At 38.3% G+C, this 512,048-nt stretch overlaps 2 protein-coding genes across 7 annotated transcripts in view; one reads left to right on the top strand and one right to left on the bottom strand.

Moving 5' to 3' along the window:
* Positions 1-43,361, top strand: part of asxl1 (ASXL transcriptional regulator 1) — a 138,982-nt gene extending 95,621 nt beyond the window's left edge. For all 4 annotated transcript variants that reach the window (XM_039736124.1, XM_039736125.1, XM_039736122.1 and 1 more), the window contains 6 exons: positions 9,528-9,674; positions 14,243-14,406; positions 17,674-17,770; positions 24,282-24,387; positions 33,295-33,946; positions 39,511-43,361. In XM_039736124.1, the coding sequence (XP_039592058.1) occupies positions 9,528-9,674; positions 14,243-14,406; positions 17,674-17,770; positions 24,282-24,387; positions 33,295-33,946; positions 39,511-42,207 (3,863 nt within the window). In that variant the 3' untranslated portion in view covers positions 42,208-43,361. The remainder of the gene's footprint in view (positions 1-9,527; positions 9,675-14,242; positions 14,407-17,673; positions 17,771-24,281; positions 24,388-33,294; positions 33,947-39,510) is intronic.
* A 36,259-nt stretch (positions 43,362-79,620) lies between these two features.
* nol4lb (nucleolar protein 4-like b) lies at positions 79,621-376,521 on the bottom strand. 3 transcript variants are annotated; one of them, XM_039735087.1, is made up of 11 exons: positions 376,032-376,521; positions 295,469-295,624; positions 278,000-278,111; positions 268,361-268,470; positions 181,714-181,855; positions 101,864-101,958; positions 95,857-96,042; positions 95,105-95,293; positions 91,689-91,811; positions 90,455-90,659; positions 79,621-82,126 (listed from the first exon to the last, which is right to left on the bottom strand). In XM_039735087.1, the coding sequence occupies exons 1-11, from the start codon at positions 376,353-376,355 to the stop codon at positions 81,927-81,929; spliced, it is 1,842 nt and encodes a 613-aa protein (XP_039591021.1). In that variant the 5' UTR covers positions 376,356-376,521; the 3' UTR covers positions 79,621-81,926. The 3 variants fall into 3 exon arrangements, with proteins under 3 accessions (XP_039591021.1, XP_039591020.1, XP_039591023.1); XM_039735086.1 differs by having other exon boundaries at positions 101,639-101,958; positions 376,032-376,520; XM_039735089.1 differs by lacking the exons at positions 268,361-268,470; positions 278,000-278,111; positions 295,469-295,624; positions 376,032-376,521 and adding an exon at positions 229,230-229,373 and having other exon boundaries at positions 101,639-101,958.
* Between the last annotated feature and the right edge of the window lie 135,527 nt (positions 376,522-512,048).

Here is a 512,048-nt window from a genome sequence, read left to right as displayed (position 1 = left end):
TTCACCTATTGCTGATGGGTCTGGAATTTAACTTCCACGATAGGCGGGGGATCCCTGTAATTCTCTTGTGAACTTCCCTCTTTGTCTGGAGACTGATTAGGCATTTGTAAAACCTTGATTTTGTTTTGCTACAATGGTTTCTTTCTCGATTTGTATGTATGCTATAGATCATTGTCTTGTTCCAAGACCCAATCACGGGTCAGTTTCAGCCTTCTGGCAGAGGCATCCAGGTTTTCAGCTAAAATGTTCTGATATTGAATGAAATTCATTATTGCAATGACTTTAACAAACGCCCCTGGACCACTGACAGCAAAACAGTTGCAAAGCATCAAAGAGCCACCACCATAGTTTCATGTGGGTATGAGGTGCCATTCTTTGTATGCAGTCTCTGTTTTTTCACCAAACATGTTGATGATGGTTTGCTGGGCCTAAAAGCACTTTTTTTTTCTGATCGCAACACAGTATTCCAGTTGTAACTTCTATGTTGCTTGGCAAAGTCAAGACACTGGGATTTGTGACATGGTCTCAGAAAGGCCTTATTTCATGGAATCTGTTCAGAAATCTTCTGGTCAAGGATGTGGTGCCTCACAGTTAATTTTGAAATGACGAAACCCCAAGATTAAACTAAACTTTGCAGTTGTGAAACTGATATTTTCCTCTGTTGGCATCCTCGTAACTGGGCATGGAGGCAATATGCAAATATATCCCATTCCTGGCAATTTTCAACAATTTCATCCTTTTCAGACTTCCTTTATTATAGCATTGATTGTGCTTACAGATAATTTAAACTGAATACCTATTTGCTGTAGTCTTTTCCTAATGTGTGATGCTGGGCACCCATTTTCTCATTTGAGATAAGAGCTCTTTGGGTTTACCCATATTGATAAATGACAAAAAGGAATTTACCTGTGTTTACCTCATATTTTACCCCAGTAGGACAGGAAATGGTCATAAACAAAATTAAGATCCTAGACTTTAAAACCAATATTAAGAAACTTTTGTTTCCCCAAACATGCAAATTCCTTTAGATTTATTTATGGTATTTTTCAAGGGTGCCGATAATTTGTCCCTCTGTGGTTTTTAACCAAATAAACTATTCAGAAAATAAAACAACACCTTTGCAGTAACTATTTTTTATTAAATTAATTGTTAGACATTTTTTCTGACATTTGTGGAAAATTAGAATCATTATATATGTTTTCTATATTAGTGTTTTTGCTCACCTTCTTAAGGAGTGCCAATAATTCTGGAGTTGACTGTATATTAGACACTTTCTCTGAAAGGAATGTGCATTTAGCTCCTGCTAGTTTAAGCTTCCATTCAACAGAGTGAACGGGGTGCAAAAGATGGTCAGTGGTTGTAAACAGATTGATGAGAGAGAAGGTCCTTTTTCTTCAAAATCATAAATTATAGTGGAGGAAATCTAAGCAAACTAAGATTACAACATTGTCTCAACTCTACAAACTGCCTCTGTATTCCGTGGTATTACAGTTGTTTAAAAAAAAAAAATGACAAAGGAGAGAAAGAAAAACAACCTAAAATATAACATAGCCTAAAATTGTTGACCTTCATATTTACATTGCTATTTGTTTTAGAGCAGATACTAGAGTAAGACTGATTATTATATTATTGATGACTATATTATTAGATTACTGATTATATTAGGAAGGATTCAGACAACTGTACTATCAAAAACACCTCTGAAAAATGCACTTTTCTTTAGTCCTAGTAAGTACCACTTTACATTAAAGAAAAGATAAGTAATGAATGAGTATACCAATACCCTGAGTCAAATCATTTTCAAGCCCACAGAAGATAACCAGGATTAATGTGTAACCTGCTTTAAGGGTTAACTGGGTGATATGTTGAGTAAAATCTAAAGATCCAAAAATTCTGTACCTTTTTGTATCACAATGATTACCTGCATGAAAGTTCAAGTCACTTGCTATTATTGTCATAACTAATTATTATAGTGGATAGTAAATTAGAAAATTCATTAATAAATGAGGCATTATATTTTAGTGTTCAAAATATAGTTTAAAAAAAAAGGAATGTGGTACACCTGTAATAGTGATCGCAAGATTGTCAAAAGATGCAAAACTGTCCAGTCCAACAATCTTATGATTTACTTTGCTCAAGAAGATATCTGCTAAGGCACTGCCCTTTTTTCCTTTACACACTGACTGAGTAAAATTAGTTTGGTTGTGCTGCCTTAGTAAGTACTGCAGATCTTTCACTACTGAGTGATGCTTCTCATAAAATTAAAAAATGTATTTTCCTATTACTTACATAAAATCTGTTATTAAATTAGAAAGCAATTCTTGCCAATAACTTAATTTCATGACTTGTTAGTGCTTTAACTCTGTCAGGTAATTCTCATGTCCTAGATTTTCTTCCGCTTTCTAAGGATATTATCCAAATAATTTGAAGGCTAAAATGGATGAGTAATTCTCAGTCCTTCAGTTTTTTCTCTTCACTGTTTTTACAAATATGTAATTAAACCCAATAGTGCATAATTAATACACACAGGTATAAATGGTAACAAGCTACCGTAGATCCCGTTATTTAAGCCGAGAATTTCGTCCTAGATTTTTGGTTTGGAGTTTGGGGGTCGGTTTATATAACGAGTATCGTTTCAGATTCAAGATTTCCAGCGCAATGCCGGTTTTGCCGATGAATACGGAAGTAAATAATGACGAAACCACAGAGCCATCTTTCAGATGAAGAAGTAACTTTGCATGCCGGCAATTTAAATTAAATAAAGAATTTATTCAAAAAAGTGTTTTAGTTGTTGATTTTATTAATAAAATTTATAATAAATTATCGGGAAGTTTAAAATGAAATTTTTTGTTTTGATTTACGATCAACATCTTGCGTTACGAAACGGATGCGGTCACGTGTATCCGCTTTCGCGATTGTAAAATCAAACAACCGAGAGTGTTAGTAGCGTCAGTTGGAGCCCAGATACTTGTGTTTGTGGATGTAATTTCCGTCATTGCTGTGATTTACCTATATATATAATTCATTAAGACCATGCAAACAAGACACATAATTGCTAAGGAAGGAAGAGAAGGTAAAAGTAAGCGATCACAATCAAAACGAAGATGGACATTGTGTGGAAAAATCTCCTCCCTTACTGTAGCCCAAAGATGTCAAATTAAATGGTGAGTACAGTATGAAATTGTTTCTAGAATAAAATGCCTTTTATTGTCACTATACGCATCTACAATGAGATTAAAAGCAGCTCCTTCAGTGCAGAAAAAAGTTCTGTATAGGGCTTGTATGGTTGTTTTTTAGCTTTAGCATAACGCCGGATCTGCGGCCCCGCTTCTGCTTTCTTTCCCTCCTCCGTCTGTGTTGTCTTCTAGACCCGACAACAATCCACGGAGAGCCAGCTGGTCTCGCTATGTTGTCTGGGATGTTGTGCGTGTGATGAAAAACACTCGAAACAGATGTCTGGCTCTGGACACCGATGTCTAAGGTTCTGAATGGTGTAGCGGATGTTCGCCAAACCGATCGTGCACAAACAAGGACAAAAAAAAAAGTGCACTGAAAAGGAGAGCCCTGAGCCGCCGCAACCATGCGTGCGCCATGCTCCTAGCTTAATCAAGTAGGCTAGGCACTTTTATAACTTTTTGGTTAGTACATTAGAAAAATTATTGGTGTTTTAGTAAATTATGCGCATTATATTATATATCAAAAATGACGGCAGTCTCAAATTCTCGCCGATAAAAATTATAAATATACCCGAAGAGACACTTTTAAGGAAATTTAGAAAATTTTGCTTGGAGAAGGGGGTCGGCTTAAATACCGGTCATCGGCAAATACATGTAATTTAGTAGGTAGAGAAGGGGTTCAGCTAATATACCGGGTCAGCCTGTATTCCGGGATCTACGGTAAATGGAGAAATGCTGGTCTCCTTTATCATTTGCATGTTATTGCTAATTAGGAGCAATTAAGAGTAAAGCTGTTTAAGACTAAAATAAGCAATAAGGGTTTAAAATCTTAACGAGCGAGACAACTAAAGTGAAGCAGAAGTGTTATTTGAGCAATAAGTCCTTCATATTAAGCAACTGGATTGGAGCAAATACCTGGAGCCACTGCGGCCCTCCAGGACCGTGATTGAAGACCCCTGCACTAAAGCATGCTGTATGGACAAAAATGAATGTGCATATGCAGAAAAAAATTGTGATGCACAAAACCTTGTGTAAGCTGACTTCCACTCACTTCCGCTCCATAAATCCCGGTCAACACGAAATGTAACTTCATCTTAAAATCATTGTTTAATTTACTAGAGTTTCTCAAATCCTATCGTAACTGAAGTTTGTTCTATGTGTGTGATCACTACATGCTTCTTAAATGGGCTTTCTTTTTCGCAGACAGGAGCGTGTAGGTAATGATCACCACACAGAATTCGTTTTATTCATGATATTACAGCTCTCTCAACATTTTAGAATACTAAGATGTGTACTTGATATCATTTTCATGGTGAAATGCATTAAACATGGAGGTACAGTGGTACAGTGGCACAGTGGTAGCAATGAGCTGTCACCCCATCCAGGGATTGTACCTGTCTCCCACGCGATGCTTGCTGAGACACGCGTGACCCTTGATGCAATAATTTATTGCAGCAGTACTGTGTCTGTCAAATGTTCCAACCCCCAATTCCTGTCCTTCCATTTTCTTTCTCCACATAACTAATCTCCCCAAAGCTCTTTGATAAATGTAAAACCAGCTGTAAGCTTAGAATGCTGATTCTTCGGAACTTTTAAGGAACATTGAAAAATCTTTATAATTTGTATTTAATTATTCCATTCAGCTATCCATCCAGGGTCGCACCAGTCCCAGCAAGCAAACTGTGCGAAGCAGGATCAATCCCTGGACGGGGCATCAGCTTATCACTACCACTGTGCCACCATGCCGCCACATTTAATCATTAACACTATACATTATTTAAATGAAGTTAACAATTTATCTGTAAAATGTAATATACATACTTTAATACATTTCATCATAAAAATGACATCAAGTATACATCCTAGTATTCAAACAGTACACAGCGCCAAGAAGATAGCTCTTGGAAATTTAAATTAACTTAGAAGCGAGTCATCATCATCTGTAAATACACGCTGTCTTCTATTGAAATTAATCAAATTCCTTTATTGTCATTGTATGTAACAGTGAGATTCAATATGCAAATCCTTCATAAACTTGTTTTCCTGTCAAATTATATAATAGCAATAATAATAATATGATAAAAAACAATGAAAAATATATAATATGAAATCATAAGTACAATATACATGTACATATAGTGCAGATAGTACAAATGGTTCACAAAGTGGCTCAGGTTTTACAATATTACAGTTGTAGTGCAAGTTTACAGTGAGGTAACTGTAATTATAAGTTCAAACATTTCTACCAGGAGCACTTGATGGACCGATTGAGTGTGTTTATAGCTCATGGGATGAAACTGTTTCTGATCTTTGAGGTCCTTGCAGGAAATGCAAGTATATGCTGGATGGGAGAATTTCGAATTGACTGCGCACATGAATTCCAGATGCTGGTGGCATCCCTGAGGCAGCATGTGCTATAAATGTCTTCCAGAATTTTCCAATCTAATCAGCTGCTATACAGATTTGATTCCAAACACAGGTACAGTGGGTTGAAATACTCTTGAGTGATGCACTGAAAGTAACAACAACAAAGCAGCTATGGTATTTGGAATAGTTTGCCCATTGCGTGCACAATTATATTGTTACATAATGATTACAATCAAGTGCCTTAAATTTGTAAACAATATGCAATTCATTTCGATATCTCTCTATTGTAATAAAAAAATCTTGGGTCGAGACGTGATTTTCTCAGAGACACTAACGTCCCGCGAGACAAGGAACTGAGACAAAAGGACTGCTGCTGTACAGGCTTTTAAATGATCGACACACAGCGCAATATGCAGATCACACAGCACAGCCCAAGCGGCAGCAGCAAACCAGCTAATCGAGCATAGAGGAGGTAAAAAAAATGTATTTGTTTCCTATTGTTTCACCGTTTAAGAGGGGGTTTCCAATGAGCGACCGCATCTCCTTAGCGTGTGTTCAGACCCCCCTCTTCACAACGCAAGAGGCAGAGATGCGAAGTGGCTGGCGTGTAGTGCGCCCCGGGGAGGGTGGGGGAATAACTCGTTCACTACAGCTTTATTACTGGCAAATATCAAGAAATTAAAAATGAATGAAATGAAAATAACAATCTCTTTGAATTGCATATCTGGTTAACCAAACCAGGGGGTGGGTGACCGAAGTGAGCAGGGGGCGGATCCCCCTAGTATTTGATAAATCCTGTGTCATTGACGTGAATCTGAAAAAAGGAAGACCACACTGAAACTTTTGTGTGCAAGGTGGGAGGCTGCCATGAAAATGTACATGGCTTTACGGCAATGTTAAGTTTGTATACTTCTCAAAGTGTGCATAGAAACGGGCATACACTGTTTTTACATGAGGCCCCAGATGACTAGAAGTATTGATTACAAATGAATGACAAATGATTCTAATTGCTCAGGTGTTACATGTTCCCTTGACTATTAACAAATAAAATGGGTGTCAGTTTTGTGTCAGCTTCAGTAGTCCACTGCTTATTTTTCTGTTTGCAGTTTGTGTGTGTGTGTTTAATTTTACAAAAAAACAAACACTTCACTATCCCCCAAAATAATTTTTTTGCTGCTGATGGTTACATTTCTGAACACTATAAAACGCTGTCAAAAATTTTACTCAGATCTTCAGCAAGAAAGTACACCTTTTCACAGCTCTTTTTCATCCCAAAAAGACTGATTAAAGCTTTCATGGTTTACCAAAGTATTTACACATTTAGGTTTGGATATACACTGTGTGCACAATTATTAGGCAAGTTGTATTTTTGAGGATTAATTTTAATATGGAACAAACACAGTGCTATCAGTCAATCCAAAATGTTAATAAACCTGAAACCTGAATGTTTCACAACGGAAATGTGAGTGTGAACATCATCAGGGGAATACATATGTGCGCACAATTATTAGGCAACTATTAGTGTGCAGATTTATTATGCAACTAAAGGAAAAATGAAAATTTTCCCATCTCACTTATTTATTTTCATCTGTTATAGTGAGAATAATAAACAAACACCTCAAAATTTACAAATAAACATCTCTGACATTTCAAAAAAAATAAATCAATCAATCAATGACCAATATAGCCACCCTTCTTTCCAATAACAGTCATAAGCCTTTCCATTCATGGAGTCTGTCAGTTTCTTGATCTGTTGACGATCAGCATTTTGTGGAGCAGTGACTACAGCCTCCCAGACACTCTTCAGAGAGGTGTATTGTTTTTCTCCCCAGTAAATCTAGCGTTTAAGAAGTGCCCACAAGTTCTCGATAGGGTTTAGGTCAGATGAGGAAGGGGGGGCCATGTCATTATTCCTTCATCTTTAAGGCCTTTACTGGCTGGCCACGCAGTGGAGAACTTCGATGCAAGTGATGGAGCATTGGCCTGCATAAAAATCATGGTCTTTTTCCTGTATCACTGTTTGAAGAAAGTGTCTTCGAAAAACTGGCAGTAGGTTTGGGAGTTGATTTTGAGTTCATCTTCAATGCAAAAAGGTCCAACTAGCTCATCTTTAAAAATACCAGCTCATACCAGTACCCCACCTCCACGTTGGAGTGGAGCTCTGTGCCCATTACTGATCCACAGGTCCATCCATCTGGTCCATCAAGAGTCACTCTCATCTCATCGGTCCATAAAACCTTTGAAAAAATCTGTCTTCAGATATTTCTTGGCCCAGTTTTGACGTTTCAACTTATGTTTCTTGTTCAGTGGTGGTTGGGTTTCAGCCCTCCTTACCTTGGCCATGTCTTTGAGCACTGAACACCTTGTACTTCTGGGCACTCCAGGTAGGTTGCAGCTCTGGAATATGAAAGTACTGGAAGATAATGGGTTCCTGGTAGCTTCACGTTTGATTCTCCTCAAATCTTTGGCAGCTAATTTGCGTCTTTTGTTCTCAACACGTTTCTTGCGACCCTGTTGACTATTTGCAACAAAATGTTTGATGGTTCTGTGATCACACACCAATATCTTAGCAATTCCAAAAGTGCTGCATCCCTCTGAAAGACTTTTACAATTTTGACTTTTCAGAGTCAGTTAAATCTCTTTTTTGGCCCATTTTGCCCGAGGAAAACTAGCTGCCTAATAATTCTGCACACCTTGATATAGGGTGTTGATCTCCTTAGGCCACACCCTCCCTCATTACACAAATACACATCACCTGACGTGCTTAAATCCAATAAGCATTCAAGTTAATACAGCTTGGAGTTGGAATATACGCATTAAAAATGATGATATGGTCAAAATACTCACTTGCCTAATAATTGTGCACACAGTGTACTTTTTAAATGACTTGTGCAGGTTATTATTGCTGTTTTACTTCACTCATCATATATATTTAAAAACCGTCAAGATGACTGTGTATGGTTTTTTTTGTTTGATTCATTACAGTTACTTGAATTAAGATAATAGAAGTGGTACTTCAAAGCTTTAATTGAAATGAGCATTTACTTAGTAAAATACGATTTCATTTCAATAATTTTGCCTTGAGGTGCAGGAGCAACTTTGAGTCATAAGTAACTTATAGTCTGACTTGTGCCAGTGGGTGAGATTTTTGGGTGCTGATTTGGTGGTAACTAACCTCCCTACAAGGTATTTAAAGAGCTATGTTTTTTATAAAGAATAGCCATTGAAATAATTATCCAGTATCATATTCTTTGCTTTACACTGTTGCCTGTTTACTGTAAACTGAATGCTAAATACTTATAGTGAAATATTTATTTAGATTTTACCTTTGTGCTGATAGGTCTACTAAGTGTGGAGATGTGGAGATTTGTGTGTAACATAAATGTATCAGATAGAGTACTAACTATCAATTTTGTTTATCTGTGTCACTGTAATCTAATTTACAAAATCAATTATGTAAAAACTAAAAATGTAAGAATGTATGGTATATTCTCAAAAATATGTGCATTTGGCACTGTACCTTCACCCTAAGTTTTTAGTCCAAGGTGCGTTTAAAAACTTAAATAGAATTGCCCATGTAACCTTTGTCAATTTGCAATGTCCAAAAATCAGCTAGTTGATTCAGATTGGCTGAGTCTGTTCATGATTTTTGTTTAGAAACTGGTCATTTGAGTTCTTCTCTAAAAATTATGATTCTCCACGTGCAGTGGAGTAGAATGGATTGGCTTCTGATAAAAAAAAAAAGTTCTCAAATTTTACATTCATGGAGTATGGACCTGTACAGCCTGTGATCTTTGTTGAGACATGACCAAGCACAGTTTAGTTTTATGGACCAAGGCACAATGTTTTACCAAAATTTAAAATTCTAACATAGTTTTTGATTGTTTCAAAACTTGTCAGTTTGTGTGCTTGTGTTTTTTTTTTAAGTGTTTGCACGTATATCTATATATCCATTTTACATTGTGTTTTGGGAATTTATTCTAGGTTTTTCTGGAAAACACAGAGAAGCAGAATCAAATACCAAATGTAGTAGTAACCCCTCGATGACATGCTCAAATTCACTACGGAGTCGCCCTGAATTTGGAAGAAAACCAGGACAACAATTTAAAAGCCTTCACAAGTCTCGCACAGGTGTGAAGTAATACTTTAATGTTCAACCCTTTCTTTGAATATCAGGTACAATTTTTGTGTCTTTATTCATAGCTTGTCCTATTTGGAATCTACAAATTGTGTGTATTGTGCAAAATAGAGAAGAAATTGTAATTGACATTAGTGCTCACAGTCTGGCAGTGTTTACTTTATACAGCCAAAGTCTATCTGAAAGAAACTTTGTGGTGGTTGTCTTAAGGTATGTATTTTTACAAGATGGGAGAAGGTTTACATCCTACACTCCTTTGTTTATTGCATTGTGTATCACAATGTGGATTTTTTTTTTTAAACCTGTTACAAAATGTCTAGATGAACTTCACTAGTGAGTGTACATCTCGGAGCAATAGCTTTTCTGTTTTTGCTTTGAAATCCGTTAATATGCAAACATTTAGCAAGAGAAGGATTTTTAGCTCTTTATGGAAAATCGCTGTAGTTTTATGTGTTTTTTGAAGTCTTTTCAGGAGTACTGCAGTTGTAACTCAAGTTTTAATTTTGTTCATTTCTATTTACGTTTTGTTATTTTGAATAATATTACATATTTTACAAGTGATGGTTTTATATTGTTCTATTTGTTGTAGCTTATTTTGATATTAAGGAGCATTTTATATACCTTTGTTCGTTATACTAAAAAAAAAAAATGGTTAGCTGGTTCTGCTCAGGACTGATACTCTTTCAAGGTTTGAAACTGGTCCCACTGCAGTTCTTGGGAAAGAACCGGTACATATGCTGCCTTTCATAATGCTTGGGGCAAAGTCTCAATTTTCCTTGATTTACTCCATAATGGAGCCATCTTAGGCTCCTGCTTCTTTCAGGGCCTTTTGCACCTTACATTTTCTCTTTAGCCTATGTAAGGCATTATCAATTGGATTTAAATTGGGTGTGACTTGGCCATTGAAGAATTTTCCATTTCATAGCTTTGTAAAACCCCTGTTTCTGATCTGTTGGACAGGCATTTGGGGCTTTTTCTTTACCGTAGTGAGGATTCTTCTGTCATCAGCAGTGGAAGTCCTCCTTTGGTCTACCAATCCATTTATGATTGCGAAGTTCACCAGTGTGTTCTTTATTCTTAATGATTATTCCAGACAGTTGATTTAGGTAATCTTAAGGTTTTACCAATATCCCTAACAGTTTACATTCTTGTTTCTAAAACTCATGATGGCTTCTTTGCCATTCATTAGCACGGCCCCTGTCCTCATGTTGAACAATGGCAACTACAGACTCCAGAATAGTTTGTAGGTAGAATCAAGCCAAGATATTTTTATGCCTGTACTGGTGAACCAATTAAACACACCAGAGTAATCACAAACACCTGTGATTCCACTTTGCTGAAACATTATGGTGCCCTGAAATGGGCATACCATGTATAAAAAATATTTCTAAATGGTGTGACCGAAACATGTGCAAATGCCTTTAAATGAAAGTCTTTAATGTGCACTTTAATCACGTCTGAATTGTTTGATCTGTAATTTTAAACTGTGGAGAAGGGTAAATCAAGAAAAAATGAGTCATCATCCCAAACATTGTGGAGGTCACTGTAAATTACACCATCTGCAGCACAAAGTGTTAATACTTTTTAAAATAAACTAAAAGAAAGGGTGTGCACCTCTGTATTAAGTATTTTGTTACTGTTCCTTTGCTTTCTTCAGGCATGATACGTTTCTTTGAGAGCATTTAATTTGTTGTCTGCCTGTAAAGAGAGTAGAGCAGGAAAACTTACACAGAAGAGTATCTATCTTGTTCATCCCTTCCTCAAGCATCTTCCCAGAACCCTGTGAAAATGTAATTTTACTTGGAGCTAATGATATGAATAAAAGTTTTTTAATTTCAAATAAAACACAAATATTACGAAAATCAGCATGGCCTTTTTTCTTTACACCATACAAGTATAAATCACTAATCACATTTTGTGTGAACAAAAGAATTGATTTTATTCCTTACTTAATCTTACATCTTGCCTGAAGAAGGGGCCTGAGTTGCCTCGAAAGCTTGCCTATTGTAATCTTTTTAGTTAGCCAATAAAGGTGTCATTTTGCTTGGCTCTTCTCTACATTCCTTACTTAAAGATATTAGATTAGCTGCTTACTTTCTTTATATCACTCTGCCATTTGTTAACAAACATATGTTACCATGTACAGCTGAAACATCGTCTTTTTTTTGGCAATAATAATTAACTTTGTGGTGACACATAATAACATTATGTTTATCTAAATTTAATGTAAATTTAATATATACTGTAAATGTATAATGATATACAGATCTTTTCTAAATCTCCGCAGTGTTATTTTCACTGTATTCAACTTTTTCTATGTATTACTTACCCATGGGTTATTCATTCATTATTGTGTTTGGTAATTGTTTCAACTGCAATCTTGTTTAACTAAGATACCTGTATCTATATTCCCAGCTATTCCAATGCATTCTTCTTTCAATCTATCCTGTTGTACTGAGTCTTGGCTAGGTGTTCTCTCTCCACCAAGATTTCTAGTTCAATTGAACAGTTTTTATTTCTTGTTTGGTGAATTTTAATGTGTTCACTGTGAGGGGACTGAAACAGTGTAGGTACTTGTTTGCCCATAATCACTATGGAATAATGAGGCAAACACTGTATATATACTGCTGTAACGGAGTTGTTTTTTCTTTAATAGCACACCTCATCATCTGCTTGTATTTGAGTGTTTAAATATCAAAATGGATGTTTAAACTACCCCCTAACATAATCAGTTTGAAGTGTGTGACTTCACTCTTAGCAGCCAGAAAAAAACAAAACAATTAATGACTGCTTTGAAATTGTAGCATTTGCTTAATTAGCCCGTTTCCCAAAATGTGGAAGTGGTGCATTGATGGGTAAGCCTATTAGTTAACTCCAATTAGTAAACCTGTTAGTTAGCATATAATCTTCCTCTCTCCTTTAACTTCCAAAAATCAATTTCTGCTATGAAAAGGAACTATGCAACAAAATCATCAAAAGTTGAAAAACTGTAATTTTTTGTGGAGATATTCCTTTATAATTACCAATGCAAGTTTAAGATTTTTTTGCCAGTGTGGTGATAGTTCCGGCTGATCCCCTTTTTTACACTTAACATTAGATTTCTCATTTTAACGATTGTCTGTATACTATAATATAGAATAGACCAGGTAAATTAGCTGCAATCTTACAAATTTAATATTTGTTGTAAACTTAACCAGCTATTTTAACCAGCTGTTTCAAAGGTTTTTGCATTTTCATTGTTTATTAGCTTTCAGGATCTTATGGGCAAATGCATAAACATATAGAATTAGGTCTGGATTTAAACTTAGTTCATATTGTTAGTCAAAAAAATAAATTGAGCTCATCACAGTTATGTTAAGTTGTGTATGGTCCCTTGCATTGTCATTTACCATTAAAAAAGGTCCAGTGTGTTGATTTCCATCAGTTCAGACTCTTGTACCTTAACTCTGCAATGAACATTTGTCTTTCAAAACCCAGTTCCTGTGTCCCTACAATACCAACGTTGTTCTATGTAAAATGTCTTGAAACAAACATCAATTTTAAAGCAGCACATAAACTTTATGTACTCTTTGTGTCTGATATGCTAGCTAAAAATATACTCGCTGCAACAGCTTATTAAAAAAAAAAAAATAGTCTTTGTCTCTCTTGATAGCTTCAAAATTTGTTATCACTTTATGCTTAATCAGTTGGACAGCAGTAAAAAAAATCAGGTAAGGATATGTTTGTTTTGAATTTGAACATATAAGGACACCACAGAAGTTTTTGCTTTGCAGTTCTGCCACTGTTTTAGATAACTGAAAGAGTTTACCCTTCAACGACTCCTCCCACAAGAAACAATACAGGAATGTGAAAAGGCTAATTGGGACGTAATCTCTGACCAAAAAAAAAACTCAGAATTTACAGTTAACCATCTGAATTTTCCAAGGAGATGTGCAGGTTTGTTCTAACACTGTGACGTTGCTGTAGCACAAAGTGTTAATACAAAGGTGCACACCCTTCCTTTTTAGTTTATTTTAAAAAGTATTAAGTATTTTGGCTTTGAGAATAAGATACCCAAGAAGACAATAGCATATTATTAATTCAGAAAAGTTTTAGTAAAAAAGAACGTTGAAGTAAGATAGTGATCTACCGCATCTTGGAACTTACAAGTAAATGAAACATCTGTTTTATTCTTTAGTGTTTAGACAGTTGATAGAAGTAAGCAGTGAATATGTTGGTGAATTTCATGGCTTTTAAACTTGAGTATAACCTGATGTTCTGTCTGTACTCTCCTCCTTACTTTCCATAAGCCATCCAAACTCTCCTCTTTTCTCCTATGCTTATAGTTCCCCTTTTCTGTTCTGTGATTCCTGTAAGCATTCTGCTAGCCAGGTTATTCTTTAATTTTGTAATATATGCAGTTCTGTTAATGTAATTTGAATGCTGAATTTTAGTGATGGTTTAAGTAAAGTAATGAATGTGGTATCATGTAAATGCTGCAAATTAGTAGTTACTTCTTGGTTCTTCCCTATGGTTAATCTATATATAAATGTTTTTTTTTTTTTTTTTTTATTTATTTTAGGACCATTAAAGCGTCGCAGAGGAGAGGAGGTTGATTTTGAGACTCCAGGGTCCATCTTGGTGAATACAAATATCCGAGCATTGATCAATACGCGAACATTTGCAGCTCTACCATCACATTTTCAGCAGCAGTTGTTGTTGCTGTTACCTGAGGTTGATAGACAGGTTGGTTATCCTTTCAGATTATTTGTTAAACCATTCACATATTCGCAGTTTGTGTTCTGAGGAAAGGAGAAATTAGCTGACATTTTTTTTAGTTTATTTTTGACCAAGAGTTATCCTTTTTAATTCAGTCTTATTTAGTAATCTATCCTGTTAGTGCAATTAAAAGAATGGTATCCACTGAATTAACTTGAGCACTAGTAGTTTTATCAAATCAGTTATAGAGAGCATCTATGAGTTTGCTTGATACTGCATATAGAGTGAATGATGGGGTTCTTGTTGTGGTTGAAATTGAAGCCATACTGAACCTTATGTGGGAAACAGTTTTCAGAAAACATATAATTGTTTTGGGAGAAATATTCTATTCATAGTATGTTGCCTATCTGTACTTATTGCATTTACTCTTGCAATAGATGCATTTAGGTTTGAACACCAATTACAATCTGTTATAAAATATTGCTTTACAAGTGCCCTGAAGCTTCTTCAAAAATCTGATTCAAATTAGTAAGCTCTTTTGGAATCATGCTGCAGGAGCAAGAAATACACGTATGTATTAAAGTTAAAATTGTCAAAGGTGTATAAGCCTTCTGTTTGAGAAGGGTGTCCACTTTTTTACAGTAAAGTGTTTTAACTAAGAGCAAGTTGTCTTACCAGTAGAGCATGTATTCACTATCTCACATGCCACTGGTACAAAATGACAGTTCAGTAACATCAAGACATTGTTTTTATTAATATAAGAGTGAAAATTTAAACTCTTGACTATCCAGTGCAGGAGGAAATACATATCTATAACTTTAATCCAGGAAAGAAGTTTTTTTCCCCCCTATTGATTTTTTTAAATAAAACAAAACATTTAGGTTAAATCATGGGCATACATCATAATTGAGGAATGAAAGAACAGTTACATTTTTTCCTTCCTTCCTGTATTTTTAGGATATCTGGGTAGGATTAACACAAACCATAAATAATTTTTTTTTTTTTCATCTTCAATTCATGCATCACAACAGAGTGCACAGAGCATTAAGAAAACATGCTCCCATTCTGTCTGCATCTTCACTGTTGTTCTGTCTCAACAGGAAGTTCTAACATGATTTCATGGAGATGGTTCCAGAAATGTTAGTATATGCATTAGGTGGATAGTGCATTAAGTAAGCAGAGTGAAACCAGAAGTAGAAAACAGTGGCTATACTGTTGCAATTTTGCAACGAAATTCTGTTTCTATGCAGGGCAAGAAAGTTTACAGTAAGCTGAGAAGAATAGCATCAGGTGTTTTACAACCGGTAACACATGCAGCATTAATAGCATTGAACTTAAACAATTCCTTTTTTCATTCCCTCAATAGATTCTCTGTTGATTTGTAACTCCAGATATAATAAGTGGTAAAAGGTAAATAGTCTACTATCCCCTGTGACAAACTTGGGGGGCTCCATCTTAAAGCAAGAGCTGTGGCAGCAAAACTGATTAGACATCATACCACCTCCCACTGGTATGATGCAACAATCACTGAAGGTAGACAAAAAAGTATTGGAAGTCTGATGTAACACATAAATATGAAAGGACTGAAAAATAGGTGTGTTGTGGTCGTGTTTCGCACTTTGATACAGTTTTTGGAACAGTACCAAACACTGAAGAAAATATTGTCCTAAGGAAGAGGAAAAGTCTCTGAGCGTAGCCTTCTGAATAATGCACTAATTTTCTGCTGTATTTTGTAACTTTATTTCCTTTTTTTGTGATTCCTTGTGATGTGCAGTTCTTATATGCTATTTGTATAGCACAGCAACCGTCTGCACATTCTGCTTAGTCAAAGTTTAACTGCGTGGGTTTTCTGAAGCCATCACAGGGTCAAAATATATGTTTTTTGTGTAAATAAATGTTGTACAATCATTCAGCCACAGTAAAAAAAAAAAAAAAACAGTTGTATAAATTATTCAAAGTACTATACTGACCTGACATACATGTCCATTATGTAGTGTACATAAACTTAACCACAACAGTATAACCGTACTCTTTCCATTTCATTTTGGATTCTCTTCCTTATTTAAAGGATGAAATTGATGAGTTTTTCAAGTTTTTTTTAAAGCTGTTTATCCCGTTGTGGCATAAGTTAATTTGCCCTGGAGGACTGTGTTGTTAATTAAAGCTATATTTATAAATTTAAAAATAATAAATGTGCAACAAAGCTTTTAAAATTTACCAAACATACACTTGAAAAGTGTGCAGCCATATCTTATTTTGAGATACTTCAAAGAATTTAGATTTTTTGGAAACTGGCTTCCTTCTTCATTCGTTTCTTCTATACATGACAAACTCGCATTCCACTTTCAAAATTAATAGTAGCTAGTTTAGTTAATAGTACACTTGCAGTTGTACTTTGGTAGTGATTTGAAGACTCAGTATATAATTAATTTGTAGGTGAAATTAAGAAAAACCTATTATTTTATACCCTTCAATATGTCAGGATACAAAAGGAATGAAACTTTAAGCTTTATTGCTGAATGTTACAAGTATGAGCATGGTATATATCAAAAATGAGCTGCTACAGAAAGAGAGAGATGAAACCATTTTTTTCAGCAAACATCATTCATGGACTACTTTAAACTGTAAGAAGGGATCCGAGCTACAAGTGCCTAAAGGACAGCTTTAATTAATTTAATTTAAATAGTTTTACTGCTAGAGTATTTGTGGTATTATGACCTGCAGCACTTCCATTTGACTCCCTAGCACCATTCTAGAAGGTTGTTCTTGACATGAAAACTCAATACATGCTATTTGTTATGAATAGAAAAGAGAATACATTATCTCCAACTTGTCCTACATATAAAGTACAGTACCAAAATGAAGAAGGCATGTTTTCAGAAACTGGAGTTATTTGCATTTCAAAATAGATGTTTTCAGTAAGTTTAAAGACTTTTTTATTTTGCATTTCTTATTGTCGTCATGTTGGCTAAATTTATAAGGGATGTTTAAAAAAGACTTTTTTTAAATACAGCTTCACTTAACAGTACAAGTTTTCAGAAAAAAGAAATGTATATCACAGTTCTGAAAAATAGCTGACTTAACTGATTAAGATTTACATTTTTTGTACATTTTTAATAGAGGTTTTAACCTTTATTTAGTTGTTGCTTTATCCTCTTTATTAATATTTTCATAGTTTAAAATTTTATACACTTCACATCTCTCTTTTTCATGCTATTTTAGATCATTTTTACTTCATGCTTTTTTGTAAATTTTGGACTGTAGCTACAATAATGCCTCTATGTATTTACACAGGTGTGTGTGGATGGCATGTCACGCCTTAGCAGTTCTGCGCTAAATAATGAATTCTTCACTCATGCATCTCAGTGCTGGAAGGAGCGGCTTGCAGATGGTGAGTATGTTAGTTAATGGCAATACAGTCTACTAGAAAAATAAAAATCTTTAAACAGTTAACTTTTGTTTTATTGATCTATTAGCTGTGCTACTCTTCTTCACCGAGGAAATTTCCTATGTGATAATGCACCAGTCCTCATACTTTTTAGAATTTAGAATGAAATTGCCTTCAGTTACTCTTTCTGCACCAAATGATGTCATTTGAAAGACATTATTTTATTTTCTTTCACATTGAGAAAATGTTCCAAGTCATTTGATTTTTTCCAGTTTTGCAACTAAATGTGCCAAAAGTATCGACATATCGTCAAGTATCAATTTTAACATTTTAGAATTACTTTGATACTTATTTGAAATAATATTGATTCTGTACCTACATTACAAATGCACTTTTGGTTTGCAATGGCTAAAGTTGCAGCTCTGTTTCCACCCAGTCAGAGGTGTTAATATGCCAACTTGAACAGGTTCAGTGTCTTCATTAGCACAGTTTTTGACCAAGATGGTAGCCGGAATGGCACCTGGCATTACTTTGGCTTTGTGGTACATGGGAAAGGAAAACCACAAAGTAACATGCAAGGGCTTCATGCAACATTTAGTTCTATATAATACCAACTAAAGGGGCAAACACAATCAGTTTACTCAAACACTTAAAGGCAGTGACATAAATGTTTAACACATTAAGACATGGCTCAGCAATTATTTTTACATGTGGGGCAGACTTATTTTGTGCTGTTCTTTCAGGGGCAACAGTTCTTAGCACTGGCGCTTCTTCACTACCTTGATTTTTTTGAAACTGTTGCCACTAAGTGTGCTACCGTAGCACATTATTTTCTTTTATTACATGTGATTTTTAAAATATTTCATCACATTTAGTATATAATATAAGGTGATATAACTTTTCAGGGCTCAATTGCATAAACAGTAGTCCAACCTCTCACTGTACTCATACATTTACAGCTGTGCTTTAGATTACATATTTAGTATGTCGGGTCTCATGCAGCCCAGCAAAAGCATGTCTCATGGAAGAGGCATTTGTAACCACAAACTTCAGACACAGTAAAACCCCACACATTATTAGAATAAAATAAAGGATATTTATTCACTCCAAGCAACTTTCCAATGATCACCTCTCTAGTGATAAGCCACAAAATACAACCAATGAACAATAAAGCACAATTCTTTCATTCTTTCTCCTTCTGTTCTCCAGTTGAGTGTTACCTGCTATCTCCGGTCTCCCGACTCTGACTCTCCCATGTGTGGCAGTGGGCTCTCTTTTATGTCAGACCTGGTGGTATTCCCAGTGCCACATCATATCCTCTGGGGAAAACACGTCAGGGCCATGAGAAAAATTGGGAGGTCCTCCCCTGAAAATGCCCTCTATCTATCAATAAAGCAAGAGAATGTTCTTGATTGTGATGTTTAGTGTAACCAATTTTGAGTTTGAGCAAGATCAGTAGTAGTAATAGGATTGTAAACATCAAAATGACCACTGCATGAAGCCCCTGTGAGCCACAGTCTTTTAACTGACCAGATGTTTACCCCAAATTTAGCGAATAATGTACCATTTCTGTAAACTTCAAATACAGTACACTTGTAAAAATTTCTGATGCATCCTTAGTGTAGTGCATCATCATAATTGTCACCATTTGTGTTATATGAGAAAACTTGGTATTTTTCTGTCTCACTACAAACGGGGAAATTTGATGACAAACTTTCAAACCTAATGCATCCATCCATACCATATTCACTGAATGATGGACAATAACATAAACAATTTCCTTCTGCCTTTATACATATTCTGTGTAGAATTGGTGCATTATCCATCAAAAGAACTCAATTTTATGTGATAAACACCAATATAAAACTTGAAACAGATATTGTTTGTGCAGACAACAGTTTTTAGCAGAACTCCTCTTCTCTTCTACACAGCTATGTCTGCATGGCATATGTCAATGCCTTGTCTTTCTCCTGTCTAGCATCATGTTCACACACTCTCAGATGGGCTATAAATTTAATATAAGTTTCCAAGCTAGAAATTTCACATGAACGCACTACAATCTTGGAGCTGTGCTACCCGAATTGTCTGAGTTGTGATGTAACACAGACGTTTCACCTTAGTCAGTTGTTTAAAATAGTAAAATATATAACCTGGTCAACAGGAAGTGGAATGTTTTGGCTGAGATGCATTTGGAACAAAGGTATACACGTTTAATACATTTATTTTTCTCTTTATTTCCATATAAATTTCTGTTTACCTGTTTAGTAGTTTTTTTTTTTTTTTTTTTTTTTTTTAACTGCAACCTCACATATCTCAGATAGTCTGAACATAAGCTCGGGTCAACACACTGAAGTATAAATGTGAAACATCACAACTTGAAGCTCTGAATATGTTAAGAGTTCCAGAATGCACATAAGACACCCTCTCCCTTTTTCACTCGTTAGTCTACCGTATTGGTCAGTGTTGCTGTTAGGCTACACTGTTCTGCTGAACATAACGCTATTGCGGACTGCCATGACTATAGAACAGTAGACAGAAAGTGCAAGCCACTTAAAAAAAAAAAAAAAAAATTTGGAAAGAGTACAGACCTCAGTAACACTGTCTCCCATGGCTGTAGCAATGGAGGAGTTTTAAATAGTTACTGATTGCGTTATTCTTTCTTCGTGTATTTTTGTTGGTAAAAATAAGCCTGCTTGATTTCTGCACAGTGAATTGTCAGTATGGTTTTGTTCCTTGTGTCCATGAATGGGCATTACAATATTTATGTGAAGGTGTTTGGCACAACTGTTATGAATGTGCTCATTCCAAATAAAGGCTATAATGTTAAGTCAGCTGTGTGGAATAGGTTCAGATATGAAAGATCAGATGTTGATCAAACTAAAGTAAGATGCAAAATGTTTAGAAAGACAAAAACATGTTAAAGTGACAGCACTTCCAGTTTATATTAGCACAATAAACAGAACAACAGAATGCACAGGATGAATTTAAAGCCTAACCCCGTCCAACAGCCCCCTAATTTTCTTCGGCTTGCTTCAGCATGGACTGCATAAGGTGCACTCCTTGTTATTTAGTGCCCTTCATAATGTCTGGAACAAAGATACATTTTTCCTTGTTTACCTCTCTGCTCCACAGTTTAAAAATACAAATTAATTCACATATGAGTAAAGTGCACTTTATAAATTTTAATTTAAGGGTACTTGCATACATGTTGATCACAGCAACACTTTTTCTACATGCCACCCCCATTTTCAGGGCACCATTATATGTGGAACATTGCAATGATAAGTGTATATATAGGTCTGTGCCACCACCATCTACTCAAAGCATCATGATGTTCCTACATTGATGGATTAAAAGCCAGAAATCTACATGACCATCATCATCAAGTCCTTCCGTGAGAACCCTAAATACAAAGAGGACTGTTTCATTTATGTGAGGTAGAATGCCCAGAGGGGACTGGGCGGTCTCATGATCTGGAACCCCTGAAGATTTGATTTTATTTATTTATTTATTTATTTTTTCTTTTTTGTCCTCCCTGGCTATCGGACCTTACTCTTATTCTATGTTAATTAATGTTGACATATTTTATATTCTTACTGTGACTTCTATTTTTCTATTCTTCATTATGTAAAGCACCTTGAGCTACATTTTTTGTATGAAAATGTGCTGTATTGAAGCAGTTATAATTAGTAATTTGTCTCATATCACTTGCATGCACTGACTGCTTGAAGTCTGTAATTCATAGAAATCACCAGCTACTGAGTATCATCTCTGGTGATGCTCAGCAAAGCTTCTAATGAATCCATCCATCTTGTCCCCTCAAGTCTTCCCATCAACATCTGGAAGGCATGCTCAATTGGATTTAAATCATGTGACTAGCTTGGCCATTCTGTAATTTCCTTTTTTTAACTTTGAAAAAGTCCTGTGTTGCCTTTGCAGTATGTTTGGGATATGTACCATGTTGTTGTAAGATGAAGCACCATCCATTGAGTTTGGAGGCATTTACTGGAATTTGAGAAGATAAGATTTTTCTGTATATCTCAGAATTCATTGTGTAACTCCCATCAGTAGTTCCATCAAGTGTGCCAGTACCTGTGGCAGCCATACATAACCATGCCAGAAACCCCCACCATCATGTTTAAAGGATGAGGTGGTATGCTTTGGGTCTTGGGCAGTTTTTGTCCCCACACTTTGCTCCTGCGATCACACTGATACAGGTTCATCTTTGTCTCACCTGTCCATAAGGCCTTTTTTCCAACATTCCCCGTGTTATTTAAAGTACTTTTTTGCAAACTGTAATCTGGCCATCCCATTTTTGTAGCTAACTAGATGTTGCATCTTACAGTGTGGCCTCTGTATTTGTGTTCTTGAAATCTTGATCTATTGATAATAGTCTCATTTGGAGCTTTTTCTTTGAGGAGGTTAAGGTTTTATTTTTTCCATATTACTCAGTTCTGTGACTACTTTTATGGGATGGATGTGTATTGGATCTAGAACTAAAAATTATATATGTTTAACTTTAATAATTTAAGGAAGTAAAACTTTTAAGGTCAGAATCTCTGTATTATGTTTGATTGTGAACTGTTGCTCTGAGCACATTCGGTCCTATCTAGACTGACCTGGCATGTAAACTTTTATTTTGTCGTGTCTGGACTACTGTAATGGACCTTACAGTGGTCTTCCTAGGTGTTTTCAAATTGATCTCACAAAAACACATATAATTGCAAAGGAGTATTATTCCAGTACTGTAATTTACAAAGGGTCAATGGTTATTTTTTGTTCTTTTTTTTTCTTTTGTTCTTCTTTTTAATTTTAATTTAAGCTTTGAGTAGTAGGACACTGACCAATTTACTGGATTTAATTTATTCTTATGTGCACAACGGAAACTGTGTAAAACTAGAGCCCATGCCTTTAACTATTTTCTTTCAAAACCTTAGAATTCCTTGTCTCTTTCAATTAAAAAGATTTAATTATGTGATTTATTTGAATCTTAAGTACTTGCTTTTTTGATCTGACATTTTATTTGTTAGTTTGTAATTTTAAACTGTGAAGCAGAGGGTCAATCAAGGAAAAAGGTATCTTTGTCACAAATGTTATTGAGGGCACTGTAAATGTGGTGTGATGTTTCTTATGCCATAACAAACTGTCAATTAAACAGAATTTAAAATAAAAATCAAATTTTGATATATCCACATACTGCTTATTAAAAAAAGAAAAACATTTAATGAGGTGTACTTACTTTTTCAAACACGTGACTGTTTCTTGGTAAATGCTTGATTCCATTACATGTAGAACTTATTCTTGGTGCATTCTGTTGTTTTTTAATTTTACTTGTGTTTATTTTATGTTTACATTTATGTAAAATGGCTAAGAATTTTTTGTATAAAGAGGCATTTAAAAAAATCTTTGTAAGAAGGGTTAGAAAGAAATCAGTTGCTGAATAACCATCATCTTGCACTGAAAAAATGAGAAAGTTTCCATACACTCCAATCAACTTAACAATGTCCAATTTTTAAATGGCAAACATTTTCAGGTACATTGTTTCAGATTAATTTCCAAAGTTGCCAACAATTGTGAATGTGTTTTTGTTAAAAATATTTTTTTCTTAATTAATTTCTTTCTTTAAATGAACTTGTTTCAATTAAAAGTCAGATGTTTCTCATTGTTTCAGTACAAGATGATGGTTCTTCAGTGGTGATTTTTTTTTTCTAACCCTTCTTACTAAGAAGGAGCTAAACTATCTGAACAGGATTCAGCGCTTCCTGGTCCAACCAAACTGTACTTCAGAAAGAAGAAAGATGTACTGTCACTTAACATTGTGTTGAACTTATGGTTGAAGACATTCATTCATATAATTTTATAGTATTTTACAGTTATTGGACAAATTTGTCAGAATAAGTTTAGAATGTGCACATGCTCAGATAAATGAAGTAGTTTATAATGTTACCATTCTTTATAAACCCTATGCTGAAATCACCACAAAATAATAGACCCCTCATTTATTGTTACACTGTGGGGGTTCCCCCCTCTGCCACACATGAAAGTTTAAGCCCTGCATTGTATTTTGATATTTTTTAATGCCAGAACTTGTTTACTTAAATGATATTTGGGTAACTACTTGATGGATATACCCATATTTTAAACCTTGTTTTTACTGTTAGTATTTAAATATTTTATATTTATATTACAGAAGAATATACAATGCTTTAATACTGGAGATACTTTAAAAGGTTTCATAAGGTATTGAGTATCATAAAATTTAGCTGGTATTCTAGTGTTGTGAATGTATATGCGTCAAAATCCAAAACTTTTTTGCAAAATTTGTATATGGAATGTTTGTATAATAACAGTAAAGCATCTTTATCTGATAAAAAAGATAAGGAAGAATGGGTATTCTAAAACTGAGTTTATACTATTTAATTTTCTATAAACTATAAAAAGTAGGTCATATTTATGTATTTGACAACATTCAAAAATTGTACCTGTTTGATATGTTCTGAACACTTTGTTCCAGGTGAATTCACACATGAAATGCAAGTGCGAATCCGACAGGAAATGGAGAAAGAAAAAAAAGTGGAATTATGGAAAGAAAAATTCTTTGAAGACTATTATGGACAAAAGTGAGCATATTCATTTTTCATTACCTGATGCTTTTTGGATTTATTTAAAATACTTCCTATATTTTGTACTCATCTCTTTACTTCTCCATTTGATAGTGTCCAAGGCTATACCTCATGATAACCAAGATGGCTATTTTCTTTCATCTAAAAACAAAGTATCTTATTGAGGTTGAAAATGGTACACATATTTGTAATTTTGGCCAACTGTAGCAATTTGCATAGAGGGCAAGAGGATGTAGTTTGGTCTTGTAATGTAATATATATATATATATATTATATATATATATATATATATATATATACACTCACCTAAAGGATTATTAGGAACACCTATTCAATTTCTCATTAATGCAATTATCTAATCAACCAATCACATATCATTTGCTTCAATGCATTTAGGGGTGTGGTCCTGGTCAAGACCTGAACTCCAAACTGAATGTCAGAATGGGAAAGAAAGGTGATTTAAGCAATTTTGAGCGTGGCATGGTTGTTGGTGCCAGACGGGCGGTCTGAGTATTTCACAATCTGCTCAGTTACTGGGATTTTCACGCACAACCATTTCTAGGGTTTACAAAGAATGGTGTGAAAAGGGAAAAACATCCAGTATGCATCAGTCCTGTGGGCGAAAATGCCTTGTTGATGCTAGAGGTCAGAGGAGAATGGGCCGACTGATTCAAGCTGATAGAAGAGCAACTTTGACTGAAATAATCACTCGTTACAACCGAGGTATGCAGCAAAGCATTTGTGAAGCCACAACACGCACAACCTTGAGGCGGATGGGCTACAACAGAAGAAGACCCCACCGGGTACCACTCATCTCTACTACAAATAGGAAAAAGAGGCTATAATTTGCACGAGCTCACCAAAATTGGACAGTTGAAGACTGGAAAAATGTTGCCTGGTCTGATGAGTCTCGATTTCTGTTGAGACATTCAAATGGTAGAGTCAGAATTTGGCGTAAACAGAATGAGAACATGGATCCATCATGCCTTGTTACCACTGTGCAGGCTGGTGGTGGTAGTGTAATGGTGTGGGGATGTTTTCTTGGCACACTTTAGGCCCCTTAGTGCCAATTGGGCATCGTTTAAATGCCACGGGCTACCTGAGCATTGTTTCTGACCATGTCCATCCCTTCATGACCACCATGTACCCATCCTCTGATGGCTACTTCCAGCAGGATAATGCACCATGCCACAAAGCTCGAATCATTTCAAATTAGTTTCTTGAACATGACAATGAGTTCACTGTACTAAAATAGCCCCCACAGTCACCAGATCTCAACCCAATAGAGCATCTTTGGGATGTGGTGGAACGGAGCCGTGCCCTGGATGTGCATCCCACAAATCTCTATCAACTGCAAGATGCTATCCTATCAATATGGGCCAACATTTCTAAAGAATGCTTTTAGCATCTTGTTGAATCAATGCCACGTAGAATTAAGGCAGTTCTGAAGGCGAAAGGGGGTCAAACACCGTATTAGTATGGTGTTCCTAATAATCCTTTGAGTGTGTGTGTGTGTGTATATGTATATGTGTGTGTGTGTATATATATATATATATATACAGTAATCCCTCCTCGATCGTGGGGTTATGTTCCAGAACTCCCCGTGATAGGTGAAAATCCGCGAAGTAGAAACCATATGTTTGTATGGTTATTTTTATATATTTTAAGCCCTTATAAACTCTCCCACACTGTTAACATTATTAGAGCCCTCTAGACATGAAATGACACCCTTTAGTCAAAAGTTTAAACTGTGCTCCATGACAAGACAGAGATGACAGTTCTTTCTCACAATTAAAAGAATGCAAACATATCTTCTCTTCAAAGGAACGCCGTCAGGAGCAGAAAATGTCAGTGAGAGAGAGCGTGACAGAAAAGCAAACAATCAAAAAATCAATACGTGCTGTTGAGCTTTTAAGTATGCGCACCGCGATAAATCAGCTGCAAAGAAGGGAGCAATGTGAAGGTAATCTTTCAGCATTTTTTAGAGTAGTGTCCGTATCTTCTAGGCAAACATCCTCTGTGCAAACAGCCCCTCTGCTCACACCACCTCCGTCAGGCGCAGAGAAAGTTGGAGTGAGTGAGAGAGAACGAGAAAAGCAAACAATCAAACACCGCTCGGGAAGCACATCGTATATCATTGAGGAGTTTTATTTACGTAATACATGCTCTGATTGGGTAGCTTCTAAGCCATCCGCCAATAGCGTCACTTATATGAAATCAACTGGGCAAACAAACTGAGGAAGCATGTATTTTAAATTAAAATGCCCATTGTCCGCAGAAATCCGCAAACCAGCGGAAAATCCGTGATATATATTTAGATATGCTTACATTTAAAATCCGCGATGGAGTGAAGCCGCGAAAGGCGAAGCGCGATATAGCCAGGGATCACTGTATGTATATGTGTGTGTGTGTGTGTGTGTGTGTGTGTGTGTATATATACAGTATATATATATATATATATATATATATATATATATATATATATACTAGCAGAATACCCGTGCTTGGCAGCGGAGAAGTAGTGTGTTAAAGAAGGTACGAAAAAGAAAAGGAAACATTTTGAAAATAACGTAACATGATTGTCAATGTAATTGTTTTGTGTATTTGGCGGCAGCGTCACAAAGTTGTTTTCGGTAGCTGCATCAGAAAATGTACCACGACGTCTGACACGCCTCCTTTTTACTGTTTTCTCACAGCTTGGATTGCTGCTGTCATATATATATATATATATATATATATATATATATATATATATATATATATATATATATATATATATATATATATATATATATATATACCTATCTACATCATATATACACACACATACATACATACACACACACAAATTATATATATGTATGTATGTGTGTGTATACTATATATATATATATATATATATATATATATATATATATATATATATATATATATATATATATACACACACACATACATATACTTGTGTGTGTGTGTGTGTGTATGTGTCTATATGTGTGTGTATAGGTTTGGTCACTGAGTGCAAGGGAAAAATAATAAATTATAGTCTATAAGTTATTAAACAGTAAAACATTAACGTTTTAAGAAGTACAGGTACATTGAAATTACATTTTCTATGTGAGCGTTCAAATTTGTGCCTCTGGTAATGTGCCTTACCGGCATTTAAAGAAAATTAGTTTTGTGTCCTCTGCAGTGTTAAGAGAAAGGCTTTGGTTTGGGATAAAAGGAAAAAAAGGTGTAAAGAAAGGAAAGTTGCCTTTTTCTTTTATATAGTATAGAGAGATGTGTTCGCTGACATTATGATCGCCTTTTGAGGACAGTCGCGGTGGGTCTTGTGTAGACTGGTGAGACGTCCCCGCCATTAATCGGCTGTGATGGCACTGTCAGTCCTCCACTCCTGTGCGTGTCTTCATAATCCGAGCTGAGGACCTCATAGTCGTATATGTGTAAAAGAAAGTGTGAATCGCCTTAATATTATTTTGCCGTGGTGTAGAAAAGGGGTCCCGTGTTTGCACTTGTCTGGGCTATAGCGCAGGGGGAGGATGAAAAAAATTAAAAGTACTCACTTTGACTTAAGGCAAAAGCTAGTCAGCGTCTCAAAGGCCGGCACAGCTGTGCGCGCTGGCTGCTCGACTTTTGCTGGGCAGGAGACCCCAGTTTTTGCAGACACGTTCATGATATCAAAAGTCTCAGCGCTCTTTGGAGGTCATTCATATATATATATATAGCAAAATACCAGCGCCGCAGCGAGAAGTAGTGTGTTAAAGAAGTAATGAAAAAGAAAAGGAAACATTTTAATAATAACGTAACATGATTGACATTGTCATGAGTGTTGCTGTCATATATATGCCTGCCTAAATAAGTCACCCTCGCTTTGCTCTTACTTTTTTACCGTTCATTTAATCATGGCTAGTGGCGGAAAAATTATAAAATGGAAGGAGGATGGCTTTACCAAAACAATTATTGATGGCGAATCGATTATTCATAAAGCTTGAATTGGTGATCTGTTTTTCTGTGTTAACCTCATATTTTTCATACTTCTTCTCAAACTAAGGTGGTGCGAGGGTAAAATGAATCGGGATGCGCTGATCAATGTAATCGGTGTACCAGGAAATCATGCATTGACAAAAGCTCCCTTTGCTTGTAATGCAAAGTGTGATTAAATGCATTATTTTTAGCGTTATGGAGCACATGCATGAAGCTTCTCAGCTGTGCTTGTGCTAAGAAAAGGAAAGATTTTAAAAATAGCGTAACACGATTGTCAATGTGACCTTTTGTAAGTAGTGCCTGGAGGATTCAGTGTGGAGAAACTCTAGAGACAGCGTGTGTATTAACTTGTGGATTTTTCTGTGAGTATTTGGTGGCAGTCTGACGAAGTTGCTTCGGAAGACGGCGTTAGCTGCAGAGCTCAGCTCAGAGCGAAATGAGATGAATGGGAGGGAGATGATGGCGTGACTCCCCACCCGCCTTAACTGTCAATCCCCCACAAACACAGTCTCTCAGAATTTGCATAAGCACACCCCTTCACCTACAATTTTAACTTAGTTACAAAGTGATCAAAACTCTTGTTTATATCCAGCGTCCTCTCATTAAACTTGTATCCCGCATTACCTGTGGGCATGTGAAACGCCAGCGGTAGCCTGTCTATGAACTTAATTTAAAGTTTAGGTTTACACCTTGCTTTCTTTCGAGGTAGCAGCACTCATGAATATGGTAGTATATGTCACTTTCGCTTCTTATTGTTTGCTGCCTTCTCAATTATATAATGCATGTTTTCTTAAGCGCTTTTGGAGGTCTTCCTGGTTTTCTACGCACTGCGTTGACAGTCAGTTCACGTGATTACGTGGGAGGCGTGATGATGTCACGAAACTCCGCCCCGTCTTTCCAGCTCAACTCTATTACAGTTAATGGAGAAAAATACCTTCCAGTTATGACCATTAGGTAGAATTTGAAATGAAACCTGCCCAACTTTTGTAAGTAAGCTGTAAGGAATGAGCCTGCCAAATTTCAGCCTTCTACCTACACGGGAAGTTGGAGAATTAGTGATGAGTCAGTGAGTGAGTGAGGGCTTTGCCTTTTATTAGTATAAAATATATATATATATATATATATATATATATATATATATATATATATATATATATATATATATATATATATATATATATATATATATATATATATATATATATATATATATTTATATTTATTTATATAATGTAGAGAGAGATTTTGAATTTTATAGAAATTATGTTGGCTTCAATTTACATTGGTACGTTACTGATTTCTTCAAAACAAATACATTATGCATTCAATTAAACTTCAGGGAAAATAGGTATTTCATTTTTTTTTTTCTTTCCAGATTAGACTCCTGCAACTCAAGAATGCAGGATATTTGAAGAAAACAAAAGTTTTCACCGCACAACATAGATAGACATCACTGTACCTAAAAAAGTCATGTATTTTGTGCACACACTTAATTTAGTGATTCAGGGAATCTCATGATTGTTTCATAGATGGACCACTGCATCCAGAGCTTGTTTTCAAATCAAACACCAAAGCGTGGAGTTTATTATTATATTGGAACAGTTCTGTTCATATACTCAAATGCTACTGGAAGCAACAAGCTGCAGTTACTGTAGCTTTGGTATGTAGGAACAAGTGCTCAAGACATTGATATACCTATCACCAATATTGACTCAGAAATGGGGTGGTTTACAAAAAGGAGGAATTATACATAAGTTGATCTTGTGCTCCTCTCAACAGCAATTCTCTAGCGTAAGTCTCAAAGTTAGGTTTCCTGGTTAAATCCAAACATCTTTCTCTGATATATCAGTAGCCAGTGAATGCAGGGGATATTTTTAGAGGAGGGGTCTTCACTTCATGCGAGTGTTGACATTCTCATTTTTCTTAAAGAAATATAATATTTTAAGTTCATCATACATCTACGAGGGCCCACAGTTATCAGGTCAGTAAAGCATTCAAGAAATAAATAAAAGGGCAGCCGTTGTTGTAACAGTGTTTAATGGTAAAACAGAAACAAAAAAGCTGAATTTAAATTAGAATGATTTTGCACAATGGTAACTTCATATTATGTTACTGCAGTACCGATATGTTAGTACTAAGCCTGGGAAAGTTAACACGTTAATTTCTATGATTAATGTGGAATGTTTAATGTGTTAAAAAATATTGTTGAATCCAGGTCCAGCAACAAGGTGATCACATCAGGAAATGCTTTGGTCAGGTCAGCATTTTCATGCGGTTGTTTTTTTCCCCAAAATTGCATATTTCTCAATGCCTTCCCACATGTCAATACGTGGTGCTGTTATTCATTTCCTTGATTTATATATACCAACATAAGTGCAGGGGAATGGGAGGAAGGGGGGTTTATGGTAGTCCTGGAGCAATAGTAGAAAAGTAGCAAAGGTAAAAATTATGGTTTTTTTTTTGGTTTTTTTTCGATTCAATGATATATCACATATATGTGCAAAAATATGTTTTTTTTTTTGAGTGCCATTAAAACCAAAATTTGTTTCTAGTACCTCAGTATTTAACTTTCTGGTCTGCTAGGTAGCTTACAGTAGTATAATGACAAAATTCTGTGAAACAGAAGTATAATGATTATCCCTACCCATTATTCCAGTTTGCAGTATCTGCTAATTTATGCAAAGTATACAACATAACCACCCAAGTAATGCATGCTGTCAGTTTTTAAGCGAGACAACTGCTACAGAGAACTTTTTTTTAGCATGCCAGGATCAAAGGTGTAGGAAGAGCAGTGTTTTCCAACTGTTTTTCTGTGGTGGCACACTTATTGTAACCCAAAAAATCCCAAGGCACACCACAGTTCACCAACCACAAAAGCATTAACTGTATACAATTTGCTAAACTGTAAGAAAGGGGCGGGACTATCGGAAAAGCTGGCAAAAAAGCAGCTTGGAGGTTGGTGTTCACAGACTTAGTGAGTACATTGGGCACGTTTTCCCAGCTGCTTCGTCCCTTTGCCCACACATACAAGTTGGAGTGTGTGATATGTATTGTCTACGGTAATATCTTCATTATTATTTTAACAATGTGTGAGCTGAAATTATTGAGTATGTCACTCACTTTGCAAAAAACAAAAACGTGCCTTACATGTTCACACATTCACTGTCTCTTATAACCTAACAGGATAGACTATTGTGTGTGTGTGTGCAGAGTAATCACACAAGTGAAGCTAGTGTAGCTGCCTAAAACTGAGTTAGCAAAAAGCACCAGGTTATAAACAGCCTCGCAATCTACGTCATTAGATTTAATTGCAAGGCGTGGATCATCCTTACTCACATGGAGGTGTTTTGGTTTTGAAAAGACTGATGTTGCTTAAAAGACAGAAGTGTGCAAACTGTGTCAGGATTCATTTACCATTAAAGACAATTCGACATCTAACTTGTTTCACCATCTACAAAGTGAAATTGATCTAGTATAGAGTGTCAAGGAGGGGAAAAATCTTAATCGAATTATTAATGTTTGAATAAATTAATTCTTTCAAACACATTATTTTTATTTCTGTAACAAGCATATGCCTATCAGGCACATTTTATTTCGCAAGCCGTTTTGGTTGGTGGATGGGTTGAGGGCTGTCCTCGATTCCAAAGCATTTTTTTTTCTTTCATTATTTAAAACACTCATACAGATCTGCACCTCCTCACCATGCTGTGATGAAACAAGGGAGAGAGAAAGGAAACAAAAAATCCCTTTTAGCAGCTATTAAAAAAACGCACAGGAATTCAGAGAAGTTAAGTCTCTGCACACTGCCATTGAAAAAGAGGTGGACGGTGTAAATCCACTTAAGTGGTGGGAAACTTGAAAAAACTGTGTGTGCATCCCTGCCTCAAGTAGTCTTTCTGAGAGGGCTTTCTGCACCGGAGGAAATGTAACAGGTAACTGTGCTGTTCTGAAGAGAGATGCTGCAAACAGACTGGTGACAACTTGAAATTTCCTCAGTAGAATTTTTATAATTGTTTTATTTTTTCTGATATCGTTGTGCAATATTGGACAGAGCTTAGAATTAGTAGTTTGTTTAAAAATGTTATAGATTGGGTTTTTTTGTGTGTGTGTTTATGCAATATATGACAGAACTTGTTTATAAATGCACTATAGTTTTTTTCATGTGCAGTGTCTGACAGAACTTAAGATTTTTACACAGTATTACAGTATGTTAAATTTTTGTTCTTGCTTGTATGCTGCACATTTCACCTTTTAACATAGCAGTTTATGTTTATACGCAATCTAATGGTCATGCCCTGTATTTCAATTACATTTAGTATTGTACATGTATTCCCTTTGTATATATATCTTAGTTACATTACGCAGAAGTGTCTGTGTAAAATGCTCTCATTATAATAGTTTTTTGGTAATAGTATAATTTTTTGAGTAAATGCTGTAGGCCAATTTTAAAATGGTTTACTCATACTTGCGTGGTTTGATCTCAGTAATACTTTAAGTGGTGATTTTAATGTTATTGTGTTATTTTACTTCAGTTTTAAGTAAATAGTCCTTTTTTCACTCCCCAAATTCGTCTTTGTGTGTATGTTTAACAAATCAGGCAGTGTGTTATAGTGATTAAGGCTTTGGACTTCAAACCCTGAGGTTGCAGGTTCAAATCCCGCTACTGACACTGCGTGAATATGAGCAAGTTACTTGACCTGACTGTACTCCAATTGGAAATCCAAAACAAATGTAACCAAATGTATCAAATGTTGTATGTCGCCTTGGATAAAGGCGTCGGCCTAATGACACAAACTTAGGTGATTTACATTTACTTAATTGCTGTTTCTCATTTATTTGTGAATATTCTGTGTTGAGTTTTTTTAAATAGGTTTCTTGTGTTGACCATTTTTCTTTTTTTAATTTTTATATTGACAGATCTGGTTTAACTAAAGAAGAATCATTGCAACAGACCTTGCAAAAGGAAGACGCTGAAAATGGACCAGGTGTAGGTACTCAAGTAAGACGCTCCCGGCCTCGTAATGGTGGACGTAGACGTAAAGATGGACGGCTGAGGAGACGATCCAGGACAGATCTCAGAAGCAGAGTTAGGCGGCCACTGTGTGCAAAGCCAAAGAATGAGAAGAAAATAAACCTCTGTGACACTATTGCTGTTTCAGGTGCCAATTCTTGCTCACCAAGAGAATGCAAGCAAGAACTGAGAGAAGATAAACCTATTGAGCAAGGAAGTGAACATGTACCTGAAACTGCAGTGACAGTAAATAACTCTGATAGTTCACTGAGACAACACTCTGGAGATGCGTCAGGTAAATGTGAAAGCCTTGGAGAAAATGAAGTTTTAGGAGATCATCTTGGTAATATCTCTGCAGTGGTATGCAATGAAAACAGTGCTGGAGAGGGAGAGATGAAGGATCAGAAGAGAAAATGTGCCGAGCCTATGGCCTCTACTTCCTTTCCCGAGAAGAAACCACGGCTTGATGATCGCCAGTCCTTTCGTAACACAATTGACTGCGTTCGCTCAGAAAAGCCACAGCCCACTAAAGAAGAGCCAAAAGTCCCTCCAATCAGGGTAAGAATGAATTTTCTTTTTCAGTTGGTAATAGAGAGAGAAAGTGGATAGGTACCATGGTTTATACAGAGTTGAAAATATCAGCATTGCATGCTGTCTTCACACCACTCACTGTGTAACAAAATTGAAAAATAAATTTGTGCTTAGAAGTAAATTTAGTTATGATTAAAAGTTGTGTAAACAGGAAAGAGTACAGTTAATGAAAATTACAAAAAAAAAAGTCAGGGCCAATTAAAAACAAAGCTGCAGATACTTAAAAACATATTTAGCTACATTTTTTCTGTTTCCCAAAGCTACATATAGTAAGTTCAGTTTCTGAATGATTGTTGTACACTTTCCTGATATACATTTGGAAAATTATTTAGTGTAAAATGAAGTAAGTAATTTCATCTGTACCTTGGCAGGCTTAGGAAAAGAAAGTGTGCTTCTCTAGAGCAAGCTATCTCTTGTTATGATTGGTTTAATCTGAAGACAATAAGTGCATCATATATGTCACCATGACATACTCCATAATAGGACTGACAAATTATACCAACATTTGGGTTTGAATACTTATATTAAAAATATGTACATATTCCAGTTAGGTATGCTTCAATCAGGTTTTTTTTTTTGAGCCAATGTTGATTCAAATTTTTTTTTTTTTTCTTCGTTATCATTTTCAAACTGGTTTTCTCCTGGCACGTTCATAACCAAACACAGAGAAGCCTTATTTGAAATGTGAAAGTGTTAACATTGCTATTTTCATAAGTAAACTATAGACTACAGGTGCTGCCTGTTAATTTTTATTAACAAAATGAAATTCTGTAGGTTTCTTATTCAGTGACTATAAAAATACTTAAATAAATAACTAAAATTCTCTTTAATATACATTGTTTTTTAACTAATAAAATGTGTAGAGGAAATATTTATCCATAACACATATTGCATTAAAGAAAATAAAATACTTCTCATAATTACAAGCTGTCATATTGTCTTCTATAATGATACAAAGCTTAATTTAATAAAGCAGTTTTCTCCATTTGTCAAATAAACATATACTGCTCAAAAGAATTAAAGGAACACTTTTTAATCAGAGTATAGCATAAAGTCAATGAAACTTATGGGATATTAATCTGGTCAGTTAAGTAGCAGAGGGGGTTGTTAATCAGTTTCAGCTGCTGTGGTTTTAATGAAATTAACAACAGATGCACTAGAGGGGCAACAATGAGATGACCCCCAAAACAGGAATGGTTTAACAGGTGGAGGCCACTGACATTTTTCCCTCCTCATCTTTTCTGACTGTTTCTTCACTAGTTTTGCATTTGGCTACAGTCAGTGTCACTACTGGTAGCATGAGGCGATACCTGGACCCTACAGAGGTTGCACAGGTAGTCCAACTTCTCCAGGATGGCACATCAATACGTGTCATTGCCAGAAGGTTTGCTGTGTCTCCCTGCACAGTCTCAAGGGCATGTTGGAGATTCTAGGAGACAAGCAGTTACTCTAGGAGAGCTGGAGAGGGCCATAGAAGGTCCATAACCCATCAGCAGGACCAGTATCTGCTCCTTTGGGCAAGGAGGAATAGAATGAGCACTGCCAGAGCCCTACAAAATGACCTCCAGTAGGCCACTGGTGTGAATGTCTATGACCAAACAACCAGAAACAGACTTCATGAGGGTTGCCTGAGGGCCCAAATGTCTACTGCGCCCTGTGCTCACTGCACAGCACCGGGGAGCTCAATTGGCATTTGCCATAGAATACCAGAATTGGCAGGTCCACCACTGGCGTCCTGTGCTTTTCACAGATGAGAGCAGGTTCACCCTGAGTATATGTGAAAGACGTGAAAGGGTCAGGAGAAGCCGTGGAGAATATTATGCTGCCTGTAACATCGTTTAGCATGACTGGTTTGGTGGTGGGTCAGTGATGATCTTGGAGGCATATCCATGGAGCGACTCACAAACCTCTACAGGCTAGACAACGGCATCTTGACTGCCATTAGGTATCAGGATGAAATCCTTGGACCCATTGTCAGACCCTACGCTGGTGCAGTAGGTCCTGGTTTCCTCCTAATGCACGACAATGCCCGGCCTCATGTGGCAAGAGTATGCAGGCAGTACCTGGAGGATGAAGGAATTGAAACAATTGCATGGCCTTCACGATCCCCTGACTTAAACCCAATAGAACATCTGTGGGACATTATGTTTCGGTCCATTAGGCGCCATCAGGTTGCTCCTCAGACTGTACAACAGCTCAGGGATGCCCTCATACAGATCTGGGAGGAAATGCCACAAGACACCATTCGTCGTCTCATTAGGAGCATGTCCCGACGTTGTCAAGCATGCATACAAGCTCGTGGGGGCCACACAAGATACTGAAAAGCATTTTGAGTAGCAGAAATTAAGTTTTTGAAAAAATGGACTAGCCTGCCACATCTTCATTTCACTCTGATTTTAGGGTGTCTACACAATTGAGCCCTCTGTAGGCAGAAAACTTTTATTTCCATTAAAAGAATTGGCATCCTTTTGTTCCTAAGACATTGCCCTGTCGGTATTTGTATAGATATCCAACTTCATATTGAGATCTGATGTATCTAATGTGTTTCTTTAAAGTGTTCCTTTAATTTTTGTGAGCAGTGTATATTTTCACACATTCATTCAGTTAATTGATTTTGGCAGTTAAACACTGCTTGAATTTAAATATACATTATTCATTTATTGTACTACAGCTTTTTTGCTTTAAAAATATGCATTTACTACTTTTATGCATTTTTGTTTGAAATCCCCCACCCCCACCCAAATGTGCAAGCTAGGCAATCCTAATTCTTGAGGGGTAATTATAAATATGGATTACCATTTTAATTATACAGTACTTGTTTCCTACCAAAACATAAAATACTGTATGACATAAACAAGCAAATAATAAACATGGTACAGACTTTAAAAAAAAAAAAAAAAACTCCAATTCTATTAAATGTTTGTAAGATGTTTATTAATAAGATACTAGGCTAACATGCTTAAGAAGTTTACAATTAATATAGACATTGTAACAAAGGTGCTATATGGACGCCTAACCCGAGACAGATGGACACGGAGACACATATAAAAATAAACAAACGTTTATTTTTCTTCACCCATGGGCGCACGTCTTCCACGTGACCCACAGGCAATACACAGTCCAAAAACACAACTCCACCACACAGCAACACCACCTTTCTTCCTTTACCACCACTCCTCCTCAAGCTTCGTCTCCTTCCTCCCAACTCTGGCTCCTCGAGTGGTGGTGGCTGGGCCCTTTTATAGCCCACCCGGAAGCGTTCCAGGTGATTGATCACCTGGTCCTAGTTGCACTTTCAGGTGGGGCTGAAGACTCATCCTGCCTGGCTGTTGGAAGCAGACAGCCCCCCTAGCGACCACCCCGTGTCCCAGCCAAGCTGTGGAGGACTCCATCTCCCAAGGAGCCCTGCAGGTGGTTGGGGAATCCCCGTCGGCCAGGGAGGCTGCCACCAAGCGTCCTGGGGGAGGTATTGGACTGCCCATGGTGGCTCCCTCAGAACATAAGCAGCAGGGGCGTCCCTGCTGGGCATGGGACCCGGCTGTCCTTCACAACATATTTTTCTAGCAGTCTAACATGCATATTGTTTACTAAGCAGAAATTTGAAATTCACCTGACTTTCCACTGGTGTAAAGATTAAGTCATGGCACGGTGAGTCAATTCATGTTTCACAAAAGGAGTTACTAAAAGTACTAAGTGTTGCATTGTAATGATAAGTATTCCCCCCTCTTTTTTTTTTTTTTTTTGTTGGCATACACTTTTCATTAACACTAGAATCCCTGAAGCCTATGAAAAAACTCCAGGCAGACGTATATATCTTTTACTTTGGTTAAATTCTTGGGGGGAAAAAAAGCACACTTGTTTTTTATAGCTGTCTCTTTTGTGAAAGTGTTTCTTTGATATTTGGACTTCAGTTTTCACATAATTTTACACTTCACATCAGCATTTGGCCAGTTATTAGCAGCACATGAAAAAAGCTTCTGTTTTACCAATGTGTTCAACATTTTTTGCCTTGCGTTTCCTGTCATACTACATTTACACAGATCATTGTCAGTACGTATTTGTTCCAAATAACAATATATTATTTACGCTTTTACAATTCAAGGCACCTCACACCCATATAAACAGACTTGAGCCGAGAGAACTTTTTATGTACGACTAAATCTGCATCGGTGGGGGATGGGAAGGATAGCAGGCTGCCTACTGCTGGTACTGATCGACACATTTGCAAAACAAAAGATGCTGCAGAGGAGGTGCAAGGGAATTTATTACGAGTTTTTTCATATGCTTCAAGGATTCTAGTATTAACAGCAGCTTAAAAATTCTGCTATGTAAAAAAAAAAAATAATAACGCAAAAAGTTTAAAGCAAATCACAGATTCTGCAAAAATGTAATTTGTGTAACCTTAATTTTTCATTTTCTCTTTGTTTTAGGGGTATGTATCAAACCAGCAGCATTCAAATAATACATGTGTGTTGATGCACCTATGTATGCTTTTCTGACACTGAAAATACTGTTTAAAATGACAGTTTTAAAGCTGTTAAATAGAAGGCATTGTGTTTAATAAGAAAGAAAATCCAGATACATAGCTAGAATAACACCTAGGACTTTTACATATGTCCTTGAGCAGAGCCATAAAACTGCTAGGCTAAGTGAACAAAAAATCATAATTGCCATTAGCAAAACATGTTAATATTGATGAAAGTGAAATAGTCATAGGATATTTCTGCAGTGAAGTATAACAGTCTACAAGTGACAGAGTCATTTTTCAAAGATTGCTTAGTTTGAAAATCATCAAAAAGGTGCATGGTTTCTGAAAGAACTTAACTATTTTATAGCTAACTTAGATGGACAATAGGCATCTGATTACCACCTAACACAAGTACGTACAGCACTGGTAGAGACTGAACTTTGACTATTATGACAGTAAAAATACAGCAGCAAAAATTTTCATATCCTTGTTGCTTTGTATTGGCACTGCAGTTTTCAGTTTACCATTCACTGTATGGATGTATCAAATGTATCTTGTGATTCTATTATAAATAAGAAGGGAAAACACACCATTTAAATGGTGCAACCCAGTACTGCTCACTAGCTGTGATTACAGTATTTGTTTTCATATTGTGATTTCTGCTGTGTGTGAAAGAGTTTATTATTCTCCTTGAATCTTTAGTAAGTACGTCTCTTCTTTTAATGACCATTTCTCTTTTTTCTTTTCATTTAGAAATTGGTATTGAGTTTTTTTTGTTTTCTTCAAATTAGAAAATTTCAAAATGGTAATACATCAGAATATATTGACAAATCCAGAACCTTACAATAAAGTATGCACTGCTCAAAAGACTAGTTAATATAATAAAGTTAGCTAAGTTACCACACTTTTTTTTTAATTTGTCACTGATGGAAAGTGCAGAAGAATCTTTAGTTATGAATGATGAACATCCCTCTTTATATATTCTAGAAGAAAGTACTGCATTATCCATTAATATTGTTCTTGCTTGTTTTTTGTTTTTTGTTTTTTTTATGTGTTAATCCAGATCCAGCTATCCAGGATCAAACAGCCCTGGGTGGTTAAGGGTCCTCCCACATACCAAATATGTCACAGGATTATTCCTAACCACGAGACAGGCAGGACTGGAGCACGGACATTGGCGGACATTAAAGCCCATGCCCAACAGGCTCGAGCTCAACGAGAGGCCGCAGCTGCAGTTGCAGCAATTGGAGGAGGTGGTGGACCTGGTGGAGGTGGAGGACCAGAGGGTGGTGGTGATGGTGGAGGAGGTAGAGGAGGAGAAAAGAAAGGTGGAGGAAGCAGCCATGAACCTGAGACAACAGGAGGATTTACAGATTGCATACCGAGCCATCTTACAGGAACACAACTACTGCAGGCCTCTATGACCTGCATTGAGGAGGACCTGGAACCTACAAAAGCAAATCATGCAAGTGAAACTGGCAAGGGAGAAGCCGTTTTAAGATCACTATATCGTGTTTCATCATCTCCAAAGACTACAGATCAGCTAACAGAAAGTACAGTCTTTACTGATAATACCTGTATTAATCACAGAGGTTCATCACTGCATAATTTTGTAGACTCCTTTGGAGAGAAACAGACTTCTGCCGAGAGGTCAGAAGTGAATTCTGAAAGTACATTGCAGAGTAGCCCATTCATTGGTAGCTGTTTGGAAAATACCGAGTGTCAAAATAATAGCACTGTAATTTCAGCCATCAAGGCAAAAGGAGTTACATGTTTAGCTCCTACATCAATTCCTGATACACTACCAAGATTTGGGGCAAAGGGCATCGATGCTTTACGCTTGGTATCATTTCAGCCCTTACTGAAGAGTTACAATAGACACACCATTGTAACGCAGAATAAAGATGAGCCTCTTACCAAAGAAGAAAATGTTTTCTTAAAAGTTGGTAATTGTGAAGATGACAATATAGTTTCAGCTGAAATATCATTAGAAACTACTGTAAATGAAAAGGAAATGCGGGCTGAGCTTCTGGAGCATGTGATACCTGGTGGAGGGAAAGCACACAAAAACAAGACTGGAAATTACAGCAGTTGTGCAGATGAAGACACTGTCCTTCTTGAGAAAAAGCAGGGTAATTCTCACTTAGCAACATTTGTTCAGGAAGAAGTGTTGCATACCGATTCAACAGATACAGCCTCTGACTTCGAGAATGAAAGCTGTGATAACTGGAGTTGGAATGGGTGTATAGAAAAAGATGGACCATCTTGTCAAGATGCAGAAGAAACCTCTGCTAATCAACTTAAAAATGGAATGGAAGTTAACCTCATTAATGGGACTGTTGCAGTATGTCTGCCTAGTAAAGGCAAATCACAAAGTTGTTATGAAGCAAAAGAGAACAGTTCATATAATACCCATGAGACTGCTCAGCTTCATTCAGAGTCTTTGACTGCACTGCAGAACACAATTAACAGTAGAAAATCTGGGCATACAATGCGACAGGTGTCATCTGTAGAAGCTAATAATCCTTTAGTGACACAGCTGCTTCAAGGTAATCTTCCTCTGGAGAAAGTCCTGCCTCAGCCACATAGTAAGCTTGAAATTAGTCGTCTATCTGTGCCTAGGCAGGACTGTAACTTTAAAAGAGATTTATCCACTGTTGCAGAAGGAACTATATACCAGCCATCAAAAGCATCAGTTGAAAGTAATGGAAAGGAAGCGGATTCTAATGTTTGTGTTGTAATTCCTCCAGCAACAGTCCAAGTACCTGCTGCAAGAAAAGATTCTTGGCCTGAATCTAAGAATACCTCAGGTGAAAAGTCATTGGCAGGCAACCACAATAAACAGGAAACTCAAGCGAAAGGCTTGGATGAAAAGAGGCCACCAAGTGGTTTTGAAGTAAATAAAGACCTTCCAGTTCAAACACCCTCACAAGGTGTTTTTACTCAGCAGACTACTAGTGTGAGGGAAACAACAAACCCACCTAAATTTCACCCTGCAGATGCAAATTCTGATTTAATTGCTGATAATCCCACCTTTCAATCTCAGAACAGTAGTTCCCAAGAGCACCTTGCTCGAGCATTGCAGACTGATGACAAAAATAACTTGGACTGTAGAAATTCTGTTGTAGATCCCGATCAGGCAGTACAGAGACAGGTGTCGAAACATAAAAATCTTAAGTTGGACTGGCTGTCCCAACAAATTCAGCCTGGTGCACAACATGAAAAATCGTCGTCCAGTGATGTTTTATCCAAGACCAGTTCAGTTATTAGCAAGAAGGAAGTTCAGCAAAATTGTGATCCCAAGGAAGATTTCTCAGGACGGTTGTTGAATATGGGAATGTCTCTTACCAAGTTCTCCCGAGAGCCTTTAAAACCCTACCAGGATTTTATGGAATCTTATATTCCTTTCCAACTTAATATTCAGCAGCAGTTTTATGGGAAGTTTCCCAGGTTACAGTTTAATAGCAATTCAGGTTTAAACTACATGACTAACATGTCTATTTCTGACAGTGCTTTCAGTGGTTTCTCAAAGAATATTGCCAATAGTGTGATGCAGCTCCGGCAAAAAAGTGGATTTGCAGGGAGTCATCATGCATCCATCAGCATTCAGACATTTGCAGAGAACAGTGTTGAGGAAATGGCCTTGAAATGCTCTTGCAGACTGAAAGCGATGATAATGTGTAAAGGCTGTGGGGCCTTTTGCCATGATGACTGTATAGGTCCCTCTAAGTTGTGTGTGTCATGTCTTGTTGTAAGATAGTACAAATTTTATTTTTTTATTTGTTTTTTTTTGTTTTGTTTTTTTTTTTCTTCTTTTGTTTGCTTTTTTTTCTTTCTTTATGGGAAGTGGGGGCAGGAATACATTCTGAATTTTTGCAGTGTGTGATGGTTTTGGGGCACAAAACAGTTAACTCTTGACACATTTTTTTCTGTTTATCATTAATGGTTCTGTCAAATGCAATGTGAACAATGAACCTTTTTATCTCATTTTAAAATGTGTTAGTCTTGCATGAGTATTTGCCCGGGAAGTCCAGCTGTTGGAAAGTTGCAATTCAGTAACTTGTCACACGACCTGTTTTACTTCCTGAAATGTTTAGTCTCTGAGGCATGATGATGATGCTGTTTGCGGGATGTTGCCCCACCCCACTCCAAAGTATTGAAAGGTTCTGTATATAATAAATCATACTTTTTATTGCAAACTATGTTTTTCTAATTATGAATTCAGAGTTGAGGTGTTTCCAACTACATTGTTGCCAATTTCGTTACCCGTTAACCTCCTGTGTACAGGCACCATGTAGTGGGAGTACAGTCTGTAGTGAGAATTTACAGATTGCACCATGCTTATTTGGAGGTCAGCGTTTATTTGGAAAGAGAAATGAACAAAACATTTTAATGCTTCGTTTACCTCTTGTTTTACGAGTACTACCAGTTTTGTTTTGTGTTATTTTTGCATTCTGTATACAGATTTAAGCACAGTATTAAAATAAACCACAGACACAGTTGTTGAACTGCCTACGTATTGTTACGTCAGTGCCAATGTTTCTGATAGTGATAATATTGCACTTTCAAATTAAGAAAATGTAATTGGGTATACGTACATCTTTTCAAAAGTATATTATCCAGAATTAGTTAAGAAGCTTTCTGCAAACAAATGGTTTCAGAATGGCAAGGTCCATAAGAGGGTGGTTTTTTATTTTCTTTTCTGTTTAATGGTGTATAAAAAAAAAAAAAAAAAACTAATTTAGTATTTGTCTTCACTTTGATAGTGGCGGTGCTTGTGATAAGATATATTTTTATTGTTTGGGAAGCAGCATGTACAAAATATTTTATTTAAAAATCCAGTGACTAGCTGTGATTCACAGTACCAGATTTATAAAAACAGGTAAGAACTATTAAAACTTATACTGAACATCATTCCAGTGAGCTTGTTTTTTGTTTTATGACAGTGCTGCACATTCAGGTTTTATTTTTTTTATTTTTTTATTTTTTCTAGTGCCATTTTTCCTTCTGCCTGCTTTATTATAGCATGAGATGTTAAACTGCTTTTCTTGCTCATACACGTAGAGTGGTTGTTCAATGATCTTTCTGTTTAGTAGTAGGCTTGTATGGGCCAGAGCAAATTAAAGTTGATTTTACACTGGCTCAGGATATAATTGTTGTACATTTTGTTAGTTTAGTTAGTTCAATTTTAGATTAAATTATCTCCTCTTAACAAGTTTATATTATGTACAGTGCCCTCCATAATGGTTGGGACAAAGACTCATTTTTCATGTAGAAGTGACCCCACTGTTTTATGCTTTACACGCCCCACCCTATTTCAGGGCACCATTATGTTTGTAACAGTTGGCATCACAGGTGTTTGATCGCTCGGGTGGGTTTCATTGCTTCATTAGCGCAGCCACCCAGTACCTCTGCTTGCTTGTACTTCTGATTGTTCAACATGAGGACAAGAGCTGTGCAAATGAAAATCTAAAAAGCAATTATGAGGCTGTAAAACAAGAACACACCATTAGAGACCTCGGTAAAACCTTAGCGCTACCTAAATGAACTGTTGCCAATATCATTAAGAAGAAAGAGCGCACTGGTGGGTCCCGGTAGACCAAGGAAGACATCCACTGCTGATGACAGAAGAATCCTCACGGTGGAAAAGAAAAAGCCTCAAACGCCCGTCCGACTGATCAGACAGAGGCTTCAGGAGGCCGAGGTAGAGGTGTCAGGGACTTCTGTCTTCAGGGGACTTCACGAACAGAAATTCAGAGGCCACACTGCAAGATGCAAACCACAAAAACAGGATGGCCAGACTACAGTTTGTGAAAAAGGACTTGAAAGAGCCCACCGAATTCTGGAAAAGGTTTGTGGACAGATGAGACAAAGATGAACCTGCCTGAGGGTGATGGCAAGAGCAAAGTGTGCGGGGATAAAGGAAACTGCCCAAAAACCTAAAGCAGACCCCCTTGTCTGTTAAACGTGGCGGTGCTGGGGGTGTTATGGTTTGGGTGTGCCTGGCCTGCTTGTCTTCATTGATGATGGAACTGCTGACGACACTCGCACAATGAATTCTGAGATCTCAAGTGCCAGTAAATGTTTCCAGTCTCAGCGGGTGACACTTGATGCTTCAATAAGGTCATTAACCCAAACACACTGCAAAGGCAACACAGGAATTTTTAAAGCTGACAAACCGAAAATCCCTGAATGGCCAAACCAGTCAACCGCAGGCCTTCCAGAGAAAAGTTGAGAGGACAACACTGGCACCTCTGTCTGAAACACTACACTTCTGAAAAGCATTTATATTGATAATACTATAATCAAATGTGACATATGGACATTTTATTATTAACAGTTGCTAACATCTGTCTTTGTTCTTCACTGTGTATTATTCTGCCAAAATTCAAAGACAATGGACTCCATCTGTGAGGTTGAAGAGCTGCGTCTCTGATGTGAAGCACAGGAGCATCACAAGCTACAAATCCCGTCTCCATTTCTTTTCACGCAGTACAGTAGACCTTGGACTATACACAGCAGAAATTCTCTTGTTAATTTTGCATTCTTTTGATAAGGGTGGCGGTGACCAGGAGTTGGGGGGGGGAAACTCTGCTTCTTGGTGCAGAAAGAATTGTCTGCAACTTAACATCAGTAAAAGCTTGAAGCTGGTTATTGACTGTCACCCTGAGACTATTCAGGGGATGGATTACAGAAATGGTGAACTGCTACAGTTATTTGGGGGTCCACATCACTGGGGACTGGGCTGGTCTCGGGACATGTATAAGGAAAGACACAGTAGGCGTTTTTCTTTCCTAAGCAGGTTGTGTTCCTCCAATGTGGGAAGTGACATTTTTCACATCTATATCTCTGTGATGGCCAGTGTGATTTTGCCGTGCTGGGCTGGTAACTTCACCAGAAGACAGGGCCCCTAAATCAACAAGCTAATTAAAGGGGCAGGCTCTGGACCCCTGGAGCGAATGAAAACAAAACTGAGAGCCATTATGACCAATACTGCACATCCCCTCTCTGACACACCAACACTGAGGGCTTTCAGCTAACAAATTATTTAGCAGAAGTGTGTCAAGAAACACTATGGGGGCTCCTTTATACCAACAGCAATACGTCTACATCGGGGTGCCCACACTATTTCAGCTTGAGAGCTACTTTTAAAATGACCAGGTCAAAATGATCTATCTACATTAAAAATGATATATACATACTAAGTATACTTTATATATAAAATATATGTTGGTGTACGTTGCATATCTGCATGAAACCTTATGGCACAATACATTTATGATCACCACTTTACTCTCTGATGACTTACACTGAATGGAGTCAGCAAGGGTTGCACAGTCCAGACAGTAGCTGCTGGTAGGCAGGAAGGCCTCCAAATGATCGTCAGTCATGGTGGAATGGTATTTGGACTTAATAATCTTCATGTGGGCAAAGGCTGACTCAAATAAATAAGTAGAGCCGAATAATGCAGTCATTGAGGTAGCACATTTCCTCATGTTTGGGTACTTTTCCTCTGTGAGTTAAGTTCCAAAATTGTCCAAGAGCCCCAGACTTCGGCTGAATATTATCCTGTAGTGTCAAAATCTCATCCTCCACTGTAGAGGACTTTTAGGTGAAACAGTGTTTCAATTTTTGATACGAGTGAATCGCCCTCAACATCTTCCCTAAATGGATAGCACTTAAATGTAGCGATTGGCTCAAGTAGAGCTGAGTCTCAAAAGTCTGATAGGCAGTTTACAATCTGCTCTGTGTGGCGTATGTTGTCAAGTTGCGCACACGCCTTCCATTGCTTCTCCTGCTCTAACATGAGGTTTTGGATGTTCCCCAAATCAACGCGCTGCGGCTTTGAGGACAGATGTTGCATTTTTCATTTGAAAGCATTAACTGAGCTAATCATATTGACCATGGAGTTCTCTTTTCCTTGCAGCTGTAAATTAAGCTCATTCAACATGTTGGTCAGATCGGAAAAAAATGCCAAGTCTAGCAGCCATTGATCGTTATTAAGTTGCTTGTATTCTGCATGTTTAATGACAAGGAGAAACTCCTTTTTCTCTAGCCAGGGGTCTTGAAATCTCAGCAGGAATTTCTCCCTAGCCATCTGTCTGAACGAAGGCCTCTTTTGTCATCTCTCCATCTTGAATGACTTCTTATGCTTAACGATCGAGTGACTCACCCAGAACGATGCTTCGGTGTGTCTGCCTTTGCTTATGAATTCAGCCAAGTGAAAAATGACGGCTGTCCGATTAACTGCAATTTTAGTTCCCTCTCCTTTCTCTTTCTCAGATCGCTTTTCGGAAGGAAGTCAGTTTCATAGTTTTTATGAACAGTTTGAAAGTGCCTTTCCACATTTTCCTTCTTTGGTATAGCAATGATAGACTGACAGATCAGACAAACCCACTTTGATTGTGACATTGTGAGAGAAAAAAATCATCTTCCAATTCCACATCCAGCCCATACCCTCCCCAAACAATTTTTTTTAAAACCCTTCTTTAGTCGATATAAATTGGAAGGCTAACTAGATCACAGCTGGAGTTTTGCAGTAGCTCGTGCGTTTGATCGTGCGTGTAGGATGACCAGTGTGTTAGAAGAAAAGAGATCTCAGACTGGCCACCCTGTATGTCAATCAAGTGGCAAATGCCATAGGGAGGATATATGATAGACTAACGTTTAAAATATTATTTTTTTTGAATGTCAACCAAGGCGATCTACCTGCACTACCTTTCCGATGTACCGGTAGATCGTGATCGATGTATTGGGCAGCCCTGGTCTACATAATGCCCATTATTCAAATCAGAAGATTTCTTTCTTTTCAGTCATTCTAGTGTGTGTGTTGTTTGTTATAATACTGCATAATATTGATCTATTTATTTAGTCAGCATTCGGCCAAGTTCCTCCCTGGGGACAAAGCAAATACTATCGGTCTTGGTAAAAATATGAGTGAATGGTATACAAACTGCAGCACTTCCTATACAAAGTCTCATCTTCTTTACGGAACCAAAATTAGACCAATTAATTTTATTTCAAACCTCTTATATTTTATACTTGGTTGCAAATCACTTACATTCAATGACTATCTGAAGCCTGAAACCTGCAGATGTCAAGTGCCAAGCTTCTTCAAAGCCAGCTTTAGTTCATACTTGTTTTGGGGGCTCGTTACTCGTAGTCTTGTCTTCAGCAAGTCGAATGTGGGCTTGATCAAATTTAGACCAGGAGATCGACTCAGTCATTCAAGAGCATTCCACTCTTCGGCCTTGAAGAACTTGGTTCCATTAGATTTCTGGCTTGGTTCATCATCCACCATTCAGTAAGCTTTGACATTTGCTGTTGAGTCTGAGCAGCTCAGATGTCTGTGCACATCTCAGAACTCACCCTGATGCTTCTATTAGCAGTCACGTCATCAATAATAATAATTGAGCAGCCTTACTTGCTCAAGCCATAACAAAGACAATGTGCTAGGCTTAGGACTGTGAGCTGCCCGCTTTCTCTCTCCACACCATTGACTTTTCATCAAAGGGGAATTTCATCTCATCTGTCCATAAGACGTTCCAAAACGGTGCAGTTTTTAAAGGCAAAATGTAACCTGGCATTCTGTACTTGAGGCGACTGCTGGCCATCCCTCTGAACGTGTGCTTACACAAATTTATCTATCTATCATATACTCACTTTCTATCTATCTATCTATCTATCTATCATATAATGACTGTCTTATCTATCTATCTATCTATCTATCTATCTATCATATAATGACTTTCTTATCTATTATATACTGACTATCTATCTATCTATCTATCTATCTATCATATACTCACTTTCTATCTATCTATCTATCTATCATATAATGACTTTCTTATCTATCTATCTATCTATCTTATCTATCATATAATATCTATCTATCTATCTATCTATCTATCTATCTATCATATACTGACTTTCTTATCTATCTATCTATCTATCTATCTATCTATCTAATCTATCTATCTATCTATCTATCTGTCATCTATCTATCTATGACTTTCTATCTATCTATCTATCTATCTATCTATCTATCTATCTATCATATACTATCTATCTATCTATCTATCTATCTCTATCTATCTATCTATCTATCTATCTATCATATACTCACTTTCTTATCTATCTATCTATCTATCATATCTGATCTTATCTATCTATCTATCTATCTGTCATATAATGACTTTCTTATCTATCTATCTATCTATCTTATCTATCTATCTATCTATCTATCTATCATATATATGACTTTCTATCTATCTATCTATCTATCTGTCTGACTTTCTATCTATCTATCTATCTGTCATATAATGACTTTCTTATCTATCTAGCTATCTATCTTGTGGAAGCCGCAGACACTAATGGTTTAAAACACCACCACACGTTTATTTACAATTTCTACACACAGCCCGGTGCCCCTGCACCACACACCCTCAAGTCTGGGCCTCTCACTAATCCTCTTCACCGCCTCCACTCCTCTCCTCCGAACTTCGTCCTCTTCCACCCGACTCCAGCTACTGAATGGAGGGAGGCGGCCCCTTTTATGTTCAGAAGTGCCACATGAGCACCCCAAAGCACTCCAGGTGTCCCTGTTAATCCTTCCGCCAGCACCTCCGAATGTGGCGGAAGTGCTGACATCCAGGGCTTCTCAGGCATTCGGGCGACCCCTAGCAGTGACCACAGGCCCCCATAGGGTTGAGCTTCCATTCTCCGTTCCTGTGGCCCCCATACCAACCAGGGCGGCTGCCCTCTCGTGGTCCGGAGAAGGCGTAGTCCCTCTCCCAGTCCTTCCAGGCATCCCAGCAGGGTACTGCCCCCAGCTGCTCACCACTATACATATATATATACATATATATACACACACACACACACTAGGGGGCTTCGGTTGTCAACCCCTGGCCTGTGGTACATGCCAGCCACTTCATGTCTCTGCTGCTCGTGTATGTGGATTTTACTTTCACCAAACAATAAATCTTTTAATTCTCATGGATATACCTCTTCATTGTGTAGAAACACTACTTTTCCCTGATGGCAACACGAATTAGATAATCTACAAGACTCCGACTTAAAGTTTAAACCTCTAACCTGCTCTGCATGTGTATCACACCAATGTTTAGGAACTTCTTTACAACGTTGTACTTTGTCTTCCACTCTTTATCTTTTATTTCTGACCCTGCTTGGAGCTGAGCGTGCAGGAACCGTGTCTGACAATAATATTCAGATGAATGAGAAGTGATTGGGCAGTGGGTGTGAGTTGTAAATGTTTGAGAGGATGGCGGGACTTGGCAAAAAGTCTCAACTCGTGGGAGTTGAAATTATCTCGGAGAAAGTCTCGTCCCAGGATTTCCTTTTATAATATATATATTCACACATACAGTCATGAAACAGTTTGGGAACCCCTCTTGCACCGTATTATACAAATGATATTTTTCTCTGATTTTCCTAAATAGTCAATGCAAGTGGCAGTCAGCATTTTTTTTGAGTCATCAACCATCAGAGTATCATTCGAATGTTACTGAACAAACCTCCTAATGATAACAGTATGTTTTTCAAAATAAAAAACTTAAAATGCACTGTTCCAAATTATCACGCACAACAGAGTTTCCAAACATTTTATAGGCTGTAAAGAACTGAAATGGTCATTTGTTGAATTTGCAGCATTAGGAGGTCATATTTACTGAAATCAAAAGCTATTTCAATCAAAAACACCTTAACAGGTCAAGTTACATATTAACATCGGACCTCCTATTTGATAGCAGCTTCACAATTCTTGCATCCATTAAACTTGTGAGTATTTGGAGAGTTTCTGCTTGAATTTCTTTGCAGGATGTCAGAATAGCCTTCCAGAGCTGCTGTTTGGATGGAAACTGCCTCCCACCCTCATAGATCTTTTGCTCGAGGTGCTCCAGAGGTTCTCAATAGGATTGAGGTCAGGGGAGGATGGGGGCCACACCATGAGTTTCTCTCCTTTTATGCCGATAGCAGCCAATGATGCAGAGGTATTCCTTGCAGCATGAGATGGTGCATTGTCGTGCACGAAGATGATTTTGTTACGGAAAGCACGGTTCTTCTTTTTGTACCATGGAAGAAAGTGGTCAGTCAGAAACTCCACATACTTTTCAGAGGTCATTTTCACACCTCCAGGGACCCTAAAGGGGCCAACCAGCTGTCTCCCCAAAACATGACTCCGCCACCTCCTTGCTGATGTCACAGCCTTGTTGGGACATGGTGGCCGTCCACCAACCATCCACCTCTAAATCCATCTGGACCATCCAGGGTTGCACGGCACTCATCTGTAAACAGGACTGTTTGAAAATCAGTCTTCATGTAGTTCTGGGCCCACTGCAGCCATTTGTGCTTGTGAGCGTTGGTTAGGGGTGGCCGAATAGAAGGTTTATGCATAACTGCAATCCTGTGGAGGATCCTGCTCCTTGATGTTCGTGGGACTCCAGAGGCACCTTCAGCTTCAAATACCTGTTTGCTGCTTTGTAATGGCATTTTAGCAGCTGCTCTCTTAATCCGATGTATTTGTCTGACAGAAACCTGCCTCATTTTGCCTTTATCTGCACGAACCCATGTGTGCTCTGAGTCAGCCACAAATCTTTTAACGGTGCGATGATCACGCTTACGTTTTCGTGAAATATCCAAGGTTTTCATACCTTGTCCAAGGCATTCAACTATTTCACGCTTTTCGGCAGCAGAGAGGTCCTTTTTCTTTCCCATATTGCTTGAAAATGGTGGTCTGCTTAATAATGTGGAACATCCTTCTTTAGTAGTTTTTCCTTTAATTGGGCTCACCTGGCAAACTAATTATCACAGGTGTCCGAGATTGATTTCAGTGATCAAAAGAGCCCTGAGACACAATACCATCCATGAGTTTAATAGAAAAACAAAATATTTAATCTTTATGACACTTAAATACAATTTCCATAACAATTTGGAACCCCTCTTAATTCTTTGGATTTTTGTTTATCATTGGCTGAGCTTTCAAAGTAACAACTTCCTTTTAATATGACGTGCCTTATGGAAACAGTAGTAATTTAGCAGTGACATTAGCAACAACAACATTTATTTATATAACACATTTTCATACAAATAATGAAGCTGAAAGTTCTTTACGTGATGAAGAAAAGAGAAATAAAAGACAAAGTAAGAATTAGAATAAGACAACACTAATTGACATAGAATAAGAGGAAGGTCTGATGGCCAGGGAGGACAGAAACAACAAAAAAAAAAAACTCCAGATGGCTGGAGAGAAAAAATAAAATCTGCAGGAGTTCCAGGCCACGGGAAGTTTATTGGATTAACAGAAAATATGCAATATTCATCATAACAAAATTAGACAGGTGCATAAACTTTGGCACCCCAACAGAGATATGACATCAATACTTAGTTGAGCCTCCTTTTACAAATCTAACAGCCTGTAGACGCCTCCTATAGCCTTTGAGTGTCTGGATTCTGGACGGAGGTATTTCTGACTATTCTTCCATACAAAATCTCTCCATTTCAGTTAAATTTGATAGCTGCCGATCATGGACAGCCTGCTTCAAATCATCCCATAGATTTTTGATGATATTCAAGTCAGGGGACTGTGACGGCCATTCCAGAACATTGTACTTCTCCCTCTGCATGAATGCCTTTGTAGCTTTTGAACTGTGTTTTGGGTCATTGACTTGTTGAAATATCCAACCCCTGCGTAACTTCAACTTTGTGACTAATGCTTGAACATTATCCTGAAGAATTTATTGATATTGGGTTGAATTCATCCGACACTTGACTTTAACAAGGGCCCCAGTCCCTGAACTAGCCACACAGCCCCACAGCATGATGGAACCTCCACCAAATTTGACAGTAGGTAACAGGTGTTTTTCTTGGAATGCGGTGTTGTTCTTCTGCCATGCAAAGCGCTTTTTCTTATTACCAAATAACTCAATTTTTGTCTCATCAGTCCAAAGCACTGTGTTCCCAAATGAATCTGGCTTGTCTAAATTAACATTTGCATACAACAAGCGACTCTGTTTGTGGTGCGAGTGCAGAAAGGGCTTCATTATCATCACCGTGCCATACAGATGTTCTTTGTGCAAATTGTGCTGAATTGTAGAACGATGTACAGATGCACCATCTGCAGCAAGATGTTCTTGCAGGTCTTTAGAGATGATCTGTGGGTTGTCTGTAACCATTCTCACAATCCTGCACATATTCCACTCTTGTATTTTTCTTGGCCTGCCAGACCTGCTGGGTTTAACAGCAACTGTGCCTGTGGCCTTCCATTTCCTGATTACATTCTTTACAGTTGAAACTGACAGTTTGAACCTCTGAGATAGCTTTTTGTAGCCTTCCCCTAAACCATGATACTGAACAATCTTTGTTTTCAGATCTTTTGAGAGTTGCTTTGAGGACCCCATGCTGTCACTCTTCAGAGGAGAGTCAAAGGGAAGAACAACTTGCAGTTGACCATCTTAAATACCTTTTCTTAGGATTGGACACACCGGTCTATGAAGTTTAACGAGCTCATCCAACCAATTTGGTGTTGCAAGTAATGCAGTATTGAGCAGTTACATGCATTCAAATCAGTAAAATTACAAGGGGACCCACATTTGTGCACAGCCAGTTTTTCACATTTAATTTCATTTCATACAACTAAATACTACTTCACGCAAAATCTTTGTTCGGAAAACACCCCAGTACTCAGATGTTCCTAGGAAATGAAAGACATGCCCGGACTTGGTTATTTCAAACTCTGCTTTAATTAGTAATTTACAGGTTTATGATCTTGGTATTTCAGACCACAAAGTAGTGTCAATGGAGCTACCCTTTTTCTCCCCTCGTACCAAACCAAAACGGCAGATTCATTTTAGAAATTTGAAGAACATCAATGTGGATGCCTTGGCCCTGGACCTTAAACTTCTTTCTACTGATCTTATCAGTTCCAGCTCTGTTGCTGACCTCGTGGATCTCTACAACCAGTCTCTGAGCAGTCTCCTTGACTTTCATGCCCCTTTAACGTCTAGGTCCATCTCATTTTCGTGCTCAGCACTGTGGTACACCTGCGAGTCTGCGAAAAATGAAGGCGGCTGGGCGTCAAGGCTTCTGGGTTGACTGTTCACAAACAGGCCTATAGGGAACATAGGATGGCGTATGCAGAAGCTTTGAAGGTTGCACGGTCCAGATTCTATTCTACCATCATTACAAATAGCTCCAGGGATCCAAAAAAACTTTTTTCTACTATAAATCATCTTCTTAAACCTCCTTCATGTGCTCATTCCGAGGCCACTGATGAGATTTCAGACAAAAGGTTTATAACATTCGCTTAAACCTCTCTACCATGGATATTCTGTTATCCTCAACTGTCAACCCGCTGCCTGAGACTGTCCAGCCCCTTTGCTCCTTCTCTGTTGCCACACGGGAAGAGGTGGAGGACGTCATCAGGAAAATGAAACCGTCTACCAGTTCCCTGGACCCTTTTCCCTCAGCCTTGCTGAAGGCCAACATTTCTGCTATTTCTACACTTATCACCAGGATTATAAACCAATCCCTTTTGGTTGGCCATATTCCATCAGCACTAAAAACGGCTGTCATCAGACCTCTACTAAAAAAACCCACCCTGGATCCTGAAGTTCTGTCTAACTATAGACCCATCTCTAATCTTCCATTTCTTTCAAAAGTTCTGGAAAAAATAGTTGCAGTACAACTTCGTGATCATCTCAAACTGAATAACCTGTTTGAAAAGTTTCAGTCTGGTTTTTGCCCTGGCCATAGCACCGAAACAGCCCTGGTCAGGGTCACAAATGACCTTCTGATGTCAGCAGATACTGGTTCTCCTTCTTTACTCATTCTCCTTGACCTGACAGCTGCTTTTGATACAATTGATCATAATATTCTTCTTCACCGTCTGCAATACACCATTGGACTTTCAGGAAATGTTCAAAATTGGTTTACATCTTATTTGACCGGTAGAACTGAGTATGTCGCTCTTGGCAGCGCAAAATCTCACACCCATAATGTTACCTGTGGTGTTCCACAGGGCTCTGTGTTGGGCCCCATCCTTTTCATCATTTACATGCTCCCCCTTGGAAGTGTCATTAGCAGACATGGTCTATCTTTCCATTGTTATGCCATGACACTCAGCTTTATCTTAGGACTACTCCCACCTCCTCTACTGCTCCTCTGCCAACATCTACACTGACTATTTGTTTGGAGGAAATAGAGGCATGGATGAGGCTCAACTTCCTTCAGCTAAACAGATCTAAAACAGAAGCCATTTTAGTTGGCACACCACACCAGCTTTGTTCTTCTACCATCACCAGTATCACTTTTTCTGATCAAAACATTCCTGTTTCTACATTTGTTACAAATTTGGGTGTTAAAATGGACTCTCAACTCACTTTTGACACCCACATTAAACATCTCTGTAAGTCATCTTTTTACCATCTCAGGAACATTGCTAAACTTCGTCCAACACTTACCCTGGCAGATGCAGAGAGGCTTGTCCATGCCTTTGTCTTGTCCAGGCTGGATTACTGTAATGCGCTCCTCATTGGGATTCCTGGCAAGAGTATCCAGAGACTCCAGTACATTCAGAACAGCTGCCAGCTTCCTGATGAGGGTGCGAAAGCATAGCCACGTCACTCCTATCTTGAAAACCCTTCACTGGCTCCCTGTCCCACTTAGAATAGACTACAAGGTTTCCCTCCTTACCCATCAGTGCATCTATGGATCTGCTCCCTGTATCTACAGGAACTCCTTATCCCTCATACTTCCTCACGCACCTTCCTCTCTGTGCATATTAACACTCTTCAAGTACCCAGAACTAAGCTTAGCAGTATCGGTGATAGAGCCTTTTCTTCGTGGCAAGGCTGTGGAATTCTCTCCTGACTACCTGAGAGCCCACAGTCGACTGATGCTTTCAAACGAAACCTAAAAACGTATCTTTTTAGAAAGGCATTTTGCTTAATTATTTCTATAGATTATTTTGCTTGTTAATTTATTCTTATTTTGTAGCACTTTGAGATTGTTACATATATAAAGCGCAATATAAATAAAATCTATTATTATTTTTTATTATTATACCACTGTTATCTTTTTTGTTGAAAGTACAGTAAATTATTATGCAGGCTGAGAGGAGTTCCCAAACTTTTTCATATGACTCTCATATGACTCTCTCTCTCTATATATATATACTGTACATTCATAGCATTCGTAGTCTGAAACACGATCTGATTGTATGGGTGGTTACCTACCAGGTAGCACATGTGGTTGCTCTGCAAGTCGTCAAACGTCCGCCACGTCCTCTCAGTCATGAGAAGCAGATCATAGAGTTTTACTGTCAAATAATGCAAAGAGTACGTGACACGAGTTTTGCCCTTATTTGGGCTCATCACTCCACTGCATCTCCTCGCGGGGATCGAACCTCAGACATCAGCATGTATATAACATTCTAACATGCAATCAGCTCGTGTTTCTGACTACGAATGCTATGAATGTAAATACAGTAGACCCCCGCAAAGTCACGGTTCAGAGTTCGTGGCCTCAGTCATTCGCAGATTTTTCCTTAGAACCTAATACTTGTTAGCGGAAACTGCAAATATCCTCCGCAATTTTTATGACTTTTTTTCGTGGCAATACTGTACTGTAGAGAGAACCGCGGCTTGGGATGGTGAAAGTAGCCAATAGAATTTGAAACTGCAACTCCCAGCAGTCCCAGCAGCGGATCTGATTGGTCTTCTGCGGAGGGTGCTGGGGCTGTTGAGGTCAAAGGGTGTCAGCGCAGCTTTTAAAAAGGGGTCAGGTGACCAAAAGCAAAAAAAAAAAAGTTTTGTAATTTGTGTTAGAAGTTCCTGTCTGTCTGCCCTCTGTTGGGTTACCTGTACTTATTTGTTTTGTCCTGGATCGTTGCTTGTGTCTGTATTGTCTGCCGTCTGCTTGTGTACATATGGACTATAAGTGGATTCATGGCCAACCTGCAAAGAAAGGAGCGCTCCTGAACCCATCCACCTGTCTTAACCATTTCAGGAACTAGCGGTAGGACGATCTTTACTATGCCATCTTCTGATTGTTTCATCCTCACGCTGGCCTTCTTCACTGGCACTGGCACCTCTCGGCGAGCGCCTACAGCAATAGATTGTAAATGAAAACAGCACACCTGGAACCCGGAAATAACCGACAACTGGCCATGGAAAAGCAATGAAGCCGATTGTCCAATGACTTTTGGTTCCTTACAATTAGTGGACTCCTTGATGAGAAGGGTGTCAATTCCTGTACCACTCACCCATTTTTAATATTCTGTAAATGAATCGTTTGTTTCATTTCAGTACAAGCTGAGCGACACTAACAGCTTTGCCACTTTCCAAGTACTTACAGAGCTGCAGTGTATTACGTGGATTTTCAAGGACTTCCACTAAGTGCATGAAGTCTGACGGACTCAACTGTCTGAGGCGGCCTTCCTCAGGAGAGGTGCTTCACTTTATAGTGATCCAACATTCAAAAACGGAACTTCGAAACGCTCAAATATTCTACACAACGGGTACTGGGATTTTGATTAATGATTTTTTTTTTAAACATTTAAAGTTTGGATGTTTGGGTTACCAGAGATTTTATTTTTGTAATTTAACTAGTTTCTATTTTTCAAATCCTTCTAAGCTCGTTTATTCTAATAAGGACCTACTGGGGCAGAAAAAATACTGAAAACAGATGAAGAAAAAAATGAAAAGACCTTTTGTTCAGGAAGACCAGGCGTAGGATCACATCTGGCCCAGCTGGTTTGTATTGGTAGCACCTCACTGGCTGCAGCCATGTCATGTGACACGAGGAAGGTGGGCTTCCTGCTTACAATGCCTGTCTATCTGTTTCCAAGATCGGGCGGCTCCACAGCCAAATGGCTCCCTTTACTTAAACAGCACACGGTGCTCTCCATAATATTTGGGACAAAGACACATTTCCCTCAATTTAACCCTCTGATCCCCCATTTCAGACCACCATAACGTTAGAGACACAGCAATGGCAGGTCCATTAAAGCCGTATATCCCTAGCATGCACTGACTGCTTGACGTCTGATTCATAGACACCATCAGCTCTCCTCTGGTGATGCTCTGCCAAGCCTCTAATCTTCAGCTTCCATCTTTGGCTCTTGCTTGTTTCACAGGCTTATCCCCCTTAAATCCCATCTGGAAGGCCTGCGGTTGACTGGTTTGGCCATTCAGGGATTTTCGGTTTGTCAGCTTTAAAAATTCCTGTGTTGCCTTTGCAGTGTGTTTGGGTTAATGACCTTATTGAAGCATCAAGTGTCACCCGCTGAGACTGGAAACATTTACTGGCACTTGAGATCTCAGAATTCATTGTGCGAGTGTCGTCAGCAGTTCCATCATCAATGAAGACAAGCAGGCCAGGCACACCCAAACCATAACACCCCCAGCACCGCCACGTTTAACAGACAAGGGGGTCTGCTTTAGGTTTTTGGGCAGTTTCCTTTATCCCCGCACACTTTGCTCTTGCCATCACCCTCAGGCAGGTTCATCTTTGTCTCATCTGTCCACAAAACCTTTTTCCAGAATTCGGTGGGCTCTTTCAAGTCCTTTTTCACAAACTGTAGTCTGGCCATCCTGTTTTTGTGGTTTGCATCTTGCAGTGTGGCCTCTGAATTTCTGTTCGTGAAGTCCCCTGAAGACAGAAGTCCCTGACACCTCTACCTCGGCCTCCTGAAGCCTCTGTCTGATCAGTCGGACGGGCGTTTGAGGCTTTTTCTTTTCCACCGTGAGGATTCTTCTGTCATCAGCAGTGGATGTCTTCCTTGGTCTACCGGGACCCACCAGTGCGCTCTTTCTTCTTAATGATATTGGCAACAGTTCATTTAGGTAGCGCTAAGGTTTTACCGAGGTCTCTAATGGTGTGTTCTTGTTTTACAGCCTCATAATTGCTTTTTAGATTTTCATTTGCACAGCTCTTGTCCTCATGTTGAACAATCAGAAGTACAAGCAAGCAGAGGTACTGGGTGGCTGCGCTAATGAAGCAATGAAACCCACCCGAGCGATCAAACACCTGTGATGCCAATTGTTACAAACATAATGGTGCCCTGAAATGGGGTGGGGCGTGTAAAGCATAAAACAGTGGGGTCACTTCTACACGGTGTGAGTGAAACGTATGCAGATACCCTCAGAAGAAAGTCTGCAACATGCACTTTAATCACTTCTGAACGTCCCAAACATTGTGGTGGGCTCTGTGCAGTCCATGAATAAATCAATACCTAAAGCATTAACTATCATTCTTTATTGCAAAATGAACTTCATCAAACTACAGTCTTCAAAAAATAATTGAAGATACAAGGCAGAGACGCACCATTCAGCGAGGCCTGACAATTCCTACACATTACCATATCATGGGTCAGTTGTGTCACGGATTTACAGGGTGGTCCACATCCAATTATTCAGATCCAGATCGTCTGGATGACTTTGACTTATGTGGGGACGATTCCAGTGCGGTGCGAAGACGTTTCTTCATGTCGTCAGTTCACACATTTCTCGATGGTCCGGGATTTTTCTGGTGATTTTCTATGTAATAAACTTAATAAGTTGTAGCGTAATTAAATTGCATAATTAGATCTGGACCACCCTATAGATGAAGTCTTCGCAGGTTGAGCACCTAAGAAGTTGTACCGCAGGCGCAGTTCGCAGGGCCAGCTGGACGTTGCTGCACCACCCTGGTTAAACTTGCGATTAGCTGAGATGAGTCACGTGACGGTTTGAGGTTGGTCATGATTAACAATTGTAATCCAAATGCAGGAACTGATGTACAGTGTGTTGCTTTTTGTAGCACTGCAGTGCCTTTGGCCAGGACTTGCATTGATTGTTAGGACTTTGTGTGCTTGAATTATGAAAACTGGAACAGCTCTCAAGTGCAGGATTGCTGGTAAACACTTTTCAGGGAGGTTGAAGTGAAAGACCATCAGAAGATTAACTTAGAGACACAAATAAAGCAGCACGAGCCTTCTGTTGGTCCATGTACTCCTGTAACTAATCGTTTAGCCATTTGCATTGTTGTTCCTTTGGCAGAGATTGGGAATCTGGGAATGTTCTGACGGACTGAAGCCAACCCATTGCACGATATTAGGTAAAGAAGAACCACTTTAAGAATTGGTCAAGGGGGTATCTGAAGCTCGGCCATTGTTTCACAGCTTTGACATGCAGACATGCACTTTGTTCTTTACTCCCGACTAGTGAATGTCAACGCTATAAATGAGCAAACTAATGCTTTTGGTTTTGGTTTTTTTTCTGAGTTATATTTTAATGGCAACATGTAAAGCAACAACATGGACCCGGCCCTGACTCCTGAGAGACCCCATTGTTAACATGACACGAGGATGAGTGGGCACTCGCGTCTCCTGAGGTACATTTGAATTTGGTTTGCAATTCTTGTAAATTGTTTTGATATTTTTAACAAAGGTCTTACAAATCCAAATCGTGTGCATTAATTAACCAATATTTCAAAGTTTTGCTTCCTGAAGTTCTGGGGCTTCATGTATAAACGGTGCGTACGCACAGAAATGTTGTGTAAGAACGTTTCCATGTTCAAATCGCGATGTATAAAACTTAAACTTGCTGTAAAGCCGTGCACATTTCCACGGTACCTCATACCGTGTTGTACGCAAGTTCTCCGTTCGGTTTTGCAGACTGGCGGCACCCAGCATCAAAGCAATGCTACTGTTCCTGTGTGGTTTATCTTTCTTTTTCAGATCCATGTCCCTGGCGAGGCTTTATAAATGCACTGAAATTAACCGCATATTGTTTATTAGTTTAATGCATCTGATTGTAATTAACCAGTAACAATATAATGGTTCACAGAATGCTCAAACTATTCTAAATACCTTAACTGCTTTAACATTATTACTCTCACTGCACCTTCTTTTTGCTCTTACAGCTGTTCCCATTAGGGGTTGCCACAGCGGATCATCTTTTTTCATATTACTCTTACTGCACCCATTGGAGCAGCTGATCGGAACGAGAATTATCGGTATATAGCATCAAGCACACACTGCCTCAGCCATGCCAATGCCTGCTTCTCACATGGCAATCACTTCAAACCTTTCCTGTACTGACCTCGCGGTTCAGAAAGAGTTTCATCCCAAGAGCTCTAAATGCACTCAATCAGTCCATCAAGTGCTCCTTGTAGAACTGCTTGTTCCTGCCTCGCAATGTATGCTTCACTGGGACTGGTGTGAAGGATGGAATAATTAAACATGTACTACGAAGATATTTCAGTGTTCCTTAAACATTTTGAAGAATCGAAGTTCTAAGCTTACAGATGGCTTAACGTCTATTACAGTGCTGATTGTGTGGCGATCGGTTACTTGGGGAAAGTAAAGGAAGGACAGGAATTGAGGGTTAGTAATTTGAAAGAGACAGGACTGCTACAGTAAATTATTTCATCGCAGGTCGCACACAATCACTACGCCACCGTGTTCCCATGTTTAATAACGTGCTTTAACTCCTATCATCATGAAAATGATATCACGTATACATCTCAGTATTTTAGTTATTCAGAGAACTGTAATATTACGAATGTAATGGATTCTGTGTCCAGTTGGAGGAAGAGAGCCGGTTTAAAAAGCAAGTAGTGATTCACACACATAGAGCACATAGAAAATCAAATACAAAACAAAGCATTTAACGTGCTGCTTTAATTACGATGTGATTTGAGAAACTGGTTAATTAAACGATTTTAAGATGAAGTTTATGATGTTCTACTTTAATGACAAAATAAACTACGTGATTAAAGTGGAAATGTCGAGACTGAAGTTGACTTTTCGTGCTTTTTCCTCACTGTGTGCCTTTTTTCTCTGTACGCTAATAAGCTTTCATATGACAGTGACATCAGACAGTGGGCTTACAACTCGGCTTTTCACGGCGACTTTGATATGTGACTTCTTTTATTTCCGGCACTGTGCGATTTGTGAATGTGAGCTTTCAAGTTTCTCCAACACGCTATGTCACTCGATCAACTTCCTTTTGTTGATTATACCACGGTTTATTTGAACAAATAGTATGTTTTTACTTTGCCTCCACTTCGTATTCGCTGAAATTTTTATATTTTCCCCCGTGCTTTTCCCATTGTCTTTTCACAGAAGGCTACGCTTAAGGGCGATTTATATTGATTTGCATATTCAAAGAGGCGTAATTCTGGGAGGATTTGGGGCGTTACATAATGCGCGTGCACGAGCCTTAGTTTTCACGCTGATCGGGATTTATGTAACGGAAGGACGTGGAAGTTGGAGTACGCACAGATTCCTGCATCTGGATTTTTCTGTGCGTAAGCACATTTCGGCTTTTGTGCTTACGCCATGTTATAGTGCGAGTTCTACGCACGGCGTTATACATGAGGCCCCTGGTGATTATGATAATGGCATTGCCTTCGTTCAGCTGAGCTGAAAATGTTTTGCTGCTGGTTTTTGTTTCTATGACTTTTGTTGGATTCCAATGTCCAGATTCAGCGCGTTTGTCGCCTCCTCCACCAGGATTAGCAGGGAAGTGTCACTCTTTAGTGGCGCGTTGCCCTAAATGGTTTTCTGTGCCTGAAGTGTGCGGTCAGCCAGCTGGACACAGTCTGCTGCTCCCGTGGTACCATCCATGCTTGGCTCTCTAGCACATTTTCAAACCGTCATTATAGGCCAACATAAATAAGCACCACATACGTATTCATGGAAACATTGGTCTCAAACGTTGAAATCCTTCACCTTTCGTGATCATTGCTACCATCAGTCCAAGTGTTATATGAGGTAAGAATCTCTTTGTGGGGTCTACAAGGGGTTATTGAATTTATTAAAAGTATGTAACATCCATTCAATCAAATCAAACAAAACTAAATTCAATTTAACCCTCACCCATGAGAAAGAGAGGAAGGCCAGTTCTCATTTTCATGTAGTCAGATAAAGAAAGGTGTGTCAAGACGTCTGTGAAGCAATGCCATCCTTGGTTATGTTCTAATATTTCACATTAACACCTTAGTGCTTTTAAGCCCCTTATGTGGCTTGACTTCCACGTTCAATACTCAGCAGTTGATTTATAAGCGAAAAGCAGCAGGTGGACCACCAGGCAAACGAATGGCACTCTGTCAGATTTCAGAGAGTGAAAGGAATGGCTGATGGAATTCCATATGTTAAGAATTAAGCAGACTTTATTTACTAGGTGAAAACTGAGTAAACTATTTTAAAAGTTGCTTCAATGGAGTCTCCTTCATGTCTGGAGGTTTTTTTATAAGCAGTAAATAATTAATAAAGCAGTCCCGGTGAATTATGGGTCCAGAGCTGGTCTCTTGAATGAGGAGCATCACACAGTCTGAACTCTTCATTGGTGAAGAACACACGAGCCACACAGTTTTAGGGAATCTTCATTTAAAAAAGCCGAGCGTCTCTGAAACCCTCCAAAGGTGCCCTGAAACCGCTGGATTCGTGTGACAGTCTGCCACAGCCGACATCTTCTGTTCATGGGGTGCTGGGACTCCTTTTGGAACAGAGGGGCTCTGCTGCACCGCGACGGCTTACATCTGTGGGGGAGACGTAGGAGTAGAACTGGGGAATGTTGGGGGGGACACGGGAGTTTAGGACAGGCTGACGTTAGAACTGTACATAAAGGTGAAATGTTACACATTATAATATCTTAATGCTACATGTATCTATACTAATAAAAGGCAGAGCCCTCACTCACTGACTGACTGACTGACTGACTGACTCACTCACTGACTCATCACTAATTCTCCAACTTCCCGTGTAGGTAGAAGGCTGAAATTTGGCAGGTTCATTCCTTACAGCTTACTTACAAAAGTTGGTCAGGTTTCATTTCGAAATTCTACATGTAATGGTCATAACTGAAAGCTATTTTTCTCCATATACTGTAATGGGCGTTAAGCGATGGCGTGGGGCGGAGCTGCGTGTGACATCATCACGCCTCCCACGTAATCACGTGAACAGACTGTGACCACAGTACGTAGAAAAGAAGGAAGAGCTCCCAAAGACCGCTGAAGAAAAACGCTGAATACTTTATTCGGGAGATACAAGTTTAATGAGAAGACACGAGGAATAAACGAGACTTTGGATCACTTTGTAACAGAGTTAAAATTGCTGTAGTTAAAAAAGTTAAAAAAGTGCCGGGTCTTAGCTAACATTAAATAAAGCCGTGGACATTGCAACATCACACAAGAGAGCAGCTCACATGAACTGACTGAACACAGTACGAGTGATCACTTCCATGAATCAAACCTGTTCAAAAAACGCATTATACAATTGACAAGGTGATGGCTTTTTATGTCGTTCGTTTATAAAACAGCGGAGAAGCTGTGTAAAGGCTGTTTCACAAAAACAGCGGAGCGCCTTATATGAGCAGGCAGTCAGCTAAAGAAGGGAATCAATAAATATCTATATAATCGTAATAAACGAGCAAAAAATAGCGTACAAGCCGTGGATTAAATAAAGGAAATGGGTACCTGAACAGTAAAGTAAGTCTCGACTAGCTATACAATAACTATAAGAATCGTAATAAACGAACAATAAAACAGTACAGAACCGCGAAGCAAGGAGAAACGACGGCCTTATATGGCGTTTGTTTATAAAGCAGTAGAGAAGCTCTGTGAAGGCAGCTACACAAAAAAACAGCAGAGCGCCACACTATGAATGTATTCCTCGCATCCCCGTTACACCCTCTGATCTCCCATTTCAATTCAAATGCCTCAAATTTCCAGTAAGGCTCAGCTTCACGATGACAATTAATAAGTCTCAGGGACACACCCTACAAAAGGTTACCATTGATTTGAGGCAACATTGCTTTCCTCCTGGACAAAACTATACGTTACATTCTCAAAAGTAATCTCAGTGCACAGCTTGGTCATATTACAACCGGACTGCTGAACTGACAACGTGGTATACAAATAGATCCTTAACAAATAGTTATTGGTATATTTTCCCTCAGTTTAAAAAGGTTTTCTTTTCTTCTTAATAAAAATTTAAGAGCAGTACTTCGTCGCTGCAAAGCGCGGGGATTTTGCTATATACAGCATAAATATGTAGATATGTGTATGTATGCTAGCAAAATACCCGCGCTTCGCAGCGGAGAAGTAGTGTGTTAAAGAAGTTATGAAAAAGAAAAGGAAAAATTTTAATAATAACGTAACATGATTGTCATTGTCATGAGTGTTGCTGTCATATATATATATATACAGTGGTGTGAAAAAGTAATTGCCCCCTTGTTAAAAAATAACCTAACTGTGGTGTATCACACCAGAGTTCAATTTCCGTAGCCACCCCCAGGCCCAGTGGCGGTTTTAGGCATGGGCGAACGGGGCAGCCGCCCAGGGCGGCATTTTTCATGACACGTGGGGCGGCACGAACTTGGAGGAAAAAATCATCTGCCCCGCTAAGCGGTTTTCTATTATCTCTGATACCTGCGCCGCCCCTGCTGCTGAAGGAGCCGCACAGAAGCTGAGCTGGCGCCCTCCGTGCAGCTGTGAGTCGAGGTAATTCTTGGTAGCGAGAACCAATCGGATCGCTCTCCGCTACCAAGATTCTACCAAGAATTGAAAGCACGGGCCAATCGCGGCCCGTATCGGCTACCAAGAATTGACCAATCGCGACTCATTTCGGCTACCAAGAATTGACCAATGATGGCTCGCTCGGCTACCAAGAATTGACGAATCACGACTACCAAAACTTCGGAAAGGCGGGCCCAGCCTCTTGTCAGTTAATGTACTATTCTGCAAAAGCTTGTTCGACTCGGCACACAGACGCTTTGCGATTTGCGTTTCTTTTTGAACTTTCTAAAAATGTTACTCACGAGTGTCGGTTTGTGACAGACCAATAATTGGCACATTTTTATTTATTTATTTAATTGTGTGAAATGGCTAATAAAAATAGGTAATAAAAAACAATTATGATGTGGAGGTGAATTGGTTTAGTCTTGATTTCTGGTCGTGAGTGACAGCGTTGGGGGATTGATGGGAAATCTGTTGATTGCCGATTACTTAGTAAACACAGAGATGGAGAGAAAAAGGCCAAAGCTGTCAGGTGCCCAATTTAGGAAAAAAAGAAAAGATGATGAGGAGAAACGGGCAAAAGATAAAGGTATGCAACAATATTCTCTCTGTATGATTAAGGTATTCATGTCATTGTGTTAATTAGTGGTATAACGTTAACTCTTACTTTGTTAGCCTTCTTGCTTATGATGCATGCATGCTATGCTTACCTTGCTAAAAAAAAACACAGTAAAAGCCATCACAGAAATTCTAATGGTTTCTATTAAATACCATTGTGAACCATTAACTTTTTTCCAGTGAAACTATTACAAAATTCCTTATTGTAGTGTGTTTTGGGCACTTTTCCAATAGGATTTACCATCCCACCCACCAATAGAATCCATCATATACCAGCAGACACTGTTATACTTACCATTAAAACCAATACAATTCCCATTATAACCATTAAATCCATTACCTTTTCTGTTATTTTTGGGCAGAGTTCTATTGTTTTTTCAGCAGTGTATACAACACGAGATCTAATTAAATTTAACCACAAAATTATGCTTTGCAACAAAACTGTTGCAAGTCCAGTTATTATTTATTTCCATTGTTTGTGTTGGCTACTGTAAATAGCCAGTGTAATTTACATATGTGTAGATAGTGTAAAAGACAAACATTTTCCATTTGCTATAACTCGTGACAAAGCATATAATTTGAGGCAGTAAATTAACCAAGGAGCTAATTGTTCCTCCGTACCGCTTCAGCATCTGCATGGTTGTTTGGTATGACATGCTATCTGCAATACAGCATGTCAGCAAACTCATGCAGTCTCCAAATATGCATGTCGACCTAGCTGTGAATCTTTTGAAGAAGACTGAGCAAGGTCTCCAGAGCTACAGGGCAAGTGGCTTTGTGACTGCACAGATGGCGGCCAAAGACATTTGTGAAGAAATGAATGTGGAAGCTGTTTTGAAACAAAAAAGGCTGAGGTCCACAAAGCGCCACTTCTCATATGAATCACATGATGAGCCTTTCAGTGATGCCCTTAGGAAGTTGGAGATTGGATTCTTCAATGTTGTTCTTGATGCAGCCCTGTCAGCCATCGCGGAGAGATTTACCACATTGGAAAATGTGGAAAACAAATTTGGGGTTTTGACAAATTTCCCTAGTCTTGCAGATGAGGAGCTGGCAGAGCAGTGCAATGCACTAGGTACCACACTGCACTTCGAAGGGCATTCTGATTTGGACAGTAGAGAGCTTTTGCAGGAAATCAAGAACTTCCCTCACCTGCCATCAAAAACCATGAGCCTCCTTGAGCTTATCACTTTCATGCAGGATAAGGATCTATCTGAGATCTACCCCAACTTTTGGACTGCTCTCAGGATTGCACTTACCCTGCCAGTGACTGTGGCTCAAGCAGAGAGGAGCTTTTCCAAACTGAAGTTAATCAAGACATACCTGAGGTCAACCATGTCTCAGGAACGGCTCACTGGCCTTGCTGTCATAAGCATTAATCATTCAGTAGGGGAGCATATCTCATATGATGCCATTATTGATGACTGCATCTAGAAAGGCCAGAAATGTCAGATTTTAGTTTCAGTTTGTGTTTTCTGTTCTGCAGTGAAATAATTTAATTTTCTTTAGTGTGATTTATTCTATATTTTATTTGTATATTATTCTTAATAATTTAAAATGTTTTTTCTGAAATAATATTGGTTTGTACAGAGTATAATTAAGTTATGAGCAGTTTATTTATTTATTTTTTTGCAAAAATTGGTCTGTTACGGAATGCGGAATTACTACAATAAAGCGTGTGGTGTGTACAAAATGTGTAGTTTTGTCATGTTATTTTTGGGGGCCGGGTGGGAGTCTCGCCCGGGGAGCAATTTAATGTAGAACCGCCACTGCCCAGGCCTGATTACTGCCACACCTGTTTCAATCAAGAAATCACTTAAATAGGAGCTGCCTGACACAGAGAAGTAGACCAAAGGCACCTCAAAAGCTAGACATCATGCCAAGATCCAAAGAAATCCAGGAACAAATGAGAACAGAAGTAATTGAGATCTATCAGTCTGGTAAAGGTTATAAAGCCATTTCTAAAGCTTTGGGACTCCAGAGAACCACAGTGAGAGCCATTATCCACAAATGGCAAAAACATGGAACAGTGGTGAACCTTCCCAGGAGTGGCGGCCGACCAAAATTACCCCAAGAGCAGAGATGATTCATCCGAGAGGTCACAGAAGACCCCAGGACAACGACTAAAGAACTGCAGGCCTCACTTGCCTCAATTAAGGTCAGTGTTTACGACTCCACCATAAGAAAGAGACTGGGCAAAAACGGCCTGCATGGCAGATTTCCAAGACGCAAACCACTGTTAAGCAAAAGAACATTAGGGCTCGTCTCAATTTTGCTAAGAAACATCTCAATGATTGCCAAGACTTTTGGGAAAATACCTTGTGGACTGATGAGACAAAAGTTGAACTTTTGGAAGGCAAATGTCCGTTACATCTGGCGTAAAAGGAACACAGCATTTCAGAAAAGAACATCATACCAACAGTAAAATATGGTGGTGGTAGTGTGATGGTCTGGGGTTGTTTTGCTGCTTCAGGACCTGGAAGGCTTGCTGTGATTGATGGAACCATGAATTCTACTGTCTACCAAAAAATCCTGAAGGAGAATGTCCGGCCATCTGTTCGTCAACTCAAGCTGAAGCGATCTTGGGTGCTGCAACAGGACAATGACCCAAAACACACCAGCAAATCCACCTCTGAATGGCTGAAGAAAAACAAAATGAAGACTTTGGAGTGGCCTAGTCAAAGTCCTGACCTGAATCCAATTGAGATGCTATGGCATGACCTTAAAAAGGCGGTTCATGCTAGAAAACCCTCAAATAAAGCTGAATTACAACAATTCTGCAAAGATGAGTGGGCCAAAATTCCTCCAGAGCTGTAAAGACTCATTGCAAGTTAGCAAGCGCTTGATTGCAGTTATTGCTGCTAAGGGTGGCCCAAACAGTTATTAGGTTCAGGGGCAATTACTTTTTCACACAGGGCCATGTAGGTTTGGATTTTTTTTTCTCCCTAAATAATAAAAACCATCTTTAAAAACTGCATTTTGTGTTTACTTGTGTTATATTTGACTAATGGTTAAATGTGTTTGATGATCAGAAACATTTTGTGTGACAAACATGCAAAAAAATAAGAAATCAGGAAGAGGGCAAATAGTTTTTCACACCACTGTATATTTATATATATATACATATATATACACACACACACATAAACATATATATACATATACACACTGTGGAAGTTGACCCGGACACAGACAGGCGGACATGTTGTTTAAAACACCACACGTTTATTTACAATATCTTATTTACAAAGACTGGTCAGTAAGACCCCAGCCAATGGTCACTCAGACCTCAGTCACGTGCACAATTACCCCAAACACTCTCAGTCCTGGCCACAAATGCCTTTCTTCGGGCCTCCTCCACACCTCTCCTGTGCTTTGTCCTTCCGCCTCCCGACTCCAGCCCTGAATGAATGGAGACAGCCCCTTTTATATGGTACCCGGATTAGCACCAGGTGTTCCCGGCATTCCTCCTCTGGCCACGCCCCAGCATGGCGGAAGTGCCGGCTGTTCTCCCGGCAGCTCTCCGGGTATCCTCCAAAGTCTTCCCCCCAGCACTTCCCCAAGGCATTACATGCCCCTTCCATGCCCTCGACCCGTGGCCCACAGAGCAACCCGGAAGGCAACCCCCACGTGATCCAGGGTGGGCACAGACCCACATCCGGTCCCTCATGACGTCCCGGCCGGGTCATGGCCCCTGGCATCCCTGACAACACATATATACAGTATATATACATATACATCTACATATATATACATATATATATGTGCACAAAACCACGCTTTTATCAAGGCTTCCGTCAGGTAGTCTTTTGAAATGAAATTTTCCTCCAATCAGTCGTAGCAACGCACTTTCTTCCGACTGTTACATTTTTGTAGCTCTGATGTGCTGATCAATGTAATCGGTGTACCAGGAAATCATGCATTGACAAAAGCTCCCCTTTGCTTGTAATGTAAAGTGTGATTAAATGCACTATTTTTAACAGCGTTATGGAGCACATGCATCGAAGCTTCTCAGCTGTGCCTGTGCTAAGAAAAGGAAAGATTTTAAAAATAACGTAACACGATTGTCAATGTGACCTTTTGTAAGTAGTGCCTGGAGGATTCAGTGTGGAGAAACTCTAGAGACAGCGTGTGTATTAACTTGTGGATTTTTCTGTGAGTATTTGGTGGCAGCGTCACAAAGAGCGAAATGAGGTGAATGGGAGGGGAGATGATGACGTGACTCCCCACCGCCTTAACTGTCAATCCCCCACAAACACAGTCTCTCGGAATTTGCATAAGCACACCCCTTCACCTACAATTTCAACTTAGTTACAAAGTGATCAAAACTCTCGTTTATATCCAGCGTCCTCTCATTAAACTTGTATCCCGCATTACCTGTGGGCATGTGAAACGCCAGCGGTAGCCTGTCTATGAACTTAATTTAAACTTTAGGTTTACACCGTGCTTTCTTTCCGAGGTAGCAGAACTCATGAATATGGTTGTATATGTCATTCGCTCGCTTCTTATTGTTTCGCTGCCTTCTCAATTATATAATGCATGTTTTCTTAGGCGCTTTTTGTAGGTCTTCCTGGTTTTCTACGCACTGCGTTGACAGTCAGTTCACGTGATTACGTGGGAGGCGTGATGATGTCACATGAAACTCCGCCCCTACGTCTTTGCAGCTCTACTCCATTACAGTTAATGGAGAAAAATACCTTCCAGTTATGACCATTAGGCGTAGAATTTTGAAATGAAACCTGCCCAACTTTTGTAAGTAAGCTGTAAGGAATGAGCCTGCCAAATTTCAGCCTTCTACCTACACAGGAAGTTGGAGAATTAGTGATGAGTGAGTGAGTGAGTGAGTGAGTGCTTTGCCTTTTATTAGTGTAGATATGTATATGTATATATGTTTATATGTGTGTGTATGTATATATATATATATACACTGTGTGCACAATGATTAGGCAAGTGAGTATTTTGACCATATCATCATTTTTAATGCGTATATTCCAACTCCAAGCTGTATTAACTTGAATGCTTATTGGATTTAAGCACGTCAGGTGATGTGTATTTGTGTAATGAGGGAGGGTGTGGCCTAAGGAGATCAACACCCTATATCAAGGTGTGCAGAATTATTAGGCAGCTAGTTTTCCTCAGGCAAAATGGGCCAAAAAAGAGATTTAACTGACTCTGAAAAGTCAAAAATTGTAAAAAGTCTTTCAGAGGGATGCAGCACTTTTGGAATTGCTAAGATATTGGTGTGTGATCACAGAACCATCAAACATTTTGTTACAAATAGTCAACAGGGTCGCAAGAAACGTGTTGAGAACAAAAGAGCAAATTAGCTGCCAAAGATTTGAGAAGAATCAAGCGTGAAGCTACCAGGAACCCATTATCCTCCAGTACTTTCATATTCCAGAGCTGCAACCTACCTGGAGTGCCCAGAAGTACAAGGTGTTCAGTGCTCAAAGACATGGCCAAGGTAAGGAGGGCTGAAACCCAACCACCACTGAACAAGAAACATAAGTTGAAACGTCAAAACTGGGCCAAGAAATACCTGAAGACAGATTTTTTTCAAAGGTTTTATGGACCGATGAGATGAGAGTGACTCTTGATGGACCAGATGGATGGACCTGTGGATCAGTAATGGGCACAGAGCTCCACTCCAACGTGGAGGTGGGGTACTGGTATGAGCTGGTATTTTTAAAGATGAGCTAGTTGGACCTTTTGCATTGAAGATGAACTCAAAATCAACTCCCAAACCTACTGCCAGTTTTTGAAGACACTTTCTTCAAACAGTGATACAGGAAAAAGACCATGATTTTTATGCAGGCCAATGCTCCATCACTTGCATCGAAGTTCTCCACTGCATGGCCAGCCAGTAAAGGCCTTAAAGATGAAGTAATAATGACATGGCCCCCCTTCCTCATCTGACCTAAACCCTATCGAGAACTTGTGGGCACTTCTTAAACGCTAGATTTACGGGGAGAAAAACAATACACCTCTCTGAAGAGTGTCTGGGAGGCTGTAGTCACTGCTCCACAAAAAGCTGATCGTCAACAGATCAAGAAACTGACAGACTCCATGAATGGAAAGGCTTATGACTGTTATTGGAAAGAAGGGTGGCTATATTGGTCATTGATTGATTGATTTATTTTTTTTGAAATGTCAGAGATGTTTATTTGTAAATTTTGAGGTGTTTGTTTATTATTCTCACTATAACAGATGAAAATAAACAAGTGAGATGGGAATATTTTCATTTTTCCTTTAGTTGCATAATAAATCTGCACACTAATAGTTGCCTAATAATTGTGCGCACATATGTATTCCCCTGATGATGTTCACACTCACATTTCCGTTGTGAAACATTCAGGTTTCAGGTTTATTAACATTTTGGATTGACTGATAGCACTGTGTTTGTTCCATATTAAAATTAATCCTCAAAAATACAACTTGCCTAATAATTGTGCACACAGTGTATATATGACAGCAACACTCATGACAATGACAAAACAATTACATTGACAATCATGTTAAGTTATTTTTAAAATGTTTCCTTTTCTTTTTCATAACTTCTTTAACACACTACTTCTCTGCTGCGAAGTGCGGGTATTCTGCTAGTCAGAAATAAAACAAGTAAGTTGGAGTTGCATGTTTATATAATTACAATATCACAGCAATAACCGAAACCTGGCTGAATAACAAAGATGGTGAGCAGTATTAACAGGAAGGACAGACAGAACAGAAAAGAAGATGGGGTTGCTGTTTATGTCAAACAGAATTTAAATGCAAGTCTTCTTCAGCTGGACGATGAGCCCCATCTTAGTGAGGACGTCTGGTTTTACCTGGAAAGCATTAGGGAGAGCGGTCTTATTTTAGGAGTGTGTTATAGACCACCCAATGCAGACATCTTTTTTGTAATATTAAAAAGACACGTTTACAGGGGATATTATATTCATGGGAGACTTTAACTACCCAACCTTACAAATAGAGCACAAGAGCAGGAGTTTTTAGAAGTAATCAGCGACTGTTTTTTAACACAGCTTGTTAAAGCACCAACAAGGGGTGAAGCCTGTCTGGATTTAGTATTCTGTAATAATCAGGATAGAATTGAGGGTGTAGAGGTGATTGAACCACTAGGGTCAAGTGACCATAATGTAATACAATTCTCAGTATCTTGTAAGAGTACAGATGCAAAGACTAAAATTGTTAAGATGAACTTTGGTAGGACTAATTTTGAGCAGATGCGACAAAGTCTAAGTAGGATAGACTGGGATAAGCTTTTAAATGTGGAGACAGTCGAGGAGCTGTGGAACAGGTTTAAAAATGTTTTACATGTAATGCAGGACAGATACATACCTAAATTTGGAATTAATAGGAAACTAAAAAAACTCCACGATGGATTAATAAAGATTTAAAAAAAGAGTATGAGAACATGAGGGCAACCATTAAGAAGGATATCAGGGAGGCTAAAAGACAGTTGGAGAGGAATATATTGGATAAGGACCCTAAGAGATTCTTTCAGTATTTTAGTGGTAAAAGAACAGTCAAGTGCATCAGGAATAGTAAAGGAGAATTAAAAGACAGACAGTGAAACAACGGATGCCCTAAACTTACATTTTTTTGAGGTGCTTACAAGTGAGCAAGTGGATAACCTGCCAGAGGTAAACACAACTACTAAGGAGGTACTGAGGGATTGGGAAATTGTAGAGGGAGAAGTGCTGCTCAGATTAAATAAGATGAAATCAAACAAATCACCAGAACCGGATCATATTTATCCTTATGTTCTTAAGGAGGCTAGTGAGTACATATATAAACCCTTGACACTGCGCACCGGAGGACGAGAAAATGGCAAATATCATCCCATTATATAAAAAGGGTGACAGGGCAGATCCAAGCAACTATAGGCCAGTAAGCTTAACATGCATCACAGGAAAATTATGGAAGGAATTATTAAGGATAAGATTGAGAAACACATGGCAAGGACAGGAGTTATTCTGAACAGTCAGCATGGGTTCAGAAGAGGGAGGTCGTGTTTTATTAACATGCTGGAAATCTATGAGGAGGCAACAAAAGCATACGATCAAAGTGGCACACAGTCATTACACACACAGTCATTACACACACAGTCATTACACTCTGTGGACTTGAACCCGGACACAGACAGGCGGACATCTTAATTTCACCCACACACCGTTTATTTACACTATATTTACAATACTTGTCTCAGTGCACTTCCCAGTGCCTCCAGCACCGTTCCCCCAAATGTCCAGGCCTCACAGTCTTTGTGCCTCTCTCTTGGCCGCCTCCTGTCCTCTGTCTAGCTCCGTCCTCTTCCACCCGACTTCCACCATCGACTGAAGGGAGGCGGCCCTTTAAATAGGAACCCGGATGAGCTCTAGCCACGCCCCAGTGTGGCGGAAGTGCCGGCTGCGCACCCGGAAGCCGTCCGGGTGTCCCCAGTCGTCTTCCTCCCAGCACTTCCTGGTGTGGCGGAAGTGCTGGGCTCCAGAGATATTCAGGCACTGGGGCGCTGCCTGGCGGTGGCCACGGGTCCCTACAGGGCTGGGCTTCCAAGCCCTTTACCTGAGGCCCCCAACATAACCAGGGTGGACGCCCCCTCGCGGTCTGGAGGAGGCACAAGCCCTCCTCCAGTCCTCCTGGGTGTCCCGGCCGGGCTCCAGCCCAGCCTGGGTGCCACAACACACACAAACAGAGGAGTTGGGCTCAAATTGACGACCTTATTTACTTTCACATTCTTGTAGTCTACTTGCTCCACTCCAGCAAGCTTTTATTAATATACTCACAACTGTAAACCTACTTTTGCCCACCTCTACCATATATATTATCTATTTATTTATATATATATATATATATATATATATATATATATATATATATATATATATATATATATATATATATATATATATATATATACACATACGGCGCTTTGCCTGTGCTACACGCTAGCAACTTTGCCGGATCTGCCACTCGCGTATGGGGAAGCGGACGTACAATTTAAACAGATTGTTACTTTCATGGGAATTGTTACATATGTATAATAGAACTATTTTATATTACATCGAGTAATTAACGATAGTAAATAGTAAAACATAATAAATTGAAAGAAAATTGTTTCATGTTGCATCAAGAGTTATTCGTTGAGTTATACAATTTCGTTCTGTTTGGACACTTTTTGTGGAAAACTTCAGTAAATACAATTTTTTGAATTAAATTTTCGTCAATGTCGCATTGAATTAAAATTTTGTGTTTGGACTTGCATTGTGACAACTGAACATATAACTGCCCATGAGTGAATATTGTGTCTTTCTAATACAGGGCTGCCCAATACGTCGATTGCGATCGACTGGTAGATCAGAAAGGTAGTGCAGGTGATCGCGTTGCATTGAAAAACATTTTTTGTAGATGTTAGTCAATCATCTCTCCTCCGTATGGCATTTGCCACTTGACTGACATTCAGGGTGGCCAGTCTGAGATCTCTTCTCTTCTAACTCACGGGTCATCACGCACAAACGATCAAACGCGTGAGCTGCTGCAAAACTCCAGCGATGTAAGTGACATAGTTAGCCTACCAATTCATATCGACTAAAGAAGGGATACAAAATAAAATTGGGCTGGACATGCGGAAAGGGAAGATGATTTTTTTTTCTCACAATATCACAATCGAAGTGCGTTTGTCTAATCTGTCAATCTATCATTGATACTCCAAAGAAGGAAAATGTGGAAAGGCACTTTTGAACTGTTCATTAAAACTACGACACTGACTTCCTTCTGAAAAGCAATCTGAGAAAGAGAAAGGAGAGGAAACTAAAATTGGAGTTATTTGGACAGCCGTCATTTTTCAAATTCAAATTCCTGCTGAGATTTCAAGACAAAAGAGTTTCTCCTTGTCATTAAACATGCAGAATACAAGCAACTTAATAACGATCAATGGCTGCTAGACTTGGCATTTTTTTCCGATCTGACCAACATGTTGAATGAGCTTAATTTACAGCTGCAAGGAAAAGAGAACTCCATGGTCAATATGATTAGCTCAGTTAATGCTTTCAAATGAAAAATGCAACATCTGTCCTCAAAGCCGCAGCGCGTTGATTTGGGGAACATCCAAAACCTCATGTTAGAGCAGGAGAAGCAATGGAAGGCGTGTGCGCAACTTGACAACATACGCCACACAGAGCAGATTGTAAACTGCCTATCAGACTTTTGAGACTCAGCTCTACTTGAGCCAATCGCTACATTTAAGTGCTATCCATTTAGGGAAGATGTTGAGGGCGATTCACTCGTATCAAAAATTGAAACACTGTTTCACCTAAAAGTCCTCTACAGTGGAGGATGAGATTTTGACACTACAGGATAATATTCAGCCGAAGTCTGGGGCTCTTGGACAATTTTGGAACTTAACTCACAGAGGAAAAGTACCCAAACATGAGGAAATGTGCTACCTCAATGACTGCATTATTCGGCTCTACTTATTTATTTGAGTCAGCCTTTGCCCACATGAAGATTATTAAGTCCAAATACCATTCCACCATGACTGACGATCATTTGGAGGCCTTCCTGCCTACCAGCAGCTACTGTCTGGACTGTGCAACCCTTGCTGACTCCATTCAGTGTAAGTCATCAGAGAGTAAAGTGGTGATCATAAATGTATTGTGCCATAAGGTTTCATGCAGATATGCAACGTACACCAACATATATTTTATATATAAAGTATACTCAGTATGTATGCATATATATCATTAGAATTTGTAATGTAGGTAGATCATTTTGACCTGGTCATTTTAAAAGTAGCTCTCAAGCTGCAATAGTTTGGGCACCCCTGTTCTAATAGGACTTTTTCTAATGTTTGACCCTGTGATTTGTTGTCATAGCAAAAGCTATCTATTCTAAAGGGAAACTGTAAATGCTTTCATACGAATGGTATATCAAGATCTCCTTTGGTGTCTGATGTTATCCCATGAAGATATACTACATTACCTTTCCTGGATACATTCTTCTTTCTACAGTAACTCGTGTTGTGTAAGACCAGACGGTGTTAACGGTTGTAGATATTCTTCGGGATATTGCAAGTTGATGTTTTCATGTTCTGCATGATTACCACGAACCGTTATAGCATAGTCTATTGATAAGCATTTAACCAATCTGCCGTTAATTCGTTTGACTTGATCGTTTCTCAGTGCTAGTATTTTTTTCTGTTGATATCCCTTTGGGATGGAATTCTTTAATAATGTTTGGACATACTGTAATACGTCTTCTTTAATTGGGAACTTAAAAGTGAGGAAAACATAAAAATTTGTAAGAGCTAAGAGAGCAGGAACTGTGTCTGACAAAAGCATTCTCAGGAATGAGAGGAGAGGACCGTGTGCGTGGTTGAACATGGATGAGAGGAGGGCAGGATTTGAACAAATCTCATGGCCAAAGTCTCATCTCGTGGGAAAAGATATAGACTATATAAATGATTTTTTTTTCTCAGAATAAGTTTACTTCAATGAAAGGCTGGAGTTCTCTTTTCTCAATGTGATTCATTTTTATTTTTTTCTTGTCCCTACCATCTTTACTCCTCGTGACCAGGGGTGCCAGTAAATGTGGAGGGCACCGTGTACAGACTTGTGTTGATTTTACGATCGTACATTTCAGTGAAGTTTTTCAATTGAATTCCTGTCAAGACTTCAGGCTGGGTCTTCACTTGACCGGCTCCGTCCAGACCATCGACTGGTCCTGCACATGCAGGGGGGCTTCTCGTGTGTGCTGGTGAGCTGGCGTCTGCCCTTTTGAGCACTTGATTTCGATTATCCAGGTTCGTTTGGAAATATTGTGGTCTATTAATCACAAATCAAGAAGGAAAGAAGCCTCCGTGGAATGAATCTGTTTGATAAACAGCATACTGTTTTTATTAGTAGATTCAGCACTGTGATTTACAGCTTAAGAGCGCAAGGTGGTCATCCCGTTATTTTCACTCATTGGTATGTCGTGAGACTTCAAGTGAAGGGTACTTACTGCCCAGGATACCTTGCATTAAACAAACAGAAATAACAGTTGTTTTTTTTTCTTTTTTCTTTTAAGCCGTTTCACAAATTTATTAACACTTCTAAATAATTAAAATATTTAGTCACATGTACTGGAGGAAAAAAAAAATCACATTATGTAACACAATAAATAGAAAACAAAAGAATTTGATATATTCATCTTTAGAGCATCAAAGAGATGAAGCGACCACTGTAAAAGTGAACTGTGTTGAAGCTGAGGGTTCCTGAGGTTTTCAGTATGGCCTGTGGGGTGCCAGCCTCGGGGGGCAGGGCCTCTTCTTTTTGGGTGTTTTGCTTATCAGCCGCCGGACACTCAGCAGTCGTTTTCAGCTTCCTCTAATGCTGCTTAGCTGGGCCCGCGTTAACGTTTTGCTCAGGGGGTTTTATGGCCACCATCAGACTTGTTCTTTACGTTACCAATTGTTTTCTAAATTGGTGCCTAGTAGCTGCCAACCCAAAAAAAAAAAGGCATATTATAAAAACTCCCAAGCCACAAGACAACACCGACACACATTGTTTCAGTTTTACAGTGGTCCTTTTTGCCCTTGGATTACAGAGCATCAGAGAAAATGAAACACAGGTTCAGGTCGGGGAGAACCAGGGGAAAATCTCAAAATCTGTACATGTAAACATCACACTTCCACTGAGTCCAAAAATCAGGAGGAGAATAATACGAAGCTTCACATTGGTATTATAGGTACAAACAGGGAAAGATCTGAAACGTCATCTCCTAGTACAATGAAACAAAACAAAAAGTAAAGCACCACCAAATCAAGAGAAACGGAAAGAGCATGAATGAGCATCCAGGACGCTGCTAGGTGTCCATTTAAGAACTGCGTTTATACACAAATCACTGTAGAAAAATAAAGATGGGGTGGTAGTAGTTGCCAGTGGCCAGTATCATTTTCTTTTTGGCAGAGAACCTTCAAAGCAGGCTGAGGCCTAAGCAGTACCCTGCTGCCCAAGTGGGGCGCCACTCCCGCCAGCTGCCTGCATCTCCCCAATGCCAAGCACTACTAAACTGGTGGGACCCTAACGTACAATGACAAAGGCCCCAAATTAGCTCTGATTATTCCTGCTTGAAAAGCTTCACAAACACGTTACATTTCTCAAGTACCGTATTGTGTATTTGAATAAAATGAACAAATAAAAGCCAGTTAGTGGCACAGACACAGACAGTAAATGGTAAGCTCGACATCTGGCATCCTCTCTGGAGAAAGAGCTGCGACGCTCTGAATGCTGGGTGATTATGGCTAAAATACTTGAGAGGTCCTGAAGACAGACACACAACATAGCTGCACAGACAAAGTACCTCTGAAATGACAGGGAGAAGATTGTCTCTTGCCTATTATTTTTATACAGTATACCGTCTACAACAAAGGGATGAAAAAGGAGATTCAAGGGCAGGAGGTTGCAACAGCCTGTACACCGCAGACGCGTCCGTTCGTCTTTGCACAAAAACCAAGAAACAGATTTGTTGCTTATATTACAAATGCATATCACTATCTAGACTAAGAAGCAAATCGTGTTGCCACAAAGGACAGTTGCTTTTCTTCTTCATTTCCCAGGAGGTGATCTGAGGTTAGGTTTGAGGTTAAAGGTCAGTAGTGCACAACAAAGAATTTGCAACAAGAGAAGTTGCACTTTCTTCCATCTTAGGAAACTTCGGGAAGAAGCAAGCGCAAAGCCACCTGAGGGGATTAGGCTGTGTGTTTCTAAGTTATGACTTTTACAGCAGCATCGGCTAGGGAAAGGCAAGCAATGGCTGTAAAAGGGTTCGTTCTGGACAAGTTGCCAAGATGGAAGAAAGCTTGAGAATAGAGGTAATGTGTCTAAAGTTGAGTGTGAGATCATTAAATATGGCTAACACCTCACTTCCACCGTGACAAATTCACAGCGATTCCGGCTCTGAAAGGATCCACGCAATCCGACCGCTCTTGTGTTGGGTGATGGCCACGGGTACGTCTTTCATCAAACTGCCTGGCATCCACTGTTTAAGAAACTTTTTTTTTTTGGCAAACAAGTAGCCAAATATGGCAACCTGAAAATCTGCACAACGTCCCTGAACGTTCAAATCTGTTCGCTAGTTCGTTTGCCATCGGCACTCAAGGTGCACTTGCACGAAGAAGTGGCCACCCCCTCCCAGCACGATGTCCGATTATAAGCTAGGCCGGGCTGCGCACTGGCTTTGTGTCTATCCTCCCAGGACCGAACTCTAATTTGACTGTGTGGACGGACATGCATTGGAAGCAGGCCAGTGCAGAGTATCAACGGTCAAAGTAGCCCCACGTTCTGCAAGTGGTCGGTTCCCTCTCGCCTCGGCTAGCTGGGACCGTTCTATTGCACAAGTCACAGGAGGTACTCGCAGCCAAAACCAGTAACCCAAGGAAGTTCTCAGACATAAACCAGTAGTGCATCCAGGTGCAGCATGGCTGACTCGAAACGTAGTCGCACACGTGTGAGCGCAGTCAGGACGCCCTCATCAATCTCTGGGCTACACCCCCTTCAAAGACGCAGGGGTCCGGCTAGTGAGGAGAACTGGTGATTCTAGCAGCAACAGGCAAGTGGAGCTTTGAATACCCAAAACAACAAGCTAACCATAAAAGCTGAGCAAATCAAAAAAGGCCTGCACTGCAGCTTTCAAAATATTGCACCTTGGAAATGGGAGTATTATTTTGGGTTTTATTCCTGTTCTTCTACACGGAAAGGAAAGTTAAGCAGTTTAGCAGCTTGAAGGAAAAAAGCAGAGTCCTTGAAACAGCACAACCAGTCTGGAAGTTTGGCCACTGCTGTCGGTCAGCGCTGAGCGTCTGAGCTCTTGGTCCCTGTGTTCTGGAGGTCCAACATTCAACTGCAAGTTCAAACAGTACAAACCCAGTGCAGATAACTAGTTTGGGATCCTTTTTTTTCTTTTTTTGCGAAGACAGAAAGCAGTGTCACTGAGGTCCTCTTGTTGTCGTTGAAGGATTGAGGTTACACTTCTGTGGCAAAAAATTGGGTCCATAGCAGCAAATGGGTTAATGGCCATCATTAAACAAGTCAGAGGAAATTCTCTTTCATCCGTCAAATGTCCAACACACTAGCAACTCACCGGCAGCACAAGTGTTCAAACCGGACCCCCATGTAGTTTGACTTTTAACTCTGTAGTACCTCTGTAAAGAGAAGTGTACATATCTATGCAGGAATCAGTCTCCTTCCACCTCCTCCGCCACCAAAGTGTAGTGGGGGGAAAAAAGGCTGAACAACACTGGAAAAAGCCGGGGGTCAATCAAGCTGTCACGGTTCAAAAGACGAATCGATACAAGCTGGAGAGAAGGAAGGCAGCAAAGCCTTGGAATCTCTGCCATAACAATATTGTTAAAAAGGAAAATACGAAAAAATGCTTCAAAAGTTAATATCAAAATTCTTCAATATTTTGTCTTTGCCCTAAGAGATTCAAAAGATTTACAAATGATTGTATTTTAAATAGCTTTTTTAAATGTATCATTTCTACCGCTCAAAAACAACTTTAGCAACATTAAAAATCTTTTTTTTTTTTCCACTCTATCAAACTAAAACACATTTTGCTTGCGGCTGATAACACAGTCCAACATAAGTGAGATTGCGAGAGCTGAAATCAAAGCTTTTGTCTGCACTTGTTGGCTACCTTCAGTAGTTAAGATCGTGAAAAGTGCTGCACGCATCCATATTTACACGAGATTAGCATCTGCCTTGGACTTCATCAAAGTGCCTGGTGGTATTAAATGGGGACTTAGGGGGAAAACAAACACACAACTCAGTTAAAACTACATTTGGAACACCGCTGGCTTCTCGGAGACGTCTCATCGATTCGGCCAGTCGAGGCCAAACCGACACTCCGCCTGAAGTTTCTTTCTATTGAGAAGTTGAAAACTTCCTGCATGTTGCAGAACGACAGACAGCCTTTAAACATGGAAACAGTCCGGTGCTGAGGTCACTCGGCGCTTTTTACACTTTTGCTTGTTAAATCTGAATAACAAAAAAATCAGCAGCATCACAGGGAAGCCTGAAATCAATTCAAGTGCTTCTGGATGGCAGCAAACACTCTGCTTTCGCCATTAATCATTCATCAAGATGTCTGTGATGGCACATCTCCCCACTCCAAGCGTTGGCCGCCCCTAACAGTGCTTAAATCGGCAAAGAAAAACGAGGCAAAAAAATCATAATCATAAGGGAGGAGGATGCAAATTTCGGGGGAGAGGAAATTGGAGGTGTGTGGGGACAGGGGACGGGGGGTCCAGTCATTTCTTTCATATTCACTTCCTAGCTTTTTTAAGGGCTGAGGGGACGTTCAGTTCTGTTGTAAAATGAGGTTTTCCAGTTCGTCGGCAGAACGTAGAAGAAAGGCCGCAGACTCCCTGTACCCTGCGATGAGCTGCCGTACTGCGTTGATTTCTGTGGGACTAAGCTGTGCTGCAGGGACACCCCTGCTGTTAGTGCTGGTGGAGGAAGAGTTTGAAGCCATCGACTTCATGCTGAGGTCTGTGGGACCTGAAAAAAAAAATGAAAGAGACAACTGTAAGAAAGGGGGGAGGAATGAAAACCAATGTGCTCATAACACTCGTAGGACAACCAATCAGCTTCATGCTGCAGGGTGCTGCTCATCATCTACACAATACCGTTGTACTCAAGTTTCCACTTTACTGACAACACTCAAATGTCATCCACAGAGAAGATGTAGTGGTCAAACTGTGAATTGCTGAGCTCTAAAAGCTTGCGTTTTAAAGGGAACTTCCTTTTTGGCAGAACTGGGTGTTGACACTTCACAGATAGGACATTGATGTCAATTTTTTAGAAAGAACAAAAGGCTAAATCTACACTCTTCAAAGTTTCATCTGTGTGCAAACTCAACACAAATGACCAGCAGTTGACTAGAAGAACTCTCTGGCAGCAATTTGAAAAAATAAATAAAAAGGAGTTATTGTGTGTTTATCCTCATCTTTTCACGTGAAATCCAAACTGCTTTTTTTATAACAGCAAAAACAGCTTTAGCACTGACGAAGGCCACTTTATCCAGGGCATTTTAATAAATAGAGAAGGCATGACATTAGACAGTAGGCATAAACTGACCAAAGGAAGCTGGAAAAAAACAAACAACACAAAGAATTGGAATATCCAGACAAATGTAAGGAGCTGGGTAGGAGACAGGAGGGACATCTTCACTGCATTGAATACAAGAGGCTACAAGTGAGAAACTTCCAGCCTGAAATCAAAAGTAGTAATTAACAAGCAGACGGCTCTTTGGCTGCATATTCATCTTTCTTTCTTCACTCATTCAAGTCTCATTGTAGCTCTGCCATTTGATACTGGCTGTGTGAAGATGTGATAATGGAGTGGTCCACAAACCAATGTAAGAAAGTTCATGGTTGTGCAACCATTGCTTCACAAGGCTTTTTCTGATCCATTCGCGATAGCTTGCCTACCTGTGAAATTTCTGCTTGACTGTCAAACATCTAGAGGTCGCTCCACTCTGAACATTTTATTTCTATTTTTACTATTTAGTTACACTTGTGCAGGGTTCTCCACCGGCAAGTAGTTAGTAACAATTACAACATAAAAAGAACCATAACATTTCTAGCATCAAGGTGGAGTTCCCAGAACATTCTAGTAGTAAGCAGGGGAATCTATTTTATTTCCAATCTAGCACAGAAATGTTTGGAAGTGTATGGTAACAACTGCTGCTATACAACTGATAAGTCATTACACATTAACAGTCGTAACAGTAACAGGGTGTTGAACTAACGTGGCTTTACTTAGTTCCATGTTCCTTAACACTAACTAGAATTACCAGAGCCTACGGAAAAACTCGTAGATCTGGCCCACCTTAAATGCATTCATACCTCTCCGTCAGCGTTTTTTGTCCTGTAAATGTGCCAATGTTCCATTGCCTAAAAACACCACTCACATCTACAGTTACTTCCAGTTTCAAATAAAAACTAACAGCGTCAGATCCCTAGGGCGGTAGTATGTATTGTGATCGTGACTGAGAGAATAAAAGTGAAAAAAAAAGGTAACTTTTACAAGTCCTATAAATGTACACCATCTGTTACAGACACAAACCAAATGTATGTGTGTACTGTATAATATTAACAATAAAGGCAGCTCACTATTGAAAACGGCAAATATAGGAGGCAGTCGGGATTGAAGCGGGGACTCTTGATTACAAGTCAGCAAATCTTATCGCTATGCCACAGAACCTGTTGTATCGTCTCTGAACCTTTTGTGAAAGTGTTTATTTGATCTTTGGCTACAGGCTTCACACATTATATAGTTTATGCCAACTTTTTGTCATTTATTACTAAAATATGAAAAACGTTTCTGTTTTAACAATGTATTTACACAGATTATTGTAGAAATGGAACACACATGAAATGCATATGTTCCAAATAACGATCTATTATTTCCACGCTAAAACTCCAGCACTTCACTCCCAGATAATCAAACAAGGAATGAGCGGAGAGAACTTTATGCACGTTCTGCGGCGGTAGGGGGATGGGATACTAGGCTGCATGCTGCTTGTCTTTATCGGCACATTTACAGGACAAAAGACGCTGACGGAGAGGTGTGAACGGATTTAAGGTAGGCCGGATCTACGTGTTTTTTTGTAGGCTCTGGTAATTCTAGTGTTAAACATTTTGGGATTGTGGAGCCCTATACAAAAATAATCTGATTGTGGAAGCCAATGAAAATGGAAAAAAAGAAATTACAAAATAGTTATATGAAGATTATATTAATCAAGAAAATATTTATAAATATATGCATATACAGTATACATTTATGAAAAAAGACAATGATTTCAGGGTGACATGATAAAATGTAAATGAAAAGCACATGCTGGCCCTGTATAACACAATTCATCAGTAGGTGGTGTAAGAGACCCTTTAATGGAAGTGGCATGCAGATATTTAGGCCATTTTGATAGTTTGTTTTCTGCGGCCATGACTATCAAAAATCTAATCTGGTGTAGGATCTTAAATGCTTATTGGCATAAAAATCAGCATTCACTCTTTTTTTATTTGTTTTAGTTGATTGAAATTATAATCTTCATTTCTCTTTTCTGCCTCGTTCACTTATTTAAGTTTTGAAGTTACAAAAAAATTATTCTTTAATTGTATCCAAAATGTAATTTTCTTCTTTGGGCCTTCTGTTTTATTAGAAGCGTCAAATTTTGTTTTATGTGTTTCCTAAGCTGACATGTTAAAGGAATACTCCACCAAAAATATATTTTTTAAATGTTACTTACCCTATGTAGCCTGTAGTGGTGGCTGAGAAAAAAAAATCTTATATGCTTTCACTTAAAAAAATTAAATACTGAATATTCACTCAGTGGAGTCACTGGACAGGGCAAAATGATGTGAAAAACTTCCATGGAAGGAAGAAAACTAGTTTCATGCTACTTGTGTTGCATAATGTCCAATGTCTCATTATATGTGTGCATTTATATAATTAATGGTTACTTTCTGAAAGCCCTGCATTTAATTTTAAAAAGGAAAAGATTTCATTCCCACGATGCTGTGTGTTTGAATGAAAGATCACCAGTTGGGGGAGAGAGGTAGACATTCAATTCTAATGCATCCAAGAAATGTAGCTTAAGTTTTTAACTTGTAGTAAACCAACAAACAAATAAATAAACCACAGTAGTATTAACATGTTCAGTTTAGTTATTCCACACAGCTAGATGTGCGGTGACATTGCATGCATCAACCAATTGAGATGTTCAGTGACTAACACAACCGACAGCGGTGACCTCTGCTCTCTGGTTTGCGATAGCCCAGGTCAGTGTTATGTGAAATTCTGTCTAATTGATGAGCACTACTAATATTTCCAGTAGCTGTGGCTCATACAAGGTATTAGGACCGATGGCTCACAAGAGGTTTCACCAAACCCTTGGGTTTCCCAGAGCACAGCTTAGGAAACCCTGATCTAGAGCTCTGGTTTCTTTCATTTATCCAAAGCAAGGCCACCACGTGGACTCAAAGTGCTGCAACCCACACAGGCACTTATGCATCTTTTGTAAGGCTCAGTTCAGGGTGATTGTACATGAATGCATTGCTGTTTGACTTATTTCAGGCTGTGAAATGACACACCATCATGCAATCCAAGAGAAGAAGAAAAAGAAACTGAGCCGTAGTGGTAATTGTTGGTGATTTGTGCACTGTGTGCTGAAAAGAAGTAATTAAAAGGGTGTACTTTGCATTTGTGTCTCTGTGCCTGTGTGTTTAGGGGGCTGATCGTTCACAATAATATATCATATATATATATATATAATAGATATATATTTACACATACATAAAACATTTTCAAAGCACCTCTGGTTTTTGTCTTAACATTTGAGAGGCTTAGCCATCAACAGAAACAAACGAAAGATGGTGTGAAGCCTGCAGTGGCCACCATTATTAGACAGTCCTCAAAGTCTTAAGCTGACAAAAATTAGTATGACCAGCTGAAAGTGGAGGCTCTGGTAACAGAAAGAACAGCATCCTTCTTTGATGTCCTTATGGAAAAGGTTAAAGAAAGGTCTCAGTCATTTCTCACAAATCCACCAGAACGGCAGGCAGATGACCCAACCTTCTATGAATGTTGTGAGCTATTGGCACTCATGACATTAATGCAAGACACAGATGAAACAGAAAGAAGTCTCACTGAACAGTACAATGACATGCTGACAAAAGGACGAGGAACAGAGTATTCTTCAAAGGGTCAAAAACCATCACAAGAATTTTCCACCTTCATCAAACACAGTGCTAATGTTGTAGACCTTTCAAATGTGGAACCGTTGTCTGCTGCTCAGTTCAAATGACATAAAAACTGCTAAACGGAGTGACCTCTAAATGTTGTTTATTTTCATTCAAATGTTCTAAGTTTGTTTTATATAAATGAATGTAGTGAAAAGTTAAGCAAACTGACACCTTTTATTGGCTAATTAAAAAGATTACAATAGGCAAGCTTTGAGGCAACTCAGGCCTCTTCTTCAGGCAAGATGTAATCAATATATGATTTTTTATATATATGATAAAGCCTCAAGCAGAACTTGAATCTGTTAGGTTTTCTTTGCGTGATCCTAATGTGATGTATACATATGTATGTTCTGAATTCTTTTTTTTTATCTTGATTACGGAAATTTGCTTTATGCATTCATGAGTGTTTATGAACATATCTTCAAACTGTTCTGGCAATTCCTTCGCATGAGTTACATGACTTCAGTATCTCAGTCTGGTGTTTTAACATTTTTCTCAAAACTTTTGTGCAGAGATCAAAAGATAGCAGCTGAACTTGCCACACCTGGAAAACATTCATACAGCACCAGCTCTGTCTAGCAGCACGTTATTAACTGTCAGCAAAAGGTGTGGAACAGTGCTGAGATAGCTGGTCGTGTAATCAGACATCCTCAGATGATGAGATCAGGAAATACAGGTGTTATAGGTGAGTAAAGTCTATGCTACATACCACCAGCAGAGACATGGACACAGAGACCCTCTGCAAGCTGCTCACCTAGCTTAACCAGTAATTGGTGGACTAACTTCATTCTTTCTTGGTCTTTACTTTTCCTAGAGTGTCATCTTGTTTATAATGCAAAATTCTGTAAGGTTGTCTGGCTGACATTACTGGTCCTGAATGAAACTCCTTGGCAGTTCCATATGGTGCCTCAAAAACAGGTGCAAGGCCAAAACCACCCTCGGGTTTGTTGTAGTTCTGCAGCGAATGTCAGACTTTTTGGCACAGAATGAGGAAGGCCCACATGGAAGGAGCAGCTAAACAATAGTCTACTTGACCATGATGTGAACACCAGCCATGCAAGGTTCCTCTAAAGCAGTGCTTCCCAACCTCGGTCCTGGGGGCACACTGTGGCTGCAGGTTTTTGTTCCAACCAGCTTCTGCTTTTAATTGGACTCCTGGGCTAATTAAGTGATGTGTTATTTCTTAAGTTCTGTTTTGGGAACAATACAGAAATTAAAAAACTAAGTTTGGCAAAAAAAAAAAACTAAATATCTTAAAATGTACCAAGCAGTTACATAGGAATAATGTTATTTTTTTCTTTTTAACAACATTTTCATCTTGATTTTCATTCTGCTTTTCAGAGTGTTTTAATTGTTTAATCAATCCATTATTTACTAATCAGTGGGTCTAACGCTAAAATAGCAGCCTTTGATTATTCAGTGTTGTTTACCTGCGTGTCTGTGCTGCTCATTTTTATTTGTCGTTAATAAGATACAACGAAGGGGTAAAACTGCACAGAGAAAGGGTAAAATATAAAGAAATCAACAAAAGACAGTTAAGCATTTAAATCTATAGAAAAAGCAGAAATATTTCTAAATGTCTTAAAATGTAAAAATGATGCTGCTGTGCTTTTCTGAATGTAGAATAAGAGAAAAAAAATACCAGCTAATTAAATGAGATCAGTGTTATCAAGTGTTGTCACTGATTAGGAATCTGGTTGGAATAAAAACCTGCAGCCACAGTGGGACCCCAGGACCGAGTTTGGGAAACACTGATTTAAAGCAATATGAATATTACAAAGATTTCCAGTCGAAGCTTTCATTTACATAATCGTGAGAAAGTCACTGCAAATTCCAGACGTTTTTACTGCAACAATGTGTTTACAGTCCTCCGCAACCTGCTGTTACAACAAAATCCAACTTGTTTGATTTCCTTTAATTGAGTATTTGCAGTTGTGGGCTCATATCTGTAAGACTTAAGAGCCAATAAGAGTTCAAATGGAGTACAGAACATTGGATACTTGCAATGAAGGACGTTTTCTGAGACCGCAAAGAGACAAGAAGAGAAGCTTGTTGAATTTTGGTGCCAGCTCGGTTGTCTCTTTGATGTTGTAGTATGACCCGAGATTGTGGCTTACTCTGCTGTTTTTCACATTGATTGGCTGCCTTAAGGAGGGGACACTGCAGTGGTTTTGGAGTGCATAAGATTCAGAAACCACAGTTGTTAGATCCGACACGCTATACAACTTGAAAGTGTCGAGTCCTGTAGTGCAACGCTAGGCAGAGCTGCAATTTTTTTTTTTGATTAGGTAAATGAACTTGCTTAGTTACATAACATAAGACAAAGTCTGGCTAGCAGGCCGGTCATGTTATGGGCGCATGTAATGTCATCTGTTTGTTTTTTACATTACAGATGTGGCCCATGTTGCTGCCTGTGCATCTGGTAAACATGTTCTTGTGGTTTCTTACATGGCCTGTGTTTCAAGTGTCTCTTCTAGCATCCAGGTGCCATGGACACAAAGAGCTTATTTGAAATTGCCCTCATATAGCGCACTCCATGAAAAGTGATTATTAACACATTTATGAGGCTGGGGCATGCAGTGTTGGGACAGAGAAATAAGGATACAGTTTTGGGTAGAATTTTTTAATGGTGACCCCACATTATTTTTTACCTGGAATCTGCACTTATGTCTTGTAATTCACATTTTTATTTTTCAGATGTTTACAGTAACTGAGATGGCCGTGTTAAGCTTCAGAAATTTGCCTTTATCATCCTTTCAAATGGCTCTTGTGTAAGAATGACCATCGAGGTACTCTCATGTAGGAGGGTCCTAGAGGATAAGGGAGTTTTTTATCCAGAATATTTTGCAACTGAATTTCAGCCTATACAGTCTTCATCAAATTAAAAGTGAGGCTGGTGTAGCTAACATTTGAACTCTGATGGATACCCACATGCTGTGAGTGGAGCTCGGGCTTTTAAATGATTATGTCTTCTTATATGCAGCAGGCGTGTTTTGACATTTGTGAGCACTCTGTTAGCATGTCATCAATCTTAAGTTATTGGGTTGTCAATTCACCTGTGACCACATGTCACCCAGGAGGTTCTATCTATATACTGTAGCTCATTCATTACCAGCTTTGCAGTGTTTTGGCCACTTTTGCACCATCAGAATCATGTGAGCCTTTCCTTCCTGTGCTTGATGTTATGCGTCTGGAATTTCAGTCACTGAAATCTTGTGCCACTGGTATGCGGCTCAGCCTAAGGCGGGAAGAAAACTAAATGAAAGAAACCAGGATCAAAAAGCTCTTCCTTCTGTCACATTCCGAAATGTTCAAGTTCCTCTGAACTAACGTGTTTGCCTTGTATGCTGTGCACTCTTCATGTTGGTTCCAATGAAAACAGTAAGCCTTCAGTTTCTAAATCAAAGAATGATTCTGCCCTGTAGCTCTTAAGGGCAGATGTGGTGGAATTGAACAAGAGCATTTGATCTCTCCAGTGCTCCTCTCTTTAATCATATACTTTAGAACTTATATGTGATAAAAGAGTAGCAAAATACATAAAGGAGGTTGCAAAAATAGATGAAGCAAAGATTTATTTCACTTGAAGCACCTGCTCATTATACTCTCAGTTATGTAACCTTTTTTCCTTCTTCCATGAAAACTACACATCTACTTGTGGATCGGTGGATACTCCAGGTGATCATCTGAGAGGAGGCCCCTTATATTTATAAGCAAGTGGCAAAATTCACTGTAAAGTGACAGTGCACTGGGCTCAGCATTCAGCATTCTTAAAGGTGTAAATATGACTGAACTGTCCTCCGTGTGTTGTGCATTAGCAGCAGCACTTCTATCTGTTTTTCTGGACAATCATGGCTTCATGTTATTTCAAACCAGCATCATGACCCCTATTCACAGAAATGTGACTTTCCATCATCATCAGTATTTCCTCTAGTTTTAACAATCTCACTAATGTCTGACCAATATAAAACTTTGCTCTTGACAGAAGTTCACTTTCTTTAATGTAGGACTCCAAATGCTAAACAAGAGAGGACCCTTTATTTTGTAAACCTTTTCCAACATATAAACAAAAGATGGAGCTTACCATTACTCTGAGATGTCCCAGTTGTTAATGACACTGGGTGTTGCAGGCTGGCTCCCAGGCCCCCATATCCGCGGTAATTGTAGTTTAGGCCTCCATTGATATAGATCTGATCTTGTGGATAGGCTGAAGCTGGCAGCGAATAGGCAGTGTGCGCAAGAGAAGAGGATTCCCGTGCACTTTGCTTTTCTAACATATTCTGGTCATCCTGAAAAAGTAACACAAGGGCATTCAGAATATAAAATGTTACTCTAAAGACAATTATTGCTACAATATCATTATTAATTGCAGCAATTTGTGTTTTTTAAACCACAATCTGAACACAAATCAACCATGACTGTAGTACAGCTACAAGTCAAACTATCCAACAAATAATCTGAGGTGTGAGCTCTTATTTAAAATATCAGTATTGGCAACAATTTATCCTTCAGAGTTGCTAGAGTTGGTAGTGGTGGCTTCTACAAATCCAATGAATGTTTCATTACAGGCTATACTAACTTTAAAAAGTAGACTGAGCTCACATAGCACCAGCTTGCTTCTGACACACTGCATTGGACCACATATAACGCGCCTCTCTGCCTTATTTGACTTTCACGTCCATAAATACATCTAGTAAATGTCTACACCGCTTCCGAGTTTTATTTTTGCTGAAAACCCTGGCTGACCTGTCCACTTGTTCCTTTCACAGGGTGCTATTAGCTACGTAATTAGGAAGAAATTCACCATTTACACATCACTGCTGACTCTGACTTCTACAAAATGGCTCTAATGGAGTTAGTGTCTCCAACAAAGTGTGATATGATGGCTAGTTTGCAGTAGTTGGATCGAGGCACTGCTTATATGCCTTTAGTTTTCAGTAAACAAACAACACGAGGACACACATTTAATAAACGTGTAATGACAATGCCACTGATTTTCTTGCCTTGGATAGAAATTGGTTACAGCTTTACAAATCTTGTCATCTATTTTTACATAAATCCACTGACTTTTCTGATCTTTTACTTTCAAGTGATTGAGTCAGCTAAAAACCTGAAAACTGATGAAAAGACTGAACTTCCTCTTCAAAGATTTTTTTTTAAACTGTGATCAACGTCTACCTTGTTTCTTTTTCACAACTGCAGTTTAACATCTCTTTTCCTACTCAAATGTGACCTAAACTACAATTATAATGTATTGCTAAAGAAAATGCAAGTAATCGTGCTCCTTTTCTCGTGTGTCTGCTGAAGAGAACACTTACATGTGATGATGGGTACATATCCATTCGCATCCTCTTTGCCGCCTTGCGGGTTTCACTTTCACAGGCAGCTGCTAGAATGTTCTCTGCCATGGCTGAGGTTAAATGGGGAGGTGTAGGACGAGTCTGTCATAGGATGACATACAAAGGGAAGGTCAGATGTCGCTGGAATTTGAAAAGCTGATCTGTTAATCAAACGCTGCATAATTTAGGCTGGAACACTTACAGAATATAATGAGCCTAAATAGCATTATACATGTAAATCAATGACTTACTACATTTTTCAACAGAGCTTATATGAGTATATAACTGGATGAAATATGTTTGAACACTTTCTTTACTAAACTTGTGCCTTAAAACCAGTTGCCCTTTGTCAGTGGTCAGACACTACACTGGCCAGTAAATGACACCAACAGCCTCAGCCATCCAGTTCACATCAACTCCAATCTGAATTCAAATGATACAAGTGGAAATAAAACAGAAGCCTTCATAATTTTCAAACAAAATTTTGCTGTTATTTGTCAACTTTCTTGGGTCAATTATGGGGTAAAAGTTAATTTCTAGCAATTTAATTTACATTTTGAGTCTGCATTTATTTTGAGCTTCATAAATTTACAAACATTGTGGATATTCTGTGTATAGTTTTGAGTATAGGTCGTATATTTAACATTATCAATACACTGTCCTGAGGATCATAGATACATTGTTTTCAGGAGTTTATTAAGAGAATAAAGAAATATCATTAATTAAATACATATCTGATTTTGCAACACCAAATATTAGGGAGTGTTCATTGTTACTTCACTGCTCAATGGGACTGAAAGTGAAAGTAAAGTTTCACTTGGGTAGTTTCAGTGTTCTAATTTCAATAGAAATGTCACCGGCCATAGCGGAATTTCACATGCCTGCTACACAGATGTGTATAGCCAAATTATGATAATAAATATACCAATGAAAAGACCCTTCTATCAAAATGAACTTTCAGAAAATATTTTGTAAACTCTGGCCTTGCAAATGCTTACCTTTTTATGCTAAATGTGAATTTAAACAGAGTTAGAAGTGAATCTAACCTTGCAAATCTGCTGTACTTTTCAAATGTAAGGAATTCCACCAGTCGATTAGAGGGCTACTGCAGTAGCTGGGGTCTGAAAGGACATACCAGTAAGGATGGCCTTATCCACTCTTCCATTCTGAATTTAAAAAACTGCAGAGCCCTTAAGTTTATAGTTCCTGGTGGGAACACAAAACATGAAAGTGGCCAGGGACAACAAATAGCCCAGGGCCTATATCGCACAGGAACTCTTTGGTTCACAAAAATAAAGTTCCTGTGGTGGGAAAGCACCTTATGTTACCCAGGTCAATCGGTGAGAAATTCAGTTTAGTGTAATCGACACGCCATGTATATTAAATGAAACAACAACAACAGACCCCATAATGAACACTACCAACCTACCACAACTTTTTGTAAAACATTTGGCAGCCTAAATGTTCTACTTTTGGCATTGTTCTGCAGCTGACTGTGCGGCAGACCTCCTTCGAGTTTGATAAGGCACCCCAAAATGCATGTTCTTCAAAGCTCTTAGCAAATCAAGGCAGACTTCATAGACTCTGCTGAAATCCAATGTTTTTGTTACTTTTGGGTTAGTAAGACAGGACCTGCTCTAGCTGTCTGCTAACATGCCTGTATCAGACACTCTTTGTTCTTTCCTAAGCACTTCCATTAATTAATTAATTAATTATGTGTGATAAAAATTAAGTTCTGCAGTGTGATGTAGCGGGTCTTGCTTGGGTTGCTTCTTCTCCTTCAGTTTGCCAAATATCCAATACTCCTGAGTAACAGCATCACAAGTTTATTTGCGGACTCTAAAACAAATACTTTCCATTACAAGTAAATTGTTTTTATCCCTTTATTTTATAGCAAATAACACAGCTTGTAGCCTCAAGCAGTAACAGCTAGCACTGCTGTTGAAATCTTAGAAAAATTAAGAATTAATAGCATTTGCTATTCTTTATGAATATAAGCAAGACTGCGTATCAGTAAAGCTGGATCTTACGCACTCTGGGTGAACCTGGCTGGTCCTCATGCAGCTTCCAGATGTGTGACCTTAAATTTTGATCATGTGGTACAGTCCTAATTATTCCTCCTATTATCTAACAAAATTTAGCCCAAAATATACATCTTTAGGAATGAGGGAGGACACAGGAGAACATGCAGACTTAACAGGGCCAACAAATGAGAACGGGGTTTAAAGCAGGTAGCCGCGATCATTGTGGAAGCAGCACTAGCCTCCCATATCTTGTACATGCTGCTCTGTGTTAATGCATTTATATTTCTACTTATACATTCCACTGTGTATTTGTGTTTATTCTTAGCTTTTCACTGCATTAAATTTAACTGTGTGTAGCACCAAATGTCACAGGTGTCACTCAGGTGTGCTTTAAGGCACCACACTGCAGCATGAGGGCTTGGCATTTGGAGTGACACATACATCTGACAATGACATGGAAGAGCAGCTTTCTAAATCCTAGTGTGGCCAGGACAACATTTGCCTCCCTCAAAGCCTGAAATGGATTAAGTAAGTGGAAGAATGTTGTTATAAATTAAATATTCTTTTTGTACTTTTAACTTATGAATCATTTCTGTCCACAGTTAGAGGTTATGACACAAAACCCAAGTTTTACATTTGTTACTCATGTTAAAAAAGCTGAAATTCAACCTCCATTCTTTTCCAAAGAATGAAGATTATAAGCACTAAAAATGAAGGCACCATGTGACAATTTAACAATTAACTTGCGACTTTCCCATAATAAAGGAATTTAATTTAATTTACTAAGAAATTTAAATTTAAGTTTAAATGGATCAACCTCAGGAACTCACTGTGTGCTGTACCTGCTGGTGTTCACATATGGATAAGCTATGTGATTTGGTGAAAAAGTAAAGCAATAAATTCTTCACTAGCAAAACCAAGGCTATGACCTAAAATATGAGATTTCAATGTTTCTCTTGCAAAAACGTGCTATCCAACTTTAGAATCTAGACAAAATATTAAAAGAGTAGGAAGCATAAAGGGAAATAATGAAAATTACTGACTTATAATGGCTTTTACCCAATGAGAGTCACTGCAGGGCTATTTGGGCAATGCTCTAAATGTCCACTAGATGGCATGAGCGGAATACTTTGGTGTGGCTGCACAGTAATGCCATTTCACAAAATTCTAGTGCTGCATAGTGGGTTTGTACATATAAATTCAAACTTTTAATAATGTAGCACACAAGTGAATAATAACTAAATCTTTTTCAAGTCCCCTTATTAAAACTATACAGTTTATAGATAATATCAGCTACTGGAATGTATAAAAAATCGTCTGGTTAGAGGTTTTGGTATTCATCTTAATAAAGCCTTGTCTCTATGCAGTTACCTCCATGCCATTCTTCTTCATTCTCCTACAAGATTTAAGGTATGTGCGGATGCGCTTGCGGGCGCGCTCTTGAAACTCAGGAAACTGCCGGCTGCATGACTCAATAATGGCTTGGATCTTCTCTTTTGGCTGCTTGGAAATGGGCACCATGCGGTCAAGGTTCTCATCGACAAACAGGCGGACAAACATCTGAAAGGCCAAGAAAAGAAGATAAAATTTAGCTGCACTGCTCACTGCCACAAGTTACATATTGTACACAGAACACCAAGAATTAGCATGTTTAAAAGGTACCACTGATACTGGAGAGAGGTTCATACACCCGATGATTCAAAAAGATAAAGAAAATATTTGAGGAGTATGCCATTCCCTGAAAAAGCTGGCATTTGTATGACAAAATCAAACTAATTACTAACAATATAAACACAAAGTAAGTGAGTGTTTTATGCTTGCTTTTCATTAAAAATATTTAAAGAAAATGTTTTTTCTTACTGCTGTCAAACGTTTGGAAGCAAAATAGTCACACAGTGCACAACAAAATAGGTGAAGGATTCATTTAAATAGTAAAAGCAGAAGTAACAACAATATAACAGTGCTGCATGCATTAAACAAGTCCATAAGTGATCATCTGAATCCAGGGTTTCACTAAGGAGACACCAACACTAGCATTTTTGCCTAAAAGCTCACATGTAGAGACACAAGCTGTGTGGCCATTTTAGGAAATGACAAAAGAATGACAGGATCTCAGTCCTCACATTGAACGCTTTCAGCCTCTCAGGGTCCATTCCTTCCGAGTCGTTAATTTTGTCGTTGTCCTCGTGATCGTCGTGCTCATCATCGTCGTCATCTGCTGTGGGTGCCCGACTTACTGACAGGTCCTCTGGACACAGGCTGACCTCGGTCTTGATAGAATCATAACTCCCTGAGCTGTATGGTGGAGACTGTGCAGACAGAGAAGAGGTGACATGAGAAAGGTGAGAAGTCATTCTCATCATTCAGTTGTACAGAAGCAGATTTGCTTATTTATGATTAAAGATACAAACGTTTCCATGGAATCTTGGACAAATGCTGAAAAGAGATAGAAAAAAAAGTCTTCCAAGGACATTCCTTCAGGATGGCCTTTATTTCACTGAGCAAATTCAACAGGCACTTTAATTTGCTCAGTTAGATAAAGACTTTGTTTTTTATTTCATATGCAGACTGTTGTGAAAATTCTTCCTTAAACTATGGAGTATTAAATAGAAGTAAAGATTGCTCTTTAAGAAAATGAAATTATCTTTATACAAACAATTGCTCTTTGTCAGGGTGAGAAGCGTAGCTCATGTTTTAATTCTAGAAACTCTGGCTAATAACAAACCTTATGTCTACTGCAGTTAGAGACGGTCAGCGTTTGAGGGCAGTCACTAGTGGAACCTGCAAGCAGTGCGAGACCTCGTATGAGTGAGGCTATCGTGTGTAAAACCCAGAAACCTCCGGAGCACCAAACAAGTGTACGACTGGAGAAATTACAGGTATTGTAAGCTGGCTCAGTGTTAGCAGCCTTGGTGGCAGGTTACTAATCTCCCCGCCTAGTTGTCATTTTAAGAAAAGGCCATGTAGCGATGTTGATGATTGGTACCAGAACTCCGGGTGTGTCTGCAGCAAAAAAAAGACATCAACCAAGAGCCAGGACATTTGTATTCAAATGTCTTTGTGTGCTTAAATTTATTTATACATATTTTATAAGAAAAGCACACTTTCTATTTCTTGGTTTTATTATGGGTCTGCAGAGAGACAGAAAGGGGCTAAGAGAGAGTAGAGTGCACCTTTCACTGTTTATGTATATTTGTATTAGAAATGAGTGCTGGCTGGCTGTTGATCTGCGTCATGCCATTTTTTATAAATAGCGCATCAAACACAAAACCCAGAACAACTCAAAAGACTCCTGATAAAAGACTTTTCTAGAAATATACACTCCTATGCTTTGTGTTGGGTTGTTGGAAACCCAGGAGAGGACTTTTGAACTCAAGATGCCCAAACATGCCAATGAATAGCCACTAGAGAGAAGAAAGGGCAGTGAGTTCAGCAGACACCTCTTTCACTTAAAGACCCCTGGAAAAGGTAATCCTTGAAAATCTCAATCAGGCTGCTACTTTGATTGGTAAACATTCTGCCCAAGAAATGACCCCTGAGGTGATCTAGCATTAAACTAAACCCTCTTTTTTTATTAAAAATCTATAATAAAATTCATGAAGATAAAAATATGAACCTTCATGTAAAAGGAGCTGAGACAATCACATAGATATAAGAAGCCTGGGAAGAAGTTTATTAAAGCTGAGTAAAACAAAACTTACTTGTGAGTGACAGATAAACTATCACATTTCAAATTCATAATTTGTGACATTCAAATCATTTCACACTGCCACTAATGTCCGGTTGGAGTCTGGACTCCACCATGGCACTCCAGTGCTGAGTGTCCCCAACTGTGCCAGTCTTGCCAGTTTCTTGGCATTATGTGGCAGCAGGATGGCGAAATAAAAAGCAGCACCATCAAGGGTGACTAACGGAAACTGCAAGCATCTCTAAAAGCCTTTGTATTCATGTTTTTTTTTTATTAGTTTCGTTTTATTGCTTTGGGGTACTTTTACCTGTGCATTTTTGACATTTTCAGTCTCTTCTGAATACTTTTTATTTTAATAAACATTGTAACTTCGTGATGTTCGCCACACTCTTCACGGCTGCTACTGTTATCCACATCAATCTGACTTTCTTTTGGCCAGATTTGTAATGTGTTGTTAGACACAGCTAAAAAGTATGGACGCCCAGCATAAGCTGAAACAATGAGTAAACGATTTTCTTTTTTGGCCTTACTGACATAGTGATAGTTATGGTCAAACCTGCACACATTTCAGTCAGCCAGGCAGTGGTACATGCAGTGTAATATATTGGTGCTTTGGGTAATGAGCTCCATCTTTCAGTGATAAGAAAAATAAGAGAAATCTCTTACAATATAAACCTTTTAATTTTTAGAGACGACTGTGGATGCATTGAGACAGCAGGAAAGTCGCTCTGATCCCGCTGAAGTTTAGACCCTAATAAATGCTGCACCCCTCATCCTCACTATCTGGTATAATCCATCTTTCTTCTATAAGATCTTCTTAATGCTAATTTCTGCTATTCCTTATGTTGCACTTCTGTTATCTTGAAGCTTTTCATTACACTTTTGTACGCACTGTCTATTCACTCTGAAAAGCACTGCAGTGAATGACGACAGATTGTACATTATTCTTTGTTTCAATTTGAAAATGCCAAGCTGTTAACTTTTTATTGATGTCTTAGTCTTATGATTCTAAAAGAAAATTCTGTCCAAAAACCTTGAATGTAATTTGAGCGAGTGCGTGTCTCTTGAGGAGAATTTCTGCTCCCACTTTCCACTTCATTTTGGAAAGTAGGGTTTACAATTCACACTTTCATACAGTATAATTAGAACCTTTCTGTTCCTTTATACTCTATATATACCAACAAATCACTGTACATATGCACTTTACGTTTAGAAGTAATTACAGATAAAGGAGGCATAATGGTAAACAGTCATTGTGTTACCCTGTAGTGTTGTTTTAAGGAGTAAATCGGATCTATTACTAAATAAAGCAGAAGGTCCACCTCTTATCTGCTATTTTAAAATGTCTCGGCACCAGTCTGCCTACTATCTACAGAATCATTAATTGAGTCACCTTTTTGGAAAGTGTGAAGGCATGCTCTGGCTGTATATCGTGCCTCAAGGACGCATACAATTCTGCATGCATCACACGCACTCATTATCCCGTGACCGGGTATGTGTTCACATTTGATGATTTAGTGCAGCAATTGTGAATTACAAATCAAATTTTTATTCAACAAGCTATTCTTGGTGCACTCCTGCATTGCTTTTAATAGGCAACCTGCCATTTTCTTCACTCTTCCACATTACCTTTAATTCTTACAGCATTAAGTTAAGTTTGTTATTCACAAGCAGAATTTGATCATAAAATAATTAAATCATCCAACACTGCATGTACAATACAACTAGGAAAAACATATTTAAATTCCCAAGTATGTAATGGAACACATATTTCAGATTTCCAGCTAAATTCAAACAGCGTAATCACTGGGATCCAAACCAGTACTCGGCATGTTCTGAATTCTCCCCGTGCTGTTACTGTGAAAATGTAAATAAAACACCATAATGTGTTTGATTTTCTATTCTGTACTTTTAGAAAGTGAAGCAGGCTCACAGGAAGAAAGATTGATTTTTGAGTACATACAACACCAAAGCACTAAGCTTGACTAATACTTTTGGCAAAAAGTACAAAATATAGCCTTTATGACAATTTTATGTAAGATTTAGAATTTAGAATTTGCCAAATCACACTTAGTCCTTAGACCTGTGATGGACTAAGTGTGATTTGGCAAATTCTAAACTTGCATAGAAGAGTCAGTGGACCATGCAGATAATTAGCCAGCGTTGGCTCCCCTGCCTGCTGCCACCCTGTACTGGGGAACTGGGAGCAGAAAACATAAGGAGAACTCCCTGTCTATACAGAACCCCATTTACAGGAACCAAAAAAAAAATAGGAACAAAAATACTTTGAAGCCTTGTTAAACAAATGAAATGGAAGTCCATTGTCACATAATCATAAAGACAAATCGATAAATAAAGGGTGCCTCATTAAGCTTGGTTTCCAGACCCACTGAATCAGCGTTTAGAGAGCAGATCCATGTTAGAAGTGACTTGTGTTCTTATACGTACACGTACTAACTCTACTTCACTGCTGCTAATATATCTAGACTGAATGTGCAAGTTGCTTCTGGGACAGGTTTAGAGATCTTTAATTGTAATAGGCCCTCAGCATATTTTGCATATATGACCACTTGTATTGTCAAAGTTCTTTTGAAGTTGTTTTCTAAGACTGCTAGAAGAGTTAGTGGTATGGATTTAGTTGTTTCCCTTGCATTTATTTAAATCAACAAATGAAAGAATGCAGTTTTTTGTATTGAGAGAGAGGGAGCAAAACAACCTTATTCAAATTATAAATCTCCTTACATCATTTGACACAATAAGTTTAGAAATGAGCCATTGTTGTAACTAATTGTCACTTGATAAAAAATAACATTCTTGCACTTGGGCTTATAATTCTATATGACAGTCAAAAAAAAAGCCCTCCATATAAAGCCACTGACTGACAGCACATTTCAGTGACTGGTCTCTCAATCAATGTACATCTAACTATCTTAATTTTCTGGAAGAATATATTTCACTTAGAAAGGCAATTACAAACACACACAACATTAATAATAAGCTTGACATGTGCTTTCAGAATTTGTAGATAACAGAAATACTTCATTGATATCTGCAAAGCATACAATTCTTAATTCTCACTTTTTTGTTTTCGTCGAGCTGCCAATTGACTTTCACGGATAGTCGTTAAATAAAACTATTATATGTGAGCCTTGCCTTATAGTAATAGAATTAGTTCATGTTAAATCATAATGTATGTATATAAAATGATGATTTTGTGAAGGGTTTGTTTGGAGGGGCACAGAATTATCATGTTATGTAACATCTGAACTCGGCATATCTCAGCTTTTGTTTTTTTTAGGCAGCGTTTCACTGTGACATGCACTGTTTGTTATTTTATTAACTATGCTTAAAGAATAATCTTCCCTTTCTTTCTCTTTGATTATTTTTTAAATGCAGCAACCACATTTGACACTAAGATTTGTTAAAGACATAACTGCACAAGACCAAGTATGTCACTACAAGACAGAAAGGCTCCAGGTTCACAGTTGTACAGAAATTCAAGCTATACGAGTAGAAGAAAAAACTGCAGTGATAGAAAAAAGTGAGCAAACACAGTGCAATATGTCTATTCTCTCTGTGCTAGAATGTTTCTTTAGTCTCCCAAACACCCTACAATGTTTGTGTTTAACTTCAGATGGCTTCAGTCTGCACTGTTCTGTGCAATGTGATGTGTATTGCAGTAGTGACTTAATGTTGTGCTAGCTCCACCACCTCATGGATGGATTCTGTTTAGTGACACGATGAGGGATATCTGTGGATCATTGATTCTGGAAGCCGTACATTCATCTATTAAATTGTGACGGGACTCCCTAGTGACTGTTAAGTGGTACAATGGCCGCCATACCTTATATTTGAAAGCATTTTAATTGGATGGGCTCAGTTACACCCAACATCATGGAATCTGAAATGCAGCCACAGCTCAGAGATTATCACATCAAAACCGGGCTGATGTTCTACTGAAGCTGTGAACTTTAAAATGACAGCCATATTACCTGCACAGTGAAGCACAACTTCTGAACCTTGGCCTTAATGAATGTGAACTTGGATTTCTTTGTTAGTCAAGTCTCCCTGGGAGCACAAAGTCCCTTCTTTCTAAAGCCTTTCTTTTTACAAAATACACAGCTTACAAAGACAAATGGAGCTAAACCTGGATTCACTACAGTTAATATTACCTCATTCTATTCTGACAGATCTGTAGATAAGATCGTGAAGCCTACCTTGCTACTGTACTCCCTCATTTCTCTGTCTAGTCTGAGCTCTGTGGTTGGCTTTGCTGCATACTTGGTGCGACTGCGGAGACCGTCTGGAGCATCTGTTTGGAATGGAGAAGGAAGGTGGCTAGGCTGAAGCCTTTCGCTGAGATTGACAGGTTGGTCCTCCGAAGATGAGGATGAAGAGGTGGTGCTAAAATCTAGAGGTGCTACAGTTCCATTTCCATTCACCTCTGTGTAGTTGCCATCATCAGGAGTAGTAACAGGAGCTGATGTGGTCAAAGCAAGAAGGCCATTCCCACTGCCACTTTCAGATGATGAATCATCTAAAAAAAACAAAAAAATAGTAATATTAAACAATAAACCCTGGCTCTCATCAGTGCTGTACACAAGTTTTAAAAAAAGGATTACACTGAAATGGACATGACTGCATTCTTTCAGTTTTTTTTTAAATAAACATTATCCTTTTTTTTGAGAAAAGCAAACATCTCCTGCTGTACCATGTGCAGAAGAGATTTTAGCCATGATGGCATCATGCAGACAATCCATCCTTATTCTTCCACATTCAATGTTAAAAAAGTGAATAATTTTAAGCAGGCATTTACAAAGGATCAATCAGTTCCTAGCGGCCTTGTCTGTGGGAGTGCAAGTATTCCTTTGTTAGTCCAGTCTCCCTGGCGCGTGGGAGCACAAAGCCCATTCTAAAGCCTTTTCACAAAATATCTGGCTTGCAGGCAAAGGCAAAGACAAGAGGTACTTATTTCTGCGGTGTCTAACACTGTGTGGTATTTATATAAATATTGGAGACTTGATTGAAACATCACTGCAGTGGATTAAAGCTACTGATTTGACAAAGATTAGATATAATGAAAGAAGAGAATAAGAATACCGGGGTGGGGGGAAGAGGGGGGCAAACTTTCTAACAATATCTACGAATAATAGCTCAGTTTACAATATTGCTTTTGTGGCAATGAATTCGTATATGGCAAGCCTTGATAATTACAGTATTGCATGCTAAACTGACATGGCACACTTATCTTCTTAGACATGGCAGTAATGTGACAAAGGTGACCCTGCGTTCACCACACACTGGAATGATGTGTAATTTAAAGTCACCAGCCTGTTATATGTATGCGAGCGGGGTGTCAAGTGTGTCCTAATGGACTGGTGTCCCATTCAGTGCAGGTCCTTGCCTGGGGCTGATGTTGCCAAAGAAAAAAAATGGATGGGTAGATATAAAAGTAAACACATTTCATAATTCTAACACTTATTTCTTAGCATTCAATGTGACATTGCAAGCTGGATAGTTTTTGTATGGAGGGGTATTTAAAAAGTAATCCTGCTTTGTCCTGGCGAGGCTCATACTCCTTCAACAACTGCTGTCATAAATTAATTGAGGGCACCAGTCCAGTCTGGGTCCAGTCTAGTCAGTTCCCAGTTCTTGGACATTTATTGTTCATTAACATGCACTGCTTGGACTACTGTGCACCAGATCACTCGAAATCCAAGGCTCTTGCTCTTTACAATGTTCACCTTTGGACTCTGGAATTCTTTTGTGATTAATTTTGTGCTGACAGAGGGCGTTTACATGCACACATAAAGCTAGGATAAGGTGAGTAACTTGGCTAAGACAGAATCTTGGTTTCTTAAAAATTCCTATTTACAAGTGCAAGTCCACTTATGGAGTTCTTCTTTGGTAATATTCTACAATATCATAAAAGTAGGCAGGAAAAAAAAGATGAAACATCACAACAGTGAATACGAAAACAAACATGGAACCTGTGTCTTCTAAGGTTGTGTTGCTGAGTTTTGCACAGTACGTTCAACTTATAAACATAAATTTAGTGATTTCTGAAATAGAGATTATTTCAATCAAGAGAAGGAAAATTGGTATCATCTGACCATTGCCTCTGGCAGTCTTTGTGGACACTTCCACCATTTTCTATCAGCAGCTGCTGGAAGAAGACTGGTGGCCATGGACATGAACAGGCGAACAGAGTGAAACAGACATGTGCAGTCTACAAAATCTTTAACTGTAACCCGGTTGAGGGTTTACATGAACGCAAAACTGGGTTAACTGTGGAGAAATCTATATGTGTTAACACAGTTCTTCAAAGATCAATATCCTGGTTTCAATACCAAGAAGCAAGGATATACATGGCATTTTTGAAACCGGGTTTCTTAACCGGGTTATTAAAGCACATTAAAATTCTTTCTTCTTGTAAGCAGAACTACAATATTTCTTCATTTTATAGTATGTTGGGGTGAAACAAATGCAAATTATAAAGTGAATTAAATAACTAGCTGAAGAAACTAAAATGGGACAACACAGTTGAACAGCAAATTATCATTTCCACATTAGCAGGCACTCTTTTTTTGGTATAAACTCAGGTGCTTATTTGATGTTTTCTGAGAGCTTCACTCCAAACTGCTAGTCATTTCTGCTAACTCTTGCTATACTTTGTTCAAGACAGCAAAAGTAGAGCTTAACATAAAAAAAATAACAATGTCTAGCAGCAGGCATGAAGGGATAACTTGGGATTCATCTCGCCCTTTCCCAAACAGGATGAGGAGACGTCTCTTAAGGTTCACATCACACTTCCAGACCTCTGGGCTTAGCATCAGGTTATGGAGATTTAAAAGACTTGTTCATCATCTTGTAATTTGTGTCCCTAACCTTCCTGACTCTTATAAAGGACAAAATCAGGACAAGTATGTATGTACAGTATCTCAAAAAAGTGAGTACACCTCTCACGATGGCCAATACCATACAGTGAAAGGTTTAACAGGACAAGTTCCACTCAGAACAGGCCTCGCCATGGTCGACCAAAGAAGTTGAGTGCACATGCTCAGTGTCATATCCAGAGGTTGTCTTTTGAAAATAAACATACGAGTGCTTCCAGCATTGCTGCAGAGGTTGAAGGGGTGGGGGGTCAGCCTGTCAATGCTCAGACCATATGCCCGCATGCACACTGCATCAAATTGGTCTGCATGGCTCTTCTAAAGATGATGCACAAGAAAGGCCACAAACAGTTTGCTGAAGACAAGCAGACTAAGGACATGGATTACTGGAACCATGCCCTATGGTCTGATGAGACCAAGATAAACTTACTTGGTTCAGATGGTGTCAAGTGTGTGTGGCGGCAACCAGGTGAGGAGTACAAAGACAAGTGTGTCTTGCCTACAGCCAAGCATGGTGGTGGGAGTGTCATGGTTTAGGGCTGCATGAGTGCTGCCAGCACTGGTGAGCTACAGTTCATTGAGTGAACCATGAATGCCAACATGTACTATGACATACAGAAGCAGAGCACGATCCCCTCCCTTTGGAAACTGGGCCGCAAAGCAGTATTCCAACATGATAACGACCCCAAACACACCTCCAAGACAACCACTGTCTTGCTAAAGAAACTGAGGGTAAAGGTGCTGGACTGGCCAAGCATGTCTCCAGACCTAAACCCTATTGAGCATCTGTGGGGCAGCCTCAAACGGAAGGTGGAGGAGCGCAAGGTCTCTAACATCCACCAGCTCCGTGATGTCATCATGGAGGAGTGGAAGAGGATTCCAGTGGCAACCTGTGAAGCTCTAGAGTGAACTCCATGCCCAAGAGAGTTAAGGCAGTGCTGGAAAATAATGGTGGCCACACTAAATATTGACACTTTGGGCACAATTTGGACATTTTTCACTTAGGGGTGTACTCACTTTTGTTGCCAGCAGTTTAGACATTAATGGCTGTATGTTGAGTTATTTTGAGGGGACTGCAAATTTACACTGTTATACAAGCTGTACACTGACTTTACATTGTATCAAAGTGTCACATCTTCAGTGTTGTCCCATGAAAAGATATAATAAAATATTTACAGCCTGGGCCATCTTTATGTAGAGCAACAATTGTTTTTTTTCAGATCCTCAGAGAGTTCTTTGCCATGGGGTGCCATGTTGAACTTCCAGTGACCAGTATGAGAGAGTGTGAGAGCGATAACACCAAATTTAACACACCCATTCACACCTGAGACCTTGTAACATGGCGGAGTCACATGACACCAGGGAGGGAAAATGGCTAACTGGGCACAAATTGGACATTTTTCACTTAGGGGTGTACTCACTTTTGTTGCCAGCAGTTTAGACATTAATGGCTGTGTGTTGAGTTATTTTGAGGGGACAGCAAATTAACTGTTAACTGTTAAAAGCTGTACACTGACTACTTTACATTGTGTTACAGTGTCATATCTTCAGTGTTGTCCCATGAAAAGATATAATAAAATATTTACAAAAAGTGAGGGGTGTACTCACTTTTGTGAGATACTGTATTTCTTGTTCAAGTAAGATCCAAAGTCCATTTAAACTACAAGCCCACACAAGAAGAGCTTCTCCCTGTGGTTTTGCAGACATGTCCAAACCATTAGAGATTTTTCCCTGTTTTTCCAGCTTTTGGTCTCCCAGTTTTCAAACTGAACTCTCAAAGGTTTTGTCTTTCGAGTGTTGCCTGTCCATTTCTGTCCTGAATCGGTTCTTAGTGGGCTGAGGGTGGACATCTCAAGTAATGGTCTTCTACAAAACATGCATGTTTGACAACCTAACCCAAGTTTTCCTAACAAGTAATTAAAATCATTATTTTTGTGATAAGTATTTCAGACTTTCCTCTGTAATGAAGAGGGCTATGTATAGTCACAATTATTTTTTACATCTTAAAGTTTATACATAGCTTCTGAGAATAAAAATTTAAACACTCTGGCTATCCTGTAGATTAACTTTCAATTATCATCCTATTAGAAGAATTAACTAACAATATTACATGCTTTAATAATAATAATACATTTTATTCATATAGTGCCTTTCCCATGCTCAAGGCACTTCAGAGAGTCTGAGAAAGAACAGCAAGCATATATAACATTGAATGCAAATGTTTCCTGAATACAACACTAAAACAGATAGATACAGGACATACAAAAGCATTAAACAGAATTAAATCAGAGTAAAATACTAAATTAAATTAAGCTTCACAAATAATTAGTCAATTAGTACAGACAATTAGGTTAACACCCGATAAAAGGACTATTTTGCTTTCATTTTTTAAAGAAGATGTTTTGGCCATTTGAAATGATGCAGGAGAAAACTTTGGATACTTAAAACTGTTTTCCTCATGGAAGATTCTGAGATTCTACAATCTGGGGTGACAAGCTGGGTGTAAATAATAACAAATAATTGCACTATATTAACTCAAAAATGCCTGCCACCTGCACAAGTCCACTATTTAGCAATTAAACAATATTTTAAATGATCATTCCCTTTTTACCCACATAACGCTTTCCTGAAAAACTCCTCTTGAGGCTCGCACTCAAAATTCAAAAATATAGCCACCAATAATTTCTAGGTGAAAAAATTCATGCGTTCCCAAGTCCCAAAACTGGCAACCATGTTTCCTAAAATAACACTGGATTCCATTAAAATAACACAATGACTTTAGCAATTAATAGTAACAAAACACACAGTTTACCAGCTCACATTAAGCTTATTCATTAAGCAAACAAGGTAAATATATGATACTCTTTAAAAAAGGCAACCAATCAGTAACTGCATGGTAAACGTCAGAAAGAAAGCTGAAAATGAACAGAAGAGACAGCAACTGTAACATCAGTACTGTGGTCTGCTAGGTGACTGCAAAGATGATGGAGAAGGAAAACAGAAAGATGCACAGAGCTCTTCAAAGTCCATTTCTGGATTGCCATTGTATTCTGCCTCTTTCTTTTCCATTGAAACAGGAGTTAAAGGCAACAACCCAGATATGGCCACAGTAGCAGGTGTAGTGGCAGGTGGTTTAACTGCACAAAAGAGCAACAAGGCACTGGCCTGCTGAGCTTCTCCTAACCTTCCTTTTATACAGCCATCTTTAATACCTAATAGAAGATGCCTTAATTGCAAAGACAAAATGTTGTACCTTGAAGAGATATTAGATGAAACCTCCTGTAAATGTAAAACTTTATAAGAATGGTGTGTCGTAAGGTATGACCCTTAAGAAGTAAGGGCTTTTGAATTACCTATACATTTATAACAAACAGGAGACACTCATTTGATTCCTGTGAACAAACTGGTAAGATGACCCATCATGCTGACTTTTAAGACAATGGTGTTTAAATTATGTAAGGCTGGGCACAGACAGCTCTCAAGTACAAAACTATGAACTGTACCTGATAGGCAAGTGCCACTGTTTCCAGGTTTTAAGTTATCCTCAGCCTCAAAAGGGTTACAACTAATGATCGGAATGACAAATTACAGCAAAATTATGGAATACCATCTGCAGATTTTAGACACCAGAAGCCCAGGTAATCATCTGCCTGAAGTCCCCAAAGTAGAGACCGGAAAGGACAAAGAAGAGAAAACCAGTAATGTGGACTACAAGGAAATTTAAGTGACTCACCTTTGTAGGTCTTAATAGAAAAGAACGTGAACCTGAGACTACGGAACAGGCCATTACTAAATAAAACACTTGATGCTGAATTAAATCATTTACTAGACATAAAGACATGGACCTTTCAAAAGCTAATCTGCTTTTACTGTTCTGTAAGCAATTCCGCCTAAACTGAGGTCCAGTATAAAACACAAAGCAATGGCTTTTGGGCATCACGGCAGTAGACTTTTAATTTCATTTAACAAAGGTGGATGTCGGGATTTAATAAACTACATTATTTATACACATCTCTTTATCCTCTCTAATAACATAATCTGTTTTGTATTTTGAAATTGTCCTCACTATGATATGTGACACAGTATATAACAAATCAGTTCTCTTTCCTTGTGTTGGTGATAACATAATGAAACATGAAAGAAGCTGTGCACAATTGGATTAACAAATAACTGAAAAGGATTTTCATAAATTGGCACTAAAAAGCCAGTGAAGCAATGAGAAAAGATGATATGCTGAAAAATGGGAAAATTAAATTAACTTGTCTGTTATTAAAATATCTGGCCCTGTAATCAACTGGCACTCTGTCTGAGGCTGGCAGAATAGGCTCCAGCCTCCCATGACTAATAATTTGAATTAGGTGGGTTTGAAAATGGGTTTAATAAACCAAAAATACCTTTACTATATGATTTAGAGACAAAGAAATATACTGTAGATAGAAATTGACATTTCATGAAGCTATGCAGTCAATTTATACCAATTAAGGCATGTGCAGACACCGCACCGCTCCCTCCCCATGTCGTAATGAAGTAATGTAAAGCGTGATAAGCAAAACATAGAATCGAATGGTTCTTGGCTAATGACTGCTGATGTTTGAATTTGAAGAGAAAATGAAAGGCACCTTGGTCCCATTTGAACTTACAGTCCTAAAATGTCTTAAAAGAACATTTTGTAACGGTAAATGCCTTTATATCCACATAAAGACTCAGAGCGTTTTGTAATTTACAGGCAAGTTGATTTGTTTGCTTTTAGATCTGCACATCATTTAACCCTTTGTTTCATCTCAGCAGTCTAGTTTGTTTTTGAAATTAAGTAATAAGCCATTTTTTTGTGCAAGATTGGGAGTAAAAGCTAATTAAAAAATACCTGACTGCAGTCAACAGCTAGGCTGACACAATCTGTGAGATCAAATGTAACAAAATCAATATAGGTTAAGAGTATTGCAGTATTATTCATCAAGGTATGTATTGTATCCAGATTATTTTGTTCTTTTTATACTTAATCTTTGTGAATGCAAAAGGAATGTATTTTAAAAATACCTGTATAACAAGGGATACTGCTTTTAAATGATCAAATATGGTGCACTGGTTCACATAAAGTTATATGGTAGAAAAGAGCTTGTCATATACTTAAAGCAGGAACTTGTTGGGTGTTCTATACTGACATTCTTGCCTATTGGTATATAATTTTAGCATCAACTACAGTCAAATGAAAAATACATTAATTAAATTGTAATGTATCTCTGAACTAAATTGCAGAATATATTGTAATACGCTAAAATAAGCTACAGTGTTGTAGGACACAGTGGGCATTACCCATTCTGCTCTGCTGTTTAATGGCACAAAAAGCCTGTTAAGACAGCAGATTTAACAGGGGTGCAGACATCCAGCTTCATTCACCAAATCTCCACTTGTGTTTCCAAGTAAATGGCTAAACTGCAGTGCATACTAATCTCAGCCCTGTACTTCATTCAGTAACAAAGGTGTAAATCAGAGTTGAACTGACATCTCTGCAGTGGCCCCTTCATGCAAGAAGGCACCAAATGTGTCAACTTTGATGAACAAAATAACAAACCTATGAGCAGGCACTGGTTCTATAACCGGAAGGGACTCAAATCCAATCACCAGAGGTTACACCTTCCTTTAAAACAAGCTGTATTCATCTCTGAGCTTTCTTCTTGCCCACACTTGGAACTTAAAAGTTGATGAGCTGCTCACCCTTTGTGGACCAGAAAGTTGAGATCCACTCTGCGAAGCCAAGCAATGTACCAGTGACGGAGTCCATTCTGAGAATACCTGTGGAGCAGCCATTACTTCAAGAAGGGAACTTCAGAATCTAAATTCCCGTGGTATAAAGAGTAATGCTTTCCCCTACGAAGCTGCAGAGGTGACCTGAGAAAAGCACATCACACCATGAAGAGAGTGCACTCCTGCACAAGCAGAATTCTCTGCTTGAACCTGGAGCAACAACTGCAACAAATGCACACAACATTGTGCATCATCCTTGAATGCTTGGTATTGAAAAACTGTTTCTCAGTGTCAAAAACATATCTGAACTGTAAACACTAAATAAACGGTCAGCCTCTTCTGTGCCTTTTTGTCTCACTTCCTGCCTTCTGTGTCAGTATACATGCAGTTATCATATTTCTATAACCCTTCTGTTATCAACAAATTGTGTTATTCTGTTTTTTTTAATGAGTGTCTTTTAGTTGCCTTGCTATCAGTCTACCCACTACAGAGAAAGGTTAAGGAAAAGCAAGTAGGGGCCTTACCCAATTATTTCATTAATTCTATTTCCAAAGGTAAAACCATTAATTAATTGACTAAGTTAATATTCTCTTCCTTTTTCCTACATTATTTTGCCATCCCTGGGGGTGGGCAGGTTGAAATCGCTCCTCTTTCCTACATTTACTTTGTCACAATTGTGTAACCAAGTTAAATTCTCACTTTCCTACAGTATTATTTTAAATAATGAGCCAAGTATCATAATATCATATTGTGGTGTTCTTGTCAACATTAATAACAGGATAGACAGACAGATGACACACAGACAGATAAAGATAGATGGCACTGAGAATGAGACTATGCTGGACATGTCCTCAAACTCTCCTTTTTAGAACTTACTTAGTAAAGGGTCAAAGACCAAAGTGTTTGTGCTCCTGACTTTGTCCATCTGCATGTGGAATTAACTTGATGTCCTTTCATGGATTCATTTTATAAATAAATGTAGGGCCGATTACTGCACTTAGTGTTGCAGCCCTTCTTATAATCACAGCTAATGCACATTATACTAAATTGTGTACATTAATTACTTAGCCAATCAGGTCTTCAGCAATACATATGCTAATTAAAATGTACAGATTTCACTTAAAAATTGGATTTGGTCTTATTCTACCTTATAATACAAGATTATATTTCATAATTAGTAGCCAGCTCAAGTCACCAAGGTAACAGAATCTCTTAAGTAAATACAAAACACAGCTTGCAAACTGCAATACCTTATTCTATTTTTAGAAGTATGGTGATAAAGTTCATTTTAAATTCCACAGTGTAGATATTACACCAAACTGTATGATTTACCCCTCATATCTGTTGTTTTTTCCAGCTCACAAACAATTGACAAGAGACGTCTCTCACATACACTCATCCCCATCCTGTCCTTTGTTCTAGAAATCCATCTTAAAAAGTATAGGGGGTAGGAGAATTAAAATACAATGTGACAATATTTCTAAGCTTGAAGAAGAAATGTATTTAAAAATTATCAAAGTGCTTTCTTTTACCAGCTTGAGTCGAAGCACATCAATTGCTTAGTATGGAAATGTAAGCTGGGCTGCCTTGAGGTGATACAGAGTTGGGCTGTAGGGGGTCTCAATTGGGACTATTTACAGGAGTCATTGTGCCTTCTTGGTCATTTTGAGTGTAACTGTAGTGCTGCTGTCCATGTGTCTGAACTAATACTATTTCAAATTGCTTGCAAAAATGATGTTGTGTTCAGTATGTAACTAGTCTCTTCCAATAATGTAAGTACTTCTGTATATGATTTCATTCTCTGCTTCTTCTTATAAACCACAATGAAATACAACACTCCTTTGACCAGATATCCCCCTAAAATATGAATACATCACTTGTAAAACTACAAGTAGCCACTGACAAGATTCTAGCAAATAAAAACGGATGGCAAGAAACACACTACTCTTTCTTAAGAGAGCAACGACTACAGTGTTGGATTGAAATGTCTGACTGGATTAAGGGGTGCATGCTTTTTAAATTTAATTTCTAAGAATGGACCTGACTGCCCCCCTTGCTATTTACCTCACAATGTTCAATACTGGCACTAATTGTATGGGGGGTGGGACAGAGGGTGACCTGATCTGAGAACAGCAATGTATTTATTAGAGTATAAAAAGTATTCATGCGTACACAGTAAAGATAGCCTAATTCCTGCCAGCTTCCACACAAATCCCCCTCAGGAAGCCCGTATTGGTCTACAGGGGATGAGCAACCCAATCACAAATCCTTAAAGGAGCAGTGCAAGTTTCCTCCAAGCAGCAGTGACACAATGCAAATCAAGTCAAAGTTGAGGGTTGAACTACAGTACTCAATATCAACACAACAAGCTATGAGATGTATTAAGTTTACATTTAAGGAGAGGGAAATGTAGTAAACTTGCATTATTAGGAAATGTTTCAAGGCAATTATTTTTTTTAATTGACTGTTCCAGTGCCTCAGTAAGCTTTGGCAAACTCCCACTGTGCATCTGACACTGGCCTTCAGCACAAGTAATGAGCATCTTAAAGAGCTCTAAAGGATAACATACTGCATTTAGTAGAGATGTCATCCACAAGCATAATAGAACACTTAAGTCACAATTACACAAAGCTGACAGTCACTAAGGTATCAAGGAACTAAAGTAAAAATATTGCATTATCTATTTTATGAAACTTTCTGTTTCTAACAGAGTTCAAGGTGTTGTTGGAGTCTGCCCTGGCAGTAATGGACATACAGAAGTAATTCACCAAGAGAGCCAAGGCAGAGTTTCACATCAATGTAAGGGGAACAGTTTTGAGGAGTGTTTTTTTAACTTTAATTTAGGGTTAAACGCTTTTTCATCTTTTGTTTTTTTTCTACATACAACTGTATTTAAATTTTACACCTTTTTTATTTTTTGTACTGTTAACTATTTTGTATTTTTAAGCACACCAGGTAGGTATCTCTTAGTCGCTCTTAGTCACCTTCACTGATCTCTAGGCTTCATAGAGTACTTGTGAACATCTAGCTAACCTGTGTAAGACTGGGCATTTAACCATTTATACAAATTAAAAGAGCACTGGCCCAGGCACTGACTCCAGTAGACTCGCTCTGAAAACCCTCGTCATGAGGTCGTAAAGCCAAGACTACGCCACATGACTCCCTGCCTGGCACTGCAAACTAGTTGCCAAGTAATTAACAGCATTCTGATAGGTCATGCAAATCTTTTTAAACCAAAATATCTGCATCCATCTCTTATTTTCTTATTAAGCTTTTACTGAATTCAAATAGCTTTCTGTATTTAGTGTCAATTTATGCTGTCTGTTCAGCCACTTTAATTACTTTCATGCAGTTTTTTTTTTTTTTTTAATACAATGAGCAAACATCAGACTCCTGCAAAGAAAGAGGGGAAGACCACCTATTAGCACCTGGTCTTATTTCCTTCATGGCTCTGTGCTAATTAAAGCTCGCAATCTTAATAATAACTGCTAAAGCAGAGCAGCCGAGCTTCTCTGACCTGCTCAGAATGACCACTTTAAGTTAAATCCAGCAGTCTGCACTTGTTGAACACATAAATGGCAACAATGAAAAATGAACATGGCCACTCAAGGCAACCAACATAGATGTAAAAAGAAAAAAGTAAAGCTTTTGGACTCCCTTCTCTGGCTGAAGAAGCTTAATCTTCCTGATACGCTTTTACTAACTGGATTGGGACCTCCCTCTTGGAAATCCTCTATTAACTGACAGAGTGCAAATTCAAGGCAATTAAATAAATCAAGATTCATCAGGCCATGAAATGCTGCTCCTTGCCTGCTGTCACTCCTTGAAAACCTCATTCCACATGCAGGCTTGCCAGTGAGTTTTCAGCTCCCACAAAGATCTGGAACAAATGTAGCTAGAGTGGAACTGGATTTTTTATGCATGGACAGAACTAACAATTGTTATTCAAAAACAAAGTTCCGTCTTTCCTTTTTAGTTAGCCAAAAATTGGATCCATCTTCAATTGTTCCGTATGTGTGTATTATTGTATGCCTGATGATCATGCACACAGACACAGCCTCTTGTACAGACCCAACTAAACTGGCCAATATTCCTAACCTGCACATCTCCATGACTTCAACAGGAACTGGAAAAGCCAGAAAAAAATAGACACATACAGATCCTGAAAACTACAAACACAATGATAAATATAAAAAGGCTCATAAAAGTACAAATCCAAATAGGTTCAATTACTGAGTGACTCTCCCATGCATAAGTCAATTGTCTAAAGGACCACTTACTGAACCTGACACACCACCCAAAGACTGTGCTAATTGACCATGTACCTAGAACACCACACGGTGTCTTTCTAATTGATTGTGAAACTCGCACAAAAGTTAATGTCCCTGCTGAAGACTGGCAACTACTTTGTGAAAAATAATAAACTACCTAAAAAAGATATGTAGACAATCCTTCAAGCCTGATAGCCACTCATTCTTCCATTTTTTTCAATTCTGCATTCTTTTCAATGAGTAGTGCAAGGTAGTAACGGACCTGTGACAGAATATTAAGTCACTAGCCCACTCTTACACTCACTCATATTTGAAATGCCCCTTAGCGAGACATAACATGAACCTGAGGTACTTACAGAAGGTTAACTTGGGACAAGGAGAAAATACAAAAGCTTCATGGAAATTGCAAATGTGCAAGAAACAGTAACTACAATTACCTGGACAATCACGTAACACTTAACTGAACTGCAAATTTAATTCTTTACCTGTCACTAAATATGAATTTTGTTAACACAGTTAGATATTTTTTTCAAGTAGTGTGTATATTGCACACAATGTGACTTTCACAGACAAAAAGTCTAAATGATTAAATAATGGCAATGACACCAAGAGAATGAATGAAGAGCAAACATAGACTGGCGTATCCAAACTAAGATATGGAAGCAACAAAAGCCTGAGGATGTTATCTTAATGATGTTTTCATACTCTCACTCTTTCTGTGTTGCAAAAGCTCTGCAGATTCCTTCACTCCCACAGAATTTGCTTCATTCCTCTAAGGAGAGACACGAAAATAAGGCAATCTGCAGATTTTCGAAAGTGATGGTGACCCTTTTAGCCACTGGGCCTTCACTCAGGGCTTTAATTGCTCTATATGGTGACCTTCTGTATTGAACCAAATCTCAGATGGGATTCCTAAGAAGCACTGGTATTGTACAAAAAATCATTGCTAAACCACAATTTGAGTAAAAGAAAATGATGCACTAAACCAAGTACAACTCTCCCTGCACCCCCCACCACGGAATCGTAACAATTAGATATCAATGAAAAGAAATGTAAAAAGGCTACTGGCTATCAACCAGATAGACATTCAACTGTCAATGCTGCCTTGCAGCGACCACTCCAGAGTCTCTGGCTACTAAATCTCGGAATAGTATTATGAGACTCATTGCTGACACATGCTGTATGAAAGGATCAGTAGGATTCCATTTATTTCCAGGATTAGTAGAGTTTTTACATGAATACAACTAAGTGTCTATGGCACACCTCTCATAGCACATGCTTTCTGACAGGTTTTGAACTAATAGAAAGCTTTTACAGTGATTTTCAATAATTTATGTAGGCATTACAATTTGTGTAATGTTTCACTTTATAGAGTCTACCTCTGGGAGATAACACATTATCCGTTCGAACACTGCTCGAGAATCCATCGCTTGCTTTTTGTAAGTGCTCTACTCTGAATAGTGACATGTGGTTGCACTGCGCTTTTAAAGAGGGCTGAGAAGGCTCTCTGCACAATAAGGATTTTTTGCATTTCAGTTCTAGAAAGGGAAAGACGCAAGCCTCTTCACTAACAAGACGTGGTGTTACGTTTTTTCAAAACATGCCAAGTTCATTCATTCATTTTCTGAACCTGAACCCCGAGTTTAATCCCACTGAGCAAGTGAATGGACCATTAAAGTTATGACTGCCAATACTTTGTCAGGACCCGCCATCAAGACTAGGATCAGTGGCTTTCGGAGTTACACAAGGCACTCAAGTCGGCCTGGCATGAGATGGCTGCTCTGTTGGCTCTGAGAAGACAAGAGTCAAGAGCCCCTTGAGTGGATTGTTTGTCCACCTTCTCCCGAGTCATTTCAGTACCATGAAATTCAATATCTTGAATAGTTAAAGAATATAATCCAGGAGAGAATGGTGGAGACCAAGGCCCAGTAAGAACAGCATTACAACAAACACTGACCAGAGAAGAATCCCCCTTTCCAAAAGCACTCAACAAATTCACAGCTAGCCTTATACCAATATGATTTGGCCCAGCTACAGTGATAAAGCGAATATTATTACCAAATCCAACTCCAGTTAGTGAAGAAGTTATAATACACCCATGCCATGTGACCAACATGAAACCCTACTTTGGACCAAAGAGGAATATGGGGATGGGGAATCACAAAGGTCTGTGTTATTCACCTTTGCTGTAGATTTAACATTGTCTTTAATTGCATGTGTAAGCATATAATGTACATTTGTACATACGTTTGTAATTTCAAAGGTCATGCTACACTTGAGGCAGACAGGAATGGACCAATTAAAATTACAGATCTAAGGAAGTGGTGGTAAATCTTACAAGGAAGTCACCTTTTAAGAGGGGAGTGGCTGGAAGGAAAAGAAGAGGCAATAAGATCAGGAAAATGACAAGAAGTGCGTGGAAATGTGACCTGCCACATCGGGACCACCAGGTCAACCCAAACTTGTATTATAGCCTGATCTGTTAGGGGTCCTGGCAAAGCTGAAGGCAAACTGGTAGGACAAACTCATTTTACTTGGCAAACCACCTCAGGAGCACCCCGTCTGTTCACTTGGCGCAATATTTACAGTTGGCAGTTTTGCTGCCTGGTCACTTTACGGACTGTAATCCATGATTTCAACAGTTTATTATTGCTGGAGCTGTGGGATTGTTTTGTTTGTTTTGTGTGGAGTGATATTTATTGTTTATTAGGAAATTATGTGAGAACACAATGAGTTTGTGAATAGGTATGTGTTTTTTGTCATTAACATGTTTCTATTTTTATTTACCTTTCATATGTGACATTTCCATGTAGTCCAGTGTACATTACATGGTCATTCAAATGCAGGGTCACAAGACACCATTGTCAATCCCAGCAGCAGGAAAACCTCTCACGTTAAACATGTATTGTCAGAAAATGTCCAAAGCCTGAATAAATTTGAGCGGACACTGTGGCATCAACCTAGTGAACTAGGGTACTGCATACTGGGACAGTGTGCAGTTTTGACATTTTTTCTGTATATCCAGTAAATCATTTATTAACAGCAAATGGAATATCACCACATTTCAACATTACAGACTCGCTTTAAGGATAAAGACAACGTGCCTCAAGAAGATGGCAGGCCTAACAAGGAGTGCAGCGGTTCAAAAATCTATTACTCCGTAACTAATTATCATATGAACATGTACTCTATACCAGTTTGTTAAGAACGCACCGTTTTTTCTTCATCTTACAAATGCTCAATATGTGCCCTTTGTGTCACACAGCACATGTTAATCCTGCAGTCTGATTCATCCATTCCAGACCTTTTGTAGTACATCACCGTTGAAGGTTGACACGGCAGCCACAATTTACTTCCTTAAGTGCCGAAATCTGGAAAAAATATTTATAGTAACTCTAGAATTAGGTTTATATGTGATAGTTACTGAGTAACACATTTTTGAAAGTCTAACATTTTTGTAATCATTCTGTATAAATACTTTTCCAGCAGCCTTAGGCTAACACTTGGAAGCCTCTAATGATGCACAAGAATCTGTGAATCAGTACAATATGGAGGTCAGTATGTTTCACCTTCTTTTTTGCTTGCAGCCCCATATAATTTAGTCATTCACAATGGCACTCAGGGGCTTTCATTTCCCTCTGGAGAGAAGCCCGTTAACACACCATTACCATTAAGAGATTAGCTATTTACAGCAATAACCAAATTTTATAGAGAGAGATGTGTAATTGGCTGATTTTTAATTCATGACAATGACCTCAAATTAACCACCTTCCCATTGGGAAACAGCTTGTTTTCTCACTCATTTCCAAAAGCAGCTGCTGCTTCATGTAGAGTTATCATCAGTTGCAACTTTCTTTGAATATTTTATTAGCCTACAATCAGTTCTTCCAAAAATCTCCAAAATCTACGTAAGAGTACTGACAGAATCAGACGGCCACTGCTGAAATTTCTGTGGCACTTTGATATATGAGATTATTTAATAGGCAAGGAGTATATGAGAGCGGGCTTGTCTTCACCAGTTAAGAGACAGCCCAAGGTTCACTTCCTCCCTGCAAATCACAGCCATGTAGTAGTAGGACTGAAAGAGACAATCTGTCAAATCCTAAAAATGCATTATACCCACGCGACACCACAAGTGCAGAGAGCAGAGGCTCATGGGACCCAGGCGAGGGATGAGCCAGTAAATCAATATTTTTGCTCATCTTCTTCAGGGAGTAAAAAAAACTTAAAGAGACAGAGACAAATTATTTAGCCATGCTGCCTTTCAACGTGATACCATTCTTAAAAATATAAAACAATTGCTGTTTGAATGTTATTACAGAATACTAAAATCAAATTAAAGCAATAAAATACAGGAAGTCCTATCGCATCATGTAGTTTTAGTTTTTGCTGCAATACAGAATAAATTGTTCTAGCTAGCCAGATCATCCATAACGGTGGCTTTATTTATAGGGTGACTGCTAATACCTTAGTAACATGATAATGACAAACATCCTGTCCGATGGCTGCAGGAAACTGTACAGAACCAACAAACACATGTTCTGTGCTTTTTTGTGACCATTTAGCACAAAGGAACTCATTGACAAGCCAAAGACACCAATCTGCACTACCTACAGAGCTAGCAGGCATATTAGAATGCAGATAAACAAAAATGGCTTAACTGCCCAACCCAACAGGACAAGAGGCTCTCCCGGTGCTGCCCTCAGAATAATGTCTGTTACTGAATGTACAGCGACAGTCACAAACAACACTGGAGACCTCCTGAGATGAGTTTCAAAAACTATAGCTTACTACAAAAGCAAGCAAAACCACCACGCCCCACTTCTACATTTTATACCATCAAGTATGTTTCCAGAGAGTAATATATATTTGTTAACGCACAAAAGAATTTTTACCAAAAAGCATGTAATATTACAAAGAATATAAATGCCTAGTAAAATCTGAACCTTAGAAAATGTCACATTCAATGAGCTGTTGGGAAAATTGAAGTCATGATGGCAAAGTGGACAGTCCTGCATGTTTGATCACCAGCCTGCTGAGTGACTGTGTGGAAGCTACATGTTCTCGCTGTGGATTTTTTAGATGTATCACACTGCAAAAAAATGCATATGCAAAAATCAAACCAAAAAAAATGTAAATGGGAGTTGTTCTGCTTTTATTTAAGCAAAAAAATCTGCCAATGGAGTAAGCAAAATTTACTTGACAAGATTTCTTAAAGTTAAATAATCATAAATACAAATTTTTGGATAAGTCAATAATTCTTACAATAAGGAAAACAAGGTACAATATCATGATATAAATATTTTTCCATGTGCTTAGATTTCATTTTTTGCAGTGCAAATCTAAAGGTTCAATGGAAACTGTAATAGACTTTGGTATGAATGTGGGTGTGCAAGACTGGCATATTATCAAGTGCTGGCTCTGGATCTGGGCTTGATGTGCTCATGGCTTTATAATGGAAAAAAGCAGTTTCAGAAAACCATTAGGCAGAGGCTGCACACATTGAGAATTCTCGTAAACGAAACAGTGTTGTGAGACTAGTGAAGATCAGGAGCTTGGCACGGGTGAACCCAGTATCCCTGTCAGCTCAAAGTGCATTAACTCAGTTCACTTCCTGACAAATTTATTGTTTGCATGTTCTCCTTACATTTAGGTGGGTTTCCTCTGCAGATTCTCATTTTACTGTTTGCTTGACTGAAGACCTTACATCGCTTAGTTCTAGAGTTGTGCATAATCAAGCCAATGCACGAACTGAACTAGCATCAGCATGTAGGCCCTAAAAATGGGTGGTAGGATGGCCAGTTATTAAATAATCACTCTCTTTGTTAAAATGGTGAAATATTTACTTACTCTGAACATTTCACAAGTATACTGGCAGTAAATAGTATTTGGTGGATTTGGAAAATATTTATGGGAGGACGACAGCTCAATACTGGATAAAGGCTTTTGTTTAAAGACCATCTAGCTTGCTTTGCTGCTTATTCTCACGTAAACATACATTTACTGTATTTAACGCCTCAGCCTGCCACAGCTCTAAAAATGAAAGAATACAAAAAGGCATGGATAGGGCATTACCAAGTGACGTCTGCTACTGATGTCCTTGATATTAGATTAGAAGTTCCTTTCCTATCTGTAGTCCATTAGTTTCATCATGAGAACTAAGATGGGTCTGGCACATCTCAAATTATAGCCAGTACATAACCATGCATTTGTTTTCCATTGAACTTTGTAAATATGCATGGGTCTGCTTTACAGAATAGGCTTATGAAAATAAGCAGAACATTTAATCTCATGAAGATAACTGAATATCTCGTTTTGTTAAAGAAATAATTGTGAAAATAAGCACTATCATTAATGCTGTTTTTTTTTATAAAATAGACTAAGGTTTTGTTAAAGAAATAATTGTGAAAATAAGCACTATCATTCATGCTGTTGTTTTTATAAAATAGACTAAGTTTTCCACATGCACACCTACAAGGCGTTTTAGCCTTGTTATTTAACTCAGTAATTCACTTCTTGATTCTTTCCACTAGCTGGCCATGGCCAAGAATGGACTCAGAAAGTTCTTCATACAGACCTCTGAATATTTGGTTACAGTGACAGCCATGACAGTTACATTCTGTACTAAACATGTTATCTCTTGCTTTGTGAGATTTGTAAATACTCTGCCAATTGCATCACCTCTATGTCTATTCACGGCAAATTCCTTTTACTTTTATACCTAGTTTGATAGATTCCTTTCAACTTACACATCATTTGCATCCATCCATCTATCCATCCATCCAACTCTACTTTTCAGGGTCACAAGGGCACCTGAGCCTATGGTGCAGCACTGGGTGCAAGGTGGGAGCGAGATAATGAGATTCCATTTCATCACAGGGCACAGAGAAGTAAATTCATATTGAAAACTGAAAGCAACAATTAAAACATACAATTTTATAACTGAGTGCAACACTAGGCTCCAAAGTAGTGCACCTCACCTGTCACTGCCATTAACCTCATCTACTGAATGCCATTTACTGTCATGTTTCCAATACATTCACTTCACAAAGTACATTCACAGACCTCACTTGGTTTTTAAGACAATGTGCAACTGGCTTTATTAAAGCTGGTTCCACCTGCTGAGATTTCTGTGGTCCTGCTTTCAGCTCTCAGCCCTCAGCCTATCCACTGTCCGTCTGTTGTCCGTCTGTTACAGTATGTTTCCCAGTCTATGTGGGTCTTCTTCCATTACCTTATTCAGTTTACTCCAGCACATCCAACTGTAAACTGGCCCAGTACGAGTAAGTGTGGGTGTGTGCACATGCCGCCTAGGTGTAGGCAGTATGGACAAAACTGCTTATAATTGGTATAATTAAACATTCTGATGGGTTTTGGTAGATAGAAGTATAAAGTATTTGTATATTCTTTTCAGAAATGCTTTTTCAAAAATTATTTAACAAATATGGTAAAGATTAATTGTGCGCACAGGTTCTTCAAAATACTTAACACTCTGCTGTTAGCACATGTTCACCTGTCCAGCTTGAAGCAATAAAAGTGAAGCTTGTCTCATTCATTCAGGCCACCACTGAAGAAACATGGGGCCAGGCACAGCTTTTTATCTACTTCAAAATGACAGCTTTAAACACATACATATTGCCAACCCCACGTAATTAACTACAATTTTTCAGATTTTTTTTATGGATAACTAGAGTAGCTGACAAAAACAAAGCAATAATTTATTTTTAAAAAGTTAAAAGGTTAAAGGAATGGGAGAAACTGAGGAGGCATCAAAAATAATTCAAAAAAATTTGGACAAGCTTCAGAACTGGGCAAACACTTGGAAGATGCAGTTTAATGTAAAAAGTGCAAAGCCCTACACATGGGTGATTTAGGGGTATATGTTGTTTCATCATTTAACACAACATGCAGAAAAAAGTGTGAGCGACTTTATACTCAAGATACACTAGATAGACCACATCTGAAGTATTGTTGGCAGTTCTGGCCACCATGCTATGAAACACACAGCATCATTTGAAGCTGTGCAGAAGAGAACAATTTGGTGCATCCCAGGACTTAAGAACATGTCCTACTGTGACAGACTCAGAGTTTAACCTGTCTTTCAAATCCTCAAAGCTAATGATAAATAAAGTAGATCCAGCAGAATTTATTGGTGAATCATATACACGACAACCAGTGAAAATTTAAGTGGAGGTGTACTTGGGACCAAAGCCAGGAAGCACTTCTCTAATTCACAACAGTTGTGGGAATCTGTAACAAACTACCGATACGTGTAGTTGAAGTAGAAACCTTGACACCCTTTAAGAAGCATCTGGTTGAGACATTAATATCATTAGCTAAACAAATGGAGCTTGATGGACTGATTGGTCTCCCCTCATTTATCAAATTCCTTACGGCAGGAGGCTACAGCCAACATCAACTCACCAATAAGGTTGAGCCCCATAACACTCTGGGCAATATTCTTAAAGAAGTAGGCTCATTTATTACACACAGCTCACCAATGTGTCCATTCCACAAAGATATTACCATCAAGACACTAATATACCACATAGTCACAATTCCATTTTTTTTAAGCACTGATTTGCATGTTTGGAGAAGGAATATGTTTTAAATTTAAATGCGTTCACAGTTTTTTGCACACTAGAAAATTTTTTTTCGAAATTCATAAAGCTAGAAAAATTTCCTTCTTAAATTTGGATCAACCGATTCTGGTGCTGCCCTTTGTCAAACTTGACAATTTCAGTCTCTCTGTCATTTGTTGGGTCAATTCTTGCCCACTCTCCCTCTGCTGTATTTGTGGCCCAGCTGATTGGTCTTCCAAGACATACACTGCACTTGAAGGGCCTGCTGCTCCCTGCTAACGCCATGTGTAGTTTGGTTATCTCTTGCTGGGTCCTGTCCCTGCTGTATGCCATTCTTTTCTGTTTGATAGCTCATCACAGCCCACTGAAAACATATTGCAGAAATCTTTGATATCTTCAACAAATGCATTATTATTTGTTGAAGAGATTAACATGGCTAATGTGTGGCCTCATACCCAAGATGGCAACAGGTAACGTATTCAGAATACTGCATAAAAATCAGAAAGAATTATTATCCTGGCATGACAATGGGGTTTTAAATGGTTAAACATCTGAATGAATTCAATTCCTTCAGATTTGTTTCTCAGTTAAGTAATTGTGTATGTCAAAAGGAGTCCATTGAGGCAAAAAGTTAATCCCATTGAAGCTGGCTACATGTAAAAACTCAAACATGCCTTAGGCAATCGTACATGACGCCAGAGGCCCACTGTGTTAAGACAAACAAAACAAAGTAATTCACGTGAAGCTGTTTGCACAGCATAGGGACGGACACACGGAGCAGAGACTTATTATCATTATTTTGTGCTGGCTTTGTGTCTTAAGGAGTACAATAGGGAACTGTGTGATTACAAGTAGCAGCAGGTGTACTAACGTGTGCGCGAATACTAGCGGCATTTCCAGCACAATTTCCAATTGTAATTTAATGTATCTGCAACCAAGGAAAACATTTTGGCCTTGACTAGTCCCAGTGTTAACCAAATAAATAAATAAGCTATATTCATCTGACAAGAAATCTAGTGAGGTATGTGATGTGTGCAACGTTCGCAGCCTTGAAGCAATCATGTCATTTTCTGTGAAAAAAATGAAATAAGGGGCAGGTATAATCTATTGCACTGGAAAGTTCTGGTGTTAGTCAAATGCATGTATGCATATCAGGGGATTTGTGAGTTTTGTCTTTTTTGTGCTCACAGGGTGCCTTACCTTTTAGATATCTGAAACTTAAGAATAGATTTACAGTGCGAGTTTACCTGGAATTCTTTGCCTGGGATACTTGCTATATTTTCCGATTGTATCTTTACTGACTAGGTCCAATATTTGATTCTTTTGGCTGCAAAGTGACTCTAGAAAAATGTCCTCATTATTCCTAGCATTTCTGCTCTCTGATGTTACATGTTCTAGCCTGTTGAAGATTGTTTTAGAACTTTACCCGAAATACACTTCAGGAAAAAGGCTGTTAGTAGTTCTAGTACACCATCATTTTTCATTTTAGCACAGACATCTTGACAGCTCCAAGTGATTTTCTTGTGCCATGACCTGAGCTGGAGCAGTAACAGATGCTAATTCCTTCACTTCAACTTCCTGATTCTCCCTTGGGGGCTGGGCTGCCTTGTTTTTTCCTGCAGCGACTCCCCTCTGTGGGATTACAATAGATTATCCTGCTAAGAAACGGCACGAGCTGCTCTCCATGCCTGCACTATGCCTGGCATCTCCATAGTAACAAGGCTGTTTCTCGCCCCACCACCTCTTACTGCTTTTCAGCCAATCCCCAGACCAACGAGCTGGGCCAATGAGAGCTGCTATCCTTAGCTGACGGTGAGCAGATGGGTCGCTGGACCAACCTTAATGAATCTTTGTACAAGGCAACTGTCTCCTTTGAGATACTTCTCATACCCTTTAACCCAACACCCTTCAATAATCCAGCTCCTCTCATCTTATTGTGTGTGGGCCAGCAGCCTGTCATATTGTGACAAGACGGAAACAGTTAAAGCAATGACAGCACAGAAAAGCAACCTGCAGCTGCACCAGTAGGTAAAAAGCCTAATGGGCAAAAATATTTGACAAGTAACTATTCCTCACTTTGCTTAACATCATTTTTAATCCCCACAAGAGTGAGAGCAGATAAGTAACATTAAAAGCACAACTAAGAAGGATGTTTGGGACATAATATGTATTAACCAGTGACTAAATTTTTGAAGGGTCGCAATAATTTCTATAACAGTAAAGAGTTATTTTACAATCAACATTCTATTTTGAAACTATCATAATAAGAAAGGGTGTCCTAAAAATATTAAATAATCTTAAATAACAAAAAAATCTTAAACAACAAATGGTTAACTTTCATTTTTTATTCAACTGAGAATTGTGATGAGTGGTCTGTGGCGCAGGGTGACTTTTTAAATAAATAATCACGCGGAAGGTAGCGTGCAAGTTTGGAATTGGGTGCGGGTGTGCATGAATGTGTTTCACACAGTGGTTAATTGGTGTACCTGGCCAATCGTCCTGCATACAAGTGCGGAGAAACACCAGCTTTAAAGGATGCACCAGGGCTTGGAAATTTTAAGGGACAGCTTCCTGAATGATTTTAATATTATTTTATAAAATATTTATTGATTGTTTTTAACCTCTACATTCAATTTGACTTTTAAGAATTATTTATTGGAGAATTTTTGCACTGCAAAAAAATAAAAGCACTAATTACTTTATGCACCTAGATGTCTAGATGTATGTGTCCTCTTCTGTTCGGCTCATCTTGGATGTGGTATCAACGGTGGCAGGTTCAAGAGGCTCCCAAAGAAGAGTGGGAGCATGAAGCCTGCACTGTCACAAGAATATACTGTATTTAATTTGATAAAATGAAGAATTCCCAATAGGATAAAAATATTATAATATCTTGGGATAACAGTCAATGACTGAAAGTGTTTCTTTGTTGGTAGTTTTTGAGGTCACTTAGGGAAATGGCTACTTAGACATTCCACAGGCTCTTAAATAAAACTTCTCGCTGACTAAACCATAGCCCTACTGTCAAAGCTGTTGTCTGAAAAAATATTACTTTTTAACTAATGCTCTTGGATTTTTCACTCTCATGATATAGCAATACTTCTGACCAGTATAAACACACTTTTTGTGAAACCACTGGTTTTTGGGAGCATGTCAATAACTTGTAAGCGTTTGCATGCTCACAAAGGTTTTCTTTCCCCTGGAGAACTTCTTTCAAAAGTACGAATGCTTGTTAATAACATCTTCAAACTGACCGAGGTAGACTGGCAGACCATCTGGGGCTCCGGCCTTGTGTGCTTCAAATGAAGAATGAACAAACCCAGAGTAACAACATTTTTTTTTGGTTGTTCAGAGGTTTTAAGTGACTTCTGAAATTTTTAACATAATTAGAAAGCCTGCCTCAGATGCTAAGAGTGCAATCCCAAAAATTACTAATAGTGTCCAGTTTAGTTTTACCATAACATTCAGAAAGATGTACTTTGTTTTTACACAGTTTAGCGTGCAGGCATTTATTCATTGTACTTATTTTTGTTTCATTTTAAACAACTGAAACTCTGAATTAGACGTAGCAGGTTCAATAATGAATGGATGGGACTAGTTACATTCCCATTTGTATCATTTTAAAGTTTTAATAATAAAGTATTTAAAAAGTAACACAAACAAAAACATAATGATATTAACCTTTAATACACAGATTTTTTTGCCGAGTGAAACATTTACTAGTAGTCACTTGTGATGTGACAGGACAAAATATGCCAATAACAAAAACTGCTTGAAACAAAACCAGGAATAACTCTGGGATTCTGGGCATCCTTCCATGGCTTTAACTAATCGTGAAAGTAACCAAAAGGCAAGTTGGCCTAATTTGAACTAAATTATAAATTTAACAGTGGAGCTATTTTAAGATATGGCACAAATACTATATAACATTCCTTCTTTTCAAACCATAGTCAGATAATTAAGAACTTTTTAAAAAGTTGATAACATCTTACTACAAAGAGGGAAAAATATTCCTCAAGGCTAGGTATTACTTTCTTAATTGTCTACTACAGCATATAACTTGGGACTTCATTCATAAAAGGACAAATATAGTGAGAAGTCAAGTAAAAAGACCCCTTTTATTGGATATTTAATTAATTATTATTATTAATTGTTTAATATACAACAATTTTTCACAGGCATCAAGGAGTCCAGTACAGTAAAATACACACAATTAGTCACCTTCCATATTTCTCCACCATGAGTGCCGTCCGCTGCCTCTCAACTCTGAATGGCGTCTTTTATGGAGGACCCAGGAGTACTTCTGGGGTCAAAGCACTGCACACTGGAATCATATCCAGGCAAGGCGTAAGTTCCCCAAAATAGGGACAGCATTATCCTGCAACTCTCCCTGGCGAAACCCAATTACCCCAACAAGGCTGCCTCTCAGGAATAAAGCTCTCAATACACCGTGCAGAATTATAAATTGGGAGTTCCACCAGAAGGATGCTGCCACCCTGCGTACAGGGGAATACATGGCCCCAGGAAGAAGCCTCCCTCTGTCTTTTCACTATGGCCTCCCGGCCAGGAAAGGAACGAGCAAGCAACCCGGCTAGGATGCCTGTCCATCCACTCCAACATTTAAGCAATCTGATAACAAATCTGGATGACAACCTCACTGCAGACAAAGATATCAATGTCACGTTTATGAAACAAGAGCACAGCATTATCTTAAAAAAGCAACAAATGGTGTGATAATAATTCACTGCTGAGGGTAGGTAGCATACTTGTACTCAGGTGTTTCTGGGTAATTAGCATAAAAATGCACTTCTCAGGCACTGAATACAGCTAAGCAGATACCTTCAAACTGCCCTGTAAATAGAAATAAATACAAATGTGGACAAAAAACACTACACAATATCAGCTCACAAAAAAACATTAATAACATGCAGGACATGACATTTGTATGTGGCAACACAACCAGTGAAGGGTACAATTAAAAAGCATGTTGCAAAGTAACCAATTACCTGAACCACAAATTAAGTAATTAAAGAAAGGCAGATTTACTCCTCTGTAAAACAGTTTCTTCCAACAACACTGAATCTCATACTCCTTCAGTAACCTAGAAGCTTCCAAGCTTAATAATTATAGCCCTATTTCAAATCTACATTTCATAGGCAACATTTGTAAGTAAGTTGTTTTCAATCAACTCAGCAACATTATTATAAACAATGACTATCCTGACAACTTTCAGTCAGGCACTGGACCACATCACAACTCTTCTAATGGTACTTAATGCTGATTTCAGAAGATTATTAAGTCTTGGCACTGCTCTATCCAGTGCTGCTTATAATTCTGTTGACCTGTAGCTCGATTACAAAACTGGCTATTACTATCAGTATTTGATAGGCTTGGGTCATATTTTTTTTATTGCCATTAATGATTATCTATCTCAGTTGACCATTGTGACATGTGGAGTCCTCCTATGTTCGATCCCTGGGCCTATTTTTTTTAACCTTTATATGCTCCCACCAAGTCAAATTCTACAAAATAACAAGAATGCCCATCATCACTGTGCAGATGTCACCTAAATCTCTCTCATCAAACAAATATATTCCCACAGATCCACTGTCTTGCCTTAAGAAAAGTAGAAACTGGACGCAACAAAATTTCCTTCAATTAAATAAAGACAAAACAGAGATTATTGTCTTGGCAACAAACAGGAATGTCTCAAAATCAGTGCTTACTTATCTTGACTATAGAGGTTTTAAAACTAAATGTCAGTAATCTTGGTGCTCAGATTGATTCAGATCTTTCAATTTAGGAGTCATTTTGTAAATGGTAACTAAATCAGCATTTTCTCATCTTCCTTACTATTAAAAAGCAGATGTTGTGTGTCAAAACAAAGCTTATAAAAATTGATCTATGCCTTTATTTCTACCAGGTTAGACTTTTGCAATGCTCTCTTGTATGGCTACCTCCCAAAAAAGGCTATTAGACAACTACAACTTATTCAAAATTTCACAGCAGGAATACTAATAAGTACCAAAAGTACTGATCACATTACTCCAGTTCTCCAAATCAATTTACAGAAAAGCCACAGAACTGATTTTAAGCAAATACATAAATGATTTATGGCCAAAACAGACTTCTGACATGCTAAATGAACACAAACCTACATTCCTCTTAGGTTTCCAGTGTCTGGTCATCAACAAAGGGAAGCAGCATTTAGTTATTATGCAGCCCAAAGGCTGGCAGACCCAAAATGTGCTTCAACTGTGGCTACTTTTAAATCCAAATTACATTTTTTCTTGTTCTCTTGTGCTTTTGGTTAACTTCCATTCTTCTTTCTTTTTGCGTGTTATCTTTTATTTTCCATCTTTTTAATTGTTATTAGTAACTCAAGAGCACTTTCTGAATTGCCTTTACATGAAATGTGCTATATAAACTTACCTGGCCTTGGAGCAGATGTCATCATACACCTATGAAATGATACCTGTCAGAATGCATGTAGTCAATAACAAGTTTAAATTTGATCCACTTATATATGTGTATGAGTGCATATGTATATATGTATATAAATGTATAGTACTAAACATGTATATTTCTGCATATATTACATGATTCTTCTGTTTGCAAATCATGATTTTGTTTATGTGACACATATTTTTCCATATTTTACTTATAATTGTTTCATGGGTTCATAAGTGCTTATTAAGAATAAACTTAACAGAACTATAAAAATCAAATTAACCTGAATAGTTCTGTTCTGTGGAGTGTTTTCATGTGCTACTGGGTTATTGATATTGGCCTATAATCTGGCAGCATCTTTTGTGAGAAATAATTTTATTTGTTAGTGGAAGATCATGCGTTCTCTGTATTTACAGGCACAGCAACAGATGTTACATATGCCCCCTCTCATTTTCCACCAGTAGTTTTGTGGAAGCTGCGAATCCCAGTAGGGACTAAACTGCTCTTGCTTGGAACATGGCACGGCATTTCAATTGCTTTGCAAGCATTGTTACAGTCATTGTCAGCTTTTTTGTTTCATTATTGCATTACAGGAAGAGAATCTTATTCATGATTACATATGGTGATATGTTAAGGAAACAAAATAAGTCTAAATAAATGATTTATGTGTATGCGTATTACAGGCTCGACCAACATTTTGTGGTAGCAAACTCATCAAAAACTGACTTCAAAGAGGTACTGTTTTCTTCGGTAATGTCCTCATGATTATGGCACACTTTATCCATGGCAGGCTTTCCTCCATTTCTTATGCCAGTTGTGAGAGCTGTAATCCCTACATTTGTTACTTGTCACCCTAAATATATCCATGACCCAAAACTATATTAGCACTATAATTACTAGTATAAAATTTTTTAAGTTGTTAATTGTTTTTGAAGACTACTGTATGGTGCTATTAACAAAATCAATAAACAAAATCAACCAGATTTTTGATATAGCGGTAAAAATATCGAAATGTCTGAACTTGAAAATTATATTCTGCTGCCCTGATTTTATATGTGAACAAAGATTACCTCCTGTGTACTAAAATATGTGAAGCACACATTTATAGTATTTGTTGTTTCTAGGGACTGATATTTCAGAACCAGGGATGCTGAAAGAAGCATTATTACACTACCACTGAAATTTTATCATTGAAGTTCTAATGGCAGACAATATGCCTTCAGAAATCCCTCTTGCCTGATTAATTTGTATCAAGCCCAGTTGCCTTCATTTGCCACCATCATCAGATTAACTCTCATCTTCAAAAACGATCCAAGGGTCTGGCTAGCATTCGAAAACAACAGAAGAAAATGTTGAGTATAGAAAAGATGTAGAAGCACAATAAAAGATTCATAGTGCAAGAGACACCATCCATTTCTATGATCCATTTTTCATGAAAATTGAAATATGAGCAAGGTCTGTTTGTGATGGGTGTCCAACTCATGCAAAAGAACACAGCATCCAGTATTCTTTGGAGAAACTTGAGCCACTGAATTAAAACTGAGAATTTCAGAAGCATTTCATAATTAGGAATCAAACACCATCATGACCAATAGAATCCAAATAGCGGTCAAAACCAAAAACAATTCTCCAACATCCAAGAGATTCCAGGTCCAACCAGTCAAGGCAAGATTGCGTCCACTTAATTTGATGTGATTTAGAGTGTAAACTGGCAAATATTACAGTACATGCCACATAACCGCTGCTTTGCTTTAAAACTTGTGGAGTGTAATCAGGGAAAAGCAATGAGGAAAGCTGCCAACCGTCTCCTCTCTACTTCACAACAATATGCCCACTAACAATGCACAGGTTCCATAGACTAAAACACAAAATAATGAATTTAAAGAGATGTCACCATCATACTTGCACTTGTGTGACTTTAACATACTTTTGCCAATCTGAATGATCAACCTTTACGGGATATGCTATGCCAATGTTGAAAACGTCAGGTGAGCCCAGAAGGGTGCTTGAATGAGCAAGGCAAACTTTTTATTTTGATGGCACAGAAGTTTCATGAATGTTTTAACAAACTCTATCAGTTTTCACTTATATGAGATTTAAAATTCCACCTTGTTTAGAGTTACTGTACTTTCTCTTATTAGATTGCGCTTCAAACCAAGATGGGTACGGTCTTACTGGTCCTTTACAATAATAGAACAAAAGGGTATATCACCATTTAATAACTTGTACCTTTCATCACATGACTGCTGTAGAACTTGTACTGCTCCGCAGCAGAAAGTGAGTGCAGGCATGTGAATCCTGTTTTCACTTTGAAAGTGATGATACAAGGCCATTCCATGTGAAAGGTAAAGAAGCACATGCTCATGTTCTCAGAGATCTCAAAAATTCAACTGATGTGAAGTCTTCTTCGAGCAAGTAAAAAAATTAAAGTATGCAGTACTTGAGCAGAGCATTGCCTGGCATTCAAAGTGATTGGTTGATGACTCCAATAATGTTTTACATTTACAGTTTTGGGGTTTCTTCGGAAACCGTGTGTTTATTAGTGTTCAAGGCTATAAATGAGATTCAACAGAAGTGCATCTGCAATACAGCTAGCCACGTGTTCATAGATCAGCAGAAAGAGAAGAGCAAAGGCATTGCAGTCATAGAATTTGATGGACGCAGGCTGATATTTTCTCTTACCAGCTGTGTCGCCAAGCCAGTGGATCCTGATATAACAAAGACAAAAACAAAAGAATAGAGCCTTTGTGCAATTGTTTTTTCTTTCAATTAGTTATTTTATTTAATTGGTTCAATATATTCTAATTTGATTACTGGATAATAATGCTGCAGTTTAGTGGAGGTTTTCATAAAGGAATGTAAAATGGATGCTTAATGTATCATGGATTTGAGAAATACTTTTAAGCATTATGGGTTAAGTAAAATTGAAAAGGCATGGATGGAGGAAGACTGGTATATGTGCCAATCTGTTGTAATTTCTATTATCCATTTGCCAAGGATTTCCAATAATTAATTAAAATACAAAATAGCTCCCTGGGGAACAGCATGAATGCTGCTTTAATCAAAGACACCTTAACCTCTCCAGCTGTCTGTGCAACATTTGTGCTGTGTAAGGATGGAGGACTGTGCATTGAACAGCTCTTTTTTCCTTGGGCAGTGCTGCACCAGCTCTCCGAATTTCTACCTAACAGCTGAGCTGACACAAAGAAGAACGCATTCATTGGGCAGATCATGCTGTGCTCTAACAAAGAGCCGTCTTACAGACCCTCGACTATGTAAAGGGCTGCCTTGTGGGGGGAAGTGCACGTGCACGCACGTGCCGCATTAAAGGGAACATCTTCCCCTCCATTAAGAAAGAGGGGCTGGGGGTGGAACTCTGTGAACAACGCCGAGTGCAGCACATGATGGGTGGCACTGGCCTCCTCCTGAACAAGCCAGATTACTTTGCCGCTTAAAGCTTTTGCTTATAGAAGAATTTGCTAGAATCAAGTGGCCAAAGTGATTTCTATTGCGTTTATATGTAGGAAAAGAAATATGTAACAGTCATTCATATTTATACAAAAATTCCGAAATAATAAAACTGAACTTTCAATCTTTGCAGAGCTCCACATTAAATGTGAATGATATACTCTTTAAAAAATTTACAAAAAGAACCCACAAATCAGATCTAAGCACTAATAAATATTATTTGTCATGATTTTATTTTAAATGCAGACACTGCTGGATGATACTTGCTTCCCCGGTCTTTATAGGGTCATGTAGTTGCTAGGTAACCATAGCACCTTGAAAGTAACTTCAATCTGCATTTGGGTGTATTTGTCTACTTTTAGATTTTCAATTAAATCTAAAAGCGACACATTTTGTACTTGAGTTTACATTCTTGTTACACCTCTCTGTCTCTCTATTCACTCTTCATATATCTTATCTAGTCTTTCTCTCTCTCTCTCTCTCTTCATATATCCATCTAAACTATATTAAATTAGACATAGAAAAAAGGATCCAATTGTCCTTTACTATGTGTGACATATTACTGCCTAACCTACCACAACAGGCTAATAAGGGGTGTTGTGTCACCAGGTAGGTCAAGGTATATCTTTTTATGCTTAGGGAGACTTTATTAGAGTGTGGTGTGAGGCATATTGTAAATATCAGGAAGACAAAAAATAAAACCGCATGAGCCATATAAACTTTGTGTAATGCACCAATAGACCTTGAAAAATGAAACTCACTTCATGGTGACAATAGAAAAAACCTTAACATGCAAGTGCAATGCTTACGTTGACACGCATTCAAGCATGATTCTTCATAATCATAGTAAGATATGTTTATTAAATATATATGGCAAAAACATTTTCTGGGATGCATGGTAATGCAGTGATAATTGTCAGCAATCAGGGTTAGATTCCAGTTATTATTGTTCCTGATATTTGTAGTAATAAAGTATTGAGACAGAAGAACTGAGGCTGTTTGTTAAGAGTCCACTGCAAAATTAATGGAACACATTTCAGTATTACATGCATTTTTATTTTAGTAGAATTTTAACAGTCTTAAATAGCTTGCTCTTAATTGTCTTTCTGCATTGCCCTTCTCCTGACCTACAGTATATCAATATCTTACTATCAGTTACCTTCTTAAATTTTTGAAGGTTTGTTTTTTCTTTAGGTTTCATGGCTCGCACACTTCATATTTGGTGAACATAATTATTTTGTGTTTCATAATGTTTTCTTGTATACATCTTGTACAGTCATGGAGGAGAGACAAGTGACAGAACAGAAGACTATCAATGCATTTGTACAAAGAAAATTTTCTGTGCATCTTTTTCAATTTACATAAACAGTTGAATATTTTCAAATCAGTTTCAGGATTAGTGAATCCTTCATATAGGATCAAATTTAGGGAATACAGTATAACATCATCTTCTTGAGTGTTTTTTTTACGAGAATCCAGGGTACCATAGCCCTGAACTGGAGTGAGTTCAGCAAAACAATGGAATTTATTTCTGTGCAGGAGTGTTCTCTGTGATGCTACTATGCTCAAGGTTATGTCAGTCTTACACACAATGCTGCTGGCAAAGCAAAGTATACACAGGAAAAAAATCCACTGGTCTGGATTATTTGTTGCCAAGTAAAATAGCTACTCTACTTTCTCTGTGTCTTTGTCAGTTTTCTACCATACCACTAAACTGCTCTAGCATTAAGTTGAGCTTACCTTTCCCCGGCTTATATGCTTATTTGTATATAATGGCTGTCTACAGATGAAGAATTTTGAAAATAGTAAAACAAAAAATAATAATAAAGTGCCAATTCCAAAAATAATCTCATGAAGTATAGTAAAGCAAAAATAAATTCTGCCAATTAATACAGTAATTTATCTTATTAAGAATTTGTTTGACTTTTAGGATTATGACTCCTGTTTCTGTCCTAACTTCTAGCAAATTCAGAACAATGCAACCAAGTGTGTTTCAAATCAACAGAAGGGCAGTTGGTGCCACAGAGCTGAGATGACATGCCAAGCTCAGCTATGTACAAGACAGAAATCAAACACAGATCGCACATTGTCTTGCACTGTCACTTATAATCACAATGGCTTTCTCCCTTCATGAATGATATACATTTATTTATGTGGACTTGGGACAGTGATTCTTTGAAAGTGCAACTGACCAAGTACTGTACGTCGGTAGAACAGGTCGAAACGTATTTAATGGAGGAGTCTGGCATTTTTCAAATCCAAGGTATTTGTTCATAGTCACCATACTTTTAGTTAATATTAATAGTACATAATACAAAATACATACATTTAATAATAACAAAACAATTTATTTATATAGTGAAGCATTTTTATTTTAAGAAAAAAATGCCTTTTTTTGCAGTTTAAAATTAACAGAATTCTAAATGTGAAATGTGAAAACAAAAGCCTTACAAAATATGGTCATTTTTCAAGCCTATTATATTTCAAGCCAACAGTATTTGCCTCTGTCTCGACATCACACATATATTGTACAAAAGTGTACTCCTGTTATTTTTGGAATGAAAAAAGCTCAACATGTTTATGAGATTTAGACCTTTTAAAAGTAGCAACCTTACAGTTCAAGGGAGTGTGGTTTTCTCTAGCATATCCACTTCACCTCAAAAACCCCTTTCTTGTTATTGCTATAATTGATAATATTGAGTGCTGATGCCGGGCTAAATTGCTATGTCTGTTCGGAAGCCAAATGGACAATCACCAAAGAAAGTTTACATCACTCACAGTCTCTCACTGTGATCACAGACAAACCTGAAAACTGTCAGTGCTTTGGTTACTTCAGTAATGGAAATATTATGTGAACAGTGAAAGTTACTAATTAGTTTTACTCACTCAAAAACATCCCCAGTTTTTCTTTATTACCCTATCTTCCAGAAAAGTGATTCAGCATGCATTTTACAATTACATAATTGGTTTGTGGGGATTCCACCATAGCTCACTTTGGTTTAGCTTTATGACATAATCTGCCTTTTCTATTTTATCAATATATCTTTGTTGTTTGTGCACAAAACATGCACAGAAAGTGTGCAATGTGTGGATTGACATGCAGGTAGCTTTTTTATGTTTTTAAACTAAGGCTTTCGTAAAACAAAATACAATGAAGAATAAAGCAGCTCAGTTCACACTGATAAATAAATTAGGCAATGTAGTGTTCAGATTTATTGTCTTGTGTGCAAATGGAACTCTTATGTGCATGCTTGACCAAAATGCACCATACTACCATACTGAATGTGATACACAAAACATGATTTCAGTTAGATAAAACCATATCTAAAAGTAAGGTTTGTGGAGAGTTTAGAGGGCCTATAATGAAAGGCCAGGATATGGTTAATCTTGTTTATATATAGAAAAAATAAAAAGTACAAAACATTTTTATTTTAAAAAGTGTGTTCATGACACAACAAAAATATGACTCCCCTGGTTATCGGGTGGACAGTTTTCCTTTATAAGCACCATATGTGGTATGGTGTGTTTCACAAAACATCTACATGAACAGAGTCATACATCTACTGTAGGTGAGGGCTCTGAAAAGACAGTAGTAGTTAGCCATCTAGTAACTGCTTTAAAAGCGGATTTATAAACATTGACTTTAAGAGGCTTTAAATTGTGGTCAGTGAATTTTAGGTTGTTTTTTTTTTTTTTGTGGACGCCCCAAGAAGACCAATTTCATGTTTTCTTGTTAAAAACAAAACATTTCAAAATGAACAGCCTTCCAAAATTCTTTAGGCAGAATGCACACATAAAAGTCTCTGACATAGTCTAATACTTTAATTTAAATTACAACAAACCCTAAATGATAAAATGGTTCCTACAGTCAACTCAGCTTCTATTGAAAAAGAGAATGATGAGTATGGTGATGAGACAACAAACATTGTTAGAGAATGGAGGGGGGTGTATGTTAATAAAATGTCACTGCTCCCAGAGAGGCAAAGTATTTTTTTTGGAAAAACAGTACTTCTGAGGAAGTGAAATAGTTAAATTTAGTCTTAAATCTTAGAAGTACTACCTTCCAAAATTTTATGTCATTTCTTAAAGCAATTAACTCTTTCTAAAGCAAGCCCTGTACATTTCCTGGGTGTATGTTGATAAATTTCAATCCCACAAGCTACGCTGTTGTGTGTATTTCACTTTGCTAAAATACCACCCTGTCAGGAACTGTAGCTTTAATTAGTGTACACTCTGTTTCAAAATAGAAATGGGCGTCTATTAGTCAAACATCAAGCAGTACACACTAGGATCAGTCAATCAGCCAGTCAATCAGTCCATGAGTAATGAATGTGCAGTGTAAAAACAAAATAAGATCCAACATAATAACCAACTGTGGTATACAATTTTAAATGGACCATCAAAAAAGGATGCTAATACAATTCACATCTCAAATACCTAGCCTGTTTTCCTCTTCACAGTGGGTGTATATGTTCACCTCCCATAGCTGTGTGAATTTAGGCAGGTCTGTTCACCTTTTGGGATGAACTTCAACCCATTTGCAGAACATTTGTACTGTATGTGTGCCCTGGCATTTCTCATGGGATTTGGATCTTTTTCCATTTTCATTTTCTATAATTTTTCACCATGACACATGAAAATATTTTATATTGCAAGTTATTTTGCTATTGCAAAAAAAAAAACAGCAGTATAATATCAGTATGAAGTGGCATCTTTATTATGTAGCCCCAGTATACAGTATATGCTACCATTTGTATACAATCAGCAAGGTAAAAGGACAAGGTTTATCCAAACTAAAAGATACCTCCATACAGCTGAATGAGCTGGCTCTTCTTGCTAGCCTGCTGTCCTTCAGATTTGCGGCATAGTTTTAGGCACACAGAAATCCATGTAAAAATTATAATTATGTGAACTGGAGAGGACACTTGCCTTGATGGCTAAACCACTCTAGTGTGGTTGATGTGGTGTTCAAAAGCCTCTCTTACATATTGGTTTTACTTCAATCGGTGGCTGAGAAACACAGGAGTGGATAAAAGGATGGTATTCTAATTCTAAGAGCCTCTGTCACATAGCTAGATAGAAATTAGGGTGTATTTTCAACACAACTGTACTGTTAAAGAATGAATGAGATGATGAAAATATTAGTAGGGCTTGCAATGATTTTCCGTGTGACATTAACTTCACCAGGTAAACTATTTAATGTATTATGTGTATCAGGGATGTTGCTATCATGGGTTAAGACAGTTCAAATTTTTGTTACATCAGTGAAAATAGCCAATGGGAAGTGCAATGTTCTAGTATGGATTTAGTTCTTTTATAAATCCTTATCTTTGGACGTGAGACTTTAGCTGACTAGCACCACTTTTGAAGTGCAGCTTAAGGTACTTAAAGTATCATGAAACCTTTAATCAAACACACATTTTGTGAGAACTTCTCTGCAGGTGCTTCTAGTTTCTTCATTAGAGTTAACTCATGTAACACATTTGAAAATGTTTTTGTGCAAAACTAGATATAATTCCCTTGTTCGGTTTTAATTTTATTCCAGGAAAATTGACTTGTTGACTTGATGATTCAAGCAAGCACTGTCTCCAAGAAGTAAAAATGTGCCATGCCTACAGGGTAGATGCACACAAATGTCTGGAAAGAAGACACCATATGAGCGTTACATTAAGTCAACACTGAAATCTCACATACGCTCATCTTGTATCAATTGGTTGGAAAGATTGTAAACATACTGTATATTTCACTTCCATGTTCAGTCCTTTAATCTAAATCAATTTTTTTACACTCAGAGATCCATGTTGATGTGTTAGTTTTACAGTGATTTGTCCACAAGTCTCAGAACAAGTCATGTTTATAGGAAACAGGATAATAACAAGAGGGGCCAAAAATCATCTGCAACACCGTTCATTTACAGCTCATCTTAACTGCACGATTTTTGTGTAAAAAATAGAATTTATATGCAGCTGCTGGCACAATGCTTTTTTTTTTATTTTTAAAGTACATGCCAACAACTATGTGATATAAAAAAGCTAAAATGAGGGACTAAATTAAACTGGTAATATTTGGAGTTCTTGTTTCACAACTCTGATTTTTAATGCAAACAGCATCCTGCACAATGAAAATAACCCAACTTTAATCAATACAATTTAATTAAACTTGATCTTGCTGATTAACAAGTGCATTCAGTTCTTCCAGATGCATGTTAACACAATGTCTTTCAACAGAAGAGACATTTTTCATCATCTTACTCTTGCTCAACCAAGATTGGAATGAGCTTTTGTTTGCAATGTTCCTGAATACCTTGTTCATCAAGTATGCGTAATTGTAATTTTTTTATTTCAGTGATTAAATGGGTTATAGAAGACTGCAATAAAAAGCACTTAAATAGCAAGTCTTCTAGGAATGAAAAAGGAGCAGAATTTGTACACTTGGCTTGGGAATTGAAAACCTGGGAGACAGCCCTGTTGGGGTCTTTGGGAACTGCTGGAAGGTGCTATCGGAAAAGGACTGCCCTGGTTCATGTACGACCCAGAAATACGGCAGAGGACTGAGACAGGAAGCTGAAAGCAGTTTCCGGGTCAACTTTAAAAAAAAGCCCACTGCCACAATTGGATGATTCAAAGTCCAGAGGCAGTGGGCAACACTTAACATGAGAAAGAAGGAGACAAGGAGCTTTTTGGTTTTTGGACTGTGTTTCACTATTTGTGTGCGTGTTGGATTAAAAAATCCATCATTTGAACCCATGACTGTGTTACGTGTTATTGGGCCTAGTGTTTGGAGCTCAGTGGCTTCCCCAACTGGTTACAATGTTAAGTACAGTAAGCTGCATTCAGTGTTTAAAATGTAAACATATTACTATTATTATTACTATCATTGTTGGGACCTTAAAATCAGTTTTTATTCAACTCCTTAACTCTGTTAAACTCTCTATGGAAAAATGTTGCAACATTTTGAAAGACTATGAAAGCAGCAGATGGATCAATAATTGCCAGCTCTTTCAAATGAGCAAGTTTAGAAACTCGAACTGAGATTAAATGACTCAGAGTGCAGCCATTAATATGATTAATCACAGAATATGAAAGACAACAACTTTAGAATCGTTGATACAGCCATGTCTTGCAGTTACAGTTCCTTTTTAAACTGTCTTTTTGCTTCATTTCTCCACTCTTTTAAAGGACAGGTTTGGAAATTTTGATTGTGCTGACTGGTGCCCAATTAGCCTGCACAGTACGCTTCTTAGGGAAACATGGTAGAGAATAATATGTCTTGTTGCAGCAAACCAAGCATTGGGAGAAAATTAATAAAATAACCAGCAACTTCAAAAATACCAAATCTATACTTTCATGCATGTGTTCAGTCACAACTTATAAAGGATTAATCAATGTTTTTTACGTTACTTACTTCATGTAGTTTGTAGTGGTGGCCAAGAAAAAAATTTCATCCCACATATTTGTGGAGAAAGTAGTTCATAACATTTCTGATAGAACAGGCCCCTATGGCGTCCAATGAAAAACAAAGTCAAAAGAAGTAAAAAAAACAACCATGAGAAAAAGAAAAAAATCTTATTTTACTCCTATGATCAAAATATCCAATACTTTTCTGCTGAAATATTGTAAAATTGTTACTTCCAGATTAATTAGAGGAAATAATAAATAGAAGGCTAAAAGCCATTTGAGCAACAAATGAAGCGGCAAGGTGAGAGGTCAGTTCAAAAAATCAATCCCGTGAGTTTCATGCTAATGATTCAGGAACTAAACTATATTTTACCAAAAAAGCCATGTTTTGCATGTTTTAAACAACTGGATAACGGACATGTGAATTATGCGACATGAACAACATGAAATGTATTTTTCTTCTCTTCTCCTTTTGGACATTTTTCACATCATTTGACATTGCCCAGCATTAATCACTATAGTGCCATGTTCTATCAGAACAGAATGTTGTGATGTCCTTTGTGCACAAAATCACAATATTAAAAAATGTTTTTCCAACCACCATTAATTACCCAACTACATGGGTTAAGCAACATGAAAAAAAAAATTTTGGGTGAAGCTCCACCAAATACTTTTAGAATTAAATGTCATCTGATAACTGAAAAGCTAATTGACATGCCTGTAAAGAAATTTTTTCCAACTATTAATTATTAAGGATTAAATTCTCCATCTATTTGCTGCACTTCTGGTCTCTTCCAGCTGACAGGTTATGCAGAACATGAGCAGCGTACTCATTCCTATTGTCTGTAGGTGAGATTGTTAGGTGTGCTGGCTTGACACAGTTACAGGGACAAGCACACGCTTAGAGCAGTCCATTGGCACTTTATTCTCTGTAGAAATAGCCAAACTGCTTAACTGCCCTGTGAAACGCACCTGACAGTGCAAACATTGGCTAGAGTGCAGTTTGTGACAAGTTAATATGACATGCATGATGTGATTAAAACAATTTTTGTTAAAAAAGACTATTACTCAAAACAGCTGAAAGAAAGTGGACAGAAAAATGGATACACAACAAAATGAGCCTTACCGAAACAAAAAACGGTACCAAATCCAAAAATCTCAATCAGAGGCTTTCACAAAGACAAGAAACTCAATGTTGTATTTTTTTTTTTGCCCTGCCCATCACATGAATGCTGTCTGATTAATACTGCATTGCAACAGACACAAAATGATGGGGGCCAATAGCAAACTATAAGTAAACAGAGTGTTTTGTGACAGAGGCCTAGCCAAATCCTAGCGCAGTCTCATTTGATCTTTGTTACTTTTACTTAAATAAGACATAGGGTTTAAAGAATGTGAGGTTCATCCCAGATGAAAGAAATTTCATTTTAAGTGAATAAATCTGTCTCTCATACAAACCATGGCCTAAACCTTGCGTCACTGAATTATTTCTTACTGTTGAACTGTATGGTTTCAGCTGTCAAGGAAGATACAATGTACTGCACCATGTTTACTCACATACAGATCTAGGTGAGAGTACATGTTTCATCTACAACACAGAATTCTTGTGCTGACATTTATGGTTACTGTACAGTTTTGCAATGGCTTTGTCATTAGTGCTGTAATATATTTTCCTTGTCCTGTGATAACATGTCTTGCTTAACCTATATTATTTTGGGCTGTGTAGTAACCAAAAAAATTAATAATTTTGATCTGTCTGGTGTGTTTCTTACTTTCATTAGTAGTTTCAGGTAGCAGTTGGAGGAACAGTGTGCAGCTACAGTTGTCATGATTTTTGTATAGAGAGGCATTTTCTCAATCAAAAAACATTTTAAAGCTTAGGTTGTGAAAAAACAATTTTGCCAGGTTTTGTTTTAGTAAGTAATTGGGAATTATCCATTTATTTTGCCTGAAGGTGTGTCAGGTGCTTTTTCTTGTTTAGTGCAGCCAATATGTAAAAGAATTTCTAGTTCATCACTGATCATAGTGAGAAATGCTGGACAGTTAAGTGAGTATATTGTGTGTTCTCCTTTCCTTGAGCCCTGTATATACAATTTTATTTGTGATTTAAAGTGTCTGGCTAGTGTTGAAATGTCTGGCTAAAACTAAACGTACTGCTCTTTTTATACAAATACACTGTATATAAGCTATCAAAATAAGTGGTTTTATTTTAAATATGTCAAGAATATTAAAGACGAACAGACATGCTACCCTTTGTAGGGGGGTTTCTCTCAGTTCATTCCCTGAAAGTGAGTCTCAGGTTTTCGTAATACAGTATGTCACAAGCCAGCAATAACAACTGTTATAAATAGAGAAAGCCAAACACTGTATTTATACAGAAAGATACCCTTTCATGTATCAACAGTCCTGACAGTAATTACAAGAGGGACAGGACCGTCTGCCACCAAAAAAAAAAATTGGGCATCTCAAGCTTATGCACACCATGGCTTGTATTAAAAACGCTTATAGATCTAGAGCTAAACCCCTGTACATCTGTCAGAAAATAAGTGTGTCTATATCATTTTTGTATATAAGGCAGTCTTTAAGAGAGAGGAACCTGTAATTACATCAAAGTCTGACATGAAAAGTTTGCTGAGTGTCTGCAATGCTGTTTTTAATGTATTGTGTAGACGGTCTTTAAGAATTAGGCACAGATATCAATGAAATGGTTGCTACTATAAAAAGTTTTACTATATGTCTCTTTTTGTGACAATACCATAAGCATGGTCAAACCTGTCAAATTATATTGTAGCTGCAAGTTGTGGTTTAATCAATGGTTTAAAGGCTCAGCTAAATAAAAATAAGTAATTTCTGCAAGGAACTTTAAGTGAACGGAAAGAACTACAAAAAGGGGTTAAATGTGAAAACAGGCATGTAAAGGTTACACAGAGAGTTAACTGCAAACTAACAACTTGGGTTTTTGCAAAATAGCACGAAAATGATAGCTGGCATTAATAGAAAAAGACATAATTGAGTGGAATTGGCAGAAGTAACAACAACAAATACCCAAAAGGATCTATTACAGATGCCAAATGTTGGACACAGGTCAGTGTTATACCTGTCACCAAAACTGCAGAATGACTGTGACTCTTTGCCTTAACTTCTCATATCAGATCATTGGAAAGCAGATTAAAAGGAAACTACAAAACTGAGGAGTACCTGGAAGCTTACCAACTCACACACAGTAATGAGGGGTGGGTGTGGATGCCACAGCTATACTTCTGTATCTGCTGTATCAGCATTTGGAACATTTCAAAGCCCATGTCATACTGCTATTGACTAATTTTGTAACACTAACTACCCTTAAAATAAATGAACATTTCGGATTTAAGAAAATGTGGTTGGCTAGACATACAGTGCATCCGGAAAGTATTCACAGCGCATTACTTTTTCCACATTTTGTTATGTTACCGCTTTATTCCAAAATGGATTAAATTCATTTGTTCCTCAGAATTCTACACACAACACCCCATAATGACAACGTGAAAAAAGTTTACTTGAGGTTTTGCAAATTTATTAAAAATAAAAAACTGAGAAATCACATGTACATAAGTATTCACAACCTTTGCTCAATACTTTGTCGATGCACCTTTGGCAGCAATTACAGCCTCAAGTCTTTTTGAATATGATGCCACAAGCTTGGCCCACCTATTCTTGGCCAGTTTTGCCCATTCCTCTTTGCAGCACCTCTCAAGCTCCATCAGGTTGGATGGGAAGCGTCGAAGCACAGCCATTTTAAGATCTCTTCAGAGATGTTTAATCGGATTCGTCTGGGCTCTGGCTTGGTCACTCAAGGACATTCACAGAGTTGTCCTGAAGCCACTCCTTTGATATCTTGGCTGTGTGCTTAGGGTCGTTGTCCTGCTGAAAGATGAACCGTCGCCCCAGTCTGAGGTCAAGAACGCTCTGGAGCAGGTTTTCATTCAGGATGTCTCTGTACATTGCTGCAGTCATCTTTCCCTTTATCCTGACTAGTCTCCCAGTTCCTGCCGCTAAAAAACATCCCCACAGCATGATGCTGCCACCACCTTGCTTCACTGTAGGACCATGAGAGTCCTTCAGGTTCCTTTTGGCAAACTCCAGGCGGGGTGCCATGTGCCTTTTACTAGGAAGTGGCTTCCGTGTGGCCACTCTACCACACAGGCCTGATTGGTGGATTGCTGCAGAGATGGTTGTCCTTCTGGAAGGTTCTCCTCTTTCTACAGAGGACCTCCCTGGTTCTTGGTCACCTCCCTGACTAAGGCCTTTCTCCCACGATCGCTCAGTTTAGATGGCTGGCTAGCTCTAGGAAGAGTCTTGGTGGTTTCGAACTTCTTCCACTTACGGATGATGGAGACTACTGTGCTCATTGGGACCTTCAAAGCAGCAGAAATTTTTCTGTAACCTTCCCCAGATTTGTGCCTCGAGACAATCCTGTCTCGGAGGTCTACAGACAATTCCTTTGATTTCATGCTTGGTTTGTGCTCTGACATGAACTGTCAACTGTGGGACCTTATATAGACAGGTGTGTGCCTTTCCAAATCATGTCCAATCAACTGAATTTACCACAGGTGGACTCCAATGAAGCTGCAGAAACATCTCAAGGATGATCAGGGGAAACAGGATGCACCTGAGTTCAATTTTGAGCTTCATGGCAAAACCTGTGAATACTTATGTACATGTGCTTTCTCAATTTTTTTATTTTTAATAAATTTGCAAAAACCTCAAGTAAACTTTTTTCACGTTGTCTAAATTATGGGGTGTTGAGTGTAGGATTGTGAGGAAAAAAATGAATTTAATCCATTTTGGAATAAGGCTGTAACATAACAAAATGTGGAAAAAGTGATGCGCTGTGAATACTTTCTGGATGCACTGTACTGCATTTTATCATTTGTGGATTACTGTATTATTGTTAAGACTTTTACATAATTTAGGAGGGCAGTCATGGACCTATACTGCTGATGATTTTGTTAAGTGTAAATTCCTTTTTATAGAAAAATATCTTGAAAACCAAAGAAATGGCAGCAAATTCTTCCCTCCATTATTCTCACCAGTAATAAAAGGGCACTTTGCAGTGATGGCAAGGTACTATAAATATTATGGGACAATCACTGACAACAAGCTAGCCTTTGATCTGAATATACATAAAAATCAGCATGATGGGACAAAATTGCAGTTTTTTCTATAAAGACACTGAACTGTTTTAAAGTAGACTGGTCTTCTATTGAATTTGTTCTTACATTTGCTTCAATACAGTATGGCATTTAGGTAATCCTAGGTATGTGTTCTGACTGTAAAAAGGATATCATTTCTTGACTCCTGTCTTATTTCTTGTACCTGTGGAACATTGCTTTATGTTTGTACATTCCTGCTGCAGACAAATGTCTCTCTGGGATAGTAAAATCTCACCTAAACTATAAAGCAACTCAAGATTCCTCTCTGATCTTGTGCTGTTTTACAATGCTAATGCCTCTTGACTGCAACACTCTGTGTGTCATGCAATTGGTACCACCTTATAAGTATATAGCCCTCTGTCACCACAAGCCGGAGTAGAAAAGAGTATAATGGACTGCAGGTTCAGAAATCTTTACAAAGATCTGCTAGGTATTTGTCAAGTGAACAGTACGAATGCGAAGGGCAACTCTGATAGCTGTAAGAGATTACTTGGTTGTCTGGAGCAGTATATAATAAAAGAGTGAGACCACAGAAGGAAAAACGCAGGGCCACATCAGAAGGCCAATTACACACACTATAGTATCTTATTGGATAGCTGATTTCAGGGCAAGGAAATGCAGCTAATGTATGGCATAGTTGACGTCTGAAAGAAAGTTACTGAATATAGTTTTTTAGTACATTTAAAACTAAACAAACAACCTCTTTTTGAGAGTTTTTGCTGCACAAAACAGTTTTTCATTTTCTTTTATTCATAGAGGCTTCATTAGGCTACATGCCAAAATATATTATTAGTTCATGTCCTAATTCAATCTCAGTTTATCACATGACTGAGAGCAAGAAATCTTAAATGCTATTTACAGGTGAACTTTGACCTTCTTAGTTTTGGTGGCCATTATGCACAAACAAGTATACAAAAAGTCATTCTACTAATCAGGGTTCATCACAAGATAAAACTCATGACCATTAAATTCAAAAGTGCCTTTGATATCAGAATTACTTTTGTCATCCCTGTGGATGAAATTATCCTAAATATCAACTGTACGTATACAAACATGAAACCACAAAATACTGTAGGCAAGAATTAAAATAGCCGCACACCATGTGACTGCCTTATCATGTACTTTAAGAGGGAAGACAGTAGCTTTGGTGTACATGGAAGAAAACTGAAAAGAAAAAAGAGGTTCATGAGTTCCAAAATACATACATTGTGAAATAAATCTTTGATAGAGAAGTCTTTAACAGGTGTAAGCTGGGATATCTGACAACAAGTGACAATTCACTTATATATTAAATTTCATTTACCACAGAATGTGAGACTAAATTTGAGAGTTTTGAACATTAGATTAAGTGTACAACAATGACAGATGAACTTCTTGTTAAATAAGTTACCTCTAAACTAAAACAAAAGCATGCCAGATGAAGGTCTGCAAGTTGTGTATTATGGAAGAGAAGCTGAAAACTGTGAAATTAAAGATTTAGCTATTCTGTGTGTGACAGTCCAAACTCAAAGAGAAATAAATGCTTCTCTTTTTGTCAGGAGGTTCTTCCAGAACTGAACCAGAATCGAACCACAATGATTTATACCAGTACCAGATCTGCTGACAAATAACTGATTTGTATCCCTCAGCTCTCCTATCAAAGAAGATGATCATTGTGACATTTTTATTATCGGTGAGTCTATTGTTCATAATTTGACATTTCTGACATCTAAAAAAAACTTCTGTGTCCTGTTTTCCTGGTGCCTGTGTTTCAGATATTGAAACAACACATGTCTGCCTTTGAAAAGCAAAGAAGCAGGAACTTTGGGAGCATAAGGCTGCATGCTAGAGTAAACGGTATTCAACATCACCAGTGTGAGGTAATAAAGATGGAATTTTCTTTGCTGATTCAGGTCACTGAAGAGAGAGCCCTAGATGCAAGAGTCATCGTATCCAGTGCAATCCCATTGATGAGAAGATCTAATGAGGTTTTCAGCAGACTTCAAGACCTGAACAACTGGCTAAGAATTTTCTGCATGAGACAGGACTTTAAGCTGTTATAATGATGAGGCTACATTACTAAATCAAGCAACCCCTTAGAGCTATGTAATTTTATTCACTTGGCAAATATTTTTTTTAATTACATATTCTTTAATAACAATAACTTGGAGAATTTTACATGTTTCGAATATCTTGTTTTCATTATTTAAAAAGTATCTTGCTCTCTGTTAATTGCTCTTTATCGTCCACCAAAATTTAATGCCTCATTTATTACAGGATTTTCTTACCTATTACAGTAGAGTCTCGCTTATCCTACCTTCACTTATCAAACATTCCGTATTATCTGACATCCCACCACAAAAAAAAAAAAACTGCATCGATTGGCAACAAGAACTGCAAGTTGCGAGCGTGAGCGTAGTCTATTTTTTGTTGCTCCCGACTCTACCGCAGCTAATTACAATGGAACCTTGGTTTGTGAGCATAATTCGTTCTGGAAATGTGCTCGCAGTCCAAAGCACTCGTACAGTATCTCAATGCGAATTTCCCCATAAGAAATAATGGAAATTCAGATGATTCGTTCCACAACCCAAAACTATTCATATAAAATGATTAATACAAAATATAAAGTAAAAATACATAAAGCAAATTAACCTGCACTTTACCTTTGAAAAGAATCATGGCTGGTGTGATTGAGTTTCTAAACTCTTATGGGATTCCATCCAACGGGACGACACGTGGAAGAGTGTCCCAAAGAAATCGCGTCTCCTAGCGTTGTAGCAGTTCGCCATAAAAGCCAATCTGAAAAGATCACGGACATGCTATAAGCACCTGCCGTCGATGGGTGATACAAGGAACAAGGAACATTATAAATGTGCAGGGCACAGTATTACTTTCCCCCCAACCCTGCCTGAGTGCCGTATCTGTGCATAGGAGAATGGCAGATCCCGCTGTAATAAATAACCGGGCTGTTGCTGTTTCAAGCTTAATAAAACTGATGTTGCTAAAAGTACACGTCACAGCACAAAAACACACACGCAGGCATAATGCTGTAGTAAACAGTATACGCTCGTATGGATGTTGACTATATGAGTGACGGAGTTAAGGCTCTAGAAACTGCAATTGATTACACTGAGCAACAAGATGAAGCTACAGGAATCGACATAATGATGCTACAAAGATGGCGAAACTTGACAGCGAAGAAGCGGCACTCATCAGGAAAGCAGACTACGATCAAAAATGTCTTTAAAGCATCACAGGACTGAACTTTTTAAGTACAGTACATAATGTATTTAACTTCAGACAATTCTGTAACTGTAAGTTCATTTTTTCAGTTAATTTATTCTGTTGTTTTGTTGTAAAACATGATTATTAGGTTTGTAATGTGTAAAATTATAACATAGTCTGACGTTTAATAGGCTTTTTCTTAACACCTGTCGGTGTATATGTCGGATAAGCGAGACTCTACCTTATCTTTATTTTTAACTATAACATCTTCTTAATTGTAGGTAATTTCAAATTTCATTTAGATAATCGGCATGACTTTAAAAGCATGACTTGATGTGTAGTTTTAACCTTTTGACAACATACAAAACAGCCAACAATAAGGCCAGTCATACATTAGATTACATTGAAATGATATAGACTTTAGATCTTGGAATTTTGAATCTATGATTTGCAAGTTTTAGATCCAATATTAGTACTGAAACTATCTTAATTAAAACAGTTAATGGATCTATGCCGTAATGCAGATGCCAAAATCATCTCTATTCCCGTGGACTTAAATCTATCTGAGTGCAGCTTTTGATATCATTGACCACAACAGTTTCATTAATCACCTTAGAGAGTGGGTGGGGACTACAAATGATATATATCAGGAATAAATTATTTTTAAGTTATGGAGACTATCTTTCAGTCATTCACAATATGCTCCCCTTAGGTAATATTATTTGAAAACCTGATGAATTATCACAGCTATGCTGATAACGTGCAGTTTTTATTCATATATAGCACCAGAGGACACAGATGATCTTAAACCTCTTATTCAGTGTCTTCCTAACATCATTGAATGGTTGAGATTCAATTACCTTAAAATAAAAAAAGAAAAACTGAAGTTCTAATTATTGGCAGCAACAAGAAAAGTGAGGACTTAAAACATAAACCTGAGGGCTTTAGCTTAAATATCAAATAACAAGTAAAAAATCTAGGTGTTTTAATAGATTCCGATTTACATTTCAAATCTCATATTAATCATATTAACAAGGACTGCTTTCTTTCATTTAAGGAATATTGCAAACATTAGATCTCTACTGACATGTCAGGATGCTGAAAAATGAATTCATGCTTTTGGTTTTGGCCAAAAAACACCAGTGTAATGTATGGCTGTCAGGATTACCTATGAAAGACATACATTGCCTTCAGCTAGTTCAAAATGCCTTAGCAAGAAAAAACAAAAAAAGAAAAACAGCCTATCTCGCCGGTTTTCACTTAATTACACTGGCTGCCAATACCCTTTAGGACCAATTTTAAAATGCTGTTGATCGTGTACAAGGCTGTTAGCAATCACACTCCTGTCTAGATTTTGGTCTGTCTCTCACTCTGTGTTCCAACTTGCACTGGTCTGCTCCATAAACGAACTGGTGAAATGACTTTCATTAATTATGCCTGTAAATTATGGAATGCACTGCCGATAAAGATACGCCAGGCAAACTCAGTGATTACTTTATGTTCGGTAGAATGCCCAGTGACAGCATTGAAACCCCTGCAGATTTTTTTTCTCCAACTTACCAGGGATTTTGTGTTTTTGTTTCTATCCTCCAGGCCATTTGACCTTATCATCTGACACGTCCATAGATTTAAAAAATTATACTCTCTATAAGGACTCTACCTATCTACTAATTATATACATCTCTATTTTATGTAAGTCTGTATTGATTCATTTTTTTAGTATTCATTTGTAAGTTTACCTAATTTGAGTTTGTTTTTTTCTTATATTTTTTCTTTTAAATTTTGTAAAGCACTTTGAGCTACATCCTGTATATAAAAATGTGCTTTAAAAATAAATGATGTTATTAAAAAATATACAAAATACACCTGTACAATAAAACAATAAGCTACTTCACTTTCCAGAAAAATATTTTTTTTTCACAATGGTTTATGAATAATATGAAAACAGTTATTGAAGTGGGCTATGAAATCACTTTTTCCAGTACAAAATGAGCAGAAAGCAACAATGAATATGTGCACACTCACTCACTGACTGATTCAGTCACTCCTGTCACGCCACTTGTACGCCAGTCAGCATTCTCATTTCTTGGACATTTCACACAGATGAGCCAGACTACTTAAAGTAGACTGAGTTGGTGAATACATGGTAGACATTTGATCAGAAAGAAAAATAAAAAAGAGGCCATGAATTGTTTTAACTAAGAAAAAGCAACTGTTCACTGAAGTTACATTTAAATGCCTTCCCTACTATAATTAAAAATGAAGAAGAACTAAAAGCAAATACTCATCAACTTCTCCATTTCATTTTTAACCACTATGCTGTAAATCTGGACATTCTGTTTTTGACATCTACTTTACTGATCTAGTATAGTAGTTTCAACCCCGCAATGGTGCTAGGACATCCTTCCACCCCTTTACTGATTGATATCCTTAATCCAATTTCAGGGTCACAAGACAGATTAACCCAATTCTTGCTCTACTGGGCACAAAGCAGAAACTAGCAGCAGACAGGGTGGCATCCCATCTCAGAAAGCATTCATACACATACATACTGTACTAATTCGAAGTAGCCATGACTTTGAGATGTAGGAGGAAAACTGAAGTACCCTGAGACAAATCTGCAAAGACACAGAGAATGTTCCAGATCCATTTAGGCAGTGATTATGCCAAGACCCAAACACCATCCTGTGAAACTGTAATTCTGCAGCACAAAAATACCTAACATTTTTAATGCTCTAAATGTCAAAATTCCCCAATTGCTTTCTAGATTGTGGTTGTTCTAAGAGAAGAACTTGAAATCAATCATATCAAGCTGTGTAGTTAGTTGAAATTAACATTCTGCATTCCAGATTTATTCATTCTATAATCATTTCAATCAGCAAAGCACTAAATGTGTTCTGAAGGGATCAGATATCTTTTCATCTAAAGAGCACAAGCTAATTCAGAAACATACTAAGATTATGCTCTGACACAGGAATAATTAATTCAATGAAAGGTTTTCTTGAACTGGTTCACCAAAAGTTATAGATGTACTACTTTAATTCTTGTTCTTTATTTATCCCCCTCTCTTCTAAATTAACACTTCCTTAATATATTAAGAGCTTTTCTATTTATTTCAGAGCAAGATGTCCGCTCAGTTAATACCACATGTTGGGAAGAAAAGAACAATCTCAAATGACACAACATATTCAGTAATATTCTTACAACCCAGTCCCTAAAACACAATGTAACTAACACAGTAGAAATCTCCTCTCTTTTACAGATAAAGTCATTCACACTGCTGCAGTTTTTCAAAATTGTCATAACATATTAATTTTAAACAAATTTATGCATTGAAAAAGAGTGAATTATTGAGCTCTATTTTTCATAGGCAAAATGCTAAAAACAATGGATTTTTGCATTTGTAAAAATTAACGAACTTTGTTTCTAATGGAAAGAAAATGTAAGGTTAAAGGATATTTCCACACTGAAAACAAAAGGTTAAACACAACATTTAAGCTGTACAGCCTTTCTCAGGTTAATGCTGATGCAGCCCTAAACTAACTATATTATATGTTCAAATTTAGTAAATACATATATATACATACATATATACTGTATATACATACAGTATATCAATAGTGGCAGAATTCCATTTTGGCAAGCCTTTGTCACTACAATGATAACAGGAAGGTTTCTCCAAATGTCAAATAGCTCACAGGCAGCAGTATGCTCTGTAAATGTACATCACAAAGAAAATATAAAACACAAATAATAAGTGTGCAAAGTTCTCCAGAAGGGTAGGAAAATCAGTAGAATCACAGAGAAGACTTATTATGAGGGATATGCATGCTGAATTCCCCCAAATAGTCAGGAACAGCACAGGGTGGCCTTCTGATTTAGGTGCAGCTCTATGCCACATTATGAGGAACAGAGAAGGTGGTGGGCATCATAGTGCCTGGCCCTTTATGTTTTGTGAGGTCAAGAGCACAGGAGACCAAAGGCTACCAGACTGAGCTTTATGGGAATTTCTGGCCCCAGAAATAGCTCTGGTAACTAGTATAATTCTTACCCTTTTACAGTTGTCTTTTGAGCTTATAGTCGGGAGACAAGTTATGGCAAAAACTTGACTGGCAGGGAGGTACAGTACTGCAGTGAGATGAAGGTGGCAGAATGCTGAACATGTTTTGAGAGGTGTTTAAGAGTTATGCGCTTGTGGTACTGTACTGTTGATAAATGACAAGTGATAAAAGAGACCCACACTGTGTAGACCAGGACTGAAAATATGTGTAGAAAAGCCAAGACAGGCACAAGTGTCTTGTTTTGGTTTGCTCTGAAGCTGATTACTCTAACCTAACACCTTTTAACCATGAACTGAAATGTTTGGTAGCTCCTTCACTGTGCCACTGTAACTGACAACTAGAAGCTCGTTAGAAACAACACTGAAACAAGTTAGCTCCCTACAAAATGCTATACAAATAAGCAATGTCACGATCCACTCCACATTTAATAGAGAGTAGTAAGTGTACTTGCTGCAATGTATACAGCAGGCTTTGTACATTTTGTGGTATTAGGAATACTACAGAATACTATGTGAATGAAGATCTTGCTTTCCTCCACCTTCTGTAGTCCCCACCCCTTTTATCTCTTGGTTACAGTAAATTAAATTTGCTCCAATTTTTGTTCCCAATAAAAGATTCAGCAGGAAGGCGCTCCAATCTCAATCTAGGTCACTGACATTCCACGTCTGCCCTCCTCCAAGAAATGTCATTAGGATTTTATCATATTTAATATGCAGGCTCTCTCTCCTATCTCCATGCTTACTGTGCTTACAGTGTAATTTGTAAGTAATTCTGTCTATTATGCTTTCACTCCTTTTTTAACTGACTAATTTTAGTGTGCCGCTTCAAGGAAAAGGTGCCTACTTTAGTATAAATTACATTTGTCTCTTATAGAAAAATAAGATCACTGCATATTATATACATTTTGCCAAAGTAACTTCAAGTGCTAAATTCAAGGGTTCCTTTTCACCTGGCCCTCGGGAAATATCTTAATCATTTTCTGAGTAGAAAGTGACTAAATATTTTATAGGCTTCAAGAAAAATTATTCTTTTTTGCTTCTTTTTGAGTAGTAATAAAATCACATAATAAGAAAGTTACATGTTTACCCACACTGAAGATAACTGCACTTCTAAATGTATTGGAAACATAACGACATTTGCATTTGAATTTTAGAGCTGGAGAAGCAGATTCTTCTGAGTCCTTAGTATAGAGGGTCAAAACTCAAGACCATCCAGTCTCTTAACAAATTTGACTCTTTACTATACTACCTGTGAATTAGAGCCCTGACTGTGATGCCAATATATCAAAGGCCACACTAACACACGTGCTTAAAATACTGACATTAGGAAGGTTACTGACCTATTGATGTGATAGAAAAGAAAAGAATGAGAAAAAAGTAGCTGTTGAAAGATCATCTAAAATTAGACATTTATAATGTTATGCAAGTACAGGTTCTAAATTTAACTAGCAATCAAGTGGTTACTATAAAACACTCTTCATCTAAAACATCTACATCAAGTTCAAGTTATTCTTAGGCATAAAAGACAATCTGACCAAATTTTCTTCAGTGTACATCTTTGCTTGCAGTATCTTCATTATGGGCAAAGCCATTTGTACAGTACCAGCTGCCTCTGTTTTCTTTCAAGTAAAATTGTCAGAAAAGGACCAACAAGACATCAGAGATTCTTTATGGAGAAAGTTAACATTTAAATTTTTTTTTTGATGGAATATATACCTGGAGGAAAATCCACACTGACAACAGAATGCCCAGACTCCACAGAGTCAGTGATGAGGCTCAGAACTGAAACTTAGCCCACTGGATATGTTCCACCCACAGTGTTACCCAGAGCACCATCATGCCACATGACTGTTGAAGTAGTATCTAAAAATAGCATACATAGCAAATAAATACTACCAGCTCCACAATTTTAGCTGTAACGCTACCTCAATTTTTTCATTAAAATAATAAAAGAGCTAAAAGGTTATTCACTGTAGATTGTGCTCCAAAAATTTATATTGAGTGTAAATAGAACAACATGATTTGGGAAAACACATGCTTTTTAATACTCAAATGTACTACCTTCTAAATCAAATATATTGCCTTGCATTTATTTCCCTAAATGAATGGATCAACAGGATGGTTACTGCTCATCAGAAATGAAAAGAACATACTGTAGCACAGGGTATTCCCTTTTCTCCCAAGTTGCATGCTTTTATGGTCAGTATGAAAGTGAAACTTTCAGGCTTCAAGGCTTTTAATGTCACCTTACATGAATGAAACAACATGACAGAAGAAGAAATGTGCAGTGAGGATCAGCAGGCACAGCCATAAGCAGATTATCCCCAGGTGCATCTGCAACAACATCTTATACAAGAAATAGTTACAAGTATAATTGAATACTTCAATAAAGACAACATGTAAGGTTTTCAATTTTATCAAGCATAATGGATAAAAAAATACATAATAATGTTGCATGACAATGCTTCATTACATAAAAAAAAAAAGATGACTCAAGGTGGTAACCTCTTATTACAGTCTGTCCTTGGGTGCGACATAAGCCCTCTTCTTGGCATTATGCCTTTCAACTGTTTATTTTTCACCTCCCTCTCACTATCTCCTATATTAATGGCAATTCAAACTAAGCCATAATTATTAGGATCACCTAGACTCCTCCTTATCCATGCAATTATTTAATCAGCCAATCATATTGCAGCGGTACAAAGCAAAAAAAAATCCTGCATGTACAGGTCAGGCGCTTCTGTTAATGTTCACATCAAACACCGGAATCAGGAAAAAATGTAAAAAATGTAAGTGATTCACACCTTAACATGATAATTGATGCCAGACAGGCTAGTCTTGAATTTCTGTAACTGCTGATCTCATGGGATTTTCACACACACAACAGTCTTCAGAGCTGTGGTACTCAACCCATGGCTCACTTTTAAGTCCTACATAAGAAAAAAAAATCTGTCCACATTGTCCGTAAAATAGAAAAAAATCTTTAAAAAATAATAATAAAAAACACACTGTCAGCAGATTTCATTTCATTCTCATTCGCACACAATCTAATTCGCCCCCACCCCTCAACCGACTGAAAAATACAATCACAGTGTACCTCAGGTCTCCCGCTTGGAAAAATGGCATAAGCACTGGGAAACTACCAATTGTAGAAACCTCAGGGTTTCTTAAAATCAATCAAGACACAGAGAATCCTAGACTGGTGCTTTATCTTTATTTAGTTCCAAAACTTTACATCAGTTTATTAAAGTTATACTGTCACCAGCAAGGTTATTACAGTTTTTCCTTTTTATATTAGCTTTTATTTCTATATTTTTTCTGACTTTACTTGCAAATTCAGTTTAGTTTTTTTTAGTTTTCCTTCATTGTGCATTTTTATTTTTAATTTAGTTTTATTTCACAAAGACATTTCTATTTTATTTTTAAATCTATCAGTTTCAGTTTTAGTTTTAGTATGGTACGGCTAAAGAGCTACTATGGAGTTTAGTTTTGTGTCACAATCAGAACTGTACACTTAAATGGGTTTGGATACAAGTTTAATGTTAATGGAAGCTTATTAGACTACATATTTTACTATCCAGTTTTGTTTTTGTCTGATAAAAAAAATAAACAAAATCAGATACAGAATATGATCAATTTTATACTACTTAATAATTTTAAAAATAATTTCTATGTCATTTGTGCTGAACAAATATCCACTGACTGTTGGCACTTTTCATCTTTTCCTTTTCTTGCCTAGAATGGGGCAATTTGTAATGAAACTTAGATGAATTTTAAGGTTTGTGGGTTTTTTACTCTAAATGTCTACAGCACAAAACATATCCTGCTCCAAGACAATGTGCTTATAATGGCCTAGCTTCAATATTGCATTCAAAAATCTCCCATACTGGGCTTCGTTATTTTCTACCAGCCATACCGATCTCTCATTCCATCTCAGGCACAGAAAATTTATAGACAGAATTTTGCTCCTCTGCAGGCCTGAAAAGATATCAAAAATCAGAAAATAGATTCTACTGTGTTCTGACAGTTGTGATCATGAAAGTCATGGGGGATTAGGAAGAACAGGACTCTTAGGCTTGCATCAGTGTGCAGACCCCAACTGGCTCTACTGAGAAACAAAGAAAATCAAGCATGTAGTGTGAAAGTTAAGGGCAGTGAGACTTGAATAGCCCATGCATAAGAATTGTAAATCCTTAATGAGCAGAGTAAGAGCAGGTAATAGGCGACAGAAACAGCATCTGAGATTAGGAACAATATATACATTTTCTAATTCTGCTTATCCAGAACAGGGTCGCAGGAAACCTGAAGCCTATCCTAGCAGCTTTGGATGCAAGGCAGGAAAAGCTCCTGGTATTAATATGTATGATATGGCTGATGTTAACAGCAAAAAGAATATGATATTTCAACTATCTATTTTGAGAGAGAGAGAAAATTTGAAAAAAAGGGGAACAAATATTTAAAACATAATTCTGCTATTTAAAACATAATTCTGCTACTTGATTATTTTCACAAAATCAGGTATTTTAAGATGTGAATGTAAACTAAAAAAGATAAATTAATAAACACAGAATATATATCAAAATACTTTAGTACATTGGTCCCCAACCTTTTTGACACCAAGGACCGCTTTACTGGAAGCAAATTTTTCCAGGGACCATTAGGTATTGGGGAGGATTAGTGGCGGGTTCATAGAACTGTTTTATACACAATTTACATTACATTTCTATTATTATTAAGCTATAATATCATAATAGAAATTATACATCTTACCATAATGCAGAGTCAGATGGAGCCTTGAGCTTGTTTTCTTGCAACCAGACAATCCCATCTGGGGACGATAGAAGACAGTGACACGCGAAGTGTGTTGATTATGTTCAGTCTAGTCTGTAATCTCGTTTTTTGGTTGCTGTCACTGCAAAAAACACTGCCTCACAAAGATAGGATGTTGGAACTGGAAGCAGCTTCAATAGCTTCTTTTGTGTTATTTTAATCTTCTCCTGTCTACAAGTTATACTGACGAGAATTTTTCTCAGCATTTCCTTGCGATAATACATTTTCAGGGTGCGAATGATGCACAAACCCAATGGCTCAAGCACTGCTGTGCAATTGGGTGAACATTATCTAAATGCGGAAGCATGTTGTGAGCAGCACAGTTATCAGTCAGAAGCCGAATCATCCTTTTCTTCTTCTTCATATTGTGAAGTTTCTGACCCCCCAACAGGAATGTCACGCTGAAGTGCGTCCCTAAGCGCAATTGCAGCGTCAGTGTAAGATTGTTTGTCCGTTGCCGGGGCAGGGCAACAGCAGGCTCACAGCGTGTTGTCCCAGTGACAAGGGTTCCAAGAGAGTTGAAAAACTTCACATTTTCTTGAATGAGTGTCGCATTAATAGGAACAAGCATCACTAAACCACATAAAAACTGCTTTTTTGGCGTCTTCAAATGCAGCAGTTTGTATACGTTTGCAACCCGAGATTTTTCTTCTTTTTTTGCATATAACAAAGACATATATGCATTGCATTTTTCATTCCAACAGATTTTAAATCACAAACATTAACACTGTTATTGTTTTTTTGTGTCTGCCGTTTTAATAGAAGTGTGACAATGAGTTAAATCCCAATGGATGTTTTTCAAATGTTGATGAGCAATAAGCTAAAGGTATCACTGAAAACCAATGAAAACAAAAACAGCAAAAAAACAGTATGAGGAAAGTTCGAAGAAAGAAACTAACTGCTCTGTGGATGATTCATTCAAGCATTTCAAGGTCACTTCATTGTAATTAAAGTACCTGCTGAATGTACTTCATAGTAACAAAATTTCCATAGACTTGTGTCATATAGGGAAACTGTCGGGACCATAAAAATACTTTGTTGTTATACTCTCTCACCTTGGCCTATCTCTGTGCGCTGCAAAGCCCCACCCGCCTAGCATTCTGAAAAATGTCCTCAGTGTAGGGGGCAGCCTTTTTGCTGTAGCCCTTCACTAAATGAGTCTCCGTTGCCGGCAGTTCACTTGCTAGTGGGCCGCGGACTGGGGGTCGGGGACCCTGGCTTTAGTATATTCAGTTTTTCAGTAGTTGGCAAATACTCTTCACCTACCTACCTGTAGTTCAGTAGAGACATTGCCAACTCAGAAATTTTACAAGGTCTGTATCGCTTTGTTGTTAAACGACCTTTTTAAAGCAAAAATGATTGGTCAGTAACAATATGCTGAACTTGTATGTTGACCGTCAGTCTCTCAATCAGTGCCTTTTTTTTTTTCAAAAGGATGTCTCCTGTGCAAAGTGGCAGCTGAATTATTGTCAACAAAATGCAGACACCTAAGAAATAAACTGAAACATTACTCACTCGTGATTTTTCTGTCCATATGGTAAAGGTTCTGTTCACCAGCACATTTCAACTACAGCCGTTTGAATTACATGTTGATATACAAAAACCACAAACAAATGGGGCAACTCATCATAACGGACATCAGACTCATGCAGCCTGGGACTTAGCTTAGTGTGTGCTGCTGTATTAGTTGATGTGTACATACTGCATCTTGAGCTCAATCAGAATTACAGACTGGAATTCTGTAAGGGATTATCTGTATCTAATACTTCTCTGTTGAGCACTGAAGAGCCAGTGAACAGCAGGTTTGAAAGCTTCCGTGCACATTCAAAGCAAAATCATCACCTTGGTATGCTTTTCTACCAATTGAACCAGAATCTACCATGCTGACATTATCAGCTCCTTAAGAATTGTCACTATTCTCACACAGTAGCTCGCTTTCTTCATCACACGCCCTTCGTCACCACCCGCCATTCACTGAATAAATGCATGCGGCTCGTGGTGGAAGACTGTTAAAAAAGTTAAAAGTTACAAGAGTTAAAGGCTAACGGCATGAATATTTCAAAAACGAAAACTAAAATATTTTTAGTAAATTATTATTTTATTTCAGATAGTCTTTAAAGCTACTTTAATAGTTTCATTTAGTTTTAGTTTTTCTCTTCAGTTGTGTTGTTTTATTTCAGTTTCCGAAAATGTTTTTTGTTAATAGTTTTAGTTTTGATTTTAGTTTTCGTTAACTATAATAATCTTGGTCACCAGAACTGTAAAAGCTATAAACAAAAGAAAATATAAACATACATTTGTAACATTTTACAGAGAAACAGAATAAAAGATTCATCTGTTTCAGAGATCAGCATTTGCCTCCTATGATCTTCAATAGGGCAAACAAGCCAAAACGGCAAGTAAACCAACTTGTACATCAAAGTAAAATAGCAAGTATACAGTTGAAGCAAAATTTGCTTCAGGTCCAGTTTGCAGTGCCATTGCCCAAAGTTCAGTACCAACTTTATGCAGGGTGGACAGCTATAGGCAGAAAAGCAGGCGAGACTCAAACAGAACCAAACTGCTCAGAAAAACGTCTTCCACACTAATACCAGTGAAAGGTATGTGATGATCAATGCTGTCTGTTAAACTGTTATGGACGATGACAAACAGCTAAGTGCTGTCTGTTGCTGTTATGAGCTTTGTGATCCACACTTGGAAATCATTTAATAAGAACAATGCTGAAACACTGCTAGTAATGTTGATATTTGTGGTTGCAGTTTTAATCCCTTAAAAACATATTATCCTTATTGTCAAATGCATAACGGTTTCATGGAGGAAGGAGGGGTTTTTGGATTGTGGCTCTTGCAAGGTATCTTTTGTCATTGTGGCTCCTGAGTGGGGCAGGGTCGAGTACCACAGCTCTAGAGTTTACTCAGAATGGTTTGAAAAACAAAAAACACTAACTGAGTGTCAGTTCTGCAGATGGAAATACCTTGACCTTGTTAATGACAGAAGTCATAAGAGAGTGGCCAGACTGATTCAAGCTATTAGAAATGTTACTGCAACTCGGATAACCACTCAATACAACTGTGCTTAGCAGAAAAGCATCTCATACTGCACAACATGTCAAATCTTGAGGTGGATGGGCTACAACAGCACAAGACCATGTTGAGTTCCATTATTGTCAGCCAAGAACAGATAAGCTAAGGCTACAGTGGGCACAGGCTCACCAAAACTAGACAACTGAAGACTGGAAAGACATAGTCTGGTCTAATAAATTTCAATTTCTGCTGAGGCACACAGACAGCATATTCACAATTTGGTGCAATACGCATGAATCCAAGCACCCAACAACCCTTATGTCAACAGTTCAAGTTGGTGGTAAAAGTGTAGTGTTGTGGGGAATGTTTTTGGCACACTTTGGGCCTTTCAAAACCAATCAACTATCACTTAAATACCATGGCCTATCCAAGTGATGTTGTTGACCATGTGCATCCCTTCATGACCACAATTTACCAGACCACACATTATCAATCTTTTAATGAAGTGGTGTTCATCTCCAAGGTTTTCCTTCCTGACACTTTATTCATCAGAAACATCTTTGTTAATTGACTTCTTTTTACTTCATTTTAATGGCAATATTCTTAAGACTCAGTCCCCTGAATTGACTCTTTTTCCATGAAATGGCTCCCAAACAGATGTGAAGTGACCAATCAAATTCACTCTAACCAGTTTCTTAATTAGAAGCTGATTATTGTTAATTAAACAGATTATTTAATTGCATGGCTTGTTGGTATGGTCATTCTGCCACATCCAACATTTCTAAAACAGTTGATTTTCTATTTGTCTAAGAGGAGATCAATATTAGATAGAACTTCACCTTTATTTTCTGATATTGTACATGTTTGGTCATTTTGTATCTTGTTGTTTGGCTGCTAACTAAGGAAAAAGGAAACAAGTAGGTAGTCTAAAGTCTTAAATAGCAAGTCAGTTAAAATTAAGGCACACCAAGTAAATCAGCAGCAAAATCTGGTCACTGTTTAAGGAACTGGTTAGAATGAAATCCGGCAGCCACGGTAGCCCTCCAGAGTTGGACACCTCCCTTTTAATGGCTACTTCCAGCATGATAATGTACCATGTCACAAAGCACATAATTTAAAACTGGTTTTATGAATATGACAATGAGTTCAGCGTTCTTCAGTGGCCTTTCCAGTTTCTGGATCTGAATCAATCCTTTGGGATGTGGTAGAATGGGACATTCACAGCATGAACGTGTATCTGACTAAATTTGCAAAAACTGAAATCATTTCATCATGAACCAGAATCTCATATGTTTCCATCATCTTGTGGAATCCATGCTATGAAGAACTAAGGCTGTATTGAGGGGTAAGGAAGGTCCAACTCAGTATTATAATAGTGTTCTTAATAATTTCCTCAGTAATTATATATATATATATATATATATATATATATATATATATACACACACACACACACACACACACACACACACAAAGATATACAGTACCAGCCAAAGATTTAAACAAAGATGATTGAATACATGTTTTACATTTTTGTAAAAACATTGTAATCTAAAGGCTTAAAAGATGTTCATAAATACAATTCATGAGAACTTAATGCCTATGTATGAATTTCACTGAAAAAATTACATAAAAAGGTAGTAGTTTTCATGTATAACGTCAGTGAAATATACAGCTGGAGAATGTTGAACCACAGTCATTTTATCTTTATAACTACTATGTGTATCACTCTAAAAGTTAATTTGTGGAATTTCTTTCTAAATTTTTCTGAGCTAATCAGCTGTGTTAAGAACACCTTATTGGTAGAAGGCCAATGGCTTTAGCAGTCCTCATTATTAAGACAAGAACAGCTTAACTTTGTTAAATGACAATCCTTCATTAGTTTATAAATGAGGATCAGTTATCTGGAAAATTTCAAGAACTTTGAAAGTTTCCTCAAGCACAGTGGTTGTGTTCCAGCCATCATGTCCTTGTGAGATGCAGATAACATGAACAGATTATATTAGCAAGTGTGGTTCCCACTGTGAAGCATGGGGGTCAAGTGTTATATATAGTGTAGTGGTGCTTTGCTGGTGACATTGTTGATAAATTGTTTAGAATTAAAGACACCAACACTGTTAACCAACACTCCAACTTCTAATTTGCATTTAATTGTAATGTTATTTGTTTCCAAAATAACAATGGCCCAAAACACACCTCCATGCTGTGTATAAGCTATGAATTCCATTGAAAAAAATACATTAAAAAGGGAAGTAGTTTGTGTAGAGCTGACACAACTGGGGATTTAGATTCAGGTTTATTCTTTCCTGAGATTATAAAAAAAAAATGTTTTACCCACAGGAAGTCACTGTGAGTGGTATGATGGGGAAGAGCGGAGTGGAGGCTGTCCCCTCCTGATTCTGACCATCATGACAATGTGCCGGCACACACTGCAATGCTGACAGTTGAAACTTTGTAGAAGTCTGCTATCAAACTGGCCGATTCCTCCTCTATATTCACCCAAATGAGCTCCCTGTGATTTCTGTTTTTTCCAAAAAAAAAAACAACCTTTGTGTGGAAACGTTTTTGAGATGTTATGATGATTGATGCTATGAAAGATCAACATGAGAGCTTAACTAATGGTGATTTATGGACTTTGAAAGAAAAAAAAACCCAAAAAAACTAAACCTGTTTGACAAACATACTCTGTGCTCTATCCTCATACTCCTCATTACTCTGTGCTCTATCCTCATACTCCTCGTTGACTGTCACAGTGTGTACTACTGTATGTCTGTGTGCTCAGATTGCTTTTATTCTTATTTGATAACTAGAGTAACTGAAAGTTAGTGTACCATGGTATCATACACTTCCTGTCCATTTTTACTAATAGCTTGTACGAGAGAGTTTGAACAGTAATTTGGCTCTATTAATGTATAATCTACTGCTGCACATTCACTTGATATGTGCAGCATTTTAAACAGTTATCAAATGATAGATAAACCAATGCCAAGCCTGAAAAGTATCTATTTCAACACAACACTGAATACAGTGCTCCTGTCCTAGAAAAATAAAGAAGTTTGTTTCATCACAGACACATCACCAGCAGCAATGTCACAAATAAATACAACTGTTTTATGAGATTGGGGGGGGGGTGGTGTTATGTGCAGGGCTGGGGGATGGTATGCTAGTTTTGTCAATAATGGCGCAAAAGGAGGAGTTACACAAGTCTGGTTAGTCCCTCGAGAGACAATGCTTTTGCAGCTAATGTTTTGGGGGGTGGTTGTATGGGAATCATTAGAATTGTAATGGATTATAAAGGTTTTAACACATAAAAATCACAATCTCTAACTGGCAACCGCACAGCTTTTAAATTCCCCAATGGATTGAAGCTAAAAGAAAAAATGCTCTTCCAGTTCGTCTTCTTGATAAAATTTTTCATGAACTGTCAATAACATAATTGACAACAAGCTATACATAAGGAATATCAAAATGGAAATTATTAAAAACAAAATTCTTATTCTTACAAAATTATCATTCAAACCACATACAGTGCCTTTAAGTTATGTTGATTTAAATAATAAAGGTTCAAGGTTAAATTCAAAACTGGCAACACTGACATCTCCAGCAGTAAAATAAAATAAATTTATATGAAATATAATAATAAGAGCTTTACAATCATGAACAAACACTCTGCATTTAAGGCAGTTAGAAGAGCAATCTTTTAAAGTATGTGGCTTCCTATGAAGGAAAACAATATAAATGCAAATGTAGAAATGAAAGACTTCTAAAATCACCATTATCAAGTGATCAGGTATAGTAGCACAGTGAAACGTTAACAGTAATGGACTGAAACATACATTTCTGTAATGCCATTTAATACACTGAGATGCCCCAAGGGATATATAGAAGAAATTTGAACACAACATTGTCAAAACTTACCAGGAGGGCAGGGGTTTAACATACTTGGGAATCCTGGAATAGAATCTCATGCCCATACGCAGAGGGGACAAGTTTCTTTAGCATATGTTTTCATTATACATTATTAAGCTTAAAATGTAGTTCTGTTATTGCTTATTTCGCCTGCAACAGTTAGTATTTGGGATCTTTTCAGCAAAAATAAATGCAGAAATATTTGCATTGTAAATTAACAATTTTTGGAGAAAAAAATCTAACTGCAGCTAGCGGCATGAAATGTGTCACTAAGGGTTCAAAGACTTGGTTCATCTCCATAAACATGTGCAGTGCATTAATGACACACAAATTAAGACTTAAATATAAACTAGGAACTGGAAAAAGACTACAATTGTTCTATGCTACATACAGTAAAGTACATTATGAAAAAAACTAATTGTATTGTTTGTGAAAGATGTGTATTGTGTGCAATCTCATGCCTGATTTAGCAAGTGTTGTTCCATAACTCTTTCAGTAAGTCCTGAAAATTAAAGGAAAAGTTGAGAATTGCTCGATTAATTGTGAAAAATACTAATGTAGGAGCTTGTGTCATCTGTATGTAAAGAATACACCAGACTTCGCCACTCCAACAAGACATCTGGATTTTTGTGCTTTTAATTCTTCAATTAATTGACTTCAAACTCTTGTGCAGAATATCATTTACAACATTAAGTCAATCAATTAGAATACTTTTTTAATAAAAGCAAACACTAAAAGCTAAGTGCTTCTGTAGAATAATAGAAATTTAACTAGTAATGCAGTAAAAAGATGGCTGACATTCAATGTATCAGCAGTGGGCAAGAGAGCAAATACAGTCCACTAGTAAAGGACTTTGCTGAATGATGCAAAATAAGCCACCTTCAGCTCATCAGTGAGACAAAGCAGGTTATTGTAGACTTTAGAAGGTGAAGTACAGTCTCTCCCCACTTCTCAGTGATGGTGAAGATGTGGAGGTAGTGAGGACACACACTTAATAGTGGTGCATCTGAATAGCAGGCCTGAATGGAATACCAACACTCTGTATACAAGAAGGTTAGAGTTACTTGTATTTCCTGAGGAGCTGAGATCATTGGCTGTATGCAGGACACTCTTACATATTTACTACCGTCTATAGTGGCAGTTTAATATTCTATGAGGCAGAGTTGAGAAAATGGCAATAGCATGGGTAATGCCAATAGACTAAACAAAATGATTAAAACAGCTATTTCAATCTTGGGAGTCGGGTTGGACTCACTGGAGGAAGTGGTTGGTAGAACAGATGTCACTCACAAGGTGTCTTACTATTCTGGACAATGACTCTAACCCCGTGTATGAGGTTTTGGCTAAACAAAGGTGCACATTCAGTTGAAAGGCTAACAACTATATTACTCCAAGAAGCACCACTTGAGGTTGTTTCTACCCTCAGCCATTAGGCAGTATAATGTATTGTTCCCACTATGATGAATGGTACTGGATCTGGTCTAGTAGACATCTTAACTAGCAACAACTCTACGTGCAATATACTGTGCCTATCTATTGAGCCAATGATTGACATCCTGTATTGTGAATGAATATGCAATTCAAATCACTTTACACTTAATATTACCTTAATATTACACTTTGTTAACTCACCTATGGATAATTAATGTTATAAATGTATTTGTAACTTGTTAACTTACTTAAGATTATTATCATTTTATTAATGTCTATTTGGCTCTTTATTGGTCTGCTGATTTAACCCATCAATCTCCATCCATCCATCCATTTTCCAACCCGCTGAATTTGAACACAGGGTCATGGGGGTCTGCTGGAGCCAATCCCAGCCAAAACAGGGCACATTTCTATGGATTTAACTAGGGCGGCACAGTGGTGCAGTGGTAGCACTGCTGCCTCGCAATTAGGAGACCTGGGTTCGCTTCCTGGGTCCTCTCTGTGTGGAGTTTGCATGTTCTCCCAGTGTCTGTGTGGGTTTCCTCCCACAGTCCAAAGACATGCAGGTTAGGTGGATTGGAGATTCTAAATTGGCCCTAGTGTGTGTGTGTCCTGTAGTGGGTTGGCACCCTGCTCAGGATTGGTTTGTGCCCTGTGTTGGCTGGGATTGGCTCCAGCAGACCCCTGTGACCCTGTAGTTAGGACTCGGCGGGTTGGGAAATGGATGGATGGATGTATTTAACTAGCTTGCTTAAATAATAATCACAATATTACAGGACTACACTATTTGTCAATTTTCTTATCCATCCATTTTCCAACCCACTGAATCCGAACACAGGGTCACGGGGGTCTGCTGGAGCCAATCCCAGCCAACATAGGGCACAAGGCAGGAACCAATCCTGGGCAGGGTGCCAACCCACTGCAGCCCATCAATCTCCTTCAGGATTAATAAAATTAATAAAATTTCTATGTATTTAACTAGCTTATCTATCTATCTATCTATCTATCTATCTATCTATCTATCTATCTATCTATCTATCTATCTATCTATCTATCTATCTGATCAATTGTATTTTTCATATGAAAGAAAGATATACTATTGTATTAAAATCTTAAATGCAGAAAAAGTGTTAAGAAGAAAATTATTACTGATTTGTTAGGATTCCATTAGTACAGATCTTGATTTACGGTGTTTTAACTTTTTCTTTTTAAATTTCACTGCAGTTAAACAGTGTCCAGTTTGAATGTGTGATTTGTTCTGTTTTCTTAAAATGCTGGTAAACTGTTGATAGCAAAAGCACTGTTCAGCAAAAAACAACATGGAATCACAATTTTCAGAAGGGATATTCACCACTCTCATAATTGCTGTTCTATATACAAAACTTCAACATTTTGCTCTAAACAATACAATTTTAAATTGTTGATTGCTCTTCCTTGACATCATGAGTCGATTTATTCAAAGGCATGAGTAAAATAAGTGAAGTAGAGTGACAACAAGCATCTAGCAATTTTGGTGCATCTGTCTAACAAAATTATTTTTTTACTAATTTTGCGTATTAAAGGCCACATCAGATAAACATTTGAACGCACATATATAAGATTTGGATCACACACAAAACTTATTTGAAAAGTCAAAATTAAAAAAAAAATTAGTCAAAACTCAGAAATCACTATTAGATGAAGTGGGAATGTAGCCTTAAGAGGCTTGTACTTGTTCAGGAAAGAGCTTTTTGTATACATGTATTCAGCAACAGTATCGAAAAACGTCAAATGTGAGAATGTTAAATTTCATTTGGTATCTTTCACTTTTACATTGTAATAGTTTTTAAAAAAACACTCCTGTTTCAATTCAAATCCTAAATGTATTTGTGTTTTCATAATTCTGTCAATGGCTCTCTATCTTTAGAGTGGGTAAGCCCCATGCACAAAGCACTAGGTCTACTATGGCTTTAGTTTTTTTTTCTACTTCCCCTATTAAACATCTCTGTGAAGATCTTTTTCAACAGTTAAGTGGTTGATTCTCAGTGTGTCTACTCTTATTTGCTACTGATATTACTTATTTTAGTCAAATGATCTGCTTATGTTGCAGTATTTTTTTCATATGCTGACTGGCTGTGATTTTTTCTTCATAAGGCCTTTCCACTTACACTACATTAAAAACTTAAGTGTTCCTATCACAGCTGCAGGCCAAAAACTGCAGTTAATATTTGAAAGCATGAAAAAGAAAACTTTACTGTATATACTGTCTATTTTCTAGTGGATAAAATATATCCATCTATTTTATCAACATACCTTTAATGTTCTACGTCATTGGTCAGAAAACAATAAATTATTTCACTGCACATTCAAATAAACACACAATTCACTCAAGCCAAATTAATGCTATCTGTTAACCGAGCAGCAAAACTCTGAAAAAAAGAGACCAGAGACAACCTGAGAAAAAAAGAGAACATTCAAAAATCACACAGGAAGGTACCTTGTCCAAATTTAAAACAGAATTCCCAGTGTGCCATCCAAAAACTGGAAGAATAACAACTACTAAAGATACAACAACAGGAACTCATAAAAGACCTTTTGGCTCTTGGAAAAATACACTTTAGTTTAAAGAAGTGCATAGAGCTTTACACAGTCGAAAACATTAATTTTATTAATTATAAAAACAAGATGAAGAATGATGACTAGGAGGAAATAATTTTGAAATGGATTTTCAGGTTTACATTCATGCAACATTTTAATTTTCAAGGCAAAACACACAAGCCTTAGTTTAAACTGTAAATGTAGTCATGGGACATTAAATTAAGCACAACCTCTAACTCGAACCTCTGAAGAAAAGTACATCTCCAAGTGAAACGCCATGTAATACACTAAAGCAGTTTTGAAAAAAGAGGTCCAAGTGATGACCTACTTGAGGTCTTGAGAATTTTCAAAGGAGTCAATAGTTCATCCATTAGAATTGCATACTCAAGGACACCAGTCAAATTAAGGGGAAGTACAGTTAAAACAGAATCCTGGAAACATTTCTTTACAAAAATGTCAAGTAAATTTGGAAGGCACTACGAAGCCACTGTAGTTAGTTGAAGCAGAAATGACAAAACATCAGCAAAAAATTAACACTTTTCATCTAAATTTCCATTCATCCCCTCCATTATTCAACCCACTATATCCTAACTACAGGGTCACAGGGGTCTGCTGGAGCCAATCCCAGCCAACACAGGTCGCAAGGCAGGAAACAAACCCAATTTCTTGTAACATAATTGAGCTGTCAGATCCTACCCCAAGAGCACTTAGCACAAGGAAGGAAACCACCTTGGACATGGTACTAGTCCATTGTTTTGGCTAACTCATAGACAAACATGTTTGCATTTGAAATCATCAATTCACCTAACTTTCAGCTCTCGGAATACATGGGACGAAAATCCATGCAGGCAAAGTCTACACAGGCAACATCAGGGCAAAAGATTCAAACCCAGAATGCTGTTGTAAGTTAATTAGTTTGGGTGGCGTGCTGGCATACAGGCCAGGACTGATGCCTCGCAGTTTTGGGATACTGGATTTTATTCCAATCCTGGAAACTACCTGCATGGAGTTTGCATGTTTTCCTTGTGTGTGGTGGAGATCACTTTATACACGCACATCTTTACAAAACTAGTGCCAGATTAGCCTGGCACAAGTCAGTTAGAGTGTGTATAGCAGTGCTGTCTGTGGTGGATGGAGCCCAGCCCAAAGCTGGTTCCTGCTTTGCCCACAACACTGCTGAGATAAGATCTCGTCCTTTGTAGTCCTGTAGTTGAGTTTGGAAATGGGTGGACAGGAACAGTTTTGCTATTACAACATTATTTAAAATTAAGAAGAAAGCCACCGTAGAGGATGCTCTGACTGATCAGCTGCCGATCTTAATCGGACAATTTTCACTAAAAAAGACAATCTGTGATCGGTAATTGGCCCATCACAAAAGCCAGTGTTTTAAGCCCCTGCTTTCCAAAACTTTTATGGAAACATAGTTGTCGTGCTTCTTTACGCAAGGTATTATGGTAGTTGTGCCAATTTGCTGTGCTGCCTTGACCTGCAAGGTCTAAATTCTTCATCAATTTGAAATCATCTTCTTCTTCTTTCGGCTACCCGCTGGGGGTTGCAACAGCGGATCATCTTGTTCCATATCTTCTTGTCTTCTGCATCTTGTTCTGTTACACCCATCACATGCATGTCATGTCCTCTCTCACCACACTCATAAATCTTCTCTTAGGCTTTCCTCTTTTCCTCTTACCTGGCAGCTCTATCCTTAACATTCTTCTCTCAATATACCCAGCATCTCTCCTCTGCACATGTCCAAACCAACACAATCTCACCTCTCTGACTTTGTCTCCTAATCTTCCAACCTGAGCTGACCCTCTAATGTGCTCATTTCTAAGCCTGCCCATCCACATCACACCCAATTCAATCTTAACATCTTTAACTCTTCTACCTCCAGCTCTGTCTCCTGCTTTCCGGTCAGTGCCACTGTCTCCATCTCATATAACAAAGCTGGTATCACTATCATCCTGTAGACCTTCCCTTTCACTCTTGCTGATACACGTCTGTCACAAATTACTCCTGACACTCTTCTCCACCCATTCCACCCTGCCTGCACTCTCTTTTTCACTTCTCTTCCACAATTCCCATTACTCTGTACTGTTGATCCTAAGTATTTATACTCATCCACCTTCACCAACTCTACTCCCTGCATCCTCACCATTCCACTGACATCCCTCTCATTTACACACATGTATTCTGTCTTGTTCCTACTAGCCTTCATTCCTCTCCTCTCTAGAGCATATCTCCACCTCTCCAGGGTCTCCTCAACCTGCTCCCTACTCTTGCTACAAATCATAATGTCATCAGCAAACATTATAGTCCATGGGGACTCCTGTCTAATCTCATCTGTCAAGCTGTCCATCACCATTTCAAATAAAGGGTTCAGAGCTGATCTCTGATGTAATCCCACCTCCATGTTGAATGCATCCATCACTCCTACCACAGATGGCACCACTGTCACACTTCCCTCGTACATATCCTGTACAACACTTGCATATTTCTCTGCCACTCCCGACTTTCTCATACAATACCACAACTCCTCTCAAGGCACTCTGTCATACGCATTCTCCAGGTCCACAAAGACACAATGTACTCTATCTGGCCTTCTCTATACTTCTCCATCAACACTCTCAGAGCAAACATTGCATTTGTTGTGCTCTTCCTTGGCATGAAACTATACTGCTGCTAACCTAGCTTCCACTACCTACTCTTTCCCATAACTTTATGCTGTTGCTCATCAATTTTATCCCCCTGAAGTTGCTACAGCTCTGCACATCCCCCTTTATTCTTAAAAATCGGTAACAGTACATTTCTTCTCCAATCCTCAGACATTCTCTGTTACTTCCCAAGGTTCCATTAAACAATTTGGTTAAAACCTCCACTGCCATCTCTCCTAAACACCTCCATGCTTCCACAGGTATATATATCATCTGGACCAATCACTATTTAAAAAATGCTCCTCAATTTTCCTGTATTATTGATTTTATTGTTTATATTGTGTACACAATAAGGTCAGTTATACTCTGTATTCTATTATACTGAACAATGTTTTTAGTGAACACTAGGTCTGACTGATATTCTGCAGATTCACTGGTGCTCCAAAGCTGTGCAAAACACAGAACTGCTCGCCAAGGCACAGTTCTGGGACTTTGTCAGTCAAGTCTGTTCTTTCAGCACCTTGTGTGGCAGAAGAAAGCTTAGATGTAGTATGTGGAATGCACAACTGAATCTTTTTTACTTTTCGTAATATGCTTGTACTGTATGTCTGGGATTGAGCATAAAGACAGAAGATTTTTAATTTTTGCGGGTCACAAATTGGTACACATGTGTGGTATCCACTCTTAAATTATGAGTGTTATGATTATTTCCATTTACATGGCAGTGAGCATCTATGCCCAGTACATCTAAAATAAGCAGCTGCTGGGTGAATACTTCATGTTATTCTACATTTGGTGCATGTAGTGTGAGCACTAGTTACAAAGATATACTTCCCATTTCTTCTTGGTGGCCGTGCTGTGCGGATTAAGTTTTTACTATATATGCAACATTGTTTGCGATTTACCAAAGCTAATTTTCACTGTGAAATCCCCCTAGGATATATTTTTATCCAAAGACAAGAAAAATGGGCAAAGATGTATGAACTTCTTAAGTTAATACAGTATGCATTAAAGCTGTTTTAAATGCTTCTTGCAAAATGACCTGGCATGACTAATTATGAGCATAGCTGTTAAAAGACTGGTAGCCTGTACAGTAAATGGTTTTAGCGCTACAACATGTGCAGCTGAAATGGAATGGGCTGTATTTCTTAATGAGTCTGGAATTGCATACAAAGATGCAGAAAATGAATATATAATCGATTATCCTTAAAACACTGTGAGCTGGTTTATACACAATCACATTGGGTTAAAGTTTACATTTGTCTATCACCTAAACTGCATGTGCAATCAAAAAAAGAAACAAAAGCACTTGAAGAAATGTACACAAACACAAGGAAAGACCTTCATACTCCACACAGACAGGGGCAAACCACTGCCCCGGAATACTGTTATTTAAAGATACAATTTGTGATCTGCATTTGTATATAGCTGTGAGATTTTGGAAAAAAAGGAATTGATACAGACAAGGGATACAAAAAACTAAGGACTAAAATGCTGCTGCTACGAACGCCACTGTACTGTGCCGTGTAAGATTTTGCCATCTCACTATGATACTAATGATAAAATAAAGTCATACAAGCCACTCTGACAGTACAACATCAAATGAAAACTGTAAAATTTCCCAAGACATATGTTTCAACCTTTTTTTGCCTTTTTCCAAAAATCTGACCAATCGCTTTGGTACTGTAGATTATTATATATGCAAAAATTTAAAGGATAAATAAGGCAATTACAAATAATGTGCCAAAGTGATCAAAGAAAACCCTTTCCCATTAATACTCCCAAGAGAAGTTTCTTTTTTTCTGCTTTCTGCTAGTTGGCATGCACTAGGCTGCATTTAAAACACTTAACTGCACTTCCAGTTGCGCTTGTTTTATAATTGCTTAGAAGGACAATGCAACAGACAGTTTAAAGTCTGATTAAGTCCAGCAGGAAAATCATTTGGAAAACATGCATGATAAAATGATTACTATTGTCTCTCTCCTGTAATTATACAAAACATCTTTCACATCATCTGAGGTTAATTGCCTTTATAAAAAATAACATAATTGTGATTTCTCTTTAACTTAATTACATAAGTAGGAGGTTTAAATGCATGGAGTTTTTTTTTTAATTTATTTTAAGCAGTGACAAATCTTGTAGTTGAAGGTTGAAAATGATTCCTTAAAGAAGCTAGATATAAATGGAAGTGATATAAATTCTCTTGTAATAGAGATAAAAAACAGATTTAGTGGAAAAGTATTGCATGAATAGACATATAAAATAAACAAAAAAAGTGTAACACATTCATGTCTGCAAAACGATACAGCACTAAAACGTTTACGGGGCGTGATTCCAAAGGTCTGGTTGTAGTGTGCCTTGGCCTCATGTGTGATTTGAACTACTTTTGTGAGAAACTGTGCCTCTAAGCACTTGCAACATTTATGAGCAGTGTGGAAATAACTAATGGCAGGCACACCAAAGAAGGACGAGGAAATGCTTTCCAGTTTTAAACCTGTTGTCAAACAGAGTCCTTGAAAAAAATACAGCAGTAAAAATCGAGTCACTCTTTGCTATGTATTTTTAGTACCATGTTACAGTAGTCAAATGAAAATATGAAAAACTAGCTAACCCGCGGCGTACCATACGTCGCATAATCAGGCCGGGTTTTTAATGATTTTTAAGCACAGGGAGAAAATGAACATTTGAAAAATCAGTAATGTAATAAATCAGCAAGAAAAGCAGCATTATAACAATGCACGGAACGAACCAACACACAATCGTCCGTGACTGAAAACTGGCGGACCGCCATCGCTCATGTGCCCACCTCCAACTCGTCACTTGAGTCGTTGTCATCTTTGCACAGTCCAGATGCACCTGTGACTCACGTAGACTTTCCGTGTTCCTTCAGGAGCATCTAAGAAGACGCATGTTTGTCGCAGATGCAAATTGCTGTATGTAGTGTGTAAAACAGTTTGCTATGGTGCACGTGGTCGTGCGTCGCAACCGAAAACTCAGTTTTTAAAGACTGCTTACTTCATTGTGTTTTAACCTCAGTTGTAAAGGATTGTTTTAAGGATCCCATGGGATACCCTCGCAAACCGTTTTACAAGCTGCATATGGCGATTCACCTCCGCGAGAAACATGCCTCTATAAACAGTCAATGTGGCTCGGAGGTGCCAGGAGTTGGTGGGAGTGGCTCCTTCCTGCATGTGCCATAGGTGTCTTACTTGTCGGCGGCTCAGGGAATCCACGCCCCTTCCGGCGTGCTTTCCATGGTTGTCTTGCCTTACTGAATTATATATATAGATACTGGCAGGATACACACAAATTTGTCACTTACTGAAATACCTTAGAAAAAAAAACTAGCCTACTTCTTTAACAAAATAGTGATTTTAAACACTTGTGACATTTAACATATGTTGGTACAATAGGTCATAATAAGCAATAACAAGACACGATATGAACATTTAAGGACTTGAATCTCCAATGGTTGTGGTACTCTTAACAGTTTCCATTTTGAAAAGATAATTCACATGGTATATATTCCATATGCATCGCTTAACTTCTGTAATTTATGGCCGGCTGTTCATCCCGGCCAATACCCCCAGGCCGCCAGATGGAGACCTCCCTGCAGCATGGGGGTGCCCTGAAGGCCAGCAGGGACTCCTGGACAAGGGATTTTTTTTATTCCACAGCCCTGCTGGATACCATGGGGGCTGCTAGATGACGCTGCAGGGAGGAACAAGGAGTATTTTCCCTACAACCCGGAAGTGCGTCCTAGTCATGTGGACAGAAGAAATGACGTGCTTCCGGGTTGAAAAAAAAGGAGTTTTTATCTGACCCGGAACCCAGAGGGTTGTGCTGAGCTGGGTGGAAGGGTGGCAACACGTCTGGGAGTGGAGGATTGGTTATTGTGATTATTGAGTATTGTATTTATGAGTATTGTGGAGAGGAGGGTGCTTTGCGCACTACATAGTTCAAAAATAAATTATATTTGGACTTTTACCTGGTGTCTGACGTATTGTCTGAGGGTTCAAGAGGACGATAGCGCCCTCTATCTGTCACACTGCATATAAAATACCAGGACTGATGATTGAGATATTCCAAGTAACTGTTAAAATTAATAATAAGCTTCAGTGATAAAGACAATACCAGATAAAATTATAAAATACATATATTTCTCTATTTTCTGTTGTTATTTAATATATAAACCTGTGTATTTGTCCAGTAAGAAATGCCACCCCAGTGAATCTGCCAAACGTTGCGCAGATTCCCTAGTTTAATTTTAAAACTTTTCCCCTTGTAGAACATTATTTAGTGGTCATAACTGCATCTTATTCCACCCTGGCTTTATTAGGAAAGTAACCTAAGGATGCATTTTTGGGACTTGGCAAAGGTTAAGTAAAGTTGCTTCACAGAGTCAATCAAATTTTGATTTGGAGCTGGACCTGCACTTTATTACTGCCTGGACAACAGCAGGTACTTATGCTAATTTCTAAATAAATAAATTAGCCTGAAATTATATTATTTGACAGATTGGTTAATAATAAAACATGTTTACAAGGCATTGTTTAATCTTCTTTAACGCTGTTACATAGCATTGTTGTTTCACATTCCTGTACACTTTTACTATTCTGCCACCACTATAAAATCCTTATATATTTTCATCAATAGCTAATCTTTGATAAGATTTTATAATTATGCAGTACATTTACCAAGCACCTGGAAACAACTGTCTAAAGCAGAAGAGCCAAACATTTAGTAATAAACCCTAAAGCTTAGTTGTTTAGTTAATGTTTTTACAACCTACACAACAGATTAGATAGGTCTAGAAGAACAAACATCCTTTGTCTGGGCTTTGTCTCTACCCACCCCAATTTATTCTTTAATTTAAAAAAGAACAGAATTCTTCACCTATTTTGTAATGTTCTGCCACTGTTTCCTGCTACCAAATCACTAATACAAAGGTGGCAACAATACTGTGGCTTAGCACTTTTCCAGGAATTCTCGGCTTGCCTCAGTTTATGGACGTGGCTGCAGTGCATGCTGGTACATCATAATGCATAATACATCAAAATCATTATTGTTTAAAATATGTAATTTAGATAGCAGCACAGGGTACACATGAATTACTCACAAGCATTTATATATGTGACACAATATTACGTATGAAGGTCTGCAAAAATGTAAGAGCAAATCATTGAGGAACTCCCTGGTCCATAACCTGCCAACCCTCTCTCTCCCCACTATAAACTAGAGTGCACTTTTTTTGCTATTTTAAATCCAGGATTGATGTTAACAACTAAATGCTGTTTAAGTCAGGTTTATTTGGTACATTGTGATATTCACAAGGGAGCATTTTTGCTTTTGCTCTTATTAATTCACATACACATCTGTCAACCTCACTGCCACCAGTTTCAACTCCTTTGAGAATTTAACAGTTGTTAACATAGTACCACTGGGTAGGGGTGGATGGAAGCAGGATGACATGTATAGGCAACATGTATGGTCTTAGTGAGAGTGCAAATTTTAAGTGCATTTAGAATAATATATTTTGCTTTACTTTTCTATACGGATAAAAGACACTCATGGTCTATTGTGAAGCTGGTCAATTTGATTGTTGCTTTAGTTGAGGTAAATATCAACAGATTTAAATCTACCCACTTTAATCTCATCTCTCATCTCATCTCATCAATCAGAAACTGTTTTTCCCGGTGATGATCACCACTACATTAGGCCAAGCAGGTCAGACCAGACTTCAGAAACAGAGATTCCAGGTTTTTAATGTAATCATTACATCTTGCCTGAAGAAGTGGCCTGAGTTGCCTTGAAAGCTTGGGTATTTTTAGTTATATTTATTATGTTTTATACTTTAGTTAGGAAATAAAAGGTGTTATTTTGTTTGTGTTCTATGTATACACTAATAAATCATACAAAATAATTTTCTTAAATTTAAAATTTTAATCTATTATCTTAAAGAATCCTCAATTATTTTTATTACTATTTTGTACCTCCAATAGCTCAAATGCATTGATTCTCTCAAATTTATTTGCTGCACTATGTACCTTGTGTTGTGTTTTTCACAGGCAAATAAGAGAAAGTTAAATGCAAATAACTAGTTCCAATTACTCTTCATAATTAAATACAATGTCTTCCTTATAATGGACCCAGACCACTGTCAATCCAAAAACAATACAAGGTTCAAGTTTTATTTTTCTGATATCGGATTTTTAAAACAATCAATGTGCAATGCCAAAATTGCTACTTACTGTACTTATAAACACACATTTTAGTTAAATACAGAAAGCAAAATTCCTCGACATAAACTTGAGTGATAGGGAGTATTCATGCACGATTCACCAAAGCCGTAACACAAAGGAGGAAAAAGCAAAAACTAAATGAGTTTAAAAAAAAAAAAATTAATAGCAACAGGAAAAGATATAAAATTGTCTATCAAACTACAATATGGTTAAAAGACAACAAACACTATTTATGCTTAATGTGAATATTGTTAACTTTCACCACATAAACATTCACAACTATATTATGAATCACTAAATGCATCCATTCATTCATTTAGCTTTAGGGCCAGATAGTAAATTCAAATCAAGTGCAAAAGCAAAACACCTGGAATATTAAATCTTTTACTTGCATACACAAAACACCAGAATCTTTATTTTTACATGTATAAAAACTATTTTAGAAAGCTATTTTAGTTTTCAAAATATAGCTGATACTCTCAAATTGCCGTATACTCAATGTTCAACTTTATACACGTTTACTTTGCTCTTTATGCCACTAAAGAAAACTAAGCAATGGCAAACCCCAAATACAGGAAAGCATCTGACTGAAAATAAAACCTAATGTGACATACCTATTTTTTACAATCCTTATCTTATCATGCCAACTCTGTTCTTGCAGAAAGGGTAAATAGGAGCACCTTGATACGAGGAGGTACAAATTTCAGGGTTTTAAGATTTATTATGTGACCTTTAGAATCACGAAGCCCCCTCATAAAACATTAAAATTACAAGACAAGGAGAAAAGGGAACATTTTAAAACAATCAGAATTCTTTTTTTTCAGCCCAGCATATTCACCCCTGGTAAAAGTTTCATGTACTTTTGTAAAATCATGTCAAACTTCCTGACTGGTGAATGCAGGTTTAATGTATTTGTAAAAAAGTTGCCAGCAAAAATTGTAATTACAAATTTAATACACATTCAAAGTTTAGACAGAAGAGAATTCTAATATTTTTACGATTTTTAATATTTTAGAATAATACACTACCAATCAAAAGTTTTAGAAGACCCCAGTTTTTTCAGTTTTTATAAAATGCACACAGTTTAATGTCTTATCAAGGCATACATCAAATAAACAATGGCAAATAAAAAAAACTAATGGAATCATTAAGTCATTAAAATTTTACTCAAGTTTTTGATTAATCAAAGTAGCCACCTTTAGCCGATATAAACTGTGGTAACCCTTTTGATTCAGAATGCAAGTCACTCTGTGCAAGTTACCAACTATGCCTCCAGCAAAAGAACCCCAGACCGTCACACTTACACTTCCATCCTCCATGTTTGACACATGGTGTCACACACTGAGGAACCATTCTGATTCATTGGTCCGTAAGAGTTTCTTCCATACCTGCAGTAGTCCATAGCCAGTATTTTGAGCCTCTATTTTGTCCATTAAGGAATGGCTTTCTTACTGCCACACGTCCTGTCAAACCTACAGCAACAAGTCTCCTCTTAACAGTACAAACTTTGAGACTTGCTTTTTTGATCACTGTTAAGTGGTGTATGAAGCTATTGTTCTGTGAGGTCCCTATCACGCAAGAGGGTGACCCCCAGCAACTTGTCTTCTGAGTCTGCCAGATCTCTTCCTACCAGTTTCTTTCAATTTCTCTAAATGAAAGGCCCATACTCCTGTAAGCGTAACAATGCCCTGTCTCATTTCATTTGTTAATTGCTGTTTTCTTGCCATTATCACTGGAATTTACAACTTTCTAGGGTGTAGAGGGTGTACTAACATAGTCTGGTCCAACTCTGCTTTAAGTTTGACAGACATTTTTTAAGTAATTAACACAAAATGTTTGCTTAATTTACTTTAACTGCTGCAGAACATCTTTAGATTGTAACCTATTAGTTGTTCTCTGAAGAGGGCCTATTGCTAATATTCAGAAATTTCCTTTTTTAGTTTTTGCTAAGCTAAACTTTAAATTTAAACATCTGGCACTTTACTGCTTATTTATTCTTTACTTTAGGTCATTTATTACATTTCAACTGATTACATTTGTAGAAAAACTGGCTTAACTGGTAGTGTAGGTAAAAAAATCTATGAAATAAAGATGTGGAATAAAGCAGTGCGCAAATAGTGCTACACAAATCAAAACTCTCTTATGTTTTAGATTTCTCAACTAGTCTACTAGTTTCTCAACTAGTTTCTCAATCCTTTTACCCTAATGACACCTTTGCACACCACTAGCATTCTCTCGACTAGCTTCACGATCTAGCCAACCTGGAATGCCTTTCAACAGCCTTGAAAAGGCCTCCACATATGTTGAGCACTTAACACCTGTTCCTTTAATCCATGGACCATTTCATGTCAAACTATCTCTACTGGGTTCAGGCTGGGAGATTCTGAACGGCTCAAACCAGATCAACTGTTGCAGCACCCCATTCCTCTCCTTTGCTGAAATTGTTTCTGCACATCCTGAAGGTGTGTTTTAGGTGATTGTAGTATTGAAAAACAAATTAACGGCCCAGCTAAGCACAAACTACAAGGAATGGATGTAATATTTAAAGATGTGATAGCAACACTGGTTAAGTGTGCTTTCACTTCTAAAAAAATGCCACCAGTATCATCACCAAAAGCATGCTCACGCCATCACATGCTTCTGGATGGGAACCACATATGCAGATATCACCCATTCACTTTCTTTGTATCTCATAAAGACATGTAATTTGTAAGCAAAATTTCAAACCTCCACTCATTAGTCTAAAGAACAAATATGCACCGAGCTCATGCCCACTGCCTGTGTTTCTTGGCCCAAGCAAGTCATTCTTATAAGTCTATTTCAATAGTGATTTCTTTACAGCAATTCCATCATTAAAGCCTGATTCACAAACTTTATATTTATATTATGTGCTTATCTTATTTATTTCCACCATAAAGGCCTAATTCAGGCAGTATTTATATTCTGTTTATATTATGTGCTTATTTCATTTTGAAAGCCTTTAAGTAAAAACGAATACACAGTTTTGATTGTTTCTAGTTGTCTAAAGTTTTAAAAAAGTATTTATATTCTGTTTATATTATGTGCTTATTTTATTTTGAAAGACTTTTGGTATGAACAGGAATACACAGTTTGATTGTTTAAGGTTGTCTAAAGTTTTAAAACAAAAATCCTATGGGACACAAGACTAGGTAATCAGATAAAAGGTTTCCACTTCCTTCTACTGGAGAGAGTTGTCTGGAGCAAGAATGTGATTGAAATGTAATAAAGGCCAATGTGCTCCTTTCCATACTTTTTCAAATTTAGTTTTAATCACTTACCAATTGACTTTTCATTTATTTATTTCATCCTTTTTATCACTTGACTCCACCAATTAGTGTTCATTTGTTTACTGCCTGGTGACCACTGTGCTGGTACAGAAGATCAAAGCCGAGATCTTCTCCTGACCCACTCAAATGAAGTTTGCATCTCACTCCTGCGCTGTAGTTAGTGAGCAAAGCTGACGAAGGCTTTCCGTTTCCAACCACCTCAGCTTCACACTGCTGAGAAGTACAGTAAAAGCAGTGGTGTGAATCACTACTGCTCTCAGAGAGGATCAGACTACAAAATTAAGTCTGAAGCAAAAACTGTAAAACATTTCTCATCACTTACATTTTGTTTTAGCTTGTCTTTTGGTGAAACAGCCTTCCTCTGGTAAACCTATTTAATTTACAGGTAATTTACGGCTTGTTACTTGTTTTAAATTTGAATAATATAATCCTAATTTAGGTTGTCAAGTAATTAAATAGGTAACAGAAGGATCGCATCTGCATGTCAAGCATTCAAAAATACTTCCTAGCAGTTTATTTTATAATAATGAACAAAATTGCAAGAAACTACATTCTAGCCAGAGTGAAAAGTATTTGAAATAAAAACTAACAGAAAGACTGGCTGAAAATAACATGAAAAATACAGTATATATTGCATATACCAATAGTGAGCACTCCATAAAAAGTTAGCACATGACCCCAAAGCCAAAACAGAAATAAGCCAATCTCAAAAGCATGAAGTGCTTTGACATCTGAAACGTCTAATTAAAATTTGAGAACTGTACAGTTTTGTCATAATTTATATGACCGTTTCCTCGAATTCACCACAGGTTATAAAGGCAGCAGTCAAATTCAAATATATTTCATTTACTCAGCACATAAGCAATGAAAAGTTGTGAATTTGTGCCACAACATATGTACAGTACATAACATTGTTAATTATATATGCTCAAATTTAGCTTGGTAAATTAAGTACAAACCAAACAAAAAACTTAATAGTTTAAGAGGTTAAAAATATTTTGCATTGATAAATTGAAAGAGGCTGAAGTGACCCTTTAACACAATTTGATAAGTGGTCCTTACCGTCTTCCTCTTTATGTGCGTTCTGGGGGCTGTGCATTCTCTCTCCGTGACTAGGGCTCAAGTCGGATGCAGCACCGTGATCAGCTGATATCCATATGGGGTCAGTCATATCAAAGTCTTCACTGCTTACTGAACTGTCATCCTGCACAAAAAACAAATAAAATGTAAATACATGTGACAAATTACTGTTAGCATGTGATTAAATTTCCTAAAATTATTTTGAGTTCAGTAAGATCATTCCATGAAATCAAATTTGCTCCTAACTTTCAATATAGCAAAAGATACATATAAAGTGATCTCTTGTTTTTTGCATGTAACCTACTCGTATCTTGGTCAGTTTGTATTTCTACCAAGATCTTTATCTGCCTGGCCAGGCTTATGCTCAGATCAATTTCTGAGCCATCCTGAAGGTTACTTAAAATGTTGAACTTACTACCATTTACTGCATTTCAAAAAATTCTTCAAACATTAAAAAACATTTTGAAAAAGTATTGGATATCCACCAGATAAATAGTGTTACTATTTTGTTTTTGATGAAAATGTTCTAAATTCTTCATAATAGCCACATTTCCATTAAACTCCTTCATGTGCATTTCGAAATTGCAAAACAAATTAAACACGGTAGTGAAAAAAATGTGAATTTTCAAAAAACTCAAATTCACAAAAAATGTATATGCTTGCTCGAGGTGCTTTTTCAGGCGATTCAACAAAGCAATAGTTTGCAAAACTGTAATGTAAACTTTTTTTTAGCATTTAGGTCACGATATGACGTAAATTTTCAAACACCTGTACAATGTTGACGTAGTGAATGCAGCAGTATCATGAGCACTACCGGGTGACCGAACACAAACGTCCCTGATCATTAATCTATCTTCATCAACTGCCTGCAGAACAATAACCCCGATACCCACCACTTGGTGCACAAATAGGGGACATGTGAGCCATTGATTGCACCATACACCTGAGGTATTTTGTGTGCCTCATAATAATAACGCATTAACTCATAATAATAACAAATAATAATAATGCATTTTATCTATAGAGTGTTTTTTCCATGTTCAAGGTGTGTGATTGTACTGTGAAGTCTGCCATGTCTCTTCCACATCAGGTAAAGTGATGTATTGCCTCATTAGTTTGGAGTATATGACCTGACACACCCCATAAGCAACTGAGGGTCATATCAGTCCGCAGTCTTTCCCAGCAGTGTTCGACACAAGCCACGGGATAAGGCACCAGTCAAGCAAACAGCCCCACTCACATACACAAATTCACACAATTCTGGTATGGAATTGCTAATTAAGCTGACACGTATCTAACACTATTTCTAAATTTATAAAGTGGCATGGGAGTGGGAGAGATGTGACATTAGACTTCAGAGAGCAAGCTACATTAACTGATAAGCAATTAATATTGTTTGTCTTGGAAGAAAAAAACGACGACAACAAGGCAGAACACTCTAGTGTCACTGGAAAAAAGCAATAGTCAAAGCATATAGCTTTGTACATGAAACACCAATAAAAGTGACAAATACTGGAATGCTACCCATCTTCCAGTTAAGGCTGTCATACTACACTTGTACTATTGCACTCTGGGGATTAGAAGACTAGAAGAAATATCAAAGAATTTAGTCTCCTGACCTAAATGACTAATACAGTCTTAGCCTTAAGCATATATAGTGACAAAGGATCAGATCATCATGAATTAACATCTTAGTTCAACAGGTAGTTCTTCAAAAAACTAACAAATCCATCGGACTCACTGTCCCAAAGCAGGCGTTTCCTTGTAATCAAGCGCAGCACTCAAAATTCGTCCTTTATGGATTCTCACCATTATATACATCATCTATGGTTTCAAATACACAACATTTTTTTTTATTGAAATTGGATTATTTGTTAGGCAGATCAAGGTTGAAACAAAAAAGGAAAATCACTGTTTAATAAAAGTTTTTTTTTAAACTGCAGGAAATGATCTGCTTTGAGGCATACAACCCCTGACAGAGTAAATGCACTGATTATTCCTTGACTGCATCACACACCTTACATCATCCATTAACAAGTAACGAGTTAAACATGCTTTGCATAAAAATCACAAGGGAAGTGCAGGTTAAGACATTCTTGAGGAATAATATCCATCAGGTATTGTAACACACGCTAGGGAGGAATTGATCATTTCTTGTTAAAAACCTGAATATTCTAATTGTGCCTTATATTATAGCATCTCTAATGCAATGCATATCAATTATTCCCACTCTAGCTTTGCTAATTAACTACTATAAATTAGCAGCAGTGAGAAAACTAAACATTTTTCAATACAAAACAGCATATATGCTTATAAAATAAAACTGAGGACTTGTAACAGACCCTTCAATGTCAACACCAGTGATTTTGCATATTAATTGCTATCAATGTGCAAGTTAGAAATTCTGTATATTTCACCAACCATGCCCATAGTCTGGCAGCATTACACACAAGGCAGGTATTACCTTGGATGTTGTGAAACTATAGCACTAGACACTGCATCACCCTACCAACCAAAAATCAATTAGTCTGAACTTTTCATTAATAGTAAGGTAAAACAATGCCTTTCTTTTTTGCCTATGGTTTTCAAAAACTCTGATCAGAATTAATGTAGCTGTATTTATAAGGAGATAAGAATTATAATATAAAATATGGACCAGTTCACTGACAAAATATATTTGTGGTAATCTCAAGATTCCATATCCTCAACAAGTTAGGTTCTAAACAAAATAAATCTCATTTATTATAATTTAATCAGCTACAGCTGATTTATGGCTTCAAGAGAATTAAAAGCTACTTAGGGATCGCATTCAGGAAATCAGTCAGAAACCTCCAGCATGCTACCTTGCTAAGTGGCAGCTTACCAATAGACATGTTGTGTATCGGCATGCAGAAGCTGGCAGGAGCCTGCAGACCATCAGGCTTGCAAATCATCAGTCACCCTAGGGAAAATTCTGAGAACCGTCCATGCAATATAGTTGCTTAATATGTTTAAATTGCAAACTGGACATTACATTATTAATGCATAATTCTAAATTGTGTCTTCTACTATAATAAAAAACACAAAATAAGGATGTAAACTTAAAATTCACACCATCCAGACATTCAAGCATATGATATAGCATATGACAATCAGGTACGGTATCAAGATGACTGAGTAGCTCTGGGGTAGATTTAAACATATAATTAATATAATGCAATATACATTATTTTTTCTGTTTAAATGCAAAAAGAAAAAAAAAATTAAAATTAAAACTTCAATCAATAATTATACCTTTACTTGTACATAATTACGTAGTTCAAAATAAAAGTAGAAAAGGCATGTTTCAAAATTACCAGCAGCTCCAACCCTAGTCCTCCCTTATTTTGTACAGTGTGTGTAGAAAAGAATCACCCAAATTCAAAATACTCATATTTTGTTGCTTTACAGCCTGAAATCAAGACACACACAAAAACATTTCTCCAACTGTATTTACTCAAGGCTGCTCGTAACAGCCAAGTAAAAGAGAACAGTGACAGTTCAGAAAAAAAAATAAAAATAAAAAAACAGAATCACTGACATGGTTAAAGGATCATGTGTCGGTACTTTGTGGAACCACCTTTTGCTTTGATTACAGCAATGTGTCTGTTGGGATACTTCTCTACCAAATTTGCATATCTACACTGTGCAATATTTGCCTACTTTCTTTAGTGCACTGTTCAAAGCTCAGTCAAATTGGATGGTGATCGTTGGTGGACTGCAATCTTCAAGTCATTCCACAAATTTTCAATACGATTGAATTCCGGGTTCTGACTTGCCCACACAAGGACATTAGTCTTTTTCTCCTTCAGCCACTAATGTGGTCAACTGTGCTGTGTGCTTTGCGTTATTGTCAAGTCTTCCCATTGACAACTTATTGGCAGAGGGCAGCAGGTTTTCCGCAAGAAAATAATAGTATTTTTCCTTCAATCTTAACAAGTGCCCCAGTCCCAAGTACAGAGAAACATATCACAACAGGATACTATCACCTCCATGCTTTACCACATGTATGTGTTCTTTGGATGGTAATTTGTATTGGCTTTTCGCAAGATATACAATTTGGTGTTGTGGCCAAATACTTTGATTTTAGTCTTATCTGACAACAACATTTTGTTCCATTTGGTGTCAGAATCTTCAAGGTGCATTTTAGCACAGCTCTACTGAGACTTGATGTGGCCTTTCTTGGGGCATGGCATTTTTCTTGCAACCCTGCTATACAAGCCACATTTGTGGAGCATTTTTATGATATTATTATCACATGCACACAATGATCACTCTTTGCCAAAATATTCCTGTAACTGCTTCAAACTTGCAATAGTCCTTTAGGTAGCCTCTCTGACCAATGTCCTCCTTGCTCTTCCATCCAGTTTAGATGGATGGCCTAATCCAGGAAGGGTCCTAGTAGTACCAAAGACTTTCCACGTCTTGATTGTGGAATTTCCTGTACTCATAGGGACCGATAAAGCCTTTGAGATTATTTTGCATCCATCTCCTGCCGTGTGCCTGTCCACAACTTTAACCCTAAGATCTTATGACAGTGCCTTGCCACACATAGTCGATTGTTTGCTTTCAGTTGCCATTTCAAGCATTAGAATGCTAATCAGAAGGATTACAATTGATCACAGGTGGAAGTCAATTATGTTGGTGTGCAATGGAGAACGTGAATAATTGCACCTGATTAAGTTTACAAGTATTTTAGGAGGGGTGGGGTGATCCTTTAACCATCTTAGTGAGTATGGTTTTTTATTTTTTTCTGAACTATTGTTATTAAATTTTTCACTTGTCATAAGTTGCATTGAGTATAACTGGAGAAATATGTGTGTTGTCTTCATTTAAGGCTGCAAAGCAACAAAATGTGAATATTTTGAAGGAGGGGGGTAATTCTTTTCTACACACAATGTGTGTCAGGCAAGGGAGGGCTGGAGCTCACCCTGGTCCCTTGTTTTTGTTACCACATTCCCCAGTCCCTCCTGCTTGTGTAGAAGTCACAGGTCTGGAGCAAGGTAAATAAAGCTGAAGGCTTTTACTCAAGCAGTGTTTACGGTATTGTTACTCATGTTGACAGATTTTCTCTGATTGTTTCCTACTTTACCCCATTTTTGGATATGACCTTTGTTTTGTTTCTTTTTGAATTTGGTACAGTCTTGTTTTTTCCAACCCTCTGCTTGAAATTTGCATTTTTCTTTTTGTAGATTTGGACTTGCTGCTGTTCCCTTATCAATTAGTTTATGACCCTATTTCCTGTTTTATGACAATTATTTTTGGTCAATAGATATCTCTTCAAAACAACTGTAGTTTGACTACATGTTACATCTGTCTTTCAGTTCACATGAGATACCCAGGCACAGCCGCACCAGAAAACTCAGCTATGCTACAAGTGCTGTTGTTTCTGAGGGTTTGTCCATGTTCACACAGCATGGACTCCACAAGGCAGTTTAAGAAAATGTATAATTCAGATAAATTCAAAACAAAATCTTTTCCCTTCAATTTTTTAAAAGACTTGAGTACCCAAAGTCAAGAACATTGGTCCACTTCATGCAGACAGATAGACTAGCAAATGTTGGGATCTGGGGCCTCATGTATAAATGGTGTGTTTGCACAAAAATGTTGTGTAAGCCTGTTTCACCGTTCAAATCGCGATGTATAAAACCTAAACGTGGTGTAACGCCATGCATATTTCCACAGTAGCTCATATCCTGGCGTACGCAAGTTCTGCGCTCAGTTTTGCAGACTGGCGGCACCCAGCGTCAAAGCAGTGCTACTGTTCCTGTGTGGTTATACTTGCTTTTTTAGATCCACATCCCTGACTCGGCTTTATAAATACACTGAAATTAACCGCATATTGTTTATTAATTTAATGCATCTGATTGTAATTAACCTGTAATAATATAATGTTCCACGGAATGGCCAAACTATTCCAAATACCATAGCTGCTTTAGCATTGTTACTCTCACTGCACCTTCTTTTTCTTTTTCCAGCTGCTCCGGTTGGGGGATGCAACAGCGGATCATCTTTTTCCATATTACTCTGACTGCACCACTCGGAGCAGCTGATCGGAAAGAGAATTATCAGTATACAGCATCAAGCACACGCTGCTTCAGCCATGCTTGCTATTTGAACTGGTTCTCAGACAGCAAACGCTTCAAAACCTTTCCTGTACGGACCTCGCGGTTCAGAAACAGTTTCATCCCAAGAACTATAAACGCACTCAATCAGTCCATCAAGTGCTCCTTGTAGAACTGTTTGTACTTAGTACAATCACCTTAGTAGTAATCACCTCACAGTAAACTTGCACTACAGTTATAATATTGCACAACCTGAGCCACTTTATAAAGCAAGTATTTACATATGATGACAATAACATTTTTAAGATGAAATGCACCAACATATGTTTATTATATTATACAGATAAAACTTTAACTTCATTTAAATAATATTGTTAATAATTAAACATGTGAGGACACACTGTCGCTGCGCTAGCAAGGACCTGGCGGCTCCGTTCACAGATTGTACCTGCCTCGTGCTGTATGCTTGCTGGAGCTGGCGTGACACTGGAAGGATAGAATAATTAAACATGTACTACGAAGATATTTCAATGTTCCTTAAAAGTTTTGAAGAATCTGCGTTCTAAGGTTACAGATGGCTTAACGTCTATTACAGAGCTGATTGTCTGGCGATTGGGTATTTGGAGAAAGAAAAGTAAGGACAGGAATTGGGGGTTAGTACGTTTGAAAGAGGCAGTACTGCTGCAATAAATTATTTCATTGAAGGTCGCACACGGCAAAGCAAGCATCTTACGTGAGGCAGGAGCAATCACTGCGCCGCCGTGTTCCCATGTTTAATAACATGCTTTAACTCATATCATCATGAAAATGATAAAGTATACATCTCAGTATTTTAATTATTCAGGGAGCTGTAATATTACGAATGTAATGGATTCTGTGCCCTGTCGGAGGAAGACAAAGCCCGTTTAAGAAGCACGTAGTGATTCACACACATAGAGCACAAAAAAGATCAAATACAAAACAAAGCATTTAATGTGCTACTTTAGTTACGATGGGATTTGAGTAACTAGTAAATTAAATGATTTTAAGATGAAGTTTATGATGTTTTACTTTAATGACAAAATAAACTACGTGATTAAAGTGGAAATTTCGAGATTAAAGTTGACATTTCATGCTTTTTTTTGCTTACGCCATGTTATAGTGTGAATTTTACGCACAACATTATGCATGAGGCCCCTGGTGTGTGTTTTTAAAACAATTGTTTTAAATTTTCTGTATTCTTGGTTTCATAAAAAAATTTTAAAAATTGTTTTGGAACTTTTGGAAACCAAGCAATTTGCTGGTTACATTTTGTTTTTTGATTTGATGTATTTTTAGTGTTTACATGAAATAAAATCCTCTTGTGGGTGGCATGGTGGCACAGTGGTAGCGCTGCTGCCTCGCAGTAAGGAGACCTAGGTTTGCTTGTTCTCCCTGTGTCTGCGTGGGCGTTCTGGTTTCCTCCCACAGTCCAAAAACATGCACGTTAGGTGCATTGGTGTTCCTAAATTGTGCTTGGTGTGTGTGTGCCCTGTGGTGGGCTGGCGCCCTGCCCAGGGTTTGTTCCTGCCTTGCGCCCTGTGCTGACTGGGACTGGCTCCAACAGACCCCCGTGACCCTCTGTTAGGATATAGCGGATTGGAAAATGACTGACTGACTGACAAATTCTCTTGTAATGGCATTTGTTTTCTTTCAGTTTCTGCTAATCTGAAACAGCTGTTTTGATGGTTGTTGTACATTTTTTGGGCGCAATGACCAAGAGTGTGTAACATGTGATGTTATTACCATGGTGGTGTAAAAGGTTGGCATTGTGTGCTTCCTGGTAGTACAAGTTTGAGGGGACAACCCAAAAACCCTAGCATTGGTTTATGTGCTTTATAACTAATCTCTGGCTCAATTGTCTTACATCCTCTGGATTTGAACTTCTTGCCACACCAAAATGGCAACCAAGTACAATTTTTGGTTTCATGCATTGAACTTGCTTTTCTTAATTCTTGCCCTCACAACAGGACCTTGGCCAGTTAATACATTTTCTACCCCTCTGCTGATTCTATTTTTCACTCGAGAGTGCTGTAGTTTTTGGTAGAGTTGCTACAATATGAAGATGCATCTAAAAAAGTAGGTAAAAAACTGTGTATAAAAACCTTCTAGCATCAAGCTTTCAGTTGTACTGTACAATTCTGTTTTTCTTGTTTTCATTATCCTTTAGAAAAACAGTGACTACTTGCCTAGCTTTATAGTCAGAGTTCCTCTGTATTAAATACTCCACTGTGCTTTTCTAAATCGCTGCTCACATAAGCAGGTTATACACATAAGGAAATGATGGAAATTAAAGCATTTTGCAAATTACGTATGTAATATGCAAAATGTACATAATAGGAGAGGCTCAGGAGTAAATTTGGAAGACATTCTCATGTTTAATAACTTTCCCAGATTGTAGGGCTAGTAATAAATATTTATTTACAACATAATCATTAATAGACCATATTTCCACCTTATGCTTGAAAACTGTCAGCAAATACTTCATTAGAATAAGCTACTTTAGAACTTAATATATTCCCCAAATTATGCAACTATTATGACATTTTGAAAATATGATCACTTAATTCCACCTGTCAAAGTCTCTTCAATGGCTACGAGTTTACCTAAAAACCACAAAAAGTAGTTTTCTTGCACATTCATTAATTTTTATGGCTCATATTCAGAATGTATTCTCTAGTCATAGGGAAAAAATCATTTTGTAGCCTGAATATATAAAACAACATTCAGAAATAGCACCGTCAGCCCCAGCACCTTTACAGATATCCACAAGGAAATCTTAGATGTTTGACTATTGATAAAAATATGAATGAAATCTAAAAACAAAATAATGAAAAGCAAGTCTCTTGAATGAAACGCAATAAACAACTCAATAACAGAAGTGACTAAATGCCAGGATCCTATTAAACTGAATACAACCTGAGCTTCAGAGATATCTAAGTAATTTCCAATGCCAGGCAACAGTTAGCAATGGCAATGAGGAAAAAAATGTGACTTTGGCGAAACATTGATGTACAATAGCATTGAAGCTACAGCAGAGAGCACAATTTTTAAACATTAAAGGTTTAATACCAGTCCTAAACTATTAAAAGAAACCACAAGTACTTATTCAACATTTGTCTCTTTTCAGATTAGGTACGTTTTCTGCAGTCTACAACTACTGCAACCCAAAGCCAAGTAAACATTAAGACAGGTTCATTGGCTGCAGGTGTGATGCAAAGCTGACCATAAGCAAAAACCATTATTCTCACAAGATGAAAGCTCTCAAATTTCACATTCTGGAAAGTATGGTTCATTAAGATTAACAACTAGAAGGATACAGCATCACTGGCTAAAGTAAGTAGTCCTCAGTCTTATTTATCTGGCAGGTGTAATTTGGGTCATACACAATATAAGGCCTAATAGGGCAGCTATAACAATCATTTTGCTCTTAATATTCATTGAACCATACAAGTTCAGAATCAAGAAGAAAAAACAGCTATCAAACTCAGCTCATTATATGAAAGGACCCCTCTTTACCAAATGTAATGGCTTACCCCCATTTATCCAACTCAAAAGTATCATCAAAACACTCCCATTCTAACCTCTCATCTTTCTCCCATTCATAAGCCAGGTCATTCTCCCAATCAGTTAAGACCAAAAGCCTCTGCAGTGAAGAAAATTAAACTCAATCCCTATGTCACATCTGGTCATGTCCTGGGCTCACTTTCAGAGTAGGAGCTGCCAAATAAAGAAAGCAGCCTGAAACACCATTAAGTAGTCTTAAAAGACTCATGTCTCATGTTGCTTAGGCAGCTTTCTGACTGCTTCCAGTAAAAGGCCAACACACCCGACTACTACCACAGAGGGCCCTGTGAGACTGCTACCAAACAGGATGAAGAATTTACAACTTGCCAGCCGTTATCTTTAAAAAAAATGTGGATCCATCTCAGTGGGCTCATAAGTTGCCATCTTACTGAACCTGTAGATGATGTTCTACCTTCCTTTTAGTCCTCTGTGACCTCTGGTTTTGGATGAGTTAGCATCTCTCAATCATTCACTGAAACACTACTCTATCTTCTCTGTTTTATGGTACTACAGATCCCTGTCCCTTTCTGGTGCCAATGGTTCCAGTCTACCAAACTCCTTTCCCATCAAACCCATAACACACGACTCACACGATTTTGTATAACTGATCATTTAAAATAAAACATTAAAGCAAAAAGTCTGAGATTCCTGCACTTAAATAAATTGCATTCAATTAGTCAACAACCATTAGTTGTCCAGAGTAATCATGAAAAAGGCCCTTCTAAAAACTTGACCTAAATCATTTGGAGCAAAAAACAAAAACACTTAAACTGGTTCTTTTTATTTTTAAACAGGCAGCATTAAAGCCAAACAATATAAAAATTTTGATTTAATGAACTGTACACATCACATATGAAGTGAAAGTGACAATAATCACTAGTCCTTGAACAAATTCAACTTTCAGAAAACACTAAATTGGCATTTTTATACTCTTAACAGTAGGTAAGATGAAAGAAAGTTGTTCCTTTCCTAAACAAATCTAGGCATATCAATATATTTAACTGGAGAAGTAATGCAAGATTGATGAATTACAATATTGTGCTAGAAGAGTTCTATTTTTATTTGTAAAGCTAGGCTAACTACCGATTCTGGCTTGTAACCAGGCTTTATATAATCAAACTTAACAGACTTGTTTAAGAACTTTAGCCATTTTTGTCATATCGATCAATAATTGAATAGAAGGATTCACTTTCCCTAAAATAAGGCCAGATTTCCACACAGGTTCCAGTGGTGAGGGTAACAAATGTAACAAACTTCAGATTCTCTTTTTAAACTTGTGTTCTCTAAATTCTCTTTTTAAACTTGTGTTCTCTAAGATAATAAAACTATTCATATCAGAATGCTACCATTTCAAGCCTTAACATACACTCAGAAGTCACTTGGCATATTGATCTAGTATTTTATAAAAACCCCTTTTGATAACAGAAGAGCCTGATATATGGATTCAAAAAAGTAATTTGAAATATTCCCTATGGATTTTGAAATATGCAGAATTTTTCTAATTGCCCAGCATTGGGCTAACATATGCCTCGCCTTCCTGTTCTTAGTTAAAACTAAGGAGCTTCACCCCCTGCTTGCTTTGCTCGCCAACCCCTGTGTTTGATTTTCTGGATACATACTTGTAAGATTTTTTTTTCTTTGAATTGTTACTATTTCATTAGTTTCACTTTTATTTCAGAACTTCTGTAAAAACAATATTTGGAGTCTTTCGTGTCCCAATATGCTGAATCTTTTAAATGAGGTCTATGAGACTTGTGTTTAATGACTTTGTACCATAATTTAGGATAGGTTTCTCTGTTTGGAAATTCAGCACAGACAAAACGATCCACATCATCAGCAGTTAATAATTTTTTTTGCAAAGTAACCAATAAATGCATGTGAGTAAAACCACGTTTTTGAAATTATCTGACTTAAACTAATTTCCTTTTGTTTGCGTCAATGCAATCTGTACTATCTTTTTTTTGATACTGTAGTGACTGACTAGTAAAGTGTCACAAATGTTCTACTTTAACAATCGCCGACTGCATAACCCCAAACACAACTTTCTAGCACCCCCTCCAAACCCTCCTCCTACCAGTCTTGCCTCCCCCTTACCACATCAATCAGTACCCAGCTATCAGTCTTCCATGCTGTGCTCAGCCCTCCCTTGATCGGACCTAACAGTCACTTAAAACAAAAAGGCTTCAGCTTGGCTGGTCCGCTACAATACTTTCGAATTTTACTGCTTTCATATTCTGTACCTTTCTCTGCATATGTATCGCGCCTTGGGTCTCTTTTCTCTGTGCTGCTTTCTTCTTTTCTGAGAGCACAGGATCTGTGTGTGCCATGTGACTTTACATGACTGAATGTTTTGCTGGCTGTCCGTGATCTTATTTGATAAGAAGGGCGTGTCTTGCAAGAATCTTATGTTCCACGAGACGCGAGACGGCCCTGGGTAAATCTCTTGGCACCAAGTCTCATGTTTGCAGTCCCCGCGAGACGCTCCATGGCAAGTCTTTTTTGTCTTGCGGGTCTTTTAAATGTCTTCCGAGAACTTCCGAGAAGATCACGTATCGTCGCCTTGCTTTTCCATTCCAGGATTTGTTTTTATATATAGAGAGATGTGTGGAACCTGGCATGGTGTTCTACTGCCACAGCCCATCTGCCTCAAGGCCCAAAGCAGTGCACAAATTATTAACAAGTCTGGCAGTTCTCCTTTGCCAACGGAACTTCTTCTTGCCAAATGAGTTTTGCTTACCATAATCCATTACTTGACATTTCCATAGATTGTAGTGCATGTACTGCAATCGAAAACTGGCAACTGTTTCCTACATCCTGGAGCCACCACATATGGCACTAACAATGGTTAAAGTGGCTAAGATCGCGCTTCTTGACCACACATTGCAATATTTGATTGAACAACAACAACAAATAATAATATGTATAATTAATAAATTAACCACCGAGTGTATACTGCGACATGAACAACCACAATATTGTCTGAAACATTTCCCATAAACCACATAAGAAATTTAGCTGGTTTCTGTTAACCTGCAGAACTGATCAAATTGCCCCATGACTGACATAAAGTGATTTCTGCTCTTAATATCCAAACCAGCCAATTGTTTTATGAATGACAAATTTTTATAACATGCATGCACTATCATGAGCCATTTTGATTTGGAGGTCTGTACCCTTAAATATCAGCTCTGAAGGAAGTGGTGACTTTTTGACTATTTCTCTGTTTACTTTTCAACACAGGAAGAAATGGAAAAAAATGATGAAATGGTTGTCCAGAGGTACAGTATATGGACTCAAAGTCAGTCAACATTCTGTGACAAAGTGCTACAAGTTTTAGAAACAACTCAACTGCATTTTACTATTCTAACATATTTTGAAATGTTGTTTATAATGTTAAATTTTCCAAGAATTACTTGTCCATGCAACATTAGAAGAAGGGGCACAATCTAAAATCAAAATTCAGAATAAACCAATTGATTTTTAATTAAGACAACAGCATCAAGCAGAACGAGCTACTAAAATGTTGGTGTTTGTAATTTGAAAAACTGGAAAACTATAGCGGGAGTAGTAATGTTATCACCTCTGTACTATGTGCTCTCTTTAAACCCCTTTGTCTGTGATGATGTACACCATTTTAGTTTTGGCAATTGCTTCTTAAACTGTTGTAAACATAAACCAGCCACTGCCATGTCTAATTCTGTTCCAAGTTTTAATTGTCACTCCAAAAATTTTACCTCAGGTAACAAACCTTTACATATGCAGTACATATAAAATAGCATAAATGTCCAATTTGAACCTAAAATGTTTATTCCATTATATATTGTAATTATCAATGTTCCTTAACAGGTAAACAATCTTCATTGCCAGACTGAATGATCAATACCTAAATAAATAAACCTCTCCCTAAGTTTTTGTTAAAATAAGCATCTTGTGACACTCTACGTTTGCTTCTCTCTCTCCCTTACAGCAAAAACAACGTGTTGGCTTGAACTCATTTGCCTTCCATACTGCTTCAGCTGTAGCCTCCTACACAACACAGACATGTCAACACACTGTTTGGAATTGGACTGGAGTGTTTTGTGTGTTTTTCCTATTAACTTGTTCCAGAGAATTCCTCCAAATTCCTAGAATTCAGAGGTCAAGTAAGCAATCTTCTCAAAATGTCTAGCCTCAATCCATTTTAAACTGCTACTCCATCCATACTTGGCTACTTCTTCACTCCTCAAGTACGTTTTCCTCCTGTATCTTTAAGCTTTCTTTCTTTCCTCTGTGCGTGCACACATACACACACTCCACCCACAATCTACCAAACTTTATTTACAAAGTTATCTCTTCCTTTCTCTTTGGTAGTCAACTTTGTATCATCAGGGAACCAAGAATAAGTTATTACAATATGGTAATGTTTCCCTGGCTTCATCACCACAGGTTAGCACAGTTTTGTTACTGTCCCAATATAAATTAAATAACCTTGGAACAGAAGACGAACCTGTCTTATCAACTTTTTGCTAATAGTAAATATTCTCATTATTTCTCTCACAGTTGAAACAGGTTATTAAGTATTCAAAAGGTTTCTTTATTCTTTCTGTCACTTTGCCAAGATACAAGAGATGTATATAAAGCACAGAGTCATGCAAAGAAGACCCACACTGCACACATCTGAAACAATCACAGACAACAATCATCAGAACAAAGTCTATTATTATCAAGCGTATCAGAATTAATTACTCCCAGGAATTGCATTAAAGCCTGACTAGGTTAAAAATGGGTCCTACCCCAGAGTAGGACATTTATTTCCAGCTAGAAGTAGCAGTTCACATTTGAGAATGAATGGCGTCAAGATTTTATGGCACCGAGTCAAAAAAAGGCACTCATGAAGTCGTATTGTAGTTTCCCTAGAAATCATGACTATGCGTCGTAGTGCTAACTGTAAGGCTTCACCACAAAGACAATAATAATAACAATAATAATAATTCAAAGAAATATGGTTATTTTCAAATAAAAGATTTAGGCCACTCTCAAGAAGTACTCTAGAGTCATGTGTTGAACCAGGCCGAGAAAGACACAAAATGAGAGTAAAGTCCAATAACGGTCATGTTTATTTAACAATGAATTATCCATACTGCGGTGGGCTGGCACCTTGCCCAGGGTTTGTTTCCTGCCTTGTGCCCTGTGTTGGCTGGGACCGGCTCCAGCAGACCCCCATGACCCTGTAGTTAGGATACAGTGGGTTGGATGATGGATGGAATTATCCATAGCCATAGCTATTCTTGTGCTGTTAATGCATTTACTTTTCGGTGGTCTTCCACAGTTGTATGACACGTTCCTCTCCATGATACACCTTATCTTCTACTTGACTGAAAATGTCAATCACCCATCCAGCCACTCCTGTCTTCAGAGTAAAATGTTGGCTACACAAAATAGGTTGCATCCATGTCCAGCTGTATTTTGATACTGTGATATCACTTTGGGTGGCAATGATCTTTATGTGCATGCCGCCAATCACAGCAACATCTCGTGAAAAAACAGTGGTTTGCATGAATGCAGCCTGCTTTAGCATTACCCACATGGAGTGGTGACGAATAAATCTGCATATTACCTCACACATTGTAAGGTAATTCAAAGTTTGGTGCAAAATGTGACATACTTAAATCATCTCTTTTTTACGAAGCAGCATTTTCCCTGTGGTCAAAACATGTAACACATTCATTTCAGCTAAAAGTACAAGCCTTCGTCATGCAAGTGGAGTGATCATGTGCAATATTTGTTACAAATATTATTCCATCTCTGTCAAATTGGTATCTTTTTACAAGGTAACTGTTGTCTAGTGTTTCAAAAACATTTTGCCTTTCCTGGAATGAGCATGCTGATCTCTGCCTGAATGCCATCATCTGGCAGCTCCTTGCAAGTTAGGACAGCTCAAAATCGCTCCTAGATCCTGGTGAAGTCAGAATTTCCTAAACTAGGAAAATTGCTAAAATGCTTTTACTCCTAACTCCTATGACTAGAACCAAAGTTGTGTCAATCTGAGAGTTTTTAATCAGAACCTTTTTCCTAATCTGAGATGTTTGATAAACACAGGCAAAGATCATCATTCTCAAAGCCAAAGTCAACTAAAAATCATTGGTTTTGTTCTCTAGGTTTCTGTTAGGGTTTTGCCAGTACCAGAGTGTATTTTCTCTCTGTGCAACTGCATTTTTACCTTTGTTAAAAAATTTTAAGGGTAACCTATTTAGAAATTAATCTCTCTGATCATTTTTTTCACATACATAGTATTTTGTAAAAATTCATTATAGATTACCTAACCATGTAAGGTCATGAACAAGGCCCATCAATGACATCCTTAGAAAATTTTAAGTCCTTCAACATAGTCATTAACCCATTAACAACATCCCATCTGTACCTCACAGATTTAAAAAGAATGCTGGGTAGAGCAAACAAATATTCTCTTTTAACAAGTACTGTATCTAGCTATGTAAATACTGTAAAGATTCAATAAACCTTTTGAAAAGCCTGCAGAAATGCATGTAGTTTTTATAACACTAACTTTTTTTTGTGATGAACAAGTGAGCTGATCACACCAGCCAGGAATATAAAGTGAATGCATTATCTGATAGTGCAGCTAAGATGGAAAGGAATGCATGACAGAAACGATTGCTTTCTTCTGTTAAACTAAATTGCTGGATAATAACAAGACTTTACTGTCTGATTTTTTTTTTTTATCTGGGAATAAATATTACAAAGTACACAGCTTTACGATTAAACCGTTCAAAAACCTCTTTTTAATCACCATTGAATGACTAGCAAACTAATTATGCGCTTGTGAGGCTTCTTTTATTAACCAACTAAGTATATTATCAGCTTTGAATGTTACAGAAACACTTAATTTTAATGTGTTTCCCTTTATGCACTTTCTTTTGTGTAAAAAAGGAAGAAGTACACTAAATTGTCAGGACAGTTTTTTGAAAACACACTTCACAAGAATTACAAAATGAACATATACTGAGGAACCAAAGAATAATGTGAGTTCTTCCATTTTTTTGCCAAAGTAATGGGGACCAGTTCAATGAATCCATTTACGTTGATTTTGTAACATTTTGTTCTTGAGAGCTACAGTATCTAAACCACTACAAACACTAAATGCTCACACTCTCATTTGCATTCACTTATATTTACACCCTTTTACAATAGTCAGTCAACCTTACATGAATGTCTTTGGGATTTTGGTGGAAACCAGGACACTAAGGAAAAATTCCTGTGGACGTGTGGAAAACATGCAAAATACAGAGAAGCAGGGAGTAGGCCATGGTTCTGGAGATGTGACCTGATAACTATAAGTCATTGCAACATAATTAAAAGGCTCCCAGAGATACATATTGGCCAACAAGCCAACAAACAATGAATATGTCGGTCCATTAAACAGAATTATTTGGTGATAGCACTGTTTGAGTGACAAGAGATTTAGAAATGGCAGAATCAGAGTAAAAAAACTGGCTTAAATAAATACAGCTGGATAAATTAAAAGTCTAAACAAGTAAGAGTCAAAACCTGAAATTATTAAGATTCTATATAAGCGTGTTAATAATTTCTCCTTTATTATTTTAAGATTCATACCCAAGACGCTACACGTCCCTCAGACAGAAAGAATCAGTACAATCACAACAATCACTAGATACTTTCTAGACTCACACAATAAGTGTACTAAAATTATTATATTTGCTACTAGATAGATAGATAGATAGATAGATAGATAGATAGATAGATAGATAGATAGATAGATAGATACTAACGAGACTTGCTGCTAACTTTTGGAATTGAAAACCAGAACCAAATCAGGACTGAAGGAAGTAACAGATAACTCCTCATAAGACCCCATGTCACCAGTCCCCGGCCTTGGTGCAGACTCTCTGCTCTGCCACACAATCACACATCTCCCTGGTTCGCTGCACAATTGCACGCCTCCCTGCCTTGCTCAAGCACAGTTACATTAATATGTGTTCACACATAAAGTCCCACTTGGTGACTTGAACTAGACAACATAAAAATATTTAACTTAAGAGGGTGTGAAGAAGCTGGGAGGATTGGCAGTTGTGGTCACTCCTAAAAGACTGATGTGCTTTAAAACTACCATTTAGTTCCAGTAGTAAAACTAAAGAAATGCTGGTACCATGCCATTTAAAAAATTGTGTTTTTCAGTACTTTTTCTGCACTGGTATACTGCGCAACCCAACACCAAACTCTAAATTGCTGCATTTAAGAACAAACACATTCCATGCATGGTCAGTCAAGTTAATGACTCCTTTACTAATGCAAACCTTTAAAAATAAGTGAGTATTTTTGTGACGCTCATAAAACATTTAATCTCCTCAATGAAATGTTTTGCACTTCTCCTCTTCCTCTGTAAGGACAAGGTTGAATATTACATTCAGTAATGTTCTCCAGCTACCTTTTGGTATTTCTACCTTCTCTTAGTTGTTTATCACATTGTGCTAATAAGCCTTACAAATAAATGTTTTATTTTTTCCCCATAGTATGCTATGAAATGATAAATACCTACTCATGCAATCCTGAAATGACTATACACTGCACAGTGGCCAAAACACATTGGAGTGTACAGTATAATGAAAAACCCTTGCAGTGCAAAACATCCTGCTTCTGCTCAACCATACAAAGCTACATGTTATGTCCAGCTATACTGGATGATATATACAGTATATCCGAAATTAATGTGATGTGTTGCAGTCTCTCTATACATTTGCAGCAAAACGTATCCTTCCACTATTTTGCAACAAAAAATGTCTATATCAAAGGTTTTACTACTTTTACCTGTGATATGATTCTCAAAATGTTTATTTATACATTATATATATCATGCAAAGCTGGGAAAATGTACTGTATATAATTCCTTATCTAGAAGTGCTGGAGAGGATTAGTGTGGTTCTTGGCATCACTTCATTCAGCTGACTTCTTGCTATGCATCACTAGGTTAAAACACCACCTGTGGGAATGCTTTCCCCAAAAACCAGCACACACTCACATACATTTCCTTCTGGGCAGTTAAAAAATGGCGAAAATAGCATCAAACATAAACTGTCCCAGTTTTATGAGCAAATCCAACAGATTAGATAAAACCTTTATAACGTCAAACAAACAAATCAGAAAGCATGGCACAACAACTTGACAAAGCAAGCACATTTTATTCTTCAGTCTGTCATCTGCAACAAGTGAGGAGTGTTGGCTAGTCATCTTAAAGACAGAACACACTGAGCTACCAAATCATAAAGCTTTCAACAAAAAATACCCTCAGTCATCTTATACATATATACATGCCAAACACAGACATCCCGCGATCACAAAATTCTGTACCTTTAGATAACACATTTGTAATCTTTAAAATTACTGAAATGTATTCAGTTTTATCCCTTTTCTCATTGTAATTAAGAAATAAATATCAACAATTAGGCCATCGTTTTTGGGTTTAGGTAATAATGATGCATTAAGAGTTTTATGACCACTGTTTTGCTTGTTATATAAACAACATGAATATGGGTGATATTTTGCACAGAGAGTCAATTTTGATTCTGGTACACATACAGTACTCAAGATGTTTGTTTTAGTGTTCCTTCTCAAACAGTCAATAGTTGACAGTGTCACAACCTAGCAATAATTCACCATTAATTTATTTAGTTATTTCATGTTTGATTACATTTTATCTTAGTATCATGCTATGATGACACCATTAATTAGCACAGTACATTTATAACATGACATCAGGGAAAGCCAAAGCACTTGTTTCTAAAAAGGACAGGTACAAATAGCCCTGTGACCCTGAAACTAACACGCAATGCTTATTTTTTTGAAAATCAAAATTACAGGCTCTAAGTACTCAGTTTGTAATGTAATGACTTAGAATGATTTGGGGCCTTTAAAATGATTAAGTATAAGGAACCAATGAAAATTAAATGAACAAAGAGTACAATATGTAATACATTATAATCACTACCAATGACTAATTTCATACAAAAACTGTCCACTGTCCAGATTATTGACTCTTATGTACAGTACATCAGTTATTTACTCAAGAAAACACAATGTAACATTACAATTACCACAAAACATACATTGATAAATCAAAAAAGAACATGAATGTCTTACATTTGTTAAAACAATTAGGTATTTTGTGTGGGGTCTCTTAGGTTGCAAAACTGAAGCAATTCACTTTGATACACTATTATATACTTTTTCATGTAGTCCAATGACAAATTTCTGCAGAACTAGACTCAACTATTCTTTTAAATCTGGCCGATTTTGATCTTTTGCCCTGTCCAAGTGATTCCTTCACAGCTTTAATTATGCTGAGTTTTAGGACAAAGGCAATCTAATACTGTTATTGTTTCATCTGCAGACTTCTGGTCCAATTAGACTTTAATTACTGTTATCTGCTCTCAAGTTGAGGTCACGATCATGCTGAATAAATAGGGTTTTGCTAGTAAGTTAATTTTCACAAAGATACAATGTGACAAATGAAAACTTTTATATTTTTAGCATTCATCATTCTATTAATGTTTCAGGAAATACACTGACTAGCTAGAGGAAACCATTCAATTCAGTCTATCAAGCCCATTTGTTTAGCTAATAGTTAAGCTGTCTCAATATCTCAAGGTTTCTGCTTCAACTACGTGCCTCGGTAGTTTGTTCCACAGTCCTACAACTCTTTGTTTAAAGAAGTGCTTACTGAATAAACAGAAAATTATCTCTCTTGCAGACCCTGACAGAGCAACCACGAAGCTTCATAAAAAACTGCACACAGGCATCACCTTACTTATTTTCATCGTTTCTTCCAATGTGTTGGTATTTTTGTGAAACAAATATGTGTTACTGTCTCTCAAAACCAAATTTCACTAGTTTTTTCTACATTATTTATTTATAATCTTTCACATTTTAATTATTACTTTCTACAAAAATGTATTTTTAGCTGTGACATATCCTACAAAAAGCCACTTTTTTAAGACAACTTTGCACACTTGAAGCATATAGGCCTTATGAATTAACCTTTAAATACTGTTTATGAGATGTAGACAACTTTTGGTGCTTTCAACTGTGTTTTCTTTCTTCCAACTTTCTCAGTCTCTTAAAAATTTATGATGGCTTGAAGACCACATCTTGAAAATATGTTTGGTGTGATATTGTCTACTTTATTTGTATTTTTTGTAAAGAATACATATAGCTTAAATAACTAAAACCTAAAAATAACCTTCTTGGTGGCCTAAGACATTGTTCAGTCTGATAAATAACCTTGTTCAAAAGACTGGATTTGGGACATACTCACAAATAACTTTTTAAAAATAAGACAGTTTATTCTACCAATATTAGTCTTCAAAAACATTCAAAAGACACTAAGGAGCAGGGACATGTGGGTCACTGGAGTCGCAACTTCTTTCAAGACTTCAATATGTTTTCACCTGCCAAACTTTTTTTTTACCAGCAACTATATAATCCTTTTGCTTTTAGAATTAATATATTCTAACCTATGCCCCCTTTCACAGCAGTGTGTTATGCTGGAATCAAACAGAAAGTTGCTCACAAACCCACCTTCGTCCAGTTACACAGACAAATGGAAACTGACATTCCATGGAAAAAATGTTGACTCCCAAAGAACATCAAATATTATCATGCCAATTTTAGGGGGTTCAGTGTGACAATTTTATTTAAGAAAACTGTATAGATAGACCCTAACTAAATGTGTACTTCAGGAAATAACTAATAAAATATAGACACTCCACTTCTGCAAGTTTAAACCAGTTATCAAGAATATCAATCCATCAAATATAAATTCACAAAATGCACAATTTATTTCAGTTTTTAAATCACGCTTATTTACACAGTATAAATTATCTGCTACTTGTTGCTTTAAGACTTTTGATACCATATGCACTAATTAATAAAAACTGAAAAACCAATAGTGTATTTCTTAATTAAGAATCAACATACAACAAGGATGAAATAAATGAATGACAATCTGAAATACTGTTTAATTCTTCCTGTACATACTGAATAAATTCCATTTTATGAATGATGAAACCTTTATATGTAAATTAATGGTATCCGAGTTAAAGTTGACTCAGACTCAACAAACTTAAAACAATACAGTGTTAAAAATGTACTTTGGATTCTGCTGGTGGTTATCCAAAGCTTAGAAGTGATTTTCTTGTTTCTTCACATGAATGATTATTCAGCAGATGTTAAATACAAAATCAATTTTATCTTTAATAACATATTCCATTAATGTAATGACTTTGTGATAATTTTCAAATCATACATAAAAAGCATTTTATCACACAGCAATACAAATTATCAAAATCTCTGTAAAAGAAGTAATGCCTTATAATATTACACAAAATGTAAAATTCACAAACCTGCTTAATTATTAAAAATAAAATTAAGAATCTGAATAAAAATCCAGGGCTTTAGAACTCTAAATGGCTTCAGCATTTTAAAAAGTAATGTTTATTGTTAATTAAGATAGGCACATTTTTAGAGTATTTTCTTAAAATACTGATTAAGTAGAAACAGCATGTTGATTCTAAAGTGCACTTTATATTAAAGGTGTGTTCCCACAGAGTTAGAAAGATAATTTAAATGATGTCATCGTTTGATATAATTTATTTAAAAAAGGTTTGGTCAATTGTTACATTTATAAGTAACAAACAGAAAACATTTCATTCTTTTAAACTTGTTACAGTAAACTATAAAGTGAAATAACAAGTCATGCAAATAATTGCAATTGCATAAATATAGAACAATCAGTCTCATCCATGAATGCATATCTATTATCAACGTCAATACATAGAATTTAACTAAATGAAAATCAAATGAACTGTAACAGAAAAACAACCAGGAGACATAACTTTGACTACTAAGTGCATGATTTTAACTTCCAGCAGAATCTACTGTACAATGAGAGCATTATCACAGTGTAGTCATTTATGCTGTTGCCTCAAAGTTCCAGGAACTGGCTGGCTTTAACCGATGCCTAGCTATTGTTTACAGCATTTGCATGTCCTGCTCATATATTAGTCAGTTTTCATCCAAGTACTCTCAACTTTTCCAAAAAATGTACATGTCAGGTTTAGCTAGAGAAGATATATTGGCCATCTTATGAATAAAACACTGTGAGTGACTGTGTCCTATGAGACTAGAACTTTAAACAAATTTATCTCCTGCCCTACACCTGATGTTACTGGTGTGGATTTCGGCCACCCGCTACCCTGCAACAGCATTATATGATTAAGCAAGTTTTAGGACTGGATGGATGGATGATCTATAATTAACTCCAAGGTTATAGATAATTAATTTGAATAAAATTACCAACTGGCTTCTGGCTCATTTTAATTTCCTATTGAATGATATTATAATGAAATAAATGTATACTTAATGTAGTTTTAGAAGTATATGTTTGTCAGTCTTATAGTTTGTCAGTCTTAATGACGCTGTGAATTTAAAACTTCATTATTTCAAGTAATCAATACTTATTTTGGGATTATGAAATCAACTTTGAATTTAACATAAAAAAATCAACTGCTTTATTATTCCTGAAATTTTATCATAAAATACGGCAACACTATAAAAATTAGTTAAGCATGACCAAATGAGAGCTGTCAGTGAATCATTTTTATAGGCACTAAAAATGGAGGCGAAGTTGTGAGAAGCACTGGTTGTAGTTTTCATTCTGAAGAAAGGCATAGTACTATTAACTAGTAGCTATGGTACACAGAAAAGGCAGTGTGTAGTAAGTAGGAAACAGTTGCAGTGTATCTCTAGTGAAAAAGGTCTAAAGTAGAGGTTTGGGTGGGCTGATTTCACAGCCAGCCGCTCCTTTACTATTAAACACATACATTGAAGCTTGGTGCTTATAGAGCTCTATCTCATAGCACTGAATGTGAAGTGTTTTTCTGCATTGAGAAAAACACAGAGACAGAGGCTAGTATTCTAGTGGAGAAGTACAGTGTGACAGGTGCTTGGTGTCCATGGGTCCACCAGCCCTGGACAGTTCAATACCTTCCCCTGGATGCTAGATGGCCACCCCCCTGGGATGGTGTAGTGCCTCGGTTTCCCACAGGGCTCCCTGGGAATTGGAGTTGGGGGCAGCCCTGTTGGGTCCCACAGGTACCACCAGGGAGTGCTGTGTTTGGGACTCCTGAGCCCATGTGGGCAACAGATTCGTCACACTTGGAAGTGCCACGGATCTTGGTGATCAAACACCTGGAGCACTTCCAGGTGACCTATAAAAGGTAGTCAGCAACCACCACTCATCAGCCAGAGTCGGGTGGAGGAGGACAAGGTTGCTAGGGAGGAGTGGTGGTGCAGCCAAGGAAGAGAAAAGTGATTTTGCAACGAGTGCAGAATGCAGCTGCTAGAATCCTAACTGGGAAAAGAAAATCCGAACACATTTCTCCAGTTTTGATGTCACTACACTGGTTGCCTGTGTCATTCAGGATTGACTTTAAAATACTGCTCATGGTTTATAAAGCCTTAAATAATCTCGCCCCATCTTATATATCGGAATGCCTGACACGTTATATTATAAATTGTAACCTTAGATCTTCAAATGAGTGTCTCCTTATAATTCCAAAAGCTAAACTTAAAAGAAGTGGTGAGGCGGCCTTCTGCTGTTATGCACCTAAAATCTGGAATAGCCTGCTAATAGGAATTCGCCAGGCTGATACAGTAGAGCAATTTAAAACACTGCTGAAAACACATTACTTTAACATGGCCTTTTTATAACTTCACTTTAACTTAATCCTGATACTCTGTATGTTCAATTCATCATAATAACTATTCATAGTGGCTCCAAAATCCGTACTGACCCCTACTCTCTCTTCTGTTTCTTTTTCCGGTTTCTTTGTGGTGGCGGCCTGCGCCACCACCACCTACTCAAAGCATCATGATGCACCAACACTGATGAACTGAAAGTCAGAAGTCTATGTGACCATCATCATCAGGTCCTTACATGAAAACCCTAAATACAAAGAGGACTGTTTGATTTATGTTAGGTAGATTGCCCAGAGGGGACTGGGCGGTCTCTTGGTCTGGAATCCCTACAGATTTTATTTTTTTTTCTCCAGCCTTTGGAGTTTTTTTTTGTTTTTTCTGTCCATCCTGGTCATCGGACCTTACTTATTCTATGTTAATTAATGTTGACTTATGTTTGTTTTTTATTGTGTCTTCTATTTTTCTATTCATTTTGTAAAGCACTTTGAGCTACATTTTTTTGTATGAATATGTGCTATATAAATAAATGTTGATTGATTGATTGATTGATTGTGCTGTACTGGTGGTTACTGGTGCTTGGGACTGTGTTGTGGCTGGGGGGATTACGGGGAAGACGTGCCCTCCAGCTGAAGAGAAATAAAAGTCCTTTTATTTTACACGTGCCTCCCGTGTCCAATCTGTGTCGGGTTATATAGTGCCTTTCACAACAGATAAGATGATTCTATTTAAATAAACTGTGGCTGCAGTTAAATACGAGTATAGGTTTCATTTGGAAATTAACAATAGATGTTTCATTCCCTTAGTCTTAGCCACCAATAAAAATGGTTAATATTTTTGGACAATTTTAAGATAATCGAGGCTAAATAATATAATCACAATCCATTGTTCCAGGAAATTAAACAAGACAACACTAATATGCAAAAAAATTAAAGTAAACAACCTGTAGAACGTTTTTGAAAGCAATGAGAAACATTACTCCAAAGCACTTGTTTGAAAAACAAAACTTGATAATCATTTTAAAAGCTGAAGTTTTTTAAATAAAAACATTGCTAGTGTAGATGTAGCCTTAGCATAAATTTTTTTACTTTCCTGTCTCTTCACAACTGTAACAGAAGATGGTAGGTAACGCTGTCTTAATACATTATTCCTGCTTTTGCAGGAGAGATATTATTTTTAGGTTTGATGGTGTTGCTCTCACACCCTAACTACAGTATGCTACACAGACTATATCAGAGCCCATAATGAAACGTGTTACACAATGACGTAGACTTCCAGCCTCAGTCTTCCTCAAAACTTTGTTTATCTGCACTATAACCTGTTCAACAAATCTACAAATATAATAAAAATAAAACTTCCAACAGCTACCATGAATTAACACAAAAATGTACGTAGAAGTAACACTTCAAAAATACACATTACCCATTCTTCCATCCATGATCAAATCCACCTAATTCACCCTACACCAGGAAATTCAGTGAAGGAAACTATCCTATAAATCCTGTGCACCAATCAATTGTGAGGCATACTCATACACACATCCACAGTAAGATACAGGACCAATTTAGAGTTGTCAACTCCAAATCACAATTTCCAACTCTCAAGTCCCTAGGTTTAAGGCTTCTGGAAAACTGTACTACTCATACTTGTCCTATTTTCACAATAAAAGCCTTGTCTTAAAATTGCCTGTTTAGCAGCTATAGCAGAATTGTAACCTTTTATGCAGAAATTTTAATTTTAGGGAAACTCGCTCATTCAGCATGTTTAACTTTGGAAAGTGAAGAAAATGACACCACTAGTCAGATGGTTACATATCTTCCAGCTGAACATACACTTTTACATCAAAGGGACCAAGGTTATTATCATTTTCAAATACAAAGGTTAACTCAGAATATAGCTTGACACAAGGATAATGTCTGGAAGAACTGCAAGATGAAGTAAATTTCACTCAAAAATTTTGGAAGTAGCTAAACCTAATGAATATTGATTACTTAAGATAACTATATGTCATTCTTTTAACCACAGAAATTTTAGAATTATCAGTTTGCATACATTCTATATGTATTGGAGTTGCACAAACAATTAAAATACATGGTAAAAGGTAAAATGTTATCACACAAAGTTTCAAAAGCAAGGCTCAAAGGATAGGGAGACAGGGTGACAAATAAGTTTTTAATTTATTAAAATTCTTTTTTTTTCTTCCAGTTTCTTGTGAATAATTCTCCAATCAAAAGAGATTGCAACATGACAGGCCTATAATAACCCTAGAATGCAGGTTAAAACAAAGCACAGAAATATATGAAAATAATTGCGGATGTTACGGTAAATCCAGATATAAATACAAAGACAAAAATCAAAGCACTCATACATTAATTTTATTTTTACATTTCAGGAACACAGGAAATTTTTGACTTTCACCGTAGCACCAGGTTACACAACAGAGCTCAATACGAATGCAGAGCCCATTAACAAACTACACCTACTCATCATGCCTTTCTAACTTAGCAGTTCAAATTAAACTACTATATTGTCTTGATGCATTGGTACACCACTCAAACTCGGTGACTGGACTGGAAAGCTAACTGTTCTGTGCTCAATGTCAAACTCGCAAGCCAAGAATAAAGTTTTCCATTGTACTGCACACAGTCTTGCATGTCCAGAAGCATACTGTATTTATATGCGACTGACATAAAACCTATTTTGACCAAGGTGACAAATGACCAGTCCGATGGATATAATATAATTTTAAGAAGAAAAAAATCTTGTCTATGAAGATGGTGATGGAACAAACAAGAAATAGTGCTAAAATGTCAAACAAAAAACACAAATCATTGTCAAACAGTGAAACACTAACTTGAAATCTTACACTTTTTTATGAAGTGGATCTTTTATACAGGCAGGAATATGACATCATGCTGACAGTAATAACATGACTAGCAATGACCCTCCTTAAAAATTTCCTTAAAAAATCTGACAAAATCATTTCATGGTGACATCAACAAAATATAACACTATATAGCAATATATAGAGACATATATAGCAGCACCATGAAAGACTGTTTATATAGAAAAATAGGGGTGACATGTAAAGTTTGTTTGAAGCAGTATACATCTTGATAAAATCTGTGTTGTATTGGCACCCTGTGACATTATCCAGGCCTTTATTTTCTAGGTCCAACCAAGTAATACATGACTCACCAGCATGAACTCACCAGCTTCAAAGAAATGTGCTATTACTGTCCAACCTAAATGCACACGGAGTGATTTAGTCTGCATATGCATATGCATAAACATCCATCCATCCATTATCCAACATGCTATATCCTAACTACAGGGTCATTTTCATGTAAAAGATTGATTTTGATATTTTAAATATTGGATTAAAATAGAGAAACCATTTGCTAACCTAAAAGGAGCAATCTGTTATAAGAAATACAAACATTTCAGTTACATTATACCATTTTAAAAACTGGTACTTTTTGTTACTGTTTTATAAAGATACTTCAAGTTTTGGTTTAAAATTTAAATACAATTGCGCTTGCTTTCAACAGCAGGATGGCATCTACTTTATATACACTGGTTATGCAGTAACTTCTAAAACTAAATCATGTGCACTGAGAAATTTTCCTTTAGTTTTTACTTTAATTATTTTTAACACTTTTCTCCACTGTGATGAAAAATGTCTTCTTAGAGATTCAGCTGAGGAGTTAAGACCCATTTTGTTTTTTACACCCTTTACTGTGAGTACCTTTACTGATGTGGACATCTACTTCAGGGTAAACGAATTAATTGGACCACCAGCTCTGCATCACTGGAATGCTACAAACAACACTAAGAAAAAGAACCTGCATCTTGTCATATCATAAAACCATTTAACACTGACCACCTAATCACATGTAAAAATCAATGAGTGACTGTTTTATGCCCATGACATTCTATGTGATTTATTTGTTAATTAGGGCTGGGCTACTTAACATGTTCCTGCCTATGGCAAATAGTCCAGCCTTCTCTTGTGAGCTAAGAATTGAGTGCAGTAGAAATAGAAATTAAACTAAATGTAAAGTATTTTTTGACAAGAACAAAGGACATTATGCAAGATACTTATTTTGGCCAAAAAAAATATTTCTGCTTAAGGAACACCAGCAACAGAGAAGCTAAATGTAAATATGTATTATTTATTGAAAAAGGACAAAGGACAAAAAAACAACATGCTTATTCTGGCCTAAAAAGTACATTTTGAAATAACAACAATTCAAAAAGTTGGAAGTACTAATTATACTTTAATGAATGTACAAAAGATTATTGAAGAATGTGACAATATATTTGACATAAAAACTTGCTCATCCCTAATCGCTTCAACAGATCATAAAAAACAATTACAAAATTAAAACAATTTTAGAAGTATTTACCATTGATTATAAATATTCTTAAATATAGTATTCTCACATATTTCCATAGTTAGATGCTATTATCGTTTGAATTTTTAAAGGAATTTATGAAAATACATTTTTAATTAAAAATGGAGACCACCTATGCTAATACAGAGTAAAAATCATGAATAAAACAGATATACTGTAGATTTTTTTATGTTTAATTCATTGCTAGAGAGACAAGAGTGTTTAAAAAGAAACAAAAATAAAGCAATAGTTTTAATGGGAAAAGCAATGGGAAAATAGTAAATCTAAGGTTAGAAACTGACATTCCAGAAGATGTCATTTTCAAACAAAGATAGTGCTAATCGAAATATGCAGTACAATTACTGAACTTGAACTATCTTAAAAATGAATTTAAAAACATAAAACAGTTGCACTGTGTTATTGTTATTCGTTTTCAAAGGATGTGGTGCTGTATAAAATATAACATTTTCTCAGAATCATGCATACTATTAGACAATGTGAGAAAGAAAGCTAGTAATTTAAAAATTCAGTACTGACAGATAATAAAAATACAAATAGCTACTCTGTCTGTAGTTACAAAAATCAACATGGTAATACTTTTCTGCCATCTTAGTTGAACCTTTAATTACTATTTTAGATTTACACATCTTATGATCCAAGATACTTCTTAATAGTATTTTGTGTCCAAATATTCTGTTCATTGTTTTTTGTTCCTAAAAAGAAAAGTGATTAGGAGATGGAAGTGTATCATTGGCTTGTCCAAAAAGAAACTTTGTAGCTAGTAAGAAAACCTTTCCTTCGCATCAGATAATCTCTCCATCAGTTACACAGGGTTAGGGCCCGTTGCTTCTGGGTGCAGAGAGGACAACATCCACATCATAAGGGCATGTGTTATACCTAGCCTACAGCAAGTTAAGAATGTCTGCTGTATTATAAATGCAACCATTCTTACCATATGTATTAACAGATCCAAAATTATAATCACTACAACAAGTGATTGTGCCCTTGTTATGTCTTGAAGTCCATTTCCTTATGTTTATACCAAAAGGCTTATGCAGTCTAAAATTCTATGTAGAAAAGAGATGCTTCAACATTTCCTGGATCTACAAATGGTGCACCACACTCCTAACTCTGACTCCTGAAATATTGCCATCCATGCATTTTGGTTTAGCAGTCCTCCTTATTGAACATTGCTTTTTATCTTGTGCGATACATGTAATCATAAAAAATATTTTATTTTATACAGTGTACCAAAGCAGGCGAAAGAATTATTTTGATCCAAAGTGAGGTTTTCTAACATTCTGCTGATGGCTCCACACCTGCACAGGTATAAATGTAGTAGAATGTCAGATACTATTTTGCAGTTTTGCATTTGCAAACAGAATGAAAGGTATCACAAATAGTGTATGTATCTGACAACAAGAAAGCCGAAATGGTATGTCCATGTGCATCTTGTGTCTCCTATACAACAGACAAAGTGCAATTGAAAGGGAAAGAACTACTCTTATATAGAACACCATCTATATGGATGTAATCCTGTCAACTTTGTGCCCCTTAAACATTTAAACTAGTGTACATTGCAGACAGCAGTAATAAATAATCAAATGCCCAATGAGATTTGCTTAATTAAAATTAATGTGTCAGCATATACAAGTATACTGCTTTTTTGCATACACATAAATTAAGGATATATTAATACAAGGTATAACAATATTCATGTTTTACAAGAAGAACTAATAGCAGCCCTATATGAGAATGAATATAAAACTGTAAAACAAAACTAATGTAAAACAAAATTAACAAGTATTTAGCTGGACTGCTCTATTTAAGAAAGACTAGTGTTATAATAGCTGTTTATTTCAGAAAGTCAGCATTAAAAATAGTGATGCAGATTTTAATCACATTTCATAATCAATAGTAGATCTGCTTTGATCAATTAATAAAACAGAAATACCACGATTAATGGTCTTTCATCCATTAAAGGGCTTTTTGTTTCAATGATACCAAATATTATTATCAGCCAATTGTCTGTTTTAAATGAACTATTTTTGAATTTATATAAAGCTAATAGGTTAAACGAACTGAATTTTTGTGAGTATGCTAAATGACATAAAATAGTTAATCTACACGCATACAGTACAACTGTCAACAGCAATTACTAAAAAGTTGGAACGAGTAGCCTCCTTAGTGTTAAGCGTATCCTGGAAAACAAGTCAAAAAACATTCAATTTTTTTAGCAAGAAAAATTGTTGTGTAACACAAACATGTAAATACTAAAGCATCAACAAATACAGTAAGAAAGGTATATCTAGTGTCCATTGCTATATTGATGCAGATAGTATATGTCCTTAGTAGTATGACTTGTATTGAGACAGTCACCAACGCACAGCCCGATGTTGCACTCATAACATTAGAAGTGTGTTTCTTTGCACACTTTCTGATAGTATGCTTTCTGTTGTTTGCCCATGACATGGCGGAATATCAGTACAAGATATGCACCAGCGACACACCCATTCTGCTATTGCACAGCTATCACAGCACAAAGTTTAGTGACTTCCACAGTTCCCCTGAAAAGAACAGGCCTTGTTGCATTATAAGCAGTGCTTAGGGGACTAACAGCTTTCTTCTTAGCCTGCTACTTGATAGCAATCATTTTACATTTTTGCCACAAAGCTACTTGCATAGTGAACCTTTACAGAACTAAATTCAACATGCATATCACGATGGCTCAATTGTATAGTGCCACATGCATCAGTTTCACTATCCGTGTCAATGACTGATGACAAACTGACATTGTCATCACTATTGCTTAATTTGGCTAATGTTCAGTTTCAGTTTGTTCAAAAGCTGGCTTTACAGCTTCAATTACACACCATTGTTTTGGTTGGAGGTTCTGACCACTCATATATATTGATGAGTTATCTTAGAGCAGCAAAATTCATAGAAAACTTAATAATTTTTTGCAGAATGTTATTTTATCCATTAGAGGGCAGCAAATACTGTCCCGAAGAGTTATTTGGGTTTTACATCGTAAGGCACACATTAAATTCCACTCTGACTCAGGCCTAACCATAATTACTTAGAATTCGGAGGCTGAATCAACCTTAGGGTTAACACCAAGAAGGTTTAATTTTTTTTTTTTTTTTGTTTAGCGAGAGTTGCTATCAATCTACAGTAAGATACTACAAGCATTAAGATTAACTATTAGAAACAAAAAATAAAAACAGAATGGAGGATCAAGAAAATAACCTATCAACTGCCTGTAAAAGGTTACACACTGACAATTTACAAAGCTGTAAGGGGATATAATATATGAAGAGGGGTGGTTCACCTCATCAACCAATAGTCTGAACTTTGCATCTATATAATTACATCTCTACAGTTACAGATCTATGCATTTCCTTTTATTGCGTTGTGTGTACCTCACATTATCTTATTTTTGTGAAATGAGATGACTTAGGTTTCCAAGATTTTGTTTTTCTGTGGTCATACAAAGTTACATGGAGTGTGATGTCATTTATATTCTGAAAACAAGACAGGGTTAAGAGGCTGCCTTCCTCTTAAACTGATGCCAAAATTTTCTGTTTAATCCAAAACATTACACTAAGCTTCACAGCAGGATGCAATCACACCAGCAGGCTTGTTTGTGCAAGTGTGAATCACAAATTTCTTATTAAACAGATTACTGAGAAGGTCCCATTAAAAATAGCATTGCTCCCTTATGATATCTTAAAGAGCCTGAAACAGCTAAAGAAAAAAGCAGAGTCCCGTCAGATCAAAATGAAAGTAGAGCTGATGCAAAAAAAAAGTGTTTCACAATAAAAGCTCATTTTCATTGCATTTACTGTTATATTTTTCTAAATTACTTAATAATTCTTAAATGTACTCAATTTCATCCACCAAGACCACTGTATAGTATGTAATGTATAATTAGTTACAAAAACAAATGGATTGAAAGAATAAAAGCAAAGTTAATGGGGGAAAAGGGACACAAGTACATTTCAGAGTTTGCAAATGTTTTAAAAACTGAATTTAGACACTGTTTAAGTAGGTTTCAGGAAACCAGAAACCAAACTCATCACATTTCTGTGCACAACAGCACTAAGATGTACATGTGGGCCATAACACTACCCAGGTATGGCTTAACTTAACCAAGCATGTTCTTTTTTATGCTTTTATGGTACCATCACATTATGTCTACGAACACAAAGACAACTGCTTTGTGTTCTAAAAACACTTATGAGATCCAGTTTTCATTTCTCAAGGTGTTGCACAATGATAATGTAATGTGAAAAGTTAACTCCACACAGACATAGAACTGGAATTTGACTGCAAGCTGGTATGACTGGCTTTATGTTCTTCTCGTGTACATTCCTGCATTCCTAGATTCTTCTCACTGTTCAAAGGGATCCATTCAGTTTAAACGGAGACTCCTAATACATAAATTGTTTGGCAGTGTAAATCCTGTCATGAACTGGTTCTGGTTCTGCCTGTTAACTACCAGTTCTACAAAAGCCTATAGTGGAAAATTGGATTCTGAAGATGAAAGAATGGATGGAACATTTTCTCTCTATTTAAAGTGCTAGGTCTGATATTTAATTGTTTTAGCAGACAATGCCATAGATAGCTGTTTGGTTTATATTTTGTGTACATTACAGAAATGTAATAATCTCTGACAATAATCAATGTTGGCACCAACGAAGACTCACTACACCTTAATGAACAGGTGCTGAAACTTATCTCTAACGACGAAGTAATTTTCACCAGCATTGACTCCATCGTCACAGACGATCCTGCAGATCAACTTGCATTTCCCGAAGAATTTCTTAATAGTCTTACTCCCACAGGCATTCCTCGGCATAAACTCAAAAGTGTTCACTTATCAATAAATAATTATATGCGGCGTATGCTACACCACGGGTTGGCTAGTAATATATATTACTGTAAACATCACTATCACTTTTTCACATGGACTTATTCCAGGCAAAACAATAGGGATGTTGGGCCTATCACTGTATCAACAGACAATGTGAGACACAATAGCAAATACATTTTAATGATCATGTAGATATGTCATTTACTCTTAAACGTGGTTTATTGCTAAAGACAAGTACCCTGAGGTGATCAGGTAGAAGGGCAATGAAGCAGATACTGAAAGGCATATCACCACACAAATCCAGGCATCATCATCATCATCATCATCATCATCATAGCTGGTTTAATGGCCAATTTCATATTTTTACCCAGGTTAGCTAGTAGTCCTTGTATTTTTTTCTCCACCATCCATTCCAAGGCATTACTGAAGGTGAGACATCTTCTTTGGCCTCCTTTTTAGACTCATCCTCTTTACTTTCAATTTAGCATACCTCTTCATCCAATCATCGTCTGTCTTTTGCTCAAATCACTTTAGTTTGCTTTTCCTCAGTTTAACACCGATGGCCTCCACCCTAAGTCTTACTCCATGACACTGTACACGTCTTCCTCTCACAACACTGACTGTCCACTCGCTCCCATAGAACAGACTACTGCTCACATTGTTATTATAAATTTTATCTTTCAATGTAAGAGCAGAACTCTGGGGACTGCTTCCAAAATTTCTTTCATGAACCTCCCATTCTGGCCATAACTTCTGTGCTCACACCTCTATCTGCATTCAGCAAGTCTCCTAAGTAGCGGCATTCCTCATTTTCTTCAAAACAACTACTGTACATTGTCAACATTTCCACTTACTAAGAACTGGTACTTTTAGATCCTGTTGATTTCAAAAACATAACATTAATGATTTTTCAGATTATATTAGCATAGATTTATTCAGTGTTTTTATGTCACAGTTGAATTTTTGTTTTACTTTTTACAGCACCTTTAGTGTAGCTGTTTGCTGTTTTAAATGTGCTTTATAAATAAGTTTGATTTAATTGTCATGCACCCATCTCTTCCACATCTTGCACCTTCACCTCCAATCAATGCCTTAGTGTTTCTCACATTTACCTTGAGGCCTTTCGCTTCCAAACTAGCTTTCCATTTCAATGTCTTCTTCAAATCTGCTTCATTTTACTTTCAACTTGTTTATCATTGAAAATGAGATAATCAGCATACAAGAGCTCACCTGGCAATCTTTCAAGCAAGTCTCTGGTCACCACGTACATCAGCTTCACAAAAGTCAACAGACTTAGAACAGATCCCTTGTGAGGTCCCACCTTCACTTCAAAATATTCACTTATGTGATTGTTATTATCACAGTTTTGGCTTCCTTATACATCTGATACCATCACAGATTTTTAACCTTTCATCTACACTGGGTGTTCTCAATGTTAGTTCACCACCACTCATGGGACCACCAACAACACTATTTAAAATCTAGAGGAACCACTAATAACACAATTCCAAAAACCCATCATTTTGTTTTCGGGGAGAAGCAATAATATTATACACTATTTTGGAATAAACAAGTTTTACTTTTAATGGACTGTAGGATTAATATGTCTACCATCAAAAGAAAACTACAAGAACAGATATGGCTGGGTCAGAAGTTACTCTCAGCATTACAAATAGATGTTTACTTATCAAGCATTAGGAGAAAGTAACTACTAACACTGGAAAAAACACTGCTGTACAAAATTCAGAATCAAAGAGTGAAAAAACAAAAACCAATTGATGAGTCTCCTCAGTACACATTTCACCCTAACAAGGCAAAAGGCAGTAAGAACAGAAAAATAAAGGCTTGAGCTAGAAAGGGAGCAACCTCATCTACAGAATCCAGAGGGCAAAGATTGTGTTATCTCACAACAGTATTTTTTTTTTACTTTTGTACAATTAGTGTGGAAGCCCAGCACTTGGGAGATTTGCATGGGTTCCAGACTTCAAGCAGTTGTTGACTATACAGGATTTTCAACCAAATATGGAAAATGATTGTTATATTTATGATTATGTTAGTTGTCCAAATACTTTTGAGCCCCTTGAAAATGGAGGGGGCCATGCAGAAAAATGTCTCTCATTCCTAAACGGCTCATAAGATATTTTTGGTAAACTCTTTAAATTAAAGCTAAATGTCTACACTTCAATCACATATTGATTACTTAATTTCAAATCACTTGTAGGGCAATACAGAGCTAAAATTATGAAAATAATGTCACTGTCCAAATACTTGTGAACCTAACTGTATGTATGTACATATATTTATATACACCCTGTGTGTATATATATATATATATATATACACACACATACATGTATATATTTGTTTCTTCAAACATTAATTTATTATAATAATAAATAACAATGTTGATGGTGAGAATAAAAGCAGAAATACAATATTTATAAAGCCAAATATCTCAACCACCTAGCCAATTCAGAATGCAAAGTATAGCTTGCAGCTCTACCCAGTACAGATTTTTTTGGCTGACAGAGTCTCCTGTAATCACCAAATTGCTTCCATGTCATTTGACTTAGACGTCATGTTGAAATGTACGTTTGTCCTACAGCAATTGTAATTGAAGGACTATGTTACCATGCAATTAGCTTATATGTATAACCATCAAATAGAGACGTGTACTCAAACTGGGTCTGTGAGGGATTATTCCTAGACATTCTAATTATGAATTTAACACAATAGCAGTAAAGAGGTCATTAAAAAGATTATACTTTTATACCAGTTTCATACCCCTAAACAGCATCAACCAAACTTAACTATTATGTATCGTCATTTGGTCAATGAAAAGAAATCTGCACTGGGGAAGAAGGAGATCTGTTGATCGGGAGTTCTCTGGAGACTTCTACCTATTCACAGGGTCCCTACTGTTTGCAATATAAGATGGAGAATATTGAGGATTTCTGCTGTAAACTGCCTTCTCATGTCTGTTTATTATAAGGTCCTATTGTATTGTTTTCTTGAAATGGCAAAGATTTACTGGAAATCAATAAACCTGCACATACTTACGAAATGAAAGCCACACAGATTTTGTTTAAAAATCAGTGGTCAAAGCACTATATCCGAAATGTAAAATTGTAAGTGGTAATATAGGTCAGAGAGCTACAGTATCAATGGCTCATTAAGGCAAATTTTCGCTCCACACGCACTGTTGAAATGCATTTACACTTTCAGCGGTTTATAAAATAGAAACAATTGTGGTCAGGTAAGGAAGTATACATGCCCAGCAGTTTTAAGAGACAATTCTGCTGCATCCTGCTCTTATCAAACATGAAGACATCTCAGATAATTACTGATCCAACCAATGATGATGAAAGTAATAGAGTTTGGTCTTTCAGTTAGGCACAGTATAATGGTACAGCATAACAGTGACTAACCTTGGGTTCTTCAAGGTTAGTCCATTACTAGAAAAAATAATTTCCTATTGTAAAGACAACACATAGTTTCAGACTATTTTCACTACTTGGAAAAAAATCTTTAAACATTTTGTTTTATTTTAATTTTTATTATAGATTTGATTGTTTTCATACATTATTAGTGATTAATTTATGACTGGTAGTAACAAGGTGATATGTGCTTTGTAAATTAACAATTTTGAAAAACTGCAGAAAAACTGCACTGCTCCTCTCAGCTTCATCTACAGCACTGCTCCAGTCTGCTGAATGCATTAGATGGTATGCACAAGGAATGTGTGTGGGAAAACAAAAAACACAAAAGTCTTTTTAGGAACATATTGCAAAAATAAGCAGAGTTGATGCTAGTTTTAGTAAATCTACTTGTAATATTTTAAACAGACAATGTTCATTCCTTTTTACTTGATTATAAAATTATTCCTAAATTGTTACTGTAAATTTTATAAAATGATGACCAATTTCACATGCAACTATAACATTTCAAAGGAAATAAAACAATCCTACTCAATCCATATCCAGCGGAGCACTAAACATATATTCTGTAATATTAACATGTAGACTTACTGGAACACAGAGATAACAGAGAACTAAAAGGTTAAGTCTAAGTCTAACTTAGTAATAGATGTGTCAAGGTTATGGCAATGTAAACTTTGTAACTTCTTATAAGGTTAATTAAATTGGACAAGTTTATTAAAAGTAAGAATAAAAAAAGAATGAAATATGAAATTAAACTCACAATCTCTTCAAAATGTACACAATATATTTCAGTTCTTGCTGAGCTACTATACTTTTAACTAGTTAATCAGCTTGTATTCTACATTGCAGGATTTTAACACTTTCTAGAATGAAAAACAAGTCAGACCAAGTTAGACATTATCTTATTGATCTTATTTGAAAATATTCTTAATCAGAACTTGGTATATTATAAAAAAATATACATTTTACAATTGAAAAATTAAAGAGTAAATAAAACATTTTATTCTTGTATTGTATTTAGAATACTGAAACATCAGTCTTTTCTCACATAAATTTGGGATAATAATAACAAGAGATGCCCAGTTAAAAAGTGTCCTTCATAATGATGATGTTTCAGAAAGAACGCAGAACTACATTTTGGACACTTTCTTTCAAAAGGAAGGACTATAAATAAAATAAATGGAAATATAAAGGTAAACGTTTTGCTACAAAATTTAACTATAAGGCTATTTCATTCTTTACCTAAATCCTGGATTTTTATTTATCTACCTAATGATCTTAAGAAGCCATGTCAATTACTTAAATTAGTGTAGTGTCATGTGAACAATGAAGGTGCAGATTTATTGAAACTGTGTATTTTAATCACAGGAAACAAAAAAAAAAAAAAAATGTGATTCTCATTATTAATTACTCATCTTAAGTTATGCAAAGCACCTTCTCAATAAAAACTGAACTTGATAAGATGATCAAATGATGTCCCTGTTATCCCATTTTATTATCACCAGCCTTCAATCAAAACAATCCCAACTTTATGTAAACTCTTAAAAAAGGTCATAGTGCTACAAACATTGTACTAACATTTATAAAGTTAATACCAAAGTTATTTACCCAAAACAAACACATTTAATGATAACTTGAAAACATTTCCACATCTCAGCTCAGAACAGAACAACTTAGAAAAATCTTTCCAATTTTTGTATTCTTATCCATTTACCATTCCAAAGCCTGTGTTTTCAGATGCTTCTATAATGAATCTGCCCCCAAACCAGAGCTATGTGTGCCCTGTGAGGGGGCTGGTGCCTGGTCTAATCTTTTTTCTTGTTTTACACCTGGTGTTACTTATGCCCATCTCCACTGTGATCCTGAATTGGAGAATCTACTGTGTGCCTGTGTATATATACAGTTACACTACAGGGTGATCCAGATCTAATTATGCAGATCCAGATCGTCTAGATGATTCTGGTTTATGCGGGGGTGATTCCACTTCAGTGAGAAGACGATTCTTCATGTTGTCATTTCGCACACTTCTCGATGGTCCGGCAGTTTTCGGGTTATTTTCTATGTAATAAACTTAATAAGTTATAGCGTAATGAAAATTGCATAATTAGATCTGGACCACCCTATATCTACAAACCTAGTAATTGTTGATATATATTTTGTAAATATTTATACACAGCTAAATAAACTGAGTTTCTTTGTGCTTTTATTTGCTGTAGACTGGTTGCCACATTTTACTACTGCAAGGAAATGAGAGAATTACTATAACCTTTACTTTACTTAGATCCAGCTACGAAACAATTACTAAGACTAAGGAAACAATCAACAGTGTGATATCTGTTAAAATACAGGTCCTCTAGACACAATTGCACCCTATCATACTTAGCCAAATTATGTATAAACTATAACCCTCTACAGTTTCCAGTGTGTGGAAATAAAGGAAATTAAGATGTTAATGATACTGGCTTCTGTGATGTTTATAAATATATGTGCACTAATACAAGACAACATTTCAGGATAATTTGAGTCCAGAGGCCCATAACAATAAAATCACATCCATCTTTTTACTTTTATCCACTTTGCCAAACCAGCACAAATAAATAATGCACTTGAAAGTTCAGAAGAGGATTGATAGTGGTGTCACAGGCATCACCAACTGCATAAAATGTCAGAATCTTTAAAAACAATCTTCACACTAGTACATCAACTTGGGTTTTAATGCGCTGCCAAAACCTCTGTGTAAGATGTAGGGTGATCACACAGCTGCAGTAGTAAGAACAAATTGTACAAACTCCAAAAACATTAAACCACTTTGCTGACAGCAAAGAAAACTCTTACAGAATATATGAAACATTTTCTAAAACAAAGGATTTTTTGCCAATTTGTAATAGATAACCTTTTAAAAAGCAAAGCTATTTACCGGGTCTGAGTTTTACATTTTTCATTTTTCCGCCAAAGCAGACTTCCATTAAATAAACAATATTTTGTGTTATAAAGTGGCTAAAAGACACAGGTACTAGATACCAGCAGGCAGCAATGATTTTTCCTCTTCTTCCACCATCATATTTTTTGTCACAAGATATTTTTGGATGGTCTCTAATGAAACCTGTAAACTTTATATTATCTGATCCTGTGGCCATGTACTGAAAAATAAATTCCACCTGAAGAATGGTCAACTAGAAAATGGTATTGCAGATTTTATTAATTACTGCTTCTGGTATATTTAGTATGAAACTTTTACTGTAGGGCAGCACGGTGTAGCAGTGGTAGCGCAGCTGCCTCGCAGTAAGGAGACCCGGATTCGCTTCCCGGGTCCTCCCTGTGTGGAGTTTGCATGTTCTCCCCATGTCTGTGTGGGTTTCCTCCAGGTGCTCTGGTTTCCTCACACAGTCCAAAGACATGCACGTTAGGTGCACTGCCGATCCTAAATTGTCCCTGGTGTGTGCTTAGCGTGTGTGTCCTGTGGTGGGCTGGTGCCTTGCCCAGGATTTGTTCCTGCCTTGCACCCTGTGTTCGCTGGGATTGGCTCCAGCAACCCCCATGACCCCATGTTAGGATATAGCAGGTTGGAAAATGACTGACTGACCTTTACTGTAAAGTAGTAGAATTAACATTGGTAATGAAGTGGATAATTGAAGTACAGCATTTTACTAAAATCAGAGCTCTAATAATAATACATTTTATTAATATAGCACCTTTCCCATGCTCAAGGCACTTTAAATCATTCTATCATTCTAACACTTTACTGAAAATAGCAGAACTTGCTGATGTGAATACACTACTGGTCAAAAGTTTTAGAACGCCTCACTTTTTTCAGCTTTTATGAGACCACTGTTGAGCTGTGTTTGAAGTGGTTGTCCTTTGAGGCACTTATCAAGCAGGCTGGTGATCCTCACAAACTTGTCTTCTGACTGGGTTGTGACTTTGGGTTTGCCAGATCTCTTCCTATCCGTTTCTTCCAGTTTTCAAATGCCTTTGGATATTGCCTTTGGATTGTGTAGGACACCACATTCACTGACACAATTTTGCAATTTTTCTGAATGAAACTTCTAAGGGTAATAATCCTTTGTCTCGTTTCATTTTTTAAATTGTAATTTTCTTGCCATTAACACTGGAATTTACAGCTTTATGGGGTGCAGAGGGTGTACTAACACAGTGTGTTCCAACTCTGCTTTAAGACAGACTGAGTGTTTTGAAGTAATCAACAGAAGTTGGGACAACTGTACAAACTGTTAGCTTCAATTTGCAAAGCTCAATTTACTTTAATTGCTGCAGAACATCTGTAAGTTGTAAACTATTAACTGTTCCCTGAAGAAGGACCATTTCTAATATTCTGAAATGTCCTTTTTTCAGTTTTTGCTAAGCTAAACTTTAAATTCAAACCTCCAGCAGCCTACTGCTTACCTCTTCACCATTTCAGATCAAAAAATGCATTTCAACTGATTAAATTTGGAGAAAAACTGGCATTCTAGGCCTTTTGATTGGCAGTGTAGTACACAAAATAAAAAAAAAAAACAGTTTTAAGTGTGCTGCCTGCTTGGATTAATTGTCCTACTTACAGAGTTCAACATCAGCCTTGTTTCTTTGTCTCACTGCATTCATAATACCCAATCATTCTGTGTAATGATAAGTACTGGAAAGTAACTGATTTGGTCAATTACACCACATCCTCATTTGGCATTTTAAGGACATACTAAGAGCAAGCTGGTTGTCATGTACAAAAGGTGGAAATCTAGTTTCTTTTCTGTGACAATTATATTTAATAATCCAAAAATGACATTCTCAGTAATACATCTGCGAGCAGCTACACTGTATGACAGCCCCATTAGGCACTAAGCAGGGCATGATCTAAAAATTGTGGTGAGCAAAGATTTGTAAGGATATTGTTTGACTAAAGAAGAATTTTAGTCATGTTGCCTCTGGGCTAAATATCAGCCAATTAGAGCGCAGTAAAAAATGACTTTTTTGGAAGCCTACTGTCAGGGAAAGCAGAGTATGATAGAAGATGACGAAAAAAACTTTCTAGTTATAGGTAGCTAGCACAATCAATGAGATCTGTACCTTGTTTTAAAAACGGGGTAAAGTACTGAGTTCTGATAAGAGTTTTAATTGAGAGGCAAATTTAGCATAATTCAACACTTGAAGATACAAATGAGCCAAGATGTCCCCAGAAAGCTCAACAGACCTTAGATGGCAGTTCATCAGGTCCTTGTGAATTATGGACCTAAACTAAATTCAAGGCTTCCTTCCTGATCTGAAAATAAGACTGAAAGGATTGTGGATCTTTAGAAAAAACATCACAGTTTAATTCACAGAAACAATTGCTTATCTGCATGGAGTTATTGGTTATAGTGCCTGATATACATCTAATTGATAGGATGATTGCTAAAGTATTGCATCATCTTACATTATTCACAAGCAGCCTACTTAGTCAAACATAATCTAGATCCATCAACCTTGGGAAAATCATCCTCAAGGGATTAGAGATGGTTTTCTAATTCTAGAATTTCTATGTCTGTGAGCCCAGGTAAAGTCTTGTATAGTGCCCTTGGATGACCTTTCCATACTCAGGCAGTATCTTGCAGTGAATCAGCAGTAACAGCAACAACATTTACTACCAGCTTGGCAGAGAGTTTAGCACAAGAGTAGATGTTCCAAAGTAGTATTTCTAAAGTTGTGAGGTGATGAAATGCTAATAAGTTGAATGACTTGGAAGAAGTTGGATATTAAGTACTGAGAAAACACTCCAGTAATCAAATAATGTGGCAGATTAAATGCTTGAATTTGAAGGGGAGAATAGCATGGCAGTGGTTTGAAGACTGGCATATAGTCAATCCTAGTGGAATAATGGTGAGGAGAAATGAAGGAATTGGTCTTGGAATTAAGCAATCTGAAAGTGTTAATCAGATTTAAATCAACAACAAATCTGAATGAAGAGAATGTTGATTGCGGGATATTCTGGCCAGTGGGTATGGGTGATTTATCAAGCAAAAGATTCATGAAAGAATTTCCACCCATGCCCACAATTAATTCATAGTCCTTTAAAATGCAGCACTTTGCTGTAAATAGTTAGGAACTTGCTGGGAAAGGTGTTGGGACTTTAAACAAAACAAACAAGACTTTTTTACTGAATTATTTCCATCAAAATGTAGCAAAATCTTAAATCACAATGCAGCGGAGTAGAAACACCAAACCTTTTATAAGTAATAGAGGTGGCCACAAAATAATGTCTATTAGAGTCTTGCAACATCCTTAGAGAGCATTTTAATTTTTATGAACAAATGCAGTATCATAATCAAGCACATTACATCTTTTGGTATTAAGACTCAGGCCCTGTACATTTCAAGAAACTATTGACAGGTTTGGTATTACAGAGAGGAGGAGTACTAAAAAAGGAGAGAAAGAATATACAAGGCAAGCAACCTGTCTCCACCATCCTCACACCACCCAAACCCAGAGTCTTGCTATCATGATTAAATCCTATGATAACATATATATATATACAGTATATATATATATATATACAGTGTATATATATATATATATATACAAACAAAACACAAAGAATCTCCCAAGCCAACAGTAAAAACAAAAAAATAAAACACAAACTAACATCAAGCCACCCAAAAACAACCTGTCAAGCCCACAATTTCTGAATGTGAAATATTAAGGAACTTGACAAATGGCAGCATTATTGCAGACATACACCTCACCCACCCCAAGTTTCTCTTCTCCACACTGTATTCTGATATTGTATTTAACAGAAAAACCCTAAGCAGAAAAAATGGAGTATAATTACAGCCCACCTGATGTCCAAAAGATGAAACGTTTTGCGAGAGCACTGCAGAACAAAAACTTAAATCTTAACTGGAAATCTGGAAGTATCTCATCCGAGAGACAGCAGTAAATACTAGAAAATGGCAATCTGAACCACCACACAAAAGGTTTCCAAGACCACAGTTCCCTTAAAATTCCTAAAAGGTGGAATGACCATGACCCTTCCTAGAGCAGTCCACCAGCCTAAACTGAGCAATATCCTGGAAAGATATGTGACCAAGAACCTGATGGTTACTCTGGCTGAGTTCCAGAGAAACTGTGCAGGGATGGGAGAAACTTCAACAAGGACAACCATTACTGTAATAGTCTACCACTCTGGGCTTTACGATAAAGTAGCTAGGTAAGGTAAACACCTCTCCTCAGTGAAGAACAGATGGAAGCTTGCTTGATAAAGGACTTTCATTATGTGAAAAATAGTATTCTGTGGTTTGAAATCATGATTAGTAGGAAAACAGGCATAGCTCATCACCTGTGCAATACCATTCCAATAGTGAAGCATGGTGGTGGCAGCATCACACTATGGGATTGCTTTTCAGTGGCAGGAAATGGGAGTCTTGACAAGTTTCAGGGAAAGATGAACATAGTAATGTACACAGATATCCTTAATAAAAACCTGCTCCTAAGCTTTCTGGACCTCAGACTGGACCAAAGGTTTACCTTCCAATAGGACGAAGACCCAAATGACAAATCAAGTACAATGCTGAAGTGGCTTTGGGTCAACTTTGTGAATATCCTTGAGTTACCCAATCAGAGCCCAGACTTGGACCCAGTCTCTGGGAAGACATGAAAATAGCTCTCCACTGATAGAGAAGAATGGCAGAAAATCCTCAAATCCGAGTGTGTCAAGCTTGTTGTGTCATATTGTGTCATATCCAAAATGACATCAGGTTGGAATCATTTAAACTGAATACTAAATAGAGGGTGAACACTTTTGTCAATGTGATTTTTTTAAAAAAATGTTTATTACATTTGCAAAAATTTCTAAAATCATGTTTTTGCTATGTCATTCAGGGGTATTGCGTGTTGCTTGTGCATCCACTATGTGTGTATGTATAAATACATATACACATACTGTAAGTGTATATATGCATATACTGTATGAGGGATGATCAACTAGTTCTGGGCCTGAATCTAAATAGGGTATTTTACAGTACTCAGGCTGTAAGTAGTCTGAAAGTACCCTCAAGTATGTGAATCACAATCCAAATCAAAGAATTATACTGTATAAGCCTACTGAACACCTTTATTATGTGTTCCCCATACTGCTTTTGGAAACACTTCAAAACAGACTATAAAATGCTCTTTAGTCCAAGGATGCACTTGTTTGATCCTCTTTGTACAGTTTCTTGTACCTATTTTAACATAGTGACCAGAACTGAAAACAGCTTTCCAAATATTGTTTCACTAACACATTATGAAGCTAGAGCATAAAATCCTTTACAATATTACCCAACACTTTATTAGTGTTTTAATTGCTTTGGCACACTGCCTGCTGAGTAGCAAATCAGTTTCAAGGCCAAGCACTCCTTAAAGCTTTCTGCAATAAAAGCAGCCATGAATAGCAGTATGGTATCTACTATTCTGATTCCTCAAATTGAGCTTGATAAGTGATTTAAGTCACGTAGGATCTGTATAAAAAATGATCTGCAATAATTTTTTTAATTATAAAATACAGTGTGCCTCTCTGGGTTTTTCCCATGTCTCAAACGACATGTTTATTAGGTTAACTGATGACTCTAACTTGACGCCATTTGAGTATGTTTGGATGGGTAATGTTTCTGTCTTACACACACTGCTGGATAGACTCAACACCCTGTGACCGTGACCTAAATCAATTTTGTGTTTGAGAAATATTATAGTACTGTAGTGTCTAAATTGTCTTTCTGGGTCCAAATTTCAAGAATATTAAAACAAAATCTCAGGCACTGTAATCACAATCAAGTAGCTCCTTGATGTTACATTTTTAGAAAAATTAGATTTAAAATATAACCAGCAAAAAGTCTTCTCAGCTACTGATGGTTTATATCACAGGTTTCAACATTCTGATCACTTTAATATGCTATTTTGTCAAGTTCATCCTAGTCTTGGAAAGTTCTGAGGGATAAAGAGGATACTGTTACAACTACTTAAAAGAATCTGAAGTAAATATTTTAGAAACACAAAACATAAGAAATAAAACAGTGTCCGCCGGGAAGATTGCATACAGCTTATCGATCACCACTTTTTGCTTACTGGGGTCCTTTGTGCTTGAGGGTAGATAGCATCTAATAACAATAGCGTGTCAAAAACCGACAGTATACACATTCAATTCACTATCAAAGAATGTAATTGAAGAAGTCACCTATTATGAAAGTCAATTAAAATAAATGTGGAATGGAGAGAAAGGAGTAGGTAAACGGAGTCTTAAAAGCGGCGCTTGCGCATTTGCTACCTATGTGTATGAGGAGGGGTAAATTGATGGTGCGCACGCACGCGCACACCTTGATCAGCCCGTGTCACTCGTCTTTTTATATTGTCAATGTAACGGAATTGTAATAAATAAACTGACGACTTAATAAAAGTCAATTTACTTAGCTTTCGGTAAAATAGTTTACATCAAAAATATGTAAATAGCTGTCCCATACCCGAGCAAAAACGAGTCAACGGGCACTAAAAATCACAAGGTAACAATAAACCATGAGATTAGCAGAGACGCGACAGTTTGGAGGTTACACGTTATCTTACTTAAAATGTGTAACTGTCCACAAATTTTAAAATGAACATCATAATAAAGATTACTTTCTTATAATCCTATAAATATAACCATGTGATAAAGCAAATGCATATTTCAACTCTCCATCGCCCAAATCTGATGTTTTATTTGCACTCGCACGCACATTATTTAAAAATGCTATTACAAGGCCATTTCTAGCTAATATAAGAGTTATATTTGTAAACATCTTAAGACGCTGAAAATAGGACAGCTGCCCGATGGCATTCGCCAATTGGGGTCTTTTTCATATAAGAACTCCCGCAACACGTGCATCACTTTTTAACTGCCACTAGCTTTGTGGACAACCAATACGCCGACATACATTTAAAGCACTTTTGGCATAGCTGGTTTAATAAAATTAGGTGTCCTACATCAAAACCACTTCAAAAACAAATCAAACAAGAAGCGTGTGGAATTGGACTGTAAACTCTCTCCTAGCCTCGAACACAACACAGGTGCTTGTATGCAGTTTGCAAGACGTTATAAACTAGAACTATCATATACGTTGATCTAATTTTGTTTTTCCATCCGAAACTGCCGGACGCTGATCCACCATCAAGGATCTGGCTTAAAGGAGGAGGAGAGGCGAGGGGGAGGGGGCCATGATGGGTGAGAGAGGAGGGGAGAGAGGGTTGGTCAACCTCACAGTCCAACATTATTTTCCATAAGGCACAAAATAATAATAAAGCCGCTCACAACGACAGCTAACGAGCGTAAAAGCAAACAGATCGTGTCATACGGCAAAAAGACGACGAGTGATCTTACCTCCTAGCGCTGCTGGTTCGGAGGATTATCTGAAGACCGCAACGCCTGCCTCCTTCTTTTTCGTGTTTTAATATTTAAACAATATCCTGCTAATCTGGGAGACAGGACAGCGTAGGGAGACTAAAACTGACATCCAGCCCCGAAGATGGAGGCGGGACTCACTGCTGGTGACGTCATCCACGGCCAGAGGACTGTACTGTAGTACAGTACAGGGAAGCACATTGACATCGCGAGTTTGCAACAGAGACGCTGGGCTCGGCTGCACACCTACCTTCTGATAACTGGCGTTAGTCTTATTTATAAAAAATATAAAAAAAAAACTGAAATATGCCTTTTCCCCCTCGGCACGTTTCTGCTTCTCCGCAGCACCGAAACCTTTGGCCTAAAAATACTTTCAAATCAGCAGACATTTGCCTATGTCCATAATAAAATCTGATCGGACTGTATTATTTTTACTCTCACGAAGAAGGCACCCTGGTCAAAAGTATTTTGAGAAAATAACTGGTTTTTGACGGCCTCGGCTTGGCTCACCTGGTATAAAACATACTTATTAAAAGGATTCAGAGCTGTACAGAAGTTGCATCACATCTGCTGCCTGTTCCTACTTCATTTCTGCAACTGAAGAAACTGGAGCCCATACCCAACAATTCAAAAACCTTTACTATACAGGCAATGATAAAATAACTAAAATGTCTGTTGTTGTTCCAGTTACATATTCTTTCAGAATATTTTAACCAGACCCCCACCCCCTCACCTCTAAGGCAGAGTCTGTCCAATATTTAAAAGCAGTATTTATGAAAAGGAGGTTTAACTGTTGCATGTACTAAAACCACCCTGAATAAATGAATTTCAAAGTAAAAACACTTTAAAGTGTTTATGGATATTCAATTAATACAACTTTCCCTGATACATATGCTGTCTCTGACCTTGCTATTTATGTAGTTAATTTTATTTGTATCATTGTTATTAACAGCAAATTGGCAAACAGCATGCTTCTTTTTTATCTTTTACTGTTTCTATGAAATGTAAAACTTGATAAAATGATTTTTCTTATACACTAAGGTAATCCTGAACTCATTCTCTTGTCAAAGTTTATTGTAATTAACACCCATTTTTCATATAAAATTAAATTGTTTTGTCAAATATAAGTTAATCAATTAATTAATTTAATCTCTTTTTGAAGTCTGTATTACATTTTACTACTACTAATATTAATAAAGTCCATCTATTATTCAACCCACTATATCCTAACTACAGGGTCATGAGGGTCTGCTGGAGGCAATCCCCAGCCAACACAGGGCGCAAGGCAGGAAACAAACCCCAGGCAGGGTGCCAGCCCACCGCCGGGCACACACATACACACACACTTGGGACAATTTACAATCGCCAATGCACCTAACCTGCATGTCTTTGGACTGTGGGAGGAAACCCACGCAGAGACGGGGAGAACATGCAACTCCACGCAGGGAGGACCCGGGGAGCGAACCCAGGTCTCCTAACTGCAAGGCAGTGGCGCCACCATGCTGCCCCTATTATTAATAAAGTATGGTACTTTATTGTAATTAGCACAAAAATCTCAGTACAAATATAAACATGCATATATATTTAAATGTATGTGTTTAAAATGTGTATCATACACATGGTTTTATAATATTCAAATGAATAATATGCTTCCTTATATTTCTCAATCAGCACACCCAGTCCCGAGCATTGGAGCCTATTTGTGCTGCATTGCGCACAAAGAGTGGGAGGCCCATTGAATAAGCATCGCACAGTCATGCAAATGCCTACAGTCACTCACACGAATCCACTCTAGTGCTGCCAATTAAATTACCACATACTGGTATGTCTTTGAGATACGGACGGAAACCAGAAAGTATGTGGGCATGGGAAGAACCTGTAAATTCCAGACTGACAACTGCATCAAGGCTCAAACCCAGGACTCGAGGGCTTTGAGGCAGCAGCACTAACCCCTGTGCCACATGAATAATAATCAATGGTTTGAACAAATACCATAATTCCAAAGGTATATGCTATAGTATTTTTATTAACAGTAATAATAGTAATTGTCACATTTATAGAGGAAATTCTTGCATACATAGCCAACGAATGTGCAACACATCCACACACTGCACTGTGAATGCCACCCACTGTTATTATCGCTTTTTATTATTATTTCAAAGGTTTCATGCATGTCTTCACAATGATGGCAAACGTGACTGTTTAATGCTACTGACAACAATTTTTTGTCGTGATACAACATAGTATCTGTTCTGTTTCAGTAACAGTACAGTGTAAGTGTAGAAAAATAAAGTCCGGGAAATATTAATAAAAGTCTTCTAAACACAGACAGGAGAAATTTCAGTTAATACCTACAGTACATTACCAATAAATGTAATGAAGATGAATGAATCTTAATTATCTGGGAACTCTGTTAACCTGTCGTAATCTTTTTGATGTCTCAATATGGACTACCTTTATGATGGGCTTTCCGTTCACAAAGCTCTCGTGGTGTTAAGATTGGTGTTGAGATTCAATTGATATTAGAGACAAGAGAACAGGAAGTAGTACTGATTATATCTTTGTTATATCTTTGTTTAATACTATCTTATTCATTTTAACATCGTTTTTGAAATTGATAAAAATAAATTCATTTTTGCAATGTATATTTGTGATATTTGAAAACATCCCAGCTACACGCACATTGTTTATTGTGGTAAACCTGCTCTAAGGCAGACATATGAATATGAAAATTATGTGTTTTAGAGTCACAAGATTAGATCATCAGCAGTCAGAGACAAACAGTTTATTGATTCAGGAAGCTTTGGGTGGTATTAGGAATCATATTAGGAATCATAAACTGTATTAAAACATTTTCAAATAATTGCACATTTAAATTAATTTTGGAAGTCACAAGTGCACAGGCAATTCCTTTGAATTTTAAACCCATGTTGTCTATGTCTGTTAGATTTTCTAAATGGAGTAAAATTTAAGTTCACCTTTCCCCAACTCATAATCTCTACTATTTTTCTCCCAATTTGTACAGTAGTATTTAGAAGTATCTCTCTTCAAAGCCTCATTTCTCAGCACATCTATTTGAATTAAAAGAGTATATTATAACAGTGGTTATCCTGGCTTTCAAGCAGCTGCCTCATTTCATTTACAGCAAAATCAACAGATTCCAGAAAAGCAAGTAACTTAATGTGCACTTCAGCAGTCTAAATAAAAAATATTTATATAAATACTTTATTTTTGTCACTCATTTTAGCAGTGAATAATAGAAATTGATTATGTAGCACCCATATGAATTGGCATTTTTGCTGGTTTAGCTCAACTGCAAAAAATAAATTTCTGCAATTTATGCAGTTAAACTCGGGTTTTATTTAATTGTCCTGAAATTCAGACAAAAAATCTCAGTCATCACTCTCTACTAATAGTAAAGAAAGCATTAAAATAAACCAAATGCATTCCTAAACCACAATATAATAAATAATGCTGCCTACATTAAGCCAGTTACCATGTTTTTCCACTTAATTGTACTGGGCACAGTAACATACTGGTCTTCATGTAGCACTTCAAAATGTACCTTTAAAGTTAAGTATAATAAATATGAAGCTCAGTAATTGCAGGACCAACCATTTACATCTAGCAACAATACCAAGGACATTTCACCTTGTCTACCTTAAGAAACCTCTGAAAACTGACCTTCATATTTTCATAATTAAATAAAAGCTCCCAAGGTTGATTTTTGAATATTTAGTTATGGGCTTTCATTGCATGCACATAACATTTCATATCTCTTTGAACAACAACAATGCTTTTAAAGTAAAAAACATAATGCAGATAGTGGAAGAAATCACAGATGGTGTGTGCCTTGTACCTACCTTCATATAATTCTGAACACAAAGCAAATGTCAAAGCTGCGTCTTGCACTTAGCTAGTATCTCTTCAGTATTCTACAAGTGCATCATAGTTCATGCAGAAAGAGCTTTACCTGCATACATATTTCACTTGCTTGCCACATTTTTCTCCCATGAAACACTTTATTCCGGTAATACAACAATTAGCAGGAAGTATACTATAAAATTTCTGCTTAAAGAAAATAAAAAAAATGAACTGACATGTCTCAATGAGATATACACCATTATGCACATACATAAATCTGGTATTAATTATATAGGTAAAAACTTTATAATTATGTTTGGAGAATTTCTTTTTTAAAAATTACTGATGAATATTAAATACACCAGACAGGATAGATTTAGAACATGTGAAAGCATAGGAGGACTGGACTTTTATGTTTTGGCGCATTCATTTTCCTTTAGCCTGAAATACTAATAAATAACTCTCTGCACAATATTAAACTAGCTGGTAATGTGACTGAGGTCACGTTGAGGTGTTTAGCTTTACCTATTCTTGCTGCAGGACCATTATTCTTCTTCTGGGTATTTAATTTCTTTAAAGTGAAAGGAACGTAGGATGTTCGAATAGTCCAATCATTACCATTGCACATTTTAATTCTGTATAGCTTTACGCAAATTTACTTCCAACTAGTGTTACACATTCAAGCTAAAGGTTAGAAAAAACAGAAAGGGAATGGTTGTCATACTACACCTAGAACTCTGGATATGCACACTTGGACTTCTGCAACAGGGAAGGTTCCATCATTCATGTTAGACTGCTTCCTGCAAACATTCTGTAGCACGATTAGACAACTAGAGCAAATATAAAGGTATGTTATTTCACTGAGAATTACATAGACTGTTTTCATCTAATGTCCAAAGGGGTGTTCCTGGCCTTGTGTAACAGCATTTATGCTTGGATTAAAATACCTTCAGTACTACAAACAAAAGCCGTAAAATGTTGCGATTGGAAGTAACTTTCAGGTATGCTCTGGTATTTAGAGATTGGTTTTGGCTGCACTGGGTGGAGTATTCATCAGAAGCCAGGGAAACGATTACAAAGGTATCATACTTTCATTACCAGTCCACATACTATCACCTAGAAAGAAGAGCTTATTGCACTGAGTGGCTGTTGCCATAATCCCCAAGGCCTGCCATTATCATGGCCAAATATAAGCAGATGTTTTCTGCATTCCAAGTTACCCAGTGGGTTTTATCTACTTTTTCTCCCCATCTCACAGGATGCTTGGCCTGAGTTAATATGTGACTCTATATTAGTCTGGAGTGACACAGTGGGGGGTGAGACTTGAAACAGGAGTGGCACCTTATGCAGAACTGGTTCTTCCTTAAACTTTCTGGTGCTAGGACAGGAACAGATCTGGTCTCCTGTGACTCTGAGTTAGATGAGCAGAATGGGATGTATTTTCTATTAAATGTTAATGGATCGGTACCTTATCGTTTCTCAATGGGAGAATCTGAATCCAGACAACTCATATGAATGTTGTCACGTGCGTGCACTTAAGGACAACGTAAGGGCTCTGGTATTGGTAGTCATCTGCCAAATCCGGTTGTTGGCATTGTTTTATTAATGTTTTTTCTTCCTCCCTCTGTGAAATGGAAAACTGAAGCCATATGACGAGCAATTCTACCATCTTGGAGTCAGTTCTATTCAAAACCCAAGTCTGAAAAGACATTTCTGCAACTTATTGCATGTTTTTTTTTGTTTTGTGCTAACATTTTATTATATGGGGTCACCATGGTGGTGCCCCAACCCTTTCACGTGGTTGGGTCTCCTTTTATAATGTACAAGTGCTCACACTTATTTGAATATTATATGTGCATACTTCAATAACTTGTTATGAAATGTATATTTACAAAACATCCTATAACCACCATAATTCTGAAAAGGCTATTTATTTAGGCAACTATAAAGGCTCTTAGGATTATTGATTTTGATGCAAACATTCTGTCTTTTTAAAGTGATGTTTTACAAGAATAAAATAATTTACTATAGCCAGTCTTTTCCTAATCAATGTTAAGTTTAAACAAAGCACTTGGGTAATTGGAGAGTGGCTTCCTATTACTATTTTTAATTAATTTAGCATGCAACGGAAAAAGAAGGAAACAAAAGAATGCTGTGGCTGTGAGCTATCTTAAATCAGATAGCTATATGGATCAGATGAGGTGGCTCACCCACATGCCCAGTGCACAAATACCATACTGTAAGTAGTCTGGTCTACCCCTCTTCCACTCTTGAAAATATTCTTTTTTCCTCCGGACAGTGTAGAACTCTTTGTATTACACCAAGTCCCAGACTCAGATAGTCAGAAGTCTGAAGTGGTTCATCACCATGTATAAAAACACAAAACTCAAGCTCCCATTCTCTCCTTTAATGACCTCTTCTCTTGTCATGGTTTTCTTCTTTTCCTGACAGTAAGGTTTTTTTTCTTCTCAAATTTTCATTCAATACCCAACTTGCAGCCAGACCCTGGAGTTCCTGCACTTTGTTCCCACTTTAGCCTATCTGCCCAGCTGCCCATTCCCTTAAAATTCAATTCCTAATGGTGTAGCTTTAGAAAGCATATATGGTTCAATTTGTAAGACACCCTAAAACAAAATAATCCAACACTGAAAAGTGTGCAGCAAAAGATGCAAATTAAACTTGTCTTATGTTAGTTGTGGGATAAAGGCTAACAGGTTAAATCCTTTGTACAAAATAGAGGTTAGAGTAGATAATCTAAATTATTTAGAAGAACACTGTCAATGCATGCCTTCATATCAGAGTTATGATACACCTGATAGATGTTAATAGAGAAAAAGAGCAGGGCAATGACGGTATGCAGGATTATGATTCTATATTGGATTAAACACTGAGGGTATTTTTATAACATGCATTGGCATTGACACAGACATGCCATTTTTTAAACATGAATTTAGCTAATAAAATGTCAGTGATTGGCAAAGCCCTCTTGATATGCCTAAAGCTTATAGGCAGTATCACTAAGCAACTTTCTTTCAATGACAACAGAACTAAGGACCCATCCAGACTGTGTCAGCTTTAACGATTTCTGCTCAATGCTGACAAATACACAGCAGAGCAGGGGAGATAACATCCCCCAAACTGAGACTTGAGAGTGATTCCACTGGTAGGGTCTGGTCATAGTAATGCAATCACACTTGCAAATATATGCCCATATTTTATGGGGCAAAAAACAATGTTACTTTATCATAGGTCAAATCATCTCTTGTATTCAGGTCATGGGTAGCATATTAAAAAGATTAACTGAGTTAGACCTGACTTGTGTAAAAAGAATCTACCGATTCTGGGAAAATTTCTAGATGTGTGACAGTCAATTCCTATATTATTTTTTTTCTAAACTGGGTCATACTTTACCACATCATCTAGCAGAACATACAGTGGTAATACTGCCACCATTAGTCAACATCCACTAAGTATGCCAAATGATCTGATTTCTAGGAGAGATGGCATTTTTAACAATAGTTAAAGTTTTTTAGCACCCTGAAATGCTAAGACAAAGTATTGTTCATTTTCAAATTTTACTTAAGATTTTATTTGTTTTTAGATGTTACAACCTAACATATTCAAACTGATGCTCAATAGTGTATAGTTACTAAAAAAGTCTAGACCACCCCCTGCTGGACAAAACATAAACTGAACAGAAAATGTTTACATGGACAATGATGACAGTTTTGTCCTAAATCACCACTGTGGCTACTACTATAAATTCTTGACTGTAACCAATTATATTTCATTCTGTCAAGTCCTTTTCTAAAAAATGTAGTTGAGTTTTATTATGTCTTATTTTTAATATGTATGTTGTTCCAGCTTTTTTTCCAAAAACAAATACATGGAGTGAAATTAGAACCAAACCTTATAGTATTTACCTTCTGATGTTAACTAATTGGAACAGGAATAGTTCAAAGGAGAAAATCTATACAAGCAGGAGAATGAAAATGAACACATTTAGTACACTAATGAAGATTACAAAAGCACACATCTTTATAAATTTTTGATATAAGTAAAAACAAGGTAATTGGTTTGCATTTCTGAAACCACATTTTTACCACCTTCTTTTTGCCAGAACAGACACTTCAAACTTCTACTCCTGCAGCTTTAATCTTTGAATGTTTATATCCTTATTTTATTTCATGTCTGCTTACTGCTTCATCTAATTCAGGGTCATTAGGGGCCACTGCTTATCCCCAAAGTACTGGGGAAAAATTCCAGGGTGCCAGTCCAATACAGGACACACACATGCGCACACACACCCATGTGGATCTTTATTCAAATACAACTGAGATTGTTAGAATGCAATATATGCAGAAAATAAAGACACACTTCAGAAGCTAAATTAGTTTTCTCATCAATGTCTGTCTTACAATACTAGGTAGTGAACAAGGATGAATAAAGTGATTGATTATACAGGTCTACTAAGCTAATGAGACATGGAATGTTTTTTAACTTTGAGGGGTGCTCCACTATGACCAATCTCCAAGAAATACGGGTTATAAGTGCTTATACAGCATCTATAGTGCTATCCCAGTACCTATAGTGCTAACCAAAAATTTAAATATTAAGAAAAACTAGGGTGTTCGCTTTGCTCGCCAAACCCCAGTTCATTTTCACCAAACAACAAATCTTTTAATTCTTGCAGATACACCTCTTCATTGGGAAAAAAAACACTACTTTTCCCTGATGGCAACACAAATTAGACGATCTACAAGTCTCCAACTTAAAAGGTTTAAATCCAAACAATATATTCGATCTCTTTTCACTGTTCCGTTATTTCACAGAGTAATAATTTCAATTTGTTTGCGCTAATGCGATCTTTACTATCATTTTTTTGAGACTTTCGAATTCTAGTACCTTCTTTATCTCTAACTTGCTCTGCATGTGTATCGCGCCGTTTTGGAACCTCTTTACGGCGTTCTACTTTTTCATCTACTCTGTCATTTATTTCCGGCCCCGGGTGTGTTTAAATCTCTTGGCACAAAGTTTTGTCTCGCGGAACTTGAAAGTATCTATCTGAAAAAGTCACATCCTGTATCGTCCCAGGTTAAAAAGTCTTGTCTCGTACCCAGTTTTTTTTATATAATAGAGAGATGGACCCTTGTATTTGCATCTATTGTGCCACTATTGTTAATATAGATTGTTACACTATGCTACTGGCACAAATGAGAAGTCTACAATTTAATCTGTTATTTATTTTACAGAACTGTTTATCTAAATACAGGGACCAGACACAGGTTTCCTTCAAATTTAAGAAGTCTGAAATTGTATGGATTACAATTGAATCGTATAGAATAAATGTAACATTAGCCCAACCCAAGAAAATACAGAAAGCTAAATAAGTAAAAGGTAAGGCTTCGATGGTGAGGGAGGATGCCGGTCAGGCCTGGTAGGCCCAAACATGTTGCGAGGATCTGCTGGGAATGTCTGGCAGAGTCCCCTGTCAGAAGTAGCTTCAACTCCCACATCTCTCTGACACACTAACATTAAGTACTACCATCCAAAAAAATATTCAGCATAAGTGTGTCAAAAAAGGCAACTTGGGCTCCAATTATTCAAAGTGTTCACATCGGACAAAATTACTGAACAAGCATGAGATAATGGCAGCCTAGGCACACTTGGGGTGCCATTCTCATTATTTTATAAAGAGACTGTTTCTAACAAAAATACTAAGCAATTAGGGGCTGCTGTTTGAAATACACGATTCTTTGAGACACAACAGAATCGTCTTCGCGAAAAACTGGAATCGTCTCTGCATAAATCAAAGTCATCCAGATGATCTGGATCTGCATAATTACATCTGGACCACCCTGTATAGTAGTTCTGTGCTTTGCATAGCCCATCACAAATACATCAGCCCCCAAAGTCAGTGAATCCATATGTACATCCAAACTATTCCATTGCAATTTACCTACTGAAAATTTTCAAAACTCTACCATGGTTTGGCATTACATTTTCTTATTTCAAATTATACTGCTTAAGGACAGGAAGTTAATTATATAAAAAAAAAAGAAGAAAGGTTATTAGGATGCTTTTAAGAAAGATTTGATTTATCTACTGTATATTTTTCTATTTTATGCTGTTTTATAATTTAAAGAGAATAAAACAACCTAAATGGTCCAAGGGACAAAACAGCAATTAAAATGAGGGTGGCCTAATACTTTCAGGCAAAAGGCTAAACACAGGCTAATATTTATTATTAACAGTAAAACAGCACAACCTAGGGTCCACAAAGGGTAACAAGAAGTGAAAGTGCTGAACAGATCCCAAATAGATGTGGACCTTTATTTTCATTCACAAGCGGTATCAAAACACAGGTAAAAGAAGAATACATAGACACCAGATATTATCCATTCATGTAATATTAAGGTTAAAAGAGAAATTATGCATTAGGCATTTCGGATAAACAAAATTTATTAAAAACTTAATGTTTAAAGTGAACACAAAATCTAAAATATTTAGTTTGTAGAAACGTATCTAAAACTCAGCTGGACCAAGTGTGTTAAATATTGAATGAATAAATCCCATTTCCTACAGTAATGGTAAATTACTTTGGGGTCAACAAACTTCAAAACAAGATGAATATTCTCAAGTATAACAAGTGATTTCTATGTATAGTGTATTTGAATGGTACAGAGAGTTTAGTGATGTTTGAACCACAAAGACAAAGAAGCTTTAAAAAAAAATACATTACACAAAAAAGGGGAAGGGGAAGGAGCCTGAGCTAGTGCGTGAGGTCGAGAGGTTTCGGCTAGATATAGTCAGACTCACCTCGACGCACAGCTTGGACTCTGGAACCAATCTCCTTGAGAGGGGCTGGACTCTCTACCACTCTGGAGTTGCCCCCAGTGAGAGGTGCAGAGCGGGTGTGGGCATACTTATTGCCCCCCGACTTGGAGCCTGTTCATTGGGGTTTACCCCGGTGGACGAGAAGGTAGCCTCCCTCTGCCTTTGGTTGGGGGTATCGGTCCTAACTGTTGTTTGTGCGTATGCGCCGAACAGCAGTTTGGAGTATCCACCCTTTTTGGAGTCCCTGGAGGGGGTGCTAGAGGGCATACCTTCTGGGGACTCCCTCGTTCTGCTTAGAGACTTCAATGCTCATGTGGGCAATGAAAGTGAGACCTGGAAGGGTGTGATTGGGAGAAATGACCCCCAATCTGAACATGAGCAGTGTTTTTTTATTGGACTTCTGTGCTCATCACGGATTGTCCATAATGAACACCATGTTCAAGCATAGGGGTGCTCATATGCGCACTTGGCACCCGGACACCCTATGCCTCAGTTCGATGATCAACTTTGTGGTCGTGTCGTTGGACCTACGGCCACATGTCTTGGACAATCGGGTAAAGAGAGGGGCAGAGCTGTCAACTGATCACCACCTGGTGGTGAGCAGGCTTCGATGGTGAGGGAGGATTCCGGTCAGGCCTGGTAGGCACAAACATGTTGCGAGGATCTGCTGGGAATGTCTGGCAGAGTCCCCTGTCAGAAGTAGCTTCAACTCCTACCTCCAGCAGAACTTCAACCACATCCCGAAGGAGGTGGGGGACATCGAGTCCGAATGGGCCATGTTCCGTGCCTCAGTTGTTGAGGTAGCTGACCGGAGCTGTGGCCATAAGGTGGTCGGTGCCTGCCGTGGCAGAAATCACGATGGTGGACCCCGGCAATGAGGGATGCCATCAAGCAGAAGGAGGAGTCCTACAGGACCTTTTTGTCCTGTGGGACTCTGGAGGCAGCTGATAGGTACCGGCAGGCCAAGTGGAATGCAGCTTCGGTGGTTGCTGAGGCAAAAACTCGGGCATGGGAGGAGTTTGGGGAGGCCATGGAGAACGACTTTCAGACGGCTTCGAGGAGATTCTGGTCCACCATCCAGCGTGTCAGGAGGGGGAAGCAGGTCAGTGTCAACACTGTATATGGTGGGGATGGTGCGCTGCTTACCTCTACTCGGGACGTTGTGGGTCGGTGGGGGGAGTACTTCGAAGACCTCCTCAATCCCACTAACATGCCTTTCAATGAGGAAGCAGAGCCTGGGGACTCGGGGGTGGGCTCCCCCATCTCTGGGACTGAGGTCACTGAGGTGGTCAAAGAACTTCTTGGTGGCAGGGCAGGGGGTGGATGAGATACGCTCGGAGTTCCTCAAGGCTCTGGATGTTGTAGGACTGTCTTGGTTGACACGCCTCTGCAACATCGCATGGACATTAGGGACAGTGCCTCTGGATTGGCAGACTGGGGTGGTGGTCCCCCTCTTTAAGAAAGGGGACCGAAGGGTGTGTTCCAACTACAGGGGGATCACACTCCTCAGCCTCCCTGGAAAAGTCTATTTGGGAGTCCTGGAGAGGAGGGTCCATCAGATAGTCGAACCTAGGATTCAGGAGGAACAGTGTGGTTTTCGTCCTGGTCGTGGAACAGTAGACCAGCTCTACACCCTTAGCAGGGTCCTGGAGGGTGCATGGGAGTTTGCCCAGTCTACATGTGTTTTGTGGACTTGGAAAAGGCGTTTGACCATGTCCTTCGGGGAATCCTGTGGGGGGGTACTCCGAGAGTATGGGGTACCGGACCCCCTGGTAAGGGCTGTTCGGTCCCTGTACAATCGGTGTCAGAGCTTGGTCCGCATTGCCGGCAGTAAATCGAACCCATTTCCAGTGAGAGTTGGACTCAGTCAGGGCTGCCCCTTGTCACCTATTCTGTTCATAACTTTTATGGACAGAATTTCTAGGTGCAGCCAGGACGTTGAGGGGGACTCAGGATTGGGTCACTGCTTTTTGCAGATGATGTTGTCCTGTTTGTGTCATCAGGCCGTGATCTTCAGCTCTCTCTGGATCGGTTCGCAGCTGAGTGTGAAGCAGCTGGGATGGGAATCAGCACCTCCAAATCCGAGACCGTGGTCCTCAGCCAAAAAAGGGTGGAATGCACTCTCAGGGTTGGAAGTGAGATCCTGCCCCAAGTGGAGAAGTTCAAGTATCTCGGTGTCTTGTTTAAGAGTGAGGGAAGAATGGAGCGTGAGATCGACAGGTGGATCAGTGATGCAGGCTCTGCATCGGTCTGTCGAGGCAAAGCTCTCAATTTACCGGTCGATCTATGTTCCTAACCTCACCCATGGTCATGAGCTATGGGTAGTGCCCGAAAGAATGAGATTGTGAGTACAAGCGGCTGAAATGGGTTTCCTCCATAGGGTGTCTGGGCTCTCCTTTAAAGATAGGGTGAGAAGCTCAGTCATCCGGGAGGGACTCAGAGTAGAGCCGCTGCTTCTCTGCATCGAGAGGAGTCAGATGAGGTGGCTTGGTCATCTGATCAGGATGCTTCCTGGACGTCTCCCTGGTGAGGTGTTCAGGACACATCCAACCGGGAGGAGGCCCCGGGGAAGACCCATAACACGCTGGAGGAACTGTGTCTCCCGGCTGGCCTAGGAACGCCCAGATTTGGTTTCATTAAGAGACATCTGGCATAGCTTGTCAAATCAAAATCCAAGGTTAACAGTGAAGTCCCAAGGTTAACAGTGAAATCAATGTTTCACTGGTATTCCAGTCACTCAACACAACTCTCCTGAATAATATGACAATTATGCCATACTGTAGACAAGATACATTTTTTTAATCGTTTTGGTTTAAAAGTAAACTGTTAATCTAGTAGAATCTCAGCATAGCACATTAGTGGGCCAACAACATCCCTGCTGTCATGGTGGTGGTGATGACTGTGGTCTAGATCAAAACATAGCAGCAGAACATGGAAAGCTCATTGTGTCTAAAATACAAGGTCAAAACTTTAGTAAACTAGACTAATATGAAATAGGCTTCTAAATGGCTGTCTATCAACAACCCCAAGCAAAAAGGATAGTTAACTTGGTACAAAAAAATCCAACAAATTTCATCTTAATCTCCTAGTGTTAAATTACAGTATATTGAAAAGGTTTGCCAAGTATACCCAGCTATCGCCTGTCTTGTTGTATGGTCAGACTCCTTTAAATACCAAAACAACACAAATTTATTTAGATACGGATTCTATAAGATGCAGCATGCCCATAGTGTGACATGTGGAAATTATTAAGATGCTCAATCATTACTACAATTTTCATTGCTGCACCAAATTTTGCTACACCAGCATCATCCAAAAGCTTCTTAATATGGTTTAAAGATGAGGACTATGCAAGCAATGAAAATCACCGTCATATTTCTAGACCCATTCTGCGAACATACATACTTGTGAACTGGTGCATTTTCATGATGGAAGGGTTATTCATTTGCCCTGCCTTCTTCAAAAAACATTAGGGATCCTAAAGTGCACCAGGAATACATTCATTACACCTTCACACAATTACCACTGGTTTTTACTATTGACCAAAGACGTTGGCTCCATGAACTTGTGATGCTTATGCCAAATTCTGATCCTCCTATCAGCATGATGGAAAAGGAATCGATTTCTTTGGCCAGGCAACTTTTTCCACTCTTCAGTGGTCCATTTTTGATGCTTCTGTGCCCAGTGGAGACGCTTTTTTTCATTGAGAACATTTTCAAAAAACATGGCCTTCGTAGAATATTAAAGACAAAGTTTGAAATGATATTCTTCACACCTGTGTTGAATGTGGATGTGATTTGCCTCTGATCTATAAATTGTTTTATTCCACAAGATTATTAATGGTAGGTTTTTGATTTTCATGTCATTTTCTGTAAACTCTTGGAATGGATGTGCATGAAGGCACATAATGACAGCCATTTGGAAGAAGCTAGAATGGACATACAATTACAATCAATTACTATGCCAATTTCAAAGTCACTATGGATATTTGTTTTGCCCAAGTCAATGCACAGATGAACAGTAGTAGTTGCTTGAAATGCTGATCTGATGCATTTATACAACACACTGCTAATCACGTGATGTTATGATGTGCTCGAATGTAGAATTTGTGTGAAGGTGAGTGGAGTGTCAATAAACTGGCAACTTAGGGTTAAATATATTTCACCATATAAATAAAGCTTTTCAGCTTGACTAAGATTTGCTTAAAATAATACTGGGGGGCTTTGGCCCCAGCTCGCTTTGCTTGCCAACCCCACAACCTGCGCTATGCGACAGCCACTTTGCGTCTCTGCTGCTCGCGTATGTGGATTTCACTTTCACCAAACAACAAACCTTTTAATTTTTGCGGATATGCCTCTTTATTTGGAAGAAACACTACTTTTCCCTGATGGCAACACAAATTAGACAATCTATCAAGTCTCAAGAGTTAAAGTTTAAATCCAAACAATATATTCGATCTCTTTTCACTGTTTCATTATTTCAGTCAGTCAGTCATTCTCCAACCCGCTATATCCTAACACAGGGTCACGGGGGTCTGCTGGAGCCAATCCCAGCCAGCACAGGAGACAAGGCAGGAACAAACCCTGGGCAGGGTGCCAGCCCACCGCAGTCCATTATTTCACTGATTAATAATTTCCGTTTGCTTGCGCTAATGCGATCTTTACTATCATTTTTTTGAGACCTTCGAATTTTAGTACTTTCATTATCTCTAATCTGCTCTGCATGTGTATTGCTCCAAAATTTTTGAACCTCTTTACGACGTTCTACTTTGTCATCTACTCTTTGTCTTTTATTTCTGGCCCTGGGCGTGGTTAAATCCCTTAGCACAAAGTCTTGTCTCGCGGGACTTGAAAGTATTTCTCTGAAAAAGTCACATCTCGTCCCAGGCTAAAAAGTCTTGTCTCGTACCCAGATTTTTTAATATAATAGAGAGATGGACCCTTGTATTTGCATCTATCACCTCAATAGACATGTTAATGGGGGTACGGTTGGAACGATAAAGGAAATGGGTACTTGAACAATGTAAAGTAAGTCTTACTGTACCTATATAATAACTATAATCGTAATAAACGAACAATAAAATAGCGGAGAAGCCGTGGATTAAATAAAAAGGCTGCGGTTATTAGCAGGGAAACGTGAATACCGTGGTGAAGCAAGGAAGGGAATGAAGAGACTGGAGCGACGGACAGCCCTATATAGGCAGACAGCCAACAACGTGGGCGGCATGGGGATGGGGGACCCAACGCCGCCTCACACGGTGACCGAGCTGCAAGCTATGGACGTATATATGTATGTAGTTAGGATTCAGTTAGCATTGGGAACCCGAGTACCAAATTTCTTGAAGATGGGCCCATAGGTAACAAAGACCATTAGAAAGTTCAATATGGAGGCCGACAGCGGCGTCATACCACTGAAATTAAGTACGTACATCGGTTTCGGTTAGCGCAGGGAAGCCGCCTACCAAATTTCGTGAAGATGAGGCCATAAATAAGAAAGTTTAACATATCGGACGTTGTTGACCGTTATGACCGTTGCGCGTAGAATTTCGAAATGAAACCCACTTAACTTTTGTAAGTAAACTTTAAGGAATGAGCCTGCCAAATTTCAGCCTTCTACCTACACGGGAAGTTGGAGAATTAGTGTTGAGTGAGTCAGTGAGGGCAACAAAGACCGTTGGAAAGTTCAATATGGCAGGCGACAGTGGCATCATACCACCGAAATAAGTATGTGCATCAGTTTCGGTTAGTGCAGGGAAGCCGCCTACCAAATTTCGTGAAGATGGGGCCATAAATAAGAAAGTTTAACATTACGGACGTTGTCACTGGCGGACGTTGTCGACCGTTATGACCGTTATACGTAGAATTTTGAAAGAAAACCTGCTTAACTTTTATAGGTAACCAGTAAGGAATGAGCCCGCCAAATTTCAGTCTTCTACCTACACGGGAAGTTGGAGAATTAGTGTTGAGTGAGTCAGTGAGGGCAACAAAGACCGTTGAAAAGTTCAATATGGCAGCTGATAGTGGCGTCATACCACCAAAATAAGTATACGCATCGGTTTCACTTAGTGCAGGGAAGCCGCCTACCAAATTTCGTGAAGATGGGGCCATAAATAAGAAAGTTTAACATGGCAGACATTGTCACTGGCGGACGTTGTCGACTGTTATGACCGTTACGTGTAGGATTTCGAAATGAAACCTGCTTAACTTTTGTAAGTAACCTGTAAGGAATGAGCCTGCCAAATTTCAGCCTTCTACCTACACGGGAAGTTGGAGAATTAGTGATGAGTGAGTGAGTGAGTGAGTGAGTGAGTGAGTGAGTCAGTGAGGGCTTTGCCTTTTATTAGTATAGACTAGCAGAATACCCGCGATTCGCAGCGGAGAAGTAGTGTGTTAAAGAAGGTACGAAAAAGAAAAGGAAAAATTTTAAAAATAACGTAACATGGTTGTTAATGTAATTGTTTTGTCATTGATATGAGTGTTGTTCTCATATCTATCTATATATATATATATATCTATCTATATATATATATATATATAGATATGTCGTTCTCATATCTATATATATATATATATCTCTATCTATCTATATATATATATATATATATATATATACCAGCTTGGCAGTGAGAAGTAGTGTGTTAAAGAAGGAAAGAGAAAGAAAAGGAAACATTTTGAAAATAACGTAACATGATTGTCAATGTAATTGTTTTGTCACTGTTATGAGTGTCGCTGTGATATATATATATAGCAAAATACCCACGCTTCGCAGCGATGTCATGTGTTAAAGAAGTTATGAAAAGAAAAGGAAACATTTTAAAAATAATGTAACATGATTGTCAAAGTAATTGTTTTGTGTATTTGGCGGCAGCGTCAAGTTGTTTCCGTCTAGCTGCATCAGAAAATGTACCACACGTCTGACACGCCTCCTTTTTACTGTTTTCTCACAGCTTGGATTGCTGTTGTCATATATATATACACACACACACACACACACACACATACATACATATCTTCATATCTACATATCTATATACATATCTACATATACACATATATATACATATCTACATATACACATATATATATATACATACATACCTATCTACATCATATATACACACACATACATACATACACACACACAAATTATATATATGTGTGTATGTATGTATGTATGTGTGTGGGTATGTTTGTATGTGTCTATATGTGTGTGTATAGGTTTGGTCACTGAGTGCAAGGGAAAAATAATAAATTATAGTCTATAAGTTATTAAACAGTAAAACATTAACGTTTTAAGAAGTACAGGTACATTGAAATTACATTTTCTATGTGAACGTTCAAATTTGTGCCTCTGGTAATGTGCCTTAACGGCATTTAAAGAAAATTAGTTTTGTGTCCTCTGCAGTGTTAAGAGAGAAAGGCTTTGGTTTGGGATAAAAGGAAAAAGGTGTAAAGAAAGGAAAGTTGCCTTTTTCTTTTATATAGTATAGAGAGATGTGTTCGCTGACGTTATGATCGCCTTTTGGGGACAGTCGCGGTGGGTCTTGTGTAGACTGGTGAGACGTCCCCGCCATTAATCGGCTGTGATGACACTGTCAGTCCTACACTCGTGTGCGTGTCTTCATAATCCGAGCTGAGGACGTCATAATCGTATACATGCAAAAGAAAGTGTAAATCGCCTTAATATTATTTTGGCGTGGTGTAGAAAAGGGGTCCCGTGTTTGCACTTGTCTGGGCTATAGCGCAGGGGGAGGATGAAAAAAATTAAAAGTGCTCATTTTGACTTAAGGCAGAAGCGCAGTCAGCGTCTCAAAGGCCGGCACAGCTATGCACGCGCGCTGGCTGCTCGACTTTTGCTGGGCGGGGATTTTGCTATATACAGCATAAATATGTAGATATGTGTATGTATGCTAGCAAAATACCTGCGCTTCGCAGCGGAGAAGTAGTGTGTTAAAGAAGTAATGAAAAAGAAAAGGAAACATTTTAATAATAACGTAACATGATTGACATTGTCATGAGTGTTGCTGTCATATATATGCCTGCCTAAATAAGTCACCCTCGCTTTGCTCTTACTTTTTTACCGTTCATTTAATCATGGCTAGTGGCGGAAAAATTATAAAATGGAAGGAGGATGGCTTTACCAAAACAATTATTGATGGCGAATCGATTATTCATAAAGCTTGAATTGGTGATCTGTTTTCTGTGTTAACCTCATATTTTTTCATACTTCTTCTCAAACTAAGGTGGTGCGAGGGTAAAATGAATCGGGATGCGCTGATCAATGTAATCGGTGTACCAGGAAATCATGCATTGACAAAAGCTCCTCTTTGCTTGTAATGCAAAGTGTGATTAAATGCATTATTTTTTAGCGTTATGGAGCACATGCATCGAAGCTTCTCAGCTGTGCTTGTGCTAAGAAAAGGAAAGATTTTAAAAATAACGTAACACGATTGTCAATGTGACCTTTTGTAAGTAGTGCCTGGAGGATTCAGTGTGGAGAAACTCTAGAGACAGCGTGTGTATTAACTTGTGGATTTTTCTGTGAGTATTTGGTGGCAGTCTGACGAAGTTGCTTCGGAAGACGGCGTTAGCATGAGCTCAGCTCAGAGCGAAATGAGATGAATGGGAGGGAGATGATGACGTGACTCCCCACCCGCCTTAACTGTCAATCCCCACAAACACAGTCTCGGAATTTGCATAAGCACACCCCTTCACCTACAATTTTAACTTAGTTACAAAGTGATCAAAACTCTCGTTTATATCCTGCGTCCTCTCATTAAACTTGTATCACGTATTACCTGTGGGCATGTGAAACGCCAGCGGTAGCCTGTCTATGAACTTAATTTAAAGTTTAGGTTTACACCTTGCTTTCTTTGCGAGGTAGCAGCACTCATGAATATGGTAGTATATGTCACTTGCTTGCTTCTTATTGTTTCGCTGCCTTCTCAATTATATTAGCATGTTTTCTTAAGTGCTTTTTGGAGGTCTTCCTGGTTTTCTACGCACTGCGTTGACAGTCAGTTCACGTGATTACGTGGGAGGCGTGATGATGTCACACGAAACTCCGCCCCCCCATATCTTTCCAGCTCAACTCTATTACAGTTAATGGAGAAAAATACCTTCCAGTTATGACCATTAGGCGTAGAATTTCGAAATGAAACCTGCCCAACTTTTGTAAGTAAGCTGTAAGGAATGAGCCTGCCAAATTTCAGCCTTCTACCTACACGGGAAGTTGGAGAATTAGTGATGAGTCAGTGAGTGAGTGAGTGAGTGAGTGAGGGCTCTACCTTTTATTAGTATAGATACTGAAAGTTCAAAAAGCAACAAAAGGTTTCCTGCAATCCACATCTAGGAATTTGAGCGCTTTAAGTACTGTACACAGCTGCAGTGACCAAGGTTTGAATTTGTGTGCTGTCTTTAGTAGCATTTCCCCTTGTATTCTGGCTTTTTTGTTTGTTAAACTTTTAACCTAAATCTTCCCAGGATGAATGATTCAGGCTGTGAATGTCTGAATCTGCCCTGTTGTTCACTAACATTCAGTTCATGGTTGGGTTCCACCTAGCGAATGATACTGTTAGCACAGATTGCAGCACCTTATGATACTATAATAGAAAAATTAGTAGTTCAGAAAGTACAAGGAATGCAACACCACCTTTTTAATTTTTTTTACTGTAGTTTATAACTATGCCATTGCTTCTAGGTCTTTACAATAATTTACAATAAATCCATGTATATTAACAATCAGCATATTTAGATAAATGCAATGGGCTTGAGGATGCATTACATAACAACATGTTGAAACAATATCCAATGCTTGGTTTCAATCTATTTTTTGTCCTAATTGAGTATGGCAATAAATCCAAAAAATTAGTTTTAAGCATATCATTTATTTTAGCTAGCATTGCTCAATTTAATGGTATTTTCAAAAGTATGTTGATATGCATTAAAGAACTTAATTTAGTTTAAGAGCTAAATGACCTGAATGCTTGATTATTGCTTGTGTAGAGATGTGGAGGTTAGGCTAATTTCCTAAAATTTCCTAAAATAGCCCTGTAAGGTGAAAGTAAGTTTTGGTGTGTGTGGTGAATGGGCCCGATACAACTTAGCTACCTAATTCAAATCCTATACTGCCAGTTTACAATTCTGAATTGGATCAAACATGTTAGATAAAAACCATGGTACTATGTATTACTGTAATTAGCATGGGTATAGAGCTTTGATTCAGACTTTTGACGTGACTGCCCCAGACAAGTTTCAGGGTGGCTGTGGTAGTAGTAGTAGTAGTAGTAGTAGTAGTAGTAGTAGTAGCAGTATTAGTTTATATGAAATATTATCTCTGCATTTGATTAAAGTCAGGACTCTTGCAGCTACGTTTTAAACATATGGATTCTTTGTGAAGCTGGATTACAGAATTTAGAATTGGATTAAACAATATAAGATGTGATAAATTAAGACAAATGATAAAAGCATCTCTCAAGATGGAATGAACATCTCTAGGGAGATGGAACAAGCTCATGACAACACTGCCAGTCCATCACAAACGTCATTTGCACTTGAGCAGTTTAAGCTCATTAGGAGACGAAAAATGTAGTCTAGCAAACTGTGGGTAAAAAACAGAATTGCTGGACACAGCAACAGAACACAAATGGAATATGCAAACACCACAGAGAAGACATATTGGTCTCAAAACTACAAAGAGGGATGGAGCAAGCATGCTGACATGACAATGGTGCTCACCTTCTGAATTAAAACATTAAAAACAACACTGTTTACATACTATATGGCCAAACGTTTGTGGACACCTGACCATCACACCTATAATAGCTTATTGGACATTCATTTCCAAAACCACTGGAGTGAATAAGGAGTTGACATGGTCCACCATTTTGTGGCTGACCTGTTGTTGCTCCTAGGCACTTTCACTTCACAATAACAGCATCTACACAGTAGACAAGGGCAGAGCAGAAATGTTTAGTTCAACCCCATTATACTGCCAACATTTGTCAATGGACGTTGCATGGCAATGTATCTGATTATATGCACCTGTTAAAAATGAGATCAGCTGACACATCTAACTCAATAATTTGGAAGGGTGTCCACATACGTTTGGCAACAATGTATGTATAAATGGTACACACATATAGAGAGGACAAAATTGTAAAAAAATTAGTGACATGATTTTCATTATATTTCCAATAATTACATATATATATATATATATATATTGTTGGGGATGCCAGGGGTAACGACCCGGCCGGGACACCGTGAGGGACCGGAGGAGGGTCAGAGCCCACCCTGGATCACGTGGGGGCCACCTTGCTGGTTGCTCTGGGGGCCACGGGTACAGGGCATGGAAGTTCCACCCTGTAGGGGCCTGTGGTCACCGCCAGGAGGTGCCCCAATGCCTTGGGGAGCTGTTACCCCAGCACACCAGGAAGTGCTGGGGGGAAGATTTAGGACGGCACCCGGAGAGCTGCTGGGAGGAATGCCGGGAGCACCTGGGGCTCATCCGGGGACTGTTTAAAAGGGGCCGTCTCCATTCATTCAGCGCTGGAGTCGGGTGGAAGCATGACGAGGCACGAGGAGAGTGTGGAGGCGGCCTGAAGAAAGGCATTTTGTGGCCAGGACTGTATGGATTGGGGTTTGTTGTGCACTTTATACTGAGTCTGAGTGACTTTAAATTGTAAATATTTGTAAATAAATACGTGTGGTGGTGATGAACAACATGTCCGCCTGTCTGTGTCCGGGTCAGCGCCACAATATATATATATTATATACACACACAGAGAAGGGGCAGTGAAGTGCATATTCTGCACAATGGCATTGTCCATGTGGAGTATGTACATTCTCCAGTTATCTATGTGGTCTTCCTTCAGGTGGTCTGATCATTCTTTCACCTACAAAGATGTGAATGTTAGTCTGAATGACAATTTCAAAAGTGGCTCTGTGTGAGTGTGTACACGACTGGGCTGTCAGGTCCAGGGCAGTTTCCCCCCTTGCACCTTCTACTCCCAGGAGAAGAACCTGCCCCCCACCCACATGATCCTGAACTGTATTATGTATTTTGATTAACTTTTTTGCATATGCAGGTGTTTTATTGTGATCTGATAGACTGATGCTACTACTGTATTTTCCCAGAATTAAAACGTGTGTGTAAACATATGTCTTATGAATAAAGAAAAAATAACCAATACTGCACTACAAATTGTGTGGGGGTATTCATAATTGTTCGTAATATCAGCCAGTTTTTATAAAGCAAATGTGCAAATATTTAGGTTGTTGACGTTTGTTTATGCATTTAGTTGAGGGTTATGAAAAATGGTGAAGTACTAATATTTAAAGACACAAATTGAAATATCCTTGAAATAGACTAGTAAAGATTAATGCATTTGTGTATGTGCATGGAGTGTAACAGGAATGTGAGTCTGCAAGTGTTAGAGAGCTTGCAAAACTGCGTGGGTGTGGTGTATGCATTCTTCAAGACAGGATCTGAAGAGGAGGTGATAAAAAGCACCAACTGCTGCCCTCTACTACCTTCTGTTGCTCACATCCCTGAGAATGTTTAATGTGCAGCGTTACCCCCCACCCCCCCCATCGGTATAATTAAATATTATAAAGCCAAATTACCTCCAAATGACACAACAATAATGGAGAAGTGGCTTAATGTTGAGATGCTACATCCTCAGCAGATCTCCCCCAAGGACATTCTCCTTTGCTTTTGATTAAGTTTTATATCTTGAAAAAGATCTCACAGTTAAAAATGATTCTTTTTTGTTTTCTATTGGAATACAAATTGTTTCTTTCCTGGAGCATGGAACATGGAGAATGTAATGAGGTGCTTAAAAATGACAAGCATTTGGAAAAGTGGCATAACTTCTATTGGTGTGTACCATATTCCCACACCAAAGATTGAAAAACCCAGTATTTGGCCATTTATAGGTCAATACCTGTTGCATGGCTGCACTCAGGCCCTAATCTGGGATCCTGAGTTGATTTGTCATGTGGTGGATGAGGCAATGTGCTGTGCTGTATCTGTGTGTGCACCTAACCACCACCACCACCACCACAATCTGTATTCTAATAGTTAATTTTTCAAATCTACTCAGTGTGTGCTCTCTCAAGGGCAAATGAAATAGGCAGCTGCAGGATTCTTCTCTGTGATGTATTTCAGTGATTCTTTCTTGGCTTCTTTGCATATTTGAATTTTTTAGCTGAAAAAAAGACCTTGAGGAAAATCGTGTATGCTTCTAGGCTCTCTTTTATATACTTAGCATTTTATTCAACCTTCACAAGTCAATAAAAGTGAAGGAAGTGCAAAGTCTCTCTTCTTCAATTAAATCACCACTGTAAATGTTAACATTGTGTGTTGCCACAAAATGAAATATTGTAACCAAAGAGGACTCAAAAATGAGACAACTGCCTTTTAATTGCAGCTGCAGTATACTCCCTTCTAATTCTTTAGCCTCACATCCTCCTGCATGTCACCCCAGCCTCAACAATCTTGAAGACATGGTTGGCTTAACGATGAAGGACAGATTAACTAACCCTGTGGTCACAGTACTTGTTCCTTAAGTTGTAAAAGGACTGTGATTCAGTTTCTCAAACACACGCACACACACACACATGCACCATGTATATATAACTGATTTTGGAGAGAAGCTTATTAATAGGTTTCAAAATATTAGGTAAACTTGGATTCAGAGGAAGACACAACCAACACTGATAACGTCCCAACAAACCAGATTACTAACCCAAAAAGTCAGAAGCTGGTTCCCATAGATGCAGCAGAACAACCACAGAAATACAGCTCATACATGAACTCTGTTTTAAAACATACAACACTGCTACTTAAACATGCCTGCTGTGTTGCTGTAATACTATTTCAGTTATCAAATAAACTAAAAAAAATTCTTTCAAACGTATTTGCTCAGTTTTTTTCTTAATCCAGCACTGACTAAAAATAGCAGCAAATGAAACACTAGACCACAAACAACATCGATCCTATATCCTCCCTTCCACGACATCTTCACCAATTGACTGTTTTCCTTTGCACTTCTCTGCCCTCGGCTGCACATTATAAACTATCCATATCTACTCTTTCCCCACACAGACTAGCCTCCTGTCTTGATATATCTTGTGCTCCACAGCTATAGCCCGATCTCCAGCTTTTAAACTGGATGTTCCACTTAGACTGCTCATATGTCAGCTAGTGACTGAGGTCTTTCACAGTCTGCAAGAGCCATCATCCTGTCTGCTTCTAATCTCTCTTGCCTATTTAACTATGTAACAACATGCCATCAGATGTTCCTGACTAGAGTAAACAGGCTCCGATCTGGTTCAAACACCTTGTTTTTCTTTTTTCATGGGCCACATTATTTTCATGTGTCCCCTGTAGCTTTGTATTTGTTACTTCTCTTAATGTGTACACCATCATTCTATCCTACATCACTTCACTACCAGTGTTGTGCTAATGAGACACAAATCAACAATATTTTCTGAATGGCTGAAAAAAAAATTCAAACTTAACTTCTTCAACATTTTGGGTGCAACTAACTTGATACTGTCTTTCATACTATTTGCTGAATCGTTTAGCTGCCACTGGCATTACCGATACTCCTTTTATATGGTTTATTGTCTAATCGTACTGTTTGTTCATCTAAAAAAACTCTCAATCACAATCCCTTCCAGTCACTATTGGAGCTCCCCAGGAATCGGTGGTTGGCCCCTTATTGTTTTTAATATATATAGTCCCTTTAGGTTGCATTAAGAAATTTGGAACTGAATTTCATTGTTATGCAGACGATACTCAGCTCTATATATCTACAAAGCCCAATGTCCTTCCTCCTTCCTGCCTCAATGATTGTCTATATGAAATAAAATCTTGGTTTTCTTCAAATTTTCTCCAACTCAATAGCTAAGACACAGTCTGTTTTATCAAAATCTAGTAATTTTTAACACAATATTGATGGTATATCAGTCTATCCCCTCCCCTCAGATTAAGAGTTTGAGGGTTATTTTTGATACTCTATTTTTTGAATCCATCCATTCACCCATCCATCATCCATCCATTATCCAACCCGCTATATACCAACTACAGGGTCACGGGGGTCTGCTGGAGCTAATCCCAGCCAACACAGGGCGCAAGGTAGGAAACAAACCCCGGGCAGGGCGCCAGTCCACCGCAGGGCTATCTTTTGAATCCCATATCAATAATGTTATACGTCATCTTTTTTCATCTCCGTAGCATTGCACACCTGCAACCCTCCCTCACCCTAAATAGCACCGCCATCCTTACTACTCATGCATTGATCACTTCCAGCATTGATTATTGTAATTCTGTTCTCTTTGGTCTCCCACATAAGCTTCTCCATAAACTCCAGCTTGTTCAGAATTCAGCTGCCCAGCTCAGACCTCTTCCGTGCAACACATTACCCCATCTCTTAAACAGCTTCACTGGCTTCCTGTAAAATTTCACATTGATTTAAAAAAATCTTCTACTTACCTTCAAAGCACTTCATAACTTTGCTGTATTATACCTCTCTGACCTCATACATGTTTATATACCTAACTGCACTCTTGGGTCCTCTACTTCTGGTCTTCTCATCACCCACCCCTGCATGCCTGATCACCATGGGTTACAGGGCATTTAGATGTAGCGTTCCTCGTCTCTGGAACTCACTACCATAAAACATTCGGGACACAGATTCACTGCCTATTGCCTATTTTCAAATCTAATTTTAAGACCTATCTAATTAGATTAGCTTACACTACATGACCTTAGGCTGTATTCCAATTGCTGTATTTTCAGTCCCATGGATAAAGATATATGTATATTTGTACATGCATTTTTTTGTTGGTTTTATGATAGATAGATAGATAGATAGATAGATAGATAGATAGATAGATAGATAGATAGATAGATAGATAGATACTTTATTAATCCCAAGGGGAAATTCACAATGATTTTATTATCTGTCCTTGGGTGTTTAGAAAGGCGCCTTGAAATACAATGTATTATTATTATTATTATTATTTAAAAGTAGTAAGTAAAGTGATCCCTGTGAAAGACAATTTCATATTTATCCTGGAAACAAAGCCAGTGATCCACTGTTTCAGGTTCTGCCTCTGTCAGCCACAGACTCTCCATGCTCCTGCTATCTGGCAGGTGATACAAGTGGATCCAGATCCACACCAGTAGGTTCAGGGAGTTTCTACCCGCAAGCTAACAGGCTACTGAACTGCTGAACACTGATCACTTTGACAACAAAAACTCATTTTAAAAACACTAGTCACTTTTAGATTGCCTTCTATACTTAAGATGGAACGTACATATACACACATTACACTCCTCTGCTCTATAGACAATTAATATTTTTCTATACACTTTACTATTTTAATCTTTTTTATTAGTATTTTAATCTCACTTTTATTATTATGACTTTTTAATTAATGTTAGGTTCTATTAGAGTACAACTTGAGGGGGCTTTGAGCCTAAGAATTTCATTACTGGTAATGACGGTCCTTTGTTACCTGTATATGATGATAGAACTTGAAACTGCAATAGAAGATCTCTTTTTTGCCATATGCCAATCAAGGAAAAAATTGCCACAGCTTTCCTTAAATGTATGTTGCAATTACATAGTTTGGGCTAAACCAGGGTTTCCTCTAGTCACCCAGACATGCTAGGTTGGAATGGGAAGTGTCCTCTTGGTGTAATATTATGTCATGTGCTCTTCAAGAGGTTCTTTTGCTCTTGGCAATTCCTTGTTAGCTAGGGAACCTGTAACACTATCAATAAACAAGCATTACCTATGTAATAACCTTCAGGAGCTATTTTCTGTCCTGAGAGAATGTTTTACTCTAGTACAGCAGTTCCCAACTTGTGGGTATGCGATGGACCGGTTGGGGGTACATGAAAATAATATTGGTAATGGCGGAAAACACCAAAAAAAGGACTTAAAAAAAAACACAAAGTTATAGAGTTTTGGTTTACAAAGGGAGACGTGAACTTTGCCACTAGACCCGTCCACCACTATTCATATCATGTGATTGCGCATGTGTCCTCCCCCTCTTCGCCAAAACTGTCACTGTGATTGAAAGCGGTCCATCATTTTAGTGTTTGATTGGGCATCAAATAAGTAATGTGTATTAATAGGCCTAGATTGTTCCTTTTTTATGAGTACTTTATTTGAAGTGTTTAGCTATTATTTATTGTTTTGAGTGACTTTCTATTAATATTGTTTTGTGCCCCAAAATGGATAAGTGGTTGAAAACAAACTCTTAAGAGAGCTGCAGTTAGCACTGAAATTCAACCTGCTGATTTGGCAGCTACAAGTACTTCGAAGCAGTCTACAAGCGCAAGGGGACCAGGGTGGGGTGCAATGACTGATAGGCCTGTTCTTGCAAGAGATGCTGTTTTTATTTGTTTTGCTCTTATGTTAGGCTGCTATTATAAAAAAAACTGAAATAAATTGTAAAATCAAAAATAAAAGCCTTTAAATGCCATTAGTTTTATTTGAGTTGTTTAATTATTTAGCTAACCTAGGAAAACTTAAAAAAAAAAAAATTTTTTTGAGGGATGGGTGAAAAAGCCTAATCAAGGGATACGGAAGAGAGAGAAGGTTGGGAACCACTGCTCTAGTACATAAGCTAGCTATTAGGTATTAAAAAATACAGAACGACACAACCACAACACAGTGGTTAACTGTACTGCCTTATAGCATGCAAGAATCTAGTCAGCATTTAGCAATGTCTAAATGCAATTTTTATGTGGGAGGAACTGCAGTACTGGGAAAAAAACATCCAGACATGAGGAGAATATGAAAATGCCACGTCAACCAGGCTGAGAATAAACCCAGGTTCTTGATGCAGCATGCTATGGTATAATATTCCTTGTGTCTTTGTTTTTTTTTTGGTATTCCTATATCCTGGTATTCAAAATATCAGTTAGGCTAGAATAAAGCTTAATTATTTCAACGATTAAAACTAGGGAGAATGCAACTATCTAAAAGTAAATGATTCCTTCGAGAGGCAGTCAAAATGTCCCCAGAATATGATATAGCAGGATAGTGAGAGTTCAGAGTATGCACACATTGTTGTGGAGGGGTGCGCATCAAGTCTGTAGAGCGGTTACAACAGATCTGGATTGGTTTAGGCGTGTAGTATTGTTTTAATTACCGTTTAAGTTACACCTATTTTTAGTCATTCGGCGCATTCGGCGCAAAGTTGCATTCCGAACAACGTACAAACATCAAGTTAATGTGCAAATTGGGGAAATTAGCATCAGATACACAATCGGCACTGCAGTAAGTTTATGGTGCTGATGCACTAAAGAAAATCGCAGTTTACAACTGTTTTTCCCGGTTTAATAACGGACAAGAGACAATGGAGGATGAACCGCGTAGAGGGAGGCCTTGTCCAGAAATGAGGAAATTGTTAAAAAAGTATGATGACTGATTCGAAATAATTGAAAAGCAATTATTGGAGCAAGAGGTTGGATCTCCCACTGTTCAATGCATGCGGTTCTGACGAAAGATTTGAAAATGAGTTTGTTCCGAGGCTGCTGACAACGGATCAGATGGATTTTCGCATGTCTGTTCCTGGAGATCTGTTTCAGAAAAGTTCACAGGACCAGACACATTTCAAGAAAAGACTGTCACTGTTGGTGAGTCTTGGGGTGTACGCCTACAACTCAGATACGAAGATGGAGTCATCAGATTGGCATACAAAGTCGTCTCTCTGACCAAAGAAATCACGCCACATCAAATCCAAGACAAAAGTGATGCTCTTTTCATTCTTTGATATAGACAGTTTGGCGCAGTGTGAATTTGTAGTGCCTGTACAGTGTTACTGGTGTTTTCTACGTGTAAGTTTTCCAAAGGTTGCGCGATGCAGTTTGAAGGAAGTGGCCCGATAAGTGGCAGGGCCAATGGTTTCTGCATCGCAATATGTAAGCACCGAGCCACACTTCTCTTGTTGTGCAGTAATTTCTAGACGATAAAAACATTCCAGTCATCACTCAACCACCGTACTCACCGGATAACGCTCCTTGTGACATTTATTTGTTCCCTAATTTGAAAATGGGACAAGAGGGAACACGTTATTGAACTGTGGAGGATATCCAATCAAGTGCTACGGCTGAACTCCGGAAGATTCCACAAAAAGCCTTTCGCCGGGTCTTCCAACAATGGCAGGATGGATGGATCAAGTGTGTTTGTGTGTGCAAATGGGTTATACTTTGAAGGAGGACTAGGTGAAAGTGTTGTCATATGTAATACTGTTACATTGCAATACCACTATTCCGGGAACTTATAGTCGATGCAAAAAGAACAGACCACCTAGTCCTCTTCAACATGACACTGTGTCATAGTTACATGCATTTGCAGTAAGGGAAAGCCCCACAGTATTTGCCAGTCTCTCTCTCAACATATGCATCATGATCACTGAAATTAAAAGAGCATGACTCTAGTGCCTAAAGACAAGTAATAAAATGTAATTTATGCTTTAATTAATTAAAAAATGATCTCTATTGTTGCACAATGCATATGAAAAGTTCTGAAAAGAAAAAGATTCCAGGTTTAATAAACAGACTGAATAAATTAAAATTTTTTATTCACTGCCTTTTCAGTCCTGCTTGTTTATTATTTTTAAGCACGTTGCGCACAAGGAATCCTTTTTAATAATAAAGGGTATTAAATATTATTTTAAAGAGGTGAGCAAAGAACTTTCAGGGTTAGAGCATGTAACTGTCAATAAGAAATTAAGAAATTAATGTTATTAAATCTGCAATGACAGTAAGTTATTAAATCTGCAGTAACAGTCTTTAAGATGAGAAAAACCGAAGTAAATTTATTTTCAATTTATTCTTATCTGTATACATAAAAATGTTACAATTCCAATGGATCTGGTATATTTTGCCAAACCAGAGGAATGATAAAAAATGTATTCAGTCTAACTAATACAGGTTCTCTTTTCTAAAGCAGTACATTACAAACATGTTCCAAGCAGAAGAGAGCAATGTTCCTGTGATAGTTGGAGAAAAGTACATTTCCTTGTGCAGTGCTTTGTAGTGCTTTGTAGTTCTTATTTGAGCAGGTTCCTGACACACCGGGATGTAACCAGTAAAAACAGTTGAAAAATGACAACCCAAGTCAAATAATTTATTATAGAAATAAAACAGAAAAGAAACTAAGCAAGCATTACCTGAGGTCCCACATGTACACCATGTTACAATTTATCACGGACTAATTAATGTTTACTCACTAGGCAGTTTAATTAAGCCTCATTTACTAATTCTCATTTATAGTATGCAAGTCTTCACTACCCACAACCATGACTTAGCTGTTATGAGTTAAAGCTAGCCTTGTTATACCATACAGTATACAAATCAATTGCTCCAAGTCTTGTCAGTTATGATTCTATTACATACACTGCACCTAAGTTACTAGGCAGAGAGTACTAATGTCCATTTTTTCTATTACTGTAACTTGAAAGCTTTACTTTAATGAAAATTATTATTTTCTTGTATTATAAAATCGCCAATTGAAATGACTTACAGTGGTTAATTTCCTTCTTGAATGTGTTTACTTGATCCTCATTTTTTTCTCTTTTAGTCATCAATTTAACTTTGGCCAATGAACTTCTTGTTATAGGAGATGGTTTAAAACAGATGAACATATGAGTAAAAAACATGTGGTGTGCAGCAAATATAATCAAGAAGTTCTACATTATGATTTATTCTTTAGTTATGTATACAAATGTATTGTAATATTTCTACACGTTATACTGATGTATTCATAAAATTGTTTTAAATTGTACTGGGAACAACAGACACACTATAAGAGTTGTAAAACAAGGCCCTTTTGAAATTTAAACTTCCACTGAGGAATCAGAAAACAAGATTTTGCAGCTCTAGTTCTACAAAATGCCTGAATTTTTGATTATGGGACAAAGAAGCAGCATATAAAGAATTGTATAAATTATTGAGCAGATGTTGTAAATGCTGTAATATTTTAATAATAGTTTAAAAAGAGTAAGATATTATATACAGATTTTCCATTTGCTTTAATCAGATATCACGGAAGCCATCAAGCATTTTAGCTTATGGATCTTTTTACAACCCTTGACTACTGTACACTGATGAAGAGCCAGAAAAAAAACTCCAAGGCAGACAATGGACTCACCCACATTTCTGATGTGCCAGATTCTTATTCTGATGGTCACAATGGTCTGCTCTTTATCTGTCCAGCTGACTGCATGTTACAGATCACGTCAGCATTAAAATATGAGCTAAATGCCTTTTCCCCCTTATATATGAGTGTTTTCTTCTCTGCTGCCTATTTTGAGCTGTGCATGGTTGATTTTGGACTACCTTTAGGCTCAAGAAAAAGTCCTAGAGCTTGACCATCTTCATTGTTTAACCCATCACCACCAGATTCTTTCCATGTATTGTTGGCCTACTTCAACTAAGGTTTCTTAGCTTTTGCCAATGCAACATTTGCAAGTGCTGACAACAGCCATGTTGCTTACAAATTGTAGTAGTTAATAACATTTATAAATTTAAGATTGGTGTTTTTATAGCTTCCAAATGAGATTTGATAAGTAATCTATTCACTGGCTATTGGGGAAACTATGTACCACAATTTCTTCTTACCTCCTAAACTCATGCAATTGTGCTAATTTGCGACTTCAAATTGACCGAATGTGAGCAAGTGCAGCCTACACTTGCCAGTTACTTCTGGGGGATGAACTCCAGCTCCCCTGAAAATTAAAGCTGGTTAAATAGATAGTGGATTCTGCTTTTGACTGTTTATATTTTAAGCTTATGAGTAATAATGTGAAGCAGTATACAAATGTCTTTGATTACACATATTAGTCACATTATAAACTGCACTGCTAACAACTTTTAAACAGAAAATTGGCATCCCAGTTTGGAATGAAGTTTAAGTCTCAAGGTTTAAAATTCTGTACCATTTTTTCCATTGCTTATATATTTTAGTTTATATGCTGCTTTATATTGAAAGCAATGTTGGAAATCAACACAACCTTTCTCTCTGCAGGCTTCAAGGAGGTAGGTTTTGATGGCATGGAATCATTTACTCTGAAGAGAAATCATTAAAAAAACATTTGAAAATCGTCTGAATGGTATATGATATAGCATATTTATGTAGCATATTTTTATGTTGATTATATATTGAAATTCTTTTTAAATAAATTAGTACACTGTTATATTAATACAAGTAAATAAAACAAAAGAGAAGATAAGAAATAAAACTGTGTTCTTAGCATGACATCATCAGTCCAAATTACTACTGAGTTACTTCCATTCCAACTACTAACATCTCTTACCTTGCCCACTCTCTCTTATGCTTGGAGTGTGTGGAACATCACACTGCTCAGAGTTTTTCTAGAGAGTTCAGATGGCACCAACTCATTTAGGTAAACATAATTTATTACTACACTAAAAACAGTCAACAGGGCTACATTATAGAATTTGCACATTAGAAGTTCAAATCATTTACACTTTCTTTAACTGTTACATATACTTTAGCTATAGCTTAAAACATACAAGACATCTTTACCACCTATGCACTCCCATAATCACTTACTTTGTTAGAATCCAATAAGAAGAAGTAAGGAGAACTAGGTTTTTCTAGGCCTATAAATATTTGCCCTGGAGATACTGTACAATGTATTGAAAAGACCAACTAGCATACAGCACAAAGTGCTTTGATGTCAGGAAAAGAAACACTATTTCTGTTCAACTTTATAAATGATTAGTCTCATGTAGTGAACCACTAATTCAGCAGAAAATTAGGTGTAGGTAAAATGAATCAGCATGTGAATCACTGGCTAGTAACTTAATTGCAGCAATCCTGTCATTTTAATGCAACCTTTTCTACTAGTCACTCTATTAGCCCCTCTTTTTAACCATTGGTGGTCTGGACTCTTTAAAGTTTTACATATTTAAAAACTTCAACTCTTTGAACAAATCTCACCCTGGGGAAAAATAAAGTTTCTATCTATCTATCTATCTATCTATCTATCTATCTATCTATCTATCTATCTATCTATCTATCTATCTATCTATCTATCTATCTATCTATCTATCTATCTATCTATCTATCTATCTATCTATTGTTTCACCTCCATGAAATGTATCCCTTCCTTTACTTTTAAAAAATGGAGATAATTAGTAGTTGTCAGCTGAAATACTGATGTACGTGTGATGCAGAACAGTTGCATTAAGGATCTACCGTAATAGCATGTTTTCTTTTAGCATGTCTCCAAAAGAACATACAGTACTGTATAACCATATTGAATTATACACCCACATCACACCAAATAAATTAGCAGGTGTGGCCTGGTGATAAAAGTATATGATTATAAACCATAGGGTTGATGGTTCAATTCTTGCCTTTGTAGTAACTCCCTTTGTATTTTTTAATTTAATACAGAAAAAAAATATGCACAAATAATACTACTATGGGCCAATATCTGTACATTATCTTTAGATAATGTTTTATATGGAAAGTGGTCTCATTTTTCAAACAAATCAATGGCCATCCACGTAACACTGGCTCCAGTATGCGAACCTGTCCCAGACAGTGAGTCATTCTACTGCTGCCTACATTTGGAATAAGGAAAAATATCCTATTTCAAAAAAGGTTTTTAAAACATATTGTATATAAATCTCTTATGGTTTTATTTAAACTAAATACTGTAAACCCTTAATGAGATTGGCTTTTGGAGGTTCTGTGCAATTCTAGTCACCCTACCACACTACAAAAATGATACACCTACTTTACAGACTTTAAAAGGTGCTGTGTGAACTGTGTCCTTTTCTCTTATGTTCACTTAAGTTTCACTTGGACTTTACATGTTCAAAGACATGTTTCTTTGGTTGACTACATTGACCCTTAATGATTTAGCCTTGTGATATCTTATCCAGAGTGGAGCCATTCCTGGCATGACATAATCCCACCAAAGGCTCTGGACTTCTATAATCCTGACAAAGCAAGTTTATGAAATAGACAAATCTCACCTTAATGCATATGCTATAAAAACACTGCTGTGTAATAAAAGCAATATGAAATAAAGATTTGACAAGGACAGGATTGTTTCCTGCCAGTAGATAGATAGATAGATAGATAGATAGATAGATAGATAGATAGATAGATAGATAGATAGATAGATAGATAGATACTTTATTAATCCCAAGGGGAATTAAAGGCCATATTGTTTAAAAACATCTGAATTTAACTTTTTTAGGTTTGTGATGGGAGTTTTAAAATCTTTAAAAGTATTTACAAATTAAAGAGAGGAAAACACCCCTAGCTTACTAATAAAAATATATATTCAGGAACATTGTGAGAATAACAGGAATGCATATCTAAAACATAAATTACCAATTACACAAGTGAGTTTAAGTTCTTAACAAACTGCCTTTTGACAACTTAAATCAGGTAGGGGAGCATGCACCACAAGACGAAATACCTCAGGATCCAAGTTGGCAACTCCCTAGGCAAACATGCGGTCCAGTCACACCCTCTGAAAATGTCTGTCTATCTGCAACAGCCAGTTGTTATGTGGGTGTCCAGTTGCTTGGGCCCTCACAATGCAGGTAACGTACCTCATTCAGGACTACGTAAGCAACTACTCGTTCGACACACAGTGAAACCAGTGGTACCCAAGGAGTCTAGGAAGAGGCACAGTACTGAAGGAGTCCAGTCTTTGTCTCAGGTCACTGGATTGTGGATAGCAAAACAGGAAGCATCAGGACTCTAAAGGCTTGGACTTTTGTCCTCTTGCTAAGATATCAAGAACACCACATACCCCTTTCAAGCAATCTCATGACCCAGAGATGTTCAGCTTTAAACAGCAGCTCAAAGTAGCCAGCCCAGCAGGTCACAAGTACAGCGTAGAACAGTAAGGACCATTCCATCACTTGCCCTGAGGACTCTTTGCGTCAACCTACATGGTTTGAATTTTTCTTTTTATTGATGAATTACATCCTAAGGCAAATATTCATATTTATGAAACAGGGTTTTTTAACAATGAGTTGGCATATAGAGTTAAGGATATAGAAAATGAACAAGTAGATTGATTAATTAAGAGATTAAGTTCTTTTTCACTAGCTGCAAAGTGGACCATTATGTAGATATAGATTGATACATTTTCTAAAATTATGTCTCACAGTATTGAACATTATGTATATCACCAATCTCATTAAAAACAACTGTTATTGTGCAGTAAAGCAGATCCTATATACATTTTCACTGGTATATCTGATTATATTGTATGGCTCTAACAAGTTGCATCAGCCAGGGATGAGTCACCCATAGTATGAGCAACTTCAGTGTCACCTGCAATAGTGCCTATTAAAAATGGCAAGCCCGCAACGTCACAAGAAGAATTCCATCTAGTGTTGCAACAGTGAGTAGTCCTTTTAAGAAAAGAGAACCACATAAATAGAACCATGTAAAGAGCAATGGAGTCATTGTGGCATTTGGCACCAGTCTTGCATTGCTGTAAGAGGTGGGATATAGAGAGGACCTACGTTCCGACTCTGTAAAGCACTGAAAGGCATAGCAACAAAAAATGGATTTACTGGAATCTTCTGTGTTGTTGATAGTGAATTGTGAAGCTGAGATCCATGTGCCATTTGCAGCATCAGTACAGGAGGGAACACAGCCACCACCTCTGTAGCTCCACCAATGCCTCTCCTTCTATTAAGGTCCACTGGCCTGTGTGTGAAGCTATTGGAGGAGCTTTCGGCTCACAGAGCTGGGGAAAAGTGTGGCAGGTCAATTTGCCACTAATGCCAGTGAGCTGCATGAAGGTGGGCCAGTGGTAAAACTGTGCAGGTAAAGGACAAGGCAGATTAAAGAGGAATTTCAGAGCAGCAACAGAAGTAGAGTCTCAAAGCAGAAATCCAGACCTTGAACGGTGTTTGCAGTGAAGGAGTAACAGCCACAAAACAGGTACATTTGCAGCTTCAACACAAGGAGATTCACTTGCTCACTTGTAATCGACAGGTCTTCCTACAGAAATGCAGTGTTTAACACCTCTGTTGTACTGCATTACTGTTCAGCACCTAATATTCATGCTGTGCCCACTGACAATTCAACACTTAAGATCTCTGCTCTGCCACCTAATAGTGCATAAGATCACAGCAGAAATGAAGACTATCCCATCATTTTAAAAGTTTGTGTGCCTTCAAAAAAAGCTGGTAGTGATTGCTGGGGACAGCAACTTCAAAAGGAGGGCTATGTAATGTCACTGACAAGTTGCATCAGCCAAGGGTGAGTTACCCACAGTATGAGCTAAGATTATATCATGTAAATGAGCAGCTTCAGAGCCAGCTGCAGGGGAGCCTATATAAACAGCAAGTCTGAAATGCCACAAGCAGAATTTCATATAGTGCAGCAATAGTGAACAGTCCTTTTAAGGACAGACACCTAAAAGAACCATGTAAAGAACAAAGGATCAATTTTGGCACCATGCACCAGCAAATTAGTAACATACAAAGGATATAAATCCTGGACTATAAGCTATAATCTTAATCTAAAATATCAAGTAAAAAATCCTATATATCCTATTAAATAAAATTCACCCATGCTGTGTGTCCTTGTTTGTGTAAGAGCTTACAATCAATGAGCACTCAGCTGGAACTACATTGCATACAACGTGGCCTCATGGATCTGCGCAAATAGAATAAAGGCTTATCAGTTTGTTGTTTTGTGTTTGTGGTACCACAGTAGAATGGAAACAGGAATTAGGCAGGATAAGACCGTGGCTTAACTAGCCGTAACTGGAAAACTTTCACACGTCCACTGCTGCTGCTGGGCAGCAAATTAATTGTTATCAAAATTATGTAAGCTAATGATACTTTCATGGCACAAATGGAAATATGAAACTGTGCTGAAAAGTTGTGAGGGAATCTTCACTGATATAGTATCATGACCATTCTTCACATTATAGCTGATGTTCTGAGGATAATGTGCTGCCATAAAATATAGCATTTACTCAGTTATCATATGACTCTTCTGTGACTTTGTCTCATACTCTCTTTTTTATCACCAGTAAACAGTATTCAATTTAGGATGTCAGCATTTTTTTTAATTTTCATTTTACCACTGTGCAGAGTAGACAATATGCATAGATTGTCCCACCCCAGCTGTAACAGACAGTAATTTCTTGAAAGATACTCCTGGTAGCTCAATTTGGAGGGGCCAACTATTCAACACAGATTTACATGTGTTCAGAGCTTCATAGTGGAATTAAGTGCACTACTACACACAATGATTTTACTGTCTTAAGGAAAAAGACTTTTTTTTTTACTGTGACATTAAAGCATTTTCAGGCTGATCAATAAAAAAAAAAAAATTTCAACTAAACTGATTAAGAATCCATATGATAACAATAAAAGTTAAAGAAGAGTTTTTTTTCCAAGTGAAAGATTTGTTACAGTACTTCTTCAGTTGATGGTCTGTTCAAAGAGATTTCAACACCAATTTCTAAAACATTGTCACATACTTGAGATCAGCATACACTAAGGAAGACAATACCATTAAAACAGTACTATAAATATTTAATTGAAAAGTTAAATGTTTTCTGTTAAGGTTAGATGTGCGTTCTTGAATCACTAAGAAGTCCAATTCTTGCGCTTTAGACATTCGAATGGTGATAACAGGAGGTTGCATTTGGGCACAGCTTGCACAAATACAGGTTTCACTTCCTTCCTCTGACCTTCCATAGATATTTTTGTTGCTTCATCATTGAGAAAGTTGATCTTTAAATGCTTAGCAGCATCACCCATAGTGAAGAGGCTTAGAAAGAGGTTCAACACAAACATCTAAAAGCTATATTAAGTCTTCAATGGCATCTCAGCCCGTGAAAGAAAAAGTACACTGCCTGAACAGTTGTTGATGGTGCAGCACAGTGACTCTGTCCACATGCCACACCTTTCTTTAAGCCTTACAATGATAAGCTAGTAATGAAAGGGACCAAACCATGTATTTAAAAGTCCCTTGCCACATACAAGTGCATTCAGCCTGAGACAAAACTGAAATTCAACAGCTGTAACCTGTTAATGACCAGCACAATTCCAGATTTCAACTCACCCCATGTGGGGAGAAGGCTAGAAAAACTTTTATAAACATAAGCATTCTCTCTTCTTTTTGCAGTTGAATCTAAAAAAATCTAATTTTTATAAATACAGTATAGCCTAAAAGACATCCTTTAACAAATAAATTAAAATAGACACAAATGAATTAAGAATCTAGCAAATTATTATGATAATACATTATTTTTAGGATTGCTCTTGCTTTTCTCAATCCGTTCTCATCATCATACTATAAATAAGGTATAATAAAATGAATGAAAAATACAAATCAAAATAAGACCTACATGATCATTTGAGCCTATGTAGGAGAGTTTCATGTGCTTCAGGTAGGTAGCGGTTATTGGCATATTGTAGTCGATCAAGCCTGGAACCAATGTGGCCGGGTGGTCATTTTCTGCAAAATAAAAACAGAAAAATAATTTTAATGAACTTCCTGAATGGTTGCTTTCTTATTGCCTCCCATTTTATTTGTTATAACTTGATATTCTCTTACCATCGTAACCTTTAGTGCACTTGTGTTTATTAAATCAATATATTGTTTCCTTTACTTCATTTGCCAAGATTATGTGACCTTGACTTCTTCTTTTTCTCTTAACCCAACAAAAATCTACACATAACAAGATACCCAATAGTGGATCGGTTCTTTAACTCCCATTTGTGCTCATATGATCTGAAGTTAGCTGATTAAAAAATAAAAATGAAGGAGTTAGGGATACCAGCTGTTTACAAAGCATTTTACTGATATTGTCAAAGTAAAATATCCATGGGTACATTTGTTTTTAAATTTATAATGAAATTATCCAATGTGATTCTAGAGAAAACATTGTGATGGATGGCCAGCTTCATATTCCGGCCCTCACCCCCAGGCCACCAGGAGGAGCTCTCCCGAGAGCATGGACGGGTCCCGAATTCCAGCAGGGCCTCATGGACTATGTAGTTTTTATGCGCAGCCCTGCTGGACACCTTGCAGACCACTGGGAGTCGCTGTCGGGAGGCCAGTAGACTCATTTGTGCACTATGACCTGGAAGTTCATCACATGAAGAGCGACAGGCTTCTGGGGTCAAGAAAAAGTACTATTTACCCTGACCCGGAAGGAATAAGGACTTGTGGACTGTTGGCCAGAAACACTTCCGGATTAGGGAGTATAAAAGGACTGTGGGAGCTCCCAGACAGCGAGCTGAGCTGGGTGGTAGGTGGGCAACGCATCTGGGAGTTGAGGATTGGTTATTGATTATTTAGTATTGTATTTGGTTAATGAATAGTGTGGAGTGGAGGGTGCTTGGTGCACATAATTATTATAATAAAACAAAGAATTATTGCACTTTTACCTGGTGTCTGGCGTGGTACCTGAGGGTTCAAGGGAGCAATACTGCCCCCTACAGTCACAATATAAATAAAAATGTCATAACAGCATCTGCCACTGCCTCCACTATTCTGTAAAAGAGATTACTGTGCACAGGAAATTGGGCAGACAAATGGTGAGATATTGAGAAATGATGAAAAGGGAGAGCTCCACTACATCGAAAACTCTAAAATCAACAAAAATAAATCAAGTAAAAAGATAACAGAAACACTTTTAGAAAAGAGAAAATATGGATCACAACTTTGGGTGTGAACTGGTCACACTCTTGGCTGCTGGGGCCCGATGTACCATAGATCTGCACCACTGAGAGTCCAAGCAAAAAGCAAGATTTCTAGAAATTAAACGATGAGGTATCTGGGGGTTCTAGCAAGATGCTATTGTCAGTTTTGCCTCTGATGATAGAAGAGTCAGAAAGAGCAGAAATATCCAGAAGATGGCATGGAGGATTAAAGTTATATCAGGGTAAGGTATTTATAAGAGGAAATCAGTTAGCCATCCAAAAGTCAGATACAGAAGGGTATCCTAAAAAACAAAGGTTGGGAGGTATCCAAAGAATAACAAGAGCAGAACCACACTACACTCACAGGAAATTACCTAAAACAATAATTTAGAAGAACCTTTCACCTAGACTGACAACAGCATGGCAAAATCCACTCTCCCCTACCAACCCCTAGCTATGGCTTGATGGATGGTTAGATCTGAAATCAGTAAAATACATCAAATAAACACCTGAAACATTCACTGTACTATCAAAGTGAGCCCCATACTATACAGTCCAGAGCAGTAACTGATGTTTTTAGATTTATCCACAGCTTTTGATATCAGTGACCATACCATTCTATTATACCAGCTTGATAAATACTGATACATTCTGATTAACCCATTCTTTTGTTGTTACTTCATACTTATCTAGGTGTGTGAAACTCACCTGTACTTATGAATAAAACAAAAAGATGCATCTTCAGACAATCCATGAAATAACAGCCTTAGTGAAATGTAAAAGTACATGAGTGAAAATTATAAAAAATTCTTTAGAAAGTGGTAATTCTGCAAATAGTAAGGCAATACTGACAAGCCTTAGTTCACCTGAATCCACCATTGATGTATATGTTATCTTTGAAACTGATTTAACCTTTAGTCATCAAATGTTCACACCATCTAACACCTGTTTTTTCATCTCAGAAATACTGCAGATAAAAATGGTTACTTAATCTGCTGATTTTGAAAGCAACACCACCACGCTCCCCAGAAAAAGTGCAGAGAAATTAATTGTGTGTATAGTGTGTTCAATTGTAATTTAATTGTTACCCCTGGTGTAAATTTTGGCTACCTTTAAAAGTTTGCACTTTTTTTATTATTCAGTTTTATTCCCTTAGTGACATTCACGTGGTACAATGAACTTGCCTCTCCCTCTCTGAGTTGATGCCATTTATCTCCATTCTTTTCATAAGAGCAGCGATGACCACAGTTGGTACTGTGCTTGAGTCTACTCAGAACTAGTTGTTGTAATGGCAATCAAAGATACGATGTCCCATCACCACTATCAGACTGGGCAAAGGCAGCACCGTAACAACAGACAGCTTCTTTACAGCGCTTTCACTGGCTAATAGACTGCTGCACCGCAACGCAACTCTGCTTGGCACCATAAAGTAAAATGGTACTTCCACCTGCAGCTAAGGTCACTTTAGTACGCAAGCAATTCGCTATGCTAGTGTTTAGATATGGCAGTGTCATGCTGACGGTGTATGAGCCCAAAAAGAAGAAGTCTGTCTCCATTTTCAGTAGCATTTATTTATCAGCAGTCTGGAAAAGCATTTCATCCAGCTAGTTATAACACTAAAGGAAAATAACAGGCTTACTTTTTTGTGTGGGGGGAAAAAAATGTGTTTTGCTATGGATGTTTTAAATTTTGTTAAATGTGTCTAGAAACAGCAAATGAGCTAATCTCCCGAAGTTCATCTTCCTTCCGACTTTTGTCATCTTTGAGTGATGGCTTTCAGAATAAATTGATTTTGTTGAATTTGCTTTTTTACATTTTACATTTTAACATACATTTATCCCTTTTGAACAGCTGCTTATCTTCCGCAAGAACAATAGAAACAAAAGTGAAGGCCATCTAGAAACACACTTAAAGCAGGAACCAATAGCCATAACCTAAACACCCACACTAGGTTACCAGTTCTAATCATTAAATTAAAACCAAATGGACAAAGAGACACAAAAAACATACCTAAACCAAAAATAAAAAAAAGAACAACCTGCAAGCCACACGATACGAGTGCCCTTTTCTATTGCAATTATACTCTCATTCCTGTATATTTCTGACACATGTCCAGCTCTTTCTCTGTTGCCCTTTGATTTTATGAAGTACAGGTCATTTTTTTCTTTAATATACACTATAGCCATTCTCTTTGTTGTATCCTTGCCCTGCTTGAATTCATTGAAGTGGAAATCTGTTACTTGTCTCTAAAACTCTTTGATACGTAAAACTATTTTTATTACATGGGTTATATTTTCATTCTCTTCATTATTATAGGCAGTTATACACTGTAAGTTTATGTTTTTTTTTGTTTCAGCCAAATATTCAATCAAGCTTCTATCTGTACTTTCTCATTTACTGTTTTATTATGTAGTAGCTTTGTTGTATGGACAATATTTAGTTTCTGTGCTGTTTTATTATTTATGGTCCTTGATGAAACAACGGACTGGTTATCAACAACATACAATCGATCTTTTGGTGTACACAGTATGTTTGGCACAAAAATTTTAAGTTACATTAGTGATTTCTTTTAATTTCCAGCTTTGATCAAGCATATTTCTTTAATTTTAAGAAAAAATATTTCAGGCGAATCAAAGAAAACAGACCCTGATAACCCTGACTTTGTATTGGTCAACAGCAGCAGGTTTTTAGGTTCATTATTGTTGTATGCACAGAGTACAGTGAATGTTTTACTTGCATGTGCTTGTGACAGTGTGGGTCGACCCCACTTTACCGGATCCTTTCAGGGAGCCTCTTGAACCTGCTACTGCCGATAACTTACCCGAGAGATGAACCTAGCAGAAGAGGACACAACACACAGACATAGGAAGTGATAGGTGAAACAATGCCAGCGCTTTTATTAAAACAATCAGTGTCCAAAAACTGTGCAGTGCTCCGTCCAATAAATATATAATATATAAAAACAGTGAGGGTTAAAAACAAATAAATAAGAATCCATTCAAATCTGAGGTTAAAACTGAAGACAGTTCATGAAATAAGATCAATGCTTCCTTCTTAAATCTGCCTGCCTACAGTTGCAGTCAACCTTCAAATCCCAGCTCAGATCCCCATTTGCAAGCCTTTGACAATCCTGGGGCCCCATAATGAGCCTCATATCTGTTTCGCCGCTATTCCCTTGGCATCCATGGGAACAGTGCATGTCGGGCCGCTCCTACTCCCAGGCAAAAACTTAGTAGAAGCTCCCCTTCCACAGCCTCTGGCTCCTACAGCCCAGAGACTCACAACTCTCCACCTGCCTCACCCAGTTCAGCAAAGGCACTCTCTTTCTCCATTCCTGTCTTTAAATTTTCTTCCTCTTCATTTAACCTTCTGTGTGTCTCTTCTCCCTTCACTCTCACTGGCCAGTCTATCCTCCCTTCTTTTGTCTTCTCCCCTTTTTCTCATGCCAGCTCTCCCTTATATGCCTCCGTGGGTGCAGCACCTCAATTGCGCACCGCAGAAAGCCGATGAAGCAATTGAGACAGACCGTCTTGCCCAAATTACTTCACCAAACTCCAGCAGCTGCGTTAGCATGCAGACCCATGGAGCTGGAGCCAGAGAGTTCATTATTTATTTTATTAAAAACGGGCTCCTAATTTCCAATCCATGGACCCGCTATACCGCAGTATAGCGCAATCAACATGCAAAACATCACCACTCTCAAGACTTTCATGTCACCATGTTTAGTACTAATATAACAACTTTACTTCAAAACTTCTGCCTTCCTTTTGTAAAAAAATCTCAGAATTCAGTTTACAAAACTGCTTACAATCCCTTCTGGTTTCCTTTATTATTGTACATTTTGATACTTAATGTTTTCTGTATTCCACCAACATCTAATAATAAATTTAGAGGAATTGAGTGAACATCCATCCATCCATTATCCAACCCGCTGTATCCTAACACAGGGCCACAGGAGCCAATCACAGCCAATACAGGGCGCAAGGCAGGAACAAATTCCGGGCAGGGCGCCAGCCTCCCGCAGGGCACACACAATAGGGACAATTTAGGATCACCAATGCACCTAACCTGTATGTCTTTGGGCGGAAACCAAAGCACCTGGAGGACACCCATGCAGACAAGGGGAGAACATGCAAACTCCACGCAGGGAGGACCTGGGAAGCGAACCCAGGTCTCCTTACTGCAAGGCAGCAGTGCTACCACTGCGCCACTGTGCTGCCCCTTGAGTGAACAAGCAACACTTTTTTAACCTATTTAATTAATATTATTGCATATTGTATGTGAGCTGGAGGAAATATGATCCCAGAGACATTTTCTGAATTGTGAATATGCATCATGTACGAGCAAAAATCACATTATATGACAGAAGGATAGGGTTTGGATGCAATGACATGTAATATGATTACAGGACACTGCCCTAATAGTGAATGCTCAGTAAGTTTAAAACAGTAGCTGGCACCAACAACAATAAGGTAGATGAATAAAGAGTTGTTTTAGTAATAAAAAAACTCACCTTCCATTTAACTTTATTTAACTTTTATAGCATCATTGTGAAAAAAATAACTAACTATAAATATCATGCTGCTTTTCCTATTTACTTGGGTGGCACGAAAAAAGTTGTGGAAAAGTGGTGTACTGCCACATAACTTAAGCTAAATCTTTGCAAAAATATTTAGACCCTTGATCAATTCCCTAATTGTACTCGGATTAAGTATGTTTTCCCTGTGACATTTTTACTTATTAGTTATTTTTATTAATGTGACACCACTATATTTGAAATAATCTTAAGGAAAAAAGAAAATATTCTGTTTACAGAAGTCTTCAATCTTCATGTTTTGGAAACTAAAACAAATATGGCAATATTTCTTACCCGCATGCGGAATAATTTTTCATTAAACAAATATTTTTAGTTTTAAAAATGTTTATATAGCTGTTGCATACAATTTATATGTAACATTTTTAAAACATAATTTTATTTCACGAAAAGGAATGTAAAAACTATAGCTCAAGGGAGGACTTTTCATGAGAAAAAATTAGAGTTTACATAGGAGCTGTTCACCTGTATTCTGTTTTTTGAATAGGCTTTCCATAGACTGAAGTGAAAGAAGTTAATGGAAATTAAGAACACAGAGATGGACTGTAGAGATAAAAAGGTTCTTTACTAAATCATTTGCACATCAGCAACATATAAGTCAGAAGAACATACTTTCAACATCACTATTCTTGACATACTCAGTAATTGAATTGAAGGATTCCAAGAAATGAGTGAGAGCAGGAGCCTAGCTATTTAAGGATGTAATCTTTGAAAATAACCAAGATATGATGGCAGACTGAGAAAAAAAGTTTGATGTCTGCTTAACACTATGCAGAAAGAGCTGAGGGCAACAGGTACGACATGACAATCAATGAGAAGAATACAAATGTGATAAGGACCTGAAGGAAGAAAATGAAGTGCTTTTGAGAGATGTTTTAATCCTAAGAGTTTAAGATGTTTGTGAAGTTAATATAGACCATTCAGCGTAACAGGCAGTTTTTATAAATTGTCATGGTTTCCTGTTCAACTATGGTATAGCATCTGACTCCATACTTCGGGTTTAGGTTCCTTTGTGTGCTTAATGGATTATTTCTTGGAGATTGGTATGAGCGGAAAAAGTCAAAAGGTAGCCAATCATGATACGATTACAGTGTATATGACAAATGACCAATGAGTGTACCATATAGCCAGAGCAAAACTGTTTTCAGTTTAACATTAGTGCATAAAAAAGAGAAGATGAAACTATGGACGTACAGTGCCTTGGCCTTTAGACCAAATTATATACCAACACAAGAACTAGCATGTCATTCAATGTAGGTTAATGCCTTGTGACTAATGTTGCCAATATACAGTAGCTTCTAGATTCCTACAAGCCATTAATGGTAAAAGTGTGATTAGATAATAATGTAGATGGTTTTACCCTTGAAAGACAAGCTTCATGGAAAATATCAATATCCATCCATAATCATTCATGTTTTCATTATTTTCTCTCTACTTATTTACTGTACCTTCACGCAGTACACTGCTTAAGACTGAATGTTTTCTACTTTCAAAATATCAAAATGTCAATTTGAAAAATATCCTAATAAAAAAGTGTACGTGACAAGCCTTCAAACTAATATAAAAGGGTAAACTTGCCAAATTTTGATAATCTCACTAGATTTCTGAGCTGACATGATCTTTTTTTCTTGTGCATATAAATAATTTCTATAGGCCAGTAATCAAAGAGGATTCATTAAGAATTAGTAGTGAACCAAAACTGAATTTGCGGCGGACTGTATTAGATCTTTATTGACAAAGCTTTTTACATAGGTGACATACCTGGAATGCAGTTTGTATTGGCCACAATGAAAGATCAAATCAATGTTTACCACTTGTGAACAGTCTTAACAATCAGATGTTAAATGGCCTTTGATTGGAAATGCAGCACAAATGTCACCAGAAGGGCTTAATAGGTGACAGGAATTGCATTCCGAATGTAGGCTATGCTGAAGTTGACAAAAACACTGACATAAAGAGGATCTTTTTTTCTCTGACTCTGTCAATTAAACAGTTAACATGCCAATATATGAAAAGAGCCATGTCCTTCAGAGAGAGTGCCAAATGGAATCTGTTCAGCTGCACATCTTTTATCATATGCATATTCTACTTTGTGTGATTAGCACTGCTCAATGAGCCATTATTTGGCATCCCTCATCAGGAATTGGAGCATTTTGTAACTATTCTATTTCAGTTTTATTATTTTTTCTTTTGCCTTTAGGTGCGTTAAACAAATGAAAAAAACACATTCAGAACTGATTGAATGATGCTGAATTCATAGATGGGATGCCTTTATTCTTTAATAAAAGCAGCAAAAAGGGGAAACAGTGCAAAACCTTGCCTCCAGAAAAGCTATGCAATAGAATGATGTTTGCTTCAAGAAATCACACAAAAAGGCAATATATGCAATTCATTTCAGCTATTTAAGGCAAAATGACACAACATGTCTTAATTAAGCTCTTTTTAATAATTAATTTGTGAACTTTGAATGCAATTTGCTGAAGCTGAAGCATGCAAAGCCCTGTAGGGAAGATAAATAATTGCCTTCTTTATTTCTGGTATAGATTATGTAGTATGGTATGCTTCTCCACAAACTAAGATAGCAAAACTTCAAGTCCTATTACATACAGCACATACAGTATTGTATAGTTGTCTAGATTTCAAGCTCAGGTTAAAAAAGTCCGTTTTTATTAAGCAGGAATACTCTGTGTGTAAGCAAACTTGAAATACAACAGGTAAGAATGCAGATTAGATCTGCTGCCTTTACATGAAATGAAGATTCCACAGATGCCATTATTTTAGTAAGAAACATGACTGAAGGCTGGCTAGTTACACATGATTAGTTCAGGCCATAAACTAAGGTGACCATCCGTCGCCGTTTTCCAGGGACAGTCCCCTTTTTCGGACAACTGTTCCCACTCAGAAACATGTCCCCGTTTTGTCCCCGGTTTAAGATTTTGTCCCTGGTTACAGCTGGTTCACCATGATAATTTGAACTCTTTTGACGGAGGTTATGCTTTACTGCATCCTGGAACTTTGGCGAGAAATCACGTGATAAGCTTTCGCTTTGTACTCTGTAGTGTTTAGAGTCCCTACTCGTGATCTGTAGATTCTAAGAGAGGCACGCCATGCTCTGCCTCTGCCTATGGCTGTGTCTACGCGTGGCTTGCTTCTGGATCCAAGAGCAACGTGGCAACTCTTTTCTTCCACCTGTTGTTTCTGCACTTTGGCGCGGTGATCCCTGTGATTCAACATGAGTGCTAAAAGGAAGTGTCAATTCAATGATGGGCTTCAGCGTGAATTATCGTATTTGCGTCCGTTGTGATCTGTTGTGATCTGCAGCGTGTGCGGCTCAAAGTTTTCCATCGGTAGTGGTGGGAGAACTTCAATCACGGAACACGAGGAGAGTAGTCTATGCTCCTCTAGCCCAACCCCCCAATGTCCCCGGATTGGCCCAAAAAATTCTGGTCACCTTGCATAAACTGCAAGGTGCAGCCTGACAGGCACATATTTTTGTGTACAAATTTTTTTCTTACAAATAAAACCACACTGTCTGATATTGGCCTGCTGCCTCCTGGTAATGAGAGTCTGGGAGTTGTAAACTGGACAAACAACTGACATTCTCAACTAACATTTTAAAAACATTAATTAGTAAAAGTTGGTGCTTTTTCATAAAGAATCTATATTCCCACATGCATAATTACAGCATATTTCTACACACATATGATAAATTACTTGCAAGGAAAGAAAGTCTTGCAGCCCCTACCTTTGGAGTCTGCTCCACTGGGGTTGATGTGCATCCTCTTCTGACACTCATGGCAGCTCATCAAGAAGCGCGTTACTGCTTCCCTTGGCAGAAATGCATATGTCTCAGCAATCTGAAATGGAAGACATCAGGTTATTTCTTCAATTAAAAAGTAATTTTGGTCATAGGAATCCACAGGACAACAACAACTTGTAAAACTAATAAAATGCCAATACAATTGCTTCTTTTTCTTTTATTTTTAAAGTTGCTTTTTATTTTCTCATATATGAAGTATAGGGAAAGCATTGTAATAGTCCAAAGTTTCTATATTAAGATTTTGATGAATCGCAGCACTTTAGACCTCAATGACTTTCTCGTTTACGAGAAAGTATTGGAATCCTTGAAGAATTCCATTTAAGATTTTGGTGAATCTCAATGTTTTAAACCTCCCTGAGTCCGAAAATACCATTTTTGGAATTATGTCTGTGCATCGGTCTGTGTGTGTGTGTATGTATGTAAACACAGTAACTTCAGTACGCTTTCACTTGTGTCAACCACATTTTGCATACAAGTATTAGGTACAAAACTTAGCTTTCTATCAACTTTTGGACTATTTCTGTTAATTGGAGGTGGTACTTCACCTTTCATTCATGCAGCTGCTGATTTAGTCAACTTTATTTTTATCATAATTGTTCATTAATAATTTGGTTTGATTTGTTGTTAATGGTTTATTAAAGTACATAATATAGAAATATAATCATTGTCTTGTGGTTTACTCCTCAAATATCCATCCCCATATCTGAGTATATGAGAAAGTCTAGGGGAGACCACTCACGATTTTTATATAAGAATATAACAAAAGTTAATAATGAAAAGAAGAAATTCAATGCTTCAAGCTTGCTTAGTTAAATAATAATTAATATATCCCAATATCTTAATCAAGTAAATTTTAAAAGCCTTCAGGGGCTCTGCTTTAACCACATGACTTAGTAGTTTGCTTAAGATTTCCAAGTACTTCTGTGTGTGTAAAAATGCCTCCTGAAGTCCATCTTAAATGTATTTCTCCTTGATTTCCACTTTTCTCTTTAAGTATGTGATTAACTATTTAACTGAAAGAAGTCTTGATCAGATTTATTCACACGTTTTGAAGATCGGAACAGATCCCCAAGTATTATTTTCTCCCCAAGATGAAACAGGTGTAATATCTTTAGCCTGCCAGAGTAGCAGCAATGATGCAACCAGCTATGTGTAACGGAGAAATTACTTTTCATACAGTGAAGATTGGAGTGCATTAACTTTGACCATCCAGTAAATGACATGTTAAAAAAAATGTTATTTGTTCACTCAGTTTTCCTTTGTCTAATTATATTTGGCTGAAGACCTGAAAGCATTCAGTATTGAAAATTTACAATTATACAGGATATCAGGAAGGCATAAACACTTTTTTATAGCACTATATATACAGTATTTGTAGATTTAATCGGTTTGGCACAAAATTTGTCGAAAGACAAATCTTGGTTATAATATTTTCTCACAGTGCTTGAAACTCGGTCCCTAATTTGACAACAGTGTTATTCAGTAAAACACAAGCTCAAAACCAAAGCTATCTGATTACCCTTAAAGTAAAATGATCCTATGGAGATGCACAAAGACACTGAGACACCAGGAGAACTCCGGGGATAAGAATGTCTTCATAAAGTTTCTGCTGTTTCAGTCATTTGTCATATACTGCCATGTGGTTTTCTAACAGCTATCAGATATGTCAAAGCAACTCTTGTAAATCCTGAAACACGGATACTGTACATGGACTACTAAACAGAGCACAAAAGTATGAATATCCATACATTTACTAACCACATATATTTTATTTCAACACCGAAGACTTTTAATCTTGAAAATATATGACATTATTTTTATCAATTGAAGGATGATCCACAGATCAGAACTGTTCTGGCATCTAGCATGGGAGGCCAGAGAGGATTTTATAAGTCACTGCAAATAAGGTGTCAAAAACTGTGTAAGGAATAAATATGGATCAACCAACACAACCTAATGACCAGCCAGGAAATTTGTTCATGGCACCTTAACGTGACCTTTCACCTTAAGTGACAATGAAGCAAATTCTTAAATATACAAGCCTAGACATACATGAAAAATCTATAACGATGAGACTAATTTATGGCTTATTTACACATAGTAAGATTCCACTGAGGTGCATTGTGGAAGGCACATCTGGAAATGCAAGGGCACAAATATGAAACTTTGAATACATCCATCCATCATCCAACCCACTATATCCTAACTACAGGGTCACGGGGGCCTGCTGGAGCCAATTCCAGCCAACACAGGGCGCAAGGCAGGAAACAAACGCCGGGCAGGGCACCAACCCACCGCAGGGCAAACACACAAACACCACGCACTATTTAGGATCGCCAATGTACATAACCTGCATGTCTTTGGACTGTGGGATGAAACCGGAGCACCTGGAGGAAACCCACGCAGACACAGGGAGAACATGCAAACTCCACACAGGGAGGACCCAGGAAGCGAACGTGGGTCTCCTAACTGCGAGGCAGCAGCACCACCGTGCCGCCCACTTTGAATACATAGTTTGAATTTTATCTATCTAGTTTAAGTAGAATAGGCTAAATAGAGTAAGATCTTACAGCTAATGCAAACTGATCGTGTCAGTATCTTTCTCTATTCCGACAGCATTTCTCAGCGGATATGGTGCTCCACAAAGCAGGCTTGTCCTGGTGACAAGCCACATGGGTCCAAAGAGGATTTTATGTGCTTGCTGTGTCTGCAGAAAAAAGTTAAAGATGAAAGGTCAAGGTAACCCCCTGGTGAAAGTCATTAATGTATATTAAATATTTGACTGTTTGTATTTGGATGATTGTCTGTCAGCTTAATTATTGTTAGCTATATTCATTCAAATTGTCCAATTTCCCTTTTTTAATCTGTTTAAGCTTTCATGAGGAACCACAAAAGTAACACAGTAAAAATAAAATTAATAACATCTATTTCAAAATGTACAATACTATACAATATAAATAATCAGGATGTGCTAATTACCCATGCTGATGGAAATGGTGATATATGATAAGCCGGTTATATATTGATCAAAGTAGTAGCCAGCAGGAGGTATTTTTATAGCAGAAGCCTGTCTTCACTACACAAATTATAAATTTATGACTTTTGCAGTATGTATCACAAATGAGAAACAAGCAACGGGATTATACAAATAACATTAAAAAGCACTATTTTTGTAGGGCTGCACCAGAATACTGTGTGGGTATATATATCCCAGCCAATACCCCCAGGCCGCCAGATGGAGCCCTCCCTGCAGTATGGAGGTGCCCCGAAGACCAGCAGGGAGTCATGGACTACGTAGTTTTTATACAAGACCCTGCTGGATACCACAGGGGCCGCAAGAGGGAGCTGCAGGGAGGACCAAAGACTTATTTGTGCCCTATGACCTGGAAGTTCGTCAAAGGAAGAGCGACGGGCTTCCAGGGTGAAGAAAAGGACTTTTTACCTGACTGAGTGATTGAGACTCACATGGATGGGGGATTGGAACGTTTCCGGGTCAGGGTATTTAAAAGGATTGTGGGAGCTCCCAGATGGCGAGCTGAGCTGGGTGGATGGGTGGCAACGCATCTGGGAGTGGAGGAATTGTTTATTAGTGATTATTTGTGATTTGAATGAGTATAGTGGAGGAGAGGGTATTTTGTACATTGTGGCATTTGAATAAAGTCAATTTGTGGACTTTTACCTGGTGTCTGGAGTCGTGGACAGGTGTTCAAGGGAGCGAGAGCGCCCCCTATCTGTCACAATATATATATACTGATCAAAAAAATTAAGGTAACACTTAATCATCCCAGTCTAACATCAGGAATATCATTCTGTCCAATCAGAAAGCATAATCAATTGTGAATCTACTTCACTTACTGTCTCCTGGTATCTCCTCCATGCTCTTGAGGCTGGTCCGGGAGACACAGCAAACCTTGAGGAGCCGGACTACCTGTGCAACCTGAATCATCTGTAGGTGCCTCCTCATGCTAACAGTAGTGACAAAAACACTAGCAAAATGCAAAACTAGAAAAGAATCAGTCAGGAAGGATAAGGAAAGAGTCTGTGGCTACCACCTGCAAAATCATTCCCTTTTTGGGGGGTTGCCTTTCTGTTGCCTTTCCAGTGCACCTGTTATCACTTTTACTTGCACCAAAAAAGGTGAAGCTGATTCACAATTACTTATACTTCCTAACTGCACAGATTGATATGCCTGGAGCTTAACTGACTTGGTGTTAAGACTGTGATGATTAAGCGTTCCCTTAATTATTTTGAACAATATATATTGTGATGGGTGGCCGGGTCCAATGCCCAGCTGGGACGCCCCTACTGCATATGTTCCGGGGCAGCACCCATGGACAGCTCAATACCTCGCCCGGGACGCTTGGTGGCAGCCTCCCTGGCCGACGGTGATTCCCCAACCTCCCGCATGGCTCCATGTGAGATGGAGTCCTCCACAGCCTGGTTGGGAGCTGGGGTGGCCGCTAGGTGGTGCTGCCTGGAGTCAATAGCCCGGCTGGACGAGTCTTCAGCCCCACCCGGAAGTGCAATTGGGACCAGGTGGTCAAGCACCTGGAACGCTTCCGGGTGGGCTATAAAAGGGGCCAGTCACCACCACTCGATGGCCAGAGTTGGGAGGAGGAGGACTAAGCTCGAGGAGGAGGAGTGGTGGTAAAAGGAGAAAGGAACTGTGTTGTGGGTTTGTTTTGCTTTGGGACTGTTGGGCTGTGGGACACGGGGAAGACGTGCCCCACGGCTGAAGAGAAAATAAAAGTCTTTGTTTATTTTACACGTGCCTCTGCGTCAGTCTGTGCCGGGTCGGGCGCTACATAGCGCCGTATTACAATATATATACATAATAAATACAGTATACAAAATAGCCTCTTCCAGCTACACTTGCAAATAATTGTTACAAGAAAGAATTTGGCTCATTCTTATGTAGCATTTTTTAAATCTTTCACCTTTGTATTGTTATATATTTATTTGCCCATAGATGTACGATTTCATTTTGCGTGGATGAGCAGTAGCATTGTGAATGTGATTATGAATGTCAAAGCAAAAACTGGCCCACACAATACAAAAGATACAAACACTAGACTTTTTATGTGACCCAACTTTTGGTCATTACTTATTGTAATGCTCAAGAATTTCTTATTGCTATTACTTTCCAAATTATAGCAACATGAACTATAACAAATAAAAAAGTAAAATGTCCAATATAATTTCTAGCGACATCATTATGAAAAGGTTTCAGTCACATTCTCACAGTTACACTTGAAGCAATTAAGTTTACCTGTGTCTGTTATCTTAAAATGGCAAATGTCAGATGCCTTGTTATTGTTTCTCAAAATCCTCAGCACTGATTTTGACGCCTATATGAGTCTTTATGTGGTAAATGTTTGTTGTTGTCACTTTCCTCGAACACTAGATGTCACTGAATATTGCTGTTTAAAGTCTTTGAAAATAGTAAACCTTGTGGAACAATGATGTTGAAATCCTACGCAAATTAAGATGGTTTCAATATTACAAAATATATTAGAAAAGGTATTAATCTTTCAGAGCACAATGGGTCAATAGAGTAGCTACTGTACTACTTAAATTTAACAGCAAAACTGAAAGTCTAGTAGTTGCTTATTCCTTTTATTTGCCTGCACAAAGAATGAAGAATCAGGGAGAGCCACAGATGGCAATGGAGAATGTTGGGCCAGGTCAGATTATTTGTTCGCTTTAGCTTTAGTTGCTTATCCATTTTTAATATATGAGTTTAGAGGCAACAGGTGATGTTGGTTTCCTAAGCATAGGACACTTAATGCCAGTATATATATATATATACATACAGTAAATATCTGTAAAGTGTAGGAAAGTGAAGGCTGAAAGGCTATTGCTGGTTGTCCATGTTAGGCCTTCTCACTAGTTATTTGATTGTATAGCCCATTACACAGTATGCTTTGAGATCTTAAAAATATTTCAAACGAATATTGTAGGTATTTTTGTATTCCACACGTCTTCAGAAAATAACAGTAGACCACAAACAATTAATCATGCTGCTATGAGTAGTAAACTTTCCCCCACACACTCCAGAACTCCTTGATTAATGAGGGTCATTAAACTGTAAATGAAAAGATAATCAAAACGCGTAAATATATTCTAGTGTAGAATATATATAAAGGTATATATATATATATATATATATATATATATATATATATATATATATATATATATATATATATATATATACACACAGTATATATATTCGTACATTTTAAAGTATGCTTAACTGTCTCACTGACGTAGCATGAGGTAGGCTGATTTTCCTGTGAGCTAATGACTATGCAGTTAACACATAATGGTCTCCAGTTTGCAAGTGTTTCCTGCTCTTTGTTAAAACAGCCAAGGCAGCCTGAACAGGGCTGACAAAAACATTTATATCAGTATCTCCATTACATGCAGATGTCGGCTATTGTATACTTCTCAGTCTCACTCACTTCAGAGATATCAAGCCTGTCCTAAAAAATCAGCATGAACTCTATGATTTGGAAAAAGTGCAGCAATGACAGGCAGAAAAGTCATGGTGCCTGTACTTTTGTATGAAATTCTCTGAACAGACTGAATTTCTTTCAGCAATATGATTGCAGCAAGTATTCCAGAAACCCAGCCGTAAGCCTGGTGTGCAGTTGAAAACAAACAGATCACTTTGAAATTGTATTACTCTTTCATGCTAGACCAGACTTCCTGGCACTCTCCTTTGACAATGGGCAAACACAAAGGTAAATTTGGGAATTTGCCAGTCACTCATTTATACAATTCAAGTTTTCAAACAGATGAAAAGGACTATTGAGAATTAATAAGAAGTCAATCACAGGGCTTGAACAATATGATAGAAAGCCAAAACTTAAACAGCAGTCTTAGCAAGAGGACAGCTTAAAAAATAAACATTATATGACAAGAACCGAACACACAACTTTCAGATGATGGCTAAAAAAAAATCTTTTCCAGAAAGCAGACTTTCAAATAGTTTATGCAGAAAAAGTGTAATCCTTAACTCCAAAAAAGAGACTGCTGAATAATGGTCGACTACACATTAATGGTTAAAATTATTAAAATAATGTGTTCATCTTATTTTTTTTACTCTATTATAAATTGCATCCACCTATTAGCTGAATCCACTTCCCCATTTCATGGTCATGGGTTGCAGGAGCCAATCCCAATGCCAAAATATGGGATGGGATGCGGGCCCAAATCTATGATGAGCCAAATTAGGGCATAAATCAAGAAGACTTCACCTCGCAAATAGCATTAGAATTGTCATTTTAGGTATCTTAAGTAAATCATTCCCAAAACTAAATAACTAGACTTGATGTTATTTTGGAAGAATTAAGTGGATATGACTGGCAAGCTTTGTTGGGGTGAATGATCTGTTCTCATGTATATTAGTCTAATGTTCTAAAAATAATAATCATAACAATGGAGCTCCTTTCTGAAACCATTTGATAATGGGAATATGATGCATATTGGACACATTACAGAAACCAGACTGAAAGCTCGTTCAGGGGTATCATAGGGCATAGTCACTCATACTGGACCAATTTAGGCTTACCAATACACTACACATAACAGGCACATATATAAGCTACAGGAGGAAAGACGAGTACCCTGAAAAATCCTGAAACTCAACAAAGATTGTATATGAGCCACAAATTAAAGCCAGGTCCATAAAACTGTGGGATAATAGCAATTATCTGTGTGGACATCCACTATATTTTATTTTTCCTTTTTCTCCTACTGAAAGCACAATTGCACTATGCAATACTAAAAGGATACAGTAATCACTGCGGAAATGTGTGTACCTCAGAATATGTGACTGACTGTTACATTCTTGTACTTAACAGTGATTCACTATAAAATCATCTTTTAGAGTACATAACTCACAAATGACCAAATGACGATGACCAAAGTCCTTTCACACTTAAGTTTTGATTTTACAACCGCCTGACAATTGTATCTGAGGAGATCCAATTAAAGTACAGTACTAGTAGGTTTAGTTATCTCCTGATATAATGGTGAAGCCTGAACCACCAATCTCGTTGTTGGGACCTAGCAATTGCTCTCCTTTGTATCACTGACATGATCAATAGTGACACTACTTTCAAAGAGATGAAGAATTATTTCAGGATCCTGGGTTGTCCAGTGTTTTTTGTGAATGCCAATTCGACTCAATATTTTATCAAGATTATTCCTACAAGTGTATTTTCCATGGACAGGTTTACAACCAATTTTGAAAGGAATCAGGCCTTAAGAAGATGATAATAACATTTTAATGAACTGCAACATTTGGGATCTTTAGCACACCTCGTGAAAATTATGAGGCTATCCTAGATAATCAGCCTTTAAGTTATATTTTTGATAGCTACCTGAAGTAAAGAGTTAATGTTTTTTCAAGACTGTGATCTGCTATTTTCAATGACTATTTTATTATTTTAAACAGTTTCCTTTATGTCCTATGGCACTTTGTTGTTCTAAATGAAATAAAAAGGCAACCTAAAAAAAGAATCATATAGTTACAGCATTGATTACAGATCTGGACTTGAGTCAGCATCCAGTCCAGTGGTAGGTGAAAACATTCATTCCTAGCAGGCCACCTAAGACAAGAAGTAGAATAATCCACTCAAAGGAATGGCACATTGTTGTTGACACTATGTGTTTATGATTTTTAGAATGTGCTTTTTTTTCTTATTGAATTACAAAGTAGTACAGCAGTTAGTGGTTTGTATCAAGGAATCTGCCTTGTCACTGGTGGTCTGTGTGGTTTTTGCCTGCTCTCCCACTATTCACATGAGTATTCTTCTACTACACCAGTTTACATTCCAGGAGAAGTCCAAACGGAAGCACATAAGATTGTCTGGTGACTCTTAGCTGGAACAGTATGAGTAAATGTGTCTATAATGAATGAACATGTTCAGGAGACTGACATTTTCTTTCGAGATAAATGCTGCTTTGCACCTAATACTGCATTGGAAAAACTGGTTCAGAAAATAGACAGATGAAAAAACAGTAATGAACATACACAGTATATAAAACATTTGAGGCAAAAATGAGGCAGTTTTGCACTGCCAGAGAAAACTGAATAAACACCACCCATGTCCACAAGATGGCAGGGTATTCCAAATAGTGTAAAGCAGAGGAGACCCTTTCCAAAATCATTCTTCACATAAACAACCACAAAAACCTCCCATGAACTAATAAGTTCCAAAATATAATTATAATCCTGAGATATTTTACTTTTATCTCATTTTATTATTGTTTGTAGAGCTGTGTCATTATTATAAAAGTATACATTATTATTATTATTATTAAATAATCATGTTTACTTGCAATCCTAATGCAACTGACTATAGCTGGTAGATTTTGAAATACGTTCTATTTCTCATCATTCCACAAGCGGTCAAAATGTGCTCAGGAATGACTAAAAACAAGAAATTTGACAGAGAATTCAAAATGTCCACGTTTTTGGCCCTGTCACAGTACTGTACCCATACAAACCTATATATAGATGGTGTGGTGATCGTGTGTTTAGGGCCAGCTGTTGTGCAAAATAAGTAAAAAGCTTCCTTCAGCAATTAAACTTATTATTACAATGTTTACACTTTTCTCAGTCACGTTTGTTCAGTGCCAGGGAAGAAATAAAGAGATACAAAAAGTCAAGTACCCTTGGCTTCCTTAAAGTTTGACACTGTAACTTGAAGAAAAAGAAAACAGATCAATTTCAGGAATGCATCAAACACACAGTACCACACTGGTGTGGCTGAACCTTATCTAGATCCTCACCTACTGAGGACCGCCTAATGGCACTATATTTGAAAAAGCCACCAAGGAAGTGTCACGTGTGCTTTCATGGAAAAGGTGACAGCATTATGATGCCATTGTTTCAAAGAAGCATATATATTAAAATGCACTAAGCAGATATATGGGAATAACGTAATTTTTTTTCTTTTTAACAATATTTTCAACTTGATATTCATTCTAATTTTCCGGGTGTTCTAATTTTTTCATTAATCCATTGTTTTGTAATTAGTAGGCCTAACGCTAAAATAGTTGCAGCCTTTCATGATTCAGAGTCGTTTGCCTGGGTGACTGCTCTGCTAATTTTTAATTGTCATTATTCAGATAAAACTGTACAGATAAAGGGCAAAATATAATGAAAGCAACCAAAGTGAGTTAAGCATTCAAATCTATAACAAAAATGGAAATTTTTCTAAATGTATTATACAGGTACATGTAAAAATCATGCTGCTGTGCTTTCTTAATGTGGAATAAGTGAAGAGAAAAAAAATACCAGCTAATTAATTGAGATCAGTGTTAGCAGTTGTTGTCACTATTTATGAATCTGGTTGAAGCAAAAACCTGAAGCCACAGTGGGCCCCCAGGACCAACTTTGAGAACCCCTGGTCTAAATAATGGAAGAAAAAATCACAGCTGCCTCAATTTAATAGATAGATGGGCAGATATCTATACACACACTCTATGGTTTAACACACATCAGAATGACAAGGAAAATTTAAAAAAAAAAAAGAAAAACATCTGACTTTGCAGTCACAGCGAGGCATTATGCAGGCGTATTGCTGTTGGTATAAAGAACCCCCAGTAGCATTTCTTCACACATTTCTGCTGAAGAATTCATTGGCTGAGAGTACTTAGTGTTACTGTGTAAGACAGAGGATGTACAGCATTATTAATAATACCATTCATTGTTTTCAGAGTGCATTGCATAACTGAGCTTGCCCTTGTTGATTCGGTCTCTCTAAAAGTGATGTTACCAGCCCAGGTCAACAAAACATACAAAATCTCACTTGCCATTACAGAGTTGTACACGATGTGAAGGATGAACTTCCTACATGAAAAGAAAACACAGTTTCCTAAAAAAGAGCCTGCTCTGCCCTTTTTTATATAGTACCTCTGTTTTATAAACCCAGTTCAACCTATCATTGAGGTAGACCTCCAAGTACTTGTAGGAGTGGACCACCTCTACATCCATTCCCTGAATAGTGATCATTACTGCGACAAAAGTTAATAACCAGTTCCTCAGTTTTGATAATATTAAGTTGCAGACAATTAGTTCTGTACCAAGAAACTAAAAACTAAACTAAACTGACTGAAATACTCTGCTCCATCCCTTTTATCAATATACCCCATAAGTGCGGAATCATCTGAGAATTTCATCAAGTGACCTGAATTGATGCCTGATGTGTACAGAGAAAAGAGAAATGGAAACAGGATTGTGGTTCTCAAGTGTTACTCACATTTATATTAGAAAAATTGTCCTTGAGCCTCACAAACTGTGATCTGCTAGCCCGTATCCAGGATACCACTGGTTCATCCACTGGCATATCTCTGAACTTTCCCCTTCACATGGATGGCTGAATGGCATTAAAGGTACTGAAGAAATCAAAAAACACAATCCTCACAGTGTTACCAGTTTTGTCCATGTTGAGAATAACCCTTGTGAAGCAGATAGGAGGAATTGCATCCTCTTCTTCAATCTTTGTTTGATAGGCAAACTTTATTGGGTCCAGGTGGTCTGCCATAACAAGACTCATATAGTCCAGGACCACCCCCTCAGTGGTCTTAATGATGTGAGATGTAGCTTGTACTGGTCTGTAGTCATTAGGCAAAGAGGTCCTGCCTTCTTTGAAACAGGAACAATGCACGATGTTTTCCACAACAGCAGCAGTTTCTGGAACCTTATGGACAGACTGATCAGGTGATAGAGGACCCCACAAAATTGGTCATCACACTCCATCTGGTCCTGTGCCATTTCCTTTGTGTAGCTTTCTCAGTTGTCTACTTACTTGGTTTTCAGTTATGGACAGCTCATACCTTTGGTCAGAAGTCGGCTCATCACTGGTCATTCCATCCCAGTCTATTACAGACATCTTTCATGTTGTTCTGAGTAAGTTTTCTTTCCAATTTAGCTTTGTTGTGTTTCTTTCATCACTCAGCTTTTTCATCAGCATTTGTTAACCATTCTTCAGAGCTACTTTGTCACTGGATTTGAATGTTCTCTTTTTTGTATTCAGGAGAACTTTTTCAGTTTTTCAGTAATCCAGGGATTGTTTGGAAAGTAATGCTCTGTCTTTCAGTTTACTACAGAGTCAACACAAAAGTTAAGTTAGTCTGAGATACAGTGACAGCGTCCCTCAATATCACCCACATGTGACTCGCACATTATTAATATTGTAATAGCACACTTGGAACTCAAAGACAAAGTTGTGATTAGCGTGCCCACACTTCATATTTATGAAGGCAAACATTGCACACCTTTTTCCCCTGGATGTTATAAGAATGAAGTTGGCAAAGTTGTTCATGCACCTTAGTGCTTTGAAGTTGCAGTCTGTCATATGTTGCAGCAGTTTTCCCCATGGAGTTAAGAACATGGTGTTAGTTATATGACATATCAAGGAGGAATTTGGGGTACCTCTTGTTGTCAGAAGCACATGTGCCATTGTGTATTACTGTATATATGCAGTATATAGCGTAATGCAGCATAAGGATCTGATGAGTTGAGTATGAGACGGCACAAAGAGATATTTTCTATCCGAGCACCTTCCTTTTTGATAATGGTTCAATGTCAATCGCAAAAAGCATCAGAGATAATGGATACCTTTGTCTTATTCCACATTCTAATTTCAAGCAATCCAAAATGATATTATTAATACTGACTGATCCTTTTGGCATGGTTTATTCTTTTATGTGACAGTTGTACTAAGTAGATAAGTATGTCTCTAGAGGGTGTTATTAAGCAAAACTCAAATGTTGCCTGTGGCACAGCCAAATCCATAAACTTCCAGTTTTCTCTTGCTATAACTGCTGTAGAGAGGGCTGCATTTTACACCATCAAATAACACTTGTGCAAAACCTTATCAGATATAGTCTTTTCTTTCAAACCAGACTTAAAATGACTGATGATAGTCACTCCAATATTTACATCTCTCCAGAGTAAGCTTAAGAAAAGAAAAAAAAATATTCCCACACATTAAAACATAAACAGGCCATCTGAACACCTGAAATCAATACTGAGCACTTCAATTACAGGAATGCAAAGAAGAATGTCAACAATGTGAGAAAGTTTGACTAAACCTATACGTATATCCACACACACACAGCATATGTATATATTGTGATGGGCGGCCACAACCTTTACCCGGCTGGGATGCCAGCTGGATAGAAGGACCTGGGGAAGGAGCATCTGCGAGGCACTACCTCCCCTGAGTCGCTAGAGGACAGCCCTCCTGGGCAGCTGTGGCAACACAGATTCCCACAGGGCACGGTGTGACTCGGAGTTTGGCACAGCCCTGTTGGGTTCTGTGGGGGTAGCTAGGGGCAGCTGCAGAGCCCTACAGAGGACTTCCACCCCACATGGAAGTGATTCCAGGTAATACTGACGAGCCACCTGGAGCACTCTCAGGAGCTGAAAAAAATGAGCTGCCTCACTTCATTCGAGGAGCCGGAGTCAAGAGGTGTTGAACGAAGCTTGCCTGGAAGAGTGGAGGCGGAGAAAAGAAAGAAAGAAAGAAAGAAAGAAAGAAAGAAAGAAAGAAAGAAAGAAAAACTTTGTGTTTGACTTGTGGACGTTTTCCACCAATAAATAAAGGTGTGCTGTGTGCCAATTTGTGTCCTGCCTGTCTGTGACGGGGTTAGGGTGGCTGTGCGCACCCCAATGTTCCACAATATACAGTATAAAACAGAACAACTTACTTTTAAGTCTTGTCATTATTATTATGAACATGTTGAAAAAGCCAATAAGATTGTAGTGCAACAAATACAGTACATAAACAGAGAATTTATAATGCAATAATAAGAGATAAATAATTTAGTAGGAAATAAAATTTGTGAGCACAAGGAAATAATCAACATATTCAGTAAAAGCTGAAAGTCCTTATATTCTTTGTGATAAATAAGACAAGGCTCATGCCAAAGGTTTTCTTGATAAAATACAAATACCAAAGCTTGATGCTGCTTGTGCAGAAGAACTTAATAAACCACTGAAGCTTTCTGAAATTCAATAGGGCATAAACATACTGTAGAGTGGAAAAGCTACAGGTCATGATAAATGTTATTATTAGTAATGTTTATAGAAGCTAAAGAAAATACAACTCTACAAAACACATTACATCAAGCTTCAATTACTGTCTTGTCAAATCCGAATACTCCTTATGTGAATGTGGTTTCTCTATTTGAGTGGTTTTGAAGAGCCAGTCTATCCTGGCACTAAGTAGCCAGGGCAGGTATGATTACTAGACAGCACACTAGTCCTTCATAGTAAATTCTCACAAACACCAGGACAACAAGGACAAACAGTGACTCAAACAAGGGTTCTTGGAGCTGCAAAGTTCCAGGGTGCCTAACTAGTGCACCATCAAAAAAAAAACATTTTTTAAAGGGTTCCTTTATTTGATACAATAGTTGTCTTGGATGCATGATTCATTACTTAACCAATATCTTTTTCTTAATAAAATTTTGAAAAAAAAAATCCCTAATGCTGCAAAGTATTGCATTCTTTAAGCACACTAATACAAAAAAATGTGCAACATTTTCTCAAATATTTCTCTGTACTGCTTGTTTTTAATCTTGTTTTTAGTCCATAATAAAAATGAAAGCTACAATTTACTACAATCTGTTCAGAACTAAAATGAAAGTATTAAGAAATTATTAGATGATTGATTGGTTCAATGTGTAATTAATTAAGAAAGATGATATACTTTGATTTAAAACCATTTTACTCTGCAGGGATGAAGTAACCCTCCAAAATTACACTGAAATGATAACTTTTATTCAGAGTTCAAGAACCTCAAGTACTTAGTCCAACAAGTAGGAGGGAAGATAAAATCTACAAGACATGAAAAACTCACTAAACTGAGGTTAAAAAGGCCACTACCACTGTAGGAAATCATTTGACTGCAAGAAAAAGTATCTGCTCATTTTTTCAATACTAAATGAAAAGGTTTCAAAATATCAGACAGTCTAATTTTCACAGCATATGGAGGCCGTGTCTCTGCAGGAGGGTGCCAACAGCTCATCTTGTACATCTCGATCTGAATGGAGTTGGTGGGCTAAGAGCCAGGGTCTTAGACTCTTCCTGTAGGCAGTGAGGTAGCCTGGCAACCATTGACCGGCACACTGCCACTTAGTCACTATAACATTGATAGGTGTTAGCGCTTCCCTGTGCTAAGCTTGCTTTTTTCTTGGCTGGAGTAGAATAAACTGCTTACAAAACACAGCTGTCTGAAACCTCAGAGTACAGCTGTTTGACTTACATATTCAAAAAAGATTCAAATTGTCATCTGCAAGACATCAAACATGATTTCTGAATGTACGGAATCCTTCAAGTCTCTTCTTTTCCATGGAATGTGATGCCAACTTTAATGTTCTGCCCACATTTTTCATTCTATGGACAACAATACCATGTGCAGTTCTTCAGGGCTTTGTTATGTACTGTATATGGCTCTTTTTCACTTACTCCTCCTAGTTTCAGACAGTACTGCCTTCCTGCTTTTACTACAGTTTTATTTTTTTATTTACATTTAAATATCTTTCTATAGTGAAAACTATCTTACAAATGTTTGCTATTGGAATACATCCACAGTGTTACATGTTAGAAAAACATGTCTGTTTGAGGTCTAACTAATAAAGGTATGTGGGGGTAGTAGTTGAGAGTTGAACAGCATATTATCAGACCTGTACTTCCTTCTGTTTCCAGATAGGAGTGCAATAATGATGTCCAGAACCCTCATCCGACCCCTTACATATCAATGTCATTCAACCAGTGACAGAGCAAGAAAACAGTGGTGCTCTTACCAGAGCAAATGTGAAAAAAAAAAACTGATGAGTTTGAATAAAGCCTAACTACAGTAATAATAAGATAATACAGGGCAGTGCCTGTCATCCTAACTCTTCAAATGATTTTGGTATCAGATTTCCAGATCGCAATTTAAAGGGTAAGAGACCTATCCCGGGTCATAGAGTTAAGTCTTTAATGGCAATTTAGACAAACAGCCCTTCATATTATAGACATGGGTTTGTGAGTTTAATTTTGTACTGAAATATTATTTGCTCTATAACAATTCCTGCAATTATGCTTTCTGTTAATGGCACTATACATAAAACAAAGACGGATTGATTTTTGGCTTTTAATATCATGAATATTTTAACATCTATTATTCTAATTATTCTATGGAATTATTTTACTGCAATTTTTAAAGCACTTAATAGTTATTACAATACAAAACACGAAAGACAAATAATACATTTAAGAAATCTTCTTTCAATTATCTGACCATTTTGAGCTATGCTTTAAATATTATATTTTGGGGACTGCAGTCTATATGGGCAAGAATCTACTCAGAAAGGGTTCATATTGATTTATTGATGGTATCATTTACTCATAGGCAGTTTCACTAAGGTTTCGTTAGTTTGTGTTAGACTGATGGTGCATGGAGTCATATGTTTGACTGCAGTATAACCTAGCACATAAGGTATTATACAGAAAAATCAAGATGAAATCTTGAAGTCAGTTACAATGCCAGTGTACACACTACAGAAAAATGTCTTGTGTGAGAAAAGTGCTCACTTATCTTCATTAATATGGAAAAAGCTTTTACTTTATTAACCTTTGCTCGTGCATGTGATATTTTGTTACATTAAACAAATGTAGGTATACACAGTTTTTATATGTTACATACTAATATAGACCTATTTTGTGTGTCTTGTGTTGTTATTGTATAAGTATAAGTTGACGATGTGCAAGTATGAATTTCCTGTGCTATGCATGTCTAACCTGATGAAGAACTGAGTCTGAATGGATAAAGATTTACAATATTAAGCTCAAGTGATTCTGGGTTATTTACTTTGTGTCATTTGGTTAAATTGTCTATTAAATTAGCTCTTGTCTGTGTAGTGCTATAGAAGGTGCTCTATAAGACAGAACTGAACCACACTCCACATTCCTTTAGGATATTATGGTTTTGAAAGAACATACATGTTCTAAAGATTTCAAAATTTGAACATTTCTTTCATTTTCATAATTATTTAAAAAGATTCTTTCTGCTGTCACTTTCTTTTTTTTCGCTAGGGAGATTGCTGCCAATATTCACAGCTGGTATGACACTCTGTGTGATGGCTGTGAAAAGTAGCTCAGAAAAGATTTTTGTGAAGCCAGTTCTGCACAGAATAAAAAACACTACCATCAAAATAACTGCTTGGGCATAAAACACAAAGAAAAGACACCTAAGCTAATATGAAGGTGTACTGTAGCTTAACTATCCAACTCAAATGTCTCTTATCTACTGCCTTGAGATATACTATTCAATTAAAAAAGGTAAACTCTTCTGTGTTTGTGTCAAGAAAACACAAGAGTCTCACCGCTTTATAAGTCTTCTTCTGGCCAGCATGCTTAGGTGCTTTGCTGGGATCAAAGCTTGTTTCAACGTGCATGGAGTAGATGATGTCAAAGAAGTCCTCTACCACTGCAACACGCTTCAATGAGATGCTCTCTTGTGTTTGGCCACCATCTGTACCCTGCAAAAAAAATGGAGGAAACAGAGGATTACAACATGACACCTAGACCAAATGTATTCAAATTTCATGTACATGACTACCATTTAGAATAAATTCATCCATATGTGCGAGAAAAACCCATGCAGACACATGAAGAACACCCAAACAAACAGCAACAAGCATGAGATTCAAAGCCAAGGATACTGGGTCTTTTGAGGCTACAACACTGATCAATGCACCAACGTGCAGCTACATAAGTAATGAATTATAATAATTATTATTTTAATTCACATGAAATAAAAATATAATTTGCACTGGCCAGAACTGCATTTCCCATATAAGTGTTTATATCTAAAATATTGTACAGTATAGATTTTAAATCTCATCTGTGTGAGAAAATAATGGCTTTTGGATACTTAGTTGCACTGTATATTATATGCCATAGCTGCATTTCCTTTTTTTGATCACAGAATAAACATCTAGCAAAATTCAAGCTGACAGGTACCTTTAGCAAAAAAGGCAATACAGTATATACCAACAGTAACTACGTTCACTAGAGTTAATATGTTTAGCTAACTAAACAACCTCTGTATGCTATGCATCAAGTTATAAAATGAAAGCCTGATCAACATGTCATATGAACAGGAGACACAAACATTTGTCGAGGCTAACGAGTGCAAACAATAAAAACACATGGCCAACAAAGAAACTTCTTTACCCTTGAGAAATCCAACATATACATTTCATAAACCAAGGATTTAATACTAAAGCAATCTTCCTTCACAAAAGTGTTACTTAGTTAGCTTATCTTTTTACATATGCACCACATTTTAACAGAAAAGGACTGAGTTAAACTACATGACATTGTCTGTGTGGCATCCCAGACAACATACTGCAGTGGAAGTTTTGTCTTTACCAAATGCTGACAGTATGACAAAAATACTTATGTCAGATTTTGTTTGCTTCTTTTTAATCCTGATACCAAGTGTTCAGCATAAATACAGCTGCCATCACCAACATGCAATACAAACTGCCTATGGTGAGGTCACCAAACATACATTCAAAGATATGAAAAAATGATAAAATATAAGAGGGAGCCTCCTGGACATTTTAATTTTCAGCCAAACGAACAATAGATAAAATAAACATTATAAACAAAACTATAAAAAAAAAATAATAATAAAATCAGGCAGAGCAATTATAATCAAAGAGACAAAAGCAATCTTAAAGAGATGAGTTTTAAGTTTAGATTTGAAAAGTGAGAATGAATCAATATTTCAAAGCTCAGATGGTAATGAGTTCCGAAGCTGGGGAGCAGAGCAACTGAATGCTCCCCATGGATGTAAGGCAGGCGAAGGGGACAGTAAAGTGGATGGAGGAAGAGGAAGTAAGGGAGAGGGAGGGAATGGCAACATGGAGGAGGTCGAACAGATATGGAGGGGCAAGGTTGTGGACAGCCATAAATGTTAACAGGAGAATTTTGAAGTCAAGACAAAACTTAACAGGAAGCCAGTGAAGCTGCTGCAAGAAAGGAGTGATACGGTGAATAGTGGGGGTTCTAATAATGATGCGGGAGCTAAATTCTTGACCAGTTGAAGCTTATAAAGAGATTTGTGAGAAGGACCAAAGAAAAGGGAATTGCAATAATCAAGACGAGAAGTGACAAGGCTATGAACAAGGATAGCAGTTGTATGGGGAGTGAGGGAGGGGCGAATACAATTAATATTACGCAGGTGGAAATATGCAGACCGGGAGATGTTATTGATATGGGACTGAAAAGATTATAGTACTATCAAGAATGACACCCAGACTCTTAACCTGTGGGGAAGAGGAAACAGAGGAATTATCAATAAAAATGAAAAATGATCAGTTTTGGATAATGTTGACTTTGTACCAATGAGGAGAACCTCAGTTTTGCTACTATTTAAGAAAATATGAAGAAAACCAGGATTTAATTTCTGTTATGCAGTTAATAAGCAAGGAGGATGGAAAGGAAAAAGTAGGTTTGCTAGTGAGGTAGAGCTGGGTGTCTTCAGTATAACAGTGAAAGCTAATGCTATACTTACAAAAGGGGAATGAGGTAAATGATCAAAAGAAGGGGTCCCAGGACAGAGCGCTGGGGCACACCTGAAGTAACAGTGGTGGGTTGAGATGGGAACGTTTTAAGCTGAATGAACTGAGTGTGGCCTAAGAGATAGGATCTAAACCAATCTAGTGGAGTGTGGGTAATGACAATCGAAGATAATCTATTGTGAAGAGTAGTGTGACAAATAGTGTCAAATGCCGCGCTCAGATCAAGAAGGATGAGAATAGTGATTAAACCAGAATCAGCTGTTATCAGTATTCCTTGATTTTGACAGAATTACAATTTAAAGACATCAAAAAATAATAATGAAATGAAAAAAAATCGATAGGACAAAACTCTGCTGAAGTGAAAGGAGAGCTGCACTTCATAGCCTGGCCCTTAATGAAATGGCTGTGTCACTGTCATAACTTTTACAATATCACTTTTGATGTTTGTTGATTATTCTTAGTTTATTAAAAAGAGCCAAAAGTGAGCAGAAACTACCACTTGAAAAGTGCAAAGATATACACATATGATCAAAAAAATCACACAGACTCTTACCAGCCTTTCCCTGTTCCATCATACTTATTCTAATATAGGCTAGTGGAGAACAGCAGCACAGTATAAGACTGAAGCAGCCTGGGCTAGGGTGTCAATCCATTGCAGGGTGCACACAGGCACGATAGCACAACTTAATTCACGCGTTGTTGCATGAAATCCACATTTACTGATGTGATACTGAGCCTTTTGCTTGATGATTAAAAATTATAAATATCATACTATCTGGAGTATGTAAGGCCTGAGCAGTCTGACTTGTACATTTTACTGATTTCAACACAGATAACCACAATTCATCATGACCATACTGTTGACAAAAAATAGTATAAATTTGCTTAGGCTAAAAGTGATAAATTCTTCTTTCTACAAAACATGCATCTTTCAATACATTTAATAAGAAAAAGAATAGTGCTTGATATTTCCTTTATACTCCTTCTTGACAAACAATTTCACTTCTGATTCATCTTAACCAGTAAGGGAATTGATAAGTACTCTTAAGCAGTGAGATGCTTCATAGTATTTCCCAAGAGACTTTACACATAGCTTACATTATCTCTAAAATTAGGACCAAATTGACATCACTTGATGATGTCCTAGGATGTTTTTTGTTCTTTAATACAGTTTATACAAATAGACTGACTGACATTCTTGGAGTCTTTGTACTGATTTAAAGTTGACAGTGAGAAAGAAGAGGCAGTAGCAGGATCAGGGAATGAATGAAAGTCATGGAGAGAAGGAGGATGGTAACCAGAGAAACTAGAATATCTGAAAATTTTTACCCAAAAAATGGCACACAAGGATTCAGAAGACCAGAAGACTGAGAAACAAACCAAATGTTTAGTCTTTAGTCTGTAATGAAGTCAGTCCAACCATGTAAACACATCGTGCCACATAGCGGCTACTCTACCTACAAGTGCGAGAAGCATCAGTGACTGAGACTTAGAATGATGAGGCAGGAAATAAACTTTATAATAAGGGAATTAATAATAAACTCTTTTCAAGAGACAAACAACATTACAAAACCCAACCAGAAAGATATCACTTAATAAGAAAAAACAAAATCACAATCACAATCAAAATAAATATTAGCTGCAAGAGGGATGAAAAATACATTTTAAAATCTGATCATTTACCACAGTATTAAAGTGAAAAAAAATACACAAGAAAAAATTGTGAGACTCCTCAGTCTATGAGCTGCAATGTAAACTGGTACTTTATTCAATAAAAACACATTCCAATAAAAAACTACATAAATAAAAACATTCCAGAAAAATGCTCACAATAGATGGAGTTGTCAAGTGTAATCTGTGCCAACATTTAATGTGCATCTGACACAACAAGAGAACTCCAATAATCATATTACAAGACCTACAAAATCATCATACATATACATACAGGCGCCCTGCCCAGGGTTTGTTTCCTGCCTTGCGCCCTGTGTTGGCTGGGATTGGCTCCAACAGACCCCCTTGACCCTGCAGTTAGGATATAGCGAGTTGGACAATGGATAGATATGGGTTTGTATCGAAGGAGTGACAGTTCATAGGAGTGACATAACAAAGGAGTGAAACCTCAGATATAAATTTCAAAGGAGTGACAACCATCCAACCAATCATCCAAGTCGTAATTCAGGCAACAACAATTTTTTTGCCGACTGTACTTTCAATTGTGTGTGGTACGTGAGGCGACAACAATTTTTTTGGCGAGTGTACTTTCAGTTGCGTGTGGTAGGTGAATGTCACTCCTTTAATATGGTACTTATGTCACTCCTTTGTTATATCACTCCTATAAAGTGTCACTCCTTTAAATGGGACCAGATGGATATACATACAGTATATACTGCATATACAGAATATATATAAATCTAAAAAAAAATAAATATAATGTACATAGCCAATCACTATGGGGAGAGTTTTAAGGGTCTTGGGAAAAAAATAATTTAAGGGAGACTAAGAGTGTAAGGTCACCAATAACATATGTTCAGCTTATATCCTTAATGTGTAGGAGAAAAATGCAGAGGACAACTGATGACAGTACTGACATGCTATTGTAAGTCCCACCCATTCCAGCTGTCTCGGTATTTAAACCACACCCTAACCACAAATCATTGTTCACAGTTTGACCAGCTTCAGACCAGGTAGGAGCTTCTTCAGCCTTCAGCTTATCTTTTTATGTGCCACTTAGATGATATTCAATAATATGCACATTACATGTGAATATGTAAATTATTTTGGCCTTCAGACCTCTCTATTAAATAATGCATTCCCTGGGACCCCAAAGTCTCCTTTTGACTGTGGTCTTCTTCTGTTTACAATATTATCAGCCACTGTTTAAGAGATTCACCATGATTGAAATTGTGAGACTCCTCTGCCATTTTTTTATGCCACAACATTTAACTTGTAAAGCAACTGTTGAGCTTGAGACATGAAATTAAGTACATAGACTCCTAAAGTAAAATGAAGTTTTGATCATCTCTCTCAAGGTAAAAAAGAAACCTCTATAACTATGTAAAAATTAGAAGAAAAATGTCAAGGTTTCGAGAGGATAACAAAAAAAAAAGAAAGTATTGTTATTCAACAGAAAATATTCAAAGAAGAAATTCTAAAACTTTACAAAGCTGTCATTGCTTTAGGTGTTTTGTGAGTGCAACAGATAAGCTTAGAAATTTAATTTAGGTAACAAAAGAAAGTAGAAATTTCTAAAATGCTATAAAAAAGAATGTGAAGTTTTAGTAGTTGTACAGTGTAATGGAATAGTCAGCAAAATTCTATTGTGCAATGGAAGCATCTCCAAAAATACAGTTCAATAATTTACTTCAAAGCAACGTTTTCCAAGTTTGCAAAGAGTAATAGAAAAGCTAGAAAAAGTTCTGCTCTAAAATTAATGCTTCTCAAAGAAAATTATACAACCTTGCAAAAAAACAATAGAAGTTTTAGTAGCTTTACAAAGTACAAAAACAGTAAAAATTCCCATAAACTTTTGTTAGGCTGAAATGTAGTGAAAAGAGCTTGAAGTTTTAGAAGTTTCCCAAGTGTAATAGAAAAGTTTTGAAATTGTATTATGTTACAAACATTTTGGGAAAAATACATTTATATATCTTTGTAGAAAGAAAGTTTTGAAATAAACAATAGAAATGCAATAAAATCTTTAGTACTTTGAAAAAAAATAATTGAAGTTTCAGAATTTTTAAAAAAGCCTAGAAAATGAGCATTAGAAACTTCTTAAAGAAAAAAATTCCAGAAGTTTTAGATGTTTATCAAGCGTAAAGGAAAAGCCTACAAAATTTTTCATTTAAAATAAAAAAAGATTACATTTCATAAATTTTATACAAATTAATTAAAGCTTTAGTAGAAATCAGTTACATTGCATTATTTAGAAGTGGCTTCTCTGCAGAACACAGACATTTTGAAATAGTAAAAAAATATTCAGTTTTAGTATTTTATAGTATACAATGGAAAAACCAAGAAAAGTCCATTACATATTCAAAACTTCTTAAAGAAAAAATACATTGATAAAAACTTTTAAATTTAATTTTATCAAATTTACCTTTATTGTTCTGGATGATGTAATAATCTTATATGTTGTCATTAATGTTAAAAAGCAATAATACACCATAGTTACATAATCACATTTACGAAATGTGAAAAACTTTTATAAAAACACTAGCATCCTAAGTATTGAGAAATATGATGATTAGATTGGGCAAAACAATTTCACCTAAATTGTTTTATATCCATACAACTAGTCAATAATTAATCATTAGTAAATGAGCTTCAAAAGGTAAAAGAAAATCAAAGTGAAAAAAGCAAAAGTAACAGAGTGAGATAAAATAAAATGGAATTACAAGTAAGAGGGAAACCTCTAAAGTGATTTTATTTTTATATCCACTCAGGACATAATCTTTGAAAATACTGTAAAGAATCTCAGCAGTGGAAAGTAAAATGATTATCAAAGATAATATCAAGGTTAAAAAACAAAACTACCTAACAATAAGATAAAAAAATGTTTTAAGGTTCTGAAAATCAAACCAGCACTGCAATTGCAAGAGATTTGACTGAAACGATGATACACTGCCTACCCAAGAGCAAAAACACAAAAATCAAGAAAATTAGTATGGTGAATACTGGCTACAAAATGTCTACAAAAATACTGTGATGTGCAAAAAACTCTGCTGTAAGAGATGAGTGAAGACAGCAAAATAGAAATTTTCTGAAAATTAGGCATTGCAATAATTTGATAAGAACAAAATATCAAATTGCAAGGCATCTTGGAAAAATAAAGAACATTATTTTGATTCATTATTTTTACAATACAAACATTATAGCATTCAAAGTTTTACATACAGATAGGTTAGTTTTATGTTGCACTGTTTTGGGTTCAAAGAATAAGCACTAAAATATTATGAAGTGAAAAAATACAAAAATGTAGAAATATTATTGTATAATAGTATCCCTGTAATCAGTTTCAGTACTGTTGTTTGTTGGAAGGAGTAACACTTTCAAATATTGCACAACTTCCTGAGTAAAACAAGTTTTGCTTCTGTCACTTGGTCACTAGTACAGAAATAACCACAAAACAGACATTGAAAGCAATGTACAAAATACTAAAGGTTTGTATTAATGAACAGAATGCAAAAATTATGAAGGCACCAAAATGAAAATTATTTGCCGAAGCTGAATTTCTGGAAACACTGGATTAAACATCCATCCATCCATTATCCAACCCACTATATCCTAACTACAGGATCACGGGGGTCTGCTAGAGCCAATCCCAGCCAACACAGAGCGTAAGGCAGGAAACAAACCACGGGCAGGGCGCCAGACCACCACATCTGGATTAAACAATGAATGCCAAATACCTTTTTTCCATTATTTTTTAAATTTGTTTTATACCATTGCATAAGGTCTAAATTAAAATCAATTTCACATTTGACTCAAGTCAAGTCAAATCAAGCTGGGGAGCCTGCACTGGTACAGTGCGTTGCCGCACCCACTACACAACGATCCCAGTTTGCAACCCCCCAGGCAGACACGTGGTCCAGTCCCACCCTCCAGAAATGACCCTCTATCTGCTGCAGCCAGATGTTACATGGGCGACCCCTTGACCTGGTCTAGCCACTCGGGTCCCCAACAATGAGGATTTTGCGAGTCAGATGACTCTTGGGGAAACGCGCCACATGGCTGTAGTGCCGTAACTGACGCTCCCTCACAATGCAGGTAATGTGCTTCATTTGGGACTCCATGAGCAACTGCTCATTCGACACAAAGTCAAACCAATTATACCCAAGGATTCTCTGAAGAGACACAGTATCAAAGGAGACCAGTCTTCGTCTCAGGTCACTGGATAGAATCCATGTCTCGCAATCACATAGCAAGACAGGAAGCACCAGAACTCTAAAGACGGACCTTTGTCCTTCTGCATAGATATCTGGAGCGCCACACACCCCTTTCCAGTGACCTCATAACCCCCCATGCTCTCCCAATCCGTCTACTGACTTCATAGGAAGAGTTACCAGAGACATGAATGTCACTGCCAAGGTAAGTAAACCTCTTGACAAGGTTGACACTCTCTCCACAGACAGACACACTGCTAATGGCTGTGCCTAAGAGGTCATTAAAGGCCTGGATCTTGGTTTTTTATTCAGGACACTCACAAGCCCAGACACTCAGACTCCTTGCTCAGTCTCTCGAGTGCTCCGATCAGACCCTCCATTGACTCTGCGAAGATCACATTTGACTGATGCTTTCAATTAAACTGAATTATATAATTGTTAATCAAAAATCCTTTTATTATAGAACTCAGTTTTTTCAAAGAGAACACACATTTCTGAATTAAACTAAAAACAGACCCAACTTAATAAAAAAATAAATGACTGTGTGCCTGTCTGTGTGACCATCTGGTTGCTATGTCTCTTCCATTCCCATAGATGGCGTATCACAAAAATGAACACTGCATTTACGAATCCCATACCAAATGGCTTTATAACAGAAACATATGTATTGCATGATGCACTGCAAACGTTAATGCTTAGGTCTGTGTTGATTACCTAGATTTCAGCCCATCTTAGACAGGTAGCACAACTAGTAAAGGAATAAAACAGTCACAAAATATTAACAGAATTCGCTTTTCAGGATGCTTTCTTCATTCCTTAGCTGGCAAGTTGCATGAATTCACATTGTTTATTAAGTTCAACATGTTTAAATACCATTGCTTTCCATCCACAATCAATTTAGAAAGGTAGAAAGTGACACAGATAGGCAAAATGAACCTCAAATATAAATACAAGATGGTGGGACACCTCTCCTACAGGAAGCAACCTTTGAAAAGGTCTTCAAAATTCTTAAAGGCCTCAATAAACCAGATCCAGCAGAATTCTTTCAGCTTATTGGGGAATCACATACTCATGCACTCCAGTGAAAATTAAGGGGAAGTGAAGCCAGGAAGGACTTCTTCAGTAACAGTAGTGGCATCCTGAAACAAACTACCAAGATGCAGAATTAAAGAAGAACCTCGACAACCTTTAAGAGGTATCTGGATGAGATTTTGAAATAGCTTGGCTAGTAGCTAAACAAACAAGCTTGATGGACTGAACAGTCTCCTCTCGTTTGTCAAATTTCTTATGTTCTTATGATCTTATTAGTTCTTATGAAATAAATGTGGTTAAAAGGTTTGCTTTGGGTTGATGTCAACCACATGGCTGCAGGCTTAAATTATTAAGCTTTCTGTTGCAGTAAAAAAAAAATCTGGTATAAAACACTACAGAATATTAACTCACCATCAAATCAACTTAGTCCAGTTTGGGGGGGTAGGAACCTATCAGCCCACCTATCACCAAACTCAAAAGGAAGAAACAAGAATCTATTTTTCTTTTAGAAGCAAACAAATCCAAATGAATGACAATCCAGGAAAAGCCAGGCCATTCGAACATCAAAAAGAATTATAAAACCAAAAGACAGGAATCAATACCCAGCAATGAAAAAGCTGCAATTGTACTATGATCTTTATTGTGATTTGAAAACTAAAAACACCTTGCATCAATCTGCTTTACATTATAAATGTCATCACTTTAATAGTGATACCCTTATTTAAAATATTCAATGTCAAAAATATTACATTTTCCAAGCAATTCTGATGACTTCTGTGATTAATCTCTATGTAAACATATAGCAAATTTAAACATGAAATTGGTGCTTTTTTAAAAATTGTAGCTGGTAAAAAAATTTTAATACCAGTTCTCCCTAGGATATTAATAAAAAGTTATCTTTTTGTATGTACCATGATTTGTTCATTTCTTTATCCTTAAATCCAATACAAGGCAAGAAAAAAAAATATATAAATGGAATAGAATAACTATATACTGTATATATATATATTTATGTATATGTGTAGTGTCAAAATATGGAAACTTCTGGAATACGATATCTGAACATTTGATTTCAGGTTAGACAAAATGAGTAATTCTTAGTTTACATTGCTTTTAAGCTATTACAGAACAAGCACAGCGATTTAAGTCCCCGATTTAACTAACAGTAATGATGCTTTCTGTGTAGAGTTAATTTTATTTAAATGGCATACAGTTTTTCTCTGAGGGAGTTTAGTCTCAACATTTGATAAAGTAAGTTGGTGACACAGAACTGCTACAGTCTGTGTGTACTTAATGTATGTTTTGACATTTCAATGGGTTAGCATCCCAATCTACATACACTACTGCCCTCTGACAATTAATGACAGGATGACCTCTTATTTCTACAATACACCAACAGGTTAAACTGACTTTAAAATTGAATGGACAAATAGATAAATTGTCACTGGTTATCAAATGAAAATGGCTGATAAACCTCAACAAAGCAATTAGTATTCCAATTTAAGAAAACCATGATGAAAGAGGCCATTTTCTATAACTGCTAATTGTGTCTTGGGATGGTTAGAGAGCTCCATGCAAAATGATTTCCATGCTATATTAGGATGACCAACAATTCATGTGCCTTACTAAGAAATTAAATAGATATTAATAGTAAAATGCAGCAGAAGAGGAATATACTAAAAGGCTTTTCAAGTAAAACTAGAATTATGTGAATATTGCGTTCCTGTTGCAACCACAAGCACATCATTAAACTGTTTGCCCCCTGACTCTTAACAATATACAGTATTTCACAATATAAATGGATATATTTTCTCCTCAAAAGTTTCATCCATCCATTTTCTAACATTTATATTCAGATCTGAGTCATGGGTTAAAAAAAAAGCCACATAAATATTGATTTCCATTGACATGGATTGCCTTGTGGCACAGTGAATAGCATAGCCACTTTATAGAATTTGGAATTTGGTTCAGTTTTAAAGTGGGATGTCATTTCTTGTGAGGGTTCTCCCACAGGCACTTCAGAAATAGGTAGTTTGGAATGCTTGTGTGTGTCAGAGCACTGCATGTGAATGAATTAGTCCTAAAATGAACTGGTCTCCTATTGTGCACTGTTTCCCTTGCTTCTGGGATATATTATTGCTATTGTTTAAAAGTGAGTAAATAATTTTTAAGAACTTTACAGATATTGAAGATATACACACAGCAAATTGCAATAAAGGGCAAAAGCTTTCTAAGATAAAAATGACAAGAGACTACCATCATTTACCAACACCAGAAATGCTTTGAAAAAAAAAAAAGTGATTTTTTTAGATTTTCTAAAATGTTTATTATAAAAATTTTTTTCAAAAAGAGAACTTTTATAGTAACTTCCGGTAAATAAAAACTGTACTTTTTGAACTGGAAGTTCAAAGTCATTATGGTCCTAGTGTTTTATGACTGTAGTAAGAGTGTAAGATTTAATTGTGATCAATTGAGAATTAAGTAAGCAACAATCAATCAGACACACTCATACAAAGACAGACAGACTTACATACATATCAAGGCAAAAATAGTCAAATGACAATCAAAGACTCCTAAATATACAAATATATTGAAAACTCAAGGTTGAAATATAAGCTTTTTTCAAACCAGCAAAGTAAAAGATTTGTAGAAAGAAAAAGGATCCTACTTATTTGCAGAAATGCTTGAAAACGGTTTTCTTTGCTTAGAAACAAATTACAGAGCATACTTCAAAATGCATTGTTTTCTGTAGTGCTTTTCTGTAGTGAGTGTCATCCCAGCACATTTTACAAATACAGGGCTATAGTACATTATTTGAGATATATCTTACAGCTCAGGCCAGTGAGGTGACTTGCTCAGAAGTTAATGAAACTGAACCAGCAGTTCTCAATTTCAGTGTCTCTGTCATTGAACTACAGTGATTACAGTGACAAGAAAACCATGTACAAGCTCACCAGCTTTGCATGTGTCTCTACCGGACACTCTCTACGACACAGCCGAGTCTTGATATGCTGTCAATAAAAACCACACACTGGACAGGAAACAACACACACTACTTGGTGCATAGGAGAATGAAAAAAGCCATTTCTTACAAATCCTGTCAGGGAGCTCCTTGTACAAACTGTTGCTCTTCACAGCAAAGCTAAATAAGAGAATTTCTGACTAATGGAATCCCCTTGAGAATTAGCTGATTAATCACAAAACCACTCTTTCTTTCAGAAGCACAGTGGGGTGTATTTTAATGATCACAAACGCAGCAGATCTCTGCATCTCTAGCATGCATGTTGTTCTAGCACTTTGAGGTGTGGGACTGAGGCTCATGTACATAACAGGATTTTGATCCATAAACATTTACATATCATTCCTCTGAAACAGCATAGAAATCTACCCTCATTAAATAGCTCATTATTATACTACTTAGGACAATAGTGGGTTGATGTGTTCAACAGAATCCATGAAAATGTACACAGGATTAGCACATGAGCAATACTATGATAGATTCCTGGAAGAATTATAACAGAAAGATGTTGCCATATACTGTAACAAAGAATGTTGATAGCTACAATCATGGAAACAGGATTTTTTAAAATTATTTCTTTCATCAGTTCCCAGAGTCACTTTATTCATTGAAATAATGTCATGTTGGCAGTCATGATGCTCATTAAAAGGACAGTGCTCATGTGACATGTTCAAAGTAAGTCAACAGATCAATAAAGGCTCATGCATTCCAGCTGCCAAACTTCATTACAGATAGGACATCATTATCAGCAGGTGCAGGAGACATGCTACTTCTGACAGGCTGCAGGGAGGCCAGGCCTGAGCTAAAGACAGAGCAGCTTGGTGAAACCACTGCATGCACTGTGAAGACAGTTTAGTCTGGTTGTACCTCACACCTTTTAGTACAAGAATCTATGTCCCACTGGGGGGACAGTTATTCTGTGCTAAATTACACAACGCTCTCTTCACAAAGTGCTATTTTTCTAACAGTAATTCAAAGATAAACTGCCAGATGAGGCACTAATTCCAAACTACATGGTACTAATGCTGCTCACCGGCCAGGGGCCAGATTTTCAGTGTGGTTGCTAGATTGGGCTAGTAAATATTATGGGATGCACATTTAAAGTCAACAACATTTTTAAAGTACAAGATATAACACTTATTAATATAAAAGTAGGATTATGTAATAGCATTATAATAAACAGTGCATAAATTAGATCATTAACTGGCCTATTAAATACCAACTTACCAAATTCCAATTTGAAGGTATCATCTGCAGTAGCCTACTCCTGAATAATATTATACTTAGAAATTATAATCTGTTATGGATAGGGAAATGTATCCTATATGTAATTAAGAGTAAATTATGAATTGCAAAATGTTAATGGTCTGGTGGAATTAAAATGTACCACAAATCAGATTTAATTTTCAATTTATTCCACAATAAACAAATCACAGAAAAAAACACATCAAACATTTAAACAAGAATAACTGGAGTCAATTAATACACAAACTTTAGTATACACAAATGTATGTTTTTTGTACTTCTCCCTGCTAGTCAAAAATAACAGGAAAAGATCCATTTGAGAGTTGTCAATACATAACTGCAAGTAACATCTATCCTAAAATACTGATTCATTTTAAAGAAAATGTCTTCATTACAGCGTATTGTTGTTGTTTAAGTCAAATGGATTCATAAATACACCTGTGCTTTCACTCTATCGATACCGTGTTGCCTAGGTCTCGCAACAGCAGACTTCTCCCTGCAAGAATGGGAGTTTACAAACATACAGTCATACTTTAATATACGCATATTTATATTCTTTGTACATCACCCTGTCAGTCAAGAAGTCACCCATTCAGAAACTCTCACTTGCACACACAAACACACACACTCAATGCTATAGGCAGCATATAATTTACTGTATGCCATGCTGCTAAATTTAAATTTAGCTTGCCCATTACACTAATAAACTAGCTAAAGTTAGCTAGTTGGCTAAATTAGCATTACATTACTTTCTATAGCTCTTCTGTGGCTGTAATTACTGTAGTTTCATAAGCAGCCACCTTTGAAATAAAATCACTTCAGCATAAATACCCTCACAGAAAACCCATCCAGTATTTTAGCACAAGAACTCACAGCCAGGGTTTCTCAAAATACACCAGATGTGAGCCCAATGACTGGCGTACAGTACATTCCCTACAATATTAAACAGAAGAACAGGATCTAGGGGAGATTCAATTGTGGAGTTTTGAGTGTAATGATGTATTTATAGCCTACACCATCAAAGGGTTTCCCCCTTGGTCTTTCTAGAGCAATGTTATATGTAGATAGCAATGAAGAACAGGGAGATGTCCCCATGAGGTGCCAGTTGTGGTTTAATGATGTGCTTACAAAGTAGCCCAAAAAAGCACTTCATCATATTGGTATTTTTAACCTGTGGAACAGTTTTAAAACAAGCCTAACTTGGTGGAAAATGTGTATATCTGGCAACCCTTCTCACAGCACGGTGAAACAATTAGTGAGGGGAGGATGTGAATGAAAAGGAAACTCTTGAAATTTTGACTGTGTCAGTCAATTTAACACACTTTTTAAAGGGTGCAAACTGTAACGGCCAACAGAGTGGCGAGTATGTTTTGAATGGCAGCTGTGGCCAAGCCCCTTGGAGGCGCCATTCCCATTGATGTTCCAAGAAGTTGATGCTTACAATTTGGGACTGGAAAATGGACACCTGCTTTGCTTTTACTTTAGCTATTAAAGCAACATGGGAGAGCTGTTTTATTTCTGACATAACAGAATTGATTTCATCTAAATGAACGTCTATTATGTTTTCTCATAAGGTTATCTTTTATTTTGGAATACTACAGCTTTGTTTTCAAATGCTGGGATTGTGAATAGTCCAAGCAAAAGCAACGCTTTAGTAAAAGCATTGGTTGATCTTTTGGAGGTTTAGTCCAGTAAGAGATTTTATGTCCATACATCTATTATTCAGTTCAGTGTCATGGGGATCCAGTGCCTGTCCTCGAAGAAATGGATGTAAGGCAGAAATCAACCCTGGATAACACATCAGTCTAACACTTAAGTATCCACTCACATTCAGTCACCTCAGGTCAATGTATGATGTTTTTGCTATTTGGGATATTAACCCACTTGGACTCATAGACAGAATGTTAAACGTGGACACAGAATGCTGTGATGAAGTCATGTGTAACATGTTGGTTCAACATGCAAGTAAGAATTTCACTGTACTCTAGGCATGTAACAATACACTTAAACTTTGAATTTGAATTTAGAAGATTTGACACCAGCACTGGCCAATGCCTCTGTCCACACAACATTAAAAAGAATTGAGTGGATTTAAGGATTGTTGCAAATTTTATTTAATTAGCTGGCACTCTTACCAAAAGCAGTCATAAGATTCTAAGTGCAAAGCCCAACTTTAGTATATTTCCTACAGTAGGTGTAAAGATTGGTTGCACAACTGAAGAAGGGATACACTGTTAGGGGGGCATTGCATGTTTGTGATTTATACACCATTGAGACAGCTGCCACACTCATTCACATCAAGTCAATGTTTGTTGGTGTATATTTAACCTGTGGGTCACTAAGGGGTACTTCTGTGACTGTGACACTAGAAACATGCAGAAAACAGCAAAGAGCATGGTACCAGTCTGTTGTAGAGTCCACGTTTACACCACTTTTGGAATGTGTGAGACACAGAAAGAATATGCACAAACATCATCAAGGCGCAAGATTGGAATGACCAGGTCCACCTGATGTGGCTACAAGAAAGCTGACCGCTCGTCGATAATATTTGATCTGTTATCATTTTTTTTCTTGCTTGGGTCACTTCTTCTCACATATTTACCCAACAAAGGTAACTCAGGTTTAGCTGGTCAGTCATAAACTTTTGCCAGACTGGTCCATAACCACTATGATATGCTCATTTGTTTTGGTTCTCCTCTACAATGAAGAATTTCCTGCACCCAATAAGAGTGTATAAATGGCACACACATCATTAGAGAATGCTGTTCAATAATGTTTTACTTGTGCAATCAGTTCCCGATTGGATGCTCTTCTTAAGCTAACTGGTAAAGCAAATATTACTTTGCCTTAAAACACATATGTCATTGCACCTGAACTTCTCTGATCCCATTTTGTCTAAGCACTAGAAATTCCAACACCATAAAATATTACGATAAAACAACAGCCTCCTGACTTCCAGGCCTAACAGCTAAACATGTTACTATGGCTACAAACCACTACCTCACAAAGCTGTTATATGCAGTTTTCTTTTAATTCTGAGTTCACAATGTCACATAAAAATATGTCTGATTGGAGAGTGGAGAAGGTTACACAATCTGCATACCTCAGGCCATTTTAATACTAAGACATACATTTAATTCTAAGGCTCTAAATTGAAGTTAAAACTTATCTCAAGATTACTTTAATCCATTTCTTTTCTGATTTTCTCTATTTTAGTGAAATGCCAGATGCCTTCCCTTGAGGACTTAGCAGCGCCCAAGTACTTGGAGTGCAAACAGTGCTTAGTTAGTGACCCTTTTAAAAACATACTCCATCTTTACTCTGCACCAGTTAATTGCTAACTGATGCTAACAGACGTTTTCAGTTTGGCTAAAAGAAACAGAGCTTCCTGCACACCTGCATCTCCCACAAAGACCTTCAATTGTTTTTCAGTCTGTTTTGCTCAACATCTGCTGCAATATATCTACACAAAATGGTTATTGCTAATGTCTCAAAACTTCAACAAATTGGTATTAAATCCTCTCTCTGATCACTGTTTGTGTGGACTTTGCATGTTCCCCTTTCTTCTCACATTCTAAAGACGTTTGGGTTGGGATAATTGGCAGCCCTTAATTGGCCTACTGTTAGTAAGTATGTGTGTACATAAGCTTGCCTGGCAATGGACTGGTATGTATCTTAAGAAGATGCTGGTGGGATAGTTCCCAGCTCTTGCAAAACTGAACTGGATTAAGTGGATCCAGGAAATGTATAACTGAATAATGATTTTTAACATGAGCACTCAAAGACTGGGCTGCAGCTTTCATTCCAAGTTCTAAACCAAATTAGTGTTTCACTGGCATACTTTAGAAAGAGCTAAAGATCTTAAAGATAAATTTTCAGGAGAAGGATGCATCCGACTACTCTACTGCTAACAGGTTACCTGTGTCATTCAGGATTGACTTTAAAATTCTGCTTATGGTTTATAAAGCCTTAAATAATCTCGCCCCATCTTATATATCGGAATGCCTGACTCGTTATATTCCAAATCGTAACCTTAGATCCTCAAATGAGTGTCTCCTTAGAATTCCAAAAGCTAAACTTAAAAGAAGTGGTGAGGCGGCCTTCTGCTGTTATGCACCTAAAATCTGGAATAGCCTGCCAATAGGAATTCGCCAGGCAAATACAGTAGAGCACTTTAAAACACTGCTGAAAACACATTACTTTAACATGGCCTTCTCATAACTTCACTTTAACTTAATCCTGATACTCTGTATGTTCAATTCATCATAATAACTATTCATGGTGGCTCTAAAATCCGTACTGACCCCTACTCTCTCTTCTGTTTCTTTTTCTGGTTTCTTTGTGGTGGCGGCCTGCGCCACCACCACCTACTCAAAGCATCATGATGCACCAACATTGATGGACTGAAAGCCAGAAGTCTACGTGACCATCATCATCAGGTCCTTCCATGAAAACCCTAAATACAAAGAGGACTGTTTGACTTATGTTAGGTAGATTGCCCAGAGGGGACTGGGCGGTCTCGTGGTCTGGAACCCCTACAGATTTTATTTTTTTTTCCAGGCGTCTGGAGTTTTTTTTTTGTTTTTTCTGTCCTCCCTGGCCATCGGACCTTACTTATTCTATGTTAATTAATGTTGACTAATTTTTATTTTTTATTGTGTCTTCTATTTTTCTATTCTTCATTTTGTAAAGCACTTTGAGCTACATTTTTTGTATGAAAATGTGCTATATAAATAAATGTTGTTGTTGTTGTTGTTGTTGGACTGTTATCTTTTGCAGACTAATCATTATTCATTAAGCTGTTAGTCACAACTCTGAGAGCTATGTTTTTTTAAGCCTTATTAATATAGCCCACAAATATACAAAAAGAAAGATCTGAGTAAATGTCATCTGATTTCCTTTTGCTCTTGTCCCAGTAAAGCTACAGTTAAGACTTTATAGTGGCACAGGTTTTTTACCCTACTGTACAATTCCACAGATAGTTTTGGCTAACGAAAATCCAATTTATTGGTAAACTCAACACAAATCAAATCTTTGTCCCTTTGTGTAAGTCGTGAAGTAATGAGGAATTCAGTCCTTTCACAGGAACTGAAATTCACATTTGCACATTGATTCTCTATTTTAATATAATTCCAGTTGGCAGAATATGACCCATTTGCAGCCACTCTGGTTGGTTTTTAGAAAATAAAGTTATTTTTTTCCAGATCACACAATATTTATCAACATGTGCCTTCAGTGAACTACTACAATAGAGACTGAAAATAGTAATTAGTAGAACTCCTGAAAGGTGAAGTGTTTAATAATGCTTTGGGGAAAAACTAGTGTTTTTTCTTTTTGTTTTTGAACATGTTCACAGTTTATTTATTTATTTATTTAAAGCACTTATGTAAAAAGCCAAACTTCTCCTGGGGAAGATCTATCTATCTATCTATCTACTGTATCTATCTATCTATCTATCTATCTATCTATGAACACCTGCTCATGTGGGAACCACTATTACAGTGTCAAAAAAAGCTAAAAGGTCTAAAAATACACCCTGTTACTTTTAGGTTATCATCTTTGTTTAGATCCTGCTATATGAAGTTGCATATTATGTAAAAAATCAGTTCTAAAACAGAAATGCAGTCTTACATGATTCCGTGTGTGCTGGATGAAATTTCTTCATAATGTCAAGGATGGGATTACAAATATAATGCAGACGTTCCCTGAATGAACCCTAAGGATCAACACATAGGCTCTAAAATAATTATCACCCTAATTCCAGTCCCTCACCTACCTCCAGTTCAATAAAATATTTGCTTACTACAAAGTTTATTTAGAGAATAGCAACATAATAAAATTTGAGCATCTCATATTAGGAGTTTACAGGTCTCTTCACTCTTAACCTTTCATCTGAATTATTTGGACATTATTAAAATGACTAACTATCATTTATAAGTAACTGCTAATATCCAAAATGATCTTTATATAATAATTGCAGTTTTGCTACTTTTGGGAGATAATAATAAATTCCTAACAGTCATACAGAGATCTAGTGATGTGGACTGCAGAGACAAACTTGTGGTTTAAAATCCAGCATGTTAATCACTTGATCACTCTCCCATTTGTAAGCAGTTCCATTCTTTTTACAAATAAAAATAATACTATGATGACAATCTAGCCACAAGCACGATTGTAATACATGAGGTGGGCACCAGTCACCCATGACCTGAAGTGGATTATTTAAGTAAGACATGAGAAGAATAAATTGATAGATTCATTGTGAATTAAATTGAGTTCTGTTTTGCACTGGGCATCTTTTTATAACTTAAAATGTAAGACACTGAATATACACAAAAGAGGAAAAATATAAATGCAGAAAGAAATCCCCATTACTTAATCAAGATGTTAGAACAACAAACAAACAGACATAGGGCCTTACAAAAGGGATAGTTCTACAACTGATAACATATTTCAATGTTCTTCCAAAAGTAGAAATCTCATAAAATCTACATGGATATTTTATGTAAAAGCAGTTTGATGCAGGAGCCAGCAATTACCACATTACCCCTGTCTTTACCCTGGGAATACATATGGAGAGTGCCATGAGAGTTGATGACAAAGGAGCAAAAAAAACAATAGATAAGGAAACAGCAAGAGATGGTGTGTGTGTGGGCACTTATGGATGTCCGAAAAAGGCTCTTCTGAGCGGAGTGCTACAAGACCAATCTCCAGCTTACCCCAAAGCCAGGTAATGAGCGTTACTATGGTGACACTACACTGTGTGAAATGCAAGACCAGCAGAGGTTTGTTAGGAAAACGCTAATTCTACTTTTCACAGCTGGGACACACTTCTTTGACAAGGGTCTACTCTGTATTCTGTCTCTTCCTTTTTTGATTTCTATTTCAAATAGTTTGCTCTATACTGAAGAAACAAGATATGGCATCACCACATTTAACAGACAGTATGGCAAAAGGAAATAAACCCGGATGCACCAAAGGCACACAAGTAAAAGATGAAACCGTGGCAAGCAGTAACAAGCACTGGAAATGAATTTAAATGATCTGATTACATTTTTAAATAATTTATTTATTGTCTATGTGATTTATTTACAAATAGTTGCCTTGCTTATCTGAACTGGACTGAAGGAAATATATAGCTTTGCAGAGCATCATGTGATCTGACCAGCTGATCAGACCATTTTGTTTACCCAGCAGGCCGCAGCTGGCGTTTTCTTGGCAAGCATTCAGTCTCATTTACCTCCACCCAGGCATCCTTAAGTGGTTAAGCCAGTGCAGGAGTATGACAAAAGCCACGTGTGTGTCTGTGATCCAAGAAGCATAGTTTACTCCCCCTACACCAAGCCTTGATTAAGTGACAACCTGAGGGCACTCAATAAATCTTTTTTTTTTCTTTTCTAACGTAAAACCACTGTTGAACTGCTTGGGTCTTAATAATGCTCTGTCATTACACTCCTCTTGCCACTGTGGCCACAGGCTCACGTTTAAACCAAAAGGAAATCAATAACCTGGGAAATTCCAGCATGACTAATCAGTCCCCCAGTAAGAGGGTGCAGGGTGACCTCTGCTCCTGATCAGGGCACCTCATCAGATCATGTTAATAAAAACAGCACGCTGTTCAAAGCCCCTCCTGCTTTAGTGTATCTAATAATAGTCAAAATGTCCCTTTCGGTGCCTGTAAATTTATATCCTAAAGGCTTTTTCTGTTTGCTTTGTCTTTCATCCAGATTGCTTAAAAGAGTCCCAGATACTTATGAAATTGCACAGTAAACTTTTAATAGCATTATTATTGCCCTAAACGTAACAGTTCCAATACTATGTAAAACAGATCTTCACATTGTCACGCCTGTAATCTGTTGTCAGATTACACCAGGTTTTCTCCGCTTTGTTTTTCCTACTTTACATTCTGGGTGTTGTCATGTCTCTGACATAAACTCACGCAGGGGCTGAGTGTCTTTTGGGTTATCCACACTAACATTCTAATCACTGTAGAATCTCTGACATTATGTCATACAGACTCTAGATCCGCTTTGGTTTACCCATACTATATTCCAATGGCATGTCATGTCTCTGCAGTCTGATGTCATCTTACACCAGGTCTACATGGCCTACAATTTACCCACTCTATATTCTTATCACTGTCATGCCTCTCAGTGGGTTTCCAACCCCCTTCAGCTTACATCCTCATTCCCATCAGTTCAGCCGCTGAGTTTAAGTGGGCACAACACAGAGAATGGTGAAACACGCCTCACAAGCAGTTCTATTTAAAGGAAGATCTGTTAACATAAAATGAGCAGCAGGATGACACAGAGACACTATCAAACAAACAAATGGTCAGAATACATACTGGCAGAACAAGAAAAGTGGAAATAAAGAGGATATAGCCAGATTTAAGTAAAGAAAATGAAAAGAATGGATTGAAGGAAAAAAACAACAAGAGAAAGTGCATACATTTTTAAAAGGCTGGTGGGGATTTGGGGAACTGACTTCAGATAAGGGTGCAGAAAAAAAAAACAGCCAAGGACAAAAAATGAAGGAAACAAAAAATAAGAAGTACAGAAACTATGGAAATGGGCAAAACAATTGGAGAAAATAGTGCATGATGTATCTACTGTCAGGGGTGCCAGGGGCAACGACCCGGCCGGGACGCCGTGAGGGACCGGATGTGGGTCTGCGCCCACCCTGGATCACGTGGGGGCCGCCGCCCTGGTTGCTTTGGGGGCCACGGGTTGAGGGCATGGAAGCCCCACCCTGCAGGGGCCAGGAGGCGCCCCAATGCCTTGGGGACCTGTTACCTCAGCACTTCCGCCACACCCGAAAGTGCTGGGGAAGATTAAGGACGCCCGGTGAGCTGCCGGGAGAACAGCCGGCACTTCCGCCACGCTGGGGCGTGGCCAACAGGGGAGTGTCGGGAACACCTGGAGCTCATCCGGGACATGGATAAAAGGGGCCTTCTCCCTTCATTCAAGGCTGGAGTCGCGTGGAAGAAGGACGAGGCACGAGAGGAGTGTGGAGGCGGCCCAAAGAAAAGGCATTTGTGTGGCCAGGACTGTGTGTTGGGGTTTGTGGTGCACGGGACTGAGTCTAAGTGACAATTAACTTTGTAAATAGTGTGAAAAATAAATGTGTGGTGGTGATTAAGAACATGTCCGCCTGTCTGTGTCCAGGCCGCGTCCACACTACTTTAACATGTTAGCAACTTTGGCAACAGGGGGCCTCTAACGACAATAAATTCTTCATTTTGCTTTGAGATATTAATTAAGCAACATGGGTAAAGGAAACGTTGGGTAGAAGACTAGACAATCACATTAGGAAATCTGAAGACTATAAAATGCTGTGAAAATTGGATTTGAATCCTAACTCTACTCTAAGTGTTGTGTTCATCCATTTTCTAGTCTGTTTATCCTGGAAAGCTGTACTCAAACTCAGGAGCATCAGGTTCAAAGAAGGCTACATAAAAACATAACCAAATATTCTCTTACATCAGTTCAATTTAGACATGAAACTCTGCCTGGCTGGATGCACCTGAATTGTGGAAGAACCCAAAGGAAAGCAATATAATTTGGAAACACCACCAGCTCTGTCAACGTGCTACACTAACTGGTATATCCAGAAGTATGCTCCTTCTCAACCACCCAGCCCTGCTAAGCACTTTGAGCTGCATTATTTGTATGAAAATGTGCTATATACACGTAAATAAATGTATCAAATTTCAGTCCTGACTCTTTTTCATGTGTAGCTTCTGGCTAGTGAAATGAGCTGTCCACCTCCATTGGAAAATCCTGACTCCCTCAATGTGTTCAAGAAGCGATTGAAGACTCTCTTGTTATATGAATTTCTGTCTAATTACTATTAACTATTAGATTTGTAACCTAATAACAATAACTTGCTTGTATTTTGCTCTGAGATCTAAACTTGTAATGATCATTTTTGTAACCTTGTCATGTAACACTTGTTCCGAAACAGTCGCCCAGACCGGTTTACTCGAATATGTTGACCTCTTTTGTGAGTCGCTTTGGATAAAAACATCTGCTAAGAAAATAAATGTAAAGGTAAGTGTAAGTCAGAAGAAAGACATTAAATGAAAAAAAAAATCAAGGTCCTGAGAAGATCTTCAGCAAATGCCTCAGCTTCCCTCAGGGCTCTACTCAAATTACAAAGTTGGATAGTCAAAGTCTGTTGTTCACACAGATAAGGCACCATCACATTTTGTACAGAACATTCCTAGTTGTGCTACTTTCTGATTGGGACACAGTATCATGCAAAACTTTACCATTACCTAAGGCGATTTACAAGAAAAGGATATATTTTGTTTACCCTTAATCTCATAAATCGAGTTTTTTTTTTAAAGTTCCAAAAAACTAGGCCACCCTGTCTGAACCTACATTTTATATATTTATAAATATTAAACACATTGCAAGATAAAGAAACTTGCTGTAGATCACATAATGGGTGAGGATTTAACCAGTAAATCCGAGGTTTAAAATACTAACAAAAAAAGAAATCAGAGAAAAAGGAACCCAACTTACTACACACACAACCTTGTGCTCTTTCTCCAGATACAACAGTGTCACACTGCTTTCTGGCCCATTTTTTAATGTTTTAAAATTCAATGCCTTTTGGTCACTCATGTTTTCCAGATACACTAAAACACTGTAGTGTTACGTTATTTTCAGATGGTATAGATAAAGTAGTCATTGCTGAGACTGATGGAAGTGAAAGGTTTCTTTGTTGTCATATACAGCACAAGTCTTATGAAATGAATTATTTCTGTTTTCATCTTAGAACACCTTTAAGAGATTTTTGATCACTCTCATTGGTGGGGGAAGAAAGGTTGCATCAAACAATTTACATACGGCCTAGTCCACTTCTTTATAAAGCCCTTTCACCCTTCAAGGGCACATTGGATTGGATTTACGTGCCTGCTCAGCCATTCCAAGGGAAACCTCTTCAAAGTGAGGGATAACAAGCAGAAGTGACTCTGCATAAAAAGCCTTAATGAATCTAAATAAATGGGTGCCAAATGCCCAGCGATAAGCTTGTCTCCCCAAAGTGTTTTTCTACTATTTAAAAAAGAGCACAAGACTTGTGCAAAGGTTGCCTGAAGAATAGACACAGGTAGGTTTGTTATATGCCCCCCAGAAAGCACATTTAAACTGCATTAGCTTCAGTGTCCTTGATGACACTTCTGAGTATGTATATTTTTTATCTTATTATTATTTATTTTTCTGTGTTGCTCTTGTCATGAGAGTACATAAAAACAATTTTTGTTATTGTTTATCTTTTTTTTTATTTTATTTTGTGATTTATTGTTTTGATGACATCACCATGGAATCATTTTGGAATCAGTTTCTCCTGTTAGATGACAGAATTTTCTGAAATATTTTCCAGGATACAACCATGTTGTTGGCAGCAATGGCACCAGTCACAAGGACATGGAGTGTGACATCTTGGGTATAAGGTATGTTTAATCACACACACACACACACATACAATGTTATAAAAGATAGCAGTGTGCAATGCCTGGCATCCTACTTTTTGGCACCACCATTTTGTCTTGATCACTATAATGTTGCTATGCACAAATGAGTGGAAGTGAGCAGCATGTGACAACACCGTCACAAAAGTATAAATGTTGGTGCTGTACACTTCCTGGTCATCTGAGATTGTAGACTGATACTCAAAACTATACTGTGTGTGTTTTGTTTTGACTCATTGATAAAATTAATTTTGTGCTTCAGATTTTGACTGTGATTTAGGTTTTTGTTATTGGTCTTGAAACAAGGTAATTCTGATTCTTTGGTTTTCAAACATAACTAACAAACATCCCATTTTCTGTTTCTGTTTTTCTTAAAACTGCCCTCTCTTCAACATAGCAGTACACATTTGGGTCATAACAAAATTAGTTACCAACAGTCATGGAAAGGATCATTAGTTGTAATGGAATAGCCAGGATTTCATCCTTTAATGTTTTATGTATTGATGAATATGTTGTTCATTCGTTATTTTGTGTTTATGTACGATGTTAGTTTTGTTGCACAGAGTCCTTTAAATTGTGTCCCTTGCCTATACATTGAGTTATTTCCCACTCTTTGGTTTGTGATATTGCTCTGTTTTTGGATTCCTGCATTCAAGGACTACACTAGCTGTCTTTTTAAGAAGCTGGTTTTCAGATTTAATGGATTTGTTTGATTCAGGTTTTATGTGTTATTATGCATAATTGTTTGCTCTTTTTTATGCTTACTTTTGCTGTCTTTTGAAAATATTTAAAAAGCTGAATAAATCTTCACTTATTAAAGGAAACTTGCTTTGTTTTTGTGGGTTTGCGTTTCTTTGCAGTTTTCCTTTCTCCTTGTGTAAATATTTTTGACTTTTAAGCCTTTGTCCCACAATTAGGCCTATGCAAGACCATACATTTGCAACTTGAGCTTGGCTGATTTAGACTCGTAGGTCCTATACATTTTGCTCAGACCTTTGTAAAAAAATACATAAAGACAGCAGAATTCCAAACAAGAATGCTGGATTCATAAGGCAGCAGCACTACTCACTAAGCCACCTGACTGTGAATTAGGTATAAAGAGAAGTGTCTTTCTGGACAATGCAACACCATAGTCAAGCTGGCAGAAGCATGGCAAAGTAATATTTTTAAATAGCAAATTAAGAAAATAAATCAAGGCTTCAGAATGTTACAACCAAAAACAAGAAATAGACTGCTGCAAAGTTAGTTGTACTATGCAAGATTAAACATCAGAATAACTCTTCCTGTACATACAATTTATTTTATAGTCACTGGTAATCCAAATGAGAAATCACACAACAGAGAGCCGAAGTTAGCAGCTAGACTAGCAGAGTAGTCAGAGCATGATTTCCATGCTCTAACTGTAGAAATAATTTTTAAAAAAATGTACAGTGCATTTTTGATTTATGTTTTTTAAGTATAAAAGCAGCCAGCATATATTTTTAGTAATATTTCAGCTTTTGATTTTGAACTTTCCAGGCTTTGTGAAGCAATGTCCTTTTCCAGATGAGTTATACAAAGAACAATTAAAGATAATTATATCATCACAAAGTAATGAAAATAATGACAAGTTGTGCTGGGAAGTAGTTTTACCAACAGTGAATCAAAAGGAAAACAGAGTCATTTTTTCAAACAGGCATATTTACAAGCTGCAGAGAGGATGAATTTATTTGTTATGAGAACGACCATTGCTACAATAGGAATGACTAATATTAAAAAAGACAAAAACAAGAATCCCAAGCCCACCCAAAGATGACATTACAGTTAACCCCGGTATAGTACTCACCAATTCCATGCATTTGACCGCTGATATTTTGTTAGTTGAATTTATTAAAAACATACAAACAAGTAAAACTTAAACTAAATTCAATTCAACCCCCACCCAAGAGAAAGAGAGGAAGGCCAACAGCCAGAGTAAAACTTTAAGAGTAGAAAGGAGGGAGGAGAATCCTTTTCCCCGATATAAAAGCTTATTTTAAAATGTTATTGATTAGATCCTGCCAGGTTTTTTATGTTTACTTTTGCTTTCTTTTGAAACTATTTAAAAAGATGAATAAATCTTTAACTATTAAAGGAAGCTTGTTTTGTTTTTGTGGGCTTGATTTTCTTTGCAGTTTTCTTTTCTCCCTGTGTGAATATTTTTGACTTTTAGTGATTTTTAGAGATCTTGAAGAGCTAGTGTCAGTACAAGGAGATTTTTCAGGTAAGGAAGACAGGCACTTCAAGGAAAGGTAGAGAGTGGCAAGATGTTGCATGTTGATTAACACGGTCAAATAAATATTTCATTGTACTCAGCACACTTAATAATAATGACTCTATAAACCCATAAATGTATAAGCATGGAATTATTTAAATACTAATTCAAAAATCTGAATAGCTGAAGTATCTAGGATGTTATAATAATACAAAAAAACAAAAAACAAGTAGGAAACACAGGTTGTTGTCAGAATCAGGCAAAAAATGGCAAGAAGGCTGAGCCAAAAAAAATCTGTTGTAATGCAGGAGCACTAACGTGTAAGATAACAACAAAATAAAAACAAACCAAATGAAGGCTCAGCAATACAGAGGATTTGACCCATACTGAATTAGTATTAACAGATACAAAAAACATATATTCAAGCACAAATAAGCTGAAAAGGGTATCAGTTAATTGGTCAGAAACAGTTACTTAGTACATCAAGCAAGGATGAGAATTCAAAGAAAAGGGGTTGAATAATATAAAACCCAACAGATAAGATTCTTGTTTGAGTTCATATCTTGCTAAGTGAAACTGTTACCAAATTGACTTTTGTCTGTGAGAAATTAGCTCATCATATTAAAAATGTCATATGGCTTCAAAGCAAACCCACCAAGTGAACATTCAATACACACAGACAATCGTACATAATAAAATACAGTATAACCCATCAAAATAAGTTTATAATGTAGTTACCTACATTGTTTTATTAAATATTCTGTGCTTTACTTACATTATAAAATGACATCACTAGCACATTTCGATATTCACATCAACTCCAAACTATTCAAATGTTCATTTTTGGATTTCTTTAGTTTGACAAAGGTTCTTTTTAAGTATCATTTATAGGATTTGGGTTCTATTTTTTAATGTCTTAGTGTCAAACTCTGACCTAAAACTGCAAAACCTTTTACCAGACATCGAAAAACTTGCCTAGTATGCAGCTTGTAAATGGGTATGTTAAAGTGATAATATCATTTATCAACATCTGCAAATGAAAGCCATTTTAATTGTAAAATTGTAATCCTTTCCATTTAATTCCCATCCAAACAAAAATTATTGACACCTATAGTACTTGATTTTGTTGTCTTTCTGATAACTTTTGGGCTTTTCTTGACATCTACTCTATAACAGGGCATGCTCCCACCTCACCGCTAGCGAAAATAATTTCTACTCCTAGATGATCTTGAGGGATGATGAGAAAAAGTTTTTTCACGTATAATTTCAGATAAGGAATGAAACTTAGCTATTCATTAAATACATTTCTCTTAGATTGTAGAATAGTATGGTATAATCCAGCTAAAAACTGCACATATCACAACTGCTAACATATCTCATTTAAATCTGTCTAAAATGTATTGAAGCCAAGCTCCAACACTGTCAAAAGATGTTTGCTTCTCTAGGTCATATGTTCTGGGAATGCTCAGACCATTTTGATTTAAGACTTTTTCATATTTCTCAGATACCTTTGGATCTAAAATCACTCTCTACCACTTATCTGCAATATTTGGTGTGGAGTAGTGGTTAGGACTTCAAGCCCCAAGGATGTGGGTTCAGATCCTGCTACTGACACTGTGTGACCATTAGCTGGTCACTTCACCTGCCTTCTATTAAATTAGGAAAACAAAAGAAATGTCGCCTTGGATAAAAATATTAGGTAAACATGATAACATTTTGTCAGGAAGATCTATTATGGTAACCTATACTACTGAACCTGTCTTGCACAATGCCTTATCTGGCTTAATTGTAAAAATCCAAATCTATCTCTCCTAAACCAGTGTTAAAGTGATGTCCTAGGTTTCCATAAACTGGAAAAAATGATGTTTAAGTATTTTTCTGAATTTGGCAAGAATTCATTAATGTTATTAGAGAATACCTTGTGAGCTCTCCACCTGACCTTTGCTGCTCTTAAAATATTTATGAAGAACTACAGTACTATTTTTCATCATGTGGCTCTCTGATAGGTATGGGAGGTGAAGCTGAGTGCGTCTTTTCCTGTAGCTTGATGGATTGTTTTTTCCTACATGGAACACAATTACCAGTCAAATAACAATTATTAACACATGGAACTGAGATACTATTAAAATCTGATAGTACTAATTTTAAACTCCAGTGTCCTTTTAATTATTAAGTGCATCACTGCATGTATTCTGCCAGCTTACACATTTTTTTTAACCAATAGTGCAGTCAACTCAAACATGTTTCATAACACATAGTGTGAAACTGAATATCTACCCATTTTATAATGAATTAATTCCAAATTATTTGGATGATAAAACTGAAAGTGTCTACTGTTCTCACTAAAGATTTCTAAAATTATTTACTCAAGAACACACCGATTTATGTCAATCTATACTATAAAAATACACCTGGTTTGATACTTATTTTATAAGAATACTGTAATAGAGTTAAAGTGTAAACTCTTTAGAACAGGCTCAGTGGTACCAACATTCACCTTACTATAATTAAAAAATACTGAACATAGCTCACCAGGATGAGAGAACATTATTTAGTAAAGTAAAGCTATTTGGTTTTCAAGCTGTGAAAGGAAGCAGGAATGTTTTGTGTCATGGGTTTAAGTCTCCACAGGGAAAAGAGTTGCAGAGAGCATGGCATGAACCTGTTACAATGTGTTTTAGGCATCTTTAGCCAATAATCAGTAGTGAAGATAGATATACAAATCTACAGAATACATTGAATGTCATCTATAATTTTGGTGAAAATATCACACTAAGTTTTGTTGCTTTATCTCTCATCCCTAATGTTTATAGCTATATTTGTGGTCCTTCAACACTCTATATTTATGTAGGTAAGCTAAAATGCTTCTTTTGACAATAACCTGTCATAAACTTTGAGGAGAAACAAGAATACAAGAATGAAACTGCGCATTGCATTACAAATGCAACTTTTAAGAAATGAAAATTTATAGTTCACACCTGCATGGAGAAAATGCACTCTGTCAACAAAATTAGTATTATTATATTTAATTAATATTGCTGAAGCAATTTTATTTTCAGATGTGTGCAATCAATATATTTTATGTACAATGTGGTATCTTCTTAGACCTTTAATGTTAACATTCCTATATGACATTTTTTATTCTCTATCACATTCAACTCTTTTTGTTTATACTGGTTTCCTAAGATCAGTTTCTACCAGAAAGATGCATCCTCATGTCTCCTTTCTGTGTTTGTTTCATTATAAAAGAAACTTGAATTTTTACAATTGTTTTCATTACTCTGCTCCAAGGTCATGTCTGTTGCCCGGCTATTTTGTTCATTTTAACCAAGTTACTCACCTCCATATTATTAGAATCTGACAGAAAACAAGGTCACACTGACAAACACATGCGCTTTCCTCCTTTGTAGTGAGATTGCATCCGGGGGAAGTGGGTACTGATCTATTTTGGCTATAGAGTAAAGGATTTTATGGAACTGAGGGGCTTATCTGTCAGCATTAATGCCACAGGATATACATCTGCTGGCTTTGTAGAGATGGATTCTGACAGAACGCCCATTTTTCTCTATTGCTTTCTGTTAATTGCCAGGGGTTTGGTTAATTTTCTTCCTGTCAAAAGACCCCCCATAAAACGTGGTGTGCAAAATTACCTGTATATTTGTCACAGTGTTATAGAAGAAAATATTATCCTGTCTCTATGCTATGTGGCCTGATTCATATGTGTTCCTTGCTTTCCTGCAGATATTCTTTAAGTGTAATTTTTTGTAACAATCAGACTGAAAATTACCCAATCCCAGAAGTGCTGTCCCATGCTTGCGTGAAAGATCACACTCAGAGATATGACAAAATCAAAGTTTCCATTTTTTACATGCATGTTTTTTTTACCAGATACTGAGAATGGATAAAAGACAGTACCTAATACCTAAAGCTCTCCTTATGTCAAAGATATATGTTAGCATAACCTATTAATAATCACATTTAGACAAGAGCTGACAGCATAAAGTGTCTGGCCCGTATACCCTGGAGATGGTGTTTCTTTCACTCACTAGTCCAATCTCTGCCCCTTCTGTCAGGGTTGTGCACTAATCCGTTGTGTCATTTGCTCTTGAGGGGACCCGAGTTGCATCTTTCATGGTAAAACCCCAGGGCTTTTCTTCACTACGGACGTTATTACACTTCTCTCCCTCCCCGAGCAAACAGCTCAAAGGTGCTGCCTTGTTGCCTGGATACCAGAAGGGTTCATTTTTTAAAGACGGCCTGACCCCTCTCACCGAGTCAGACAGACGCTCTAGAGATGTGTAACTTTATCAGGCAAACAAGCAAGGCAACATAAATATTTCTTGTGAGGATATATGCCAAATGCGGGTTCCACTAAAGTTGAAAGCAAAAAAGTCAGGATTTGTCTGCTGTGCTTATGTTCTTACATGCTTTTCTGGCTATTAAACAATGAAGGCAAGTTTAACTTTTGCTAACATGCAGAGGCAATGATTAATTTATTAAAAATGTTGATGTCAATTTTTGACCATCATTTCTTGACTGACATCCCATTTGTTTTGGCCTTGCATCTGATTCTGCCAAGAGAGGCTCAGGCAGATGTGCAGTTATGAACTGGATTAAGCAGGTTTAAATGATACGCCTATGGTATGTTCTGCTAGTATACAATCAAGAGACTGTAATATTCATTTTAATCATTTGCTTAACTTGTTGTAACGTAAAACTTGTTAGACAAGACGCATTACTATCTTCTGTTACTTTCTGATTAGCTATATTTTCTAGCATTATACATTACACAGGATTAAACATAACATTTTAGATAGATAGATAGATAGATAGATAGATAGATAGATAGATAGATAGATAGATAGATAGATAGATAGATAGATAGATAGATAGATATTTATTGTCATTGTCACTTTTACAAAGGAACAACGAAATTGAAGGTGCAGTCGACTCAGTGTAAGGCATAAGTTTTAAAAAGACAAGAAGAGAGAAAATAATAACAAACCGAATAGTAATAAAAGTACTTTACAAAATATATACATTGCACTTGTTATATAAACAAATTGCACTGTTTGACTTAAGGTCTATATTGCACATTGGGAGAATGAGTTCAGGGCCATGATTGCTTTTGGATAAAAGCAGTTTTTAAGGCGGTTTATCCTGGTTTTCATTGCTCTGTATCACTTGCCCGATGGTAAAAGCTGGAAAGGGCAATGACTGGGATGTGATGAATCTTGTGAAATGTCTATTGCTATTTTGCAGCATCAGGAGGTGTAGATTTGTTCCAGAGTGGGGAGGGTACAAACAATTGTTCTCTCCGCTGTCCTGACAACCCTGTGTAGCGTTTTCCTCTCTGAGGAAGTGCAGTTGCCGTACCACACACACAGTCTGTAAGTGAGCACACTCTCGATGGAACAGTGATAAGGCAAGGAGCTGATTTTTGGGGAGATGGTTCTCTCTGAGAATTCTCAGAAAATACAGTCTCTGTTGCGCCTTCTTCAGCAGCTCCTTGGTGTTGGCGCTCCAGGTCAGGTCATCCTCCAGCTCAAGGCCCAGAAACCTGAACACCGGGACCCACTCCACAAAGGCCCTGCCAATGATGAGTGGCTGGATGTCAGTTTTGTTTTTTTTAAAGTCAATAACAAGCTCCTTTGTTTTTGTGGTGTTGAGGAGCCGGTTACTGACTCTGCACCACTCTGACACTTGATCCACCTCGTCCCTGTATGCCAGCTCACCCTCCTTGCCCGAGATGATTCCAACCAGTTTCGTGTCATCCGCAAACTTTATGATCTTGTTGCTATGGTGAGTGGGGACACAGTCATATGTGTAAAGGGTGTAGAGGAGCGCGCTGAGCACACAACCCTGTGGCATCCCGGTGTTGAGGCTGAGAGCAGTGGAACTGTGGGGAACACAGCCTGACCCTCTGGGAGAGACCAGACAGGAAGTCCAGTATCCAACTGCAGATGAGTGATGGAAGTCCCAGATCTGCCAGTTTGGGCACCAGTCATTGTGGGAGGATGGTATTAAACGCCAAGCTGAACTCCACAAAGAGCAGTCTGGCGTAACTCCTCTGCTACTTCAGGCGGGTCAGGGCAGCATGAAGGGCTGTGGCCACAGTGTCCTCTGTGGATCTCTTTGCTTGGTAAGCAAATTGAAATGGGTCCAGGTCTGCTAGCAGGCAGGTGATGATATGACTCTGCACCAGTTTCTCAAAGCACTTCATGATGACAGATGTGGGAGCCACTGGGCGCAAATCATTCAAACTGTTCGTGATGGATTTTTTCAGCAGTGGAATAACGATGGAGGACTTGAGGCAGGATGGGACAGTGGCCTGGGATGCTCAAACTGGATGATCAAGCTAATAACTGTACCCAACTGTTACTGTAACCATAATTATAAGTTGTCTTGGTTGCAAAGCCCTTTTTCAAAATTTAACAATTATTAGCTCCAGTTTTCCTGCAGCCTTATGCAGGACTGAAAATGGATACATTGAAAATAAACACAAGCCTTTAGGATGGGAACATGGGCTTTAGTCTGAACAGTGGTGCTCTAGTAATACATACTACATATTTTAAGCTTCCCTGAACTTTAAATTCAATTTAAAATGCTCCAATAAAATGTAACTCAGATGAAAAATGTATTGGGTTTCTGTAATGAGTGAATCATATTGACCCCCAAATTCTCTTATTAACATCTAATTACCTGTCACAGATCAAATGACACCGATCTCTCCTCAGGTTCTACTTTGTCACAGATATTAGGAAAGGAGCAAGACTTTGAGAACAATGGGCATCCAGTTAAAATGCTTAATATTTTTAAAATTAAGTGTAATTCAGTTTTAAACAGTAATTATAAGAAGCCTATAACAAACAAAATAATATGTCCCACATCCAGTTTTTATTAAATTCTCAAATAATTTATCAAATAATGTATAAATATTGAACAATGAAGATTAAAAACTAATTTTAAAAGACTACATGACAGCAATGGAAAATTATAATAATAAGCAAATATGACATTTTCAGTATTATATTACTTTGATATATTAAACTATTCAAGGCAAACTAAAAAGGTAAGAGCATGGCTAGCAGGCAAAACTACAAACAAGTTTCTGTTTTTTTTAACTCTTGACAATTCAAGAAATATAGGTTGCACAGAAGATTTATTAAATGACTTGGAGATGACTGAGAGTGATGCACTAGGGACACTGAAGAAATTAAAATCAAGCAAGTCACCATAGTCTGTCAAGATGAGTCGTCAAGATGGTAAACAAGTCGGGAAGATCAAACTGTATATAAAAACTTAAATTACTGCACCCCTTCAATACAAAAATAATATTGATTTATGAAACTACATACAGGTATCAGTATATTTAAGAAATACGTGAAACTGAAAAACAAAACTAACATGGAGGAAATAACAGGAGGGCAACTATACAACAAGGTTTTTACAATGCAATAACACACATGGGTTTAAACAAAAGAAATCTGACGAGTGTATAAGCTGATGGATATTGGTAAGGATGTATTGGTACTGTATTCAGTGAGCACAATTAAATTTCCCATATAGGGTTTAAAAATCATGATAAATTAAGATTTAGTTATCAAACTGAAGGGTTGTTGGGAGTTAAGCCTACACTTTTTATTAGAATACAGACAAAATACTGGGTTATATAGTACAGGGCATGTTGCTGAAATTTAGATATCTTGTGCTTGCAGAAGTAACCAATGTTGCCAAGATGCATTTGAAATTATGCTTTTGCTAGCCATAAAGAAAGATATAAATAGAAATGTGTATTAAATGTGATCATTAAGAACATACCTATTTAATTATAAACCATATTAATTATTTGTAAATGTAGACATATACAACAAGCTCAAACCCACTCTGTCAAACTTGGTCTCACAAGGGATTGAAGCCTATGCCAGCAGCAACAGTCACAGTGCAGTAAACTCAGGGTACAGTACAGTACTTCATAGGAACCAACTCACACATACACTGGGCTAATTTATAATCCCCAGTTAACCTAACACATACAATGTTTTAATGCCCAATGGAAGACCCATGCAGACATGGGAAAAGCATGCAAACTGCACATGGATGCCAGCCTAAGGTGCTGGATCCAGACAACAACAGTGTCAAACACTATGCCACTATAAATTTGAAAAAAAAAATACATATGCATTATTGCTATTTTACACGCATAATTTTTATGGAGAAAGCATGGATTCATCAAGTCTATTTAAAGTTTATTCCCATCCATAACGTACATGTTATAATAAAGCCAAGGTTGATTTAAAAAATACAGTGATCCCTTGCTATATTGCGCTTCGACTTTCGCGGCTTCACTCCATCGTGGATTTTAAATGTAAGCATATCTAAATATATATCACGGATTTTTCGCTGGTTCGCAGATTTCTGCGGACAATGGGTCTTTTAATTTATGGTACATGCTTCCTCAGTTTGTTTGCCCAGTTGATTTCATACAAGGGACGCTATTGGCGGATGGCTTTGAAGCTACCCAATCAGAGCATGTATTACGTATTAACTAAAACTCCTCAATGATATACGATATGCTTCCCGCGCGGTGCTTGATTGTTTGCTTTTCTCTGTCTCTCTTACTCTCTCTGACATTCTCTGCGCCTGACGGAGGGGGTGTGAGCAGAGGGGCTGTTTGTACAGAGGCTGTTTGCCTAGAAGATACGGGCGCTCCTCTAAAAAATACTGCTTTATCGTGGTGCTTCGGCATACTTAAAAGCCCAAAAGCACTTATTGATTTTTTGATTGTTTGCTTTTCTCTCACACTCTCTCTCTCTGACATTCTCTGCTCCTGACACGCATTCCTTTGAATAGAAGATATATTTGCATTCTTTTAGTTGTGAGAAAGAACTGTCATCTCTGTCTTGTCATGGAGCACAGTTTAAACTTTTGACTAAAGGGTGTTATTTCATGTCTAGAGGGCTCTAATAATGTTAACAGCGTGGGAGAGTTTATAAGAGCTTAAAATATCTAAAAATAACCATACAAACATATGGTTTCTACTTCGCGGATTTTCATCTATCGCGGGGGATTCTGGAATGCAACCCCCGCGATCGAGGACAGATTACTGTACTCTTTTGTAACAAAACACTTTTTTTAAACAGGGTCTGTCAAAAAATGACATTTGCCGTTTCATGGTCAGCAACGAGGTAAGCTCAGACATATATCCAGGCGGATGAGCCTATGGTGTCCTGGATAATGGACTGTCTGATGGGCAGGTCGCGGTTTGTCAGACTCAAGGACTGTGTCGCTGATACAGATGTGAGCAACACTGGAGTACCACAAGGAACAGTCCTGTCTCCTTTTCTCTTCACTCTGTACACCTCCAGCTATAAATATAACACCAGATCATGCCATTTGCAGAAATTCTCAGATGATTCTGTACTTATGGGATGTATTGACAAACAGGACATGACAAGAATAATGAAGTTAGACAGAGAAATTTGTTTTTTGGTCCATAAAGCCTGCAAGACTTTAACTTAGCATCAGCAAAACCAAGGAACTGTTGATTGATTTCCACCACACCAAAGACCCTCTATGTTCAGTCACTGTTCAAGGAGTGGATGTAGAAGTGGTACTTTGCTACAAGTACTTAGAGGTCCATATCAATGACAGCCTTGACTGGACTTCCAACACAAAGGGACTATATAAGAAAGAAAAGCTAACTCTTTTTTCTTAGAAGAATGTGTTCCTTTAATGTCAGGAGTAGGGTTGCCAGACTTCCCTTTTATATGGGACATGTCCCATATTTAATAATTTTGTCCCCTGTCCCGCACGTACTGACCTTTCAGGGACACCCAAATGTCCTGTATTTAGTTCATTTTCAAATTTCATAATAAAAATATTTTTTTATTACCTTTTTACTTTCTGTACTTTCTTTTCTCAGATACTCTTGATGAAAGTAACCCGAATGTAACGAGGAAACTACTGTTTGTTGCCTGTTTGCAACTTGTTCAATTGCTATGGTTGGCTGAGGACAGCGACACTGTCACCATTTTGCTCTCCAGCCACGCTGCTGTGCAGTCCTGTATCAGCATTGCGACATACAGTTTCAACAAAGTGTGTTTTTACTATTTGCCGCGGCCAACTTTTTTTCTAACTGCCTGTATTAAATAATAATAATATTTCTCTGCTGTCTGCATTAAATAAATATTTTCAAATGATTTCACTTTTACAGAATTTTTTTTAGCTTGTATTAAATAATTTTCAAATGATTTTACCTTTGTTTTCCTCATAACCCATTAAAATCCTTGCTTTATGTTTTTAACTTATGTCTCTACTTTTATATAATATATTGGTCTGGGTGTGTAGAGGGCATGTATAAATATATATAGTATATATATAGTAATATATAGAGAGATTTTAAGAGTGTCCCATATTTCTAATTTTCTAATCTGGTAACCCTAGTCAGGAGTGACTTCCTTTACATCTTCTACTCTGTGACGGCCACTGCGATTTTCTACATTGTGGTATGCAAAGCTGGTAACATCACTTCAAGAGAGGCCCACCAAATCAGCAAGCTAATTAAAGGGCATGTTAGTTCATGGGATATATTGTCAACTGGAGGTATTAGCAAAGACGATAATTAAAACAAAATTGTGTGCCATTATGAACAATGCTGTAAATCATCTCTGTGACACACTAAAACTGAGTACAGAGGGTCCTTGAGTTATGACACTGTTCCGTTCCTACAACAGCAATGTAACCCGAATTTTGGTGTACGTTGAAACACACACTAGCCTAAGTCACTTACCTATCCTAACACATTTGCAAAATCATAATCTAAAACATAAAAACACAACTAAGCCACAGAAAAAGGAAAGGGACATAAATATACTGGACTGTACACTGTACTGTAGTAACAGAAAAAATAAGTGTAAAAAAAAAAATCCTTACCTTTATTCCTCCTCACATCTCAATTTTTTAAAGTTTTTACAGGAGTGAGCGTTGTAAACACAAAACGTTGTATGTCGAGACGTTGTAACCCGAGGACCCCCTATACTTTCAGCCAAATAACCATTCAGCAGGTGTTTGTCAAGAAATACTGAAATAAGGAGCTACTGGGGCTCCTTTATAGAAACAGCAATATGCCTGCATAATGCGTCAATGAAACTGTGACTGCCAAGTCAGAGGTTTTCTTTCTTTTTAATTTTTTTCATTTCTAGTCATTCTGGTGTGAGTTTTTGGACCATTGTGTGTGCAAGTATTTGTATTTATTTGTTTAGTTAATGAGCTTCAGTAAAAAGTAAAATTACCCTCTATCTATCTATCTATCTATCTATCTATCTATCTATCTATCTATCTATCTATCTATCTATCTATCTATCTATCTGTTTGGCTTTTCTATTTATCTTGGTCACATCAACAACAACATTTTTGTAGCAAACTGAAATACATCTTTATGAACAGATGTATGTTCCTCTGCAGTTTTCCCAAGATTACTTTAGATCAGCACTAAATCTTTTGATTGATTTGGTTGATATTTGCTTCATTATAAAGAAGACTAATATATGAAAATTTTTTTATTTAATATCAGATTATTTGTGTTATGATACAAATGTTTTTATATAAAAAGTAGAATTTAATCATAATACACTTTTCAGGAAATAAACCACCTATGTGGTTTAATTGGTTAATTATTTTTTCATTATTAATTATAGAAGAAATATCCATATCACCTATTTATTTTAAATATTTCACCTAATCTTTTGGATGTGTATGTTCTAATATGCCCATCCTAAATTATAATGTATTAACAAGCAATTCTGCACAACACTGTAACGCTCTGCCTCTAACAATTTACCTAAGGCAATGTTCAGGAGCCTTTTGCTACCTTATACTTGTTTGAATATCCATAACTGCGCCAATAGTTTTCTCAAAAATAGTCACAAAAGTTTAAATCTTTATCTTTTGTAGTTTCTGATTTATTACTGACACAGACAGACCAACACCCTTTGTATTTTCAAGATAATGCACTTGAAACATTGAATTACTAGGACTATGTGGATATAGCATTGGGATCTTTAGTTAATATGCTCACAAATGATAACTGTATTCTGCTAATGCAGTACAAACTTACAAGTTTTTTAAGAGAAACAACCTTAAACTATGCACAGAAATTGGGACTTTTACTGATCACATGTTCCTGTTACAAATATGTGACAAAGTCAAACTAAAATATTTAATTAGATATGCCCTAAGGAAATCTTTATTGAATGATATACAGCCTATAACCACAGAGAAAGTTAAGATTCACAATTGTATACCAAACAGTACTGGAAAAATCAGTTCTATATATATTGTCATCTATATAACAAAGTTTCATATATAGTGTATAATAAAACAACAGCAAAAACATGGTATTGAGTCTGGAATGATTCCAGAGATTACTAAATAGCTTAAAGATATTGTCATATCCAAGATGATGATTATGAGACTCAGGTTTAGGGACTCTCTGGGTACCTTGTCTATTGCCTCAATGCATGCTCTGACCACAGTGAGTGATGTCTTGGTAAGGGAGACTGTCAGTTTTTGTAAAGCGTTCCACTCAGCTGATCGAACTGCCCTGTGGGACATCCTGTAAGTTCACAGGATCCTCCCAAAGTTGCTGGATATCATGGCCAGCCTGTACACTAGTACTGTGAGTGCTGTGTAGAGTGGAGGCAGAACCTCTGGGTTTTTCCCAGTTGATTCTTGAGTTGGTCAAGAGTGTGTTCTTGCTCCTATGTATGGGCTGGGTGTTAGGTGTTTAGACTTGCAAATGTCCTGGATAAAAGCCAAGACCCAGTCCATTAATGACCTCTTGAGCACAGCCATCAGCAGTGTATCTGTCTGTGGAATAACTGTTGACCACATTGAGAGGTTTACCTATATTGCCATGGACATTCATGTCTCTGATGACTATTCCTATGAAGTCAGTATACGGATTGGGAGAGCATGGGGGTCATGAGGTTGTTGGAAAGGGCTATGGGGCACTCCCGATATCCTTGTAGAAGGATAAAGGTCAAAGTCTTTAGGGTCCTAGTGCTTCCTGTTTTACTTTATGGTTAAGAGACATGGACTCTATCCAGTGACCTGAGACAAAGACTGGACTGTGTCTATTCGGAGAACTCGTGGGTACCGCTGGTTTGACTTTGTGTCGAACAAGCAGTTGATCAGAGAGTCCGAGATGAGGCACATTACCTGCATTTGAGGGAGCAACAGTTAAGGGACTAAGGCCATGTGGCACAATTCCCCAGGGTGATCCGGCTTGCAGGATCCTCAGGCCATGGGGACACCCACATAAGACCTGCTTGTGGCAGATAGATGGTCATTTCTGTAGGGTGGGACTGGACCATGTGTCTGCCTTAGGGGTTGCCAAACAGGATCCTGAACTGTTTCATCGTGTGGTTGGTTTTGGCAATGCACTGTACCAGTGCAGACAGACCTTTTCTTTTTTCATTGCGAAGAACAATGGCCCAACTTTTACCTTCTGTTGACTCCAGTCCTTTCTTTCTCCAGGTATTTAGTCCAGAAGACGTAGCAAAAGGCAATCAGTTTAGGCTAACTCTTGAGGAAAGGACAACAGTGAAACTAAATCAAACAGTACAAGATTTTTCAAAAAAATCAATCTATTTATCTTCTTTCCACAGATCTTAGTATCAACTATCTTATTAATGCAAACCCTCATTTTGTTATCCAGTCTCTATGCCAAATGATGTTGTGTTGCCCAATTACTTTCAGTCAAAGTGTGATTAGTGAGGCACACACAGTGTAACTTACTATCTGCAAACATTTATATTAATTGTTCATGGATGGATATTAGATACAGGGGATTGTCAATGAAAAAGAGTCCCAAAGCATTTTTAGACCAGATTAAATATTCAGAATTTCTGCTGCAATGACTTTTCTTTATCTCTTTATTAAACTCATCTCTTGGTTCTGAATTTTTTAAAAGACTGAACGATCACTCTTATTAAAAAGAAAATCTTAGCAAAACTTAACTCATTCTGCAGCTTTGTATATTTGACCCAGTCTGACTGATCAGGCATCAGTTTTTCAGACAGCTGCATGTAATAAACTAATCACTGTTTCTTCCATATTGTGTTAGCACTCACATGGACAGCTAACTACTAAAAACCAGAGGTCTCTCTTTTGCCTTTAAAATTGCCTTATTTAATGCAAGCAAGGGTTGGGTCATACAGTATCTCTCCATACATCTAATTACAATGTATTGTGAGGCACCTCGTGAAAGTGCTCTCCATCACAGTGCAATTACTGTAATCCAGAAAGGGCTGCACTAATAGGCCACTAATTACCATCTGGAGCTGGCAGCTTGAGTCTTAAAATACTAAAGGGGGCATTGTACTGGATAGGGTAGCAGGGGGTAGAAGGGGTGGGGGGTTTCATGAATCACAGGGGAAAATACACTCCTTTCTTTAAGGGTGCATCAATGTGGTCCTGGAGGCTGTAGTGAAAAAGGTTTGGCTTAAAAGAAATAAGCAATCTTCATAATAAAGGCTAGAAACTAAAAGTCAGCTATGCAATAGAAGTAAATATAGCTATAGAAGAGCATCTACAAGAAAGGGAAGCATCCAAGATAAAATAAAGAAAGATGCCACAGGATTAAAAGATGCTCCAGCGCTTCTAAAAGCAACCCCAAATGGGAGTAGACCATCAGATTTTCAATAATATTAAACAGTATCTGGCCTTCAAACAAATGGTACTGTTCAAAATGAATTTATATTCCAACCATATTACAACAGACGTGCAAAGTATTAAATCTTTCTGACCACTTATTAGGTGTTTTTGAAACTGTATAAATTATTCTCCCACAGGTAAGAAAATAGTGTTTTTTGTCAATTTCAACAAAATTCCCTAATTGTGAAAAACATGCTGTTTATAAAAGTACATCTAACTAACAAAAAATATGAAGCACGAGAACTTTATTTCACTTATGACATTTGAATAAGGTGCACACACGCAAGAATTCCCAGGGTATAAAAGTTCTGCATCTGTATGCTGTGATCATGAACATCAAACTGATTCACTAAAAAGGAGTAACATAAACATAATATTCTCAAGACCACTTAACCCAATTTAAGGTCTCAAGAGCCAATACAGGAAGCAAACATGGACAGGGCATCACAGGACCAAGTTAGAACTGCCAGTTTTCATAACTTGCTTGTCTCCAAGAAAGTGGGAGGAAAACTGCAAAAGGGGTATCCTCATCATGTACCAGAAATCAGTCTAACTAAAACCTTCATACAAACAAATTCACATCTTCAGATTACGTCTTTGATTTTAATTCTATAGCTATTTAGCACCCCATTCAGGGCTGTTTCCCACCTCATTCCCTCTGTGTCTGGAATTGGATACTGGATAAGTGGGACAGAAAACAAAAAGATGAAGAGATACTTTTTTTCACGCAGAACCTATGCTCCTTTTGCTAAATATACTTTTTATCTAAAAAAAAAAGCTGTTGCTATTGTATATGTGATTCTTTTTATTTAAAAAAGCTATATGACACTGGTAAGAATGGGATTCCTGGAGTGGTTTGTCTAAATTTTAAGAGCAACTGTCCTCTAAAATTCACAACCTGCGAAGGCTGTACAATCTTCCTTTGTCTACTTAGGTTTTCTCAGGGGACTCTGTTATTCTTCCACAACCTAAAACATGCATGTTTGGTTAATATGTATATTTAAATTAGCCCCATATAAATGAGTGTGATAATATGTTTGGCCCCCATCCAAATTACTGGTTTCTGGTACTGGTAAGGCTCTGACCTCCGACAACCATGAACTGGAACAAGTGGGTTCAGATAAAGAACAAATGATTGACTCATATTTAATTAACTGTATCACATAGAGTAAATACATTTGACAGTTCACATTTTATTTTTTTCCACTGAGTGGGTCTTCGTGATCATTTGAAAGCAGAACATTTCTCACAGCAATTAAAAAATGGACTAAATTATAGGCACAGAAAGCAACATCGTGAAAGGGATCTTAGTGACCTTGAATTAAGCTCTCCATAGATAGCACATAAAGGGTAAAATAATGTTGAACATACACTGTACATCCATTTCACATCTGGTCATGAGCTCAGGGCAAAGGTACCACTTGAAAGTCTACAGAAATCAGATCATCTCCCCATCAGCCAGCCACATTAGACTGCAGTGTAATTTAGCTCTTAGATATCCTGGGAGCTTGATGGACTGAATACTCTCCTTTAGTTTGTAAAATCATTTATGTCCTTATGTACTGCTCAGACCAAATTACAGAAGAAACAGATAATAATCAGTGCTATAACAGCTCTCTGTACAAGAATGGTCTAAAAATTACAACCTCCCTATCTACACAACTGAACCTCCTGTCTTCAGTGCTTACAATGACATACTGTATTCACTCATAAGAAATTGACAACCGTATTTACAAAGCATCTCAGAATTACTCCTAGGAATTGCACTAAATGTCTAACTAGAATAAGAATGTACCCATCCTCAAAGTAGGGCATGAGAAGATGTTTCAAAGCACCAAGATACCAGTTCCAGTAAGGAGTAGGAGGAAACATCTGTGAATAAATGACATCACGATTTATGGCTCACCTTGACACAAATTAACAATCATGATGATGTTTTGTAGTTTTCTGATATTAACACTGAGGCTTCACCACAAAGACAATAACAGTAATAATATGAAAAATTATATTCAAAGTAGTAGAAGAAGAAAAAAACATAATAAGGTTTGATACTGAGCTAAGCTGCATGTAATTGTTGCCCCTTTGCAACACCGAAAATAATATTGCAAAGTAACACCGAGTTGGAAATACCGGGGCACACACTACAAATGACAGTTTAGCCTAATAATGGGCATGTTTATTAAACAATGAATAATCTGCAGGTGTATTCCTAGAGGAATCACCTTCTTAAATGGCTTGTAAAGTAATGTTAACTAAACTAGCTATGGGTATTTCTGCACTGTTACTGAAGCAGCATTTACAATTGCACTATTCCCAATCGTCTTCCAGAGTTGCATGCCAAGCTTCGCTCCGTGATCCCTCTTTATCCCACTTTCCTGTCTTGTTAGGTGTAAAGTGAATGTTGCAGGGAAATGTCAAAAGCAGAGCTCAGCATACCTGTGTGACATTTTGCTATCAATTACCAATCATGCCCCACTTATCTTCAAGATAGTATGCTGGCTACTACAATACAGTTTGGATCGATGCCACCTGTGTGTTGATACTCTGACATCATTTGCAGTTGACATGTGCATGTTCATCCACAATTGATCTTTATGTGTGTTCCAATTTGCATGAATGCAGCTTGTTTCAATATTCTGTCACATAGAGTGTTGGGGAAATGTTTTAATCTGCATATTACCTCAAGCCTTCTAAAAGCGTTCAAAGTTTAGTGTGAAATTCAATAAATGGTTTGTTGTGACATACCCAAATTATTGCTATTGCAAAGCTGCCTTTTCCCAGTGGCCACAAAGCGTAACATTACCAACACTTTAGATTCGGTTGACAGCCCATGGATTCTCTGCATTAATGGTCACATAACATGCAGGAATATTATAAGGTATTGAATACTATTTCATCTCTGTCAAAACATTATCTTTTACGAATCCATTGTTGTCCAATTTTCCAAAACATGCAGCCTTTCCTGGGATGTGTGTGTCGATCTCTGGCTGAACACCATTTTCTGGCAGCTCTTAGCATGTTACAACAGCTGATGAAATTAGGTGTAGTTTCCTAAATAAGGAAAATTGATAAACATCTGGATCTCCTACTCTTACCAAATCTGTATCACTCAGAGATGTTTGAGCCTCAAGAGGACAAGACACCTCCTAGTATTATACAGTGCAATACATTTCAAACAGTGGGAACAAGGAGGAATAGTAGTAATATTGTCACGTGTACACAGTACAATGAAAGCCTTACTTGCATATCCGACCACCATCCATGGTAACCAAGAATGCATTAAAATACACAGGGACTAAAGAATTATTTAAATTGGGTAAAGACGTATTTGATAAATAAAACTACTGTCACATGAAACTATGATAATGTCACAGTCACTGATCCAGAGAAAAAATACACACACATGGTTCTGGCAGTATTTATGTCCTACATATTTCTTTATTTTATATTATATAGCCAATTTGAAAAGCCTTGCCCCTACCCTCAAACAAACATCTAATATGTTATAGGATCCCTTTAATTTTTAGCACTATTAACAAGTGATCGATTAACATTGCAATAAGAATCAAATTGAACTATAGAATAAATGTTTTGTAAATATGAGTAGAACAAACACTTCATACTGAAGCAACACATACTCTAAAAGCTTTACTAGTCAGCTCACTTCATTCCTGTGGGCCATTCAGAGCTGCAGATTTAGTTACAGTACTCCTTGCACACATTTACTTTGTTAAACTCATTTTTTTCATTACAGGTTTGTACTGAAAACCAGAGCTAATCCCATCAGCAGATATCAAATCTGGAATAGGTATAGTCCATCACAGAATATGTTCATGCACATATATCCACACTCAGAGGTCAATTTACTAATTGCCCTCAAGTTACTAATTACCCTCAAAAGAACTTCTTCGGCATGTAAGAAGAAACAAACAGGTTGATGGACAAACAGATGGAAGGCTGTTAGCATTGTTTCATGTCTGTACTTAATACAGTATGTAACAAATCAAAACACACAATACCAAAATTTCAGTACTGAAGCTTTATGCATAAGTCAAGATTTGCCAGGATCTTGCAGTTACCGCAGAGGTATGAATAGCTTTAAGACTGATTCGCAGCAGCTTATGCAGGTGGCTTTATTCATGTCTTATTTATTTATTTTAGTATGATGAAGACAGTAATTTTTTTCTTACATATTTGCATACTTTGCAGTCCATATTGTATTGGCATGGTTCTCATCCGACCATTCCCATAGCCACATTTTTCACTTAGTGGTGTGTGGCAATGTAAACAGACCTGCTCTGTGTTTATGTGACATCTTCCCATTTCAAGAGATATTATGATCATTGAATTAATCCTGTATCACAAGTTTCTTCTGTTCTTTATTCTGGAAAATTTGGTTTTAGACAAGTCTCTGTTGTGTTATTTTAACTTAGCTCATTTGCTTTTGTGTATTTTCAAATCTTTATCACTAATTTTATTGCATTCTTCTTTGTTCTTATTACTGTCGATTCAGCGTAAAAGCCTGTATCCTCATTTGACAATCTCTTGTCACACAAGTGCGATTAGGAGGCAGTCAAAGAGCCTAAAGGTGAGTGAACTATCGAGAGATATGGAGTGGTCACGTGGTACTTACCTGAATCTCTTCTCTCCACAGAAAGCCAGAAGGAATTTAATTACCTCCACTTCAGGGTATACAAAATGGCCGATGCAACGTCACTTCCGTCCATCACCAATGTCATCACTTCCGGCCATCACCAATGACATCACTTCCGGCTCATCCTAATGACGTTGGTTCTGGTTCCTATCTGACTTTACTTCATGCCAACCATTTCCTGTTTCCCATAATCCTTACTGTATAAAACCACCATTTTCATCTCAGTATATTGTCAAATGTACCTTTGCAATCAAACACTTTTGATCTCTTTTTTCTTATATATTGTCTGAGGGCAATATACGGGGACGGTCCCCAAACCTTTATATTTGTCAAGACTTATTTTTTCAAGGGAAAACCTCACACTCTCTATTTCCTACAAATGCCTGTCTCGTTTACTCAAATTCATTGTTAAACTTATGCAACTAGAGGTTAAGGATAAGATTGATATATTTTAGACATGCACTTGTTTGCTCTGGCACTTTACAATGCAGGTAAAGCTTAAAAACTTAACAAATACATCCATTTTTCAACCCAAGACACTTATTGTGTACTGATCTGTGCCTTCTATGTTTCCGACGAATGTCTGTGACAAGAAAAAGCATCTGGAAATAATAATTTTATTGTATATTCCTGGTACTATTTTTCTTGTGGTTAGAAAATGTTACCACAAGACAAAAACAACTATGTGGCATGATAAGTTTACTGTGATTTGGTCTTTTAAAAGGAAATCATCCACCCCCGGGGACATGAAATATTGCTGAGCTGTCGCGTATCTCTGGTTTTCTTTTAAAATGGTTGAAGCGCGTAATATTGTTTTTTTTCTTTAAAATTACAGCTATAAACATTTTTACAATGTATGTGCAATTGCAAGATGTGGCTCAATACTTGACAACTGTCTTGGCTTGAAAAATGTACGTATTTCATACGTTTTTAATTTTTTCCTCCATGCCACACAGGCTGCAATGAAAAGCGCCACTGCGGGAATGATCTTTTTCAAATTTATAAAAAGTGATTAACTTTAGAACACAATTTTGCATGGCAAATGGATATATTGTGTGTTTGTGAAGAAATAACTTTGACTTGAAAAATGCCAAACTTCTGCTGACATGGACCATTTAAAGACTCAAAGGGATATGTGACTACAGGACACAATTCTAGAGGTGGTCAACTGCTGCAAAAGACAAGGGATTGGAATTTCCAGGAAGTTAGTACGATAACTGGGTTACAGTGAAATCATTATATTGCTCTGTTTTTGTTTTGTGACATATATTGTTTTTTATTTGACTAAAGGAGTGCATGATAGAAAATCCTACAATTAAATGTTTTTCAAAATGAAGAAATGGAATTCAAGTATCTCAATGGACTGAACTGAGAATGCTCAATTACAGTATGGAATACACACTTGAATGCATCATCTAACCTTAGGTCTGGGTGATGCTTAGTGAGGTCAACCCATAAGTTTGAAGTGAAAGCAGAATAACTGATTTTAGAAAAAATGCTTTCAAATTAAATGTTTAATATCAACCATATTTATTCTATAACATTTTGGAAGCCAAAGCAAACCCAAGTACTTAAACACGAATAGATCATTTTGAATCAAAATTTCTCAAAATAAGTGTGTGGACTGTTACAGTTCTTCCATGAAAAAAATAATTCAGTGCAGAATGCATTCTGTTATGAAAGTACCAAAATGAATGAAATAATTTATAATCTTGAACATTGATAGTTATTGTTATAGCACTGAGGAAATATTAAATTAAAAATACTGGAATACACAACATGTATGTATTGATTTGCTTACCAGCTTTAGTTAGAATGTATTTTAAAATTCTTTTCTTGCACAAATTATACATCCATAGATTTCTGAAATAACTGAAAGAACCTGGTAGCTTCAGACGCAAAGCATTGACCAACCCTGAACAAGAGACAGACTACTTCAGGACAGGCACATGTACACCCCCCCACACTCATGCAAAATGGGCCAATATGGAATAACCAATTAACCTTATATGCATGTCTTATGGGGTGTGAGAACATGCCACTTCATCTGACAAAACCACCATGGATATAAGGAGAATGTGCAAACATCCCTCAGACACTTGTTTGTAAGAAATTACATCTACAATAATGAATCATTTCTGGGGCACAACTGTCATTTCCAATGTGATATAACACAAGAGAGTTATTTTCAGTGGAAGTATGATAACAAGACAACCTATATATATATATATATATTGTCAGGGATGCCAGGGGCGACGACCCGGCCTGGGACGCCCTGAAGGACCGAAAGAGGGTCTACGCCCGCCCTGGATCACATGGGGGCCGCCACCCTGGTTGCTTTGGGGGCCACGGGTAGAGGGCTTGGAAGCCCAACCCTGTAGGGGCCCGTGGTCACCGCCAGGGGGTGCTCCAATGCCTGCCACACCAGGAAGTGCTGGGGGGAAGAGAAGCAGGGACACCTGGAGAGCTTCCGGGAGAACAGCCGGCACTTCCGGCACACTGGGACGTGTCAGCGGGAGATTGCCGGGGAGCACCTGGAGAACATCCGGGTGCGGATAAAAGGGGCCGCCTCTCTTCATTCGAGGCTGGAGTCAGGTGGAAGCAGGACAAGGCAGAAGGAGCAAGAGTGGAGGCGGCCCGAAGAAAGGCAAGGTGTGAGAGAGGCCTGGACTTTGGGGGACTTGAAGTGGTTGTGTGCACTGATTCTTGTAAATAGTATTGTAAATAAACGTGTGGTGGTGGATTACAACATGTCTGCCTGTCTGTGTCCAGGGCTCGTACACTATATATATATATATTTATATATATATTGAATCGAATCATACCATTCGATAATCTGACAGGAATGTTCAGTGTTAGAAAAGCTTGTATGAATGCTATTATCTTCTCTCTCTGAAAACCCAAATAATCATTGTCTGCTCTTTTTATTTTCAGACTGAGTTGACTTCAGTAACAACAAACATGTGAACTGTATTATTTGTAGGACAAAACAAATATACCTTAAACTACGACAATATTTTAATAATAATTGGGTATACAGTTCACATGAAAAATTGACATTATCAGCTTCTAAAGTATGCTGATTGTTGTACAATACCAAGCTGGCAATTAAAATAAAAAAACATTTATTAATTTATTTTCTAAACCCAAATAGTCTAATAGAGATACATATCAAAGCTGAGTCTGTCCAGGCACCACTGGATGTAAGACCAGAAGACTCTAACTCTAACCCAAGAATCCACCGAAGGAGACACTCAGTTGAACACTTGGACTCACTTAGACAGGGCCATATTAGTGTTGCTCAGCAACCAGACATACATGGATGTAGAGTTAGATGGAATGTGGGAGGAAACCAGGGGTGCCATGTGGACAAAGAGGGTTCTTGAAAACTTGAAGCAGCAGAAACCTTTCTTGGCTTTTTACTATGGTATGTCTTACAGTTTCTGTTATTTGTCTGTTTTTGCTTTTATTATACATTTCAAAAATGTGCCTGAGAATAACATTGACATTGTTTAGATTGTAATGGACAAAGGGACTGATAATCAGAAGGGCATCAGCAGCCTCTATTAAAAAGTGCCTTTAATATTCAGCTTCACTTTGATTAGGAGATGTTTTAACATAAAGTGAGCATAAAAGCTTTAGTTTCTGCTAATTGGCAGAAGAAATCAGATCAAGAGTAATCATTAGCCTTATGTTGAGAAAAATATATATGTTTGAACCTTATAAGAACAAGTGGACACTCAAGTCTCATTATTTTCAAGCATGCTCACTTTTTGTTGTTTTGAAAATTAAGCAAGATTTAAGTTGCTTCTAAAAGGGTTTTAAGCTTTATAAATTTTTACAAAAAATAAATAAATATTCAAAAATAGTGACTCCATCCATAATAATGGCATCAGTGTTTCATCAATAGCAGATCAAAATAGTGATGCCCATCAAAAAAAATGGTACTGGAAAGGATAAATTATAAATTATAAAGATCTACATGCAGTAGCAAGGAATAAACATTAGAATTCAATTTCTTGCCTTCAAAATCACCAAACAGAATGCACAGAAAACTAATATTGAATGAGCAAAAAATATTAAATATATCATACTTCACAAGAGTTGTGATGGGGGACCAAAACAAAAATCAAACATCATTCAAAATTGTATCTATGTAGCAAAGGGTACATATCATTTGAAATTTGATTTTACTTTTAGTAATAAACTTCCCCAAAACCTTGTATACAGTTAGTACCAGATCAATCTCATGTTATAGTACAGGTACTAATTAATGACACCCCACAGACTGTATGCACTGCGTTTCTCTGGTAAGCCATTAGAAGCACGGTGGATGCTGTATAGATAAGTTGTGTTTTCAGGTCTCTCCAAGCACTTTCTAATTTTATTTTATTTTATCTGTCATATATATTATTTAGAAACGCTGAAGTCTGTATTAAGTCATGTTTTACCCCAAGTTCTTACATGTAGTTTTTGTATGTTTACTTTTGAAAAATAAAAATGTAATGGTTATTCTTTAAAGGGCGGCACAGTGGTGCAGTGGTAGCGCTGCTGCCTTGCAGTTAGGAGACCCAGGATCGCTTCCTGGGTCCTCCCTGCGTGGAGTTTGCATGTTCTCCCCGTGTCTGCGTGGGTTTCCTCCGGGCGATCCGGTTTCCTCCCACAGTCCAAAGACATGCTGGTTAGGTGGATTGGCGATTCTAAATTGGGCTTGGTGTGTGGGTGTGTTTGTGTGTCCTGCGGTGGGTTGGCACCCTGCCCAGGATTGGTTCCTGCCCTGTGTTGGCTGGGATTGGCTCCTGTGACCCTGTGTTCGGATTCAGCGGGTTAGTGGATGGATGGTTATTCTTTAGCATAGTGACACAGCTTTTTAATGTAATTCAGAGTGGTGTACGATATGGCCATGTGTATATTTTGGGTTTTAACTTTTACTTTAAATGTTATTGATGTTGTATTAGTAGTCATTTTTATAATAATCTGAAATCAATTTGATTTATTATTTAATAGGCATAGGGGAGAAGCTGTTTGCATGACGCCCTGTGTTTTTTTGTTTGTTCTAGAAAGGGAAAGAAAATAAACTTCTGTTTCACTCCTACATGCCTCTGAGCTGACTTTCCCTGTCACAGCACTATGTAGGAAAGATTCTTTTCAGTTACATCTACTTTTGTGAAATTTTGTAGGATTGTGTGATGCATGATGTCATCACACTTTCTGGCTGGCCAAGTTTATGAATAAATCAAAACAATCCCAATCCCTAGCATTATTATTGTTAAGGAAATATCTCATTATAAATTTTGTCTGTTCCTCTTATGATTTGCCTAAGGTTATGTGAAATATTTTGTTTTGTGACTCTTTAACTACATTTCTCCATTTGCGATTTTGTCTCACATTCTGGCCTTTGTTTATTTGATACCTGTCCTTCAGGTTACAACCTTATTACCACCATGATCCATCTTCTGATTCCATCTTCTCTTTAAACTGCTGCCACCCTGTGCAGTCAGTACAAGAAGTGCACGGCGGTGTGGCTTTTGTTTGCAGCATGCATATCTCAGTATAACGTGACCTGTCTAAATACAATATGCATATCCTAATTGATAGCATTGTACATTGTTAATTTATTGTATATTTCATAGCATCAGTGAACAACTGAGACCTAACAGGGGGACTTACCTTAGGTAATGACAGCCATAATGTATGATGATAATAGCTTGCTGTTTTCACAATTAATCATTGAGAAAATTTCATATAATACAACACATTACCTGCAGGATACATGTGAACACTGAAGAGAATGTGACACTAGATTTAATCTAGACATTCTACTATATCTGTGCGAATGTAAGTGTTGTGCTGACTATGGGATGATATAGCAATTGATTCTGTTATGCAAATTCCAATAAAATACATTGCTTGTTCGTTACATTAGATACTGACAATAACATAATTCAGATACTGTATGTCCCTCCGTATCTCCATGATATGCCATAACAAAAATACTACAAACACAATACTACATTCATTGTATCAATATTTCCTCCACTTCTACTAACCATTTTTCTACTATGAGATCTGCAAGATGTGTACAGGGGGATAAGTAATGTAAAAGTTATGGTGTGTCTGTACCTTTAGAAGAAGTGTGAGGTGAGGAATAGAAGAATTCAATAGTTATCAGTGCCTTTGTGAGCTCCATTAGCTTTCCATGTCATGTATGCAGTATCAGAATGGCCAGCTGACCGATAAGCTTTAAGAAAGATAAAGGAATTGCAGCTCATTGGCAGAATTCAATAAGGCTGGATTTGGAAGAAGAGGAAAAAGAACTGGTTTTATTTACGATATCCTCTAATATCCTTTTCTCAGAAAACAGACTCAAAAGTTGATGCTAATTTTTATTGGTTGTACTGAGCCATGAAGCTGTAAATTCAAATTAAGCAGCCTTTTTCAAAGCTGTCGATATAGTGTGACATCTGCTACCCTTGAACCATTGACTGTTTCAGTAAGGATTAAGACTGAAGTTTATTTCCAATAGCAAAAACTTTAATATAAGCATGTAAAGCATATAACAAACAGTTGATGGCTAAAACATACAAGCACAGATAACATTTACCCCCAATAAATCTATTGGCTACTGAGAAGGGTTGACCAGGGGGTAAAAGGATGTTAGAGATATGAGTTCCACCATGATGGGAACATGTGGTAAAAACTCTTGTGAAAGTAACCCCTAAACAGCAAAGCCCATGCCTGTACAGGCCAGTGTAGGAATATTGAAGCTAAGAGTGTGCAGATCCCATCTACAAGTGCCCTTACAGTAGAATCTCCGGGTAAAATCTAACAGAGAAAGATCACTTTTTTATATAAATGCCTCCCATCATCTGGTTAAAAAATCTGCCACAGTAGAAATCTAAATGACACTCTTTACGATTTTAACACCAGCTTTTATATACATGAGTTCTTTGAGCTATTGTTAAGTTATATGCAATGACAATTTGAAGAATCTTTATGTAATATTTTATGATCACAAAACAATTCAGGAGGCCAAGAAAATATTTTTTTTTACAAAAACACAAAAATAAAAATCTGAAAGCCTGTAATACCTTTGTACCAACTAGAATGTTTTACATACAGAATTCAAAGATAGAAGCCTGAGTTGTCTACATCATTTGTATTTGTTCTTACAGTATTTACTTTATTCATTTTAGGTTTGAAATGTGTTTGTTGTAAAATTCTTTATAGCAGCCTTTGGGGTAAAATATTTATTTCAAAGAACCATTAATTATTTCTACTGCACACACAGAAGATTGTGAAGATTTAAGATTTGAAGGGATGGAGTGTTAAACCCTGGATATAAAGCACCAGGCAGAGTATGAACCACAGGACAGCAAAATTTCTAACAATGCCCAAGCAGAGTAGCATTCAGAGCCAGGAAAACTTGGGATGAAACCAATGGAAGTAAGTCATGAACAGAGAAAGAAGCAGACATTCTAGAAACCACTTGACATTCAAAGAGGAGATTGAACACAGAAGCTGTAGGCATCATAGGTAACCTACAAAATTGGATTTTAAGTTAGTTAACCGATAGGACACAAAGACCACACCTTAGGGCTCGTTTATATTTCATGCTCAGAACGTGTACGTGCCCACATCATGGCTGCCACGCGTTCCCAGTGTTCATTTGATGCGTCCTCTGAGCAGGTCTTCAGAAATTAACGCGATCCGTGTGCGGGTTGCAGTACCAGCAAAAAGTCGGATCCTATGAGATTGATGGGTGCACTTTGATGTTTGATGAAAGGTTCAATGTGGTGTAGCAAAATGCCGACATACAAATGCATTCGTGGTGCTTTTATATTCAAGCGTTGCATATTCCCAATCATAATGACACGATACATTTTAAAAGTTTCACATACCGTCTTTTTTTTCTACGGCTTCCTCCGGACCTGACAGCAGTGGCAAACAGCAATAGATCGCCACACAGAACACATTAAATGTATGATATTACAACTCTCTGCACATTTAGAAATGCATTAAAGTATGTATGTTACATTTTACAAATAAATCAACAATTTTGTTTAAATAATGAATACTGTTAATAATTACACACATTGGGGTGACACGGTGGCAGAGCGGTAGCTCTGCTGTCTCGCAGGGAGTCTTGTCACTGGCATTCTCTGCCTGGAGTTTGCATGTTTTCCTTCTGGGTTTCCACAGTGTTCTCCAGTTTCCTTCCAAAGATATGCAGATTTGGTGACACTAATATGACACCAGTGTATGTGAGTGCTTGTATTCACCTTGCAATAACCTGGGATTGTTTCAGCCTCGTCCCCAATGCTTGCTGGAACGGACAAATCCCTGGATTGATGGGTTTAATCATTAAACATCCTTTCCAATGATATTGCGGTAAGGTGTCATCGGAATTTAATGGGTGTTCCAAGTAATTCACAACGCAGCAAAGCCGAACCTGTTCTCACCATGAAAATATCTTGCACTGCTACCTGGTGGATTTCTCCAGATTTCCATAAAGTACATGCGCAACTATAAACAGTAAAACGCTTGCGTAGCAGGAGCGTCTACTGCAGCATGTGTCGCGTCACGTGAAGTATAAATCCGGCCTAAGAGGAGAATACTCCATGTGGAGTGAGGTCATCAGTGGAATTCCTCATCGATCTGTCCTGGGTCCATTACTTTTCTGATTTATATTAATGACATTGATTCCGATGTAGTTAGTAAACTTGTAAATTTGGAGGAATGGCAGACACTGAGGAGACAGCAAAAAGTTTGCAAAAAGCCCTGGACATACCTCAGAATCAGATGAACTTTGAAAATACAGTTTAATGAAGTAAAGTGCAAAGTGATACACATGAAAAAAAAATATCAAATAAAAACAAAAGATAGGAGACACTGCCATACATTAAGCAACTTATGAAAAGGATTTAGGGGTTTATTTTGACACATTTTCATCATCTAAGCAATGTTCTGAAGTATTTAAAAAGACAATAAAATGCTAGGATATATCGTAAGACCTGTTGAATATAAATTTAGAAACTAAATGTAGGTTATGCTTAGACTATATAATGCATTAATGCAGCTGATGTACTGTGTGTAGTTCTGATCACAAAAAAAGACAGTAGTAAATGAAGCCATGCAGAGAAGAGTAACCTAGTGCATCACAGGACTAAAGAACATGTCGTACTCTGACAGACTCAGAGAATTAAACCTATTTAGTCTCAAGCACAGGAGACTACGCAGTGAACTAACCCAGGTCTTCAAAATCCTCAAAGGCATTGATAAAGTAGATCCAGTGTAATTCTTAAGTGCTTAAGGGTGAATTATGCACTCAAGGACAGCAATGGCACTAATTTCATGCAACAAGTTATGGGAATCTAGAAGAAACTACCAAAATATGCAGCTGAAGCAGAAACCTTCACAATCTTTAATAACTGTCTGGATGAGATATTTGAACAGCTTAGATATTAGCTAAAGAAAGTTTGATGGACTGAATGATCTTCTCTCGTTTGTCAAATTTCTTATGTTCTAAGACAGCAAATCAAAAGGCTAGTGCAGGAATGGGATATCATGGGTAAAGCTAATTTACAATTCAGAAAAAACACAATAGATAGACTGGTGGCAGAAGCCTGCAATGGTGGGACGTTTTGAGAACCAAACAGTTTCTGTGTAAAGCTACTAAAAATGTAAAACACAGAGTTGCTTATTTGTGCTTAAGACTTGAAAGTGATGTTAAGGTACCAATAGATATTACGAGATACCCAATTATGTCTAAATGAAAATTCTGTTGACTTTTGTTTCTTCACTCTCCCTCTCACAATTCTTTGATTGTTACTAAAATGACACTATATCTTAATACCTGTTTTTTGAAAAACACATAACGCCAAAAGAAATGCTGTGATTCTAATTGCAACAGCTAGGCTAATGAGATTCTCCTTGAGATGTTCATGACTTTTGTACTATAGAACTATACTTATCCCAGCAATGAAAAAAATTACTGTGCCCACTGCATGACTTCCCATCCACAAAGTTGTGATTTTAGAAGTACAATATTGCAGGGCAATATTTTATTATGCAGAAAAATGTATATTCTCTTACTTCAGATATGCTGAAGCTGTGTCATTACTGTGGTAAAAAATGAAATATGAAACACAAAAATGTATCTGTACATCAGAATCTGCTGGAAAAATTCTGCTCAAAATCAACACACGTCTACCATCTTCCAGTGACATTACCAATGAATGCTAAGCTTCATTCATAATGAGTGATTTGTTTTTGAGTTTACACTCAAATCCTAGCACACAGACAAAAACATATACACAAAGACATAACTATGAAAACATTCAAATTTGTTTCAGACGTACCTAAAATATCAAAATCTGCTGAAAATTAAAATAAAAATTTTGACCCTGACACAATACTTTCCCCTATATACAGAAAGTAAAAACGGACTATTCTTGCAATACATACCATAATATGACCACAATCAGTTTTTTAGTGCTCATCAAGCAATAATACATCACTCTTCTAACAACAGCCCTCCAATTACTTTAGGGAACTCATTCGGCCAGGCACTGTGAAAATGTAAGTTTTAAATGTCTTTACTGTACTTGCAAAAGTCTTAGAGCAGTGTTTCCCCCTGGTGGCTCCTTATAGTGCTGCAATAAAAGACCCAGCATGATAGAAGGCAGTTTGAGGAACATCCTATCATAAAACCCCATCTAGCACAGGAGTAAGTAAAATGCATGAGATCTGTATGATAGTCTACAGCATTTAATCAATAATTTCCTTGCCCATGTTGAGCAATGCTATTCGATTCTTCTTCATTATGTACCTACTCAAGATTACATTTTATTTTAGGAGGCACTCTTCAACACTATTCTAAATCCAATTACATGCATACTTTCAAAGATATATTCATGTATCTTGTTTTTGAGTAATCTCAGGTCATATAGGTAAGTTAGCATGTGGGATTTAAAGAATCTGTTAAAACCAAACCTAAACCCTTCTAACTACTTTTCTGCTATTGTGGCTCAGAACTCAACTTGTTGTGTAGAATCTAGCAGATTTGGCTTTAGTTCAGACATTCTGCAAGCAAGTATGAGGGATATCCCCTTGGTCTTACCATTTAGAAAATTATTCATCTTTGCATATTTCATAATTCACTCCTGATGCAGCAGCCAGTGTCATCTACTGGTACATTTACTTTTGTGCAATCATCACTATAACTGAAAGATATGACCTGAAACAAACATTAAGATTTTATTCTGTTCTCTGTCCACTCCACCTTCTAACAACGGAGAACTCTTAAGGCATGACCCATTCCAGAGGAAAAAAGAATAACATAATACATTTCAGAATTACACTGACAACAGAATGGGAAGTCTTCAAATTTTCCAAAGCTTGTTAGAAAATATTTTTAGCAAACATAACTATACACCACAGACTGCCCTGTGACAAACTGGGTAAGGCACTGAAATTTCTTTAATTTAAGCAACATGTTCATCTGAGGTTATATTTCTCCTGTTTGCATTACAATAGAGCTTTATTTTACCTATCTGTTGATACTTTCAGGCTATAACAAGGAATACACCAGTTTTATATAGTTCACATGAGTTCAGATGTTTCAGCCTTATCCATTGTTAACAGCTGCACAAAGCCAAGCACATAGCTATGCAACCTTTATTGACAAACACGGCAGTAGAATGGATCATACTGATGGATGCCACTTTTGCCACAAGTCAGTATGTGAAATGGTAGACCACCCACACTCATAGAGCAGGGCTACTGAGTGCTAAAGCGCATAGTCTGTAAAAATCACCCATCTTCTGTTGCATCATTTACAACACAGCTCCAAACTGCCTCTGGAAGCAAAATCAGCCCAAGAACACTGTGCCAGAAGCTTTATACAATGTGTTTCCATGGCTGAGCAGCTAATCACAAGTTTTAGATCACTATGTGCAATGCCAAGTATCTGCTGGAATGGTGTAAAGCATGCTGCCATTGGACTCTACAGCAGGATGTGTTCTCTGGAGTGATGAATCACACATCGCTGCTTGGCAGTCTGACGGATGAATCTGGGCTTGAGACAGTAGTGTACCTAATATAAAGTTTGGTAGAGGAAGGATAATGGTGTGTAGCTGTTTTTTTTCCAGGAATTAGGCTAGACCCCTTGAATTACACTAACACAATACACGTACACAACCTGCAGCAACATCCTGGAATTCCGTCATACTAAAAAAAGATACAGAATAGAAAAAAAATTAAGCAACTAGAACACAAACCGATGTGCATTAATCACTCATGATCACTTAACATTTCTGAAATATATAACAGAATTGGTACAGCTAAGCCTACCATACATTAAATATCCAGTTAGAAGAAGAACTCATCAAACAAAAGCAAATCAAACACAAAACACAGTAAAGATCATTATTACTCACTTAGCATTTTATTTTATGAAGTGAAGTGAAAACCGAACGCTTTGACAACAATTTGTGGTACATTTATACCAGACGGGAACTGTAGAAAACAGAACATTAAATGTGGGCTTAAAGCAGAAATCTTGACGTGTTTAGTTACTGTACATACCCTTTTCCCTATTCTGAATACATACTCCCTAAACAATTCTATGAAATGTGCCACGCTATCTACTGATAGTAAATTCACTTTAATCATGTTTAGAAAATGAATCAGACCTAGATGATCCACCAAGGGCTTTACATTAAACTACAGAGTCAAAAATGTCTAACCCTTATAGCCAGTCCTTACTCTAAGTTATGGATCAGACTTACAAGCTTTCCTTAAAACTTGAACTTACACTGTGAACACTGTTTCAATGTTAATCAGTCATTTTCTAAACCACTTAGTCCTGAACAGGGCCATGGAGGGTGCTGGAGCATATCCCGGCCAGCATAAGGAGCAAGGCAGGAATAAACCCTGGACAAGGCGCCAGTTCATCACAGGGTAAACACATGCACACACACCCCAACAACACACTAGGGCCAATTAAAGAAATGCCAATCCAACAAACCTGCCTGTCTTTGGACTGTGGGAGGAAACCTACGCAGACATGGGGAGAACATGCATACTCCATGCAGGGAGGACACAAACCCTGGTTTCCTTGCTACAAGGCAGCAGCACTAGAATTGCATCACCATTCTGCCTGTTGCTACAATGTGCATGATACAAACAGTAGCTTTATGTTAAGTATTTATAGGTGAGATATGTGGCTCTACAACCCACTGAATAATTCTGCTTTTTAAAAATTAGCCAGTTTATCCTGTAAGTAACACCTATTTGATTTTAGTAATACTACCATTTCTTTCAATCATTGCCTATACTGTACTTTATGACAGTTTTGCCTAGTTCAATGTGTTATACCTCATCAACTACTTCAAATAATATAATCTGCAGTATTCAGTGAAAAAGGAAGAAATCGCAGCTAGAGATGAAGTGACAACAAATCAGTCTCCTTGATAATAAAAAGATTCTGTGATTCTTTTGTGAGACATACTACTGACAAAATGGACATGTTCTTAGTTGATTTTCACCATGTAAAATAACAAGGGTGCATCATATCACATGCACATGCCTGACATTGTTAAAATAATATCAGTCCAATGTTGCTGGTTATACACCAGTTCCTTGATTATGCCCTATAAATGAAAAATGCGTGATTCTAATTACAGGCTGACTCATTGATGCATCTCTAGAACTCTTGCAAATGTTTCTCCCTAAAGGCTTTCACACTGTATTTACAAACAGATGAAAATAGTAACCAGCATATACACAAAGTGCTAAAATACAACACCCAGCAAATAACACAGAAATGAGAAATATGAGAAAGAAGAATAAAAAAGTTATTACAATCAATTACCCCTTTAGAGAGTAATTTCAAGGATAAAACCATTAAATGCAAACAAGCAAACTCGGAGGTTGAGAACTGGCATTGCTGCCAATCATGGTATGTTCCATCCTTACCTTCTTCTCATAATGAAAGCAATAATTTTTATCATATTAAACCATTTTGAAAAAATAATAACTCAGCACATTTGCTGTTATTTATATTTTGCTCATCACCAGAAATTATTCCAAATTGAAAAAAAAAATCTTGGCTCTTCTAATATTTCTTGTAAGACACTAAGTTATATAGTAGAAACAGAAACCTTGGAAGTTTTTGAAAAGTGTATGAATGATTTTTACCTATCAGCTAAACAAACAATCTTGATAGACTGAATGGTCTCATCTTGTAAAAGAACAAGCTATGAGCTTCTGCTCATGAAGGAAGCTTTACTTTACATCCCTCAATTGTGGGCTGCTGGTTTCTCTATGTGGTCTGATATTTATGCCACTGTTATTCCAAGAAGAGTCATTTAGAACACTGTGTGTGTGCTGCTTATGTTGCGAACTGTCATTAGCTTTAGGTGCCATAATATCCAGATATTCTACCTCTGTTACTGGTATACCTCTCCTTTCCACACAGGTTTGAACATTCACATTAGACACTACAAATAAATGGAAATGCATGCATTACTTAGATTGTTCTTATACTTGACTTATACTTGTTAAAATAGTGGGGTTTTGACATTTTCATTTGTCTTGTCATTGAATTCTATGAATTACAATGAGCAAACTATTAAATCGCAGTCTAGAAGAATACATCACAGGTTGTTTATGTGTATGTCAGCTGCAACCTTACATTCTGATTATCCTTTTAATTCTCTTTTCTTAAACATTATTAGCATTTACAAAAAAGTATACTTTTTTTCACAAGTTGTACGGTTGTGTGGTTGAAAGTGATGTCAGCATACCTTTGTTTTATTAGGATTGCTGTTTAGAAATCACTAACAAATTGATTTTAGTCAACATGTGCTAGAAGAAGATTTTTCTCAGGAATGACCTATAACAAAAATCTAACTACAGTATATATTCAATGATCTTATAAGAAATAATAATAACAATAATAATAGTAACTGTATTTATATAACATCTTATACAAAAATAAACACAAAACACACAGTTTTAAGCCACCTGAAATTACTCTAAAATATCCAATCCATTTCCTAAGCATCTTAGACTCTTCAGGGTTGCAGGAAGCCAGTACCTATCCCTGAAACACTGGGCACAAAGTAGGAACCATCTTTGAATTGAGTACCAGTCCACTGCATGATACACTCATATGCACACCCATACTGGACTGATTTAGAATCACCAATTAAACTGTCGTGTTTGTGTTTGTGATGTGGAAGGAAAACTGGAATGCCTGGAGAAAAGCACATGCAGATACAAACACAACAGGCAAACATTTCATAAACAGTGACAAAGATGAAATTTAAAGCAAGGACCAAGATGCTGTGGGCCAGCAGTGCTAATCATTACACCAGCATATATTGTCTGTAATATGAATTTTTGAAGCAGCAAGCATTTTACACATTTGATCATCTTAGTTTTAGATATATATTTTTTATCTGCTTACCCAATGCTAAAACGTTTCACAGCAAACCTGAATTTAACTCATTTCCATACATTTAATATTTGAAAAAACCCATCTAACCACTTTCGTATTGTATTTTATCAAAGTGACCAATCACAGTAGGCCAGAGCCTAGCTATGGTTCATGATCTATACTAATAAAAGGCAAAGCCCTCACTCACTCACTCACTCACTCACTCACTCACTCACTCACTCACTGACTCATCACTAATTCTCCAACTTCCCATGTGGGTGGAAGGCTGAAATTTGGCAGGCTCATTCCTTACAGCATACTTACAAAAGTTGGGTAGGTTTCATTTCGAAATTCTACGTGTAATGGTCATAACTGGAACCTATTTTTCTCCATATACTGTAATGGAGTTCAGCTCGATGGCCGTGGGGGGACGGAGTTTCATGTGACATCATCACACCTCCCACGTAATCACGTGAACTGACTGTGAGCACAGTACGTAGAAAACAAGGAAGAGCTCCAAAAAACGCTGAAGAAAACATGCATTATACAATTGAGATGGCAGCAAAATAATAAGAAGCGAGCGACTGACACATACAAGCATATTCATAAGTGCAGCTACTGCGGAAACAAAGCACGGTGTAAACCGTAAGTTTAAATTAAGTTTATAGACACGCTCCCACTGCCGTTTGTCGTGCACAGTGACTCATACAACCATATTCATGACTGCAGCTACTTCAGAAACAAAGTACGGTGTAAACCTAAAGTTTAAATTAAGTTCATAGACAGGCTGCTGCTGGCGTTTGTCATGCCCACAACTAATGCGGGATACAAGTTTAATGAGAGGACGCAGGGTATTAACGAGAGTTTTGATCACTTTGTAACTAAGTTAAAATTGCTGGTGAAGGGCTGTGCTTATGCAAATTCCGAGAGACTGTGTTTGTGGAGGGATTGACAGTTGAGGCGGTGGGGGAGTGATGTCATCCTCTCCCCTCCCATTCACCTCATTTTGCTCTGAGCTGAGGTCCGCAGCTTAACGCGGTCTTCCGGAAGCAACTTTGTCATGCTGACACCAAATACTCACAGAAAAATCCACAAGTTAATACACACGCTGTCTCTAGAGTTTCTCCACACTCAATGTATTCCTCGCATCCCCGTTACACCCTCTGATCTCCCATTTCCATTCAGATGCCTCCAATTTCCAGGAAGGCTCTGCTTCGCGATGAGAAGTAAGAAGTCTCAGGGACAGACCCAACAAAAGGTTGCCACTGATTTCAGGCAAGATTGATTTTCTCCTGGACAACTATACGTTGCATTCTCAAGAGTGAGCTTGCGTAGCTTCGTCATATTACAACCAGAGTGCTGAACTGACAATGTGATATATAAAGAGAACTATAATAATCGTAATAAATGAACAATAAAACAGCGGAGAACCCGTGGATTAAATAAAAAGGCAGCTTTCTTGGCAAAGCAAAGAAAGAGGATGGCTTTATATGTTGTTCGTTTATAAAACAGCGGAGAAGGCTGCTTCACAAAAAGGCAGCGGAGCGCCTTATATGAGCAGGCAGTCAGCTAAAGAAGGGAATCAATAAATATCTCTAAACGTGATAAACAAACAAAAATAGCGTACAAGCCGCGAATTAAATAAAGGAAATTGGTACCTGAACAGCACAGTAAGTCTCGAATAGCTACACAATAGCTATAAGAATCGTAATAAATGAACAATAAAACAGTACAGAACCGCGAAGCAAGGAGAAACGACGGCCTTATATGGCGTTCGTTTATAAAGCAGCGGGGAAGCTGTGTGAAGGCAGCTACACAAAAAAACAGCAGAGTGCCACACGCTGAATGTTATACCCTCCGTTATACCCTCTGATCTCCCATTTCAATTCAAATGCCTCAAATTTCCAGTAAGACTCTGCTTCGTGATGACAATTAATAAGTCTCAGGGACACACCCCACAAAAGGCTGCCATTGATTTGAGGCAACATTGTTTTCCTCCTGGACAAAACTATACGTTGCATTCTCAAAAGTAATCTCATTGCACAGCTTGGTCATATTACAACCGGACTGTTGAACTGACAACGTGGAATACGCGGGGATTTTGCTATATACAGTATATATATATATATATATGTAGATATGTATATATATGTAGATCTGTGTATATATATGTATATATGTGTCTGTGTATATATATATATATATATGTGTGTGTGTGTTGTGTGTATGTATGTGCGTGTGTATGTATGTATGTATATGTGTGTGTATATATATGTTGATATGTGTATATATGTATATATATGTAGATGTGTATATGTATATATATATAGATATGTGTATGTGTAGATGTGTATGTGTATTTGTAGATGTGTCATATATATATGACAGCAACACTCATAACAGTGACAAAACAATTACATTGACAATCATGTTACATTATTTTTAAAACGTTTCCTTTTCTTTTTCATAACCTCTTTAACATACTACTTCTCCGCTGCGAAGTGCGGGTATTTTGCTAGTTACATAATATAACAGTCTCAAACCCACTTAATCCAATTCAGAATTACCATCCCTGTCAATATTAGGCATTAAGCAAGAAACAACAGGATGTCAATGTAAAGCAGGAAACAATATTTTAACAATAAGTAAGATCATTTTTATTATATTAGTTTCATAAAACAACATTCAGAACATTTGTAAAGTACATACATTATATTTTTTGCAGATTTGGATTTACCCCAGTAGTAAACTATTTAAGAGTGGGAGGCATCCACGATGTCATTTTAATTTTGGTTTGGGCTTTTATTTTTATTAATATTTGAAATTTTGTGCAATTATTTTGTTTGCTTTTTAATTTGTGTGATTTGGTATACTTTCTATACCATTTAGGTGTGGACATCATTGAAAGGCATCTTAAATTTAATGGATCATTTAAAAGTTGCTCTTTGTTTTAGAATTAATTAATCATGATTTTTTGTCACATTAGTATTTCACTGATGTAGCAGGTTTATGTAAATGCTTCTTACTCCTGGGTTTCAATCTTATTAAAAACATTTCCTTAACTTAGTGCAATAAGCATTTATAACATAAAAAATCAGTGATCACCATGCAGCTTTAGGACATAATCACAATACTCTTACCATATTTAGCATGTAACACAGCTTGAACAGCTCTCCATATTACTCCATATTACATTAAGTTACTGTGTACCCTGCCTTAAACTCTGTACGATCAAATTTAGCTCTGGGTCTTGAGGCGTTTGACATTTTACATGTGCTACTGGCATTTTATCTGTTGAAATGGTTATCATAATAGATGGGCCTCCCTTCCAGAATGAGTACCAGGATAGCACTTCTTATTTTAATAACAGGCTTCAGCACCACTTAATCCTTACTGGGATGCATGACTTGTCCAAAAGAAATGGATGAATGCTAAATTTTTAATGATAATTTAAAATTATATTTATTTGCATTTGTTTTTTATTACAAAATGTCAAGGTAGCTGAATAAGCAGATAACGGTACATGCTTTAAACATCAAATATGTGGAATATTTAACAAACACATCCTCTTGGTGCTTTATAAATATTATTTCTATATTGCTTTATCAAAGTATTACTCATATTTTTCAAATGTTATTTTTTAAAATGAACTTATGCATACTGTACAGTCATTTAACTCTAGTCAACAACATCTATCTAAAGAACATTACAACAAAACCACATATTTTGTCTTTAAAACGTCCTCTAAATAGTCTATTAAATGTCTCCATGGGACTTTAAAATTGGCATCAGTATTATGCGTACGAGTGGATGATCCCCATTTCAATTTACAAATTTACAAATTACGCCATTGAGCTGGCAACACATCCAGTCAGCCAAATAAACACAAAATGTTCACTGATCACCTCTTCTTCATCTATGAACTGTGGAAAACAACACATTCTGTCAAAGACCTATACTTAACAGCAGGAAAGGACCGAGAAATGTGGCTCTTGGCTCAAGTCTCATTTTAGTATCTGACTCACTTCAACAGCTTGATCAAAGTTGATTAACCCTACAGCACATCAACTCCATGACCCAAAAATGATTCCTGTAGAGCCAACTAATGCAAACCTTCACATTCTAGTATCTAGGACCTATAGGCACCTATCAAAAGAAACAGAGCAGACACATCCAATACTATTGTTGAATGTTTTTTAAAGCTTCCTAAAATTTTTACCTTTCAAAGAAGAAAAGAAAACCTTACCAATCTCCCTACATACAAAGACACAAACGTACCCAATAACAATCAAAGCTCCCACCCACACAGCTGCTTGACTCACAACCAGCTGGGGTCCCAGGTTTCCCCTCCATTAAACAGCTCATGCTTTCTCTTATGGGAAAAAATATTTTATATGCTAATAAAAAACATACAGAAAAATAATATATTTCTAGGTGAACTGCTTTTTAATTACTTTAGCATACATGTACTTAAAGAATACTATAACTTTGAAAACAGTTTAAAAGTGGAAGAACTACTAATGGTCACTTTAAAACATCTATATGAAATCTATTCTGTTTATAATGTAACCAGATAGAAAAAAAACTGCTTGCATAAGAACATTACTGCTTTGCTGTCTACCCAACATTCACCAGCATGACTTTCGATGAACAGAGCAGAATACTACCAGTAGTTACTAATTTCCCCCTCTGCCAGCTCATTTTGTTTTGTCTTTCCCTGGTGTTGCCACATGAGTTAGCTTATCTAAATTGCCTATGTATGAATGAAGAAGATGATTTTCAGTATGTGACTTTTGTAAACTAGTGTCCCAGCTAGGGTTGTCTCCTGCCATATAGATTCTAGACTGAGAAACTGGATGGAAAAGTGGATGGATGGACGTGGATGAATGATGTATTATTCCTATGTACCATATACAGTAATTGTGATTGGACTGCTGAAATAAACACAACAAATCATTGGGAAAGATTCATTGCTTCTTCACAGTTCCAAGAGCCTGAGTTTGATACCCAGGCCAATCTCTGCACAGAATTTGCACCTTCTTTCACAACCATGAGATCTTCCTCTGGGTACAATCATTTCTTCTCAAACCCTAGAGCTGTGATTAGGTTAATGACAACTCTAACTTAGTGAGTAAGTGCATGCTGTGTGTGCTCAAGTGTGTCCCATCATCATAATATAAAAAAAGCTCAGAAAATGGATTCATTAAATTAATTTACATATATGCTTTTAAGAAAATATACATTTCATTTATTTAATCAAACAGGTTTATGTCTGTCCATTAGGAGCTGACTTTGGCTAAGCTGACCATTTCTTAAAAAGTAAGCCTTCTGAACTTTGTTAGTAAGTTACAATACTATATGCAATGACTAAGGTTGCCAAACTTGACACATTAATTTAAAATGCTAAACATATTTTTTAATAAAAGCACAACTTACTTACTTATGCAGCAAAAATGACTTGTTTTCAATATTTTTTTATTTTAACACATATTATCAGGGAAAGTGTGATGTGTATGGCACTGTCTTAAGTGTATGTAGCATGAGCAGAAGAAGGAGACCACCTTACACATGTGTCTGTTGCAGTGTATAGATTCAAGGCAAATTCAAGTTCATGAGAGTTTAGCTAGCATTTATGTGTGTACATGTAACCACATCAGGATATATAATATAGCTACCCAACAGCAGCTTGCATATCACTCATTTATTTCCTTAATACAGTATATACACCTCAACACACATCACTAAAACCAATGGTGGTTTTACTTTTACATGCCCTGCTACATACAGCAAGTAATTTGTGCAGCAGTGTTCCATATTTATGTGGTATGGTGGCACAGTGGAAGCGCATGGGGATGTATGTTTTCTCTGTGTCCATGTGGCTTTCCTTTCCCACAATCCAAAAACATGCAGATTAGGGAGATTAGCAATAGCAATTAGCAAAACTGGTGTGTGTTTGTGTATGCCTTTATGTGTTCAATCACCCTGCAATTAAATGGTGCCCTGTTTAGGGGTTGTTCCTGCCTTGCATCCAGCTTCCTCGTGACTCTAATCAGTATGATGTGGGTTTGTAAGATACTGTACAATGATGGATGTTCCATTTTGAAGAAAACAATGAAGCAATGCAATGCAATAGAATATTCTTCATAATAATGAAAAAAAGCAAATACAATAAGCTTTACATATGCAGAACAATGGGATTCAGCACAGTCAGTGGTAAAGTGGATAGATATTTCTAAAATGTAAAGGCTTTGGCACCATGTTAAATAAATACTAGAATCACAGCAGTTACCTGTAAATTTTGTTTTGCAACAGTGGTACATTACAGTCAAAACGTTTCTATATTGTTTGTACAGAATGTGTCTGATGTTATAGGAATAAGCATAAAAATTAGGCAGTGGAAAGGAAATGGAAGTTATTTGTCAAATTCATTCAGCATAATAACCTACATGATTTAATATTTGTTGCTTATATTTTGTTTACCTTGATATAGCACAAGTAACTCTCTTGAATTATGTGTAATTAAATTGTCTAATTAATCACTATTGACTACTCAAAGAAGCCCAGAGAAACCACAGAACTCAGATTAAACATATAGCGGCTTCCAGTCTGTTTTTAGAAGAACCTGAAAAGTGTCTAATCAAGGCTCAGAGTGTTTACTCACTAAATCCATTTTAAATTATATGGTGTGTGTACAGTTTATACAGTTAATCAGTATAAAAAAACATTTTTAGAAATGTCAAGTTTGGACAAAGTTGAAAAGCTGTAAATCATCTCCATTCAAACACATCAGTTTTCGAGAGTGAATTTTCACATAAGTTAAATGTTTCAAGCTGCACAAACCCTGGTCAAAATTCTTTTCAAGTTTTTTTACTTTCTTTGAATTCCTAGTTTAGGGTTAAAAGTATAATAAACAAAATAACTGAAAATTCTACTAACTCTTCCAAACAAAAAATTTCAGATTTATAGATGTTGTCTTGTTTTGGTACTTTGTTGTCTGCAAAATCATAAAGGATCACATTAGCAAATTTCATTTACATTTGACATTTGCCTGGTCACTACCTTGTTTCTGTTTTTTCTGTTTATTTAAAAATGTTGCAAATAATGAACTTAAACAATAAAAAAGGGAAATGACATATTTTTGTCTTTACTTTTATGCTACAGTGGTAAAGTGGTAAGAGTTGGTGCCACACAGATCCAACATCCTCCACTCTTAAAAATAATGATGGCATTTTAATTTATTTTACTGGAATGTGTAGTCCCACATAGAACTATTACTCGACAAAGCACCATTTCATTCTGAGAAGGTTTCATTGCATATAAATGTGGGTCCTTGTACTTTGAAAAACTTCCTAATATGTAGAAAAAACCCTGAATTTTTTAATGCGTGGTAGACTACCCAACAGGACACTAACAGATTTAAGAAAACTTGAACTTAGCCTGTTATTGTATACAGGAAGAGTCCTTTTCAAATCATGAGCCATTGTTATTTTACAGGTCTATTACCATCTATCCATAAGTATTTACTGTATGGAGTCGATTACAGATCTAAATAAATAAAGGTTCTTTCTGGAACTTTCATGTGGATGGGTCTTTTGAGAACCAAAACTGGTTCTCCTACAGCACTGCTCTGAAGAACCACTCTGGCACCTTAATTTTTAAGAGTGTACAGTACGTTTGAATCATACTTCCCATTTGTGTGGAGTTTGAATATTCTCTTCGCATATGCATAGATTTTCCTCAGAGTACTCTTGCTTTCCTCCCACATCTCCAAACATGTATGTTAAATTAATTGGTAATTCCAAACCCAAGCTGGTTTGTGTTCGCAGGTTCTGATAAGAACATGTAACCTGTCCAGAGGTCTGTATCCCTTACTCCTGCATATATTTTAAGCAAACAAAGTGTTAGCTAAGCTGGCCATGTATGCATTAAGAACATGGGAATGAACCTTGTGAAAATATGTCCACTACAAAAACCTCTTTAAAAAATCAGCATTTTCAGTCATCTCATTCATAGTTTAGTTCATTAAAAAGGTAAATTATTTTTTTCATTGTTTCCAGTTTAGTACAATGTTTTGTTATGTTTAAGCTCTCCAATAGATAAAAATAAAAAAAGCAAAAAAGAAAATTAGAAATGATCTAATGTTGTCAAATGCACCTTAATATATTTTCTCAGCCTGCTTTAATCTTCCATCCCAGCAACTACAATATCAACACTTCAAAATTGGGCACTTTAAAGGCATTCATGCATGGTGAAGAGCAAATGAAAAGCATGCTGGGTATGCATAGTAAGGTGTCCATCCTCACTAAAACAGTTCTTAGCTTCTCCTCTTTCTCAGTGTGATCTAACCTTTCAAAAAGCAGAAAAGTAAATTTTATTGATTTCCGAATCTCTACCGAGAAAGACTATCACAAAAAAAATGATTCTAAAGGTTGTCACTCTTGTTTCAATTAATTTTGCATTCATATTGATGAAAAACAGTTTGGTTAGCCTCTATGTAATGAAATGTAACTGCACTTTACTATGAAAGAAAATGGTATTAATCCAATAACTTTCTGATCCTTCTATTTCTATTAGAGGTTTGCAGGGAGGCAGCACCCATCCCAAGAGCATCAGATACAGGAAAGGAGGAAAACTTGAATGAGGGGCCACAATTTCAAATAATACTTCAGATTCAGAAAATAACCCTGGGGAAAATCTCCTTTGCCAAACTCCTAGAGCTATTTATTTTTAAGGCATGCCCCAGGTTTTTCTTTATCAGCTTTTTTCCATTATATAGAGCACATTATATGCATAGGAAAAGCACATTGTCAGAGAAAGCAATTTGACAGAAGGCAACTCTTGTGTGTTCAAAATAAACCTGTTAATTTTGCTTGCTAAAAGTACACTACCAATCATGGCTTATTAAGGTTAATATGTGTCCAGCTGGGAGAAAAGCCTTTTCAAAACAGAGCTTAGAAAAACTGAAGGAGAAGCAAATAAAAAACGGAGGGCAATAAGATAGATAGATAGATAGATAGATAGATAGATAGATAGATAGATAGATAGATAGATAGATAGATAGATAGATAGATAGATAGATAGATAAGATCAAAAGAAGAGAATGTGACCACTTGCTAAAAGTTAGTGGGGTTGTGGGTCCACAGCTTAGCCAGATCTGAGTGTCAAAAAGTGCACTCAGAATGACGCTGCACAGAATGATGGCTGATACTCCTTTTCCAGAATGTTTTGTTTGGTTTTACCTATAAAGCCTAGAATGTATCTGTAAAATGGAACTGAATTACTAACTTACAGAACACTTCTGCGATGTTATGTTACAGGACAGAGGTTTCCCCATTAACACTCAATTCCAGTCTACAAGTAAAGAAGTCCCACTTTATCTCCACAAGTATACTATACAAGGAGAAGGGACTTAGCTCTCAAGTGGAGCTATAAAATTCATATGTAATACTAATTTCAGAAGCAGGATGTTTATTAGGGAAAAACAGGGTCAAAAACCTTTCATTTCCATGAAGTTAGTATCATATGCACACCCAGATAAGACATGATGCTTGCAAAAATCAGCTGCAAATGCAAGTGGCTGTCAAAGCGAACTTCTCAATCTAACGTTCACAAGAGCTATACCAGGATTGAATTATAGAATTTACACACCAATTTAGCCTGCTGAGTGCTGACAGATGATATGTATTAAATGAGATGGGCCTAGCTACCCTGACTCGGTGAGCACAGTAAACGACCCACCTCCTGCCCCTAAGGGCACTCAAATTCCCAAAGGCTCCAAATGACTGCTAGTCTATATTAGAAGTAGCTGGAAAATATGTCTAAAGCTCATGTTCTCAGAAAAATGACGTAGGAGCTCATTTAATTGGTGATCTCAGCACCTTTGAAAGGCCACTGATCAGTCCAGACTGGAAATATTATGGTAAATTTAGAAACAGCACTAGCTTTCCTGTCTTAAAATATGATTACAACTTTACATATGCTACTAAAACAAAGTTACATTCTACAGGAACAAAGCAGTTGAAACAAAAAAAAAAATATACAGACAAGGAAAATGCAAGGCTAGACAAGGGATGGATGGCTAAATGTATAAAATATAACTCCAATCTAAAACTGTGGTGCCTAGTAAATGTAGAGTTCTCCTCATCCTCACATTCAGGAACTCTGATAAAATTATTTCAGCATCCTTTAAAAGCTCCTCCACATCTAAGAAAACCCCCAGTTGGGACTGCAAAGGCTATTTACAGATAGACAGTAAATGCTGTAAAGAAGCTGCAAATGAAAATAAAAGTAGCAAACATGCCAGAAGACATTTGCAATAGAAAACAAAATGAAACTTTAAAGGCTATCCTAAAATGACTTCAGTTTGATGTAGTGCTGAGACATACTGGAGAGGGATTTGGCTTGAAGTATTTTTCTTTAATAAAGCTACACAAAATGTGTTAAGCTCAAATACCACTCGGGACAATGCGTTAGCATTCAGATTGTGCCAGAAAGGTTACCCTTTACAATATTCAACCTTTATGTATCTGTGGTACAAGTATATCTGTGCATTGTATCCACTTTTTGAGACACATAAAACACAAAAAACAGAAATCAGGGACACATAAAATACACAAATTCTAAACTGTATACGGTTACTGTTGTGAATATGCACATTCTGCCATAAAACATTGCATTTGTTGGTTCATTTCATGAGCCCAAATAATGTACCAACATAGATTTTTTATTTTCCTATTTTCCAACAAAAATGTGAGATGAGAGTAGGATGCTGTTGACATAGGACTTCTATAAAGCTTGTACTGTATTTATGAGTTTTACTTCTGTGTGTGTGTGTATCCTAGTCAATAGGCCAGGTATGGTTGATTCAAGTGACACAGTACTGGTACACACTGCATGTGAGTTTCGGCATTCATTATCGATTCCTACCTTACATCTCTTCCTTCTGGGATTAACTACAGTTCCCCATTGAATGAAACAGGTGGTTTAGAAAGATGATGCAGTTCAAAGTTTGTCTATTCAGTGCATTTTATAAGCACTGGGCAACACATTTGTTTGGCATTCTTCAGTTTGGAAAGCACTAAACTGTTTATTAATACATCATTATTTTTTAAGAAGGGCAGGTAAGCTTTGTGGAGTGTGAAGTTTCCATTCATTTTTCAAACTTTCTTATGCTTTTTATATTTCTATTTACAATCTGATGATAAATATTGTTCACTATTGTTTTTACATCGTTTTTTGTACGTTCCAGGGTGAACGGCTCTATTTTATATCAATATTATCAATTCATCTTCCTGAAAAAGTCCTGCTTTACACTGTGTCAGCGAGTGTCACATGTTTGCTGTTGACTGAAATTTATTTGCACATAATACATATCTCATTCAATGCGTACAGGTATGTAAAAATTACAAAGAAAAGTGCAGAATTGACACCAATTTATCATTATTGACAAGCCTAATGGGAAATACTGCTTGAATGGTTTAGTCCCCTGAGTTACATGCATTGAACCGCACTAGAGTGAGCACAAAACACCCATTCCAGTGCACCTTCAATGGCTCCTTGTGTCTTATAGGATTGAATATAATATTCTAATACTAACTCATAAAGGTTTTAAACAACCCTGCATCAGACTCTATCAGTAACCTTCTCCATCATTTTGCTCCTGTCCACACACCAAGGTCCAGCTATTCTGGCAATCTGATTGTGTCCCCAACTAACCTGTACTCTATGGGTGACAGAGCCTTCAGGTCTTTTGCACCCAGAATTTATAATGACCTCCTTAAATTAATTAGATCAGCTGACTAAATTAATTCTTTAAAAAAATATATATAAAACTCATTTGTTATGAAAGGCATTTAACTTTACCCTGACTTTCTGATCCTTCCTCTCAGTCCAAGTGCTCAAGATAATTTAAGTTTGTATCACAATTTATGTCATTTGTTTGTTGAGTTTTCTCAATGTATGTATATTTTTGTAATTCTAATTTAAAGGTTTGTGCTTCCTGTATTTATCCTTATTTAGTGTTTTATGCTGATATTATTTTGTATCCAATATTGTGCATTTGATCTTTTTCTGCTTTTTCCCTGTTGTTTATTTTGAATTTCTTTGAAAGGCTTTGAGCACGGAAAAGGTGCACTAAAATATTATTACTATTATTATTATTATTTAACATTTGAGATGTTTCCTGAAATGTCTATAATGTCTGTAAAGAATGTGAAAGTCAATAATTGAGTCCTGTAAATGTATTGCTCACTAAAGAACATCAGATATTGAAAAAAAGATCTGAAGATCAAACTGCAGTACTGATACAAGACACATGCAGTGCATTAACCTGCATTTGATGTTAGAAAGATATAAAAATATGTATAAAATGGCAATACCAACACAGTGTATTAATGACTAAAATCCTTTAAATAATTCTGAAAATCATCAAAATGCCTTGAAGAATAAAATATAATATCAGTAAGAATCCTTGCACAAGCATAGTATGGATCCTTAATAAACTATACAAACATCAAAAATGAGAAATTATCAAAGAAAGTCAAATTACTAGATGTGGTTATAGCACTGCATCTTGCTCCATTACACCCATCACCTTCATGTCCTCTCTGACCACATTCATAAACCTTCTCTTAGGCCTTCCTCTTTACCTCTTACCTGGCAGCTCCATCCTTAACATCCTTTTCCCAATATACCCAGCATCTCTCCTCTGCACATGTCCAAACCAATGCAATCTCGCCTCTCTGACTTTCTGTCTCCCAACCATCCAACCTGAGCCGTCCCCTTAATGTACTAATTTCTAATTCTGTCCACCCTCATCACACCCAGTGCAAATCTTAGCATCTTGAACTCTGCCACCTCCAGCTCTGTCTCCTGTTCTTTGGTCAGTGCCACCGTCTTCAACCCATATAACAAAGCTGGTCTCACTACCTTGTAGACCTTCCCTTTCACTCTTGCTGGTACCCACCTGCCACAAATCACTCCTGACACTCTTCTCCACCCATTCCAGCCTGCCTGCCTCTTTTTCACCTCTCTTCCACACTTCCTGTTACTCTGTACTGCCAATCCCAAGTATTTAAACTCATCCACCTTCACCAACTCTACTCCCTGAATCTTAACCATTTCTCTGACATCCCTCTCATTCACACACATGTATTCTGTTTTCTTCCTACTGACCTTCATTCCTCTTCTCTCTACAGCATATCTCCACCTCTCCAGGGTCTCTTTGACCTGCTCCCTACTCTCGCTGCAGATCACAATGTCATCTGCAAATATTATAGTCCAATGGGACTCCTGTCTAATCTCATCTGTCAACCTGTCCATCAGTAATGCAAATAAGAAAGGGCTCAGAACTGATCTCTGATGTAATCCCACGTCTACCTTGAATGCAACCATCACTCCTACAACAGACCTCACCACTGTTACACTTCCCTCCCACATATCCTGTACCACTCTTATATTCTTCTCTGCCACTCTCGACTTCCTCATACAATATCACAACTCCTCTCGAGGCACCCTTTCATATGCTTTCTCCAGGTCCACAAAGACACAATGTTACTCCTTCTGGCCTTCTCTATACTTCTCCATCAACACCCTCTGAGCAAACATTGCATCTGCAGTGCTCTTTCACGGCATGAAACCCTTACCACTTCTGCTGTAGTTGCCCAGCTATCTGGTGACTCTTCACTGCCACCCAGTGCCTGTCATACCTCCTCCCTAAATGCAACCTTGCAGTCTTCTTTTTTCAACTTCCATCATTTGATCCTTGGCTCTGTCCTCGCTCTCCTCCTCTTCTTGATATCCAATATCATCCTATAGACCACCATCCTATGCTGCCTAACTGCACTTTCCCCTTCTACCACTTTGCAGTCTCTGATCTCCTTTAGACTGACCATCCTGCATAGGATATAATCTACTTGTGTGCATCTTCCTCCACTCTTGTATGTTATCCTTGTTCCTCCCTCTTCTTAAAATATGTATTCACCACAGCCATGCCCATTCTTTTCACAAAATCCACTATCATCTGACCTTCTTCATTCCTCTCTTTGACACCATACCTACCCATTACCTCCTCATCTCCTCTGTTCCCATCACCAACATGTCCATTGAAATCTGCTCCAAACACCACTCTTTCTACCTTGGGTACACTCTCCTCCACCTCATCCAATTCACTCCAGAAATAATCTTACTCATCTATTGCACACTCAACTTGCGCAGCATATACACTACCAACGTTCATCATCCCACCTTCAAATTCCAGCTTCATAATCATCACTCTGTCCTACACTCTTTTCACCTCCAAAACACTCTTGACATACTGTTCCTTCCTCTCAGCCTTTCAATTACTTCTGTCCATTTCTTTTGAAAAATCTGGGAAAAGTAGCTACTTTAGGAGGAATACACATAGGATTAGACAGTACCAGTTTTGCAGATTAGCTATTCAAATTCAATTTAAAAAAATAACTTGAGGAAACATCTGCAATACTGTTTTCCTACTCCAACACTAGATCATTTAGCTAAGTACAGAAATGCAAAACATCTACCAAGCTTTGAACCCATCTTAATCCAACTGAGGTACTCGGAAGCCTAAAGTCTAGCATAACACCAGAGAGGAACCAGCCCAGTCCTTCACAAGGAACAATGATGAACACAGTTACTCAGTCATACCAGAACAGTTTAGAAACATCATGTCTTTAAGGCCCGGAAGAAAAAAAATCCAAAACCCAGAGAAAACCCCACAAAGATAAAGAATAAATCCTGTCCAGGACAGGATTAGAATCATGTGTCCTAAAGGTATAAGGCAACAGCAACTAACTATTCCACCAATATGCTGCCAGCACAAAAGTTGTTCTACAAACCTAAAGAGCTTGAATTAAGTATTTGTATTTAAATCATTTTATTCTGATTGCTTCTGAATGAAATACCTTCGTCATTATGGTTCTTCAAAGCTGACAACAACTGTTAAAGTCTACCTAGTTTAGAGGAAAGTCAAACCATTCTACCACTCAAGCCACTGAATGCAAATTCAAAGTCACTGCAAGGCCAAGCATCTCCAAAAACCCCTTGTTAAAACCAGTGTAATGAGGAGGAGCTGGATGTTTTGGGAGGAGTTGGATGTTTGGGTGGCTCTGGATATTGGTGTCAGGTGAATGCTCATTAACCATATTACACAGAATCTACCTTCAATTTTGTTTGCACACTAACCACATTATAACTAACCTACAAAGCAACCATGTCACTGCCTAGCCACTGCAGCATCAACTGACAGCTAAAGCATCAACCAAAAAGCTGTTGTACCGAAAAAGATAATCATGGAGTTATCAAATTTTCAGACCACTGTTGTAACTACTGTATGTCAACTTACAAAGCTACAGTAATTTCACAGTAGAAAGCATTAGGCTACTGTTGTTTAACACGAGAAATCTTATTTGTGTAATCTGTCTGCATAACGCGGGTCTACTTAAGATGTGTTTTCTTTATATTGAGTAACGGTGGAGAGCAGTCATGAATACCTAAATGTACAGCATGCTACAGTTTATTCTACTGGTCACTTTAGAGTGGATAAACCTAATGATATGTATGCTCTTTAAATCAATTTAAAAATCACTTCATCTTTCTAAGTGGCCATTGGCGTCAGATATGCTTAACCCAAAAAACTTAATTTGTGTACATGTCAACCATCCTGACTGTTAATATGAGACTAGAGATACAATTGCAATTTTGAGTAGTTTTTAAGCATATGCTTTTTAGTTTTGCTAGCATATTATGATCACGCTTACACTCAAACAGAGGTGTTCAAGTCTCACAACAAAAAAGACTGATAAGTTCTTTTAAGATAAATCAATAAATATTGGGTAACAGGTTAACTCATCATTGAGGAGCCTTTGAAAAAGGCGAGCAGGAAGACAAAAAGAATGTCAAACAAGACATTTATTCATAAAAAGAAACAAACCCAAGTTTTAATGTTTTGTATAGAGCCTGGTATATGTCAGGAAGATAAAATAAAAATAATTCATTCCGATGAAATAATGATTTATTTGGACCATTATTTTTTTTTTTCCTGCCTTACACCTACGGATCACCATAGCTTTTGTAATATACAAAAATTTGCAGAATTTATTTAGATTTTTTGGGGCTAACTGTATATTTCAAACAGATTGAGACACACCATGACATACATTCATTTGTTTATTTAATGGTGTCGGGTTGTTTGTTGTCTTTATTTATTTGGACAGTAATTTGCAGTTGATTGAAAGCTTTCTAGAATGAATATCTGAATCAGAGAAGTTGCTTGTGGGTGAATGTTTATGAAGGATTCAAGATAATTAAGCATATAATGTTAGAATAAACTACTGTAATTATTTAACATTATATTTAACATTGTTAGCCTTATAATAATTATAAGCTACAAAAGGTGTACATGCCTTTGCATAAAACGCTGTGTTAAACATTTGCTACAGGAAAACCTGCTAAGAAGTGACCAAAGAAAATGGTTTGTGATGGTGTGTCATCAACATCCAGCTCCTTCACAAACATTTAGCTACAAACATCCAACAATATCCAACTCACCCGCATTTTGCAGGCTGCAGGGGGACAGTCTCAGCCTATTGCAGAAGCATACGTATACAGTAAGTCAGGAACCAGTCATGAAAGGGATGCCAATCCATCACAGAGCACAATCAAATGTTTATCTAAACTCACTCACACCTGGACAATTGAGAAATACCAATTAACTTAATGTGTATGTCTTGCAAGATGTAGTAGGGAAATTAGAACAGCTGGAGTAAAAAAATCAATCACAGCTAAAGCTTGAAAATACCACACTGACAATGACTTAGCTGAGGTTTAAATCCAGTTGCTCAAAACTGTAACAAAGAACCAGCAACTGCTTCACTGCCATGTTACCAGCCAAGAGGAGTATTACCCTAGACCTCCATTGTGATATTGTATGTTATACAGGGTACTTGGAAGAAATATGATTTCTGGAGAGCTAAGTAGCACCGTGCATTTTCACAGCTTGACCTTTTGGTCCAATATATTTAATAAGCAGCTCACATAGGATGTTTTTTGAAGTCACATTTTAAGCAATTCTACTCTATGAATCTTATCTAAGCCTTCTTCAAGGACAAAAGTGTAGGAAAATAATTTATAACTGAGGTGGTATTTTATTTTATACTGTACCTAATTCTGGCGTACTTTGTCAGAGTAATTGCTTCATTAGTATATATGTAAGTATTTTGGGTACAATTAGAACTTTTTACCATTCACTCACTGTGTACCCTTGCAAAGGGCTGGCATCCTCTTCCCCACAACACTGCTCTGGATAAGTGGGTTCAGAGAATGGATGGACAGACTGTGTATCTAGTGCAGCTGTAAAGGTAACTGTTTAGCCAGTTATTGAATAATTATGGGATTTGTGCACCTACCTATGCCAGTCCTTGTGCTGCACAATATACAGTAACAATTCATAATTAAACTCTAATTATACGGGTTGATACGGTACAAAAGCTAAGAGGTTACCAAATCACACAATCATTAAATGAGAATAAAATTTAAAAATAAAAGGCTGACATCTCTGGGCCCCCAGGGGTTTATGTAATATCTGATCACTAAACTGGTCCTCAATAACTGCACTTTGGCTTTAGATCGCCAGTGAAACTCTACCATGCTTTATGTCTCCGTCGGTCCCCTGTTTCTCTTTCTATTTCAGTTTGAGCAAAGCTGAAAACTCCCTCTGTCCCCATGGTCCTCCTTTAAACACAGACCCCCCATGCCCCCCCCCACACCATCAACCCCGACATTCTGACACCTGCTCCAGTCAGCTCTTACACTATCACTACTGTTTCTGCTTTTAAAATGCTCGATTTCACGTCTGTCTATGTCAGAGTGTACCCTGATTTATGTTGCATCTTTGCAGTAAATCGTGATTTGTCAGAGAAAATTAGGCTAGATAGTTCAGTGGCAAATCTTGGTGGTTTTACGGTTATGTGCACAAGGTAGAGGCGTCGACTGGCTCTCTCTCTCTCTCTCTATATATATATATATATATACGAAAAAAAAAACTAGTGCTGACTCTAGGACAGCATTAGCCGGAATACTGCTGGCCGTTTTGCTCAAAATTATACGGCAGGCAGTGCCTGATGCTTTCAACGGCTTTTCTACCTCCTTTTGCCTCACTCGCATTCAAGCGCATCATCGGTTTGCCAGCTTCTACGGCTGTTCTTTTCAAATCTGGTTCTTTAAAAACGGAGCAAACACTCGGCGGTTTCGAATCATTAGTGTTTGAAGCCTCTTTAAGTCGGAATTCCTATTTTTTTTTTTCCCGGGATAAGCAAGAAAGTGCCGCCGTCTCTAGTCTTGGATGAAATGACCATTTGGTGATGAATTCTTAATGACGAGTAAAATAACGGAGCAGGACCAGCTCGCAGTATTTCAGTGAACGGTCCCAGTGGCGACTGTCAGAGGAGGGGTGGAGAGAAGTTCGAAGCGGGGGAGGAGTCCTTTGTAAATGCTTTCTTAAATGAAGGGACAAGGGGGTAATTCCCGGAGGCGCAAAAGGTTGAGAACCCGCGACATATGGGGTTTTTACGGAGGGCATCCCCCAACTTGAAAATATAGGAGCGATGCTCCGTGCGACACCAAGACGTCACTCACCGTTGCCTTGACTGGGACATAGAGCACCGGCTTGCCAGCTGCGCCTTTCTTATGGTCCGCTCGAGAGCTGCTGCCCACCTGGAAACCTTTGGATTTCACCCAGAATTTAAATTTGGCGTTGATGAGGCTGTTCTCAATGAAGCCGCACTCGTCACTCTGCAGAAGTGTTTGCAGGATTTTGTTGTATTTCCGACGGGTGACGGTCTTTGTCTTTCCTGAGTCCCCGTAAGTCCGGAGGCACCACTCCTGAAATTCACTGAACATCTCTCCCTCAGCGCTCGGGCTACTCCTTATCAAATCCACAGTCGCCTTCCTCGAAGACATGCTTTCCTCTCCTTTCTTATTTTCTTCTTCTTCTCGTTTTCTTCACTCAGCAGCCTGTACCAGCGAATTATTGTGCCTCCTCCGTGCAAGTCTTCCGATTTCGCTGTCCGGCCCCCTCGCAGTCACACCTGTTCGCAGCAGCGCGTCTCCCGTCCCAAACGCGACACGAATGTCAGCTGCACACATCCTCCTCCGAGCAACGGACGCGGGAGGGGGCGGTGTGATGGCTGGGAGGGGGTGAAAGGGGCTGTCCTACAAAGAGGCTCTCTCCCACCTGTGTGTCAAAAAATGCTCAAGACGCGTGTCGAAATAATAGAAGGCGACGCGGCTCGCGGGATAGGAGGGCTTTCAAACCGAAGCGCACACCCCAACCCCCATGTGCTGCTCACGATGTGCTCCTTTTATTTGCATTTTGTTACCCACGCGTCTGTTTCTCTTCGACACCTGTTAGAATACCAGCGTGCATCCTATCTGGTGGTCGACCGATCTGCCTACCCCTTAGCAGACCTCGCGCGTGGTTAAGGACAAAATAAAATCGTGAAAGATGAGCACTTCGTGACGGACTGGCGGCGTCATTCGTACCGTTTAGGTGTCCATCTTAGCAAAAGAACCCAAGACGAACGGGACCTAAACAATACCATCATCTTTTAGCCTGCGGCGAGGGCATCGTGCGAATAGAAGGTAAATGTTAAAAAAAAAGTTAAAAGACTTTCAAAAAATATCGAGAACCCGGTTTCCACTCTGCATGGTGGGCGTACATACGGGACCCCGTGCCGTTGTGCCTGGCTGCCTTTATTCTTTCATTTGCAAGTTTAAGGTCACTTAAGTTATTGTTGCCGCTTCTCTGAGTAGACGCTCATTTGAAATCGCCACCCTGGCGGAAACACTGTACGCTGCCAACAATGAGGGACACCTGCCAACTCGCCCCATCCCGCTATCCGCTCGTGTGTGCCAGCTGCCTTCTGAAAACCACAGGCTGGCAGGCTTTGACATCGCATGGTGCTTCGTTTTCCGTTTGTTACCGACCGTAGGCTGCACAGTGGCGCTTGCACCTTTTGCTCAGTACGGCTTCCGTGTAGTTTTTTATTTTATTGTAACCCACCTACACAGGTCGCCTCACAAAGGGCTGAATCTAAACACTCCCACAGAGTATGTGAGTGCTATGTGTTGTATACCTACAATGGACTGGCACCCTGGCCTGGACTGGCCGTTGCTTTTGTCTGGAGTTGCCGACCTGTGATAGTGTACTGGGAAGAACAACCTCTTGTAAAGATGGATACTTGAGTGTCATCGCCCTGGACATTTGCATGAAAAGCAGTGACACTCAGTGCACAAAAAATAGGCAATATACAGTCTTACTAGTTTCAGTGCTGGGATAAGACAGGAATTGAATGCATACTTTGAAAAACGATATTCTTAAACTCACACACTCCAGTTCATGGAGATAAAACCTTATCAAAGCAGCATTGGCCACAAGGTGGGAAACAGCCCCGAGCAGTGTCCCAGTCCATCAAAGGGCCCACTCGTGCACATGCCAACTTGTAGACTCGCACAGGGCCACTTTGGAATCTCCAGTTAACGTATTCTGCAAGTTTTTCAGGATACGGGATGGAGAACAGTGTAACCTGACGGAAAACCCATTCAGACTCCTCACTGACAAACAAAAACAGGTATGGGATTCAGACCCAAAACACCAGATGAAGGGGCAAAGCTCACCACTGTTCCATTCCCTGAGTTGTAAATGCAGAATACAATTAGTGATAGCCACTGCACTAGGGTCCCAATCCAGGTGGTTTGGCATGTGGAGGGTGTGGCAATGCACTGTCAGCACATGCTCCCAACCTCTCTCTCTCTTAAGAAAAATCGAGGGTGGAAGAGAAAAAAATGAGATTATTGTATGCCCCCCCTCTCTGATGCAGCACAGTATACCCTTCCCTTCAAAGACTGCAAGGTTTTGCAGTGAATTACTGAAACACCTGAACTCAACTAAAAATATCCTCATGTGCTTAGGATCTCGGTTTAAAGAGACCTTATTTACCTTCTCCCACTCATTGATTTATTTTAGGCACTGCATGAGAAACACATTTTGGGTGATTTCCAACAGAGATCATATTGTAATAATGGTAATTAATTTGTAACTTTCACTTGTATTTTATCTGTTTTCCTCTACATTAATGACACCTGCCATGTCACTTTAAACATAACTTTCTCAAGTTCTCAAAAGAAAAAGATTCTCTGAGGCCAATATGACAGAGATCAGTCAGTAGAAGGCACTCAGATGGCCTCAGCTGTTAGTGACCAAGTATCTGCTACTGTATATTCCTAACTGTGCTCTTAGTTCCTTCCTGAAGAGCTAAACCTAACTATTTAAAAACTCTAAACAGTAAATGGTCCAAAATGAAGGATTACATGTTCTTAGTTGGTCATGTTAAGCTCTCTCTCCCAAGTTCTCCTGTACACAGTTGAATTGCAAAGATAGGTTTATTTTGACAACAATAGTGGAGTGTTTTTTGAATTTATTGGACTGTACCTTACATATGCTTGAAAGCCTAACAAGTGTTGTTTTTTATTTTTTTTACTCCTGTCAGCTGTTTACTAAGAGCAAAAGGTTATCAAAAGCAGGTAAACAGTTTAATTTATTCACTTATTTCAGACTCCATAATGCAATCAAAAGAGAAAGTGTGAGTGTGAGACAAACGAGGAGGAATAAAGGCATAGGAGGCACACTGAGAGTCACTTTGAGGAGGTGGGTAAGGCGCCTCAAAACGACAGTCTCAAAAAACAGACTTTATGGGAACAAGCTCCAGAGAAGTTGAACTAGTCAAGAGATTTTGAGACTCACAAGGATACCAAGGAAAGGTATCTTGGCAGGTCATAATAAAAGAAGAAAACAAGTAAGTTCCATTTTGACATTACCACATGCTTGAGTATTCTTTAAAATAAACTATATAGCAAAACACTTAGAACATTTCAGTATTTCTAAACGTGTCAGCCCACCACAATGAAACCAAGTTGTGTATTGAAGAGTAAATAATGTTCAAAAGAAAATTTTATAGAAGTCTGCGGTGGGCTGGTGCCCTGCCCAGGGTTTGTTCCTGCCTTGCACCCTGTGCTGGCTAGGATTGGCTCCAGCTAACCCAAACGACCCTGTGTTAGGATATGGTGGGTTGGATAATGACTGACTTTTATAGAATTAGAAAATGACACCTTTTATTGGCTAACTAAAAAGATTACAATATGCAAGCTTTCGAGGCAACTCAGGCCCCTTCTTCAGGCAAGATGTAATCTAACACGGTAAAACACCCTAGTACTACATTATTGAGATGAATTCATTATCACCACACCTGTTTAATCCATCCCAAAGTTGAGGGGACACATTCATTTATGTATTGAAATTTACATTTTAATATTTATGTGCATTTTCTACTCATTCAATTTTATTATATTTCTTTCAGATGAGTACTGCCATATTGTTATATACAGTACGTTAATCATTAAATTGTTTCAGAGAAAGGGAGGAGTTTTCCTTTTTTAAATGAAGAGACATTGGAAAAGGTGCAAATGCTTGTTAGCTGAAGGTCATGTGTATACTGTACACTCTTCTTTTCCTTTATTTTTCACTCATTATTTAATGTATTCATATATTTAGTCCAAATTTCCTATTTGACAATATGGTTTTGTATTCTGTTCTTGTAATAACCATCTTCTAGTTATACCACAATTGGTAGGTATAGGGAAGATCATAAACCATGACAATTTTAGCAAAGTATGGTAATTATAGTCTGTTTAAAATTATTAAATAAAGTTCCTTTTGAGGAAGAAACAGAGACTTACTGTACTGTACATGCAATACATAGATGTGCAAGAAACTTTCTACTTGAACAGATTTCTGTTTTGTTATGCTATCGTGAAGCGATATGGTCTGAATTAATACCAAAGTTTGCAATGCATAGATACCATCCAACCCGCTGTATCTTAACTACAAGGTCACAGGGGTCCGCTGGAGCCAATCCCAGCCAACACAGGGCACAAGGCAGGAAACAAACCCCGGGCAGGGCGCACGCACACACACACACACCAAGCACACACTAGAGACAATTTGGAATCACCAATGCACCTAAACTGCAAGTCCTTGGACTGTGGGAGGAAACTGAAGCACCCAGAGGAAACCCACGCAAACATGGAGAGAACATGCAAACTCTACGCAGGGAGGACCCAGTCAGTGAACCCGGGTCTCCTAACTGCGAGGCAGCAGCAACACCACACTGTACCACCATGCTGCCACATAGATACCCACTTTTTTTAAATTTTCACAATAGTGTCACAGATCAATGCACTCATGTATTCCGATGACTTCTTGATCATATTTTCCCATTGTCTATGTAAAACAGAAGCATTTAATCTGTGTTGTTATTTGGGATTTTAGGGAGTGACCAAGATGGTGCATATCAACATGTATTCTGTTATCAGTAGGCGTCACCACTGGACTTTCAAAAATTTGCATGTTTTCCAAGTGCAGTTTCATTAAGAAGAGAGGCATCTGTCAAGTGAGAATATGACTAGTGCTGTCTTGCTGTGTTGCAATCAGAAGTGTAACTTGTACTGCAGGTATTGCTGACTACTTTGAACTAATTACTTGTAACATTGCTCTTTAACTGGACAGCTTTTTGAGCTGTCACTTCCTCCACTGACATTAAATAACAACCTTAAATAAGGGGAAAAAACATTGTGGCCATCAAAGCTTTACTCTGCACTTTCTAATTCGATGTTTTTTGTTTTTTTATTGAATGTACTGTGACACACAGCAGAAAGACTCCCATTAATCTTCAACATTTTCCCATGTACATTATTTCTGGGTAGACACTGCTTCTGCACAACTGTATAGAGCATAAATACTGCCTTCCCTTTCTTCCAAATCTGTCTTTTTTAATCTCCATAACAAACACCAGGCCACTATCTGCATTTGCATTGAAAGCTTACTTCATTTTTTTACATATCATAATTTTTAGTGCATATGACTTCTAAATATTATTCATAGCATCCTAAAAATATTGTAGATTCTCCTCTGAATATTTGCTCAAGTTGATGTAAAGTATTCCTCCTGATAATGCAGTCAGTTGGCTTGAATCAAAATAAACTTTAAAAAGCAGCCAGAATTATTTCTTCTGTTACCATTTTTCAAAGGCTGTTTTCTGCCTATTCAAGTCTATATCTTTGATGACATACCCATGTATGATTCCTGTTGTTACTCCACCTTTACTGTTACCACTCCCAGGTTTACAAAATCAAAAAATCTGCACATACAGCAGCAATCAGAGGTTTTCAAGTTTCTGGATGATGGGACACAGTTGCAATCAGATACCCAAGTGGGAATGAATAATCATTTTACTGCACATGAGAGGTAAGTGTGTATCTTTAACAGCCTCCAGTGAAAACAAGAAGTCATCGTATTCAAATTCTAAATGACAGATGTGTGCTTTTCTGTATTTTTGGGGATAACTAAACTGACACTTATCCTCAGAGGCTATAAAATTCCATTCCTGGGGGAATATTTTTGTCTGTTTCTCTTTACAGCAAACTGAGATAACACATTTTTCCAATGGGGTTTACTGCAGTTCTGCTCTTGCTTTCTACTGTAGGTCACTCTGGGAGTTGTTTCTCTCTTTTATTTAAAATTCCTTTAACGCTTTTGTACTTTTTTGCATAATGTTAGCTCTCCTTTTTGTTTTTATTTAGGATGAGATATACACTTTTAGCACCTTTTGATTTCCAACTATTATATGCATATAAACCAAGCAGATCAGAGTAGTTTAAAACAATGTTCTCTTACCCTTATGTTTATATGCAGTAGCTTCTTTATAATATAATCGTGGTTATATATAATATTTTGATAGATTCTTGCAGAAATTTCCCTTTTATGACTTAAGAAGCTCTAGAGCCAGACAGCAGAGCCTAGGGAAAGAAGGAGCCAGTCAACAGAATTCTATCCCTTCAGTGCACCTCTGCTTTTTCTGCCGCTGACAAGACATCCTATAAGCCTCTTGAGAGACTGTTGAGCACTGTGATAGAAATGAATGAGCAATTTGCTTTTGTTATATGGTGTCTTTTATTATGAATATTAATTACCACACATCATGCATAAAAGGACAGAAGGAAGTTTAATTCTGAATGTGAAATGTACTGAAGAGAAGATAAGAAAAATATAAACCAGAAGCAAACAGTGCATGGTTTGGCTATATTCATTTAGAACAGGCCACAAAATAGAGCATTTCTAATTATATAAAACGAAGAAGAAAAAAAGAAAAAATGCAGCCTGGTTTATTAATAACATCATTCGTTTTAAATGTTTGAAGGCACAAACATTTACTTTGAGGCATTAGTCCTAGGTTGCCATAGTGATTAGTCATAATGGAAAAATGCCAGTGAGACTGGACAAAAACTGTGGAGAGCAGGGCCACACATTAGTATTGAGTTATCTATCCAAAGGTGAGGAAGCTTGCAAAATGACATAAAGACATTTTCTTAAAACCCCCTACTGTACCATAAAGTGGTGATTGTCAAGCAAACAACAGATGAACAGGCTGAGAGACATTATGGTTAAGAACACTGAAGAAGGATCATGGGTCTGAAAGTCTTCTATGCATTATTGATCTTACTGAGCCACTGTTGCAACTTTAACAGGGTACTAAACCTCAGAATTGGCATTTCTAAAATCTGACTCAATAACATAAATGCAGTACCATATGTAGACTTTTAAAAACTTTAATAGCTACTGTATAGAATTTTTCCAGTTGGGGCAGATGGAAAATGCTTCAGTAGCATTTTCTGCCACAGTATGTTTAGATCCAATAGGTTCAGAGCAAATACAGGTATGTGAAAAAATGTGTTGTCTCATAAACATAAAATGAAGAACTCTTAATGAAGTTTGTAATTAAAGTGATTTTGGAATGTGTGAACCATGAAGAAGGTTGATGTTTCTTCCAGACAACTGATAAAGAGTTGACAGTTGAAATAAGCTTTTCTAAAATACCCTGCAATATGCCATTACTGAAGGCAAACAGGGTGGGTGACACTAAAGCCACTTGTCAAAAATCATACTGTTGAAAGAACAGGGAGCTATCAGTTGACACTACTAGTTTTGTGAAGGTATCAGTCGTCATTTTTTTTTCTCTGCTTTAACTTCAAATTAAATATAAACATTGTGTTTTGTCTTGCACTTTGGAGCACAGGGATTGCTGCCACTATGAACATTTTTCCAGGTATCTTGGAATTCTGAGTGTATTATTTTTAGATTTGGTAATTTCTGATTTCCATGTACAAATCTCTGGCTTTTCAAATTCAGTTCACTTTACTTAAAGATCAGCAACCATTTTTCCAATGTTAAATCAAAGTGTAAATTACAATAAGCAGTGCAACGTACACAAATACACCATATGCAATACATTACGCCAGACCTTTACTTTATTCTACTCTTGATGCTGAAATCTTTAATAACACTCACCCACAGTCGCATGTGCAATACCACAAGCAACACAAGCACATTCATTCGCTTTTCTATTTAAAGTACTAGGGGGCTTTGCCCCCTGCTCGCTTTGCTCGCCAACCCCCAGGCCTGCACTATGCGCTAACCTCTTTGCCGTTCTGCCGCTCACGTATGGGGATGCAGATGTAGAATTTAAACAGATTTTTATTTTCATGGGAATTGTTACATATTCATAATGGAACTAACTATTTTACATTACAGCTAGTAATTACCATAGTAAAACATAATAATTTCAAAGTAAATTATGTTTCATGTTGCATTGGAGTCATTCGTTGCGTAATACAATTTCCTTCTGTTTGGCTTTGAAATGAACATGCAAATACTTTTTAAACTTTTACTTTTTTGAATTAATTGTTCATCAATATCGCATTGAATTTTGATTCTGTGTTTGGACTTTCATCGTGACAACGCAACGTATAACTGCCCGTAATTGAATTTCATTTCTTTCTCTCCATTAAATAAAATGACTTTTTCGAATGTTTGGCTCTGAGATTTTTTAATTGTCTTTGCAACAGCTATTCTACTGGGAAACTGTTAACGTTTTAATACAAATGGCATATCAAGATCTCCTTTGTTATCTAATGTTATCCACGGAAAATTAACTACATTACCTTTCTTGGATACATCCTTCTTTCAACAGTAATTTGTGCAGTGGAAGACCGGACGGTGTTAACGGTTATAGATATTCTACAGGATATTATAAGTTGATGTTTTCATGTTCTGCACGATCACCATAAACTGTTCAGCATAGTCTATTGATACGCATTTAACCAATTTGCTGTTTAACCGATCAACATTTTTGGCGTTAATTCGTTTGACTTGGTCATTTCTCTGTGCTAGGATTGCCCATGTACTAATTTTTCTGTTGATAACCGTTCGTGATGAAATTCTTCAATAAGATTTGGACATAATGCATCTCCTTTAATTGGGAACTTAAAGTGAGGAAATTGTTAAAATTTATAAGAGTTGAGAGAGCAGGAACTGTGTATGTCAAAAGCATTCAGACGAATGAGAGGTGAGAGGACCGTGTGTGTGGTTGAAAATGGTTGAGAGGAGGGTGGGACTTGGAAAAAATCTCATGGCCAAAGTCTAGTCTCTCCCCAGGACTTTTTTATATAATAGAGAGACAATAACAAAGTGCATCATCATTGAGGTTCTAGAATAAAAAACTACTGTCTGTACTACATCCATGATTAATGAAAGATGATTAAAGATCTTGCCACAAACTTATTTTGACAATGGATTAAATTTGAAGCTCTCCATAAACATGCTCACATTTTTACTGCATCACACTTTGCAATGGACTTTTATAAAAACGGCAAATGAAGTATCTTTTCTTCTTATTTGATTCTTTAAATATAGAAACTACTGTATACAGCTCATAATCATTTTGACTAAAAAGAGAAATACATCTGCAGATCTATCCCTATATGTATTTTTCTGAATTAGCCTTTCAGTACATAAACTGAGGTGCCTAATCTGTCCTGGGAACAGTGGATTCAAGAGAGAAATGAAGCACACACCCAGACTCAGATGTGTTGTGCCCAATTAAATATGTTGTTTATGTTAGCAACTCATTTTTATGCATTTGCAGGCCAGATTTTTGTCTTCTTTTTGGGATATTGTTGAGGTCCTACTGCAACAAATTAGCTAGTTTTAAAAATTCTGCAAGGTTTATAGTTGTTTTTAAAATTGAAAATGTATCTAACTAGCTTATTGATAAACCCAATTTAAAATAAATGTATACATTTTGTCAGGTGTATAGGGAGATGGTCAATATGCAAAATATGAAATATATTTAAGAGTAAGCAATTACATCATTATGATTAATTACACATCTTCTGCCCTTCCTTATACAGGCAGCAACAAGGGTTTTGGGGTTTTTAGGCATACAGCCACAATCAGTCCAGCTGGGCCAGCTCAGATTTGCTAGTCAACATGAATGCATGTCCTTGAACTCTGGGAGGAAAACAACGGGGATCATGGAGGAACACACAAACACCACACAGAAATCACTCCTAACAGAACCAGCAATGGTCAAAGCAAAGTGAGAACACAACACTGTTTATTGAAGCTGGTCATTCTAAAAAATGTCAGAAATTGTTGTTTGTGTAATTCAGATCAGATTTTCTGGGGGTTTTTTGTTCATCCTGGGCTGTGTTTTTAATAACATTATTAAACTGTAAGGTCAATCTAAAGGTAAACTAGTTAAAAACTAGAAGGGAGGACTGAACAATTCATATGTAAGTATTGTGGTAAAAGAAATGAACACACTTACACAGACATACAATATTACAAAATCATAATGCAAAACATGCCCAATAATATAATGCTAAATGCAGTGGCATAGCAGCCATATTGGATCTCTGGAAAAATATAAGACCACCAGCCCACCAGTACAAAGGGAAAAAAGAGCCAAATGCACTCAACTTGTTGATACGTTTTACACATAAAATCTGTTACATATTTCCACCCACTCTCAACCCTCCCCGGTACAAGCAAGCAGCTTCAACCAGATATCATTATATACAAGGATATGCAAATACAGAGGAAACGAAGACAGCAACACTATAAGACAGCAATAGTTTGACAGATCAGCCACACTGCTTTTATTGTTGTATGAAATTGAAACCACAAACATTCAGAAGAACAATCTTTGGAAAACAACACCAAATTACTCTTCTCTATGTTATATTGTTATGCTGTTAAGCTAGAAGCTGCAGATCCATATTAATTCAGTGAAAAGTAAACTATGCCACATGGGTCATACTTCAGCACAACAAATAGAAAAAAAGCATTATTGGGGTGTAACAATAAAATGATTAAAAAAAGAAGTGTTCTAAATTAATCACTGAATGAATAGGAAATTATATTCCCAGTGTCAATCATAATAGCAATTATGAAGATAATGTACAAAATGGTGCCTGTTTTAAAAACAGACTTATCAGTGATGGTAAAACTGAAATATCAGGCAAAGTCAGAGCATTTAAAGGTTGCTAGCACAGCTCTTTCATAATTCCAGAGACTTTGGTTTGAATCTTTGTTTGGTTACTGTTTTTTTTTTTTTTTGGAGTGTACACGGTTGTCCAGTTTTCTGTGACATCCAACACAATTGTGCATTAGGTGAATTTGTAAATCTGTATTAGCCTAGTGTAAGTGTGATAGAATCATCTCAATGGTGTAAAAGTAAAACCAGCACATGTGCTTGTGATTAAGCCTCTATAAACCACATGCTGCTCTTATATTAAGACATTCTCTGGCCTCTGTATATTTTGATATTATGTAGTTTAGTGTATACATGAGCTCTACTGCTTTTGTACTCAAAATGCACAGGAAAGCAAATTAATGAAGCATCATTGCAGCATTAGTTAGTACCAATGAAAAGTGTCTTTCATTGCTTGGAGATTAAACCAGAGGCGGTAGGTAGTATTGGAGTTTGCGTCTACTTTGGTTTACATTCATCTCTTAAAAAGACTTAATTTATCAGGGCTTTTTGTCAGGTAAGATACTAATCAGCATATGAATACTGGGCTATTGCTTAAGGTTCTTAGCTTAATAAAGGGATTGCACACTGAGCCGCAAATCAGGTTTTTTTTTGTTTTTTTTTTTCAGTCACCACACGTGTCAAGCACATTGTTAAGTTGGGCAAGCAGTTTTGCACATCTCCGGTTCAAAGCCCGTGGCATGCCCCTGTCTTCCATTTAAGCAGCCACACGCCTGACTAGAGGCAGGGCTCTCTGTGCGCAGCATTCTTTGTTGTGGCCTCTTCATTAAAACACAGCCTGCCGTGCTGCCTGCATCTGCACATCACTGATCGTCTGAAACAACACAAGTCTCTCAATGGGGCACATTGTAGCTTTTTAATTTGCTAAAACATATAGGCTATTTACAAATTCATCTTTTGTAGTGTTATAAATTTTCCCTTTCCCAAAAAATGAAAACAGTGTTAGTACCATTTGTATTAACATTAACTGGACAACTTTTGTCTTATTGTCCCTTTGGTTGTATGCATTTTACTGTGCATATAACATTTTGTATGCCATTACTATTCTAAGTACAATCAGTAAACTCTGAAAATTACATAATGATGGCAAAACAGTAACCAAAACGTACCAAAAGATTAACAAATACAAAAGGAAACACATCAGCATTTTGCTGCTGGAGAAATTTCTCCAGTCGTTTCATATCTGTTTTTATACAGTTTTAGGTTGTCGGCATCACTGAGCTGATCCTAAGCTAATCTTTTCTGAAGACTGCAGTGATTCTTTATTTAACAGTAAGAGGTGAATTTGACAGTTGAACAGTTTAGCCCCAAATGAAACCCTGGTGTTAGTTTTACAAATGCATTGTCCTGATACTGTAAAGCAAGAGAACAACACATAGCTGATGATGAATCTACAGCAGATAAAGCATCGTGTTTTATGTTTACTTTTTATTTTTCAGTGTGGAAAAATATATCTGTTTAAATTGGCATTTCAACATTTTGGCCATTTTCCATGTGGTGAACAAGTCTTTCTATTCTCCTAGTCACTAGCCTGGTTAACAGGTGTGACAAGCGATTGGCATATCTGAATGAATTTGATATACATTAAGAATTAAGCAAGATAGTGTGAATTTCAGAATTTGGACTAATGTGCTAGTCTGTAGTTATTTTCTGTTCAACATCTTTGTATTTTTTTTCAAGTAGAAACAGAAAGAATCAAAAAAGTAAAAAGTTTTAAACCCTCCATGAGTGCGCCCTGTTATATTTTTCAATATGGCATTTTGTATTACAAATGAACACAATAACAATGGTATCTATTTCTTGGAAAGGGGGTTTGCATACACTATATATCTGTATATATCTATGTACCATATATGTAAAGCTACAAGTCCCCAGCTGACTCATCAACTGACTTAAAATAAATTCTTAGTTATTTGCAGAAAGCCAAACCATTAGGTTAATCTAATGGCACTGAGGCCTAGAAAACTCCAGCCTTACCAAACAATTTCAATTTAATCATGAAAAAAAATCAGAGAGTACTATAATGAAGTTTGCAATACATAGTGAGAAATAATGATCTTTAAAGTTATCTAGAGTGTTTATCTCCATCTCTTCTATGTCTTTAGTATGCTACAAATTTCATTATTCCTATATTTACTTAGTTGGAAAAGGGGCCCTCTCCAGGCTAGTCAAAGTTGAAAATTTTGATGTTTTGATATAAATTAATATTTTCATCAAGTTACAATTACATGGATTTAGAAATATAGCCAAGATTTTGCTAATGTTGTAAATGGCTATTACTACTTGAATTGACTGATTTATAATTTATTTTTCACATATGTCTGAAAAGCCCCATTTTCAGCAGCCATTACTCCAGTGTCATAGTTGATCCTTAATTGATTGTGTTTGATTGCTAATTGATTATTAGAGAAACTACTGTAATTGTGTTAACACAGCTGAAACTTGTTATTCTGTTCAACAAAGCAAGTAGACTGTCTTTCCTGGGATTGCAAGGTACTGGCATTCCTAAAGTTCAATTATAGGTTAAAAAAATGAACAAAACAGATTTCTTAAGAAACACATCAGTCCATTGTTATTTTGGAAAATGAAAGGTTCCATGCTACAGATTTCTAAGAAAGTCAAGATTTTATATAAAGGTGCCTATTACTGTCTTGAAAGAAGAGGGCAAACTGGATCTATCCAGGATAGAAAATGAGGGGAAAGGCCAAGATGCACAACGAGGAAAAGGACATCAGTCTGTAGTGGGCTGCTTCCTTAAATACACACCAAATGCTAGTGTCATCTACAATAGCATCATACACTATATGAATAATAAATTATAAAGAATATTCATTCTCCCAGTTAGTCATTAAAATTTTGCTTGATACTTTTGATCAGATTGCAAAAATGTAATTTCAAATGACCATAAAGTTTGCATATAATTTTGTTATTTTGGAGAAAATTAGAGAAAAATTAATTTGATGTTCAAAATGTGAAGACTACTCACTGGAAACAGTACAGTCTTTGTCAAATTAATTTGAACCCAGAAATCCTATAGAATTCTTCAGTTATGTGAATGTGACAGTGATGAGTATGGATCAGCAATATATAACATCATGTCATTGGCAAAAATGGATCCTTATTGTTCAAGTCCTTCTCTTATAATTCCTTATTACTTAGCTGATTGTAACATTCTGGAGATATCCTCATTCAACTTTGTTAAAAGTTTTTTATGCATCTAGAGACAGAAGGACCTCTTGAAGGTCAGGTGCTGCAGTGTGCACTGTGAGCCTGCAAACATTGATAGTACATAACCTCCTTTAACTTAAATTCCAGTTTTATCTTGTAATATTATACACTGAAGTACTTTCCTTATTCTTTTAGCTAAAGCTTTCACTAGGGTTGTAATTATTAGTTTGGGACCACTCATTTTCAGATTTGGGCTTGGTGTACACTGCTACTTTGTTTTTTATTAATGTGAACTCAAGTTATTGCTTTGAGTTTTTGTTTTTTCATTTGATCCTCTTTCTGATTTCCAGCATTTCTGTCCTCTTACTGGCCTCAGACCAAGGTCTCATTCACACCTGTGCACTTGCAGGTGCAAATGTTAATGCATTTACATTTTCCTTGTGTTTTTGTGCATTGACACCTATTTTAATCTTGATCCCATTATTTAATAGGGAGACTGGTCTGCAGGATGCACACTCAATAAAATTTTTGTTTTTCTTTGGAAGAACCGCAGTCTTTGTTACTCAGCACAAACTGAGACTCATCAGACCAGTCTAGATGTTTCTGTCTTCAGCTGCTCAGTTTTGTTGAGCCAGTGCCTGTTGCAGTCTCAGCTTTCTGTTCTTGACTGACAAGAGTGGAACCTGACGTGGTCTTCTGCTGTTGTAGCCCATTCGCCTCAAGGTTCAACGTGTTGTGCATTCTGAGATGCTTTTCTGCTAACCACAGTTGTCTAGAGTGGTTACCTGAGTTACCGTAACCGTTCTGTCAGCTTGAACCAATCTGCCCATTCTCCTCTGACCTCTGTCACCAACAAGGACTTTCTGTCTGCAAAACCGCCGCTCACTAAATGTTTTTTGGTTTTCACACCCTTCAAATGTTGTAAAGTGTAGGAAATGTTGGGCATGAACATTAATTGACCTGTGTCGGTATGATTTTATGCATTTTCTTCAATGTGGCTTTGTCATTTTTTTGTATTGCATACACCTGTACGACTTTAGTTTTTTTTTGTAAATGTGATGTGAATTTATGACTTATTGGCATTTTAGGAGGAAAATGATTTTTTTAATGTAGTGTTTTTTTATTATACTTTGTTCAAACCTAAGAGTGCAGTTAAGTATATTAGCAGAACTGGCCATATGTGTTACAAGTTGTGTCTATTCATTTTGGTGGGGAATGTTTATGTGATTCAAACATTCCCCCTGATTTGTGTATGATCATTTTGATCACTAGCCTTGGAAAAATAAGTTTAAATAATGTTAAAACCAAATCATAGGATAAAATTAGAATTTGCCAGTCCAATGATTTGAAGAAGATGTGAAGAGGCACCTAAATGTCACCTCCTAAAAAAGTAAACTTTACAAATAGTAGAAGACTTGAATTAAGCCCAGAGTGTAATAATCTAAAGAAGAAAATCTGCACCTTCTACCAGGACAAAGCAACAACGGACAGCAATAACAGTGGTGTCTTCAGCTCTTTCAAGCATTACAAGAAGCATAGTTTTCTCGGTTCATTAGTCCATTGTGGAAATGCAATACAAACCCTAGAGAAATACTTAGTTCAACTGGCTTGGGCTTTGTATTGGAAGATTTTTGAAACAACTGAAACAAAAAAGACAGTTTTCCAAATTTGGGGGATGAAGAATTGCCCTACAGCATATAACTTATTACATGTTATGTATTTCATCTAGATTAAGAAAAAAATATTCATGCATGGTTTGAGAATGCTCAGAATGCTTCATGTGACAGGATAGGCGTCAGGGTATTGTATGCAAATTTCAGGTTGTGTGGATTTCTGTTTTTTTTAGAATGTGGAGCATAAAAATTGCAAACATTTTAGACATGAACTGAAACTGAAAACGTTTATATTTCATTAAATAAAATATAGTAAAAAGCGCACATGGCTTTCAAATATGACATTATTGTAAGTCAGGATAGCACTGAATTTAACTCCATGTAAATGCTGGGTGTCTGTTTATAGAAGGCCGCTTTCTGACTTGTGTTCAATAATTAACTCGTAATAAGTCAAGTGACTGCACTGTTTTCTTTGGTATTTAATAATTGTTCTTTATTAGTATGAAATATTTGTTTTCATGCCGTTGTATAATTTGAAAATAACTGTTTTCATTTTGTTTTATTGTCTTTGTTGGATGGTATTTGTCTGCACATGAGTATGAACAGAAAAAGAAGAAGATGGCCTTAGTTCAGTGGTTCTTAAACATTTTTTCTCGTGACCCAATTTTGCCTTTTTTTGTGTCTTCACGGCCCACAATTTCTGTGAAGCATCATCTAGGGGACACGTCCCCCTGTTACAATTGCTGCTGATTGTCATCCTCATGTCCCAGTTTCATGTGATTGATGACTGAGCGTGACCCATAGTTTAAGAAACACTGCCTTAGTTCATAGTTTATAAAGAAAATATTCAGGCCAGCAGAGAGAGGACGCACTGCTAGTAACCGACCTAATAAAGCAAACGACATTTAAAACATATGATAGCATGCGTATTAGCCTTGATCTCTAGCATCATCATGGAGTGGACTACTGTAACAGGGAAGTTGTCCTAACCTGTGCAGCAGTGGTGACCTGACTAAGGCTACGTTTTTAAAAAAGGGATTCAACTGTCCAACAGGAAGTCAAATTTACCCTTAGTGGTAGAATTAAAGAACAAAGTGAAATTGGAAATGATTACCAGGATAGAACTTAAATAACTGCTCCCTTGCAAGGACAAACTAAATGTGAAGTAAAAGATAACAGTAATCATTTACTGATGAGAAAAAGAGTAAGAGTTAAACAGAATTGGGTGAAACTGGGAAGTACTGTAGATAAACTCCACTTTCTTGAAATGCTAAAAACAAGTTAATAAGACCCAAGGGAAGGTAGTTACAAAAGTATTTTGTAGTTTTTGTTTTTTTGTTTCTTTTGCTAATAAAAAAAAAATCATAAAACAGGTTTTAAGATATTCTTTACTCTTTAAATGAAACCCGAAGTGGGGTTTATAGGAAGGCGAGCTGCAGCAATGGCTACCTGGTGGTAGGAAATGAAACCAGAATGTTGTATGAGAAGGTGGAGGGCATAAAGTGATAGAAGGAAGAGCTTTGGCCTGGCAATTTAATGGGCCATCTCAGCAGATAGGCCATGAGCGTCACCTTCTCTATCTATATAAGCAGGCTCAGAGAGGCTACTGCATTCATGTTTTGTTGAATGTTTTGCACTTTTGTGCGTGCACCATCTGGTGACACTTGTTCTACCAAGATATATAAAGGAGGTTAAGCATTAGGCTGGACCTAAAGCTTGACTGCCCTCAACCTACAACCTATAAAACCAGTCTTTGATTTGCTATTCAAAGAGTGAGATAAAATGAAAAGATAATATCCAAAGAGAATTGCACTGGTACTGCATGATCCAGCATTTATGAGGTGTCATTTTTACTTATTTAGAAACTCTATTGGGCAACATTCTTTAATCAAGTTTATAGCAACACTCTTACCCATTAGCCAAAGTCAGGCGTAGGATTAAGAGATTTTTTTAGCTGCTGTTCCTTTATTTGTTTGTGTATCTTGCAGCTATAATTGCTTTCTTAATGTGAGCATTGCTCTCTTTAGTTCTTAATGAGCCCTTAAGGGATATGTAAAATTAAATGTAATAACATATAATTGCATTAAATAAACTGCTTGTGCAGTCGTTTTGGTCAGCACCAATTACTCATATTTAAACTTTATTTCTCTGCTTGTATGTTTTGAAGAAGTCCCTCAGAACTTGTGACAATTCTTTCTTTATCTTCATTTTGCACTGCGGAATCATTAACATTTTTTTAAATTATTACAAGTTACATCGGATAAATCATTCCAATAAATAAGAAGTGATATATGACATCTGAAATACCATATCATGTAGATATGTTTAGCGTTTGGTTATCTCATTTAATACGCACAATAATTATTCCGCTGGTCGAGTAATGGCAACGCAAGCTACACAGTCCTCCTGGACCTCAGTCGTGTGAGCTACTCCATTTAAGGATATTAATATTTTCCCCGATTCTAAATAAAAAGGATAATAATAATGTTTGTAGAAGCAGAAAACAAGACAATCAATTATTCTTGGAAATCATGTCAATTAAAAACAAGAAATGACAAGGAGGACACCGCAGGAATCACGCTACACTCTACATGCCAGATGTGTACGCTGTCTCTGGCTTTAAAACAACTCTGGAGTGACGGTGGGATGAAAAGGTCAGTTGTTATTATCAGTGCTACATTTCCTGATGGGCTACAGTGGGACGACGCAACCATAAAGCTTAGAGCTCCAGATTATGGAGGAACCAGACTTTTACTCTGCAGGGTTATATATCTACTGAGAGTGCAGTGTACTGATCTTTGTGAAGTCATCATCTGATTTGGTAGGTGACATTTTCTTCTTCCTATATCTTCCACATCATAGAGTTGGTTACACCTAGCCTTGGGTACTGCATGGGTGTCATAATTTATGTTAAATATGAAGCCTACCTTGATGTGATTTCACATTTTAATCTGGATTTTGAAAACCGAAAACTAGTGAAGCTAGAAGTGTCCGGTATTTGCAAAAGTGGAGGTCTATGGAGCAAGAGTAAAAGGTTAGGAGCGTGCACTGATACAGCGCATTGCCGCACCCACCACAGGATCCCCAGATTAGGACCCAAGTGCAGCCATGCAATGGGAGACACCTCAGCACCACACTAGCTCAGATGGAGTGGAACAATGTGAGGTTTTCATGGTGGCTGGGGTGCCAATTCTGCCACCAACCCCTAGGTTTTTCCCTGCAGGTTGGAAGGCCCACATGCAGGGCAGGATGCAGATTAACGTCATACCCAGGACGGAGCAATTGCAGTTCAAGGGCCTTGCTCAGGGGCCCAACAGAGTAGAGCCACTTGGGAGCAAAAGTAAACTAGTAAACAAAGCGTGAAGCTTTTATATTGAGAAAACAGACATCAACAAAGACACACACAAGAGAATTCTGAAGGAACTGCGACCATGAATATATTGAGACCTGCCGGGTATCAACGGCTGGCACAGATACTCTTTTAGTTACCAATGGATTACAGGAGTGCTTGGACCTTGTGAATTATTGCCAAGCAGCTAAAGAAGCTTATTGCAGAAAAGTTATATAACTGGAGAACAGAGAGGTCACTACAGTTATATACATTTAATAACATAACAAGTCTTATTTAACATGAATCCATGGTAATGGGCTGAGTTGTCCCTGGAGGAGGCTTCACAGGGACCCCCTTTCTCATCCCCACATGGAACTCCTTTCCCTTCACAACCAGCATGTAGGCCTAGCAGCATAATCAGAGGTGGGCCTAAGCCCCTAATAACTGTTCAAGCTAATGATGTGCCTACAGCGGATTCTGTGGGGTTTAGTTGTTGGACTATAAAGCACAAACTTGCTTGCCCCATTCCCACTGCTGACACACTGTGTAACTCTAAATCGGTCATTCAAACTGCGAGGCGTCCAAAAGGAGAAACACAAAATTAACTGGATCAGAAGTATTCGTAATTAACTTGCGGTAAAGAGGTAAGTCCCCTAAAGTATATGTGATTGAAAGCATCATTGTGTGCGACCCTAACCTAAACAAAAAAAGCAAAGTCCAAATTCTTGTTAAAATGTTTCCTATTAGCATGAACATGCATGGGAGGAATTCATAAAAGAACATAAAGTAACACATAAAAAGAATAAAAAATAAAGCTTAGCTGTCCAAAAGGGAATAAGTAAACTAGGCCTTGTCTCGTTTAGGTAAGGCAGCTCACTCACTACATAAAGCAAATACTGTGTCAACCACCACCATAGCTGTCCCACACACTCATTCAGATGTGTGCCTACAGCATATGGTCATACAATTTCCATGCCAGCCAAGCCTTTAACCCAAGATCAAGGGGTTACTGGCCGTAAGAGATCTTTAGACCACATCCATACAGTTTGAGGTCAAGAACATCCTCTGAAAATCCTGGGTTTTTTTTCCCAGATTTCATTCTGGCATTCAAAGGAATCCTGTTATTCATGTGCTCCGATTTCCAGCACATGGCACCTTTATTTTCTTCCGTGTGCCTGTTCCTCATATGAAGGAGCAGAGCTCCACCAATTCCATGTGGGAATTATCTGCTGGACAATAATGCTCTGGAGAAGTTCTCTTGGCATATCACCAGTCCCCCATAACCTGTCCTTCATTTCACTGCTCAAGGAGTAGATAGTTCCAGTAGGACACCCTTTAAAACCATGAATCGCCATCTCTCCATTCCCCCATGTTGGCACCTCAGTTGAAGTGAGAACCCTTATTGGGCTCATCTCTTCCCAGTGTTCCTTACTGTTCTGCTAATCTGTGGACATTTTTCATAAGCTTCTTGTGTCCTCAGCTTCTTGTGTCCTCAGTAAGTACTGTAATTCCTGCAAGTTTACCAGAGCAGGACTAAGTGATGAAAAGCATATCCCCTGTACCTTAATGGCTGTCAGTCACCTCAGTTGTCCCAATGCTGAGTGGCTCTTTGAGCAGTAAGCATTTGTAGAATTGTAGGAAACAAGGAAATGGCTACTTTACCACACTACTGCCTTCAATTGTTCATTTCTAACCTTGAGCACTCTGTTGCTATGGGTATAAATGCTTTGTAAGTTTCAATACAAGTAAGCAAAGATTTCTGCACAAAATACATTCGAGACTATAACACATTTTTAAGACTAAACTGACTCTACTTGATTGTAACCCTTTTGGTGTATGCTAAAAATGGGTTGTATTTACATAAAAGTCTAATTACAGGTCATATTAAACCATAATGAATACAGATACGTTAAATAAATACTAAGGTTAACCAAATATTATAGTATATTAGGAAACAGGAAAAAAGCAACATAAAACTAAAATTGACACTGAAGGCCTATTGCACCCTTTTAGAGACATTACTCAGGGACGATTTTGTCGATTCTGTATTTTTCCTGAGAAGCTGTCTCCTTTGGTGCAGCCCAGAGAGCCATTTTTGATTCCTCGCTCTCAAAGTGGCTCTCGGTGGGCACCGTTTTCAGTGACTGTCACGCTGAAACTGGAAATGACGGACACTGCTGTGCTGTAAACTGCACAGATAAATCCCCTTGTGTTTGAATGATTTACTGTGCCGTCTCATTATGGGCAATATCTACAGAGCAGCGAGAGATTCAGCATTTGTTTAAGTGCATTTCTTTTTAAAAGCAAAGATAAATTGCCTAAAATGACTATTTCAAAGAGACTGTGTGGTGGGTCATGGAATCGCTACATTTGATTTGACTGAAGGAGAAAAGAGGAAAAGATTTCAAGTAACGCAACAGGAACGATGTTTTTGCTGGTTTATCCTGGAGATTGCAGATCAACATTTGCTGAAATGTCACAATATTTTGCTGTTCTGTGGTATAAAAAGAGAAATATGGGGAATTTTAAATGTTGGTGGTTCGGTTTTTAGTACTGCTGACTCGCAGCTCTATGGTCCTCAGTTCAATAACCGGCTTGCTCACACTATAGGCAGGATCTGTATGTGTGGGGTTTATCCACTAAACATACATTTTTTCATCTCCTGACTCTAAATCCATCCATCCATTATCCAACCCGCGATATCCTAACTACAGGGTCACTGGAGCCAATCCCAGCCAACACAGAGCGCCAGCCCACCGCAGGGCACACACACCAATTTAGAATCGCCAACGCACCTAACCTGCATGCCTTTGGACTATGGGAGGAAACTGGAGCACCCGGAGGAAATCCACACAAACACTGGGAGAACATGCAAACTCCATAGAGGGAGGACCCGGGAAGTGAACCCAGCTCTCCTTACTGCGAGGCAGCAGTGCTACCCACTATGCCACCGTGCCACCCTGACTCTAAATGATCTTGTTTTATATGAGGCTCAGGTTATTGTGCTCTGTGACGAGTTGATGCTAAGTCCAAAGTGGCTTCATACCTGATCCAAAACATCTACAGTATCATTTAGATATACAGTATTTTACGCAGAGGTTTCCTAAAGTGCTGTAATAAGTCCATGGAAGTAAAGTGTGCCCAAACTCATGCCAAAAATAAATTCCTCTGAGATGGGGCAATCCTGAAAGATGCAGAAGACCACAGGCCGCTGAACTCATATTCACTGAGGTGGATTGACGTACTTGCTAAAGCTCCACACCACTCCACTGCCTGCTTTTTCTAATTGTCTCCAAAGTTAAAATGGCCGGTTTCTTTGTCATCTTTTCATAACTGCCCACTTGGAATAATGCAACGTTCACTCCCAGGTCTTTCTGCAAGACATACAATCAGACTCGAAATGTAACAGAAGTATGCATTTCGAGTCACGTATAAGGAAAGTAACACAAAGACACAGCTTTTTAAAAATGACTCTGTAAATAAAGAATAGTCTTGAGCCATCATTACCAATGAAATTCCAGGAGGGTGTCCTTTTATGACAACTGGCCAGTGGAGCCATGTATGTAAACAGCTGAGTCCTCTGTGGCAAGACTGGTTAAGCTTAACAGAACAAATCCTTTTATCGGTTGGGTTCATTTAGATAGATAGATAGATAGATAGATAGATAGATAGATAGATAGATAGATAGATAGATAGATAGATAGATAGATAGATAGAAAGTCAGTATAGAAATCAGTATATATTGATAGATAGATAGATAGATAGATAGATAGATAGATAGATAGATAGATAGATAGATAGATAGATAGATAGATAACTTTATTAATCCCAAGGGGAAATTCACATTACATCACATATTTAAATATAGTAACATCCCTATGCCATTAAGTAATTATTAAACATTTTAAAAGTCTTTGACATGCACATTTATCTCTGAAGAGAAGCTTCTTATTTTGAAATAAAAAAAAAATAATAATTATATTAATTGTGTCTTCATTGCCTTGGTTACCGTTTAGAACCTGACAGACGCAGGACATCTTGGTAGCACAGGAAAGGCACACCCATAACACTCATAAATTCGCAGACAGATAATAAAACACATTGTGGTGGACGGCCGGGACGCCCCTTTGACACTGGATTTGGGGGAGCAGCCATGGGATGCACACTACGTCCCCCAGAACACGTGGTGGCCCCCCCTGGGTTGCATCAGGGCCACAATTGTGGAACACTGCAGCTCATCCCTGTTGGGCTCCGTGGCCACCACCAGGGGGACCTACACGGCTTCCTGTAACGCAGCCACACCCGGAAGTGCAGCCTCAATTAGGTTAATTATCACCTCAAGCACTTCCGGGTGGGCTATAAAAGGCGCCTGCAGCCACTACTCGAGGCCCCAGAGTCAGTTGGAGGAGGACAAAACTGCTTAGGAGGAGTGGTGGAGAAAGACGAGTGATTTTTTTGGCTGAAGAAAATCCTTTTTTTTTTTTTGTTCATTTTACCCATATCTCTGCTGTGAGTGTGTGTCGGGCTGGCGCCTATAAAGCACAATATCCCACAACAAGCAGGGATATACTTTTGTGTATTTTCTGCAAAAGTTGCTTCCATACAGGTCTGAACACCCCAGATAACGTGGCAACACTGTTTGTGCCTTCTAAGTGGGAAGAACAACCTCTGGTAGAATCCTGTCACCCACACTTCCAGCTGCCTAACGTCTGGAGAGATTCGTTTACTTTGTCATCACCTGCTTTTTAAAGAGTACATGGAAATCACAGTCTGTTCCAGCCCAGGACATAAGACCGGTCCAGTCTCTGTCTTAAGGTGTTTTCAGGATCATGTATAATCTACATCAAGGTTCATCTCCAGAATTCACCTTACTATTCTTTCATAAGGTTTATCTGTGAGCTTCCTCCTGGCTCAATGGTCTGATTCTCCATGTACACTTTTCCCTATTCATTCGTGACTCTCCATGTTTATGCCTACACCTTCTGGGAGTGAGTCTGTAATGTGATGCTCTGTAGTTCCCAACATGCACCCTGTTTACTCGGCTAAAGAGATGGCGGAGGGCCCCCACTGAGACCTGTCATACATGCATCTGGCCTTGGCTACCTAATGTACTGTGGTGCTGCCATTGCTGTGTTGCTTGTGTTTACTGCTTTATGAATTATTTATTTTTTCAATACATTTGATGCCTTTTGAAAAGTAGTTTTCTTAGAAAAGCTCTTTGTGGCCATGTACAGGATGAAGGGAACTATTGATCATCAAGAACATAACAAGTTTGTCAGCCTTTAACATTACGTTCTCAAGAGGTGTTTAGCTTAAATAAAGCCTTCCAGAGCAACTGGTGAGACAGTAAACTAAATTCAGCCTAGCAGTCAAAGCAACACGGCATACCCCTCCAAATATACAGCACAGTGGATACGGTGCAAGGTCAGGAACTGGAACACACGCTAGGCTGACCCAGGTCACTGTGTGAACATGTGGAGAAGATACAAACCCCAGTGCAGGGCCGTCGTACCGGCATCAGAGCGAAACAGAAACATACATAGGCATCAGAAACATTGTGGGCCCGTTGAGCCCGTACATTAAGACAGCCCAGCAGTGAAGAAATCAATACTGTAGACACATACTGGATGTGAGTTTACTCAACCTGTTGTTGTTGTCTGCGGTGGGTTGGCACCCTGCCCAGGATTGGTTCCTGCCTTGTGCCCTGTGTTGGCTGGGATTGGCTCCAGCAGACCCCCGTGACCCTGTATTCGGATTCAGCGGGTTAGAAGATGGTTGGTTGGTTGGTTGTTGTTGTTGTTGGCCGCTTAACATTTATCACAGTGCATACAGTGGAACGTGTCAATGAAAATGAATGACCATCCTTTGTCTTACATGATCAAACATCTTTCTACAGTGAACACCATTACGCGTGCCCAGCTATGGTGCAGTGGCTGGAGGGAGGACAGGTTAAGCACCTCACTCGGGGTCACGCAGTGCGTCAGAGGCTCGGAGTGAAGCAGTCACCTTGTGCATTGCCGGCCAGTACTTCAGTTATTATGCCACATTGATTGATGGATTTATTGATTGAGAGACTTCATCCCTCCCTGCTGTTTGTGTCTCTTGCACTTCAAAGTTTTGCTGTTCTCTTGCCATCACTTTCATTAATCTCTGACCTTGTGGCATTCAAGAGAGCTTTTACTTTGCTGGATTAAATATTCCTTCTGAAATGCAAGGGAACCTGAGAGAACAGACAGCGTCAGTAATCACTTAATGAGTCCCAGTTGTCGAAAGGTGTTAATGGCGGTTTGGGAAGCGTTTTCTGGGTTCACTTTTCACAGCAGTGGCCTTATGTGGTATGATATTTCTTTTCAATTGAATTCATCTAAAAATGAAACATTTGATTTGTCAGTCAACAACATCTCAAAGAGTCATTACTCTACAGAATAGCCGACCAGAAGGTCTCCAGTCTTTACAGCACACAGGCTCTGCTCCCATGCCTGTGCCCCAGGACTCCAGAGAGTCAAAGGTGACAAAAGCTGAGAAGAGATTTCAGTGCTCTGTGGTTTCTCAGCAGTGGCTGCAGGACCACAAGCGTTGCAACAACCGTTTACCACGAGAAGCTGAAGGCTCGCTCCGTAACGATTTCTAGAGCATGTTTACTGTATGAGAAAGATACAACAGGAATGACAGAGTCCAAGAATAGCACAGCATGATGGGAAGTGAAACCAAATTACAAAATCAGAATACCAAAAGCTTAGCTTTTCAGGGCTCCAAAAAACTATCTAATCATCCAAGTAAAAAATAGTCAGTCATTGACTGTTAACCCCTCATCTTCCTCATTTCATGGCAAGTGACACTGGAAAAATGAACGGCACCAGGCAGACCTTAAGGTTCTGTAGGACATTATGATTGAAATAGAAGCTTTTAAAGTATAACTTTAATCTGTTTTACTTTTTACACTTAATGTTAAGAAACTGCTAATTTTACCGATTACTACACCCAGATCTATTAAAAATGGATTGCTTTTGTTATTTATATTTAAAAAAAATAGATGATCACCAGCAAACAGCATAGTGCCCAGTGTGACTTTTGCCCATTTGGCACATGAAAATTAATTCTGTATGGACTGAAATAAAGGCAGAAATAACAAGAGAAGGTATTGCACTGTAAGTGGTTCATTAGCACAGTGGTGTGTGCTCTCACAGCACCTAAGGGTGGGACTGAATCCCTGAGCGGCCTCTGTGTGGAGCTGGCATGTTCTGCTTTGTGTGTTTTTCTTTGGGTACTCTGGTTTTCTTCCTGTGTTTCATGGCCCAGTGGTTCAAAATTGACATCAATTCACTGTCAATGGATTTGCATTTCAGAAACCTTGCAATAGACCTGTGACACTTCCAGGATGTTTTCTGCCTAGCAAATTTGCTTCTAAGGAGGGATTTTGGCTTCCTACTGCTCTAGGAGTGGGTTATGTTGATTCATTAAAGGATAGGTGGATGGATGGCATACAAGTAATAAATGATGTGAAGTATACATAAGGCACAGAACCTATAAATTCAGCTGTTGATAACCAGAAACAGAGAGACATACTGCAACTACTATTTCTACATTTCAAGTCTTACAGTCAAAACATGTTTGGATTCACAGGCTTGATGAACACGCATTACACATATTACTTCAAGTATAGGTCAGTCACCCTCCCTTGAATGTCCCCCAGGGACAAATAAAGATCTATCTATCTATCTATCTATCTATCTATCTATCTATCTATCATACAGTGACTTTAGTGTATTATATAGTGCCTTTCATATCTATCTATCATACAATGATTTTAATGTATTATATAGTGCCTTCATATCTATCTATCTATCTATCTATCTATCTATCTATCTATCTATCTATCATATCTATCTATCATACAATGACTTTAATGTATTATATAGTGCCTTTCATATCTATCTATCTATCTATCTATCTATCTATCTATCATACAGTGACTTTAGTGCATTATATAGTGCCTTCATATCTATCTATCTATCTATCTATCATTTTGGTCCACCAAAACAGATGTGAGTGTAACAAATTAGAGTTGGCACCTCATTCAGCTTGTAGAAACACATCATGGGCTATATCCTCAGACATCATTCCCACCAGGCAACATTCTCCGTATGTTCCAAGTATGATTCAAAATACAAAAGGCAGACTCTCACATAACCTTGTAAGGTGTAATACTCACTAACTCGTTTTTCTACCAAGGTTTACAACACATCAAAATATATAGACATCCACCTGCTTCTGTCAGCAGTCCTGCTCTCCAAAGGAATATTGCGGTTTTCTTTCATGCTACTTCCAGCTCCAACGTCTCGTAGATCAAGAGGGCGAGGGCCATGACCAGGTGGCCTACTGGCCTTTCCAGGGCTCAAAGAAACAGAAGGTTGAAAAGAACAAAAACATATCGTTCCATGCATGTAGATGAAGTTATTCCATTCATTTTCACAATGAAAAGGACTGACTGTAGTGGTGTATTTTATTGTGAAACTTGTCAATAACAGTTTTCTGGATGTTAAGGGCATTTGTCCAGTTTCTTTTATAAAATGTTTAAAAATAATTATGTTGCAAAACAAGCTACAGTAATTGCTAGTGTGTAAGGTGTGGCTCTCCTTTGACAATGCGGAGTCTTTTAGGGCAAGAAGATGGAATAAAAATGTAAAACGCCAACACAATACACATATTATTTGGTATCCCTGACCTTAGGCACAAGAATCCCAGTATCTACAGGTGTAGGAAGGCACACTGTAAACTAAGTTATTCCTATCTTCACAAAATCCTATATTTCAAGTTACTAAGAACAACTGGCATAGGCAGCCATGCAATTTCCAAATAAGGCATTAACTTTAGAGTCAACATGATAAATATCTCACAGAAATTACCAACAGGAAAATTAAAAACAATATTCTTAAAACACAGCTCTAAACTTTCACGACTGCATATTTGTATTTCAATGGCTAATGATGATATACAGTGAACTCAGAAAGTTTTCACACTGCTTCACTTTCTGCACTCTTTATTGTGTTGTACTTATCATTTTTAATTTATACATTTGTGATTTTTGCCCATCGGCCTACACTCAGTAATAAATAATGACAAAGTGAAAATGTGCTTTCAGAAATATTCCCACATTTTTAAAAAATCAAAAACTTTAATTCTTTCATTCATATGAATATTAAAGACACTTGATTCAGTATTACAGTATATACAGCCTTGAGTTTTGTGGAGTAAACCTTTACAAGCTTTGCATACCTGGATTTGGGCAGTTCATGCAGTTTTCAATAGCAGATCCCCTCAGGCTCTGTTAGACTGAATGGGAAGTGCCCATCAGGTGGCATCTTCAGGGGTCTCCACATGGTGTTTCAGACTGGGCTTTGGCTGTGCCACTTGGGGCACTCAGAGACTTGTCCCAAAGCCACTCCTATGTTGTCTTGGCTGTACACTGAATGTTATTGTCATGCTGAAAGGTAAACCTTCGCCCCAGTCTGAGATTGTTCATTCTATAGCAGGTTTTCTCCAAAGACCTTTCTCTATTTGGCTACGTTCATCTCTCCTGACAGCATGATGTGTTTCATTATATGGATGGTATTAGGAAGGAGATGAGTAATGCCTGGTCCTCACCAGATATAGTGCTTGGAGTTCTGCTCAAAGAAATAAATTCAGGTCTCATCGGACCAAAGAATATTTTTTCTTAAGCTCTCAGGGTCCTATAAACTGTCATATGCCTGATGGATCGATGGAGTGCTGCTGAGATGGTCGTTCTTGCAGCAGGCTTTCCCATCTCAGCAGAGGACTTCTGAAGGTCTGCTATAATGATCATTGGGGTCTTGGTCATCTCACCAACAAAGGCCTTCTTTTCCTGGTTTCTCAGGGAGAATTCTGATGGTGACAAACTTCTTACATCTTATAACTATTGAGGTCACTGTGCTCTTGGGAACACTAAAAGCTTTAGAAGTGGTATTATACCTTTGCCCTGATCTATGCCTCACCACAACTTGATCACAGATGTATGCAGAGAGTTCCTTGGACTTCCTCGCATGTTTTTGTCATGACATGCAGTGTGAATTGCGGACTCTTCAGCTTGTGCCTTTCTGAACAGAGCACAAACAATTCAGTGGGCCACAAGTAGACTCTACAACAACAACATCTATTTATATAGCATACAGTTATTTTCATACAAACAACGTAGTTCAAAGTGCTTTAAAGGAAACTTACAGGAAAAGAAAAACAAATAAGATTAGGCAATAATATTAAAAATTAAGTAACAAGGAAAGAAAAAAAGTAATGAATCTAAACGATCTTAAAAACAGATAAATCTGAAGTAGAGGAGTAGTGTCCTTCTATAACAGTGTCATGATGTAAGTCTCTAAGGATTAGTCTGGGGATAAGGTCAGATGGCCGGGAGGGCAGAAAAAACAAAAGGAAAAACTCCAACAAAATCTGCAGGGGTTCCAAGGGCAAAAGACTGCCAGGCTCTCCCTGGCCATTCTACCCATCATCACCACAGAAGAAGCGGAAAAGACAGCAGAGAAAAGTAGAGATTAGTAAAAATGGAAGATCCCTGAAGAATATGAGAATTCTATGCCCATACAGTCTGTCAGGAAAAGAGCTCAAATGTAGCTATGAGAAAGCCAAATTAAAATAATGGCTTTTAAGAAGTTTTTTTTTTTTAATGTTCCATAGTATTAGCCTGGTGAATTTCAATTGGTAAACAATTCCAGATTTTAGGTGCTGCCTCACCACTTCTTTTAAGCTTGGCTCTTGGAATTATAAGGTAAGCAGACCACCATTGGAAGATCCAAGTATATAACCTAGAGTGCATGGAAACGGGAATTCCAAAATATAGGAAAGGGCAAGATTATTTAAGTCGTTATAAACCATTAGTAGTATTTTAAAGTCAGTTCTGAAAGAAAACGGGTAAGCAATGTAACAACGCTAAAACTGGTGAGATGTGCTCAGGTTTTCTAGTTAAAACTCTGGCTGCTGCCTTCTGCACTGATGGTAACAGATTGATGTCTTTCTTTTCTATTACAGTAATCTAGAAGCATGCACTAATATTTCAGCATCTTCTAAAGTTATGAGGTCTAACCTTTTAAAGTTCTAGACACATTCCGAGGGTGACTAACACAAACGGTATGCAGTGGAGCACAAGTTGGAGTGCCTCAGCAAAGAGTTCGAATACTTCTAGAAATAAGAGATTTCAGTATTTGTTTGGAAATAAATTTGCAAACCTTACTGAAAGGCTGCCTCGCAGTTAGGACACCCAGGTTTGCTTCCTGGGTCCTCCCTGCGTGGAGTTTGCATGTTCTCCCCGTGTCTGCGTGGGTTTCCTGCTACAGTCCAAAGACATGCAGGTTAGTTGCATTGGCGATCCTCAATTGTCCCTAATGTGTGCCGGATGTGTGTGCCCTGCAGAGGCCTGGCGCCCTGCCTGGGGTTTGTTTCCTGCCTTGCGCCCTGTGTTGGCTGGGATTGGCTCCAGCAGACCCCCGTGACCCTGTGCAAGGATATAGCAGGTTGGAAAATGACTGACTGACCTTACTGAAAGCCTGTTTTCACTTTATCATCATAGGTTATTGAGTGCAATTGATTGAAAAAAATAGTAAATTGATCAATTTAAAGTTAAACCTACAACACAATAAAGTGTGCAGAAAGTGAAGGGGTCTGAATACTTTGTGAATCCATTATATAAAGGGTCTATTGCTTCATTCATGGTTAAACAGACAGCCAACACCCATAGATATTCTTTTAGAAACTGTTGCAACAACATTTGAGTTACCTAGACTTCTTAACGTTAAAACAAGGCACATGAGTCTCTTTACAAAGATCTTTCCCACCAAACTCATAAAAATGCATTGTCAGAGGAATGAATCATGTAAACAGAATATGTGGTATCCACACTTTGAAGGATATAGCTTATCTGGAAACAGTTGAAAAAGTAAAGTGTGTTACTTACCATTGGCTGCTGCAAGTCAAGTCGATGTTCTTTGCAGACTAATCAGAGTTTCAATGACAATCACTGGGCTGGACTTCAACCTTAGTTTCGCTCTGAATGACTGAAGCCATGAATGTGTAGTGGCCAGATTTCATGCAGTATTAAAATATATATGAAGAAAGGCAATCAAGCAATAGGAAGATGAAATGTAGGCTCACTGCATGTTCCTTGTGTGTTTGGAAATACTGTATATACAGTAGGTACTAGATATTTAATACAAAATCACTTGCAAAGTAATCATTAAGTAGTATTTGTAAGTTATAAAAGGAACAATCTGATCTTTTTTATTAACTAATAGTGTCCCCTTCATTATTTTGCATCCCTCTAAATCAGCTCTAAATCAGTCACCCTCTGATGGACAGTCCACTGCCTCGTACCCAGTGCTGCAGGATGGCCTCCAAGTGACCCTGAATTGAATTAGTCAGGCCTCAGAATGCTGTCTTATGCATATATTCTGAGTACCTGCTATAAACATCTTACTTAGCCCCTAAGCATGCAATGCCAACTCCACCTCTGTTTTCCACAGTGGCATGAGCATTGGCTCTCCTGCTTCTGGTGTAGCACTCTCTTGCATGGAGGTTTTCTTCTGTGCAGTCCTAGTGGTAACTTGGCCCCCAGGAACGTCTTGCCAGTATAACACATCCTTTCAGAGAAAATGCTGAAGTTTAATTAAATTGCAATTATAACAGTTGATACAATTAGTAAATGAGCAACTTTTTATTATATACAGGGTGGCGCATGAAAAACCGAACCATCTCTGAGCGGCTGGCCCGAGCTATTATACAGGTTGGTGCCGTCGCGATCACGGGGCCTCAATGTCACGACGGGCTCAGCAGGCCCCAACTGTGCATTAGTAAGGAAGCTGTGAGCCAGTGGGTACAGACGTGCGTGAAAGAGATCCGGAAGATGCATTCTCTGCAACAGAGGATTGGAGTAGTGGAGGCGTACTGTATGTGTCTCGGTTCTTTTAAGGAAACGCGGGACATTTTCCCATTGAGGTTTCCTAGCGTAAACCTACCAGCAAGAAGCAGTACTCACGAGTTGGTGAACAAGTGGCATAAGACTGGGTCAGTTGCAAACTGACAAAAGAATCAGGCCCTGTCCGTTCGTACACCTGCGGTCGTAGCAGATGGCCAGAAGCCCTAGGAAATCAACACGCAAATTGACACAACAAGCGAATGTTTCGCGCAGGTCTCGTCAACGTGTGTTGCATTCACTACAAATTAAGCCGTAGAGAATAACTTGTGTCCAAGAACTGAAGGACAGTGACAAGGAAAAACGTGCATTTTATTGCACGTGCCTCCTTCAGACAATCGCAGTTGGATTTTTGTATTGCATATCATTTGTTTCGTGTACGGGCTAAGAAACGTACATCGACGTTGAAGTCGGAGATGGTTCCGTTTTTGAGCCTTCTCATGCTGCCTAGAAAAGAATAATTCTTTACTAGCTGACGCCCACCATAGCATACGGCGGTGTAAGAATAGGAATGGAGAACGGTGAGAAACTAATTCAGAAATCAAGAAGAAGGAAATACTTCTTGAAATACGCAGTTGTGAATAGGTGTTTTGCCGGAGACAACAGATACAGTAATGAGTTGAAAGATCTAATCTCGGAAAGAGCTTGAATTTCAGCTTCACCACCATAAACTCCAGATGTTGCCATGTATTGATAGTACTCATGACTTGTTGTGATAACTCGACTTGCTTTGGAAAGAACAACAGGAAGAACTTCTCCAAATCTGTTCCAATGTGATACAAAGAAATCTACTGCCCTATGTCGTAATGAGAGTGCATTGCCTTCATCAACCGTTTGTGTCAAGAAATAACCCACTGATGGGAACAAGCAGTTGCTGGATCCTGGAATGCAGATGACATTGTACAAAAACCCGTAGACAGAGAAGATACTGTCATTCATTTTATAACAAAGGCTTAGGAAACAACCGTTGCAGTATAATGAAAATAGCAAGGAGCGAAACCAATGCCAATGGTCAAGGGAGTACCTACCTCAAGCAGGCTACGGAAAAGACTCCCAGGCGCAAACAGGGTCAAAGTGAAAGGTCACGCAGTCAGGCTAGATATAGGGCAGTGACGTCACACCAATGGGGTCATGAGAGAGGAGCGGGGAACATCGTAGTCCGAAGGAAGAATAGGAATCGAATAAAGCGGAGTGGAGGTGTATGGGAGGCTGCAGGCAGCGTGGGGAAGGGTTTGGAAGAGGACGAATAGGAATCAAGAAATGCCGTGTGGGCTGCGTGTGGGCGGGACCGGGTTTGTAGAGGAAGCAGGACGAACCAGAAGAGAAATATATATAAGAGACTACTTGGAGAGAGTATAGTGACAGCACAATGAAGTTTTGATTGCAGATTACTGTTTGTGAGACATGTCTAAAAATGGGGTTTAGTTTGACATATTGTAGAGGAAGGCCATTCGTATACAGTAAAACAAGTGTCTGTAAATATGAGGAGTGTTAGCAAACAGATTGCTATCTTTATATCACTTACTTTGCTCAAAGATCACTTAATCTTTTAATTTTCTGATTCTAAGATTTAGAATGTACTCCCTTTTGGTTGCTGTCACCTCTGCTCCATTGCATGCCCCACCTCATAACTGTCTGCCATTTGTATTTCTTGATTATGGCACATACCTTTAAATAAAATACAGTGTGTGACGGACAGCCGGGTCCCATGCCCGCTTGGTGGCAGCCTCCCCGGCTGTTATTCGTTTCCCAGTCTCCCACATGGCTCCATGGGACATGGAGTTCTCTACAGCCTGGTTGGGAGATAGGGTGGCCGTTAGGGGGTGCTGCCAAGAACCAACAACCAGGTTGGACGAGTTATCAGCCCCACCCGGAGGTGCAATCAGGGCCAGCTGGTCAAGCACCTGGAACACTTCCGGGTGGGCTAGAAAACTGGCCAGCCTCCCTTCATTCGAGGCCAGAATCGGGAGGAAGAGGACGAGCTTGCCTGGGAGGAGTGGTGGTGCCAGGAAGGGTTGTTTGAGCTGTGTTTTGTGCTTTTGGAACTGTGTTGGGCCTGTGGGACACGGGGAAGACGTGCCCTACAGCTGAAGAAAACTAATAAAAGCCTGTTTGTTTTACACGTGCCTCTGCGTAAGTCTGTGCCGGGTCGGGCGCTATATAGCGCCTTTTACAAGTGTTAAACTTCCACTAACTATAAACATGCCGAGTAACGACCAATAAACTGTGATGTGTGACTATGACATTCAGGAGCTTGTCTGGTCGGCAGGTCTAAGTGAGGTGGCAGACATGCAGTCCCTTGGGCTACAGGTTTGAGAACTGGTCAGTATATTCCTCCTGTTTGCCTCCGTTCATTAGCTAATTCTGTTCACTTTCTTTTTGTACTTCAGTCTTTTCAAATTTGTTTAGTATGTTTTAGGCTTTTGACTTTACTTTTTGCATCAAGGATTATGTATTTTTGAAATTTTAATACTTTAGATTTTCCTCTTTGAGTTCCCTTTGTATTCTTTTGAAATATTGTTAATTTTTTGTTACTTCTGATGTTTTTTAATTTATAAATTAAATGAGTTGTGTTTATTGAGCTAGAAGCTTTATTCCATACCACGTATAATGGAGCCCTCTTCTTTGTTAAATACGTCAAGGGTGCGGCCCTCTCGGAGAAACGAGGCACAAACTGGCAGTAGTAACTAGCCAACCCCAGGAAAGCTTGCACCTGTCTCTTGGTACTTGGACGGGGCCATTCAAGGATGTCTTTGATCCTTGAGCATTGTGGTTTCACCATTCCTCTCCCTACTAGGTAGCCTAAATACTTGGCCTTGTTAAATCCAAAAAAAACATTTTTGCGGATTGATGTGGAGGTGCCCAGGATGTTAAACTGTCCAGCTTTATTCCTACAATACATCCTGCCTTCTTAACAAGTTTGTCCAGGCGTGAGACGTCCATCTTCTTTATGCTGCCTCCCCAGCACACCACCGAGTATAAGAGGGCGCTCGACACAACCGTCTGATAGAACATCTGCAGCATCTTATTGCAGATGTTGAAGGATGCCAACCTTCTAAGAAAGTATAGTCAGCTCTGTCCTTTCTTACACAGAGCATCAGTATTGGCAGTCCAGTCCAATTTGTCATCCAGCTGCACTCCTGCACTCAGTCACTTCCTTTACTCTTTTACTTTACTCAGGCCCTTTAGTTGCCTCCTACTTGCACATGTGTGTGACGCAGGTAATCCAAGAGGAATCTCAATGCTGTTAGTCACTTGACATCACTTCCTGCAATGGGCTTTAAAGCTGCCATCTTACCTCCATACAGGCAGCTCTGTTTTGAACACCTCTGTTCATTTTTAAGCCTATTTTGCAGCCGTGGACCAATATACGGGTGGCTGCCCTAAACCTTTACAATGTCTTTGCCTCATCATTGTTGCACCTGGCACACTAAGCTGTGACATGTCTTTGAAAGGCTAGGCCTCCAAGAGAGCTTTCAGAATGTCCTTCTTATTTGCTGGTGGGTATAACAACCCTGAAAAATTGCTTCTGTGTCTATCAGAGCCTTCTGTAGAATATGCAGCTCCCTTTGTACAGTGCTACATTTAGTTTTATGGTTTTGTTTTTAAGCCATTCATTTTGTTGTGCTTCTAGAACTACAAAATTACAAAAACGGGTGAGGGTTTCAAAAAGAAACACAAACACAGGGAACATAAAGATATTTATAAGTACATATTTTTAAACATAACAAAAACAATAATACAGTCAACATATTGATAAAGTGAAAAATGAAAAGAACAAATGTAACAGAAATAATTATACTAAATTATTAAAACTGAAAAATGAATGAAAAAGAGAAAAAACATACTGTAAGTCATTGAAGAAACCCTGGCCAAAACATAACAATGGTATAGGAAGTTACAATTCATGCAATGACGCCCTCTTTTGCTGCAATGTGCTCTTTTGAAAATGTTGTGATAATTGCACCACTGACTGCATCATTTCTACGTGTAAGTACATCAACTGTCATCAGGTACATTATAAATGTGATTAGGAGAATAAATGATCCGTGGAGAGTGCCAATACACCTTGCACATGATCCACCAGTCCTCCTCTGATGTATTCCTCTTAATGTATCTGATTGTTCCCAACAACAATGATTATTCTGCAGCAATGACTGATGTCAGATTGTCCCATTATTATGTTCATATGGCTACACAAAGAGCAAGAACTGGGATGATAACAAACTCACTAAATTGTTACACCACTGATCAGCACATTTGTGAGCCCTTCTTGGTGTAAGGTGGCAACAATACAGTCCCCCAGATGAACAGTATGGCTTTTTAATGTGCAGACTGAAACTGAGTACTGTAGTGGAGGTGTGAGGAAATGTAAACATAATGGCGATAACATGGTTGTAATCTGTTGATAAGCATGTAAGGTTATGCCTGTATCCTTTTTCAGTCATTCATGTAAACTGGCTCTCTATTTGTGGACACAGTTTTTGTCACTCTAGGGTATCTAATACCAGTAGACTGTGGAAGGACAGAGGAACATTTGGTCAAGGAATTGAAGTGGAAAGTAAAACGCATACAAGTAAAAGGACTTGTCTTCTTTTATAAGCTGGGTCAACTGGGGCAGTATGCAACTGTATTCTGTTGTGAATGGTGCCCTGGAAGCATATATTCGGAGGATATAAGAATGACATGGTAAGTGGTAGCCTGGACGTAACTGCACAATTACTCTTCCAGGATACTAGAAAGGTGGGTGACATATAATATATACCAAGAGCTGCTGAATGTCTAACTGAAAGAAAGAGAGAGTAGATTCTTTTGGCCAGGAGGACAAAGCAAAGATAGCCTGCTGTACAAAAGACAAAGCAGGAAGACAAAAAGAGCTGCCAAGGTGACCTAGTTCTTTAAGAACTACTCATGGCTTAGGACACAGGAATCCCCTACTGACAGCACGAGTCTGCTGTCTCTGTTGCCAAAAAAACAGCTGCCCCAACTCCAGATGTGACTATGGATTGGATTCAGAGCTGTCCCTGGGCAGGCATAGATTGAGTACAGAGTTGGGAGTAGAATTGGAGTGAAGCCTCATGATGTTTGAGAGAAGAAACTGGGAGGTAAGAAGGGAAAGAGGTGTGGTGTAGTACTTAAGAAGAAGTCAAGGGAGAGCAGCCAGAGGCTTTTCTAAATCTAGTGTTGCTAAGAGTGATGGAGCAAAGGTTCACAGATGGAATGGCAGAGAGAGACAGCCTCGTGAGGAGTCAAATGAGTGTTGTGTTGTAATGGGTAATTCCCTACACTAAACAATAAGAGCATTTACAGCACATGTTAAGGTAAATCCGGGGTAGCAGGTTTTTATTTGTGTTCTGTTGTTTAGTTCTTGGGCGGCACGGTGGCGCAGTGGTAGCGCTGCTGCCTCGCAGTTAGGAGACCCAGGTTCGCTTCCCAGGTCCTCCCTGCATGGAGTTTGCATGTTCTCCCCGTGTCTGCGTGGGTTTCTTCCGGGCACTCCGGTTTCCTCCCACAATCCAAAGACATGCAGGTTAGGTGGATTGGTGATTCTACATTGGCCCTGGTGTGTGCTTGGTGTGTGGGTGTGTTTGTGTGTGTCCTGCAGTGGGTTGGCACCCTGCCCAGGATTGGTTCCTGCCCTGTGTTGGCTGGGATTGGCTCCTGCAGACCCCCGTGACCCTGTATTCGGATTCAGCGGGTTAGAAAATGGATGGATGGATGGATGTTTAGTTCTTCCTTTGTATAAGCCTTGCCAGTGTAGAAAAGGTGCTATATAGGCGCCTGACCCGACACTGAAAGACACGTAGGCACGTATAAAAAGTACAGTTACTTTTATTTTTTTTCTTCAGCTGTGTGACACGTCTTCCCCGTGCCACACAGCCCAAACACAGTCCCAAAGCACAAAACAAACCACAATTCTCCACCTTGCTCCACCACTCCTCCCAGACAAGCTTCGTCTCCTTCTTCCTCCCAACTCTGGCTCCCCGAGTGGTGGTGGCTGGGCCCTTTTATAGCCCACCCGGAAGCGTTCCAGGTGATTAACCACCTGGTCCTAATTGCACTTCCGGGTGGGGCTGCAGGCTCGTCCAGCCGGGCTGTGGGAAGCAGGCAGCTCCCCCTAGTGGCCACGCCAGGCCCCAACCAAGCTGTGGAGGACTCCATCTCCCATGGAGCCCTGCGGGTGGTTGGGAAAACACCGTTGGCCAGGGAGGCTGCCACCAAGCATCCCGGGGAAGGTACTGGACTGTCCATGGCGGCTCCCCCGGAACATAAGCAGCAGGGGCGTCTCTGCCGGGCATGGGACCCGGCTGTCCTTCACACCAGTAAATTTTGAAACAAAATAAATTCATGTCTGTTTAATATCTTGGACTTCTACACTTTATTCTAAGTATTCAGTATATGCAGTTTACTTTCAAGAAAATTGGGTTCCCTACAGGGACACTGTTTCCTCTCTGATTTATGAAGAAAGACAAACTTTAACAGAACTTTTGTAAGAGAGTGTTTGTGAGTAATGAACTAGTGTGTCAGTCTAGGATGGTTTCCGTCAGCCATGCAGATCTGTCAGTATAGCTTCTGCCACGCCACAACACTTTAATGCCCTTCTTTACAAATTATGTGAATAAAATGTCAGTCAGTCAGTCATCGTCCAACCCGCTATATCCTAACTACAGGGTCACAGGGATCTGCCGGAGCCAATCCCAGCCAGCACAGGGTGCAAGGCAGGAACAAACCCCGGGCAGGGCACACACATACACACACCCACCTACGCCAAGAACACACTGGAGAAAATTTAGGATCGCCAATGCAACTAACCTGCATGTCTTTGGACTGTGGGAGGAAACCCACGCAGACACGGGGAGAACATGCAAACTTCACGCAGGGAGGACCCGGGAAGTTAACCCAGGTCTCCTTACTGCTAGGCAGCAGTGCTACCAATGCGCCACCGTGCTGCCCTGAATAAAATGTAATAACATAAATTTGTTTAGAAATGAAGTTAATTTAGTTATAAAGGTCCTCCAGTGTTAAATTTGCTCAGCCTAAAGTAAAAGGATTTAGACAACATTCATCCAAACCAAAAATATTGTGATGTATCAACTCTGCTTGACTGTTTGTTTTTGTCAGATAGTCAGCCATTCATCTATCCACTGATCCACTTTAACCATAAAGTGGCAGAAAAGTGGGCCCAGAAGAAATGGACACAAAGCAGGAACCAGTCCTGAATGCTTCTACAGTGCCAATTTAGATTTGGCAATTAATATAACACACGCTTCTTTAGGAATCAAACAGAAAGCCACACACACACACAGAGAAAATGTAAATCATCAACACAGACAGCAACTGGAATAAGGACTTGAACGCAGGACTATGATGCCCTGCGGTGGGCTGGCGCCCTGCCCGTGGTTTGTTTCCTGCCTTGCGCCCTGTGTTGGCTGGGATTGGCTCCCGCAGACCCCTGTGACACTGTAGTTAGGATATAGCGGGTTGGATAATGGATGGATGGACGCAGAACTATGAATTCATGAGGTGCCTGGGTGTACTACAATTATTTGTTATAGTACATATTAAGCCATTGAGAATATTACTGTTTATTTGAGCTTCATTATTATGAATTCTACATTAGTAAAGTACATTTGTAAAGCCCATTGCTAAAGCCTTAACATTTTGCAAAATTGTGAGACTTCATAAAGAACAACTGTTAGTAGTTGTCAGACATGTGCAAGTAGGAGGCATTTTCAGGGCTTCTGTGAGAGTGTTATGTTGTTATGATATGGCGTTCCAAACATGGCAGATGATGTGAGGTCTCCAAAAACTCCACAAAAGGCAGGCCATAACCTTAACAGACTAACCCAGAAGACTCACTCTACAAACTAGATTGCCCCAGAGACCTACCTGCGGGCTACAGTCTGAGCAGGCCCCAAAATAAACTGTAGACCTTGAAAGTTCAAAGATAAAATATAAAAATAATGTCTTACATGGGAGATTAAACTATGAAAACTCTGAATTGTAAAGACAATTCCAAAGTGTAATCTTTATAAATTGAGATTTTATATACAAAAATATAAGAATTCATAAAATTTCTCAAAATAGTTAAAAGGACGAGCCTAAAATGGCAATACGCAACCTGTTAGCAAAATAAACAAAACAAGGACAACGCAGAAATAGTCAGAAAAGTCACAAAAACCACCCAAAAAATACAATACTTTCTATTAACTCCTTTACACTACAATGTACTACTGCTGATAGCTTTCGTTCTTCTTCTTCTTGTTCTTCTTCTTTCGGCTGCTCCCGTTAGGGATTGCCACAGTAGATCATCTTCTTCCATATCTTTCTGTTCTCTGCACCTTGCTCTGTTACACCCATCACCTGCATGTCCTCTCTCGCCACATCCATAAATCTTCTCTTAGGCCTTCCTCTTTTCCTCTTGCCTGGCAGCTCTATCCTTAGCATCCTTCTCCCAATATACCCAGCATCTCTCCTCTGCACATGTCCAAACCAACATAATCTCGCCTCTGTGACTTTGTCTCCCAACTGTCCAACCTGAGCTGACCCTCTAATGTACTCATTTCTAATCCTGTCCATCCTCGTCACACCCATTGCAAATCTTAGCATCTTTAACTCTGCCACCTCCAGCACTGTCCCCTGCTATATAACATATAACAGCAGACCCATATAACCCATATAACATAGCTGGTCTCACTACCGTCCTGTAGACCTTCTCTTTCACTCTTGCTGATACCCGTCTGCCACAAATCACCCCTGACACTCTTCTCCACCCATTCCACCCTGCCTGCACTCTCTTTTTCACCTCTCTTCCACAATCCCATTACTCTGTACTGTTGATCCCAAGTATTTAAACTCATCCACCTTCACCAACTCTACTCCCTGCATCCTCACCATTCCACTGACCTCCCTCTCATTTACACACATGTATTCTGTCTTGTTCGCACTGACCTTCATTCCTCTCCTCTCTAGAGCATATCTCCACCTCTCCAAGGTATCCTCAACCTGCTCCCTACTATCGCTACAGATCACAGTGTCATCAGCAAACATCATAGTCCACGGGGACTCCTGTCTAATCTCATCTGTCAACCTGTCCATCACCATTGGAAATAAGAAAGGGATCAGAGCCGATCTCTGATGTAATCCCACCTCCAACGTGAATGCATCCGTCACTCCTACCACAGACCTCACCACTGTCACACTTCCCTCGTACATATCCTGTACAACTCTTATGTACTTCTCTGCCACTCCCGACTTCCTCATACAATACCACAGCTCCTCTTTTAACACCCTGTCATATGCTTTCCCCAGGTCCACAAAAACGCAATGCAACTCCTTCTGGCCTTCTCTAAACTTCTCCATCAACATCCTCAGAGCAAACATTGTATCTGTGGTGCTCTTTCTTGGCATGAAACCATACTGCTGCTCACTAATCATCACCTTTCTTCTTAACCTAGCTTCCACTACTCTTTTCCATAACTTCATGCTGTGGCTTATCAGTTTTATTCCCCTGTAGTTACTGCAGTCCTGCACATCCCCCTTATTCTTAAATATCGGTACCAGTTCACTTCTCCACTCCTCAGGCATCCTCTCACTTTCCAAAATTCCATTAAACAATCTGGTTAAAAACTCCACTGCCATTTCTCCTAAGCACCTCATGACTCAGGCGCCACCGTGAGTGGCTGCTTTTCCAGCAGCTCCATGTACAACTTTATTTTTCTACCTTTTTCTCTATTTTACTCTATTTTTCTCTATTTTACTGATCACTCCTATCACTCCTATCACTTTCTTTTATGTGGACTCGTAACCTGGACACTTTTTACTACATTTTTTCTACTTGGACATTGATTTTTACATGCAGAGACTCGTCTATTCAAGTAGTCAACTTCAAGCGCTGAGAACAAATGCCCGCACCAGTGTGGTTCCCTATTTACCTGATGAGGTAAGAAAGCGGTACCGTGGCAGCAGAGCCAGAGCTAAGGTAAAAGCGAAGTAGCTTGCGAGAAAGTGGCGTTATAAGCCTTCAGTGCCTTCTGTGATCCTGGGAAATGTGAACTCACTACCAAATAAGATCGACGAACTGGCCACGCTGGAGAAAAATGTCAGGACCTACAGAGAATGCAGTTTGTTGTGTTTTTGTGAAACGTGGCTAACAACTACCATCCCAGATGCTAACATGGAGCTACCCGGTTTTAGCACAGCAGACAGAGACGCAAATACCTGCGGGAAGCGGAAAGGAGGAGGACTCGCTCTCTATGTAAATAAAAGGTGGTGCAGCTCTGGACATGTAAACGTTAAAATCTCCACTTGCTGCAGGAACATCGAATTGTGTCCCTATTACTTGCCCAGAGAGTTTGGACACGTGATTGCTGTTATTATTTACATCCCTCCTCGGGCGGACGTGGAGATAGCGGGTGACATCATCCATTCCACTGTTGCTAAGATACAAACACAGCACCCTGAGGCGCTTGTGCTAATCGCTGGAGACTTTAACTATGTGACGCTGGACAAAACATTACCTGCCTTCTCCCAGTATGTGGATTGTAAGACCCAGGGAAATAGGACTATTGACCTACTGTATGCAAACATCAAAGACGCATACTGTGCCACACCGCTACCTGCGCTTGGGAAAGCAGATCATAACCTGGTTCTGCTTCCGCCTCACTACAAACCAAGAGTGAGGGCGCTACCTACAACCACACGATCATTCAGGAAGTGGTCCCCTGAGGCAGAGCAGGCTCTGAGAGACTGCTTTGGAACTACGGACTGAAATATCCTGCAGGGATCATATAGTGAGAACATTGAGGAGGTTGTTGACTGCACTACTGACTACATCAACTTCTGTATGGACATTGTAGTTCCAGTAAGAACAGTACGCTGCTATGCTAACAACAAGCCATGGATTACAAGTGACATCAAGGGCCTTTTGAACCAGAAGAAAAGGGCTTTTAAAGGCAGTGATCAGCATGAGCTCAAGTGCGTGCAGAAGGAACTCCGAGTCCAGCTCAGGGTGGCGAAGGAGCAGTACAGGAGAAAGCTGGAGCAGAAGTTGCAGAATAACAGCATGAAGGAAGTGTGGGATGGGATGAAGAACATCACTTGCTGCAGCTCGAAGCGGGGTGCCACCATCGAGAGAGACATGGAGAGAGCAAACCAAATTAACACCTTCTTTAACAGGTTTGACCACCCTAACCCATTCTCAACTCGGAGTACTGCATCCTCCAACCATCCTTCTGCTGATACCAGCATAGGTGAGACATACCCACCCACAATTACAGCAGCGCAGGTAAGCAGAGAGCTGAGGAGACTTCATGCCAGCAAAGCAGTGGGTCCAGTTGGAGTATTGCCACGACTGCTGAAGACCTGTGCGCTGGAGCTGGGGAGTCCTCTACAGTGCATCATCAACCTGAGCCTGGAACAGGTGAGAGTCACGAGGCTTTGGAAAACATCTTGCATCACCCCAGTCCCAAAGGTATCACGTCCTAGTGAGCTGAATGACTTCCTACCTGTCACTCTGACGTCACATGTGATGAAGACCATGGAGCAGCTGCTGCTTCACCACCTGAGGCCACAGGTCCACCACGCCCTTGACCCTCTGCAATTTGCATACCAGGAGAAGGTGGGAGCGGAGGATGCCATTATCTATATGCTACACCAATCCCTCTCCCACTTGGACAGAAGCAGTGGTGCTGTAAGAATTATGTTTCTGGACTTCTCTAGCGCCTTCAACACCATCCAACCTCTGCTCCTTAGGGACAAGCTGACAGAGATGGGAGTAGATTCATACCTGGTAGCGTGGATTGTGGACTATCTTACAGACAGACCTGAGTATGTGCGTCTTGGGAACTGCAGGTCTGACACTGTGGTCAGCAACACAGGAGCACCACAGGGGACTGTACTTTCTCCGGTCCTATTCAGCCTATATACATCGGACTTCCAATACAACTCGGAGTCTTGCCACGTGCAAATGTTTGCTGACGACACTGCTATTGTGGGCTGCATCAGGGGTGGCCAGGAAGAGGAGTATAGGAACCTAATCAAGGACTTTGTGAAATGGTGCGACTCAAGCCACTTACACCTGAACACCAGCAAAACCAAGGAGCTGGTGGTGAATTTTAGGAGGCCCAGGCCCCTCATGGACCCTGTGATCATCAGAGGTGACTGTGTGCAGAGGGTACAGACCTATAAATACCTGGGAGTGCAGCTGGATGACAAATTGGACTGGTCTGCCAATACTTTTGCAAGAAAGGACAGAGCTGACTATACTTCCTTAGAAGACTGGCGTCCTTCAACATCTGCAATAAGATGCAGCAGATGTTCTGTCAGACGGTTGTGGCGAGCGCCCTCTTCTACGCAGTGGTGTGCTGGGGAGGCAGCATAAAGAAGATGGACGCTTCACGCCTTGACAAACTGGTGAGGAAGGCAGGCTCTATTGTAGGCATGGAGCTGGACAGTTTGACATCCATGGCAGAGCGATAGGCACTGACCAGGCTCCTGTCAATCATGGAGAATCCACTGCATCCACTGAACAGGATCATCTCCAGACAGAGGAACAGCTTCAGCGACAGACTGCTGTCACTGACCTGCTCCACTGACAAAATGAGGAGATCGTTCCTCCCCCCACACTATGCGACTCTTCAGTTCCACCTGGGGGGGTAAACGTTAACATTTTACAAAGTTATTGTCTGCTATACCTGTATTTTTATCACTCTTTAATTTAATATTGTTTTTTATCAGTATGCTGCTGCTGGAGTAATCCCCTTGGGGGTATCTATCTATCTATCTATCTATCTATCTATCTATCTATCTATCTATCTATCTATCTATCATGCTTCCATAAGCATGTCATCTGGACCAACAGCCTTTCCATTTTTCATCCTCTTCATAGCTGTTCTTACTTCCTCCTTGCTAATCCATTGCATTTGCTGATTCACTATCTCCAAACCATCCTCTTCTCTCTCTCATTCTCTTCATTCATCAGTCTCTCAAAGTACTCTTTCCATCTGTTCAACACACTCTCCTCGCTTGTGAGTACAACAACAACAACAACAAGATTTATTTATATAGCACATTTTCATACAAAAAGTAGCTCAAAGTGCTTTACATAATGAAGAATAGAAAAATAAAACGCACAGTAAGAAAATAAATTAAGTCAACATTAATTAACATAGAATAAGAGTAAGGTCCAATGGCCAGGGTGGACAGAAAAAACAAAAAAAAAACTCCAGACGGCTGGAGAAAAAAATAAAATCTGTAGGGATTCCAGACCATTAGACTGCCCAGTCCCCTGCGTTTCCAACTTCATCCTTTATTACCCTAGCCTGCTGCACATCTTTCCCAGCTCGGTCCCTCTATCTAGCCAATCGGTACAGGTCCTTTTCTCCCTCCTTAGTGTCCAACCTCTCATACGACTCATCATACACCTTTTCTTTAGCCTTCGCCACCTCTCTCTTCACCTTGCGCCTTATCTACTTGTACTCTTGTCTACTTTCTGCATCCCTCTGACTATCCCACTTCTTCTTTGCCATCCCCTTCCTCTGTATATACTCTCCTGTATTTCCTGATTCCACCTCCAGGTTTCCTTTTCCTCCTTCCTCTTTCCAGATGTCATGCCAAGCACCCTTCTTGCTGTCACCCTTACTACATCTGCTGTAGTTTCCCAGCTGTCTGGTAACTCTTCACTGCCACCCAGTGCCTGCCTCACCTCCTCCCTAAACTCAACCTTGCAGTGTTCCTTTTTCAACTTCCACCATTTGATCCTTGGCTCTGCCCTCACTCTCTTCCTCTTCTTGATCTCCAATGTCATCCTACACACCACCTTCGTATGCTGCTCAACTACACTTTCCCCTACCACCACTTTGCAGTCTTCAATCTCCTTCAGATCAGCTCTTCTGCATAGGATGTAATCTACCTGTGTGCATCTTCCTCCACTCTTGTACGTAACCCTATGTTCCTCCCTCTTCTTAAAATACATATTCACCACAGCCATGTCCATCCTTTTGGCAAAATCCACAATCCTCTGACCTTCTTCATTCCTCTCCTTGACACCATACCTACCCATCACCTCCTCGTCTCCACTGTTCCCTTCACCAGCATGCCCATTGAAATCCGCTGCAATCACCACTTTCTGTCCCTTGGGTACACTGTTCATCACTTCATCCAACTCACTCCAAAAATCTTCTTTCTCACCCATTGCACACCCAACTTGCGGAGCATATGCACTAACAACATTCATCATCACACATCCAATTTCCAGCTTCATAATCATTACTCTGCCTAACATTCTTTTCACCCCCAAAACACTCTTGACATGCTGTTCCTTCAGAATAACTCCTACCCCATTTCTCCTCCCATCCACACCATGATAGAACAATTTGAATCCACCTCCGATCCACCTGGCCTTACTACCCCTTTCATTTAGTCTCTTGCACACACAATACATCAACCTTCCTTCTCTCCATCATATCTGCTAACTCTCTCCCCTTACCAGTCATACTGACACCATTCAAAGTTCCTACCCTCAGTTTCACTCTCTTTACTTTCCTCCTCTCCCCCTGCCTCCGGACATGTCTCCTTCCTCTTCTTCTCCTTCTTCTTCGGCCAATAGTAGCCCAATTTCCGCCAGCACCCTGTTGGCTAACAGTACCGGTGGCAGTCGTTGTTAACCCAGGGCTCGACCGATCCCGTATGGTAATTTGTATTGTTGTCCGCATATTGATTTGGCAAAATTTTACACCAGATGCCCTTCCTGACATAACCCTCCCCATGTATCCGGGCTTGGGGCCGGCGCAAAGAAACACACTGGTTTGTGCATCCCCTGTGGCTGGGTTTGCTGATAGCTTTCCTATGGGCTATTTAATAAGCCAGTGGGATGAGCCAGGAACAGTGACATTACGCTGGCCCCATTTCCTGGGGTTCCACCCACAAACAACAAGAACTGAAGGCACCTTTAAAAAGACAGTACATAATTCGAATATAACAGAAAATAGACAAAAATATTAAAAATAATCATTCAAAAACAACAAAAAAACCAAAGAAACAATGAATAAATGCAAGCCAGGATCAAAACCCTGGTTGTATGCTGTGACAGTTTAGGGTTTTCTCGCACCCTTGTACCCTCAGACCACTCGTCAGACACCAGATAAAAAGTCCAATTATTATTTATTATAATAATAATGTGCACAAAGCACGCTCCTCTCCACAATACTCAATAAACAATACAATAATCCAATCCTCCAAACTCCCAGACGCTTAGCCACCCTGCCTCCCAACTCCGCTCGCCCGCCTGGGATTTCCCATAGTCCTTTATACTCCTTGACCCGGAAGTGTTTGAGCCCTCAGTCCATATGATTATCCAACACTTCCGGGTCGGGTAATTCTCTTTTTCTTCAGCCCGGAAGTATATCATTCCTTCTGTTTCCGCAATCGTGAATTACTTCCAGGCTATAAGGAAAATATAAGTCCCTGGGCCTCCCTGCAGCGTCCTCCGGTGGCCCCCATGGTATCCAGCAAGGCTGTGGTGAAAGGCTCCAAGTTCCAGGATGCCCTGCTGGAATTCGGGGCCCTTTCATGTTGCAGGGATAGCTCCATCTGGCAGTTTGGGGTGTTGGCTGGGATACACGGCCGGCAATCCCTCACAATGCATACTCCTGACTGACAGAGAGCACACCTAGGGAGCAAAAGGGCCTGAATAATAGTAGTACCACACCAGACCACGGGGTGGCGAGCTGCACTGACTTTCTCTCTCAATCCTCTGCAGACCATCCATGGGAAATCCTGCTAGGTCTCGGCACCATTGATGACATCACTTCCGGTACCGGTTTCTTTGATGACATCACTTCCGATACCGACGCTATAGATGACGTCAACTTTTCCAGTCCTGAAGACGCTACTTCCGGTTCCAGCAATATTAATAATGTCACTTTTACGGTCCTGAAGACATCACTTCCGGTTCCAACGTTATTAATGATGTCACTTTTCCGGTCTCGATGACGTCACTTTCTGTCCTGGCCTTTAAAGCCACCATATTTGCACTGTTAAATCATTTCTGTTTTGGACTCCAACCTGTGAACAACTCAACCAAAATATTCATTTGCAGCGAGGGCACAATATACGGGTGGCTGCCCCCAACCTTTTTGATGTCTGTGGACTGTTATTGTAACACTCCCTTTTTACCTGTAGACCTGACGAACACTGTCTGGAAGAGCATTGATGTCAATTCCTGTTCAAGCCTGGAAGCTGTGCATCTTCCACCTCCAACAATATACTGTATAAAGACGTCAGCATTTGTTTTAAGAACTCATGACTGAGAGACAGAGCTCCTCTACAGATGGATGAAATTTTGTAATCAATACATGAACATCTCGTAAATGAATAAAAAGTGTCATTACTATTCCAGGAATGTGACTTATTTTACAAATAGAAACAGCAGTAAACTAATAATGAATATTGCAGAATTGTATTGTAATCGGTTTCTGTCTGGCAGCATCACTGTGGCACATCTGAAAGTGGAATCAAATTTGTCACCGTTACCAGTACTGCTTAGCTAAAGTTGCACAACATTTCTAGAAATGTCATTTATGGCACAGTCACTCTGGATCAGTAATTCCAGAATGACTGGAAAGTGTCAAGTCAGTTACAATGTGTTTACACGTTAAGAGAGCAAATCTAAGATTTACATCGTCAGATTTTAGCCAAACCCGCATGATTTATTGTACAGCCATGGTGTTGTCTTCATGGCATCTGGTTTTCGGGTTTATAAGGACTTGAAGAAAAAGCACAATAATATGACAAAAATACAATCACACAATAGACCTATGCTGCATGTAAATATAGAATATATATTGTACCAAAATTTAAGATACAGGCACGATGTAAAGTATGGCATTTACAGGACTTGGATTGTGGCTTTGGAAACACTTATTTTCTTCATTTCGGATGTTTTACAAGAATCTTTATAAAGAAATAACAGCAAATAATTAAAAAAAAATAAAAAAAGATTCCATAACACAAAAACGCAAAAAATAAATACACTTTTGAGAACAAAATGTATGCATTTGAACAAGGGCTTTTTTCACTACTGTTCAAGTGTGGTTTTCAGAAACATCTATATACACAAAATAATTCCTAAACAAAAAAAAAAATCCATGGACACTGTTGTTTTACCATGCAAGCTGCAACCCCCAGCAGCTAACACTATTAGCACATCCGCTAATTGACAGTTAGTTGGCCAGCAAGCTCCAAGGCAGTAATAGGGAGGCTGGGCTGGAGCAGTTCTCAAGGCCTGCTTTAATTTCGTTCCCCCGGTAATGTGCTGCAGCAAGCCCATGCTGGGACAGCACATCTTTCCGTTGCTATGGCTGCAGTGTGCTGGAAGGGGTTTTGTTGCCGGCTAATTATTGCAAGCATCCATCCTGTCTTTCGCAGCTGGTTTTGTTCTGGGACACACGCTCACTCACACACACATATATACACACTCATTCACTCTGTCTCCATAGTTCACACACACACATTAAATATACATACACTCACACTCTGGCCATTTGCATAAGGTAGTACTGAAAAATTTTAAAGTAGCTGCTTAATATTTTTATTACATTTTCCAAAAGTATTATTTTGCCCTATTTAAGAAACAATTATTGGCAGATGAAGTGGAACACGTGGACAAGATGAGCAGCAAAGCACAAACCAATAACTAAAAAAGTGTACGAGAGAAGATATCCTGAGCTGACACCCTGTTATAGCATAATAAATATTAAGGGATAGAAAGTACTTAAATGGAGGTTCCAAGGTATAACAATGAATAAGAATATGTGTGACTCTGAGAACATATTTATCAATACACTCAAGACCCAAATGAATAATGATAAGGGCAGATTACTGGGCCCTTCAGCCTGCTATTTTATAGGATTTCTTTTCTTACATGTCTCTTTTTTTTAAAACTAAACAGGAGGAAAGGTCAATTTAAATGTATCTTAAATGACATAGTATTTCAGTCAGACATACAATATTTATTTTATATAATACCTTTGACACTGATTACAAGGTACGTTACCCAGCCGACAAGAATACAATAAAGAGCATTATGAATGACATAGCACTCTACTGTAAATTATAAGATAATGCAAGCCTCAGAGTGTACACTTTACAGTGCCACCTCTACTTCATTCTATTCACTCACACTCTGCTTAAATTACAGTTAATTATTTATTTAGTTATGAAGTATACTGTACAGTAAATCTATTTTCACTGCATCCTAATTTGCCCCAAGTGCTCCAGTGCTTTGCTTGTGGCTCTCATGACCCTGAGCTGGTTATTGAGTACAGTAAATTGATAGATGGATGGTACTGCTCTAATAAAATTTAATTTCATCAGCAGTGGGAGATTATTTTTGCTATTCAGCACCAACGAGAGATGCTTGGACCTTCATGCAAGGAGACACTCTGTGCCAGGAATCATACCAATAATGCTCACTCATATTATGACTTGCCATTTCTGAGTATGATAAAGAGGCATATTTACTCTAGAAGGGGATTTGAGTTTTAATAGATGAAAACTGGGGCGGAATGGTGGCACAGTGGGTAGCGCTGCTGGCCTTGCAGTTAGGAAACCTGGGTTCACTTCCCGGGTCCTCCCTGCGTAGAGTTTGCATGTTGTCCCCGTGTTTGCGTGGGTTTCCTCTTAGTGCTCCAGTTTCTTCCCACAGTCCAAAGACATGCAGGTTAGGTGCATTAGCAATTCTAAATTGGCCCTAGTGTGTGCTTGGTATGTGTGTGTGCACGCCCTGTGGTGGGCTGGCACCCTGCCTGGGGCTTGTTTCCTGCCTTGCGCCCTGTCTTGGCTGGGATTGGATCCAGAAGACCCCCTTTGACCCTGTAGTTAGGATATAGCGGGTTGAATAATGGATGGATGGATGGATGAAAACTGTGTGTGTATGCTGTATATATACATCCATCCATCCTCTTCCGCTTATCCGAGGTCGGGTCGCAGGGGCAGCAGCTTAAGCAGAGAGGCCCAGACTTCCCTCTCCCAGGCCACTTCTTCCAGCTCTTCCGGGAGAATCCCAAGGCGTTCCCAGGCCAGCCGGGAGACATAGTCCCTCCAGCGTGTCCTGGGTCTTCCCCGGGCCTCCTCCCGGTTGGACGTGCCGAACACCTCACCAGGGAGGCGCCCAGGAGGCATCCTGATCAAATGCCCGAGCCACCTCATCTGACTCCTCTCGATGCGGAGGAGCAGCGGCTCTACTCTGAGCCCCTCCCGGATATATATATATACATATATATATATATATATATATATATATATATATATATTCAATTTGACCCAGAAAGCAGCAAGTATCATTTGCCATTCATTTCCTTAACCTGTACTGCCCAAGATGCACATAATTATTGTATTTATTGTAATATAATGAATTTTAGTTCAAGCTGAAAAAGACCTCTTTCTAAATTCAAGGGTCGTGCACTTAACACACATGCTGAGCCATTGCTGTCGGCAGTCAGCCTGCCCCCACTGCATTTTCTATAGGCTGAGTCTACAATTTCATCATCATCATTTTCTTTCTACTCTTCCTGGTGGGAGTAATGAACGGAGCTAGAATGACCAGGCCTCCAGTTCCCAGAAATGTCCTCCTGACCTTGCAGGGAAAACACCCAGATACTCCAAGGAAAATCGAGAGATATAAATCTCACAGGGTGTCCACTTTGAAGTCTCATGTCTTCTCTTTGTGGGCCATGCTCTGTACCCCTGCCATGAGGGGGACCCAGGGGGCATTCAAGTCACCTCAACTGGCCCTTCTTAATTCAAAGATACAGAGATGTTACTCTCAAATTGTTGAGCTCCTTACCCTGTCACAGCAACCCTGCATAGAAATCTCATTTTAGCTTCTGGTACTCGTGATCTCATTTAAAATGAAAAAAATGGAGATGGCAAATATACTAAAGATGATTCACATATGCAACTATTTTTCAGGTGATGTTTTAAGTACATAAAGGTAACACCAAGATTCTTGCCCAGCATTTCAGCATGGTGCTCTGAGATCAAATTCATGGTAATGTTCATGTTTCATCAGGTTTATCGTAATGCAGGGTGAGCCAAAAAGAAGTACCACATTTCAAACATTTATTCTACAAAAACGCTACAAGATAAAATAAATTTTATTACAATACAAGAAAGGGTATATAAAATAGATTGTTTTCACCGTGTTTTAAAAATGATGTCTTCAAGATGGTGACCATCATTAATGATTCAGTCTTCGAGACGATTTCTGAACACTTGCATTTCAAGATGAACAGCGGCGATTTCATGGCAAATAGTGTCCTTGAGGGCTTCAAGGTTTTGAGGTTGGTGTGTGTATACCTTCGACTTGAGATAGCCCCACAAGAAGAAATCTCACAAACTGAGATCAGCGAATGTTAAGGCCACCTGACATCGCAGTGCAGGGAGATTAACTACCCTGGAAACATCTCCCGCAAAACTCGCATGGATCTCAACATTGTAATGTGCTGTTGCTCCATCCTGTTGAAACCAGGCATCCACCATCTCCATTTCTTCCAGTTGGGACAACAAAAAGTTCTCCAGCATTTCAATGTAATGTTATGAAGTGATGGTGACCGTTGCTCCCCCTTTCCTCAAAAACGTAAGGGCCTACAATGCCAAATTCTGCAATGAAGCTCCAAACCATAACACACTCACCTTGCAGGGGTCTCTGATGTTCATGAGGGTTGGTTTCAGCCCAGTAGCAAAAGTTTTGATTATTTCTGCAACCGTTCAAAAGGAAATGTGCATCGTCACTGCACATTACAACAGCATCATTATGAACGGTTTGCAGAATGTTCATGCAAAACTCTCTATGGATCACCCAGTTTCTCTCAGTGAATTCCTGCACTACCACCATTTTGTATGGATGGAAATGAAGGTCCTCATACAAAATCCTCCTGAAAGACGTGTTGGAAATGTCTAAGGCAGAAGCATGTTTGCTTGCTGAACGTCTAAGAGACTGCAAAATTGATGTCCTTACAGCTTGGAAGTTTTCAGGCGTTCGTACAGTCAGAGGACTGCCTGGGGATTTTCTGTTCATTGTTGCACCTGTCTGTCTAAATTTAACCACCCAATGAAGAATTGTTTCCCAATATGGGAGGTCACCGTCAAGGGGATTGCAGAAATGTGTTCGGAAGACACGTTGCATAGCGATGATGGATTCATTATTTTTGAAGAACGCTTCGATAATGAAAGCACGGTGCACACCGAACCAAGACATTTTGCCAACTGAAAGCTAAAAGAAGTCTCCTATCAAAGGACCCCCACCACAACCCACTCAGCTGCCTCTACCTCACGCAATGACCTTGAGAAATGTGGTACTTCATTTTGGCTCACCCTGTATTATGTTATATTATTGGGTCATTTGAGATTGAAATTGCCAGTGAACGGTGCCATACAGTAGTTTTAGTGACCTGATTGATCATGGGAGCTTTTGTATGTCAAAGATTTTCATTCCTCTCAAACTTCACTGCATTCAATGTTGAGATCACCTGAGAAAGAGCATGATAATTAATAAAGTTAAGGACCCAATAACTTTGACAGAGGTAAACACATCCAGGGGACAAGGGAGAGGTTCTGTTTTGTTTGTAATGATAATCATACAGCTCTATGCTAAGTAAACCATTGGGAAACGGTATATCTGCAGCCAGATCGGAATGGAACAGAGTCTGTAATGGAGTACCTGAAGAGCCATGCCAAGATAACATTAATAACCAAAGGAAGAGCAGCAAACCACCTGGTCCTAAATGATCCATCCATCCATTATCCAACCTGCTATATCCTAACTACAGGGTCACGGGGGTCTGCTGAAGCCAATCCCAGTCAACAAAGGGCGCAAGGCAGGAAACAAATCCCAGGCTGGGTGCCAGCCCACCACAGGGCACACACACACACCAAGCACAATTTAGGATAACCAATGCAGCTAACCTGCATGTCTTTGGACTGTGGGAGGAAACCAGAGCACCCGGAAGAAACTCATGCAGACATGGGAAGAACATGCAAACTCCATGCAGAAAGGACCTGGAAAGCGAACCCGGGTCTCCTAACTGCGAGGCAGCAGCACTTCCCACTGTGCCACCATGCCACCCGGTCCTAAATGATTCCTCTGAATAATCAGGCAAGGTGATTTTGGGCATGCAGCATGTTATGGTTTATTCAAAAGCACCCTCTCACACACAGCAGGCAAAAATAACTGGGTAACAAGCAATTTGTTTCATTACTTAACCTTAAATGGACAAATAAATATAGAGTAAATAATTTTTAAGATGTGAGTTTAAAGTTCTAAACCATGTGTCTTGTACTGATGAACAAAATGACGCAGACCCGAAGTAGAAGACAGTGGTATTGAAAACTGGTATGGAAGCAAAAGAAGGAAAGTGTAAGTTTCGGAAAGTGGATGTTGATGGCTAGAGGTGATTGGGTACGAGGAGATTTCAGAGAGGTGTTCCTATTCCTTTGATGTGTGCGGTAAAGGCATTGGAAGAAACTCTCTTCAGTAGCGGTAGTAGTGGTTTTGTCAGCTATACCTGGTGCTTTGAAATTCTTTTTCTTGCACGACCAATTAACATGCAATATGTCGCTACATTCAAGCGTGATGATAACCAAGAATGTACCAAAACACAGAACTTGAAGTTTTGCCTGCAGGCATTTAGTTCAAAGTGAAAGGAGAGCCAAATGTTGATGAAGTAAGTGTAGTATTACATCTCTGCAAGTGAATAATTTTGGAGAAAGCAGGGAAATTCTACTACTTGGAAGAAAGCCTACTGCTTGAATGGACTTTGTGCAATTTTTTTAAACTCTGTTTTCAATTTTTGTAACGTTGGCAGTCTTATATTATTTGACAAATACAAGATTGTCACTATATCATGATGCTATATATCAGGAACATGGTAACCTGATGCTTTGGGTTTAGTCATTTTCGTGCCGCATTACGGGACTAAGCCACGTGGGCCTGGCGGCCGTTCTTTTTTCTTTCGGTCTGTTCTTTTGCTCATTGTTTTGTCTTTTTTCTGCTTTATGAGCAGCATGCTGGAGGAGTTACGAATATACAATGTGCAGATGGATGAAGCAAGTTATCATGATTTCTGCATAGCAATGTCCTTTTATTTCTTTTTGGAGTTATTGCTAGGACTGCCTAGTCTTTTACATCATATGCTGCAAATGACCCAATTTAAATTACAATTCAGACAATCTGGAAGATGATGATGATGACAATGTGAACTGTTAATGGTGCTGCATGTGATGTCATTGAGTCACCAGCACATGAGACAGACGCACATTGTTATTTCAACTCTTTGTCTTACTTTATTAGTGCCAGATTAAGTTGAAAGGTGCTTCCAAGAGGAATTTAGTATCTGAGTGTTTCTGCTCCGTTTTCCTGAATTTGTTTCGTGATTGGGTTGAAGGATTCTATCTGTGCTCTTTTCATGTTTTGATCCCTTACTTGATCTTTGGCCAGAACTGTGCTTGTTCTTTATCATTGCTTTCATCACCAAGTCCTGTTTCTTACCTCAGGGCACTCTTTGCTTCATGGTGTCCTTAACAAAATAGAAGATTACAACACTGATAGACAGAGGGACACACAAGCGGCTGCCATTTCCTGTAATGCTTAGATGTGTCCGATAAAGGAGATGTGCCAGGCTAACATGAACGGCATAGAGAAAGGGAGTGTGAATGGGAGGTCTATCTACTCTAAGTTGGAGAGTCTCTGCTATAAGGATGAGGATTGTGAACAGGGGTCACTTGGCATTAAATTCAAGGCTAAGAAAAATTCTATTATCCCTCACACAGAAACATACAATTACAGAAAGAGTCAAGGAACATGACCTTCATTCACAGTCCATCTTTCAGTGTGGGTGTTGAGACAAGCACTGTTCATCTCGGCAGCAGTCTGTCAATGTGCAGTGTGAATCATTAATGCCTGATACAAAAATACTAAGCAAATGTCCAAAGAAAAAACTGGAAGGCCAGCCATTGGTTACTAATAATTCTAGAAGAAGTAAAATCCAAAACAATTGTCTCTGCGTTTTGGAGACCAGTGCTGTTTGCCTGAAATGGAAGGCTTCTTCTGGTAATACTAAAACTGGAACTGAGGTGATGCCAGGGTTGTATTAACCAATAAGCAAAATAAGCATGTGCTTAGGGCATCAAGGGAAGGTAGGGCAACAAAGAAATGTTCTATTGGCAGATTTACCATGGACCATATGGTGCAAAACTGCAAGTGGTGTGGTTGCACCAGGTTCCACAAAAAGGGCCTCCCACATTAAATGCAAAAAATACATTCATATATATAAAATAATACATACAATAATAAAATAGCAATAATAGAAGGTTAATGATACATATTAAACTTGGGAATACAACAAAATTAGTATCTGGTAAATGACACACGGTCCGCTGAGGCTCATGTGATTATTTTTGTCTTGGTCATGTTGGCTGTCCCATTCAATCGTGCACTGAGAGTGTGTGCAGCTCATTTATATATATGGGGCTTAGAGCCTCTAAAGACCTTAATCTGGCCCTAGGTGATATTTAATATTTTATTATGTTAAATGAAAAAATATTAGAAATGAAAATTATACAAAAAGTCAGGAGACACAAAAACGCGAACATCTTAATATAACAGAGTTGCAAGGGGCAGTGCTGGGAACAATCAGCTGGATTTAGAAGTTTAGAAGAGAACTTGGTCTGGTGGCCATAAGCCAAGTGGTGGGGAGAAATGGGCTGACCATGTCTGAGCTTGTGAAACCATTGACTGAGAATGAGTCTGTGAAGAGTTGTGCCACTGCAAAAATGGAGAGTTTGGGTTTGAGAGTAGGATCGAACATTTTGCACACCCAGATTGAGTTACTGCACCTACTTGGAGTCTAAATGTCTTCTGATAGAAAACACCTTACATTATAACATTTTAAAAGAGCAGTTTTTATCAAACCTTTTCTTTTGTGATGGCTTAGTCACTTTAATAAAAAAAGAAATGCATTTGTTTGCTTACCAGTTTGTTCTCTGGGTGCACACACGAAACAGCTGCGTGTGATCGGGTTTGAATTGGACGGTTTTGACGGGTGTTTCGTTTAAAGGCCCTGTAAAGAAAAGCCAAGCAAAATGACACCTTTTATTGGCTAACTAAAAGATTACAATATGCAAGCTTTCGAGGCAACTCAGGCCCCTTCTTCAGCCAAGATTAAAGGCCCTCAAAGAGAGACTCGTATTTGCCGCCCGTCGTGCTTCATCCTGGTCTTTTTTTTTTTTTGGTGCGTAATTGTGGTGCTTCGCAGAAAGCGAGTGTCACGCGAAGGGCACCAGCCGAGGGTGAGAAGGGCAGACGTTGGATGGAAAGTACAGCAAGACATCGGCACGTTTGCGGTGCGACATGCACAGATAAGTCTGTCTACGTTAGGAGCGTGATCATAGCAAGAGAGAGAAAGAGACGAGTGCAGACTCGGGTCAGGTGATGCTTGACCCGGGATAAAAGCCGGTCTACTAGCTAGCCTTGTCAGTTCCGTTCAGACTGAGGGAAGGTCAGGAGCGTTTACAGCAATCATGTTCCTGTTTTTGCCAGAACTTGCCCGCTTTCCGTGAGTTTTCAGATAGTAAGGTGACACCTTTTATTGGCTAACTAAGAAGATTACAATATAATGGCTAACACGGTACAACAACCTAGTACTACAGATAGTAAGGGAAAGTGGACAGATTTGTTTTCATTAATCCTAAGAAATTACTAGTTTGTACCCTTTTTAAAGGAATTGTTTTTATTCTTTTGGAGTTATTTTTACTTTCATTTTATGTGTATGTGTGTCACTGGTGGTTGTAATTACTTGTGCTTTAAATTGACCTTTTCCTTTGCCTTCTCCTTATTTATTTATTGAAGTTTTTGTTTTGATCACTGATTTTTCAATGAATACACCTTTGCACTTGCTACACCTGCTGTGTTTGCCTCCCTTATTGTTACATTGACTCTGTCCCAATACTCAATGTCACAACTTCCTGCTAGAGCCTTCGGACAGGACCCCGGGGCTTGACATCTTCTTTTATGATATTTATGTGAAATGCTTTGAGATGATGTTCCTTAAAAAGGTGTCATATCAAGTTAACACTGCAGGCTTGGAAATAATGGTGGCTACTATAATGCAGTCAGCTTTAAACTTACACTAAAGTGAATTTGGCCATATAGTGTTAAAACACAGGTTTCCGTTTTAAAGTTTTGTGATACTTGCCAATGCTGACCCAATGGATTCTTGCCTGTTTCATTGCTATTTTAAGTAGCTCATTGTTCTTAGATGGACAGCTTGCTTAGCTGCACTATTTGGAGATTGTGCAACTGTGGCAAATGTACCCTTTTTACAGGCTCCCCTGCAGCTGGCAGTGAAACTGCTCATTTGAATGATGAAGTTCCAGCTCAGATTAGTGACTCAGACTTGAAGTCATTCCAACTTGTCAGCACGGTTACATAGCGCACACCTGATGCTATGTTGTTAGGTGGTGCAGTTTCATGCAGTGCAACAGAAGTGTTTAACACCTCACTTCATGTGTGGTGATCTGTCTCTTAGACAAACTGCCTTGTATGGAGCGACAGATGCAGTAGACTCTTGACTGTCCTCCTTCTTGCACTGACGCTGCAACTGGTATTCCAAGTCCCATATCACATCTTCACAACTCTCCATTGAAAAGTTTGAAGAGCCCAGCAAGTCCATTTTTTGAGCCTCTACAGCATTTTCTGGTTCAGATTTTAGGTTTTCTTCTCAAACCACTCTGACACCAATATAGCACTGTGTGACCCAATGTATTCATGTTCATTTCATAGCTCTTTTTGGTAGCTCATTATTGTTAGAAGGACTGCTCGCTTAGCCACACAAGGATGGAGATCACGACTGTGCCTGGCTAGCTCTTTTTATAGCCTCCCCTGTGTACTGCTCTGGAGGAAAGAGAAACAGTACTATAGGATATGAAACTAGAAGCTGGAACATCAGTCTTATCTAGTCGAGTTTATAAGCAACAATCAATCATCCGATATTTCGTCAAGTATGCAAAAAATAATTTTAAAAAATCAAGGGCAAAATTTCAGGTGTAAAATTCTTTAACAGAAAATCAGAACCAAGAAAAACAACACATCAAAGTTTGAAGGTTCAATCAGCAGTATTGGATAACCAGGAGGCATTGGATTGATGACGTCATGTGTCACACTTTCCTGCTAATCCCTTAATAACAACATTATAGCAACAACAGTAAAGAAAAAAATCATAAGAAACGGTAATAGCATTGTGGTAAGATGTTAAATAATATTTATTTAAAGAAATTACCCTAAAGGTGAAATTAAATGACAGATTGTATTTCTCTGTAATGACGTGTGGTATGTACAGTAGATTAGCACATCCAAGTAAGAATTTCACTAGACTTTGTACATGTAATAATAATGACCCTAGAAATCTATAAACCCACAAAAAACATAAACAGAACCTAAATCTGTTAAAAAAAAAAGCACAAATTCATCACAAACAAAATAACCAAAATACCAAATCATAACACCATGCAGCTACTAGTGCTGAGCTGCTCATTCGAATGATGGACTGCCAGTGCAAACTGCTGCTGACTCCACCTTGAAGTTATCCTTAGACTGATAACAACTTGACAGCTTTGTTAGAATATTTTATTTTTTATTATCCAAGAAAATTTTATTCAGCCATCTTATAGGTCCATCCACCTTAAAACTGCCATTTTAAACATTTGGGGTTGTGTAAAGGCAGAGCCTGTCCTGATATCACTGGGCTTAAGGCAATAAACAACACTGGATGGGATGCCTGTGTATTGCAGGACACGCACACATGCAGAGCTTAAACCCACACATATAATAAATTAAAGAAAGCCAGTGAGAATATTGTGAGAATATACAAACTATTCACAGCCGGTGAGTGGAGGAGAATTCAAATGTGGATGGATACATGGAGATGTAAAGCAGCACACTAAACCCTGCGCCACCATGCACTCTTAGAGCATGACAGGCTGTTTATCTTGCAAATATTATTTTCTTTCACACATTTAGGCAGAGAAATTTGCCAATAAGTGGGTTGCTAGAGTTTTATTAAAAAATGAACTGAATTCTTTCTTTTTGGCGTCTTTATTTTTATCAGTGCACTGAAAAAAGTATAACATTGATGTTGTTCATTCAGCGTAAATTTTCTCTTTCAAGCAACTTAAGATTAGTCATTTAGTGTTGTAGCTTGAAATATTTGGTTTGAGATCTCAATCAAAGTAAAAAAAAATGTTTGTACCAAAGTAAGTTATGGTGGAGGGAATAAACATAAAACTCCTATTTCAGTTAACCTAATATTTTAGGTGGTTTGTGTGCTGTGTTTGAGGGACCGTTAGTATTTTCCTCTGGTCGAACTTTCCAGTGTGATGGCTTTCAAATTGCCAAAAAAGAAGAACAACTTAAAAAATAGATTTACTTCAGTATAAAACAAGTGAATTGCACCCAATCACTCTAAATGATTTGCCTCAACTTAAAAATTGTGGGATCAATAAGCTAAAAAGAATTGGTTCAGATTGAAGATGTTAAGTGTGAATTATTACCTTAATTATTTTTAAGTTGAATGGAAGTTATATTTTTTTCCGTGTGTAAGTCACGTGTACTTGAGGAGCATCGGCTACTTCTGCCTGTATCCTAATCTCACAGCTTCTTTCTCAAGTCAGCAATGCAGGACCCAGTTCCATGAGGGTGGCTCTCACAATTTCTGGCTCTTTAATTCAGTTTCAAATGAGGGTCTTCCAAGAATTGTCAAGAAAGACTGGCAGCTCCACCAAATCAGGCTTGAGCCCGATTAGATTTTGAATGCATGACTCCCCCAGCATGCTGTTTATTAGCACCTTCTCTAGATAGACCACTGGGGACACCTTAAATCCTTTTTTAATTGGAGTGCTGGGTCCTGGAAACTCGGATATCTGATTACCAGATCAGAACAGCAGCATGAGAGCATGTCCCTGCTGGAAAAGAGCAGTGTGTGCTGCTGCCGCGTACATCCAACTGTGAAATGGGCATACAAATCGGTACGGCACTCTCCTTTTTATCAAGATCCAAAGGCACTAAAGTTCTGATTTTTATTAATTAGAAATAACGCATATACCCTGATTTTGGGAGGTGCATTGATAATGAAATATAAGCTATGATAATAATGCTCAGTGTAAGCAACTTTAATTATAGTGATGATTTAAGCATTGCTCAATTTCATTAAATAAGCACTTAAAGCCTTAGGGGTCTTCTTAGAGCTGTGGCGTATTCCTGCTAGCTTTTATGTTGTTGTCCCTGTCTGAGATCCACTGCCAGATGTTCTGTTCTGTATGTTGCAGACACAGTCCCACTGCATAAGAAAAAAAAAAAACAACAAAAAAACACATAACAGCAGCCGCATTAAGATTGTCTAGGTCTGTGGTGTAGAAATGGCTCGAGCATACTTGGATTTTAATTCTACAAGTACAGATAATAGGTTAACAAGTGAAAATAGTGTAAATAGTGTGGCCAACTGGGCTGAGATCACTTATAAGCCACCATATGGCTCCTGTAGACTAGCTTTGTTGGTAGAGGCAGAAAGAAGCTGACAGATAACACACTCTCTTCCATATGTCATGTGGAAGGAAAAACCTTGGGCCATCTAACAATCAAACTGCTAATCAATGTCCACAATGAAGAGAAAGAGCATTTACGACTTCAGAAACAATGGGGCTACACAAGATAGTAGAGAAAAAATGTGGACAATTCACACAAGTGGTGTCTTTCTTGTCTTATTATATAATGTTATGCAGTACCTACAGTAGTTCAGTATCCAGTATTTCTCTTATTGTCTTTAATATTAATCGTCATCATAAGGGCTCACTAACAAATCATCCATTATGTACTGTGCATTTGGTAGAATCTTGAAAAATAATTCAGCTTATAAAGGTCTTGAAGTGTTACTAGGATACTAAAAGGAATCCCAACTGTGAACTGGTTGACAACAGAAGAATCTGTGTTCACGTTTACCTCTTGAATTGTACCCAGTACTTGTGGAAAAGTGTGCTGCGCAACACAATGGACTATACTTTGATATAAATGGGGGGCCGTGCTTGAAGTACTCCATACTGACACTTCACCGTTCTCCTTTTAGGAGATGTATGTGTACCAGTGCATAGTCCATATTCCGAAAAAAATAACGTACTTCCAAGGAGGATGCCAGCTATCTGAAAAAAGTTTATGTATATCAGTGCCCTTTCAGACCTCCAAGGAGGACGCAATCCCCTATCAATCCCACCCTCCCCCATCTCCAAAAAAATTCTCTTATCGGCATTGAGTCAGGACAGTGGGTCACAGCCAATGTTACAATTGTTCATGATGGTAGTGGATCACAGTCGGTTGCACAGTGGGTTCCCACACTGATGATTGCTCTTGATTATTCCTCCCCTTGTACCCCACCACCCCTGCTGGGTCGTGAAGATACTTGCATGAAAAAAATTGGGTCATGACACCAGAAAGGTTGAGAAACACTGCTCTAGGACATCATTTTTTTGAGGAGAAGGATGAAGAAGCTAAAACAATAAGGAGTACCGACACTTCCTTTTTTTTCCATTGATGGGGAAACAAAATGAAAGCTCAGTAATGTGCAGAACGAATTCATCCATTTATCTGCTCACTTAATGCTGTTCAGGGCCGTGGGTTTTTTAAAACCAATCTCATTCTTTCATATTACCTAATGTTAAAGATTTAAAATAATGTCATCCCTAAAAAAAAAGCTTGTGACACCCTCTAAAATGTAAACACCATGTCCAGGATGAATACAAATGGATCCAAATCTGGCCTGTATGTGCTTTTTGCCCAAAGACAGTAATTTAATGTGTGAAAGTGTTACTGGAGTGTTCTATTTCATAGTTACCCGTAACGACAAAAACAAAGAACTAATGGCTAGAAAATTATCCTGCTAGCAACATCGGGCAACTGCTCTACCCATGTCTCACATTTAAATGTGTCTGTAATTGCATGATCTGCCGTCATTAAAGCTCTCTATGGCCCAGCCTTTCAGCTCACAGACCCTTTTTATTTTCCTTTTGACCTGCTGAACCCTTGCACTGTGCAATCTTTCTCTGTGGTAGTTAGGTGTGAGGCTGCTAATCATCTTTTTATCCGGGGTCCTCAGCCATTTATTTTCAATCCAGAAAAATCCCACGTGAACTCTAAAACTGAATACAGAATTAGAATTGGGGAGATTTTTTATTTACCAAAAGCAGAAAGAATGATGCCATGGCCTGATATGCTGATGCAATACATCCCGTAATATATCATACAGTATACTTGTGGGTCTGCTGTACTGGTATAATTACATGTTTTAGGCAATACCATTGGAATACTAAACAGCAGGACTTATTCTGAGTGCATCAGTCTGGGTTTTAATGGCTGGTGCAGAGTGCGAGTTATTAACCACAATGAGCGTGCGAGTGCTGCTCTATGTGTGTGCCTTCGGCAGCTTCTGCTTGCACTGTAACACACAATGAGAAAAAAAAAATGATTGAATGTGCTTTCCAAGTTTCATTGTTGCCTCAATGCCAGTTCTAAATATTAGAGAAATGAAGACATATTAAAAGATGCCATGGAGCAAACTTAATTACGTTGAGCATAGCACAACACATTCCAAGCGGTGATGGGTCAACCCCTACATGTGCACCATGAGTCGTTAAATGCTTGTCCACTATATTTATGGCCCATAGAATGTGATGCTGGGTAAAGTATAAGCTGATCAGTCAAAATGAAATTGGACTTATACCGCTCAGTAGGGGGTGGCGCAGTGATAGTGCTGCTGCCTGGCAGTTAGGAGACCTGGGTTTGCTTCCCAGGTCCTCCCTGAATGAAGTTTGCATGTTCTCCCCGTGTCTGTGTGGGCTTCCTCCGGGTGCTCCGGTTTCCTCCCACAGTCCAAAGACATGCAGGTTAGGTGCATTGGCGATCCTAAATTGTCCGTAGTGTGTGCTTGGTGTGTGGGTGGGCTGGCGCCTTGCCTGGGATTTTTTCCTGCCTTGCACTCTGTGCTGGCTGGGATTGGCTCCAGCAGATCCCCTGTGACCCTGTGTTAGGATATAGCGGGTTGGACGATGACTGATTGACTGCTCAGTGGGTGCACAAATAAATAATGTGCTTGTGTTATACATTATACTGACTCTCTCAAGCAGACAAAAATGAGTAAAATGGCAACCATCGTCTGTCCATGCATTCATTTTCAGAACTCAGGTTATCCCAGCCAGCATCATGGGGGAATTGTACCAGGTCCCAACTGCTGTGACATGGTAATGCTGTTTGCTGTAGTACTGTGTTACCGAAAAAAAATAATAATAATTGCCTTAAAAAGTAACATTTGAACCCTAATAGGTAGATCATTTAATCTCCAACAGGTTCACTGGTGTTATGCACTGAATGGGTACATTACTATGTAGGGTATGGGTGCCTTTCCCATGTAACTGACTGATCATTTGGTGACAGCATCGTATGTTCAAAAAGAGCTACACCAGAAATTGTGTGTGCAGTACAAAGAGACAACTGGCAAGACTAAAGATTTAAAGGGCTTTCATCACTGGCATGCCTATATACTGTATTACGAACAGTAGACCTGCAGAGAGTAGACGTAAGGACCTAAGAATTGATGTAAGATGTAAGAACTGGCAACACTAAAGATCTGAATGGCTCTGAACATGGTCTTGATTATACAGTAGATGAGGAAAACCTCACCTGCAGACATTATAGGGCGGTCCAGATCTAATTATGCAATTTTCATTACGCTATAACTTATTAAGTTTATTACACAGACAATCACCTGAAAAATCTCGGACCATCAAGAAGTGTGCGAACTGACGACATGAATCGTCTTCGCGCCGAACTGAATTGTCTCCGCATAAATCAAAGTCATCCAGACGATCTGCATAATTAGATCTGGACCACCCTGTAGATACGGTATAAGGATGTTAGAATTAACGCAAGACATTAAAATTTGCAAGATCTGAACGCCTTGAAACACTGCCATGATTATACAATACAGTGTTTTAGAAATTGCACGCTGGCACAGGCTTTCACAAACAATGGTGCCATGGGTGTACTGGAACTGGGCTGCTATCCATAAAATGCATTCTAAGGGTAGCAGTAATGTATTCAAAAGTGGACCATTAATTAAAGGGTCCAATGGAAGCTGAAGGGCTATGGCCCCTTAACTAATAGTTAAGCACAAGAGTGATGCCAAAAGAAATACTTCACAATGTACAACTTGTCATGCCTTATCGTGAGTGGTGTTAAGGCCCAGCTGAGTTCTGTCAGTGAAAGACAAGGAGGTGCAGGTGAACTGGGCCAAGGAACACAAACACCAGACACTGAAGCAAAACACCTCCTAGTGCAATGATTCCTGATTTCTGATTCTGCTGATGGGGGAACATCGATATGACAAAAATCCAATGAACTGATTGTAAACTATGTTAATACTGGTTAGGAGACTGTTCCCTGGTGCTATATTGAACCCCATGATACAAGCAGACTGAAGGCTACAGAATACCTAAACATAATGGTTGTTCAAGTATAGCCCTTCATGGCTGAACTTTATGCTCCATGTCACATAACTAGGGATATTCAAGGGTGGTCCCAAGGTATCCCCATCATGAGGTTATCAATCCAAATGAGCATTAATGTATTGAAATCAAATCAGCTATTCAGGAAAGAGTTTCATCAGAAGCTAATTTATTAAACTATCATATTCAACATGGGCTAGTATCCCTGTGCCACCTTCAGTCAATTCATCCAGAGAGCCATTTTAGAATCCCACTTAATTAGCTTAGCTGCTCTGACACTGTTAAGTAGACATACTTCATAAAGTGACTACTTAGTATTTCAGCAAAACATTGTGGATTGATGTTTCTTAGAAATAAACCAAAAACTCTGTTTGTCATATTGTTCATTAAGCCTCTTGGAACCATTGTGTTACCAAAATGGCCAACTCTAGTAGTGCTGGCTCTGATTGGTTAATGTGGTGGTTTCTGATATAAGCATAAGCATATACTATAATGAAAGCATGCAACTGTGATGAAGAGTTAGGGACATAACTCGGTGACCCCGTGTAATTCCAGGAAAAACAATAAAAAATCAGAATAATGTCTTTTCTGGTGCGACTCCACAATGTGACTGACTCAAAATGGTGGTGTTCATGATTTTATATGATTCTGGGTCCAGAAGGGTGGGCAATGGAAGTGAGATCAGTGGTGGAATGGCTGTCAGTCTTCTGTTCTGTAGAGGAAGGAATAGGTCAGTGGTTCTCAACCTGTGGGGCGGGCCCCTAGGGGGGCGCGAAGTAACAAAAAGGGGGGCACGAAGATGTGAAAAAAAGAAAACAAGAATCAAAAATATAAAAAACATCTGTTAAAACCAAAACAAATTAACTTAAACTACATTCTGATACTGCAACAATAAATATAGAGTTAGATAAACTTCGATAAAAGTTAAGTAGGTATAATAAAATATGCATCTACATTTCAAAAAAACGCGATTAAAACTGTTATGAAAACTCGGGTCGCAAATACTTAAAGGTTAAGAAACACTGGAATACAGAAAGCATTAGACAGCAGTAAATACCGTCCAGCATCACTGGAGCCCTTAACCTGCCTCCTATACACACACGTGTGACGCTACTCGGTTTATTCTGTAATATTGCTGGAGGGAGACGTCTGAATGTTTATAATGACACATTGATGTGTGACACACAGGCAGTTCATATTGTACAAACATTATACTTATATTACACAGAGATAACATGAATTACACTGTAGATGTAAAATAAAAAAAACTTCATTATAGACATGCTTTGAAAAAGGGAAGTTGAAAGTACAGAAATTACATGTTTAGTGAATTAACTTTTCTTTTTATGAAGTGCCAATGGACTTCTCAGCTGTTGATTCTCAATGAAACTATACTGTATGTTAAGGTTTCGCTTCAAAGATAAATTTTCTGCAATAAATGCTGTATTGCCATTATAGTTACTCCAGGTCTTTTCAGTGCCCTATTTTCTTTCACTTGTTTAAAAAGGAGTTTTTTAGTTTAGCGTTTTTCTCTACAGGCAGTGTGTTGTAGTGGATAAGGCTTTAGACTTTGAGCCCTGAGGTTGTGGGTTCAAATCCTGTTAAGGACACTGCGTGACCATAAGCAAGTCACTTCACCTGCCTGTGCTCCAATTAAAAAAAACAAAAGAAATGGAAGCAACTGTATCTGAAATATTGTAACTCGCCTTGGATAAAGGCATCAGCCAAATTTAGCTTTTATATCATTAATTAGATTTTGGGAAAGTGCAACAATTGTATGTTTTTAACAAGGTGGGAAGCTTTTCTATAGACACCTGTTTTGAAGAGGACACCAACCTGCACATCTGCATCTTACATGCACATCTGGTTAATGGACTAAGCATGACTTAGTGTGGGTGGGTGTGTGAGTCTACAATGTGATGATTGGGACTCCATCCAGAGTTGATACTGTTAACCTATGCTGGGTAAGTGGGTTAGAAAATGGGTTGATGTTTCTTAGAATTCCCATTCCAATGTTAACTAATAAAATCATTTTCTGGAAACACCTACTGTCTCCCAGGGTGTCTGGAAAGCCCATTGCTTCACAGTTACCTTGTGTGATTGAAAACTTAAAGTGTGAAATATTAGCTTGGGTAGTCCCTGCCTTTGGTGTTTTTCGTGATGTAATGCAGGACAAGGATGAGGTCACCTCAACCTTCTCCCATATGATCTGACTTGCTCTAGTTCTTCTGGGAATATTCCTGATCTGAAGCCAGTCTGGTGAAGGTGCGTTCAGCACACATCTGCCTCTTTGCGTTTGCGTGTGTGTGTGCCTGTGTGTGCAGCCTGGCACAACTGCTAGTCTCTGTTACCAGCATCAAGTCATCCATGAAGTATCACCGGCCGGGCTTTGCTCGCAGGAAGGTCAAATGCTCTGGCCTTGCTGTGCCTTCAGTGACTTCATTCTACCGGCTTGCCTCGCAAGCAGACTGCAAGAGCACAAATTGTTTTTGAACACCTTCATGCTGAACAGTGCACACAGTGCACAGTGTGACCAACAAATTAATAATGAATGAATACAAGTGCCAGTCTTTTCCACCATGAAGTCTTCATGGTATTGTTAAAGCCAAAAATAAAAAATTCATACACATACATTACACACAGATCTTAGGTTCTTGACCAGACAGCAAATAAACTTGTATAGAATTCATTAAGGTCATATTCCCTCAGTGTACAGAAAAAGGAAAAGGATGCAAAAGTCTTTCCTTTGCCTTATCTACACAGAGTGTTTTAAGTTTTTGGTTTTCCACATCTGCATTGATAAAACAGTTTGTATCCAGACAGAAGGGTCTAGATGATTCCATACTGTGTGATGAAAGGCAAAGTCAGGGAGCTGGTCCAACCACTGTGCTCCCAGCAGTGTTTCTTCTCTTTAGTTGGGTGGTGTTGAGCCAGGCACCAGGCAGGGCTACACCCTTCCTGTATTACACCACCTTACGCTCCCCCATCTCGCCCTCACCATGTGGCCATCTTAACAGCTCTGTGACCTCTCCCTGACCTCCTGTTTTACAATGAATCAGGTTTTTGACTGGAATAGTGTTTGTGCCACAAAACGTGTTGGTCAGGCAAGCAGCTGCCTTTCATCATTGACCCTCTAATACCGTGTTAGCTATTAATTCCTTTGCTTCTCACTTTTAGCCATTTATACCAATAGACATCTAACGCTTATATTTTTATTCAATGTGCCTGCCATAACCAAGGAAAACAGATGGGCAACTGTAACATCAGTCTCTAAAGTTAAGAACATGAAAATTAAAAATGCAAGCAGAATGGCCAAATTGGCTGCCAACCATTGCAGCAGGAAAACAAAACAGCAAAACCAAGAAGAACCTCATAAATTGTTCATAGTGGCTACTTGTAACTTTCTTGGTCCCTTTGATTCACTATGAATAGCTGTATGGGAAAGCCAAAATTGAATAAAATTTGACTAACCTTTGGTTTGTTTTCTGTAGAATCTTCCTTTGTTGTGAATCCCATCACACCCTTGACACGTTTTATAACTCACTTGAAATAAGTCAGACTTAAAAAGAGAAGTGCCCACAAACTTCTGACACAACGTCACAAGAGGGGACACCAGGAACGTTGGTAAAATAGCATCAGTAGAGTCATCACCTAAGAAAGTTAGACAAGAAATGTAAGCTTGACAGAGGTGGCTTCACAGCTTTGCCTGCTTTATGAACTAGGATTGAATTTGTATTTCTATGTGACACTGCACAGTAAAAGTGGGGGCTTACAGGGAGAGAGATCAGCTGATGTCACCAGCAAGTGCTCGTTTCACAGTGTTCAGAAGTTGTCTCTGTGTGGCTGACTAAAGGAGTTTCTCCAATTGACCTTGCTGCAAAGAGACTGCTTCTGATCCAAATGTTGCTGGTTCACACGAGCAGTTCACCACACGGCAAATATACGAACTGAAGTGCTTCATGGTGTGAGTCTATGGTAGTTCGCTTGGTGATGAGAATGGGATTTGCATTGTGGATGAATGACTGTAGTGTAGTGGTGAACACGTAGGGACTGACAGAGAGAGATCAACAGACATCACTACGATGTGTTCTGCTTACAGTGTTCAGAAGCAGTCTTTATGTGGCTGACTGAAGGAGTTTAATCGAATTAGCTTACACTACAAGAAGACTGCTTCTGATCCAGACGTTGTGGGTTCATGACTGACCACCGGCAGTTCACCACAGGGCAAACCTTCCAACTGAGATGCTTTGTGGTGTGAGTCCACATCAATTAACTCGATGATGAGGATGGGACTTGCACTTTGGATGGCTGGAATGAAGTGGTGTCACTGCACAGAAAAAGTGGGGACTGGCAGAGAGAAAGATCAGCCGATGTCACCAGGAAGTGCTCTACTCACAGTGTTCAGAACCAGTCACTACAGGGCTGACTAAAGGAGTTTATCCTATTACCTCATGCTGCAAGGAGACCTCTTCCGAACCAGACATTGCAAATTCATTTGTGACCACCAGCAGTTCACCACAGTATAAATCTTTAAACTGAGATGCTTCATGGTGTGAGCTCAGAGCAATTTACCTTCTCCAAGCCTGCTTAATGCAATTCTGAGTTGTGGTAGGTAAAAAGCAATCCTGGAATCATCAAGCACAAGCAAGGGGGCCAATTTACACTCATAACCTAAACCGAGCCTTATCTAAGAGTCACCAATTATCCTAATCTTTGGGAATGTGGGAGGAAAACTGGAGTACTCTGAGGAAAAAGCACACAGACTTGGAAAGAGCATGCAAACTCCATACAGACAATAATCAGGCACTGCATTCAACTTCAGGATAATGGATCCATGAGTCGGCCACGCTGTTTATTATGCCACTGTGCTACCCTGTAGCAAATGTTCTATGTGAACTCTATATTGCATTAAATTGGAAAGATTGATTTGATTTCACTAATTTGTTTCAGACACTTTATTCTAAATAGTTTAAAAGACACAGCAGTACACAGGACAAGTTCTGCAAAATGTTCAAATCAGTTCAGCCACTTGTGCAGCAGAACTTTACTGCCATGCAGTTTGTGCCTTTTTAAAAGTCTGCTACATTTATTAAAACGACACTTTTAGTCACACAGTGTTGGAGGACAACAGAAAATCTGAATATGACTGTATAACAGTACGATGTACTGCATTAATCTGAAACACATTGGGTTTCAGGCCCAGCGCTGATTTAAATGTCATAACTGGCCTCATGTCTGATGGACTCAGCTTGATATTGACTCATCTTGCTATGGCAGATGGACAGTGAGGAGCAATTAAGATCTCAGGGTAGTCACATGGATTTTGTAACATAATTTAATGTTGACATGTTTGTATTTGGAATGTATTGTGTTTAACATTTCAAACCTAAAGCCGTGGTATTGTGACCTTTAGCTGTCCCGCATCAGTTTTATTATAGGATACAAGTCTCTGACAGGCACCTTTTATACCAGAAACACTACGAATTAGAAAATATTACCTGCCTTCAACTAAATGTCTCATTGAACCAGATTGCCAAGAATGCTGATGTAATGGCAGGGAACTGAGACCTTGTCCTGTTCATGGAGGCTTGACCATTGATAGTACTTTATTTTATGTTGCTGTCATGTAGTCAAATAGTTTGGAAGGCAACAATAAAATCCACTACAGAAACATTCAATGTTATCCCCATAAGCCATCCAGCCATCCATCCATTTCCTCTTTTCTTTCAGTCTATTTTCTGAGCTAAGCAATTCTGGAAAAATGTACATCCTTCTTTAGTGGTGAAGACATTTTCTTTACTGTTCAACCATCCTGTGCTAACACTTATACACCTAATTCCAGTATGCAGTTGACGTCATCTATGAGATGGACAGCATGTTATCCTTTACAACATCTATGATCCCACCATTTCAAAATCTTGGGTTCCAGTGAGGTGTGCAAGAAAGGTGCCTAACAATTTGTTCACCTTTGGAGATGTGTCACACACATGTGCCTTGGGGGGCCTCTTTAAGGTTCTGGTGGTGGTCATTCCTCATTGATCCACTAGGTGGTGCTGTTTACTAACAGCTCTTCTCTTCCTCCCACAAGAGACCAAAAAAGATTGACAGCCTTACCACCTCTGATGTCACTTCCTGTGACTGTCCACCTGGACCCGCCTCATTCTGCCTGGCCTGTACTTAACTACACGTCACCATCTTGGAGCAGTCACTTTTGAGAATAACGTCTGTGAAGATATTTTTTCCCTTTTGTCATGCACTTGCACAAGGGAGACATTTTAAAGGCTTGGGTGATGGTAATTCTTTGCCAAGCTAGGAGAAGGTGCTGTGTAATAACAGACTCTCTTTTCCTTCCCTCTGCATCAAGGAAGTTTGACAGTTTCCCACCACTGACATCACTTCTGCGGTCCATCCACTTGGACCCGCCTCTTGCTCCCAGAATACCTCATAACTGGAAGAGCTGCCATCTTGGTGAGTCATTCTGAGAGGACGAAAGTCAGAGGAAGACTCATTTATCTTTTTAAACACATTTATTTTGAATCATTTCATCATTCAATTATATGGGGTTTGTCGTTTGTTTTTCAGTTATATGGAGTTTGCCTGCAGGTGCCCCAACTCTCTATGCTTGCTTGTGTTTTTCATTACAAATGGAAGTCTCAGCTACAGCTCCATCAATCCATTAACAAAGTCATCCATTCCAATTTCAGGATGCAGGAGCAGGAACCTACCCTGACAGCACTGGGTCCAAAGCAAGAATCAGCCCCAGATAGTTTGGGGTCCATTTCAGGACACCATCTTGCTCTTGTAAGTGTTAATTTGGAGTTACCAGTTAAATTAAAACATGTCTTTGAGATGAAACCCAGAAGATCCAAAAGAAAAACTCACACAGCCACAGAGTGAATGTGCAAACTCCAAACAGACCATGAGCAGAGCAGGATTTGGATGTAAACTCCTTGAGCTTCAAGGCATCATTGCCACACCCTGCACCCCCTTGTCGCCTCTGGGTATAATTATTAGTTACGTTTTACTGCAATATCCACTCCTTTCGGTAAGAAGTAACATACCATTACATTTTCAAACACACTAAATCCTGTTCAGGTGCACTGGGGGGCTGTAGCCGTATCTCAGCAGCACTGGACACATAGGAAACAACCCTGAACAGGACGCCAGTCCACCTCAAGGCCCACTCATACACATACCCATGTGACCAAAACTAAATTATCTTGCACATATTAGAGAATGTGGAAGTAAAATACACACAGTCACATGGAGAACAAGTAAACTCCACTGGGACAGAGACTGTTCATGGGTTTATTAATCAAAGTAATCATCTGTTATTACCATGTAAGACCCTAAAGATGAGCAGGACGTAGGCATGGAAGACAGTATTCCCAGCTTCTGATTCTTACCAGGAGGTGACCTAAAAGTGGCTGGGTGTGCAGTCACTTTATTTGCTGCTCATTGGTGTCATCTGAGGGTTTCTGGTAGTTGAACTTAATATATGCCAGATTTAAAAAATAAATGTGATATGAGCAAAGAGAAAGGCTGGCACCCACTCAACATTAGTCATTCTGCACCAGCAACGTGTGAAAGCTTCGTTCTGGCACTAGAAAAGTAAAAGACATATGGTTGGAGAGGCCTGATTATACAGGACTGTGAATATGCAGCCTGATTACCTGACCAGAGTCTTTGTCCTCATTACATGTTAAAAAAGGCAAAGTGCTTCAGGAATCTGTCCATATTAAGTACCTTCTATTTATGTTTCACCTTGAAATGGGAAAAAAAAAAAAAAACGTCTGAGACTCCTGGAGGAGCTGGGTAGGGGGCCCAGTTTCATGCAAATCACTACGAGGGTCTTCATTTTCTTTCAGTGCCACCACCATTATCTCTCCATCTGGCAGAGAGGGAGGGAGCAATTAAGCAACGTCCCAGTGGTAATTCAGCTGAGCTCCCACACCGGCACCTTCAACCCGTCAGACCCCCTGCCCCCCCCCACACTTATTTATGCGCTATTTAGCTAAGCCGTCCCTCCCATCCCAAGTGGCTCCCATTGTTTTCACACGTAAAATGACCATGTTCAAATATGACAGCTGAACCACAGTAAAGCAGAGAAAAGGGAAACACTAGATCAGGCAACTTAAAATTGGACAAATTCCAGTGCACACTTCACCCCCTGGCTTGCCTTGCTTGGCTACTCTCAGTGCCCGTTTACTTGACTGCAGGTGCAGCAGAGGTGAGGAAGAAAAACAATAACATCACATTCGTGTCTTAAATACTGGATTATTTGATCCCCATTATTAATGCTGAAAACTGGTTGAGGCCCCAGTAAAAAAGGACCCACCCTTTGCCACAGACAGACAACAATCAACCTGACAGTATGGCGGTGGGAGGACACATGCAACTACAAATCAAACCTGGTATCTGGTCATTTTTCAGGCATGGTTGTGGCAGCTGTGTTGACTTAGCTTGGGTTTGTTACACTACAAACATAGGATGATTGATGCATATATTAGACATGATTCGTCTCCTTCCATAACATGCACACAGGAACACATATGCCGACACACTTCAGTGAAGACTTATTATGCCAGTGGGGGTGTGCCTTGCTGGCAAGGGGACAAAGGGGAGGAAACAGTCTCAAAGAGAACCTATTAAAAAAGAGAAAGAACCATATTGGGGTGTGCATGGCACTGATAAGCAAACACCCTTGCTGTCTTTCTGGTGCCCTAGACGTGAAATCTCCAGGGGATACCAGGATGATGTGAATGTCTTCCAGGTTGCTAAAGAACAAACAACAGAAACTCTGCTGAGGGTGCATGACATCAGGGCTGGGTTTACTTGAGGTTAGCAGGCCTCCAAGCCAGTAGGTGACACAGAGGGATAGGTGATACCACTATTTTTGAAATCAATACCAATACAGGTATTTTATGTGTCAGATTTCCAAAAACGATACTGAATATTTTTTAAAGAGCATAGGAATTTGTTTTCAAATGATAAGTGTTTTTTTAAGCTAATATTAATTGGTCAGTCTGTATTTAAATTAGCTAATATAATGACACAGTATGAAGTTGATACCAACCCCCCCGGCCTGCTCTACACGCCAGCCACTTCGCGTCTCTGCTGCTCGCGTATGTGGATTTCACTTTCACCAAACAGCAAATTTTTTAATTCTCGCAGATACTCCTCTTCATTGGGAAGAAACACTACTTTTCCCTGGCGATCTACAGTCTCCAACTTAAAGTTTGAATCCGAACAACATATTTGATCTCTTTTCACTGTTCCGTTATTTCACCGAGTAATAATTTCCGTTTGTTTGCGCTAATGTGATCTTTACTATCATTTTTTTGAGACTTTCGAATTTTCATACTTCTATTATCTCTAACCTGCTCTGCATGTGTATCACGCCAACGTTTTTGAATTCTTTACGACATTCTACTTTGTCATCTACCCTTTGTCTTTTATTTCCGACCCCGGGTATGGTTAAATCTCTTGGCACAAAGTCTTGTCTCGCGGGACTTGAAAGTATCTCTCTGAAAAAGTCTCGTCTCGTCCCAGGATTTTTTTATACAATAGAGAGATTAGTAAAATTAACATGTTATATAATTTTCTAAACTGCCTACTCCAGGTCAGGGCTGTGTTGGGAGGCTGGAGCCTATTCCAGCTGTCATAGGGCACAAGGCAGGAGTGAATTCTGGATAGAGTGTCCATCCATTACAGGTCGAACACACCAAACACACAACAAAGCTAGTTTAGCTTTACTAGTCCACCTAACCTTAATATCTTTGGACTGTGGGAGGAAACAGGAACACAATACAAGTTCAGCAATACGAAGTTAAGTAGAAAAATGATATTCTATTACACTAGATGCACACGGAAAACATGCAGACTCCACATAGGGAGGATCTGGGTCACAAACCTCTGCCTCCTGAGGTAGCTGCACTACCAAGATTATATGAAATTTTATGTTTTCATAAAAAATTGTTTATTTGTTTAATACATGTTATACAGGCAATCACTTCACCAAAGTACTTAAACCGGTCCCCTTAGACAACTAACATTTACAAAAAAAATAATATTCCTACATTTGCATTTTCTAATATATTCTGCCCTTCTGTTAAATCAAAAAAGATTTTGTCATATTAGCTTTACATTTAGTTAAGTTTCAGATTTCTATTTAGAAAAAATAAAGTTGACATTTTTACGCTTAATCCTATTTTGCCCCTGGGGTTACAAGGCGGGAACAATCCCTGGGAAGAGAGAGAGCCCATAAGAGGGTGAACACAAACATGAACACACAGGTATCAGGGGTCAGCTTAACATTGTCAGCTCATCTAACCTGGGATCTTTGGACTGTGGGAGGTGACTGGAGTACAATACAAAATGAAGTAAAAAAAATATATTTTATTACACTAGATTCTGTTACGAATGCATTTAAAGTACTTATAAATCCACTAAAACTGCAAAATAATTAATATTTTAGCACTTATTTTTCATAAATAAAGTTTTCATCTTCAAATTTAAGATAGCTATTAAGTATTTTGCATAGTGTTGAGACTATTTAACATTCTTATTTATTACATATATTATATTTTACTGTACCCTTCATTTTAATTAGAAGAATAAACAAAATGGGTAGAACCCGTGACAAAATGCTCGGATAGTGATGCTTTACACTATTACGTGTCTTCCATTATACTAACAACGGGCATTACGTTTCATAAATATTAATGAGTGGTCAACGGCAAAATGTTAAACTCTAAAAAGTCTTCAGTAAACTCCCGTCTACATAAACCTGCTAACAGAAGTTACCTGGATAACATCTCGTTCCTCTTTGAAAACTCTCCTGCAACGTTCCTTATCTGGCACTGACTGCAGCTAAATCGCGGGGCTTCAGATTTGCATCTCTTTGATGTTTTACAAACGTCTTTCTGTTGGTAGGATGTGTGCTTTTTAAATGTTTAAATGGGCTGCTTGTTTTGCCACTGTACTGTTCAATCTTCTCACAAATATGGCATCGCACAGCTGTATTCTTTTCCATCTTTTAAATACCGGCAGCATACAACGATATGATTTTGATCTGCCATTGTCGTACACAATTTGCGCTTGCGCAATGGACGTGGGCTTGTGGTGTTTTTACGTGACAGCGCGTCTGCTCATTTCAGTAAGTGACAGCAGAAAGTGCTTTAGTGTACTCTGTGTCTTTGCAAGAATCTTGCTACCGTATCTTACAAAAAAACAGTAATCGGTATTTTTAGTGGTACTCGCTACCATATGAGTACAGTTTGAGTGTCGAAGTATCGATTACTGTGGTATCGGTCTGCCCATCCCTAGTGGCACAACATGATTGGTTGGTAAAGAATTGTCCGTGGTACCATTTCAACAGTGAGACTTGGAAGGAGTGGTACTTTTTTCCCCTGATAACTTATGCTGCGTTCCTTTTGAAGTGGGGAGTCGTAAATTTCACCTGGAACGCCCCGGTAACACGGGGCCGGTCTGTCAAATCCGAGTTTATCAAACTTCAGATTATGACGTCAATCCAAAAATGGCGAACGCTGAAATATTATACAGTACAGTTTATTAGCACTTTTGTCTGTTTGTGTCTCATTAAATCAGCCGTACGGATAGTACTGCCCATCCTCCCTATTTGTGGATATGCTGTCACGGTATTTGAATACGCGAACTACCGCGTATGGCCGGACTTCACGCGACATGACGCATGCTGCAGCGGACGCTCCTGCTATGCAAGCGTTGTAGTGTTTATACTTGCGCGCGTACTTTACGTAAATCTGGAGGAATCCACCAGGTGGCAGTGTGAGATATTATCGCAGTGAGAACATGTTCGGCTTCTCTGTGTTGTGAATTGCCTAGAACACCTATTAAATTCTGATAACACCTTACCGCAATATCTCTGAAAAAGATGTTTATTGATTAAATCCATAAATCCAGGGATGTATGTGTCCATTCCAGGAAGCATTGGGCACGAGTGAGAAACAGTCCCTTGACGAGGCCTCAGCTCATCGCAAGGTGAATACAAGCACACACATACACTAGCGTCATTTTAGCGGCACCAAATCTCCAAATCTGTATATCTTTGGAAGGAAACCGGAGCACAGTGTGGAATACAAGCAGGAAATACCAGCAACATAACTCCCTGCGAGACAGCAGTGCTATCGCTCCGCCACCGTGACACCCCCATGTGTGTAATTATTCCCCCATGTATGTATTTATTAACAGTATTCATTATTTAAACGAAATTATATGTAAAATGTAACATACACATTTTAATGCATTTCATCATGAAAGTGATATCAAGTATAAATCTAAAGATTCTAAATGTGCAGAGAGTTGGAATATCATACATTTAATTTGTTCTGTTTGGCGATCTATTGCTGCTTTCCACTGCTGAAGCAAAATGCCGACATACAGATGCATTCGTGGTGCTTTTATATTCAAGCGTCACATATTCCCGATCGTAATGACACGATACATTTTAAAAGTCTCACATACCATCTTTTGTGCCATCTATTTTTTATTGTTTTACTTTACCTGCTGTCAGGTCCAAGAAGCTCGTAGCGATTAAAAACTGGGATGACGTTTATGACCGTCTGCTTTAATGATAAAGTAAACTACGAGGTTAAAGTGGACATTTGAGATTAAAGCGAAATTTCCACTTTAATCACAAAATACACGTTTTCACCGTGTCCTTTATTTTTTTTTCAGTGGCTCAAATATAACGCTATACATTATGTTGCTGTTGTTAAGTTGCAAAAATTTAAAAATAAAAAAGACATATATAAATGACACGATACATTTTAAAAGTCTCACATACCATCTTTTGTGCCGTCTCTTTTTTATTTTTTTTCAACTTCACATCGGCTACATAATGTAGAGCGCTGTATTTGAGCCATTCATCAAACAGCAAAGCGCACATCGATCCCCGAAGGATCTCCATAGAGGCTTGCTGTCACATGTAGATAGTAAACAGAGACTCTGACGTCACGTTCCGACTTTTAGCACACTCGCCCCGACTTTTGCTGGTACTGCAACTCGCGCACGCGTCGCGTTAATTTCTGAGGACCTGCTCAGAGGACGCGTGAAATGAACGCTGGGAACGCGTGGCAGCCATGATGCGGGCGCGTACGCGTTCTGAGCGTGAAGTATAAATGACCCCTAAGGGCTCATTTATACTTCACGCGACGCGACGCATGCTGCAGCAGACGCTCCTGCTACGCAAGCGTTGAAGTGTTTATACTTGCGCGTACTTTACGTAAATCTGGAGGAGTCCACCAGGTGGCAGTGTGAGATATTATCACGGTGAGAACATGTTTGGCTTCTCTGTGTTGTGAATTGCCTAAAACACCTATTAAATTCGATAACACCTTACCGCAATATCTGTGAAAAGGATGTTTATTGATTAAATCCATCAATCCAGGGATGTGTCCATTCCAACAAGCATTGGGCACGACTGAGAAACAATCCCTGGACGAGGTCTCCGCTCATCGCAAGGTGAATACAAGCACACATACACTAGCGTCATTTTAGCGGCACCAAATCCCCAAATCTGCTTATCTTTGGAAGGAAACCGGAGCACAGTGTGGAATACAAGCAGGAAATACCAGCAACGTAACTCCCTGCGAGACAGCAGTGCTATTGCTCGCCACCGTGTCACCCCCATGTGTGTAATTATTAACAGTATTCATTATTTAAATGAAATTATATGTAAAATGTAACATACACACTTTAATGCATTTCATCATGAAAGTGATATCAAGTATGAATCTAAAGATTCTAAATGTGCAGAGAGTTGGAATATCATACATTTAATTTGTTCTGTGTGGTGATCTTTTGCTGCTTTCCGCTGCTGTCAGGTCCAAGAAGCTCGTAGCGATTAAAAACTGGGATGACGTTACGACGGTCTGCTTTAATGATAAAGTAAACTACGAGGTTAAAGTGGACAATTCGAGATTAAAGCCGAAATTTCCACTTTAATCACAAAATACACGTTTTCACCGTGTCCTTTATTTTTCTCAGTGGTTCAAATATAACGCTATACATTATGTTGCTGTTGTTAAGTTGCAAAAAAAAAAAATACGAGCTTCTTGACCTGACAGCAGGTAAAGTAAAAAAATAAAAATAGACGGCACAAAAGATGGTATGTGAGACTTTTAAAATGTATCGTGTCATTACGATCGGGAATATGCGACGCTTGAATATAAAAGCACCCCAAATGCATTTGTATGTCGGCATTTTGCTTCAACACTTTGAACCATTCATCAAACAGCAAAGCGCGCACATCGATCCCCGAAGGATCTCCATAGAGGCTTGCTGTCACATGTAGATAGTAAACGGAGACTCTGGCGTCACGTTCCGACTTTTAGCACACTGCGCCCCCCTGACTTTTTGCTGGTACTGCAACTCGCGCACGCGTCGCGTTAATTTCTGAGGACCTGCTCAGAGGACGCGTGAAATGAACGCTGGGAACGCGTGGCAGCCATGATGCGGACGCGTACGCGTTCTGAGCGTGAAGTATAAATGAGCCCTAAGGGGGACTCCGAGTCCTTGTGGTTTATCTCACATTGTAAAGTGTTTTTGCCCCATTGTTATTGTAGATACTCCATGTCAATGTGACAAGAGTTTTGGAACATTGTTGTGATAACTTAGTATTACTTGGGAATTTCTCAATTACCCATTTTTAACTCGAAAACGTAAATTGAAGTAGATAAGCAGTGTATGTTAAATTGACGAGGACTGGGAGGTCTCGTGGTCTGGAACCCCTACAGATTTTATTTTTTTTCTCCAGCTTTTGGAGTTTTTTTTTGTTTTTTCTGTCCACCCTGGCCATCGGACCTTACTTATTCTATGTTAATTAATGTTGACATATGTTTATTTTTATTGTGTCTTCTATTTTTCTATTCATTTTGTAAAGCACTTTGAGCTACATTTTTTGTATGAATATGTGCTATATAAATAAATGTTGATTGATTGACGAGTGTGAGAAGTTTTTAAATGCATCCTGCAATACCAATGACATAATGAGGTAATACCCACAACGTCAGTCACTAAACGCTCTTTGACTGAGTTAAGCTTCCAACAACTCTAGTCTTAGCCATAACGTAACCTAATGTTAATCATAGTCCATTGCGATGGATGTTACATGATGTAGGGGAATTACATGACTGGCCTCATCATACTTACTGTATGGTCTGCAGTTACACTCTGTTGGCGTTTTTGGGTTAGAGCAGTGGGGGGGTCGTTTGAGTAATGACGTAAACCACGACTATTTCGAAATGCATTCTGGGGCATTGGCGCTAAAAGACTCGTGGTGTTGGGAGTTTGTTTGCAGTCCAGTCGTCGTTGTAAGCGTTGTTTAAGGTGAGTACAGTTGAGTGTAACCGTAATATGTATGGCTTTAAAAGTAAGAACATTATATTTCATGACCAGGCAGTGGCCTTTTTATTGTAAAGTTGCTAAAGAAACGCGTTATATGTTCACCTGTCCAAAGTATTGCGCAGCGTTCTTATCACAAAATTAGCAGTTCCAACACGTTCTAAAATCATCTTCCCATTAGTTTGCAACATGAAAATTTAACACGCAGCCATTTATTTTATTGCCTGTCTTTCTGGTATATCTTCGACATTTATTACTGTTTGTTTCGGTTAAGGACTTGAAATTTTGAAGTTTGTTTTGAGGTGGGGGATTTGTTTTGTAGTGGCAAAGTGGATACGCTTAGCTACTATATTAACAGTATCTCTGGCTTTTCGTCCTATACGAATCCGCCATGCCATTTATGTTTTAAGGGTCGTAAACCCTTTCTTAAACCCTATTCGTACGGATTTGGATTTATGACAGGAGGTGGGGTAAAGTAACTATTACCGGAGGACCTCAGAAAATTAATGCCCGTCCGATTTAGGCGTGGCACGTTTAATTCTTTTTTTTAAATAATCCCAAGTCAAAGTAGTCGCGTGCGAATCGATATTTCAGTAAAATTACGTTATTCGAGCGATTCGAATGGGAATAAAATTACAGAGCCCCTCCCCAAACCCAACCCCGTAATAATCACTTTGCCAAGTGCATTTAACGGAAAAAGAACGCTCAGTGCCCTTCTCGCTGTGCAAGCTGAATAACGGGGCGGAGGGGTGTTACACCCCCACGGAAGTACGAAGGCACGCTGATATATACAGTTTGCAGAGAAAAGCGGGCACGTGAGGAGCTGCCCGCTGGAGGCGTAAACGGACATATAGCTCTTGTGAGTAACGGTTTCTTTTATGGTCCGAATTGACTTTATGAATACATTAGCTATGGGAACATGCTTGTGCAGTGTAGCACTTTGAATCCGGCCACTTCTCTCACTGGCTTATACCACCTCCTAGTGTAAAGCTAGTCCCGTCCAAATAGGCCTTTACTTACCATCAAGTGAACTGTATACGTAACACCAGGTAATGTCAGCCTGATGCTAATCTGGTAAATGTTGAATATGGAATAAATAAGTAGAATGCTTGTGTAAGATGTTTAGAAAATAAACAAGCAACAGTGTATTATGCAGTATATGTGAACTTTTGGCAAATAAGCACAAACATATGTAATGAAGGTAAATCAAAATGAAATTTTATAATAAATAGTATGCTGTACGCAGCATTTTAGGAAAGAAGTGACAGAACTACTTGCAATGTGGAGATGTATTAAATGGTTCCAGTGGACTTGTGAATTTGAAAATTAAATGCAGAGTATCCAAATTGAAAGAATTTAAAGCTTTACTTCTCTGTGTAAATTATAAAAAGAATTTGTAAACTGTAGCCCATCTGGCTGGTGAATAATCACGTCTTCCAGTTTGTACTTCTACTACATTTTTTTTTTTCTCTTCAGGGCTGTTAAAAATATTTTAACACCAAAAATGTATTAATGTGGTTTTACACTGAAGTTTTTGTTTCTCTTTTCCTTGGACTGAAAGTATATTTGAGCGATATGATTTGGTAGAAATGCAAATTACAAAACTGCTGATTTATTGGCTAATTCCCTTCAAATAAAGTGTATGGATGTAGGAGGACATAGCAAGCCTTCTTGCTTTCTTACTGCATGTGCCAAATTGTAATTTTCATGGTCTGAATGTCAGGGAAGGCATTTTGCGCAAAATCAGTCAAAAAATATTTTTTAAAAATTACTTGACAATTGTGTGCTAGTGGTTTACAGTAAATGTACAATTATAGCAAAAACATGTAGTTTAGCCAACAATAGCAACAGTATCTAACACTTTTAATTAATTACATCAGCTTTTAAGATAGTAATCACTTTCTTTTGTAGGTGAACAAAATTGCTGCCATTTTTCATTTTATTATTATTGTCCTTTATTACTTCTAATGAGGTGGACTGGTGAATTTTGTACTTATTTCTCTGGAAATCTCACAAGAACAATTGAGCATTACAAGTTCAGTCACAGACATTATAGGTGAAATTGTCCATTACCTTGCTTATACAATGACTGTGTACAATTATTCAGATCTCAAAAAAAATCCTCCAGAACCATTTGAAGGATCATAAAGTTATGGAATGTGGTTCTAGAGGTCTTGCAGGCTTTACAGTTAGATGCACGTTTTGAGAGTTTAACAAGTCAGGCAATATAAAGCAATATTTTCCCATCTTGCAGAGCAGCTAAGGAAAAAGGGAATTGTTGCTTTGATTTGCTGCTTTGGGCCACTGGTTGAGTTTTGGACAATACTTTTTGAAGTAGAAAGTTTTCTGTGATGTCAGTATCTTCAAGAATATTTTGTTGACTCTGACCGTGAGACACCAGCTTATGTTAGCAGACTACTTGGATATGTCAAGCCTGTTTAAACCAACAGTGGAAGTTCACAGGACATCAAATGTTAACCTTGACATCCTGGCTTTCTTGGTCAAGCAGGCAGTTGGGAAGAAATGTACAAATCTAACGACTGTATATATGTATTTTTACACGGAACAAAATACACAAAGGGAATGGTTTTGTCAGTTGGACGAACAAGTGGACTTTTATGATTTCTGTAAAATAGTCCGTGCCTTCCTTGTAAATAGCAAGCCAGCCATTGTTGTTGAACCTTTCTGTGCTTGGTACCTGGAGTGCCTCAGATGTTACAAAATATGCAGAAAGGATTTTGTGCAACTGACTGTAGCTGAACCTGGAGAGATCAATCAATTTATACTTCTTTTGTTGTACAAGGAAAGACTCCTGGTTTGACCAAAGGCATTTCACTTACACTGAGGTAAATGTTTTGCACTTAATGCAATTTCAGTAGTGTCTTCACCTTTGCACATAGAAGTTTGTCGAAAGTTTTTTAAATGTGTGAGACAAATGCTCAGGTGTGCTACACATTAAATTGTTTGAATTTATTGGAATTTTCACACTTGCATGTCCATTTGCTTTGAGTCAAATCAGCACTTCCTTTGTTTCTGTCTCAGATTAGTTTGGTTACATTTCACATAGCAAACTTTAATAGAAACAACAAACATCCCATTGGATATGTTGTGTACTACTTTACTTGGGAAAGTGAAGTGGCGATTTCCCTGCACTTAAGGAAAAATTAATAATGAAGGTTCAACAGAAGCTGTACATGTATTCACTGCATTTGCAATGATTATGTGGTTTGTTTACCAAACAGATTTCAGAGCAGAATGCCCTCCTATTTGACAATTAGAAGTGTGCATGAAAATGATGAGTTACTTTGTGTACTATAGAACGGACACATTTGGTTGGCAACTGTACAGAAGGTTGAAAGCTCTGTAGAGGGCATACAGTGGTGTGCTTCCATTTCACTTAGATAGTGAATGTTATTGGGTACATTTAAGTCACAGGATGATGATGTGTATTTACTCTTCAACAGCCTGCTATGTGAACACCACATATATTTTATCTCCAGTCATATCTGCTGTCTTTTGGCCTGTAAATATGTGTTAATAATGTTCACTTTGACACTATGTAGTAAATGTTAATCAACCATTTCAAAGTTAATGTCTTGCATATCCGCATTGTGCCCAAAGTACAGTTGTATTTAGAGGACACCCGCTTATGCATATCACTCATGTGTTGTATGTTAGGGTGTTTGATAATCCGTCTCATAGGTGTTTATTACTTGTCAACTCTCTCTAGTTTCATTTGCCCAATCATGATTTTTTTTTTTTTTTTGAGTGCTGGAAAATCTGAAACTTTGTTTTTAATGTTTGATATTGTTGCGTTAGTGGATAAGTTTTGGAAGATGATAAAACTGTACAAAATAACCTGATAATATTACTTGTGCCAGTAAATATCAGCTGTTCAACTGTCTGTCTGTCTGCCTTGTATTTGAATAAGGTTAATCATGCTTCTGCGGATCATCCTTAGCCCGGATGAGTTTAGAAGGATTACAGTTGATAGCATGCCAGAGACTGTTGGTGACCTACTCTTAATCCTGAAAACCACACTTGGTCTAGATGGAGACATTGTGGTTCAGTTTCAGGATCCTGACTTTGATAATGAACTTTGTAATTTAACCAGCATATCTGAACTTCCTAAAGATAAAGCAACTTTAAAAGTCCACAGGAAGCCTCTTGAATCGTATCACAGAGACGTGACTTTAGACACAGCGAGCCTGACATCATCATCCCAAGGGAAGAGCCCCAGTGGCAGCCATACACGTCAGCACCCTCAGCCTTTTGTCATTCCTGCTTTTTCTTCTGATGTTAAAGCTAAAGCAAGGAAATGAAGCTAATCACAGAGATGGAACTCTGCTTGATATATCAAAAGATATCCTTGATAATTTAGCTGAAGTCATATACATGCACAATCCTTACCCAACACGAGAAGAGTATGATCGTGTGGCACAATCTCTCATCAACAAGAATCCTTCTCTGAGGGAACCAGGATCTGGCAATGGGTGGTACGGTTGGAAATTCAGCCTCAAGTTCAAAATGAGCAACTTCAGACAGAAGCTACGGGTAGCCGGGTGCCCTGAGGTCAAAGTCAACTCCCGTAAGTTTGGATCAACCAATTAAAAAAAAATAAAGAGAACCAAAAAATCTGAAGTGCATTTCCTTCCAGATTTTCCTGAAGGGAAATCTCAAAGTTGTCTTGATGAGGAAAGATCAGCCATGGTCAGTGAGATGAAAAAGAGAAAAGTTGACTGGAAAAAAGTTAATGAAATGATGAAAAACACGTTCTCATTACGAAGAAAAGAGATAGTTGAAGATGAACCATTAGTGGCAGATTTCAAATAAAAGATGGCCAGCATTATTCTGTGAACTGCAGGTAATTTTTCAATGAAAATCTGCTCACAGCTTCATATGAGTGTTTTATGTTGAAGTTTTTCTAATCCTGATTACTTGTAAGGTCAGTGCAACAGTTATAGTTAGTGCCTTGCCTAAATACAGTACCAAGATTTGTTACTGAATCCCAGTTCTCTTTTACTTATAGAATTAATTTAGTACTAGGGTGTTGTACCGTGTTAGCCATTATGAATGTAGTGAGATGTCAAGCAAAATGACGCCTTTTATTGGGTAACTAAAAAGATTACAATATGCAAGCAGCTTTCACGGCAACTCAGGGCCCTTCTTCAGGCAAGATGTAATCAATTAATTTAAAAACACTGCGGCACTTAAGTGTATACAATTTACATTAAATAACATTATGTTAGATAGATAGATAGATGGTTCCAGCCTTGGATTCAGGCTTTTCTATCTTTGATTGTTCTCACTAGCATTAAGGGCATAGATTGGGATGAGGAGAATTGGTTTACTTCTTTGTGTTCTCAGAACGGCTTTGGACGTTCTTAATGTAAACTAGCCCTCTGCCACATCTGATCTTGTGGATGGGACACGCTGTTAATTCCTTTTTTTTCTTCTATCCTGCATTTAGATTGAAGAAGAGTTTACACGGCTTACCTCTGTTGACCTGAAACGTTCCCTCTTTGATGGACTTGAACAGTACCTGCCAAGGCTCCTTGATGTGTACAGAGCTAAGAGTGGCATAATGGGATTGACAAGGCAGATAAGGTTGCTAGATGATAATGTAAGTGTTCTGTTGTTTACACTCGGACAATCTACCTTCAGTTCTTTGTTGTGTTTCTGAATAGATTGACCTAAATTCTGAACACTTCACCTCAAGATCAATCAATCAACATTTATTTATATAGCACATATTCATACAAAAAAATGTAGCTCAAAGTGCTTTACAAAATGAATAGAAAAATAGAAGACACAATAAAAAATAAACATAAGTCAACATTAATTAACATAGAATAAGTAAGGTCCGATGGCCAGGGTGGACAGAAAAAAGAAAAAAATAAAATCTGTAGGGGTTCCAGACCACGAGACCGCCCAGTCCCCTCTGGGCAATAACTTGAGATACTTAAATGTGAAATCTGAAACTGCTCCAAACAATAACTTGTTTTTGTTTTGTATATTTTTCTTTCTTCAGAGTTCCCCAGAAATGAAGTACACTGTTCTTCTGATGGGCCTCCCTCATTTTCTAAGAGAGGATCCCTCACCTTTTTTCAAGACTGTGGAGGTATTTACATTTTTTTGCTTTAGTTAAGTTGAAATAAAATGGATTTAAAAGGGGTAGTATTTCCAGAAATAGTCTTACAAGAATATTTGATCAGATATTTTGAATTGGTTACTTGTTGCTTGAATAGAGGATGTCAGAAAATACAAGTATGTACAAAAGTGAATTTAATTGGAGAGTTGCTTTCCCTTAGTTGTCTATATGTTACAGTAGACATGAGACTTGCTTTACCAACAGCAGCCCATCATACTTTACAGTACAGGAAGAACACTAAATTGAGCCATGCAGTTGGTTTTCAGTAGCTTGAATGATGAGCACTGCTCTAGGCTGTCCAGTTTTTAATTGATTGTAAAACTGTCAATTGAAACCTTAGCACATGATTTGTAAACTTAGAACTTGAACTATTCTTCATGATTCAGTTTTTATAAGGATAAAATGTATTACATTTAATATTTTTTACAATGTCTTAATCTTTTTCTCTCTGCAATGTTTTTGTTTAGGCAGCCAAACCTGAAGAAGAAATTGCAAAGGGAATGAAAATTGGCATTATAACAGTAAAAGATGGAGCAGATGACCTTGGTTCAGCAGTTGTTCTTGAAGAACAGATCATACTGCACAATATTAAGGATTTTCCAAATGCTACTGCTATGCTGATGGGTCTTCTCTTTGTACTTAATATTGATCACCCTAAAGAACTTCATTACACGTTTGAAGTTATCCAGAAGGTCCTAATGAATACTGGAGGAGGACAGTGCTCTTCACTCGTTCATGGACTACGAAATAAACTCCTTCGAAAAACGATGTAAGCTTGAACACTGATAGAGATTTTGGTGTCTAGTAAACCGCCAAAATTCAGTGTATACACATGTTCTTTTCATTTTTTCTGACACTTTATTTTGCACTTGACAGTTATGGTTTCCAGTTCAGGTTGTTTATGGCAAGCCAAATTAACATTTATAGAGATCTCAAAATGAACTTCTAATGTCTTAAAAAGCAATTTACTTAAATATCTGAAACTCATTTTAAGATATCTTAAAACAAGTTCATTAACATTTAAGATATCTGCAATACATTTTGAGATCTCTCAAATGCATTTCTGGATATTTCAGATTCATTTTCAGATGCTCTGAATTGACCTTGCATGCATTTCAAGATCTCTCAAAAATCACTTTCTGTAAAATTGCAGATTCTTTCAATGGGACAGACTGTTTATTATAAGATAACTTGAAATGAGCAGGACGTGATTTTGAGATCTTGAAATGTATTCAGATATGCGAAGATGGACAGGAAGCTGTTTAGAGATATCTGAAATCTTATTCATAGATGTTGAAATAATTTGATGTCTTTTTAAAGATATCGCAAATGGAGCAGAGGTCTGTTTTAAGATATCATGAAATAAATTTGAGATATCTAAAGGTGTATTTTAGATATGTCAAACAGTGAACTTCAAGATATCTTAAATACTTTTTTATATTTTGAGATATCTTAAAATAGACAAAGTCTTAATAAATTAATAAGAAATTTTACATGAAGTGATTTCGAGATATCTTGGAAGTGTGCAGAAAATTATTTTAAGATACTAAAAATGTATTTCAGATATCTTAATTGCCTACAGATGTTTTTTAAGGTATTTCAATGTATTTGAGACCTCAAAATGCACAGGAAATTATTTCAGGATATCTTGAATTAATGCACTGTACATTTTGAGATCTGAAGTGCATTTCGAGATACCTTATAATAAACAAGAAGTCCTATTTTAAGAAGGAGTAGTTTTACAGAATGTGATTTTCAGACATCTTGAAATGCATTTGAGAGATCTTAAGGTATTGCAGATATCTTAAAATTTAAAGGAACTTATTCTGAGTTGTCTCAAAGCAAGTTTCAGATACAGTGGTGTGAAAAACTATTTGCCCCCTTCCTGATTTCTTATTCTTTTGCATGTCTGTCACGCAAAATGATTCTGATCATCAAACACATTTAACCATTAGTCAAATATAACACAAGTAAACACAAAATGCAGTTTTTAAAAGATGGTTTTTATTATTTAGGGAGAAAAAAAATCCAAACCTACATGGCCCTGTGTGAAAAAGTAATTGCCCCCTTGTTAAAAAATAACCTAACTGTGGTGTATCACACCTGAGTTCAATTTCCATAGCCACCCCCAGGCCTGATTACTGCCACACCTGTTTCAATCAAGAAATCACTTAAATAGGAGCTGCCTGACACAGAGAAGTAGACCAAAAGCATCTCAAAAGCTAGACATCATGCCAAGATCCAAAGAAATTCAGGAACAAATGAGAACAGAAGTAATTGAGATCTATCAGTCTGGTAAAGGTTATAAAGCCATTTCTAAAGCTTTGGGACTCCAGCGAACCACAGTGAGAGCCATTATCCACAAATGGCAAAAACATGGAACAGTGGTGAACCTTCCCAGGAGTGGCCGGCCGACCAAAATTACCCCAAGAGCGCAGAGACGACTCATCCGAGAGGTCACAAAAGACCCCAGGACAACGTCTAAAGAACTGCAGGCCTCACTTGCCTCAATTAAGGTCAGTGTTCACGACTCCACCATAAGAAAGAGACTGGGCAAAACGGCCTGCATGGCAGATTTCCAAGACGCAAACCACTGTTAAGCAAAAAGAACATTAGGGCTCGTCTCAATTTTGCTAAGAAACATCTCAATGATTGCCAAGACTTTTGGGAAAATAACCTTGTGGACTGATGAGACAAAAGTTGAACTTTTTGGAAGGCAAATGTCCCGTTACATCTGGCGTAAAAGGAACACAGCATTTCAGAAAAAACATCATACCAACAGTAAAATATGGTGGTGGTAGTGTGATGGTCTGGGGTTGTTTTGCTGCTTCAGGACCTGAAAGGCTTGCTGTGATAGATGGAACCATGAATTCTACTGTCTACCAAAAAATCCTGAAGGAGAATGTCCGGCCATCTGTTCGTCAACTCAAGCTGAAGCGATCTTGGGTGCTGCAACAGGACAATGACCCAAAACACACCAGCAAATCCACCTCTGAATGGCTGAAGAAAAACAAAATGAAGACTTTGGAGTGGCCTAGTCAAAGTCCTGACCTGAATTCAATTGAGATGCTATGGCATGACCTTAAAAAGGGGGTTCATGCTAGAAAACCCTCAAATAAAGCTGAATTACAACAATTCTGCAAAGATGAGTGGGCCAAAATTCCTCCAGAGCTGTAAGACTCATTGCAAGTTATCGCAAACGCTTGATTGCAGTTATTGCTGCTAAGGGTGGCCCAACCAGTTATTAGGTTCAGGGGGCAATTACTTTTTCACACAGGTTTGTAGGTTTGGATTTTTTTTCTCCCTAAATAATAAAAACCATCATTTAAAAACTGCATTTTGTGTTTACTTGTGTTATATTTGACTAATGGTGAAATGTGTTTGATGATCAGAAACATTTTGTGTGACAAACATGCAAAAGAATAAGAAATCAGGAAGGGAGCAAATAGTTTTTCACACCACTGTATATTAAAGTAAATTAATTGCATTTTAAGATATCTGACATTCATTTTGAGATCGGTAAATGTTAATTTGGCTTTCCATATTATTTCTATATTTTGGACGTGTGAGAGTTTAAAAAAATGTTTTCCACAGGCGAGCCGGCCTTTGGAATGTTTTAAATCAGAATTGTTTTTGCTATATAAACTGTTTGAGTTTACATGAAGTAAATGAGTTAATTCTATAGTCAATTTATAGTCATTTAAACAGATTGTTTTAGTCTAACAATTTATTGTATTGATTATTTACATCTTTGCTTTACTGAATTGTTTCAGAATTGAATTCTGTTGGTGGTATTGCTTGAATTCAGTAAATGTCATGCTACTCTGAAGTTTGAACATCTTTGTGAATAAGCTGGTAAAATATTTACACTAATAAAAATGTAAACTAATTGGAAAGCAGCCTCTCTCTGAGAAAAAAAAAACTACACTTTTAGGCTATCTCCAGTTAAAATCTGTCTATCTTTTTTGCTGAACATTTTTTAGTTGAATTGATTTTAATTTGAGTTCCTCAAGTGTTACAAAAACATGACTTTATGATTATTGGTTCAAAGAGCTGTCACAACAATTTAATAAACACATTTAAATCAAAAGAACTATAAGCACAGTTTATACAACATGACATACTTGATTCTTGTTACTTGTGTCCGTTTGACGTAACTTAAAATTTTAAGGCAGCCTTGACACTCGTTTTAAAGTTGATACAAGACATTTTTCACAGTGTAATGGGACACAGGGGCTTATGAGGGAAATTTAAAAAACAATGTCATTGTGGGTAAAGAGAGCCATTACTGGTCCAGCAACCATTGCTAAGGCTTGACCCAGAAATTTACCCAATGGGTGGATTTAATGCCAACGCTTGGCAAGGCACATTGGTCTCGTTTATGCAACAGACTGAAGGTCAGCACCAATTGTGAGTATACAAATACCTGGAGCCTCATGTATAAAACCTTGCTTAGACTCCATACTAAAATTTTGCTTAGCTCAAAAGGCGAAAAGTGCATATATACATATGCACACACAAAAATGGATTTATAAAACCATACATCTGCCATGCTAAGTTCCTTTCTAAATCTCAGATCAAACGTAAGACTTTTTATCACTTCCTGCCACACTGCCTGTCAGTAAGCACACATGATGTAAAACTGCCTGTTGAATATTCATGAGGACCTCTCCATGTAAATTTGCCCATGTTCCTAAATTAACTCTTTACTACAAACCAAGAACAGAGAATAATAAAGCAGACACAAAACTTAAGCGAATATGAACTTGAGGTGTTGCTGACTGTCTGAAATGGCAATTGACAAACATTCTTTTTGCACGTCTTTCTGGGAGTGGAGTAGGAGCAGCAGACTGGAGATGGTACAGCAATGTGTCATCATGCAGTATACAGCATGAATTAATACTGGTAGTGTGTGTAGAAATGTGAGGTATTAACATTCTTATTGATCTTGTTAAAAAAAATAAAATCCTTTTGTCAAGTGAAAGTCAATGTTGCAATACTAGTCTCTTAATATTAAAATGTATAACATCCAAAAGTCTTTGAATTGGCACAGCTTTGATAGCCTGAGGCTGTCCATGTTTCTGCGCTATGTTATGCAGTATTTTATAAGCTACTACAGTGGTACTAACCTTTGTGGTTACAGCAGTACAGCAGTGTGCCGTCCAACGAGCCCAAACACCACCATCTACCTTTTAATGAACCAATCTATCGATCACCGATGCATTGCATCTCCTTTCTTGTGGTGTACCCACTGTCATCTGACTATACAAGTTGTCTGTAACGTACTTAACTGCAGTCCTATACCTGCCAAGAAGTCAAACATCACACACAGCATGACCCTTAAGTCTGCTTCTCACACATCTATACTAATAAAAGGCAACGCCCTCACTCACTCATCACTAATTCTCCAACTTCCCGTGTAGGCAGAAGGCTCATTCCTTTCAGCTTACTTACAAAAGTTGGGCAGGTTTCATTTCGAAATTCTACGCGTAATGGTCATAACTGGAACCTATTTTTCTCCATATACTGTAATGGACTTTAGCTCGATGGTCATGGGGTGTGGAGCTGCGTGTCACATCATCATGCCTCCCACGTAATCACGTGAACTGACTGTGAACGCAGTACGTAGAAAAGAAGGAAGAGCTCCCAAAGAGCGCTGAAAAAAAACGCATACAAGCTTATTCATAAGTGCAGCTACTGTGGAAACAAAGCACGGTGTAAACCGTAAGTTTACATTAAGTTTATAGACACGCTCACGCTAACGTTTGTCATGCCATCGACGAATACTTTATTCGCGAGGTACAAGTTTAATGAGAAGACATGAGGTATAAATGAGACTTTGGATCACTTTGTAACGGAGTTATAATTGCTGTAGCAAGAAACTTTTAAGTGCCGGGTTTTAGCTAACATTAAATAAAGCCGTGGACATCGCAACATCACACAAGAGAGCAGCTCACGTGAACTAACTGAACGCAGTACGAGTGATCACTTCCATGCATCAAACTTGTTCAAAAAACGCATTACACAATTGACAAGATAGGAAAAGAATTTGCTCCAAGCTGAGCTCCACAGCTAACGCAGTCTTGCGGAAGTAACTTTGTCACGCTGCCACCCAATACTCACAGAAAAATCCACAAGTTAATACACACGCTGTCTCTATAGAGTTTCTCCACACTCAATGTATTCCTCGCATCCCCTTTATACCCTCTGATCTCCCATTTCATTTCAAATGCCTCCAATTTCCAGTAAGGCTCTGCTGCGCAATGACAAGTAATAAGTGTCAGGGACAGACCCTACAAGAGGATGCCATTAATTTCAGGCAAGATTGCTTTTCTCCTGGACAACTATACGTTGCATTCTCAAGACCGAGCTCGCGCAGCTTCGTCATATTACGACGGAGTGCTGAACTGACAACGTGCTATATAAAGAGAACTATAACAATCGTAATAAACAAACAAAAAAACAGCGGAGAACCCGTGGATTAAATAAAAAGGCAGCTTCCTTGGTGAAGCAAGGAAAAAGGATGGCCTTATATGTCGTTCGTTTATAAAACAGCGGAGAAGCTGTGTAAAGGCTGCTTCACAAAAAAACAGCAGAGCGCCACACTCTGAATGTATTCCTCGCATCACCGTTATACCCTCTGATCTCCCATTTCAATTCAAATGCCTCCACTTTCCAGTAAGGCTGTGCTTCACGATGACAATAAGTCTCAGGGACAGACCCTACAAAAGGTTTCCATTGATTTGAGGAAAGCTTGCTTTTCTCCTGGACAACTATACATTGCATTCTCAAGAGTGAGCTCGCGCAGCTTGGTCATATTACAACCAGAGTGCTGAACTGACAATGTGGTATACAAATAGATCCTTAACAAATAGTTATTGGTATATTTTCCCCCAGTTTAAAAAGGTTTTCTTTTCTTCTTAATAAAAATTTAAAAGCAGTACTTTGTCGCTGCAAAGCGCGGGGATTTTCCTATATACAGTATATATATGTAGATATGTATGTATATATATATACTGTTCAAAAGAATTAAAGGAACACTTTTTAATCAGAGTATAGCATAAAGGCAATGAAACCTATGGGATATTAATCTGGTCAGTTAAGTAGCAGAGGGGGTTGTTAATCAGTTTCAGCTGCTGTGGTGTTAATGAAATTAACAACAGATGCACTAGAGGGCAACAATGAGATGACCCCCAAAACAGGAATGGTTTAACAGGTGGAGGCCACTGACATTTTTCCCTCCTCCTCTTTTCTGACTGTTTCTTCACTAGTTTTGCATTTGGCTACAGTCAGTGTCACTACTGGTAGCATGAGGCGATACCTGGACCCTACAGAGGTTGCACAGGTAGTCCAACTTCTCCAGGATGGCACATCAATACGTGTCATTGCCAGAAGGTTTGCTGTGTCTCCTGCACAGTCTGAAGGGCATGGAGGAGATTCTAGGAGACAAGCAGTTACTCTAGGAGAGCTGGAGAGGGCCATAGAAGGTCCATAACCTATCAGCAGGACCAGTATCTGCTCCTTTGGGCTAGGAGGAACAGGATGAGCACTGCCAGAGCCCTACAAAATGACCTCCAGCAGGCCACTGGTGTGAATGTCTCTGACCAAACAACCAGAAAGACTCAAGGGCCCCATGTCCTCTAATGGGCCCTGAGCTCACTGCCCAGCAGCATGCAGCTCGATTGGCATTCGCCATAGAATACCAGAATTGGCAGATGCACCACTGGTGCCCTGTGCTTTTTACAGATGAGAGCAGGTTCACCCTGAGCACGTGACAGATGTGAAAGGATCTGGAGAAGCCATGGAGAGCATTATGCTGCCTGTAACATCATTCAGCATGAGCAGTTTGGTGGTGGGTTAATGATTGTCTGGGGAGGCATATCCATTTAGGGTCACACAGACCGCTACAGGCTTGACAAAGGAACCTTGGCTGCCATTAGGTATCAGGATGAAATCCTTAGGCCCATTGTCAGACCCTATGCTTGTACAGTGGCTCCTGGTGCACGACAATTCCTGGCCTCACGTGGTGAGAATATGCAGACAGTTCCTGGAGGATGAAGGAATTGATACCATTGACTGGCCACCACACTTTCCTGACCTAAATCCAATAGAACACCTCTGGGACATTATGTTTTGGTCCATCCAATGCCACCAGGTTGCACCTCAGACTGTCCAGGAGCTCAGTGATGCCCTGGTCCAGATCTGGGAGGAGATCCCCCACAACACCATCTGTCATCTCATTAGAAGCATGCACCGATGTTGTCAGGCATGTATACAAGAACACAGGGGCCATACAAAGTGCTGCGTACAATTTTGAGTTGCTGCAATTAAAGTTTGGCAAAATGGACTAGCCTGCCACATCATTTTTTCACTCTGATTTTTGGGGCGTCTTTGAATTCAGGGCTCTGTAGGTTGATCATTTTCATTTCCATCAAACGATGTGGCATCCTTTCGTTCCTAACACATTACCCAGTCTATATCAGTATAGATATCCAGGAGGATTTCTTTTTCCCATTGAGATCTGATGTGTTTTTGAAGTGTTCCTTTAATTTTTTTGAGCAGTTTATATATATAGTATATATATATGTATGTGTATATATAAGTGGATATGTATATATATGTGTGTATATATGTAGATATGTATATATATATATATATATGTGTGTGTGTGTTTGTATGTATGTATGTGTATGTGTATATATATTTTGATATGTGTTGTGGAGCCAACCCGGACACAGACAGGCGGACATGTTGTTTTCAAACCACCACACGTTTATTTTACAAATATTTACAATAATACGGTCACTTAGACCTAGTTCAAAGTGCACAAACCCCAATACAGTCCTGGCCACTCAATGCTTTTTTTCGGGCCGCCTCCACTCTCCTCTCTGCCTTGTCCTTCTTCCACCCGACTCTAGCCCTGAATGAATGGAGACGGCCCCTTTTATCAAGTTCCCGGATGAGCCCCAGGTGTTCCCGGCATTCCTCCCTTGGCCACGCCCCAGCGTGGCAGAAGTGCCGCTGTCCTCCCGGTAGCTCTCCGGGTGCCGTCCTAAATCTTCCCCCCAGCACTTCCTGGTGTGGCTAAAGTGCTGGGGTAACAGGTCCCCAAGGCATTGGGGCGCCTCCTGGCGGTGACAACGGGCCCCTACAGGGTGGAGCTTCCATGCTCTGTACCCGCAGCCCCCACATGATCCAGGGTGGGCTTTGACCCTCTTCTGGTCCCTCATGGCGTCCCGGCCGGGTCGTTGCCCCTGGCATCCCTGACAGTGTGTATATATATATATATATATATATATATATATATATATATGTGTAGATGTGTATATGTACTGTATATCCTCCTATATAAAAGTGGTCGGGATTGTCCTTCCATCCCGTGAGTGCTACGCAGGCGCGGAGTTTCACACACACCCTGTTCATTTTGCAATGCACGATGGGATTTGTAGTTTCGTTTTTCCAGGTAAAAGATGATTTTCTACTCCAGACTGTGCGATATCTTCTTCTTCTTCTTTCTTACTATATAAAAGTGGTCGGGATTGTCCTTCCGTCCCATGAGTGGAAAGCGTAGCGGTATTCCGCTTATCACAGACTTACTACTTGCAGCTTGATGTACGAAGCGACATGATGTGAGCAGAGTTCTGGTGCTCCCATCGTTACCTTTCTTTTGTGCGCGATGCGCTGGAAAAATAGACAAAATTATGTCTCTGGAAATAATTAATGTTGATGGAGTACAAATGCCTCACCGCGTAGTAAATATCAGGAGGGTTCAAAAGGGCGACCTCAATATAGAAAAAAAGTTTAAATTTCATCACAAAAGTAACAGAAACTACGAGTATTAAAGTAATACCGCTCAAATGCAATATAACCAAATTAATGAGTTTGTATAAAATACCAAATTGATCTACATATTGAATTGCCTTCAGAAGTGGTCAACTTAAAAGTCGGTCGCCTTAAAAGGCGGGTTAGCCTAGTATATGTATATATGTGTATATGTAGATATGTATATATTTATATGTATATATTTTTATGTGTGTGTATATATATATATATATATATATATATATATATATATATATATATATATATATATATATATATATATGTGACAGCAACACTCATTACTCACAACAGTGACAAAACAATTACATTGACAATCATGTTACGTTATTATTAAAATGTTTCCTTTTCTTTTTCATTGCTTCTCTGCTGCAAAGCGCGGGTATTTTGCTATATGTATATATATGTGTATATATATACTGTATATGTATATATGTATGTGGATATATATATGTATATACGTAGATATGTATGTATATGTATATATATATATATGTTTATATATGTGTGTGTGTGTATATACAGTAATCCCTCCCTATATCGGGCTTTGACTTTCGCGGTTACGCTCTATCGCGGATTTTATATGAAAGCATAACTAAATATATAACGCAGATTTTTCGCTGCTTCGCGGGTTCTGCGGACAATGTGTCTTTTTACTTCTTGTACATGCTTCCTCAGTTGGTTTGCCCAGTTGATTTCATACAAGGGACGCTATTGGCGGATGACTGAGAAGCTAACCAATCAGAGCATGCAGTTAAGTTCCCGCCTGCTGAATGCAGTGTTAACCAGGAAGTCTTGTCTCACTCATTCAGCATCAACGTGTTTCGCTGTGTAAAGAGTTAACTTTTGTGCTCTTTTGTGTTTATCGTTGTGCATAGTCAAGCCCTTCATTATGGCTCCAAAACGATCTGCTACTGCTTCAGGGGCCGTGCCCAAGCGCAAACGGAAGATGTTAATGATTGCCGAAAAGGTAAACATTTTGGATTTGTTGAAGGCTACGATTCTTTTTATTTAAAAAGTAGGAAAGGAATATAAGATCTACGGCCGCAGTGTCCTTTTAACCAGGGTGCAAAACGAGTTGTAAGTGGATGTAATAAGGCAGTAGTCTGGATGGAATCTGCTTTAGGGATTTGGATTGAAGACTGCTGGAAGAAGAAGAACAGCGGTGATACACAATCGCCTGAAGTGGCTCCTTTAAGGGCTGTAACGCTCTCCTTTGTTGTGCAGTAAAATAAAACTCATTGTTATCGGACAAGTCATTGTGTCATTGTTGGTGAGTAACCATAATTAATTTTCTACTTACAGTACTTAGTACATGTATGCACGCTTAGTGTCACTGTACACACATTTACTGTATACTATTTTTGTTGCATTGTATACGTATTTATTGCTGGTGGCATGTCTATCGTAATGGCTGTAACGTGATATCGGAGACACTCGATATCTTTAAAATAATATTTAGGTTTTACTGTATATAAACAGTGTGTTTATATACATAATTTCAATGAATCTTACCTAATATCTAAGAGAATACAAAGGGATTATGCTGTATAACTCTGCGGGGAATATTTATAAACAGTGTGGGAGAGTTTATAAGGGCTTAAAATATATAAAATAACCATAGAAACATATGGTTTCTACTTCGCGGATTTTCACCTATCGCGGGGGGGTCTGGAACGCAACCCCCGCGATCGAGGAGGGATTACTGTATATATATTGTCACACATGTGCGCATGGGGGGCAGCTAAAGGGCTTGAGTGAAGGCAGTTCGGAGGCATGCCGGGATGTGGCAGAGTACACTGACTCTTTTTCTCCTTTGCCTGTAGACCATTCCCGGGGGATTCCACCTGACTCTCCTGACATCACTTCCGGGACCGAGCCAATGGAAGGTCGACCACACCAGCTCCAGCCCCTCTGATGTCACGTCCGGCTGTGATCCAATGGTTGAAGACCCCGTGCTTGATCCTTATGACCTCACTTCCTGTCTTCCCCTTTAAAAACCTGCCCCTTTTTCCTCAGTCTCGTTTTGGACTCCGTTGTATCCACTTCATTGCTGGTTATTTTGATAAAAACGACTTTTGCAGCCAGGATACCATATTACACGGGTGGCTGCCCCAAACCTTTATCTGTCTATGTCTCGTTTTTGTGACTACAGTATATATGAATATATGACAGCAACACTCATCATTAACAACAGTGACAAAACAATTACACTGACAATCAAGTTACGTTATTTTTAAAATGTTTCCTTTTCTTTTTCATTACGTATTTTGCTAGTATTTGATAAAATTAAGGAATCGTGGGTTTAGCCACACAAAAACATTAGTCACTTGAGCATCACATATGAGTTGTATATTTATTGAATGAAAGTGCTAGCAGTTTACAAAAGCAAATTCATTCTGTGAAGGTGCCTTTATTGCAACATGTGTGCTGTCAGTTGCTCCGATCACATTCGCTGAAAACTGCCTTTTGATCTTGACTTGCTCACCCTGATAGTAAGGAAGTTGGATGTACCTGGGTAGCATCTTAAGCATACCATCCCATGTAGATGGCATGACATGGCTCTTAGATGGCTGTTATTAGATTCCTGACCCGTCAGCCGGTTCACGCTGAAAAGCACAAATATTAAAACCTGTAGCAGAACAGGGATCACGTGATTTCTACATGCAGGTCTCTGTAATGCAGACTCCCAGTTCAGCACACAACTCCATAAGGATGGCTGTAGGAAGTATAAATCGGCTTACAAGTCATTTGTTTTGTACAACACACAGCACACCCTTTTTAGACAAAATAGATTGGCTTACACACAAGACAAGTGACGTTGTTTATGCATTAGGTGTTGTTTTCCAATGCTGGAGACAGCCGCATTGAGAGGAAATGCCAATTAACTAATGCAATTACAGAAGCTCAAGAACATCGGAATGTGACTGACGTGTCATTGAAATGAGATTTTCTGTTCACTTCATCTTCCTGTTGCCTGGAGTTGCCACAATTCCAACACCAAAAACGTCCACGTAGGAAGAAGGTCGTAACTTTAAGCCAATTTCCACCCCAAATTTGTGTTTAATATATCCCGACTTTTTCATAAGAAATGCCTTATGTACGTTTCCAAGCGTGAGCAGATTTTATGCATGAGGCCTCAGGAAGAAAAGAGGAGTTTAAAGTGCTTGGCAGTCTCAGAGTGAAAAAAATGTGCTGGAATTAAGAGTCAGAAATCAAACTAACCTATTGAATGTGCTGCTATTAGGGGATAAGAAAGGAGTAGTAAACAGAAACTAGCTGAGCCTCAGAAGCCAAACTAGCAGGAACTGAACCTTAACCAGAATCGATATGGACTACTCATCCAGCGAGCTCTGAGGTTTCTTTCAAATTATCTCAAGACTAGGATGACCAGAATGCCACCATCTTTTATAGTTGATCAGCAATGAAGTCACGTGTCAGAAACTGGCCCAATAATCGCTAAACAACATGGCTGCGGCCACAAGTAAACACCTCGAGATGGTGTGTCTAGCTAAATAAGGTAATAATAAAAATGTAGGGTAAATGATATTATAACAAATTATAAAAATTAGTAAATAATACGATATTCAAACAATAAGAAAATGTACTGTATGGAAAGGTTAGAATAACTGAAAATAATAGGATTCATGACAGAACCCTCCTGCTAAGGCATAAACGCCAAGCGTGTCCATCAGGTCTACCCAGATGAACTCGAATATCAGAAGCGGGAACCCAAGACTTACCCTGTGGACCCTAAGCCATCTGGTGCACCAAGTACAAGACTCTGGAGCCTCACGGCCCATTATTTCTTGTATTTCAAACTTCAGATCCTCGTTCAACCTTATTGTTGGAGATGGTAAGACAAGTTTAGGTAACGGGGATGAAAAAATCGATTTTTGTCACGAAACAGGAGAAGTCAAAAGGATCAAAGATGATTTTTATATGACCCAGGAGCAGACTTCCAGGATGGAATTCTCGGGTGGATATCCTGACTTGTGAGCCATACCTTCTGCCCATTTTTTTAGTCACTTACAAGTGTCAGTTTTTTATCAGGAAGATTTTTGGCAAATGGTTCTACAATCAAAAAATCCTCCTGGGAAATTTGCCAAAGATTACAGAACTTCTGGAGATAATCCGTCAAATGTGGCACCAGAGTATTAACTAAGAAAAGAGCAAACAGAGGAGGTTTTAATCCGTAAACAGCTCTAATGGAGGAAAGCCAATGGAAGTAGTGGTTAGCAGGTTACAAGAGCGTTCTGCCACAGGTTAATCCTCCACCCGGGTGCCTTGGGCAAGTTTTATGGAATCTTGAAATAAATTGCTGTCCATGGTCTGATAGAATAGGACAGCCATACAATTGAACACATCCTTAATCTGTACCTCCATTTTTTTCAACACCACATAATATGCTGTTTTGGAGAATCTATCAGCGATTACTAAAATAGTTACATACCCTTTAGAAGGTGGGATATTGGTAGTAAAATTTGGGGGGTATCTCCTTCTAAAGACTTCTTTAGAAGCAGCACATCACAGCGCCCTGCTCCCTACGGCAAATAGCAGCAGCAGCAGAGAAGGCCCAGGCAAGATGGACATCGTCCTCATGGATGATCCACTGGTGCTGTGGAAAGTCTGAGCCAACAGATCCATACAGCAGCAGAAACATAAAAAACAGAATACAGAGTCACGGGTCAAACAAACAGTACAGGCAATCAATCAATCAACAGATAAATAAATAAATAAATAATTCTACAAGTACATTGGGTGGAAGCATTGACTTGCCTGATAGTAGTGGGAGAAAAGACCCCAGAGGAGCTTCTTAGCACACTGTGGTGGAACGAGCCGGTGGCTAAAAGTGCTGCTCCAGGACAGTGTCTCCTGGAGGGGATGGAGGAGATTTTTCATGATGGCACCCAATTTTGCCAAATCTCCTTTTCCAGTGTGTCCAGGGTTGGTGCAGGCTTTCTTGTTAAGTTTATTCACGCATTGTGCGTCTTTTGAGTTGAAGTTGCCTCTCAAGGAGACCACAGCACAGAACACCACACTGGCTACTGTGGACTGGTAGAACATTTCCAGCAGCTTGCTGCACACATAAAAAGACCTGAGTCTCCTTAGCAAGTCCAGTCTGCTCTGGACCTTCTTGTACAGCGTCACTGTGTTGTCAGACCACTCCAATTTGTTATTCATGTGTACCCCCAGGTACTTGTAGCTCTGAACCACTTCCTCGTCCTCCATTTTGAAGGCCAGAGTCATATATGGGAGGTGTCCACATAAATACATCCATTTCAAACAGGAACACTGTGGGCTTATGGCAAAATGGAGAGCCCACCAGGAACAGGGCCAGAGAGTGAAGAGCTAAACATTTTAACTGAAAACCAAACATTCCTGTATTGCTTCATCTTATCATACTTTTATTGCTTTGCAAAACCCTTAAAGACAGTATATACAGTTAAGCAGCACTGACAGACTGGGTGAAGGAAACATTTTAAAAAACCACAAGCCTTTGGTGAAAATTTTCTTGAACTGGATATTAGCCTTAGTTTTTACAAGACTTAGAGAATTGGGGGTGTCATCAAATGTCTGTTTCCCTATTTTGGGAGAAAAAATATTTTCACTGCACATCTGCTCTAAAATGATAGCAGCCACGCACAATGCTGTTTATTCCTTTAGAGGTTTAGGAAATTTGAGTGTGTGGTGCGCAGCTTTTGGAGTTCGTCCTGATGTGTCTTTTTGTCAACATGCGCCCTCTGCTGTCCAGTCCTAGAAAACGTCGGATTTGCAGTTGACAGCACCTGAGACTCTCGAGGCATTCATGGCAGCTTTCAGCGAAAAGTCTGCACAGCATGAAAGACAAAGCTGTAAAAGGCTTTAAAAATGGGCAATGCAAATCAATAACTGTTTATTATAAGAGCGCGACAGCAATGCTTCTCTACATATGTTAATATGCTGATTATATATACAGTACATATATATATAGAAAGAGAGAAAAAAGATGTAAGATGAACAGTATATATCTATATACAAATATATACTGTAGAAGGAGAGAAAAAAGTATACGATTAAAAGTGTATTATATACAGTATATACACAAATATGCAGAAGGAGAGAAAAAAGTCAGTCAGTATCATGCTATATTCTTACACAGTGGCACGGGGGTCTGCTGGAGCCAATCCCAGCCAGCATAGGACGAAAGGCAGGAACAAATCCCCAGGCAGGGCGCCAGCCCACAGCAGGGCACACACACACACACACACACCAAGCACGTCATCACTAGTCACCGCAGTGCACGGCGTGGGAGTAGCTGAGAGGGGCCCTTGCCCGTCCATAGTCAGACCTCACCGGGACTTTGGAGTGGTAACAGTTCTACCGCGGTTACTCTTTGATCAGTCTTGTCTCACTATAACCGGGAAGGGGGGCGCGGGCAGGACCACCACAAACATTTCTCGAGGCTCCCCTTCCCAGGTTATGAAGCATTTAGCAGACTTGTACGACTTGGTCACCCCAGGTACACAAGTGATTTTTGTGTTTGGAGCCCTTCACTGTCGCGGTAAAACGTAACGGTGAGCAACAATGGTGATGTTACTGCCGGAATCGAACAAAGCCACCACTGAGTGCCCATTCACCAATACCACTTGCGTATTTCGGACCGCCAGAGGATTAGACAAGGCACAGTACCTCTCACCCTTGATCCAGCCGCAGTCCATAGGTTCATGGTTGCAGGGACAGGAGTTGATGATATGTCCCACCTCGCCACACTTGAAACAGCGTGGCGAGGCAGGCACCCTGTCCTTCAGTCTAGCCAGAGCGTGACGGGGCTTCGGGGTGGCCACACGCCCCTGTCGGGCCCCACGAGCCAACTTCTCAAACTTCCCGATTTGGTGCACTGTTGTCTTTCGAGCACCTCCTAAAGCCCGTTCATGTCTTTAAAAGGGTGCCTCCAGACCTGCTGGGCGAGGTAGTCCAGCATTGCGTGGATGAAGGCCTCACAAACTACTTGCTCGACCACCTGCCGAGCCTGGTTGACATCTGGCCGTAGCCAGCGTCCGATTTTACCCCAGAACTCGAAGGCCTGGGCTCTAGCCAGGCCACTGGGATCAAACTTCCACTGCCGCCATTCCCTCGCCTGCTGGCTGGAGGTTACGTCATAGCGTTTGTATATCTCAGCTTTAAGGAGGTTGTATTGGGCGGCTTCCTCCCCGGGAAGATCATGATAGGCCCTTGAGGTACTGTGCCAGAATAGAAACCCATTCCGCCTGCGGCCACTGATTACAGGTGGCCGTCCTCTCGAATATCGAGAGGTAGGACTCTATGTCATCTGCCTCTGTGAGGGAAATGATAGGAGGAGGCGGAGGTTGTGCAGGCTCCAGCTTTACCGTCTCGGCTACCGCCAACCGCCTTTGCGTCTGGCCGAGCTCCACCTTCGTGACTGCGTGGTCCACCTGCAGCGCCTGGAGCTGGTTCGCCAAGGTGGTCAGCACTGTATTTAAATCCTGCCCTTCAGTCATCTTGTTGGGTCTTTTGGATCCTGCCGACTACGCCACTGTAATAAGCACAAAGAGACGTCAATGTTTGGGGTTTTTGGCTCCATATACTGTAACAAAATAATAAAGCACTGGGTCAAAAGTTTTCAACAGAAAAGCGTTAGACAACCATGGATGGGTGGACGGGCATTTTAAGAAGGCGGACTGGAATTAAGAGACGTGGAATGCTGGGAAAGCGCAGTGGTGGATGGGTAGTGGACGTCATCAGTTGGGAACCAGAGGAGAGAAAGGAACCTGGAAGTGTTGATGGTCTGTTTGTCCGGGATGGTTTGCTATGGCAGCGTTTCATCCTTTCTATGGGAAGAGAAAGAGAGAGGTTAGTACCTCTCCTATGTCCCCTGGCAGGAGTTGTTGCAACGCGCATTGGGTCCTTAAGCTGCTCCTGAAGCGCTTATGTATGACAATATATATATACTGTATATCTTCTTATATAATATGCTACTGTTTGTCTGTCCAGGATTTTAAATCACCTGTAACTCACAAACCGTTTGAACTACTAACCTGAAATTTGGTACACATACACTACGTGACATCTACTATCCTTTGCCGTCACTTCCTCTGTCTCTTCATATCTTAAATCATTCTTGAGGCATATTGATGACTTAAGTGCCAGCTTAAGTGAAAAATTAAGGAAAACGAACTAAATAATTGCAACACAAACTCTGACATAATCAGTTTTTTTTTTTTATTCATTTTATTGCAATCCATACAAAGCAATCAAGTTTTTACAAAAAGAAAAATTGAGTTAAGAACAGATCGATCCCCACCCCAGAGAGAGAGAGCAAGCCAAACAGCGTAAAATTTAAGGCTTGTAAACATACCTAAATTAATAAATTCAGTTCTAATGCAAAAAGATGCCGACAAGAGAAGAAGTGGGCTGCTAGGGAGGAGAAAAGAGGAGATGCTCAGGAAGCAGCAAGCACATCGACCTCTGAGCAAATGAATGCTAAACATACAGAGAAAGAGGAGGAAAAAAACTAGGAATGCTCAAGACAAGTGTATTCACTGCACGCTATCGTCCAGTGCACCGTTACTGGTTTACTATATTTATATAGTATATAGTGTTCATGCCTACATAAATATCAATGTTTTTCAGTGCACTTGCATAGACATAGGCAGTACTGTACATTCATTAGTCCGTTTCTCTTATAAATCTGCTTATCCCATTCCAGCGCTGTAGAGTGCAAGAATATTTCAGCTACTTCAAGCCCAAGGGAGGACCTCATCGTGCAGTCGTAGTTCCTCACCCAGGAAACACGCCCTCATAAAGGGACACTTTAGAGTCACCGGTGAGCCCCATAAGCTCGTCTTATCGAGGGACATTGAAGACAGAAATTCCACGAGGCGTTTTTATGAAACCCCCAGATCTCGGTGCTGTGATCAGTGTGGCCCCCGCCTAATTGTTGACCAGGGTTAGATTTACATCTGCTTATACCACAGAAAGTCCAAATTGGAGGGATTGTCCTTTTCCCGATGACAGCAGTCAGGGCGAATGTTTGACTGAGGAGTTTTATTTCACATATGGTACTGAAAAACAACTAGCCTGCTGCAGTCTCATAAATCAGAATAGACTTCACTAAAATATTGGGCTATAATCCAACAGGGTGCCGGCATTGGGAAGCAATTTCATAACATATAAGGTTGGCGGTGTTTAACAAGGCATCTGGATGGAAGCTGCAAAAAGGTCTTTATAGTTTTAAAGAAAATGCATGTGGCAGTAAGCAAACAAACAATATAATATATAAAAGATGTGACGTCAATGTTCCAAATGAATAACATTGACAGGCAGTACCTGTTACCCGTGCTGAGACTTCAGTGTGATCCCTTGATGTATTTGTGCCTCAGCTCAGTGGAGACCCTTAAAGCGTCACAGTGCTGGGATCGCAGTGCCCGAGTGCCTCCTGTCTGACATTTGTGTCCTTTCCACAGGTTCTTACGAGGATTCATCCCACTGTATCAAGTCATAGACTGGCACTTCATACAGAGTTGTTTCATAATGAATGCTTTTGGAAAACCTGGGAGCTGCTAATTGTCCTGTAATTAAAAAAATGGAAGACAAATGGATTGAGAAGAGGGCCTACCAGGGTGATGCCAGTGAAGTGTCCCATGGGGTGCATGGCTGCTATCAAGGTAAAGCCAAATTGTAAGTTACCAGTATGACAGTGAGACATCATTAGCTTCTAGCACTGGACATGGAGTAGACCATAATATACATCAAGGGGCAAACTCTCTGGAGAAGAGATAAATTGAATTTAATATTACATTTCCTTAGGGAAAGAGACTTTTATTTGATAGCAGAGTCAATAATCCATCCTTATTTGATATTGTGCCATTAACAGTATGCATATTACTAAGGGATCGCAACAACAAGACAGTTAGAAACTGAGAAACTCTCAAAATCAACTAAACGCGCAATACAAAAACAGTAGCACTCTGCATTTAGTAAACGTTCCTCCTTAGTCGGGGTTAGATAAAGCTCTAACAGACGCCTCTGAGGCAGCCCTTCAGCAGGGTCAACATGAAACATTGAGACCACCTGAATGAGGAGACGTGTGTACTGCAATCTGGTGGCACAGGTAGTGCCACATATCGAAATGTTAGGTTTGAGTACACAGTGGGACATCTGACACTTGAAAGTACACCTCATGAGACGGACCTTGGAGTCGTAGTGGACTTGACACTATCAACTGCCAGACAGTGTTCAGAGGCCGTTAAGAAAGCTAACAAAATGTTAGGTTATATAGCACCTTGATGTGTGGAGTACAAGTCCAAGCAGGTTCTGCTCAAGTTTTATAAAACACTGGTGAGGCCTCATCTGGAGTACTGTGTGCAGTTTTGGTCTCCAGAGTACAAAAAGGAGATAGCAGCTCTAAAATAAGTCCAGCCAAGAGTGACTAGGCTGATTTCAGGTCTACAAGGGGATGAATTATGAGGAAAGATTAAAAAACCTGAGCCTTTACAGTTTAAGAAAAAGAAGATTAAGACATAATTGAAGCATTTAAAATTATGAAGGGGATTAGTACAGTGGCTCAATCAAGACTTATTTTATAAGGAGTTCATAAAGAACACGGGGACACAGTTGGAAACATGTTAAGGGTAAATTTCGTACAAACATTAGGAAGTTTTTCTTTGCACAGAGAATGATAGACACTTGGAGTAAGCGAGCAAGTAGTGTGGTAGACAGTAGGACTTTAGGGACTTTCAAAACACGTTACTTTGGAGGAAATAAGTGGATAGGACTGGCGAGCTTTGTTGGGCTGAATGACTTGTTCTCGTCTAATGTTCTCTTATATGAGAGTTTGGATGGCCTTTGTCTCAGTCCTCAAATCCCATCAGAACCTCATCTTACAAGTTCAGGCTCTCATTAACATAAATAGGCTGGCTGAGGAACAGCAGTGATTAAATACAGACTGGCCTGAATCTTGAAGAAAAATCACTTCGGCTCCTGGGGCAAAGGGGGAGAGGCGAGAGGGACTCAGTTTCACTTTTCTGCATTTTTTTATTTATAAAGAAGTAGCACCTTATCATGTAGATACAAACATCTCCAATTAAAAATAAATACATGTATATATATATATATACAGTATATATACAGTATTTCTGTGGGTTACTGCTGCCCAGTAAACCCAGCCTGCTTCTGTTTGGATCGCTCACTTGACTCAAACCGTCAGTCAGTCTTACACACTCAAGTCCACCCATCAGGTGATTTAACTCCCTGGAAATGACTTGAGAGAAATCTGTTGAAGCCTAACTGAGAATGCAGTATGCAATCCAGCTGGAAAACTGTTAGCCAAATGATAAAAGGTGGCAGATAATGGCAGCTGGGAGCCGAGCTCAGACTCACTCCTAGATAAAAGTTATTGCAGGGAAACACATAACTGCTGATAATAACATTTGTTTCTGTGTCATTATATCACAAGAAATAAAAGATTTATTAGCTGTTTCTTGGAAAAGATACCTGACGTCATGTTTAATTATGGCTTAGATTTTTTTTTTTTTGTTCTCCGACTTGTATGGCAGGACAAAAGCAAAAGTCTCTAACTTTGTTTAGTCTTCTATTTGAATAGCTGAAGCTGCCAGGTGGAAACGAGGAATGTTTGTTTTGTCAGAATAAAAAAGAAACCCAAATTCAATCTGTTCAACACTTTGGGGGAATTTCCAGGTTTCTGCTTATGTGCCCACTTCAACCTTCCTTTCTTTGTTGGAATGACTTGTCGATTAACATTAGGGCAAAAAGATGGTGCCAATGTGATGGTCCAATAAGATCGCTTGATTAAACCTTGACAGGTCGCTGATACTTGTTCTCACACCGGCACGTCACCTAAGTGTGGCCATGTCTTTGTGTTTATTATGATAAGAGAAAAAAGTTACAGAACTTCAGGGTCTAATTTGGAAAACTACAACATTGTCTGTCAAAGCAAAGTTGGTACCATCGGCCCGTCTAACTGCTACAGACTGGCCAGTACCCTGGCATGCAGCGTGGATTAGCCATTAAAGGAATACACCACCCAAAGATTATAGCTCTTTATGTGTTTTTAACCCCATGTACTTTGCAGTGGTGGTTGAGCAAAAATTTGAGTCTCATGTTTTCATACACAATGGAAGTTTATGAAATAATAGAAGCCAATAGTGACCGATGCTGTACATCAGCAAATAATGTGAAAAACAACCAAGGAAAAAAAGAAAAGCAAAAAATGTCACGTTACTTGTGCCACATGATCCACACGTCAGCTATCCAATTGTAAGCACAAAACGTAAAAGATGCATGCTTTGTACTAAATTATTGTTAAATGTCTACTTCTAGAATGATCAATGCGCATTATGAACAATAAACTAAAGCCTCATGAGAGTCACTTTCTGAACGAAGGACAGGACTCTTGATCAGTGTGAGGCGGGCAAGACAATTACAAACGGAGCAATTCTTAGAATTGAACAACAGAACAACAGTATTCTGTATTTAGCAGACTTACAGTGCAGTTAATGCATGCCATCTCACTTTCCTCCACTTTAATTCATCCCTGGGTTATAGAAACGTCAACAGACGCCACTGGGACAGTCAATGGCGTCCTTCAACAGGGCCCAATGAGACCACTGGGATGAGGAGATGTGTATACGGCAATCTGCTGGCACAGGTGATACCACATATTGAAATGTTAGGCTGGAGGTCTGAAACTTGAAGGTACACCTTATGAGAAGCGTTTAGGAATCATAGTGGACTCGACACTATCAGCTGCCAGACAGTGTCCAGAAGCCATTAAAATCGCCAATAGAATGTTAGGTTATATAGTGCTGTGATGTGTGGATTACAAGTCCAAGGAGGTTATGCTTAAGCTTAATAACAAAGTGGTTTATACCTCATCTGGACGACTGTATACGGTTTTGACATCCAGGCTATAAAAAGGATGTAGGAGCACTAGAGAAAGGTCCAGAGAAAAGCAACTGAGCTGATTCCAGGATGAAGAAGTATGAGCTGTGAAGACAGTTTAAAGAAGCCCAAACTGTTGAAAAATTGTTAAATATGTACACCCAGAATGATCACTGAAAATCATAAATAGGACACTAAGGCCTCATGGAAGTCATTTTGAACTAATGATAGGACTCTTGACCAATGAAATATGGGCAGTATTTTAATATGCATTTTACACAATTTATTTGCGACACGAGTAATGAAAGATTTTTTTATCTTTTTTTCATGGATTTTTCATCATTTGCCATTGTACAGCATTGATTACTATCGTCTTCTGTTATAGCATAAAACTTTTTCTCTTCATTCTACATGAATACATGACAAACATTTTTTTTTTCTCAACCGTCACTAAAAACTATTGTGTTAAGTTCAAGTTGGGGAGCATGCACTGGTACAGTGCGTTTCCGCACCAACTACATGACAAAATAACTCAGGATCCCGGTTGGCAACCCTCCAGGCAGACACGCGGTCCAGTCCAACCCTCCAGAAATGACCCTCTATCTGCCACAGCCAGGTGTTACGTGGGCGACCCCTTGGCCTGGTCCAGCCACTCGGGTCCCCAACAATGAGGATCTTACGAGGTGGATCACCCTCAGGGAAAGGCGCCACATGGCCGTAGTGCCGTAACTGACGCTCCCTCACAATGCAGGTAATGTGCCTCATTTGGGACTCCATGAGCAACTGCTCATTCAATACAAAGTCAAACCAACAGTACCCAAGGATTCTCTGAAGAGACACAGTACCAAAGGAGTCCAGTCTTCACCACAGGTCACTGGATAGCGTCAATGTCTCGCAACCATATAGCAAGACAGGAAGCACCAGGACTCTAAAGACTTGGACCTTCATCCTTTTGCATAGATGTTGGGAGCGCCACACACCCTTTCCAGTGACCTCATGACCCCCCATGCTCTCCCAATCCATCTACTGACTTCATAGGAAGAGTCACCAGAGACCTGAATGTCACTGCCAAGGTAAGTAAACCTCTCGACAAGGTCGACACTCTCTCTGCAGACAGACACACTGCTCATGGCTGTGCCCAAGAGGTCATTAAAGGGCTGTGTTAAATCCATCCATCCATCCATTAGCCAACCCACTATAACCTAACTACAGGGTCACAGGGGTCTGCTGGAGCCAATTCCAGCCAATACAGGGCGCAAGGCAGGAAACAAACCCCGGGCAGTATCATATAAAAGTTTCATATAAAATAAAAATCATATTTTTCAGTGGAATATTCCTTTAATGGGGCAGTATAGTGATGCAGTGATAGTGCTGCTGTCCCACAGAAAAGAGACCAGAGTTTGAGCCCCATGTCCACTCTGTTTGGAGTTTGCGTGTTCTCCCCATGTCTGCATGGGTTCCTCCCACAGTCCAAAGACCAGCAGGTTACATTGGCCCTATTGTGTGCTTGGTGTGTGTGTGTGTGTGTGTTTGCCCTGTGATGGAATCCTGTCCAGTGTTTGTTCCCTGCCTTGCACCCTGTGCTAGCTGGCTAGGCTCCAACAGACCCCTAAGACCCTGTTCATGACTAAGTGGGTTAGAAAATGACTGACTAACTGACATTCCTTTAATGTGACTTCTTCTGTTCACGTTTTCTCTACACAAGTGCTCCCTGACTTTAAAATGTAATAACTGTTATACTCCAAGCCAGAGGGTGGCACTGTTGCCTAATATCTTCTGTATTCTGTCCACTGTAGAAAGGATCATTGACAGCTCCTCCATCTCTGATGTCAATTCCGGTTTCTGCCCTCCTCAACACGCCCCTTCTGGCTTGCAGACGTCATAACTAGCTCTAACACCATCATGGGGCAAGGCTTACATCTGAACAAGACATACTCCTAGTTATTCAAACGTTTTTCTTGCTGTTTTTTGGCCATACAATATACAGAGATCACCATGGTGCCCCAACTCTTTCTAACGTTTCCAGTGGCTTATTACACCGGTTGTGGCGCAGCTCTCTTTCTTCTATTCTTTTGATAACTATTCCTTTCTTACCTCACATCTTTCTTCTTCTGGGCCTCTCAACTCTTCATCTCACCTTTATACAGCAGCGGCTTTCAGTGTCGCCAGGTTGGTGGCATCTCTCACTGGAATTATTCAGGGACTCCCTTGCCAGACCTCTGATAGTCCTCTTTTTATCAACGAGTCTTCCAGTTTCAGCATTGGTCATTAGCTTTCTCATTCTCAGTAGAGCTGGTCCTGGGCTGGGTGGCTGGGGATTAGTGCCATGGTGACAGTTTTTTGTTCTTAGTCTTGGGGTGAACCTGCTGTCTTCTCTTATGGACATTCTGGTTTGTTCCATCTCCTTCCTTTGTTCGTTATAGTCAGCATTCTTCACTGGCCGGGAATGGGGATGAGGGGAGAGAACTGGGGGATGTTTGTTTTATCGTTACCTTTAAAAAAGGTGAATTGATTTAATTTTTTTTTACATTTATTGGTTTAGGGTGCTTCTCAAAATCATTTTGTGGCATTGTATCTTTTGCATTTGCCAGATTGTTGGACCTTGTCGTTCAGATTTTTGTTATGGATGTGCTCTGGAGCAAGTCTACTGAGAAATTTAGTGACAACCTTCTCTCAGATTTACTCTGCTCTCCAAATACTTGCTGAGGAGAACATTGTTTTTGCTTCATTCAGATTAAGAGCACTTTTATTATTAGAGAGAGGCACTGACTGCATGGGTTGATGTCAGCATGGAATTTTAATTACTGTATATATTCACGTACAAATCGGGTCTTGAAACCTGAAAAATTCATCATAAAATCAGACCCTGACTTTTTGACATGTCTGTTCAAAAATACAACACTTAATTTTCTTTCTTATGTTTTTACATCTTCTTGCTTCCTCCAATCTCACACCAGTTTCTCAGACACATTGAATTTTGTTGCAGCAGCACAGTTTCCAATTCCTTTTGCCACTTCAACGACTTTTAATTTAAAACCAGCTTCATATTTTCTTCTGATTGAACGCTCTATCGTAGATAAGGGTGTATGAGGGTGGGATATACAAAAAACACAAAACAATGCAAACGTCACTTTGGAATATTTTGGTTATTGCTGTGTGGTCACATAGGCATAATACATAGGAAAAAAGTCAGTGTGCTCCGTGGTTACTCTGTAAGGTGGGCATTGGCATATCATAATCTCTTGGACCAATAGCGTGAGTTTTCCACATTCGACTTATACAACCGACGTTATAAAATACTGGAAATTATACGGTAAAATCAAGCCCCGACTTATCCATAGGAGAACTTAAACACGAGTATACAGGCAGTCCCCGGGTTACATACGAGATAGGGACTGTAGGTTTGTACTTAAGTTGAATTTGTAAGTAAGTCAGAACAGGTACATAGATTTAATAAATGCTACTGTTGACCGACTATAACCAAGTGCTCTGCCAATGAATGATGGAGTTTCACCTCTCTCTGACCTTTTTATTATTTCTACTTTATTTTCAATGGTGATGGTTTTTCTCTTCTTTACTGTATCATCAGCACTTGCATCAGATTTGTGTTTCAGAGACATTGCTGAAGGGTGAAGACAAAAGGTTAAGATGAGCTCTTCTGCACAGCACTGTACACGCTATCACAGCAGGAAGGCACCCGTCGTCAACACGTCTGATGTACTGACAAGAGACAACTTCCTGCTATGTGCGTAACGGTATAAGCAGGCTTGCTATTGAGAATGAATGGGAGCGGTGAGGGGCGATCACCACCCGGCCTCCACTACAGTATGCTGCCTGCAGCGTCCGCCCACTGAGAACAAACACGGTGCAGCCAAAGGTGGGTAGTGAATCACCCCCATTTAATAGGCAGCCATCCGATGCACACTACAATGCTACCCCCCACCACCCCGTTCACCCTCAATGGCTTCCGCTCAGCCACAACCAGGTCACCACTTGCAGCATTACTAGTCACACACCGAGAACGAACAGGGCAGCCGTGTGTGGTTGTGACGATGTGGGTTCTGCCTCCACGCTCCCATCTGATATTTGGAAGCCCTTGAACCCAACACCGTCGCTAATGTCACCGATGAGCTAGTCAGTGGAGGCAATAACAATCGAGCAAGGGGAAGGTACAAAAAGTGCAGAAGTGCTTTTATTAAAGCAGTCAAACAAAAACAAAGTGTTCAATAAATAAAGTGCTGTGCAGTTCCAAAGTTCAATCATTAAATAAATAATCCAATAAAACGCGTGGAGGTTAAAAATACTACAAAAAAAACAATCCTTTTAAAACGAGGTTAAAATGTTCATATGGAAGCAATGTTTAAAACCAACAACAAGCCCGGTGCCTTTTTTTTAAACTAGCGTCTCTCCTGCTTCACCCATCTGGGCCACGCGACAAGTGAGACGCTCTCTCTCTCTGCAGGTGATCTTTGTGCCTGCCTCTGCTGTCAGTTGCCTTACCGATCCTTGGCTCCAGTCGGCTCCCCCAGACAGCGACTTGGGAATTCCTCACGAGCAAGGCTCTCACGCAGGCAACACCACGTCCCAAGTCCCGACTCCCGCTACCTTCTGCGGTGAGTCCTGCACCTTCCGGTCACTCCCGCCCTACATAACAAACTCTGCGGGAGCGACCACATCCACTACTTCTCCCGGGTGTTGGCCAAACACCCAGGCTGCCTTCAGCTGCCTGCGAGCGCTCGCCCGCTTCCTGCTTCACCGACTTGCTCGCTCTTTCTCTCTCTCTCTTTACTGCTTCCCGCTGCAACCTCCGTTTCCTTCTCTTTCTCTGATCTTTCTTTCCTGTTCGTTTGCTGTTCTTTTTTTGTCTTTTTCCTCTACTCTTAACCGACTCGCGCTTCTTTTATCTAGCGAGGGGCCATAGCAGCTGCAGCACATTAGCCACGGGAACAATCACGATGTGGGCAGTTCCTCACCTGTGCACTTGGTGAGAAACACCCACACCGCAGATCGCCCCGCGGCTTGCTACAACCACTACGCCCCCTCATGAAGCCGCCTCGAGTGCGGTGATTATTTGTTTCAAAAAACTGGCCCTTACTGAGAGCGCTGCGGACCCGCTATACCGCAGTGAAACCGCTTGTCGCCGGGAGCCGCCTGCGGGACGCTACACTGCGCGAGCAGCAAAATCGCCCCCCTCCAACCTCCATCCAACCACCGCTTGCAGCGTCCCCAGGCCAAAGATGACAGAGTGGCAGTTACTGAGGCGCATGCGTCGCAGCTGCGGCCCAGTTCGTAAGTCGTAGGTTGGATGTCCGTAACCTGAGGACTACCTGTATATGGTAGAACCCAGAAACACAACCATCTCATAAAACTAGCCAAGGTTGTAACTGGAAAGTTGAAAATAATCTTAACCAAGGGCGTGAAACCAAAATCAAAGATAACACAGTGAGAGGTCCAGAAGCCAGAAGAGTTTCATGGAACCAAAGCTGAAACAAACAATACAAGTCACAGTCAAAAACAAAAGGGACCATAAAAGAAAATCAAGAAGTAGACGAACAAACTGGTACTAAGAATTTTAGTGAGTATCCATAAACTTAGACAAATCTGGACATGTACAACACTGACTTTATATACTTGACCTGGTGATGTCATATGTCCAACACTTCCAGTTGTAGCAACTGCTCGCTAACCAGACCTAACAAAATGGTGTTGCTCATATTAAAAACAAAAATGGCAATCCAGTGAAACCTGTTTGTTTTCCAATATTGTTGTGAATATGTCTAAGTACAAAATAAATGTAACCATTGTGTTTCTTCATCTTCTCATCCCTCTGAGACATTAATGGAAAAAATGTTAAAAAATTAAAAATTGAACTCTCATTATGACATACGTCCAATTAGTACAATGCCAACTCTGTTCTCTGTAACTTCATAGATTTTTTTCATTCCTACAGGAAGCGCAGTGTCTGCTGTCTCGTTAGAAAGCTGCACAAATCAAAACGTCTATAGAAGGAGCTTCTTGGTTCTGAACAAAGAGATGTGTGCCAAGGTTTCCTACCTCTCAGTGGTGAAAATGGCACATTACACTGGCACTTTGGCCACAAGTTTGAACCCAAATGCAGCGGGTTCTTATGCAAATGGGCCTTGGTCTGTCACTGCTCAAAAATGCTTTGTTATGATACAGCAACACAAAATGGTGAAGAGGGTTGAACAGGCTTCAAAATAAATGAAAATTTGACTTCAGTGAACAGCCTCAGAAACAGGCCTCACTCCAGGAAGCCAGACCCCAAGCTCCACAGGCAGGCCTAAAATGGGGAACTGGTTTCAAAAGCTGAAAGTACTTTGTAGCAGGGCAACATAAAATGTCAATTGTGTTATATATGATACATTACCTGCGAAATAATACAAAATGTACACAACACGTGTTTTGCCCTAATTGGGGCTCATCAAATGTACATATTCTTAGGTCTGATTTGCAATCTGATTACTTGGATGGTTTCCTACTAGGTAACATTGGTGGTTGGTCAGCCAGTCAGCAGACGTATTATTTGGCAGGTACTGTACCATATATCTATGATCTGCTTCTCACAACTGAGAGGACGTGATGGATGTTTGCACACTGGCCAACCAACCACAAGTGTTACCTGGTAGGTAAACCATCCAAATAATCAGATTGCAATTTAGACCCATGAATATATATTGTATAAATGTACAGATATCTATATAGATATATATCCATCCATCCATTTTCTAACCCGCTGAATCCGAATACAGGGTCACGGGGGTCTGCTGGAGCCAATCCCAGCCAACACAGGGCACAAGGCAGGAACCAATCCTGGGCAGGGTGCCAACCCACCGCAGTATAGATATATATTTATAGATATATATATATTGTCACACACGCACAATTAGGGAGCAGCCAAGGGGCTAGAACAACAAAACAGAGTGTAAAACAACAAAAGATGGGGATATGGCGCAAAGTACTAATGCCTTTCTCACTTTCTTACAAGAATAAAACAGAGGACTAAGAACCAGGTCTTTCGGAAGTCCACCATAGCACGCAACTGGTGACGCTTCCATCCTACACCACTGACTTCACCTCCAGTCCCACACTGATGACCTCTTTTCCAGACACATCATCTCCGTCGCCACCTCTACATGTTGCCCATTTCCTCTGTTTACATACTTCCTGCCACCTCATAAAAACCCCCTGAAGATTGTTTTTGGTTGTCTCTTATATGTTTATGCATCTTTTGACTGTAGTATCAGACATCATTGACTGCTTAGAGCCATGAACATTACACAGGGAATTCCTCCAACTCTTAATCTGTTCTTTGTGTCCCTTTTCTTCACAATACATGCACACATCTATACCAAATCCCAGATCTAGCATTGCCTAAACATGAGAACACAAGAAATGTGACGAACCAGAGGAGACCATTCAGTCCATCAAGCCCATTTGTTTAGCTAATGGCTAAGCTGTCCTAATATCTCATCCAGATTCTTCTTAAATGTTGTCTCAGTCTCTGCTTCAACTAAATGTCTCGGTAGTTTGTTCCACAGTCCCACAACTCTTTGAGTAAAGAAGAGCTTCCTGGCTTCAGTTCTAAATGCACTTCCTCTTAATTTTCACTGATGTCCTCTAGTATGTGATTCACCCTGCTGGATTGACTTTATCAATTACTTTGTGGATTTGAAGTACCTGGATTAGGTTCCAACATAGTCTTCTCCGCTGGAGACTACACAGGTTGAATTCCCTGAGTCTGTCAGAGTAGGACATGTCTTTAAGTCCTGGGATACACTTGATTGCTCTCCTCTGCACAGCTTCATGTGCTGCTATGTCTGTTTTGTACTGTGGTGACCAGAACTGCACACAATACTCGAGATGTGGCGTTACTGTACATTATGTAGTTTCAGTATAATGTTCCTTAACTTAAATTCAATAGTTTTCATGATATAATCTAATATTATTTATTTGCCTTTTTAATTGCTTCTGTACATTGCTTAATCAACAACAATGTTGTGTCAACATATACCCCTTAATCCTGTTAGAGGTTGCTTCCTATATAGCAGTGTCTCCCATCTTGTATTTATAATTGATATTCCTTTTGCCCAAGTTTAGCATTTTGTACTTTTTTACTTTAAACTGCATTTTCCAAGTGTTTGCCCAATTCTGAATTTAAAATGTCCTTCTGAATTCTTTTTGCTGGCTCCTCAGAATCTGCCATCCCTCCTTCCTTTTAGTGTCATCTGTGAATTTCACAAGTTTACTAACGATACCAGAATCAATGTCATTAATGCAAATCAGTCCATGGACCGACCCCTGAAGGACTCCACTGATAACCGTGCGAATGTGGAGCAGTCTCCTCTTATCTGTACTCTTTGTCTCCTGCTGGTGAACCAACTAGGGATCCAATTTTGTAGGTTACCTCTGATGCCTACAGCTTCTAGTTTCAGAATTAATCTTTGGTGTGGGATTGCTTCGAATGCTTTTTGAAAGTTTAAGTAGATTATGTCATATGCTTTGTTTTTGTCAACTATTCCGGTTGCTTCTTAAAATTCTAATGGATTGGTTTGGCGGGACCTTCCTTTTATAAACTCAGGCTGGCTGTGACTTAGTATATTGTTTTAATTTAGCTAATTTTTTAATTTGTTTCTTATTATTGTTTCCATAAACAAATCATCAAGTTTCTCAGTCAAAGGCACTCCAAAACATCATTGTGCACAAGGTGGGAAACCACTCAGGACAGGTGCCAGTCTGTCAGAGAAACACCTTACCCATCAGCCTTTGGGATATGAGAAGAAAATTAGAATAGTTGAAGAAAAACAACCCAACAGCATAGGGGGAACATGCAGAGACCCCATAAACAGTGGATTGCAATTCAGAACCTTGAATCTGTAACCACTGTGCCGTTCTGTATATCAACTTTGTAAATATTCATGTCCTTCCACATGTATACAGTAGATGGTAAAGGAAATCACACCATCTGCAGTTGTCATAACTGCCACAAAGACATATGAGATGGGTAAGACAGTGGTAGACATAAACGTACACATCTCCCTGATCTAGTTGTGTACCATGCCTGCACTTCATTTTCCTAGTTTTAGTTTTCTAACTCCAGGTTTTCTAGCACTAGGTTGCTAGGAATGGGAAACCATCACTGCACCAAATCCAGGCTGGGGTGTGAGAAGTCTCCTTGTGTTCATGGGGCTCTCTACGACAAGCCTTTTGGTGGAATTCACTACAAATACTGTATCATTATAAGGATGATATCATATACATGAGCCTTGTTTGGGGGATTGTTTTCATACAGTGAGCTACATAAAATGATGGTCAGCCTTTTTAGAAATATCCCTCCATCCATATATTTTCTTAAACTTGTAGATTGAGAGCAGGGTCTTGGGGAAGCTGGAGTCTATCTCAGCAAGCATTGAGTGCAGGGTAGGAACAATCCCCTGATGGGGTGCCAGTCCATTGCAGGATTTTTTATTTAGGAACATCAGGTCTACAGATAAAAGCGAATGCCCTCTTCTACGCGGTGGTGTGCTGGGGAGGCAGCATAAAGAAGAAGGACGTCTCATGCCTGGACAAACTTGTTAGGAAGGTAGGCTCTATTGTAGGAATGTAGTTGGACAGTTTGACATCTGTGACAGAGTGACGGCTGGCTGAGCAGGCTGCTGTCAATCATGGAGAATCCACTGCATCCACTGAACAGGATCATCTCCAGACAGAGGAGCAGCTTCAGCGACAGACTGCTGTCACCGTCCTGCTCCACTGACAGACTGAGGAGATCGTTCCTCCAACACAATATGAGACTCTTCAGTTCCACCTGGGGGGGTAAACGTTAACATTATACAAAGTTATTGTCTGTTTTACCTGCATTTTTATTACTCTTTCATTTAATATTGTTTTTTGTATCAGTATTCTGCTGCTGGATTATGTGAATTTCCCTTTGGGATTAATAAAGTACCTATCTATCTATCTATCTATCTATCTATCTATCTATCTATCTATCTATCTATCTATCTATCTATCTATCATATAGTGCCTTACAGTTCTATCTATCGATCTATCTATCTATCTATCTAAAACTGTTTTCTGTTTAACTGTATAAATACATGTATAAAGCTTATGATGCAAATGTAAATGTTTAGGTTAAATAATGCAAGATACAAAAAGAATCCAAACAAAGGTGAAAATTGACATTAGCTGGGGTCCTGTCTCTGGCCTAGTGTGTTCAGGTAGATAAGCAGGCTGTGGTTACAACCTTTGGAGGTCAATGGGTGGGTTATGCAAGACAAATCATGAGATAAGATCCCTGCTGGGTGAAGATGTATGCTGTTAGCAGTGCTGGGGCATCTTCAGTGAAGAGTTCACCAAACAGAATAGGCAATATGGTCACAAGACCAAGCATCCAGATTCATTGGTTAGTCCTCTGACTTCACTCGGTCTCCAGAGCACTCAATGAATGATTAGTAAAGCCTCTGGCAGATGAAGAAGGCCAATCCGTGCCACCTTGGATTTGTCCACAAAGCACCTCATTTGTTAAATTACAAGTACAAACCCCAGGGAAGCAGTTGTCTAAGCAATTCATATGTCATTTACTCTTGTAAAGAGTGTTGTGATTGGGTTGCTATAAAATAAAACTGGTAATTGAATTGATAATGGAGCTCAATGGCTTACCGCTTTATGTGTTTGTCTCCCATGCAGACACAGCACATGTGCGCATACAACACATCAGTGAGGTGGCTTTGTGCTGTCAAAGGAACTGTAATATCGTAGTGAGGCTAAGAGAGCCACTGTGCGGGAAAGCCTGCTGCCAGATCTGAAGCTGGTTATATGGATTTCTCCTTTAGCCAAGCTGCTGATCTGGCGACTGGAATTCCAGCAATTTGTGTTCAATTTCCTTGCCAGCATCTCAGGGAGGGTGCTATAATATTGTAGCCATAAAGGGGAAGGAAAGTACAAAATCCCAAGCCCAATAGAGACATCTGAGGAAGAGGTTGGTGAGAACTGGGAGGACCAGTCCAGGATTCACTCAGGGATGGGGCAAATGTGAGAGTTGGCATGCACAGCGAGCACATCTGCAGCTTGTTAAATCCAGATCTTGTTCAGTTAAGTCATTGAACTAGCAGCTTTGACTCCAGTGACCCATGTTTGATACCCACCGCCAACTGTGAGTCAGGGAGGGGACGCAAAGCTGCAAAAACTCTAGCCTAAAAGACAACACTATTAACGTTTACATTGTTATATTAAAATCAACAACTGAAATTTTAACAAAGTTACAAAATACAAAAACATTCAAAAATTACAAAACAAAGGATTTGCTTTTCAATAAGACACACCCATCCATTATCCAACCCGCTATATCCCAACTACAGGGTCATGGGGGTCTGCTGGAGCCAATCCCAGCCAACACAGGGCACAAGGCAGGAAACAAACCCCGGGCAGGGTGCCAGCCCACTGCAGGGCACACACACACACACACTAGGGACAATGGAGGATCGCCAATGCACCTAACCTGCATGTCTTTAGACTGTGGGAGGAAACCCACCCATACATGGGGAGGACATGCAAACTCCACGCAGAGAGGACCCAGGAAGCGAACCCGGACCTCCTAACTGCGAGGCAGCAGCACTACCCACTTCGCCACCATGCCGCCCTAATACACAACCTCTAAAATGAAATGTTAAATGAACAAGAAAACCAAAAAATGAAACAAAGAAAAGAGCAACACACAAAAAGGTCATTTAAAACTCAACAGAACCAAGTCTGCAAGCCAATAAGCAAAACCACAAAACAAAGGAAGCCAAAATGATGCAAAGATCAAGCTGCGGACAAAAATCAAATATCAAAGGGAGCCAAACAATATGAAGTGGAGGCAACAGGCACCGTAAACAGGAGTTTCCCCCAAAACATGTAATTATGGGGAAAGGGACAGAGAAAAAATGACAATACCAAAAACACAGACAAGGTTGTTGATGAAAACCTCAAAAGTGATGAGCAATAAAAAAGAGTGAAGTACAAAAGCTGAATCATAAACGCTGCCCTGAGGAAAATCTTTGTGTCCAGGTTTGACAGGAAAAAGATAACTAATTTTTTGAGATGAGTCGAGAGATGCAAGCAAAAGGCAAAACTAAACCAACAAATTATAAACAAAACAACCGAAATCCGGGCAAGAGGCAAGAACCAAAGTCAAAGTCAGGCAAGACACGAACATCAATAGCAAGAGTGTTTCTGTTTGTGTTCTAAAAGATCTAAAGCTTGGTGAAGTCAAGGCAGTAGCAGTAGTTTATTTATATTGCGCCCTTCACAGACAAAAGGTCACAGAGCACTGAACAGCAAGGAGTCTCAAGGTCACGACCCCAGAGACTACGCCCATAGAAACGTGGGAGATGACCCCGGCGACGGTTATGCAAAAATGCCATCTAATACAGAAAAGTCCACGAGACCCTAAAATTCAGCCCTGATGATGACACCTTGGCAGCGACAAGAACAAAATACAACATAATATCAAAACTGCAAAAAAGAAGGTATCAGCCCAAGTCGAGTATCCAGGTGTTAGGGTCTGTTGGGGGTTTTAAACCCTAAGGAATCCATTGGTTTTGTGTAGTTTTGAGTTATACCTATGGTTTTGATTTGGCTGTTTTTTCATTTTGATGGCGTTATTGTTGATTCCTTTTAATGGGACCATCCTGGAGTGGGTGTGTCCTCAGAGGTCATGACCTGTCAATCACAATATAATGAGATAAAAAGTCAAATGAGGTTATTCTTCCTCATCCAACTACATGGATTTGAAAAACCTTCAAACTTTTTTCAAATTTTTCTTACTTTTGGTTCTCCGGTTTGCGAACTCTCTGCATCCTTCTGATTTTGATTTTGTCTCGTCATTCTTGGTTTAGGTTTCTGATAGTAATTGTCCTGGTTTTGACCCTCACTTCTTTGTTTTGACTACATCCTTGTCTTCCTGTTACCCTCTTAAAATAACAAATGGAAACCTTTAATGGAATAGCTGGCTGTGAAATCGTTCTGCTGTCTGGGCAAGGGTATTGTTGAAGACACAAGAAACCGATTCAACTTGTATCATTAGTCTTTAATTTCATTGTGTGCTATGACACCCAAAGTCCTGTGTGTTGTGTCGCTCATACATTACCTTGTATCAAAGTCCTGAAGGTGACAAAATGGCAGGTACCAGGGACAAGGCTAAGGCACTGCTGATGCTTTAATGAAGCCTTGGAAATACTGGTATGGAGAACAACAACAACAACAACATTTATTTATATAGCACATTTTCATACAAACAGTAGCTCAAAGTGCTTTACAAAATGAATAGAAAAATAGAAGACACAATAAAAAATAAACATAAGTCAACATTAATTAACATAGAATAAGTAAGGTTCAATGACCAGGGAGGACAGAAAAAACAAAAAAAAACTCCAGACGGCTGGAGAAAAAAAATAAAATCTGTAGGGGTTCCAGACCAAGAGACCGCCCAGTCCCCTTCAGGCAATCTACCTAACATAAGTCAAACAGTCCTCTTTGTATTTAGGGTTTTCATGGAAGGACTTGATGATGATGGTCACATAGACTTCTGGCTTTCAGTTCATCAGTGTTGGTGCATCATGATGCTTTGAGTAGGTGGTGGTGGCGCAGGCCGCCACCACAAAGAAACCGGAAAAAGAAACAGAAGAGAGAGTAGGGGTCAGTATGGATTTTAGAGTCACTATGAATAGTTATTATGAAGAATTGAACATACAGAGTATCAGTATTAAGTTAAAGTGAAGTTATGAGAAGGCCATGTTAAAGTAATGTGTTTTCAGCAGTGTTTTAAAGTGCTCTACTGTATCAGCCTGGCGAATTCCTATTGGCAGGCTATTCCAGATTTTAGGTGCATAGCAGCAGAAGGCCGCCTCACCACTTCTTTGAGACACTCATTTGAAGATCTAAGGTTACGATTTGAAATATAACGTGTCAGACATTCCGATATATAAGATGGAGCGAGATTATTTAAGGCTTTATAAACCATAAGCAGAATTTTAAAGTCAAAGACACTGATCTCATCCATAGTAACGTTTTGATATTCCCAGTCCAGTACTCTTCTTCTGTTTCTTCAAAATGTCCTTCTGGTTTCCAGATCTCTTTCACTAATTGTGATGCTTGTTATAACAATGGGACCACTCCGTCCAAGAGCAGCCAAATGTCCCATCCAGTCCTTAAGAAAGTGTGGAGGGGGGCACCTGTTGTCTGTCCTGGTGGACATGTCACAGTGTGTTGTAAAAGGGTCACAAGAACAATAATTTGAAATGATGTGAATGGTTTTCAAGACATTTCAAGAAGATGGTTAAACTGCTTCTTACCTTCATGGACTTGTGCATTTAAGTACTGGACATTCGACTCTGATAGAAAAGCCTGGGGGCTCCAATGGCAAAGTCTGTGGACAGACATCAGCTGTGATGGAATGGACAAGGAATCTGTTAAGAAAAAAAAAATCACAGAACCTCATTGAAAACCTTCTGGCTGCCTAAAATGAAGATCATCAACAATAACCATAAAGTGTTAGTGATCTTAGGACCAATTCTTCTTCTTCTTTTGGCTGCTCCCGTTAGGGGTTGCCACAGCGGATCATCTTCTTCCATATCTTTCTGTCCTTTGCATTTTGTTGTTCTGTTACACCCATCACCGGCACGTCCTCTCTAACCACATCCACAAACCTTCTCTTAGGACCACAAAGCAAGACAAACCTAAATGAGGGCTGGTAAGAGAATGGGGCAAACCTCCTAGTTTTAACACAGCTGGCCATCTCTGAGAAATTCATTCATATGAAGAGGTCAAGGCCCAAGAAGATAGAAAGAAATACTCTCTGCAATGGAAGTACAAAGAATGAACTAAGAACTGTCATAGCCAAATGGAAGTTGCAGCACTTTTAACACATAACGTTTGTCATTGTTAAACACTGGGAGTGAACTTGTGGGAGCTTGAAGTGGTACATGTGTGTCCAAATTAAGCAGGTAGTCATTGTTCCTCCATGAAGATCTTGGCAGCAGAACTTAACTTGACGACTACAGTCTGTCCTTAGCTGGTGAAATGTCTGTTAATCATCACTGTGCTTTCCAGGGTGCCACGAGAGCTAGAAAGTATAACACCTTGTGTATAACCTCAGTCTGCAGTCTGAGGAGATTAATAAATCCTATTGGTGAACACACGGGATAAGATGACTTTCACCATGCATGATAACAGCTAGCAGCATGAAGCAGAATTGTTGGCGCTCCTTGCCGGGTTTATCAACCTACCTAGCAAGCAACTTCACTTGAAAAGCAATCTTGACCCCTGATGGCAGGGTTGGATTGTCTGATCTCAATGATACTTTGTATAAAAACATCTGTTAGATGAAAAAATGTAAAGAGCCCTGATTTGACCACTTAGTGATTCCCAGCCATAAGCCTTTATTACAAACCATTGTGATGCACTCACATGCTGAAAGGCAACACAGGTCCAGGAGGTAAGGAAGAAGCTGCCCTGAAAGGTGAGTGTTGGTTGACTGTTGAAAATGAGCATACGGTAAGCGTTCTGAATAAAAGAACTGTCTGATCAAGAATGACAACGCAAGAAACAACATTTGTGAAAAAATACATCCTAAACCTTCTCTGTTGCCCACCAGTGAGCCCCTGCCTAGACTTGACTGTGCAGCACAAACAGCATAGGGCCCAGGCTTCATACAAAGTTGTTGGTTAAAAATAGAAGAGCTGGGTAAGAAAAGCCACAGAGGCAGGTCATTTCCCGCCTGAGGAGAGATCAGCATGGTTCAGTGTTTGTGGTCTCCTGATTATCATAACAGAAAGCTCCTGGTAACACTAGAGGTGAGCGTGTGGTGAATGAAGATGTGTGTGTGTGTGTGTGTGTGTAAAAAATGGTCTGCATGGAATATACTTCTTGTTTTGTGCTTTTCAGTTATACTGCTCTGTTTGTCTTATAAATGATTTAACAGAAGGTCACATCCATCCATCCATCAACTGTCTGCATTCGTTTTTTCAGTAGATCCGAAGAGCAAATGATACCACATAAGAACCATACCAGTCCATCCCAAGTCACACAAACTGGGATCATTTACAGACAACAGTTGAGATCTCCTCAGGCAGATAATCTTTGAGAAATAAGAACAATGCAACCCTACAAGAGGTGCTCATGTGAGGTCCACAATAGCCAGATAAAAAATGGGGAGGAGACAACAACGATGAATTATTCTACTGCCCGGAGGCTTCCTTAATATATATATATCCATCAATTATAAAACACAATTAATTCAGTTTATCTTAAAAACCCTTTATTTAAAAAAAAAGTAAGTTCATTTTTATTTGATTAATATTTATCTTAAGACTTTGCATACTGTAAAGATACATAAATATTACGCCCAAGGGTTCAAGGATACAAAATGGAATTCACCTCTGAGGGTTCCTCCAAATGAAACTGTAGAGAAACCTTCTTCGCTGAAGTTAGGAAGCAGATGAATTAGGACATTGCCCAAAGTTACTTGCAGATGACCTTGAGGACCAAGTAACTAAAATCAGCAACAGTAGGCCCTGAGCAAATCAGGAGATCGGTTCTAGTAAGCCTTAGTGCAGGAGTTTATACTGTTAATGAAAACATTCAACTATCTAGAACTGAGAGTATCCTGCGAATTCCAGGCGAACCATGTTTAGGTAGACCTTATTGACAGGATAGCAGGTTCAGTAGGAGCACCAACCACACAAGCCATCAATGCATTCAGCCATCTCCAGGAGTGCCCCTGCCAGTCTATGGTATAGTACGCCAGTCAGCTCTCTTGCTTGGTATTCTAACTGATTTTCTCTCTTCAGTAGTGGGCATTCATCTATTTTGAGTTCTGGTTAGAATTCAGATCAATATTATATAGCTTTAAAACACTTGCACTGGCAGATGTCAGGTGATAGACATTTAGCAGGAAGTTTTGTCAAGTTAAATAGGAGTGTAGTGCATGTTGGGAAAGTAAGAACACGAAGCCGACTTCTAGAATGTTTTGCTTCGTTAGCTTTGAGTCCCAGAGAAAAAAAATAACTTTGAACTGGGTTATGGGAAGAGTTTCTCTTTGTTGCTTATTAGTGATCTTGATGTCTTTCTTTTGGACATTCTTTCAATCTGTTATGGTTAACTATAAAATGACAGCCATGTTGATTGGGCAAGAAGAAAGGTGGAAAGCTGCTGCTTATTACAGAAGTTGACATTTTCAGGGATGATTGTCTCTGGATTTTGGATTGAGAACATGTAATTTATAACTAAAAGAATGAGCCACCTGGGAGTGTTTACCAGTATCTTGGTGTTACTAATGGGACTGGAAGAAGATTTAATCCATCCTGGTAGCATGATTCTATGCAGCACTCTGTACTTGCATTATTTTTTGATGGAAACAAATATATTTCTGAGTAAACTGATAAAGCCAGTGGTTCTGTGTGACTGCTAGAAGGGGGCTGGGAGGTTAGATTGTTCATTCCTTGTCTAACTAAAGTCCCTTAATGGTACACAGAGATGTCTATGTGAAGACCTCTATTGGATGGCAAACTGGGTTGAAGCAAAGGTTTGAAAATAAAGACAGCCCCAGTCAGCAAGCAGCCTGCCATAGAGGTACCGAGGGTGAATCAGATGTAGCACGGAGAGTGAGACAGGTAATAGGGTCCAGGTAGCAGTCTGTCATGAGGATGGTGCAATAATATTATGATAAAAATGTGGACATAGAACTACAGTAGCAGTCAATCCTTACAGTGGCACAAGAGTATGAAATTTGGGGGATTCTGTTAAGGTCTACATCGGGGTTGGCAACCTACTTGGCACTTGGACCAATTTTCAGTGGCACTCTGATTGAACTGAAATATAGTAAAAAGATATATTTTAATTACAGCGCACACATTCGCATCCTCACCTACGTTTTGCACATGCGACTCACATGTAAATAGAAACCATGTGTTCAGTGCGGCTGTGGTACGCTAAAACAAACCTCGTTATTATTAAGAAATATACTGCCCTAAAAGGACTCATAAAAGACCAAAACTTGATGTTCTCTCTTTTCAAGATTCTTGGACGAGTGAATATGGATTTTTACATCAAAAGGATCGTGCTGTGTGTGCGTTATGCTGTGAAAGTCGTAAAGATCCTGAAGATATGCAAGCACGGTTGATAAGGAACTGTAAATTGGCTTTGTGATCGACAGGCGGCCTATCCATTGTTGGATATATAGAGTAACTTAAGACCACCACCAACAAACAGACAGTAAGTAAGTAAGTAGGTAGGTAGGTAGGTAGGTTGATAGATTGATTAGATTAGATATACTGACTCTACGCAGTCTTCCTCCTTCCAGTGTGCTTTTGCGTAGACTCCAGACTCCAAATCTAATGGCTTTTAAACCCCATCCAGTGATTACTTTGGGTTTCTGCTCTTACTAAACCAGTGAAAGGCAACCTTTTTCGAGCTGCGGCGCACTAAGTCCAAATATTTTCTTTCGCGGCGCACCTGAGGGCCTGCCCATAAATAAAGTCGTGACAAGAATAAATTATGTATGAATTTTTCTAGATAAAATTTAATCAAAATTACCGTAAATTAAAAAGCGAGTGATAATCATTGAATTAAATTACAAGGAAGTATTGAATGATTGCGTCACAACAAAATATTTTTCACCATAAAGAACTGGAAAAGGTCACTGAGTTTACAAAGTTAACTATGTTGATCAGCGGTGTCAGAGCGAAAATAAGGTTAATTTTTCCATAGAAATACTCAGACGATTAAGTGGTGAGAGCTGCAGCTACAGTGATACTCTCTCGTCGGCAAGAGCCGAAATGTAGCGTTCGTATTTTCTCGGTCTATGTTTGCTCCGCTGCCTTCTTCTATCCGTACAGTGAGCGAGATCTTCTAACAATGAGACTTTTTAATTCTCACGAGATGTGTTTTTGACACCGCTGGGGTTGATATTATGATGAACTAGCCAACCCACGCCGCATAATCAGGCCGGTTTTTTAATAATTTTTAAGCACAGGGAGAAAATTTAACATTTGCAAAATCGGTAATGTACAGAAGCGAATGCACGGAACGAACCAACACACAATCGTCCGTGCGGCGTAGCGAGGTGGGAGGGGGGTGTGTACAAAGTGCAGGAGCATCTAAGAAGACGCATGTTTGTCGCGGATGCGAATTGCTGTATGTACCGTGTACAACACTTTGCTACGCTGCACGAGGTCGTGCATCGTAACCGAAAACTCGTTTTTTAAAGACTGCTCACTTCATTGTGTTTTAACCTCAGTTGTAAAGGAATGTTTTAATGATCCCATGGGATACCCCTCGCAAACAGTTTTACACGCTGCATATGGCGATTCACCTCCGCGAGAAACATGCCTCTATGAACAGTCAACGTGTGAGAGGGGGGTGTGTACAAAGGGTAGAGACGTAATCAGTGGGAGTGTATGAGTCGCACTTAGTGGCAATTCCACGGTTTGCAGCCTGAATGGGGTTCAACGGCTTACCCACGCCTAGACACACGCTCAATCTCATGCATAATTATTTATTGAATGGTAAACACTTCTGGAAAGACACGGTTGTCTAAAACAGGTTAGTGTGAGAATACAACAGTAAGTGAATGAAAAGATGGAACTCTGGAGAGAGCAAAATACAACACAATAGTGAACCCGCGACATAATAAACGCAGCATAATTATTTATTGATGGTTGAACACTTCTGGAAAGACACAGGGACACCCCTCGCAAACCGTTTCACACGCTGCATATGGCGATTCACCTCCGCTAGAAACATGCCTCTATGAACAGTCAACGTAGCTCGGAGGTACATGACATTAACCTGACCTGCACTGCATGTGGCCTCTACGACAGACGAACATAAATGGCGCCATTTTTTCTGTGTTGTCGCAACCGAGTTTGTGGGCGTGGTCCTGCGAGTTGTCGTCGTATCCAATGGTCTTGGAGTTGGTGGGCGTGACTCCTTCCTGTGTGCGCCATAGGTGTCTTACTTGTCGGCGGCTTAGTGAATCCACGCCCCTTCCCGCGTGCTTTTCATGGTTGTCTTGCCTTAGTGAATTATATATATATAGATGGTGAACAGCGAAAATTTTAACTTGCATTCAAAATAAATACATTCATTTATTCAACAATCTGATTAACCGTTATCTGTTTTTCCAACATAAAATATATTTTTATTAAACATTATCTTTTTAATCAACCAAAAGTTCAAAAACACTAGCAAGTTTAAATATTTTACAAAAGTTTTCATGGCGCACCGGTTGCTGGACAATGTAATGGTGTTTGAGCTCCCTCTAGTTTAGCTCTTTGATTAACTGCTTCCGTTGTCTCCTGCTGGTCCTCCATTGCTTGATACCTTATTTCTGTCAATGTCACTATTGTGCACTCAGGGGTTTGAGTTTAAAGAACTGGTCGTGGTGACAGGGGATGTTGCCCCTTGCTGGCCGCTGTCTGTCCATTGCTTGCACAGATAAACTCCATTTTCCGGTGTAGATGTTCTGCTCTCAGGGAGGTCCTTATTAGAGCAGGCTAATAAATTAATTAAAAACCCCATAAATTAACTTAATATTCAATACTCAGATCGTAGGAAACTAGAGCTCACCCACTAACATCAAGATCAAGCTACAGTTAAAATATATGTTTTTATATGGAAACAGCAAAAAAGATGGCTGGGATCTCAGCGCTTAACCTCTATATCTATTAAACACAATCGCTGGTTGGTCTTTATGCACAACTTTGTTTTTTTAAGCTACAAACTCAAAATATGACACACAGGTACCTACAATTCTAGGTCAGGTTTTTGACAGATAAGTTCAGCCTGAGGCAGAGAAGGTGTCAAGAAGTACTACAGTGTGATCTATTGGGAGAGAAACACTGCCATGTGTGCAATGAAGGGTAGCATGCTGGTGTTTCCAAACAAACCCTCTGGCTTTAAATCCTGCCCATTACATTGAATTATTCTTTAATCAAGGATTTTCCTCGGCATTTGTGCCATAACCCCAAGTGATCGTGGGTGGGACCATATTGTCCCTGGAATCAGTTATTACAATTTGTAGATTTTTTTTTTTCCCTAGAAGGAAAAATTAATAATAGTTGGAAACTTTCCAGTACTACTACTAATTATATGCTAAATGCAAAAAGTTGAAGGGTAATAAAATAATATATCATTTTGTAATTACGGTACCTTTTATCTTTACAGTATCCCTGACAAGGTTTTACAATCCCCTATCTCACCTTGTTCTTTGGTGTAATGCTGCCATTGCAGTTCTCTCAAACAATGAACTCCCACAGTATTTTTATCTTCGTGCTCTAAGTAAAATTTAGCAGACTCCTTCTAGCTGTGTTGTCTCTTCCTCTTATAAATACTGCTGTGTGTGACATTAAACGTTTAAGTCATTTGACAAAGGCATTTACAAAATGTTTTTAATCCATGTCCACATTCCTTCACTTTGGCCCTATTGGCTACACACTGAATGGCTGATACGGTATATTTAGATAACCCAAAGCCCAAAAACACTCAATGCATGGAGGATGCTCTCATGCTTATAATACTTTTACATCCACAGTATGAGTCACAAAACAAATGACTCGCTGCTTTTCTTTGAGGACTCAGGTGGAAACTTGTCAAGGAGAAAAATGTTAGCAGGTTTTTCTTCACACAGAGAATCATAGACACGTGCAGCAAATTACCAAGCAGTGTGGAAGAGAGCAGGACTTTAGCTGTCTTCAGACCTCGTCTTGATGATTTTTTGGAGGAATTAGTTGGCTAGGAATGGCAAGCTTTGTTGGGTGGAATGATCTCTTTTCATCAAAATTGTTCTCACGTTCTAATATGATGAAATGTGACACATTAAACAAACACCTACTGTACCGAGCGTACTCCGGCAGTTCATTTATCTAACTTAACCATTGTTCCATCTCAGAACTCCTCTATCGTATCTTGTGAAGAAGACCATGACATAATTAGCATCATCTACTGGCGGTATCTGCTGAAGTTTGAATGAAGAGGACGATGGAAGTGCTCTGGACATCTCTGGTAGTGAAGTGGAGGATAAATCTATGCACAGTGCGCACAGCTATCTAGTTATCAACAACAACAACAACATTTTTTTATATAGCACATTTTCATACAAACAGGTAGCTCAAAGTGTTTGACATAATGAAGAATAGAAAAATAAAAGACACAATAAGAAAATGAAATAAGTCAACATTAATTAACATAGAATAAGAGTAAGGTCCAATGGCCAGGGTGGACAGAAAAAAACAAAAAAAACTCCAGACGGTTGGAGAAAAAAATAAAATCTGTTGGGATTCCAGACCATGAGACTGCCCAGTCCCCTCTGGACATTCTACTTAACATAAATGAAACAGTCCTCTTTGGATTTAGGGTTCTCACGGAAGGACTTGATGATGATGATGATGATGATGATGGTCACGTAGACTTCTGGCTTTTAATCCAACCATCACTATTGGAGCATCATGATGCTTTGAGTAGGTGGTGGCGCAGGCCACAAAGAACCGGAAAAAGAAACAGAAAAAGAGAGTAGGGGTCAGTACGGATTTTAGAGCCACCATGAGTAGTTATTATGCTGAATTGAACATAGTGATCATCATGTCCTCATTCATTTCCCATCACTAAATGTATGTAGAGGCCAAAAGACTAACTTCTTTAATGTTCAATATCAGTGTCTGACTAACGAGCCTCACAATCTACAAGAAACTTGACATAGAAATGCTGCTGTCTCTCCAAATTAAGATCTGCCATTTGAAGTGGTTTGGGCATCTATAATAATGATTATGCATCCTTGACACCCCTTTGTAATGATTATGTAAGTTGGCAATTTTTTGTACACGTATTTAAGCTTTCTTCCTAATGATTATTTCCCATTATGTTTTTTTAGGATGTGAATCTGATCTTTGCATTTATTTTCATAATGAAAATTGCTTTCAGTCAGTCATTTGTGTCACTGTTGCTGGTTGCACATGGTCCTCAAAATTATAGCATTGTGCAGATGGCTTCGACTACAATAGTATACGTCCATCCATCCATTATCCAGCCCGCTATATCCTAAGTACAGGGTCACGGGAGCCAATCCCAGCCAACACAGGGCGCAAGGCAGGAAACAAACCCCGGGCAGGGTGCCAGCCTACCGCAGGGCACACACACACCAAGCACACACTAGGGACAATTTGGAATCGCCAATGCACCTAACTTGCATGTCTTTGGACTGTGGGAGGAAACCCACGCAGACACGAGGAGAACATGCAAACTCCACACAGGGAGGAACCGAGAAGCAAACTTGGGTTTCCAAACTGCAAGGCAGCAGCGCTACCCACTGCACCACCGTGCTGCCCCAATAGTATATGTGAGTGTGTCAAATATGCAACTACCCAAATCTGTGGATATTCAAAGAAAAACAATCATTGTGCAGGTGTTACTGCCATATACACTCACCTAAAGGATTATTAGGAACACCTGTTCAATTTCTCATTAATGCAATTATCTAATCAACCAATCACATGGCAGTTGCTTCAATGCATTTAGGGGTGTGGTCCTGGTCAAGACAATCTCCTGAACTCCAAACTGAATGTCAGAATGGGAAAGAAAGGTGATTTAAGCAATTTTGAGCGTGGCATGGTTGTTGGTGCCAGACGGGCCGGTCTGAGTATTTCAGTCTGCTCAGTTACTGGGATTTTCACGCACAACCATTTCTAGGGTTTACAAAGACTGGTGTGAAAAAGGAAAAACATCCAGTATGCGGCAGTCCTGTGGGCGAAAATGCCTTGTTGATGCTAGAGGTCAGAGGAGAATGGGCCGACTGATTCAAGCTGATAGAAGAGCAACTTTGACTGAAATAACCACTCGTTACAACTGAGGTATGCAGCAAAGCATTTGTGAAGCCACAACACGCACAACCTTGAGGTGGATGGGCTACAACAGCAGAAGACCCCACCAGGTACCACTCATCTCCACTACAAATAGGAAAAAGAGGCTATAATTTGCACGAGCTCACCAAAATTGGACAGTTCAAGACTGCAAAAATGTTTCCTGGTCTGATGAGTCTCGATTTCTGTTGAGACATTCAAATGGTAGAGTCAGAATTTGGCGTAAACAGAATGAGAACATGGATCCATCATGCCTTGTTACCACTGTGCAGGCTGGTGGTGGTGGTGTAATGGTGTGGGGGATGTTTTCTTGGCACACTTTAGGCCCCTTAGTGTCAATTGGGCATCGTTTAAATGCTACGGGCTACCTGAGCATTGTTTCTGACCATGTCCAACCCTTCATGACCACCATGTACCCATCCTCTGATGGCGACTTCCAGCAGGATAATGCACCATGTCACAAAGCTCGAATCATTTCAAATTGGTTTCTTGAACATGACAATGAGTTCACTGTACTAAAATGGCCCCCACAGTCACCAGATCTCAACCCAATAGAGCATCTTTGGGATGTGGTGGAACGGGAGCTTCGTGCCCTGGATGTGCATCCCACAAATCTCCATCAACTGCAAGATGCTATCCTATCAATATGGGGCAACATTTCTTAAGAATGCTTTCAGCACCTTGTTGAATCAATGCCACGTAGAATTAAGGCAGTTCTGAAGGCGAAAGGGGGTCAAACACCGTATTAGTATGGTGTTCCTAATAATCCTTTAGGTGAGTGTAGATTTCCCAGTTCTTGCTTTCGATTTGTGTATCGACCTGATAATAGCTTTCGACTCTCCCCTCATTTTACGTTTTCTCTCCTGGTTATCCCCTTTAAACTTGATAGCCTTCCCCAGTGTGAGGCTGACAGTCTTGTAGTAAAGAGTACCCCTTAAGTCCACTGGGAGGAGAAGAAAACAAACAATGCACGCCCATAGCAGTTTTTACTATCCCAATGTGCCAGGATGGTATGAAATACAAGGGATATGGCGTTCTCTGTGGACTGGTTGTGATATCATATTTACTGGATGTGATCATGACTGTCTGGAATGTCCTAAAACCAGTCTCTCAGAGCACTTGGCCACGACTGGAGTGAATGCCGATGGTCTGTGCTCACTCAGACAGTCCACTTTTAGCTTTCTTAGACAAACAGCTGATTGTTGTCCTCTTGACGCAGGTAGGGACACGAGATTCTCAGTGAATTATTAAAGATGCTTCAACAATTCATTTTGAGTTAAATATTGTTGGGCTCTGTTTATATTAATCAGATTCAAACTACAGTACTTTGCTTCCCTGTATATTTAAACAACACTGTGTCTTTATGTGTAGGGACTGGTAAAGTGTGTTTGCATCTTAATTAAGGACTTGTAACAATACTCTGTGTGCAAAAATAAAGCGACTTGAACTGAATTGAAGATGTCGGCCAAGTTTTAAAATTTGCCTGAACCGGATACTGTGTTGGTATTAAATAGTTTAAAAGCTCTCTTTACGTCATGAGCAGAAACAAGAATGAACCATGTAGTGCTGAAAGCAAGAAGAATGGCAGGCTACTGCTTGTGTTGTGTTGATGTTCACAATCAAAATGTTCAGGGAAACCATTAGATTGATCTGAAAGAGAAACCAAATATGCTACTGGATTAGGCTTTATTGTGTAGCCTATAGGCACCTCTAATTTCTGTCAAAGTTTGAGTTAGAGATACACTGTTGAAACTCCAACCTTCAAATCCAACACGGACCAGCTACATTGTGGAACGAGTGTTGCCTTGTGACGTTAACTTTCTTTATTCTGCTGTTTTGCTCTTTGGGACACAATTTGTTTTCATTCTGCAGCATTGACAGTTATGTACAGTAGTATGTACCAGAGACACCTGTCGGAGATGGCTGGGGTGGCGACGCGGCCGGGACGCTCAGGAAGACCGGAGGAGGGCTTACGCCTTCCCCAGACCATGTGGGGGCTACAGGTACAGAGCTTTGAAGCTCCACCCTGTAGGGGTCCGTGGTCACCGCCAGGGGGCGCCCCCATGCCTTTGGAGTCCTGGACCTCAGCACCTCCGCCACACCCAGAAGTGCTGGGGGGAAGAAGAGAGGGGACACCCGGAGTGCTTCTGGGGATGCAGCCGGCACTTCCGGCACACGGGGGCATGTCGGTGGAGCACAACTGGGTGCTATAAAAGGGGCCGCCTCCCTTCAGATAATGGCGGGAGTCGG

The sequence above is a fragment of the Polypterus senegalus genome, chromosome 14 (assembly GCF_016835505.1).
Source record: "Polypterus senegalus isolate Bchr_013 chromosome 14, ASM1683550v1, whole genome shotgun sequence".
Taxonomy (NCBI): domain Eukaryota; kingdom Metazoa; phylum Chordata; class Cladistia; order Polypteriformes; family Polypteridae; genus Polypterus; species Polypterus senegalus.
The sequence above is the reverse complement of the archived record's forward strand: the minus strand, read 5'-3'. Positions and strand labels throughout refer to the sequence as shown.

Coding starts and splice junctions, on each gene's coding strand:
- nol4lb (XM_039735086.1), bottom strand. CDS start 376,355: ATGTCTTCGAGGAAGGCGACTGTGGATTTGATAAGGAGTAGCCCGAGC. Junction 96,043..101,638: donor TGAGGGAGTACAGTAGCAAG/GTAGGCTTCACG, acceptor CTGTCTGCACAG/TCTCCACCATACAGCTCAGG. Junction 90,660..91,688: donor ATATGTACCCATCATCACAT/GTAAGTGTTCTC, acceptor TTACTTTTTCAG/GATGACCAGAATATGTTAGA.